The following is a 566,853-nucleotide window of genomic DNA, read 5'->3' on the forward strand; positions in this document are numbered from 1 at the left end:
CTGTGGACATTAAGGTAATAACTTCAAGAAATCTGCAGTATCATCAGTGTTTTTATGGAAAAGCAGAACTCAAGCCTTAATTATGTTGAAGGGAAATTAGAAATAACATAAAGTTGTGTTTTAAAAATAGAAATCTGTGTATCTATGTATAATAATAATATGACCACCACTATTTCTAAGTAAGTTCTCTCTTCCCTCTTTAGCTCTCTTTTCTCATTTCTTACATAAATATATTTCTGTCACTTTCCAGGAGAACAACTGAGTGCAACACTATGAAGGTTCTCCAAAAGAGACTGTTGAAAAGTCCATAATTAAACAATAATGTGTCTTTCCCTTCTCCCCTGCTGGCCAGTTTTTCACTCTGTACAAACCTTCTGGTTTCCAAACACGTTTTACAAACTAGTTCTGTTGGAGCACACCCGGACCTTTCTTGCAAGAGAATGATGGTGGTTTTGGTTAATATTAAAAGAGTAAACACTGATTTAAAACATAAATTAGGACACATTTACTGTTTCAGTACCCCTTTTTACAAAGAAATCCCACAATACTGCTGTAAGGAAGATACGCCATTAAGCCAGCACTGCTTTTTTAATACAACACATTCTCATTCCCAACTTGTGAAATACTGATGGAAAGTCAGTGGCCCTACATGAATCTCTGACACTTGTTTTATACCAGGCACCAAGGAAGTGCACTCGGCTTTGAAGCTTATTTTCATAATTGCCGCACGGTGTAAATACATCCGTCATGTGATGCCATGTTGCCCATAGACTTATATTGGAAAAGAGACGTCTGTGAATCAGTGGATTAATTTTTTGAGCATCACAACCCTCGCAAAGTGACTCATTCCACTATCAGAATTTAATCTGTTCTGTCTGATAACATTTGGAAAGTCTCAAAAGCTACATGATTAAATTACTTTATCCTCATTCAAGCTAGGAGAGCAGGAAGTAGCCAGCTCGGCCGGCATTAGTCTCTAGTGAAGCGGGAAACTTGGTGCCTCAGAGGTCGCTACTGCACTGACTCTGGCTCTGACATTACAAGAGCAAGATGGCAGCAGCCGTATCCAGGATATTTTAGCTTCAAGTCTGTACAGACGGTACAGACAGTGGAGACGCATCACTATCTTTATATGCAGCCTATGGTGTAGGCAGTGCCAATCATCTGGGTAATTTTATATGCTGCAGCGGAACATTTTTGGCTTTATGCACCAAGAAGCAACTTTCATGGGAATGAAAGGGGTCTCACCACCAATACTGTGTCCAGTTATTTTTATACTGAACTAAAGAACTAACTTTTTTGAGTTAGCCTCTTATTGCGACTAGCTGCTTTTTAAATTCCTCAGTGGTGGGTCACACACACAACACGTAACAATGCCTCACTATGTCATGCATTTTATGCAGAACAGTGTGGAGGAATAATGCCTGAAGATGCTGCATGTAAGGGGCTAATATTCAACCAAAACCGCCATTATTTTTGGACTCTCAACCAAGTGTTTTAACCAACCACATATGGCACGTAGCATGCGAACTCTTGCCTTTTGGACACCATTGCCAGTTAACTCAATCTAGTCAGCAATTATGTTTTCCTGCCATATGTGAATGTATTCTGCAGGCGACAGGGTTTCCCATAAAGCTGCTTAAAATATGTGGATGAAAAGTTGCGATGTCTACCCACATGAAGAAGAAGCAGACGTGCTGAGCGAAGACAGAATGTGAAGTAAATCATCAGCAGATGTTTTAAGAGCTAACTGTTTTAATGGGGAATTTGTCCTTTAAGTAAAGCCATTTTTCCCTCTGAGGGATTTGGCAGCAGGTCGTCAGGGTCGCATTATGTAGCTCTGCAGACACGGCGTCCACACCCTCTGAGGGCACCTTCATCAAGACACTTCAATTTAGCGGGGGGCCACGTTGGAGGTGACACCGCTTCATTACACTGCACACTAACCCCCAAGCCGATCCTAGGGGTCAATTATTGATCCGATTGGTTCATTGTGATCGTTTATCTTATAAACGATCACAGCATCCCTCCCTCCATGCCTCCCTGCTCCTCAGCATTGTGATTGATCGCTGCCTGATCGCTAACCAAACCAAACTACAGCGATTTTCCATCAGTCAGTCAATTACTGCAGTGGACAGGTCATGCTTGCTGAAACAAAATGATGGGCTACGGCTCGCAGAGTGGGCGTCAAAGGAAACAGACACCCAGAGTTGCAGCTTCTGAGTCTTTTTTTTCTGGCTTGAATTGATGATTTGATGGTTCATTTATGTGCTGAGCGAGTTTCGGAAGCCTTGAGCTTTTCAAACCTGTAATTTGGAAAATGCATGGGTGTCACTGAGAAAACTGCTCTACTCTTTTTTCTTCAAAAACACTGAGTAAAGTCATCTTATTCATCAAGTGGATCATCAAACGATTCACTTCTCCCACTTTAGACCTGTTGCCTTTTATGTGTGTGTGTGTGTGTGTGTGTGTGTGAGAACGTGTGTGAGAACTGTACAGAAACGTTTTTGAGAGATATTTAGCTCTCCTCAGTTATAAGTTATATTTTACTTGCATCTGGTGGGTTTGACAATGATGACTTTGGGTCTGTTTCTGGTTAAATAAAAATGATCTTACTCTTTTAAAAAGGGTCTATCTCTGTAGAGATCCTCTCCATAATGTTGTCAAACAATACTGAGCCAAGACAAACACTTTTACTGGACGTAAACTGACATTGCAAAATGTCCCAAGTGGTTACCTTGTAGCTACGTTTGTCTCGCAAAGTCTCGCAAAATACTAGAGGAATTCCAAAAGTTGTTGTTGTCATAACATGTCACTTAGACACAAAAACATGGGAAAATACATTGAAAATTAGCAAAGTTGTCCTTTAAATAAAAGCAAGAGTAGTAAGTAGTAAGAAATCACATCAGCAAAGTGTCCTTACTATACAAATTAAACATGTTATATATAATATTCATAATATTGGATGATTAATACACAGGATTAATTGACACATGAATGTGTGTGCAACATTTTAATATTATCTGGACAAAACATCATGTTTTTGGAAGAATGTTTTAAACCAGGTAATTCACAAGTAGAAGAGAGTAGAAGCAAAAGTATATATAATTATATAAATATTTTGTTGTGATTTATATTGACGTGGACAGAAAAAGTGCAAGTTCCTCAAAATTGCACTGAACTACAGTATTTGGGTAACTGTACTTAGTCACTTTCCACCACTGTGGACAAGAAACAAACACCCTCATCACAGCGCAGATTTATTTTTAACCGCCCAGACTTATTAAGTTTATTAATGATATATGATGCTGCAGTTTGAAGTTTGTTTTTTCTCAGACTGACAGCACAATGAGACAAAGTTCTGCAGACTTTCTCCTTACTTTGCAAATGTGTCTGAATTTACTTCTGCTCAGCTGCACAAACTGACTTCAAACTGCACATTTGCACAGTATGTACCTCAGCTGCAGAGACAGGCTTCTATTAGTCTTTATTTTTAATTCCACAGCCATAATCCCATCAGTACAACACAGTCATGTCGTCCTCACCACTTTCTCTTGTCATTCACTGATTAATTCCACTCACTTCTACTTTGCATTTCTTTTCCCTCACAGATGTTTCACATTATAAGCCTTCCAGTAGCTGAAATTGCATAATCACTGCCGCTTGGAAGTGTTGATTGTGATGCAGCATGACACCAAATAAAACTAAGGTAAGCTAGAATGTGTTTGAATTAGACCCAAGTCATAGTCATGTGTCATATATTAATCTGCAACATTTTACACTCAAATAAACTACTCTGATGTTTACTTTCTTTGTCATTTTAGTTTTTATTTATTTTAAATTTTTCTTTTGACTTTTCTCCTGACTCGTACCATGGTGTATTAATAATATGGAGCTAGGGTCAAGGGGGTGAGATTTGGAGAAAGTACTCAGAATTTTCAACATTAAAGTTTTAAATTCACAAAAAAACCTAATTCTTTTTTTTTTATCTATATATTGTATACTTCTTATTTTACGGGATGAAAAAAAACACAAATTTAAGTGGGAAAAAAATCCTAACTCTGCCAGTACAAAGTTGAAATTTTGCAAAAAAAAACCAAACAAAAACAAAACAGAAATCCTCGGAGATTCCTATCTATATATTCAAGATTGGAATATAATTCACGCTGTCTTTCCTTTTTTTTAAAATAGAAATATGGGACTCGATCTCAGAAAATATCCAGGTTTTTTCTTGGAATATAACCCCAACTCCATACTTTTACCTACAATAGACCAATTATGCTGTCATAGAAAGATGAAATTGGCATACTGAAACTAAAAGGAAAAAACATCAGGATCAATGAGTAAGAACAGTATTTTGGACTTTATTTGAGCCCCTGCTGTCAAATATCGATATTTATGTAAGAATTTGAAGCATTTAAGTGCAACACACACCGCCGGCGCGGCGCTGTGGTCGTCAAGGGCCGCCCCCCAACACACACTAGCAGCGGCGCGCAGCGGCACCGTCAACATGTATTTCCCACCCCAGCCCTCTAGGTGGCTGTACCTACACTAGTTGCCAACGGTTGCCAACTGCTAGTAACAGAAGAAGAAGAGGAAAAACTTTGAGGCAACAACAACTTGAATTTCACAGGTGAGTTTCTTATCAAAGTCGTCTTATTAAAAATTTGAAACAACCGGAGTTGATCCTACGAGACGAGACGTACATAAAAGGCTTTTCTCGCAGCGCCGCCATGAGCGCCGGCCGTGCTGGAAATAGAGCAGTGGGCTGAAGCAGAGCGGCGCGGCGCGTCGGCCGGCGCCAGTGTGGGTTGGTTCATAGAATATAATGGAGACGGGCGTTTTGACGCGCGGCGTACGGCGGCGGTGTGTGTTGCACTTAAACAATTTAAAGATGTAGGATTCTGTGATATGACGGTATTTACTGTGCAAAAGTAGAAATGTGTCCATCAGCAGAGATTTGCCAACATTATTTGTACTGTGGGAGCAATCCATGGCGGGCTATGAAGCAATTCTGGGCTGGATTCTCACATGATCTCACAATCTCTCGAATCCAGCTGCCTCACGAGGTAATGTGATTTGGACAGCCATGGAGGAGGAGAGTGAAGTTGTAAATACAGAAATCTATAACACTTGAAATATTGTTGTCAAGCTTCCATTTTTATAGAATTTTAGTTTTACTGTTTTGGGTATTTTTTTGTTGTCTAATGTGAGGCTGTTAATGTTGTTTTTTTTATTTGCATGGAAGTTCCAATAAAAGAAAATAATCAAATGTGATAAAATGTGGTTAAACTTTGTCTTGATTGAATTTACAGAAGAATTACTGTATTAGGATTTATGCAGTTACTGTGCTATAAAATTACAAATACTGTGATAGAAGATTTTAACCATAATGCTAACCCCTACAAGGATACAACACTATGAGTAAACATTTGTCTTTTCATGCCACTGCACTGCTACAGCAACATTAATTGAAAAAACATTTTGTTGTAAGGTAGATGAAATAAGGTGAGAACGGACTTAATTGAAGCATTACAGTGGAAAAATGTTGCTGCTTTGCTCCACATAAGGTTCTAGCAGATAATCTGTGCAGCTAACTTACCAGCAAATAGAAATAATAATTTGATTTTCTGTTCTGATTACCAGAAGAAATGACTTTTGCAGGCAATAATGTGAATGTGGTAGTTTTCATTGCAGTAATTTAAATAGTAACAAACCTGGTGACTAAATCTGGAGGCTGATATTTCACATTTATGGCATGTTCTCAGTCTGGGCTTCATATCATCTTGATTAGTTGATCATATTTACTCATAAAGATGTATTTTCATCTTTAATCACAGCAGGAAACATACTTAACACTGGTTTTCTATGACATTGTGACATTTGTGCATTACAGAGCACACCCTACAAACAGGCCTCATTAAAGTGAATGAGGCGCTCGCACCCTTTGATGCAGGTCTTTAGTTGGAGGTGTGTGCAGTTCTAAGCTGTGGGTGCAGTATGTTATTCAGAACGAGCAGTTTTATGAATGTTGTGTGTGTGTTTGACTCACGCCATGACGATGACACTGAAGTCGAGCCAGTTCCAGGGGTCCCTCAGGAAAGTGAAGGGCCCCACACAGAAACCCCTGGCCAAGATCTTTATGAGAGACTCGAACGTGTAGATACCTGTGAAGGTGTACCTGAGGGATGGAGGACAGCAGAAGGGAAATGAGAAAGGGAGGATATTAAGAGAGAGAAGAGTAAAGAGAAAATGGGTGATGATAGATAAGAAGGAGAGGAAGGAAGGAAGGAAGGAAGAGAAATGAGAAATAAGAGAATAGGAAGTGAAGGAGGAAGATGTGAGAAGGGAAGAGAGGAGAAAGAGAAGTAAAAGAGAAAAGAAGGGAGGAGAGATGGGCGAAATGAGAGAGGAGATGAAAGGAAAGAGCAGAGAGAGAGAAAGAAGGAAAAGAAGAGTGGAAGAAAGAGGAAGGTTGAATATTCATAAAATGAGCAGAGCCTCAACTCTCCGTCAAACATCCTTCACTTATTTATTTTGTCCCCAGAAACAAGTTTGACCCGACAGGGCGTCAGCTCAACCGTACAAAGACAGACAGACAGCAGAGAGAGAGGCAGTCACGTCAGCAGCAGCAGCTGGAAGCCACAGCTGAAATACCTCAAAGGGTCAGGTCATCCAGAGTAACCTGCCTGGTGTCAATGTATTCAAATACCTTACAATTTAACTCCTCAAGTTTTAAATATCAGTCTGCAAGATAAACCTAATTTTCTTTGGGAACTTATTACAACAAAAGAGTCCTTTTGTGCCAAAAACAAGACAGCTGGAAATTAACTACATTTACATTCAGGGTGCTTTCACATCTGACCTGTTTGGTTCAGTTAAAACTAATTTAGGTCTGTTTGCCCATTTGGACTGCTGTGAAAGCTGTCAAACAACCAAACAGAGACCACTTGAAAAGGTGAGTCTTGTTCTGCGTCCTAACAGACTCTGGAGCCGTTTGTAGGATTAAATAGTAGCACATAGGTGATTTTAGCATTTCAAAAGCTCAGCCACTAATAAATCCATCTGTGGATCATGAAATCTGTTCAGGAAGCGTTTCGTAATTGATCTGCAGGGGGCCATGTATATGATCTATTTATGCAAATCATATAGTGACCATGGTGACACGTATGCACATCAGTGCAGGTATTTTTCCTGATTAATAGGTCAAAAGCTTTTAAAAGTATTGTGTTTGTATCCAATTCAGTGAGACTGTTAACCCTCTGAGACTCGCTGGACCGTCGGTGATCCCGGCCAACAATCCCGTCTTCAAGAGGCTCTAGCTACCGGGCTGGGTTTCAAAGTAGACATCCCCTGACCACTCACCTCAAGATATCTGAATAAAAATGGATAGCATGGGTAACCATGAGACTTCCCTTTACATAGATCTCCAGTTTATGCTAGTCCAATGCTGGTTTGGGCAAAAAACATGCAGGTAAAAAAATAAGGAGAGACTGGCTGCACTGCACTGAAATGTACTGGACTGGACTATATTGTACTGTGCTGTACTGTGTTGCACTGTACTGTACTGCACTTAATTGTACTGCACTGCACTGTGACAGAAAGATGTATATCTTTCTGTACTGTAAGTGAGATTTTTAATTGATACTGTCTGAAACATGATTGTCTCATTAAGTAACTGACAGACCAGCAGACATACAATACAGTACAGCTGTAAACCCAACAAGTAGCAACTTTTAGTGGTTTCTGTTTAGTCAGAGTCAGACCGCCAATTTTCTTTCATCAAAATCTAATTTGAAGCATTGACAAAATGGTATTAAATCAAAAATAAACTTTGCATTTGACTTTGATTGCCACAGTTTGTACAGAATGATCAGCCAAATGTTTTCCTCCACCCTCTGGATGCCGTTACATCATCAGACACACAGTGTGCTGGCATTTGCTGGCAGCGCTACATTCAGCAGCAGTTAGACACTCTGTGGGAAACCCCTTAACTCCCACAGAGACAGACAGACATACCGACAGTCAGACGCACAGAATTTTCCAGGTGTACTTACTCCAGGTATTTGGCCCAGTATGCCGGCTCGGACATGGCCATGAAGCAACAGTTGGTCAGGATGGTGCACATGATGAACAAACTGAATAATGTGAGCAGGTTAAGGAAAAGGAGGTTTTACATCAAAACCCATGATAGAACAGAAAAACAGATCTTTGTGACCTGATCAATAAAAGCAAGAGTCACACAGGTGTCAGTTCAAGTTGCATTGCATGTATAAATGGTATTAACAAGAAAATCACAGAAAAATACTGTGAAACTTGATGCAACAGGTGCAGCAGCGTCTCACAACACTTTATTGACATAATTAATAAATCCATGACTTGATCCCATCCAACAATATTTTTGAAATGAAATAGAAACACTGACAATATTTCCATTACTTCTCATTATCATTTGAAAAAGTCCTCCAACCTTTACATCCCTTGTTATTACCCTCGAACACATCTAACTGGAGTGTTTCCTGAAATAGTGTCCCTACTGCTTTCATAGTTAACCGAAAGAGGAGCTTGTATGTGGCAGTTTAACTGCTGTAGTTTTATACATGTTGTGAAATGGTTGCAGTTGCACCAAAACTAAGTGGGTAGGTTTAGAAAAAAGATCATGGCTTAGAATATGTTCATTTGTTGCAATGCGATATGATATGATACAATATGACGCGATGCGATGCCATACGATACGATACAATACGATATACTTTATTGTGCCCATAGGGAAATTTGTCTTGGACTCAGGAGCTGTAGTATTGCTACGAATGCTAAGTATTGCTGCCTTACCATAATAGTCCACAAGAAATTAAGCATACACCATAAACACATAAAAACACATACCACACATAACAGTATTGCCCATCAGCCTTTCATTGTAACTGCACATAACACCAGTATAAAACAGAGCACCACAAGCAAAGCAACACAGTCCCTAAAGTATCAACCAACATTATTTGAAATCTTAATCGAGGTAGGCACAAATTAATTTTTAACATGATTCAGTCTAAATTTGGGAATCTAGTATCGTCTGCCCGAGGGTAAAAGTGCATACTAAGCTTGGAGAATATGGGAAGAGTCAGGTTACTAAGGTAACAAGACATACCAAACATGAGTGACATTCCACACATATATCATGTGAAATATGTGTGGAAAAAGGTAAAATACTATAACTCAAAGTTGACTCCTGGTTCACAGGGGACATGAACAGCGGTCTCCTGGGTGGAAGGCATGTGTTTGTTTGACCCATCTATCCACCCCAACCTCTTAATACTACTTTTCATACTACATAACCTGACATCCTTCTTTGCTCTCATCATAATTACTACAGCCACTCTAGCTAACAATGAGCTAAATATGAGTCTCAATCAGGCCCAAAGGAACACAGCTCAGCTTTGCTTCCAGTTGTTCCCAGTAGCCCCTTGTGGTGTTGCAGCAACAAAACCCCTGCTGCCAAAAAGCATTTTCCCCATAGGCCATTATTACAAAAGTGACGTCTGTAAATCTGTTGACAGGACACCTTGAACTGCAAACAAACATTTATGACTCTTTCATGTATGAATTTTTGTTCCATGGTAGTTTTATCTTTGTAAAACTTTCCTGGAGCCAAGAAAAAGCTATTTAAAAATCTGTGATGTCATCATAATGTAAAATCTATGAACCAAGCAGAGCTCATGGACGGAGCTAGCAGCAGAAACACTACTGCACATGTTCAGTGGGCCGCATACCGCAGAAGTAAACCTAAAAGCTAGAAAACTTTTGTGGTGTATGCCCCAGACAAGCAACTACAATCAAATGAATAGTTGCCATCTTGGTCCAGTATCTCGTTATTATACAACTGTGGTAAGCTGCTTGTACAAACAACCTATGTAGTCCTGTTTTGGAGGAGGACAGTTTTTATCTTGATAAAGACTAATATATGGGAAAAAACTGGCCCCTCTGGGAAAGTCAAGGAGTTTCCTGTTGCTGTGTTACTGGGTCTATAGTAGGAAAGATGGAGGACATTCTATGTCTGTCCTGTCTTGACTTGGAATCACAGGCAAAGAAAAAAAAGGGAGTGGCCCCTGAAATCTGATTGGCCACCCCAGGTGCCACCCCATTACCCTACACTATGATCAGCTATCTGCTTTGTCGGAGGCGGGGCCTTACGAGAAGTTTTGCAAAATTTCAGCATATCCCCATACAACGATTCGTACAAGTCAGCGCCCCTTTAGTCTGAGTGGGCGGAAGTTCTCTGCATAGATCAGCCTCTCATTGGGCGGAACAAGCCACCCGCTGAAGTCCCGCCCTACCACCTCCGGTTGTGTAGCAGTTTTCAACCATTTTCAACACATCCTTTACTAACTTTTGCGGTGTTTGATCTTGCGGGGATGTAGCCATTTTTCTACCATGGTTCGCGTCCTGTAGCCGATATTTTTGTGGGCGTGTTACACCAAAACCAGTTTCCCCCCCTGGCAATATTTTTGCAAGCGCACCATTGCTGTGGCACCAACCAGAACGACTGTGATTGGTTGAAAGAAATACAAGCAGCCGGGGCGTTTTTTTCTCCAATCTTAAAGTGAGAGTCGGCCCAGCCAGACCTTTCTTTTCTTGAGAAAGGTCTGGTGAGCGAGACTAGCGCCCTTTAGATGAAATTATGTCCTTAACATAAAATGATGTAATTAAAGTATGGAAGCATTATATTATATTTGTGTGATGCCACTCTGTCGTGCTGTGATTGATAGGTCTGTCCTTTTTTAAATACAAATACAGAAATGTCGGAAACTGTAATGTTAACAATTAAATTAGACGTGTGGTAAAAGCCAGGCAAAATTAAGGCATTTAGATGTGTCCAAGTCATGCCACCCCTGCATAAGTCAGTGCCCCCACTGTGACAAAGTGCTTTATATGATATAAATAAATAGTCTAGAGGAATCAGATGTTTGACCTCCTCTTCCCTGAAATGTGTGAAATGGTTTTTACAGCTTGTTGGGAAGCAGGTGGGTGGAGTTTAGCAGAGGGGACAATAAGTGCCAGAAAGAGAATTAGACAGTCAATTTAGTGTACTTTTCTGTGATTTATGGCTCTTAGTCACTGTGCATAAGAGCACCAAGTCAAATGTAAAATGGAAAAATGTCCTCGGTGTGATGTTGCCGATCGAGAAACTGAAGCTTTTATGACTTGTTCCCTCATTGTGAGTCTCTCTGGAGAGTGTCAGCTAAACGCCTGAAATGTAAATGTAGAAACGTCTCTTTTCTGCCGTGTGTGTGTGTGTGTGTGTGTGTGTGTGTGTGTGTGTGTGTGTGTGTGCCGACTACATGCCGAAGTGATTTTACATGTTCTTTTTTTTTTTAAATACCTTTCACTGATTTCCCATTAGGGCTAAATAAAGACGAAGTGAACTGAAAGGCTGTGCCAAGTTAGCATGTGTGTTTCTGCGCTCCCCTCCGATGCCTGCCACATTCAATACAGCAAATTAATATGCCATTAACAGCCCCAAAGGAAGGAGGGGGCCCACTCCTGTCTAATCATCATATAATGGGGAGCAGTAACTTTTCCAAACTGTCAGAAGGCAGCGATACATGTTAAATATCACCTTCACCTGCCATGTTTCAGCACGCTACACGCGCTGAGGTGGGAGCAACCTCGCTCAGCTGTCAATCACAGCTATAAATGAATCATAATTATTGTAATTTGGCAGAAGGAACATACTCCCCGAGTGAAAGCGGCCCAAACTCCAGCTGAAAGTTGTTTGAGCTGCAGGGTAATTGTTGATTGAGTGCCGGCTGTAATGATGTTGCTGGAGCGCGGTGGCAGGCGGTGAGATAACACGGTTACCGATTGACAAACAACGCAAATGTCCCCCTGCCGCTGCCACCGCAGAGCCATGAGCTAATTATGCCGTAATGATAGCCCTGCTGTTGTGGACCTCCCAGGCCACCGTACCGGTAATGTTGTTACACCTCCCACATCCACCACGGGATCTATTTTCTCTCTCAAAGCTTTTTTTGCTTCTTCCCTCTTTCCATATTTGTGTGTCTCCATCCTTCTTCTTCTTCTCTTCTTTCTCACCTCCATCACTCACTCTTTTTTCCTAAGCTCACTCAAGACTGCAGTTAAATACTTTTATCATCCAAAATCAAACCTCCTAATTTCTCTCAAGCCACCAGTCTAGTTGCGCCACAGCTTTTACTTTGAAAGAACAGCAGGAAGTAAATGTATCTGGATCAGCAGCACAAACACAGAGAACAAGGAACCAGGCAGGGGCGTAGCCCTCATTTCCGAAGTGAGGGGGACAAATTGTTCAGAGGTCTATTGAGTGATTTATCATCCTGCAAAATGTGATGTGCAAAATTAGTCAAATATTTTTAAGCCTTCTCCCTGTGCTACCTATTGCAATACACATTTTAGAGTATAAATAAGAGTATATAAGTACCCTACACAACCCTTCTTCAAAAAATTAGACTATCCCTTAAAGAATTATCTGCGACAAAGATGCCTGCAAGATACACAACAAGAAAGCTGAGGTTGCCACGGGTTACCATAGACTAATTATGCATCTCAAATCTGCATTGAGGCTCTCAGGAAGTGATCCGGTGATTACACTAACAAGATACAAACTACTGTTTATTCACACAAAAGTATGTTGAACAATAGCACACATATTGGGTAAGAAGTGCATAGTATGAGATGGATGCAGCCTTTGACTTGCACAAAAAGACTTACAAACTGCATTGGCTTAAAAAACAATACAACACTAATATGGTGCAAAGACTGTGGTAGCCAGGTGCCAACACAATTTCATACAATGCTATTTAAAGCGACCAGGTGTTCCCTCAAACACAGCAGCTCAGCTCCACCTCAGCAACACAAAGTCAGAGAATTACTGACAACATCAATTCAACAGCAGAGAAGCAACACGAGGAGACACAGCTAGTGGCTGTAGTGCAGTCTGATGGATGAACGTGGTCCCTGAGCAATGCCTCATGGGACACAAAGTCAAATGTGTGTCCTCCAGAACAAAGGCCCAATGGGAAATGTAGTCAAACAGTGTTTTCTGTCAAAAACGACACTTGGTGTTAATACTGATCAACTGACAGAGAAAACACACAACACAGTTTGTTTTCTGGAAGTGTTTGTATGTGTGTGAGTGAATGAGTGTGTGTGTCCATCTCACACCATGGCTAGTCATTGTGGCGTCAGTGTGGTCAGGCATGAATCCAGAACACACTTGTTCACACAAACGTTTATAAAAACACTCACACACATACTAAAACTCCACTTCACCATCACAAGTTGTACTCTAATGCAGCCCCCTACACACAGACACACACTTGTTCTAATTTTTGTTTTGTCTCTTATTATAACACACACACACTCAAACACACACACACACACACACACACACGTAGCACATCAGCAGCGCCACACCTCCACTCCGACCTCTTCACCCACTTATCCCCCTGACAACAATAGCGTGTCCGCCGGCTCGACATCTCTCAACACCAGCAGCCGCCTCCCGTTGTAAAAATAGATGAGTGTGAGGTGAGGGGAGGGACGGAGGAAGAGAGGGAGGGAGGGGTGGCGAGGGCGGAGTAGGGGGCTGTTGAGTTTTGGGGGTGAGGTTGTATCTGTCATGTTGGCTTGGTGTCTGGAGCCCAAGGAGGACACTGGCATGGGATAGGGCAGGACCAAAGCCCTACAGCTGGAGCCTATTCCTTAACATCTGGAATCTTACATCACTCTGAGGCCTTAAAACATGATGATCTTCTGATATAACATGTTTTCTTTATGGTGAAAAGTCATTTTAAGATCATATTGGGTGCAAGGTTCAATTATCTGTGCTAAAAAAATAGAAAAAAGTTTGGACTCAGCCCAGACCATCATCCAAAAGCACTTCATTCATTCATTTAAAGTGTGCTGAGGCCTTAATATTTTATATTTTAATAGTTTATTATCCCATTATACCTTGATTTATTATCAGAAACAACTATCTGCAGCTACAGCACAATTTTTCTCTTTCTGTTCTCTGATGTAAGTTTTATAAGATTGTGTTTGCCAATAATTTATTTTCAGATACCTTAACTATAAGCAGGGTAGGTTAAAGACATAGACTGTATAAAATAATGGACATAGCCTCCGTGACCTCTGTGGCTTTCATTTTGAGGCCTTGAGTTTGAGTTTGGCTGTTGCCATCTTGGTTTTTCAGAGCCAGAAGTGACCATTTTTGGACAAGACAGTAGAGCTGTGGAGGAGCAAGGGGGTGAAAAAACACTTTGCAAACAAGCTGTAACTAAAGTTGCCCAGCCCTTAAATATGCATAATTTGGTCCAGTGGTCCAGTGTGATGGATTTAGGAGGATATATTGGCAGAAATGGAATATAATTTATTAAGTCTGTTTTTTCTAGTGTATAATCACCCGAAAAAGAATCATCATGTTGTCGTTGCCTTAGAATGAGTTGTTTATATCTTAATAGGGGGCAGGTCTTTGTCATTGGAGATCACCATGCTGGACCGCTATGTTTTCTACAGTAGCCCAGAACGGACAAATCAAACACTGGCTTAAGATACGGGTTATTTACATTCATGCGTCGGCCATTGTAGTTAGAGGCCCCTCAGCGCTGAGCAGTATTAAGGAAAACACCAGCTTTCATTTTCCCAGGGCATCGTACCTGGTGGCAGACAGAACCGTATAACGAAAGTGAGGCTTATAGGGGACCAATCTAAATGCAGACAGTGTCATTATTCTATAGCAATTACATTTTGCAATCAACATTTGCTTCATAATAATAAGTTTAAGTAAAAACAACTTTCATCCAGAGTAAAGCCACTCTGAGTCCAAACCACAAGTTTCAGTTATCTAATCAAAATTTGTCAGGTGAAATATTTTTGGTAAAAAAGGTGTGTCCAATCTCAAAACAATACTTAAAAAATATTATATATTCCACCAATTTTGAGGGTTTTTTCAAATTAATATTATTACTATGAATCAATGACATCATATACCCCTGAAAGGTAATTTGCAGCAAATAGCAGACCCCAAGATCCAGACAATTACTGTAACAATCTGTGTGTGAATAATCACCTGTGTGTGTGTGTGTGTGTGTGTGTGTGTGAGAGAGAGAGAGAGAGAGAGAGAGAGAGAGAGCAGAGACCACCTTGATGGGAAATATTTACTGGTCATGTTTATAGCTTGCCAGACAGCTCAAGATGATATCTGGCTCAGAAATACAACCCACAGAATGAGCCATCTGATTCACACACACACGCACACACACAAATACACAGAGTCAGTTGACATGATTGGTAAATACACACTCATTCTCTCATATGTGTGCCTGGGCAGCATCCAGCTGTAGGTCCCGGTGTAAACTCATCTCAGAGATGATTCAGGATACAAAGACATTCCTGACAATTTAATGCAGCCACATGGTGATTATACAGTAGTGCAATGTCACTAAGTAGGTATTGTATTTTACTTGAGTATGACCATTTTATGAAACTTTATACTTCTACTCCCCTACATCTCAGTGGGAAATATACTTTTTACTGCACTACATTTGTCTGACAGCTTTAGTTACTTTTCAGACAGTGTCTCCTTCCTGTCCAGTGAAAACCATGTATCTCCAGATGTGTTGATGTTGAATGTTTGTGATAAACTTAAGGCTAAATTGTTCCTTTATGTGCTGTGAAAATTCTCCTACTTCCTATGCCAAATAAACTCTTTAGAAAACCCTCTCAGATTTCTGAAAACAAGCTTCAGCCTTGTCAAGCACATTGTTTAATGGGGATTATCAATAAAGGAAGAAAATATGTTAATTTTGCATTATTTTTTTCCACACAACCTTAGAAATCTTTTTCATCTTTTGCTGCTTACCTTGTGTAGTGATGAAAAATTAACTACCTTAATACTTACCTATTACCTACCTTACAACCCATTATTAGTCAGTATATTAATTAACTTTACCATTAAAGCAAAGATTCAGTGAGTACTATTAATGCAAATGGAGACAATCAGAGTTAATTTAATGCACTTATATGTAATTGGTTGATTTACATTAATAAACCATTAATAACTGTGTAAAACTGCACAAAATGCATTAAAAAATTCTGTAATTACCAGAGCAGATATATATATCAGTCAATATAAATCAAACTAATTAAATCCATTATATTTCTTTGCTGTTTTAAGATTTGGCTGTTTTGTGAATAAGAGTATAATAAAGCTTTGCTTTGCAGTGAAACCATGTTAGCATCACTCAACATTGTATAAGCTTAACAGCTAGCGTAAAGCAATTCGCTCAGCATTTTATAAGCTAAACAGTTAGTGCAAAGCCTTTAACTCAACATAGGATAAGTTAAACAGTTAGCATAAAGCATATCACTCAACATTATATAAGCAAAACAGTTAGTGTAAAGCCTTTAATATAATTGAATATAAGCTAAACAGGTAATGTAAAGCCTTTAACTCAACATACAGTAGTAGGGTATAAGCTAAAGGGGTAAAGCTTTTCACCTAAGATGGTATACATTAAACAGTTAGCACAAAGCCTGTCCCTCAACACCAAATAACCTACACAATTAGGATAACATTTATCACTCAACATAGTAAAAGCTAAGAAGTTAGCGTAAAGCCTATCAATCATGACTGTGTATGCTAACCTGTCAGCACAGAGCCCCTAAACCCCTAAACTGTTTACATAAGAACATGCCGAGTATCAATACAACTTTAAACCCTATCACTGTCAAGCCACATCCATATACACACAGACATGTAAAGGGTGATTGTGTATAATCTCACACACACACACACACACACACACACACACACACACACACACACACAGAGCTACTACCTTGCTGAACAACTAATACTTGTAAAATTAAAAATTATAATTAAAAGGTAGGTTATTATGTTTATTTCCCTAACTAAATTTTCAAAAGGGACACTCCAGTGATTTAATGTTGCACCGGGACGTTAAGACCCAAATAATAATAATAATAACAATAATAATAATAAAATATGGCCTCTACTAGCAATTATTTTCATTTACATCTTTATTTTCTTGATTAATGGATTAAGCCGGTAAATCATTAAAATTGTGAAGAATGCACTTAAAAAATATTAATCCAAATTGCTCCTTTCATTAAACCAGCAGTCCAAAATCCCAAAGATATTCAGCCTACCCTCAGATATGATTAAAAAAAGATTCAAATTCTCATCTACCCTGTGAGAAACCAAAACCAACAACTGTTGGGGTTTTTTGCAAGAAAAAAAAAAAAGAATGATTAACTGATTATCAATATAGTTCATTTTAATTTTTATGTAGATCAACTAATTGATGAATAAATGAACTGGTAAAGCTCTAAAAGAAAGATATCCTGACATTTACTCCTTAGTTTGGGTCAAATGACACAATTTACAATGAAAACAATGTTCAGAGAAACTTTAGTCAGAAAATCAACCTTAAACAATAAAAGTTAAAGGGCCATGTCCCCCCATCCTCATCTGTGCTAACTATTATTATGAAACTGATTTTTATGTGCACAGCAGTGGTGGAAGTAGTGCTCGGATCCTTTACTTATCCACCTTATTTTTCACGGAAACACGGAGGCAAAACAGAACGCTGCCAGCTTCCGTTTTTTTGTGCGACACTTCCGGTCCAGCACTCTTACCACTGTGTAAATGGGAATCCCCTTGTTGTTTACCTTGCTGAGTTTAGCTATATATATGTATATATCACATTTACACGTCACTATATCACCGTTTAGACTAATCTGATGTTTGTAAAGTCTATAAACACAATGACTGAACAAACATTAGTATTTTCTCTGTGTGTAATTAATAACATGGTTATCGTAGATTAGCTGGGCTAACCGTTAGCTGTTAGCCATTAGCCGTGTCTGTAATAACTCACTAAACTCACAAAGTGGCCCGTGAAAAAAATATTTTCTCCAGCGGATGTCTTAGTTACAACATGATTGAGCTAATTGGAGTAGTTTCATGTTGTATCCGACAACGGGAGGCTTTTAACGGATGACGATCCTGATGTTAGCTTTGCTGCTAGTGTTAACGTTAGCTGTCCCTGTCAGCTGCAGCCACGGATGCTTTCTAGACATCGTGATTTCCCAAAACTGAATAAATACCACACATAGCAACACAAAACTGCTTTGCTAGCTCAATCATGTTGTAACGGCTGGATGGTTGATGCGTACATGCTGATTCAAGTGCTATCAGAGCCGATCCGCGCATCACTATGGCTTAACGATCAACTCAGTCAATTAAAACAACCCGTCCTGTGTTAGGAGTGTATGTCGCTGACAGAAAGAAAGAAAGAAAAGGGAAAAAAAGATAGAAAAGCAGCGTACACCTCACATATTATTTCTCACAGTTGCGCACACGTGTGGCTGGCATGCAGAAGCACCGTCTGTGTGTCTGTGTGTCGAGGGTGCGAGCCGCAGCTTCAGCTGCTCACGTAAAGAGGCTGTGTAGCCCGGTGTGTTTTTTCGCTGATTCAGTTCTGCAGGTTCTCTGCTGGTACACTGGAGACGGGGATCAAGCAGTTTGTCTCACTCGGGATAGATTGTGCTTTTTTGGTTCATAGTTTATGATTGACGTGCGATTTATTCGCATTTAGAGGGAATAAATTTCCGTTATAACGGAAACGTGGGCACAGTTATCTAACGTTATACAAAATACACAGACTAACTAACTAACTAACTAACTAACTGATTGACTAACATAAACAACTGAAAATTGAAAAAAAATTAGCTTGCACCGTTATCTCCGGTAAGGGAAAGCGTGAGGGAAAGCGGCTGACCGGAAGTCACGCACAAAAAAACGTAAAAGTACAGAAGTATCATCAGCAAAATGTAACTAAATTTTCAAAAGTAAAAGAAGTCATTGTGCAAAATGTCTCCTTTTACAGTGTTGTATTATTATAGATAATTAAATTACTCTGTTTTTATCAACAATGAATACATGTAAGAGCATTTTAATGTTGGAGTTCATCAATGTGTAGCCAGTTTTAGATACTTTGTATATCACTGGTTAGATTAGCAGTATAGTGCTGCATCATGTTTTTTTATGTATAACTAACTATAGGTATCAAACAAAAGTAGTGCAATAGAAAGTATGATATTTCCCTCTGAGATGTAATAAAGTACAAGTATGAAGAGGCAGAAAATTGGCATACTCAAGTAAAGTGCAAGTAACATAACATTTAAATGTAGTAAAAAACAACATAAACTGCTGCAAAGACTGAGGCAGTGAAGCTGTGACGAGGCCTCAGCTGCCTGCAGTGATGAACCACCCAGGCTGCGTCTATTTGTTTATATGATCACCCACATTGCCGTCAGGGTGGCCCGGCTGCTCACACACTGCGTCCTTCAACACACACTGAAGCCCTGCAGGCTGCTCTGCATCTGACCTCTGACCTCCCTGCAGTCATTCCCCCACAGTCAGCAACAGATCATAACACTGTCAAGACGTGACGTGGAGTACATACAGTAGCGGCAGCAGTGTAAGGATATGAGTGGACCAGGATCTTGATGGCGATTCTGCGGATGGGGTGGAAAGGGCTGAAGATGTAGAGAGCTGATGTGGCACTGAAACGGAAGATGGCCTTCCCTTTGTTCAGGACTATGAAGGTCTGCAAGAGAGGCAGAAAAATACATTCAGTATGGAGATGAATCCAACGCCTGATTTTTTATTTTCTCAAGCAACGCTGCCATTTCACAGTAGCAGAATGAAATTGACCACATTTACGCTGACAGAGAAAGCAGAGATGTTTGGGCTAATTAGGACACAGGCTTTAGGGAAAATAACATTAATTACCACTTCTGTCCAATATCCACAGTGTTGATTTATTGTATTTTATTTAACCTTTAGAACAGGTCCCATTGAAATTAAAAAATTCTTTTTCAAGGGAGTCCTGGCCAAGATAGGTAGCAGCAGAAGATAATAAAAACAATTCATTGTTAACAGAAACCAAATAGAAGAATAGACAATACTACAATTTATAATACCCAAAGGAACAAAGTGCAGTCAAGCCACGCCTCCAAATTATCAGTTTAAGCATCAACACCCTAACAATTCTGTCTCCATGTCTCTCAAAATGAATTTCAAAGGATTCAAACTAAAAACCTGAAACATGTAATACTTAAATGTGGAATTTTCAGCCACAAAAATAGACTATAAAGTAACTGATGCACCATGACGTCTCCCACTGGCTTGTGAACTACCATTTTTAACAGACCCTCAGGAACGCTGCTTTACCTTGCAGCCAGTTTTAGCCAGTGATTGCTTGCAGTACTGCAGCAAAAAAGAGATATCTGTAAAACTGTTGACAGGACACCTTGAACTGCAAACAAGCTCAATTATGAATCGTTCTATTCTAAAATTTTGATCCATTATGGTTTTATATTTGTAAAACTTTGCTCAAGCTGTGAAAAGGAACCCGGAAGCTAGAAAACTTTTTGGCATATGCACCAAGTGAGCAACTTCATTGGAATGAATCTGCGCCACTTTGGGGTCCGATATCTAGGTATTATTAAAATCTATGGTTTTGAAGCCTCAAGTTTGGCATTTGATTTTTGGAGCCAGAAGTGGCCATATTTGGAGGATGGGGTGGAGCTAACCTTAATGCTAACTGCTACCTTGGTTATCACGGTGCATTTACAGCTATGTTTTAGGGGTGTCCCCGACTAAGAATTTTCATAGTCGAATCTGATTTGACAGATTTTTCCTTTAGCCGTCGAATCATGTTGTTTTCCCCCTCATTGATTAATGAGCTCATTTGCGTCAGTTTCCGCTCCAGAGAAAAGAGCTAAAACCCAAATAAACAAATTTAATTCTTCATTTGGCATAATAAGATAATAATAATAAAGGTTAAAGGCTTATCATTTTATCTTTATCTTTATTCCTTTCACTTCATCAAGGTATGATGCTCTAGATGAGCGCTGCAGCCTCATCCATGTCTTTAACAGGAGTTGTTTCTGACTCCTCAGAACTTGCCATTTCATTCACAAATAAACATCCAAAAACATCATCAAAAGGTTTAGAAACAGTTTTCCTTCTTTCTGACTTCAAGTTACTTCATTAATCAACTCTCAATTGTTTGGCCATGTCGGAAAAAAAGTATCCAAACAAATAATCAGAGTCTATCAAGAAAACAATCAGCGGTGAAATTCATTTCAAAACACTTCAGGTAAACGAATAATCCTTCAAAAAAGTTTGATTTGAGAGCACATACCTCCTCCTAAGTGTTTGTTTATGCGCTCAGTCCCGGCGTCACGCGGACTGTCCCGCCCGCTCAGTCAAAACATAGTATTTTCATTTTTTTTAAATTATTATTTATTTATTTTTTCATTTTTTTATTGTTTTTACACAGTTTACATTACGTCATCAGTGCATCATCCCGCTGCAAGGAGAAAAAAACAAACAAACGAGGAACAACAGATTTTCAAGCGTAAGCTAGCAGCTATATTTTCATTCAGGATGGACATTCGCAAATGGCTGAAAAAGCCAGAAACTACACCGTCGGCATCCCTGCAGCCTGGCGGCAGCAGCAGGAGCACCAGAGAAGCTGAGGAGCACCTGCCGAGGCCAAGTATGTCGGAGCAGCGGGAACTTCAGCCGAGCAGCGAGGAGAGTGAACCGCCCGCGCCGCCGCCCATAGCCTCTGAGCCGGGTTCACCGGGAGCGGAGAGCCCGTCATCGCACTTGCAGCAGTAGTGTGGTTTACCAGAGGACCTCAGAGTCGACAAGCCAGTTCAAGTTCGTCTCAAGCAGTTTCCAAAGAAACAACAGCATAATAATGACTGTAAACGGTCGTTTTCGGCTAATTGGTACAACGCAGCAATGGAAGGAGATGCTGTTAAGGAGGTTCCACTCGTCAGGAAAGAGGAGACTGCAACTCTACTGAAGGTAAGAGCTGGTTATTTTATTATTTGTATTGTTGCTGTTTGTGTTTGTTAGCAGTGTAGGCATTTTCCATTTTTTATTAACAGAAATTAAGCTGATGTTTGTATCAAACACAGCTATATATCATGAATTACTAGAAAACAAAAACATTATATGTTAAATCAAGATGTTCAGCAGCAGTGAGCACCCCCATATAGTCAGAATGGTACGGTCTTGTTTCATAACCACATTTTGCGACGATTCCACAGCGAGACTGGCAGTCGAATCAGACTTCTCTGAATCGAATCACCAAATCATAGACTGTTCAGGGTCACCCCTACTATGTTTAACTGAAATAATGCTCATGCTATTTTTCACTAGTGAAAAACAGACTTAAATCCATTAAAATAAAATGTACTTACTGGAACAACGGAACATCTGACTCCTAAGAGGGTCTTTTAGTACAACCAAACACTGAACAAGTCATTTTTAGGCGACCAAAACATAGCAATTAACTTTCACTGAACTGAAAACACATTGAAATAGTGACAGAGTCACACCTATACTCTGTGATTTTGGGGTTATGCCATGGTTACGTTACCTAACCAACATTGTCACTATGTGTAGCGATTTGTCAATGATGGCACCCACCTATAACTCAAACTCAACACTTTAAACCTAAATGGGTGAGTTATTTAAAAAAAATCACCCCCGCCATACAGTTATCATGAATAGGAAAATTAGCTAAAGAGGCAAAAACTGGTTTTTGTACCAGGCTGTAAATGTAAACATGTAAACATGTTTATTTCTGCTGTAAAGTTGGGCATTTTAGCATGGGGTACATGGGGACTGACTCCTTCTTGGAGCCAGCCTCAAGTGGCCTTTAGAGGAACTGCAGTTTTTGGCACATCTCCGTTGGCTTCATTTTTGAGCCAGGAGGTTGCCACTTGGCCAGGAAATGCAATATCAAGCCAGCAAGAGATCAGCACTTCACCATCAGCTCCTTTTAGGCAGACCAGCCCATTCATGGTCGAGTTTTTTGTTGGTGGGCCACTAAGAATGAATTGTTTGAAACATTCATAGCAGCTGTTGGACTAACAGATGCTAGCTAGAGCCATCCACAACCAACTGTCATGTGTCGGTGGATTCTTGCCGCCTCAGTCCATTATTAGGTCTCACACCTGCGGGCCTGGGTTGCCTCTGCAAGTTTGGGGCACTGGAGGATGAGCTAATAAAGGACCAGCTGGCTGAGCGCACTAATATCCTGACAATCAGGAAGAAACTACTGCCGTTCCTGATGACCTAACTCTGGCAAAGCTTGTGTGGAAATAACATCTTACATCGAATCTACAGCCATATCAGCATCTCAGCTCCACTTCCTCACCCTTTCAGTCCATGCTAATGATGGACTGTGGGACCCCAGGGTGTTCAGCCCTGAGGTGAACTTTGCCAGACGCCAGGGCACAGCAGCAGATGAGGAGTAGCCTGACCTGCCCTGCTTAAGGACACTGTACCACAATAATAATATAATTAATGTTGGTGTTATTGTTTAGTTTCAGAAAAAAAATCTAAAACCCTGCCATGACCCTTAACCCTTTCAAACTCAGAGAAAGTTAGTTAAATCGTTTAATTAGCATAACAGAACATGAACACAGGCTCAGAGGTGCAGAGTGTGTTTTGTTTGTTCCTGCATGCCAACCAACACACACATCATGGATATGTGTGTGTCCTAGATGCTTGGTTAAAACCCAGAGGAAACACACCTGAGCTTAAGAGAGAGCAAAGAGAAAAAGGAAACACGGGGGAGAGAGATGGAAAGAAAAAGGGTGAAGAAATTCCCTCAGGAGAAAAGTCACCATAGAGAAAGACAGAAACAGAATTGCAGTGAGAGGAGACGAAGGGTGTTTTCAAACCTTCCATTTATTCGCTCTGGTTCTGAATCAGTGGATGAGTTGGTAAACTTGTTACTTTTTCCTTTTGCTTTGGTTTCTTTTGTCTGGGGGGCAGGAACGAGGAAGTAAACACAAGTAGAAAAACCTGTATGTACTGCTGCCCCACAGTTATTTTATTTAACAGGGCACTCTTCAGCAGGCCGGTCTAATTCTCTCACCTGCAGCTGCTTTCAACATTTCACTGTTTTTATGTGTTGTATGTATAAGCTGAGACATGTAGTCATTTGCCTAAACATCAAGAAGGCAATGCACTTCTTTGCTAGTCCAGTTTTCAGGTCCAGATTTCTCTCAACCACATCCCAGCATGCAAAGCACAATTTGGGAGATTAAGTTCAAACTCTCAGAGTATGTTTTTTAGTTTGGTTGAATCAAGCTTGGATCAACACAAACAAACCACCACACAATAGTTTGTGACCAGACCAACACCACTTCCACTAAAGCAGGGGTTCTAAAAGATTTGATGACTAGGTGCCTATTTAAGTAATTTTAAGTCATGATTGAGGGCCGCAGAGGTTAAGGACACATGATGTCGGCCACTTTGACAAAGTTGACCCCCAGTATGTCTCTCTACTTCACTTAGCAATTTCATGAGATACCACAAAGCTACTCTGTTTTACAGCTTCACTACTTTTCACAAAATTTGTGATTGTTCTCATAATGGCATTTAACATCAGGTTACTGAAGCACCAAAATCACCTGACTGCAGAAGAGGCAAATTACTTTAACTGTCCCTCGAGGTCTGACAGAGTAAGAGTTGATCCATTTTTACTGAAACCTTCTTTGCTTCTCAGTAGTAATGTCAACAGTTAACTGTTAAATGGCTAATCAGTTAACCACCAGGAATAATTGTGTAGTTACGCATGTTAGTCCTATATGTTAATTTTGATACTCTCCAGTAACTCCACTGCGCACAACCAGGGTCTTGTAAAAGACAGACAGCTGGCTGAAATATGCTGAAATACAGTGCCTACTGTCAACCCTACGGTCTCCGCTGGTTGGACAGCCTTGGCCACTCTGGACTGCACCCCAAAAAGGTCAGGTGGGAGCTAGCTGGCAGTGCTGGTCATTCAGCTATTACTGCTAATAACCCTGTCCTGACCCAACAGCTGTGCTGTGGAAAAATTGTGCCTGACCCCTGGTCTCCCCCCAAGTTGCCTTAGTGAATAAGCATCTCAATATGTTTTTTTCTAGCTGGGGTAGGCCTACGGTGTTATGTAGCTTAGTACGCTGACACTATGCTAGCTTTCTGCGCACTGTGGTGCACACGGGGGATATAATGGGGTGGTGAAATGTGACGTTTAAATGGGCCTCAGACAATAGTGAAACATAGATATATTTTTAACTAAATAAAAACTTGAGATGACTTCCAGTCAAGGTGCATTGTTGCAAGTAGCAGACACACAAAAGGCCCCTAGTTAGGTTGACTTAGGCCTAGTCTGCCGGAGGACCCCCCCTATAATACACCGGGCACCTTCTCTCCTTCTCTCTCTCTCTCTCTCGCTCTCTCTCTCTCTCTCTCTCTCTCGTATTCTATTACTGCATCTTGCTAACTCGGCCATTCTGGATGTCACTAACTCGGCTTCTTCTCCGGAGCCTTTGTGCTCCACTGTCTCTCAGATTAACTCATACCGCAGCGGTGCCTGGACAGCGTGACGTGTGTGGTTGTGCTGCTGCCGTGGTCCTGCCAGATGCCTCCTGCTGCTGCTGCCATCATTAGTCATTAGTCATACTTCTACTGTTATTATACACATATGACTATTGTCACACATGTATACTGCTAGATATTAATACATACTTTCAACATATTGTACCACAGTAGCCAGAACTATAACTATAATATTATTACTTTCAATTATGTTGTTGTAACCTACTGTCATTACCTGCATCTCTCTCTCTCTGTCTCTCTCTCTCTCTCTCTCTCTCTCTCTCTCTCTCTCTCTCTCTCTCTGTCTCTCTCTCTGTCTCATTGTGTCATGTGGATTACTGTTAATTTGTTATGCTGATCTGTTCTGTACGACATCTATTGCACGTCTGTCCGTCCTGGAAGAGGGATCCCTCCTCAGTTGCTCTTCCTGAGGTTTCTACTGTTTTTTTCCCCCCGTTAAGGGTTTTTTTTGGGGGGAGTTTTTCCTTATCCGCTGCGAGGGTCATAAGGACAGAGGGATGTTGTATGCTGTAAAGCCCTGTGAGGCAAATTGTGATTTGTGATATTGGGCTTTATAAATAAAATTGATTGATTGATTGATGACAATGTAACTGTCTTAAACACTTGAGCAACACTTAAACAGCAATTAGGCGATGTTGCGTTGTCGCTTGCAGTGTGAACACGTCATTACTCACCAGGGCCACCATGTTTCTGCAGCAACATCATCCCAACAGCAGGACAGCATTACCATGGTAATTGCGTCACCACTAGTTAGCTCCCACCCAACACGGCACCCACTGTGCAGAGTAGCCAAGGCTAATGTTAGCTAACCACTGGACAGTGAAGGGTGGGCAGTGAGCACTATGTTTCCACATGTTAACGTGGCTAGCCGGCTGTCTGTCAGCAAAGCCAACAGAAAATAAAATAGGGGAATCCAAGGCACTCTTCTTTAAATGTATAGAAAGCCTTTATTTAAAAAATGGCTGATTCATTTAGAAAAGGTTAAAACATGATGAAAGTGGGTTACAGCCCACGCATTTCGGCACAAAAGAATTCTTCAGGGTGGTTCTTCTTGGTTTTTTTGACGTCAACTTTCCCACCAAAGAGCACCTTCGTCACATGATCAGATGAACCTTCTGAGCACTCTGGACTTTCTTTTTGACAGAAAATAAAATTGAATGCAATACTTTTAAATCACTGAACATTAGAATTTCACCACCTCTAAATGGATAGCGCCTCCTAATGCAATGCTATTGCTATGTGGACTGAGAGAAAAGGCCTCCTGTATTTACATCATTTTGTGTGGGTTTTTTTTTTTTTTTTCAAAAAAAAAAATTAGCCGTCTAGTTATCCCTTAAAAGATGTCGAGCTATCAAAGCAAAACTAACCAAAATTGACATCCCTACCCCTCAACCATGTTCGCCATCTCACTTCCATACTCAAGTTGTCCATCATAACCGCTAACTTTTGCTAATGGCATTGGCTCTGATAACAACCTCATTACCATACCACTGGCAAAGTGCCACTAGTTGCCATTCAACCAGCAGCTTTCTACAAGTTGTCATTCCTAACCTGACAGATGCTTGTTAAGGGGGTGCAGTTTGACAAGCTGAGTGGTTTACTAAACGTATAGATATTTTAAATAAAAGTACTGAAATGGATTATTCGGATATACGTGCACTTTATGTCACACTGGGGGCCACACAAAATGTTTGTGAGGGCAGCCATTGCCCAGTGGGCCTTTCTTTGAGAAACAGTGCTCTAAAGGGTCTCAGTGTGGCTGTTTTGGTCTGCACTTAAATACAGTCTCTGTGTTAAGATCTGCTATCATCATTCCATGGTCAAAAACTAAAATTCCGCAGGGCTATACTAGACAGGTTTGAAGCCACCCTGAAACAGGAAAGAGACTGAGTGTGACAGACATGATCACATGGACCAGGTGTAAACAAGGTCTGAGAGTTTAAAAAGGAGGACATACTGTGAGAGAGGGGACACACTTACTCGGCCACCTCCCCACTGGTAGCCAGTGAAGTAGGCTAACAGAGAGTCAATTTGTCTTCCAGGGATTCTCCAACAGGAGAGACGGGGTATTTCTAAACACCTTCACCCACAAACATACACAGTAACACACACAGAAACACACACACACACACACAGTCTCTGGGTCACCTACCCTCTTGTCTTTGAAGTAGTACTGGTCGATGTCCTCCAGGGGAACACCCACCAGATGAGACGGGATGTCGGCGAAGATGCGCGGCAGCTGTTTTCCTGCCTCCAGGTCGGGCCGGGGCCGGGGGAGCTCCACGTCGCCCAGGTCCTGACACACACACACACACACACACACACACACACACACACACACACACACACACATACATACACAACATCACCACCTCCGAAACACACCTCACATCTGCCTGCTGAAGCTGCCTCACATGTTCAGATTTAACCTCCAATATTTCATCCTCTGGTTTCTGTTTTATCTTGTTTTGATAATAATAACATTAATAATGCTTCCTGGTTGTGTTTGTCAGGTGTGTGTGTGTGTGTGTGTGTGTGTGTGTGTGTATACCTCCTGGTATTGTTTGTTGCGTCGGGCCCGCTCCTGGGCAATGCGCTGCTCGATGCCCGCCAGGGAGTCCGGCGTGAAGCGCTGAAAGCTCTCTGGTCCCATTGGAAACACACAGCCAGCCATCTTCTCATCCTGATCCTGCTGCTGACTGGCCCAGTATACCAGCTGCAGACACAGAGAGAGGAAAGTTCAATGCATAACTAATAATCTGTCATGATAAACAACAAGAATCCACTCATAATCCCTTAAAGATATAATAATATGTAATGTTTCAGTCAACCAACTTTCCCTCCAGCTTTACAGTTTCCTTCTACTTCAGTGAGTGGCTTTCTAAATTAGAAGAGGGACCAAGTGTGTGCACATCCAGGCAAAAATACTCCGGTGCAAGACAAAAAATGTTTCACTGCAGTGCACAAATGAACTCTCTGCACACTGCAGGATCCAAATAAATAGTTTATTTCTCTTTTTAAGGCAGTTTCAATCAACAAGGAAGTCACCTGAGAAGGATCTTGTAGATTGAAAGGTCATAAACAGAGAAAAAGAGAAATAGACTGTTCATTTGGAGTCTACAGTGTGCAAAGACTCTCTTTGTACACTGGTTTCCTACATTACTCAGTGTCTTTCAACAACACTGCCACCAAACTCCAATAGAGTGGTGCAGGATGAGACCTAAAGCCCAGAAAAATCAGTTTACTCATCTTGAAGTCAGTGGGTTTTTGTTGAGATGCATGAAGTAAGTTCTGTGGTTAACACAAGCTAAAGAAACCTGTTTCAACATGAAAAAAATGTTTTCTTCTTTGAGAAAAGGTTGCTGACAAGTGGTAAAATGAGACTACAGAGCATCATCAAGCCGAACATGACTTATAGGACCTTGTTGTGGTGGCAACGTTGAAGTCATGCAATGGTAGTGTAGTTGGTTAATAGGCTAACGTTAACTTTTTTACCTCTGGTGATTGCAGTCACACTTCAAAACTTATGCGTTCATTGTTGAAGATTATCTTGCTGAACAAAACGTTTGTTTGCTACAGAGCTTATTTTCTGCAAAAATCCAAAACTGAGGGAACCAGGGTGACGTTAACTTTCATGTCAGCCAACAGAAAATTTTAATTCCTGGTGCAATCTATGGCAGAGCGTACATATTTATTACATTACAAGTCATAATTAATCTGGAAAGTAAACAAGGTACACACTTACATTTTTTCAATGATTAAAATATGTACTTGGCATGTAAATAAGGTGCATTGAAAAGGAATCAGACTGAAGCTTGTTTATCTAAAAAAAACCAAAAACCCTACGGAGATAGGGGCTAAGCCTCCGATATTTATGTCATGTTTATTTGTATCGCTATGTCAGTCCAAAATCGTGTTCACATCTTGGCAGCGCCCCTTAAAACAACCCTCTGTTCCATTTCCTAGGCTGCAGCCCAGGTGTGTTTAATTTCCACTGACCTGCTAAATATAATACCTGTCAATGATTTCACATGTTGGTTACAAATCAGTGAAAATTAAGCCAACCTGTGTTGCAGCCCAGAAAATGGAATACAGCCTATGACTTTGTGTGATGCACATATTATGCTACATATAGATCAGGAGGACGTGATTGTAATCTTATAATCAGCCTGATCAGTACACTCACATGCCGGCATTGCCTATTGTGTTTACACTTGGCTGCTCTCGGCTCACAGATTTACAAATGCCACTGAGTCTCTATATCTCTACTTGTGTAGTTATGTTTCCATTTTTTGAAAAATCAAATGCATCTTTCCATTAACTACATTTATGTGGAAATATTCAAGAGGGCGTGATAGGATGACACAATAAAGGAAGCATTTCTGATACATTGGAACACGTTATCACCGCTTCTTATTTGTGTTTATCTTTCTTTATGAATGAATTAATCTCTTCTGATCAACATGGAGTCTTTAAAAATCGATATTGTAACAAAGGCCCCTATTCCACAGGGCAAAACCCCAATAACACTAACTAACATCTGGCTTTTGTATTTAGATTGAAGGGTTACAATTGGCATTCATTCCTAGGATTAATGACTCTGTAGCAGTCACACTGTTTTATCGGCTCCAGCTCCAATCTGCTTCAACGGGCAGTAATGTAAATACAACACGCAGGTGGATGCACCTCATTTTTGTCCCCTTTCAGGCAAGATGTAATGACACATCACCACCAAATACCATCCATCTCAGTCCAAGCAGCACTTGAACATGGTTCAAAATTAGTCTGCACCAAATTTTAAAGAGAGGCTGGATAAAACCCCTTTACCATCAAAATTATTGCATGTATGCAGGTATTTGAAATGTGGGAATGCCCCGATTAAAATAGGCAATAGATTGCTTTCTCATTGCCAGTAGACCAGAGCCATGTACACATCTCTGCAGCAGATGAGTATGCCTTTCTGTTTTTTTTTTCTTTTTCTCTTTTTATACCTGTGTCTCACATTCGAAGTCGGGAAAACAGGTTAGTAATCAGCAGAAAGCAGCATGGAAGCAAATGTAAAAATGTAATGTAAAAACTCAGTGCAGACTAAATTTCGGTCGATGTTTTAGTGCTGCTCAGGCAGAGACTAATGGTATTTTGTGGCAGCACAACATTGCATCTCACTGGTAAAGGGACTAAAATTAGCGTGTCCATCCAAGTGTTGTTTTTCCGTCACTGCTGATCAGAGCTGGAGCCAATGAAGACCTGTGACTACTGTAGAGTTATTTGTCCTGTGTGTGAATGCCAATTTTAGCCTTTCCCATTAAATACAAAAGCCAGGTTTTAGCAGGTGTTAGTGTTTCGCACAGTGGGAGAGGTTTAAGTAATAAATCTCAAATGAAATAACCACAGTAAAAATTTCACTGGACTCCATGCTGCTTATTACTGTTTACCAACCTGTTTTCTGGCATGCTCATGATGCCAAATGTGGCCCTCCAGTAAAGAAAAAACAACAACATAAGCATCTCGGCTTTAGTCTGGCAATGGCAAAGGAGTCTGTTGCCAATCTTTAGCGGGTTTTCCGGTGTTTAAAAAAACTAGAGGCACCAATTTTGGTGTTAAAAAAGTAAGAGAGAGGGGATGGGTTTCAGTGAGGGCCCCTCCCCCATATAGACTCAAACCAGGGACATAGTGTTAAAGACAGGGGTCCCTGTAGGGAGGCCAACATACTGTAGCTGATATTAATAGAGAAAGACACACACAGAAAGACGGTCACTGATATTGTGTTGCTATATCCATGTATACAGTCAGATGATTATGGGATGTCCAGGTAATGAAGTGCAGGCCGATAATAATGTCTCATTAACACTAAGAAACGGGGCGATTGAGTATAAAGTTACACTGAGAGAGCCAGAGAGACTGATTATAGGATTACACGAAGACTTCGTAGAGAGCAAGACTGACAAAGTGTGAGTGTAACAGGTCTGCGTCTGTGTGTGTGTGTGTGTGTGTGTGTGTGTGTGTGTGTGTGTGTGTGTCCAGACCATCTGCCTTGGATCCTAATTGAATGATTAGACAGGCCTCGTTTTTCAACCCTTCATGCATTTATTCTTCACAGCTCCCAAATCTGATTTCTGAAGTGTGCGTTAGTGTGTGAGTGTGTGTGTATGTTTGTCTGTCCACATCAAAGGAAAATCCAGCTCTGTTTTCCATCCTTATCAAAAGCTGTCATCCACTCAGTCCCTCTCTCTCTCTCTCTCTCACTCACACACACACACACACACACACACACACATGTATGTCAAGTACAGTAGCTCCTGATGAGCTGTTCAGTCCTGGTTTCCATTCTGCTCCAACACTCGGTCACGTACACACTTTGGGTGGACCTCTATACTTTGTCAGGACTTCCACTGACATCGGGCATTCCCAAAGTCATCAGAGAGATCTGGCGGCGGGCAAAAAAAAATTTCTTCTACGTAGAATTCACTTCAATTTATGTTCTTATTCTTTTAATTAACTGAGACTTTCCTCTCAAGACATATGTTTATGCTCAGGTAAATGTTAAGGCTTTTAAACAGCTGTGGGAATCATGTCCGTCAGGTTCAAAGGAGAAAGTCAGGTGATGTTATAGAAAGGTCCACAGAGAGAGGAGGTCAAGGTGGACATCAGACAGTGACGCAGGACATCCAGCTCCCCTCTCTACTTCCTTCTTTATTTCACTACCTTGTCCTTTCCTTCTTAACCTCCTCTTTGACTACCATATCTCCTGTATTACCTACCCCCCCTTCACTCCCCTACCTCTTCATCTCCTTCCTTCTTTAATACATTCACCTTTCCTTCTTCACCCTCTCTTTTCCTTCGCTACCCCCGCCTTTCTTTGTCATCCTCCTTTTGACTGCCATACCTCCTAACTGTCCCAGCCCTTTCCTCTCCTACCCCTTTCTCTCCTTCCCTTTTCTATCCTTTTCTTTCCTTTCCTACTTTGTCTTTCCTTGTCAGCCTCATTGTCTTCTTCCCTGCCCCCACTTCCCTTTACTCTGTCTCCTTTCCTTTTACTTCCTACTTCATTTCCCTATGTTCCCCATATCTTCTCTACCTCCGCCTCTCCTCACCTACCTCCTCCTTTCCTTAACCATCTTCTCCTTTCCTTACTTATCACTCATACTTATCTCCCCCTTTCCTCCTGTCTCGTCATCTCCATCCCTTTTCTCTTTTCTTTTTCCTTTCCTGCTTCTTCTTACCTGGTCAGCTTCCACATTTTCTTGTTTACCTCCTTGTTTCCATCCCTGTCCCCACTTTCCTTCTCTACTTCTTTATTTTCCTACCTTCATCATTCCGTCTTTACTTCCTTTTCACCCCAACCTCCCACTTTTCTCACCTACCTTCTCCTCTCCTTTCTACCGCCTCCTTTCCTCTGACTGCTTCACCTTTCTCCCCCTTTCTTCCCCTACCTCGTAATATCCTCCATTTTCAGCTCTCTCTTTCCTTGTTGACCTCCTTTTCTCATTTACCTCCATGTTTGCCCCTTCTCTACTTCCATCTTTATTTCCGTACCTCCCCCTTTCGTTCCTTACCTCCTTTTTACCTCACCTACCATATCCTTCCCTTCTACTGTATACTTCCTTCTTTATTTTACCTCCTCCTCATCTTCCAAACCACCTTCTTTTCTTCCCTACCTCCTTCTTTCTTTTCCAACTTTGCCTGCAATAACTCCTAACTGTCTTTCCTATCCCCCTCCCTCTTTTAACTCTTCCTTTCCTTCCCATTTTTATGTTCTCTTTCCTTTCCTTTCCTTCTTTGACTTTCTATGTTCCTTTTCTCATGTACCCTATTGTTTCCTTTCTTCATTCCCTTCTGTCTCTTGTAGCTCCTTTATTTCCCTACATTCTCCTTTCTTTCTTTATCTCCTTCTTTACTTCTGCACCTCCTTCTTCCTCACCTATGTCCTCCTTTCCTTCTTAACCTCCTCTTTGACCGCCATACCTTGTTACTGTCTTACCTTTTTCCCCATTTCTTTTTCAACCTCTTCCTCTCCTTTCTTTTTTATCTTTTTTTGTTTTTATTTGTTCCCTTCTCTAACTTCTAATGTCTCCTTCTTTCTTTATCTACCTCCTCTGTCATCTTAACCTCCTCTTCGAGTGCTATACCTCCTAACTGGCTTACTTATCCCCCCCATTTCCTCCCCTACCTCTCCCTCACCTTCCCCTTTCTAGTTTCTTTGTCCTCTCCTACTTTGTCTGTACCTCTCTGACTCCTCCGGTCTTCGTCAACTTAGTCATTTTCTTGTTTACCTTGCTTCCTTCCCCTGTCTCCACTTTCCTTTCCTATCTTTTCCTTACCTTCTCTACTTCCCTCTTAATTTCCTTACCCTCTCTTTTTCATCCATCTTTCCTCACCTACCTCCTCCTCCTCAACCTCCTCTTTGACTTTCCTTCTCTACCATTTACTCTCTTTCCCTTGTCTTCATTCTCTTTCCTTCGTCCTTCCTGGTCAACCTCCTCCTTTCCTTGTTTATCTTCTTGTTTCCTTCCCTGCCTTTTCCTTCCCTTTCACATCCTAAAGTGAGAAGCTTTTTGCTCTTTTATGAATATTTCTTGAAGTCTTGCAAAACATTTTTAGTGACTTTGTTGGCTGATCTCCCAGTCAAGTGCATGAATGCTGTGAATGACACTGTAAGAGTCTATCAGAGCTCATCAGTCAGTCAGATGTGTTTAATAGAAATGTACCAGCGTCCTTTCACACAGTAATCATCCTCTGAAGCTCACTGCTCCTCCTTCAGCTTCAGGCTAAACGATGACTAACTGCTACAAACATCAAAATACTGAACAGACACTTTCATATCTGTTCGCCTTCAGAAGCTTTTTACTGTTTTTAATGATGTTTCTCTTTCTTTTCTTACTCATTGTGTCTTCTTGTTGTTGTTTACTACTACATCTTCTTCTGTGTTATGGCCTCAAACTGGAACCAGACCTTTAGGTTTTAACAAAGACTGAACTCAACTGACTTATTTTGTGTTGCATTTTTGTATGTGTGGATTACAACATGATCAAAGGGAAGTTATTATATTAATTCCCAGGTCCATACTTATATTTTGGGTTTCTACTAGAACATGTTTACATGCTTTAATGTTGAAAAACACTTAATTTTCCTCATACTGTCTGTGCTTGGCCACCTGTATGGTGGAGCCCTCTGAAACCCTCCATTATCGCGCCTGTCTCTTTAAGGCCTCTGTCCTGCTGTGACTGGTCAATTTTTCCAGGTATTCAGTATCTCTGCGCTGTCATTGCAGCTGAGAAATAACTGTAAAGAAGAAAAGCAATACTTTCTACCATGAAAAAATCACAAATAAAAGTTTCTGAGCAAAAATCTTCACAATCAGACATTTCAGCAGAAATATGATGCAAAATCTGAGAAAACTTAACAACAAAGGCAACCAAGATTACTTGTTTCCCTGATGTTAGCATGTAGCTTCTAGGGATGGGCAAACGATCAAAATTCATTATTCAATCATCAAAAAAATTAACGATCAATTATCAATTAATTGATAAGCGAGTATTTCAAAAGAGAGAAAACAAAAGAGTGCAGTGCAGACTGTTGCTGCAGGAGAGTGCAGCTGCCCCAGTTTTGAGCTTCAACCCCCCAGGCCAAAGAGGAAGAATGGCGCGCATGCGCAGTTCACCCCTGGGTGTTTACAACCATTGCCAGCCAGAGTTACAGGCTTCAGTTTTCAGCGAAACCTCCGTCTTTCAATGGCGTAGTGTTTTCAGAGGCCTCAAGGGAAGCCGCCGAGGCTTTGGAGAGCGATGAGAGCCTCCGTCTGTTTCTGATTTTTTGCCTGGCATAGGTCCGGCGGGGGTCTCGTAGGCCCGTCGAGCCGCCAAACCTATGCCAGGCATTGTAGGGGAAACACTGCGACTATCGATCAAAATTATTTGTGATCGATCAAAAGCCTTAACAATCAATCATCGATAATCGAAAATTGATGCCCATCCCTAGTAGCTTCATGTAGCAGTGTACTTGCAGCCAGGGAATGACTGCGTACAGCAGTACTTTGTACCATGAAAAGTCACCTAGAAGCTTTCATATCGGATATATATACATATATACTATATATATATATATATATATATATATATATATATATATATACACACAAAAATCACCAATAAAAAGTTCTAAATCAGAATCTTCACAACCAGACATGTTCCAACAGAGATATCATCTAACTTTGGAAGAAATTAATAATGGCAACCATATGTAAAGGTTTTTCTGATGTAACGATGTAGTCACATATAGCAGTGTACTTGCAGTCAGGGTGGGACTGTATAGAGACCCTCTCTATGATGAAGAATCACCAATAAAAGCTTCTAGACATAACCAGACATGTCAGCAGGAATATAATCTGAAATCTGTACAAAATTAACAACATGGAGAACCAAGATTACATGTTTCCCTGATGTTAGCATGTAGCTACATGTAGCCATTAGGGGTGTAACAATCCATTGATAAGCATCAATTTATCGATTCAGTGATCAACAATCCAATATCATTAATGCAAAGTGAAAACATGAAAATATTTTCCATTATGGAGAAAATATGGATCAACAGACAAAACACATGCCACATGTAAGCAATGCTGTTACGAGATAAAACAAGACATACCTGCCTGGACAGGCATGTCACTCTGCAACAATGGCTGCTCTGTTTTAACAATGATCTGCTGAAAAAACTGCTGTTCTGTCAGGAGATGCAGTGACTTAAACCAACAGTGAATAAGAAAAATAATAACATTCCATGTAATTTGTTGGGCTGTGCAATGTAAACATGCTTAAGCTAATAATGGGTCACTACCAAAAAACAGTTGTTTTGTTTATGAACATTGACAGTTATTACTGGGCTGAATCTGATACTTTTGTGAAATTAAGTTGTTAATCCATGTTTTATCCATGCTTTATGGCTGATGGGAGAAGTTTGCCTTCAGGGCTTTAAGCTTCTTTTGTAACAGAATGTGTTAAATGAACAGATGATATTGTCTCACATTGATCGCAGGCCCTTGGATCATACTGTATCGAAATCGTATCTTGGCAGACTTTGTAATATCTGCAAATATTATATCATTGTCCTAAGGATCCATATAATATCGTATTGTGATGAAACTGTTGATTTGCACCCCTAGTCACAGTGTATCTGCAGCCATAAAATGACTGTAATGGAGAATAGAGTGAAAAATTTACCATAAAAACTCCCCATTGAAAGCTCCTAAACAGAACTGGACATGTTTCATCAAGAATAAGATCCGAAATCTGAAAGAAATGTGCATCGGCCTCCAAGATTACATGGTTCCCTGACATGTAAACACTTGCAAAAGCATGCCTTGAACAGATGACCATAAAGAAATCTGTCATGTCAGCTTGTCTGTAAAATAGTAAAAACCTTAGAAACATAGTATTCAGAATGGTCTGCAGCCTGAGGGTTTCCCTTAAAGTGATCACTTTTACATACGTTTACCTAACTGTTTGAAACTTGTTTAATATGAACATATCATGTTCTAACATAAGACAGAAAATAAAGAAAGGTATAATAGGTCCCCTTTAATGTAAGTGCCACTTTACAGTGCACTGCATACAAAAAAAAATTAATTAATTCATGGTGAACTTCACCTGTGCTCACGGAGAAAATGGTTCAGTAAAGGTAATCTAGTCACAACGTCTTTGCATCTTTACAAAGAAATCAGACAGAAAGAAATGTTTCTTTACAATGTCTCTTTTAATTTTCAACACCAGGCTGTCATCTTAGTTTAGGTTTAGGTTTCCTCCAATCAGCTGCCTTGCTCAAGGGCAAACTTTAATTCACTCACAACACAAAGCAAATAGAGTTTGATGTGGGTAGGATGAACAACAGGCAGATTGTGACTGCAGACACTGAAAATGAAGAGAGGATGTTATGAAAGAGAGAGACGGGATACATTTCTGGGTCAAAACACCGACACAGACGACCCGCCAACCAAACAAGCATCGCCCTCAGGAAGGACACACAGACACACACATGCAAATATGCATGCAGGAAGTCACTAACAGAATGAAGCACATGCTGGTTTTACAGTCATGAGTGTGTGTGTGTGTGTGTGTCTGTGTGTGTGTGTGTGTATAAACCTGCAGCCATATAACACCTCATATCAATTTTCTACATATTTCATGTCGTCGTGTTCAGGCTTTCACCATCCCGTAATATAAACATGAATGTGTCGTGTGCATCTTTATTAACAAGCATAAAACATGTACTGTAAACACACATTGCACACACACACACACACACACTATCTTATACTACATCTGATGCATAAAAATGTCAACAGAATCCATTCTTAAAAACGAGCCAACCACACTGCAGACCTGTAAATTAATTTTTACTACAAGTCTTATTTTATCTTTCATTCTGTGACATTTTTACTCACTCTGTCACCTGACTTGCGGAAACCCTCACAGTAGGGACAATACACACACTCACACACGTATGTCAAGCACAGTAAGTCCTGATGAGCTGTTCAGTCCTGATTTCCATTTTGCTCCAACACTCGGTCACGTACACACTTTGTTTGGACCTCTATACTTTGTCAGGACTTCCACTGACATGAGGCATTCCCAATGTCATTGGTAGGCCTGAGGGGACTGTGGGCTGATTAACAGGATATAAAAACATATTTCTGCAGCTCAGAATTTAATTTCATATTTGCTTTTTTTCTTGTTATTAAATAAAACTTTCCTTTTAAATGTATGCTTACATTTAAGTTTAAGTTCAGGCTCTCTAACGGCTGTGGGAAATACAGTACAGGCCAAAAGTTTGGACACACCTTCTCATTCAATGCGTTTTCTTTATTTTCATGACTATTTACATTGTAGATTCTCACTGAAGGCATCAAAACTATGAATGAACACATGTGGAGTTATGTACTTAACAAAAAAAGGTGAAATAACTGAAAACATGTTTTATATTCTAGTTTCTTCAAAATAGCCACCCTTTGCTCTGATTACTGCTTTGCACACTCTTGGCATTCTCTCCATGAGCTTCAAGAGGTAGTCACCTGAAATGGTTTCCACTTCACAGGTGTGCTTTATCAGGGTTAATTAGTGGAATTTCTTGCTTTATCAATGGGGTTGGGACCATCAGTTGTGTTGTGCAGAAGTCAGGTTAATACACAGCCGACAGCCCTATTGGACAGCTGTTAAAATTCATATTATGGCAAGAACCAATCAGCTAACTAAAGAAAAACGAGTGGCCATCATTACTTTAAGAAATGAAGGTCAGTCAGTCCGGAAAATTGCAAAAACTTTAAATGTGTCCCCAAGTGGAGTCGCAAAAACCATCAAGCGCTACAACGAAACTGGCACACATGAGGACCGACCCAGGAAAGGAAGACCAAGAGTCACCTCTGCTTCTGAGGATAAGTTCATCCGAGTCACCAGCCTCAGAAATCGCAAGTTAACAGCAGCTCAGATCAGAGACCAGATGAATGCCACACAGAGTTCTAGCAGCAGAGCCATCTCTAGAACAACTGTTAAGAGGAGACTGCGCCAATCAGGCCTTCATGGTCAAATAGCTGCTAGGAAACCACTGCTAAGGAGAGGCAACAAGCAGAAGAGATTTGTTTGGGCCAAGAAACACAAGGAATGGACATTAGACCAGTGGAAATCTGTGCTTTGGTCTGATGAGTCCAAATTTGAGATCTTTGGTTCCAACCGCTGTGTCTTTGTGAGACGCAGAAAAGGTGAACGGATGGATTCCACATGCCTGGTTCCCACTGTGAAGCATGGAGGAGGAGGTGTGATGGTGTGGGGGTGTTTTGCTGGTGACACTGTTGGGGATTTATTCAAAATTGAAGGCACACTGAACCAGCATGGCTACCACAGCATCCTGCAGCGACATGCCATCCCATCCGGTTTGCGTTTAGTTGGACGATCATTTATTTTTCAACAGGACAATGACCCCAAACACACCTCCAGGCTGTGTAAGGGCTATTTGAGAAGGAGAGTGATGGAGTGCTGCGGCAGATGACCTGGCCTCCACAGTCACCGGACCTGAACCCAATCCAGATGGTTTGGGGTGAGCTGGACCGCAGAGTGAAGGCAAAGGGGCCAACAAGTGCTAAACACCTCTGGGAACTCCTTCAAGACTGTTGGAAAACCATTTCAGGTGACTACCTCTTGAAGCTCATTGAGAGAATGCCAAGAGTGTGCAAAGCAGTAATCAGAGCAAAGGGTGGCTATTTTGAAGAAACTAGAATATAAAACATGTTTTCAGTTATTTCACCTTTTTTTGTTAAGTACATAACTCCACATGTGTTCATTCATAGTTTTGATGCCTTCAGTGAGAATCTACAATGTAAATAGTCATGAAAATAAAGAAAACGCATTGAATGAGAAGGTGTGTCCAAACTTTTGGCCTGTACTGTATGTCCATCAGGTGCAGAGGAGGAGGTGACGTTACAGAAAAGTCCGGAAAGAGAGGAGATGAAGGTGCATGGGTCAACAAAGCATCAGACTCTGACACAGAAGATCCACAGTTCCCTTCTCTACTTCCTTCTTTATTTTCCTGCCACCTCCTTTCCTCAACTTCCTTCTCTTTCCCTTCTCTTCTTTCATCTTTATTTCCTTCTCCTTCTTTGATCTATCTTTTCTTTCCTTCCTTCCTTCCTTCCTTCCCTTTCTTTGTTGCCCTCCTCATTTTCTCTTTTACCTCCTTCTTTCCTCCCTTTATCCTTACTTTCCTTTAGTTAATTCTCCTTTCCTTCTGTACCTACTCATTTCTGTCCCTATCCGCTTCTTTCCCTCTTTAACGCCTCCTTTCCTTCTCAGTCTTTTTCTTTCCTTCAATAACGCCTTGTCTTTCCCATGTTTCTCATTTCCTTGACCACCCTTTCCTCTCCTTTTCTACCTCTCCCTGACCTTCCCAACCCTCTCCTTTCCTGTTCTAGCTCTTTGACTGCCATACCTTCTGTCTTACCTTTCTCCAACTTTCCTTCCCTACCTCTTACCCACCTTCCTTTCTCTACGTGTCCTTTGTTGTTTCCCTACCTCTCCTTTCTTTACCTCCTATTTTCCTTCACTATCTTCTCAATTCCCTCTTAACCTCATTCTTTCTCAACCTCCTCCTTGACTGCCATACTTCCTAACTTTCTTACCTATCTTCCTTACCTACCTTTGCTTTCCCGTACCTCTTCCTCTCCTTTCTTGTTCTATCTACTCTTTCATTTCCTACTTTGTCTTTCCTTACCAACCTCATCCTTTTCTTGTTTACTTCCTTGCTTTCTTCCCTGCTCTTACTTTCCTTCACTTCCCTCACCTCTCCTTCTTTATTCCCCCACCTTCTTCTTTTCTTCCCTAACTCCATCTTTTGTTCTTAACCCCATTTTTGACTGCAACACCTCCTCACTGTCTTACCTTTCTCCCCCTTTCCTCCCATCTTCCTTCCTTCCTTTATCTGCTTTCTGTACTTCACCCTTTTTTACCCTCTCAACCTCCTCCTGTCCTTACCAACCTCCTCTTTGACTGCCATGCTTCCTAACTGTCTTACCTTGCTCCCTCTTTCCTTACATATCTCTTCCTCTCCTCCCCCTTTCTATCACCTCTTCTCTTTGCTTTCCTACTTTGTCATTCCTCTTCGATCTCTTAATTTTGTCATTTACCTCATCGCTTCCTACCTTGTCCCAAGCTTCTCTTATTTCCTTCTCCTTTCCTTCTTTATTCACTTACATTCTCCTTTTCTTCCCTACCTCTACCTTTCCTCACATCCTCCTTTCCTTCTCAACCTTGTCTTTAACTGACATACCTCTTGACTGTCTTAGCTATCTCCTCTTTCCTCCTTTACCTCTTGCTTTCCTTCCCATTTCTATCTACTTTTATCCTTTCCTTTCTTGTTTCCTTTGATTCCACAAAATTTGGTTTCAGTCCTACACTAAATAATACAGGGGCGTAATTGCCAATATCATACCAATACTTTATCTTATATACTTTACTGTAGGGAAGAGTAGTGTGTCATGATTTATGAGGTGAATAATCAGTCTAGAAACAGCTAATGATGACCAGTTACAGATTCAAAATGTAACAGTAAGCAATGCTAAAACCAACATCCAATTTGTCTAAAATATTGATTCCACCACAGTATACCTAGATATTCCTACCTGAGCCTCTCTGAAAAGACTCCTCAGTGAACTCTCTGAGGTCTGGATGGTGAGGCATTTCCCTTCCTCTCTCTTTCCTTTGTTGCAGCTCCAACTTCTCTTTCTTTAAACTGTTTTTTTTTCCCTTTTTCATTCAGCCATCACTGCAATTATGTGTCAGATTAAACTAGTCAGTGTACGTGCTGTGGTGTGCTGCACGGCATGTATGAGTGCACACGACACAACAACAGCAGTGGAAAAGCAGTGAATGCACTAGATGTGTTCACGACAACAGAATGTTATGTACCTATATAGACAGTTTTACTCTTGACACACTAATGGGTACAAGGTAGAAGAGAGAAACTGATCCCTTTTTAAGGGATTTATCAATCCATTCAATCAATTTTCAAAACATAGTATCTGTAGTATCAATATTTTGGTATCGATCCATCCACCCCCACATGACAGACTACATTTGTTGTCAGATGAAGTCCCTCAATTCAACTTAGATGGCTGAGGTTTAGCTGACATTAATGAGTCAAAGTCCTGAAACACATCACCAACACAAATTCTCAAATGTTTCTGCTAACAACTGTTCAGCAGAGAGTCATTCACTCACTGTGACTGTGTGATGGATTACTGTATCTGTCTATAGTCAGTTCCATGTCTCTGCAATTTTAATAGAAACTTAAAACAATAGCTGTCTTAAAGTTACCTGAAGTTCAAAATTCCTGTTGTCACATGCACAGTTTCAGAGAAGCAGTTTTTGCAAGTTACAATAAAAATCTTAGATCTCAGGCTCCCTCCAACAATGCTCATTAAATATTTAGAAAAAGAAAATTATGCAGGTTAAAAAAAGCATAAAAAGAGCAGAATTTAAAATACAGGAATAAAATGTAATGTATGTAGAATATGTGGTAGACAGGTGTACAGCATTTGCAAAATGAAAAAACTGAACTTGAAGCTCCTGTGTGTAGGATTTAAGGGGATATATTGACAGAAACAGAGTGTGTGTTAATGTTATAAGTATGTTTTTTAGTGTATAATCACCTGAAAATAGGAATCACCGTGGTTTTTTTACCTTAGAATGAGCGATTTAAATCTACATATGGAGCAGGTCCTCGTCTATTGCAATCCCCATGTTGTACTGCTATGTTTCTACAGTAGCCCAGATTGCATAAACCAAGCACTGGCCCTAAATAAGAACATTTGCGTTTTCGCGTTTTGTGTTGGCCACTGTGGTTAGTTTTTTTCTGTGGCCATATTTTTGTAATGATTTGCAATGGAAGTGCCGCATATTTTCACCACAGTACAAATGGCAGCAGCACGATGAGGTGCTGGGCATGAATTCAGCGCTGAGCACTAGAGGTTCTTTTTTTTTTTTCTTTTTTTGTGAGCACTGAGAGTTGAAGAATGTTCAATGTTCAATGTTGGGTAACAGTTGAACTATCAGTTCAACTGTTAAATCACAGCAGAAGAGAGACAAACTCTCACATCTTACATGTACAAGTGCTAAACAACAACAGCAACAACGGAGAAATCTGTTAATATACTGTATTATGTTTGATCTCATAACCCACACAGACTGGCAGGTCCATTCTCTCTCTCTGCATGCTTCACCCTTCCCCTCATCCAAAGCAAGAACTCTACCTTGTGCCCACATGTTTACTTCTGTAGATATTCCCTATCATAGCAAACAGATGCTAGGCTGTAAAAAACAAAGTGCCCCAAAAGCACTATCAAATGCTTGCAGCTGGACATTTTCAGGTGGAAAAAAAAAACGCTTTGGTGGACATGGGGCCTAAATCACCTGGTCTATTTGTTTTGGCGAGGAAGAGATCTTTGGGGATAATTCAGCTCATGATAAAAACCTCCTGAACATCTGGATCTTAAGTTATCAGAGAAAAAAGATGACCACACATAAGCAGGTGCTGGGTAAGCCACATGTCTCTGTCATGCCAAACAGTGTTGGAGGAACACAGATTTTTTTAACATTAAACTTTGTTATTCAGTGCTTTTAGTGGTAGTAATCACCTGGTCTATTTGCTTTGAAAAACCACCCAAACAATGAACACTGAAGGAATTTTAACCAGAAGAAGTTTCAGCTGGTTGCAATCTGCAGTCCTCACCACAAGATGCCACTAAATCTTCCTCAATCTTACACAATGTCCCTGTAAACAAGAGTAAATACATAATGCATAATGATAAGTAATAAATATGTATATACTGAGATATAAACAGGTAAGTAAAAGTAGAGTATATAAAAGTAAAGTGACACTAAACAAAATGTAGAAAATATAATCAACTAATAAATGAACACGTAAATGCATCAATAATTATAACCCATTATATAATATATATTATTCTGAAATGGGCCATTCTGCATGATGACTACTTTTACTTTAGTAAAATATTGAATGGAGGGGTTTTTATTTGTAACAGAGTGTTTGTACACTGTGAGCTTGTCCCTGTTTTTTTTTAAAAACAACAACAGCGTATTCCTTAAGTGAGAGAAAGCAGCATCTGTTCCCGTGTGCGTGTGCATGTGCGTGTGCATGTTCATAGCTGTGTGCTTGGCGTAGGTGCATGCATATTTTGTCCTCCTTTATTTCCATACCATTTCAGCTATTCATCAGATACTGTATGCTCCCCCCTCGCCTTTCTGCTGTGTGTATGTGTGTGTGTGTGTGTGTGTGTGGATGGAATGGCCGCACGCTTGGCTTGCTCTTTTCTCCTCCAAGCGTTTCTCCCAACCTCTGGCAAGCCACAAACTCTCTCTCTCTCTCTCTCTCTCTCTCTCTCTCTCTCTCTCTCTCTCTCTCTCTCTCTCTCTCTCTCTCTCTACGTCTCTGCTGCATCGACCATGTTACCTCATCATGTCTGAAGCATGTTTGTGAAATAAGGTCAGACCACTCAAATACTTGGATCTTTTTAACAAAGCACTGGCACATGCAAAATACTGCATCTCTAACTGTTATGTTGCAGAAAACTATAATATGTAAATATGCAGTGAGAGACTCTACTGTGTGCTCCCTCTGCTCAGGTGGAAAGTACGGAATATCATTTATGACAAGACTATTGATATGTAAACACAAAATGTTTTTTGTTCTAATCAAGCTATAATTTATGATTAGCGAGTGAACTGAGTGAAAGGTTAATAGATTTTGAGAGGGCAAAATCAAGACTGCAAAACATGATTAAGAAAACACAAAAGAATTGGGTGTGTGGATGTGTAAAAGAGCACAGGAGCTTTCTTTTGCTTATATTCTACAATGCTGCTGTCAGTATAATATTGAGCTACTTCTGATTTCATTTTTCCATTTTTTGCTACTTAATACTTCTACTCTACTACATTTTTATGCCAGCTTTAGTTACTTTGCAGATTCAGATTAGTGATACAAAATGTACAAAATAAAGATCAACAAATAAATTATGTATTTTTACAGATTAAAGCTGTAACATTAACGTGACAAATGCATTAATACATCAAAAATTTAAATCAAGTAATATAATCAGGCAGTTCTTATAAACTGTTCATACTGTACATTTTCCTAGGAAAAGTAATACACCACAATTCGTACATATCCCATAATCATGAGCCAATAATTTGTGCATAGCTCACATATTTTGAGAGACAGTTACCACGTGACCAATGCACTGATGAAAGTGAACAAGAAAGCAGTCCAGTAGGGAGGCAGGTTGAGGTGGTGGATAGGTCACAAAATCACAGACTTTCCCCTGGGACTTTTCCACCAAGACACACTTTCAGAACCGTGTGAACTATAAGTGATTTCAAGGTACGTCGTCACCTTGTTTCTTTTCCTAAATCTAACCACAGTAACTTAACTTGCCTAACTTCCATAACTCTATGTTAACTGCATAACTTGGGACACTAATTCATAGGATATCATTAGAGCCGTTTTATGAGGATACGTTATTCTGAAATGAACCATTGTGAATAATTGTGAATAATTGTGAGTTATTAATAATGAGTACTTTTACTTTTGGTACTTCATTTTTATGATAATACTTTTTGACTTGTACAACTTACTTTCAATGCAGCACTTCCACTTGTATTGAGTATTTTTCTTACATTGGATTTTTGCTACTTTTATTTCCCAGATCTGAGTACTTCCTCTGACTGTTTCGTCACTGAGTTGCAGTAGAGAGGTGTTTCTTCTGGGCTGGTATGGAGAGGGGGAACATCTGCAGCAACCAACAACTCTTTGAAAATACATTACAGCATGTGGGTGTTGTTTGAAGACAGACTTGAAAAAATGTAGCATTTGAGATTTAAAACTAAGGTTTTTAGGGGCTTTAAGGAATAATTTATCCACAAAATGATCAATGTTATATATCAGTTACTCACCTCGTGTTACACTGAATTTGCAAAGAAAACATAGTTTTTCTCATGTGCCTCCACAGTCATCCTCCAGACCATTTAACGTTACTCTATGCCTCCTAACGTTACTAATGTTACATAGCGAGCCGATGAATGTGCCCAAGAGTCTAGTGGACTATAACTATTTAGTGTGTAGTAGGGTCTATGACTGAAACGACTGTCGTCTTGATTTTGGCTGAGTGAGTAAATGCGCTTAAGCATAATTTTTTTATATTTCAACTCTGAATATGGATGCACCACTGTCAGGCTAATAATACTAGCTTACGTTAGCTAACTTTAGCTATTATTTCTACCTATCTGGTCAATCGCTGCCTGAGGTCTGATGAAACGCTGTTAAAAATCTGCGTCGTTTTAGAGCACTTTGTAATTACATCCAACTCGAGGTGTGTTTGACACAGTGCTTTAACATTTACATCTGAAATTAGTTTACTCTGACAAATCATCATTTTGTAGGTGAAATTATTTTTTCAAGGTTTGAGAAATGCACTGAAACAGTTGGTTTGGGAAAAATGATAGTGAAGGTTCATAAAATGCAACTGTCATTTGCATGTCTTAATGCAATTTCCACATTAAATGTAGACCACCCACACCTGTTACATAAACACTGCTCACTGGAGCACTGAACTTTCGCATTGATGTAAATAGTCCAATATGGGTGTAATTCTGTAGGTATACTGGTCTGATATATTAGCGATGTACAGTGTTCTCTAACCCTGACTTGCATGCTGATCACTATTCTCAGTCTTTCTGTGCCCACTGCAGTTTTGTCACCAAAGCTCCTCCATACAACCGATGAGGAAGAAGGGGAATCACTCTCAGCAGGTGTGGTATCACTCAGGACCAATCAGGTCTTTCACTTCGCTCTAAAAGCAGAGCGTCCTGTCACAGCGCGGTGATGGAGAGCGAAAAACTCTCCCAGAACTACCATCTCCTGAGAGGACGCTGCTGTCCAGAATCAGCAGCAGCAGTGGCAGTGAATATGCAGCACCTTCAATTCAATTAGCCTGAGAGGAGAAAACACATTTTGTCACCGTGCTGCTGTTAACGGAGCAGAGCCGCTGCCCAGCGCAGGAAATGATTCACTGATACCAGGCAGAGAGCCAAGCTGAGCTGGCAGAGGACCACAGGGACGGTTTGGCTTCAGGACTGGTGTTGGGGTGGGGAGGGGGGGGGGGGGGGTGACCCTGACATGCAGCCGCCTCCGTGCGTCATGTCGAAGCTCCATGTTGGATGACAAACCCTCACACCTCCAATGCCACGTAAATCCCACCTTTGTGAAGCTTGTTATGTTTTAGTTTTTACATCAGATAGGTTGATTCTACTCCACACTGATGTTTCAGACCTTGTTGTATATAACTGCAATGTATTGAATGGTGTTCTTTTTATTTTGTTCCCCATTATATATAGACTTACTTACTTACTCTTCATGCCAAGCTGACTAAGCCACTAAAACTGTACTGGCACTGTGCAAATAATTTACCATTAATAACAAGGTAACAGAAGTTATTTACCTTGATGATGTGTTAGCGGTGTGTCACCTGCAGCTCGTCATCTCACTGCGGTTGTCTCTGCTTGTACTATCACCATTTGCAACACTTAAAACTATCTGATAAATAGTCTCAGATAGATCCATATCTTGGCTTGTAAACCAGCTTTTATTGGCCATATCTGCAGAATGGCTTCAGGGATCTTTAGGTCACTCCGTCAGTTTGGTCCTAACCAAAACGTCTCCAACACTACTTGAAAGATTGTCATATAACTTTTTTAGACATTCATGTTCCCATACAGTGACTGACTTTTCCTTTAGCAGCAGGTCAAAGTTGTCACTTATCCAGAGAAATTCCTCAACACCTCTGACATGAAGTACCACAACATTTGGTGTGGACATTCATGGCACCCTGAGGATTTATCCTGCTTATTTTGGCGATCTTCTGACTTTCCACAGAGCACCACTATCTGTAATGATTTTAATTTATCCAACACTTCATTTCATGACTAAATACCTGCAAAACAAATTACATTCCCATCAGCCTCAGCTGTAGTCAGTGCTATATGCTAAATGCTAAACTAGCTTAGGGCCCCGCAGACAGAGCTCATTTTGCAACCTGCAAAAAGCGCTCCACACTGCCTTTTTAGTTAAAGCCTGCCCCAATCAAACAGAGTCCAGGGCAAGCTACTCCTCAGCTTAACCACTATTTTGCTGTGAAAACTCACAGATCTGTACCTTAAAGTCTGTGTAAAAAATAGACAGGTGGAGGACACCTGGGGACACAGGGAGACAGAAGTGGGAGAAACAAGGAGGAGTACCGCCAGCTAGTCCTGAGCTTTGCCTGGATGATGATCAGTTCAAGATGTATTTTAGGATGAGTCGAGGACAGTTTGACAATCTGTTGTGAATCATCAGGTCTTGTCTAATCATCAGCTTGTCAAAGGCAACAATGAAGGTGAGCTAATGTTAGCTTCACACAAACCATGTACGCTACCACTTGTTATCATTGCCTCTACAGAAGGCCAACCAGGGTTGGCAACCTTGGGCATGTGTACCACCATTGAGATTTGATCTGATCAGCTCTCATGGGATTGACTAATCAATCATCCTCCCCACGAATCAAACTCAACAAACTGCTGGCAAGGGGAAAAAAGGATCTCATATAGAGTTTCGCACTGTGTTCACAGATGTCAGATGTCATCATGTTAGCATTGTCATTATGCAAGTAAACACAGCCTCACAGAGCTGCTAGCATGGCTGTAGACTGCTAACGAAGTTCCACTGACTTCAAATACCTGCTATTTCCTGTAGCTGCTTTACAATGAAAGCCTCCTGCTGGTTAGATCATTTTCTATAGAGAAATCCACCACTCTGTTGGTCTTGCAGTCACAGAGTGGTGCTACGGAGTGGAATAACAGTTTACATAATCTGCTGCCTGTGTTGCTTAAACCGGTAAAAGCAACAGTCAGCACTGACTGAAAATGTCACGTCTGCTTTGTACATTGCTCTATGCAGAGAGAAATAAAAGGTCTGATAAGAGATTTGTTAGTGCTTGAGTTCAGAGATTCTTAGAATTTTCCGCCAAATAAGAACCAGATCCAAAATGGACCTGACTGTCACAATCCATCCCAAAAGTCCCACCCTACCTTCCCATGGCAAAAGAAGATAACCAGTAAAATCAAGAGCAACAACACAAGAGATAAACAACTGGTACTCTTACACTTTACTTGATCATCTTAATTGATACAGTATTCCATATTCTAAAACCAAATGTATCTGAGATTCAAGCAGACTTAAAGCTTCTGTCGTTTTGTTTTATTTTGGCATCATTTGGCAAAAATACCATAAAAAAACCTTCAAGCATACTGTATAGCAAATGGGATGAGAGACAACTAGACTTATGCACCTTCTCTTGGCTCTGTTTCCAGGCTTTAGAAAATCTATTCCTATTCCTACTGGCTGTTCTACAGATGCAGATGTGCGTGCATGTCCTTTTAGATGCTGAAAGCCTGATTCAATAGCAAAGAATCCTGCAGAGAAAGTTGATATTCCAGCATTGTCAACAACTGGCTATACTGCAAAAAACCCAAAAAAGGAGACAGACTCATCAAAAGAGAGTTTAAAAGAGAGTTTGACGATAAACAAAATGAAAGTATCACAGCTGCAGCTTTAAGTTAACAGTTAGGTAGCTAACATTAGCTAGTGCCTAAAATTACAGCATATCCTCGGCGTCACTCCTTGTCACTACAGACCACCTTGCCAGGAAGAGAGTGGGCAGCAGCTCCACAAACAGACTCCAAGTCAGCTGCAAGTCTTTGCAAACCCCAGCATCAGGGGACCAGACAGCCCCGACTCCCCGGCAGTTGAGCAAACTTTCTGTTGCTGTTACACAGGTTAGACCCAGCATTGCTGCTAGCCACCAGTCTGCTGTGACTCCCAGTGCTGTGGCTTTGTGCTGGAGAAAATTTGCACCTCTACAGCCACAGAACAAAGGTCCATCTCCTTAGGTGCTGCCCAGTCTCCTCCCGGGCAAGCAGTCCACAACGGTAAGGTGTAAGGAAGTGTGTAGGCTAGCTAGCCAATTCTTGTTTCATGTATGGTCTGATAAACAGAGAGAGCAGGGCAAGAAGGGGCTAAAAGAATGCGCTGCCAGCAGCTACCCATTGAAATAAGATTAGATAAATCAATGTATGGGAAAGACTGGGTTAGCCTATGAAGAGTGTGCACATGCCAGTGGTTGTCTGGCAGGAGGGTCTTAGGACAGAGAGGGAAGAAAGAACTGCAGGAGGAGGACACATTTTCAAATTCTGCTTTTTTTCCTTTTCAAGTTTGCTTCCCTACCCATGGATGGATTACTAAACAGGCCTATCGGGGCACAGGCCCAGGGGCCAAAAGTGTCAGGGGCCCCCTGGCCTTCACCTGCAAAATGTCACTCAAATCAATATACCGACTAGGAAGAGACTCAAGATGACCACAAAGAGATTCAAAGGAACTACAAAGAGGTACAAAATAACTACAAAAACAGGAGAGACAGACACAAAGGGACACAAAAGGGCTACAAAGAGACACGAAACCACCAAGAGATGCTTAACAAATACAGAGAGATGCAGCACCACCATATAGTCTGTGTGTCCAGTCCTATGTGAGAGAGGTGGTAGGGCTCTTTTCATATACGTGCCTAGGGGCCCACTGTCTTATAATCTTCCCATGTTCCTACCCCAACTTTAAAGCAGATGATTATGTCACTGTGTAAACTCACCATATTTCAGCACATCTTGTATGTTCATTAATGCTGTAACATTACTGGTCATTGGGATTATATTGTGTATCTGACTGCAGCAAAGACCAAACATGCTTTAAAGAACTGTGAATGCCTCTTAAATCTATCAGTCTTATATAAACTCCAGGTCCGACTGTTTTCAAAGTGACTGATACAGACTTTGTGCTCTTGTAGTTTTGTAACAAGGCTCTGGTCTCTCTTCTATTCTTCCTTTCAGACTGTTTGGCCCTAAATTGGCTTCCTGCGTGGCGGCCCGTCAGAGGGAGTTGGATCAGTCTGCTGCTGAAGGTGCTTTTCTGTTTCTCGGCGGGGTTGATTGATTGTCCCTGACTGCCAGTAGTTGGTTCATTGTGCTTTGTTGTTGCTCAGGCTGCAGACAGTCCAGGGCCTAACTCCTCACACTGAGCCAACCTGACTCATTAGCTTAGCGAGTCCTCTGGCATCGCCCGCTCTGACGCCACTGACTTCACCTTAGAGTCCTCTGCAGGCCGGCGTGGAGCTCTCAACATGTTAACATCAAGTCCATCCTGCCGTTTATTACCTGCCGCTGACTGTATGGTCCTCGACAGTACTCATGCACACTTAACCTGACCAAGTATTATAAACTATACACAAATGTTAACTGTGTTTTAAGTCTTTTTTAGTGATATTTCAAAGTAGATAAGACAAAGGGGGTATCATTTAAAAGTGCCAGACTGTGCACTAAAATCTTGATTTGTTTTTTTTAAGTGTGGTGGAGCAGAAGAATAGGACCTAAGATCTTTACTGTATATTTGAATATAAAACTATTTATATTGAGGGGAATTCTATTTAATGTGTAAGGAGTAAAAAAGTGTTGTTAATGTTCCAGCCAAATTAATTTGGATTATTAAAATATTCGCCATGTATATACAAAATAGTTTCAAAATCCTGAAAAATTTTTTTTGTAAAAAAAAACAACAAAGTATTCTTTGCACTGAGACAGTGGAGGCATGTTCACTGAAGAAACTAAAACGAAGATCACGCAACCATAAAACTGCAGACTCTCATTAGCAGCTAACTCAGTAGCACAAAGCACACACACCCTGAGCTGAAGAACGAGAGAGTGGCTGTGTGGAGATAGCCCCTTGTTCAACAGCTAACATTTGCACAAAGCACACAATCACAACAGTGACTGTAACTGCTGGCGGGTCAGGTAGCAGATTCAGCCATTAAGACTGAAAGGTACCTTAGTGATGGCTGCTTTGTTTGTAATTATATGATTGCGGCATTTTAATTATGTATGTATTAGACTAAGAGAGCTTGTGGAATGTGGCAAACTCACTGGGGGGGCGAACAAAATGGCACTGACGCTATGCGCTCTAATGTTAGTAGTAACATAGTTTTAATATAGAAGGGGAGGGGTTATGTTAAGGATGGCTCCAGTGCATCATCCAACATGCTTTTAGTACTACACAGTTCTCAGTCTTTTCACATTTTTACCAAGTATTTTCTAACATGTATAATGTGTTTGGAAACATTTTGCTTTATCCAGACTTTCACATCGAAGGAAAGAAGAAAAAAATCAGTATAACAGCTGATTGCAAACTTTTGAACAGTAGTGTAAATTATCAGGTGTGGAAAAGTCCAGAGTGAGCAAAATGTCTAGAGATACAGAGCAGACCATTCCCAGTGGAGATCTTAAGGATTACACCTATGAGATTTTCTTTGTGTAGTACTTTAAGCTACCATCTCCACTATTTTAACTGTTTTCAGTTTTAGGAGTTCACATAAAAAAAAATACAAATACAAAAAAATAATATTTTAAAATGCCTACATGTGCACTTAACACGCCTGATTTTCTAGTGGAATTAATGCAGCACATAGCAGATAATAAAATAGTGAAATCATGTAATTTGATTATTAGTGACATAAGGGATTACCTTTTTGATTTAAGGTGTGTGTGGACTGGGACACTCACAAAAGACACAAATCAGATCATATCATAATTTCCATATTAGCTATCTCCAGTGTCTCAGTAAGTGCCCCTCCTGAGTGTGTTGGCTGTGGTTATTAACACACACACACACACACACACACACACACACACACACACACACACACACAGGTATCAGTTCATATTCTGGTCAAGGTCATATTGAAAATAAAGTGTTTTATACACGTCGTCAAATCCCCATCAGACAGTAAAGGAAGAAACTCCTCCTCCAACCAAATATCAACCTTTGAGAAACATTTCACAAATTAAATTGAATTAAAACACAACCTTTTTTTTTTCTATCAGGACAAAATGAGTTCTGTTCTGACAAAATATCAACTCAACACCTCTGAGGCCAAAACTGTATTAAAAAAACACTTAAATGAATCACAGGTTTCCTTTCACACAAAAAGGTGCAAATATTATCCATATCCAAATGTTTTATTTCCAATGTTTCTGTTTTTATTCCTTTATTTTCTCCTTTCATTCATCCACATTTTCCTTTATTATCTCTTCCTTTCTTCCTCCCTTGCTTCCTTCATTATTTCTTGCTTCCTTTATTATTTCTCCCCTTCTTCTATTATATTCCTTACTAACTTCTGCCTTTGATTCCTTTTTCCCTTCTTTCTATTATATTCCTTCCTTCTTTTCATCATTGCTCCCTTTACTATTTCTTGCTTCCTTTATTATTTTTATTCATTCTGTCCTTGCTTCCTTTGGTTTTTCCTTCCTTCTCTCTATTATAATCCTTCCTTCCTTCCAGCCTTGTGTCCTTTTTCATTCTTTCCCTCCCTTTTTTTCCTTCCTTCTGTCCATTCCATTCCTTCTTGCTTTCTGTCCTTGCTTCATTTATTATTCCTTCCCTCCTCCATTTGTTCTTCCTTTCTTCTACCAGCCTCCATTATATTACTTCCATTCTTCTTTCCTTTTGTTCTAGATTCTTTTATTTACTTCCTTCCTTCTTTCTTCTTTTTTGTCCTAGCATAATTTACCAGTCATTCTTTCTATCCTTGCCTCCTTTACTTGTTGATCTTTTTTTTAACTTGCTTCATTCTTTATTTCCTTTGTTTTTTCTTCATTTCCCACTGCCCTTTCCCTCTGTCCTTTCTTCCTTCAGTCCTCTCAGTCTGTCTTCCTCTCTCACATTGTTCATCCTCTCTTCACCTCTGGTTATCTTAGTGTCATTTTACCATGTTAGTCATTAGCGTGTTTTGTTTATTTGGTCTTCATCATTACATTTTATCGCTGTATTTTTTATCACCTCAGCTGCAGGTTTGTTGTGTTAGTGATTACATTAAACTCAAATTAAAGGAAACATGCGTCAGTGTTCGAGGCTGCCAGCTGTCGAGACCATGACGTTAAAATAAATTAAGGAAAAAATTACAATAGACAGATGACAAGATTATAACTATATATTTTATGAGTAGCTTGAAAATGCACTTTAACAAACTGGATCCTCTAATTTCTGATGTCAGACCATTCACCCAATTTCACTTGTCAAGGAAATGTCAATCTCAGCTCAAACAAATAGCCAGTGCAACCAAATCAAAACAGTCTCACACAGAACTTTTCACTGACTTTTAAAAAATAAAAGCTGCAAGGCTTCAAATCAAATAGCTCATCAAACGTCTTAATAAACATGTTCAGACGGATGTGTTAAACTGAGAAAAAAGAGACGGGCTGAGAAAGAAGGGAGAAGTTGTTTCCAGGTGTTTGCAGTTTTTCACACATTTCCGATTTTCCTCAAAAGCACTTTCAAACTGTTTCACAATGAACACATCAGGTACATTATGTCAACCCTGTGTCATTATTTAGTAAAATTAAAAAAAATACAAACCTCTATTTTAGAATTTTTATCAACAAAAGTTTGTCTAAAGCAGAAAACTTCCCATGCATTTGAATCAATTCGTCAATTCATACAGAGCTTCTGGGATGGAAAAACAACTAGAGAACAACGTCATGACTTTATTTTGTAAACAACTTTATGGGTGTTGTTAATGACTGAAATGATTAATGATTGTATAGATCTGATTTCAGGAGACGTGGATTGATAAGCAGAGAACAACAGGGTGAAATAAGAGATACAGACAGAAATAGAAAGCTATGTGTCCTTGCATGTGTCTGCATGTGCACACTGCAAGCATGTATCAGCCTGTGTGTCTGTGTTTGAGGTTGTATTTGTAAATGTGCTCAAAAAGAGAGGAAGGCATATCTACAACTGTGTAGATAGTTTCCAGAGTCAATGCTTTTCTGTGGTGAATTATTCATTAATGTATTCATGGTAATCAATGGTTATGTACAAGGACTCGACTCTGAATCACTGTGCTGTCACGCTGACTGACAAAGAAAAAGTCATCCAAAGACTGAACATTTTCAGCTGCTGCTCCGACATTATGGATTATTACATTTTATATGAATATGAATGAAAGGTGCATACCATGTAGAGATGGGTCGATTTCCTGTTTTGCCGGTCCGGTCTAGTGTATGAGCTTAAACTGGTTTCATTTCATGTGAACCGGCTGAACCAGTATTGTCATTATGACACATTTTGGCAAATTAAAAAGTAGTCTACATCATCAACCTGTGCTGATGGCGTTGCAGTGCTAAATCCAATTTGTATTGCATCAGTAATGAGCAATACAAGAGCGGGATTAACATATTTATAAATGGACTAACGGAACCACTAGTGTCTGACCACCTGTGATCTGAGCACATCAACATGAAGGAGATCAATTTTCAATAGTGGTGGGAGGGGGGAAGAGCTGCCATGCTATTTGTTTACCAGAATGTTTGTGTTTTTTTTTATGGGAGTAACAAGAGGAGATATGACAGAATGAGTCTCTCAAGAAAACTAAAACTGCACCAATATGGCAACATTTTGTATTTGAAGCCAACAAAGGAGGGGTCCTAAGTAGCCACAAGTGACATTATACGCCATTTTGAGCTGGACTTTTATCAGACGCCATGTTTCTATTTATTCGTGTTGCTCTCTTTGAAAGCAACATAATGGATGAGGGACAGCTAATTCATGAAGTTAAAATGGGTAATTATTTAAACGATACCCCATCACTTCACTACAAAAACCTAAACAGGGTGGCAGGTGGCTGGAGGGAGATCTCTAGGGAGCTGAACGTTTCGGGTAAATGACCATCACTACTGACAAGCAGGACTACTTGCACTCGGGAACGGCTGCTTAAGTGTGCAAGTATGGCACCTGGTAAAATTCAGTATACTGGTCCAGTCCAGCCGTTAATATCAAACCAGCTTTGACGGTGCTAGAGAAAGGTCCAGAAACATCCTGCTAATCATCCTGCTATGGTGGAAAAAACACACTCTGTCTTGTTTGTATTTCTTTAAACCAATCACAATTGCCATGGGCAGGGCTAAGGTGCCTCATATGCCTTAATAGTCTGCCAGCCTATTTCCACCAGATGCGTGTTGGTTGCATCTCTACTCCGGCACGGCAGCAGAGCCTATAGGATTCAATTCTAGTCAATGTGTGTGTTTCCACCGGCTGCGGCTGTGCTGCATTCCGGCTCCGTCTCAGCTCCGGCACTCCGGAGCCCTCCAGGAACAGATACACAGGACTTCTATTTTTGCTGGATGCCGGAGCACAACGCAGCAATTCAGCACAGAGCAGATCATGCGGGGCAGGAAGTCGTGCACAGAAACAAAATAAAACATCCGGTTCATTTTCAAAATAAAATACACAGTGTACACGGCAGATCATATTTCCCTGCACTACACCTTGAAAACTACATAATGGGCAGAGGCAGGCCTCAAGTCAACAGGTCAGAGGTTTTCAGACGTCATTTCACCCCGAAAAAAATATATACATAACCTTGTCTGAAAATTACCATATGAGAAGTTAATTCAGAATTTATTATGGTTTACATGACATAAGGGCACAAATTCAGAGGAAAAAGCGGCTCTTTTTAGCTCCTCTTCTAAAAACGCTTTTTTTTTTCCAACATCGCCTGATACTACGTCACGAGAGGGACTCTGCGTCCTTGACCCTGCCTCTGTCCAATGCGCAGTAGTAGGTGGTAGTGAGTCTGAGCAGTAGTAAACTTGTGAGTTAGTATTTTTTCGATTGTTAACAGTGCATTTCACCATTTGTGATTATGCTGAATTACTGTGTTTGTACAGGTTGCACAAACTCGAGTCTGTCAGGACATCGAGTCCACTGTTTTCCGGACAGAAAAAGGAGTGGAGTTAGTTTTTGTGCCTGGGTGCGTTTTGTGCAGGTGAAGAGGCGTGATTTCACGGCTTCATCTGTGACCATAAACGCGGTCATGTGCAGCGCTCATTTTGGACAGGAGGATTATGTTCCTCTGTGTTTGAGACGGGAGCAGGCGGCGTTAGGGTTGATGGGCAGTGTGAGGCATGTTATGTCTGGTCTGGGGGTCAGATTCTCCACCAGAGCCCAGAAGGCATCCACCTCCCTGCAGCACATACTCTCCACAGCTGAGGACATGGGCTGGCAGTTCCCACACAAGCACCTATCATACAAAACATTATCAGGAAATCTTGTATCTCTCTCTCTTTCTCTCTCTCTCTGTCCCTCTCTCCACTGCGGACGTCAATACACCGTAATGCGGAGTTATAACACGCATAGCAAGATACGTCTGATACAAGCTGATATTTGCGCATTAGTTTCTGTTATGGGTAAGTAGCATTAGTTATCTAATAATGGCAGAACTATTGGTAGCTTTGTTATAACCTAATACGTGATGGCAAACTTAATGTTGTGATGTGAACACAGTGTTAGACATCGTTAGCTGTTGTTAGCTAACGCTGGGCGCTCACCAAGACACCTGCCCAGTTCTCCACTGGTTCTCTTCACACCACAGCTCTATTTCTCTCCTGTGGCCGTTATTTCTCCTAACCCTGATCTGTTCCTGGTCTCTTGGACGCCTAGCAGGCTCATAATTATAAGCCTGTGGGCCGTCATATGCATATGAACGTAGATTTTCAACCTTTTCAGTCTCAAAACTAGTACTGGGATCCATATTTATTAATGTTACACTCAGTCGAACTCGGCCGGACTCCCTTACGCTACGTCACTTCCAGTTAGTGGGTTTTTAGATGCGGAAGCAAAATTCTCTCACAAAAACGACCCCAAAAGTTACTGTAGTGTGTATATGTTTTTGGTTTTTGTTTTAATCGAGTTTCTACATCATTTTCCTACATATTTATTCACCATGGTCTCCAACCTGCAAGTTGGGCTTTAAAACCCCAGTGGATGATGGTGTGCCAGAAGATGTAAATGTACCAGCGGTGTAGTTTCACCGGGAACTTGTATTTTGCAAGTAAGTCCAACAAATCCACACCACCCATGTATTCACTGTAGGTACCCACAATGTAAGGCCTCTCAACTTCCGTGTAAGATTTGATGCAAATGAATCCTAATTATGTGATACATTCCACTGAAGTCCCACAATACTGTCTGGCTAGCCTAATGTACTCTCTAGTTAACAGACTAAAAGGAACCCCCAACCAGAGTTGGGTAAAGGTTACTTTAAAAGTAATCAAAGTACTTTACTGCGTTACTTTTTAAATAAGTAACCAGTTACTTTACTGCATTACTCCCTGTGTAAAGTAACTCAAGTACTTTTAAAGTATACTTCCAACGTTACTCCCTGAGAAAAGTAACTCAAGCACTTTTAAAGTACTTTTGAGTATTCTACATTTCCTATTGGGCAATGGACCACAGGGCGCTAAGCCTACATTTTTTTGTCTCCACAATTAAAGTTACGGACCACTTGCCCTTCACTGAGATCCAATTCTCCATCACAGCCGTCACTTTGACCAGTAGAAACACAGAACCATCTGCTGCTGCTGACAACTGTATGACAACAACACCCCAGTGTTTTTAATATTTCCTCTAGGGATGTTACCACACAGAGTAAAAGGGGGAAATGATGGTGTGAAACAGCAGAGGCACTTTGTCAACCCTCTGAGTTAACCTTACTGTCATTAGCATCAAGCTAGCAAACAATGGTACATCCTCATGGTCGGACATAAAGTAATAACATTAACAAATAGCAGTGGGGCTTTTACTCACCACAACTGCAGAGGCTCCCAGCTTCATTTGAAACAGACTACATTATAGACGGTCCGTTATTTATTAAGGGAACAGCCCATTGGTCCAACAGCCCATTGTTCCGACCATATTAAACCCATTGTTCCGAAGTCCGTTCCAAAATCATCATGATGCCCTGTGGTTAAGGTCTGGTTAGGTTTAGGCACAAAAACCACTTGGTTAGGGTTAGGAAAAGATCATGGTGTAGGTTAAAATGAAAAAGAAAGTGGCAAACACATAAGCTGTGAGCCTGCTTCGCCTCAAGTCTTTCCCAGCTGACCCAGAGCCGGTCGTGGCGCACCATCAAGGCAAAAATACACCCGCCGGGAGCCGTTCAGCACCGCGGACCGTCGGACTAATGGGATGTCTGACCAATGAGCTGTCGGACTAATGACATGGACCCATTTATTAATCCCTCCGTATCTTTATATTCTTACTTTTTATCCACTCCTGTTGTCTTCATGAAGTTAACACATTGCGTCGTTATTTAAAACTCAGCACTTCCTGATTTTCCTTCAAATTAAAAGCCCCTTATAACCTCGGCTAGAGAATCCCTCTATTTTCTGAATAGGTTTTTATTGTGAAACATTTGTAAGAACTTGGTTGTGGAGGATACAGTAGCTTGAATGTTTGCCTACAGTGCTTCAAATAGAGCTCCTGCCATCTGCTGGCGCTTTTAGGTGACTACAACAACATTTTGGCTGGCACATGAACAGACACAGTGACTCAAATAATACTAAAGGTAATAAAAATAGGACAAGAATAACCCGATGACATCACACACGCCGTGAAAGACGACCAGGGATAATTGGTGAGTACCATCTTGTAGTATGTCATGTCTGTCGGCCAAGTCCCAGCACGATTTTATGACTCCACAATCGTGTAATGTGACATAGTGACTTTAAGAACGGGCAGAAAAGTCGTTTAGTGTGTACCAAGCATAATGCAAGTCCTAAGTCTGACCTGTCTGTCAGCGAGTCCTCCTCCACCTTTTTTTAGACTCCACCATAGACAACGGCAGCATTTCTCCGACCACGTAGCGAGTCACAAGCTTCATGACTTCTTTCGGACTGATAGGTTTAACGTTATCTCTGTTATTAGAACCAAACGACAGCCACTGCTGTTTCGGAGCTGAAGGACCAGCGTTCTAAAAGTAACGGAAGTAACTGATGTCTTGTAGAAAATGTACTCAAGTATTTGATTACTCAAACAGCAAACTAATGTGTTAGGTTACTCGTTACTGCAAAAAGTAATCAAAGTACTCTAACACGTTACTTTGTAACAGGGTTACTTTGTAACGCGTTATACCCAACTCTGCCCACCACCCACTTACACCCCCCGAGGCAAGAACAGTGTGCCATAGCCTACATACAACCCCCCAGACCACTTAAATCCCCACAGTCAAGAACATTCACACCTGTCCCTACACCCATACAGAAACCATCCTACGCAACCAGTGTCTGGCTTTAGATATTTGAGCAAACAAACAAAGCTCAGAAAAACAGTTGTATATGAATTTTTGTATGTATATGTATATTACAATACAGCCACAGTTTCAAATACTGCTACAGACAGGGTTTGAAATACCACAAGAAATCATTTATTCATCCAGAATTACTCAAATCTGGTCTAAACAGATAAAACACATTTAGAAATTGTAAATCATAAAATAAATTATATATCTAGTAGTAATAAGTCAGTATTTTACCATTATATGAACATTTGAGAAGTGCAATGTTCCCATGTAATGTGCAAGGTGCATATGCTATTTTGACTACCATCCTCACCCAACGTTGTAAAATTACAACAAAGACATAACAAGCTGAAAATCTAATTTGATGCATATATTCAACAAGACATTTTAATAATCACAAACCCCCCCCCAAAAAAAACAGGGATTTTACTTACTTCAATGTTAATATATCCAGTTCAGTGAAACAGGGAGATGTGCATCCATGAAAATTCGCAAGTTGTATGAGCTCATGGCCTGATGGCCAGACCTATTTACACATTTACCATTTGATTTTTTTGATTTGAAGTCTTTATTTCGAACATGCAGTGTTAAAACCAATACAAAATAAAATAAAAAATAAAATTAAAAAAAATAATATATTTATGTATGTAACCAGAAGGTAAGGCAACACTGGGGCAGACCACACGGATCCACCAACATGTTCGAAAAGGAGTAGGATGAAGTATACACTTATCTAGTCCTAACCCTTAATTCCAGAATAATCTCATATTTTACAACTATCTATAGTATCAATAACACACTTAGATAAACATACATATCCACACACCCATATTTAGCTATCTGTATAATATAATGATATGAATATTCAATTCGTTCTTTATTTCAGACCCAGGGGGATCCATATCACAATAAAAAACACAGTAAAAAGACAGCAGAGTAAAAATAAGAAAGAAAAATAACACAGTTATATATTCAGTTATATAAAGTTATATAAAGTGCCCAGCATTTGGCTGTAATAATATGTATAGCCTATTATACAGTTCGTAATAATAATAATAATAATCCTAATATATAGTAATATAATTGTGAACTACTGACAGCAATGATATAACAACAATATATATACCTCCATATATACTTGATTAACTATATAAGAATAGATGTGTTATACACTGGTTCATATATATACACCCAATTATATACATATAAATAAATGTAAATCTATATATAAACATGAATCCGTATATACATGTAAATACATATAAATCCCTTTATCTACATATCTACATAAACATATAGATTATTCACATCTGTATTTTGTAAAAAAAAAAAAAAAAAAAAAAAAAATTTCTTTATATCTATTTTTAAATTGTGATATGTTTCGACTTTGTTTTAGTTCCATGCTAAGGTTGTTCCACAGTTTCACTCCATAGGTAGACATACAGAAGCTCTTCAGTGTTGTGCGTCTATTGAGAATTTTTAAGTTAAACTGACCCCTGAGGTTATAACCTCCCTCTCCCTCATAAAATATTCCCTGTATATGACCCGGTAGTGAATTATTTTTTGCTTTAGGCATTAGTTGTGCTGTTTTGAAATCTACAAGATCCAGAAATTTTAATGATTTGGATTGTAAAAATAATTGATTTGTGTGATCATGATAACCTGTGTTGTGTATTATTCTCATTACCCTTTTTTGTAGCACACACAAGGAATGAAGTGAACTTCTGTATGTGTTACCCCAGACCTCCGAACAGTAATTTAAATAGGGTAAAACCAGTGAGTTGTATACTGTTGCAATGCCATTGTACCATCCAATGGCATTGCAAGGCTAAACAATAGGACCTAATGACTATGTAAATATGGTCTTTAAAAAAACATTTGCAAGTTTGTTTTTGGGACAGCTAAAAGTGATATTGTAATTGTTCAACAGTGGGCCTTACAGGGTTACTGCACGATCCAAATCTTTGTTAAAACTTTTTTTCGGTGTGTAGGTTGGTGGCTTGGTGGTTGTCGTTGTTTCCCGTAGTGAAGGGGATTTTGAAAACAGTAACACGCAGATAGAAGGAAGAATGCTGGTCTAAATATCCGGCCAGTGGCAGGCAAACAGCCAGAGCTTTAATTCTCAGCCTGAGCCCAACTGGGCCCGACCCCAACCTGGTGTGTTTGGGCCAGGCTGTAATTTCTCATTATTCCCCTGGGCTTGACTCAGTTGAGTCCTATCCAATATAATATTGTTGTTTTTTTGTTTGTTTGTTTTTTAAATTATTATTATTATTTTTAATTTTTTATGAAACTGGCAGTACTCATGAGTAAAGAGACAGAGTTTTTAACGGACTGAATCAAGAGGGGAAGAATTGCATCTGAGAGGGAAAGTAACGGAACAAATGGAGCAAAACAGTGGAGAACAGAGGGAGATATTCATGTTTTTAATTGGGCTCAGGCCCACATCAGTTGCCGTCGGTCAGGCTCAGGTTGGGCTTTGACAGAGGCTGTGCGGCTTCTTGTAGAGTTAGGCCTGAGTTTTTTCACTGTGAGCACCAAACTCCATAAGTTAACATTCAGTAGCAACTATTAATATTGATGATTTGGACCACATACATATTTCATCAATGTATGCTCCATGAACTAAATCATAACATATGTGACAAAAGTTGACCAGACAGTAGAAGACTCCACACAGCTTGGTCTTCCACATTATATGTTTCTTTTATCTAATGTAAACATGCTGCAGTAGTTACTGTTAGTGTTTCAGGGCCTTTGGAAGCTGTGAACTGAAAATAGGACTCATCAAAAGCCTCAGTTTGACTCAGTGGGGAACTAAAAGCAGCTAAAAATGTTACAGGTCGTGTCCCTGTTTCCTCTCATAGTTTATGTCGTTTCCGTAGCAACAGATGGAGTCCAGGTGTTGCAGCATTAGAATTCAGAGCAGGGGTGACTCTGTTACTTTTCATATCTAAAGACTGAGGCTTTGGGACTTTTCTGTGTTCCACCACTTTTCATTTAACCAACTTATTTTCAACAGTGGCAACATTTACAATATCTTACTAAATTTTTTCTTCAATATGTTTTTAATAAAAGTCTTTGTCAGATTCAAATCATATTCTTAAATGTTATTATTATGATGAATGCCATTGTCCTCCCAAATTGACAGCACATGCCAGTTGATCCTTGTTAGCACAGGTAAACGCCCTGCAAATCCCCATAAAAGGGCATGAGAAGACTGAAGAAGAAAAGTTGAGAGAAACCTAAAGCCTAAAGAGGGCGAACGACTGACTCCAAACATTAAAAATGTCTGTTTTGAAGTAGAGGTACTTCTGCAGAGTGAACGCCAAAGAAGCTGTCATATTAAGTAGATCAAGTATCAAGAGTGGATGTATTAAAAGATGCATCCGATGCTTAAAATGTTAATTCACTACCCCGCCCGCAAACCGCAAACTGTACGCATTACAGGCAGAGACGAGTGCTGCGGCGCTGTCCAAGCTGTGTGTGTATGTGTCAGGAGACAGACAGACAGAGCAGGTGAGAGGGGGAGGGTACACTCACACAATGTTTCTGCAAGTTGGTCTATAATGTAATAACTAAAAACGCTGTTTCGTCATTTTTGGTCCCATCCGCCCAACCCCCTTCTTAAAAATGGTTGGTGAATGAGGCCCAATATCCCTACTAAGCTGTTTACATGGCTAATGAAAATGAATATTGCACTAATATTCCTGTTTATGTGCAGCCGTGCATACATTCATGTATCATACTGTAAATTTACAAATCTTTCGTGACAGTTTTATATTTACATTTTTACATTTCCACACTACTCATCAATCTGTTCCTACAAATAATATCGACACAAATGGATCTCCATATATGAGTATTTGCAGATCCATTTTGTATTCGCAAAATTTTTTTGAGTGTACAAATCAACAATTTTTCGTATTGTGGAAGTTGTTTTATATTTACAGATTACACATTTACATATGGATTGTCGATCTGTTCCTACAAATAATACTGACACTAATCTATCTCCATATCTATGAAACCAAAATATTAAAAGAAAAATGGAGGGCAAAACCCAGAGGACCCGAGAGAAACTACACTAAAACTGAAACGAAAGTTAATTTGTCATCATTTTTAGATACATATAATTAACTGGAAGACATGTTTGGTTTAAACTAATAACATCGACCTCTCTTGAGCTCATAAAATGAGATTTCATCCCACAGTGATGCTGCCGGTCATCCACTCCTGCTCTCACACATGTTTCAGTCGTGTAAATCAGTGGATCAGAGCTGTCCTGCTCTGGACTCTTTACAGCTTTAATTAAACATACACACACATAAACACACACAAACACACACACTCCTTCCCGGGGGAAATCAGAAATCAGGAGAACGTGGACAGGGGGGACTCAGACACCTGTGGCTCACCGCTCTCAGCCAATCAGGCGGCTGGAAAAGATTCAGGAAACATCACAGCTGATCAGGATGAGCGGGCATGTGTTTGGATAAATGGTTTGATAAATGTTTCAGACTGGAGGAGGTGAGGAGGAAAAGACAAGGGGAGAAGAAAAGGAGGGCGGAGAAGGGAAAAGAGATGAGGAGGAAAATCAAAGAGGGGAGGAAAGAAATGTGTAGAGAAGATTAGAGTGTAGAAGAATTGAAGTAGGAGAGAGGAGGGCATGAAAAAAGGGGTAAAGACACAAGATGCGGGCACAGAAAAGAAGAGAAAAACAGATGAAAAGAAAATATGCACCAAGATGAAGATGACCAGGAGCAAAAAAGAGAAGAAAAACAAGAAAACAGGAGGAGGAAAAAAGAGCAAAGATGCAAAAGAAAAGAGAAAAATATGGAAAAATTAAAAAAAAAAAAAGAAGCAGAGTATGGGAAAAGAGGAGCAAAAGGAATGCAGTATAGAAAAAAACAAGATGAAAAGAAACAGAAAAAAGGAGAAGAGAAGTAGAAAAAAGAAACGAAGAAAAACGACAAGTTTTTTTTTTTTTTTTAAAAAGACAAAAACAAGAGAGAGGGATGAGAGGAGATTGAAGAGGAGGTCTTGAATTAACCAGCAGCTTCTCTGTCATCAGCTGCTGATTTTGGAGAAAGACTCTCCAAAAGCGACACACACCCACACCCACTCACACACACAGCCAGACGGCATTGTGGGTAATTAGCACCATCATGTCCAAAAGCAGGGGAGAGAGAGTCGATGAAAATGTAAATCTGCATGAAGAGATTTCTTCTGTTTGACTGCAAGTCTGCTCCAATCCACTTCACTCTGTGTGTGTGTGTGTGTGTGTGTGTGTGTGTGTGTGACTGAACGGCTGCATTGATTATTCCAGTTGCGTGTTGCAGCTAACAAGTTGTGTTGACATTTTTGTTGATAATGTTGTCTCCTCTCTTCTTATTTCTTCTCCTGTGCTACATCATATTCTAAATGAAAGCCTGCGTGTGTGTGTGTGTGTGTGTGTGTGTGTGTGTGTGTGTGTGCGTGTGTGTGTGCGTAGAGAAGGCAGCTCATGCCAGAAGGAATGACCCTGACAAAGAAAAGGGGGGGTAAACAAAAGCTTGGCAACTAAGTCCGCCTGGCAACCCAGCATGCTGCAGCTGTTTGTTTGTGTGTGTGTGTGTGTGTGTTTGTGATGGTAGGGGGATGTAACCTCAAACCTGGTGCCCACGTAAACATGGCCACCCACCACCACTTTTCTGTTTTTGGACCTCAGTGACAGGGATGTCCCCATTTCCTTCACACTACATATCTGTCAGCAGATGGCTAATGATGGCCTTTGGTTTCAGTTATGAAAGTATGAGGTGTGTCCTCACTGTATGGTGCATGCAAAGCAAAGTGTGCACTGTAGTGTGGGTTTCCATCATCAACATGCACAAGGTAGCAGACAACAGTAGAAATTTTAAAAGCAAGACAAAGACGTAGCAGAGACCATTACCGGAAATTACTGTCAGTTTAGCACAAAGGAAGACACGAGTAATTATCCTCCATTGGAGAGGAAAACAGGGTTTGGGTGTATGAAACATGGGGTCTCTTCCAGCAGCATGCTCTTAAATTTCTCTGTTATGTTTCCCGATCGTGCTCGGGGGATGAGGGAAGTAACAATAAAATGTAACCAGCAGAAAAAGGAAAAAGACAATCAGGCGTAGGTGTATAAAGGTAGGATATGGTATATCTTACAAAAACAGAGAATAAAGGTTTACCAAAAGTCTTCCAAGTGTTAACATAAAACTGCTTTCTTTATAAAAACAAAGGAAGCGGTACTAAATTGGTGTATAGCAATTAAATGACTAAAAATGATAATCAAACAAAAGTTCACAACCTTCCCGGACAGGAGTAAAGCTCAATGACACCAGTGCACTACAACTCAAGTTTCTGCATTCTTCATTCTCTCATAATTAAGTTAGATCCTTTTTGTTTACCAGTGAAACAGCCCTGACATCACAACCATCAAACCCACCAGACTCCGTTTAAATTAACATTGTTTTATCGCTATAAAACAATCTTCATTCAAAGTTGACAAAAACAAAATAAAACTCAGAAAAGCCTTCTTGGTTTGTCTTTTTATTTTTCCAACAATCACCAACTCTAGTTTGGTTGAAATAAAACCCTTAATTGACCCAGTTAGATATGAAAATACAGTCAGGTCCATAATTATTTGGACAATGATACAGTTGTCATCATTTTGGCTCTGTACACCACCACAATGGGTTTTTAATGAAACAATGAATACCTGCTTAAAGTGCAGACTCTCAGCTTTCATTTAAGACTTTTTTCAAAAATGTAGTATGAACCGTGTAGGAATTACAACCATTTCTTCACACAGTCCCCCAACTTTAAGGGCTCATAAGTATTTGGACAAATTAACATAATCATCAATTAAACAGTCAGTTTTAATACTTGGTTGCAAATCCTTTACAGTCAATGACTGCCTGAAGTGTTGGACACATAGGCATCATCAGATGCTGGGTTTCTTCCCTGGTGATGCTCTGCCAGCCCTTTACTGCAGCCGTCTGCACTTCCTGCTTGTGTTTTGGGTGTTTTGCCCTCAGTTTTGGCTTCAGCAAGAGAAACGCATGCTCAATTGGATTCAGGTCAGATGATATGACTTGACCATCACAGAACATTCCTTTTCTTTGTCTTAAAAATGTCTTTGGTTGCTTTTGCAGTATGCTTCAGGTCAATGTCCATCTGCACTGTGAAGCATCGTCCAATGAGTTTTGAAGCATTTGGTTGAATCTGAGCAGATAATGGTGCCCCAAACACTTCAGCTTTCATCCTGCTGCTCTTGTAAGCAAGACAAGACTTCACTAGAATAAATACAGAGGGTTTATCACAAGATGTAAACTATTGGTTAGCCTTAAAAATGGAAGGCCAGATTAGAGTTTGTCAAAAACCATCTAAAAAGCCTGTACAGTTGTGGAACAGCATACTATGGACAGATAAAACAAAGATCAACTACCAGAATGATGGGAAGACAAGAGAAGGAAGAAGGGAAGGAACTGCTCATGATCCAAAGCACACCACCTCATCAGTGAAGCATGGTGGAGGTACTGTTATGTCATGGCCATGTATGGCTGCCAGTGGAACTGGTTCTCTTGTATTTATTGATGATGTGACTGCTGACAAGAGCAGCAGGATGAAAGCTGAAGTGTTTGGGGCTACATTATCTGCTCAGATTCAACCAAATGCTTCAAAACTCATTGGACGATGCTTCACAGTGCAGATGGACATTGACCTGAAGCATACTGCAAAAGCAACCAAAGACATTTTTAAGACAAAGAAAAGGAATGTTCTGTGATGGTCAAGTCATATCATCTGACCTGAATCCAACTGAGCATGCGTTTCTCTTGCTGAAGCCAAAACTGAGGGCAAAACACCCAAAACACAAGCAGGAAGTGCAGACGGCTGCAGTAAAGGGCTGGCAGAGCATCACCAGGGAAGAAACCCAGCATCTGATGATGCCTATGTGTCCAACACTTCAGGCAGTCATTGACTGTAAAGGATTTGCAACCATGTATTAAAACTGACTGTTTAATTGATGATTATGTTAGTTTGTCCAAATACTTATGAGCCCTTAAAGTTGGGGGACTGTGTGAAGAAATGGTTGTAATTCCTACACGGTTCATACTACATTTTTGAAAAAAGCCTTAAATGAAAGCTGAGAGTCTGCACTTTAAGCAGGTATTCATTGTTTCATTTAAAACCCATTGTGGTGGTGCACAGAGCCAAAATGATGACAACTGTATCATTGTCCAAATAATTATGGACCTGACTGTATGCTGCTTCAATGGACTCTAAAATGACTGTTTATTTAAATGGAGTCTGGTGTGTTTGGTGGTGGCGTTTTCAGGGCTGTTTCTGGTTAAACAAAAGGAATCTTACTCTTTAACAGAAAGGTTTATCTCTGTAGAGATCCTTTCTTGATTGCGAGTTGGGCAGCAGCAAAATAAGTCACAATATTGACCACTCATGTTTGCGCCATCTATTTACCTCTACTGAAAGTGCTTGATTTTGCCACTGACAGGCTCAGATTGTTATTCCAAGTGTCTGACCTTATCATGGAAAGGATCTCTACAGTAACAGACCTTTTTCTTTAAGAGTAAGGTGCTTTTTCTTTAACCAGAATTAAATGAAGGGGGAAAGAACTAATAAAACAAGGTCAAAGTTGTAAAAAATCTGAATCTGTTCAATAAGATAATGGTTGGAGTGCACAGATGCGTGCATGTCCCTTTCACCATATATGATCCAGCAGTGTAGTTATGGTTGGAGCCTCTTTTTAAATGTTTCGGTTCAGTTTGTACCTCAGAGAGGTTTCTTGGCTCTGCAGGTGTCAGGTGAGCAGGAACAGATAAGTGGAGGGTGAAACAGTCTTTCCTTCCCCCGACAGAGTCACCTTTCATCTGGGGTTACACCCTGACATCAGGGCCAAGCAAGGCGGCTTCTGGGCTCCGGTGAGTGGTGCTTACACACACTGACACACATTCACACATTCATTATTCATCCGCTCACTCTCTTATTCACCCACTCGCTTTTTCCCTTCGGTCGGTGTTTTGTGTCCTTGTCCTTCAAACGTTCACTGACCTGAACGCTTAGAGGAACAAAAAAACATAACAAAAATACATGTTTAGTTCCTCCATCAATACACATGAGGGCAGAGGTCACAGTGTCCTGGTGACACTCATGATTATTACAGTAGGTAAAAGAAGCACCACTACAATCCAAAAATGATCATTTAAGAAGCTCCGCATCCAAATCTTAATGTGATGAGGTGCATCCAGGCGTCCCAGACATGGCGTCGGTTGTCGTTAACTATGACATACTACACGAGATGAAATGATGGATTATCGTGTATGACACTCATTCATCCGAGCTGACACCGTACGTCGCTGCCATGGGCTATAATCAGGCTGATATTGTGTAGTGTGTACCAGGCATTAAGGACCACGCTCAATTTTTTTGTATGTTTTCCTTAAAAAAGCTATGCACCCAAATTTGTACATAACCCACATATTTTGAGAGGCCGTGATCACGTGCACTCACCGATGCGCTGAGGGCAGTAAATAAAGAAGCTATCTAGAGCATTTGAGAGGAGGCATATTGGGGTGGTGGATGGGTCACAAAAAAAAACAGACTTCTGCTGGAGTCATGAGTTCAGATCCCTGTGAACTTTAAGTGCACTTTGAGTCATTTTAAGGTAAGCCCTCTCACCATGTTTCTTTTCCTAAACCTAACAGTAACTTTTATTGCCTAAACCTAACCTCTGTAACTTTATGTTAATTAGGTAACTCTACATTAAGGACATAACGTCATTTATGGGGCGCAAATTCGTAGGATATTATTAAGCTGATTTTCTGACATTTTAGAGATATGTGGTTCTCACAGGACAGCCATGCTACAAACATAAGATGACCTTAAGGAATATGATGCATTGCTGTAGATTAGACCACCCAACAGGATATAAAAGAGTAAACATCCTTGTAGTGGAGTATTTCACAGTGTGGTTTAAGTACTTTTACTGCAGTAAAGGATCTGAATCCTTCCTCCATTGTCTCTTACACCCTATTGCCCACATGATGTTCTATCATAGTGTTTTTATGGTCGACCCATGACAGCGTTGCCAGGTGTACGATAATTATCGTATTTGTATGATAATTTGGCCCTCTGTACGATCAATAATCCCACAAAGGCCAAATGTACAATAATATCACCATTTTATGAATGTGTGGTTGTAATCAGTATGCCGGAGTTTTTGTGAGCCCTGAAGGCATCTGCTTCCATGTGACATGTTTCCAGCCAATCACACTTTGCTTAGCATGAGATATGGGTGACGTTTGTCTCTGAACAATGAGCACGATTGGCTGTACCCGCCCCACGAGGCGCTAGGACCCGTCAGGAAGTCGAGCGAGAATGAGATTCAAAACAGAAGAAGAAGAAGAAGAAGAAGAAAAACAGAAGCAAGGAAAATGGAAAAAAAGTAAATACTAGAGTGACTATATTTGTCTATAGAGCATCAGTAGGATTGTTATTTTGGTTATGACGGATGTGCGATAATTTCCCTCAAAATACGATAATTTTGAGTCTCTGGTATGATAAGCCTACATTTCCCGCCTGGCAATGCTGACCCATGACCAGCACAGAAGTCAAACAACAAAGCACCACTCGGGTTCATATCAGGCTGTTCCTCCCAGTCACCGCCTCAAGGCTCCTCCATCAATGCCCACATCCCCCAGCAGTAGTCCCCTTGTGGTTCCCTCTCCAGAACTTCCCCCAGAGACCCCCAACAAGCAACAAACAGTGAGAGACACATGTGGCCCTAAGTTGCCCCCCCCTTTCCCTCTCTTCTTCTCTCTCTCCTTCCTCCTTTACTTCCTCCATTCCTTCCCTCACTTCCTCCTCCTTTTCTGTTAGTCTTTTTTCTCCTCCTCTCTTCCCTCTCCTCCCCTCTTGCTCCCTTTCTGTTTCATCATCTCCTCACCTCCTTTCTTCTCTCCTTTGTTTCACCCATTCCTTCTCTCAATTCCTCCCACTAGTCTCCTTCTTTTTTATCTGTTGTTTCGCCATCTCCCCTCCTTCCTCTTTCTCTTTCCTGTCCTTGACTCCTTCCCTCACTTCCTCCTTTTCTTTCTGTTCTTTAATTCTCTCCTCCTCTCTCTTCTTCCTCATTTACTTCCTCTATTCATTTCCTCAATTCCTCCTCCCCTTCTGTTAGTTTACTTTTTCTTCTCTTCGGTTCCCTCCTCACCTCTTGCTCCTTTTCTGTTTCATCATCTCCTTCCCTCACTTTCTCCCTCCATTCTCCTCCTTTTCTATCTTTTTTCGCTCTTCCTCTCCTCTCTCCTCCCTCATTTTTCTTCTCCTTCTATTTTGTTTCATCTCCTCTCCTTCTCTCCTTCGTTTCCGTCACCCCTTCCCTCACTTCTTCGTCTCAACTCTTCCTCTTCTCCTATTTGTCTATCTTTTCTTTACCTCTCTTCTCTCTTTCCTTTCATCCTCCACTCCTATCCATTCTCCTATATGTTTTTTCCCTCTCGTCTTTGCCTCTGCATTTTTCTTCCATTCTTATGCTTTTTACTTTCTCCTCCATCATCTCCCCCCTTCTTTTTTGTCTGCATTTATGCCTTCTCTCTCTCCCTCTCCCCTAACTTCCTCTTCTCTCCTCTCTCTTTCCTTCTTTCAGCGTTGCCTCTCTTTCATGATCTCATCTCCTCTCTTCATTGTCTTCTTTATTTACTCCCCTTTACTTCTATTTTTCTTCCCTTCCCTTCTTTTTCTCCCTTTGTTTCTCATCCTCTAATTCTTCCTCTCCTTTGTTTTTTGTCTGTTCTCCTCTCGTCCCCTTTTCCTTTTTCTCTGCATCCTCCAATTTCTCCTCACTAATCTTGCTATCATTCTGTCACCTTGTTCTTTACCTCCTCTTACCACCCTCTCCTTCTTTGATTCCTTCTCTCACTTCTTCCTCCCGTCTTCTCCTTATCTGTCTGTTCTTTCCCTGTCTTCTACTCCTGTCTTCCCTCTCTCCTTTGTCCACCTCCCCTTTATTTCCTTGATTCCTTCCCTCACTTCCTCCTCCCATCTCTCCTCTTCTCCCTGTTTTTCTTATCATTTCTTTACCTCTCTCATCTCTTTCCTCTCTCCTTCTCTTCCTCCACTCTTTCCCTGTCTCCTCCCTCCTGGCATATCTGTCGTTCCACCTCTCCTGTGTCAGCGCTCTGTCGCTCAGCTGTCACTTTCAAACTGGGACGAACACACACACACACACATACACACACACACACACACAAACACACAAACACACACACTGTCAAAAAATTATCAGCCTGCGGCTTGCGAGGCCTCCCGTCTTTCAGCCCTGATGTTGTTTCAGCCACTCTCACACCATACCGACCAGGACACACACACACACACACACAAGGGCCAAGTGTATTATTAGAGCACTGTTTAGTACCAAAGAGAACACACACACCTAACTGACAGGTGTCCCATTGCAGTGACTGTTCAAAGCAACTGCAGGTTTTCATTGTGTGTGTGTGTGTGTGTGTGTGTGTGTTTATGAGGTCAGTACATTATCTCTGACCACAGACCTCAAAGATCATAGGTGGTTTGAAAAAAGAAAGAAAGAAAGAAAGAAAGAACGAAGCAAGGGGAAGGAAAGATGGAAAGAGGAAAGAAAGAGGGAGGAAGGAAAAAGGAAAAAAATAAGTAGCATGGATGGAAGAATGACAAAAAGAAAGTGGGAAGGAAGGAAAGAAAGACAGTAGGGAGGAAAGGAGGAAAGAGGGAGGAAGAAAGACAAAGTAGGTAGGAAAAAGAGAATGTGAAGAAGGAAAAAGAAGTAGAAAAGAATGTAGGGAGGGAAGGAAAGAAGGGGGCTTAAATGAAAAAAGAGGAAGGGATGAAGGAAAGAAGGTGGAATGGAAGACTGGCAGAAAGAAAGTGGGTAGACAGGGAGGAAGGAAGAAAAGAAACATAGGGAGGAAGGAGTGACAGTAAGAAAGAAATAGGAAAGAAGGAAGTAGAAAAGGCATTGAGGAAGAAGAATGACAGAAAGAAAGTGAAGAGGGAGGCAGGAAGGACAGAAGAGAAACAGTGAGAAAAGAAAGTAGGAAGGAAGGAAGAAAAAGAAAGAGGACAGGTGGAGGAAAGACACTCAGGAGGAATAATGACAGACAGAAAGTATATAGGCAAGGAGGAAGGAAAGAAGTAAGCAAGAAAAGAAAGTATGGAGAGAGGGAGAGAGGAAGCAAAAAGGAAAACAGGTAGGAAAGGAAGGAAGGAAAGACAAAAGATGGAAGAATAATACAAAGTTAGTATGGAAAAAGGACAGAAAGGAGGATAGGAGAGGAGACAAAGAAAATAAGGAGAAGGGAAGAAAAGTAAAAAAGAGGTAGAAAGGAGGAATAAAGCAGGTAGGAAGGAAGGAAGGATGAACAAAGAAAGGGGAAGGAAGAGAGACATGAAAAGAAGATAGGGACGAAGGAAGGAAAGAAAGAGGGGGAGAGAAGAGAAATAGTAGGAAGGAAGGAAAGTAGGAGGGACGACAGACAATAGGGAGGGAGGAACGAAAAAGACAGCAGAGGAAGGAAGTAAAGTAGGAAGTATGATAGAAAGTAGGAAGACATGAAAGGGTGAGGAAGGACGAAATAAAGTAGGAAAAGAAGGAAGGAAGGAAGGAAGGAAGGAGGATCAAAGGGACAAAGAAAAATGTTATTATAAATCACAACCAGTCTCTTAAAGGAGACACAGATCAACTGAATAAACTCTGAATAAACCAATTCAATTACATTTTAATTGACTTAATAATCAGTTAGAGCAGAACAGGAATTCATTTAATAAAATGTCATTAACTCAGAAAATCAGTCTAAACTGTGTTTCAGTATTTAAACTCATCTCTGGAAAGAATCAATGAGAACTGAATCATGACAGCTGACAACATCATCATCAGACAGTTTCATCACTTAAACACAGAGGCTGATTGACAGCTCTGAGCTGCTGTGTGTCAGACGTTTGTCGGATCAAGTAAAGTGACACCATCAGTGATACTGATGATTAACAATGTCTCTGGTTATTGTTTTGTTCTGTCTGTAATCGAGGAAAGTACATTTATTCCACATGCACGGTGCTTAAGTACAGTACCGAGGTACTTTTACTTCACTTGCACGCTCCCATTATTTGCTACATTATATGTCTACTCCAATACATTTCAGAAGGAAATACTGTACTTTTCACCGCACTATATTTATCATCCACATGCACTTTTTAGCTAAAAGTTTGCAGAGTCTAAGAGTCTTAAATTAATCCTTTAATTGCTGGGACACTGCCTTGTTGCTTAATGTTAAGCTCTTCAATCTTCATTTGTCATTATTATGCACAATAACTGCAGAGAAGCAGTCGTTGACAATGGAAGTCTTAGAGCTCAGACTTCCTCTAACAATGCTATTACAACATGTACAAAAAGAAAATCTCGGGTTAGTAAGTTACAGGTAGCAACATGAAGTAGAAGTAGCAATAAAGTGACCCTTTATGGTACGTGGTAGTGATGCGCGGGTTGGGGTTTTTTCCAACCCGTGGGTCCCGCATTTATGAAATAATTTGACCCGCTCCATCCCGCCCGCACAACCGCATCTATTTTCACAACCCACTCCACCCCGCCCCCGCCGCTATTAACGTACCCATCTTGTTGTGTGGCTCTCATGCTTGTATAGCTTATCACAGGAATTGCACTTCACGTAGCCAATGTCGTCTGCTGCACTAACTACCTCGCAGAAATTGTCCCAAACATGAGATTTAGCAGCTTGGCCTTCTTTTCTTTTAACTCTGTACTCTCCCGACTGTAATCTTTCCCTCGCTTCTTCTTCCATCTTCACCGCTTCATTGATTCTGGTTTGTTGTGGCCGCTGCTTGGCACTTTTGTGATGTCAGGTCGCAGGTTACGTTACGTAACATCCAATTACCTAACCTACAACAGTGTTGTTAACAAGTAGGCTATATCCGACATATTTAATCTTTAATGACCCGCCCCACCAGCCCCACCAATAAAGTGAACATTTCTTGACCCGACCCGACCCGACCCTAGTATGTGGGCCCCTGCCTCCTATCCCAATCACCACAAAAAACGATGGTATTATACATTTCTGCAAACCATGGATATGTTATAATGTAGCAGATACATTAAAACTTTATGTTTCAACAATGCTATGGTTAACGTGTGGTCATAAGCTCAAAAACCACTTAGTTATGGTTAGGAAAAGATCTTGTTTTGGCGTAAAATACTCAGTGATGGGGGTACAATCTCTACTACGAAAGCAGCTATGTTTCTGGAACAAAATAAATGTTTTTCATGACACTATGAGGAAACACAACAATGCCTTGGTAAAAAAAAAAAAAGAAAGAAAACAGGAACGCTTTTCGTGACACTATCCAGGTAGGACATGCAGCGACTGTTTTTGTTAGTCGTTGGTCTTAAACAGTGGTCTGCAGCTTGGCAGGCATCTGCTTAGGTGTCACGCCATCCACCATCACCTACACATCCTGATGACAAAGTCAGCCCATATACTACGTCACTTTAGAAACTTTCATATTAGGGCTAGGCAATAAAATGATACCGACATTTATCTTGATATAGTTTTCCTCAATAGAGAGTATATCTCTAAATGTTCAATAAATCCACCGTGGAGGGGGTGGTGATACATTTTAAATGCCACTTGCCACCTGCCATTAACCAGAGGAAGAAGAAGACGAGACCAGCCACCAATGCAGTAATGTTATAACATAACAACAACATTCAACATGCACTTACAGTTATTTTTCGTATGACTGTTTTGACTATGGATGACTCGCCACAGTAGCTACAGTAGCTGTATGTGTCAATTCATCTTATGCTAATGGTAAGTTAGCAAGTTAACATGACTGACTAAATGGCTATTTCATTAGAATAATGTAACATATTGTTGGCTACAGTAACTGAAGCCTATAGCCAACTCATTAGTTAGCAAGTTAACGTGACTAACTAAAGAGCTATTTTGTTGGAATAATAGGACATAATGTGAATAAATGAAACATGAATAAAACTGTAATTCATTTCATGGTCTGTATACATGATTTCTGTCTGGGGCTGCCACATTTGATTTGTGAAGAATTGGGACATTTGACATGCGATGGGTACTTAATGTACCCTTTAAGCCCATCCGTGTTCATGATTTGTTGATAAATAAATATACAGTACAGGCCAAAAGTTTGGACACACCTTCTCATTCAATGCGTTTTCTTTATTTTCATGACTATTTACATTGTAGATTCTCACTGAAGGCATCAAAACTATAAATGAACACATGTGGAGTTATGTACTTAACAAAAAAAGGTGAAATAACTGAAAACATGTTTTATATTCTAGTTTCTTCAAAATAGCCACCCTTTGCTCTGATTACTGCTTTGCACACTCTTGGCATTCTCTCCATGAGCTTCAAGAGGTAGTCACCTGAAATGGTTTTCCAACAGTCTTGAAGGAGTTCCCAGAGGTGTTTAGCACTTGTTGGCCCCTTTGCCTTCACTCTGCGGTCCAGCTCCCCCCAAACCATCTCGATTGGGTTCAGGTCCGGTGACTGTGGAGGCCAGGTCATCTGCCGCAGCACTCCATCACTCTCCTTCTTGGTCAAATAGCCCTTACACAGCCTGGAGGTGTGTTTGGGGTCATTGTCCTGTTGAAAAATAAATGATCGTCCAACTAAACGCAAACCGGATGGGATGGCATGTCGCTGCAGGATGCTGTGGTAGCCATGCTGGTTCAGTGTGCCTTCAATTTTGAATAAATCCCCAACAGTGTCACCAGCAAAACACCCCCACACCATCACACCTCCTCCTCCATGCTTCACAGTGGGAACCAGGCATGTGGAATCCATCCGTTCACCTTTTCTGCGTCTCACAAAGACACGGCGGTTGGAACCAAAGATCTCAACTTTGGACTCATCAGACCAAAGCACAGATTTCCACTGGTCTAATGTCCATTCCTTGTGTTTCTTGGCCCAAACAAATCTCTTCTGCTTGTTGCCTCTCCTTAGCAGTGGTTTCCTAGCAGCTATTTGACCATGAAGGCCTGATTCGCGCAGTCTCCTCTTAACAGTTGTTCTAGAGATGGGTCTGCTGCTAGAACTCTTTGTGGCATTCATCTGGTCTCTGATCTGAGCTGCTGTTAACTTGCCATTTCTGAGGCTAGTGACTCGGATGAACTTATCCTCAGAAGCAGAGGTGACTCTTGGTCTTCCTTTCCTGGGTCGGTCCTCATGTGTGCCAGTTTCGTTGTAGCGCTTGATGGTTTTTGCGACTCCACTTGGGGACACATTTAAAGTTTTTGCAATTTTCCGGACTGACTGACCTTCATTTCTTAAAGTAATGATGGCCACTTATTTTTCTTTAGTTAGCTGATTGGTTCTTGCCATAATATGAATTTTAACAGTTGTCCAATAGGGCTGTCGGCTGTGTATTAACCTGACTTCTGCACAACACAACTGATGGTCCCAACCCCATTGATAAAGCAAGAAATTCCACTAATTAACCCTGATAAGGCACACCTGTGAAGTGGAAACCATTTCAGGTGACTACCTCTTGAAGCTCATGGAGAGAATGCCAAGAGTGTGCAAAGCAGTAATCAGAGCAAAGGGTGGCTATTTTGAAGAAACTAGAATATAAAACATGTTTTCAGTTATTTCACCTTTTTTTGTTAAGTACATAACTCCACATGTGTTCATTTATAGTTTTGATGCCTTCAGTGAGAATCTACAATGTAAATAGTCATGAAAATAAAGAAAACGCATTGAATGAGAAGGTGTGTCCAAACTTTTGGCCTGTACTGTATATATATATAGTTAAAAATCTTAACAATCCAAACTTGTTCTATTAAAATCTGTAATCTCTTAGCTCTCAATAGCTGTCCACTCCCATCCTCTGACTTGTAAATGGCATTTGAAATAGGCATGAGCAGCCTTTTTGCTGTGTTGTCAACACAGAAAAAGCTAAACTTACATGTCTTCTTTGGAATGTAGCCAAAAAACTATTCATGAACAAAATTATAATGGAAATTACTCTTCAATACTTCATCTTTCAATATGCGTTATCATTTTGTCTGTATCTCTATCATACATTGTACTGTTGGCATTTAGAATTGGCCAAAACTTCTGGTCCAGCCAGCTGGTTGAAAGTGCAGATATTTTTATCAAGATTTCTGAAGACCTAATGACTAAAAGAAAAACAGTTTCCAGGTTCAATACTAATATTTTAAGGATAATAAATTATGATATAATGATATTTAATTATCTGAATTATGGAGCTGATTGATTAGGTGAGGTCAAAGTTTGGCAGGAAAATGGTTCAAAAGTCAAAACAAAGTCAAGTGGGCTTAATGGGAGCAGGTGGGCTTAAAGGGAACATACTGTAAGTGAATATCTGGTTAAAAGTCAAAATATTTTATTCTACACACATGACATTAAAAAAACAACTACATGAAATGAATCTATATGTTGCACTAACATAACATGAAAAGTATCCATTGATCATGCACTTAAAGGGATAGTGCACCCAGAAATGAAAATTCAGCCATTATCTACTCACCCATATGCCGATGGCGGCCCTGGTGAAGTTTTAGAGTCCTCACATCCCTTGCGGAGATCGGCGGGGGGAGCGGCCAGCACACCTAATGGCCCCAGACTAACGTCCAAGAACACAAAATTGAATCCACAAAGTATCTCCATACTGCTCATCCGTAGTGATCCAAGTGTCCTGAAGCCCCAACATAAAAAGTTGCTTCGAAAAACGTCATTTGAACTCTGTTTTTAGTCTCACTGTAGCCTGTAGCTCTGACTGCTCCTCTGTGCTCTGCGCTCACGTGTGCGTGCACTCAGGGTGATCGGTGATCTCTGAAGAGCAGCAGTCTCGTCAGTACTGATGTCCAGATTCTCAAGTGTAGGCATTGCCAATTCCCAGTCTGAGCAGCAAAGACTTTCCTCATCCATTGGCATTGCTTTGCATTTGAAACAACTACACCACCAGGTTTCCAGTGCTCGACTCCGGTATTCTGCGGCTGGCTGAGGGTCAGGCTCATGAGCTGCGGCGGCTGCTTCGTCCAGTAGCCTGAGTTCCGTCCTTATACTCGGGCTCAAACAAATACGGCTCAACAAAGAAATGCTGTTCCTCCTCAATTTCAAAGTCTTCAGACATGTTGGGCTGTCCTTTGCTAAAAGACCGTAGTGCAAATTATGTTTTAGCTTCGTGGTTACGTTGTCTCCCCCTGCGGTGCACGTGTCACGTGATGTAAACATGGGTGAGCAAAGCTCATGCTTTCGCTGGTCTCGCGCAGGTGTGCACATGTGAACGCGGAGCATAGAAAAGCAGTCAGAGCTACAGGCTACAGTGAGGCTAAGAACAGAGTTCATATGACGTTTTTCGAAACAACTTTTTATGTCGCGGCTGCAGCACACTTGGATCACCACAGATGAGCAGTATGGAGATACTTTGTGGATTCAATTTTGTGTTCTTGGACGTTAGTCTGGGGCGCCGTATGCCATTAGGTGTGCTGGCCGCTCCCCCCGCCGATCTCCGCAAGAGATGTGAGAACTCTAAAACATCACCAGGGCCTCCATCGGCATATGGGTGAGTAGATAATGGCTGAATTTTCATTTTTGGGTGCACTATCCCTTTAAGTAATTAGCTATACTCATTTACATCCACCCTAAACGGTGTGATTTTTTTTGCTAGTGTCCCCTTTAAGCCCACTTGGTAAAAATGTTAATGAAAAAATAAATAAAGATAAATATACACATTTATTATCTATTTAACAGTATAATAATATATTTTGCATACAAAAATGTAAACTATACATGCTTATCATGCTTTATGTCACTGCAATGAACAATGCTATGCAGCGACTGTATTGATGCAGCATGTGGGCTGTTTGCTAGCATGCTAAATCGCATACTTTGACATCAAAAGAAAAAATATTTCTAATTTGAGTAATATTCTAACATATATTTTATTCAAAGCACTAATCTCTTAAATTTTGATAACAAATGAGTACTTGCCAAAAGCAGGAGTAGAAATATGGAAAAAAAAATGCTGTTTTCTGAGGTCACCAAAATCACTGAAGTTTTTTGCAACTTCTTCTGGGAGCAGCAGGCACATATCACACATGCTTCGATAACTCAATATCGACAAATCTGATTGGCTTACAATAAAAAAATATAATTTATATAACAGGCAGCTTCATTGGAAGAACCATGACACAGCAAAAATTGTGATGTAGTCGTTTTTTTTTAAATTTGACTCAGAAGACAAGTGGGCTTATATGGTACCTGGGCTTAAGAGGGACCTTTACCCATGCTGTGGGTGTAAAAAAAGTTCTGACCACAGTTGAGATTTTTATTTTCTCTATTTATTTGTACACATTGTCAACTAAAACACTTACAAAATTTCACACCTGCCCTGTTTGATTAGCTTCAATCCACCTCAGTTTCGTTTTCCCCCTAAGTGCGATGTGTTTGGGCAGGTGTGAACACAGCTATCACACTGAGCTGCACACCAAAACAACAAGACCTAGACTTTCTTCAATATAGACTAATATGAACATTTTTTTGTAATAACATTTTTAGCCATATCACCTAGCCCAAGTTGATATGATAGGTATGGAACATGCAGACGTAAAGTATTAATGTTTTGCAGAAACGTTTTCCTCTGGTGACTGAGGTGCCCCCCATAAGTCTAAATCTTCTGCAATACTGTCAGAAGACTCAGACATGTTTATATCTGCAGAAATTAAGGGATACAGTCCACATCTACACCAGTGATGAGCAGTGACCGTCACCATGACTCCAACTACATCCACATTAAATCCAAAAAGTAGATGGAGGCAAAATTTTAACACTAAATTTTTATAAAAATGAGAAACTGGACAAGCGTCTAATCTGTGTGTGTGTGTGTGTGTGTGTGTGTGTGTGTGTGTGTGTGTGTGTGTGTGTCTTCATATTGAGGTAATCTCCCAGAGTGGCCGGCTTTAAGCCTCGTCATCTCTCAGTCTCTTACACACACACACACACACACACACCTTCCTTCATTAGGCATCAATATTCAGGTTCATTTTAATTTAGCACCAAAGGAGGTCAGACGAGCGAGCTCATCACCCTGTTATAGCTTCGTCACGCGTGCTAACACACACACACACACACACACACACACACACACACACACACACACACACACACACACACGCAGAGACACCATCCATTCTGCTCTACTTCTGCAGCAGATAGTGGAGGAGGCTGTAAATGGACTGCAGCCGTCACAGTCTGACTGACTGCTACTACTGAAGACAGAGAGGAAGAGTCAAAATAGAGAAAGTAAAGAAGGAAAGAGTTTAGTTAAACTATTCATAGCTTTAAGGACCAAAAACCTGCTACTGATGACATCATGTTCACTCCTGACTGACTGAGACACAAGCTAGAATGATCCTGAGGTGACTCTCTGTCTTCAGTCCACAAACTGTCAGATTACTTTATGTGACTGTTTTTTCACTGACACCACAGCAGCAGCTTTAACCAAGGACAACTACTTACTACATACTACTACTACCAGCAATACATTCATGCATACTACTGCTACTACCAAGACAGTACATAAATGCATACTTCTACTACGACTACCAAGAGTAATATGACTACTACTACCAATACTACTACCACAACAACAAACTACACACTACTGATACGGCTACAGCGACAAACATGCCACTTTTACATACTACTACAACTACAACAAACATATTAGTACTACAATATACTAGTAAAATTACTACTACATTCTACTGCTACAACAAGTACCCACAGGGCTGTACAGTGCGACATATACTGTATGTCACACGTGCAATGGAAAAAAATGCTTGTGCGATGAATTTATTTGCCTAGTAGCACGCGTGTGACAGACTGCTTGCAAGCCGCTTGTGTGTGTGTGTGTGTGTGTGGTCTATTTTTTTCTCCTTTTTTCACTACACGACAAGAACATTCACTGCCGTGCATCGTCTGGCAGCCAGGTGAGTTGGTTCATTAGCGTAATGAACGGAGAGAAAGCTCTTGTCATCGAGTGTCTTTGTCTCTGTGGGTGAAGCGGATATGGGCCGCACACACACACACAGTGCGATCTTCGTGAGGGGGAGACGAGACGGAGAAAGAAACAGAGAGTTGAGCATAACCTGAATAAAAAAAACGGGGCTAGCTGTGAGGCTAGTGGAGCGTTAGCTGCAGCATGACCGGAGGAAGCACAGCCAGTTAGCCTCCGCTAGCTTCCCAGACAGAGGGGAGCCCAGTAATTTGGATGAGCCGGTGGGTTGGGTTTGTTCTAAAACCATCTCAACAAAAAGAGCGAATACGACCAACTTAACTGCACATCTGAGACCGAGAGACTGACAGCCTATTTTTTTTTTGTATTTATAAGGTCTTTATTTATTTATTTTGGTATTTTTACGTGTTATTTCGGATATTTAAATTAAAAAAATATTCTTGTTAAATAAATGTTTATTGCTCTTTAAAAGGGTGTACTTGCATCATTATGCCTTATTATCATTATATAAGTTTAAAAATGGTCTACAAACAGCAAAATTACAACAATAATAAAAATGTCTTAAAAGCACAATATTACGCAATATTATCATTTATCGTAATAATTTCTGACGCAATTAATCGCCCGGCAAAATTTGTTATCGTGACAGGTGCTACAAACTTCCTGGCCTGTGCTACAAAATTATCACCCTCTGTAGCACTAGTGCTATGGGCTAAAAAAGTTAACGTACAGCCCTGACTACCCATACTATTATATACTACTACATACTACTACTTCTGGTATATCTACTTGCTACATTTGTATAGGCTACTACTACTAACACACACACTGCTACCACTACTAATTACTACTCCTACTATTACTACACACTACTACAACAACAAACATAATACCACTACTAACGATATATACTACTACCACTATGACATACAACCACAGTATACCATTTCTACCACTACTACTTCTACAATATACTACTACTACACCCTACTACATTGGGCAGCAATAGTTTAGTCCAAAGGGACTTGGGTTGGGAACCAGAGGGTTGCCGTGCCAAGTCCCTGTCTGGACCAAATACCAGTGTGGACTGGTAGCCGGAGAAGTGCCAATTTACCTCCTGGTGACTGCCAAGGTGCCCTTAAGCAGGGCACTGAACCCTCAACTGCTTAGAGCGCCTGTCAATTGTCCATGTCTTCTTCCACAACAACATACAACTACTACTACATACTGCTACAACTACCTTCTACATACTTTTAGGATACTACTACCAATAAAACGTACGACCACTACTATGACTATCACTACTAGTAATAGTAGTAGTAGTAGTAATACAATTACTTACTAAATACAACTACTAACATTACATACCACTATTACAACCACTATACACTTCTACTACCATATTAATCCAAAAACATCAAATATGGTTGTAAAACCCTGACAGTGAACATTTAACTACACAATGAATACTTTTAATTTTCTTACTTTGAGTACATGTTACTGATAATACTAACATAATGTTTATTTAAACAAGGCTTTAAATGCAGGACTTTTACTTGCAGTGTAGTATTTTCATAGTTTGATATCAGTACATGTACTTCAGTAAAGGATCTGAATACTTCTTCCAATGGTGGATGTTTGTTTGGCTAAAGGTAGCTGGGGGAAACAAAAAGTGTTTGTTGTCTTCCTGTTCTTATTTTATCACAAACAGATGAATTTTTAAGCTCTTTATCAACAAATCAAAAGCATCCTGTCTGTAAGTCATACTTAGTCTGATCTGCCTCCCTGTTTTTTTAAAGACACATTTTCATCAGAATGTTCCTCATATAATATTTATTGATAATAAAGCAGTAATCAGCTGGTCAATTTTTTTTTTCAGTCATATTGTGTCACGTGATGACAACTCAGCCATCCCCATGACAACTTAGCAAACTCCATCTGCTGATGAAGAGTATAACATGGGGACAACAACTGTGTGTTTTACATATGTTTCTCTTTTTGTTTGCCATTACAAAGTACTTTAAACAGTTTTTTTAAACTTGCAGGAAATCTACTTTTTTAGCTTTCTAAGATTAGAAGAAGAGAAGTTTTTGTGACGAGTTGTTCAGACACTAATGGTGGAACAATGACCTACAGTAAAAGCTTAAAGCCCAGAGTATAGTTGTTCTGCACATGAACAGACAGAAAAAAAGTAACCCGTCCTTAGTGCCCTGGGTGATTGAAGGTCTGAAAACATGAGGAAGTAGGAAAGGAAAGAAGAAAAGGAGCGTGTGTGTGTGTGTGTGTGTGTATGTGTGTGTGTGTGTGTTCTTCTACTCACCGTCGCAAACCTGGCATGATGCTGATCAGCTTAATAGGCTTTCTATTGATTCTGCCTGTCTGTTCACACACACACACACACACACTGCGACCCAGTTAGATTTATCCTATTTGAGTCTCTCTCCTCCCCATCTTGTCTCTTCAATTCTGTTATTCTGTGTGTGTGTGTGTGTGTGTGTGTGTGTGTGTCTGTGTGTGTGTGTGTGTGTCTGTGTGTGTGAGTTAGTGCATGCTTGTGTGCGTGCGTGCCTGTGTGTGCGTGTGTGTGTGTGTCATGCTGTTCTCTTGTTCTTCTCACTGTCGTCCCTCGTGGCTGATTAAATCAGTTTCTATTAGGACCTCTCTCTCTCCTTCTGTGTGTGTGTGTGTGTGTGTGTGTCTTTCTCTCTCTCATTCTGTCAACATGTCCCAGCTGCCAGTGTTTTTATTCAAATCTCTTGTTTGTACAGATTTTAACATAAAGTTTGTATTTGAAAAGTTGTGACGTTTAACATTAAATGTGTGATTTAAAGTCTGTGGCTGGATTGTCTGACAGCCCGCTCATGTGACAGTCTCTCTGGGTTTGTCATATTCCCTGATGACTTGTTTGTGTCTGAAGGTGGGGTGGGATTCCCATCACGCACTCCTTGCACCTGTTCGACACAGAGAAAAGCTCCAACAAGACTACAGGTCCTTTCACATCTTGGTTTGGTGCGGACTTTTAAGTTTGAGCAAAATTACAGGTACTAAGCCATCCCCAGATCACAGACCTTGGTCCAACAAAAAGTCTAGGGCCATGAAGCACCTTGAGTTAAGATTTTCCTTTAAATATTTAAGACCAATTACAGGAAGTTCTGGCAGAACCAGGAAAAACAATGCAAAAAAAAAAAAAAAAAGCCAAAACAAAAAACAACAAAAAACGCAGTAGTCCACTGGGAGAGGAGAAGATCAGCACAAATAAAGACAAACCAAAGGGAAACCAGTAGAGACTAAGAGATACCAGAGGAATAGACCAGAGTAAATAAGAAAGCCATTACAGATGAAGAGAAACCAAAAGGAAACCAGTAGAGACTTAGGCTGTGGTTTAATAATTTAAAAATGACATCCTATGTCTTGTTCTAAATACTTTTCCTTGACCTAAATGGAAACATCATGAGGTCTAGGAAAGATATGAAAGGGAATTCATAAGGACTTAGGAAAAGACAACCATGGTGCTGAGAAAATCCAACTGCCCTTACACTATGCTCTGTAATTATGCGACAGCGTTTGTTAATAATGTGGGTCGGTTGGGATAAAACTACAATGTTCTGATGATGGACCACTAAAACACATCTTCGATAATTAATCCTGTGAGCAGACTACATAAACATTGACAACCCAATGAAAAATAGTACTCTAGTACTATTACCAAGGTTGGAATTGAAATCAAAAAAGGAATACAGGCTACCAGTAATGAAAGGAAATGGTTGTGACATTGAGAATGGTTTCTGATACTCGCATTCCTGTCCACTCATCTTTATAACATGAATCCCACTGTGATTGCATTAAAATAACTGTCAAATTTATGCACGATAGGTATATTGGGGGTTTTTGTGAAAGGCCAAATGGTGCATCGCAAGGACTTGTGGGATGGCATTATCTCCTTTCCTTAGGTAAAGGATGGTCCAGTGTACTCTTTGAAGGAGATAAGAAAGGAAGCACTGAAGCTCCTTTCCTTAGCAGCAGCTCTTATCATGGCAGCCACTTAGAAACCCCCAAGTCTTTTCACTCAGTTCAGAACCTTCCAAGGCAAAAAAACATATTTCAGGAGAAACCAAACGGAGAGACCAGACAAAATTTAGACGAGACCAGAGGACAACAATACAGACAACTAGAGACCAGGAGAGGAACACCATTAACCTCTTCCAACAATATGGAATAAAAAGTATTCCTGCTGTCACGGTTTCTTGACCAAAACAAAGATGGCTCTGTACTATCTGTTTAACTTAAACCAAAATTAAAGTTTGATTGGATTTAATTATATGTGTTTGTTACTTTATATTATCTTATATTTCCATACAAAGGAAAAGGTTTTATATTTTTCTTGTGCCATACAAAATGAGCAACAACAATGCAGAAAATACAGCCTGAGAAACAGGTTATAAACATTTTTTATCTTTAGTTTTGGTTAGAACAGTGGATAACAACAGAATGTATTTATTCTTAATAAATTATCAGATGCTTGGCTCTGTGACTCCCATGTTAATGTAATATTCAATAGTCAGAGGGGCTAACACAGTAAACCAGTAAGGATCAGAAGCCTTGTCCAGTCTATCACCCCCCTCTTCCTCTCTCTTCTAAGTCAGTGTTTCCTTTTTCCTTGGATGCACACACACACACACACACACACACACACACACACACACACACTTTGTAGTGATACAAGGCCATGTCATCAGTTTGTAGAGGAGCTGATGGATGATCTGCAGGACTCTGGACCGTCTGACTGACTGTTTCCTGTCTGCTGTTAAACCAGTAAACAGATGAAGGTGCACACAAGCCCCAAGGACACTTTATAATACACACACACACACGCAACACACACACACACAGACACACACACACACACACACACACTGGCCTTGTCTATCACATGCTGTTGAACATGGCAGTCAGTCATCGATCTCTTTCTCTCTCAGTTCATCATCTCTGATCACCCACACTCGTTTTCACAAGTCTGTCTGTTTTTAACTGAACTGACTCAAACAAGCCTCCTCCACCTGCTCTGCACCTGCATAGGATGCAAAATGTGCACAAAAATAAACATGTTTTATGGATGCAAACACGTTGTGCAGGAGTTACGTTCACCTTTTTCTGCCTTTGGAGAAAGAAGTTTTTTGCATGTGTGAAACCCTGATATCATGAAGTTCAGTGTTCAGCAGGGAAAGCTGAACATGTTGGTTCTCCTTGTTAAGCTTTCCCTTTTGACTTTGACCCTTTCTAGTAGCACTATGGAGATACTTACTTATGAGTGTGTTCTAGTTGTATCTATAAGTGGCAGTGATACAGCAAGAAATGCAACAATGTTTCAACAAAAGTAAGGAAGAGGAATACTGCAGGCAAGTTAACACCATGGATTATTACATACGCGCAGATGGCACCATACGCGCAGATGGCACCATATTTATGGTGACCCCGATCCGTCCCCCCCACTGCCCCCCCTACACATAGGTAAAAACGAGGATCAATGTTCCATTAGTTAGTCTAACTTACATTACAGCACAAAGCTTAGCTTAGTAGCCTTGTCAGTGATCAATCCACATTACACCGATTCAAAAAGGGGAAAGGCTGGAACAGATCCTTGCTGAGTTGGGAAAGCAAGGTGTTCAATTTTCCACGTAATTCTCGGTTAATAACACTGCACAGCTGATCCATTGATAGCCCGGTGTTTGTGCTACGACTTATGGTGCGTTCAGTTGTACTCGTAAGTCGGAGTTTTGAAGTCAGAAAAGCATTGAATACCATATACAAGCATAAACGTTGGGTTTTTCCATTTCATTTCATTAACTGTCCATTTTTTTCGGATTCCATGTTCCATGTCCCAGTTTTTAAACCGGGAAGCACTCAGTTTGGCGGTTACGTTGTTCGGAGCTCCGAGTTCATATTCTGATAGTAAAACAAGTAATTTTTAGGGGGCTATGACACTTAAAAAAAATGTATTCACTGATTTACAGATGTCCCTTTCATCATGTGGCTTCACGTGACGGACCCAGATGGTGTAGTTACACTTTTGATGACTATGTAACATTGGCTTCAAAGCCCAGCGCTCTTCCAGAGGGCTGGTTTTACACAGATGTAAAAAATACAAGATCCAAAAGGCTCACAGCAGTCAGCTTTGCAAATGTTTTCTGAGGTGTGTGGTTTCCCTGTCCAACATGGCAGCTGTGGCTAACATGTTAGCTCGCTGCTGTAAATGTTGATATTTTTCTTGCTATAAACCACCAGCAGCTTATTCTGTCCTGAGTGACGACCAGCGAGCTTAACCCTGAGGACCCCTCCACCAACCCCCGCAACGACCCTGAGACGACCCCATGACTACACCCCCAACACACACACACACGCCAGCTGAAGGCTTTTCCTCAATGCCAACAAGTACGTGCAATGACCAGCCAACAATATTTATCATGTATAATCAAGAGCTTTCTCATACATTATTTTAACCTATTCTAACTATTATTGATGCTCTAATTGCGTTAGACTGATTTGAATTTAATTTTTGTTTTTAAAATACACTCCCATGAAAGTCAAATTTAAGAACATATTTACATTCAAACACTTTTTCTATCATTATAATTGTTGATTTACACATATTAAGTTTCTTTAATACATTTTTGTTGTAATTTAAAGTGTGTTTTAATGTACTATTGCTGCAGTCATGTTTTCTTAAATATTGTGCTCAGGTCAAAACATAAAAAAGAGGTAAACACACACACAAACACACACACACATACACTGAGCCGTCTCCTCATGTTATCTCCTCCTCGCTGAAGTGCCCTGACCAGCTTCAGAGAGGCTGCTGTTAATTCTTTATTTTGTTGCCATTTTCATTTTTAATTTGATTCCACCATCTGTCTGTCTGTCTGTCTGTCTGTCGGCAAGAAGTGATGTCGTCTTTACTTCAGACTCACTATGTTGACATGTAAAAGACATTTCTCCTGGTTATGGAGAATATGTTGCATCAGTAGTTCATGTTTGTTTGTTGGTCCGTCATCAAGGTTACATCACTACATGTCAACAAACTAATGAAGCAGTGACAAAACAAGATGAAAACATCATGCATTCAAAAAAGACTTAAAGCCGCTACAAGGAACTTTTAACTGGATATGCAAAAGTCTCTCGTTTCTGCTGATGTCTGTGCATGACCTACAACAGCAAATGAGACCATCGGTGTGAAGATAAGCTATTTCTATATAGTGTATATCCATACCTTTAGCAAACTGTCTCCGGGTCCACCCCAGGTCGCTTCCAGGACGAAGCGATTTACGGCACTCAGACGGCACACGTCATCTTACCTAGCTGCTTACATTTATAGTGACTCTTATAAATAGTCGCTATTCCTCCTCCTCGACCCGAGGTCCGCGGGGAGTTAAAATAGCAGCAATCATTGGGTAAAAGTTCTGTGAAAGCACTGGACTCACCAACAGTCAGCCACGTCTCAGTCACACAGAGAAAATCCAATCCTCGGGAAGTCAGGAAATCCTTCAGGATAAACGTTTTGTTCGCTAGCGATCTAGCATTTACCAGCTCAATCCTGGCAGGAGCCGGCGGGTCCATGGCGTTAGCTGTCCGGGGAGCCACACACAGAGGCCGCAGGTTGCGCAGATTCACCCCTCGCCAGCGGGGACGAGGAGAGCAGGGGCCGCGGGGCTGGAACACCTCATCCGGGCCGACCACAGGTACCAGCCAGGCGTCGACAGGGTCCAGCAAGTACTGAGAAATAAAGAGACGAGGCACCGCTCCATACCTAGTCCAAGAAGCCGTGGAAGTGCTCGCCAAAACAGGCCTTCAGCCTTACCAGCCGACCGCTGTGTTTACCCTGGCGGCAGTGGCACTTACGCCAGAGAGGTGGAGCTGGGGTGCGGCAGAGGTGAGCTGGGATCCCCGACAGGAGCGGGGGCAAAGTTTTCCCATCTTGTTGTTTCATTCATCCCCAAAACAAACACATGCGCGAGCCAGGTAAGCGTCTTTACGACAATACGCGCTAGAGCTCATGGCAAATGTAGGCTTCATTCCGGCAAAACACTACCGCTTTTGTCCACAGGGTCGTCAAAATCAACTCAAAATGAAAGTTCCTTGTAGGGGCTTTAAAGCAACACTTACCTTTCTGTAAATTTTACACTTTTCTTTGTTTAGAAAAGAATGTAAATGAATTCCACCAGAAATAAAATCTCATATTATACCATTCTCATATGGTTCTAAGAAAACTCCGACCAATCATCGCATTCGGACTGAATGCAATGATTGGTCGGAGTTTTCTCCTGTCCTGTCTGTCAGAGCTGTCTCTGCCCCACGTGAAGGCCTCCGACTGACGTAACCACTCGCGTAACATCCCCAAGAGCTAACCCCATCAAACCAGCTGTTCTGCTCGCTGGACATGAAAATGGATTACATCCAACTGTGGAGATCCACTCACCGAGGAGTGAGGGACTGCTGCGTCCTTGTGTTCACTGAGACATGGATGAATGGTAACTTATCAGTTGAGCTAACGGGGCTAACACCACATAGAGCAGACAGGGAGGCTGCATCATCTGGTAAGCTCCATGGTGGCGGTCTGACAATATACACAAACAGTTTTTGACTGTAAAATGTCGACCCTTTTCATCTTACTATTGCACCATATGTTTTTTCTTTTTATTTTTTTTTAATTAATTTTCAAAATAAAATATTTTGAAGACATACAGAACATACAGAATAAACAATCAAAAACATACCCCCCACCCCCCTTCCTCCAGACCGTGCCACGTGATATATGTTTACATGATTACACACTAATGTGTTCAGTTTAATGAGTTACATGTGTTACATTATTAAGATGATTCACAGTTAACAATCAATCTTACATGTGCCATTATAGACTATAGAATGAAGCATGCCTCAACAAAGGGAGGCATCAATCTGTGGGACTGCATTTAATAGAGGTCCCCATATACTGAGCAAATGTTCTGGTTTACCCTTCACATTATACATGATTTTATCTGGGGTACAATATGAGGTAAGTTCATTCCACCAATGTTTCATCGCCAGTGATGATGCAGACTTCCAGTTCACCATTATGCATTTTTTTGCTGCAGTTAATGCTAATATAATGAATTTTTTTTGTATGAACTGTAAATTTATTTAATCTGTTTAAACACTATACTCCACTATATGTTCTTTCTTATATGTTGCACAAATTGTTTTTAAAAGTTTTGTTTCTTTTTGCTTGGTGTATGCAACATGTCATTTTATTTTTGTGCTGCACATAAAAATGACAAAGAAGTTCAGTTCAGTTCATAACGTTATGACAACACAGCATCCAGTTGCTAATGGCTAACGTTAGCCTATTGTAGCGTAGCCTCTGAAACATTAACATTATCCTCCTTGTGCATTTCCACTTACTAGTAATGTTAACGCTACTATCTAACGTTAGCAGTGTAACCTTATTCTAAAGCTCATCAGTCATCACTGACTCCAGTTGAGTTTTAAAGGGAAATTTCGGTTTATTTCAACCCGTCTCCTATCGTCCTAAATTTGTTTCAAGTCACTAGTGACATAGAAATAATAGTAAGCATGTTAGCCGTTAGCCTAGATACAGCTGTAGCGTCAGCCCTGTTAAAACGTAAGTGAACGGGCATACTTCAAGTGCAAAGTTAGTCCACTAAACAAGCTTTTTCTCCACAAAGACCGCCTCATATCGTTAGGATAAATGTTAGAGAACATATAGAAAACAACATGTAAACATGTTGTCTTACCTTACCGGTGTGCTGCCATGTTTGTTGTTTGCCATTTAGCTAAGGCTGCAACTGGTCCCATTCCTTGCAACAGAGGTATTCCTCTTCTGTGGGCATTGGGGTACAGCATTCACAGGTACACCACCAATCTCCAGAGCTAAAGTCTTCCAGCAGCCATTCCTCCTCTGTTACCTGTTGTGCCTCTCTCTCTCTCCTCTTCTGTTCTTCAATTTCATGAAGCTCTTGGTCAGTGTATTCTGGCTCAAATAAATAAGGATGGCCATCGCCTCTCGATGTGGAAAGCCTATATACTAACATTCCACATTTAGGTGGTCTTCAGAGTTGTTGTCTTACCTTACGGTGTGTTTACCGTTTACCTCTGCTTCCCAAAGCGCGGTCGAAATATCGCAGGAACAAGCAGCCATCTCATACCGTGCCTGAAATCTCGCGAGAACAAGCCGCAGCAGCTGCAAGGCAGAACTGGACAGTAGCCTGAAAGGTTCATTCATTTATTTTATGAAAGATTTATAGAATAATGGCTGACTTTTTGCCAGACTTCGACTTTGTGGAGGAGGAATTTGATTTTGCAGAGTTTTATGGCCGCCCTTATTTATTTGAGCCAGAATACACTGACGAAGTGCTTTGTGAAATTGAAGAACGGAGGAGGAGAGAGAGAGGCACAACAGGTAACGTTAGAGGACTACAGAGGAGGAATGGCTGCTGGAAGGCTTTAGCTCTGGAGATTGGTGGTGTAACGTTACCTGTGAATGCTGTACCCCAATGCCCACAGAAGAGGAATACCTCCGTTGCAAGGAATGGGACCGGTTGCAGCCTTAGCTAAATGGCAAACAACAAACATGGCAGCACACCGGTAAGGTAAGACAACACATTTACATGTTGTTTTCTATATGTTCTCTGACATTTATCCTAACGATATGAGGCGGTCTTTGTGGAGAAAAAGCTTGTTTAGTGGACTAACTTTGCACTTGAAAGGATGCCCGTTCAATTACGTTTTAACAGGGCTGACGCTACGGCTGTATCTAGGCTAATGGCTAACATGCTAACTATTATTTCTATGTCACTAGTGACTTGAAACAAATTTAGGACGATAGGAGACGGGTTGAAATAAACCGAAATTTCCCTTTAAAACTCCGGGGTTGCGTTTGACTGTCTTGGTTGTAACGTTATACTCTTATACTCTTCCGTGTATCTAACGTATCTAACGAGGAGGAGCATGGGACTTTGGAGGGAGGCGGGAGTTGTGGATGTTCAAATTTTCGAAGTGCTCTGTGAAACACAAGAAAGTAAGAGTTTCTTTAAGTCAAAGTACAGAAGTATAAAGAATAAAATGTACTGAAATGTAACATTGGTTAGAGCAGCATGTTACTGTTGTAGCTGCTCCAGGTGGAGCCAGTCTGAACTACTTGATTTATAGTTAAGTTCAATGGCTTCCAATCGCAGGTCGAGCCTCTCCAAAGGGTCACCAAATAAATCTGAAAGGGCTGTCACATAATTAATGGACAAAAGAAGAGAAAACTAAGCCCTGATATAGTAATTTATATACATTTTTGGCATTTTTCTATCTTTGCTGGGGTTTTTTCAATTTTGAATAATTATATGTTAATTATGTGTGAGGTTTAACCACACCTGAAATGTGACACAACTAAACACTGTTTTATTGTAAGTGGTCACATGTCAAACAGTTGGGAACAGCATCCTTATTATGCATTGTATTTTATAAGCATATCATATTTTTTATGTAAAATAGTAACTTGTAAAGCAAGCAGTAACTACAGCTGTCAGATGAATGTAGTGCAGTAAAAAGTACAATAATTACCTTTGAACTATGGTGGAGTAGAAATATACAATAGCATAAAAATATATACTCAATCATACACCTGTAGTTAATGAAACGCTGCAGATATGGAAACAGTTGTAAAGCCAATTGGAATTCATGCAAATTCCAATACACTCTCCCTGTAACATCAATCCAGTTTTTCCTCCATCTCCGAATGACAGTGCATTCAGGGTGTGGCATTAGAGAGGTATCACCGCATTTGAAGATCTGAATATGAATAAAACATTTGCCTCCTTCTCACAATTGTCCCTGTAATTCAAACTTGGCAAAACTCACCTTTTCAGACATTTTCAGATTTGTGATTTTGCACAATTTTATTTTTTATTATATTTCCACTTCCTCCTAAAACTCTACTACAAAGGATGCTAGAGACCAGTGTCCACAACAAAGGGGTCGTTTCCTATTTATATGACAAACTCTACACCTTCTCATATCTGTTAGTATGACAGCAGTCGGTGACTGATTTAGACCATGAGTTCCAAGATGATGAGTGGGACATAGTTTTGGACAGAATCCACCCCTCCTCCAATTGCGCCCTTTACAGCTTCATCCAACTTAAGCTAATTCATCGAATGTACTGGACCAAGGTCAGGATGTCTAAAATCAAACCTGACATGAACCCAATATGCAATAGATGCAAGCAGGCTCCAGCTACATTGATACACAAGTTCTGACTTTGGTCCATCATTATTTACCTTCTGGAAGTCAATTTTTTGCTATTTTTAAAGCATTTAAAGCAATTTTTGACCCTTCCCTACTCATCACTCTCCTTGGCCTTTCACCCAAAAGTATTCCACTCCCTAAGTCCCAGAAAGATGCCTTGGCCTTTTCCACCCTAATGATTCATATTTCAGATTTACCTCCATGGTTAGTGCCCAGTTCAGGCACTAACAAGTTAGAGAACAATCATGTTCATGGTTAAAAGAAACAGATGTTGACTGTGGGTAGGAATTGGCATGCAAATGATACTCTCCATGTCTCCACATCCATCCATCCATCCATCCATCCATCCAGAGTTTTGCTTTGCTATAACGTCACATTATTTCAACCAGAAAAGAATCAGAATTAAAAGATAAGTCGAAGTTAACGTGAGTCGGTTTTTACAGAACTGCAGACTTGTGAACAATCTTAAAACACGGGTTGATGACTTTGGTGCGCAAAACTTTAGAACGTGTTCATATAAACATGCATAGAGCTTTAAAAATGCCAAAGAAACAGTTTATTGCTGACAGCCATGCTTTCTTTTACTTTGGCTCAAACACACAGAGAACAGAAACATCCAACTATAAAAGAATACAGCGTTGGCCCTGAGACAGACAGTAATCTGTCCGAGGTGTTTCCCTGCCTTTCATCCAATGCATACTGGGATATGCTCCAGCCACACCACCCTGAGCTGGAATCTTTTGTATATGATCCTTTTTTTTTTTTTTTAACTGAAACACAATCAGCTGCTTGCAGGGCCGAGGACCTCCATAACAGCTGCCAGCACAGTGACTTACATCACCTGGAAGTCCTCTTTAGGACTCCAAATGATTGCTGGGGAGCCAGCCAGAAAAGAATGGATCGACTGCGGCCAAAACCGGACCAGCGCTTGGCCGGCGCCTGCTGATCGTCTCCCAGTCTGTGTGGGAGCCAGCACAGACACCAGCAACTCCACATGGGACAGGCAGCCCGAAAAACAGGAGCTTCAAAATACCAAAGTACCGATCGACAGCAATACTGGCAAGCTGATCCGCCCGCTTCACTCCGATACCTTAAAATAAAATCCATCTGAGATACAAAGACTAATCATTTGATTGTTTCTTATTCATGACTGTTTTATTGTTATTGCTGTTCTATTGCTCTTCCTGTATCTCCTCCATATAATTAGGGAACATAAGTGTATTGATATGTTCAGTTATATGCTAAGAGAAAGGTCAGAAAGTGGTGAGCAGAGGCTGATGGAGAGATGACGGAGAGAGGGAAAAGGATGGAGTCAGACATTTGATATTTGTTTTTGTTGTCGGACTTAGATGGAACTTTTACTGTCATTAGTGGATGTGATTGTTATTGATGTTCTAGTTATATTTTCCTTTATGTTCCACTGTGCACTTTAATGCCAATGATACACTGTATATTTACAGATGGGGGAGCAGATTAAAAAGTGAAGCAGAGATGGAGGGAAAAAGTGAGAGACTTAAAAAAGAGGAAGACAATTCAAATAAATATTTCAGCCCAGACACCAAAAGAAAATGTTGGCACTTTGATGTTTTTAGCGGGATGTCTCTATAGTTCCAGTGGGTGAGATGACACCAGAAGTCAATGTTTTTTGGCGAGGCACTGCTGCATTTTCAGGTGTGATTATACCACCAAAAACTGGTGTTTTTTAGCAAGATATTGCTTTATTTCAAGCAGGGCTTGTGCAACCAAAATTGAATGGTTTTTAGCAAGGCATCGATGCATTTACAGTAGGGATTGTGCCACCAAAAGTGTATGTTTCTTAGCAAGATGTCACTGCATTTCCAGCAGGGACTTTGCCACCAAAATCAGATGTTTTTTGCAAAGAAACACTGCATTTCCAGTGGGGGTTGTAGCAAACAGATATTCTAAGCCAAGCATAATATCTTTCTAACCATAACCAATTGCTTTTTGTGCCTAATCGTAATGACACATTAACCACAATGTTGTTGAGATACAAAGTTTCAAAGTATCTGCTATGTAATAACATACAAATGTTACATTTACGTGGTTTGCAGAAATATACAATGTCAACATTATGGCAATTGGATTGAATCTTTGCATCATGTATTGTGTACTTGAATTTGACCATTTTACATTCTTTTTTTTTTTTTAAGATTTTTTTTGGGGCATTTTTGCCTTTAATTGATAGGGCAGCTGAGTGTGAAGGGGGGAGAGAGAGAGGGGGAATGACATGCAGCAAAGGGCCACAGGCTGGAGTCGAACCCGGGCCGCTACGGCAACAGCCTTGTACATGGAGCGCCTGCTCTATCCACTAAGCCACTGACGCCCCACCATTATACATTCTGTGCTAAGTGGCCACAAGCAGCCACTGGATGTACAGTCTATCCTAACTGGAAAGTATGACATAAACAAAAACAACATGAGCACTGATACTGCAGCAACATAAACATGTCTTTTTTCAGGTTTTTTTTTTTTCTTTTTAAGAGATGTGTCAAAGAGTTTCTCTAAAACCTGTCATGTTATCATCAAAATGCCTTTCAAATAAAGGTTGCAATCTAAATCTGTAGCACAGCTTTTTTTTTGACGGCTAGATGTGCTTTAATCAACAGCTCCAGCAATCGATTTACACTTTGGAAAACAAAAGCAAAATCCAGCAGCTTCTGTTCCATGATATTAATTTCACTAGCTCATCTCCATTAAATCCTCTATTCTGGAAAACCATCCTCTATACGTCACACTTTCATGAGTTTCAGATTTTTATTAAATGATTTATTTTATTTGTTTAGAGTGCAAAACAAAGTGTGAAGTGGCTGTGTTAAATTACTACAAAGCACTTTCACAAGCTGCAGACTTCTAGCTGCAGACTGATGCTTCAACTGGTGTTCTCTTACTTTTGGCCATGTAGTGTATTCTGAGTATTTATTCTGTTATTTCAGTTTCTCCATTAAATCAAGATGAATTTATTTATTAGCTTCAGATAGGTGGTCTCCATAAATAATGTACAAATAATACATTTTCTCCTCAATTAATAACTCTTTTAATTTATCTTAAGTGGATTTGGCCATAAATAAAACTTTAATGTGACGATACTTTCAGGAACATGTGATTCATTGAGATTCATGCAGAGCGATGGAGCAAGAGGAGGAGGAGGACTGAGAGTCAGTGAGAGAAAGAGTATGAAGGACAGGAAAATAAAGAAGATATGGAAAAGCACAAGACAGGAAACAGAGGGGCAGGTGAGGAAGAGGAGAGAGATGGAGGTCTTTGACATGGCCGCCCATCGTCAAAATTAATCACCAGCTGCAAAGTGTTTTAAAATGTCGGCCTGCTGCTGAGACAAGTGAGCGGCAGTGATTTACTGCAACAAGGTTCATTTTTAATCATCAGCACATCTGAGTCATGTTTAATGTTTGAGCTGGAATGACTGCAATCCCACCACAGCTACACAAGAGACCACTGGTTAGATCTCACACATAAAGACCACATTTCCCATCAGCCCACTGTAAAGCACTTTGTGACATCTGCACTAGCTAGTTTATATTGTATTAAATATTACTGTATTATATTATGTATATGATATAAATAATGTTGTGGTGTGTAAAACACTGGTTTGTCTCTGGGTAAATATGCCACGTATGGTTTGCTATGTGCTCTGTAAATGTTGAGATATAGGGTACATACATACACAGTGTGGGCACATTCTTCACCCAGGACTCTCTAACAAGTTCATCCAGCCATGCAGAAAACATTTTACTGTCTGTATTGTTTTATGTTTTGAGTTTCATGATGATGACTTTTTTGGATTCCTTCCAACATGTGGAAGACGGCAGCGACAGCTCCGCCTCGACTCATCAAAAAGAAAAGTGTATTTTTCTTGAGGCCAGTATATTTGATTAATTCTTTGTAATGGGTGTGCTGTGTATTTACACTACAAATGCCAGCAGCGTGATGAGGCCCTAAGTGTCCACTTTTTTTTTTTTTAAGATATTTTTGAGGGCTTTTGCTTTTTAAAGATATTTTTTGGGCATTTTTAAGCCTTTAATTGATAGGACAGATGAGCGTGAGGGGGGGGGAGAGAGGGGGAGTGACATGCAGCAAGAGTGGAGTCGAACCCGGGCCGCTGTTGCCTTATACATGGGGCGCCTGCTCTACCACTAAGCCACCGACGCCCCAAGGGGGGCTTTTGCTTTTATTTAATAGGACAGATACAGCTGAAAGGGGGAGAATGGGTGGAGCAAGCTAGGGGCTGTGGGCCAGAATTGAACCTGCAGCCACTGCAGCAAGGACAGAGCCTTTGTACCTGGGGCACATGCTCTACCAGGTGAGATAGTGAGCGCCTTGAGAATCTACTATGCACTGAGCACTGCACATTTGGAGCTGGTCACCGAGAGCTGACAAACGTTCAGCTTTGAGTAGAACGCTGTACTCATCACTGCTTGTCATTGTTACCTAGCTGTCCAATCATAGTGGAGAAGGGGCGGGACAAAACAACCAACCTCACATCTTACATGTGCAATTACTGAACAACAACAATGGAAGAGAAATATATGTTCATATACTGTAGGATGTATATTGACATATGTTTCCTCACGTACAAAATCTCATCAACACACATAGACTAGTACTTTGTTTTTGAGGTGGATCATCAGGAATTAATATAGAAATTTAATTTTATGTAAATCTTTTAATAAAATGTAAATGTATATGCGTGTGTGTGGCGCAGGGTCGTGTTGAACATGCAGAGTGATCCTCCAACCTCCTCAGACCTCAACTACGGTAAATCTTAACAATGTTTACTTTGTAGAGAACAATGAGAACAACTAACACACTGATGGATGTGTTAAAGCTCTGACAGGAAACAAGGTCCGACAGGAACACAAATCTGTCTTGTCTGTGTGATTCTCAGTGGTTTAAAGGCTGATGACAGTTAATGGGATGCTGGCTCCGTCAGTCATATCTGATCAAATCACACCCACACAGACCTGATGAAGCAGATCAGCTCAGTTTAGGAGGGTTAAACTCCTAACAAGAATTATCGCCTCACGATTCAATGCCTCCACGAACAAGTCAAGTTACAGTTTACATCCATGTCTGTGATGTTGAGTTATGGACAGAAAAGTGTTTTTGCAGAATATTATGATGTCACAGTGAAGCTGACCTTTGACCTTTTGGATATGAAATGTCATCATTTGTGTGAAATTTAGTCATAATTAGCATTTGAATACTTGACTAACATGTTTTGTAAGGTCACAGTGACCTTTGACCACCAAAATTTAATGACTTCATCGTTGAGTCCGACTTGAGATATTGTGTATGTACTAGGCGTGTAACTGTTTATAAGATTCATGGTTCACTTCAATATGATACAGCAGTATCACAATTCAATACATTTTAAAAAGTAAAAATACCAGAGAAATGTCCTTGATTTTTTAAAATTTTAAATGGGTGAAAATTAACATTATTTGGGCTTTTGTGTTTTATGTACAAAGCCAGAGTGTGTGCTGTGTGTAGCTAAAAAGGGCTCATCATATATTATAAATGTTAGAAAATACTTGTTAAAAACATTAAAAGACTTGGAACTGTGTAGTACTGAACTGTGCACTTAGATCGTTGAACAGTATTTCACCATTTGTGTTCCCAGGATGTTTTGAGTGAAATCATGGCTAGATTATGCACTGGAGCGTTCCTTCACATACCCCTTCCCAAATGCTACGTTACTACTGACACTAGAGCGCGTAGTATGTCATTTCTAGTCGAGTTTGCTACATCCCACAAGTTCTCTGAACTCTTTCAGTCTATAAAAAATCTCCAATCCACAGTCATATAAACACAAGCTAAACAGCATCATTAAAGTACCTTTCAGTCTTTCTGGCTGAATCTGCTACCTGGCCCGCTTACAGTTACTGCTCACTGCTGTGGATTTGCTTTGTGCTTCTGTTACCTGCTGAACAAGAGGCTACAGCCACACAGTGACTCTCGTTTGCTGGTTAGGGGTGGGTATGCTGTGCAACCAGGTGTGTGCTGTCAGCTTAGCTGCTAAAGGGAGGCTGCTGTCATACAGCGGCTCGTGCTTCGGCTCAGGGGTCGTGTATGTTACTATAACTCTGGGTTAGCTGCTGAGGAGAGTCTGTAGCTGTGCGATGGCTCATTCTTTGGCTTGATGTGTTTTATTCACCACTCTCTCTCTCACCATTGCCCTCATGATTCCCAGTGAAACCGAAGTGGCTCCAAATGCCAGATCTGTAGGTTATCGGATCTTCTATTTCTGGTCACGGCGTTACTGAACATCTTGCAACAAGCTAGCTTAGCGTAGCGGGGTCATCCCTATGTTTCCTGGGTTCTATGTTCCCCACTTAACCCTGCAAAAAAAGCTTCTATGTTCCACACTTACACAAAAAGGGTTCTGTGTTTCCCGCTTGGTTGAGTGGGCAACATAGAACCCGGGAAACATAGAACCTTTTTTGTGTAAGCAGGGAACATAGAAGATTTTTTGCAGGGTTAAGTGGGGAACATAGAACCCTGGAAACATAGATACGCTCCCAGCGTAGCTGCTTCCCAGTGTGTCTCACTGGAGTAGAATGTTCTGGTTTGGGGGTGGGACGGGCAGACAGCATGTTGCCTGTTCCATCGTATGGGCTGCCTTGTTGAGGGCAGTGGCACTGAGAACATTATATCAAACACAGTTTAAGCTGCGTGATTTATTTTACAAATTATTTATTCATTTATTCAACAAATCGTTCAGTTCATAATGCTTACCGAAACAAAAGCCTCGTACTGAACGGTTCAATACAAATATGTATATTGTTACATTCCTAATATGTCCGTAGGGACAAACACACAACCTGAAAACATAATACCGTCAGCCACTGCTGTTGTTGGTGCAGAGGCATTAAAAACAAAACAATGGTGGTGGCGGTGGGAAAGTAATGTAATCTGTATACGCCTGAAAAGCTTGTATCACCCAGAACACCTACTACTGTTGCAAGCATACTCACTGTCTCAAAATAATGAGAAACTTTCCAAAAGAATGACTTGGTATCTCAAAATAATAAGAAAAGGTAGCAGCTCATTATTTTTGAGATACTATGTCATTATTTTTGAGATACGACCTAATTATTTCAAGAAGGTTTTTCATTGTAATGATTTACAGGATCTTTTTTTTTAAATTACACTAATTACAGTGGCACAAATGGGCTTCCATACATGCTAAATCTCAACTGATTGGTTAAACTTATGTCACCACTCCTGACTACAAGATATGAAAGTACTTCTATATTACAGGAAGAGAAAAGAGGCATTTGTACACTGACATCTACTTTCTGACTATGGGTACGTACTCCATACAAACCCACCTCAAAAATCCAAACTGTCCCTTTAAGAAGAGTGAGGAGTCAGCAGTCAGTGGCAGTATAAATCAGTCAATAAAACAGGGTTTTCAACAATTAGCAATAACCCCAATTACAAGCATAAAGTCATAAATGTGCACACAAAATATTAGGTTGATTGGTCCAGTTATATGTAAGATTAGCTGCCAACAGACAGGTACACACACAACCACTCGCATGATCCCCTCCAGGCTCACTCCTGCCGGAGATAATAACAGAGAGAATGAGAGAAGAAATGAAGTTAGTGAAGTGACTGAACTTCATTTAAAGTCAAAGAGAAAACCCCCAAAGTCTCCACTGTAATCAAAACAAACATGGTCGACTTCCTCCACCACCACCGCCGCCGCTGCTGCAGCACTCATCCCAAATTATTTAGACAGAACGTAAAGAAACACTCCACTGGGGTCTGTTGTTGATGATGACACTGGTCGCTATGGTTCTGCTGTTGCTATGGTTACGGCTGTGAGTTCTGGTCCCAAAGCACACAGGGTGATGAACAGGTGAAATCACAGCGTGTGTGTGTGTGTGTGTGTGTGTGTGTGTGTTCTACATTTTGATGATTTTGTGATGATTGAGAAGCAGACACATCCACAGAGTGTGATTGATCACGCTGCCCTGCACCTCGGAGGCAATAAACCATCAGACATATACACACAGAGTCACACACTCGCTAATGAAAAGATGGAGGAATATTCTGTCACCAGCTTCTCCTTTACACATGTTCAGACGACGCTCACACACCGGCCGATCGTCTCGTTGCTCAACGCAGATGTGTCGGTATGCGAACAACTTGGGGTGCGTTTGATTTACAGACACTTGAGGAGAAGTGGACACGTCTCTGAGCTGGTAGAGATAAATCAGACGCTTGCTGCACAGCAACAAAAAAATCCCCAACACCTCTCCATCACACATCTGATGACATCACTCTATGATCTCTGACCTTTGACCTTGCTGCCTTTGGCTGCTTGCAGTAATGGAGGAGGGAGTTACAGTAAAGCTCATTCTGCTGTTGAGCTAAAGCGTTAGAAACATGTTTTTACTGTCACTTTATGTTTTGTAACAGAATGTTTCATCAGACCTCCAGCTGGACCTGCTGTATTTTTAGGGTTCAAGCCCTGAAGGGGCAGAACCCGACTGTTTTTGTGCTGATTTGTTATTATTATTATTATTCAGTGTCATGCCATGACACAATTTGCCGTGAGCTGGAAACATGAAACTTGGCCAAATAACTGGAAGTGATGACACAATGTTTCCCAACAAATATGACTTAAATTGACCACATGGTGGCGCTGTAATTAACGCCCAAAAGTCTGATTTTCGAAAGGCCACACCCCTCACACTGTAAATCCAATTGACTTGAATTTTGGCACACATACACAGCTCAATGTGCTCCCAAAAATGCCTTAGGGACCATAAAAGTCCACCATGATGGATATGAAACAGTAAAATGATCAGACTTTTCTTCATTTTGACTCAATCAACATCAAATTTGCTACACAGCCCCGTGGAAGTAAGAGACACATTTCTACTATTAATGAGCAAGATCGGTTAAAAAAACACATGACCACCATCATTTAAAAACTTTCTTTATAGTTTTGCTTCCTTCATAACGCAATGACAAAATTCTACACAGACAATGTAATGGCACGAAAGACAGAAGCTTTCTGTTGCATAATAGAAGCCTAGTTTAGACCAAAGTTTCGCGACGAGCCGAGCTGAAATATGCAACTACATGCAATGTGCCGTTCTGTAACATTCTAAAAACCTGCCAGTTCACACCAATGCAACTAGATGAGACGGTGTATCATCTCTATGCAACATATTTCTGTACTTTTGATCTGATTTCCAGCTTTTCAGGCTGATTTTGTGGCTGAATATAATTTGTAGCTTCTTAAAATATGAGTGAGGACAGTGATAGTGAGATACTGGCTACAGTTGCAAATGTAGTGATGAAAGGGTGAAAAACATAAACAAAACCAGCATCGCATAAACTGTTTTCATAATCAATATGCCACAATAATAGAAATAACCAGCACCATTTACTCAGTCAATGAGGATGAGCATCAGCAGCAACCCACCGTCTGACACCAGTACGCCATGAGGACCCTGCAGGTGAACGTAGTCTGCAGTCATTTTGACTTGACCAGTGGACTTTACTACAAGTCAACTGGCTGTAGAAACAAGCAACATGCTTTACGTTCTAAAACCTGCCCCCAATGAGTTGCAGGTAACACCATCAGCTGGTTTGAGTCAAGCTCAGACCGGCCAGTTCACACCGCTGCAACTTTTCTCTGTAACGATCTAAAATGATTTCATGTTTTCGTGAAACTTTGGTTCAAAGTGGGATTTACAGTTTTATATTTTAGATGGTTTTGAAACAGAATCATTAAACAACAACCCCCCACAACCATCTGCGGAACATCATCAGAGCATTAACCTTCTTTCTACATTTATTTTGAAAAAGACTGTATGCAGTAATGAGCAGAAATTGTACATTTTCTGTGAAAACAGAAGTTTGTTTTACAAAGAGACAATGCATGTCTGAAGTGTATACTAAAACGCTGTCCCTGAACGTCCAAAACTGACGCAGGAGGGTAATGACAGTGTCATAGTTTGATGTGTGGGTCCACTGTCCAAGTGTCAGTATTTGACATGTTAGGAGTGACAATATGTTGTATATACAGTATAGTGTGTTGTTTGTACTATTAATCTCAAAATTAAATAAAAAATCTTCCATTTAATTGTTTTCAATCAACAATAGGAGCTCAAAGACAAAAAGGAGATCATTTAAAGAAAAACAAATCAAAGGTTTATCAAATATCATGTCATGGCCTCTGGCTTCTCTTCTGCCAAAAATCATCCTGATTTTTCTGATTTTTCCTGCTGTTGCATAATTTTTTATTCTTTGTGACTGGAGCTGTAACAGCTCAGGCAGCAGCTATCTGGCCTCTTTGTTCCTCTGTAAGCTGCCTTATGTTGCCTTGAACACTCACTTAAGAAAAATGTTGACTGTCAGACCTCTATTAAAGCTGACACATGCTGCTCTTTGGTATTTCACTTTATGTGACTCACCGGAGCAGCTGCCTGTGGAGCTCCAACTAAAGAATATCAGTTTGTTTTAAGTGAGAGTCCTGTAACAAAAACATGTATACTTTTTAACAAAAACTACAGAATACACGTTTTCATTTAATAGAGTACCAATACACCAGTACTCTTGTTCATGTAAAATCGGTTTTGTAATGCTAAACAGGATCATATAACATCGTCACGGTAATGCAAAGATATACTTTAGGTATGATACAAAAATGTGAGTTTCATTTAAAACTTAAAATAAAACTATGAGTCCATAACAGAACATCAAGAATATGTTCCCACAGTATCTTGCAGAAATAATCTACAATTTAACAAAGTTTTATCACTGAACAGGGTGTGTACTTTGGCTACACACAAAAGTACTAAAAATTGCTTTACTGAGAATAACTGTACTATAACCAGAGTACTGACAGAGTATATAACCACCCGACTTTATGTTTTGTGATTTGAAGAGCTGCTCTGAACTTTGTCATCAAAAACAAACAACAGCCAGGCCTATAAATAGACCACACACACACACACACACACACACACACACACACACACAGAGGGAGGCAGGACTATCATATAACTGACCTGCTGATTAAACTTGCGAATTTGATTGTAGTTTCGTTTGAAAAACAAAATCTTAGCTCATTGTTAACTTTCTGGCGTCCATCCAGAGCTTTCTACCACATCTCATAGTCTTCTTCAGCTCAATGAGGCCCCCTCGGACGTCATGGAGGAGATAAAATCTACTACAAATTCTCAGGAATTGAACTTTTATGTTTAATTAGTTTGATTTTTATTAAGATGAAAGCAAGCCTCAGCAGCAGCACGATGTGGCAGGAAAAGACTACAAAAATGAAAAGAACAAGGAGAACAAGAGAATGGCGATGAAAGAGAAAAACAAAGAGAAGGAAAATAACAAGAACAAGATGGAGAATAAGAAGAAAAAGAACAAGATGATGGAAGAAACAAAACAAAGAGAAGAAGAGCAACAGAAGAAGGAGACACAAGAGGAACATGTGGGGGAATGAAGAACAAGAGAGACAAGAAGGAAAAGGAGATAAAGAACAAGACCAAAGTGAACAACAAGGGGAACACGTATACAAACAATGGGAACAAGTGGAGGGTCAAGAACAAGCACAAAAAGAAGAGGAACCAGAGGCTGAGAAATATGAAGAAGAACAAAAACAAGTGGAAGAACAAGAAGAAGACCAAGAAGAAGAAGAACAAGAAGATGAAGAACAAGTACAAGACAAAGCAAAAGAAGAACAAGACAGACAACAAGAGGAACAAGAAGATGAAGAACAAGAAGAAAAAGAAGAATAGAAAGAAGACCAAGGGAAACAAGAAGAACAAAAAGAGGAACAAGACAAGAAGATGAAGAATGGGAATAACAAGAACAAGAAGGAGAACAGGAAGATGAAGAACAATACCAGCACCAAGAGGAAGAGTGAGAGGAAAAAAAGGACAAGAAGACAAAGAACAAGAAAAAGATGATGAACAAAAACAAGAGCATGCACAAGTTGGAGAGGGTTAAGTGTCAGTGTCCAGTTTTATGTCTTTTCTGTAATAAGAAGTGTGTGTGTGTGTGTGTGTGTGTGTGTGTCTGTGTGTGCGTGTGTGTGTGTGTCTGTGTGTGCGTCTCAGAGCTCAATGGCAGATCAATGAGTTTGACATTTTATATTGAAGGTTAACTCAACAGATTGACATTGAACTCCATTTCTTTAAATTCAGTGGATCAATACAAGCATGATGGAGTGGAATCTAAGTTCTAATTCTTGACACTCTGCTGACTCTAATGTCTCCACAGATTTGGGCAGTAAAATAGTTGAAGGGAGGAAAGAAGGCGTCACTTTTAAGAGTCTTTCTGCGAGCTGCTTTAACAGAGGAGGAATAACAGATAATTAAACTGTCAGCGCTCTCAGCTCTGTGCTCTCTGGGAGAGAGGATCACTGAGATTAAAGCAGATCTGTCCATCCTGACTCAGCTTCAACACGGAGCTGCTGTGTGACCACGCTGAGTCACCGCCTTCAGCATGAACCTCCACATCTTCGGGCTCAGGTGGTCCTGCTGGTTCGACCAGGCCGGACCAGATCAGACCAACATGTCTGCCTCAACAATTGACTGTCAAAAACTATAGCTGAGGTCTTACCGGTGTCTTTCTAACAGCTGCTGTTCTTTCTCTCACAGTCATCAACTTTATTTCTCATGTTTTACACAGTGCTGCATGAAGATGACTGCATGCTACAACCAGTGGTGGAATATACTTAAACTAAGTATTTCCATTTTCTGTTACTTCATACATCTTCAGGAACTATTGTACTTTTTGCTTCACAACACTGACGGTGTCTACATGCACACTAATATTCCACTATTATTCCAAATATGGCAATATTCTGAATTTAATAGGGGTCATGTCAAGAGCATATTTCATTCGGATACTCCAAATTAGGCCTTTTTCCAAATGTACAGGCAGTTCTCATTCTCAGGTCATCAAAAACTGGCACACTGTCACAGCCCTCTGTGTGTGGTAGCGACGTCAAAGGCACCCCTAAGCATCTTTATGAGACATACCAAGCTTTCAACTAATTCCTATGTAAACCCATCTGAGGCAATTTTTGAAGCTCAGAATATTGGCTGTAGTATAAAGAGTGAGAAAGTTCTTGTAGGGTGGGAGGCGTGGTGGGTCAAACAGACACAGACTTTCAGCCTGGAGACTGCAGTTCTTGTCCTGTGTGAAATTAAAAATCAGTACTGTTTTACGTCACGTAACATACATCCATCTGTGATGCACTTACATCACTCACATGACATAGTTACGTCATGTTTTGTACTTATATTAATCCATGATGTTTTTCTGAACCTAACCAAGTACTTTTGTTGCCTAAACCTAACCGTGACCGCTTCATCCAGTAGACAGCTGTGCGTCTCATACAGATGTTAAAGGGTGTGTCTCATAGCGAGGCAAAAGACTGCCTTCAGCGCATATATCACACGATGGGCGCAAGAAAATAGGGACGCACGATGATATCAGCACGTCATCCGTATCGGCAGATATTGGCTTTAAAATGAACGATCAGAATCGCCCAACATGCTTTTTCTTATTTTGCCTTCATGTCTCCATCTGCTGGTGAGCCACCAAGATAAGAGTATGCATACATAATATGATGTTAATTCCACTACAGAAGAGACTTGATGATCACTAAAACTATGTGGGGAAAAGGTGCATAAATTGATATCAGTATCGGTTATCGGCCAAATAAGTCTTTATATATCGGCATATTGGATATCAGCAAAAAATCCAATAACGTGCATCCCTACAAGAAAGCATAAGTATTATAAAACCTGGGAGCGTTGGTATTTGACAAGCTGGAAAGACGTATTAGATATGCTGATATCATTCAGGTTTTAAGAGCATTCTTTGGACATGTCAACAGCACATTCAGAGCAAGCATCTCAGCTGGGGTTTTAACCCAGTTTGTGACACACAGTCTCTTGCCTGTTTGCCGTTGGCTCTGTGAGTTGTCATTAAAATATTGTACAAAAACCAACTCGCCAACAGTTTGCAAGGCTGACGTACAGTATGGTGAGATGCATGCCCAAAAGAAATGCCCACGTCTGGTTAGTCTGGTCAGAAGGAGAAACAGACCTACTTTTAAACATTGTGAAAGACTTTGATATGGACAGATTTTGGATATGCACAAATATCACAGCACCTACCTTTTCAAGAAGGTGGTCAAAGGAATGAAAGTGACGCTGTGTTTGCACGTTCCAACAATTCTGCCACCAGTGGAAAACTGTGAAAAAATTCTATTTTGACACAAAGAAGCAAAATGACAAGCGGCTCCAGCCATTCCCCTTTTCCAAATTTTAATGTGATAAACGACATGTTAGAGCAAGTTAATCACAGTATGCACAACTGCATGCAAATGGAAATATTAGTGGAACATTCATTTTCATTAGCCATGGAAACAGCTTGTCTTTTTCGGAATAAGGGCAGTAAACGAAATATTTTGTGCAAGTAATCGTAGTCATTTATCTAACAGCCTTAGTTACCTTCACCTTAAAATGTTCTGACCTTCTCCAGACTGGAGGAGCTGGGGATCCAAATGCTGATCTTCCGATAAGTGGACGACCCGCTCTACCTTCTGAGCCACAGATTTGGTGTTTTAAATTTTGAATGTGTCTCATAAACCGAAGGATGAAGTGTTCCTTTACAGACTGAGAAAATTCTCCTTTTTCATAAACTAAGTGCACTACTTGAGAGGTTGAAAGAAGACACTAAAACACCAGAAAAAAAAGACTCCCGTTACCAATGAAGCATTGATCAGTTGAGTGTTTTCTTGTTATTTTTCTGCTTCAGTATGTAACATATGGTTGTGCTTTGTCCCTCTTTTTTAACTGGTTCTAATTCAGAAGAGTTTGGGCTTAACTGTACATGTTAACAAACATTATAAAAGTGCGTGGGTTTCTCCAAACCCTGTTGATGTGGATCAGAATCTTCAACCTCTGGAGATGTACATCATACTGTCAGCCTTTGCACATTACCTGGTCAATATTTTGTACATTTCTGCTCAAAACTGTCCAGCTCCTCCACCTTAAAAAAAAACCAAACAAATATATATATACATATATATATATATATATATATATATATATATATATATATATATATATATAAAAAATAGAAATATTAGCAATAGAAAACATGGGAAACCATTAATATATATATATATATATATATATATATATATATATATATAATGGTTTCCCATGTTTTCTATTGCTAATATTTCTATTTCATATTATGTTTCTTGACTTGTGCGCTGCGTTTATTGTTATGCACCAAATCATAAGACAAATTCTCTGTATGCGCAAACCTACTCTGCAATAAAAACGTTTCAAAAGCTCTTGTGATCCAAAAGAGACAATAATGTTCCAGGCACAAGCTTTGGTCAATGCTCCTGAGCATTTGACTCTCTGATGTTCTCAGAAACAGGCCTTTCACATTTTACAGGACATGACATGAACATTTGTGTCTTTCATGAGAGTTAATAGCCATGAAAACACAGTGAAGAAACACAAAAAGGAGATGAATGCAAAGCAAACGCTGAGAGGTGGATTGTAAGGGCTCAGGAGGGTTTTCCAGCTCTGTGATAAAAGCTATAGAGCTGCTCTCAGGTTTCATATGGCGACAAAGGTTGTAGATAATAAGCAGGAGGCTGGTTTCAGCCTGCAGGACTGATGTCTGAACAGAGAGCCACAGCGCTGCCTCGTCCGTCAAACAGCAGCTCGTGTTGTCTCAGCGCCCGGCACAGGAAAGGTCAGGCCTGCTGCTCCAACACTGAACAAACAGCACAACACTGTGTGGGGCTTTTCAGCTGAACACACACACACACACACACACACAGACACACACATACATAACCGCCTACACACAAACACACCAAATACGGGTTTGGACACCGGTGGGCTCACGTAGGCACACATACACACATAAATGTAATGCATGCGAGGCAGGCGGTGCAGCACTGGGACACCTGTTGTAGGGCTGTAGCAGAGCGGTGTCGAGGTGTTGACACAGCAGCCACACACTGTTTGTGTGATTTTCAGCATCACGGTTGGAGCTCTGCAACAAACTGTCTGTGGCACCTGTAATCAATGATGTCAGAGTGCACTGACACACCCTGAGTACACCTTCACTTCACTGCAGTGAGGTGGAGATCAGAACCACTCAGATCAGGATGAATGAGATTTTCAGTTGCTGTTTAAAGTCACAGTGAAACGCAGAGTAGGTTTCAACGTGACATATTTAACACAATATTTGGGCAGTTATTAAAGGGATTACAATTAAATTCATCAAAGGTCCAGTGTGTAGGATTTAGGGTGATATACTAGCAGAAATTAAATATAATAGGTATGTTGTCTTAAACCCGCTACAAGGAACTTTTAACTGGATATGCAAAAGTCTCTCGTTTCTGCTGATGTCTGTGTGTGACCTACGACAGCAAATGAGACCATCGGTGTGAAGATAAGCTATTTCTATATAGTGTATATCCATACCTTTAGGAAACTGTCTCCGGGTCCACCCCAGGTCGCTTCCAGGACGAAGCGATTTACAGCACTCAGACGGCACACGTCATCTTACCTAGCTGCTTACATTTATAGTGACTCTTATAAATAGTCGCTATTCCTCCTCCTCGACCCGATGTCCGCGGGGAGTTAAAATAGCAGCAATCATCGGGTAAAAGTTCTGTGAAAGCACTGGACTCACCAACAGTCAGCCACGTCTCAGTCACACAGAGAAAATCCAATCCTCAGGAAGTCAGGAAATCCTTCAGGATAAATGTTTTGTTTGCTAGCGATCTAGCATTTACCAGCTCAATCCTGGCAGGAGCCGGCGGGTCCACGGCGTTAGCTGTCCGGGGAGCCACACACAGAGGCCGCAGGTTGGGCAGAGGCAGGGGCCGCGGGGCTGGAACACCTCATCCAGGCCGACGACAGGTACCAGCCAGGCGTCGACAGGGTCCAGCGAGTGCCGAGAAATAAAGAGACGAGGCACCGCTCCATACTCAGTCCAAGAAGCCGTGGAAGTGCTCGCCAAACAGGCCTTCAGCCTTACCAGCCGACCGCTGTGTTTACCCCGGCGGCGGTGGGGCTTACACCAGAGAGGTGGAGCTGGGGCGCGGCAGAGGTGAGCTGGGATCCCCGACAGGAGCGGGGGCAAAGTTTTCCCATCTTGTTGTTTCATTCATCCCCAAAACAAACACATGCGCGAGCCAGGTAATATGCGCTAGAGCTCATGGGAAATGTAGGCTTCATTCCGGCAAAACACTACTGCTTTTGTCCACAGGGTCGCCAAAATCAACTCAAAATGAAAGTTGCTTGTAGGGGCTTTAACTGTATAATCACCTGAAAATGAAAATTCTTGTGTTTTTGTTATCTCAGAATGAGCCATTTATATCTACATAGGGATATCAATTTTTTGCATCAGCCATTGTAGTTAGGAGCCCATTTGCGATGAATAGAATCAGAAGAAAATGATACTTTATGGTCAAACAGCTTTGTTTCGTTTTTTTTCTGTGGTTTAAATCACCCGGGTCTCATTTATAAACATTGCAGACGCACAAAATGAGACCTGAAAGAGGCGAATGCCACTTCCCACAGAAAAGTTGCCATCTATAAAAACAGAGACACGTTGACCCATGCTTGCCAACATTTTAGAGACAAAATTGATGATGCAGATGGTGAAGTGGAAGCCTGATTGTAGAATTGTCGAATATTTTTTGGCACATACCACTTTTGGCTTTTGTCCGTATTCAATTTTAATTATGGATCTTACACACTGTTTAATAAATAAGACCCCTTGTCTGTTTGTTTTGGAGAGGAGGAGACCTCTGTGTATAATTCAGCTCCCGGTAAAAATCTTCTGAACATCTGGATCTTACGTTATCAGAGAAAAAAGGTGAGTGCACATTTGCAGGTGTTGGTCTAGTGGCCCATCTCCAACATGCCAAACAGTGTTTAAGAAACATTGATATGTTAACATGAAACTGCTTAATTCTGTGTTTTTAGGGAGTCAAATCACCTGATCCATTTGTTTTGGAGAGGAAGATGCCTCTGTGGATACTTCAACTCCCGATAAAAACCTCCTGAACAATGAACACTGAAGGAATTCTAACCAGGAGAAGTTGCAATCTGCAATCCTCATTGCTATATGCCACTAATCTCCCTAAACCTTACACACTGAACCTTGAAAAGTGGCTCAAATGTGGACGTGTCTTATCAATACAGAGCTGCAGAGCACTGCTGGCCTCCACAAACATCCCTCTCTTCCTGTGTTAGAACAAGAGGAGAATTACAGGGTTAAATGATTAAAACAAACCTCAACCACAGTCTTTGTTCTCACAGGTTTACCAGCCAAAATCCAAGCACACATCTCCAATTGAGATACTGCTCTGTTAGCTAACAGTCAGGAGCAGCCACAGTCAGCTGGCAGATGAAGAGCTGCAGGCAAAAGGCTGCACACCTCTAACTACTTAGTGATGTAACCAACTCCTTTCCCCTCATTTATGTTGTCAGGTTCCCTGTTAGCATTGGGTTTAAAACCAAAATATTGCCAAATAATTGCTTTTGCTTTTAGCTTTGACACAAAATCATCCGCCATGTGAAATTTGACTCCAGCAACTCTGTGCTGCAACTCTGCTGCTGCTGTACGCTTTCAGTTTATAATAGCATCCACCCTCCAACTAATTACTGATAAAAAAAAATAAAATAGAATTACCACCTTGCAGTTGCATTGCATGCCTCTACCAGCAAGACAAGTTGCAGTTTATATCCATGTCAGTCCAGACTCATTTAAGTATTGTAGACTTTATATAAATTTAAAGGTGTTAAGCATATTTCCACTCAAAATGTGGATGTTTGGATACCTTTTTAACCCGTCAGCACAGAAGATCTATACAGTCACCAATTCAGTAACTGACCAAGTGTCTTCTCTTCTGTTCCTGAGATATGATGTTGAATAATGGCCAGAAAAGTGTTTTATGTAGAAGATTATGATGTCACAGTAAAACTGACCTTTGACCTTTTGTCATCATTTTATCCTATTAGACGTTTGTGTGCAATTTTGTCATAATTAACATATGAATTCTTAAGTTAAAGGTCAGAACGTGTTTTATGAATTCACAGCGACCATTGACCACCAAAATCTTATCAGTTCACTGTTGAGTCTAAGTGGATGTTTGTGCCAAATTTGATGAATTTCCTTCAAAGTGTTCTTGAGATATTAAGTTCATGAAAGTAAACTGCAGCTGTTGACGGCGCCGAGGCATAAAAAGCAAAATGAAGGTGGGGGCAGTGGGAAAATAATGTAATCTGTGTACGCCAGAACAACATGTATCACCAATAAGGGCTCATTTATGCTAGACATTATCTACAGAGACAGACAGAGCCTTCTGTCTGTACTGTGTGTTCATTTTGTTCGTATTTGTGCATGTTTTCTGAAAGCTTGTGGATACGGATGACACACAGCAGTACCACCAGAAATGGTGGAGGCAGTGTAGCGTAGTTCAAGCAAGATACTTCCAGAGGAGGTGACCAGAGGAGCAAATCATTATATGTAATAATATATAGTAATACATTGTGAAAATAGTAAAATTCTCTGTCCACATGTCAGGATGTATTTAATGGCCTCACAGACCACCGCTATCTGTAACGCTGCCCCCGTTAAAAGGTACGCCCTCTAGTGCCGTCTGTTGGCTGGAGCTATGCCAACATATAGAACACATGGGAGTATGAGGGGAGTGACATTTACAACATTTGAAACTGACATATCTATTTTCGTATGAAGTATAAATGAGCCTTAACACCAACTACCACAGCAAGCCTTTTTATTATCAAGAATTATTATACTTACTATAATAAGAAATGGTACCTACTCATTATTTTGAGATACTACGTCAATATTTTTGAGATACAGACTTGTGATTTTAATAAAGTGCCTCATTATAATGACTTACAGGACCTACTTTTTTTTCATTACACTTGCAGAAATGGGCTTCCATACATCCAAAGTTGTTAATGATTGGAAAAATTTCGTTATCTGCCAACCTCAAGATATTAAACTATTTCTGTTTTACAGGAAAAGTAAAGAGAGGCATTTTGATATCAAATTCTCAAAATCGTTATTCTTTTTTTAAGATATTTTTTGGGTGTTTTAGCCTTTAATTGATAGGACAGCTTAAGCGTGAAGGGGGAGAGAGAGAGGGAGGGACATGCAGCAAAGGGCCACAGGCTGGAGTCGAACCCGGGCCGCTGCGGCAACAGCCTTGTACATGGGGCGCCTGCTCTATCCACCAAGCCACCGACGCCCCAAAATCGCTATTCTTTTTTTTACACAAATTTAGTATGTAACAAGAGATAAATGAAAAATTGATGCACGGACGCAGGATTAGAACTTGTATTTTTCATTTCACCATGTCTGTTTAATCAGGCAGGCTGCACAACCTTCTACATTTGTTGTTTTGGTAGAAGACGATGTTTTGAAACATTTAATCTGCATCAGGATCCTGACTGGCCTCAATTTACACTGAAATAATCACAGGATAAATGTGCTGCAGCGTGTCGCTCACAGGAACATGTTTAAAAATCTCACAATATTAAGGAATCTTTAATCTATTAATTTGTTGAAATCTGACAGAAACTGCTGGTTTAGAGTGACGTGGAACATCAGAATCACCCGACGAAGTGCTTTAGGAATCCTAAACTTGGCTGTTTAAATGATAGATGAAGCAACTTAACAGCACCCTTGTTCCATATCTGCCACAACCAACCAACACAGACACTATCTTGCTTTCAAAGAACATGCAACGCTGCTCACTTCCTTTAACACCTCCAGTGTCATCTCAGGGTGAAGGTGCAACCAGATATTTTACAGTACGCTTTGTGTCTTTGTTTGGTGCATCCTTCGCCGCATTAAAGTCTCTTTCATTGGGCAGAAACTCTCTCAAGGTTGTAAACATGCCATTGTACATGTAGCAAACAGAATCATAAGGTCATGGATGCCGCAGAAGATGAGGAATCGTCTGCAATTTTCCAACTATCCTTCTGTCCTACCTCCCTCCAATCATTCCTCCTTCCAATACTGCTTCCTTATCTTTTTCTGATCTATATGTCCTGTCCTTTTTTGCTTTCCTTCAAACTGTCCTCATGTCCTTCCTTCCGTCCTGCTGTCCTATCTTGCCATCAACCTGCTCAGCCATCTCCCTTTTCTCAAACTGCACCTGCAGTCCTTTCTCTCTCGGGTCCTTATTTACCACCTCACAACTCTCCCTTCCCACCCACCATCCAAACACATAATCACTTTATTTCCAAACTGAGAAGTTCTTGTTGATAGTCGTCACCGGAGGAAGGGTCGCAGGTCGTGACACAAGCTACAGGGCTGTTGTCCGGAGTCAAGGACACTTCAGTGAGGTGGGGGTGGAGGGCCACATGATGCAGCCACTGGGGCTCATTTTCTATAATTTTCTTCAAGTCAGTCTTTAAATATATTTATCAAAACTTCACATTGAACACACGTCATCTGCCTTTTCATTTGTGCAAAAATGTTGATGCACAAGTTCAATTCTTTACCGTGATGGCACAAATATAAGATGACCTTGTTATAAGAGAAGCTCCACTTTTTCAAATAAACACAGCATTTATTTTGAGGAATTACATGAAAGGAAAGAGAAACAATTAGAAGGTAAAAAAATGTTTGTTCCTGTTTTCCATCATATCACTACTTGGTATTTTATTTCACAAGCTTTCATCGTGTGCAGGTTGTTTGTATATTATATAACTGACAGAAAACTGATCAGAGGTAATGTGAGCCTCAGTGTGTGAAGGATTCATCCAGAAGGTGGAGGGTCATCAGGAAACTCCAGCAAACGCAGCTGCAGCTCTGACTGATATTCTGTTGTTGTTTTTTGGGGGGGCATTTATGCTCTCTTTTCTTGTCTCGACACCGTCACAAACAACACAAATTAAATCAAACCATTTGCATCCTGAATAAATCAACAAGAATTTAAATATTTCTACACCGACAGTCCCTGGAACTGACTAAACATGACGACCAGAGGATGTATTGGATGCAGAAAATCCAAGTCGAGCAATTCAACCAACAAAATGCGTCATCAGAACAAAAGTATATGATATGGATTTCATCCTCAACTGTATTTTCAAAGACTTTTTCCCAAAAAATTACACTGTGAAACACACTTTAAGTTACATATAAATATTACAGGAAAGGAGTATTATAGAGTTATCAAAGGAGATTAAATGCATCAGAAACCCATACAAACACTAATATACAAATATTATAGTTATACAATAAGACATGAAGCAAAGAAGGTCATGATACTAAGAGGTTTCTTAAATATTTGTATTAAAATCATGAATATTATAGGAATGTTTTGGCTTAATAAAGATACAATACCTTTAAGTCCTATAAGTTATAATAAAATAATCATCACATATATTTTCTAAGAAGCCAGATTAATATTAATGCAATGTCATACTGTAATATGGAATAAAATATCATAAAAGTAGCCTACTAAAGGGTTTCTCTTGAGGATGCACTTTAAGGAGAAATATTATAAGAATATTACAGTTAAACGAAAGAAATAAACATATAGGCCAAGCGGCAGCAACCACAGCCCCAAATGTATCTCTTCTTACATAAACAGAGCCGGTTAATTAATGGAAACTGATAGCACGGCTCGGCTCGGCTCGACAGGGCTGATAACGAGCCGGGTTGCATGGGAACAGAGGAAACTCAGTCTCTGGAGGGCGAAAGTGGCTGAAAACAGGGACGGAGAGGAAAGAGGAACGCACTTTAAAGTGCGTGTTTTCAGGAGCAAACCGAGTCTGCGTCACCCCAAAAATCACACAGTGTGCACACCAGGCGGCAACATAACGAGTTAAGTGAGGTGATTGTTTAGTTTTATGAGCAAATCAGCTCCTGACATGATACTTTTGGTTAAAGGATGCACTTAAGTCTCTGTGCAGAAATAGCCTATGAGTTTGAAATGTAGTTTTGTCACAAATTACCTGACAATATGATTACATCTGGTGCCAAACTGATAAGAGTAATGTTATGTTTGTCTTGGTGAAGGAAATTAATTATGAAATAAATATTTCTTGTTGACAGAAGTGGTTTTAACTCAGTGTCGCAGGTGTTTTGCCTCGTCGGGACCAACTGGCTCTAAAAGGTCAGAGTTCACCACACAAGAACATCCCAACCTTTAAGCACTAAAACAAAGAAACGCATGTACTCACATGTGAAACTCCTGCGTTAAAAACTGCGGGTTTGTTTGGATGTGGCTTTCACACCATCACCGCTCCGCCGCGCCCCGCTCACAGCTGCCAAATCCCATCCGGAGCCGAGGCGCAAAGTGGCCGATCCATGAGCACAAAAACTCCGCGCAGCGCCACAGAGGAAAAGTGTTTGGAATAAAAAAAATCTCTTGGAGGAAAAAGAAGAAGATGTTTGTTTTTTTTTTACATCCAAGCAGTGAAATAATGATGACAGGATAAATGAGGAGCGACAGGAGCTCAGAAGTGTCCCTCCAGCAGCGGCGGGGGGGGGAGCGGACTGTAGCGCTTCAGTTCAGCCGGGGAGGGGAAAGTGCGCACCGGGCTGCTTCACTCCGTCTGCTCCGCTTCCTCCGGCATCTTCTCAACTTCAGCCGCTTTAATCCTCCGGGAGCGGCTCCAGTTTGCTTTTATTCCCCCTTGATCCCGAGAAACACACTCCACCTCGGGAAAACAGATTTTTAATTTCTTCCCATCCTTTTCAGGTGTGATCATTAACAAGAAGAACCTCCAAAATAAAAGTCCTCCTCGCGCCTCCAGCTGTTGCTTTAATTTGATTTTTCTTTTGGAGAAATTCACTGAAGGTGAAAAAGTGGCAAGTTTTGCCGTCAGAGCGGAGTGTTTGGCTGCGTTTCGGCGCGTCGGTAGGTCGGTAGGCTGGTAGGGCTGACCGGCCAGACTCCCATCATCCCCGCCGCTTGATCGCCCCCTGGACGCGGACAGAGAGAGAGAGGGAAAGGGAAAGAGAGAGAGAGAGAGAGAGAGAGAGAGAGAGAGAGAGAGAGAGAGAGAGAGAGAGAGAGAGAGAGAGAGAGAGCGGGGGAGTATCGCGAGGTTACGCCCTAAGTCCCGTTTGTCTCGCGCTGTCACTTCTCTCTTACAGCTCCTTTCAATGGAGATATGAGAGAGCATGCCAAACTTTATTTGCAAGGTACTTCAATACCAGAGTAACAAAACATTATAAGGCAATACATTAGTATTAAAAACAAAGTCTGGTGATAAAAATAATAAACAGGAGCAGGAAGCATCAATATCATGGCTTTAAGAATAAAAGGGAGACTGTTTCCTCATTAGGGAGGCAGGACAGGAAAGATCTGATCACTACCAAGTGCTCATTTAAGCGTCATCTTGTGGAGGCAGTGATCACAGTATCTCAACTATCCCATATAGAAACAAATCAGAGTGTGAGACACATGCACAGTTTTCGTTTGCAGGTTCAGCCCAGTCAGCCGCAGAAAGTGTTGGTGTTATTCATTTCTGCAAACCACAGACAGGTTACATCTGTATATTTCATACATATCATACCTAAAGTGAGGTAGCATATGAGCTGACTTTTTCATCAGGAGGTGGAGGGGAAGGAGAATGCTGTGACACCTTGGTGAGACGCCTGCCAAGCTGCAGACCACTGTTCAAGACCAACAAACAAAGAAACCATTTGTGATTTAGTGCTGTGTTCCCAGCTGTTTCTTTGGCAAAACAAAAAACAAAAAAAACCTGGGTGTTTTGTAGCAACCTGTCAGCAGGGATGGTGCCACAAAATCGACTGTTTTTTGCCAAGGCTTCGCTGCATGTCCTCCCAGGGTTGTGCCCCCAAAACTGGGTATTTTAAACCAAAACATGATGCATATACTACTGCCACATAACAATGGCAAATGTGGCCTACCTGTGGTTTGCGGAAAACTACAATATCAACATTTTTTCTGCCGACTCGGTTGTGGCGTGACACCCGCTAACCTGCAGACCACTCTTCAAGACCAGCAAAAAACAAAACGGGTTGTTATTCAGTAAGTCACTGCTGTGTTTCCAGCGGCTTTTTCAACTCCTAATGTGGGTATTTTGCAGCAACACAAAAGTGGCACAAAAAGTGGTTGTGTTTTTACTAAGGCATTGCTGCATGTCCTCCCAGGGTTGTGCCCCCAAAACTGGGTATTTTTAGCCAATACACGATCTTATCCTAACCTTAACCAAGTGGTTTTTGTGCCTAAACATGACCACGCGTTAACCACACACATAATATAGTGCAAATGTAACGTATCTGTGGTTTGTAAAAACATACGATGCCAAGATTTTTTTCTGGCTACTGGGTTGTGGTGTCACACCTGGGTGAGACAGGCTGCAGACCACTGCTCAAGACCAACAAATAACAAAACCAGTTGTGTTTACAGGATGTGTTGCCGTTTTGCCAGCTGCTTTTTAGTCACCAAATGTGGGTGTTTTGTAGGGACCCATTGGCAGGGACACCATGATAAGCTGCTGTTTATTACAGAGATATTGCTGATTTTACAGCCGGAATTTTCAGCCAAAACATGCTAATTTCCAAGACCATAACAAAGTGTTTTTGTGCCTTAACCTAACCATACATTAACCACAGTGTTGTTGAAACATAGAGTTCCAACATATCTGCTACATAATAAAGTGAGAATGTAACACATCCATAGTGTAAGAAACGTACAATGTCAAAAACATTTCTGGCAACTGGATTGCTGTGTGAAACCTTGGTGAAACACCTGCCAAGCTGCAGACCACTGTTTGAGACCAACACAAAATAAAACCAGTTGCTTTTTTAGCGACTCGTCATTCTTTTTCTAGCGGGAATAGTGCCACCAAAACAGAGATGCTCCGGTACCATTTATTTCCACCCTGATGCTGATTCCAATACCTGACCTTGCGTATATGCCAATACAAAGTACCAATCTGATACCACTGCCTTTGAAAATTATTTTTTAAAAATGCATCGCTGTACACTACTCTAATCCTATCTATCTCTCATTAATAAAACAGATGAACTACCACCCAGAATGACGGCTCAAAGTGACTTTGAACACTCCCTTCAGGAAGACGATACAGGATACCCACAGCAACGAGAAACACAAGTGCCACCCGTCAAAACTAAAGCCTTGCATTCTGCGCACATTGCCTTTTTACTGGTGGAACTTTCCAGTGTGACAAATTGCCAAATCGCTGATATTTTGCTACAGCTAACGTTACATTATTTACCAGAAATCAATTCTAAATTGCAATTGGCTGTAATTTGCTGTGCAGGCTGCTGTTTTAGAGCAACATAGAATGGATTTATAGGGAAACTACTATTTTATCCAGGTGTGAAACTACTTTGAGGTTTATTAATAAATTATGTGGTATCAGATCAGTGCGTAGACTCACCTTGTCATTAATACCCGATCCAGCATTTTACGCAGGCTCAGAGGCATTTCCAATACTGGTATTGGTATCCGGACGACTCCATATTTTAAGCCAAAACATGATCTTTTTTTACCATAACCAAGTGGTTTTTGTGCCTAAACTTCACCATGCATTAACCACAGCATATCTGTTACATAATAACTTACAGATGTACCCATGCTTTGCAGAAACGTACAATGACAACATTTTTTTCTGCTAATTGTGTTGAATCTTTAGGCTACATAATTTCTTAAGTGCTGGCTTGAATTTGATCACTTTGCATCCTGTGTTTACTGGTCACAAACAACCACTGGATGTACAGTATAACGTAATTGGGAACAAGAACATAAACAAAAACACATCAACACTGCATCCCTTCCAAACATGCTTGCAATAATACTGTAGAATCAGTGAGATAAACATCATTTTTCTACAGCTTTTTTCAAGAAATGTATCCGAGATTTGCTCTAAAATATGTCACACAATCATCAGAATGCCACTCAAAGCTAAGTATACTAGTCATCAAGTCAACTTACAAACTTTGGTGCAGATTTTTTAGACAAATAAAATGTGTCTTTATCTGCTGCTTTAACAATAAACTTAAACTTCGTAGAAACAAAAAGTTTCAACAAATCTGCTACATAATAACAGACAAATGTAACACGGTTTGCAGAGACTCACAATGCAAACTTTTTCCTGGTGACTGGTTTGCAAAGCAGAGTCATCAGTACAGACACAAAGAGGCTATTTGGGCACAAAACAGTGGACTTTTCTGATGGTATAAAATAGAAATATAAGAGAATATGCAGGTTCACAGAAAAAATGAATAATAAACAACAGATTCCTGCTGCTGCAATACGGGAATGACACTTTTACAAATAACTAAAATGTTATAGGAATAAAATCTATCATTTATTAGTTAGAGGCTGCAGAGACAGTGATTCTGTTCTCTTTCAGGCTTAGGCTGATATTATAGGATTTAGTATAATAATAATAATAACAACAACTGTGACTGTGCAGCTGTATGGGACAAATATTTGGACCTAATTTTTCCCGAGCTTCAAATTATGGAACAGAAAATGAGAAACAACAAAGAAAAGAAAAGCAAAATATTTTGGCCAATTAAGACAAAGCAAAGTTGCAAAAAAAATTGTATGATTCATTCATGAGTCAGAATAAAGACGTGTAATTATTTTATTTGCAAGAGACGAGGCTTTATGAATGGTCCACCAACACTTTGGTCCAGACTGAACTGAACAAGATAAGATGGAACTTTATTTATCCAGAGAGAAACTGTTGTGCAGCAGTTGCAATACCAAGCAGTTAAGAGATTAAATATGAAGAGTCCAAATAAAATAAAATCTGAACAATAAAAATGTTCAGTACAGTCAAAAAAGGGAGAAAGGAAAGAAAGGGGCTAGGACGAGTTAAAAGGAAAGGATACAAGGGGAGAAAAGAGTGAAGGAGATGACTCACCTGAGAGTGGCATCCCCATCAGGCTGACTGTCTGTCTGTGGAGTCATACTGCCTCCTGCTGGAGAAGAGAAGAACTGCAGGAGGAAATAAATTATGAGAGAAAGTCAAACTGACGGAGTGTAACGACTAACTACTGCTCCACACCTGCTCCACACACACTCACAGGGAGCAGTAAATGCCAGTCAGGCCGTCCCTTCATTCTTCCACCTGACGGCTGGTGGCCCTCCAAGTGCTCTTTGTTTTGTCCATCTGAACCTGTACCTTATCACTGTGTGGTCTACACATCAGTGTCGGTTTGCAACATATTACATTTCTTATGCAAGTATGAAGGTGACAATGTTTTTAAAGAACTGGTCTGAATCCAACTGACTCAAGTATGGGGAATTATGCTCATTTTCAAAATGTATACATGTTTTATTATCATTATTCCTATGGTCTAAGGCAGTCCAAAAAATATGAGTAAAAATGAACTCTCTCTCCAGTTCAAATCTACAGTGCTAAAACTCAAATCTGTGATGTCACAGATGATAAAGTCTGGAGCTGCTCTTGCAGCATAGATAATACTCAAAGAACCCAGGGGGATGTTCTGAGTATGTTAGAGTTGCTCTGATACCAGTATCAGAAATGCCTCTGATACTGCCTAAAACGCTGGAGGGGGTTTAGGTGAGTATGGGACTCTACACACTGTATCGATACCACTTTATTAGTCATTCATTCGTTCCTTCATTATTCGTAACCACTTATCCTGGTCGCAGGGGGGAAGGCTGGAGCCTATCCCAGCTGACATTGCGATGTGTTTCAGCTGTCCACTTGTGTTCAGATCACGGAAACTCATGTTAACACCAGGTCTAAACAGGCTCATAGAGTCACCAAGTAACCTGCATGTCTTTGGATTGTTGGAGGGAGCTGGGGAACCTGGAAAAAACCCACGCTGACATTAGGGAGAACATACAAACTTCACACAAAGGGGCCCCGGCCAGCCGGAGGGTTCGAACCCAGAGCCCTCTTGCTGCAAGGTTGTGCTAACCACTGAACCACTGTCCCATCCCACTTACTTTAAAAATGAATTTTAAAGTAGTTTCACAGCCGGATATCAGTTCTTCTTCACCGCTCTGAAACAGCAGCCTGCACAGCATGCTGCACTGTGCAGCCACAGGTAACTACTGTTAAAGAGCAGTGAAGAAGAACTCCTTCCAGTAAACAGTGTAACATTAGGCATCAACAAAAGGTCAGTAATTTTGCAGTAATTTACAGTGGAAAGTCCCTCCAGTAAATGCACAACATGCACAGTATGCAAGTCTTTAGTTTCCAGGTGTGGCACCAGTGTTGCTAATTACTTATAAATCTTTTTGAGGACACATCACAGATGTATTTGTTCATGTTTGACAAAGGGCTTATCCTGAGTCATGCACTAAAACAATGAGGGTTAGTAGTGTACAGCTGTTAAATTTATTTTAACACAATGGTATCAGCTCGGTAGTTGGTTTTTGGCCAATAAGCAAGGTCAAGTAGGCCTATTGGAATTATTATCGAGAAGGACAAAATAGTAAACATCTCTGTCATCAAGCATAAAGGCTGGAGCTGCTCCATAGACAATGACTGGTGAGAGATGTTCTAGATGACACTGAGAGCAGCCAGGAAAATGTTTCAGAACTGAGAACACTACAAGACCATAAAACTCATTTGGGTATAAAAAATCTGTGTGTGGAGCTTACAGTGTGGGAAACATAGCCTTAGAGAGAGTAATAGAAACTCCACAGACTCTTGAGTGTGAGTTTCATAAAACAAAAACTATCACATTAACAATCAATGATTGAAGAGAAAGGTAAATTGTGTTTTAGTCCCAAATCAGTCTGCTGAGGTAATATACTATTAACTTAAAACTTAGAACTAGAATAAATATAAACCAGAGACCCCTTCACTGTGTTTATTTATTTATCATTATTATTTTTATTTCAATGTCAAACTTACCTGCTGTCACTGTCTGGTTACTCCTACAAATTGTCATGAAGGCTCATGTTGATAAAAGATACCACTAACAAGTTGAACATGAACTTTTACCACAGGACAGCATGTTAATACTCTACACATTGAATACAGCAGGCCTGTCTGCAGCCGAGGGATAGAAACATTCAGCTGCCAACAACAAAAAATTAACATCACTTGAACTTAAGATAACTTTTGCACACGTCACTTACAGGTTTGAAGAAGCTGGATCACTTTTGGCAGGAAGTATGGCTTGTTGATTGGAGGCTGTGCTCCAGTTGGTGTCTGCTCAGGTGTGATTGGAGCTTACAGGGGCATTGCCGCCACCTGCTGGACTGGAGAGTGGAGCAATCGAGAGGCAGAGACAAGGAATAAAATGTCTCTGCTTCTTGAAGAAGTGGTGGAACCTTAACTTCAATAAAATGATCAATAACTCAGTGAAGAAATACTTTGTTATAAGCAAAAGTCCTGCATTCAAATTCTGCATTTTAGTTACCTATTAAAAATGTAATAGGTAATGTAACTATTTCAATTACTTCATCAAAGTAATGTAACTTACTACATTTGATTACTCTTAGATTTGTTTTCTAACAGATGTTTTAAATCGGACAATAAAGCTGAAAAACATCTGGAGGTTAGGCCAACAGAAGATGTTCCCGTACAGCCAAAAGATGTGAAGCAGCAGAATGAATGTTTTATTCTCCATATAATCTTTTAGCTGAAAAGAATATATTCACATGTAACACCTTCGTAATCACCAACATTCTGAGTCATCACAGTAACTGAATTACATAACTTTTCTCATCAATTGAAACTGATTACAATTACATTTATTTTGTGATTTAATCACATGTAACTAGTTTAAAAAAAGTACATATACTAATAACATAAAAATATACTTGAAGTAACAAACCAAAAAGTACTTGCTGTGCAAGAGGGCCCATTTCAGAATAATGCATAAAGTATTATATTATTGAATTATAGTTACTGATGCATTAATATGTTCATCTCTTTAAAGTTGCAGCTGGTAAATGTCTTATCATATCTTAATATATGATAATATTTCATTAGTTGATTTATTTTGTAAATATAAAAAATGTCACAAATACAAATGTTGTAAAAAGTAAAAAAAAAATATTAAAAAAAAAGAAGGTATAAGTCAGAAACATGAAGTTGCAATTTTAATCCATGAGAAGATAAACTTCGTATTTTTGAACCAACATAATGATGAGGACGGGAGATTCAAGGTAGGATCTGTGCAATATATACACCCCAAACAGAAGATCCCAATTTATTTTACAAAGTAAATAAACTTGTAGGTGATATTGGTGATGGACAAATAGTACTAGGGGGAAATTTTAATCAGGTCTAAGACGGTATACTAGATAGAGCAACTTAGAACAGAAGAATTCCAAAGGATCAACAAGCAATACACCAGCTCGTGGAGGATCTCGGCCTGGTGGACATATGGAGGCTGATTAATCCAGAACAGAAACAAAAAACAGGATAAAGTAAAAGTGATAATGTTTGAATCCCAACTCAGAAGACAAGACAAGAGCTGACACCTTGAGTGACACAGAAGGAGAATTTGTAAATCAAAACTGGATATAAATGATATTTCTGCTAAAAAGGCTCAATATGTGCAAAGACAAATTTCTTTGAGAATGGGGATAAAACTGGTAGATTATTGGCCAGGCAGGGAGAAGGATGTATTAAGGCACATGAGATTAATGAGACTTAAAAAACGTTTTATTTATTTTATTTTATTTTTTTTTTTCAAATCTCTACACTTCAAATATGGTGATTAACACAAACAAAACAAAAGCATTTGTGAGACTGAATTCCCAGAGCTTTCTTTGGACCAGGCAGAGGAGACTGATGAACCGATCAGTGAATCAGAGGTGAGGGCTGCCTCATACTGCAGATATTGATGTTGGGTATTTCTTTAGTCTGTGTTGTTTGTGTTTATGTATTTGTTCGTTTTGTATTTGTTTATTTGTGTTGATGTTCTTACAATTAAAAACCTTTGATAAAAAACTTAAATAACAAAAAACCCTATAAAGTAGCAGAAAATGGAAATATTCTAGTACAGATAACTGAGTACTTGACTAACTGTACAGAGTTATTTAGTAATATATAAAGCATGTTATTTTATTTGGATCATAAAAATATAATTAATCAATAACCTGAATTTAAACTTATAATGTGGTAACTGATTATTCTAACACTTTGAGGCATAAAATGTTGATTTCACTGATGTGATTATATATTTTACACTTTATGTGATTCATCTTTTCATATGATGGCAATAAAAAACAAAACCTCCACAACTAGTTAATTATCTAATACCAACAGGCACATTTTGGTGCTAACAGCCAGTAAAAACCCTCTCAGCTCTGCTTTGCGATGAAACACTCAGTTTTACCTGTAAACAAAGGGCCCATGATTCAGTTCAGATTTTTAAAAACTTTATTGCTTCACAGCAGAGAGCAGAAACTTTATGAAACAGATAAACACACTTAAAACAATTTTGTGATGCATAGCTACAGTTTCAATCCCACTGGGACCACCACCAGTGAAACATCTATTTGAAAAACAACAACAACAAAAAAAACTTGTTATATTTATTCGACATTATAAAGCCTATACTGTATGGATTTTTGTTTTCAGGAACATTTAGGTAAATATTGTTTTGTCAGGTTTGTTTTTTTTTTTTTTTAGCTTCTTTTTGAATAGAAAAAACAACGGCACTGCTGATTTCCATGTGTTACACAAGCACGCATCATGACCTCAGTAGTTCTAATCTCCCAATAAGGCCCAAATTAAGCCTGCAATTTTAAAATTTACCATCGTTCCTAAAAGAATACAGAGGCCGGCTCATAAAGACAAACAATATGTACATCCAGATGTATGACAGCTTGTAGACACACCTATTATAAACAAAAAGAAAGTATTAGAAAACAAACAATATGAGAAAAAAACACTGTAATGTTCACTGTTATTTCTTCTGTAGGCTAGTTCAAAAATATATATATATAAAAAAATGTATTTGACAATATGCAGCCTTTAAACAGAATCTGTTCAGTGATCACACAAGATTAAAACGGAAAATTTAGGTTTTCATTGCAGATAAATGAAATTTTGATGACTGGGGCTGGACAATGCAGCCAACTTTTTATTGTAATAATAATATAAACAAATAAATGATAATTCTTTAGTTGGAAGTCTGTATAAAAGTATAATTTAATCTGTAGATATAAAAGAATACTCTGAGGGTGTTGTGATTTTATAGCTTATTTTTAACAAATAAAATCACTCATGTGTATGAAGAAACAAAATGACAAAATCTGAGTCCTCTATTGGTCATATCTTAGAGAACTGGTTAACAGAAAAACAGATGAACGATTAATAACATCACACAATAGAGCGTGAAGCCAGCTACAATAGTTTATCTGTCACAGGTGACAAGCTTTGATAACAATATATTACAAAATAAAAGAATTCTTTAAAGGAGTCTGAAAAAATTTACCCTCTTTCCTTGAAATTAAGTTTTTATATTCTTTATATTGCTACATTTAGATTTTGAGTCTTAGATTTAGGCAACAAGAGCACTTTGGTTAATGTTAGGAAAGATTATGACTTTGGTTAAATATACAAGTTGTGTGTCGAAGAACTGCAGACTTGTTCTGTATTAAACCAAAACCATAATATTCTCTATAGTTAAAGATCCAGTGTGTCAGATTTAGGGAGATTGAGTGGCATCGAGCAGTGAGGACTGCAGGTTGTAACCAGCTGAAATTTTTCCTGGTTAGAATTCCTTTAGTGTTTATTGTTTATATCAGTATTTTGTCATGAACTTTCTATATCGAGATATGACATGCAAGGTACCCAGTGTGCGTGTTAACTTCAGCCTGTTACATGCATTATCTGTTTTCAAATTACACTTCCATTTTAACAGGACATGTTCAACAATAAACACGTTACATTTCCCCCTGATGCCGCTGGGTGCCATTAAACAATAACGGTGACCACCTGCATATCACGCTGGTATGAAAAGATAGCTTTTTTTGTTGGTGTCCGACTCCAGAAGTCAACCCCCAAATGACCAAGCACTGGTATTTGACGTATTCTCATAGAACGGTTCGTATGTCCTTAACTGCAGTTACGTAATGAATGTTAAGTTACTGTGGTTAGGTTAAGGAAAAGAAACATGGTGAGGACGTACCTCAAAATGTCTCAAAGTTCACCACAACTTTGGAGTGAGATCGGGTTGATCCTACACAATGGACCTTTAACTGACCAATAGGAAATCATCTTCCTGGCTTTGTCCTTGTTTTTGATGTCATGACTGGCACTAAAGCAATACACTCAAAAAATTATATAAAGGAAAACTGAAATAAAATGTGCAGGAATTCAGACATGATTACAACTTAACTGCAAAAGCTCAGTTTGGATTTTTGTTTCCAGCTGTAGGTCTGGTGACCCGCTCCACCACATCATGAAATGAGCAGCTCAATCCTGCTGAGTCAGAACGACCTTTATCACATGAAGACAGATGATTCACATCCAGCACTTGACAGAAAGGGCTGATGTCCAGCTTGTTGGAGAGATTTCTCACATCTCGATTGGATTCATGAATCTGAGGTTTCCCATCAAGTGGCCACTCTTCAAGCATTCATTTTTCTTGACAGCATCATAACCTTTAGAATATATTTCCATCATTTATGAATGTTTGTATGAACAACAGAGCCTGGTGTAACATGAACACTGAGAGTTGAACTTACTGTGATGTTCAGGCAGTCTAGAAAGATGGAGGAAATCCCTTACTGCTCGTCCTCACACACACAATTCTGAAATGACATTCAAAGCGCAGGACATATGCTCTGCATAAAGACACTAACTTATACACAAACACATTTGGGGACTCCGGCTTTTCTATGGAGGATCTTTTTAACCAAAATCAAAATTAAAGAAGAAAATGCCAGTGGGATATTTGGCTCATACTTAAACTTTAAAAAAGAAAGAGGAAGTTTAGACAGGAAACGGAAAATTTCATTTTAATTTGTGAGATGGTAATTTGTAAAACTGAAATTTAGAATCCTGAAATGGAAAATTAGAAGAAAAAAAAAAGCTTTAAGAAATGGTTCAACATTTTGGGGAGACAATTATCTTTCAAGAGTTAGAGAGAAGAGAGAAGCTGGGTGAAGTGGAGGCTGCAGAGGAAACACCGGGATGGGTTAATGTCCGGAGCCTGAGCAGCGGGCAGCCTGGCGGGCTTGCGGGCTGCTCAAGCTCCGGACATTAACTAACCCATCCCGGTGCTTCCTCCGCAGCCTCCACTTCACCCAGCTTCTCTCAGCTGCCCAATAAACCCGCTGCTTCTTCCCACTTTAACCTGAAGCGATGTTTTAGCCTAGCGGGCAGCCCGCGAGCCAGCTGCCCGCTAGGCTAAAACATCGCTCTCACTCACGTAGAAGAGGAGGAACGTTAGCGTTAGCTGAGTCGGCTGCCACCGGCTACTGGAGTAACTTACAGCTATGGGGCACTTCTACCAGCTCTTCTAGTCACTGAGCCTAGCCTTCATCTCAGCAAATATATTACAAAAATGTAGCCCGCCAGGCTGCCCGCGAGGCTACATTTTACAATGCTAATTGAAAATGTTAGCTGGGCTGCCAAGCTAACTTACTCACCTAACACAACCATAACGCCTGACCCATTGCTGGGACCGAGCCGCTAATAACTCAAGCTCCGGACATTAACCCGTCCCGGTGTTTCCTCCACAGCCTCCACTTTACCCAGCTTCACTCAGCTGCCCGATAAACCCACTGCTTCTTCCCACTTTAACCTGAATAACAAACCAGGGCTCGGTGCTCCGGTTGGATCCAAACAGAGAGCCGGGGCTAGTTGGGAAGCTAGCGGAGGCTAACCGGCTGTGCTTCCCTCCAGTCATGCTGCGGCTAACGCCTCGCCAGCCGCTCCCAGCTAGCTCTGGATTGTTATTGAGGTTAAAGTGGGAGAGGCAGCAGATCTGTGGGACAGCTGAGTGAAGTGGAACCTGAGGAGGAAGCACCGGTTAGCCCCGGTTTCGTTCTGCTCTCTGCCATTTCATTTCGAAAATACGCGCTGCCATTGCTCACTGGCTGTAGCCTTTTATAGGGAGGGAGGGCCAAGGGCTCCGAGGGGGGGTGGGGATTCACATGAACGTACATGAACGCGCAGCCGGACCGGCTTGTAAACAAGGGGCTGGAGATCAACACAGAGAGAGGGTGTGTGAGGTCATGCTATACTCCAGATGAAATTACACCTCTAGTTCTTCACATAGCAATTTTTTAATTCCTTCTATCTAGAAATGATGAATTTTGCTTATTGCTCCTTTAAAGTTACTTTAAAGCCACAGTGTGTAGGAATTTCTCCCATCTAACGTTGAAATCATATATTGCATTCAAACAGATGGCGCACTCTAGCGCCTCACTGTTTCAAACACGTATTGCAACAACTGTAGCCGCTGTGTACCAAAAAGCTATGTTAACACTGATGAAACCATGTCATCTGATACTACATGGAGTATTCATTCAGGCTCCTACACAGACACGTGACGCGAGTTGACAAACCCCCTCCTCACCATGCTGGCTGTGTTTACAACGTAGGACTGTTGGGACGGGTGTAAATCGAAACAAACCAATCACGTCTTGTCTTTTGACAACTGACAAGTGTCTCAACCTCACACACCTCATCCCTCTCCTCGCATCACTGCGCTGCTAACAGCTGTTAGCTGCTGTTAGCCGTGATTGCATTACCTTTCTCCTTCAGCAGCTCTTTCCAGCTGGGAAAGGCTACCCCGATGTTGACCCTCGTTTTTTTTAATTCGCCGGTCATGTTGCCTTTTCTATTCCCTTTTGCGCTTTCTTGGCAACGAGGTTTCCGTCTCCATTGATGCTGCATATGCATGATGAATGAAAGCATAAAACAAAAGAAAAAACTCTAATGAAAAGCCATTTATACAAATGAGCTTTTAAAAGAGGAAGGCAGGTGTATGTTTGAACTTTGGACAGAGCCAGGCTCGTTGTTTCCACCTGCTTCTGGTGTTTATGCTAAGCTACATTTATCGCCTCCTTACGCTAGCTTTATATTTACCGTACCGACATGAGATTAATATTGATACTCTCAGAAATTCTGCGCAACAAGTCCCAAATGTCAAACAATGTCTTTGATGAAAAGCCTGCTGTGCTCTTCACACAGATATAGAAGTGATCTTACTTTGCCACTGAAGCTTCCAGGTTATAGTTGAAATCAATCAGCTGTTGGGACTGATTCTGTTTCATCAGCAGATAGACGGCTGTAGGAAACTCTGCTCTGCTGATCTGTTCGTCATCACTGAAACAGTAAAAATGGAGTCATAAAGTCAGGAAATTGACTCAGTAAAGGCTCCTATAAAGCAATATCCATTTTAAGTTTGTAAAATTAGCGACCATAAGCTTCTAGGTCATTTTAGACCAAGCAAGGCTGCAATTGCAAAACTTCTGAGTGTGTTGAACTGAGTCTGAGTGTGTTTTATTGCTTAAGAATTAAACTTTTTTTCCTTTAAAAATTAAGAATACACCACATACAGAAAGCTGCAGGTGTGTTCCCTCTATTTGCAGTATTTTTTCTAAATGCTGCATGTGTTAAATTGGTGAGGATGTTTTCTTAATTTGTGTTGTGTCTATTTGCATATGTGAATGTTTTTAATTTGCAGTGTGTTGAGCTCTCAGGGCTACCGTATGATACACAGTGGCACAATACTGATAGAATAAGGCTCCTGCCTTTGAATAAATAACCTCTTTTCTTTAAATTACCAGCAGGTGGCTTTGATGCCCATTAAGACTACATGCACATTAGGCCACCTAATACTCACAGGAAAAATAAATACAAAGGGAAAGATGTTTATTTAGATTATTGGTAAGTGATGATTTTACTGTAAATTTTTGATTTGCAACTTATTGATATTTGATACATGCAGTCTCTCCCACTCTGCACTGGAACTGTTGCACGACAATTGCTGCTGGGATAACAAAGTTTGATCTGTATCTATATCTGTAGCTGATAACATTCTTAAAACGTAGCCTTTGTGCCTGTGTGAAGTGTAAACAATGACTCTGGTCTCACTCTGCAGGCAGGTGTTGGCGGCTGAAACGTGTCACGTTGAGCCGCTCGGTGTTCCTGGAGCAACTGGAGGCTGCAGACTCTGCTGTCTGCTCCTCCTCATGTTCATCACACAGCCTCATGTTGAATCTCATGCCAAATTACCTGAACGAGAGTCACAACACAAACAACAAATGTGTGTCAGTGACTACGTTTACATGCACAAAATGTTCCTGTTTTTGGCCTTATCCCAAAAAAGACAATATTCCTGCTTGGCTGTTTACATGGCTAATGAAAATGAATATTCCACTAATATTCCTGTTCACATGCGGAGCATACTCTGATTAATGTGCCCTAACATGTTGTTTATCACGTCAAAATATGGAAAAGTGGAACAACTGTGGCTGTGCCAGGATTTTTTCAAAGTTTCCTGCATGTAGTGGACTTAGACCTTCTGCCTCTGTCATTCCATCAATAACCTTGTTGAAAAGGTTGGCTTATTTGCAAATATCAAAAAATCTGTATCCATGTTTATCATAATGTTTAAAAGGGTTAGGGGGTTCATGGGCAATTCTATGCGTTGTCATGGATACGTTGTACACAAACCCAACTCACCAACAGTTTATAAGGCTGGTGTTGAGCAGACCCCAGGAAATGCACCAGTCAGTTTTCGTAGTAGCTAAACAGTGGAATTACACCATCACATGTTGCCTTGCAGCCCAAAAAGACTTTCTCCCAGTGACTTATGGCAAAAGAGATGTCTGTAAAATCATTGGATACATTTTTTAAGCATCACAACCCTGTGAAATGATTTGTTTAACTATCGGGATTTAATCCAGTCAGTCTGATAACAACTGGAAAGTCTAGAAGACATTATCCCCATTCAAGTTAACAGAGTGCTAAACCAGAAATAGCCAGCTTGGCCAGCGGAAGTCTCTAATGCTGCTGCTCTATGGGCCGCACACTGCCGAACAGTAGCGGATCCTGATATGGGCCAAATGGGCGTTTGCCCAGGACGGCACTTTGTCATGACGTATGGGGGGCGGCAGGAGCGGGTTCGGCCCACTTGATATGCTGCTGTGTTGTGCTATGGCCTATTTAAGTGCTGGAATTTAGGAGGGTGTCATCCAGGGCGCCATTTAGGCTAGAACCGCCACTGCTGCTGAAGCAGTGCTGATAATCCCCGGATCATCTGGGTAATTTTATACATGTCAGCTGAACCATTTTGGCTTCATGCGCCACTGATACCCCTTCTCCACAAAATCAGCTTCAACTCTTGAATCTGTTCCATTCTTGGAATCTCGGTGCTATCTAGTGAACCAGCCCGTGTTACCACTAGTTTTGGGTGGAACCATTGTTATCAAGGATGTGTAATCGATGGAGGGCTTTGCACAGTGCACAATGGAAATAAACAGTAGAAGCAAAATCATGGATTACATTGTTGACCTACAAACTTTTGTTCTATTATTACAGTTATTTGTTTTCAACCTGCAGAATATGACACATCTGCTAATGTTGTCATGGTTCCCACTTCAGGTCAACAAAAAACCTGATTTTTTCTTTGGTTCAAGCTGAGAACCAACTTTTCAGGTTCTGAATCAGTTCATATTTGGACAAAATGCTCTGAACTGTTCAGAATTTGGTGCAAGAACCAGAATGGAAATAAGTCCATGTTGGAGAAAAAGGGGTATGATTCGCTCTCACAGGGCTGAACTGGACCCCACCTCCAGAATTCCATCCAGGTCTCTTTATACATCCGGGGGGGTAGAGATGCATGTCCAAAACAAAAGCCAAAATTTCTGGTCAGGCGAAGAAACACATCTACTTTCAAACATTATGAAAGACTTGGATATCAGCAGGTTTTTGGATATGTGCACATATCACAATGCCGACCTTTTTAAGAAGGTAGCTGAAGGAATGAAAGAGACGGGCTGTGTTCACACGTTCATCCCAAAATTACGCTACTTGTAGGAAATTGTGAAAAATCATATTTTGATGCAAAAAAGCAAAATGACCAGCAGCTCCAGCTGTTTTTACATATTGACATATTGTCGTGATAAATGACACCTTAATCAGAGTTTGCACGGCTGCATGTAAATGGGGATATTAGTGGAACATTCATTTTCATTAGACGTGTAAACAACTTAATAGGAATATTGCCTTTTTTGGAATATGGGTTGAAAGGGATTTTTTTTAAATATATTTCAGCCTTAATTTCAGTAAAGACATCATTACCTGTTTCCCTTTGTCTCCAAATATGCAGATGAGTAATAAGTGCAGAGTGAAAAAAGCCTTTTTCTTTGCACGAAAAAGTCGATGATTCAAAGAGCCAAATTGAGAGTAGTTGCATGTCAGCTGATCCTTTTTTAAAAGCAGTTCTTACAACACACACTGTGAATAAATACATTTGTCTGTACTTTGAACTTTGGCCACTAGATTCTAAAAATAAAGTCAGAGGACATTTATTTCCTTCTGGCAGGATGTCGTCATACAAACAGTGAGAGAAAGACGTAAAAGGTTCAGGGAAGTTCCATATTAACTGGACGAACAGATTTCATGCATTTATACCTTTAAATGATGCATTCAGGTAGAAACTGGAAGAGGCAGTTTCCTGTTAAGTGAGCACATTTTGACATAAGGCCAAATCTGAGTCTGCAGGCTGTTATTACTTTTAATGCCTTCAGCTGGTTCAGAATTCAACTGCCAGATTTTTGGTGGGATAATGGGCTTTGGCTACGTTTGTGCAATTGTAGAATTGATTTCAAGTTTTTATAATTTACTTTTAAGGCTTAACTTGGACTGGCCACAGAATATATATTATAGATCTCTCCACAGAGCCTGATCATAGCCATAGATCCTCTGATGAGGGGGAGCGATCAGACACCCAAACTCTGCACAGCACTTTCTTTAGACACAAAACATATTTTCTGTGTGACATTGCTTTAAATTTGCATTATATACTGTATGTTTCTGTATGCATATGTGCATATGGGTTATGTTTATACAGGGGTATGTGCTTTAATTCTAATTCTGTTTTATTTGTTTCATTATCATATTACATAGTTTTTGATCTGGATGGTCAGAGTTACACTTTGTTTTACTTTGGTCTTTATCTCAAAGAATGCACTTTCTTCTTTTCAAATTGAATTCTAACTTGTTTTATGTTCTATTTGCATTTAGATGCCTTATGTGCCTTATGTTTCTTTTCAATGTTGTCTTAATGCAACCCAACTGCCAGAATAAATTTTGGCATTGTGGATTTCTGCAAAACACAGATGTGTAATGTTTGTACATTGTTATGTAGAAAATACATTGAAACTTTACATTTTAACAGTGCTGTGGCTAACATGATTATGTTTAGGCACAAAACCATGTAGTGAGGTTTAGGAAAAGATCATGTACCCGCTTTTGGTGCCACAATAGTTCCTGCTGGAACACAGCAATAATTTGCAGAAAAAAAACATCTGCTTTTGGTGGCACAGTCCCCATTGGAATACAATTATGTCTTGCTAAATAACACCCACTTTGAAGATCCTTGCCAAAAACAAAGTAATGTCTCACTAAAAACCAAACAAAAAAAGGCTTTGGGTGCCACAATCCCTGGAAAAGCTGTAATGGTTTGCCAAAAAACATTTTGTGGTTAGTTTGTTAGTCTTGAACAGTGGTCTGTAGCTTGGCAGCTGTCTTGCCTAGATGTCATGCCATCCATCATCCACCTCCTCCTCCTGATGACAATCTCAGCTCATGACGCTGGAAATGCAAGGTTGGCTCACTAAAAACACCTGCTTTTGATGGCACAATTCCCCCTGCTCAAAACACAGCAATGCCTCATAAAACAATAAATTAATTTAAAAAAACACTTGTTTTGGTGCCACAATCGCAGCTGGAAATGCAGAGTTGGCTCGCTAAAAAACCCCATGTGCTTTTGTTGGTACAATCCCTGCTGAAAATGCAGCAATGCACGCTTTTGGTGTGACAATTGTTGTTGTAAATGCGTTGTTGGCTCGCTAAAAAACACCTGCAAAAGTGGCAGAATCCCTGCTGGAAACACAGCAATGATTAACCAAAAAACAATGTGTGTTTGTCTGCAGCTTGGCAGCCACCTTGCCTAGGTGTCACATTATCCACCATCTCATCCACCTAGGTCACTTTAGAAAAGTTGTTATGATACATATGAAACGTGCAAATGTAACCTATCAGTGGTTTGCATACAATGCCAACATTTCATTATGGCCACTGGGCTGCTTAATGCCTTTCTGTGTCTTGTGTAAAGTACTTTGAATGTCCTTGTTGAAAGCTCTGGCCTCTGCTGCCATTTATCCATCTGTCTTTACATCTGATAAGGAGAACAAACTTCCTCATTTTCCACATAGTTTCCACTCCAAAACAGGAGGAGGAAACATTACTTCAGGTGTTGCAATTATGTTCCATCATGAAAGTTTTTCTCACATAACTGGAATTAAGTGCAATTTTTATGCTGTGTTTTTTTTTAATAAAATGCAAATGCATTGCACTCATTAATTGGTTTTGCGAAAAATAAATAAAGAAATAAAATCTTGTTGAACAATCACAATACAAAGGTGCAGCAGCAGTTAAAAAAATGAAATTAACTAATGAATCTATGCCTGAATTCTGTCACACAGTATGGTTGACATTAAATGGAAATATCGATGATTACTGAACCATTTTCACACAATACTTCTTCACATCTGTCTGTGTTGCACTGATGCACATCTTTTTTAGACCACCATCTCTGTATATTGCATATTTTCCAGAATATACTTTTGTACATTGCCCTAGCGTTTACATTTTAAACTGTTGCACTGTACATCTTTTAAATAGTAAGTTCAAATAGTTCCTTTTTTTTCTTTTTTCCATTTATACTTTAATGTCTAGGCACCAGGACAAGCCTAAATTGATGCTTTTTAGTGATTCAGATTTTGTGAGAAATGTGCAGTGAATCACATTTGAAAAAACAACCGAGATGCAGTAAATCTGAGGCTTTTTGGGCCCTTGAGGGTCTGGGCCCTCTGGTTGGTGATACAGCTTTGGTTCCATCAAAACAACAAGCACTTCCTTCAAAAGCCTCTCAGAGTGAGCTGATCAAATTAAGCACTCACCATATTTAAACATACAGGATTAACACTCACCCTCTGCTGTAGTTTGGATTTCAGTTTTTCCTCCGTCATCACAGTCTGAAATCAAAGAAGTGTCCTCAGTAGTTTGCTCTCTTCAGCTTGACTGGATTAAACTGGTTCTTTGCTACTTGACATTTTTCTGACTGTAAGCCAGATTAGATTTGTCTTGATGCCACTCCTACAAGCTATCTGATGGGAGAGCAGCCAAGTCTCCTCCTCCGGTTAAACAAAACTCTTATCACTGGGTCAAAACAGACTTTGAAAGTGAAGCTGTTATTTTCCAGTCACCACTTAATCCTCACACCGTCACGACAAAGGGAGGGTACGAAAATGTGTCACATGCTTTGTTTAAACCATTTTTGAGTCATGAACATTGAAGTGTTTGTACACCAGAAAGTCTTATAGAGAGAAAAAGTCAGATCAAACACTCCATATATCACTTGTAGCACTGTATTTGAGGAAGGCCTTAAACTTCATTGACACAAAATATTCATTTTGTGATGTCTTTTTATCCATTCAACATGTTTTTGTGCACCAGTCATATTTTGCTGTTTTGGTATGTAGACTTGTTTTGTACAAATTTGCTATTAAATATTAAGCCTTTATCCAAGGAAGTTAAAGTTTACCAGCTGTGGCATTTGATTACAGCAGAAGACATTAAACCGTTTTGTCTACATATAAACATATTCACTGAGATTTTCTATTTTCCCAGATACTAACACTGCAGTGTTTGCTTTCTGTGATCCAGCAGCTGGTAAAGGCCTAAGATGACCAGCAGCTCGAGGACAGGAAGATGCACATGAAGATCCTGGAAGAGATGGAGGGAAAGGGGAGCAGATATTTGAGAGGAAGAGAAGAACAGATGCAGGAATAAAACAAGAATTAATGCCTCTTGCTTGTATGCCTCCATGAACCAGTCAAGTTTCTCTTACAGTTTACATACATGTCTGTGAAAACATGGATGCTTCGCACACAGAAGATCTATACAATCAGCAGAGTTTCAAGGTGGACACCCAAGATTAGTGTCACCAATTCAGTATCAGACTAAATGTCTCTCCTTCTGCTTCTGAGAAGGAGAGAGAAAAGTGTTTCTAAAGAGCATTATTATGTCACAGTCAAGCTGACCTTTGACCTTTTGGATATAAAATGTCATCACATTAATATTATATCCTATTAGATATTAGTGTGAAATTTTGTCATAATTGGCAAATGAATTGTGGCAAAAAACATGTATTGTGACCTTCAGCCACCAAATTTTAATCAGTTCATACTTGAGATCAAGTGGACCTAAATATCAAATTTGCGGAAAGTCTCTCAAGGCCTTCTTGAGATACTGGGCCCTATTTAGATGGTCTAAAGTGGACGGCGGAGGGCGCATAATCCATGTCGCAAGTGTCATTGCTATTTAGATGCAGACGCAGTTGTCATTTTCACGCCCTGCGCCCCCGTCATCTAACTAGCAAATGAACTTGCGCTTCTCTGGGTGTGTTGGTCTAAAAATGAGTAGTGGTCAGGCGCAGTCATGGCGCGTTGCTAGTTAGATGACGTAAAAAGCAAATGTGCCAGTGACCAACAAAAACCTGGTCTAAAGTCAACGCCGCAGTATTTCGCTGTTAAACAAGTTAGTAATATGCGTCTCTAGGCGGGTGCACAATGCGCGTGCACTCTGCTCAGACACACACGGAGCAGCCACACATATGCAAAAGATAACAAATAAAAATATGATTACAATGTGAAAGGTTCTTATTGTGCACATTAAAATATTTATCAGAAACACGTCTTAATGGTCAGTCATTAATCAGAATGATCTAATCGCAGTAATAATGATCATCATAATTTGTAATAATGACAAATGAAATTGTGAAATTATCTGACCAATCAATCATTTTTTTGATTGAAAACCAAAGCCCACACATTGCATTTATTTTAACATGTTATACTAGGCTACATTATATAGGCTACTAGGCAATAATTATCTGAGTGTAGAGAGGACACACATGCAAATAAGAGGCAGAACACAGCTCTAGGAAACATGTGAAAACAATTAACAAACGTGGGTGGGGGAGAAAACACTGAACAGATCCTAGCTGCAGGATCAGCACCTTGGGGAGCTCTGCGGCAGTCCTGACCACTGTGCTCTGCTATATGATGAAAACAGGTTTGAATAATATTCCACGGATATTTAGTAAGATCTTTCTTGTATTAGTGATCCCACACCTGCTTTACCTTGGGGAGCTTGGGTGCCTGTCTGCTGTCCCCGTAGATCTGGTTCTGACGGGCCTTCACCTCCTGCACGAGGAGATCAGTCTCCTCAGCTGTAAAACGCTCACTCTTTGCAGTTGGTAGGTCCGCCATCTAACTAGCTGTCCACCATGCGCTCCAATCGCGCCTCTTTTAAAGGGAATGAGAGGTGACTCTCTGATTGGCTTATTGAATGATACGCCCAAAACACACCCATGACTAATTTACAGAGTAAGTCCAACCCTTTTAGACTCTCCGCCATGCCGCACAGTCTAAAAACGCGCTGTCTAACTAGCAAGTGACTGGGACATGCCCATGCGCCGCACCCTGGCGCTTTGCATTTTAGACCATCTAAATAGGGCCCATTGTGTTGACGAGAATGCAATGGTGAGGGTCACAGTGACCTTGACCACAAAAATCTAATCAGTTCATACTTGACTCAGAGTGAGCATTTGTACCAAATTTGAAGAAGTTTCCTCAACCTGTTACAAAAAAATAGCGTTCACAAGAATGAGACAGACCAGGTCATGGTGACCTTGACCTATGACCACCAAAGTCTTATCAGTTCATTGTTAAGTCTAAGTGGGCTTTGTGCCAAATTTAAAGAAATTTCCTCAAGTCATTCTCAAGATATCTTGTTCACGAGAATGTGATGGATGGACGACCCTGAAACATAGTACCTCCAGCTATGGCTATCGCTGGTGCAGAGGCATAAAAAAAAAAAATGGAAAGGAAATATATTTTCCACACAAACACGAGTTAAAGTTAAGAATGAGATTAAAAGTGATGAAACACTTACATCTCTGCATTTATTTTCTGAATTTGGTGATAAAAGTTTCATATTCTGAAGCCAAGACTTTATTCAATAATCAAACAAAAAAACCCAAAATTAACATAAATCCACCCTTATCTTTAAATGAGCTGTTGCAACATTCAACTAATTTTGATTATTAGTCTCCTCATTGCTCCACACTGATCTACCGTTTTTATCTACCTTTATTTTTCATCTCATCAGCGCATACAAATGACAAATTGAGAAAACAATCAGCATTGTGACAGGGATAACATCTGATCAGTCACTGAGTTAAATGTTGGAAATGATGGAAACACAGCTACTGGCTGACACATGCTTGAAGTATTAAGTATAAGTGCTACAGACGTGAGTACTAGGCATACTAAAATTCACTTCAGGTCTGCCAGTTTTTTCCAGTCCATATTATCTTTCTACATATCAAAGCTTTGTGAAAAACAAACAAAAATAATTCAATTCAGTTATGTTGGAAACTTATAAAAAGTATTAAAATGGCTATGATAAGTTGCTAATTATTATTATAAATAATAATTATATTATGTAATTTACATTAAATTACCTCTCGGGGGACCACCTCGCAAAAAAGGAAAATGATAGCCAATTTAATAATAACACTATTTATATGGCACTTATCCAAACAAGGTTACACAGTGCTTCACAAAGTGCATGAAAAAAAAAATACAGCAAGAAGAAATAATAGTAATAATAATATAGTTACAATAATTAAAAACAATGTTAAGACACCACTAAGAAAAATAGTGTGCAGAGGTAAAAACAGAACAATAGAAAATAAAACACAAAAGTTACAAATCACAGAAGTACAAATCAGGCATTAAAGGAAAAGCTTTCCTTAAAAAATAAGCAATGATTTAAAAGCAGGTAAAGTGCTGGCAAGCTTGATCTCTTCTGGCAGAGAATTCCTGAGCCTCAGGGCCTTGATGGAAAAACCATGTCACCTTAAATATATTAACTCAGTCTCATAAAATACACTGAACTATCATTTTGGAACTCTGACTGGTATTAAGGATAACTATAACCAAAATGACCATGTCAATAGTAAGACTGAGGTATTTTTCTTGACGTACAGTAGCAGAGATTGGCAGCATTCACTCCTGTGCAACATTTAACACACAGCATATGATTCAAAAGAAATGATTCACAATATCATAAAGCAAAAATAAAAACACAAAGAGTGGATGTTTGTGTGGCTTTGGCAAAGTCAACTTCCCCAATAACCTGACTCCAAAACAACCACAACAATAAAACTCAGTGGACAAATTTAAATCAAATCAATGTGACATACATTGATAGAAATTACAGTCTTGCTTAACCTGAACTGTTACTGTGCTCCTGTTCACTTGTCATGAAATAAACTCTTTGTTTTTATTTTTCATTTATCCACACTGATCCACTCCACCAGTGCACCACCAGGAAAAAACATCCCCCGAAGGTTGTTATGTGCTGTCATGTCACTACAAACTACTTCATGGAAGGATGCCAGTGATCAACACATCTGGGTCATACTGTGTACCATCATGTTTGGTGTGTTTCCAAGCTCTGGAAGCAAGGAGGTGAATAAAAGCAGAGGAGTGACTGCAGCAGTGACCCTACTAGTACACCAATTCCCATGCAAAAGTTGTGATATATATAAAAACAGACTTGATGGAAGAAACTTTGACCCATGCTTACGAACATTTGTAGATGGGAAATTGGCAGCACAGATGGTGAGGTGGAACCTGATTGTAGAAACTGTCAAATATTTTCCGGTGCACGCATTTTTGACTTTTGTCCGTATGTACATATTTAATACGGATCCTACGCATTGTGTTATAATGAGGCCCTCAGGTGATTTTATGGGTCACATGCAACAGTGACCAATGGTGACTGGCCTGGGTGTGAAAACCTTGTGAGAAGTGTGGGGAATGGTGGATGTTGTTTCTATCTATGGAGGTCAAGTTTGGAAAGGTGTGGATCCAAGATACTCAAGTCTTCAATCAGGGAAGAACTGACTTGTGGGCCTTTATTTCGCACCATTAATTAATCACAACTCATGCCAAGTCAGCTCTGGTTCCAGTGTACTCCATTTTTCTTGATTTCTCATGCACCCAGAAAATGTTGATCCAGCAGCTGGTTTAGAACAGTTTCAGACACTGTATCAACAAACTGTCGAAACTTATGACAACCTGCTCTGTGGTGAGTCACTCTGACGTACATTTTCTTCACGTAGAGCACAATCTCGAGTACAAGCAGGAAGACCTCATTTTAAGAGCACAGACTTCAGTTTCTCGTCCCTATTTCTTCTCCCTTTCTCCCCTCTTCACGTGACTGAATCACTTTCAGAGTAAATGTTCACTTACAGCAGGCTTTAACTGGAAACTTTCTCATTTAAAGATGCCAATGAGTGATGTATAACCATAGGAGAAATTCATCATCACACTTCACGGTTCTTGCTTTTGCTTCAACTTAATTTCAGCACTCTGGAAAGGTATGGATCCACCTCACGCACAGCAGCAATCAGAAGTGAGCTGGCTTCATTTCCCTTTTTTCGCACCATGTCAATCAAGTCTCGTGCTTTCTCTGCTCCGGTTTTTGTTCTGACTGACTGCATTTCATCATCAGTTATAACGTGACACTCAAGAAGTTTATCCAGAAGCTGGTTCAGAGTAGGATCAGATACTCTGTATACAAACTCTGTCCGAACTGAAGGCTGATTCTCTGCTGGGATGCTGTCCTCTGCTGGGACGTTGCGTTCTGCTGGGACGTTGTCCTCTGCTAGGACACTGTCCTCTGCTAGGACATTCCTCTGTGTAACTGCCTCTCTTGGACCTGGAAGATAACCAGGGAAAAAGCCTTTGTTTAATGTGTGTGTTCATATAGTAGAAATACTTTCGTGTTTGATATGTTTAGAGGTCTGCAGCCAAGTATATTGAGGTAACATACCATTTACATCTCCTGGCTCTAATGCTGAGCAGATAATGTACAGTACACTTTGGCAGGTAATGTATAGTGTGGGGCTGGCATTATTTATGTATTGATTAATCTGATAATTATTTAATGACTAATTTATAGATTATTCTAAACATTATTTTTTATTACTCAATTAATATCACAATTAATTTACCCTAAAATAAATATCAACTTGTCTCATAAATATTAACATATTTTATTAAATCATCTTCACTTAAAAGCAACGACAACAGCAGCATATCTTAAAATTTGTCTTATTTTCACTCACTGCTGTGTTATGATAATATTTTACTATATAATGAGGATGTGTCTGTCATGAAACTTTGCACAGAGATGAGCTTCTATAAGGCAATGAATATTGCGGAGGGCGTGGCTCATCACATAAAGGTGTATAACATCTCAAGGGTTTCACCGATCACCACGCAACTTTGTAGGCATATGACCACACATAATCTGAGGGGACCCCTCCATTATTGACCCCATCAAACAAAATGGGGGCACTAGAGAGCTACGTGATTGCTTATCTAGGCTAACGGCCATATTGATTTTTACTAAACTTGGTAGATATGTAGAACAGGACGCCTCAAGGTGACTGGAGAAATTTAACTCTAATTGGCAACTGGGTGGCGCTATAACAACAGAAAAATGCTTAAAAATGGCTAAAATGCTGTGGCTCCCCCTGTAGCCCAATGTTTTGTTTTTTTCTAATTTTTGGTATGACTAAGTCATGGTATGGTATGCTGTACATAATCACGGACACAGTGTGTCATTAAGTCAGTCAGTCATTCTGTCTGTCCCACGTTTTTCAAAAACTCTGTCTGAATACATTGCTCTTCTTAATGGGTTCAGTTGACTATTTAATCTGCAATTTCCTATGACCTGTATCCCAAACACACACCATGTGAAACTGTACGTGGGCAACTGTGCACTCATTGGGTATGGACTAGTTAATAATAATGACAGGCCCTATGTGTAAGATACCTGATCAGGAAGTAATGCACCTCAAATTCAAAAGCATTGCTGTGACACATACATACATAATTTAATCACTGTATATCACAGCAATCCCCTGATTTTTTCCCCCTGAACTGGAGAATCAGTAGCTTTAATGAAGAACTTGACTTTAAACATAAAATGGTTGTAATATGGATTTAATAAATCACTAGAGACATGCAGTTAAAAAAATTATTGGCAGGTGGGGTCATGTGATGGCAGTGAGGTGAATGCACCATTTTGGTTAGAAATCTGTGCCACTCGACTCTAATTATCCTGTTATTCTGACAACAACTGCATATTGGGAGCCACTTTTGGTATGAACAGTAAATGCTATGTTCCTAGAAAACTTTTGGCCAGTCTTTTGGTAAAATGGGAAGAAATTTGAGGAAGACAGACAATAAAGACGCCATGTTGGAGCTAGGCGAATGCACACAAGATGGCGACAATGCCGAATTTGATATCGCAGACAAACTAGATCCAGCTCTCGCCAAAACCCTCAGTGGGATGACTGCTAATATCATAAAGGCAACTGACGAAATCCCCTGGCAAAGACTATCCACAAGCATTCCACAGAGCTCCAGACCACTAGCAAGCAGCTAGATGAAGCTGAGGCTAGAATCCTAACGGCTGAAGACTCTGCCACAGCACAGGAGCCAAGGATTACTGAACTGGAGAAGCAGGTTAGTGCTTTATCAGAGCGCCTGGATGTGGCAGAAAACTACAGCCGGTGCTTGAACGTTCGGGTTGTTGGCTTGGCAGAAGGCACTGAGACAGGGCAGCCGGTGGATTTTTATAAGCGTGGCTGCGTCGCGTCTTAAAGATAACTACCAAAGCCGATCGCATAAAACTTCAAAGAGCACACCACTTGCTAGCATCAAAACCAGACCTGAACAAAAGTCCCAGGCCGCTGTGATTACATGCATTCAAAGATAAGCAGAGGGTGATGGAAGCAGGGCGCTGTGCCAGTTAAGATTGTGCCTTGATGTACAACGGATCCAGGTTCTCATTCTACAGTGATCTCTCAGTGAAGAAATAGGGTTGGGCGATATGTTAAAAATTTCCAACCGGCCACTGTCAGCCCATCAACCGGCAGTTGCCGATATATTCGGCAGTTGTGTGTGTGGCGGAGGAAAAAAAAAAAAAAAAAAAAAGAGGAGGGATGTTGCATTCATGTGATGTCGGAAAAAATCGAAAAATGACTTTCAGAATGGGATAATTCGCATGAACGCCACCTCATGTCAGAAAAACACCTCGGCAACTCGGATCTTCCGACACCACATGAATGCAGCAAAAAAAATGCAGCGTGCTTTGCGAGCCCACTCATGTCCAACATGGCACAGAAATATCTGTGCATACCGGCAACAAGCACGCCGTCAGAGAGGGTGCTGGTAACATTGTTGACCATATGTGCACTTTGCTTAAGCCAGATAAGGTTAACATGCTCGTTTTTCTCTCCAAAAACATGTAAAACATTGTGTTTTTGAGTTAAAGACAGCGCAAAGGGACTTTATTATTTTATGTGATTTTTGCACTTTATTTTTCCATTGTTCTTCGTTTAGCCTATATTTATTATTATTTTTATTTATTTATTTATTTATTCAAGCAATAAGCCTACGAGAGGCTTTTAGAACAGCTATAACAGCTTAAGTTTTTTTTGCCACGCCTGCGTTGGCATTATTATAAAGACAGTGCAAAGGGAGTGGACATTATTGTTTTATGTGATTGTGTGATTTTTGCACTTTATTTTTCCAATGTCCTTCGTTTATATTTACTTATTTGTTATTATAGGCTACTGTTACTGTGTAACGTTTGTGGACCGACCAACTGTTTATTCTGTTTGAATAGATTTACCTGCGCCTTATCCTCTGACTGTGGTCTTTAATGTCAAAATTAATGAATTGAAATTTTACTGAAACATACAGCCTATAGGCTATACTCTTATTCATTTAACAAAAAATAAATCACCTTGAGATCTTTGCTGAGTAATAAGCTGTAAAGACGGGCCGAAGACGACTGTCCGACACCATTTTAAAAAGAGTCTGATGGCTGCAGAAGGACGCATTCGCTCACAGCCTCTAAATGAGCAAACAGGTGGAAGATAGGGATAACATACCTGTCCTACTATAACGATTGGGGTGCACAACTGCACATCTTTTTTGATGTAGTTCTCAAATATGGTTTATGAATTAACGTTACTTTCAGCTCCGCCATCACTGACGTATTTTGTGAAAGACTCGTCAGAAATCAGTGTGAAGCTGCCAGTTCCAATACGCGCACACTTTGAATTGTGCTCTACATAGTAATAGGGTTGGGAATCTCTCTGTGATAGACGATTCGATACGTATCTAGATACACGGGTTACGATACGATTCAAGAATGATATATTTTTAATACAGAACAATTCGATACAATTCAATACAGTATAGGAACGATACAATTCGATACGATTCAATACAGTGTAGGAATGTTACGATTCGATACGATTCAATACAGTGTAGGAACGATACGATTTGATACGATTCAATACGATTCGATACAGTGTACGATTTGATACCATTCTATGGTTAACATTTGTTGATGTAGACATTAATCATATATTATAAAATAAAGAAGCCAATTCTATAAAAGTGACATTCTTACAGTATTTTCAAATTTGTAAAAGACCACATCCCCAAGCATTGTTGCTGTTTTTTTGTGATTGTTGTGGGCAAAAATCCTTGATTATGCGGCACGTTTTCTTTAAAAATGCGATGGAATATGTGGGATATTTATGCAATTTCATGCGATGAAATTGCGGGAACTTGCAAAAATTGCGAGAACTTGCAAAAATTGTGGGAACTTGCAAAAACTGCGATTTGATGAAAAAGAGGAAAAAAGTGATTCCCCCAACACCCTGTTCTCACTAGGCTACTACCTTAATGTAGTCATTTCTAATTACTTCCTATGATAAGCAAGCATACTACATCACAGAAAGTGCAGGGAATATTTAAGTTCTCATCTTGTTTTATTTCAGACCTTAATAAACACATGGCTCAAACTTACAAAACATTGCTAAGTCAAACAAGTTCTGTAGCTAGAATATGCTACAACTTATGTAAAAATAAATAAATAAAATATATATTATGTCATGAAGGCTATGGAGAGAGATCCGTTTTTGCACACCCGCTGGTTAAGCGCTTTTTGAAAGGAGTCAGGCGACAGAGACCTGTCACACGCTCTTTGGCACCGCAGTGGGATTTACCCTTGGTGTTACGCGCTCTGGGAGAACCTCCCTTCGAGCCTCTGTCACAAATCTCTCTCAAACTACTGTCATTAAAGACAACACTTCTCTTAGCCCTGACTTCGTAAGAGAGTGAGTGATTTATGTGCGCTTTCAGTCTCCCCGTCTTGTCTCGTTATCAGAGATGACGGGAGCGCAGCTACTCTGAGGCCGAATCCCACATTCATGCCTAAAATCATAACCAGCTCTTTTAGATCGAGAGTTATTTCACTGGAAGGTTTCTTCCCTCCTCCCCACAGGCAGAGAAGAAACATCACACCGACTCTGCCTAGTGCGCGCTCTGTCTCATTACGTGATGCACACAGCAAGCCTCAGAGAGAGACAACAGTTGTTTGTACATTACAGAGAGCGTTCACAAGGAAAACCCCTCTTACAACGAAAATGCGAGGATTATGAAATCATGCAAGCCCCACATATTTTGCGCATTTTACGCGGAAATCTGCGATTTATGCAGCGAAAGTGCGGCGTCTTTGAAAAAATGCGGCCCCCGCATGAATATGCGGACTTTGGCTGATTATGCGTTGAATTATGCGATCGCATAATCGCGTTTTTCTGGAGGGACTGTGCAATGTAGGGGCAGAATCTGACATCTCCTGTTATTAGCTGATATCATGGACTGTGATGACTAGCAGCTTATCACTGACAGCATGTCAAACTATTTCTCTGTGTTTGCTACACTCTGTGTTTGTCATTTATAAAAAGATAAATCACTTTTCTATAATACATCAATGATATTTCAATGGAATAAATTACTTATTGACTTATTCATACTTCAAAAACAGCATCAATCAGTGATGAACATGCGGTGAGGTTTGTGGAAATGTGAACGGCTTGTTTCTCCTCTGACACGTCACATACCTGTGTGCTGGTGCTGCCACAGCTCGGCTGTTCAGGTATTTTTGGGCAGTCATGACACCGACGAAGACTTCTTGGACCCGGAGCCGGGCTTCTCAGTCACCGCCGCGGAGCACTATGGCCGCCGTATTTGACAGGAATACGTATTTCTGTCTGTGTCTGTGACCCCTGTTCAACCCACAACCGGCAGGATTCGCCTTTAGTTTCTGCTGCGGCTTGGCTGCTCCCTGGTTTATCCAACCAGCATTAGCTTCTGTTCCTCAGCTCCACCGGTCAAGCTGGCGCTGATGTTTACATCTATTATCGTTGTCAGTAATGCCTGCTACGGAGCGTTGTTTTCGAGATGCAAACTGTTAAAGCCAGTCAACCGATTGCTCGTCTCACGATACCCGATCCATGACTCTACAATCGATTCATCTATAGATTCATGGCTGATTCGTATCGATTGAGGAGGCTGCTACTGACGCAGCCGTATCTCTCGCTTGTCAAACCGGATATCCGGTCGTATCGGTTAATCATTCCCAACCCTACATAGTAATTATGAACTATATGTACCGAGTTGAATTCTGTGGAGACAGACCATTAATTTAGCAAAATAAAATGACAAAAATCGCCCAAAAAATCGCCAAAAATTAAACCAACCATGATGGACTCAGCCGATGAGCGAATGGCAACATATTCGTCCAATCGCCCAAGCCTATGAAGAAACGAAAGGCATATGATGTCATGAAACAGCGGCTGCGGGAGTGTGGGATTTCATATGCTTTTCACAGCCACCCTACAGGTGTCCCATGGAGGCTCCAAGAGGAGGTTTGCCACCCAGGAGCAGGCACACGACTACCTAGACTCCGTGCCTGGTTGATAACCCCCACCATAGGCAGCATGATTTTATCTGACCTATATATGGTCTATTCTCTCTCTGAGGAGAGGGCAATATCAAAACGCTGGAGACTTCAGTCATCTCCTCTCAAAGACAATAAATTAATTTCCTATTTTTCCTAAGAATTCAAGATATTTTATTCAATTACCTCCCTATCAAGTAACAATCCCTCTCTCCTTTGGGAGACATGTAAAGCTTCCTCCAGGGGTTTGATCATGTCCTTTGTAGCATCTAAAAGGAAGAATGTTGAAAGAATGAACAACAAAAGCTTTTCGAATCTAGATTAGCCAACTTATAAACATGATAAACACTACATATCAAGCCCAAGCCCAAATTCACTTAAGGAACTGATGGCCACATGTGCTGCACTGGATACTCTACTAATTGAGGATTCTGAGCACTCCCTTAAATTTCCAGACAGAAGCTGTATGAGCACGGGGATAAACCTGGTAGATATCTTGACAATTGTGTTAAAAAGAGGGCAGACTCTCAAACCATTGTCTCAATTACAGACTCTAATGGTGTTAGATCATTTGATACCAATACTATTAATAAAGAATTTCCATTGTTTTATTCTACAGCCTGACAATTTGCCCATATGCATTTATTTTTCTCAGACCTAAGACTCCCAAAGCCTACACAAGCTCAAAAACTACAGTGCAATGTCCCAATCACAAAAGATAAAACATTACTGGTTTTGAAATCTATGCCATTTGGAAAGGCCCCAGGGCCAGATTTTGATGTGAGTTTTCTGAAGAGTTCAGCAATATTCTCTTAGACCCCATGCTGGCTATGTTCAACCATTCATTTGAAAGTGGGACCCTACCTTAGGGAAGCTAATATTTCTCTTATCCTCAAGAAGGGAAAATGGCCCGACAAGTGCACCTCCTACAGGCCATAAGCCCTTCTCAATGCTGACCAAAAACTGCTCTCCACAATACTAGCCATGCGTCTTGAAAAAGTACTACCTCACATCATTAAGGAGGACCAGACTGGCTTTATTAAGGGACGGAACTCCTGTGATAATATGAGAAGGCTTCTTAATATTATTCAGCTTTGCCAGGACTTTAAAGACCCTGCCCTTGTGCTTTCTCTGGATGCTGAGAAGGCATTTGACCGAAATTACATTGTATGAGGATGACGTGTTAATATTTTTATCAAGACCACAAACCTCTATTCCCTGCTCGATCCAAGACATCTAAACATTTGGCACTTTTTCAGGGTATAAAATTAATTTTGCAAAGTTCACTCCTCATTAGGGGCCTTACATAAAGTTTGGGACCCTTACTTAAAGTACATTGGACCTACACGGTCATCTTCTGTATTACACCTTTGTACCTTTGTACATGTACTGTTTACATTCCGCCCAGTGGGAACGCAGCAAATGCAGCAAATACCATCACAGACTGTGTTCATAGACAATTGAAATGCACTCCTGGGGCACCCTGTTTTATTTTAGGTGATTTTAATCATTGCAAACTTGAGACAGCACTGCCTGGGTTTAATCAATATGTGAATTGCAACACCGATGGGAATGTCAGGAATGCCTATACATCTAAGGTTAAACCTCCTTTAGGGTCTTCGGACCATTATTCTGTATATTTAATTCCCACCTACAAGTCCTTGCTTAAGAGCAGCAAACCCCAGGTAAAAAAAAACGTATTTATTTGGGATAATGATGGTATCGAAACTCTGAGTGGTCGTTTCTCCTGCACTAACTGGGGTCTCTTTCATGGCCTGGAGTTAGAGGAGGCCACAGACACCATCACTGAATATATAGAGTTTTGTAAAGAGAGCGTGTTAACCCAAAAAGTAATCACTATGTACCCAAATAATAAACCTTACATTTCTAAGGAAATAAAAGAGTGCATAGAACATAAAAAGATAGTATTTAAGAGCGGGGATCTTGTTAGAATGAAACTGCCGAGAGATCCTAATCACAGACTGAGAACAGCTAGGAATACGACAAGGGAGAAATTTGAATCCAATTGTCTAGCAAAAACTGTGGGACACCATTAAGGTAATGATAAACATGATACCAACAACATGGTTCGACCATGTCAACGTGGACCTGGTGGGTCCGCTGCCCCCTTCCTGTGGGTTTACTCGCGTCTTTGCTACGGTGGACAGGACCACCAGGTGGACGGAGGCTGTTCCCCTGTCATCTTCCACGTTTGCGGAGGTGGCACGACGTTTATCTCTGCCTGGGTGGCCCGGTTTGGCACGCCAGCTGACCTGACTTCTGACAGGGGCCCCCAGTTCACCTCTGAGCTGTGGAAAACCATGGCAGGGAGCCTGGGGGTGAAACTCCATAGTACCACAGCATACAACCCCCAGGCTAATGGACTGTGTGAGCATTTTCACAGCACCATGAAGGCTGCTCTCCGGGCTACACTCACAGACAGTAATTGGGTCAATCGTCTGCCATGGGATGGGATTCCATGAGGATTTGCAGTGTTCTTCTGCGGAGCTTGTCTCTGGCCAGCCACTGAGGGTCCCTGGGGAGTTTCTTCCGGTGGCCTCGGCCCCCTGGTCTGCTGCAGCTCACCGGTCTGCCTTCCGCGATGCCACCAGCATTTTCGCCCCTGTTCCTGTACATCACTGCCTCCCCCAGTCCTACATCCCGAAAGATCTGATGTCGGCCGAATACGTGTTCATCCGCCACAATGCACATCGTTCCTCACTCCAGGCTCCGTATGACGGGCCTTTCTGCGTCCTGGAGGCAGGTCCCAAGAGTTTCATTGTGGACATGGGGGGGAATTAAGAGCAGGTTTCAGTGGATCGCCTTAAACCTGCTCACGTGGCCCTGGATGGGCCGGTGATGCTGGCTCAGCCCCCACGCTGCAACCACCCTCCCACCACTGCCCCTTTGTCATGCCCTCCCGCCTCTGCAGGGAGGGACACAGCACAGGTGCCACAGCACAGGTGGAGGTGATTAGGTGATGTCAGCGTGGGAGGGGTGTGGTTAAGTTTGCCCTGGCTGTTGTGGTGTAATCAGATTTTGTGTTGGAAGTCTGCGAGTAAAAAAAGACTCAACTGCACTCCCGTCTGCTTGTCTCCTTTTTATCAACTTCCACAGGTATATCAATGTGTTAAATGAGGTGAAAAGGCAAAGGAGCTAAATGACTTCTGCAGATTTGAGACCAGAAACTTTTCAAAAGAGCAACAGGCAGCTCTGGACTGTATACCTGCTTTGGACTCTGCAGAAATCATCCTTGATCAGCATGTCGCAGAGAGACTTTTCTCACATATCTGTGCCAGGAAGACCTCTGGACCAGATGGCATCTCTGGGTGTCTATTAAAAGTCATGCAGCAAGGAGCCAGCACAAGCCTGGTGCCCCATCTTTAAGAAGTCAATAGACACTTACTCTGTCCCTGCTATCTGGAAAAGTTCTATCATCATACCTATGCCTGCAAAAGCAAGCATGTGACACATCCGAATATTTTTTGGAAATACAGAGGTTTGTCAAATGGTGTGTGACAATCATCTTGTTTTGAATGCCAACAAAACAAAAGAGATTGTGTTTGATTGGTGACCACAGGCCTGTGGTCATCCACAACCTAACTATTGCCCAGGTTAACTCCTACAAATATATTGGTGTCTTCATTGATAACACACTAACCTGGAGCACACATGTTGACTGCCTCTGCAGCAAACTGCAACAACGCTTGCATTTCTTGCACCGCTTATGAGCTCATGGAGTGGACAAAAAGATCATGCTGATCTTCCATCAGGCAGTTCTGGGGAGCCTAATCAGATATGGCATTACGGCTTGGTTTGGCAACCTCTCTGCACAGCTGAGAAATAAGCTGTTGCGATTAATCCACACTGCGTGGGAAATTATGGCCGCCAGAGAGCACTCATCCATGCAGAGCATTTACGAACAGGCCACATCGTGCAAGGCAAACAAAATAATTGCTGATATGTCTCATGCCCTGCACTCAGAGTATGAGTTGTTACCTTCAGGAAGAAGGTTCAGAGTTCCCCAGTACAGATTTAACCTCTCTAACTCCGCTCGAACACCCACGTCCGCGCTCCCTCCCTCCTCTGTTAAATGGTATCTCCCAGGCGCACTACGTCATCAAACCATGTGATGTTTGGTATTGCCGGTTTCAGGAAGCTCTCGACTAGGGATGGGTACCGAACCCCGGTATTGAACGAGCCCCGGGGCTACATTCTTCAAGACCGCAGTATTGATAAGCTCTGACCTTAACGGTTCTGCTATCGGTACTGGAGCAGTCGCGTCTTTTTTTTTTTTTTTTTTTTTACAAGTTAAACCTTATCTTGCACATTTATCTCACCAACTCCGTCAATTATCTGCCATTGTATCATAATTTTCGCTATTCTCCCTGAAGACGGGAGATCTGTCTCGCTCACCCTGGCTGCCTACTGTGTGTGTGACTGGAGAGCAGGGGGGCGGGGCTGTTGTTCCAGTGACATTAATAAATAACTAGAATTACTGCCTTGCAAAACAGTCATGTTGCAGTTACAGATTACATCCATGTAATCCTGTCCATACTCATATGTTACCATGACAGTTGATAATGCTTTAAATATGGACGTCGCTGCAAAGAAGGTACATGTTCTAAAATATGGATGCTTCACACACACACACACACACACACACACACACACAAGACAGCGCATACACCAATTCAAGCTCGTAGCCTACCTTTAGATAGATAAATAATGGCGCAGAGAGCCAAACGGTCAAAAGTGTGGCTTTACATTACAAGAGTTGATGCAGACACAGCGCGTTGTCACAAGTGTGACAAAAGTTTTGCGTGTAAGGGCGGCAACACTAGTAATTTGTCAAAACACCTTGCGAAAGTGCATCATATTCACACAGAAAGATGTACAGTGTTTGACTGCCCTAGCACAGCTAGTTCATCTATGTCCAGTCCAGGTTTGTAACATTATGCTAGCAGCCAACACGTGGAGTTAATAACCATTAGCTATTTTGCGACCTTACTAAATAGGGATTCAGATTTGGGATTTTATTTGTGTATTTTTCAGATACTTCTAAATACATGAATATAACCATAATTATAGCCTGGGCTGGGTGCGTGGGATTTCCCCCCCCCAGTCAATATATCCATAGTGATTAATGTTACATCACCATATAAAATACCTAGAATAACTAACATACCTAGAATACCTAATATTTTTACTTGTAGGCTAGATTTGTTTATATATGCTACAGTGATTTGTTTTCGAGAGAGCTGTACGGTGCAAGCATTTTACTGCATTTGCGACTAAAAATAGTTTTGTGCAAGTAAAAGAAATCATTCAGGAGCACGCTGTGCGAATACAGATTTCAACCAGCAGCAGGCGAATCCTGTCGGTTGTGGGTTGAACGGGGGTCACAGACACAGACAGGAATACGTATTCCTGTCAAATACGGCGGCCATAGTGCTCCGCGGCGCAAGTACGGCATACCAGCGACGGAGAAGCCTGGCTCCAGGTCCAATATTTTCCTCTTTGTTGATGTCATGACTGTCCAGAAGTACCTGGACAGCTGAGCCGTGGCGGCACACAGGTATGTGGCGTGTCAGAGGAGAAACGAGCCGTTCACATTTCTCTCTTTGTGGCAGGTAACGGTCCACAAACCTCACCGCACTTTAGGGACTGATCTTTACTTATGAAGGGACTGTTCTTTACTTGTCAGGGGAGGAGGGTGGCTGGTTGATTTTTATTTTATTTATTTATTTTATTTTGATCCCCCCTATGTTAATCACTTATTGATGCCGTATGAATAAGTCAATTAGTAATTTATTTCATTGAAATATCATTCATGTATTATAGAAAAGTGATTAATGTTTTTATAAATGACAAAAGTCACATCTGCCTCATTTTTGCTGTGGTATTGTGATACTACTCAGAACCATGATACTTTCACTGGTATCGTACCATTGGTCCCAATGTTGGTACTGTGACAACACTATTGTTTTATGTGTTTTATATTTCAAGTTGTAAAAAGTAAAATGTTTTGTTAAAAAACTATTTTATTGCATAATGAGAATTGAGAAAATGAAGCAATTTATGTTCTTGATTTGTTTTTTTCTTCCTCAGAAAGTATCGATAAGAGTACCGTTAAAATACCGGATCGATAAGCAGTACCAATAAGAGTAGTAGTACCGTTAAAATCTTACTGATACCCATCCCTACTCTCGACTTTTCGAGAGTAGGGATGGATTTCTTATGGATTTCGCACCAGAGCAGCCTAAACACACAAAGTCCAAAATCGCGATGAGTGGTGACAAGTCATGTCATGCTGTTTTTCGAGGGGAAAAGTTAAAGGATTACTCGCGATCTTAAGTGGAGCTGCGAGTGGAGACTTAGATCTTTTATAAAAGGTAAGAGTCTCACTCCTACCACTATTTTTGGGTGATATATACCGTCTAGAAAGTGGGATCATAACTTTCACGTTTCATATGGCTTTATTTGGTGATATTTTATGGTGTTTCTGTGTCATAAACAACATCAGCTATCATAATCACACCTGATTTCAATAAGGTACAATGTTTGAAGCTGGCTGAGTGTTGTTTGATCACTGATAGTACTGTTTTGAAGCGGAGTGAGCGCTCTTGTCATTTGGAGCTCCGCCTGGATCTTTTCATGGAAAAAACACTAGAATGGTCATATTTTGAGCAATTTTCTTTAAATTTGAAACAAAAGTTCATTGATAGTGTGCCTACAGCCCCATACTGTCATTTACCTGCTCAGGTGAAGCCACAGACAGTTATTCATCCTGAAAATCATTTTTTATTTTATTTTAGGCAAAATCTTCAACTTTTTACTTACTTCAGAGGCCCATTACTCTGTCTCTGTATCACCTAGAGTGTTTCTGACACTTTCACAAGAAACTTCAGGAAGTTTTCTTTCTGGCAAGACATGCATGCATGTAGTCAGAGCGGTTCAGACGCTACAGTCATTTTAATTTGGGTATGTCATTTTAGGCGTTTTTGCTACAAAATGGGGGTGGAGTGCAAAAACTCCTTTGTCCCTGATTCTATAAAATTTGTTAACAGTGGCAGATAAAGCCAACTGCACTTTACTTTATGGCTGCTGTTTTAAATTGCTGTATGCTGTTTATTTTATTTTATTTACTGTTATGATTTACTATTCATCACTATGTTGTACTATTTATTGCCTGCTGCACTATTTATCTACTGACTATGTTACTATTTATTTATTATCTGTTTTTATGTTGTGTTACCAGTGTGGCTGCAGCAGGGGTGAAAAAGCCCAAGACAAATTTCCCACTTGTGGGACAATAAAGTTAATCTTGAATCTTCTCTGCATCTAGACCCCTCATCACTCCACACTGATCCCCTTAAGATGTTCTTGAGATATTGCGTTCACAAGAATGAGAATGATGCAAGGTCACAGTGACCTTGACCTATGACCATAAAAATCTGTAAGTTCTTCGTTATGTCCAAGTGGACGCATATGCAAAATCTGGAGAAGTTCCCTGTGGGATTTGTGAGATATCATGGTGATGACAATGGTACAGATGCAAGGACAGACGGACAACCCAAAAAACATAAAACCTCTGGTTATGGCTATCATCTCGGTGGAGGCATAAAAACAGCTACACAGTATCTTTTTACAACTTGTTCCCTGAAAACAACGCTACAAGACCAGTGAAAGTGTTAAGTTTTGGGTCTGAAAGATAAACAATGAACTGAAACTCCATAAAACCCAGAGGAGCTGCAGATTCCACTGATCATTTTGTACCAGAGAAACACAGCAGGTTATTTGTACATCGTTATAAAAAATGTTATATAAACTGACCCTGGAGCTCTGTTTACAATAAAATCCCTCAAAAACTGGTTAAATAAAGTCGACTATACAATGAATACAGACTGAAGAAAAATTGGAGGCAGAGAAACAATAAGGTGCCATGAATCAATCAATGGCTGTAGAGCTGTTATTTTTTACTTCTATCGGGTGACGTGATGCTGCAGGTGGATGAATACTTAACCATTCAGATAGACATCATGCTTCCAGACTTCTCTCTGGCTTTGGTCTCGGACTGTTAAAGTCACTTCCTCCTCGTTTGTAGGCAGGCGGATCTCAAATGTTGGGTGGTAATTTGGTCCAAACTCCACGTCAAACTCTGCTTTCTGAAAACCAGTGTAAATACAGCTATAATATCCAGTTAACTAAAGGAAACCAACAGTAGTTTGTTAGTGCTGTAACATGCTGACACGATTCATCAGAGACTTTGATTCAAAATACTCACCTTAGGTTGTATTTTAATGGCCTGAGGACAGTGAACAGTGTAACTATGATCTTGGATGAGTTTACATGTGGAAGGAGCCTCAATGTAAACAGAATTTCGTCGTTTTGAGCTCACCTTAGGAGACATCAGAACATTTACATTTACAACTTGGTTTATCCTCCATAGAGACAGACTGATAAATATATCTAATTACAGATATATCGGTTTTATGTAGATTGCTACGTAACAACAAATATCAGCACTATGGGGCAACAACTAACCATTATTTTCATTATCAATGAATCTACTGGTTTGATCTACAATGTTGGAAAATAGTGAAAAATCAAAAATGACATGTCTTCAGGTTGAGCAGTGACACAGTTTTAGTAAAAACAACTGTTTCAGTGTTAATATGAAACCTAAATGTTATTTTATGGCGGACTTGAAAAATTACTAAACTTTAAGAAAAATAAGATGACAGCTGTAACATGAAGCTTTACCTCGTCCAGAGGGATGTTTCTTGGCAGCAGAAGTACATTGAGTTTTTGCCACTGTGTTTTAGGGTTTGGTTGTCCAAGGAACAGCAGAATTTGACCACTGACTGGTATTTTCAAAATCCCCCTTATGACGTTCCAGAGAAGGCCAAAGGCAGAGAGGTGAGGGACACTGACCACCACATGAGTGTCTGTAACCTTCAGTGGGTTGAGGATGCTCATTCCATTGTCAGTGATGTGGACGACAGACAACTGTTGCTCAGGGATCAGAACTGTAAAAACACGAAGCTGTTAAAGTACAAGTAAATCATAAATAAAATGTGTAGTGAGTTTTTAGTACATAGAAAATTTGTTATTAAGCATCCAGCCAAATTTTAATACTTAAAAAAAGTCGGCAAGTATAAAATTATGTTTCAAAATCATGAAATAATAGGCAGTATTTCCTGTTCTGACACGCTGGGGGCATTTTTACTTTTTTGTTGGATCAAAAACGTACCACACCGTGACACCACTGTATCATGCTGAACTGAAACGTTACACCCCTACTACAAGGTTTTTAACACAGGACTTATGCTTCTGCTCTAAAAAGACATTGTACTTACAGTGAGGCTCTGTGTAGACGCATACCCTACGCCCTAGTATGAGGGGCCGTACAAGCCATAATTCATTCTCACCCTCTCACACATATACATTCTCCTTTCACATACATATATTTTCACTCTTCTTTCACATACCTATATTTTCACTCTTCTTTCACATACATATATTTTCACTCTTTTTTCACATACATATATTTTCACTCTTCTTTCACATACATATATTTTCACTCTCACACACATACATTCTCCTTTCACATACATATATTTTCACTCTCACACACATACATTCTCCTTTCACATACATATATTTTCACTCTTCTTTCACATACATATATTTTCACTCTCACACACATACATTCTCCTTTCACATACATATATTTTCACTCTTCTTTTACATACATATATTTTCACTCTCACATATATATACACTTTACTTTTCAACACATACACATAGGCTGCAGTCGAAAAGTCTTTTTTGCTTAGGAAGGTTCCTAGCTGAGTGAAATGACCCGGAAGTAGTTTAGTGGCCGCCATGATAAGAGCTGTTCGAATTCTCTAAACACTAAGGAAAGGAGGTAGCCCGGGCGTTTATTTCACAAAATCGACTTTGGCCCCAGGCATTTAAAAGAACCAGGGGCTATTTGCTCAAGGCTTTTTTTTTTTTTTTTTTTTTTTTTTGCACCGACCTGCACCAGGTCGTTATTTGGTTACAGTTCCTGTCCAGTATGTTTTTAGTGCAAAAATACTGTATAATGTAGGGGTGAGTTCATGTACAAAAATCTCTAAACATTTAGAGTGGGTCATTTTTTTCGTGTACACGTGTACACGGGTTTCACTGCTGGGTGGTGCTATTGCATTATACCAGTAAAGCCCCAGTTATCCGAATACCAACCGAACGGGCCATTTAACCAACAGTTACAGGCTGCCATCCCGACGGTCCGCCATCCCGAATTCTGGTCCCTGAGTCCTCACAGTAAGCTATGGCGAGCCTGTAGAAGCTGTATTCCCCATGCATGTCAGCGATTTTCACCGGTGATGCACGTGAGTAATTCAGGCTGACATTACCTGTTTTTCAGCAAACTCTTCTGGTAATTTTGTCAAAAGGCATGGCATATAGGTCCACAGTAACTTATTATTATTATTATTATTATTATTGGGTCTTATAAGAATGGGCTACAATGAGTACCGGGCCACCAAATCACAGCATCTGTGGTGAGAGGACACGGAATTGTGTGCGCTTATACGCACGCGGGTCAAGGCGATCACAGATATTTGATGTGGGAAAGATGTAGCCAGATGTAATTACCTGTTTTAGATACGTGGCTGTCTGTCCGTCCGTCCGTAGCACGAGTCATGTGCACCACTTCACCACCGACCCATGCGTAAAAGCGCAAACAGTCCCTCAAGGAGGGACAGCCATGAGGCATTTTACATTTTACTACTTGGGATTCAGATAGTGTGAGCAAACATGCTCAATGTGACAATTTCGTTTCAGTTTGTGGCTGGTAGCCTATATTCCTTTTTTTAATTCAATTCCGACCTTAGTAATTAAACAATATCTTTCACCGTGTTGTCCACGTTTATATATCCTGCATGAAACAACACGATGAGAACGTACGCCCCATACGTTCTCATCGTGTGCATTTTGTAGTCCATCTTCAGAACACTGTAGTTTCACCACAGCAGACCCACGTCAATAACATCCTTCTCAGCCAATCACAGCGCGATAAATTCTTCTTCTTCGTTTGGTTTTATGGCGCGTTGCAACCATTGCTCATTAGGTGTATACCGCCACCTACTGTACCGGAGTATGTAGACAATAAATGGATTGCCTTCCGTTTCCACTATACTCCTTCCGTTTCCACTATACTCTCACTCACACATGCATACATTCTTCTCTTACATACATATATTCTCTTTCAACATACATACATTTTCCTTTTATATACATATATTACGTATAGTATTAAATGTATACATGATTGCATGTGCATGAGAGCAAAGTATATGAATGTGTGCATAAAATATATGAATATGAGAGAAAAATGTATCAGTGTGTGTGTTCAAATATATAAATGAGAGTGAAAATATATGAATGTGTGAGTGAAAATGTATAAATGTGTGAGAAAAAAATATATGAATGTGTGAGTGAAAATGTATAAATATGAGAGTGAAAATATATGTATGTGTAAGGAGAATGTATATATGTGAGAGGGTGAGAATGAATTATGTCTTGTATGGCCCCTCATACCCTAGCCTGACGTGTGCACCGAGCCAGAAATGTAACTACACATCACAGAGATGCAAACCTCCTGCTTATTTTTGTAAGCTATAAACCATTTCCCTCAGTGGAAGCAAAGCTTTTATTTTCTCTTATTTCACAAGCCCCTTTTACACTGCCAGATTTTCCGCGAATGTTGGGGCATTTTGCAGGCAAGCTGCGAGCGTTTAGACACACAGAGGCGGATTGGTGAGTTGCTCCGAGGTGCCCAATTTTCCGCCTCGTAGGGTAGTCATATTGGCGGAACTCTTTTAGTTTAAACAGATCGAGGCGGCCTTCCGCAACGGAAAGGGCTGTTGATGACGCTGCACGTGCAAGCCACTGGCGGTGGATAAACAGGAAATAACTGATAGCAGAAATTAGCGAGGAGCTAGTAGCAAGAGGGAAACACAAACCTGACAGACACTGTAAAGATGAGAAACTGGGGAGACAAAGAATTGTGCGCCCTCCTTGCCGGCACGGGGACGGTGACGAACGGGCCGACTTACGAGAGAATCACCAAAGGACTGACCAGCCACGGCTTCCCTCCCACGTCACTGTTTACGTCACACGCTGAGCCACACGTTTTGTTACTTGCTCACGCCCCCCATTGCCCCAAAAAAGGCACATTCTGTATAAACAAAAGTAGGTAGGCGGCATTTTGCCACACTCCCCGATTTAGTTTTTATACTGCCAATGCTGAAAAAAGACTTTACTGCAAATTTGCACAATTCCTGTCTAAAAAGAGCTACAGATAAGAAACATTAATTGTGAAGTCAATAAAGCCCCCACAAAAAAAGCATTTTAAAGCAACACTTACCTTTCTGGACAATTTAAAATTTTCTTTGTATAGGTTAAAATGCTATTAATAAGCTGATGGCACACTGAAATGTAAGTGAATTCCACCAGAGATGAAAACTCATAATTATACCATTCTCATATGGTTCTAAGAAAACTCCGACCAATCACTGCATTCGGACCGAATGTCTAAGTGCTGTGTGAAATGCAAGAAAGGTAAGAGTTGCTTTAAGTCATGTGTATGATTTATCCTGACTTTATAGGAGTAGAGGAGAGTCTTTTAGCCAATTCTAGGCATGTAAAATGTCAAAGGCTTATGCTACTAACATTAGCATGTTGTATATTTAAGGAAAACATGCCTAGTACAAGACAATTCTTTTGTCTGTAAACCTTTTGAGTTATAATGGAGCCTAGCTTTGTAATGTTACCTTTGTAAAATTGATGCTGTTGTTCCTGGCTTCACAGTAGAGGTAAACTCTGCTTGCTGCTAGGACAATTTATGCAGTGTAAAATGTCAAAGGTCTGTGCTAATAAGGTAAGAATAAGAATAACTTTATTCATCCCCAAGGGGAAATTCAATTATCTGTCAGCTCATCTATTATATGTCAAAGAATTATAAAGCCTGATGGCTGTTGGTATATAGGATCTTCTGTATACCAACAGCCATCAGGCTTTATAATTCTTTGACATCACATGTTGCTAAGAGTGTGGAGAAAATGTAACTAACAAAAGACAAGTGTTTCGGCTGTAAACCTTATCAATAATAATGAAGCCAATTTGTGTACTTGAACAGATAAATCATCAGGAGGTTGTTTATACAGACTGTAGGTATAATGAACTGTGTAGTCAGTAGGAGGTGCTAACAGGAGATTTTTTCATTGTTCTAACAAAACTCTTAAACTAATCTCTTACCATCCATAGTTTCACAGTGTGGGAGGTGGAGCTGACAGACAGCAGCGTCCTCAGAGCACTTGATTTTGAACAGTGGCCCTGCCGCCATCTTGCTTGCTGATTGGAGGAAGTTCTCATCCCACTGGACAATGCTGTACTTTAGCTCCGCCTTCTGAGCCATAACAAACACCAGTTCCGTCAAATCACACTGGAAAACACCTGCATGAGGACATCTGAACCTGCAGGACACAGAAGGGCTGATTACAACGACCCTCAAATAATTTGCAGACAATCTGCATGTTTATTCATCTTGTACGGCATGGTTTACATGTTTCAATCTTTCTTTCTGCGTCGTGACAACCTGCGATACATCTGACTGTCCAACAGATATCTAATTGATAATTTGCAGGATTGATCAAGTGTCATGACCTCAAACTGTACATTAAACAAAAATAGTCTTTAAAATAAGTTAATAAATAACTAGAATTACTGCCTTGCAAAACAGTCATGTTGCAGTTACAGATTACATCCATGTAATCCTGTCCATACTCATATGTTACCATGACAGCTGATAATGCTTTAAATATGGACGTCGCTGCAAAGATGTTCTAAAACATGTTCTAAAATAAGGATGCTTCACACACACACACACACACACACACGCACACACACACACACACACACACACAATCTACCCCCAACAGCCCAGCAGATCTATACAATTAACACAGTTTCAAGGTAGACACTAGGGCTGGGCGGTATGAAAAAATTTCATATCACGTTTTTTTTAAAAAATCATATCCGTTTCACAGTATTTGTTTGGGCTATTCACCAGTATTGTGGTATATGAAAAATTCATATTATAATGAAAATAAATACCAGTATACCGCACAGCCCTAGTGGACACCCAAGATTAGTGTCACCAATTCAGTGTCTGACCAAATGTCTCCCCTTGTGTTCCTGAGATATGACATTGAGTAATGGTCAGAAATGTGTTTCTGCAGAATATTATCATGTCACAGTGAAGCTGACCTTTGATCTTTTGGATATAAAATGTCATCACTTCATAATTTTATTAGACATTTGTGTAAAATGTTGTCATAATTAGCAAATGGATTCTTGAGTTACGGCCAAAAACATATTTTGTGAGGTCACGGTGACCTTGACCTTTGACCAAATTCGAATTCAAATCACTTAACTGTTGAGTACAAGTAAATGTTTGTGCCAAATTTGAAAAAATAATTCCCTCAAGGTATTCCTGAGGTATCATGTTTGCGAGAATGCGACAGACGAGGTTGCAGTGCCCTTGGCCTTTGACCACCAAAATCTAATCGGTCTTGTATCAGTATTGTTGGATCCAGGTGGACATTTGTGCCAAATCTGAAGAAATTCCCTCAAAGTGTTCTTTAGATAGCGCGCTCACAAGAATGAGACAGATGAGGTCACAGCACCCTTTGACCACCAAAATCTATTTAGTTCATTGTAGAGTCCAAGTGGATGTTTGTGCCAAATCTGAAGAAATTCCCTTGTGGTGTTCTTGAGATATTGCATTCATAAGAATGAGATGGATAGACAACCCAAAAACATAATGCCTCTAGCCATGGCTACTGCCAGAGAGGAGGCATACAAACAGCATCTGCCTATTAACACAGACATTAACACAATAACTATCCAGCTTTTGGCCTGATAATAAGTCATATAAAGGCTGCATTGTTTAAAAAGTTGTGGACCAACTGAGTGAACCAGCAGTATGGAGTATGAAGCAATGAAAGGAGTTGAAATGATAGTTGATGTGTGTCAACAGGTCTCTGAAGCTGTTCTAAACATCCAACATGCAGTTCTGATAGAAAATACCAATGCTTTCATCACCAATTTGAGCCAAACTGTACTGAAAAAGGTGGATTTTCAATATAAGTGTAGGCACTGAAAGGGGGTGAAGTGTTGGTTTAAGTGTAAATGCTGCAGGGACTTGACCTGGTTGAAATATCCTGCAGTTTTTGAGTTGATTACCTGTATGTAGTCTTTCCAGACTCAGTCAGCAGTTCAGGTGTGAATTTTAACTTGACCTAAAATTGAAAAAGCCACAAAAAAAATTCATTAGAACACAGTAGTTGGCCAAAGAATTAAAAGTTCATTGCTGTTTGAAAGGGTGTACTTTTAATACTTTTATCATCTTCACCATATATATATATGTACACATACACACATAAAATGACAGTAATATGGTTTATCCCAATTATTCGATCGTAACAGGCCTAGAAAGGGGGGAAATACTAAGAAACTCCAGTCTGATCACTGATAAATTAACAAAAATGTTAAAATGAAAAACTGACTTTTGAATTCAGAGCCTCTGTACACAGAAGCTGCTGCTGCCTCAACCTCTCTGGATCTCCAGGGCATAGCTGATCCATTTCATCCACAGTCTCCTCATTTCTGTCAGACACATCGAGGTTTGGGTTTGATGTGGACAGACCTGGTGGGTGATAAGAGTCATCAGATGGAGAGAAGGAGACAAGCAGCAGATGTCAAACACACTTCATAAACCTGTAAACAGCAACGTCCCCAGTTCAAGGCGACCAGTGCCCTTTTTAGCACATCTTTCTTCTTGCGTTTCATGTCATCTACCAGCAAACCGTCCAATGAAGTCAAAATGTTGGCAAAATTCTGTTTAAGTCAAGACCAAGTCCAAAGGGGGTTGATACCAAGTTAAGACAGAGTCCATACAATAAAATGTATCCAACAATGACAGAGATGGAGATTCATGACATTGGCCCAATCCCAATACAACCCTTACCCCTACTACAGAGCCTTTACCCCTCCATTTTACGCGTTCAGGTCAAGGTGTAGGTTGTCCTGATAGAGGCATAGAGCAAACTGTTTGGGCTGCATGGCACTCCAAACTGAGGTTTTTCAGAAGCACACCTCAAACCGAGTGTTATGACAAATCACTATTAAGACGGCTGCACAAGCAACACAAAAAAAAAAACCCACATTTGTATTTTCTTCATTAATAAAGACTTACAATTACAATAACCATTGTATTGTCTTAGTTTAACTTTTTGATATGACAAGTATAACAAAAGAGCAAAGAAGCTCATATGCTGACGTCTCAGTGGCTAACTAGCTAGCTAGCTGATGTTACATTGATATATCTGATTTGTGCAGCATGACAATGAAGCATTTTGACAACCACAAAAGGATGCCTATAGCCTACACGAGAAAATCAACACAGCAGAAGACGGTATATTTGCAATGTCAGGCAACACTCATCACATCTATTTATGTGAACACCAGCATTCAAGACAACTGATGATGTATCACGGTCTTGAAGAGTTGTCCCATTTTATAGGGGAAGATTTCAACCACAAGATAGGAGTAAAAATAAGAAATGGGATTGGGCCATTCTTGCAACAAGACATCATCTTGCCCAACATGCAAAATAAAACAGAACTGCTGTGGTTACTGGTTAACCAGTGCCATAAAGCACACGGCAGCCAATTCTTTAATATGCTTTAATATGTTTCTTTAAGATATTCCAGTGGGCTTTTACTCACGTCCTTCATGTCTGTCAGGTGCAGCCCTGTTTTCTCTGTCATCACGCCTGAGAGGACAAACACAAATACAGCAGTTATTTTATATGAAAAGTGGAAATAATTGCTCAAAATCACTCATCTTCCAGACTTAAGTCATTGTGACAGGTGAAACTTTAAAACTGAAGAACATAGACATATTTACTGTTACACTAACATCAAGGAATTGACCATTTATAGCAAATATACATATAATTAGATTTGTCACAAAAGACTCAGTAGTTTGAGGAAGCTCTTCATGAATCCAAGCAGTGACATGAAGAATAAAATCCCTCTTAATGATCATACATGAACATTCAATCTTAATTAAATCAAATATACTAAAAACTTGGCGTGAGTGTATCAGTGTCAGACGAATCAGTGAGGAGTGCCAGGTTATAGTGGAGACACTGTGCACCTGTATGAATATGATTAGATGTCACTGGTCAGCTGGTAGCCAAGAAGCTGATGGAGGACTGCTGGATTGCTCAGATGGACTATCAGACACTGAAAGCCGAGAATGGCCGTGCTTGTGATTATCTTTAAATGCCACATGAGCGAAAGGCAGTCAAACTCCAGTAAACAGTTGGTGCCAGGATGTTTCCCTAGTCACTGAATGGCAGTGGAGTAAGTAAGTAAGACTCCCCTCAGAGCTGGACTGTCTCGAGAAGGTTTACGGGTTGATGCTGTTCATCAGGCTCTGTTATCTGTGAGTGTAGCTGTGCTGTGACAGTCTGAACTCTGCAGAGTTTTCTTAGACGAGAGATGGAAGTTTAGTTTTAACTCTGTGAGAAATGATTTTAAACCTTCAGTCCACCGTGTTGCAGATTTAGAAAGAATTCAGGCTTTAAGTTATTTTTCTGCTTCTTAACAATGAGATTGATAAATCAGAGTTTACAATGAACCTGGGTAGAAATCCTAGTTGTCTCAGATTAGTTATTTGTGGTGCCAAAGGTTTTGAGACCATAACTAGAAAGGTGTTGATCTTTTCAAATGATGATCAGGAAGCGTGTACTCGTATATCACCCCTTAAACCTGTCAAAAACTGACCTTGATTATGATTTCTAATACATGAATTAGCCTCATTGGATTAGTTTAAGGAAAAAAATTTGTGACTAAAATGTCATGAATTTTCATCGACTAAAATGTTTTGAATTTTTGTAGACCAGACTTAATATATGAAGGATAGAAATGACTAAAATGTGTCTAAAACTAATAAACATTTTTGTCTCAAGACAGACTAAGACTAAATGTTAAACAGCTGCAAAAAATACCACTGCTGCAAATGTACCAATCATAATTGTGATTTCCTTTGCTCTGTTTGAATCATTTAGGAATGGCAGCCTGAAATCTGTTGGGTTAATGTTAGTTTGTACTGTGTGTGTTCCTCCTTGTTTACGTCTTGTTTCACTGATTGACACACTGGGTTATAATTGTGTAAATGAGTTGACATGTTTGGAGTAATCCCACTGATATAACCTACTGTTGCGTAGCAGATGTGACATACTGTGTTTTTTTATCTGCCACTCTCTCATCACCATCCTCTTAATTCACAGTGAAACCAAAGTGGCTCCAAGTGCCAAACCTGTACGTTACTGGAGGATCTTCTACTTCTGGTTTGGTAATGGCCTTACTAACTATACTGCAATGAGCTAGCTTAGCGTAACTGCCTCCCAGTTCTGTCTTACTGGAGTAGAATGTTTTGGTTTGGTGGTGGGAGGGGCAAGACAGCATGTTGCCTGTTCCGTCGTGTGGCCTGCCTTGCTGAGCGCAGTGGCACTGACAGCATTATATTAAACACAGTTTAAGCTGCATATTTTATTTTCCAAATGCTAGGCTTTTTAAAGCAGTTCAAGACCTACAGTATTCCTTATACCTTTGGCTCATATTTTTAATCTTTGCCTGCAGAAACATGTTGTCCCTGCTGAATTGATAATGGCAAAGATTATTCCACTTTACAAAGTCCACTTTTTTATCACCATATATATGTATGTATGTATATATATGTATATATATATATATATATATATACACTGCCTGGCCAAAAAAAAAGTCACCACCAAAAAAAAAGGTCATACACTCTAATATTTCGTTGGACCGCCTTTAGCTTTGATTACGGCACGCATTCGCTGTGGCATTGTTTCGATAAGCTTCTGCAATGTCACAAGATTTATTTCCATCCAGTGTTGCATTAATTTTTCACCAAGATCTTGCATTGATGATGGTAGAGTCTGACCGCTGCGCAAAGCCTTCTCCAGCACATCCCAAAGATTCTCAATGGGGTTAAGGTCTGGACTCTGTGGTGGCCAATCCATGTGTGAAAATGATGTCTCATGCTCCCTGAGCCAGTCTTTCACAATTTGAGCCCGATGAATCCTGGCATTGTCATCTTGGAATATGCCCGTGCCATCAGGGAAGAAAAAATCCATTGATGGAATAACCTGGTCATTCAGTATATTCAGGTAGTCAGCTGACCTCATTCTTTGAGCACATACTGTTGCTGAACCTAGACCTGACCAACTGCAGCAACCCCAGATCATAACACTGCCCCCACAGGCTTGTACAGTAGGCACTAGGCATGATGGGTGCATCACTTCATCTGCCTCTCTTCTTACCCTGATGCACCCATCACTCTGGAACAGGGTAAATCTGGACTCATCAGACCACATGACCTTCTTCCATTGCTCCAGAGTCCAATCTTTTTGCTCCCTAGCAAATTGAAGCCTTTTTTTCCGGTTAGCCTCACTGATTAGTGGTTTTCTTAAGGCTACACAGCTGTTCAGTCCCAATCCCTTGAGTTCCCTTCGCATTGTGCGTGTGGAAATGCTCTTACTTTCACTATTAAACATAGCCCTGAGTTCTACTGTTGTTTTTCTTCGATTTGATCTCACCAAATGTTTAAGTGATCGCCGATCACGATCATTGAGGATTTTTTTCCGGCCACATTTCTTCCTCGAAGACGATGGGTCCCCACTATCCTTCCAGTTTTTAATAATGCGTTGGACAGTTCCTTAACCCAATTTTAGTAGTTTCTGCAATCTCCTTAGATGTTTTCTCTGCTTGATGCATGCCAATGATTTGACCCTTCTCAAACAGACTAACATCTTTTCCACGACCACGGGATGTGTCTTTCGACATGGTTGTTTAGGAAATGAGAAGCAACTCATTGCACCAGTTGGGGTTAAATAACTTGTTGCCAGCTGAAAGATAATCGCCCATGCAGTAATTATCCAATAGGAGGCTCGTACCTATTTGCTTAGTTAAATCCAGGTGGCGACTTTTTTTTTGGCCAGGCAGTGTATATATATATATATACAGTACAGGCCAAAAGTTTGGACACACCTTCTCATTCAATGTGTTTTCTTTATTTTCATGACTATTTACATTGTAGATTCTCACTGAAGGCATCAAAACTATGAATGAACACATGTGGAGTTATGTACTTAACAAAAAAAGGTGAAATAACTGAAAACATGTTTTATATTCTAGTTTCTTCAAAATAGCCACCCTTTGCTCTGATTACTGCTTTGCACACTCTTGGCATTCTCTCCATGAGCTTCAAGAGGTAGTCACCTGAAATGGTTTCCACTTCACAGGTGTGCCTTATCAGGGTTAATTAGTGGAATTTCTTGCTTTATCAATGGGGTTGGGACCATCAGTTGTGTTGTGCAGAAGTCAGGTTAATACACAGCCGACAGCCCTATTGGACAACTGTTAAAATTCATATTATGGCAAGAACCAATCAGCTAACTAAAGAAAAACGAGTGGCCATCATTACTTTAAGAAATGAAGGTCAGTCAGTCCGGAAAATTGCAAAAACTTTAAATGTGTCCCCACGTGGAGTCGCAAAAACCATCAAGCGCTACAACGAAACTGGCACACATGAGGACCGACCCAGGAAAGGAAGACCAAGAGTCACCTCTGCTTCTGAGGATAAGTTCATCCGAGTCACCAGCCTCAGAAATCGCAAGTTAACAGCAGCTCAGATCAGAGACCAGATGAATGCCACACAGAGTTCTAGCAGCAGACCCATCTCTAGAACAACTGTTAAGAGGAGACTGCGCCAATCAGGCCTTCATGGTCAAATAGCTGCTAGGAAACCACTGCTAAGGAGAGGCAACAAGCAGAAGAGATTTGTTTGGGCCAAGAAACACAAGGAATGGACATTAGACCAGTGGAAATCTGTGCTTTGGTCTGATGAGTCCAAATTTGAGATCTTTGGTTCCAACCGCCGTGTCTTTGTGAGATGCAGAAAAGGTGAACGGATGGATTCCACATGCCTGGTTCCCACTGTGAAGCATGGAGGAGGAGGTGTGATGGTGTGGGGGTGTTTTGCTGGTGACACTGTTGGGGATTTATTCAAAATTGAAGGCACACTGAACCAGCATGGCTACCACAGCATCCTGCAGCGACATGCCATCCCATCCGGTTTGCGTTTAGTTGGACGATCATTTATTTTTCAACAGGACAATGACCCCAAACACACCTCCAGGCTGTGTAAGGGCTATTTGACCAAGAAGGAGAGTGATGGAGTGCTGCGGCAGATGACCTGGCCTCCACAGTCACCGGACCTGAACCCAGTCGAGATGGTTTGGGGTGAGCTGGACCGCAGAGTGAAGGCAAAGGGGCCAACAAGTGCTAAACACCTCTGGGAACTCCTTCAAGACTGTTGGAAAACCATTTCAGGTGACTACCTCTTGAAGCTCATGGAGAGAATGCCAAGAGTGTGCAAAGCAGTAATCAGAGCAAAGGGTGGCTATTTTGAAGAAACTAGAATATAAAACATGTTTTCAGTTATTTCACCTTTTTTTGTTAAGTACATAACTCCACATGTGTTCATTCATAGTTTTGATGCCTTCAGTGAGAATCTACAATGGAAATAGTCATGAAAATAAAGAAAACGCATTGAATGAGAAGGTGTGTCCAAACTTTTGGCCTGTACTGTATATATATATATATCATTGTTTCTCCAGTCAGGCATCATCAGTGTTTGTCAATCACTCTCACAATTATTCTACTCGAAATAATGATAAACTCTGGCCTTCTATCTATCAAACATGTAGAGGTTCAGTGATATGGAATGCTTTGCCATCTTATATCTTAAAATTAGCACCTGCACAATTTCATAAAACTGTTAAAGGTTTGTTTTTAGCTCCCTAATGTTATCCTTACTGATTAACTGTGTAAACTGCCCATTTAGCTATCAATGTTTGATCTTAGCTCCCTTTTGTTATGCTGATGGATTTGACTTTATTTCCCCAATGTTACTAAATGGACTACCCATGCGACTGCCCATCAAGATGTTGAAGGTTGTATTTTATCTTCCTAATATTATTCTTATGGATTCCTTGTGTAAATTGTCTACTAATATTCCGTGATACTAATTTTGTGTACCTGTATAGTTTAGTTTAGTTTATTGTTTATTTGACAGGGACATCGCACAATCAGCAAAATTGCACCAGATTTAGCTATCAGCTAATTCACATCTGTAGTCCCTGGGCAGACAGATAAAAAAACAAAATAAAAACATGACAATACAGGACTAAATATAAAACATGACAGTACACTTGACAGAATAAAACATGAGAATGCAAGATAGAATAAAAAAGAAATACTTCTAAAACAGCACAACAACAACAACAACAACAACAACAGATAAACAGGAGGACAAAATGTCCACAGCAGATGGATTATCCATCTACTATGGACAATCTATCCATACTTTCTCTCCAAAATGAACTCCATCCACATCAATCATGGATATGGATAAAATTCACTTCAAAGAAAAAATATGGACAGATTCATTGTTGTAGAGAAAGGAAGAGAAATAAAAAAGTGCAATCCTGAGTTTGTGCCAGTTTTGTAAAGTGCAATTTCAGCCTAATAAACCTATATAGTATATTTTCAGCTTACTAAGATTTTATAATAATTACAAAGTATGAAACAACAACAAAATCTATACCCTGAGTGGGATCATAAATACTCCATGTGCAAAATATTAACTAGTGCATACATGTTTGTGCAGATTTTAGCCAGAGCTTGAGGCATTTTTTTTAAATACAATACAGCTACCTGTATCTTTTATATCAGGGGGAAGGGAGTTCCACTTCCCCACAACTTTGATAGAAAATGCTGACTGACTAAAGGTTGTTTTTCTAATGGTCTATGTGCCTTTTATCATTTATTTATCTTTTTCTCATCTTCTTAATATTTTTCTTGGTTAACTAACAAATCAGGATACACACTATGTACACAAGAAAGTGCACAACAAAGATATTAAGCCTCTGTTCTTTAAAAACAGAGCATCTAAAGGAGAGAGATGACAATGAGCTGACCTCAGAGTCTCCAGTTTACAGTGTGGACTCTCCAGAAAATCACACAGCGTCTTCACTCCTGAATCCTGCAGCTTGTTGTTACTGAGTTCCAGCTCTCTCAGGTGGGAGGGGTTGGACTTCAGAGCTGAGGCCAAAGAAACACAGCCACCCGCTGTTATTTCACAGCTATTAAGTCTGTAATTACAAGATAAATATCTTATCAGACATATTTCAGAGAAAACTTGCTGCTCACATTAAAAAAAAAAGAAATCTGGTCCAATCCCGGGTGCAGGAGCCCTTCTGTGCGGAGTTTGCATGTTCTCCCTGTGTCAGTGTGGGTTTTCTCTGGGTACTCCAGCTTCCTCCCACAATCCAAAGACATGCAGGTTAATTGGTAACTCTAAATTGTCCATAGGTGTGAATGAGAGAGTGAATGGTTGTCTGTCTCTACATGTCAGCCCTGTGATAGTCTGGCGACCTGTCCAGGGTGTACCCTGCCTCTCGCCCAACGTCAGCTGGGATAGGCTCCAGCCCCCCCGCGACCCTCAAGAGGATAAGTGGTTAGAAAATGGATGGATGGATGGATGGATGCTTTTAAACCTTGTGTATTTCTCAAAAATGGTCATTGTGATTCTATGGGTCCCTTTGCACACAGCCGTAATGGCTTTTTCAGGGAGCTTTTTTTGTTTACTTTGGATTGAACTGAAAGACAAGCCTTTTAAGTGCTAAATGTAAAAACCACCTTAATTTGGAAAGCTGTGCGAGGCTTGAGCAGAGGCACACACTGTTTTACCCGAGTCATGTTTCCCAAAATCTTTACATTGGATGCGGCGACAGCAAAGTGACACGTAAAGTTGAAAATGTCACATTTATTTGAAACACACAGGTTGAAATGTACTGGAATTTTCCTATAAAGCTGATTGTTGCAGAATAAGTTTCACTGAGCCATAAGTGGATTAGTTGGAATTAGTGGTGTTGAGTCTGTCATCCCTTTTGGGATGTCACAATCAAACAATTGAAGCTAATTCAGCCATTAACTATGTATTCTATGCAACCTTGCAATTTTATACAATTACTGCAACTTTACCACAAATCTCACTAATAAAACGGGTAAAATCTTGTTTTATTGTAGAGCTGTGTGCAGGGTCTTGATTCACTCAGCCCCTCTCTGCTTATCATGAGACTAATGCTGTGGAACCAGAGCTCTGTGGTTTTGACAGTCACACATACAGTGACAGGGCTAACTGTTAGCATCATACCCCTAACTTTACCAAATGGTACAGGTTGAAGAACGTTAGTTGGGCAATTTCAGATTAACAACTCAGTTTCGTATGTTATCCACTACAGCGCAGCTTCTGCCCAAGCAGCATGGTGAGTATTGATGAGATCACATTGTGCTGTGTTAGCTCGTGCTAACCAGGCAGAGAGAGCAGGGGGAAGAGCAGCTCACAGGGACGGTCCTTCAGTGCTGGAGCTGATTGTCGCCGATCAGCTGTTGCTGCTCCCAACCCCCCCACCCCAACTCATCACAAATAAATTCTAACTCTGTGGGAAAAACTGAATAAATAATATTTTAATAGAATATTCGAATAGATATATAGATTTGTTTAACCTCAGAGTCTTCAGTCTACAATGAGGATTCTCCAGAAAATCACACAGCAGCTTCACTCCTGAATCCTGCAGGTTGTTGTCACTCAGCTGCAGCTCTCTCAGATGGGAGGGGTTGGACTTCAGAGCTGAGGCCAGAGAAGCACAGCCAGTCTCTGATAGCTCACACCTTTGAAGCCTGCAATTACAATAAACAAATAAATAAAAGGTGAAATGTATTAAATAATCTGTGAACAAGAAGGAATTTTAAGCCTCTGTTCTTCAAAAATAGAGCATCCTGTGAAATCACAATGAACTGACCTCAACGACTCCAGTCTGCAGTGTGGACTCTCCAGAAAATCACACAGCAGCTTCACTCCTGAATCTTGCAGCTTGTTCCTACTCAGTTCTAGCTCTCTCAGATGGGAGGGGTTGGACTTCAGAGCTGAAGCCAGAGGAGCACAGCCGATCTCTGACAAACTGCAGCCCCTCAATCTGAATATGAGACAAATATTTCCGAAAAATGTGGTCATTGTGATTCTATGGGTCCCTCTGCAGTTTGCCATAATGGCTGTTTCAGGCAGTTTCTTTTTTGTGTTTACTAAGGGGTGAACTTGGTACAAATTGTACATGAGTCCTAGTTTCCCAACATTTCTACAACTGAGGCATGGAGTGCAAAGTTAGCATGATCCATAAAGTTAAAATGGCCATATTTATTGGAAACACAAAGGTTGAAATGTACTGGAGTAACAATGGACAGGTTTGAAGCAGTAATGTTTACTCTGTACAGAAAGATGGATTCTGAGAACTGCTAGCATTCAGATGAAATATGAATTTTCTACCTTAGAGTCTCCAGTTTACAGTGTGGACTCGCCAGAAAATCACACAGCGTCTTCACTCCTGAATCCTGCAGCTTGTTGTTACTGAGGTCCAGCTCTCTCAGGTGGGAGGGGTTGGACTTCAGAGCTGAGGCCAAAGAAACACAGCCACCTGCTGTTATTTCACAGCTATTAAGTCTGTAATTACAAGACAAATATTTTATCGGACATGTTTTAGAGAAAACTTGCTGCTCACATAAAAACAAAAAAGAAATCTTTTCCATATTAATATAAACTAAAGTACAACAAAAAGTCAACTGACCTCAGAGTCTCCAGTCTACAGTGTGGACTGTCCAGTCCATCAGACAGAAGCTCCACTCCTGAATTCTCCAGATAATTGTTTTTCAGGTCAAGCTCTCTTAGGTGGGAGGGGTTGGACTTTAAAGCTGAGGCCACAATGTCACAATGTATGGCTGACAGCTCACAGCCAGAAAGTCTACAAATACAGATACAAAGTCAAAACCAGAGATTTTCAAAACAGAACTGAGACATCTTTGATACTTAATTGTATAACATTACTGTACTGGAACTGAATTGGAACTGCTATTTATTCACTGGGCTCCTGGCTTAGGCCTCTGCTCGAACATTACATGCCCAAAATTAAGAGTGTCTCTCTGCAACCACAGGATCTATGACTAATTTTGGTCTCACAATAAGGTAACATTTGGGAGATTTACTGCAGAGGTGTAAACATATAGATGCTACTGGGTCAGATTAAGAAATACCAGAATAAATGATATCCGCACCTAATAAAACTTCATACTTTTACAGTGAATGTCCTTTTGAAATTATGCAGATGGAGCCCAAACTCTCTGGTAAACCATATAACAACATCTGAACATTACCTGTGCATGGACAAATAGGAGAAAGGTGAAGCACAACAATTTGAGAGGTTTAGGTGAAATCTTAAATTTGGACTTTTCTGACATTTGTGTACCCTCTTTAGCTCCAAGATAAATTTCAACCTCATCTGATGTCACTTACATTATAAGTATCAAATCTAAAAACTTCAGTTTTGGCTTCATTAAAAAAAAAATCAATCAATCAGGCCTCTATACATGTTATTATTCATAGAAACCCATAATAAATGGACAGAGTGAATATTTAAAGACGTCAACAGCACAGTATATCAATGTCAGACATGTTACCACAGATCAACCAGCAGATGAAGACACAGACCACAAAATAAAAGGCTGATCTCTGCATCTTTTCAAGCAATGTCAGTGGACTTCATTCCTGTCCTCTGCCCATGTAAGCTCTGTAGGGACGGTGTTTACCGACTGGATTAGACTGAAAGAGGTATTGGGGCTGTGGGCTAGCGGTTTTATGCATTCAGACACAAGTTTTGACAACAAAAACAGCAAAGGTAACCAGGGCTGCCCCCAACTAAGAATTTTTCTTGTCGATCAATAGTTGTCATGTAGGGCCATTAGTCGACGAGTCGCCCGCGTGTTTACTATATTCATTTTATTATTAAATTATACATTTTGGGCAGGGCAACACAATGGTTTGAATTCAAGGTCTGAGAAAGAACAGTGTAACTAACATTGTTAACACTGTGCTACATTATGGAGAAATACAAAACCGTACTAATGAACCTATATTAATATAGGCCTATATCTTATCTACAATTGCACGTCACACACTGAGCGAGCCGCCTGTTAATTATGGTGTTGGCAAACAGTGTTGGGTGTAACGCCTTACAAAGTTACAAAGTAACGCGTTACCGCAAAAAATGGCTTTTTCAGTAACAAGTAAGGCACTACTGTCCCAAAATGCAGTAATCACATTACAGTTACTAATCAAACACTTAAGTCATTACTTGCGTTACATAAATTCCTCATTAGATCTTCCCCTTACTTAAGAGTTAGTGATGACGGGCTTCAGGCTGTTGCCAATGGGTCGTCCTGACGAGGGGACGAGCCAGAGGATGGGAGAGTTTCTGCCGCAAACAAGCACCGAGACCCGGGGAGACATAGGAGCAGCTTCATGTGTTTATAGCAGATAGCAGGAGCGAGGACAGACGTCTCACTCTGCTACTCTGTGGTATAACGGAGCACACACTTTCAGTTTATAACTGTAACGTTCGTTGTTCTGCTAAGTATTGATAACACACTTAGTATTTTACAAATTCAATTTTTTTTAAGTTTGATAAACGTGCTGCTGATATGCAAAAATGAACTAAGTGACTGTAGGGCAGTGGGCAAGTATTATTATCACAACCCCTTTACACACGGTAACCACCCCCCACCTGGCATAAGAACTTCTCTGGCGGAAACCCTGCAAATACTTAAGGAGAGAAAAAGGGAAGTCTGCTTAGGGGCCTACCTTGTGGAACAGCTGTGCAATGAACAAGAAGCTCTGGCCTGACACCTCATGCAACAGCCTAATAGCATAATGGATTTCAGTCATCGCTACAGTTACACTGATGGGAGAAAACATATGCTTTTATACAAGTGAGGGGGCATGGTGAATGAAGTGGGGGGGCACTGCCCCCTGGTGCCCCCTCGTGAAGCCGACTCGGGGTATATCCATCTATTTAATGGTATCTACCTTAGGATTGTTATACATATGTAAGGTTTAATGCTATATCGTTAACTGGCAAATTACAATGTGTTTCAGGCAATTTTACAGAGTAACTAGTAATGTAACATGTATTGTAACTAATTACTTTCTCCAGGGAGTAATCAAGTAAAGTAAGGGATTACTTTTTTCCCCAAGTAATGTGTAATGTGTAATACCTTACTTTTTTGAGTAACGACCCCCAACACTGTTGGCAAAGCAGTAATGGTTGTGCTAAGTGGCTAATGGACATGTAGCCACTTACATGTTTCAGATGATCAGTCATGTTTGTAGTCAACAAATGTTTGCCTGCAGAGTTTACATATCACCTTGGGTTTGTCCTTCACCTTCTCAAAATGATCCCACACCTTGGATTTCCTGCCCGACATGTTATTAACTTGGAATAACTGCAGGTACCAGCCTTGTAAATTAGAGGCTGTACACATGCTGCTTCTTTAACTACCTGGAAAACGCAAAGTCAGGTGTTGGGCACTACTCTTGTGCCTTTTTTTTGCCAGCTTTCAAGAGTGCAGCAGTGGGTTGCGTCTGAGGTTGCATCTGAGGTTGCTAAGCAACCTTAACAAGTACCATATGGCCTATTTACCTGAAATCCTGAGTGCAGAGCTGATCTTCTTTCAGGTGCTCTTTCTGAGTGTGTAGGCCTATTGTCAGTGGGACAGGTGTAAAGCTCTGGGTAGCCCTGCACTAAAATGATCAACCTTTCCATATTTATCAGACTGAGTATTTACGGAAGAAGGGAAAGATATTTGTCAGCTGTGACTGGTTTGTAATGTGACTCCTGTCTGACTGCTGAGCGTGGCCTCTTCCTTTGCCTGTCCTTTCAAATTAAATTCCCACATGGTCCAGTCATAAAAGTTTTGATTTTATTTTATCAAGGTGCAGCTCCTAATAGAGTTTCACGTTTGTTTTTTTTGTTTTTTCTGCAACTAAGTGACCAATTAAATCTTGCCAACTAATGATCATTCTGTTCGACTAAAGTTTGGTCGACTATAAGGGAGCAGCCCTAAAGGTAACACAATCTGTAGTTGTAAATATACGAAGGGGACTTTGTTGTTTTGATGATCTGTGCCATGAATCTGTGTTGTACAGGATAATAGGAGTTACACCACCAAAATTGGTGGCCTCTAAAGATTCAATTGAGGTGTCTTATGTTTGGACAGTGTGAAAAAAAGAAAATGGGAGTGCTGTACTGTGATCATTCACAGTGTTTACTGAGAAAATGCTTTTTGCTTGTACGCCTATTATGTCCTCGTGTTTAAATGCCCTGTGATATGTACTCTAATCAGGGAGTGGCACTGACCCCGCAGGCTCTCGGGAAGGACATATACAGAAACAAAGCCAAATTAACTGTAAGTAAAAGTATTTACATTTTCAGGAAATTATGCATGATAATTCTGGCGATAGCCATCCCACAATGGTTGGCAAATCCACCAGTCCTGCTAATAAGTATGCAAGTGGTGTCAGACTGCTCTGCCAGTCTCACTGACTGTATATCTGTATTTCCAGATCCAGCACCACTATCAGCCCATGGAGGGCTCTACCATTTAGCAGTAAAGCTATTATACTCACCTCTAGATTGCGTACACAAACAGATATTGTGAGAAACTGTGTAAAAGAGCCATTGCTACATGCCTGGCACAGCTCATCGGCAATTACCACTGGTATGGGGCCACTATGGGTTTAGGACGATGTTGCTCCAAAAGCAAGTTGTAATAAACTGTGGTTTTTCTTTATGGTTGTGCCAACATGTACATCTCGATATACCCTGCTGGACTATATCAACACTAACCGAGCTTTTCTGCAGTTCCTCACAGCTGGAATCAGTCTCTGTCGTCCCTGATTTGATGTTTTGTACTTCATCAGGTCCAACTCATCCAGAACCTCCTCTGACATCTGCAGCATGTAGGCCAGAGCTGAGCAGTGGATCTCAGAGAGTCTCTTCTTTGATCTGTTCTCTGACTTCAGGAACTCTTGGACCTCCTGATGTACTGAGTAGTCATTCATCTCCATCAGACAGTGGAAGATGTTTATGATTTTGTCAGGAGAGATATCGTACATGTGTGTTTTCTTTAGGTTGTTGATGGCTTTCCGAATGATTTCTGGACTGTTGTCTGTCTGACCCAGCAGACCTCCTAACAGTCTCTGGTTGGACTCCAGAGAGAGGCCATGAAGAAAGCGAACAAACAGGTCCAGGTGACCATTTTTACTTTCAAGGGATTTCTCCATTGCGCTCTTCAGGAAGACATCCAGGCGTAGGTTACGGTCATTGTTGTCACCATGGGATGAATCATCATCCTCATCCTCATCCTCATCCTCCTGATCCTCCTCCTCATCATCATCCTCCTCCTCCTCCTCCTCATCCTCCTCCTCCTCCTCCTCATCCTCCTCCTCCTCCTCCTCCTCCTCCTCATCCTCATCCTCCTCCTCCTCATCCTCCTCCATCACCTCCACGGATAGATAATGGTCATTTTCCCTGACATTGTTGCTGTCATTATTGGTTACATCAACATCAACATCAGCACCCTCCTCCTCCTCTTCCTCCTCCTCCTCCATCACCTCCACGGATAGGTAATGGTCATTTTCCCTGACATTGTTGCTGTCATTATTGGTTACATCAACATCAACATCAGCACCCTCCTCCTCCTCTTCCTCCTCTTCCTCCTCCTCCTCCTCATCCTCCTCCATCACCTCCACGGATAGGTAATGGTCATTTTCCCTGACATTGTTGCTGTCATTATTGGTTACATCAACATCAGCACCCTCCTCCTCTTCCTCTTCCTCCTCCTCCTCCTCCCCATCCCCCCCCCCATCCTCCTCCTCCTCCTCCTCCTCCATCATCTCCACGGATAGGTAGTGGTCATTTTCCCTGACATTGTTGCTGTCATTATTGGTTAAATCAACATTAGCACCCTCCTCCTCCTCATCTGCAAGCTGGGATGAATCACTGTTACCACAGTCCAGGTCTGTCCCCAGGAAGTCCTCCAGTACCTTTATCTTCCTGTTGGTGTAACAGTGGAACATGTAGACTGCAGCCAGAAACTCCTGAACACTCAGATGAACAAAGCAGTAGACTGTTTTCTGAAAGATCACACTCTCTCTTTTGAAGATCTCTGTACAAATTCCTGAGTACACCAAGGCCTCTGTGACATCAAGACCACACTGCTCCAGGTCCTCTTGGTAGAACATGATGTTTCCTTCCTCTAGCTGTTCAAATGCCAGCCTCCCTAGCTTCAGAAGAACGTCCATGTCAGCCTCTGTCAGCTCCTGTGGACTCGTCTCATATCCCTCATCATACTTCTGCTTCTTCCTCTTTGTCTGAACCAGCAGGAAGTGTGAGTACAGGTCAGTCAGGGTCTTTGGCAGCTCTCCTCTTTGCTCTGTGGTCAACATGTGATCCAGAACTGTAGCAGTGATCCAGCAGAAGACTGGGATTAGACACATGGTATGGAGGCTCCTGGATGTCTTGATGTGTGAGATGATTATGCTGGACCGCTCTTCATCACTGACTCTCCTCCTGATGTACTCCTCCTTCTGGGTGTCAGTGAAGCCTCGTACTTCTGTTACCCTGTCAACACATGCTTGAGGGATCTGATTGGCTGCTGCAGGTCTGGAAGTTATCCAGACGAGAGCCGAAGGAAGCAGATTCCCCTTGATGAGGTTTGTCAACAGCACATTGATTGATGACTTCTGTGTGACATCAGACACAAACTCACTGTTGTGGAAATCCAATGAAAGTCTGCTTTCATCCAGACCGTCAAAGATGAACAGAACTTTACAGACAGCAAGCTCCTCTGCTGTGACCTTCTGTAGTGTTGGATGGAAAACATGGAGCAGCTTGAGAAGACTGTACTGCTCATCTTTGATCAAGTTCAGTTCCCTGAACGAAAGCAGAATCACCAGACTGATATCTTGGTTTTCCAAACCCTCGGCCCAGTCCAGAGTGAACTTCTGCACTGTGAAGGTTTTTCCAACACCAGCAAAGCCATTTGTCAGAACAACTCTGATGTGTCCTTGTTGGTCAGGTAAGGCTTTAAAGATGTTGTGACACTTGATCGGAGTGTCATGGGGGGTCTTCATCTTGGAAGCTGTCTCAAGCTGCCAAACCTCATGTTGGGTATTAACCTCTTCACTCTGTCCCTCTGTGATGTAGAGCTCAGTGTAGATCCTGTTGAGGAGGGTTCCACTTCCTGTTTCATCAGTTCCTTCAGTCACACATTCACATCTCTTTTTCAGACTGATCTTATGCTCATCTAAAACCTCCTGCAGACCACCATCCACTGTAAGATAGTAAAATGAAGGTCAAATTATTATCAGTGTTAATTTTCAGTACCCAAACAATAACAAAAAAAGAATGAAAATTGGGGGCTTAATTTTTTTTTAAATGTACCAAAATTTAATTTGTCATGGTGCACAACACGTGACTGAAGTTCTGTTTTCAGACACGATGACATCAGTAGACAGATGTACAGTCTTACTTTGTACAGTGCTAGTCTGACTGGCTGTCTGCAGTCCAGCTCTTGTTCTGGGTTTTTTTCCACAATGGGGACAGGAGCAATCTCCTGATGAAGCAGACTGGTCCCAGTATGAGGTGATGCACTGTCTGCAGAACCAGTGTCCACAGTTGGTAGAGACTGGATCCTTCAGGACGTCCTGACAGAAAGAACAGCAGGACAGCTGCCCCTCCACAGAAGCATGACTCATCTTCTTCCTCACTCTGTGGACAAACATACATTTATTTTTTGAACAAAAAACATTTCATGGGTTATTGAAATCTTTTACCAACATTGCCAGGATGATTAGATAGCAGGGAACTGTATGCATTAGGAGCAGCTGTGGCTAAGGAGGTAGAGCTCCTTCCATCTGCATGTCAAAGAATCTTTGGGCAAGATACACTAAATTTGTGTGCTAGTGCGTGTGAATAGTTAATTGAGGAGCAGATGGCACCTTGTATGGAAGCCTCAGCCACCAATGTAAATGTGTGCTGAAATGAGTGAATGTGACAAATAGTGTAAAAGAGCTTTGAGTGGTCAAAAGACTACAGAGGCGCTTTACAAATTTAAGTCAATTTACCATTTACGTGCAACGACCAGCACAAACTGGTAATGCTGTTTTGATTCATGTATGTGCAGCACCACAAAGTGCAAAAGGGCTGGGTGATCAACAAATAATCAATAAATAGTCTCTCACATCACTAGTTGAAGCATCTAACTATAAAGCAAGGAATCTCTGTACGTGTGTGAGTGTGTAAGTGTGTCCTTCACATATCTCGGTGTGTTCTAGAAAGTAAACCGTAATTCGCCGGCGACAAAATAATTAAGGATAGACCGATACATCGGCCGGCCGATCTATTGGGCCAATATTTTAGTTTTTTACTTGTATCGGCATCGGCCGATACGCGTGTGGGTTCACGGATTTATTTTTCCCTGGCATGATTTACAGACAGGCATTCACGGGCAGCTCTGTGTTGCCGGAAGATCCTGCAGCGCACATGCAGCGAATCCTACTGTGTACAGTAGTTGTTGTTTTATTTATGCTTCAGCTTTAATATTTGTTTATTTTATAAAGACATTACTGGAAGATTTAAGAGCACTGAACTCTTTTTTTTATTTGAATGTATAATAATAATAATAATATTCTACCTGTTCTACCTCAACTTTCCATCTTGTTTTAGTATTTTTTACTGTTCAATAAATGTTTCTTATTTTAAACTTGAGACCTGTAATATTTGTTATCATTGTGTCATTTTTTTTATGTAAATTGAGGGAGCAAAAGCAGTATCGGCCCCAAATATCGGCTCAAGAAAATCGGCAGTCCATAATTGGTCATCGGCTAAGGGTGATGGAAAAAAATCGGTATCGGCATCGGCCTTAAAAAAATCCATATCGGTCTATCCCTAAAAATAATACCAGTGTTTGAAATCTGTTTATAATTAATTTACAACACTGAGAGTAGTCCTTCAGTGCCTCATCTTCTGAACAACACAGAAGGGAGACTGGAACACACCCTGCACGTACTACACTGCCCCTCTGAACTAATGTAATCATTGCATATCCAAGTCGCTATTTCAGGCTGCAGCCGACAAATGTAACAAAGGTGTCCTATACTAACTTTAAGCCCTCCCAAATTGAATATCTTGTTGATAGTGCTGCAGGCTAGCTGCGAACAACACTCGACTCTGTAGCACCTCTTAAAAAGAAGTTAATGAAACGCAGAAAGATAGCTCTGTGGTATAACTGTAAACTGTAAATTAAAACAATATCGCAAAAAATTTGAAAGGAATTGGTGTGTAACCAATCTGGAAGAATCTTGTTTAGTCTGACAAGACAGTCTTAAAATGTATAGGAGGGCCTTCCACAATGCCAGAGCGAAACTATTACTCAGCATTAATAGAAGAAAATAATAATCCTAGTTTTTTCTCCCTGGTACTGTAGCCAGCTCTATTGAGCCTTGTATTCCTGTAGCCCTCAGCAGTAATGACTTTACGTGTTTCTTTAATGACAAAATTCTAACTATTAGAGGCAAAATTCATGACATCTTGTCCTCAGACAGTACCTATCTGTCCTCAAACACAGCTGTAACACCTGATATATATTTAGATTAGACCAATATCTAATCTTCCCTTTCTTTCAAAGATCGTTGTTACAAATCCCTGCTCTTCAAGAACGCAGGGTTACTTGTGGTTCCTAAATTCTCCAAAAGTAAAATGGGAGCCAGAGCCTTGGGCTATCAGGCTCCTCTTATGTGGAACCATCTTCTTGTTTCAGCGTGGGAGGCAGACACCATCTTCACATTTAAGACTAGACATAAAACTTTACTTTTTGGCAGCCCCTAGTTATGCTGATGTAGACTTAGTCAGAGCACCTGAGCACCTTCTCTCCTTTTGTCTCTCTTATTGTCATATTCTGAAAAGTTGGTTCTTCTTCATTTGTTAACATTCATGTCCTACTGCATGTCAATATCTCAGCTTCTTCTCCGGAGCCTTTGTGCTCCACTGTCTTGCAGGTTCCCTTGAATCACGGCTGTGCCTGGATCGTGGTTTATGGTTGTGCTGCTGGTGTGGTCCTGCCTGATGCCTCATTATTAGTGATACTTCTACTGTTATTATACACATATGATTATTATTGTAACATACTTATATTATCATATATTAGTATATACATATAACATATATACTACCAAAATACTATTATTTTTATTATTATTATTATTGTAAATTAATTTTATTGTAGCTTTTGTCATTACTGTCTGCCCTGCGTCTCTCTGTCTCTCCCTCTCTCTCTCGGTCGGACTTTTTCTCAATATATATTTTGTCATATGGATGACTGTACATTTATTACATTAATCTGTTCAATACACACGACATCTGTTGCACGTCTGTCTGTCCTGGAAGAGGGATCCCTCCTCAGTTGCTCTTCCTGAGGTTTCTACCATTTTTTCCCCATTAAAGGGTTTTGTTGGGGAGTTTTTCCTTATCTGCTGTGAGGGACCAAAGGATAGAGGGATGTCGTATGCTGTAAAGCCCTGTGAGGCAACTTGTGATTTGTGATATTGGGCTTTATAAATAAAACTGAATTGAATTGAACATATCGTTTGTTCATTAAAAGGGAACTACACCCCCCTCTCTGGGCATTACTCCGCCCACAGCTTGATTTCAAAAAGTTCAGAAAAGATAGGCGGAGCTGAGGGGGGGTGGGGGGGGGTTTGCAGGCGAGCAGTTGAGGAAGGGGGCGGAGTTAAGATTGTCCCTCGCTGCGGGGAGAGAGGTCCCTCTCCTCCGCTCCACACTTCGACTTATTTTCATTGTGCCGATGGTGGCTTGGAAAACCGCCCCTAACTGTGTCACATGGGCAGAAGGGAAGGCGGCTGCAGCTTGGCCTCTTTCCCCCTGTTCACCCTTCTCCCCATCTCTACACTTACACTTTTTTTCACCCTGCCGACAGTGGAACTTATATTCATGTGCCGATGGTGGCTTGGAAAACTGCCCCTAACTGTGTCACACAGGCAGAAGGCAAAGCGGCCGGTTCTACTTCTCCCTCTCTGTGAGCCTGGGCTCAGAGCAGCAGGCCACCGCATCCATCCACCCCTCCCTCCCTCGCGGCTCCGCACATACAACCCCCCCCCAGGAGTAAAGGGAGGAGGGCAGGCTTTAGCATGGACGGTTAGTGACGTCATTCGCCTCGAAAAAGAATCATTCCCCTCCAATGTAAAGTAATGTAAATTCAAATGTAGTAACCAGGTTTCAAGCTGTAGAGGGCATTCCATAGCACATTTTTAAAATAAAATGTAGATTTTCAACAGTTTGCACTAAACTGTCAAGATTTTGAGCAGGATCAGTCAGTAACACTACTATACAACCAGAAACAATGATTATCAGCTGAAAAAATGGTTTTAGGGTTTAGTTACTCTTTAAAATCTTGATATTGGTTTGGGGACAATGACATGGCTGGTTGGCTAGCCAGTCTTCTTGTTCACCATACTCTCAAATTATATTTACTGTCACCTGTATGCAATGTTATTGACTTTGAATCTTGCTAGCATAACGTTAGCTTTCTGGTTAATATCTGGGTCAAAGGGTTCTATGAGCTGGGAAGACTAGAATATCTCCCGTTGCTGGGTCATATCTAAGGTTCGTCCCTTTTACTGGAGTAGTGAATAACGTTTCCATTGCATAATAACCTCACAGGCGGGGTGGCAATGATTGTCCCATGATTTTGGTAAACCCTCAGGTGTTACCAAAGAAACAGAGTTATGGCTTGTGAAAAACTTTAGATTTTGAATGCAAAAAGTAAAAAAATATGAATGAATATTCTTACTTTTTATTTCTTTGGTAAGTGACCAAAGTATACGTGGGATAATGCGCCTCAAGGTGTTCATTATTGGTTTTAAAGAAAAGTGAGGAGTTGCATAAGGGTATTGACGGTGTAAAAGAGGAAAAAAAAAAAAAAAGACAATCTGTTTATGTATTTTCAAGGTTCCAACAGCTTAAGGCAAGTTATATGTTAAGGCTTTTAAGACTTTTTAAAGGGCCTGTAAACATGCTGCATTTTTTGCTCCCTCAAGTCTATGGTTTTTAAATACAGATGGGCGGCAGGTGTGCTCAAAAGCCAGAGTGACACCATTGCAACAAGCGCCTTGAGGTAAGCAAGTCCAACTTTTTGGAACGCTGCAGTATGCGCTGCATGTCATGTGAAAGGAACTTCCAATCACAGCCAGTATCTTCCCTTTCTTCAGTAAATATCTAGTCTGGGGCTGTTTAGTGGCCGTTTTGGTAAGCAACCGGAACCAGGATGAGAGAGACAGGATCCGGAATTCGATGGATGTGCCTTTCCATCAAAATAAAAGCACCAAGCTAATGAAAATGTGATGAAACTTTTTAATTTAAAGAATATAATTTACAAGAAAAGCCCCAAACCATTAAGTTAATCGATTTTCTCACACCCCTCATCACCCCAAATCGATGGTGTGCCAGAATTTAAAGTTTTACTTTGATGAACACTTTTACTTTGGTGAATTTGGTGGATTCCGGATCCGCTCTCTAGACCGGAACCAGAATCCAGACAAAATTCAGAGTGAATGGAAACCAGGCTCTTCGCCGTACATGAAGAGCCTGGTGACACGACATCTGTTCCACTCACAATATTTTAATGCACACTTAAATACAACACCAGGATATAACATAGTATCACGATTCAAGAATACGTTATTTGTCCCTTGGGAAACTTGTCTATATAAAATACATACATAGTGCAGAAACAGTTGTAAGTGCATAGCACAGACAAGTGCAGACATAAAGTGCAGTACAATACATGCAGTGCCCCTCATTTTACATCCCTCTTATGTCTTGCATTCAGGAGATTCATAGTCTCGCCACCAGACAATCAGAGATCTCCGCCTTCTGATAGTCTGGGGACACTCCTTTCTAAAGTGTGTTTAACACACTGGCGAAAACGGCCGGCAACAAAGCAACGCCTCTTGCATTTTTGAAAAGGACACGCCTTCTCGGAAATGTGCGCTCCCCGTTTTCTCGTCCGCAAGGAAACAAAAACACAGAGAGCTTGAAAATGGATGCAGAGAGATTTAACTCCGTTTTATCAAACGTGTGCTCATCCGTGAAGAAAATATTTTTTCCAGCGGATGTCTTAGTTACAACATTATTGAGCTAACTGGAGTAGTTTCATGTCGTATCCGACAACGGGAGGTTTTTAACAGATGACGCCCTGATGTTAGCTTTGCTGCTAGTGTTAGCTGTCCCTGTCAGCTGCAGCCACTGATGCTTTCTAGACATTGTGATTTCCCAAAATTGAATAAATACCACACATAGCAACACAAAACTGCTTTGCTAGCTCAACCATGTTGTAACTAAGATATCCGCTGGAAAAAATATTTTTTTCACGGACCGTTTAATGAGTTACAGACATCGCTAACGGCTAAGAAATAAAGAAATAGTAATGTTTGTTTGTTAGTAATGTTTCATTGTGTTTATAGATTTTACAAACATCGGATTAGTCTAAATGGTGATACAGTGATGTGAAAAATGTGATATATATATATATATGTATGTATGTATGTATGTGTGTATATATATATATATATATATATACATAGCTAAAAGCTCTGCTGGTTTTCTACCCGTAAGTATTTGTAAACAACAAGGCGATTCCCTCTATAGTCCGGACGGACGGATGAGTCATGGCCTTGTAAAAGATTATGTTTGTTTCTTTTAGTTGGCGAGAATGTGTCGCCGCAAACGCGACAAACATCCACTAACTTTGGCGGAGTTTTCTGCGAGCGCGGCTGAGCCATTTTGTACCGCTACACTTGTTTCTAGTGGGACTATGTTTACAAGCACAAGAGTTCAGCGAGCCACCGAAGGACCGCCCTGCAGATTTACTATTGGTTCTGCAACGTAGGGAGTTTTTTTTGAACTCTGAAATTGTATCCGCCCATCTAAACACAAAATCAGGGAGAAAGTCATCAGTCTTTAGTTAAGCAAAGCATCTAAAGACTGACTTGTGAGTCTAGGAGATTCACTGATAGAGGGATGAAAAAGTCTTAATACTGACTCAGCAGGGTTGGAAATTGGCACCAGCCACCTGCCAAATGCTGGTAAAATATGTAAGTGGCTGCTAGATTTGGGGGGGTTCATTTGACTTTCATTGCTGTGTGAACCAGTTTGTATATGTACACATACTGTATATGTGTGTGTGTGTGTGTGTGTGTGTATATATATATATATATATATATATATATATATATATATATATGTGTGTGTGTGTATATATACATTAGGGCATTAACGACTGATTTTTTTCAGGTCGACTTATCTGTCAATAAAGTCGAAGTCGAGTCGACAAGTCATTTGATGACGTCATCACATTGACACGGCGCATGTGATGTGTGTCTGAAGGCCCGTACATACTTGGGCGGAACGCATGCGGAACGGACTCTGCGGAGGTCCGCGCAGACTCAAAGCAGACGTCCGCAAGCCCTGTGCGCGCAAAGCTCAGATTTTACGACCACGCGGACTCCGCTCTGCGCACCAGTGACTGCTCAGCATGTATTTTTCACATCGCGGGGATTTTTCACGGACATTTTTACAGGAAACTACAACGTGGAAGTGCGCTCGACTATGAAAGCCCAAATGACTGCGGACATTCTTCGCGGAGTCTGCTCCGCTTATAGTACGCCCGAGTATGTTCACTTTAGTCAAGGATAAAGTATCAGTGTAAGCCAGTCAGAGGCAGCAATTGCATTCCGTACACAAGCACAGGGAGAGAGAGAGAGAGAGGGGGAAAAAACACATGACTTGTCGACTCCTCCCGGGGGGTGTCGACTTATGCCACTGACGTCGACACGTCGACAAATCGACTAGTGTGTCGTCGACGATACATTTATGCAAGCACACTTTGCATTACCGTAATTCCGCGATGGTTTGTCCTATCGGAAAAATTAAAATGGTTTCTGAAAGCTGAGAAGTTGCGCTTCACAGCCAACATGGGGTTATTACGGTAACTTCATTCGCGCTGTTGCAGGAAGACCGCAAATCCGCCCCTTTGTTCTCAGCTCCACCCACATAGACGCAGTGTATACGCGGAACAACAACAGAGCGGAGAAACGGAGCAGAGCAGCGATTTTGTCAAGAGAGAAAGAAAGAAATGTCTGGAAGACGGTCCTCCCGGGTGATAAAACCACCACTGAGGTTCAGGGATGGATTGGAGAAAGATGGAGCAGCTGAAGGAGCAATTTCTGGCGAAGAAAGGTAACGTTAGACCTGTTGAATTTCCGTGTTGAATTTCCGTGTTGAATGAAGCTCTCTGTAGCTGGAGAGAGCTTCATTCATCCAGAATGAGGCTTGGTAGTATCTAGTTTTTACTTTGTATAAGTTATTGTGTGTGTAAATCAACGTTTGTATTGTGTGGTCACCTTTAGAGCAGTGTTATAAGTCAGTAAGTTTGTACAATGTATGTGTATTTTTTACTTCATGCGTAAATGTGCGCATGACAAAAGATGGCGCATTCATTTTATGTTTGGTGACTTTTTTAGTGTAGTGTTGGCTACCAAGTGGTGATTGTATGTATATGTATATCTTTGAACAATGTACCATGCCTTGTTTTTACTATATAGTGTGTGAACAAGCTGAATATTTTTCTCCACTACTTTCAGTTTGTCTTGTGGTGAGGAGCAGCCATCCTCAAGTGAGAGACCTGGGAGAGGGAGAGGCAGAAGACACACTCAGGGCCGTAGAGCACCCTGTTTGGATGCTGCCATTCTCAAACTCCTGTGTCAAAACACCAACAAGAATGCAGCAGCAAACCTGGAAAAAGGGAGGAAGTTCCTCTGGACTGAAACAAAGAACACCTATATATAGTTTTCATTTTGGTCTGTTTTTGCACATTGATAGACAAAGACTCAAAAAATTTCATTGTGAATATGTTTTATACTGTTCTAAAAAGAACACCTATATATAGTTTTCATTTTGGTCTGTTTTTGCACATTGAGAGACAGACTCAAAAATTGTGAATATGTTTTATACTGTTATAATATCAAATTTATTATGCAAAATCTGTTCATGTACAATTGCAGTGTTTTTTTCTCACTAAATCTCTAAAACCAAATTCCGTTTTTTGGTTTTTCTTCATTTAAAACTGTTATTACACTGTTATTACATGCAGTAAATTGTAAATAACTGTCAGATATTGAAAGTTCAAAGTGTTCTGGAAAAACAGGCAAAATCACTTCCTCACAGGACATTTTCAGGCCCTTTTATAGTTAAAATAAACAAAAAAGTCCAGGTGGACATTTTGAGGCTTAGGTGTTAAAGGGTTAATGCCCAAGTGTACATAAATTATTAATGTTGCAAATTCAAATTAAACTTTTGGTTGCCTACTAGAAGAATAAAAACAGGTGTTGACGAAGTCTGACATAATTTGCAGTTATAAAAAGGCACCAATCCTACTCATGTCCAATTATGTTACGCATTACAGTAGAAACAGTCTCTTACTGTGTGTCTGATGGTCCAGGATAATCTCCAGACTTCAGTATTAAGAAGCAGTCACTCTTCATAGACAAAGAGCTTGATCCTCCAGACTCTGCTTTGTCCTTCTCTTCCTCTAAATCACTCATCTTCTCAAGTCTGAGAAGAGAAACACACAATAACCGCTATGTTCAAAGGAAGACATCATGCAGTACAATACATGCAACAGTGCCCCTCATTTTACATCCCTCTTGTGTCCTGAATTCAGGAGATTCACTGATAGAGGGATGAAAAAGTCTTAATACTGACTCAACAGGGTTGGAAATTAGCACCAGCCACCTGCCAAATGCTGTATATATATACACACATATATACATATATACATACATATATATACAGTACAGGCCAAAAGTTTGGACACACCTTCTCATTCAATGCGTTTTCTTTATTTTCATGACTATTTACATTGTAGATTCTCACTGAAGGCATCAAAACTATGAATGAACACATGTGGAGTTATGTACTTAACAAAAAAAGGTGAAATACCTGAAAACATGTTTTATATTCTAGTTTCTTCAAAATAGCCACCCTTTGCTCTGATTACTGATTTGCACACTCTTGGCATTCTCTCCATGAGCTTCAAGAGGTAGTCACCTGAAATGGTTTCCACTTCACAGGTGTGCCTTATCAGGGTTAATTAGTGGAATTTCTTGCTTTATCAATGGGGTTGGGACCATCAGTTGTGTTGTGCAGAAGTCAGGTTAATACACAGCCGACAGCCCTATTGGACAACTGTTAAAATTCATATTATGGCAAGAACCAATCAGCTAACTAAAGAAAAATGAGTGGCCATCATTACTTTAAGAAATGAAGGTCAGTCAGTCCGGAAAATTGCAAAAACTTTAAATGTGTCCCCAAGTGGAGTCGCAAAAACCATCAAGCGCTACAACGAAACTGGCACACATGAGGACCGACCCAGGAAAGGAAGACCAAGAGTCACCTCTGCTTCTGAGGATAAGTTCATCCGAGTCACCAGCCTCAGAAATGGCAAGTTAACAGCAGCTCAGATAAGAGACCAGATGAATGCCACACAGAGTTCTAGCAGCAGACCCATCTCTAGAACAACTGTTAAGAGGAGACTGCGCCAATCAGGCCTTCATGGTCAAATAGCTGCTAGGAAACCACTGCTAAGGAGAGGCAACAAGCAGAAGAGATTTGTTTGGGCCAAGAAACACAAGGAATGGACATTAGACCAGTGGAAATCTGTGCTTTGGTCTGAGGAGTCCAAATTTGAGATCTTTGGTTCCAACCGCCGTGTCTTTGTGAGACGCAGAAAAGGTGAACGGATGGATTCCACATGCCTGGTTCCCACTGTGAAGCATGGAGGAGGAGGTGTGATGGTGTGGGGGTGTTTTGCTGGTGACACTGTTGGGGATTTATTCAAAATTGAAGGCACACTGAACCAGCATGGCTACCACAGCATCCTGCAGCGACATGCCATCCCATCCGGTTTGCGTTTAGTTGGACGATCATTTATTTTTCAACAGGACAATGACCCCAAACACACCTCCAGGCTGTGTAAGGGCTATTTGACCAAGAAGGAGAGTGATGGAGTGCTGCGGCAGATGACCTGGCCTCCACAGTCACCGGACCTGAACCCAATCGAGATGGTTTGGGGTGAGCTGGACCGCAGAGTGAAGGCAAAGGGGTTAACAAGTGCTAAACACCTCTGGGAACTCCTTCAAGACTGTTGGAAAACCATTTCAGGTGACTACCTCTTGAAGCTCATGGAGAGAATGCCAAGAGTGTGCAAAGCAGTAATCAGAGCAAAGGGTGGCTATTTTGAAGAAACTAGAATATAAAACATGTTTTCAGTTATTTCACCTTTTTTTGTTAAGTACATAACTCCACATGTGTTCATTCATAGTTTTGATGCCTTCAGTGAGAATCTACAATGTAAATAGTCATGAAAATAAAGAAAACGGTCCACAGCCACAGGCAGCGCCGCCGTAGAGACCACCCCGACCCGGGCAGACGCGAGGCTCCACACCAAGGTGCAGTGCCCTACAGCCACCCAGGTCAGAGCGGTCTCCCGACGGCACCCCCATCGGGAGACCAGGAACAACTCTCAGTGTGGTAGGCCCCCATGAGGAAACACTGGAGCTAAAAGTTGAGGGACTAAAACAGTAAGATAGGATAAAAGGTAGAAAAAGAACCAAATAAACAAAAAGCTATTTAGCTCATAAAATTGAGTTAATAGCTAGGTAAGAATGATCAAAAACAGAGACATAAAATGCATCAAAACTAAAACCTATAGGCTAACTAAAATAACAAAAGATAAAGGTTAAATGAGATAAGAACGTAAAAAGAGGAAGGGTAAGAACATAATAAATAAATAAAAAATAGATAATAGATAGATAAATCGATTATAAGAGGAATTTAAAATAGATAAATAAAGAGATCAGTTAAAAGCCTGATTAAAAAGATTCTTGAGCCTCTTTTTAAAAACATCAACAGTCTCTGCAGCTCTGATGTTCTCCGGCAGGCTGTTCCACAATCGGGGGCCATAATAACTAAATGCCGCCTCCCCGTGTGTTTTAGTCCTAACTTGTGGTATGGTTAAAAGGCCGGTGCCGGAGGACCTCAGGGTCCGCGAGGGTTGATATGGTAAAAGCAGGTCAGATAAATAAGAAGGCCCAAGACCGTTAAGACGTTTAAAAACTAATAAAAGAACCTTAAAATCGATCCTGAAGCGCACGGGGAGCCAATGCAGCAATTTTAAAACTGGTGTAATGTGCTCCCGCCCTCTGGTCCTCGTCAGTACTCGTGCAGCTGAATTCTGTAATAATTGCAGATTTGAGATACTCTTTTTGGGAAGACCAGAGAGCAGGGCATTACAATAATCTAACCTACAGGAGATAAGAGCATGCATCAGCACCTCCGTGCTGGCCTGAGAGAGAAACGGGCGGACTCTGGCTATATTCTTAAGGTGGTAGAAACCTACCTTTGTTATGTTTTTAAAATGTGGAATAAAACAGAGCTCAGAGTCAAAAATCACACCCAGATTTTTTACAAATTGTGTTGGTTTAAAATCCTGTAGTTTTGGTAAAAGTTTCTCTCTCTGGCCTTCAGGACCAATGACTAAAACCTCTGTTTTGTCCTGGTTGAGCTGCAGGAAATTCGCTGCCATTCATGACTTTATATCTAAAATGCAGTTAAAAAGGGCATCAATTGGCCCTGTGTCATCAGGAGACACGGCGATGTACAGTTGCGTATCATCAGCATAACTATGAAAGCTGATGCCGTGTCTCCTGATGACATCCCCCAGAGGAAGCATGTAGAGATTAAAAAGAGTTGGACCTAAAATTGACGCCTGGGGGACCCCACACTTTATCTCATGGGTTCCTGAGGAACATGTATCCATACTTACAAAGAAGTGTCGATCAGTAAGGTAAGAGACGAACCAGTTAAAAACAGTACCAGAGAGGCCGACCAGGTGCCTCAGTCTATTTAATAAAATGTGATGGTCTACTGTATCGAAGGCGGCGGTTAGATCCAGTAGTACCAAGACTGTGAGTTTATGGTTATCTAAATTGCACCTGATGTCGTTTAAAATCTTTAAAAGGGCTGTCTCGGTACTGTGGTTCATCCTAAAACCAGACTGATACTTCTCTAAAGTGTTATTTGTATTTAAAAAATCATTTACTTGGTTAAAAACCAGTTTTTCTAAAATTTTGCTTAAAAATGGTAAGTTGGATACAGGTCGATAATTATTAAAAATGTTGGGGTCTAAATTGCTCTTCTTCAGAAGGGGCTTCACCACTGCCGTTTTCAAGGAGGCTGGGAAGACACCTGTCTGAAGAGAGCAATTCACCATGTACAGTAGCTGTTCCTCAAAGAATCCATAAAATTTAAAAAAAAAAAAAAAAAAAACGGTGTGGGAATCGGATCTAAAAGGCAGGTTGTGGGCTTTACTTGGGAGAAAACTCGACCAAGTGTCCTTGCATCAACCAGGGCAAAACTCTCCAGTGTTTCCTCAGGTAAAAGCAATGATCCAGGTGTGTCGACAGTTAAAATCTGTTGCGATAAAAGACTGGATCTGATGTCATTGATTTTACTTCAAGAAGTGGTCTGCAAAGTCCTCACAAAGGGCATTGGTTGTTGTCTTAGGTGATCTGTTAAAATTACTGTTTGTTAAAATATCAATTGTGGAGAAGAGGAATTTGGGATTGTTTTTATTGTCAGAGATTAGTTTTTTGAAGTGGGAAATTCTTGCCTGTTTGACTGCGTTATTGTAGGTTTTGAGATGTTGACATAATATTTCGTAGTGGACTGTTAGGTTTGATTTTCTCCACCTTCTCTCAGCACTCCTGCAGTATCTTTTCAGTTGTTTGATTTCCTGTTTTCTCCATGGGGGTGTAGGTTTTGTTCTAATTGTTTTGATTAAAAGTGGAGCCACTGAGTCCAGCGTTGACTTGAGTTTGTTGTTAAAATTGTTCACAATAAAATCACAGGGTGCTGGTAAAATCTCTGCAGGAGTGCTCTGTAAAATCTGGATAAAATTTGCAGCCACTTCAGAAGATAGGTAGCGTTTCCTCACTGTTCTAGCTCGGATTATGCTACTTCGACTAGCATCCCACACTGAGAGCATTCTGCCCAAATCCCAGTGTGGTTTTAGGCGTGATCGAAGCACCTCAGATATGATTTTTGTCGCTAGACAGGTACAGGAAAAGTGCAGGGAACACTGCAAGGACCTGTACCTTGCGTTTATTGATCTCTCCAAGGCCTTCGACACTGTCAATTGGGAACTGCTATGGGAAATACTCGGGAAGTTGGGGGTTCCTCCAAAGTTCAAGAACATCTTGCGGCAGCTGCACGACGGGATGCAAGCCTGCGTCAGTGTTGGCGACCAACAATCCCCCTTCTTCAGTGTGGAGGTGGGAGTCAAGCAAGCGTGTGTGCTAGCTCCAACCATATTCAATATGTTTCTCTCCAGTGTCACCCTCCTTTCATACAAGCTTCTGGATCCCTCTGATGGAGTGCAGATTCAGTACAGATTGGATGGTAATCTGTTTAACATCCGGCGCCTTCAAGCCAGCACAAAAACTACCACCCAACGCATTCTGGGGCTACAGTATGCAGACGACTGTGCTCTACTGGCCCACTCCCCAGAATTCCTACAGAGTGCACTGAATGCAGTCTCATCTGTATACGGCGCCATCGGTCTTCAGATCAACATTGCGAAAATACAAATACTCGTGCAGGAATCCATCCCCCAACCTCGCACACCTACCTTCACCATGGATGGCCATCCACTCGCCATCGTCCCATATTTCACCTACCTTGGTAGCACCCTGTCTCCTTCATGCAACATCGACGAGGAAGTCCAGGTGCGCATCAGCTCAGCCTCAGCAGCTTTTGGAAGGCTCAAGTCCAGGGTATTCCAGAACAAGAATCTTACCATCTCCACCAAATCTGTGTACAGGGCAGTTTGCCTCTCCACACTGCTGTACAGCTCGGAAACCTGGACCCCCTACCAGAGGCACATAAGAACTCTAGAGGCCTTCCATATCCACTGCCTGCAGAGGATCCTGGGTGTCTCCTGGGAAGACAGGGTGCCATATGTGGACATTTATGAACGGACCCACACACCCAGCACTGCAGTATTCCTTGCGCACAAACATCTCCGCTGGGTTGGGCATGTGATCCGTATGCCTGCCCATCGCCTTTCCAGACAAATCTTGTATGGCCAGCTTTTAGAAGGCCACAGGTCTGCTGGGGGCCAGAAGAGGCGCTTCAAGGATCACCTCAAAACTCTCCTGAAGAAGTGCAACATCAGTCCACCCGCACTTGAGCCCCTTGCGGCTACCCGCAACACCTGGCGTGCCACCTGCCAACAGGGAATAGCTCATCTTCAGGAGCAAGCCACAGAGAGGAGGAATCAGCGCCGTGCACAGAGGCACCAACGTGCTGCAGGGCCTCCCCCTGTTGGTGCTGGATATCCCTGCCTGTCTTGTGGCAAAATCTGTGGATCTCACATCAGCCTGCACAGCCACATGGCTATGCGTAGGCGGAAAGCACCCCAATAACAAGAACTTAATTTTTGGAGCAATGTCATCATCAAAGTCGATGGACTGCCATAAGCAAGTAAGTAAGTGTGTGTGTGTGTGTGTGTGTGTGTGTGTATACATAATGTTGCAAATTCAAATTAAACTTTTGGTTGCCTACTAGAAGAATAAAAACAGGTCTTGACGAAGTTTGACATAATTTGCAGTTATAAAAAGGCACCAATCCTACTCATGTCCAATATGTTACGCATTACAGTAGAAACAGTCTCTTACTGTGTGTCTGATGGTCCAGGTTGATTACTGAAGTCTGAAGGATAAACTTTAAAGCGGTCACTCTTCATAGACAAAGAGCTTGATCCTCCAGACTCTGCTTTGTCCTTCTCTTCCTCTAAATCACTCATCTTCTCAAGTCTGGGAAGAGACACACACAATAACCACTATGTTCAAAGGGAGACATCATTTTCACAACATCAAAGAGACAGTAAACTACATGATTGTTACTAAATCATACTTTGTTTTAAAGTCTGTTTTTCTTTTTTTTTTTTTCTTCAAATAATTTACAATCCTTCCAAGAGCTCATCTTGTCAGAATGGACAAGAGAGGTTTTTGGAGATATCTACAAAAGAGGAGCTTCATCAATAGTTTGGAGGTGTTTTAAGAGAAAGGAGAAAAACTGTCAAACTATTTTAATGTTCCAGGGAGTGCAAGATCAGCCTCAGGTTTCATAAAATGATGGCAAACACTCCGTATGGGAACTGGGTTTAGGTAAAATCTGTAAAGAGATCTGAATTTAAACATAAAATAAGATATGTACAAAAACACAGCGACTAATGCCATGTAAGCAGTCAGTGATGCAAACTTACACACTACAAAATTAAATATGGGTATTATTACTTTAAACTTCAACTTTAACAAATGGGGTTTATGTGACTGTGGGTTTTTTATTGTAATTATCAGGTCATTCCTAAATCATTTTCTCATTCCTTAGTAACTAATCACATTTTGTGTACCATATTGTAAAGGGGTCACCAAAGCTTTATAGGGGGTTGCGTTTGGCCTCCTTGATTTTAAAGGGTGTATGAAAACTTTTTTAAAAAATCCATACAGTCATTCATTTCCGTGAAGACAAATAAATGAAATTGTTATTTTAAAAGTTTAACGTATTATTCAATATCTTAACTTAAAGGGCCCTATTTAGATGGTCTAAAACGTGAAGCGCCAGGTGTGCGGCCCATGGGCGTGTCCCAGTCACTTGCTAGTTAGACAGCATGTTTTTAGACTGTGCGCCATGGCGGAGAGTCTAAAAGGGTTGGACTTACTCTGTGAATTAGTCATGGGTGTGTTTTGGGCGTATCATTCAATAAGCCAATCAGAGTGTCACCTCACATTCCCTTTAAAAGAGGCGCGATTGGAGCGCATGGTGGACAGCTAGTTAGATGGCGGACCTACCAACTGGAAAGAGTGAGCGTTTTACAGCTGAGGAGACAGATCTCCTCGTGCGGGAGGTGAAGGCCCGTCAGAACCAGATCTACGGGGACAGCAGACAGGCACCCAAGCTCCCCGAGGTAAAGCAGGCGTGGGATCACTTATACAAGATAGATCTTACTACATATCTGTGGAATATTATTCAAACCTGTTTTCATCATATAACAGAGCACAGCTGTCAGGACTGCCGCGGAGCTCCCCATGGTGCTGATCCTGCAGCTAGGATCTGTTCAGCGTTTTCTCCCCCACCCACGTTTGTTAATTGTTTTCACATGTTTCCTAGAGCTGTGTTCTGCCTCTTATTTGCATGTGTGTCCTCTCTACACTCAGATAACAATATAATAATATAATATAATGTAGCCTAGTATATAATGTAGCCTAGTATAACATGTTAAAATAAATGCAATGTGTGGGCTTTGGTTTTCAATCAAAAAAATTTCATTTGTCATTATTACAAATTATGATGATCATTATTACTTTGATTAGATCATTATGATTAATGACTGACCATTAAGACATGTTTCTGATAAATATTTTAATGTGCACAATAATAACCTTTCACATTGTAATCATATTTTTATTTGTTATCTTTTGCATATGTGTGGCTGCTCCGTGTGTGTCTGAGCAGAGTGCACGCGCGTTGTGCACCCGCCTAGAGACGCATATTACTAACTTGTTTAACAGCGAAATACTGCAGCGTTGACTTTAGACCAGGTTTTTGTTGGTTACTGGCGCATTTGCTTTTTACGTCATCTAACTAGCAACGCGCCATGACTGCGCCTGACCACTCCTCATTTTTAGACCAACACACCCAGAGAAGCGCAAGTTCATTTGCTAGTTAGACGACGAGGGCGCAGGGCATGAAAATGACAACTGCGCCTGCATCTAAATAGCAATAACACTTGCGACATGGATTATGCGCCCTCCGCCATCTGCTTTAGACCATCTAAATAGGGCCCATAGTCTCAGAAGATGAGGGCACAGTGAAGACGTGCTATATTCACAAAGCCATGTGATTGTTAAAATAAAAGAAATAAATAAAAAACATTATACCAACAGAGAATTATATAAAGAGTTTCTAAAAATGACAGGATCTGCACATTTACCATTTTCAAATCATTGCTTAAAACATATTTTTATAGGAAAGCTTGTCTTGATTGCCTGATTTGTAGTTTTGTGATGTGCACCTTCTGTGTTTTATTTCCTTTTGCTCTGTTTTTGCTTCTATACACACAATTTTTCTTAGCTCATAACATTATTTTAATTATTGTAATCTTATTTCTGTCTTATTTCCATGCACTTTGTGAAGCACTTTGTAACCTTGTTCAGATAAGTGCTATACAAATAAAGTTATTAAAATTCATCCAAATCGCTAATTTCACACAAATTTCCAGCAGTTATTGCACTTGCTGTTTGTGCTAATCCTACATCTTATCTTTTGTTTTGTACTGTTATTGATATGCACTGAATATAATATAATATAAATCCATAAAATGTTACTTAAGGTTAGTCAGGGTTTGTCGGTCCTTAAAGGAAAAAGCTTGGGAAATGCTGTTGTTAAGTGGCAACAAACTTCACTAATCCACTAATCTCGCTTGGTGCAGTGGAGGGTGTATGCGGGTATAGCTAACTTTTACAGTATACCCACCATCAGCCAAAAAGCCATAAGAATATAGGGGAAAGCATACCCACTTCCTTCTTGGTAAGCTAATTATCTAACTGCGGTCAAGTGACATGTAATTTATAGTTCTGCGTTGAATCGACGCATAGGTTACGGCGTAGGTTCCACGTCATTTTGGAGCCTATGCTGTAGCCTGACATGCACCTCCCCAGAATTCTACACGTCGCAGTGACGCAAACCTCCTGTCTGTCGCTGTATACTGACACCATTTCCCTCAGGGGGAAACAGAGCTTGTATTTACTTTTAGTTCATATATAAGAAACAATAAATTGTGAAGACTGTAAGGCCTCCACTAAAATAGCATTTTAAGTCTTGTGTGTGATGTGACTTATCCTTCAGGGATTTATACTTCAGGATTTATCCAGGTTTCATATGAGAAGAGGGAAAGATCGCCGGCCGCTAGGCTAATCCATACAATGTAAAATGCCATATACTTGTGCTAATAACGTTAGCATGTTGTATTTGTTTAAAAAACGTTAGTACAGGACAGTAGGGATGTCACGATACCAAAAATTCAGTAGTCAGTGCCGATACCAGTAAAATTACACAATTCTCGATACCAAAGTCGATACCATGGTAAAAAGAAAAAAAATCCTAAGATCCCATGTACTTAAACAAGAAATAGCCTACTTTATTAAAATATTTGCATATAAAATAACATTTCTATTTTTTTATTTTTTTATTTAACCTTTATTTAACCAGGAAGATCCCACTGAGATTAACAACCTCTTTTTCAAGGGAGGCCTGGCCAAGATTAAGCGGTGGGCCGAAGGTCGCTCTCTGCTTTTGTTTTTGAAATGATTGATCCTCAGCGATAGAGTAGCTGCTTTTTTAACATTAACTTAATATATTTTTTCTGAACACGTTTCCGTTTGTTGGCAGTCTCAATTTGATCATATTTTTATGAAAACTAAACTTATGTTTGATAAACTAATCAGGCAAACGCTATGGCGTACTATACTGCAAACCAATCAACAACAAGTTCCAGCGTCACCTGACTTGAAGTGTGCCAATGATATTCGCCCAAATAGGAAGTAAACACGGCTCAGAGGAGTTGACCAGAGTTAACCGTAAAAAGTATGTAGTCCTCTTTATTCATGGTCTTTATGCTATCTAACCGACAGTATTCACCTGGACATTTTCTGCATATCTTCCGTGAGAAGCTGAAGACGTTTCTAACTTTAGTTGAAGTGTTTTGAACAGTTATTCACGTTGTGTATTAGCTCATTAGCCACCGATGTGTTGTTAGCATTCATCACTAGCAAAGTGAATGGACTTTTAGCCGCAGTACAGCCTCTATGAGTACAGCTAACTCAGCTTACTAATGAGGCTGCAGTTCATAGTTTCCGATGAGGAGAACCTGAGGAATAAACGGACTGTGCTGTGAGTAACCCAGCTAACGCTCAGAGTATCCTGACTGCACTGCTCGGGCCCCGCTGTCATGGACGACATCGACGGGCTGTCTTCATCTTCGCCACTGACTGACTGAATGATTGACTGAAAGGCTGTTACACATCGTCTGGACACATGTGTGACATCTTGATCCTTGCCTGCTGGTTCGAGAGACCATGGAGTTGACAGGAAATCAGATGCAAACTATCTACTATCTACTACTACTAAACTATCTAACTATCAAACTATGTGATGACTATGGTATTAGCACTTTTACTTAACAAAAGGATCTGAATACTTCACCATTGTATGATATATGAATAACAAAAGGAACTGAATACTTCACCATTGTATGATATATGAATAACAAAAGGAACTGAATACTTCACCATTGTATGATATATGAATAACAAAAGGAACTGAATACTTCACCGCTGTATGATATATGAATAACAAAAGGATCTGAATACTTCACCACTGTATGATATATGAATAACAAAAGGATCTGAATACTTCACCACTGTATGATATATGAATATATATGATATGAGAATTGAAATTGAATGTACTGTCCAAAGTCAAAACCACAATGTTGTACAAACCAATCTGCTGTATTGCCCTCTCTTTACTCTTGCGAGCTCTCTCAATGTTTCTTCTGTTGGCATATTGCATATAACATTCTCGGTGGTAGCCAACATTAGCTGGCACACAAAGACATTTTCCTTTAACTCATATTTTTCTACAGCTATTGCTGCAACTTGGCTTTCTTTAGTATCAAAACTGACCCACTCCAGAGAACTTCTTACAAATGCTGCCCAACTTTCGGCTAAAAACTGTATGACAGTTGTGCTGCCTGCTACATGCATACAGCACTCCATATTTTCCAGGATGCATCCTTAGCTGCAGATGTACTAGCTAAGGTAAACATGTGTTTGGGTTTATGCAAATGAGATGACATTTAAAAAAAAAATCAAATCAAGTGGAGAAAACGACTCAGACTCATCACTTGTTGTATATTGTAGTTTATTAGGTCATTCATTAGACTCTAGAAGCTTATAAACTAGTCAGTTTAGGGTCTATTATTAAGAAATATATACATATATATTAAAATTACTCTTTTGTTTAGTATTAGAACAATATGAGAAGCAGATGTAACATATGCCTCTTGCATGTTACATTATATACATCAGTTGAGCTTTAAATGGTCACTATGTCTAATAGCAAAATCTTGTAATATAGAATATAATTTTGCCAGTAATTTTATCTTCATTTAATAGTTGTAAGGTGTACATATTTGTGTTATTTTCATATTTTTATGCTGTTATCTTATATTTCAAATTTAATACTTGGCTACACAGTATCCAAGGTAACGATGCAGCTATAAAGCCCATCACCAGGGGAACAAGTCAGACCGGGCTTGTATCCCCCACGTGAGTGTGTGACTGTTAAATGGAAACCTGTAAATATTAATGTATAGATGATCTGAGAGAGACTTTATTACTAATTATAACTATATTGACATTCAGAGTGATTATCAATGTGTACTGGTTCATCTGTATCAATAGTGTCTTTTATGTAATTTGTAATATAGTAAGTCTTTGATCCTGGTCAAGGTTAGACCATTGACCATGTAATTTGTTATTTAACGGTTATTAAGCTTCATCACGTTGACATCATTTATTAGTATTGTAAGTTTCCTTTGATTATGATTTTATTTATATTAAATAGTTTTACCGAGACCGGGCTTGTATCCCCCAGATCCCGAAGTGCTTGTAAGCAATAAACAGTCATCATTGAATCGACATCAGAGCGTCTATGTGTCTTCGTTGGAGTCAACTGACGTTACTAACTGTTAGCCGTTAGTCCACTGTCATTATCACAACACAACGCAGAGACTGTAGGCTGTAGCTATTATCAGCAATATAAAAGAAACTTAACGGGGGCATACAGTACATAGAAAAATAAATCAGAACACTGGCCATTTTTAGCACCTGCAAAGGGATTTGTGTAGACCCTAAGATTATACAATCATGTTACATATGTATATTAATGATGATGGTGATTATATACCATATATTACATGAAATTGTTCATTTTGACACAATAATAAGTCAAAAAAAGACAGAGCTGTCAGTTTTCCCAGTTTACGTTTTCGGGTCGTAAGGCCGTCTGCCATTGGTTGATATTCTCTAAACTACAATCTGATTGGTTCATCAGCTAGAGTTATCCCACAAGTTGCCTGAGCAGAGTGACAATTAAAATACAAGTTTGTGAAAATATATGATCAAACCAGAGCTGCCAACAAATTTTCCCGGACTCTATAGAATTGTTTAATATCACACACAAAAAACTGTGTACTCTATCGATGGAGATCGATCAACAACACGAAAAACGCGTTCGGCCCACCGTCTAGATAGGCAGCAGCAAGTACAAAACACAGTTACAAATTACACAGATCTATCAACAGATTGATATTACTTGCAGTATATTTTTTCCTTTTCTCTTTTCCTCTTTACCTATTTTTCGTTGTAAAAAACATTGATCAACATCTGCAATAAAGTCAATTAACTATTTAAATATTTACTATTTAAATCACGCTGACAGTGTTTGAGCTAACCACAAGAATGTGTGGAATTTCGTTGGTTTCATTTATTGTTTGTCCTGTCCCGGTGCAAACGGCGTCTTTTGACATCCGTGGTCCAGTTGTGGAAAAATCAAACATCCCTGTACAATAAATCAAACGCACCCCAACCGCTGTGTTTCGGAAGTAGACACGAATGCGCAGTCAATCAGAGTGAAATCCCTGATCGTTAGCTCACACGCAGCTTGTTCAAGCTGTTCTCTGTGTTGTTGAAATTAAACATAATAACATGGAACATATCTGCTTATTACGCTACTGATTTTAATTGGGATATTTTTGATGAACTGAATGACATTTAACGGAGTGTTGCACGTCTCGAAGGCTGGGCTCATAGGAGACCACTGGACTCTCTCCAGGGGAGGGGCTTGGGGAGAGTGGGAGATGTCCAGAGTGCAGACAAAGCTCCGCATGGAGCACGGACGGTTCAGAAGCAATTCGGAACGAGTTAAAAGCAATTAATAAACAGACAAAGTGGTGTTGACTTTGCTGTTGTAAACTTAACTGTTCCTGCTGTAGAAACAATATTTAGTTTAAATATATAAATCAATTCTAATCCTGTTCTGAATTTATTATTTTTTTTAATGTTAATTAGAAAAACCTTAATTCTTGGCTTAACTTAGTATTGATAAAGAACCAGATCGTTAAGACTAAAAAGTTTTTATCTAAAATTTTTTGTCTTAATGCACCACCCAGTGGTGGATGGGTCAAATTGACCCGGGAATACTACTGGAGAGGAAAAATTGAATAAAATAATGAATAATAATTTTAAAAAATGTTATCCGCAATTAATCGGCTATTGGTTTTTTCCTACTCCAAACTATCGTTATTATATCCGCCTTTAAAAATCCACTATTGGTCGACCTCTAGTCTGAATACTTTCTAAATGCACTGTAAACAGTCCACAGCAAACTCAAGGGAAATTTCGATCTTATTTATGTGTTTCAGCAGAAATTTCTCTTTAAATTTTTCATAAACTCTACAGTAAAATTGAATGAAAATTGGTCTGGTCAAAGTGGGGCTCACCTACAACAAGAATGCATTAAAAGATTTATGTAACCTATGAAGGATTTTTTTTTAATTAATATTGAATATGAGGATGTGGAGGGGGGTGTGGTTCGAGAGAGAGAGAGGTGTGTGGGGGGTGGCTCAGGAGAGTAGTGTCAGGTGAGTTGATTGGGACAGCTGCTGTTGATTAATCTGACTGCTCTTTCTCCCTTTTTTATGCAGTAGGCTAGCGTGCTGGTCCTTGAGAGAGACGTCTGCTCTCTACAGAGAGGGAACTTCTGCCTTTGTGTGTTTTAGTTAGTGTATGGAAGAACACGAGCTGCAGGAGCTGGGCAGGTGCGAGCACATGTGTTTATTATTTTTTGTAATGATTATTGTTCGGATCAGACAATGCATGGGAATAAAAGTCTGTAAATGTGACAGAGGATCTCTGTGTTTGTGCTGGGGAAAACTCACAAATGGAAATTATGATTATATCAAGTTGCAATTTAAGCAGATTTTACCTTTAAATTTCTCATAAATTCTACAGTAAAATTGCATGAAAATTGTTTTGGATGTAGTGGGGGTCATCTTCAACAAGAATCCATTGAAAGATTTATGTAACCTATTAAAGATTTTTTTAAATTATATTTAATATGAGGACATTATGATTATACTTCAGGGTGTTTTTTTTTGTTTTGTTTTTTAGCAGATTTTACCTTTAAATTTCTCATAATTTCTAAAGCAAAATTGCATGAAAATTAATGTGGATGTAGTGGGGGTCACCTACAACAAGAATCCATTGAAAGATTTATGTAATCTATGAAGGATTTTGTTTAATTGTATTTAATATGAGGACATTATGATTATACTTTAGGGTGTTTTTTTTTGTTTTGTTTTTTAGCAGATTTTACCTTTAAATTTCTCATAAATTCTGCAGTGACATTGCATGAAAATTGTTTTGGATGCAGTGGGGGTTCCCTACAACAAGAACCCATTGAAAGATTTATGTAACCTATGACGGACTTTTTTTAAATTAATATTTAATATTAGGAAACTTTGATTAGATTATGTTGTATTTTGAGCAGACTTTGCCTTTAAATTTCTCATAAACTCCTTGGTAAAATTGCATGAAAATTCTTTTGGATGTAGTGGGCGTCATCTACAATAAGAATCCATTGAAAAATTTATGTAACCTATGAAGGTTTTTTTTTATATATTATATTTAATATGAGGACATTATGATTATACTATAGGGTAGGTTTTTTAAGCAGATTTTACCTTTAAATTTCTCATAAAATCTACAGTAGAATTGCATTAAAATTATTTTGGATCTAGTGGGGGTCACCTACAACAAGAATCCATTGTAAGATTTCCGTAACCTATAAGGGATTCTTTTTTAATTAGATTTAATATGAGGACATTATGATTATACTTTGGGGTATTTTTTTTGAGCAGACTTTACCTTTAAATTTCTCATAAAATCTACAGTAGAATTGCATTAAAATTATTTTGGATCTAGTGGGGGTCACCTACAACAAGAATCCATTGAAAGATTTATGTAATCTATGAAGGATTTTGTTTAATTGTATTTAATATGAGGACATTATGATTATACTTTAGGGTATATTTAGCAGATTTTACCTTTAAATTTCTCATAAATTCTACAGTAAAACTGCATGAAAATTGTTTTGGATGTAGTGGGGTATGGAGCTTTATCCCTATCTTTATTCAAGAGAGTGGTCTATCAGTTTGAGAGCATTATTTATTGATTTCACGCTCAAAAACCCTGCCCTCGCACCCAAATAGCCTCTGCGCGCTTGGATCTACTTTGTTTCTGCTGAAACTGTGTGCTTGCACACAGATTTCCTGCTCGAGCTTCGGCTTTTCTCTTCGGGCTCAAACTGTTTCTGTGCGCGCTCGCAGAATTTCTGCTCTCAGATTTCTGCCCTGCGCTAGTTCCCACCAAAAGATTCAAAATCGCCAGCGGTCGCTCAGGTCGCTGGCATCGCGCTGCCTGGCAGCTCTGGCAGGGCTTGCAGAAGGCTGCCAAGGCGCGGGGCTTTCAAGTTGCACTGCAGAAGATCTCTTTCTTTCTTTCTTTCTTTTACTGTCCCGCCTTGAGAATATTCACGGTCTGCAATTGGCTGCTGCTCGCTGCTGCTTCGGCGGCAGCGCTGCTCATTTGCATAAAGTTCAGCTTCTCTCAATTTCAGCTTGACGCTCTGCTCGCGGTCGGTCGCTGCAGCCGACGCGAGTGTTCATTGAAAATGAATGGCTGCTGGCTGCTTATGACGCTCATCAATCTTTTGGTGGGAACGCACAGTAGTAGTAGAGTCACTTCACAAACTACCACCACACTACTGTTAAATAGTGCACCTTTCAGGATAACAGAGACAGTTGGTAACACACACACACACACACACACACACACACACACACATCTATCTATCTATCTATCTATCTATCTCTCTCTCTATCTATCTATAAATATATAGGCCTATATAACGGAGAATTTACACAACCTGCTTTTCTGTACACCAAACGTGTTGTAGTTATACAAAAAGTTACCTGAAACGTCTCGATCTTCATTACTTCTTGTTCTTGTCCCGTTATGCAATCCTTGGCGCCAACAATTTCTATTGTTCTTCTCCTGTCAATTAGGGGCAGACTCGACGCAGCAAAGTGGTATTGTTGCCCTCTGCAGATCATTTGCAGAAGTGTATTTGATAGCTTAGATCCTCAAGAGTCCAGCGCGTTGAAGAAAATTAATCACAGTTTTTGTTGTAAAGCAACAAAACCTGTGATTATCAATTAATTGATCAATTCAATTAATTGATCTCAATGACTGATCCGATTTCAAGGACTGATCTGTGACTCCAGCTTTTGCCAGCTCTGCTTGCATGAGGACTTTCTCTGTGAAAGTTGGTGCATTCAATCAAAAGAGGGGCGTAGTGGACGCGGGGAACAGGGGGTATGTGTCCTCCGCAGCTGTTGTGTTTGTCCCCTATGCACCCCGATCTTTTCTATACTGTAAATCGAATTGGACAGCAATTCAATTCATTTCAACAAGTTAGAGCTCGTTTTTCCAAGTTGTCTCGAATGCACCATGAGTGGGTAGGCAAGGTGCAAGCATAGATAATCCTGTGGCTACTGTGCGTCAACGTCGCCGCCATCTTGGAGAGGTCACTGCCGGCTGCCTAGTTGTGTATGGGAATTCAGCGTGCAGAGTTAGTAAGCCTAGTATTATGGCCTACTTATAGGTGAGTGCTGTCGGGTTTTTCTGCTTTGCTGTAATTTTTTGGACCGGCACCGATTACACTTTGAGACTTTTGAGTGAGCACGCCAAGTTTGCTGAAGACTTATCTCCATACACAACAGCACTAGGTAGCCGGCAGTGACCTTCCTAAGATGGCGTTCACTCTGCATTCATAGTAGCCTACCGCAAACTCGGCGTTCATGGTTTGTTTGTTTTTATATGCTACATAAATGTTTATTTGAACACATGTAAATGCTTTCATGTAGCCTATAAAAATAAATACAAATGTAGAATCATATCTGTAGCAACTCTTGGTGATGACAGGTGATTATTGATGTGAGGGCACATTATTTCACCATGGCAACAATTGTATACTTTTTGACTGAAGGCTATCTTAAAGATAGGCTAATAAACATTCACTGAACATAACTGATTTCAATTAACATTTATATTTGTTGTATTAGCAATTATGTCAACTATTTTAATTACTCTTACTCACTAATTGTTACTAACAGAACTTAGTAGGCTACATTGCCTGACTAGTATACCTCCTGACAAGCCCTCTCTCTACAATTACATTTCTATAGAGGACATCCAGTATTTCACCATCTTTTTTTTTTTTTTTTTTACATTTTTTTAAAATATATATTTCTGACCTATTTATTCACCTATGCTGTGTTTCATGACTTATGTCTTGATGTATCATACTGTAGCATTCAACTGTTTATCTGTACTCTATGTGTCTGTTTGTGTGGAGTGTATTTTGAGACTCTAATGCAAATAAGTACCAAAGGAAAAGTAGCTCTATTGATTTGTTAAAAATGAACAGACTTAGTCTGGAAGCAATAGTCAGCAGTAGGTCAGGAAAAAAATGACTGGGAAAAAAAGACTGGAACCTCGTTGACATCCTCCACATCCACTGTCACGTGGTAGGAGAATCCCATTGTCTGTCCTCTCATGCTCTCACCAGCACCATTGGCAGCACCACCACCACTCAAGAATAATTTGTTTAATTTCAACAATTTATTTGACAAATAAAAAAGGTCAAAAATGTAGAGAACGCGAACCCAACTTCTCCAACTAATCTGTGATTCCTAGAAGAAAAACATAACATTTCACTCAACTTGGACACAAAAGTAGAATGTTTGTCAATGATAAATAAAGTTATTTATTTAGTCATGAGGGCATGTACTCAATCTGGATGAATAAAATGGAAGACCGATAAATATTTGTTAGAAATATAACTGATGGCTTGTTGGCAACCCCCAATTAATAAATGGTTAGATAAAAGCGTTCAAATGGTGTCAACTTTATGTAGTTTTTAGTCATTATGTCTTCAAAGTCATTAAAAAGAAAAGTACTAAAAAATAAAAACAAAGAATAAGAGAGCTTTAAACATTGTATCGAGATAAAAAAAATACTGACAGACCAATCTATGGCTAATTTACTCACTGCACACATCTGGCAGAACTTTGAGCAGAAGCCTGGGTGAGAGTTCTCCGAATAGATTCCCTGCAGCTTCCCTCGTTTTCCTTTTCCTGCATAGCCTGTGGGTAAATTAAAAAATAATAATAATAATTAAATAAAAACAGTACTTATTTGAGGCCCCACTTTATTTTCAACATTCAAGATAACATTTTCTCAAAATGTTTGTGTCCAATAGTCCACTGGCTAGTGTCCTATCCATAGGGATAGATTGCTTAAGGTACTATTTGGTAGGTCTCTTGTATCTCACTACTCATAATTGCAATGTTTTCTTATGTCAGTTTTGAAGGGTTATAAGTGTTTAATAATATCCATATTTATATTTTACTACTGCATGAGATTATTATTACTGCCTTATGGATTCCCATACAATGGGACTGATGGGGTATTTGCAGTATTTTGTCACTAATCTGCAACAACTAAATTTTTTTGGAACATTTCTCTACTGCAATCTGTGGACGGTAAAAACAAAAATAGTCATCGCATGTCCATGAGCAATTTGCTTACCCGGAATGCAGCTTTTAAAGATCATGCTGCACTCTCTGCATGTTTCAAGGGAATACATCTTGTAAAACTCTGCCCGGTACACTGCAGAGAAGTTGCTCCAATTTGAAACACCTGTAAAACAAATTTGACAAATTTATCCAACTTGGAAAAAATATTATATTATATTATAAGCATAACATGCATTTTGTCTTTTTTAAATCTTACTGTCAAGCCACATGAAGTGAACTTTTCTCCGAAAGTATCCTGTTCCCACCACTTCTCTGAAGTGGTGACACACCATGGAGAGAGTCAATAAAGCCCCATCTCCATCGTTAAGGACGACTTCTGCAAAAATCTTCTCCAACAGGCAAGTTGGCAACTGCAATAATTAACATTTAACATTTTAATGCTCATAGAGGTCACATTACACATCACACATGGTGCACATAAAAAAAAAACATTCTTAATGGGTAGGGGAAAAGGGAGACAATAGAGTTTTATCTTAATAAAACGATACCTACTGTAAATTCAGACCATATCTCCATGGTGCATTGTTCCATTTAAATGGTTTCTGAGGTGGTAGTGGGCTGAATAATTTAGACTGGCACTGAAGGAACAACATGGACAGTTGAATGTACCTGCTGCAGGAATAGCAGGCTCCTCGTTAGCCAGGAAATGGGTGAGATGCTGTGGACAAATCCACAAAAACAGAAGAACAACTGACCATTAGATTCAAGATACACAAGTCCTATTAGCATTAGTATTCTTTCACATTCTGGTTAATTCATTTATTCAAATTAGCTAAAGGCAACATTTCTAGGAAGTTAGTTAACTTAACTATCACATAAAGCTGCTAAGTTCACCACTTTGTTTCAAATAGAATTTCGGTTACAACAACAATTTAATTTAGCAGACACTTCTATCCAAAGCGACGTACATCTGAGAGTTAATACAACACAAGCAAGATCTAGTCAGGAGAGAACAACATGAGTAAGTGCCCCAAAAAAAAGTTTGAGTCCGATAGCACATAGGTGCCAACAGGCAGTGCACAGGGGCAGTGATAGAGTGCAATAGAGTTTTTGTTGTTGTTGTCTTTTTTGTAAATACTATATATATATATGTATCTACAATCTGTTGTACAATCAGTGTACTAATATGCAATGAATATGTGTGTGTGTGTGTGTGTGCGCACATAGGTTATGGCCTACATATATATAATATATACAGCTCCGGAAAAAATTAAGAGACCACTGCAAGATTATCAGTTTCTCTGTTTTTATTTGCAGAAAATATTAACTGTCAAAATAAAAAAGATGAATATGAACTTGTTTTATTTGCAGTATTTAAGGTCTGAAAACACTGCATCTTTTTTATTATGACCAATTGTTATTTTCTGCAGTCCTTATTTATTATCTTCTTTATCATTCATCACACACCTCCTCCCTTTGTCTTGCCAGAGTATTCTGCTCTGTCAGATCAATAGAAAGAGTCACCTGGCTGAATGACACTGTTCGTCTGTGCCCATATCTTAGCTGTCAATCAAATTCTCAACTGACAACTGCCAAATAACTTATTGTGTTTAACATTAGCTAGGTATGTCAACCAGTGGTTAACACTAGCCACTCAGGTTACCTTTGCTATTGTTTTTCTGAAGCCAGCTTCGTGGCTTGTTACCAAGTATAGTAATAAGAGATACATTAACGATAGATACAGCAGTTATTTACCTGATAAAAAACACATTATAGGCAAGTGCAGCATCAGATTCTATTTTTAATGTACTGGGAATGGTCCCATGTGTTTCTTTGGCTTTAAAAATTGCTATTAACTACTAAACTCAGGACCCATTTGATCAATCATGAGGGGTCCAGCTAAAACAGGTTGTGGGTGGTTGAAATTTGGAAAGTCCAAGATGGCAGCTTTTGAACGAAGGTTGAAATCAGGACATCGTGAACCTGACTAGATGGCTTAACTCATTTTAAGAATTTGGTCAGTTTTTTTTTTCCTTTTTTTTTTGTTGTTTGTTAGTTTTGGAGAGGAAGACACCTCTGTGGATAATTGGGCTCCCAGTAAAAACATTCTGAACAATAAAAACTGAGGGAATTCTAACCAGAAAAAGTTTCAGCTGGCTGAAATCTGCAATCCTCACTGCTAGACACCACTAAATCTCCCTGAATCTTACACATTGGACCATTAAACCAGGAAGTTTCTTAGTTTCTTCTAGTTTCCTGATCTGTGTTACAAGAGAGAACTGGCCAAACTAGCAGCATAAAAAAAGTTTGCCTGATAACTTTTTTTTTTCTTAAAGAAACCTATGAAAATGATTTAACGATCCATCAGTTAGTCAGTCAGTTATGACCTCAATTAGACCTTATAGACCTTGTCTATAAAATTAAATGTAGAAAATGTAGTTTTCCTGAGTACAAATGATGTCTTCAAATTCTTGGTTTTGCCTAACTGCCAAAAATATTAAATATATTTTTAACATGACAAAGAAAAGCATTAGCAGAAGTTTGAATGTTTAAAACATGAAAAGTGACAATTTAAAATAATTAAGCTATTTTCTTTCAATCAACTAATTGTTTTTCGCTATTTTGGCAGATTAAGTTGATCTTTTTCAACATCGACTCCCAGAGAAATTTTCATTTTAAATTATCATTAGAGAGGGAAAAATCAAAAGCAATAAAGGAGGTACAGGGCCTACAGCAAATCATCAAAGTTTATTTCCTGCACATTTAAAAGCAAATGAAAGTAAAAGCTCGAATCTATGAATGACAGTCCCGTTATTTTAGAAAACAAACAAACAAACAAAAAAACTAAACATCAGCTCAGTTCTCTGTGGGTGAACAAGTGGTATCAACAAACCTCAGCTGTGTACTCACGCTTGGATCATGTGTTTTCTGTTTATACTGCCTGCTTGGATTATCTGCAGTACATTTAAGAGTCCAACATGCAGCTACAGTTCAGATCCAAACTCTGAGGTCAGTTACTCACAAAGCCACAAAGCTTTAAATGACCAAACGCTGCAGCAAAGGAACTTTAAACCAAGTCCAAGACCTGTACAGTAAGTGTCGTATGTAAGCCCATTTCTGCCGATGTAATGAAAAAAATCCTTTTAGTTTGAATGAGAAACTTTCTCAAAATAATGACTCATATCTTGAAAGAATGACAAAGTATCTCAAAATAAGAAACTTTCTTAATTTCTAATTCTGACTTGGGCCTATTTTGACATATGAAGTCAATATTCTGAGTTTGTCATTAATTTGAAATACTAAGTTATTATTTTGACTGTCTCATTTCTGATATTATTTTTTTTTTAGATACGAAGTCAATATTTTGAGAGTTTCTTTCAAAGTGCTATGTAATTATTTTGAAAAAGTTTCTCATTAATTTTAAGTTACTATGTCATTGCTTTGAGATACCAAGTAATTACTTTGAAATAAGGAAGTCATTATTTCACTAAAGTTTGTCATAATGACTTTCAAGCTAAAATGGGCTTCCATAGAGTCATCCCCTAGTGGTAAAGAAAACCCCCCACAACAAACAAAAAACACAGTGCACAAACCCCCCATTTCACCCCAATCTGTCATTCAAATAAATTAGCTCAGTAATTTTTGCTCTCACGTCATCATCATCATCATCCATCAGCCAGTATTTACACCAGTGCTTTAGCCAGTTCAGTATTTTTTTTTTTTTTTACAATTCAAAAGAAAAACAAAAAGACCCACTATCTGTTAAGTTACTGTTCTGATTTTGAACAAGCTGCTTGTGGAGAAAAGCCAGAAGTAAACACATTTACAGACAGAAAAGTAGAAAACAGGCACACGTTGAGGATTTAAAGATTTCAATTCTTGTTGCTGTTTAACAAGAGAAACTAAAACATCTTGTTCATTCATGATAACCTGGCCTGTTAGGTGACATTCAATGATGTTTTTTCACATGATGAGACCTCTCTACCCCCTCATCCTGTCGGGGTTTAAACTTAGGGTGTTGGGGTTAAAGAGCAGGTATAGCTCAACTCTGCTGACTTGTCCTCTTCACTTATTTCCTGTCCACAGATCTGATGAGGAACCAAATGATCAACTTGCTTATGTTATGTTAGCTCCTAGTTCAAATCATCTATTAATCTGCCCATTTTTTCTTTTTAATTGTTGTCAGAAAAAAGAAAAAGCCCATCAGTTACCCAGAGCCTAAATTAATGTCTTTAACTTGCTTGTGTTTTCCATTTAACAGTCAAAAACCCAAAGACCATCACAGGAGTCTAATAAAACCAGCAAAGATTTACATTTAAGATGTCAGAACCAGCAAATTTTTGCATCAAAGAGTTTTTCCTAATCAGTTAATCATTTCTTCTGTGCCTCTCCTTCCTAAATGTGACGTTCAAATGCAAAACAATCACAAAATCTCAAACGTGGAACAAGGAAATGTCTATTTTCTGTTGACAGTAGATCAGCAACAGTTTTTACACAACTTCAACCACTTCAATGAGACCTATTGTGCGTATTAATCGCCATGTTTGTAGGCAGCTTTAGACCACAGAGCTCAAACGCTCTTTGAAACATCGCAGCGAAACAAGAACAATGTTGTCATGCCATCCAAACATAAGAAACTACACACAGTGATTGCTGCTGGGTGTATGTTCTTCCAAGCTCCTTCCATGTCTAATTCATGTCTCCCATTTAAGTGAACATTAGGAAATATGGGATGTTGCCTCATGCTGTTCTCGTTCTTGCACAAGGGGCTCAAAAGGTCTGGTGGGGTCTCTAAATTTCAACAGGCGGACGGCACAGAGTCCTTGCAGACTTTTTGAGACGGAGCATTGGTGGTGTGGTGAAAGAGCGACACCAGGATCAGACTTTCCTTTAGGATCTGTGCAGTAACATGAGCAAAGCAAAGCAGGAAAGGGGCAACAGAGCTGCTAGAAGAGAGCTCTACAAAATCTAAAATATGCAGACAGAATCTACAAAATAGATTAAAAAAAATCCAAAACATTAACTGCATTTGTCACCAGAGTAGGGCTGCAACTAACAACTATTTCCATCATCCTGTCATCTGTAAAATACTCGTTGGGTCACATTTGAACTAAAATGTAGAAAATAAGTGACAAAGAAGGAAATTTTAGTGACTGGAACCAGAACTTTGGGGTACTTTTCTTGACTTTAACAATTTGTCAACTAATAACTTTAGCTAGTCAACTAATTGATGAATCCACATTTAGTTCCAGCCCTACACTAGAGTGGTAGGTAATGAACAAAACAATCAAAACGGTCTCACAATGATCACATCAGCAGTTATCTCACTAAGGCTTCAACAAATGTAAATCTGAAAGAACAGCAACAACCTCTAGAGAAAAATGTCCTCACGTGCCTTTAAACCCAACACACCTGTGTGATCCTTCTCACTTTTCTTCCTCATGTGACGGCTGCAGAGAACTCGTTACTTGTTAAACAAAACGGACTGTGTGTGTGTGTGTGTGTGTGTGTGTGTGTGTGTGTGTGTGTGTGTTCAACAGTTTTTAAGCTGAAAGTAGAGAGCCAGCCATCGCTGTGCTTGGCACTGGTTAAAGTTTCTCAGTAGAGAGGGCAGAGTACGCTCAGCGTGGCGCTCACAGCCCTCCTCCTCCTCCTACGTAGACGGGTGGGTGAAGATTTGTCGCCGTGGTGTAAGGCACCCGTCACTCGTCCGAGCCAGCCGAGCGTTTCTGGCTTCTTTTGCGAGGAGATCTTTTGGGAGACGCTTTGTCTGGGGAAGACGGAGAAATAAACACAAAAAGTCATATTCAGGCACATTCAGTCTTTTGTTGGAATTAGGTTAAAGGGGACCTATCCTGCTCATTTTCGGGTTCACATTTGTATTTTGGGTTTCTACTAAAACATGTTCACAAGCATTAAAAACACGTCATTTTCCTCATACTGTCCTGTGCTGGAACACCTGAATTCAGCCTCTGCCTAAAACACTTTTAGTGTCTTCCTCTCTAAGCCCCCCTCTCAAAAAAGCCCAGTCTGCTCTGATTGGTCAGTGTTTCCAGGTCTGACACATCTCGGCATCTCTTCACTGTCATTGCAGCTGGGCAACAAGTATAACGAAGAATAGTGGCATTTCTACAGTGAAAAAGGTGACCCCAAATTGGGGAGCAAATTTAGAAGACATGGGCAACCAAGATCACGACATTAGTATGTTGCTACATGTAGCAGTGTACTTGCAGCTAGGGAATGACTGTAACGGAGTATAGCTGCACTTTCCATGGTAAACATAACCAGACGTGTTCCAGCAGGAATATGATCTGCAATCTGGGAGAAATTTACAACATCATCATGTAGCAGTGTACTTGCAGCTGGGGAATGACTATAACAGGGAACAGCGACAGTAAAAAAAAAAAACAAAAAAAAAAAAACATCAATAACAGCTTCTAGACACAACTGGACATGGTCCAGCAGGAAAATCAATCAACAACCAAGATCACGTTGCCTTGACGTTAGCATGTCACAAGCTTACGTCAGCTTGTCTCAAAGACGAAAAATGAAAACCAAGTAGTGCTGTCAAAAATACTGATTTATCAATACATATCAATTCTGAGTATTTAACCAGTTTCAATACTCATTTTCCTCATTAGTAATACACCTGTACCAGCTGCACATTCTTGCCTATTCTTGATGCTTACAACAGTCATTCTGCTGTATTCTGCTAACCACTAAAAGAAATGTTGACACTGACATGTTATAGCCTTGTTTTATTTTTATTTTAATAAGAATTTTAAATATTGTGCCCTCAATGAAAATTTTTCCTCATGATATTGAAAATGGTATTGAATATCAATATTTTTGAAGGTACTGTATCAAAGTTAGAAATTCAACATCAGTATTAAATTTAAAGAGTGTTCTGTCTCTCTCTCTCGCACACACACACACACACACACACACACACACACACACACACACACACACACACACACACACACACACACACACACAAAGCAGACCTCACCTCTGCGACTCTGCACTGAAGACGCAGGGAAACATGACAGCAAGGAAGGCATAGAGAGAAAAAGAAAAGAGTGAGTGATCCCCATGCACAGTGGAGGTTAAAGTTCATACAGGAACAGGTGAAGCAGGAAGAGAACAGAGACACCTGCACATACACATCAGCTCATTCTGTGAGGACACAAACATCAACAGACACAAAGTTTAAGAGTTTGGACCGAGCATCAATCAATCGCTTCAAGGAGTGACAAGTTTTTAATCCTCATGTGGTTTTCTTGTCATCTGGTGAAATGTTTTGTCACCTTTTTGGTAAAAGCTTTCCACTATTTTGTTCGGTTGAGCTCCAGACTGCAAACGCTTTGACAGTTACTACAACTTTTTCGGGCATGTTTATATCTACTTTATGTTGTACGGTAAAACATCCTTACCTCAATTTTAAGCAGGGCTGAAACGATTCCTTGAGTAACTCGAATAATTCGATTACTAAAAAGCTTGGAGGCAAATTATTTCCCTCGAGATTTCATTAAATCCAGTACAACTATACAGCGCACTGTGTTTCACATGGATGTTTATTTCTGTTACACAACCCGCTTACGTTACCTCTGTGTAGAGCTATAAATGAATCAATAATCAACGTTTTATACTAAAGACTGAAATACCACCACAATGATGGTTTGCAGATAGGCCTACATGTAATGAATTAGTGGCACAGGTGCTATCAATAGCTACTGGCATACGTAAAGGTCGCATGTAATGACAGCTGTTCTGTCAGAGAATCACGTTGGTGCGAGACAGTCTGTAAAACTGCACTTCCTCGCTGCCCTATTTTTAGTCGACAGGTCTAATGAGTGGTGGAGTGGGCACAGATATTGATTTGCAAACTGATTGAAGGGTGTTTTTCCATCAATTTATGTCTCAATGTGGGAGTGTCAACAAAGCTGGTGCATGTGCGCCCAGTCCCACAATGACTGAGATATAAATGCACGTGACGCTTCATAAATCCATAAGCTCTATAAGTTTAACATCCGAGCGTAATTGGACCTTCAGATAACTTTATCAGTCAGTCAGCTTGTCAGTGCGCGCGCTAACAGTGGTCCTGAGCAGAGTCTTGAAAACCATGGCAACAATGACACTGAGTGACAAACCTGCCATCATGTGACATTCTCCCTCCACAAATTCTGATTTACTATTTCTCCACGATGTCTTGTGAAACTCTTTTTGTTTAATATTTCTCATGTCATTCCCAGCAGGTGAAAACATAGTTTATGCAGCAGAATATTGTGTGCACAGAAATATGGGACAAGCTGCGTCCCTTACTGAATCAATAAGGGACAGGTCATTTTATTTTTCAATATGGGACAATCCTGTTTTATAGGGGACAGGTGGTAATTCTATCGTCTACATGCCTCCATGTGGCGCTGGCGTCAGTCACATTACCTATCCTCAGTTTTACTATCCATACTTTTAGCCACACCTCTGCAGAAAAAGAGTCTGCTGCACTTCAGAGCTTTTCCTGGGAAAAAGAGCTTCTAACTTTTGTGGATGCTACCGCACATCTGGTCAATTAATCAACTTCACTACTGAAAAGCTATTTGACACAGAAAGTAGTGACATTGCCACCACACTACTGGGAACGTTATTAAATTCATAATGTCGCTACTTGTAGTATAAAGCAATGCATTAGAATATGCACATTCATTTTTCATTTTTGTTTGTTATCTGCTTTAATTTTCTGAGAGTTTTGCTTGTTATAATGATTATTTTGGGCTGCTGACACTCAAATTTGGTTGCACTATTTAAGAGTTGGGCCCAATACTATCTTTTTCCTCAATACTTATAAACATAGGGTTGCAACCAGTGATTATTCTTTATTTCTTTTTATTTATTTAGTTTTTATTCCGATTGATTATTTTCACATTATTCATTTGATGAAATGTTCTGTAAATAATATGTCAGAAAATAGTGGAACATGCCCTGTGTAATTTTGCAGAGCCCAGGGTGACATCTCCAAATGTTTTATATTATCTGACCAACAGTCCAAAAATCCAAAGCTGTTTGGTTTCTTGTCTGACAGCTGCATCAAATTCTCACATTTAAGAAAAATGAAATGTTTGTCAGTTTTGCTTAAAAAATTAGTGAAACCATTATTCAATTATAAAAATAGTTTATTTTCTGTTGATTGACTGAGGAATTGTTGCGGCTTTAATCTAAAGGGCTTTTTGCATTTATGAAACATTCCAAGCACCTTAACGCATCAGGTTTAAATTAAGTACTTTCTTAATTAAAATATCGTTTAAAGTTAGAAAAAGTTTCTGATTGATCAGGACATATTCATGGAGCCCCCAAGGTCACAATAGGTGATTGTTCTGTGCACACAAGATGAAATTAATTTTATCATTCAGGACTTTATAACTGATCAAAAAGGGTAAGAATCTGAACAGACATTCACCTTGAGCTTTCCATACTGTACATTTGATACTTGATAATAACAGTGTTTCCCCTATATGCAATTATGAAAATTAGGAAAAGATCTTTGTTTTTTTTCGTCTCATTTTCTATAAAGCGCCAGATCACAACAGAAGTCATTTAAGGCTACCTTTCCTATAGAACAGGTCTATACCTTGTCCTTTTATTGAACAAACTAAATAGCCTTATGTTATTTATCTTATTTACACAATGGCATGTCATTTCTGTCTCTGCATGGTCGCGCATTTACAATTCTCCTCTGCTCTCTGCATCGCGCACGGCGGAGTTCTGCCCCCATGCGCACACAGACACATGCGCACACAGGCATTTTCCTGACCGAACCCGACCCGAGCCCGACACAGTTTGATATCTGACATAGTTATTGTTATGGACAGTGTGTAAATGACTATCAAAAGACTGCTGTTACGCAGTCAAACACGCTGCTCACACAGCAGCACAGCACAGCACGCACACACAGTTGGAGCGGAGCCTGTGTTGCGTTCAGGCATTGTCAAATAAATAACAACCTCCAGCACTTAAACAGGCCATATTATATACCCAAACACTACACACCTTTTTGATTGTTTTAATATATGTTATGTGATTTTACTGTATATGGATTGGTTGTTAATATATTTTTGTTCAATAAATGCCAATTGTTTTAAAGATTATACTTTTATTATGTTCAATAAAATTGTATTTTCCTAAATCTTGAGACACCTCATATGTAAGCTAGACAGGCATTTCACCTGCTCATTACTGTGCACAAATATACTGTATGTACTTAGTCCCAAAGAGCCCTTCTGGTGCCAGCAGATACATAGAAACATCCCAGCAGGCTGTGCTTTGCAAGCATACAAAAAAGTTTTGTGCGTGTGAAATGTTTTTTTTCGTGCGCGTGCTTCACCTCCGCTGCTCCAATTCCATCCTAGGGTAAACACTGAATAATAACAGAATTCTCTAGTTATTGAAGAAGATTTGAGGTTCAATATCCTGACCTACCAGCTAAAAACATTTCAAAAACTATGCAATACAATCAGACATTTTAAAGACGTTTTTTGTTTTGTTTCTGTTTTTGTTTTTTTAAGTCTCTGAACGTTGGCTTTCAGAAAACACAGCACAGAAGCGTAGCATATAAACTGGTTGAGGTTTGTAGAGAATAAAACGGTGCAGAGGACAGAAGCTGGTGTGCGAGCTGACAAGTGTGTGTGTGTGTGTGTGTGTGTATGAGTGCTGGATGTGACTTACTGATCTGGTTGAGCGTTTCCTGAGGGATCCAGCTCAAGTCGACGTCATTGTGGCTCGAAGTTCCCATTTCCACTTTGGGAGCTGGACGCCTCCTCTGTACACAGAAACACACACACATAGACACAGAGTAAGAAACCTTGAAGTCATGTAAATTTATTCAGTGCCACTGCCATTTATTGTTAATGTAAATTCAGCACTTCCTCCATGTTTACTGCTGTGGTGGTAAACTCTGACTAGTTAATCTGCCATGTCAATCCAAGAACCTTATTTTTATAGGCTGCTACATGACTGTTTTAATTACTGATGCATCTATCGATGATTTCTGATGAACTGATCAATCATTTTAGTCTACAAAAGGTCAAAAATAGAGTACAAAACAGTTTTCAAGATTGTAAGGGAAATTCTTCAAATGTTTTGTTTATAATGATAGAAATTTAGCAAAATCCTACATTTAAAAAGGTGGAGCCAGGTGTTTTACTGGATGTTTTTTTTTAAATAAATTAAACGACAGATTTAAAAACAACTGGCTCACTGTTGTAAACACTGTTGTAATCTTTACCTTTCTGGACTCCAGCAGCTGGTGAAGGCCTACGATGACCAGCAGCCCGAGGCCTGACAGGAAGACATACATGAAGATTCTGGGAGAGACGGAGAGAAAGAGGAGTGTATGAATATATGAGAGGGAGAGAAGATCAGATGCAGGATTAAAAGATGGGATGTAAGGGAAATAAATTAATCACACAAACACCAGTAAAAGTGATGGAAACACTCACGTCTCTCCATCTAGGCCATCCTCTCTCTCTGTGATGGTGACCGTCTGGTTGAACACTGCATCCTGGAAAATGTTTCCCTACGGAGAGGAGGAGAAAGAAGGTAAAAAAGAGGAAAAAGGAAAGCAGAAAAAGATGTTAAGAGAAGGCAACAGCAAAAGTCAAAGGAAGATGAGAGAGAAGAGAAAGAGAACAAGCAGATATTGGAGATATTGGAGCAGGTCACAGGTCAGAGAGTGTTGAAGAAAGTGGCGAGATAAGAAAATAAAAAGAGACATACAGGTTACTCTTACTGCCCGCCTTATCACGGTCTTTGTTTACATGTCAGGTTAGCTAGAAAAACAATCTGCATTTTCATCCAAATTTAAAACTTTTCAGGGTCACCAGTAACGATCAAATACATGTTACAAAGTCACCAGTTTCTGTGCTGTTTAACTGCACTCATTCGCAGACAATTGGCAATGTAATTCTATGTTAGTAGAAAACTTTAAGAAGCCAGCATTCTGATGAGTCCTCCAACTCTCATCTCTTATTGTGTGCAACAATACAGGCGAACACACAAAATTAGGACTAGGTGTCATTATTTTTAAATATTTCTGAGACCTAACTTTGAGGACTACAAACATTAAAAAAGAGTGAATTTAAATCTTAAAAAAAAAACTAATTAAATTAATAGGGAAAATTAATAGATAAGTAAACAATTGGGGAAAATTATACAAAAGTAATAAATAATAAATCAAACTACATAGAAATATCAAATAATTAATGCATACATTTGTGTTTTTAATGTTTTTTGTACATTTAACGTGACTATCTAAATGTATACATGGGGTCATTTATTTGGCAGCTTCCATCCATACAAGACATGTCACTGACAACACCTGCATTTATCCAATAAAAACTTACATTGCTGTCCTTGTAATTGAGGTTGATGACGAGTCCGAACGGCCGCCCTCCCATTGGCTCTGCGGGGATGAACGAGTACTCAAAGGTAGCCTGTCTGCTGGGGGGAACCACGATGCCGAGCTGGAGAGCTGTGAAGTTCTGGATGTAGAATTGATAATCCTGACAAGAACAGAACAGAAAGTTAGAAAGACATGCAAAGAAAAGATCATTCATCTGAGAAGTGAGAATGGTTGTTATTGTGAGGCAGAAAGGGAAGTGTTTTTTTGTACCTGTGGGTAACGGAAAGAAGCGTCCAGGGACTCTACAATGAAGTTCTCTGATCCCTTGTTGCTGAAGCCGAGCAGGAATTTGACAATGTTGTTGGCAGGGAAGTCTGGAGTGAAACGAGAAGAAGAGTTCATTGTCTTTTCTTTATGGCCATCTCCAGTTGATCAACAGAGGGCACAACACTTTAGAGAAACTTACCTTCTCCTTTAACAAACAAGATGGTGGTGTCAGCATTTGGGGAAGCTTTCACCTCTCCAACCAACGCTTCTTCCTCTTCATCTTCTTTTTCTTCCGTCTAGACACACACGGTTTATTTCAATATTAATATAAAGAGGTATATCATGACACATTCATACCATTTTCAGACCATTTTTCTTCCCTTATTGAAAGGAAGCAGTTGTTTTTAACTCCTCTCAATAAAGTTAACATACTTATATCACAATACGAGAGAAGACGGTCGCGGAGGTCAACAGCCTCCTGATTCTCTATGATATACAGTACAGGCCAAAAGTTTGGACACACCTTCTCATTCAATGCGTTTTCTTTATTTTCATGACTATTTACATTGTAGATTCTCACTGAAGGCATCAAAACTATGAATGAACACATGTGGAGTTATGTACTTAACAAAAAAAGGTGAAATAACTGAAAACATGTTTTATATTCTAGTTTCTTCAAAATAGCCACCCTTTGCTCTGATTACTGCTTTGCACACTCTTGGCATTCTCTCCATGAGCTTCAAGAGGTAGTCACCTGAAATGGTTTCCACTTCACAGGTGTGCCTTATCAGGGTTAATTAGTGGAATTTCTTGCTTTATCAATGGGGTTGGGACCATCAGTTGTGTTGTGCAGAAGTCAGGTTAATACACAGCCGACAGCCCTATTGGACAACTGTTAAAATTCATATTATGGCAAGAACCAATCAGCTAACTAAAGAAAAACCAGTGGCCATCATTACTTTAAGAAATGAAGGTCAGTCAGTCCGGAAAATTGCAAAAACTTTAAATGTGTCCCCAAGTGGAGTCGCAAAAACCATCAAGCGCTACAACGAAACTGGCACACATGAGGACCGACCCAGGAAAGGAAGACCAAGAGTCACCTCTGCTTCTGAGGATAAGTTCATCCGAGTCACCAGCCTCAGAAATCACAAGTTAACAGCAGCTCAGATCAGAGACCAGATGAATGCCACACAGAGTTCTAGCAGCAGACCCATCTCTAGAACAACTGTTAAGAGGAGACTGCGCCAATCAGGCCTTCATGGTCAAATAGCTGCTAGGAAACCACTGCTAAGGAGAGGCAACAAGCAGGAGAGATTTGTTTGGGCCAAGAAACACAAGGAATGGACATTAGACCAGTGGAAATCTGTGCTTTGGTCTGATGAGTCCAAATTTGAGATCTTTGGTTCCAACCGCCGTGTCTTTGTGAGACGCAGAAAAGGTGAACGGATGGATTCCACATGCCTGGTTCCCACTGTGAAGCATGGAGGAGGAGGTGTGATGGTGTGGGGGTGTTTTGCTGGTGACACTGTTGGGGATTTATTCAAAATTGAAGGCACACTGAACCAGCATGGCTACCACAGCATCCTGCAGCGACATGCCATCCCATCCGCTTTGCGTTTAGTTGGACGATCATTTATTTTTCAACAGGACAATGACCCCAAACACACCTCCAGGCTGTGTAAGGGCTATTTGACCAAGAAGGAGAGTGATGGAGTGCTGCGGCAGATGACCTGGCCTCCACAGTCACCGGACCTGAACCCAGTCGAGATGGTTTGGGGTGAGCTGGACCGCAGAGTGAAGGCAAAGGGGCCAACAAGTGCTAAACACCTCTGGGAACTCCTTCAAGACTGTTGGAAAACCATTTCAGGTGACTACCTCTTGAAGCTCATGGAGAGAATGCCAAGAGTGTGCAAAGCAGTAATCAGAGCAAAGGGTGGCTATTTTGAAGAAACTAGAATATAAAACATGTTTTCAGTTATTTCACCTTTTTTTGTTAAGTACATAACTCCACATGTGTTCATTCATAGTTTTGATGCCTTCAGTGAGAATCTGCAATGTAAATAGTCATGAAAATAAAGAAAACGCATTGAATGAGAAGGTGTGTCCAAACTTTTGGCCTGTACTGTACATCTAATGAGTTCCAGGACCTCAATCAGAGAAGAACACGGCCATTTTCCACATCATTTTCAGGAAATGTTGATTTTTAGGCAAAGCGTCCTGATGAACATATATTTGCTATTTTAATATCCACTTGTAAAAAGTGCTTCCTGAACCCCCCATTGCCCAGGAGTGGATAGATATACTGCAGGGCTCGACAGTACAAGCGTTTCACTCGCATTTGTGACTAAAAATAGGTGTGTGCGAACTGTAAAAAATATTTAGGGGCACATGTGCGCATAAAAAAAAAAAATCAGCCGAAGCAGCCTATATTTTTGTCAATAAAAAAATATGATAATCTAACCGCAAATGTTGGAGCAACTTCAGCAGCCGCGGCGCAAGAGCGCACTGCTCTGCCGCCGAGCTGAGCGGCGTGCGAGAGGGCCGCGGCGTCTGCGCTCCGCCAGCCTGCACTCGAATTTAAATTTTTTTTAATTTCACGCAGTTAGGGACCGTTCGCCACAGTACCGCTGCTGGGCAGGGTGGAAATAAGTCCTGCAGAGTTTCAGAGGACCTGGAGAATGTTTTAGGATAGTAATAACATTATATAAGATAATCATATTGCAAAGATAATATATATAAGACAATAACTTTAAAGACAAAATTAAATTGCAATACTTTTTCAAAACTTGATAATTTTACCTTTCTGTACATTTTGTATACAAATTCATTAAATAATTTTGCTTGTAAATGTCTATTTGCATCACGTTTATTACGGAAAACACATTATTTGATCAATTTACATTGTGCCCCTAAAGTTCTTTGTGCGCTCCTTACTTTTTCAACTTAGGAGCACATGTGCTCCTTGGGGAAAAAGTTAGCGTCAAGCCCCGTACTTAATGCTTTATTTCATAGAAAATATTTATTTTTCTCTGCATCTTCAGAAAAATGTCTTCATTAAATTCTGGACCAAGTGGCTCAAACATGTAAAAGCCTTTGGCCAGATTTTGTGGATGTATCAAATGAGTGAGTCTGTTATGTTGTTCTATTCAAGCAAACCTCATTGATCTGTATTATATTTTCTCTCAAGACTCCTCCTGACATATTTTTCATTGCTCTTTTGTGGATGCTTTATCTCTCCTTACATGTTCAGTTGTTAAATACTGAAGAAAAAAACTCTGTCTCACTTTGTTTTTATGTTGCCAATGCAGCTAAAGTAAATTAAAATGTTTATTTTATGTGTGAAAGGCAGAGTTTGGTCTCATATGCATATGGAATATGATGCAGATTTGGTGTGTATTTCTGAGTGACTGACATAGAGGGACAAAACAAGATTTTGCATAGGGCCCCCAAAAATCTAGACACAGCCCTTTTAGCTGGTTTATCTACTGGACAAGATGCAGCTGTCATTTGCTGATATGTAATTACTTAGTCACTCACCAGTTCTGCATTCTCATCATCTTCCACTTCCGCCTCGTCATCCTCGTCCTCAGCCGTCACATCATCCACAACATCTTCATCAACAGCCTCAGCCTCCTCATCCTCAGTCAGATCCTGCGCACTCACCACCGGCCCTGATGAAAAATTGTTAAAACACAACCTTTTTTTAAAGAAGAGTTTTTATATAGACAGTACACACTGAGAGAGATTTTTTAGGTTAAGACTCCTTAGAAATAGCTTTCTGTCGAGAGCTCTTTGATGTTTTTGCCACAAGCAGCAACTAAAGAAAACTGGTAATCCAAACACACCCCCACTTTTCTCCCTCACCCACAAAAAATACAAGAACAAGGCAAAGAAACAGTCACAAAAAAGGTCTTCAGAATGTAATTTTCTTCCGTGGTTCAACACATTTCCACATGAAGAAGATGTTGGGGCGAGACATGAAAGCATCATTTGCCTCTTTCATCCTCACTTACTGTAAAGGAGGTTGACAAAGATTACAGATATTCATCTTGGGCTCTAAGTCAGACTGTGCAGACACAAATAGCTGCAAATGATGTTGCCTGCTGACACCTACAACACCTTCAACTCATCTTAATGCTGTAAATTCTGCTGACACTTAGAATGAAAGTAGACTTGCACATACCCTGCCGTAAACCCTAGTATGTTCATTATTGTGTTTCATACTTTCTCAAGTTCTATTGATAAGGTTAGACTAAATATTAGAAACAACTTTCAGTAAAAAGCAAAGCAATTCAACAGCATCCTTTAAACTCCCCATACAGTTGAATCAAACACCTCTTTGAAGTGGTTAAAAACCTATAAACAATATAAACGTCATGAAGGTTGGATTTACTATTAGAGGACTATTAGACTGCATTAGCTGTAGCTGTAAGTGTACCTTATAAAACTGGAAACTGGGCATAAATGAAATTTCTGGGAACTTGAATGGTCTGAAAAATATTTCTCAGTAAAGCATTTGTTAAAAAAAAAAAAATCTCTCAGTTTTTAAGCTCACCCTTTAAGACCTCTGGATGTCATAGATCATTGTGGGCAATGATCTATGACATCCAGAGGTTAATCCTTAATCTTAATCCTTATTGTAATACTGGACTTTAAGGGCCTTAGCATCAATGTGATGAAGTGTTTTGATCTCACGAGTATTAAATTCTCTGCATTAGCAAAAAACTGACATCCCGTCAGGTCGTTTTATCCATTAACAGATCCTCGGCTGAGTTCCGCCATAATTTATTATAACAATAAGATTAAGATAAGATAAGATAAGATAAGATAAACTTTATTGTCCCACAAGGGAAATTTGTCTTGGGCAGTATACATATTGATCTTGCATAAAATGTAAATGTGAACAATTCCATATTGTATACCATGATACAGCACTTTATCTATATTGCCCATTCCTAATGCACCAATTAAGTAAATTACAAAAACCCTGTGCATCATTTTACACACATTTGGCTGAAACAACTGGCTCAATATGTTGTTCCTTTGGAAACTTTTATGTCATTTACGATCACAAGATATCTGCAGCAGTGTTCCTCAGTATCCAAATATACAAGACAAACTATAGCTTCATATAAGCTCAGTGTAACCCAAAAATCTCCTCCTACAGCTGCATCCTGAGGCTATTGCTCTTAAGCTACTTACCGATAAATCTCAACCTTATAATGTGAGAGCTCAGCATTACCCACAGATCTACTAGCCCAGAGACCCTATCACAGTCATCATTACAGTGAATCAGAACATATTTAACGGCAGGCCTTAGTCATATTAAAAATACATGTGTGCTGAAATGACTACTGAAGTTAGTGGCCATTAACAACAACGACCAGTGATCCTACTACACCTGCACCATTAATGTTAGGTGTAATAGCTATAGTCAGTTCAATGCAACTTTTAAATGTGTGTATCGATTACAGTCGATATTAAATGTAGTTACTAGAGAGATTAGACTATACTAAAACAGAAGTTTAACGGGTCATGTGTCCAGGAAACTGACTGACAGTTAGCAGCGCTACTTAGCTTCCCAGCTAACAGCTAACAGCTAGCAGACAGTAAGGACACGTCAGTCTAAGCAGGCGGATAAACTCAAAACAGGTAGCAAACTTTAAATTATACTTGTTGACAGTTTAACACTCAAAGAAAGAAATGCCATAGGTAAATACTTTTTAATTTCCCTGAAAGAGTGATCTCATTTTTATATTCACAGTTACTTTCAGCTAGCACATGTCAAATGGAGAACGGCCTTCCCCTTTTACCCCCACAGAGGCTAGTTAGCCGAGGAGCTAACACTAGCGTGTTAAAGCTTACTAGCTAATTAAACAGTGTCTCGACCTCCGTGAGCAAAACTTACCTTTGATAAGGATGGTCGCCGGGAAAGCTAACAGCGCTAGCAGCATCAGTTTAGGTAGAAATTTCAGCATTTTTGGAGTCGAAATCAGTGCGTTCTCATTCAGTGTCAGTCAGACAGCCAGGCTGTGAGCGCTGCCGTGCTGCTTCCGTTACAACCCTACTGCGACGCGTGCGCAGAAGCCACTCACCACTAGGTGTTTTGACGAAGTTGGTTCCCCCTTCGCAGTGTATCTCCCGTAACGATGTCCTCCTCGGTTAGTGCAAAGGTTAGGTTAGGGCACCGTGGAGGAAGTATTCAGATCCTTTAATTCAGTAAAGAACCTGTACCACACTGTTAAAATCATAGACATATATACATATATGTATATACGTATGTCTATGGTTAAAATAAATACACTGTCAGAAGGAAATGCCCTGCACTGAAAATGTCCCCTCCGTAAGAGTATGTAAAAATAATCAGTAAAGCATGAAAAGTCTGAAATTGCCCCCTCTGACCGTTATGATTGTTCCTATATACTGTATGATCTCATTAGATGATTCTGACTCATGCTATTTTGGATGAAATAGCTATTCTTTTTATAAAAAAGTTGACCCCGCCACACCGGAACTGAAGGCTGGCTGTAAAAACAAAACAAAACACTTTATTTCACGACTGCTGATAAAATTGACAAAACTGTCCTTGGAATGCTTCGTTTAAATTTAACCTTAACTCTAAAATGGATAAATAGTAATGTAAGCAAGAAAAAATAACTGTTTCAAATGGAAACCAAATTTTAAAATAGAACACTGGAGTCAATTGAGAAATCTTTAATTAGAGAATAAATTACCACACAAATAATATCAGATATTAAAATGATTTCTGGTGCTTTTTAGGGTGATTCTACAGCTGTATATGAATAATAAATATAATATGGAATTTATTATCTATTTTTGTTCTGGGGCCAGTTGCACAAAACATCTTAAAAAAAAATTCACTTAAGGCTTATTTTCCCCTTAGCTAAGGGACTTAATAAAAGTGTTGCAGGGAATCCCTTAAAACATTTTCTTAGTTAAGGAAAAACAATTAGGCATTCACTACTCAGCTACTCTTACCTTTCTTGCGTTTCACACAGCACTTAGAAAAAATTTGAACATCCACAACTCCCGCCTCCCTCCAAAGTCCCACCCCCCTCCCCCTGCAACTCCACCTCCCTCCAAAGGCCTACTCCCCCTCCTCCATTACGTCCACATTTCGTCTATGATAGATGTAGGCATTGGCAAGGTAACGTTAGATACACGGAAGAGGAGAGCGAGTGTAACGTTACAACCAAGACAGTCAAACGCAACCCCGGCATTTTAAAACTCAACCGGAGTCAGTGATCACTGATGAGTTTTGAATAAGGTTACAGTGCTAACGTTAGATAGTAGCGTTAACGTTACTAAGAGGAAAAGTAAGTGGTACGTCTGTCCAGTCAGAGGCCTCCACGTGGGGAAGACAGACAGGATGCTCAACCAATCATTGCATTCAAAAGCAATGATTGGTCAGAGTTTTCTTAGAACCATATAAGAATGCTATAATTCTGAGTTTTTATTTCTGATGGAATTCAATTACATTTTAGTGTGCCATCAGCTTATTAATAGCATTTTAACCTAAACAAAGAAAAGCGTAACATTTCCAGAAAAGTAAGCGTTGCTTTGAACCAGCATTAAGGGATTTCTTAAGTGTAAATGCAAGATAAGCAGAAAACCTTGAATACTTTTAAGGAAACCCAAGGGAGAAGACTAATGGGTGTTTTGTTTTTCATTTTAATGAATACATAACTCACTTTAGGAAAATCTGAATGTGTTTTGTGTAACCAGCCTCAGGCTGTTAAATGTCTGTAATTAATTAATTGATTTATTTAATTTCTCAAATAAAATTGCACGACTTATATATTAACTATTGCATTTAAAGTTAAAGGTAGGATCTGGAGGATTTTCAAACAAAATATAGACATATACAAATGAAATCCTGCTTAATCATCACCTATGGGCTTCTACTCATGTGTCAGGGGCAGAAATCCCGGGGGGGACAGGGGGGACATGACTCCCCCTTCAGTAAAGCTGTACCCCCCTAGAATCATTTGAGACACAATTAATAATTTTTGAACAGTGCAGTAGTATTTATTAAAAGCACAATGTAAGCGGTGCTCATTATAATCGCGCAATAATGTGCTATTTAAATCTTAAAAGATTTAGTCCCCCCCCTCCCATTCCTAGTAATGGTATATCCCACACTCTTTCCAACGGGCAGGGCTGCTTGGCAGCAGTGTGTGGCTGGAACCGCTGTCCACATCGCGCATTACAGGGTAAGATGTTCACTCACACAGACACAGTTTAACTTATACAAGTTACAACACATCCCATTTACTGTTACATCAAGCCCCAGGCCCAGGCTGATAATATAAACTGTCTGCAACATTTCTCTTGCATTGTTCAAAAGCCTACTCAATTACGAGTGCTGCTAAGCTAAAAGCTAATGATTAAGCTCAGAGTTTAATGATAGAGAGGACAGGAGAGAAAGAAGAGGGAGAGGACAGGACAAGAGCAGTCAGTGGCGGAGCAATGGGTACCTGTCTGTAGGCTCTCCACCTGTCAGTGAGACAAACATGAAAGACGTGCAGTCTAACTGACAAGGAGTGGTCATTACGCGTGACTATTACGCACGGTTGTGGCGGAGCGGCTCGTATGGGTACCTGTCTGTAGGTTCTCCCCACCTGTCAGTGAGACAAACATGAAAGACGTGCAGACGAGGAGCGGTCATTATGCGCGACTATTACGCACGGTTGTGACGAAGCGTAGCTAATGGGTACCTGTCTGTAAGCTCTCCTCCTGTTAGTGAGACAAACATCAAAGACGTGCAGACGAGGAGCAGTCATTACACGCGACTATTACGCACGGTTGTGAGGTGTGCAGCGGCAGATCTCACAGCACACTGTTCATAAACCAGTTTACCAGTTTAATTGCAGGAAATGTTTAGTTTTAGTTTTAGTTCTAGTTTAGTTAGTATAGACATTCACTCTGCCTGTTGGAGAGATAGAGAGAAGATTAAAGCGTCAAATTGCTGTAAAAGATGCTGTATAAAAGACAGACTACAACTTTTTCGCCCCTGGTGGTGGTGACTCTGTTTGCAGAGCTCCCGCCCTTTAACTGTATTTTGATGTTTTTCTGAGCACGGGCAGCTTCTGGGCGGAGATTTCCCCAGCCAATGAGAGAGCGCAGGTGCCATGCCCGAGCGTGTCCGAGTGTGTCCGAGCGTGCACCAGCACGAGCCTTGCCTGAACCTCTTCTGTGAAGCCGTCTTCCGTACCTCCGGGCTCCGTACACCTGGGAGAGTTGAGCCTGATAGGAGGGGCCGAATTTGAATGTGTGTTTACAAACAGCAACTGGAAAATCCTCCAGACCCTACCTTTAAATATGCAGTATTATTATATAATATACAGTACAGGCCAAAAGTTTGGACACACCTTCTCATTCAATGCGTTTTCTTTATTTTCATGACTATTTACATTGTAGATTCTCACTGAAGGCATCAAAACTATGAATGAACACATGTGGAGTTATGTACTTAACAAAAAAAGGTGAAATAACTGAAAACATGTTTTATATTCTAGTTTCTTCAAAATAGCCACCCTTTGCTCTGATTACTGCTTTGCACACTCTTGGCATTCTCTCCATGAGCTTCAAGAGGTAGTCACCTGAAATGGTTTCCACTTCACAGGTGTGCCTTATCAGGGTTAATTAGTGGAACTTCTTGCTTTATCAATGGGGTTGGGACCATCAGTTGTGTTGTGCAGAAGTCAGGTTAATACACAGCCAACAGCCCTATTGGACAACTGTTAAAATTCATATTATGGCAAGAACCAATCAGCTAACTAAAGAAAAACGAGTGGCCATCATTACTTTAAGAAATGAAGGTCAGTCAGTCCGGAAAATTGCAAAAACTTTAAATGTGTCCCCAAGTGGAGTCGCAAAAACCATCAAGCGCCACAACGAAACTGGCACACATGAGGACCGACCCAGGAAAGGAAGCCCAAGAGTCACCTCTGCTTCTGAGGATAAGTTCATCCGAGTCACCAGCCTCAGAAATCACAAGTTAACAGCAGCTCAGATCAGAGACCAGATGAATGCCACACAGAGTTCTAGCACCAGACCCATCTCTAGAACAACTGTTAAGAGGAGACTGCGTGAATCAGGCCTTCATGGTCAAATAGCTGCTAGGAAACCACTGCTAAGGAGAGGCAACAAGCAGAAGAGATTTGTTTGGGCCAAGAAACACAAGGAATGGACATTAGACCAGTGGAAATCTGTGCTTTGGTCTGATGAGTCCAAATTTGAGATCTTTGGTTCCAACCGCCGTGTCTTTGTGAGACGCAGAAAAGGTGAACGGATGGATTCCACATGCCTGGTTCCCACTGTGAAGCATGGAGGAGGAGGTGTGATGGTGTGGGGGTGTTTTGCTGGTGACACTGTTGGGGATTTATTCAAAATTGAAGGCACACTGAACCAGCATGGCTACCACAGCATCCTGCAGCGACATGCCATCCCATCCGCTTTGCGTTTAGTTGGACGATCATTTATTTTTCAACAGGACAATGACCCCAAACACACCTCCAGGCTGTGTAAGGGCTATTTGACCAAGAAGGAGAGTGATGGAGTGCTGCGGCAGATGACCTGGCCTCCACAGTCACCGGACCTGAACCCAATCCAGATGGTTTGGGGTGAGCTGGACCGCAGAGTGAAGGCAAAGGGGCCAACAAGTGCTAAACACCTCTGGGAACTCCTTCAAGACTGTTGGAAAACCATTTCAGGTGACTACCTCTTGAAGCTCATGGAGAGAATGCCAAGAGTGTGCAAAGCAGTAATCAGAGCAAAGGGTGGCTATTTTGAAGAAACTAGAATATAAAACATGTTTTCAATTATTTCACCTTTTTTTGTTAAGTACATAACTCCACGTGTTCATTCATAGTTCTGATGCCTTCAGTGAGAATCTACAATGTAAATAGTCATGAAAATAAAGAAAACGCATTGAATGAGAAGGTGTGTCCAAACTTTTGGCCTGTACTGTATATTTTTAAACTAATTCTTTTCAGTATCAAGATGATACATTGATCACATACAAGCATGAAAATTCAAAAACAAGGCTCATTCAACATTTTAGTTATCAATCTTAAGAGGGAAAATGATTGATTCAAGAAAATGGCACAAGCAAAAGGGAAAGAAAAGTAAAAAGAAGAGGAAAAGGGGAAAAAAGACAAAAGTTATCTTCTATTCAGTCAAATAAAGAATTATAGGTGTCCATCTCTGGACAATATGTCCTTTTTCATTTGTATTTTGTTCCATTATGTACATCACATTCTTAGTCTATTGTTCCACAGTGGGGGGTTAATTTTACAACCATGAAACAGTTATCATCTTCTTCGAAATTAACAAAAGTACCCTTAGGATATGCAAATACCTCCTAACAAGTAATACAGTGGATTCAAAGGTAAATCAACATCGAAAATACCTGTTACCTCACTTTTAATATTCTCCCAATATTTCTGCAGGTTTGGACAAAAAAATCTATGTATGATCTCCGATCATTCCACAACCTCTCCCGCATAATTGCTTGCAACTGCTTGCGGGGTCCTAAAACCTTTCCTAACCTTAACTTTCCAGTCAAACTCTCTCCACATTGGACTGTTTGTGATCCAGTGGTTCAGTGACTTTCCTCCCATTCTTCATCCTCCACTATCTCATTAGCTTCCAACTCCCATTTTCCTTTAATAAAAGAGGTGTCTCCTGAAACATCTAACTGTAACACCTTATTTATATGGAATATATGTTTTCTTTGAGTCAAATTAATTTCTGTGATGTTAATAAAGTACCGTTCCTAATTTCCTAATGCCATTTTTGAAAATATCTTAAAAGGATTGATGTAGCTGTGCAAAAGATTTTATTTGATGTCCTTCCATTAATTGAATAATCCTAACTGGTAACCATCACACAAAGATGGACTAAAATCTATACTATCTGCTACGGACAAGGCTGTCGTTACAGAAATTGGCCCTCTCCCCTTTTTCCTCACATTTTCCCAAACATGTAGTGGATTTTGTATCCAGCTGTAACTGGTGTTCATCTTTTTCCAGTGTGCTTTACCCAAGATTATTACTGATCAGAGAGGAGTCTCTGGAATTGAATTTTGTTCAATCTGTACCCATTCTGTATCCAAGTTATTTTTATCCAATGCACCAGTATTCATAATCGTACCGCCCAGTAGTAGTTTTTAAGGTTTGGCCAGCCAAGTCAGTCCTTGTGTTTTTGGTAAAGGGAGTGTTCTGAGCCTCATTCTGGGTTTTTTCTTCTGCCGGATATATTTTAATAAAGTTTATTTAACATCTTGAAGGCAGTAGTTGGTACTGGTATGGGAAGGGAATAAAAAAGAAAAAGAAAAATAGCAGCACATTCAGTCGAATTGACTCTATTTGTCCCAATACAGACAGAGGTACATTTGCCATCTTATTATATAATATTCTAATTAAAGTTATCTAAGATTGATCTAAGAATGAGCACAACCACACTTCTGTTGACAAATTATTTTTTATTTCTATCACATGAAACACACTGCAATTATCATATGGCCAAAACAAAAAAACAAAAAAAAACACAGCTGAGATTGAGTGATATATAATTTCAAATAATATGTAAATAAACTGTGAGTATAATATGTGATAACATACAGACTAAATCAAAACTTTACAATGGTGACATTAGAAGCCAAAAATCCTCAGTGCAAGAAAATAAAAAGGATTTTTATAAAATGACACAAATGCAAAATCAATACAGTTAACAAGTGAATACTCAGTAAATTATATTCTATTGCATCTAGTATTTATGAAATCAAACATACAAAATGCTCTCCAGCTAAAATGACAAATCATGGCTGAGTGAAGTTTTTATTCAGTACATGACCGGGATGCAATCCACACAGCAAGACAACAAACCCTAAAAACACGACTTACCGGATACATACAGGTAAAAGAGTAAAATATTTCTTTCCAAAACATAGACGGGAGCCTGTGTATCAAAATAGTCTGCGACATACAGAAATCTCAAGGCCTGACGTACTCACACAGTCTGTTCAGATTTCAGTCCACGTAAACTGTTACTGTGTGTTAAATCATCTGGACACTTTAATTCATCGAGTTAAAAAGAAACAGAAAGACACAGTGTGTTAGTTAAGTCCTGTACAAACACAGAGGTTAGTGTTGCTGTTTAAAACTGAAGCTTTCTGTCTTTCAAAAATCAAAAAAAGAAAAAAAAAACTACACTCACCTGAACATGAATTAAAACTCAGGATAAATAAATGATTAATCTTGAGAGATCTCTAAACCTTGTTCTCATTAACTTGTTATTGTCGACTTCTTCAATTCCTCCACTCGTCCCTCCTTCCTTTGGTTGCATCACTCTCAAGTACATTTTTCCTACTCTCAAACTCAACTCTAAAAGATAAACATCAGATCTTCATGTGTTTCTTTCCTCCGCTCCTCTTCATCTCTCCACCGTCCTTCAAGGGTAAGTCTGGTGTTATTCAACATTTTTTGTTATTGTCAAAAAATCTTATCAAAAACTAACAAAACAAACAGTGTGTATTGGTGCATTCACAATGAACACAAAGGGAGTGTTGCATGCTGAGATTAAATTTAAAGTCAATGCAAAGTCGATGCAAAGACATGAATAGACATAAATTTGCACCTGGCTATTTATGTATGCTTAGCAAAATACTCTGGGTAATTTAAGTTGGTCTTGTATTGTGGAAGGTAAACAACGTAAGGTGTGGAGTGGTAATATTTGATTTATTATACGAGAGGGTCGTGAGTGTACACAAAGTGACGTCACATCATCAGATGTGGCCCTTAGCAAGGGTTGTGTGTGGCAAGTTTTTGCCTGTCCCTGCCATAGATTGTATGAAATAATGGACGCAGCCACCGTGACATCACCCATTGGTTTGTGGACTCAGGGTTTGGATCTGACTCACGAACTATACTAACAACTTTGGGCCTTAAAGGTAGGATCTGGAGGATTTTCAAACAAAACAAAATATAGACATATACAAATGAAATCCTGCTTAATAATCACCTATGAGCTTCTACTCATGTGTGGTGGTGACTCTGTTTGCAGAGCTCCTGCCCTTTAACTGTATTTTGATGTTTTTGTGAGCTCGGACCGCTTCTGGGCGGAGATTTCCCCAGCCAATGAGAGAGCGCAGGTGCCATGCCCGAGCGTGTCCGAGCGTGCACCAGCGCGAGCCTTGCCTGAACCTCTTCTGTGAAGCCTTCTTCCGTACCTCCGGGCTCCGTACACCCGGGAGAGTTGAGCCTGATAGGAGGGGCCGAATTTGAATGTGTGTTTACAAACAGCAACTGGAAAATCCTCCAGACCCTACCTGTAATAAAATATAAATGAGTTACATAAAAATTCACCCCCTGTACAAATGTTGATATATCTACAGAGACCAAAACAATTTTTTGTACCAAACTTTAAACACATTTATTTCTGCAGTCTCTGAAGTTGCCACTTGGTACATGGACGTGATTTTACGCAGATGTGGATGGGTGAAGTACCATACTGCAGATGTGAGTACTTGCTACACTTTCCCTGCAGTTTGGGAGAATATTGGTTTGCCATAGGGAGAAACTGTACAGAGTGTACAAGATCCACCTGTTTTCTCATCACAATCCTGTGTAGGCTCACGGCTGTGCAACCATTTGTGAGGAAAGCATAACTGAGCCTTAAAGGTCCAGTGTGTTGGATTTAGGGGGATATATTGGCAGATATTGAATTTAATACGTATGTTTTCTTTAATGTATAATCAAGTGTATAATTAGTGTATTGTTACCTTAGAATGAGCCATTTATATCTACATATGGAGCGGGTCCTTGCTAACGGAGATCGCCATGTTGCATCTCCATGTTTCTACAGTCCCCAGAACAGACAAAGCAAACACTGGCTCCAGATAGGGACAATTTTGTTTTTGAGTTGGCCACCACAGTTTGTAGCCTCTCCATGAGAAGAGTGTCTGAAAATGTTTATTTTTTGTTTTGTTTTTTTGTCAAACTGCTTCATTTAGTGTTTTTACTGGTTTCAATCACCAGCTCTGTTTGTTTTGGAGAGAAAGAGACCTCTGCAAATTATTCAGCTCCCGGTAAAAACCTCCTGAACATTCAACACTGAAGGAATTCTAACCAGTTTCAGCTGGTTGCAATCTGCAGTCCTCACTACTAGATGCCACAACACCCCCTTAAATCTTACATATTGGACCTTTACAGTAATGTGCTGCCATGGACAGTATGAAAAATAATGAATTTTGCTGTCTTGGTTCGCGCTAGCTCTGTGCACAGAGCCTCAGTGTTTATATCACTTGATTCCAGCTATCAGTTGTACTGTACTACAAACCAGGTTAGCTGTTAGCAGCCTTCCCCAGTTAGTAAGCACAACTGTTAGCACCGTGGTTAAGGGCAAATATTCGCCTGTTGACAAACAAAAAAAAAACTACTCCAGTGGCTGTGTTTGGGTAGGTAAAGTGAGGTGAAAATTCACTTTGTGTTTGCTGTGAACACAGCTTTAGGGCACGGTCACACATGGGTGAATGTAGGTATGTGACCAACACCCACTGAGGCAATATTTGTGCTGAATGTGGGGAGTACCTGATGTGATGGACATGGAAAGCTAGCTTGCTAATCAATACCACAAAATGTAACGTTAATGGTACATTTCCATTGTCTTACATTCCATGCCTGTCTCCAGACTCACTGCCACACAGGCAACATCTCTCATGTCGTGCAGTTTGTATTTTTCACGGCCAATATCATGCAATATCAGCTGGTTAGACACAATAACAACCAATGTCTCCTCCACACATACTTCTTTGCCTTTTGGTTGAAGCTGTGACTTTGAAGGTAAACAAAGGTGAACTTTATGCTATGCCAAGATGTGAGGTTGCTTTACCGCCAGAAACAAATGTTTTATTCACCCCTCTGCTGGCACTGAATGGAAGTGAACAGAAGGCGAATATTCCCCGGTGTTAGTTTGGCACAAGCGAACATACCCTTCCCCTACCTTCAAGTTTTCCCCATGGGATCTTATTTTGAAAAAATAATATACACTCTTTGTTGAATCAAAAGCTAATTTTGCAAGTCAAGAAAGTCACTCAGTGAACTACATTGCTCGTCTTGCACTATACACATCACTAACACCAACATGGCTGTTACCTTGGCGTGTTTCACTTCCTTCTTCCACAATGGAAGAAAGGAATTAAAAGTAGGGATGCATGATATTGGATTTTTGCCGATATGTAACAACTCATTTGACTGATAACCAATACTGGTATTTCTAAATTGTGGGATCAATAAAGGTGTATCTTATCTTATCGATATATCCACTTTTTTCCCTACCTAATTTTAGTGATAATCAAGTCTCTTCTGTAGTGGAATTAACATCATAAAATGAATGCATACTCTTATCCTGATGGCCCCTATATGGAGACATGAAATACAATACAATACTTGTCACTGTATGTAATATTCATTCATTGGGCAAAATAAGAAGAAGCACGTCAGATGATTCTGATCATTAATTTTAAAGCCAGTATCAGCCAATACTGATGATGTGCCAATATTATTGTGCATCCTTAATTTAGAGGTTAAAATCAAGATGGGCCATGTTGAGAGCTGCAGTTATGTGAAAAGGAGAATTGGTAGGTTCTTTGAGAGTGAGCTTGTAGAGCCAGATCCATCACTTACTCAACTTTTTAGTGTGTAGTCTTTGTAATATATTACGGTATTTTACTTCAAGTGTTTAAGGACAAACTGTGACTTTCTTGACTTGTAAAATTATCTTTTGCCACGTGTAATTCATGGCAAAATTTATCTGGGCTTAAAACACTTATTTGTGTTGTACATATATATATATTTTTTTTCAAAATAAAGTCCCATGGTGGTCCACCAGAAGAGGAGGGACTTTGACCTCCCTCTTTGACTTCCTGTCTGTCTCTAAGATCCAAGCCCATAGGATCCTACTGAAGATGTAAATCTTTAAAAACACAAATATTTCATCTGTAATTCCTTGAAACAGCTGCTAACTGTAGTTTTTATCAGACAAACAGAAGAAAAATTTTTGTTGGGGACTACTTCCAGCGGCAGATTAATCCACATTTGGTGCTCTAGTGAGTATTTGTGAGTATTGATGTGTTTTTAACAACAATGGAGCTCTGTGGATCAGAGGAAGAACATATATCAGGCTGAAGATACACACATAATACTTGTTAGTTTAGGTATTTTCATGGGATTTATCGACAACAAGTTAAATCTAGAATATCACCAGACCTTAATTTTAAACTTCCAAGCCCAAATAACCAGACTTAATTGCTTCTGTTTTCACTTTATAGATAAATTTATTCTGCTTGAAGTGCACTCCTTAAAATCAGAGTCTATAATCTGATCTAGTTTTGTTTGCAGGCCATTAAAAAACTACAGATGCTTCTAAACTCTCAGACCTTCTTTCTTCATGCATCCTTCCGCTCTCATCTCTAGCTGTAATATTTGACATAACTTATTGACGGCATGCTAGATTTATACCTTTGCTTCTTGTCTCTCCTGTTTTTCTTTCCACCTCAACAGAAGGAAATCACTGTCCTCAGATTTCTGTCAGCTGGTGTCAGCAGTCCGTAATGTTCAGGGTATTCCAGCAGATGTTTTGTAATCAAGTGTCAGCTGTCAATATACCTTTTTTGATGAATCTAATTCCATTCAGATCCTTGACTACTTCTTCTTTAGCTAGTGACTGCCTACGTCTCCCAAAATGACAACACAGAAATACAAATATCTAGAAATGCTTGATGGAAATGCAGCCACCTCCCTCAGTCATACCACACCCTGCCCCTGTAGCTGCATTGCATTCTGGTCTATTTCCTGCTCCAGTGGAGGTAAAACTTGTCTCTGAGTTGTTCTCTGTGATGGATCTTCCTGTGAAAGATGCTTAATATTAACTGTTTAAGATATAACTGATTTTCTGCTTTTTAAACTCCACTTGAACATCTGAAAACATCTGGATGTGATGTCACTTTGTATTTTCTATCCCTGAAATGCAAAGAACATCACAGACTGCTGATATTATAACAGTGAGGGTGGATTTCATTCTTTACGTTTCACCGCTGCCTGACCCTCACCCTCCTTCCTCCTCTAGTTGCAACACTCCACGTAGTTTGCCGGCAGCATGCCAGACTTGCCGGTCCGCTGCACGGTGCCGTACATCCAGCCCTCATCGATGGGCTGAGCGTTAATGATGACATCACCATCTCTGAACGAGACCTCATCATGGTCCTGAGCCGCGTAGTCGTACAGTGCCCTGTAAACACGCTACAAACAATATGAAGAGACAGTGAGAAGTTAGACTTTGATGTGTAATATTTAGTTGACCATGATCATGGTGCTGTTAGTTAGCTTCCAGTTAAGGGAAAGGTAACTTTGCTGAGCAACTGATCCTTGGATTTTAGCACATCTTACTGTTGTGAAAGCACCTTGACACTGTCTGAAACTCACTTTCAAACTTGTTAAATCTTTATTTTTTTTGTGAAATCTTTATACAAGTCTAAGAATATTTGATCTGGACTTAGTCTACTGTGGTCTACATGTGAAAAAACACATTGACACATCCCTTTTTGCATTTTTACAAATAGAATAAAGATTTCACAGATTGGAAAATGGGTTTCAGACAGCGCTGAGACTTTACCTTAAAAGTGTAATGTAACATTAAGATGAGCAAAAAGCCAAGGATTGGTTGCCCAGCAAAGTTACTTTTCCCTTAACTCTTCCCTTGACTGCTGAATTGGAAGCAGCGAATGGGAACTGGGATACAACTTTCATTTCTAATTAACCTGCCCATTAAACTTTATGTACTTTTGGTCTCTTAATGAAGGGGAATCTTAAATCTGCAGCATCCTGTAGTTGGGTTTTTAAGGTTTCCCACACATTCATTTATTTGTGGCACACTGCCATAACACCATCATTCGCTGTCACATATGGATTTTCTTTCCTTTTTTTTTTTGTAGTTGCAGTTTTCTCTCTTTAAGAAAAAAAAATATTAAGAATTGGTTCATTGACATAACCAGTAGGTGGCGCTAATTCTTTAGTCAGGAGGCCACTGCAGAGGAGGAGGGTGCAATGACATGTCCATATTAAAACAAGTCAACCTCAAATGTAGGATGTATAATAGTGGAGACCAGACGAGAAATAGAGAGATCCCAACAAGTTATATTACAGCTCTGTGCTGTTGGAAGAGTTAGGTAACAGCCCCTAGTGCACACATAAGCGTGCCAAAAGCCTCCAGAGAATATGAAGAGAATGCAATGACATACATCACCATTTACTGAATCTGTTTCTACAGTCCAACTTTTCTACTTCCATTATAGGTAAAACCTTTTAGGGGATTTTTTTTTCAATTTTTTTTTTCATTTCAACTTAGGTTTTTGTATGTGCAAAATACAAATGCACATTAAAAGAGGTGGATGGAAACACATCAAGTGTAACTTTGTGTTGGCCTCTTTCCTGTTTTTATGGAAGCCCATTTCTGCCAATGTGATTAAAAAAAAAAAAGATCCTGTAAGTCATAAAAATGAGACACTTTCTTGAAATAATGAATAAGTACTTCAAAATAATGAGAAACTACAGTGAAATTGTAGAAGGGACCCAAAAAGAAAATACTGTGGGTGTTTTCCTAATTAGAGCAAAGATGACTGCAAGTTGGTACGTACCATGGTGGCTGAGTGAGGCGGGGAGGTGACGGATCTGACAGATGACATGCTGGTCTGGTGCATGTAGCCGTGATACTGCTGCTGCTGCTGCATGTGGACGCCCTGATGATACGCTCCAGGGAGGACTGGAGCTGGACCAGAAACAGAGACAGAGAGAATATAAGTCTGTTTGTCTTCCCTGCATCTGTTTGAGACAAAGACGAGCCTCCTCTGCTGTGAACACACTGTAAGTTTAAGGAAAACTTTATGTAATTCAAACTGTTAAACAACACAACCTGTAAGAAGACTGTGAGTTAATTTTATTTGTGGATTAGAGAATTCAAACAACGAGCAATACACAAACACATGCATGTCTCTGTCAGCGCCTTCATCCTGTTACTGTGTGTCTGTAAGTGAGGAAGACAACATGAGTGAAGATACCAGGAGTTTCTGCGCTGCTACGGTCCCAGAGGTCAGAGGTCAGAGAGCTGACGGACTGAGCCTGGCTGTGGGTGAGCGACTGCTGGGAGTGCTGCCTGCTCAGTCTGCGGTCAGCCCGCTCTAACAGGCAGCCACCACCAGGAGGCAGCACAGGGCAGAAATAATCATTGAAATAAGAGAGAGAGGGGAGGAAAAAAGAGGAATAAAAGTGAGCCAGGAAAGAGAGAGCAATTTTTTTTATTTCATAAGAAAAAACACAGATAAATATTGATGTCTTTAATAGATGAGGCTAATGACATTTTTCTTATTGTCAACAGGTCCCATGAAAAGAATGAACACTGTGTTAGTCTGTCTCTTAATACTGTCTGACTTCCTGTCTGTGTCTCTCAGCTCCAAGCCCATTGATTTCTACTAACAACTTAAATCTTTAAAAGCACAAGTATATAGTTTCATCAGTAATTTCCTACTACAGCAGTTCACTGCAGGCTGAGCAAGGAATTCCAGGCGTCCTTCTCCCCAGCAACACTTTCCAGCTCCTCCTAGGGAACCCAAGGTGTTTCCAGGCCAGATAAGATATATAATCCCTTCAGCAGGTTATAGGTCTGCCCTGGGGCCTCCTAAAAGTTGGGCATGCCCAGAACACCTCTAATTGGAGGCGCCCAGGAGATATCCTGATCAGATGCCCGAACCACCTCAACTGACCCCTTTCGACATGAAGGAGCAGCAGCTCTACTCCAAGCTCCTGATGCCTGAGCTCCTCACCCTATCTTTAAGGCTGAGCCCAGTCACCCTACAGAAGAAACTCATTTCTTGTTCTCACTTGTATCTGCGATCACATTATTTCTGTCACTACCCAGAGCTCATGACCATAGGTGAGGGGTGGGATGTAGATGGACTGGTAAATCGAAAGCTTTGCCTTCCAGCTCAGCTCCATCTTCACCACAACAGTCTGGTGAGGCGCTTGCCTCACTGCAGATGCTGCACCATCTCACACTCCATTTTACTCTAACTTGTGAACAAGATTCCAACATACCTGAACTACAAAGCTAGCTATATCTTAAAGACCACATAAATAAAAGAATAAAATGCATAATTTCAGTGACCAGTTACGTTTGAGGTAGAGACAAATGTGTTTTGCCACTGATAGCAGCTACCTGACATCCCCTTGGATGCAGTGATGCAAAATGGATCAATTTTTGAAATGAAAAAGGGATGTTCAGTCTGGATTCACAATGGCAGCTTGTGATGCTGAACTGAATACACAGTGTGTTAAATGCAGCAAAATCCTGTCAAATGAGGCGGTAAAACCATCAAAACTTCAGAGACACTGGGAAGCCAAAAAAAAAAAAAAAAAAAAAGAGGAAAAGTTACAGGCCATCACAGCATTAACAGCTGACAGTGGCACAGAACATATTAACTGCCCACTTTATTTTGTCTCTGTTTTTTGTCATGTTTTTGTGTCATTTATTGGAAAGGTGAACCTCAGATTTTTTTTAACAATCATATGTGTACCTTTAGTTACAAAAGGCTGAGAACCCTGCTTTAATGAGCATTTGCGGCAGCAGGATAGTAGATGTGGTAGTGAGTCAAAATAAACTTTTAAACTACGATGGAGCTCTATGGCACAGAGAAAGAGGATATATCAGGCTGTAGATACACATTATACGTGTTAGTAGATACATTCACTATTGGTTTGAGTCTGAACATGGGCTATGTTGACAGTAAGAAAAATATCTATCTATAAAGTAAAAACAGGAAGAGTGTGAATAAATAGAAATCAGAGATTGCTATGGATCCTGCACACTGGTGTTAATTAAAACAAAAGATCTGTTTAATAATTGTTGTGGTCAATTACAACCCCAAAAGCTTTTTTTTTCTCTCCAGCAGCCACTGGCTGGCCTGTTATTATGTTAGAAAGAGGGGAGTCAGGTGAACTACCGGACATCCTGCGGAGGCTCTTGGACTGGATGTTGTCCTCCAGAGGGTCAAAATCAAAGATGGAGCCAGGGTCTGTCCTCCAAACCTTCAGGTCTTCAGAGAGGAGGGAAAGGTCATTTGAAGGACTATGTTTATACAGACTGTGATCATCCAACATGTTTTCATCATAGACTGTATAGAAGTGGATGTAGCCTCCAGGTCTAAAAAGTGAAGCCAATGCTGAAGTGCCTTTAAACTGCTTTCTTTCTAATGGCCAGCAGGGGGCGACTCCAATGGTTGCAAACATAGAGTGTATAAAATAATAGACGTAGCCATCATCCATTGGTTTGTGGGCTTTTGTTTTGAAGCTTCCAGTTTTGCATTTTGGCCATTGACATTTCAGATTTTTGGAGCCAGAAGTGTCCATATTTGGACAAGAGGGTTTAGCCAACCCTAATGCTAGCTGCTGGCTAAGTTAGGGTGTATTTACAGCTATGACTAACTAGTGCTAATGCTAATTTTCGCTAATAAACATGGCTTAAACCATTAAAATAAAATTTATTTTCTAAAAAAGTGAACATTGGACTCTTTAGAGTGGTGATACTCTTGTGGCCTGTTGACCAAATCTGGCCCGCAATAGGGTGCAGAGTGGCCCACCAACCATTTTCTAAATCACAGTGAAAATAAATTGATTCACACTGGGATTTTTATTTTGTACTTTGAATGTGAATATGGTGCCAGAGTACTTAAAACCCATTTGAAAATAGAGCTTGTTTATTAAAAAAAGTGCCAAGGGAGGATCCAGGATCCAGGCTGAGCCCCAAATATCCTGAAATCCTAGACACGCCCCTGCGTACACCTGACCAGTTTGTGGCTGCTACTTCTAAATTTGCCTTGTTTATTCATTTTATCTGAGAAATATTATTAATGTTTGTTTACTGACTGGCCCCTGGCCTCCTGCTATTTTGCAATAGTAGCTCACAGGCTGAGCATGTTGAGTGTCCCTGCCTTAGGGAGTCTTTTAGTACAACCAAACACTGAGCAAGACTTTTAGAGGCAAACAAAACTTAACGATTAACTTTCATGAACCTAAAACACAGTAGAATAGCAATAGCTATGCCTATACTCTATGACTCTGGGGTTACACCATGGTGACATTATCACTGTGGTAGCAACTTGTCAACGGACAGCATCCACCTATTACTCAAAGTGGCCACACCCTTTTAATTATACATAACTTTAAGCCTTAATAAAAGGTAAATGGATGAGTTATTTAAAAATTCAGCCCCGTACAGTTCTCATGAAAGTTGAAAATAGCTATAGAAATCAAAACTGTTTTTTGTACCGGACTGTAAACATGTTTATTTCTGCTGTACAGTTGGGGATTTTAATGTAGAGTCTATGGGGACTGACTCGCTTTTGGAGCACCTCAGTGTTGGCTTCACTTTTAAGCCCTGGAAGTTGCCATTGATGGCAAAAAGAAGTCTGATTGTATAGAAGTCTGAGAAGATGACCCTGCTTTTTACTTGATTTATTACCTCAGTAAACACTTTCCTTATGAGTTTATGGTCTATATCCATAGCGTTAAGTCTTCCTCAATACAGTATGTTCATTTTGTAAATTATGGTACCACTAAGAGAAAAATAGACCATGTGTGATTTACAAGTAACTACAGTGACGACCAGTCAGTCAGGATAGAGGCGTGGCAATGTGTGTCCTCCACAGTACCACCCTCTCGTCCAAATATGGTCACTTCTGGCTCCAAAAATGATCAGTGGCCAAAATGCCAAACTCAAGGCTTCAGAACAGGAGTACACAAACCAGTGGGTACATTCACTTCTTTTATACAGTCTATGGTGTACACTTCTTTATATCAGGGTAATCAGAAAACTCTGCTCCTGTTCGGAGTTTTGTTGCATCTGAGTAAACAAATCACATTTAAGCTCTAATAAAACTACATAATTGTGAAAGACAAATAACTGAAACCACAAAAGTCAGAGCCTGGATCAATCCACTTTGCCTGAAAAAAAATGCATTATATCAAAATATCAAAACAACTTGAAGAGTGAGAAAAAAATTGATCAACTGTGACATCTGGTTTCATTCAGATTTATGACTTCCTTTCTCTTCACTTTTTAAGTTCCAATATTATTGTCCCAAATAATGAAATAAAAGCTTAAACCTGTTGAATCTCATTTTCAGAAACCTGGCTGCTGCTCACCATTGGTTTTCCTCAACAAAATGACAAAACTACGACTACTACTACCCAAAAGATTTCTGTTTCGTACATTTAGATTTGTACACTAATAATTGACTGAGAAAGTCAGGGCTGATTTTGTGATGACTATGCTAATTATCAGCTTTCTGCCAACATTAAAACACTTAACCTCTGAAAAAAATATATTGTACTTGCTCACATTATGCTTCAGTGCTCCCATCCAAGCTTAGTTTCTCATCAAGCTACTTATGGCTCTCTACAGTATCCACTTTTTGTCCTTTAATAACGGTGTAGGGAAGTGGAAGAATGACTTTCTGGCATATATTAAAAGTCTGAGGAAGAGCCATGGGCTCAAAACCTCACTTTGCATTAAAATCCTTCTAAACATTGGATTATTTGTTTTCTATTTGCCAGATGTTTCTTTGGTCCAGCACCCAGACTGGGATGTTTGTGTCTTTTGTAGTGTTTTTTCTCTGCAGCAGATAACCATTTTATTTAACTGGAGAATTAAATCCAAGAAGGCTTTTATTGTCAAACAACACTGTATGCAGGACTTGTTGAGTTTGAAATGAGTCAGTGAACCCTATGCAATCACAAACAAGTCAGTTAATCTTAAAAAAATCCCTACAATTTCAACAATAAAATGTCATCAGTGGTAACCATGGTAAGAGTGGATGTGGGGACCATCCAGTCAGAGGGGGGAGCTAACATCTACTGGATACAGTTCGAGGTAACTGACCTACAATGATGCCTCCTGGTCGTCTGTCCATCTCCATGGCCTGGGGGTGGATCCCTTTGCTGTATCCTGCCTCTCCCATCATCTGATTGGCTCTCTGGTACCGCTCCATGCTGGGGTCGTCCAGTCCTGGCGTGCAGCCTCGTCCGCGTGCTCGCTCAAAGTCCTCGTGGTACTTGGCCTGTTGGAGGGAGGAAATGAACCATAACACACATTTACGTCACGGAAATGAGACACACAACAGTTAATACACACATTGGTGTAAGAAATTACACACACACATACACACACACAGGTCAGGGCGCACTTGGTCAGTGAGCAAATAAAACACACATAGGAAATGTTTTCAAAATCTTTTATTATTAAAACACTCGCCACACACGCACGCACGCACACACACACACACACACACACACACACACACACACACACACACACACGTAAATACAGTCTTACATCCTCATACTCTTGTGTGACTGATGTGCAGCTTTATATTAGCTTAAGGCATCTACAGAAACTTTGAGAATTCTATTCAGCTCTTAATCTCAGACTGTAAAAATAATGTATGTAGCTACCATGATGTCCGCCCCACCCCCCTCGCTGTACAGTTGTCAACAATGTTAAATTTAGCTATGGACACCCAAACTGCTTTTTGCACCAGAATGTAAACATGTTTATTTCTGGTGTAAAGTTGGGCATTTTAACATGGGGGTCTATGGGGACTGACTCGTTCTTGGAGCCAGTCTCAAGTGGACATTAGAGGAACTGCAGTTTTTGGCACTTCTATGTTGGCTTCATTTTTCAGCCCTGGAGGTTGCTGCTTGCCTCTAAACCAACTGGATCCTCAGGGATGAGTTCCAAACTTAGACCATAATAAAAAAATATAGTTCCTCATTTAAATGACCACACTAAAAAAAGTCAATTACACCTGACAGAGAGCAGCTTTCAAGTTTTGTAATTATGTTACACATAATTATAAATGATGAGAAACATGATTTGGGTTAAAAAACAGTGAACTTATTCTTTATTATTTAATATTCTTTTTGGCCAAAACACAGTGCTCTCAATGAAACAGGTACGATCTGTAAACCCAAACCAATCTGAAAGTAGGATGGACTATAGAGTCTAAATCTGAGACCTGGTTCTGTTTCTGAAATTGGATCTGCCTGAAGACCACACACACACACACACACACACACACAAACACTGCTCTGTCCTCCATGCTGTCTGGTGCTCGGTGTTAGTGGTGGTGCATCAGTCCCACCCATGGTGCCACGTCACTCGTGTTAGCTTCTCCCACAGCCCAGGCAGGAGCCACTGCAACCATGCCGCTACCATGGAGACGGAGTCCTGTGACTTCCTGACACGCCTGTACTCAGGTGTGTCCAGCTCAGTGCAGCTGCGTCCTCTCATCTCCTGCAGCCCACGCTGGTACTTCACCTGTTTACACACAAAATTATGTAATATTATCCCGAGAGGTCTGTGTATTTGCTTGTGTGTGTGTGTGTGTGTGTGTGTGTGTGTGTGTGGCTTGCCGAGCTGATGTTCTCCTGGTTCTGTCTGACTCTCTCCAGTTCTGGAGTCACTCCGACACTGGAGGCCTTCACTGCACTCTGCTTGTACTTGACCTGGCAGGAAGACGGACAGGAAACATTGTGTTATAGAGGCCAAAAATCAGACTGTGTCAGATCAGGTGATCATACGGACATAAAAAAGTGGCGTAGTCTGTTTTTTCTAGTGGGTACACAGTGATGACACACCACCCATAGATACTGTTGGCACTGTTTGGCTTTCTGCATGTCAAATAAGCCAGAGTTAAAGGGTTTTTTGAACCTGGACCCTATGTTTTTGTGTCTAATTGACTAATGGGAACAACATTTTTTTTTTAACTGGTCCAGTATCGAGTGAGAGCAGCAGCCAACCACACACACACACACACACACACAGAATCATTGCTCATTTATCTGTTCATTCATTCACTGAGCTGCGAACACTTTGGCCTCCCATTCCATCACTTCCTAATAACACCACCCATCTTCTGTTACCAACACACACCTTCATTCACACTGTCCATGTGTGTGTGTGTGTGTGTGTGTGTGTGTGTGTTCATGTATGCTCTCACTGAGCTGATGTTCTCCTGGTTCCGTCGGACTCGCTCCATCTCAGGCGTATCCATGACGGCGGTGCCACGCCCCACTTCCTCTTTGTACTGGACCTGAGTAGAGCAGAGATCAATACTGAGGAACCAGCTGCAGCTTTAAATGAGCAGTACAACAGCTTTTTACAGCTCCACAATGTAGCTAATTAATGACATTAACTTCATGATTTCTCAGTCAACTTGGGATTTCTGAACACACAACAAAACACATTTTACAGTCTGAAATCACTCTCCTAATCTTTTGCCACTTTGATACATTAAAGAAATTTTAAATAATGCAAAAAACAACCAAAAAAAACCAAACAAAAACCCCTGTCAGGGGTATTGAAATCTCACCCTACAAAGCATGTTTTAATATTACTTATCATTTATTATTATATTTTAATATTTCTATACATGATTATTAAGTATATATGAGCTAATTTATGTGTTTACATACATCACTGATCTTCTTGGCATTCTCCCTTGCAAGGACGATCTCTGGCGTCTCAGTGACTGAAGACATCAGGCCTCTCATCAGCTTGGAGTCCCAGCAGTAGCGCAGCTAAGGGGCGACAGAGAGCTACTTTTAAAACACTGAGTCAGTGTGCATTAAAGGGAAACACAGGCCAGTTTACACATAAAGACAATTAAGCTGTATTTGGACGGGACTAGAATTGTCTCTGAAGTGTGTGTTTGCTCACAGAGCTGATGTGTCTCTGGTTGGCTTTGACTCTCTCCATCTCAGGTGTCTCTGACACCAGACTGTAGTGTCCCTTCAGACGCTCCGCTTCGTCCTTATACTTCTTCTGCAAGGAGAAAAGGAACACATTAGAACCTGACCTTAAGGCCCTCACTGTCCAATATACTTTTACGCCTCTTTGTTGTTTTTAAACAGTAATTTTTGTTTTATACACACACCTGGCTGTAGACGTCTTTGAGGTAGGAGGCGTGCAGCAGCTCAGGAGTGTCTGTAACCGTCCCATATGAGTTTTCTCTGAGCTGCTCCGTCTGCTTGTAGGACCTCTGTGACACACACACACACACACACACACACACACACTTCATTTGTACATTATGATGTAGTGGATACTCTACATTTCTTTATGTTTAACAACACTGTGGTTAATGTGTGGTCATGTTTAGGCCCAAAAACCACTTGGTTATGGTTAGGGAAAAATATGTGTTTGCCTAAAATACTCGGTTTTGGGGATACAATACCCACTGGAAAAAAAACAATCACACGTTTGGTGGCTAAAAAGTCACTAGAAATGCAGCAATGCCTCGCTACAACACAAACAGTTTTGTTGTTTGTTGGTCTTGAACAGTAGTCTGCTGCTTGGCAGGTGTTCTGCCTATAGGTGACACTCCCTCCACCTCCTGATGACAAAGTCAGCTCATCTCACTTTATTGATCCTTTGGGTGAAAATCCCACACTACCTGACAACAAATATGGTAAGAAACAAGCCGTAGCTTCAGGTCAAATTTTCAGTTCAGGACTTTAACTTGTAACAGAGAAATACACTGTGGTATTACTACTTTCATGTGAACAATTAAGGATTTCTTCCACCACTGCCGGCCCCCTCTTTGTTGTTTTTTAAAAAGTATGTTACTTACACACACACACACACACACACACATACACACACAGACCTGACTGTAGACGTCTTTGAGGTAGGAGGCGTGCAGCAATTCAGGAGTGTCTGTAACCGACCCATATGAGTTTTCTCTGAGCTGCTCCGTCTGCTTGTAGGACCTCTGTGACACACACACACACACACACACACACACACACACAATCAGTTTATTTATTTGTGGCCATCACTTTTGTTGTTTCACTATGTCATTCTAAATCAACCCAGTCGCCAGAAAAAGATTTGGCATTGTACGTTTCTGCAACTACAGCTACATTACATCTGTATGTTATTATGTAGTGGATATGTTGAAATTTTCATTTTACGCTGTGATTTATGTCAGGTTAGGTTTAAGCCAAGCATGTCCAAAGTCTAGCCCAGGGTACAATTGTGGCCTGCAGACCAATTTTACCTGCTTTTTACTGAGAGGTGAAACAGTTGTGGTTGTGTCATTTGTATGTGTTTTTTCTTTTTTTGCAAATAACCCATATGATGCAGAGAGAGGCAGCTGACTCCCAGGTATATTCAAATGATCTTGTCTGGCCCCCATTCAAAAAATGTTTGAACACCTCCGGTTTAAGATCAAAAACTCTTGGTTATGGTTAGGAAAATATCATGTTTTGGCTTAAAATACCCAGGTCAGTCAGGACCATTTTAGTCAAAGAAAACTTTATTTCCATTTGCAGTATTATATTTGGTGGTATGGCTCTGTTCTGGTGCCTCTCTGCCTTTCCTAGGCCTACGCAGAAAGCCTAAGGTGAAGAGAGCACACCTCTCCACCCTTCCATGTGCCTACATGGAAAGCCTAAGGCAAAGAGAACACACGTCTCTCCCCCTAAACATGCTTACATGGAAAGCCTTAAGGCAGAAAAAGCACACATCTCTGCCCTTCCACATGCAAAAGGAAAGCCAGAGGCAGAGAGAGCAAACCTCCCTGCTCTTCCATGCGCCTAAATGGAAAGCTGCAGGGACAGCAGTGGCAAAGACCCCCCGGGAGCAGAACAGAGCAGCATCAATGCTAAACAGAAATGACACTGATAAGTCAGACACAATATGTAAAGGAGGAGCTGGGGTGGAGGCTGGTTGCAAAGCGGCTTGCACCAACAGTAGGCAGGCCAGAGCAGTTTAAAAAGGTCGCCCTGAATGAGATTTGCCAATTGGTTGCACAGACAGGAATCATGTGATCTTATCAGCTCACTCCCTGCCATCAATCAGCTGCTCCATCAGTTGATTGGGCTGTTTAAAATCAGCTGATGTAGCTAGGATGTGAGCTGGTCAGCTCATATACTATGTTATTTTAGAAACCTTGATATGATACGTATGAAATGCACAAATGTAACGTATTTGCAAATAGCAGGATTTTCTTCTGGTGACTGGGCTGCCTAAATGCACTGATGTGTTTTTCACACCTTTGTGCTAATCCCAATCTTTAAACAAACCTTATAATGTTAAATTACATCTCCAGAAATATGTGGTGAAACTTTTTTTTTTGGGGGGGCATTTTTAGCCTTTATTTGACAGGACAGACAAGCGTGAAGGGGGGAGAGAGAGAGGGAGTGACACGCAGCAAAGGGCCACAGGCAACAGCCCTGTACATGGGGCGCCTGCTCCACCACTAAGCCACCGACGCCCCATATGTGGTGAAACTTAATACTATAACTGATAATGGTCACATAAACAAGTTATTAAGAAAACAGTTGGCAAGACAAGCTAATGACTTGAGCTTTGACTCATTTAAAATATGAATAATAAAAGCCTCTAGCTGAAATGAAAATAAACTTTGACACAGTGGGTTACCTGGCTCTGGATCTCTGAGGCTCTCTTGGCTCTCTGTATCTCGAGGACGTCAGCACTTAGCTCCATGCCTTTACCCACGATCTCCCTCTCTAAGTCCCTGCGGTACTCCTTCTGTAGATGGCAGACACACCAACAACACACATCAACACTCTAGGTAAAGTTGCAGCACTTGTACTTAGTCAGTGTCTGCTCTGTGTGTGTGTGTGTGTGTGTGTGTGTTTTACCTGGTTCAGTATCTGATTGGCTTTTTTAACCCTCAGCAGCTCAGGTGTTTCCTCCAGCCCGATGCCAGATAAGCCCCGTCCCTTCACTTCCTGCTCCAGGTCCTTCCTGTACTCCTTCTACACACACACACACACACACACACACACACACACACAGAATGAAAAATATAAAAAGATCATGCATCTTAAGTTTTTCATCCTGATAAATGATCAGTTTAACTTTTTTAATGCATTATGCTATGCATGAGATATCAAAGGCATTAAGACATCACAGAGCAGTGATACCAAATGATTAAATGGATAAAGAAAAACATGTTACACAACATCTTTAAGTTTATTTCTTTCTTTGCATCAAATTTTAGCCTTTTTTCCTGTGAGATACATAACACTTTGACTTTTTATGTCCTCTGAAAATAATGAAAATAAGTAAAATATGGGATACTTTCACTTTATAAGTCCTCAAAAACATCATCAAAATAAGTAAAATACTGGATACTACAGATTCCTGTTTCAAACTATTTAGAAAAAAAATGTTTTTCAGTGCCATATTTCATTTCATCTATTTATTTGTTCTTGTGTGTGTTACCTCACTCAGCAGGCTGCTGGCATGGCGGGCTGTCAGGTATCCAGGTGTCTGGTCTACATCCACCAAAGCCTTCCCCTTTATCTGCTCCTCATAGTCCTTCCGATACGCTCTCTGAGGGAGAACGACATACAGACACACACACATTGTGGAGCAGGTTAATATCGGATAGACCGTAACTGCTGAAAGCACAATAATATGCGTATCACTTGCAACCACAATCTACCCAGTCTAAAGGTCCAGTTCACCAAAGATGTTGCTCTAATTATACTACAGCGCAAATGCACTCAAAAAGTTTTGCAGCTGAATACAATTTACCAATTGCATTTTTGTGGCAAAGTATGAATGTTGTCTTAGCTCCAAGAACACAGCAGAGCAACAACAGAGAGATTTAGAGATTTGTGTTTTGTTTTGTAACATAGAGAGGTTTTTGTGTTTTTGTTTCATGAAGTCTGTTTGTTTATAGTTTAATTTTTTTCACAGTGGTTGTCTTTATTAGTTACTTAGTAATTAGTCAACATAATGGCCAGATAAAATGTTGCAATAATACATTTCTATAAACCATGGACACCTGACATTTGTAAGTTATTATATAACGGATATGTTGAAACTTCACAAATCTTTATGTTTCAGCAACACTGTGATTAATGAGTGTTTATGTTTAGGCACACCTTGGTTATGGTTAGAACAAATCCTGCGTTTAGTGGCACTATCCTGGCAGGAAACGCAGTGATGTCTCAGTGAAAAACAACTGCTTTTTGTGCCACTATCCCAGCTGGAAAACAGCCATAGGTTTCTGAAAAACACCCATGTTTGGGGTCTAAAAAGTCACTGGAGAAAATAATCTTAGGTCTCTAAAGGACACCCCAGTTTGGCATTTGTTGTTCTTAAACAGTGGTCTGCAGCTTGACAGCCTTCTCACCTAGGTGTCATCAATCAATCAATCAATTTTATTTATAAAGCCCAATATCACAAATCACAATTTGCCTCAGAGGGCTTTACAGCATATGACATCCCTCTGTCCTTTGGACCCTCACAGCGGATAAGGAAAAACTCCCCCAAAAAAACCTTTAATGCCATCCACTATCCCTTCCACCTCCTAATGACAAAACCAGCTCATATACTACATCACTCATTTTCTGTATTGTATTGGCTGTTTGCAGTAACATACAATGCCAGAATTTTCTTCTGGCAACTGGGTTGAGTTACTACAACTCAACCAGCATCTACTGAACTCCATACATATGTTTGATTTCTCTCCTGGTGCTATCCTGCTACAGGGCAGTCCTTCCAATTAAAAATAAGGACACATGATCACTTTAGACACCTTTAACCCAACAAAATCCCTGTTAAACATTGCTGGACCACATAGAGAGCAACTGCACATGTTCAGTGAGTATTGTGAAGATAAAGAAACGCACACTCTTTGAATGTTAGCATCTTCTAGACACTCAAGTGTCAACAGTTTGTATCAGAGGGCAGAGCTGAAGAAAGAGTTTTACCTCGCTTTGCATCTTCTGTGCTTCTTTAGACACTTTGTAGGACTGAGTATCTCCAAACTCCATCTGAGAGCGACCTTTGTTCCTCTCATACTCCTCTCTGTACTTCACCTGAAGCAACAAACATTCGTTCATTTACTGATGAACAGTGAGAACATCAGCAGCAAGAGAGGGGCTACATTAGTGTGTGTACACTGACCTGACTGTGCAGCACTGCATTCTCCTTATGGTGGAGCTGTTCAGCTGTGTCCAGAGCTGTATGGTACAGAGCCTTTGTCTGCTCGTACTTCTTCTTGTACTCCACCTGAACACACACACACACACACACACACATATATTTGTACTTTAAAACCTGTGAGGACCATCCGTACTGTGTAGTGAAGCAGGTAAAGGATGGGGTCGTACGTTGCTCTGCAGCTTGCTGGCGTGTAGAACGTGCTCCAGCTGCAGGAGGTTGGGCATGTCTGAAGAACCCTCAGGTTTGTGGCTCTGGTTGGTCTTATACTTCACCTGGAGAACAGAACAAGTGTCCATGTTAGTGCTAAAGATTCTCAGATGATTTTAAAATGATTAATTAAGGGGTAACATATCACTCTATTCCTGGAATTTCTGGCCATTAAAGGTTTGATTTTAAAATCAAAATGATGTGTAACACATCCTCTTAAAAGCACTCTCTTTGAGGGGAATAAGACCCAATACAAAACATACAAAGCATCAACTGCATAAAGCCAGGGGGCTTTGAGTGTTATTTTGGTGGTTGGAGGAGGAGGAGGAGGGGCACAGTAAGGGTGATCTACTGCACTTGATGTCCCTCCTGCTAAATGCTGCTCTGCAATCGTCCCTGTTGTTGTGATTCAACCAGTAAACTGCCATATTAGCTTAAAAAGTAAGTTGGAACATACAACTGCAGGTGAAAAGTTGATCAAGGTTACTGCAAAAAGGAGCAGTGAGTAAGATATAGAGGCATCAAGCAGTGAGGTCGCAGACTGCAACAAACTGAGTACCCCTTCCTTTATCTCAGAACCCATTGGCTATCATTCTGACACTATTTTATATTCAGTTATATTCTGCATTTATATACAGATACATAGAGACGGACAACCTACAGGAAAATATGCACATATCTGATTTAGAAAATTAAGAACAAGCTAAATCATCGTCAGATGATAGCCTATGGGTTCAAGGACTGCATTTTGGCCAGTGCGTTCCACCTCTTTTGCTCTTAATATGTACTGTTTCTCTAGATACAACCAAAGCCTGCTCAAACATGATTGGCTGGTGGTCTTTAGGTAACATAAAAATGAAAAAGGCCCTCTCCAGAGCCAGTGTTTGGTTCGTCTGTTCTGTAAAAACGTGGCAGTGCAACATGGTGATCGCTGTGGACGAGGACCCACTCCCTGTGTAGATAGGATACTATCGGTTGGACAAAACAAGCAACCTGCAGCCTCATTTTGGCCTTTAGGGAAGTGTAGCCACATTTCCATGAAACACTTTTGGTACAGTACTCTTAAAAACCCATAAATGACCCGTGCAGTGTCTGAAATTACCTTTTTGACTCACTGGCGAAGGGAGACGGTAAATGGAAAAAGTCCATCGGCCAAGCATATTTTTTAGCAACCAAAATAATAAATTGCATTTCTGTGTCATATATATACATTTGTTTCAGAACATTTTATTGAGATAATAAGGTATCATATTGAAGAAAAACTTAAAGAAGAGGGCAAAGCAAAATTTGAATAAAAAATATTGTAATATATCAGCTATATAACAACTCATCACCACAACATCAGCATGTGAATAAGTTCCCTCTGGTAAGCAGTGATGCAGTGTATATGCCTGGGGCTTTTATTGTGAAAGGGAAGACCAGAAGAAGTAAAGCTGTAATGTGCTGCTGCTGCTAATGTGTCTTATCTTTTTCGCTCCTGCTCCATCCCGCTTTCGCTGTATTTCCTCTTCACCAATGATGGAGAGGAACGCCTCCACCTTGTTGATCAATGGACTGCAGTGTTTCTAGCTCAACCCTTTGGTATTGGATTAGTGTGCTAGCTACCTCAACAGAGGGGTGATGAAAAATACAGATCGAATGGGCTGGTTCTATTGCTATCATTCAAATGTTTTGAAAATGGAAACGCAAAAATACCCATTCTAACTTGTAACAAACTGAACTGAACTGACTGCCTCATGGAAACAAAGCTTGTGATGAACATTTTCACTATTTTCTGACACTGTATTGACCAACACATTAATTGGGAAGATAATTGTCAGCTTGAACAATAATAGTTGCAGCCCTCATTTACATACAATTCAGACACATAGCTACACATGTGCTCAAAAGTCTCAGGATCCTGAAATGGTATTTGTGGACAGGAAATGATGGCAGACGTTGGTGACAATTCCCTGATATTCAACTGCTGATATTCAGACATAATCACAGTTATTCACTGTGTCATGTTAGTGATGGTCTTTCCTGTCTAGAAGAAGCTGTACTATGTGTTTTGGAGCATGTCTACCTGACTGACAGCCAATCACACTGAGGCATAGTGACTGCCTTCTGCTCACTCCTCCATCTTTGCTAAAATTAGGACTTCCTGGCTCCAGAGGTGGCAAACAGTAAAGCCATCCTTCAGCCTTTAAGACACCACAAAACACTTTTCAGCCTTCCTCGTTGATGTGGTGCTAAAATCTGTCCCAGCTCGAGCCACTTTAGCCAAAAACCTGCATTCAGAAAGCAGCCTGTGCATCACGATGCTGAAAGTCTGAAAGCAGCTCAGAGTGAACGTGCAGCGTTCCTGAACACCAGGCAGCGTTCAGCACAACAAGCTGTTACATAACGCTGTGAAGTGGAAAGGTCTCTTTTCTGTGGTTGTGTGGGCAAAACTAAAATCGAACCACGGCTGCATCTGTGTGTGTGTTTGTGTGTGTGTGTGTGTGTGTGTGTGTGTGTGTGCGCAGTACATCAGTTGCTTGTTCATCTTTGTACATTTACATTTATCTGTGTATATGTAACTACATGTTTGTGTATAAATTTATGTGACATGTATGTGGGTGTCCATTGTGTGTGTGTGTGTGTGTGTGTGTGTGTGTGTGTGTGTGTGTGTGTGTGCATGCATGTGTGTGTATGTGTGTAACCTCTTCAACTTCTCCAGCTCTCATCCTACAATCCCTCTCCATTTGCCTTACAAAGGTTGCCATGGTTACACCCACACAACAGACTCGAGTTTTAGAGTGCGAGTCAAAATGAATCAGACACGCACACGCACACACACACACACACACACACACACACAGAGTGTTCCTCTTATTTATTCTGATGTTTGAAAGTAAAATACGTCTTTAGGTGAACTGGAGGAAACAAATCTGATTATTGTGATGAGTTCTGTTGAATCATACTAACAGATCTGTCATGTGGAAGACACACTTGGGATAATTACATAGAAACTCAGTGATATCATTTGGTGTAAACAACAAAGTGTTGCTGCTTCACCACAGAAAATCATCTCAGTGTTTCTAACTGAATCTCTGTGGATTCGTCCTGTTTGTCAGTTTCTGACCCGCCTGCTTCAACTGAACGTGGCAAATCAAAACCTATAGGTGAAAACAAATGGCCTCTTAAAGGGACAGTTCAAGTTTTCCAAAGTGAGGCTGTATGCAATTCTTGTCCATAGTGTTTTACAGACATTAGATGGTGGTCAGTGTGCTCCCTGTTTGGAGAAAATTTTCACCACTTTACCTTGCCATTAGACAGCTCTTTTCCGGCACTACATTTCTCAACCATAGAACTTCAACATATTCCTACACAAAAGGTTAGGCTGTAAAAATAGTCCTTACATAGGCTCCACTTAGACTGATATTGATTCTTTTAGGTAGGACTTTTTTTAAGTGGCTAAAATACGTTTTGCTTTTAGCCCTTAGCCACAGTAATGCACTGCTGAGCTTCTGGGGTGCCTATCTATTTCTTCAAACAGGGAGCATGTCGACTGCCATTTATTGTAGGTAACATTCTGACTATAGATAATTAGCTCATACACCACACTTAAAAAATCTGAACCATACCTTTAAGCATCTAAGCAACAAGATGAATCTCACCTGCAGCTCCAGAGACAAATCTAACTCACTAACATCATTTGTCTGAGCCATGATGTCCTCATAATCCAGACAGTAAACTCTGACTCTTTACACACCAGGGACAAAAATGAAAGAAAAATACCAAATATTCATTGACAATTTTTCACATTCAAACCTTTCACACCAACAGCTACATGAGTGTTTGCATTCTGTGAATTACACCAAAAATTAAATCAATTGACTGTAGGTATAGGCTATACCACATAAATTATTAATGTAAGGCTATCACTTATTCTACGTGGTCAGGCTTTATAGTTTACTTTTTCAATGACTACATGTAATGTCCACAGCATAACATAAGCTAATCCGCTGAAAATGACTGGTTCTACATTACGTTACCTTCACAACAAAGTATGGTTACCCCTCTCTTCTCCATCACACGCACATTCAACTGTTAAAACTCTTTTTTCTTATATTTATTGTCTTTATAATCTTTATATTTTGTTTGTCAGAGGACACTAATGTGTGAGACCAAAGGGATCAGTTGATCAATTTCCATATTGTACTATGATAATAATAATAATAAACAGACTTATGACAGGGAAGTTCAAGTAAATTAATGATTGCATGAGCAAAAGTTAATATTTCATTGGTTGCCTTTTTTTAATCAGTGTTTTGAGTTCACAGAAATTGAAAAATCTGCAGACCAAAGCCTGCATTATGAAATACCAAAGATTCGCTGAAATGAACTTCAAACCATATGAGACAGATCACATGACTGTGTGATTCACTCACCTGACTTGCCAGAGCAGCAGCAGCTTGTGTGTGTTTGAAGGAGAGACACTCCAGCGGGTTGTAACAAGGCCTCTGGCCCTTTAAGTTTCTGTCAAAGCTTTCCTTATACTTCACCTGCAGCAGGGACAGAAACAGAATGCTTTCTTATCATCTGCCCAATGCATGCGTGTGTGTGTGTGTGTGTGTGTGTGTGTGTTACCTGGCTGGCCAGTTTTGAAACCTCCTTGGCGTGCTGGATGTCGGTTCTTGCCAAAAGAGAACCATCACTGTAAACTGGCTGCTTGGTGTTACTCTTATAGGCAACCTGAGGAAATCACACACACACACACACACACACACACACTTAACAACAATATATATGGTAACTGCAGGCATGCTCTTACTGAATAATTTCCCTGTTTAAAGGAATACTTCATCCAAAAAATGACCATTTGTAAATCAGTTAGTCATACTGTGTTCATTAAATAAAAAAAACCTTAGTATTGGAGTCGGACTTTGAAGAGAACTTTCAGTTCAGCTTTAAATACTGAGCATATGACTAGATAAATGAGACATGGATTATACTGCACAAGTTGTGTCCGATTTTGTGAATGGATGTTTTAATCCCCAATCCCCATTTAATCAATTAATCGGTGTGTTCATCGAATTCCGTGGAGGCATGCAAGAAATACAATTTTTTCTTTACAAATTAAAAGGTAACACAACATGACTGACTGATTTACAAATAGTCATTTTGTGGGTAAAGTATTCCTTTAAAAGGGCGTTTAAACTCGGAGTCGTCAACTGGTCTATAAGAAGGAAAACACTCAGAAATCAGTCAAAATTAAGCACAATGTAAAGGTCCAGTGTGTAAAATGGGGGGAGATTTAGTGGCATCTCGTGGTGAGGACTGCAAATTACAACCAGCTGAAATTTCTCCTGGTTAGAATTCCTTTAGTGTTCATTGTTCAGGACGCTGCTTGTCATTAGAGTGGCTGAAGCAGAAATGTGAATGACCGGTGTTCAGTCTGTTCTGGGCTACTGTAGAAACATGGTGGTGCAACACAGCAATCTCCGTGGATGAGGACCTGCTCTCTATGTAGATATAAACGGCTTATTCTAAGGTAACAAAAACACAATGATTCTTATTTTCAGGTCATTATACACTAAAGAAAACATACTTATTAAATGATAGTCCATTTCTGCTAATATATCCCCCTGAACTCTACACAGTAGACCTTTAATTTATAAGGTTGAACAGTGTCTGGAAAAATATTACATATCTTAAAAAAGCCATTTGGAAAATGTTAATCACAATTTTCATTAATGAAATTAAGTATTGGCAAGGGTTGCTGTATTTCAAATGTTGCTAAAATGTGTGGCACTTTACACCATGCATTACAGTACAAACTTCACAAAGTATAATACAAAACATGGCAACAATCACTAAATACAAATTAACAAATAATATTTCTTGAAAACAATATATTCTAGGAAGATAAATCTTACGCATTTTGGCGCTGTTAGCATTAACGGATACTTTTTTTTTTTTTTAGAAGGCAACATTTGACAAGAAAGATGACATTTCAGTACAGGTTTTGTCAGTACGAAATTTAAAGGTGTACATTAATAAAATTCTAATAATTTTATTAATAACTTTGAGTGACTTTTATTTCTGATGCTGACTTGTGAGTGTAGCAACATTTCATTGACCAGTCAACTAATCGTGCACATCCCTAAACAGCGCATTTGCTAACATATAACACACACACACACACACACACAAACGCGCACTCACACTGATGATTAAAGGATGCACAAACACTAAAATGCATTTAAGAACACACACACTCTCACAAATAATTAAAAACAGACAAAACTGGACACACATTCTACTATCTTAAAGGACAACTTCGGTATTTTTCAACCTGGGCTCTATTTCCCCATGTGTATATGTGCGTATGATTCATAGGTACAACTTGTTCTAAAATTGGTTCAGTATTGAGCTGCGAAACGAGCTAAAATGGTAATGGGGGCAAATGCGTCCGCATAAAAGTGCTTTTTTTCGCCACTGACTGGTTCAGATCGCCAGTGCTATCTCTGTAAATAGCATATGGTAGTGGCCCTGGGGCAGTGGTGAGTGTGAATGAGTGGAGTCAGCTGTCAGTCAGTGTTGGAGCAGAAAGGCGGAAGGTGTCCCCGCTCGGTATTGTAAATGAGTGTGTGTGTATGAAGTGTGTGTTTTTTCGCTACAGACCGGTTCAGATCGCCAGTGCTATCTCTGTAAATAGCATACTAACATAGCCTTTCCCTTACCTCTGGGCTGTGTGATGTCACGAGCTTTGCTCCACTGTGTCTGTAGCTCTCTCTACTCGTGGGACAGCCGTTTTCTTGAGGAAGAGGTGTTTCAGGATTGGATGTCTTCTCTTCTTCGGCTGGCAGTAGTCATCTTGGGAGAAGTGAGCACTGCAGACCTGATGGTCTGCAAGGCGCAGTGTCTGGACAGGAGTGTTAGCATCCATTTGTAGCACAACTAGCCACAACTTCAGCATCTCGCCATCCGACAAAGGCAGCCTATGAAAGCTGTACGGGGTGTTGCGCGACATCCTGTTCTTGCGTTCGGGAAAAAGGTTTATTTGAGCACTCCAAAAACTCCGGTAACACTCCAGGGGGAAGCACGTAAAAGACTCTGTCCTCTGACTCTTCTAGCGTAACACACACTTCACACACACATACTCATTTACATTACCAAGCGGGGACGCCTTCCGCCTTTCTGCTCCAATACTGACTGACAGCTGACTCCACTCATTCAAACTCACCATTGCCCCAGGGCCGCTACCATATGCTATTTACAGAGATAGCACTGGCGATCTGAACCGGTCAGTGGCGAAAAAAAGCACTTTTATACGGACGCATTTGCCCCCATTACCGTTTTAGCTTGTTTCGCAGCTCAATACTGAACCAATTTTAGAACGAGTGGTACCCATGAATCATACGCACACATACACATGGGGAAATAGAGCCCAGGTTGAAAAATACCGAAGTTGTCCTTTAAAAGCTTTAAGCAAGATTATAGGCACACACACACACAAACGCACACAAACACCTTGCAGGACACTCTTACATAACAACACTTGAGTGTTAACAGCAGAATGTTTTCTATAATTAATCAGCGGCTCCACTCAGAATCCAGCTGGTAAATGGGACGGTTGTTGTCATGGAAATTAATGTTGGATAGGACGTAGTTACATGTTCACACACACACACACACACACACACACACACACACACACACACACACACACATGCACACGCACACACACACACAGACTCACGTCGCTGGCAAGTTTAGCAGCATTCGTGGCACTGACGATGTCAGGTCTGTCTGCCGCCGAGCTATAGTGATGGAGCTCCTCTTTGCCTTTTCTGTAGCTGACCTGAGACCAGCAGAGACAGTCATGAAACAGAAAACACATTAAACAGGACAGGCTTAACACACAGTGGCTAGGAACTACATGAAAAAACAGATAAAAAGAGAGGCAACTAAATGTGGGTTATATGACAAATATTCACAAAAGGACATCATCTGATTTCCTTGGACATATCAGTGCCAGGAACTAAAAGTATGTCTATATCATAGAGTGTATAAAAAAGGGGTCTCTTGGTATGAAAAATAAAGCCAATGCACAGGTGTGTTAAACCTGCATTCTTTCTAATGGCCAGCAGGGGGCCACTCCACTGATTGCAAAAAGAAATATGATTGTATGGCCTCTAGTTTCGCAGACCAGGGGAGGCGGAGGCGCAGCGCACCTGCGCTTCACCAACTGGGTGTGGCCAGGCAGATTTTTCAAGTTTGGCACACGGTGCGCGCTGGCGCAGCTACTCCTCTTTCCCACCTCCGTCCCCCCTACCTGCGCAAGTCGGAAAGAGGGAGGAGAGAAGGCGTGGAGTGGGTTTTACACAGCCGATTCACATCACACCAAACAAATGAGCCCCTCTCCTCACCCTTAAATGCGCCCCGCGAAGGCGTAATGAGAGTTTACTCAATTCGCCATGGCAGAAGAGAGCAGCAGTGTCAGATGGCCAAACTCCTCCCAGGAGGAAACTGATGTTTTGGTCCAGGAGGTCCAAGCTCGCAGTGTCCGAATATACGGAACTGCGAGCAGACCTCCACGGGCTGATGATGCAAAGGTAGCCTGGGAGGAGGTCATCACAATTGTAAATCAATGTTGTGTTTCTCTCGTGCGCGCGCGCTCTCTCTTTCTCTCTCGCAGTCTCACTCTGTTTCTTTTCTTTTGACTTTTCTAATAGTGATGTGTCGGTCGCGAACGAAACGGCTCATAGAGCCGGCTCTTTGAAGTGAACGACGGGAGCGCTACAGAGAGAGACAACATGCTGGAAAGGTAAAAAAAAAAAAAAAAGTTGAGAAAATGAATACAGCAAGAAAAGCAGTCAAATTTGGAATCATTTCAATTACACTGACAGAAAGTCTGCAAGATTAAAATCTCATATCCAAACAACCTGCACAGGCACATGAGAACTGTTCATCCATCAGTGCAATTGGAAGCAAGCAAACCTGCTATTAATGAAGGTGCCAGTGTGTCTACTGCAACTGCTGCTGCAGCTTTAGTTATATTCTGTTGTGTGATTCTGTGAACTTCTCTATGTTGTTTCACTGTAAATAGTTACAAGTTTAAGATAGTTAAGTGTAGTAAAAAGCTAAAAATTTAAAATAGTTAAAAGTTTTTTTTGTACTTTATAATTTATTTTTTGTAGCACTATGTAGAGTATATAATGCCATATAAATAGTAAACATTTGATGCAATGTAATTTTTTTTTACATTAGTAATTTATTTTACACATAATTTTATATTATTGTTGGTAATGAATTAATTTAAGCAACAAAAATCTGAGGAGCCACTTGGGAACCAAAAGAGCCGGCTCTTTTTAGTGAGCCGAGCCAAAAGAACCGGCTCTCTAAAAAGAGCCGGAATTCCCATCACTATTTTCTAAGATGACAGATGCTGAATATATACTCCCTATCTGATGCTGTGGCTGTTTGTGGTTGGCTGAGAGGGATGTGAACTCATTAGTTTGCAGCTGTGTTAATCAAATCATCTTGGGTTTCCATTACGCGTGTCAAACATGCCAAACGGTGCCAATCCCCTTTGATCTGACATCAGATGTGACGGGACAGTCGATATAGAGATACATTTATGTGCTGATTGCAGATAGTTGCATCGAATAGTGTTTTTTTGGGTATTTATTGTATTGTTAATGTGCCTGATATTCTGGAAACCTGCCTGAGAGGTTTTGGTGACATGTGCGCACTGTCCGCTGGTCAGCCAAACTGCCACTACACTGGCTGCGCTCCCCCTACACTGACAGTAGACCTGGTTTCAGATGGCGAGCTTTTAGCGCACCTTCGGCGAAGCCTTTTGGCACGAAACTGTCACTGCGCCAAGCTGGATCTGTCGACACCTCCCCCTGCTGCGCCGCCACACCCATCTCAGCGCACCTCGGTCTGCCAAACTACCAAACTGAGCGCACCTCGGGTTGCGCTGCTCGAAACTAGCTCTGCGCGGGGTTCGCCACCCTGCAGCGTGCTGGGAAACTAGAGCCCTGTAAGTTTCTAAGAAAAAGGCTGCACTTCTCACTTGACTTATTCAGTAAATATCAGCTAATATTTTCTTACTGTATTTATGGTCTCAATGACTAGTTTAAAGTCGTCATCAATACAGTATGATGTCCATTTAGTAAATTATGGTCCTATTTAGAGTAAAATAGATGATAAAGCAGGGTATGCTTTAGGGAGTGGCTAATTTGTGATTGACAAGTCCCTAACATGACTACCTGTCAATCAGGATGAAGGTGTAGCAAAGCAAATCCTAGCACCCTCACATCCAAATATTGTCACTCCTGCTCCAAAAACAAAGATGGCATCGGCCAAAATGCCAAACTGGAGGCTTGAAGAGGCTGATTTAAAAGAAAAAAAAAAACAACAACTTGAAACTGCTTTATTCAGTGTTTTTACTGGTTTAAATCAGCTACTCTGTTTGTTTTGGAGATGAAATGACCTCGGTGATCATTCGGCTCCCCCTAAAAGCCTCGCAAACATCTGAATCTTCAGGAATTAGATAAAGAAGATGAGCACATATTAGCAGGTGCTGGGCTAGCAGCCCGTCTCCAACATGCCAAACAGCAATGTGAAACTGCTTTATTCAGTCTTTTTACAGGTTTAAATCACCTGGTCTGTTTGTTTTGGAGAGGAAGAGAGCTCTGCAGATGATTTGGCTCCCAGTAAAAACCTCCTGAACAATGAACACTGATTCTAATCAGGAGAAGTTTCAGCTGGTTGCAATCTGCAATCCTCATCACTAGATGCCACTGAATCTCCTTAAATCTTACTGTGCATTCACAGTAGAATGGCTGGAATCAAACCCACAGCTGCTGCAGCGAGGACATTGCCTTTGTAAATGGGACACACCCACCCTGCCCACTGAGCTACTGGGTGCCCCATATTGGTTCTTCTTAAATGTCAAAACAGCTGAATACACAGTTTCAGTCAGTGACCCCTGGTCCTGAGCGTAGACTCCTGGGATGGCTGAAAGGCCACTGCCTGATAATCTCAGGTTATGTAAAGGCTTGTGTGGTCTTTAAAAGTTACTGATAACATTTTAAATCACCTGTAAGAAAGAAGCAGCCAGACAAAGCTACAACAGGTGCATCCTGTCTCTTAGTTCGAGTTAGAAGCCTGAGTCTGTGTCTTTTTGATTGAAGCGAGTGAAGGAGCATTGTAATAATTAAGACGTGATGAAATGAAAGCATGTGTGGCAGTCAAATCTTTGCAATCACAAGGCCCAGCCAGCTTAGTTACATGTCATACATGTCATGCGCTTTGGATAAACGCACCCGTTATTTACACGTCTGCTGACAATAAAAGACAAAGTCAAAAAACGATAAATGTCTTGTGTGTGAACACTGAACTCCTCACGGATGAGCTGGTGCTGGTTGCTGCCCACACAATCACAGAACACACTGTTACATAACTGCTTGTTTTTCTGTGAGATTACACTGACAAGTATAGTACAAATATGTGTGCATATTTACATCGCTCTGGTTCTTGTTGACCTCCATGGCATGCTCCACTTCTGGCAGTGTTTTCATGTTGCTGTAGCTGGACTTCCCTTTCTCACGGTTATACTTCTCCTTATAGAACTTCTACAGATGGACGGAGAGAAGGGAGAGAAGGGAGGCAAGAAGGACAGAGGAGGAATGAAGGAGAAAGAAAAGGAGGCAGTTAAATAAAGACAGAAAGAAAGTAGCTTGATGGACTGTAGGAGATCTGATGAGTAATTCAGCCTGGTGCTGAATAACAAGTGAAAACACACTTGTTTTTTGTCTAAAAATAATCCAAACAGCTTCCAACTGTGAAAAAGAGAGATGCACAGCGCGACGCAATAATGAATAATAAACTGAGTGAAGACTAACAGGCCTGTACAACAAACCTGATGTCTTTAGTTTAGATTTCATGATCAGGTTTCAAAATCAACTGACTGGTTATCATTTGTTCTTTTTTTTTTTTTTTTTTGGTTGCTTGTAAAGTTTCGTCTGGTGGACCTTCAGCGGGTAACATTTAGGCATTTAAAAACATCTTTGATATTTATAAAACCCACCCGGGACGAGGAGCTAAAAATTGTCAGTGACTGTGCTTTCAATTCAAAACAATACACAGTAAACCAAGGAGGCACACATTCTAAAATAAATCATTTCCAGATGTCTGAAATAATGGTTTTAAAACTGTGTCACGGTTTTGATATTTAAAAGACTGACTGTAAGGTCCTGCAGTTAGATACACAGATAATAAGCAAAATAAAGATGATACATAAAAAATAATATTCCTCCTGCTGGGTCTGAGATCAGTTTTATTGTATGCAGATTTTGCAGACAGTCTGGGCCGCTGTTGTCTAGGTAGTGTACGTTACACGCTCCAGTTAGCGTCACATTGCTCGGTCAACAGACATGAAACCAGAAAGCATCGGGCCTGTGCCCCAGTTTTTTACCCTGAGCTTTGATTTCCTGCTGTCTGGGATGACTGACAGCAAACACTAAACATCATCTGTGAAGCGTACAGTCCAAGCTGTTAAACACAAACACTGTTTATCAGAATACAGATATACTGTCATGTGACTTTAACACCTCTGCAGCCGCTCTATGGTAAACATCAAACAGCATTCTTCAGATTCCGGTTGGTATTTTTATATATTTTTGTACTGGAGGTTCAATAAAACAAAACTATGAAGAAAACAGTGAATTGATCAGAACAGATTTGATTTTCATCCATATTTAACCAGTCAGTGTGATCAGATCAGTTTGGATTTTATGATCTTTGGCCATGTTTAAAACAATAAAGTTGTGTTTTGGTCCCATTTGTGTCACACAATTTTAAATTTCCAACACTCTGCTGGTCATAAAATGTTGACTAATACAAACAAACTGGAGCCTTAATCTGCTTCATATCATCAGGTCTAAATCTCAGTTTGAATATATTTCATGCACTTTTTAAGGGAACCAGGACAGACACTTAAATGTAAGACTTTTCAGGACCTTTTCAAGACAATTTTTTAAACAAAATTTAAGACTGATTATAGAGGCAAGCAGCACATATGTGGTTCCGTATAGAGGTAGATTTTACTTAGGAATATGGTTATCAGATTGAGTTAGGTTAATCTACATTTTGCCAACAGGTAAATGCAAGTATAAAGTGAAACGACAGTATTAGGGACAGTAGGTTTAAAGATCTTGTCTGCTGTACTGAATGTAAAAAATGCTCATAAATAAATAGTGTAAAAAAAGATTTGCAACATTAGAAACTTTCACACACAAGACCTCCTCTTGACAAAAAGAAATTAAAAGATGAATAAATGAAATTAGTTAAAATGTTTGTGGCTATTAAGCCCTCATAAATTCAAATTTAAGACTATTTAATTACTGCTAAGGTCTAATAGATAAAATTGAATTTGAGACATTTTAAGGACTTTACTTTTTTAAGGACCTGCATACACTCTGTTATAAATCCTTTTTGGTGAGAGTTTGGGAAATTAAAGGTGCTCAAAGAGCTACCTACGCAGCAAAGAGCCTGGGCTGGAATTGAACTCAGCCTGCTGCTGTAAAGAGTATGCCTTAAGGTATGCGCTCTACCAGGTGAGCTACTGAGGTTCTCTGTATAGGTTTTTTTTAATTCAGTCTAGTTTCATAGTAAAAAGTATGGACAGTCAAGTCTTCTACGTTTTATTACAAAGGACACATTTTTTAATGGTGTCTCGGTAAATCCATCATTCTAAAAACATGATGTCCTTCATTCTTTTGATTTCTGGAGAAGCAAATAGAAGACGGCATGCGCAATGTTTTGCCGATGTGTACAGTATAGTACGCTGCATTAATTCCACTTTGGCATGTCTGTGTCAAATGATACTGTCACTGTTCTGGTTCCATCTCATTTTATGTGTAGTTTTTGACATCTTTTCTGAATGGCCAGAGAACAGCAGCATCATAAAGCTCATGTCATGAGAGTTTAAGGCAAAAGCTGATTTGCTTATATCTGTGGTATTTTGTCAGTTTTTAACAGCAATCCTGTGAAACATGTGTCTGCCCCAGTTTATGAGCTTCAACCTGCCACTGCTGTTTGCCTTGACTCTGTGTGTGTGTGTGTGTGTGTGTGTGTGTCGGCAGTAGGTCAGTGTCTGTGTCCTCAGGCGGTGGAGCACAACATAGCTGCTCTCTGTGTTCACGCCTCAGCAGACAAAATGATACTAATACACAACTCCCTCCGTGTGTCTGTGTGTGTGTTTAACAGTGAGCATCTTGGGACGTTGTTGTTTAAATACCTTCATTTGCTCTCTAGTCAGAAACCATCATCTCTCCTCACCTGCTGCTCTCTGAGCGCTCATCTTTTAGTTTGAGGGTGGATTATAATCCAACCTGTCTAAAGATATTCACGCTTAATTACCCACATTTACAAAATGCCACATTAATACCCCAAAAGGCTGCTCTTTACTTACTGCGACTTTCATGCAAACAACAGTAATAATGGCAAACTGCTCAGAGATATTTTTTTTTCTAATGGTGGCATACGAGAAAGATTTGTAGCTTGCTGTAAATAACTGTAAATATCTACTTTTATTTGCTATAGTTTGAAGCAATTAAATTGTTTGTAAATACTAGATTTTCGGCTCTGATGACATCACACTGTGAAGGCCACTGACTCACATCACTCTGTGTTTTGGTCAGCTCTTTGGCGAAGACAGTCTCGATGGTTTGGGGCATCTGGGCGTACAGACTGCAGCCGGCTTCCTTCTTGCCCTCCTCCCTGTACGCTTTCTGCAACACAACACAAAATATTTTACAGTGCAAAATATCAAAACCAATCAAATTATGACTCAAATCCAACTCTATTAAGAAAGCAGTACAACATATTGGTTATATAAATGCACAATAATCAGATTTGAATATTATTATATCAATATCATTTTTCAATTTCATTTTATCAGTTTGATTCCTGGGTTGGTGGATCAGGTATCAGCTGACAGATCCCCATTAAACAATGTGTCCAGTCTAAAAGGATGCTGGTGTATGAATGAAGAACAAGGTTTTTAAATGACATACTGGTTTTGGGCTGGTACTTAATATTGACACATTGGTGGTATACTGGAATCATTATTTGGGAGAGCAGAGTTGTTTGGATGCATCCATAACAAGATACTTTGGTGTATTGAACATGACCAAATGGCATACTTTTTCTGATGCCAGGGGTTTAGTGTCGCTGTAATATGGACCACATTTCCTATAAGGCTTTACTTCCTTACTATCCGCTTCTCTGTTCAAATTATTTTCTCATTAGCTGTACAGCACACACTATGCACTGGTTCCCTACTGTGTGCATGTAATGTATTCCAATCCAGTCAACACAAGAAAATGTTGCCATTGTATGGTCCTGCAAACCACGGATAGCTTACATTTGCATGTTATTATGTAGCCGATAATGTGTGGTAATTAATGTGTGGTTAGCTTTATGCACAAAAACTACTTGGTTATGGTTAGAAAAGATCTTGGCGTGGATTAAAATACCTGGTTTTGGGGGCACAATTGTGGCTGGAAACACAGCGTTGTCTTAGTAAAACACAAATGCTTTTGTTGTTTGTTGGTCTCTAACAGTGGTCTACATATGTACCATATTAATGTAAGAAAGGCTGATAAGATTTGAATGAAACATGCAAATGTAAAATATTTGTGGTTTGCAGAAACATTTTCTTCTGATATGTGGGCTGCATATTCACATTGTTGTTCTACCACTTAAAACTCAGCTGAAATGAAGGAAATTCTACTAAAACAAGAGTGGACGATTAGGAAACCTTTAGAGATATCTCCGAAAACAATTCGACTATGGATTCATCACCCTCCTTAAATCATACTGTCTGTACGGAGTCTAATTGCCAAAGACTTTTGCATTTTTCATTCTTACGTGCACATGTTAAATAAACATTCTTTTTACTATAAAAACAAGTCTCTCCTGATTTAACTCCGATCCTCACTCAGCTTTGCCAGGAGGCAGAATCAGTGGCAGCAGCTAGGGGTGTTTCTTGGATTTGAGAATATTCAGGACTTAGTCCAAACATCTGTAGTGAGGTTTGGGGGATCCCCCCCTGAAACTTCTCTTTTTGCAAAACAAGCTCTACTTTGACACGTTTTATGCACTCTCGCACCACAGTTACATATTAATTCCCAGTGTGTCAATCAATTTAATTTTCATTGTGAATTAGACAATGGTCAGCAGGCCAAATCTGGCCTCCAGGCTCTAAGTTGCGTATCACTGGTGCAGGACTAAGTGGCATCTAGCAGTTAGGTTACAGACTGCAACCAACTGAAACTTCTCCTGTGTGATAAGCGTGTAGGAGAACTATAGTGGCTGATGTGAAAACACAAATAGCCCTATCTACAACCAGTGTTTTATTTGTCCATTCTAGGCTACTATAGAAACAACATGGCAGACTCTGCTGAGAAGGATCCACTCCATATGTAGATATAATCGGCTCATTTTAAGGTAACAACAATGCAACAATCTTATTTTCAGGTGGTTTTACATTATAGAGAAAAGGTATTAATATTTCATTAAACTTCTGCCGACAGATCCCACTAAACCCTTCACACTGGACCTTTAATACATGGAGTATGGTTTATTTTTGGTTAACAGCCCAAATACAACCCAAATACAGCATCTGATATTGTGTTTCCCATATGATCCAGATTAAACAGAATCTCATGCATAAATATCAAAAGTTTCAAAGTGTTCACAGAGAAGGACTGCAGCTTGTTTTGTACCTCACTGTGCAGCTGAGTTTGCTCCTTGGCATGCTGAGTATCTTTGGTCTCAGGCAGCAGAGAGTATAGAGAGTTAACCAGCTCTTTCTTACCAGCCTCCTTGTATTTACTCTGCAAACAGAAAACAACAAAATCAGATTAACAACTGCACAGTAACACAGTATACAGTCCTGCACACCACACTGTACAGGCATGAGCAACACAACAGATTCTTTATCAACATCAACATGTTAAAGGGACATATTCTTTTTCCTGCTTCAAGTGCACTGTTGCAGGTAGTAGTACAAGTACAACAGACAGAAATGTATTCAGTCTCTTCTGCGATCAGGATCATTAGAAGATAATATAAAGTGTAGCTGGGGATCAAGATTGATGGGTTAAATAGAATATAAACTTCTTTACTGATGACATAAAACTGTTTGATATGAATATATAATAATATACTGCTAACTATACTAATTTTGTCCAATACAAATCTGAGTAAATTTTAATGTTGAAATTCAAATTTAAGACCTAAAGGTCCATCAAATTATCACACATTTTAAGACTTAAATGACCTGCAGGTACCTTGTAAAATTAATATTAACAATTTAAATGTTATATATAGAAAAGGTGAATGGATAAAGTCAAATCTTACTGATGCATGACTAACAAAGCAAGAGCCTAAAGAGAACTGCAGTGTCTGGATTCCCACCACATGCTGTGAGTTGGATGAAATCTCACTAAAACTGGTCCACCAGTGCAGATAAATTATTAATCTGTAATGCTGTAATCAAGCTGAAAGCATAAACTGGCTGTTTCAGAGAAACCAAAATATTCACACTAACACGCAGAGTAAGTGTTTCCCACCTCGCTGTGTGTTTCAGCCATCTCTTTAACAAACTGAGTCTCCAGAGTTTCAGGCAGCAGAGAGAACAAAGCGTTAGGCAGATCCTCTTTGTCCTTCTTGTACTTTGTCTTATAGAGCAACACAACACACACAAACAAAATATAAATGTATTTTTTATTGTCAGAGAACATACTGTCAGCAACAATATCTTTACTTTGACATACAAACACACTGTCTCACCTCACTCTGAAGTTCGGAGATCTGCTTAACAAATTCCATCTCTTTAGTCTCCGGCATCTGGTGGAAGACACTGCTGCTGATTTCCTGTCTGCCTTTCTGCTTGTATTTATTCTGCACACAAACACACACACCAAGACAGGAGGGTGAATGAACAATCCAGAAAAAAGTCGACAAGTATGTTTCATACTGTTAATAATTCCTAGTGCAGTAGTCCAGAGGACACTTTTTTTAGGACTAAATTCAACCTGTCCTCTACAGTATGTACCAGAAAGCATGAACCACGGCTGTGGTCTAGTAAATGCCCACCCACCTCACTCTGAAGCTCCATGATGGCTTTAGCAAACTTCATCTCTTCTGTCTCAGGCAGTACAGAGTACAGGTTAGTGCTCAGCTCCTTTTTACCATCCTCCTTATACTTCATCTGGAGAGGACACAAAGGACAGATACTAGACTGACACCAGGCTAACAACACTGTGGCTTAGGAGGCAGAGCAGGCAGCTCAATCCCTGGCTTCTCCAGTCAACAATGTGGCCAAGAAACTGAACCCTAAATGTGCGAGTTGTAAGCTGTAATTCAGCAGTAAAAAGTTGTGTGTGTCTGACTGTGGATGGTGGAGGTGTTGAATGGATTTGTGGAGTTCACATCTGATGACTCCACTCAGGTCTGGGTTGTCTCTGGAAGGTTTATGGGTTGATGCTGTTTGACAGGGAGTAGGAGGCTCAGTTATCTGTGAGTATAGCTGTGCTGTTAGGAAACAGTCTGAACTCAGTGAGAGAATTTTCTCTGACAAAGATGAAAGTTTACAATGAGATCGATAAATCAGAGTTAACAATGAACCTGGGCACAAGTCCTAGTTGTTTCAGATGAGTTATTTGTGGTGTCAAAGTTTTTGAGACCATAAATAGAGAAGATGTTGAGCTTTTCAAATGATGATCAGTATGTGTGTGCTCGTAAATCACCCCTTAAACCTGTCAAAAACTGCTGGAGAAATGACAGTTTGTAAGTGTGCAGAAATTATTTGTAGTTGTAGATAATAAAATATCACAATGAAATCTTTATACAACTTGTCACCTTGAGTCTAATGTCTGATACATGAATTAGCCTAACTCGATTAGTTTCAAGAAAAAAAAAAAAAGACTAAAGGTTGACTAAAATGTTCAAAATTTTCATCGACTAAAACCAGACGAAAACTATGAAGGATAGAAATGACTAAAATGGGACTAAAACTAAAAAGCCACACAAAGAGTGAAAGGCACCCCTACATGGTCTTGGTGCTTCTGTGCAAATTCATACTGTAGCCAAGCGTAACTGATGCTGTGGCCGGATCTGTATCTGGTGGACTGACAGTGATTAGGTGATAAAGGGCAACTACTGGCGGGCCATGGTTGTTTATCAGTCTCCTTTTTCCCCTCCATGTTGGGCTGGTGTATCATGTGGGGCGAGTAAAGCATGTTATCGCTGCGGGTAAATCCCGGTGTAGTTTTATGCTGGTCAGTGAAATCGTGTGGTGTGGAAACAGGAGCCGTATGCTGACCAGTGTTACGTGGAGTTTAACCAAGGATCCTCTGGCTGTGGTGAGAGTTCCATGTCTGGGAGGCATAGGCGTTTCTAGACCATTTTGGGGGGTGCTGAAGCACCCCTAAATTGAATCCCAGCACCCCTAAAATTTGAGAGATTTTTTTTTAGTTTTGTTTTTTACTGTATGTCCTTTTTTAACAAGCTAGAAAAGTGTCAAAACCATACAGTACTTGGTTGAAACGTAATATTTTAACAACAAAAATACTTAGTATTATTATTTTTTTGTAGATTTCAAGCACTTTTATTTTTTTAAAGTGTATTTTTATTTATGTATTTGTATTATATAATACAGACAAGAAGGAAAAAGGCAGAGACAAACATTGAAAAAGTCAATTACTGTTAATGTGTTAATGTTACATGTTGTGCATTGCATTTCTAATAAAAGTCCAAAAAATAAGTCCAAGGTCCATTTTTGGTATTTTTGGTACTCACTATAGGGGGCTGGTTTACTCCAGAAACATACATACTGTTTATGTGTATGTTGAGGAGCTGCTGTATCAAAATGAGTTGTCTTCCCCCAGAAATTAGAGTTACGATATGTTTCTTTTATGATTCCAATCCATTCCTCTTTTGCTGTGGCTCAGCATTTAAATAACCTTTATCAGATTTGATGGTTTAGTCACAGACTTTCCCAAAAAGTGTTGTGCTTTTCTTTCACAAATGTGGGAATGAAATTGAGTTAAAATGTACAAAACAGTGAAATTTATCTGGCCGGGCAGCTCTCTGGGTGCTCAGCACCCCTAAACCTCTGATCCTAGAATCGCCCCTGCTGGGAGGTGTCCTACCCTGAGGTAATGGCATGTGCCAATGGACCGCATTTATGGGGATGCGTGATATACTGTGCTGTTGAGTACCAACCAACCTGGTTCTGCCTGCGTGAAGCTAATTTAAGCATGCAAATTTCGGTGCAAAGTTGACCCCTTGCTACACAAATGAGCCTCGCCAAAAAAACAGTCCAATTCACAAAGAGCAGTGCTGAGAGCCAAACACAGTTACAGTGAAAGAATTAACCTCTTCAGAGTGCTGGTGGTAATAGGGGAGCATTGTAAGAAGTGTCACGGCCAAAGTTCCCAGTGTGAGGGACTGAATGATATAAATTCTTTTGTCCACTGCTTCAAGCCTTGCCATCCTCTCTTACAGTCTGAGGGTTTGCGTTTGAAAACACCAACAGCACTGACAGTCTGGGACATTAAATCCCAAATACAGTTCCCCTCTGCAGTTTTGAGAGATGGCTCTGCACCTTGTCAGGCAGGACCTGTAGCTCATGGCTTTCTTTATGTATCTGTCTTTGTTCCACCTGCTGTGTTCACAGTGCAATGGCAACATTTATACATTGCCACATGTATAACTGCAATCAGATGCAAAAAGGGCAAACTGCACTCACCTGAAAAACTCCATGGGTGTGTCTGTGCTGTGATATCATAATCACAATATCTTTAGTGAATTGGACCCTGAGACGGGTGATGAACAATTCATGGTGCTGTCAGCGGCAGCATTACATTCTTTGTGAATTTGCCTGTCACAGTGAAGCTGGACAGCTTTGCATTCATGCACTACTACTGTCTAAAAGCATGATTTGGGCAATACAGGACTTTTTCTTACATTAAAATGATAAGGAGTCATCTCGTAAAAGACACTGAAACAATAATGACTGTTTCTTTTTTTCAAAAGGACAAATCACATTAAATTCATAGATTATTCCCCCTTTGTGCTGTAACTTTTTCATGTTCATATACACGATTGCAAAATGTAATCTCACAGGAAAGAAGAATTTCAGGCTCCTTTATAGAGTACAGTAGAAAATAAGTCTTCGACTGACTCAAACCACCACTGAGCCTCTTCATGCTCTGTTTACTAAACTGTGTATTTACTTACACGTCTCTACAGTGCGTGTGAGTGTTTGTGTACCTGACTCTGCAGCTCAGTCGCCTCTTTAGCGTGTAGCGTCTCCAGAGTTTCAGGTAGCTGGTGGTACAGACAGCTGCTCGCCTCCTTCCTGCTCGCCTTCTTGTATTTGGCCTGAAGCAGAAAACATCAGCTGTTAGCTGCTGTTCCCACCATGCTACTCAATTTTAGTTGAGAAATATAAGTGAGCAGGTGTTAGCCACTGCTGCTGCTGTGAAATCATTTTACTGAGTTTGTTGGTCTTTAGGTGAAGAAAAAAAGGTGATTTGCTTGATGTGTTGTTTTTGCTCCACACTCAAGCATCAATAAAACACTACGGGAAGACATTTCCAGTCTTGAATTTTCTATCCTGACTTTTTTCTGCAGTTTACAGGGTTGATAATGAGTTATTAATGTAAAAAGACCCTGACTGATTACCTTAATTTTTCTTAATTTGACAGTTAAAATATTTCAAGTGGTGGCTCACAGCAGGAAGGTCCTGAGCTTGAATCCAGTGAAAAGACAGAGAAACAAACCTCGCTCTGCAGCTCAGAGACAGTTTTAGCCAACTGAGTCTCAGCTGTTTCTGGAAGCTGAGAGTAGAAGCTTTGAGAAAGACTTCTGATCCCGTCCTCTTTGTATTTACTCTGGACAGAGAGACAACGTCATACTCAGTCAGATATAAAACATATTACAAGTAATATATCCTCTTGTGTAGCTACCTGTTGTTGCAGATGTGTGTAAATGTTTGTGTTCCTCACCACGCTCTGCAGGTCGGACATCTTGGCGGCGAGCTGCGTCTCAGCTGTTTGCGGCAGCTGAGCATACAAACTGGACGACATGGACTTTTTCCCGCTCTGCTTGTACTTGTTCTGAAGAGAACAGCATCAGGTGGAACAAAAAAAACAAAACAAAACAGTAACACCTCCTGTGATGTCAGAATGAATCACTTGTTATCTCTCAAAACATTGTCTCTTGTACATAAGCATAATGCATTCACCTTAGAACAAAACTACTCTCTTTCTTTTTTAAATTTTTGCAATGATAATCTTGTTAATTCAGAAAAGTGAATGCATTACACTTATCACTTTTGTTCTACCTATTTGTTCATTTTAAGGAGCAAAAACTAAATCAAACATAATTAGCATCATCCTACAGGGTTTCTTTTCAACCCACAGAAAACTACTCAATAAAAAGGTTCATATTTGATCAATTATTAATTAATAAAATCATATTGATTTGATAATTTATCTAAATTAAAAAGGTTTTCTGTTTTTATCTTCATCTATTGTGAATTACATATATTAGGGTTATTTTGATTGTTGGCCACACGAGGTAAATAATCAGAAGAAATACAGTTTAAGGGATGTGAAGCTGGCAAATGCACAATCACAAAGCTGATAACAGGGCTGTTTTTCTGACTTTAGAGATGCATGGTTCTCACAGGACAGCCACACGACAAAGATACCACGATCTTGTAGAATATGATGCATTAATGTAGACTGAACTACCCAACAGTATATAAAGGAGTTCAAGGGAACACATTTTACTGCACATACTTTTACTATAAGTACTTCAGGTGCATTTTAATCATAGATATTTTTATGTCAGTAAGGTTTTGAATGCAGGACTGTAACTTGTAGTGGAGTTTTTTCACAGTGTGGTATTAGTACTTTTACTGCAGCAAAGGATCTGAGTACTTCCTAAGACTGATTGCTGTTTTTCCACTGAATATTTGAATACTTAGTGAGATAATGCTGCCACCGTACCGACTACAAACAGCATTGCAGACATGCACGGCTTTAAGTGAAGTGTCTTCAAAGAACAACATATTATTCATTCATTAATTCTTTCAAGAATAACATTTGAGCTTCTCTCTGTCCGTGCATCAGTAACAGTGAGTGTGCAGAGTGCAGAGTACAGGCAGGGCGAAAGGTTTCCTCCACGTCTCACATCTCTGTTTAACATGAAACAACATCAGGACAGACAATCGCCGACTGTTTCATTTTATCCAAACTGGGCATGTGCATGAGTGAATGTGAATAATAGATGTGTGTACCTCACTCTGCAGCTCAGTAACCTCTTTAACATGCTGCGTCTCCAGAGTCTCAGGCAGCCGGTGGTACAGTGAGCTGGTGGCTTCTTTCTTCCCTGCTTCCTTGTATTTGACCTGCCGAGAAAAAACAGGTCAGATAACTGTTTGTTTTACATGACCGATACCACATTATAAATTTTTAATACATGCCCCTTTTTCGTTGTGGCTGACATTGCTGGTTTTTATTGAGGATTGTTTAATTGTCATGAAAAGCTTTCAGTTCCGCTTGCTTTGAAAAGATTCATATTGTCGCTGTTTTTGTCTGCAGTTGTCAAAAAACACGAGCTGAAGGAGAAGAGACTCCAGAGTACAGATCAAGCAAAGCTGATGCATTTCTCATTTTTGTTGAGAGAACGGAGCTGATCAAAAGAGAATCAAATCACTTTGAATCTGTTTAAAGGGCGGGTTCATTACTTTTTGTGTTTCAGAGTCAAAATGCTATTTTTTCAAAGCCCTTCTAAAAAAAATTTCCCACATGACCTGACAAAGGTTTTGGCATGATGACGTTGCAACATACAACCCCCAGCCTGCTTAATATGCCTCTTTATGACTGAGTCAGGTGTTCTTTGGAAATTCTGTGTTATCAATGTTCCATATTAGCTTCATTTCTATAACCCACTAACCAGCATGGAAGCTAAACAATGTGCTGCTGTGGATGCCACGTTACTTTGAATTCTAAAGTCGCACAATAACACTAACAAGCTAACTGATCAAGGCAACAGTAGCCCTGCAGCTCCTTGTGTTCCGCAAGAAAAAAATACTGTTTTTGTCAGCGGAGTCTGGTGGCTTTGAAAAGAGTGGCTTCTGTTCCCCATTGGAAAGGGCTGTCAGACGGTAAGGTAAAGCAGTCATAATACAAATATAGTGTTTACTTAAACCGATATGGATTTTTTAGGTGGCTAATATACGCTTGGCTGCAGCCCTCATACACAGCAGTACATTGCTCAGCTTCTGTGTCGGTACTCCTGTCTGCTTCTCCAAACTTGGGGCATGCCAACTGACTGGCTCTACTATAGGTAATATACTGACTATAGAGAAGTACCTCAAACAACCCCACATCAAAAGGTCCAAACTATCCCTTTCATGCTAGCCTACCTCACTGCTTTTTGCTCACAGCTGAGTGGGTGTTTCCATATGAAAAACTTGCAGATGGAGCAGGCCCCAGGAAGTGCTCTGGACTTTGAAGTCAATTTATCATAGTGGCCAAACAGTTTAACTACAACTTCTGGGTCCATCACGTAATGCCTTTGGGCCCAAAAAGACTTTTTTTGAGTCCATCAGGATTTGATCCATTCAGTCTGATAACATTTTGAAAGTTGAGAAGAGCTACATGATTAAATCATTTCATCCCCATTCAAGCTAGCAGACAGCTAAACTGGCAGTTAACAGCTAAAAAGTGCGCTTGGTCTACGGGCCCAATGATGCAGAACATCTGGATATTTTTCAACCCGTTCTCATTCTAAAGTCGTCAAACACCGCTGCTTGATTACTGATTTCAGTGTCAGACACCAATAAAAAATGCACCCTTTCGTGGCGGTATGATATGCCCCCTGGGTGGCATCAGTGTTTAATGCTGCCAGATGGCATCAGTTTAAAATGCTGCTGGATAACAAAATAATTTAAGGAGCTGAAAAGTCACTATAGGGCAGGCAGGAGGGGTGGTGGAGGAGTCCAAAACCGGACCTTCACCCAGGAGGCTGATGTTCACTTCCTGTACGAATGTTGAGCCATGATTTTTTTTCTAAACCTAACCACGTGCTTATGATGCAAGAGGTAATAAAGATAAATACAGGGTGTTTACTATCATTCTAGTTTGTGTTTTTAAAACGACTGAATGCTTGAAACGAGCAGTAACTGTAGTTTTTCCTGTGAAAACAGATGTGTGTTTTGAAAAGACACAATGCAGGTAGCAAGTGTAAATTGACACGGTGTCCCAGAACATCAACAACACTTAGGATACCTAGAGTGTGATACCTAGACCTGAAAGTCAACTGACCAAGCAGCGATATGTGATGAGTTAGGGATGACAAAGTGTTGTAATTTTACACCCGAGATGTCGAACTTTTTTAGCTCCATGAGCCACTGAGCAACTTTTACAGAAATGATTGGGCCCCACGTTCAACTCTGTATCCAGTTCTCTTAATCATCCATGAGCTTGAGTTGACCTTTAGCAGCATAAGAGGAGGAAGAAGAGTGTGATAGAAAGAGGTATCCAGCAGCTCTGAATGTGTTTCTGATAAGAAGACCAGAATAGAAGACAGTGGTCAGTTTATCTGGAATGTGCTGACATGTTGGAGTGTCTGAGATGGAGCACACACACATGATTTTGTTTCTTAGCACACTACGCTGACGTACAAACTTTCTCTGAAGACTTCAAAGGTGTTATTCTAAATTTTCCTACAGTTAACAAATCACAAGACAACAAGGAGACTGACAGTGTGTTAGTCTGCCTCTTAAAGACTTCAGACCTTTCCCAAATCGAAGCCCCCTCACACAGAGTGTAACTCTGTTTGTAGTCAGCTAAACAGCTGAATAAAGCACCCTTCGTTTAGGTGTAGGGGATAAACACAACAGCAGGCTTTGGGACAAACTTTCCTCTTTGTGGGGGAAAGAGAACTGTCGTAACCTTTTTTTAAACATCCCATTTTATGTTCTTTATATGTATTTGTATCACTTATGTTTGATCTGTATGTGCTGCTGTTTACCAAAATTTTGGATATTATTCTTTTGTCATTGAAACAAATAAATAACTTGATAAATCAATAAATTAATAATAGAAAAAAAACATTTTGTTTGGAAAACATCTTCTCATTTTTCACTCTAATGTTTATAAGCTACTTACTTTACAGTTCCTGTAAATATACAACACTTTGCAATCACATCAATAACTGTTTTCTATAGACTAGCGAAGGCTTTATTTGATCCTTAAAGGGAAATTTCGGTTTGCTTCAACCTGTCTCCTATCGTCCTAAATTTGTTTCAAGTGACTAGTGACATAAAAATAATAGTTAACATGTTAGCCATTAGCCTAGATACAGCCGGGGCGCATAGTAGCGTCAGACCTGTTAAAGCGTAATTGAACGGGCATACTTCAAGTGCAAAGTTAGTCCATTAAACAAGCTTTTTCTCCACAAAGACCGCCTCATATCGTTAGGATAAATGTCAGAGAACATATAGAAAATGACATGTAAACGTGTTGTCTTACCTTACCGGTGTGCTGCCCTGTTTGTTTACCCCTTTAGCTCTGCTTTCCAAAGCTCGGCCGAAATATATCTCGCGAGCTCTAGATAAAGCCCAGCTGGATACTAACGTTACTCCAGGTGGAGGTGTCTCGTCCTCTGTCACATCCAGACCTTGAAAATAAGGCTGCAACCGGTCCCATTCCTTGCAACAGAGGCATTCCTCTTCTGTGGGCACTGGGGTACAGCATTCACAGGTACACCACCAATCTCCAGAGCTACGCAGCCATGCAGCAGCCATTCCTCCTCTCTCGTCCTCTACCTGTTGCACCTCTCTCTCTCCTCCTCCGTTCTTCAATTTCAAGCTCTTCTGTTTACCATTTAGCTCTGCTTTCCAAAGCGCGGCCGAAATCTCGCAAGAACAAGCAGCAACAGCTGGAAGGCAGAACCAGACAGTAGCCTGAAAAGTTCATTCATTTATTTTATGAAAGATTTATAGAATAATAGCTGACTTTTTGCCAGACTTCGACTTTGTGGAGGAGGAATTTGATTTTGCAGAGTTTGATGGCCGCCCTTATTTATTTGAGCCAGAATACACTGACGAAGAGCTTTGTGAAATTGAAGAACGGAGGAGGAGAGAGAGAAAGGCGCAACAGGTAGAGGACGACAGAGGAGGAATGGCTGCTGCAAGGCTGCGTAGCTCTGGAGCTCGGTGGTGTACCTGTGAATGCTGTACCCCAATGCCCACAGAAGAGGAATGCCTCTGTTGCAAGGAATGGGACTGGTTGCAGCCTTATTTTCAAGGTCTGGATGTGACAGAGGACGAGACACCTCCACCTGGAGTAGTATCCAGCTGGGCTTTATCTAGAGCTCGCGAGATATATTTCGGCCGCGCTTTGGAAAGCAGAGCTAAATGGTAAACAAACATGGCACCACACCGGTAACGTAAGACAACACGTTTACATGTCGTTTTCTATATGTTCTCTGATCCTAATGATATGAGGCGGTCTTTGTGGAGAAAAAGCTTGTTTAGTGGACTAACTTTGCACTTGAAGTATGCCCGTTCACTTACGTTTTAACAGGTCTGACGCTACTATGCGCCCCGGCTGTATCTAGGCTAACATGCTAACTATTATTTTTATGTCACTAGTCACTTGAAACAAATTTAGGACAATAGGAGACAGGTTGAAATAAACCGAAATTTCCCTTTAATACAATATAACTTTTAAAATGTTAACATCTGTTCGACAATATTTAATGTCTGTCTTAGGTTAAGCAATTTAAGTTTGTAACTTAAAGTAGGTTTTTTAACCTACTTAGACTTCTCACTAGTTGGTTTGGGACAGCACTCAACGTGGCAGACCCTCCACGTGAAAGCAGAAATGGAGTAAACTGGGGAGGGCGAGGGTGTAGGGCAGTGATACTCAACTTCTAATCTAATCTAATCTAATTCACAATGAAATTTAAATTATTCACAATGGGACAACAAGGGAGGAAGACGATAAATCAGACTACTGATACACACAAAACCTGTTAGTAGATACATTCACTGCTGGTTTGAGTCTGTACATGAGATTAATTGACAAGGGGAAAACTACAGAATATTGCCAGCCTCATAATTTATTGGTATTATTTATAGGAACCAGCTATTTGTCCCATAGTGAGAGGCGAGTCCCCATCGAACAGATTCATGTCCTCACAACATGATCAATGAAAGTGTCTAACCTCGCTGTGTGTCTCAGCCATGTCTTTAACAAACTGAGTCTCCAGCGTTTCAGGCAGCAGAGAGAACAAAGTGTTGGGCAGATCCTCTTTGTCCTTCTTGTATTTTGTCTAGAAAACAACAAAAGAAAAAAAGGCTGATAAAAACACATACTACAGCATGCATTGTTCCCTTTTTGAACTGCTGAGTTATGGTGTGAAATTCACTCTGGATAAGTACAAACCGACTCAGCTGTAGGTGCATTTAGATGATGCTTCATAAAACGCCATAAAAAAAAATCTTATTGTTTAACAAGGAACTTACTGAATCCGTTCATTTATATAAAAAATTAGACCAGCGTACAGTTAGTACAACAGAAAAAGAATAACTGAGTTATAATTGCAGTTTTCATGACTAATTGTGCAAAATGAATCCTGCAAATTGCATGTTTTGTTTGAGTAAAATGTATTCTTAAATTTCATTTTTGGCTGCTGGAATTACTACCTGCAGAGCATCTACTATATGAGGCGTTCAGGGTCCTCACCTCACTCTGTATCTCTGACATCTGCTTGGCGAAGAAGGTCTCAGCTGTCTCAGGGAGGAGAGAGTACAAGTTTTTACTGATCTCCTTCTTCCCCTCTTCTTTATACTTCACCTGAGAAAAAGAGCACACAGAGCTTACTTCACCAAACTTATCACAGACGCTGTTCACACTTATCTGTCAGTGTATTCCTCACCTCGCTGTAAATGTCTCTCAGCTCTTTAGCCAGTTGCGTCTCTGTGGTTTCAGGCAGCTGGTGGTACAGAGACCCACTCACCTCCTTTCTACTGTCCTGTTTATATTTCACCTGCACAAAGATGGCAGAACACAGCCAAGACAGAAAGAATAACAACTCCAATTCCAAAAAAACGTGGAGACTTTGTGTAAAACGTAATCATATTAAAGAGAAAAAAAAAACTTTCTCTCTCTCACTTGCTCTCTTAATACAGTTCTTTCTGCCCGGATTTTTTTTCCCCGTTTTTAATTTTTTGCAAATGTTTTTATCTTGGCTTTTTATTTATCAACTTTAGAATATTGGGGGTTTCCTCTTTCTATAATTGTATGTTGTTGTTTTATCTATTTTTTTTTTTTATCATCACCATGTTCTGTTCTGTTCTGTCTGTTTTATGTGTTTGTTACCGAATATATCATACTGTACAGCACTATACCATTGAAGAACACACAAGACAGAGAGAGAAAAGAGACAGAAAAAAATATCCAAAGTATTTTGGTAATTTCTTGTTGAATCAGACAACAAATCATGTTTGAAGGTGTGAAGTAGGGTTTCAACGTTATACTGGTTTCAAGGTATACCGTAATGTTAAAATGGATAGTTATCGTACCGTGTACATTTGCTTATCTACGATACTGAAAAAAAAATAAAAAATTGCAAATGGACAGAAAATCTCAAATCTCAGGTGTTATCTGCCTTTCTAGAGAAGACTGAAGATAAACAATCCCTTTTCACCCAGCAAAGGAACAAAATAGGTGGTTTGTGCAGCTCACTGGACACAGCAATTGGTCTACTCCCATTGGACCCTGGTTGAAGTTTCCAGTGGAAAGAAAGTAAATTATAGTGACAGAAAATGCTCCCTGTGTCACCTCCAGCAGAGGTATGACTGCAGGCCTGGATACCGTACACACCTGACTCTGCAGCTGTGAAACCTCTTTAGCATGCAGAGTGTCCAGAGTCTCAGGCAGCTTCGAGTACAGAGAGCTGGACGCGTCTTTCCTCCCAGCTTCTTTATATTTGGTCTAGAAAATAAGACAAAACAACAGTTCGTACATACAATAAGAAACATTTTCACCTAATGCAAAAACTGTGGCTGCAGCTGAAAAGTCACATTCCATGTGTTTTACAGTCTCTTTCAAACTTTCACTGCATCAGTTTGTTTTAGTCCAAAATAAAATGAGGACAGAATGTTTATCCATGACTTTCCTGCTTACAGGAAACCACTGAAAAGTACTTCAGATTCAACATGTGGTAATAGCTTTGATCATAACAAGAAACTGTGGTTATTAAATGAACTATCAGGCCGTACCTCACTTTGTATTTCAGAAACAGCTTTGGCAAACTGGATCTCGTTGGTCTCTGGCAGCTGGGAGTACACACTGACAGTCTGGCTCTTCTTCCCACTCTCCTTATACTTGTTCTAGACACAGCAACACGACAAGACATCTTCAGAAGGACTGTTTTTGTAGCTAATGTATCAACAAAAGCATAGTACAAGTCAAGATGACTAGAATCAGAATCTCTCCAAACACGACAAACACTTCCCTTTTAGTTTTATTTCCAACGTTTTTCTCTTTTTTCTTTGAGCTTAACTTACAAATTGGAGGAAGGTTTTAGTTTTATAGAGGTATAAATGATGTAAAGCTCACTGAGCTCTTTTTCCTCTGCTGGACTTTGGGACTGTGAAGAGATTTTATTTTATTCTTCAAGAGTTTGTAATGCATGTGCTTCAAAAACTGTTCTGACAACAGAAACAATCTGAGCTCAAACTGCACACAGAAGCTAAAGTACCAGAAAAACACTTCCATCCAGTTCCTGTAAATGTTCTGATTTGATCCACACATCTCACTGTTTGTGTATTTTACAGGCTGAAAACTGAATTAAAATGAAATGCAGCATTTGTGAAAGGCTTTTCTGTTCTTTCCATCAAATCCTCAAATCAAACTACAAGTAATTTCTCAGAAACAGTCGGGTATCATGTATTTAGTTAGATCTAACTATCAAGAATCTCTTTCTGTATACTATACCTCAGGAACTGTTCATCCAATCTACTTCACACTTGGCAGATGTATTGCTGGAACCCAAGGGCATGCAGTAGGGATGAATGATAATATTCAGATGTCATCTGAATCAGCCAACATGCTTTTTCTTATTTTGCACAATGAATGAATATTACATACTTTGAAAAGCATTCTATTACTGTACATGCTTCCATCTGCTACTGGCCATCAGGATAAGAGTATGCATTCAACATATGATTTAATATTATATGTACAGTACAGGCCAAAAGTTTGGACACACCTTCTCATTCAATGCGTTTTCTTTATTTTCATGACTATTTACATTGTAGATTCTCACTGAAGGCATCAAAACTATGAATGAACACATGTGGAGTTATGTACTTAACAAAAAAAGGTGAAATAACTGAAAACATGTTTTATATTCTAGTTTCTTCAAAATAGCCACCCTTTGCTCTGATTACTGCTTTGCACACTCTTGGCATTCTCTCCATGAGCTTCAAGAGGTAGTCACCTGAAATGGTTTCCACTTCACAGGTGTGCCTTATCAGGGTTAATTAGTGGAATTTCTTGCTTTATCAATGGGGTTGGGACCATCAGTTGTGTTGTGCAGAAGTCAGGTTAATACACAGCCAACAGCCCTATTGGACAACTGTTAAAATTCATATTATGGCAAGAACCAATCAGCTAACTAAAGAAAAATGAGTGGCCATCATTACTTTAAGAAATGAAGGTCAGTCAGTCCGGAAAAATTGCAAAAACTTTAAATGTGTCCCCAAGTGGAGTCGCAAAAACCATCAAGCGCTACAACGAAACTGGCACACATGAGGACCGACCCAGGAAAGGAAGACCAAGAGTCACCTCTGCTTCTGAGGATAAGTTCATCCGAGTCACCAGCCTCAGAAATCGCAAGTTAACAGCAGCTCAGATCAGAGACCAGATGAATGCCACACAGAGTTCTAGCAGCAGACCCATCTCTAGAACAACTGTTAAGAGGAGACTGCGCCAATCAGGCCTTCATGGTCAAATAGCTGCTAGGAAACCACTGCTAAGGAGAGGCAACAAGCAGAAGAGATTTGTTTGGGCCAAGAAACACAAGGAATGGACATTAGACCAATGGAAATCTGTGCTTTGGTCTGATGAGTCCAAATTTGAGATCTTTGGTTCCAACCGCCGTGTCTTTGTGAGACGCAGAAAAGGTGAACGGATGGATTCCACATGCCTGGTTCCCACTGTGAAGCATGGAGGAGGAGGTGTGATGGTGTGGGGGTGTTTTGCTGGTGACACTGTTGGGGATTTATTCAAAATTGAAGGCACACTGAACCAGCATGGCTACCACAGCATCCTGCAGCGACATGCCATCCCATCCGGTTTGCGTTTAGTTGGACGATCATTTATTTTTCAACAGGACAATGACCCCAAACACACCTCCAGGCTGTGTAAGGGCTATTTGACCAAGAAGGAGAGTGATGGAGTGCTGCGGCAGATGACCTGGCCTCCACAGTCACCGGACCTGAACCCAATCCAGATGGTTTGGGGTGAGCTGGACCGCAGAGTGAAGGCAAAGGGGCCAACAAGTGCTAAACACCTCTGGGAACTCCTTCAAGACTGTTGGAAAACCATTTCAGGTGACTACCTCTTGAAGCTCATTGAGAGAATGCCAAGAGTGTGCAAAGCAGTAATCAGAGCAAAGGGTGGCTATTTTGAAGAAACTAGAATATAAAACATGTTTTCAGTTATTTCACCTTTTTTTGTTAAGTACATAACGCCACATGTGTTCATTCATAGTTTTGATGCCTTCAGTGAGAATCTACAATGTAAATAGTCATGAAAATAAAGAAAACGCATTGAATGAGAAGGTGTGTCCAAACTTTTGGCCTGTACTGTATATACATATATATATATATATATATATATATATATATATATATATATATATATACATACATACTGTATGTATCTGGATCTATTTTTGTAGCTCTTTGTTATCAATGTGTTGTTTAAACACTCTGAGCAATAAAGTACAACACGTCTTGTTTCCACATCACAACTTAAAGCTCACAAACACACCAAAGTTGGAAGAGCAACAAACAGAGGAGCACATGAATGCACCATCGGCGGTGTGAGCAGTGCCCTACAATATCAGCGACTGGAGAAGGTTGGGGATTCATGACCACTCGGATGTTGGACAGGTTGACCCAGTGCATACACTTAAACGAATTGATCATAAAGAATTTAATTGCTTTTCACCCATGACTATTGCGTGTGTGCTGTACCTCACTCTGTATCTCAGTCATCTCTCGGGCGAACTGAGTCTCTGAGGTTTCAGGGAGCTGAGAGTACAGAGACGACGTCATCTCCTTCCTCCCCTCATCTTTGTACTTTTTCTGTTGGAAAAACAGAGACTCAAAGTTAATGTAGACAAACCACTGAAGGAAATTCATCTCAAGTAAAACCGGTATTAGTTGTACTCAACCAGTTCAGGATTAAAGGAGCGGGTCTTCACGAGCTATTAGTGCCATGCCATGCAGATAGTTTTGGTTTTATTTGTTCAGTTTTGTGATCTGTGATGATTTAATTTGTGAAAAATCACACATGTACATGTACTCCCTATAAAACAGACACATGAGGAGCACCTATACAGCAGATGCAGAGATGCATGTATTGCTTGAGTACAGATTTTCAGTACTCTACACACTGCTGACAAAAACTATCTGCATGTCATGTTAAAGCTGGAGGTATGAGAAAAAATGGGAAATTTGGGTGACATGACCCTTTAAGCAACCAAAAAGTGAGAACAAGTTCTGTTAAAATGCTTTGTTAATGTCAATAAAGCATATCTGAATTGAAAGAGACAAGAAAGCTGAAGGAAGAGAGACACTCACTTCACTCTGTAGTTCAGTCACTTCTTTGGCGTGTTTAGTCTCCAGAGTTTCGGGCAGTTTGGAGTACAGAGACGACTGCGCCTGCTCCTTCCCAGCCTGCTTGTACTTCACCTGACAAACACACACACACACACACACACACACACACACACACAATTCTTTACCAACAGCTAAAAGTGCACAGCTATCTTCTTTTGACCACCGTTATCAGACATGCATCCTATTGGTGGTTGATACAGCAACCATTCTGTGACATCATCGGCTGGATTATCAACTGTCAACCAATAAGATTTTATCTTTAAGCCCTGTTTGATCTTAAACAGGGGACATGTTTAAATATATGGCAAATGGAAGACATTCTTATTGCTGAGAGGTGACTGTTAGCTAGCTGTTACAACTCTATTCAAATGTTATAATTGTGTGTTCATTAGGTGAGTTATATGTTTCTTATTTTTAACTGTGTTGTTTGATGTAATCTGATTTATTTGTTCTTGGATTACTTTGAATGTTTCCTTTTCTTTTGATTGAAGTGTGTGTGGTGAACTCTGGGATAGAAAGTTGAGATATTCCTGTTTAACATCAAGTTTATTGATAAAATAGAAAAAGGGGGTAGGACTTGATTAGTATTCACTCCCACCTTTTCCTTTTAGGACATGAAATACTCAATTATGGTGGCCATTGAGACTTTGCTGTATATATTTGCTGGGTATTCTTGTTTTGTTTGCTTTCTCATATTTTTTATTTCTTTTAACATGTTCAAAACAAAATCTAAGAAAAACAGTTTGAGAGGCTGCAGCAGAGTTAAATCCAGACCTCCTTATCTCCAAGCTGTCCATCTCTGCACTTTAAACATCCGACACACTGCGAGATTATTTCAACAGCAACACATTTAACACACAGTCACACATGGAGACTGCAGAGATATGTGACAGCTACTATTAAAGGACAGTAACAATATTTTTGTATGTTTTTACCACTGATAATGTCCCAAATGTCTTCCAATAGTCTTTTGGTTTTAATAGCAGCCTGTTCTCATTCTGAAGTCATCTGCCACTTTGTCAGTGATTTTGGCATCAGACACCAATGCAGCGTCAGTTTCACAGAACTTTTCATGGTGTTATTATAAGCTGCCAGTTGGCCAGACAGCATGGCAGTATGACACATAGCTGGATGGCACCAGTTTGAAACCCTGCTGGTAAGGACGTGATATAATGAGCTGGAGAGTCTTATACAGCGGGTAGGAGGGGCGGTGGATGGGTCCAACAAACCCTGCACTTTCACCCAAGAGGCGGGTATTTACCTCCCATATGAATGTAGAGGTTTTTTTTTTTAAACCTAACCATGTGCTTTTATTGATGTCCTACCGTTGGTTGCAGTGTACTGGAAGGTCAACAGCAGACGCAAGATACCTAGCACATAATATGTAGACGTGAAAGTCCACAGACAAAGCAGCGATATGTGACGATTTGGGATGAGAACATGTTGTTAACATGTGGTTCGCTGTTTCACCTTTTGATGTGACTCACTAGAAATATAATAACAGAGCTATAACTTGTTTTTATGGACATTAAAAATTGGTACAGCAAAAGAAACTACAGCTGCAGTTGGATGAGGATTTTAATGCAGCAGCCCCCTCAACTGCAGAGCTTAACAATGAGGATTACTTGATTGCCCGGGGGCAAGTAAAATGCTGCGTAGGGCTGGTATATCTAGGAACTTACTTGCCTGATCAGGCAAGTGTTTAAAAAGAAACAATAGTCTGGAGCTGATGATGAAAGTAGCTAAGGAGTGAGCAATCTCGCTTCCTTGTCATCTCCGTTGAGAGGTGCACATGTGCAGTACCAATCAGGCACCCGCAAGAAAATGTTGGCAAAGTTTATGAATTGAGGCACAAGCGAACATTTTAATTATCCTGGAAACGGGAGTTTAGCTGGGTGGTGTTAGAGCATGTGGATGAAACTCCAACTATGTATTATACAGTTTGCCAGAAGTTTGAGAGCACAACAAATACAATGGGGTCAGTTTCATGACAATTAACTTAATTCTTTGTTATTTGATAACCACTAATAAATAAAATCTGTATAGGGGCAAGTAGTATTGACTTCAGGCATGTAGGTTTCTGACCCACTTGCCCAACCTGGCAAAGTGAAAAGAAATATTAACATTGAACCCTCGCATGGTTTAATACATTTACCAACTAAAGCCTGAATTTGATCTTAACAATGCTGTGTCTCTTTGAAAAAAAACCAAACTGAAATAATGTCTGGACAATATGGACATCAACACAGAGGGTAAGACAGATGAGACAGAGGAAGAGAATGTATCCCCCTACTTGGTTCTTGTCTGCTCCTTTTTTTCATAGAATATGTTTAAATTGTTGCAACGACAAAAAAGAGAAATTATTAAAATGCACTTCTGTCAGACAGTAAAGTCTGTCCTTGGGAATTAAAGACGACAGAGAGGTCTGACAAAAGTTTTCTTGTGTTCAATAAAAGCTCTGCAGAGCAGTCCAATAAATCAACACCTGTTCATCATCCAATCACACAAAAGGAGAGGAAACATTATAACCTGCCATATCAAAGCTTTAAAGTGGTCATTTAAGAGTTGTTACCTCGCTGTGTGTTTCAGCCATCTCTTTGACAAACTGAGTCTCCAGAGTCTCAGGCAGCAGAGAGAACAAAGTGTTGGGCAGATCCTCTTTGTCCTTCTTGTATTTTGTCTAAAGAAGAGAAAAATAACCAAACAATGTAAACAGAGAGAAAAGTGCACTTAAAGACAAAGATTTGCGTATGTGATCACATCATTGCACCTCGCTCTGGATCTCTGACATCTGTTTGGCAAAATACATCTCTGCTGTCTCTGGAAGGAGGTGGTAGAGTGAAGAGGATGCTTCCTTCTTATGTCCCTCCTTGTATTTCACCTGAATCACAGAACAAACATATTTTGAGTGACTGCAAACAATGCATGTAAATAGGTTCTGCTCTAGGCTGCAATTTTGGAAGTTATTCTGAAGTTGTGACTTCACTCAATGACGCTGCTTTTTCTTATTTTTATGACTAAAATATAAATTTAAGGTCACATGTGCTGATTCAGACCAGAGTCTTAACGAACACACAGCTGCTGAAGTCAGGTGTCACCTGGCTCTGGAGCTCCGTCACCTCCTTGGCTAGCTCAGTTTGGAGAGTTTGAGGAAGGCTGGAGTACAGAGTGGATGACTGCTCCTTCTGCCCGTCCTCTTTGTACTTCACCTGCAGGGATGACAGTGGCTTTTTGAAGGTCAAATATTTAGAACTGAATGATGGTAGGAAAAGCCTGAGGTGTAAAATAATTGGGATCTACTTAACTCAAAATCTGCAAAAAAAATACAGAGATGCAAAGAAATCTACTTTAGTCTTTTAACCCATAACTTCTCAGTATGTATTCCCTCATTTTTCTGACAATATTACATTTGTAAGGTCCTAAAATGTATATTCATTCATTTCTGTAACCGCTTATCCTCTTGAGGGTCGTGGGGGGGCTGGAGCCTATCCCAGCTGACATTGGGCGAGAGGCAGGGTACACCCTGGACAGGTTGCAAGGCTATCGCAGGGCTAACACATAGAGACAAACAACCATTCACACTCATATTCACACCTATGGCCAATTTAGAGTCACCAATTAACTTGCATGTCTTTGGACTGTGGGAGGAAGCCGGAGTACCTGGGGAAAACCCACGCAGACACGGGGAAAACATGCAAACTCCCTTTGGGGTTCGAACTAGGAACCCCCTTTGCTGTGATGCGACAGTGCTAACCACTACACCACCGTGCCGCCCTGAAAGGTATATTAAGATATAAATTTGTGTATAGTGAGGACATTATTGGTCTTTACCAATAATGCTTGGTTGGCTGGGGTCAGGTATTGCGTTTAAGTTTAATGATCAGTTGGAAATCAGGTTTAGATTCAGAAAGAGTGGAGTTCAGGCATGTAGTGGAGAGACTGGTTTATTACTAAATGGTTCATAAGGGGCTGAATAATTCATTGGGCTCCTAGCCCACATAGAAATGCAAAGCAACTAAAAAAGAAGCCCAAAACAACCACAAGGAATTGCACCAAAAGAAGATGCAAAATTACTAAAAAGAGGTAATAAATAAGTGAAGAGAAGAACACCAACCACAAAAAGAGGCAACATAACCACGAGATGCAAAACCACCACATAGACGGCTGCAAACTGACAATAAGGAGATCCAAAATGACTAAAAAAGACATATAAAATTAAAAAACCATGCAAAATGACCACAAAGAGATGGAAAACCATCACATAGAGAGAGAGAGAAAAAAGACCCCAAGGAGATGCAAAATGACTAAAAAAAAAAGCCCAAATGATGTGGCACAAAATGACTAAAAAGAGGTGCAAAATGACCAGAAAAAGGCCTAAACTGAAGAGGTGCAAATTGATCACAAAGCAAAACCACCAAAGAGTGATGCAAAATTACTACAAAGAGGCTCAAAATAACCACAAAAAGAAGAAAAACAACCACAAATGCAAGTGACTAAAATGAGGCCTAAAATGACTGAAAAGAGGCATAAAATGGCCACAAAAAAGGAGGTGCAAAATGTAAACTATGCACAAAAAGTAAGGAAATTTGTGTTTGGTAGATTATTTCTTTGTTGATCTTTGTGTTGATGCTTTTTGGCAATAAATCTCATACCGTTGGAAAGCCTGTTTATTTTCCTTTTAGATGGTGCCATATTTGTAAGGAACATGCATTTGTGGGATGAGCAGCAGAGCTGAGTATGTGGGTTGCGCCCATGAAAAATTTGTCAAATCTTCTCTGCCAATGCCAAACAGCTTTTTTTTTTTGGCTGTTGCTATTGGCTCTTGTTTTGAGCTTCTGGTACCCCCAGGTGCGGATAATCAGGTGCCAATCAGGCACCTGATTGGCAGCACCTGTGAGCATGGGCCCTGCTACAGCGGTCAGTTGGTGTCTGCTCCAAGAATCGGCATGCCACATTTGACTGATCTGGATAGGGCCTGTGCATAGGGCAACTTCAAGCTGGTGTTCCGCAAAACCAACCATTATTTAGAGTGAGCCCTAGTACCATCTGCAAATTGAGGGCCAAGCTCCATATAACGGGGGATGTCAGAGACAGGCCACAAAGTGGGTGTCCTAAGAAGACGGCACCCCAAGAAGACCGTGTCCTCATCCTGTCAGCACTTAGGAACCGTAGGCAGTCTTCTACAGATTTGCAGTCAAGGTTTGCAGGACAATATGGCCGCCAGCTCTCTGCCCAGACAATCCAGAACAGACTGCATGCAGCCAATCTCCGGTCTCTTAGGGCTGCCAGGAGGCCTGCCATGACTGCCCTTCACCGTCAGGCCCGTTTGCGCTGGTGTCAGCAACACCTGCACTGGAACCTCAACATGTGGAGGAACGTTATGTTCAGCAATGAGTCCAGATTCTGCCTATGGCAGTTGGATCGTAGGGTCAAAGTGTGGAGAAGGCGCAGAGAATGCTTTGCTGATTGCTGCACTGATAGAGTAACATCTTTTGGTGGAGGTAGTGTGATGGTGTGAGGCGGCATCTCCCTCACTGGGAAAAAGAGGCTTGTTATCAGTGAAGGCAATCTCAATGCAGACGGATATCGAGATGAAAATCTGCAACCAGTGGCAATCCCATATCTCCACAGTCTGGGACCAAACTCTATCCTCCAAGATGACAACGCGCGCCACCACAGAGCGGGGAGAGGATGGAATGGCCTGCCAGCAGTCCTGACCTTAACCCCAATGAACACTTGTGGGATCAGCTTGGGCTTGCTGTTTGTGCCAGAGTGACTTGACAGAGTGGCTGACTTGTGACAAATACTGGTTGAAGAATGGGATGTCATCCCACAGCAGTGTGTGACCAGGCTGGTGACCATCATGAGGAGGAGATGCCAGGTTGTTGTGGCTGTGTATGGTTCTTCCACACGCTACTCAGGCTCCTGTTTGTTAAATGAATAAATTGTTAAATTGCCAATATGTCGTTTCTTCAGACTTCAATCATCCAATCCACCAAACAACACGGAACAAGAGTCAACAAGATTTGGCAAATTTTTCATGGGCGCAACCTACATACTTAGTTCTGCTGCTCATCCCACAAATGCATGTTCCTTACAAATGTGGCACCATTTTAAAGGGAAATAAACAGGCTTTCCAAATTTCCTTACTTTTTGTACTTAGTTTAGTTGTCATATATACAGATGCAGAATTGGTATAAGAATGTAAACGAAAAGGAGGTACACCAAACCAAACATCCAGCACAGAGACTCACACTAAGTTGATCACACCCGAGCCCCTCCCACCCAAGTACGAGAGACCCCGCAGGCAGGTCAAACTGCCACAGAGACTGAAAGACTTTATTGTTGAGTAAACTCACTTTAAATGGCAACAGCCTGTCAGGGCTAAAGATGGCCAATTAAGATGGGGACTGTCTGTCTTAAAAAAGAAAAAAAGACTGGGTGGATTTAATTCAGGTTTTTTTTTTGACCAGTTGGTATTAAACAGTAGTGGCGCAAATCAACTTAAGAGAGGCACAAAATGCCCACAAAAGGAAGAAAGTATGCAAAAAGGACAAAGCCACCTCAGAGATATAAAATTACTAAAAAGAGGTGCAAAACAAGTAGAAAGAGGTGCAAAATGAAAACAAAGATGAAAAAAGAACCACAAAAAGAAGCAAAATGAAGAAAAACCACAAATAGAAGAAGCTGAACCCATTAAGAAGAGCAATGTATTCAGACAGAGTTTTTGTGAATTTGATAGTACGATTGCTTTATTGAAATTACAATAGTACCATTGCCAGTAGTGGGATGGTTAGTGGGTTAAAACTGTACATTAGTAGTTGAGGTAGCACAATGAAAGGCAGATAGTTAAAGTGTTTTAAAAAACATTGGGCCACAGGGGGAGCCACAGTGATCTGTCGCATTTTTGCCATTTTTAAGCATTTTTCTGTTGTTATAGCGCCACCCAGTTGCCAATTAGAGTTAAATTTCTCCAGTCACCTTGAGGCGTCCTATACTACATATCTACCTAGTTCAGTAAAAATTAATATGGCGGTAAGACCTAGATAAGAAATTAGCTCTCTAGCTCCCCCATTTTGTTTGATCGGGTCAATAATGGAGGGGTCCCCTCAGATTATGTGTGGTCATATGCCTACAAAGTTGCGTGGTGATCAGTGAAACCCTTGAGATGTTATACACCTTTATGTGATGAGCCACGCCCTCCGCAATATTCATTGCCTTATAGAAGCTCAGTTTTAGTAAGTTTTCCAACTTTTGCCAAGAGGGAACTTTAGATATTGGTCCCTAGATTATGTTCACCCAGTTTCATGCAGATCGCTCAAACTTCCTAGGAAGAGATCGATTTTCAGTGTTTTTCAAAAAATTCAAAATGGCGGAAAATCTATATAACCGGAAGTTATAGGTTCTTGAGGCAAATTTGTTCCTCATGAGGAGAGGCATCTCTGTGCAAAGTTTTATGTCTGTACGACATACGGGGCATGAGATATGCCCATTCAAAGTTTGCAATTTGAATCGGTTGCTATAGCGCCCCCCTTTGGCCAATTGATGTAATATTGCTTCATTCGCATCCTCTCATGACCCTCTACCACTGTGCCAAATTTCACATGGATTGACCAAGTCGGTGAAGAGAAAAACGTGGAATAGACACACAGACAGAGTTATTACCTAACATGCTTAGACCTCCATACACAATATGTGGAACGTTTGATAACCAGTCTCTGTACCCCTACATTCACCTTTATTCCTGTCATCAGGAATAAACGGAGATCACCTCCAAAGTTATCCCTGGTCTGGTGTTTGTGTAGGTGTAGAAGTGTGATCAGTACCTGGCTCTGGATGTGGGAGGCCTGCTTGGCGTATTGAGTATCCAGAGTTTCTGCCATCACAGAGTACAGGCAGCTGCTGGCCTCCTGTCTCCCTGACTTCTTATACTTTGTCTGCATAAAAACATTTATAGACATTTTTACATCTCTTTTTTTGTTTAAAATCCCACACATTTAAAGTTACAGCACAAAACATCCACTTGTGTTTCTGCTGAATCTAGTCGTGCATGAATGTGTCGGCTTGTAAGACTTTATCCACAATCCTCTTTTGTCTCCTCTCACCTCGCTCTGCAGATCAGAAACCCTTTTAGCAAACTGAGTCTCTGTGGTTTCTGGCAGCTGAGAGTAGAAGCTCTGAGAGAGGCTCTTCATCCCGTCCTCCTTGTACTTGTTCTACAATCAGAGACAGAAAACAGACAGATTAAAACATGAGATTATCAATAAACAGCTTGAGTGAGTTTATCGACATTTATGCCAAAATCTGAGACAAGTTTCATAACGGCTACCACTGCTTTTTACCAGTCAGAAGAACTGAGAGCTCCACAAAAACAGATTAGAAAAGTCAGTCATTCATAATAGATCCATTCATCCATAACTAAACACAGTGGCCTATTCTCAGAGGCATCACCACAGAAATCCACCACATCATAGCATCCAGCGTTGACTCACATTTTATGCTTTCCATACAGATGCAATGCTTCACTTTATGAACATTACAGTGACCAACATGCTACGAGCTGCTACAGAACATCCTTGCCATTAATATAGATGACTGTCAAAGATGATGCTTGTTATATAACTTGTGTTTTTAATGCTGGAAGTTTTAAAATTTGAATTTGAAGATTTACAGAGACACTTTGCTAATGTCTAATGATTGATTTGGAGGTACAGTAATCAGTGGTGCGAAATTTAGATGCATCTAAACATGCAAACCTTACACCAAACTCCTCTTCAAGTAATTTCACTGTCGCAAACAAATTTTAAATGCCAGGGGAAATCATGAGAGTTTTGCTGAGTTTTGGCGTGCTCCCTTGATCGCAATCATTTTGTTTAAAGGGGTAATTCAGTTTTTTTGGAATGGGGTTGTTGTGTGAGGTATTTATCCATAGACAGTTTATTACAAACAGTAGTCAGTCGGCATGTCCCCAGTTTGGAGAAGCAAGCTGGAGTCCGACATGGAAGCTAAGCAATGTACTGCTGTGGAGGGGGTCAGCAACAAAATGTATTTTAGACACCTACAAAAGTCTCACCCCAAAAAAATCAATATTGATTTAAGTATACACTACATTGAGAGTATTTTCACCGCTTTATCTTTTTGTCAGACAACTCTTTCTGATGGGGAAGCTGTTAACGATTTCAGCTCCCCTTCTATGCTCTCATCGAAACCACCAGACTCTATTGACCAAACAGTACTTCTGGCACACTGAACGCAGCATGGTCTACTTCATGCTGGTCTACTGCTGCTTCGATCAGTTAGTTAGTTAATATTGTTGTGTGACTTTGGTGAATCCAAACTAGCTTCTTCAAACCCCAAAGTCACACAATTACACAAACAAAATAACAGTTTGAGGCAGCAGTAGAGCAGCAGCTCCTGTGTTCAGTAAGGTAAAATCACTGTTTTTTATCAATGGAGTCTGGTTTTTAAAAAAAGTGATATTACAGCTTTAGTTTCCTGTTGGAAATCACTTTCTGACAATGAGGTGAAGCTGTGAAAATAATCTCAATTTATTACGCACTTCAACTGATATAATTTTTTTTAGGTGGCTAAAGTACATTTTGCTGCTGCCCCTCTATACAGCAGTACAGTGCCTAGCTTCCATGTTGAATTCCAACCTCCTTCGTCAAACCGAAGGCGTGCCAACTGACATCTACATGTACTGTATGTAATACACTGACTATGGGTAAGTACCTCATATAACCCCATTTCAAACAAAAACTGAACTAGTCCTTTAAGGTGGCCATAAACCTTAATCAGAGCTGTCTTAAGTTAGTCTTTTTCTTGTCTTGAAGTTCCAAAACAATCAATCATGTTTAATTTTATGGTAAATTTTGACTCTTGCAAAGATTAATGACGTGAACATTGTTGACAAACAACAGACACCAAACAGGAAGCAGCAAACTGGGTAGACAGTTAGCATAGAGCGGACTCCACGGAGGTGTAAGAACAACATGAACATTAAAGTGTCAGTTCTCTTGCTGTGGAAAAGGCGGAGAAACTGGTGGAAAGTTCACCTCTCATTCCCACAGTCTCCTCCCACTAAAAAGTGCAACCAACCAACAGAGGCTGGTAGGGAGTGACACGACAAAATCCAAACAAAAGTTTGTACATAAATACAGTTATATGTTATATAGTTTTATGTATTATATTGATAACGAATTGACAAGAATACTGTCGACATATGACACCTTTTATCTTGTGTTTAGTTTCTAGAGTTTTGAGAAGATGTAAGGAATTGTTACTGACTGTCATATTTCTTAAAGGGAGTTTGGCATAGTATTTTCTACCAGGAGCAGGATGGGAAATGAACTCAAAAGGAATCTTGCTGTAGTGACAGTGACCCTACAAGATTCACAGTTTTTGTAACATCTTATAGTGTGTGACTCATATTGTCTTTAAATGTGACAGGGTGTCAGCTTAAGTCTTAAAAATCTTTTCAAAGTCTTTCAGTGTATAGTAGGCATAAATCATCTAAGTGGCAACTGAGCAAACTCCATCTGCTGACAAAGGCCCTGAGATGTGACTGAAAGCACTGGAAAATCTTCAACAAGTCGACCTTGTGCAATGAATTACATTAAAAAAATAATTTGCGGAGTCCAAAATACTTGTTTCTGAACATCTGTGCTGTCTGTGAGGAGAGTGTAAATATATCTATGCAGGAATAATGTGCTGGATCTTGTGCATATTATTTAAGTATTAATGGTGCATTCTAAAAGATTGTCATATTTTTAAAAAATATCTGAACTAAGTTGCATCTTTCACACAGCAGCTGCCTGTCTCAGTGTTTTCTGATCAGGACAAACTGCAAAAATCTCTTTCAGGATCTATTTTTTCCATATCTACTGAACACTTTACTGGAAGACATGGTTACTTCATTGCTGTATGATTTTAAAACCAGTCCAAATACTTCAATGTGTCCCTTCACTGTCTGCTCTTACTTGGCTCTGCATGTCGGTGAGCTCTCGGGCAAACTGGGTCTCCAGGGTTTCAGGCAGCTGGTGGTAAACTGGACACGACAGCTCCTTCTTAACAGCCTCTTTATACAAGATCTAAAAGACACAGAGGGGACAACACATGGACAGTCACTGACAAGGACGAATGAGACATTTAAAATGATATAAGTGTTGCTAAAACATGCAGCTGGGGTATACCTGCACCATTTGAGGAAAATACTGTATATGATAATGTTGAATATCATGATAAAAGTGTTACTTGTGATATATATACACAGATATTAAGGTGTAATCAGATGTCTGCTGCTTTCAGTGTACGGCAAAAATACAACAAATTGCTTGTTGAACTAAAAGAATTAGAGGAAATTATTTCCAACCTTTTATTAAACAAATTAAACATTGAACACAAAAGACACCAATGAAAAAGAATGTTAGTTCACAAGTGCAGTTTTCTACTGATACCCTCGTTCAACTTACTCAAACAATCCATTACAATGAATGAAATGAAAAGAAAAAAACATTACATTTTGCAGCCTTAAACTGGGGGTATAGGTAAGTTTGCATTTTACAGCTCCCAGACTATGAACTGAGTAAATTTACAATACTGCAGACCATTTTCCTAAGCTGTCAGCTGTTAGAGCATTCTTGATTGCACCAACATGTTAGAGGATTTTCAATCTTTTTGTTTTTCCACAACACGTGTGTACGCATGTACCTGACTCTGCAGCTGTGACGCTTCTTTGGCATGTTGTGTCTCCAGAGTTTCAGGTAGTCTGTGATACAGAGACATTGATGTCTGCTTCTTACCGGCCTCTTTGTATTTAGCCTGTTGATACAGGAATCACATTTAGGTTTAATGTTACAAAATAATGAGAAAAGAACTTTTCACTGTTTAATTTTTCTTTAAACACTGGTGTTTACTATTTACATCTTGCAGCGCTCCTTCAACTCCTTTAGATTAAATCATACTTCTCCAAACTCTGAGGTCATCCCGTGTGAATCTTTATCTCAATAAATTGTTTTTTTGTCCTTTATTGGATATACCAGCAACAAAGGTCCTCAGCCAGAGTCAAACCTGGGATGTCGCAGTGGTAATGTACGTGTCTTAATCACTGAACCACTAAATTTAGGGTCTATTTTTTTCCTGCAAATGTTCTATTTCATTTTTTTTTTTCCTCCTTGCCTGAATGCAGAATGACTGATACTGCACACAAAATATGAAAAAGTAGCTTTGGTTGGATTTTGGTAGGTGCTTCACCAAACTACACTACATGGAGTGTAGGGGGAAAAATTCAGTTCATGTTACAATCTCAATTCTTATCTTTTATGATTCCAAATTGATTCACAACTTCCAAAACTTCTTTGTCTGGCAATGCTGACTTGCCAAGCAGCCTTTTCTATATTTTGTAGCAGATTACTGTACATAGCTGTAGACTATGTAGATTCTAAGGAATCCAGAGCTGCAGCAAGCAGTATGACAACTGGTTAGTCAGTTGCTGTTAACGTTAGGTCTAGGAGTTGGTAGCCTATCTTAAACGGAGAATCAAATGGCAAGAGATTCAGCCAGGCAAGCATTTGGGCACTTTGGATTCTACAGTCTCCAGAGGAAGATGAGCCTGATATGATCCATTCAATATGCAAGGTTGTCAAAATGAAAGTTAAGTACTTTCATGCCACAATTTGCCATATGCCTTTCTTAGTGTACAGTTGACTGGAGTAGAACCTTAAATTAGTACTTCTATGGACTGAATTGAGATTTGATTTTGAATCAAATCATGACCCAAATAATTGAAATCAAAGTGATGAGATACTGAAAGATTCATACATCCGTTTGGAGAAAGCACATAAAGAAAGATGAGACTGGTGGCATTTGGAAAACAATATATTTAAACAAACGTCATAGTTTTACTATGACCATATGTTCTAATACATCTCTGTTATCTCTTATCTAAAGATAATCTTGAGATTTGTTTTAGTTTATCAGAAAAAAATACAGACTTTTTGCTGTGTGAATGTGCTAGCAGTAAATTCCTAATTCATATGAAGTTTGCAGATGATTCTGTCAAAGTGTGACTTGACTGTACATTCAGTCTACAGTCTGAACTCACCTCACTCTGCATGTCTGACAGCTCTTTAGCATGCTGCATGTCGATGGTGTCGGGCAGAGAGTATAAGTTGATGCTCATCTCTTTCTTACCTTCTTCTTTGTACTTGACCTTGTGAAGAGGAGAAGAAATATAGCCAGAAGGACAAGAATAAACCACTCATTTATTCACTCAGATGAGTTCTCAAATGTTACAGCAGGGAGAGAAAACAGTCTGAAATACACCAAAAGTCTAAATCTTTGTGTATTTTTTTTTTAAATCAAATATACGTAGATAAATGAAGACTATACTCATTCATTACTAAATAAATCTCTAAATGAAAGACAAGGTTTTGAGCTGTGAGGATGAAACAAACTACAACAGATGAAAAGTTTTTGTTCTGAAGGATGAAGCAGTCATACGTCACTAAGCATCTCCGTCTGCTGCCTGACAAAGTGAGTGTCGATGGTTTCTGGCATCAGGTGGAACAGACTGGAGGCGTCTTTCTGCTTGTACTTCAGCTGAAACACACGTGGTCAAAACACACAACAATCACTTTATTCAGTTCTGTTCAATCAATAGATACACTGAATAAATACAAACTGTTTTTACAGCTGGATGAAGGACATATAAGAACAATGAAACACATCAACAGCTAAAGAGAGGTGCTTTTAATCCAGTATATCCAGTTTCTTTTGTTAAGCGTAAAGCTAAGACCTGAGTTTTGGTCTTTCACAGTTTAAGATATGACTTTTTGGCCAGTTAAAAAAAACAAACAACAAAAAAAAAAAAACAGTTTTCAGAAGAAAGGGTGAAAAGATTTAAAACCTGTCTTAGAGGTATAGTTTGGATTTTTGGAGGTACTTCTCCATGGACAGTGTATTACATAGAGCAGATAGCAGTCAGCACGCTCCCAGTTTGGAGAAGCGGGTTGGAGTACTGCCACAAAAGCTAAGCAATGTACTGCTGTGAACGGGGGCATATTTTAGCCACCTAAAAAACAATCAACATCACTTTAGGTGTATGCTATATTTAGAATGCTTTCACTCCCTTTCATCCCACAGACAGCCCTTTCTGAAGGGGAACTGAAGCTGTTATATATGCTCACTTACTTGGACATCAACAGTACTTTTACCTTGCAGAACATGGGAGTTACTGGTCTACCGCTCCCTTGATTGGTAAGTTACTTTGTGTTATTTTGTGACTTTGGCGTTTTAGCGTTGATTCAGGCACATCAAAGTCAGAAAAAATAACACAAACAAATTAACCAATCGAGACAGCGGCAGACCTGCAGCTTCTGTGATCTGCAAGGTATAATTATTGTTTTTGTCAATGGAGTCTGGCCTAGAGAGTGATGTAATGCATCATTGGATATCACTGTCTGATGGCAAGGTAAAGCAGTGAAAATATTCTAAATATGGCATACACTTAAACTTTTATTGATTATTTTAGGGGACTTAAATTTGTATTTCTGCTTCCTCTGTCCACAGCAGTACATTGCGTCAATCAAACTCTGGGGGGGACCAAACAACTGAACTCGGGTCTCTGCTCACTTCCAAGTGCACTAGACAGTCCCTCCAGGATCTCGTGGCAAAAAAACCTTGAATTTGCGGCCAATTTTGTCAAAAATTGTGATATAAATTGTGGCATTTTTATGTGATTTTTTTGCCGGAAACTGTGGCAAATGACAAAAATTGCAGCTAATGACAAAAGTAGAAAAAAAAAATAGATTTTTTAAAATTACTACCTCCAAAAAAATAAGTCATGTAATCACTTGCTATAATAATCATACTGAATATTACAAAAATAGCTGCAAATGTTTTAAAGGGATTGATAAAAACACCAAAGCAAAAACAGAAAATCTGAGACCGAATACATTTGGTGTTGCTCCATTCAGAAATTCTGTCCAATGGAAGAGCGATCGTTTTGAAAGTTTGACAGTGCACTTGACGAGTGCAGTGTGAATGCTAACCCAACCAAATTAAAGATGCAACAATGTTGCAACTTGACCCACGAATCTCACTGAGCCTGCTGAATTGTAGGTGGGAAAACGCCATCAAGTCTTACTTTTGGGTCAGGTATACTTTTATAAACTTAATAAAAACATGATGAAGAAAGCTGAGAGATTTGAAGTCGCCTTAAAATTTACACTCAACACATTTATGAGATTGGAAAGTTATCAGATAATAAAAAAAGCCACGTGCAGAGCAAGAAGCATTTGAGACAGATAGAAATTTGATCTTCCTGTGTTTTTGGCGGTCACCAAACAGCTTCAACTGTATTACTGCCACTCTCTGAACTGGAGAGAAGATTTGCCCTGATTTACACAAAACAGGGAATTAACAAAAGTGTGTGCTTAAGTGTGTGGACAGATGTTGACTGTGTACCTGACTCTGCAGCTGTGAAGCCTCTTTAGCATGCTGTGTCTCCAGAGTCTCAGGTAGAGTTGAGTACAGAGAGCTCATTGTTCCTTTCTTTCCTGCTTCTTTGTACTTCACCTGAAAACAGAAGCACAAACTGATAATGAACTTATTGCCCTTAAAAAACGATTTCAATTAATCAATCTTGATAAAATCAGTAACAACACAGGTTTTAAACTTAGTCATCAGGACTCTAATTGTGCACAGACCTGTTGTCACTGAGCTTTTGCTAGAATTTCAACTGAAATTAGTTTTGAAACCTTGAGAGATTGCAACATTTATACTGTTGAACATGAAGTGATCACACATGAAAGACACTGAAATATAGAGATGTGTGTCATCTGCGTATCTGCAATACCCAATTCAGGGTTTGTGTTTTAAATGAGTTACAATGACACAAAAAGTGAATCCCTTTAAGAACAGTATTAAGGGTATCCGGTGACATCATCAAGCACAAGAAGGTTTGTCTTTCTGTTATATTTTTTATATTTTCAGGACAACTTCATTCATGAAGTTCTTCTCTCCCTCACCTCACTTTGCAGCTCAGTGACAGTTTTAGCGAACTGAGTCTCAGTCGTTTCTGGAAGCTGAGAGTAGAAACTCTGAGGAAGGCTTCGCTTCCCGTCCTCCTTGTACTTGTTCTGGAGAAGATGGAAAGAAAAGAGATGAGTTTGATTTATAAACAGGCCAGATACTGACACAGAAATACAAAACAGCAACAGCTACCATGTTTAGAACCATGTGAATCTACTCCTGAATACTGAGAAGCTCCACTAAAGCTCCTTTTGGTCCCAAAAAGTTTGTTTTAAGAAACCGGCACAAATCTGGTATCACCGATCAGATATTGTTGATGACTCTTCTCTAATGCACATTACGAACAGACTGTGATTCCCCTTTGATCCTGTTTCTGATGCTAATGTGGCCTCTGATGAGTGTCTGAGGTATAAAAACATCAGAGAGCATTGGATAATGGGGTAGTGATTATTTATAACTAATCAAACAGCATTTTTACTGCAGCTCTCTCAGTTATTTTGAGGAGCTCTCAGTTGAAGCTCATCCAGGATCCCTCCTGCATACTGGAGACCTCATGTTTATTTAATATCACTCCAAAATGTCTGAGTTGGAAGAGACGATTTATGATTCCCCACATTAGTATTACTTTGTTTTTTTATTTACTTATACATTTCTTTCAAATCAGCGCTGTTGGCTCAGTTTATGCAGCTGAATAGGCATGGAAATACTTGTTTCTGACTGTCTGGCAAGTTTAAAGATGTATGAGGTGAACTTTAAATATAGCTGGTCCAAAATCAGTGCACAAGGCAATTAAGCTGCAGGTAACCATAGAAACAGTACTGATGAGTCACGCTACTATGTGTGTATTTACATTCAACCATTCTATTGTTCGTATTAGGTTGCTATGATTATAGATTTTTCTCATTGTCAACAGGTCCATGAAATTACCAAAACCAACATGTTAGTTCCTCTCTCGATACTGATTTTTTTGGCTTTTTCTTCTTTAATTGATGGGACAGTTGAAGTGTGAAAGGGGGAAAGGATGGACGGGAAGGCATGCAGCAGGGAGCTGTGGGCTGGAATTGAACCCATGGCTGCTATGGCAAGGACATAGCTTTGGGACGCCTACTCTACCTGCTGAGTTTTTGGGCGCCCTGAAGACAAAGTAAAAAAACAAAACAAACAAAAAACCTCACAAATATTTAGTTTGTGTTTGAATTATCTAGTTTGTGCAAAAAGGTTCAAATCCAGGTGTTGTTTGACTGAAGATGTTTCTTATTAGCCCTGGGTTATTTCAGTCGATTAACAGCCTAGTACCTGACATCTTTTATGGTACCACCTCAGATGAGGTTCCAAGCAAGCAGAGCCAATACTACAAGGTGAAATTAAAACACTGCAGACTGTGGATTTGTCAGAGAGAATAGCCACTAAAGTGCACAGGACATCTTGCACAAACCTGTCTTTTTTAAATAGCCAAGCTACCGGCCAACAGCAACTGCAATTTTTTTATTGGCTTAGTGCTGATTCTAAAAAATTAGGCCCTTTAACAAAATGTATGAAGGGTATCAGTGTTCAGTAAAATCTTGGTTGTATTTAACAGTCCCTGAATATATCCTAAGTATGTGCACCTAATATTAATCTGTGTTAATCTCTACACATCCTTCACTGAGAGACACCATCAGGTAATGAAGGTAATGTAACCAGAAATATCTTGGCTGTGTTTTTATTTACCTCGCTCAGCATGTCAGTCATCTCTCTGGCAAAGATGGTCTCTGACGTGTCAGGCATAGTGGAGTAGAGGGAGTTGGACATCTCCTTCTTCATGACTTTTTTGTATCTGGTCTGGGGAATAACAGCATTAACAAGCAGAGAGGAGAATGAATGACATGAGTGGATTAAAACTGTTTTTGTGTTGCACATTGGTTGTACGGTCAGACCTGCACAACTCTCAGAAATCAAGCAAGTAGGAAGTTATTTATTTACTCTTACCTCACTGAGCAGCTCTGCGGCTTCCTTAGCGTGCTGAGTCTCCATAGTGTGAGGCAGGACGGAGTACAGACATGTCTTCACCTCCTTCTTACCCGCCTCCTTGTACTTTGTCTGCAGATTGACATGAACATAGTCACTTTGCACGATGTGGTGGTTTGTGCAGGAAAGTTTGCATTTAATTAAGTTTATTGACACCTTGACTGTAGATATAATTCATCATCCTGGGCATCCTGACTTTCAGAACACATGTCAATGGAGATAAAATTTTGTTCTGTGAGCACCTTGTACGGAAACCAAGAACAGCCGTGCTTGCACTTTTAGGGGCGTTATCATGAGATCATGAGTTAATTATTTTGTTATCTTGATATGATAAAGCTCCTTCTCTCAGGTTAAACTATGCTGGTTCTTGAGAAGACAAATTGCAGATTTCTCATGTAAGAGATCAAGGTGTCATATCTTATCTCAAGATCATGTGTTAATAATAAAGCGCTTGAAAATGAGTGTCTGGTTAAGTTGATCACACCTGATTTCAGTTTCAAGATCATTGTCACAACTGTCAGGAAAAATTCATGTCTGAATAAATGAATGAATTACTGGGTACTAATTAATCTGACATTTTCAGATTAAATCAGTTGCTACAGTTGTCAAGGTGCCATTTATGCATGCTGGCATGGAAGTCCTGATCTCTGATAAGAATGATAAGCTTTTGTTTTCTCGAGATAACTGGTTGATTATCTCATTATCTAGAGATAATAAAGGGTATTTTTTCAAATTAATAAAATAACTTGTGATCTCGACATAATGGCATTGAAAATAATTACTGAAAGCACGGCTGTCGGCTTCCATACTTTGTCCATAAACTAACCAGCGTACAATTGCACTCTCGGAACAACAAAAGAAAAACACTTTTTTTTTCTCCAAAATTTCATCTCTTGGATTAATACTCAATCCTTCAAGGATTTTGTGGGTTTTGGGATTATTGTGGCCTGAAATGTCTAATTTTACAGCAGCTTTTCTGAAAAATTGTGCTGCATGTTGCAATCTTCATAGGCATTTTTTATAATAAAATTTTGGGGGCAAGTGAAAATTGCAAGTACTGTCTCGGATCAGTGCCAATTATAATGAGCATTCAGTCTTTCCCACAGAATTAGAATCTATATGTAATGGTACAGGGGTTGGGGTAAGTGATAGCTGATTGCTGATGATCAGCTGTTGCCGCCATTTAAAGCAGCGCTGAAGGACCATCTCCATGAGCCACTCTCCTTCCACTCTCTCTGCCCAGTTAGCGTGAGCTAACACAGCAGCAGCGCCTAACATCCAACACAAGACTGTTTATGGTCCCAACAATCTCAAACCGACACCGAAACAGCTCAACCCAACTGCAAAACCAGTTATTAGCCACTGGGTAAAGTTAGCCATGTGATGCTAACAGTTAGCCCTGCCCTGTATTTGACTCTGTCCAGGGCACAGAGCTCTGGTCACGCAGTGGCAGTCTCATGATAAACAGAGAGAGAGAGAGAGGGGCTGAGCAAATCAATACCCTGCACGCAGCTCTATAATGAAACAAGAGTTTACCCATTTGAAAAAGTCAAATTTGCTGTAAAGTTTTGGTTACTGGGGAAAATTATTTATGAGGATTGGCTAAATTTGAGTTAATTGCAGCAGTCGAGGCATCAAACCATCCTGGAGGGACTGGATACTTTGTTCAGTCTTGTTCTCAGTGTCCCCGGCTTAAATGCAATAACATTTAAAATCCCTGTACCTCGCTCTGTAGTTCAGTCAGCTGTTTGGCCAGCTGTGTCTCCGTGGTCTCTGGGAGCTGATGGTACAAACTGCTCTGAATCTTCTGCTTCAGACCTTCTTTATACTTCAGCTGCAGGAGACAGGAAGGAATATCATAAAAATGTAACAATTCCAAACTTTTTTTTGTAAACGCTGTTATATAAGTTACTATATACATTACCACCTCTTACATTTTACACAAATCTATTATTCTTACAAAAGAACAGAAAGTGTCAGCCTTTCTTTGGCCTTGCTCCACATATGAACTCATGGACACTGCAGACAACGAGGGCAATGCATATTTAAATTGCCATAATGGCTAAAAACTGGAAAAAGAGGGCCCAAGATAAGATTTTTTTTTTGAGGGGAGACAGCAGGTCAACAGTAGAGGAGAGAGTTATCATTCAGATATCTTGAGGTGAGAGGTCAAGGGACTACTGAGAAAATGGCCATGCCAGTTTTTTCCTTGCCAAAACTGAGCTTAACTTTGGAGTGTTGTCTAGCCCCCTTACTAAGAAGCTAGCATGACCTGGTTGGAACCACTGAAATCCTCAGGTCTTCTAGGTTCATATGATGATCATCATCACTCCAGCTTTAAACTCAGCCCACTACAGCCTCTTAGAAATGTTGGCCAGGATCTCCGGCAGCTTGGCAGTTCTCAGAGGGTTAAAGCTATTTAGACAGTTTTCTGACATGTGTTTTAATGCAGAGAAAAAGACTCTGCACTGCTCTCTGTTGCTCCTGAATTTAACTTAAACTAAATTACACCATGCAGGGCTTGACGCTAACTTTTTTCCCAAGGAGCACATGTGCTCCTAAGTTGAAAAAGTAAGGAGCGCACAAAGAACTTTAGGGGCACAATGTAAATTGTTCAAATAATGTGTTTTCCGTAATAAACGTGATGCAAATAGACATTTACAAGCAAAATTATTTAATGAATTTGTATACAAAATGTAGAGAAAGGTAAAATCATCAAGTTTTGAAAAAGTATTGCAATTTAATTTTGTCTTTAATGTTATTATCTCATATATATTATCTTTGCAATATGATTATCTTATATAATGTTATTAGTATCCTAAAACATTCTCCAGGTCCTCTGAAACTCTGCAGGACTTAAGCCTCTTCCACACAGAGCACGATTTTCGCGGCGCCCACCGCAGGGTATGGCGCAGAGCAAGCGGAGAGCAAGACACGCAAGACAAGATTTGGGGTACAGGCTCGTTCAGGAGCTACAGCTCCATGGTGACCGCTTCCGGGTCTACTTCAGCCTCTTCTCTGCTATTGGACGCACCTAGGTGTCGTCACAGCGCGTTGCTATGAAATTTTAAAAAATTCAATTCGAGCGCAGGCTGGCGGCACGCAGACGCCGCGGCATCAGCTCGGCGGCAGAGTGGTGCGCTCTTGCGCCGTGGTAGCACATACACAATGAATGGGTTCGTGGGCAGAGGTCTGCGCTTTGCGCGCTCTGTGTGAAAAGGGCTTTATTTCCACCCTGCCCAGCAGCGGTACCGTGGCGAACAGTCCCTAACTGCGGGGAGAACGGAGCAGGCTTCACCGGAGGTCCGCAGCTTTTCCCGGTCCCTCATCTCTGCTACACTTTGACTTATTTCCACCCAGCCGATAGCCTGGCCGTGGAGAACGGTCTCTAACTGCAGGGAGAACGGAGCAGGCTTCCCCGTAGTTCCGCCACTTCCTCCACACTTTGACTTATTGGGCTCTAGTTTTGCAGACCCGGCGCGATTCGCCAACTGCGTGTGGCCAGGCGGATTTTGTAAGTTTGGCACACCATGCGCCCTGGCGCAGCTACTCCTCTTTCCCACCTCCGTCCCCCCTACCTGCGCAAGTCGGAAAGAGGGAGGAGAGAAGGCGTGGAGTGGGTTTTACACACATCACACCAATCAAATAAGCCCCTCTACTCGCCCTTAAATGTGCTGCGCGAAGGCGTAGGGCTCTAGTTTCGCAGACCTGCGCTTCGCCAACTGGGTGTGGCCAGGCGGATTTTGTAAGTTTGGCACACCGTGCGCCCTGGCGCAGCTACTCCTCTATCCCACCTCCGTCCTTCCTACCGGCGCAAGTCGGAAAGAGGGAGGAGAGAAGGCGTGGAGTGGGTTTTACACACATCACACCAATCAAATGAGCCCCTCTCCTCGCCCTTAAATGCGCCGCACGAAGGCGTGATGAGAGTTTACTCAATTCGCCATGGCAGAACAGAGCAGCAGTGTCAGACGGCCAAACTTCTCCCAGGAGGAAACTGATGTTTTGGTCCGGGAGGTCCAAGCTCGCAGTGTCCGAATATACGGAACTGCGAGCAGACCTCCACGGGCTGATGATGCAAAGGTAGCCTGGGAGGAGGTCACCACAATTGTAAATCAATGTTGCGTTTCTCTCGTGCACGCGCGCTCTCTCTTTCTCTCTCGCAGTCTCACTCTGTTTCTTTTCTTCTGACTTTTCTAAGATGACAGATGCTGAATATATATTCCCTATCTGATGCTGTGGCTGTTTGTGGTTGGCTGAGAGGGATGTGAACTCATTAGTTTGCAGCTGTGTTAATCAAATCAGGTTGGGTTTCCATTACGCGTGCCAAACGTGCCAAACGGTGCCAATCCCCTTTGATCTGACATCAGATGTGACAGGACAGTCGATATAGAGATACATTTATGTGCTGATTGCAGATAGTTGCATTGAATAGTGGTTTTGTGGCTATTTATTGCATTGTTAATGTGCCTGACATTCTGGAAACCTGCCTGTGAGGTTTTGGTGACGTGTGCGCACTGTCCGCTGGTCAGCCAAACTTCGGCTTACACCGGCTGCGCTCCCCCTGCGCTGACAGTAGACGTGGTTTCAGTTGGCGAGCTTTTAGCGCACCTTCGGCGAAGCCTTTTGGCACGAAACTGTCACTGCGCCAAGCTGGATCTGTCAACACCTCCCCCTGCTGCGCCGCCACACCCATTTCAGCGCACCTCGGTCCGCCAAACTACCAAACTGAGCGCGCCTCGGGTTGTGCTGCTTGAAACTAGCTCTGCACGGGGTTTGCCACCCTGCGCTGCGCCGGGAAACTAGAGCCCATTGACTTATTTCCACGCTGCCGACAGTGGGACTTATATTCATTGTGCCGACAGTGGCTTGGAAAACCGCCCATAACCGTTTCACATGGGGAAGAGGGAAGAGGGAAGGCGGCTCCTCCAACATTTGCGGTTAGATTATCATATTTTTTTATTGACAAAAATATAGGCTGCTTCGGCTGTTTTTTTATGCGCACATGTGCCCCTAAATATTTTTTACAGTTCGCACACACCTATTTTTAGTTGCAAATGCGAGTGAAACGCTCGCACTGTCGAACCCTGCCATGTACCAATGTGTGCATACATTTTAAGTAATCAGCTGATTCAGGTATCTTGATTTTCAGTGCAGTGGGCTTTAGAATGGGATTATAACACCCAGAAATATCCTTTTGAGACTACAAGACTCACAAACGAACACGTCACATCATGACAAAACTATGGAGGAGAGGACACGAGTTAACAAAACAGTCTGAATACCTCACTCTGCAGGTTTGACACCTCTTTAGCGTGTTGGGTGTCGATGGTCTCAGGCAGCAGAGAGTACAGGTTGATGTTCATCTCCTCCTTACCCTCCTCTTTATACTTTACCTGGAAAAAGACATATGTGCTGATTTTTGGTCTGGAAAATGTCTCATGAAGAAGGAGGAGGTTCTTTAAAAAACTGGGAGTCTACAGTAAAGTTTTCATTCTTGTTGTTACCTCGCTGAGGAGCTCGGAGACTTCTTTAGCGTGGGCTGTCTCTAAGGTCTCAGGCAGGAGGTGGAACAGACTGGAAGAGCGACCTTTCTTCAGAGCTGCCTTGTACTTCAGCTGCACACAAACAGGAGCAGAGACAATTATCTATCTATAAAAAGACACATGGATGGATGGGTGGATGGGTGGATGCATGTTTGTTACAGTGTGTAGGTGTGGGAGGACCATGTGAGCTACAGGTTTTTACCTCACTCTGCAGCTCAGAAGCCTCTTTGGCGTGCAGTGTCTCCAGAGTCTCAGGCAGAGTGGAATACAGAGAGCTGGACACGTCTTTCTTTCCCTGCTTGTACTTTGTCTAAAATTCATTCAGTGAGATGATACTTGTTGATAATTCGTTCAATACAATGTCAACAACAGAAACATTCAGCTCAAATTAAAACAAGAGCTCCACTGTATAGGTGTACATAGCAATAATCTGTTGGATTGTGTACAGTAGAACTGCAGTGATTAGTCTATTAATCGATTAGTTGATTGACAGCTATTTTTATAATCAAATAATCACTCTAATTATATTTCAAGCATAAAAACCCAAAGAAACAAACAGTTGCTATACACCTGTATAGTGGATTAATTTGTACAGTTAAAAGTCTCACTGATGTTATATTCTATATCAGCACTCATGGAATACTTCTCATATCTCTGTTGTCTCTGAGTTTATTCTCAGCCCTATTTTCTGTCTGTTTAGATCTGCAGAATGGATGCATGTTGATTCGTCACCTCGCTCTGCAGCTCAGAAACAGTTTTAGCAAACTGAGTCTCAGCGGTCTGTGGTAGCTGACTGTAGACACTCTGTGAAAGAGTCTTCATCCCATTCTCCTTGTACTTAGTCTGTAAAAAGACAGAATATATTTGGAGTTACTTATCTGGACAGATCAGCTTCATAAAACTTTATTTGCAGGGGAACATTCAAGGTGAACAGGAATGCACTCAGTAATGGTGCTGCAGGAGAACAAAAACACTTTGCATCCACATATCAACATTTACCTTTTTTTAAAGCTAACATTGCTGCTTTTATATTCTCTATTTTCTTTGTGTGTTCTAAATAGTCTTCTCTTCATTGTCTGTGTTTGATGAACATGTCTTTGTGTCCTCACAGATCAACACTGACGGTGAGCCAGGCCTCATTAGTGAGGACTGTTTCTGTGCAACATCACTCAAATGCAAATGCAACACAGATAACCTCTTTGATCCTTTTCTGATGATAATCACACTTTGTGATGACCAACTCATGATAAAAACATCAGATATGATGAGGCAGCTTTCCGCACAACACCTTCAGAGTGTTCAATTTGACATCAACCACATCTCATTTTATCTCATCTGCTCTCACCTGCTTTGGTCAATTCACAGACATGATCGGGTTTTTTCTACATTTTATTGATTTTTGAGTTGTTACTTATTATTTGTTTTTTATGTTGTACAACTTTTTCATCATTTCACAGCTTTTATTGTTGTTTATCGTTCTTGACAGACAGCGCTGCTAGTTATTTATGTCTTTGGACTTCTTCATCATTTTATTGGGGTTGTTATTATGTATCCTTCTAGCCTGTGTGAACGTGAATTCAGGGCATTGCTGTAAAAGAACTCATTCAGTTTTCCCTGAATAAACAATGGTTGATGATGATGATGATGATGATGGTGATGATGATGACGATCACATGACAGGGTATCTATTTTACCACATTTTTGATAACACACACTTTAGTCACTTCATTATTAACAATTGGTTAAAGGGATAGTGCACCCAAAAATGAAAATTCACCCATTATCTACTCACCCATATGCCGATGGAGGCTCAGGTGAAGTTTTAGAGTCTTTGCGGAGATCCAAGGGGAGAGGGGGTAGCAACACAACTCCACCTGATGGAGGCTTACAGCGCCCCAGATTCCAACGTCCAAAAACACATAATTGAAACCATAAAATAGCGAGAGCATGTCAACATACATGAACACGGTGCCCATGTCTCACGGTCTTGCGCAAGCGCACACGTGAACACGGTGCCAGAGAGGCAGTTAGAGCTGCAGGCTACAATGAGGCTACAAACAGAGTTCAAATGACGTTTTTCCAAACAACATTTATGTCGTGGCTTCAGGACAATTGGATCACTACAGACAAGCAGTATGGAGATATTTTATGGTTTCAATTATGTGTTTGAATCTGGGGCGCCGTAAGCCTCCATTAGGTGGAGTTGTGTTGCTACCCCCTCTCCCCTGGGATCTCTGCAAGTGATGTGAGGACTCTAAAACTTCATCTGAACCTCCATCGGCATATGGGTGAGTAGATAATGGGTGAATTTTCATTTTTGGGTGCACTATCCCTTTTAATTGTAGTCAACAGAAACTGAAGACATGCTGTGAGCTGTTTTTCACTACAGTTCTAGCTGAGTTCATCTATGTTTGTTTTATGCTTATTTGTCTCTCAGTTGTATTAATAGTGTTTTATCACATGTTTTATCCCTTACAGGCCAAACTTGGGACAAGGACCGCAAATAAAAAATAAATAATCATATCTAAATGTCCCTGTCAAAAATGTGAATAAAAAAAAAAAAATATATATATATATATATTAATAACTTTTAAACATTTGTAGTTTTGTTTTCTTTGTGTAAATTTTTTTTTGTCAATGGAGGACAGAAACGGCCAAAATAAAATAAATGAATACATGACTTGATAAATAAATGAATATTCCATTAAAGGTACTACAAAATAATAATATTTAAAAATAACAAAAAACGTATTAAGCAACAGAAATAAGTAAGATTGGGGAAATAAGTTGGAGGTGGGATGGGATGCAAATAGGAAATAATTAATAAAAAATAAAATATTTTTAAATCAATAAATACATACAAATGAATTAGAAAAATAAATGCAAAAATAAATAAAATAAAAAATGTATTAACATAAATAAATCAAAGGGAAATTAAATAGATAAGTAAATAAATTGGGGAATTAGTACAAAGATTACAAAAAAGCTAATTAAAATAGAAATTTCAATTTGTTTCACATTTGATAAGTTAGATATTGCCTTCATTTGTTTTTAATATTATTTGCTGTATATTTCATGGGATATTAATTTATTTATGAAATCATTTATTTCTTTATTCATATTTTATTTTCGCAGCTTCTGTCCTCCATACTTGTCACATTTAGTTTGACACAATTCACACTGCATTTGGAGGTATTGCAAGTTCTAAACTAATACCAAGACAAATTTGGGAGGATCATATTTTAGAGTTGTCTGTGATAATGCCTCATGCACAGTTTAGTGTGACATCTCATTTAACTGAATTCCATCTGTCACTGTCATTAATGTTTTGGAAAACTGGACATTGGATCAGAGGACACAGTCAGATCTCCACAGTGACTTGAAGTCACATGATTTATTCTGCATGTTGGTACCTCGCTCAGCATGTCAGTCATCTCTCTGGCGAAGCTGGTTTCTGAAGTGTCAGGCAGAGTGGAGTAAAGAGAGCTGGATCTGTCCTTTTTCCCGCTCTCCTTGTACTTAATCTGAAAAAAGTATTTATTGTGAAACATTCATTGTCTCCATCAAGGCCTTTTGATTTACCCTGTATGTTCACAGTTATTAAACACACTTTGTGCTCCGTACCTCACTGAGCAGCTCTGTGGTCTCTTTGGCATGTTGTGTCTCCAGGGTTTCAGGCAGAAGAGAGTACAGGCAGGTATTTATCTCCTTCTTTCCAGCTTCTTTATACTTTGTCTGCAGACAGCACAGAACACAGACTTTTTTCTATTAAATATCAGACAATGACTGATGCATGTCTGAATGATCTCTATACTTTTTGCTTCCCAGTGATGCCTGCTTGTTTTCAGGGTTTATGCAGCATTTACTATGTTACATTTAAGACTTTTTAAGGCCCTTTAAATACCTGTTTCAGTATGTGTGACATACAAGCAGTAGATAGCACACTTTTTTAGGTAATTTCCAAGAGTGTATAACAATAATTCCTGATGATATAATTGATCATGTAATTGATCAACGTAACCTGGACCTGGAAGAGTGGGAGAAAATTGATGGTGGATTAGCCATTGATCAATGATGAAGTGATTTAAAGTAGACACATGGCCATTATGACTCGATGAGCATCCTAGCTGCTTTGACTGCAGCTTTGACACACACACACAACTCACTGTCACACCAATCCTACTTTGAGTTTATAAGTGAATAACGTCTCCCGATGGCCTCCAAGCACACACACACACACACACACACACACACACACACAGAAACAGTTTATAACTGATAAGCAAGAGAACGTATTTAGGAAGACTTAAATACTTTCTACTGTCTTTCTTAAGACTTTCTGTCCTGCAGATACTCCTGGTTACCTGCAGATACTTCTGGTTACCTGCAGATACTACTGGTTTCTGAGAAACCAAATTTAATTTTACTCTGTAATAAAGAAACTTGAAACTCACTGTACCTATTAAATTGATAATGAACTCACTGTCCCCCCTAAAAGCTTTTTAAATCAATAATTAAAAGGACCTTACAAATGAAGTGAAAAATGAATTTAAGTGACTTTAGAATATCTAAATTTAGACTAAGAGTAAAGTCAGATTTAATTTTTGTGTTTTAACAGTTTTTGGTGGTGGTGCTGAGTTAAATTCATAACATATCATAAAAAGATAGGCAGCAACATATAACATGGATAAAAGGTGTGATATTCTCAAGTCACATGGCAGCAACAAAGTCAATAAAATTATTGCTGTTATATAAAATAACTGCAGCAATCTGTCTTTAGAAAAGAGACATTTTGGGTTTTAGTGGCTGTAATCCTCCATGAGAGCTTTGGATGAGTAAGAAGAGACTCTTCAGAGAGTTTAAAGTAGCTCAAACTGATGCATGAGAGCAGCTCTACACAATGAAGAGTTTTACGCTCTCACAAATGAAGTGAATATTTAGCACAAAGCCTCTTCATCTGGGAACTTCACAGCTTTTGCAAATGTCTACTAATTTTATCTCATGGTGCTGCACTGTTGTTGTGACTCTTTCTCTTTCTTTTAAAATGTCATGAACTGGTCTCTTAAACATATGAAGGATGAAAGCTGCAAAAATCCAAAATAATATCTAAATAAATGACTTGACAAATCAACTGATATGTCATTAAATGTATTAAATTAAATGTAGACATTAGTTAACTGATAAAATGCCACATACGTTGATATTTAAATTTTAACTGCCTTCGTTTTTTATTAACCTTTGTCCTATATACAGTACAGGCCAAAAGTTTGGACACACCTTCTCATTCAATGCATTTTCTTTATTTTCATGACTATTTACATTGTAGATTCTCATTGAAGGCATCAGAACTATGAATGAACACATGTGGAGTTATGTACTTAACAAAAAAAGGTGAAATAACTGAAAACATGTTTTATATTCTAGTTTCTTCAAAATAGCCACCCTTTGCTCTGATTACTGCTTTGCACACTCTTGGCATTCTCTCCATGAGCTTCAAGAGGTAGTCACCTGAAATGGTTTCCACTTCACAGGTGTGCCTTATCAGGGTTAATTAGTGGAATTTCTTGCTTTATCAATGGGGTTGGGACCATCAGTTGTGTTGTGCAGAAGTCAGGTTAATACACAGCCGACAGCCCTATTGGACAACTGTTAAAATTCATATTATGGCAAGAACCAATCAGCTAACTAAAGAAAAACGAGTGGCCATCATTACTTTAAGAAATGAAGGTCAGTCAGTCCGGAAAATTGCAAAAACTTTAAATGTGTCCCCAAGTGGAGTCGCAAAAACCATCAAGCGCTACAATGAAACTGGCACACATGAGGACCGACCCAGGAAAGGAAGACCAAGAGTCACCTCTGCTTCTGAGGATAAGTTCATCCGAGTCACCAGCCTCAGAAATTGCAAGTTAACAGCAGCTCAGATCAGAGACCAGATGAATGCCACACAGAGTTCTAGCAGCAGACCCATCTCTAGAACAACTGTTAAGAGGAGACTGCGCCAATCAGGCCTTCATGGTCAAATAGCTGCTAGGAAACCACTGCTAAGGAGAGGCAACAAGCAGAAGAGATTTGTTTGGGCCAAGAAACACAAGGAATGGACATTAGACCAGTGGAAATCTGTGCTTTGGTCTGATGAGTCCAAATTTGAGATCTTTGGTTCCAACCGCCGTGTCTTTGTGAGATGCAGAAAAGGTGAACGGATGGATTCCACATGCCTGGTTCCCACTGTGAAGCATGGAGGAGGAGGTGTGATGGTGTGGGGGTGTTTTGCTGGTGACACTGTTGGGGATTTATTCAAAATTGAAGGCACACTGAACCAGCATGGCTACCACAGCATCCTGCAGCGACATGCCATCCCATCCGGTTTGCGTTTAGTTGGACGATCATTTATTTTTCAACAGGACAATGACCCCAAACACACCTCCAGGCTGTGTAAGGGCTATTTGACCAAGAAGGAGAGTGATGGAGTGCTGCGGCAGATGACCTGGCCTCCACAGTCACCGGACCTGAACCCAGTCGAGATGGTTTGGGGGGAGCTGGACCACAGAGTGAAGGCAAAGGGGCCAACAAGTGCTAAACACCTCTGGGAACTCCTTCAAGACTGTTGGAAAACCATTTCAGGTGACTACCTCTTGAAGCTCATGGAGAGAATGCCAAGAGTGTGCAAAGCAGTAATCAGAGCAAAGGGTGGCTATTTTGAAGAAACTAGAATATAAAACATGTTTTCAGTTATTTCACCTTTTTTTGTTAAGTACATAACTCCACATGTGTTCATTCATAGTTTTGATGCCTTCAGTGAGAATCTACAATGTAAATAGTCATGAAAATAAAGAAAACGCATTGAATGAGAAGGTGTGTCCAAACTTTTGGCCTGTATTGTATAAACATATATATAATTTCCTTTGCACTTTGTCCCCAATTTATTTCCCACAACTTAGTAATTTCTGTAATATTTTTCAATACACTTCTTTATTAGTTTTAGAACATTTAATGGCATATACGTTTATTTATCGTGTCATTTATTTGTTCCTTATTAGTTTGGCAGTTTACATTCTCCAAATAACACTTAACACTCAGACTGTACACACTACTGTTTCAATGCTCTTTTTTTACACACTAGTATTGTTGCTGAAAACAAGGAGCTTGCAGAGTTTTTTCTCTAAAAATAATCTGCCAGAGAAAAATATTAAACATTTAAAATCAGTTCTGACCAAGTCTTGGTCAGAACTGAGAACACTCTTCTTCTTTGGTGTCATTATTATTTTTTCTCTACATGAGACCTAAATTTTACCTAAATTTGAATCTCAAACTCAACACACTGACAAAAAACACTATGTTAAAAAGCCTAAAGTGTTTGAGAAACACAATTTCTTGTTGTCTCTGACCATGTGTTGTTCAGCCATGTTTTAAAGAGGAGAAATGTGCTTTTGGTCGTGTACCTCGCTCTGCAGTTCAGACAGCTGTTTGGCCAGCTGTGTCTCTGTGGTCTCTGGGAGCTGATGGTACAAACTGCTCTGAATCTTCTGCTTCAGACCTTCTTTATACTTCAGCTGCAGGAGACACCAGTGGATCCATGTTATCTTGTTGTTTATTAACAACAAAACTATCCAGGAAAAGATCTCCAGGAGAGTGAGTGTTCATGACAATCAGAGATATCAAAAATTCTATTTAATAAAGCAGCTACAAGGAGTTTAAATTGGTTATGAAACAGTCTCAAATTAAAACTGATGCCTCTACATGACCTAAGCAATAAGCAAACAAGACCATCAGCGAGAAGACTGGCTGTTTCTATATTTCTATATTTTCAAATTTATATTTGATTTTCTAAATTTCTTTTCAAAAATTTCAACTGCTATCAATTTTTAATGTGTTCATATACCAGACTTGTGTATTCATATATAAATATGTGCACCTAACTCGTGACTTGCCCAACTTTGTAAGTCTTCTTCAGACATTCACTCATATTCCACAAAACACTCTATCTTCCGTATTGTCTGACCTCCCCTGATCAACATTCACTGAAATAGAGGACCATCTCTTTGGAACAACCGACTTCCATCACTGCAATCAACATCTACCATAGAATTATTCAAAAAACATCTGAAAAGGACTCTGATTTGCAAAGACTCTTAACACTTTAATTAATCTGTAATACATTTAGCTTGTAAAACCAAACTTTTTGTAACTGATGCATTTCTATAAATTTTGTGTTATTGCTTAGTATTGAAATTTGGATTAATTATACAATCTTTGTTTTTATTTTCTTATTTTTATGTATGATTACTGTTATTTAATAAGGTAAGTATCTCAATATGCCATTTTTGGTTTCTCAAAACAAAACAAAACAAAAAAAACCAAACCAAAACAAAACTAAACTAAACTAAACTAAACTAAAACTAAACATAACTGAATTAAACTAAACTAAACTAAACATAACTAACTTAACTAAACTCAAACTAAACTAAACTAAACTAAAATAAAATAAACTCAAACTAAACTAAACATAACTAACCAAACTAAACTAAACTAAAGTACACAAGGAAATTATTTTACATGCCTGTCCACGTACGTTACTCAGCTAAAAGGAAGAGACATTTCTAAAAGTTAAAGAACTGACAGTAGAGCAAAAAAAAAAAAACATGGTAAAGCACATGCACTCATTTAACAGATAGAGACAACTGCAGGATTTAAAAAGGATTCAAAACGATTCTGGACTGGCCCTCTTCCTCCACAGGAGCCACTAAGATAAACACCACATGAAAGTTCCTTGTAGTTGCTTTAATATTTAAAATGTCACAAATGGTTGCTTTTAGACAAAAAGTAACTTAAGTGAGTACCTCACTCTGCAGGTTTGACACCTCTTTAGCGTGTTGGGTGTCGATGGTCTCAGGCAGCAGAGAGTATAGATTGATGCTCATCTCCTTCTTACCCTCCTCTTTATACTTCACCTGTAATAATCCAAAAATAATATGAGGGCATATTTATAACAAATTAGGAGACACAAAATATATCTTGTCATTACATTTTACATTGGAATAAAATGTCAAATTTATAATCTCAGTGTATTTTATAATTTATGTTGCTCACAGTAAGAAAAAGGAAAGATGCAGAGGAGATTCCAGCAAAAATAATTGTAATTTTTTCCCACTACGTATCAAAAAGCTAATTTTAGCATTACGTACTAATGTTGAGCATATGGAGCTTAATAGAATAAATGATATATTTTCATTTATACAACAGTTAGCTCCGGCCCTGCAATCTGATTGGTCGAGAGGCAGTAAAACCATGACGATATTGGAGTACAACATCACGGTTATTTCACTGTGTATGTATCACTCCGCCTCACAGCTGATTGCAATCAACAATCAAATCAAAACTGACGGTTAGTGTCAGTTGGGTCAGCAGTTGTGTTGTAGGCTAATTAATTCATCCACTGTCAAACAGCCAAAAATATGGATTTATTTCCTAAAATAAGTTTTGAATTGAACGATGAATGGTCATCAGAGGAAGATGAGGGAGAGGAGACGCTGAATCCATCTGAGCACACATCCAGGTTTGTCAGTGTTTTATCAGTGGAGCTCAATGACTTGGAGAAAAGCAACATAATGTCAGATCAGAAGGCAGAGTCGGCTGTGCCTGTGAAGCGACAGTCCACCATGCAGTCACCAGAAACTTATTTCACCAGTTGCACAATTAATGGACATGTGCAGATAAATGTGTATAAAGAGTAAGTGCCTGGCGCACCATGTCTGTGTTACATAGCAACAGTGACAGCGGAGTCCTGAGGGAACTATTTTTGTTGGCGGAAGACAAATAAAATGCTTAAATGATCTATTTTGTCCTCATTTTTCAACATTTCTTAATCAGCCTTGCTTATTTAACTGTTGAACTGTTGTATAAAAGCACTCGAGCTCGTGATGTTGTACTGTGATATCGTTACGGCCGTGACGATATCACAGTTCAACATCACTCCCTCTCGTGTGATATTGCTTAATTGAAGAAAACAAAAAGCTGAGAGGTTGATCAAGTCTAGTGATCAAACATTAGTTCACTTTCTGTCGAAGCCAAAAGAGCTTCAACACACCTCAATTCAGTTGGTACAAATCTGAATCTGTTTATCTAGTGTTATTAGAAAAGGCCAGATTTAAATAATCATGGGAGTCTTTCTTCATGGTAGTAGATAAATTACAGCTCCCCACTATTTAAGTATACTGGCCTCTTGTTATGGTACCCTGACATGGGCCTGTTTGATATGTCCATTATAAGGTTTTTCTATATAATGGGGTGTGTACAATAATATGTATTCACACATTGTCTCTGTTGGGTGACCAGACTATGTGAGTCGTTCTGTTTCAGGAAACTCAGGGTATACATTAATAACTATACCTTTCCTTTAAAAAAAACTATGGCACTGTTAATTTTCTCTCTTATCCTTCATTGTTTTGTTTTGTTTGAATTTTACAGTAAATTGTATTTTTCTTTTATTTTCAATCAATTTTTACTTACTTTACTTCATATTTACTTTACTTATTTTTTGTATCACTATCATCATCTCTCTATTTTACTTTATTTTATCTTTATCTTTCTTTACAATTATTGTTATTTATCTATTTTAAACTAAGTCTTTTTATTATCACTTTTACTGTCTCGCTCTCTTTTCATGTATAGAGGTAATTATCTGTGTATATTTACTTGTCTGGAAATGAACTTACACACTAAACTATGGAATGATGTATGTCCTGAATATTTCAATGAGTGAAACTGTTAAAAAATATCATATTCATGTCTCTGTGGTGTTATTCTGGTTATTGTACCTCACTGAGCAGCTCAGAGACTTCCTTGGCATGAGCCGTCTCTAAAGTCTCCGGGAGTAGAGAATACAAACACGAGTTCACGCCCTTCTTACCCGCCTCCTTGTACCGCATCTGAGAATAAAAATACATTTCAACGTACAGTAGCTCTTAAAAGTATGTACAGAAAAAAAAAAAAAATACAGTACAAACATTTTTACAGTCACTTCTTTACAAGATTTCTTTGAGCATTAATGGTGTTGTCAATGAAACACTGCCTCACCTCGCTCTGCAGCTCAGCAACACTTTTAGCAAACTGAGTCTCAGAAGTCTCTGGGAGTTGAGAGTAGAAACTCTGGGAGAGGCTCATCCTGCAACCCTCCTTGTACTTACTCTGAGAGAGGACAGAACTATCTGTCAGCAGGTTACAATGAAGATACTGAGTGTCATTTATTGAAACACTTTACTAAAATTTATTTCCAACATAAGAAAATAATTCAGGGAAGAGTTCAACTCAATTTAGTTAAATGTCATGATACACTAAATAACTTAAGTTTTTTTTTTTGTTCAAGCAAAATCAACTAAAATATGTCACTTGGGGCTCTGAATATTGCCATTATTTTGGGCATTGTTTAGTCAAAACACCCATTTCCATCTGTTTTTGACCAAATTAAATGAACTCTGCAAGTACATATGATGGAATGACTTTTAAACACAGGCCAAAATGATGACTTTACCATTGTTTACAGAGACAGTGTGGACAGTGAGCTCAGCTGTACCTCACTCTGCATCTCAGTCATCTCTCTGGCAAACTGGATCTCTGTGGTGTCGGGGAGCTGAGAGTAAAGAGAGGAGGGGGCTCCTTTAACCAGCATTTTAGGGCGATAATTCACCTGAGAGAGAGAGTTGAAAGCAACATTGTCACTACTATCAGTATCAGGCTGTGCTTGCAAGATTAAAGTGGACCTATCATGCTAATTTTCAGGTTCATACTTGTAATTTGGTTTTCTACTAGAACGTGCTGAAATGGTTTTATGTTAAAAAAAAAAAACTATTTTCTTCATACTGTCTGTGCTGGAACACCTGTATTCACCCTCTGTCTGAAATATTCTTTTTCAGCGCGTGTTTCTTTTAGCCCCTCTTCTGAAAAAGACCAGTCTGCTTTGACACGTCAATGTTTACAGGTCTTACGCATCTCAGCATCTCAGCATGGTCACTACAGCCACAGAATGACTGTAACAGAGTATAGCAGCACTTTCTCCTTTTAAAAATCACATATAAAAGCTTCTAAATAAAAACCTTCACAAACTGACTTGTTAAAGTAGGAATATGAGCCAAAATCAGGGAGAAATTGATTGTGTGTAGTGACACTTTTTCCTGTTAAAAAAATCATCCAGAAAATGCTTCACAACACAACTGGACATGTTCCAGCAGGAGCATGATCTGAAATCTAGGATGTTTTCCTGACATTAACATGTAACAGTGTACTTCTAGACTGGGAATGACTGTTAAGAATAGCGGCACTTTCTTGCGTTAAACATCAACAGGAATATCATCTGAAATCTGGGAGAAATGAACATCAGCAACCAAGATGATATGTTTCTCTGACATTAGCATGTAGCTACATGTAGCAGTGTACTTGCAGCCAGGGAACCACTGTGTATATTGGCACTCTTTCATGTTAAAAATCACCATTAAAAGCTAGTAAAGACAGGCAGGAATCTCAGCAGGACGTCCCAACAGGAATCTGATCCAAAATTGAGGATAAATTCACAACATCGGCAAAGAAGATTTACATGTTTCCCTGATGTTAGCATGTAGCTACATGTAGCAGTGTCCTTGCACCTGGGGAATGACTGTGTATATTAGTACTCTTTCTGGTTTAAAATCACCAATTAAAGCTTCAAAATACAACCGCACATGTTCCAGCAGGAAAATGATCCAAATCTGGGAGAAATTAACAGCATCAACAACCAAGATGATATGTTTGCTTGACATGAGCATGTAGCTATATGTGGCAGTATATGTAATGTAAACACTTACAGTAGTGTGGCTGGAGCAGACAACCACATAAAGAAATCAAGAAACATTGGCAACCGAGCATTCAGAATGTTCTGAAGCCTGAGGGTTTTGCTCACTGGGATAACTTTTACATACCTATTCCTCCTTATTTGAAACTTAATATGAACTTAATATGAACATCTGGCATTATTACACTACATATATGACAGAAAATAAAGAAAAGCATAACCCCAATTTTATTTCACACTTCTCATAAATCCTGTGGCTACTATTATCACGTTTGTGTACCTCACTCTGCAGCTGTGACACCTCCAGAGCGTGTTGTATTTCTGGGGTTTCAGGGAGTTGAGAATAGAGGGAAATGGAGGCCTTTCTCCTCCCATCTTCTTTGTACTTTTTCTGAAAAAAAAAAACAAGAAAACAAGACTGTATTCAGCTTCCTGTGTTCCACTGGTGGAAAGTAACTAAGTACATTTACTCAAGTACATTATCAAGTTAAGTGAATGCATGCCTTTTACTTGTAGTGGAGTTTTTTCACAGTATGGTATCAGTAGTTTTACCTCAGTAAAGGATCTGAATACTTCCTCCACCACTGCTGTGTTCATGACCCAAGTGAAATGACAATGAATCAAAAACCTTAAGTGACAAAGTACAAGTAATGACTGAAAGATGGCTTTGCAACACTGCTGGTAATTAGTGGTGCAGTCTTGATTTCTCCTGATATCTAAACTTGAAATAACATTTCTGTGTTTGTCTTCTGTGTTTTATTCATTTGCGGTGGGATGCCTCTCAGCCAGACTTCCAGCTTAATCAAACCTTTAGCTGCCACATAAAATAAACCGTGTGTGTGTTGATGCCCAGACTGTTCACTGATGAAATATGTTGAAACACAGCTGCTGTGTAGCTCAGAGTGTACATCCCTTTTGAATACCTCGCTCTGAAACTCGTGAACGGTCTTGGCCAGCTGCATCTCGGCAGTTTCAGGAAGCTGAGAGTACAAACTGCTGCTCATCTCCTTCCTTCCTTCCTCCTTGTACTTATTCTGAAGAGCAGAGAGAGTTTCAGGTCAAGAAGAAGATCTGAAAAGAGTGGAGCTGTTTGCTTCGAGCTAAATTAACAATAACAAAAGAGAGACATCCATACCTCTACCCTGTCACTGCCATGCTTTTTTATTATCCCATCATACATTTGGTTTTGTGTGTGTGTGTGCATGCATGTGTGTATCCGTCTGTCCACAGCTTATCTCACCTACTACTGAAGCAATCAGCCTAATATTTTGTGTGCACATGTATGACAGTATGCTCAAGGATCTTTCGTGGTTGCAGTGATTCAAAGTTGTTGAAAAACCATTTTTATTGATTGCATTATACCATCATTAACTGCTGACTCCTCATTCCTCCTAACCAGCCAGTAGGGGCTGAATGTCATCAACAAAATCATGTAGCAAGGGCACAGAGCGAAAGGCATTCCTAGCAATAGACTCAGCTAAAAACAACGAGCCTTGAAATCTGTTGCAGGACACATTTTGGCCTTTATCATGGCTCAAAAACTGTAATCCATAGAAAGGTTTGGTCTCAACTATTCCAGGAAGAATTCCACAGGGTGCAGCTGTGCCATGTGTATTGTCCAGAGTGGACTTGATCAGCTCCTGGGAGGTGAGTTGCGGCTGAAACACGGCTGCCATGCGGAGATCTGCACTCTACTGAGTACACTTTTCTAGTTTCACTTTGAACTCTGAACTCTAGGTTCTGTTATTTAAATACTGTGTCTGCTCATCTTGAAAATATTCTTTGATTGCTTATCAACTTTGTCACTTCTGTACATAGAAGACCGATACAAAAGAAAATTTGTTTGTATTTGTTGGTAGTTGGTAGGAGTGCCGTTGTTCAGTTTGTCTTGGTAACTTTAAGCCTTGTCAGGTTTCTTTCTTCTTTTTTTGCTTCCCTTTTTGCGGTCAGTCTGGGAGCTGAGTATTGCCCTTCTGTTTGATTCTGTAGTGCAACTGAGTTTTCATTTGCGAATTAGTGTGTATTTTTTGTTTATTATTTTGGCATTTGGAGACCCTTTCACTTTATTTACTTCCAGTTCTGCAAGGTTGTCAGCATAGTAGCTGACAACACTACTAATGATCCATTCCTCCATCCATCTAGTCAGCATAGTCCATCCATCCATCCATCCATCCATCCATCCATCATGTCTGACCTCACTCAATATCTCTGTCAGTTCTTTGACAAACTGGGTCTCTGTGGTTTCTGGCAGCAGAGAATAAAGAGACGAGGAAATCTCTGTCTTCACATTTCCTTTGTATTTAATCTAAAACAAAAACAAACACAACATCATCAGTGTATATCGTATCGTATCGTATCGTATCAAATCATATAAGAATACTTTCAAATATAGACCTATCAGCCAAAATATACAACCACTGGCAGATAACATGAAAAACATTGATCATTACAATGCAATGTTCTGATGGTAAACCTTGGGTCCTGACATTTCTGTGGATGCTGCCTGACACCCTCAACCCACCCAAACACCGTTGTAGACCCCATCTCATGGCAATGGCAGTCCCTGATGGCAGTGGCTCCTCCAGTAGGACAATTCACCACGTCACCTATGTCACACTGCAACAACTGTTCAGGAATGGCCCGACGAACTTGACAAAGACCTCAAGGTATCAACCTGGCCTCCAGATTCCCCAGATCCCAATCTGACTGAGCATTTGCGGGATGTACTGGTACTCCACCTCACAACCTATAGGATTCAAAGGATCCATCACCAACGTCCCAGTTCCCGATACCACAACACCCCCAGAGGTACCACTGATCGATGCCCACCATGGATCGGGGGTATCTCTGAGGTATCAGAGTATCTGCCATCAGGGAGTGCAATTACCATGAGTTGGGGTCCGCAATGCTGTTTGGGTGGGTAGAGCGTATCAAATGCCATGCAAGGGACCAAAGGTTTCCCAGCAAAACATTGCATTGTGATGAGATGATGGATGTTATTCACTTCACTTTTCAGTGGTTTTAATATTTTGGCTGATCAGTGTATTTCATAGTGCGCTGCAGGTTTTATGGAGTGATAATGTAAATTATCCAGTCTCTCAACGTTGTCTGTACTTCACGTTAACCACATGTTGGTGTACTGAAGAGTAACTGTACCTCACTCTGCAGCTCTGAAGCCTCTCTGGCACGTTGAGTCTCAGGAGTCTCTGGTAGGATGGAGTACAGTGACATCGACGCTTCCTTCTTTCCCTCCTCTTTGTATTTTGACTGAAACAGTTACACAAAAAAGAACAGAATGGTGGATCAATATGAGTGTGTGTGTGCTCTTGTGCCTTCACCTTTGTGAGGACATTTGTTGAGATGTTTTTTTCGATAGTGAGAGTATTTGGTTTTCTCCTCTTTGAAGGTTCAGATTTGGTTTAAAAATGTATGTATTATATCAGTGAGGGACCTCACAAGTATTAAAGAACAACCATGTATGTTTTGTGTGTGTGTGTGTGTGTGTGTGTGTGTGTGTGTGTGTGTGAGAGAGAAGACCTCAGATATCACAGCGCTGATGTTCTTGGCATGGATGAGTTCGGCTCCAGGAACAAACAGACTCTGACCCCTCATCTTCTCAAAGTCCTCCTTATACTTTACCTGCAGGGAGGTAGGGCAGACATGAGAGAGTGGGTGTGCGTGTGTGTGTGTTTGTGTGTGTTATGTGACTTTATATTGCATGCGAGCTGAACTCCTGCTGCACTGTGCTCCACTCCCAGGAGAAATGTTGCGCTAGTTGTTTTGCAGTGTTTTATTCTCTCAGAGGAGTTCGGCTGTGTGCAGCATGAATGAATTATTTTTAAAAATCTCCTGCTATATCACTTCTGAAACATTTAAGGAATGAACAAATTCACACAAAGAAACAATAAAAAATGTGCCAAAAAAGAACCAGCCAGAATGTACTTAAAACCGTATTAACAATAAATTTAAGTGTCTCTTTTTAGATGAAAATATGATTAAATGATGACTATGTTTAAACAGAAAAAAAACTGCATTAAGTACATTTTCATATTTACACTGGTGCCAATATTTAGGTGTGGGTGCAGCATACAGTACTGTGTGAATACCATTGAAACTGATTGTTCACCATCTTTATATATTCATTAGGCTCAGAAATTATCTTTGCAGCAACAGTAAGAAATTGAGCAAAACAACAAACAAAGTGGAAAAAAAGGCATTTTAATAATCAATAATGGAAAAAGTATGTATACATATCTTGTCTCCTCTCTCACAAAACCTGATAATAATAATAATAAACAATAATCCTTACAGATAACATCTGGAAGATGGAATTAGTCATGGTTTGCATTTTATTTTGAGTTTGTCACATGTTGACAAATCCCTCATAATTATAATGAGTTTGCTGTCAGCTTTGTCAAAAAGATGATGAAGCAATGTTCATGTCAGGAGCTCCGTGGTTATGCATAAATAAACTGGATATATGGGAATTCTGAGGGAATTCTGAAGGATTTAAGGGAGTGCAGTATAGAATTCCTCAAAGTGACAAGTAATCAATTGGATTTCTATCCAAGCGCAGCGCAAATTTTAACCAAATTCTCAGAAAAATGGCAAAGGAAACTGCACATTTTTGTACTTTTCCAAATTGATAAATAATTACAGAAGACATTCAGTGTTTGATTTATCATTATGATCATTCTTAAAGTACTGGTACTAATAAAATGGGGTATAATACCAGTTTTAATGACAGGGTATTGAGATCCCTTCTAGCATGGGAATACTGTGCAAGACTAATATGCCCGTGTCCATCTGACATTGCTACACAGAATGCTATGGTTACTCCAAAGATTTAGGCTTTATATAGCCCGGGCTACTATATCTCATTATCTTGAGAATACAGAGTTTGGTTATATCTCAAGAGAATTGTCTCATTATCTCGGGAATACATTTGCTGTTTTGAGATGATGGCATAAATAACTTGTGATCTTGAGAAAACAACAGACAACAGCATTGATGGACTTTATTTCAAACATGTGCCACAGTTTGGTGCTTGGCCGTGTGTGATTGGACGTTTGGTCAAACAACAGACCGGCAGATTTTCTGAAGAGACCCAGGAGAGAAAAATGGAATTAATCCACCGATGACAGGCTGTCTGCCCCAATCTGTGAGAGGAAACCAGAGTGGGCACAAAAACTGAAGTAATGGTACCAAACACTGGATCTCTGGCTTCGAACCAGCAAGCTTGTGATAGTCCAGGAAGTGGTCAAGGTCAGTGTTGACACAACTATGTATTTCTAAATGTCCTCTTGTGGACATTGTTTATTATTGTGTAAATTTTTCTGCATGTGCTGTCAAAGCTCTCTTTCAATTCAGGCTGCCAGGAGCACGACTTTGAAGCAGTGTACGTCTCTATGGTAACAACAAAATCACTAAACTGGCTTTAGGATTGTGGTGAGCGCAGAGCTGCACCAGGAAGATGAAGAGCATTTTATATCCCACCACAAAACTGTGCCTGTGCAGCAGATTGTGACTAAAGTCTTGTGCTCTCTGAGGGTTAAACTTGTGGAAAAGGTGCATGTGATGATAATAAAGATGTTTGACAGACAGGTGGCACAGCAGCAGCAGCTGAGGAAGAAGTGAAGATGATTTTATAAAGTGGGTTGACTTGCTTCCACTGTAGCTGATGAGTCATTCTGCTGGTGCAAACAGCCAAGCTGCCAAGTTTGACTCACACCAGGGAATCAATATCTCACCCTCCCACATCCTACAACAGCATTCACCCTCATTCACCGATTCACTGCCAGATATACGCTTTAAACTGCTGCTGCACAAGTCAAAAAGAAGGCTTTCTCCTTTGAGTGTAAATTCCCCCTCTAGGTCGAATAAAGGGCAGTCACTGCATCTTTGGAGGGATTGTTACCAATGGCAACCCTACGTTCAGTTCATATGTGAAGCAGCAGAGTAAGAGGATGGCGCGTTGAAGAGTTCATACCCAGAAATGTTTCTATTCATGAGTTGAAAATCAAGCAGAAACTGCAGCAGATATTACACACTGAGATAATTGGGTCATATAGCTCTGATGAATACTGCGTCAACTTTTGACCACGTGTACCTATATATGCGTCACTGCGCTAGTGTGGAAGATTTATTCTTAAACATCAGAAAGTAAAATGAGTTCAGACAGAGGCGTGTTGTGTTTGTGTACTAGTACTCTGTGTATCTTTCAGTACCCTAATAAAAAGTGAGTGAAACAACATAGTGACCATACAATAACTAAAATAAAGTATATTGTATTGTATCGTATCGTATAGTATCGTATCTTATCTTATTTTAACTTATTTTGATTATCTTAACTTATCTTATCTTATCTTATCTTAACTAATCTTGACTATCCTTCTGCAATATAAGGCCACAAAATGCCTTTTTTGCCACTATTTACAGTGCTGGAATGTAAGTAAATTTACTCAAGTATGGTATTTAAAAAAAAACTTACTTCTTTCACAATCTGACCATTTGTACTGTACATCATTTATTCACCATGTGTTGCTTTGAATTTGGGATTGTTGCATCCTCTACAGTGAAAGACAAATCCAAAAAAAAGGCCAACATTTTTCATGAATTGCAGTCGAAGGCAAGTGTGTTTAATGACAAAATCATATAAAAATTATATAAATTATATAAAAACAACAGTTTAACAAACCCACACACAACCTGCACAGTATAACCCAAGCCTCATTTATCCAGTTGTACGCTTAGTAATTCCCAAAAACATGAATCTTTACTAAAAAAGTACAATATAAAACACTTCTGCCATAGCGCGCCCTGAATGTGCTTGAGCACGCACGTAGATATGAGCTCCGCTTAAGCAGAGTCAAAACACATGGACGTATAGGATGGTTTGCGCTGACATGTTTTAAAACTGCAATGTTTTAGCAAAAATACATGTGTGTGGGAAGCACTGAGCATGTGACTGGATAAATGAGATGTAGAGTATACTTGTGTGCGAGTTCGTAAACAGATGTTTTGAAATAGTTTTGCTGTAGGAGTGGGGGAAAAAATCGATACAGCATAGTATCGTGATATTTTGTGTGGCAATATTGTATCATCACACAGTGCCAAGTATCAACTTATTTTACAAATTATTAATATTACAAATACAAATTAGAAATTAGACTAATTAGACTTTAGGTAGCCTACTAGAATCACATAATCATTTGCTTTCTCAGTCCACTACATACATTTTGCCTCAAAAAAAGAAAGAATAATAAAAAATAAAAAATAAAAAAATTGCTGAAATGAGATGAACAGACTGAAAACTTATTTTACTTATCTTATCAGATAAAACTGAAGTTTTCCTTTGTGAACATAATTTACAGTTGAAAAAGGTAATAAACTGCAATATAATTTATCACAATACTCTGCGTATCCCAACATATTTAAAATTGCAATAATATTGTATTATGACGTAAGGATCGTGATAATATTGTATCGTGGATCCTCTGGTGATTGTAACTCCTATTTTGCTGTCAATAAAAGTGGTCCCCAATTACTTCAGTACATAAAGAATGCTTACATTTTGGGATTCTTCATTCACTGTGGAGGCATGGAGGCACAAAGTTTTCTCCATAATAATGGTCATGCTGCGGGTGAAGTTCAGTTGTAAGGTGCATTTTATGTCACTTTGTACTTCTACTCCACTACATTTTGAGGCAAATATTGTACTTTAACTATACTATTTTTTTAATGACTATTGTTTATTTGATGGCTTTAGTTACTTTGCAGTTTCTGATTAATAATACAAAATATAAATCAACTAATCAGTCCCTTCAGGATTTTGCAGGCTTTTTTGTGGATTGTTGCAGCCTAAAATGCCTGATTTTACAGCACCTTTTCTAAAAAACGTGCTTTGCATGTTGCAGTGTTTTAAAGTGTTTTTTTTCTGGCAAGGACATTGTAGGAACAATGGAAAATTGCAAACACGATCACATTTTATTTAATGTATAAAAATTAAGGGTTGCTTGTTTAAGTAAGAATAAAACCGCACTGTTCTGAGTTTGCAATTAGTACTACACTAACATTACCGCTAACCTGCATATTTTCTCTTCAGATCTCTTTACCTCAATTCTGTCAGTATGCAGTGCAATAGATGTGGATGTATGGCCATGGTAATTTATTTATTATTTATTGAATGTAGAACTTCAACTTGTAATAGAGTATTTTTAGACTGTGGTATTTCTACTTTTAAATAGGTTAAGATTTGATCTATTACTCATAATCAGTTATTTCTTCATGAGCTCTTTGTGACACCTGAGGAGATAAATACACACATATCATGCTGTAAGGCTGTTGGTCTATATAACATCATGTATACAGCTCTCACTACAGGTGTAACAGAGTCCTTGCATAACAAACTGACATTGAATGAACTTACATCACTGATGAGCAGGCTGCACCTCCTGTTGAATGCTGGGTCTGGTAGAGGAGGTTTCTCATCAGAGGAGGCCTGCAAACACAAAAGTGCACATAAGACCTCTGAGGTCAATAACCACAATGGCATTATTTAGACAAAAGTCAGCTATAGCCACTATTTTGTGCTGTTAATCTATGTATTAACATGCATGTATCGTTTTCATGCTAAATAGATGAGTATCAAGTGTTTCCTAGAAGACCTTCAGCCAGACCTTGTCATGGCCTTTAACCCCTTTTAATCTGCAGGGAAAACGGCATCCTCAGCTGATATCATGGTCTTTCAGAGGCTGTAGCAGACTGAGTTTTAAAGCTGAAGATACTGGTATCATATAAAAAATGAGAAGATCGATGGAATCCATTCGTGCCATCCATGTCATGCAAGCTTTTTGGGTAGGTGGTTAAATAATGCCACGAAGTAAGGCTAAAAAAACTGGCATGACCATTTTAACAGGGGTCACCTGACCTCTCACCTTGAGATATCTGAATGAAAGTCAGTTCTATAGGAGGCCATTTTTTCAGAAATGCCCACTTCATGCTAGTCCCATGCAGCTTTTGGCAAAAAACAAGCAGTTCCCCCCAAAGCAGTACACGTGTTTTTTTGCCTATTCTAAAAAATTGTGTTTTTGAATATTTCTGCATACTGGGGTCCCTAAACAGTCTCGTAACTGCATAAATTTGGTCTGACTGGAAAGCTGAGACTCCTGTGGATTCAGTGAGCACAATTTTATTCGTGTATGATGATGTTAGCCCCCAAAGTAGGTATTACATTGTAATGAGACCATTTTCTTTAAAACAGGCATCATTGTATAAAATGACCTTTTGTGACCTCTGGAATAATCAAGGCTCCATGAAACTTTTCAACCACAAACTAAAGACATATAGATTTTAGATGGTGGCTTTCATGGGTATATTGATAATGAGGGGGTTTCTGCAACAGAAGTGCTCATCATTCCAATCTCCAATGAAGTTCTTACAGAAATCTCCAAATGTCAAAGGTTTTTGATACCAAATCAGATCAGTGTGGTATTTTATTACTGGTATAGTGGTTTTCTTCTTTGTTCTGGTGAGGAGAATGACCAACTTCCTCATGGCAAATGAATACATTGGCACAAGCTGCCAGAAGGCTTGAATCCCAGGACTCCCAGGATGCATCGAGCACTCTTCCATGATTTGGGAACAAATCAAGCGTGCAAAGAGAGAGAAGAGAGACCTGCATGTGGTGTGGTTAGCCTTGCAAAGGCATATGGCTCAGTGTTGCCCAAGTTGATAGACTTCGCCTTGCAATTTTTTCATGTCCCAGATTGTGCTCACAACATCATCACAAGATACTTCAACAACCTGCACATATGCTTCACTCTGGAAGGCTTCACGACAGGATGGCAACAGCTGGAATGTGGATTTGCCATAGGATGCACCATCTCCCCCATCCTATTCGTGTTAGCCTTTGAAATAATCCTCGGAGGACAAAGGCAGGTAGTGGGCAGCATCAAGCTAACAACAGGTGAGAGGGTCCCACCACTGAGGAGGTACATGGATGACGTGACAAGCATCCTTCAGAGGGGACCATGCATGACCAGGCTCCTCAAGCGCATGGACAAGCTGCTCACATAGGCAAGAATGAAAATCAAGGCTGCAAAATCAAGAAGTCTATCAATAAGGAAAGGCGTGCCACATGTCAGGATCACCTTTCTGGCAGGAGGGAAGCCCATTCCACAGCTGGCCAGAAAACCACTGAGAAGCCTGGGGAGGCAGTACACCACCTGACTTGTCCAACAGGTGGTGCGACCAGCACACACTATCCCAGTGTGATGTGGCCACTAAAGGTCTGTGAAATTCCCATGGCAGAGGTCAGCAGGGTCGACAGCTTAGCAAACAGCTACATCCGAAAGTGGTTCGGCTTTGCCCACTGCTTTTCGGACACAGGCCTCTGCAGCCCATTAGCCTACGGTACAAGCAAGAGAAGGCACCCCTTGCACTGGAGCTGAAGGACTCAGCTGACCCACTCATAAAAAGTACAAAAGTCCCCATACACAGAGGCTGCAAGTGGAGGATGCAGGCTAAGGTAGACCGTGCCATCTCCAGTCAACAACATTGGGAGGTGATGGGGTCAGTCCAGGTTGGTTGTGCTGGCCTGGGCTGGGGAGCACCACAGCAATTCTTGTCAAAGCCACTAAGAAATAACAGATGACCATGGTGGTGGACGAAGTTCACCACTGAGAACAGGTGCATTACCTGGGCAGACATCTGGAGGACGCCACAATCAAGGCGTAGCTTCCAGTTAAGAGCAGCCTATGACACCCTCCCATGCCCCCCAGATCTCACCCAGTGGTTTGGAAATGAGGTAGGCCACCCCCTGTGTGGCAACATCAAGGCAAGCCTTTAGCACATCTTATCAGGATGCAAAGTGGGGCTGACCCAGGGATGCTTCAGGTGGTGCCATGATCAAGTCTTGATGAAGCTGGCTGAGGTCCTGGAACTGTAGTTTAGCAGCAAACAGCACACCGGCAACAGCACAGCCTGCCCTAACAGGCTTCATCAAGCCTGGCAGCACACTCCAAGCTCCTGCTCAGAAGATGAACACCATGTTCATGCCGGGCAAAGAGTGGCAGATGGTGGTGGACCTCAAAAAGCAGCTTGTCTTCCCAAGAGAGAACAGCTCTCTGGCCAGATATTGTCATGTGGTCTGCAGGGGAAAAGAGGGTCCTTCTCATTGAGCTTACCATCCCCTGGGAGGAGGGCATGACAGCAGCCCACGAAGGGAAGCACCTCAAGTACTCCGAGCTGGCAGCGGAGTGCCAAGAGGCTGGCTGGAAAGCCAGGGTTTCACAATCACAATCAGCACAGTTTTAAGATCAGTGTCACCAATTCAGTATCTGACCAAATGTCTCCCCTTCTGTACATGTGATATGACGCTGAGTAATGGCCCGAGAAGTGTTCTGTGCAGAACATCATGATGTCACAGTAAAGTTTACCTTTGACCTTTTGGACAAAAAATGTAATCACTTTATCATTTATCCTATTAGATATTTTGTGTGAAATTTTGTCATAATTAGCAAATTATTCCTGAGTCATGGCCAAAACCATGTTTTGTGAGGTCAAAGTTACCTTGACCTTTGACCACCAAATTCTATTCAGTTCATCGTTGAGTCCAAGTGGACGTTTGTGCCAAATTTGAGAAAATTCCATTAAGGCTTTCTTGAGATATCACATTCATGAGAATAAGACAGACAAGGTCACAGTGACCTTGACCTAAAATAGAAAAAATCCTTAAATTTAGCACCAAATCTGTGAAAAAAATGTTATAAATCCTGAAATTGCTGCAACCTATGAAACATAATAGAGCATGCAAATGGCCATCATATACTTCTATCATTATGTTCTAAACGCTTATGCACTGTGCTGGGCTGCATCTCAAATTAATTTTCAGGTTCCAGCTTTAAGATGATGTTTATTGCTTTTGATGCGGTGTATACTGTTGACCTGTTATCTCCCACCCTTTAAAAGACACAAATGAGTGGAGAGAAGGGTGAAATAGAAGAGGTTAAACTGATATAAGATGCCACATGTCTCTGTTGTACCTCTTTCTAATGATGGTAATTAAAGGACAGGTTGGTCTCACCCCACTAATAATACTAAGACAGAGCAACCTGTGAGTCAACCTCAGGAAACTCTTCTAATTCATGCACCATCAATCCCTCACTTCTTTCAACAGGCCCTGATTCAGTCCGAAAATCCCACTATCAAAGGCTAATAATAATGGCAAATTTTCATTTGTAGTTCCACTAATCCTCTCTGAGCCCATATGAAACCTGCAGTGCCAGGCAATGCCCCATGCCAAGGTCAATACAAAGACTCACAGTCAGAGCTGAAAGGGGGGTTCTCTGCAGAGGAACTAAATCTGCCTCTCAGCAGACCTCATCAAAGAAAAGCTAAAACCTCAAAGACGTTTAGCAGTGCTCAGGATTTAGCTACAGTTTGGGAGCATTTTGTGTATTGACGTAGTGAACAGGGAAATTACTACATAGAAAGAATTACATAATTAAAAGACCAAGGGGTCCGACTGCTGGAAACTTTGACTTCTTATGAGATCCCCTACAGGGTCTTCTCTGGTTTTAACAAAGCTGTGTCTTACATCAGATGAAGATCAGCTACTGATAGGATATAAAATCATATTTCTTTTGAATAAAATGATGACTATAAATGTGTTAAAGTTGTAAAAGAACATTTTAATAAGGCTGGGCTATATAATGATATTATATCAATATCAGAATATGAGACTAAATATCTGAGCAAGACACACAGTACAGGCTGTGTGGTGGTTTTAATTCTTTTAGAATATAATAGAATGGAATAGAATATATTATTGTCCACCATAGGTGGAAATTTGTTTTCGGCTCACCAAAAACACAAAAGACAACATTGTAAATGCAGACAAAGCTATGTTTTTTTTGTGGACATTTTGTGTCTCGTGGTTGTTTTCACCATTTGTGTCTCTTTGTAGTTCCTTTGCATCTTTTTGCATTATTTTTGTGTCTTGTTTTTGTCTCTTCCTGATCAGTACATGTTAGTTTGACTGACACTTTCAGACACTGGACCTATGCCTAGCATTGTAGTAGGCCTGTGCAGTAATCCATCTATGTTCATGTGTTCATTTTTCTGATAAATTTGATTTTAAATGATTATTTGATGCTATAGAAAGGGGGTTGATGTCATGATTGACTGGCTTGGTTTGCTTGCAATTGGTCGGATGGCAGTAATTCAGTACTGCAGAGATTGCTACGGCACAGAGACTGGCTCTAAGATGGCAGCCCCTGTATTCAGGATATTTTGGCTTCATTTTTTGTATTGCAGGAAGAAGTTGTCAACATGTCTTCCATCTTTATGTACAATCAATGGAGGAGACCCAATCTTGTTTTTCCACCAGGGAGTGCCACAAAAAGCAAATGCTTTTTACGGAGACATCAGCAGCTGTTTTTGTTTGTTTGTTTGTTTGTTTGTTTGTTTGCTAAAACATGACGTTATCCTAACCATAAGTAAGTAGTTTTTGTGCCTAAACCTAACCACACATTAACCACAGGGTTGTTTAAATATTAAGTTTCAATGTATCCACTATATAATTAAAATGTAACAGATCTGCTGATTAGGTTGAATTTTCTGAACTTACCAGACTGCCCTAGCTGTTCTTTTATTATCCTTGTATTGTACTCACTTAGTCATTATATCCTTTTTACTGTCAATTATTTATCAAAAATCTCATTGTGTAAACATTTTGTCAATATCGACATATCTGGTCAAAAATATTGTGATATTTGATTTTCTGCATATCGTCCAGCCCTAGTTATTAAACCAATTTGGCTGAAAAGATCTGATTTATCACTCAAGGGCTTTAACAGTAGGAAATGGTGAGGGGAAAAAAAACATTTCAATTCTACAGGCAAATAAGAAAAGCTCAGGTTCTGAAGAGCTGAGACAGACATCTTTGCATTGTTAAAACTTCTGAAAAATATCAGCAGGAACATGCAGTGTTGTGTTATCTAAAAGATAACAAATTAATTACTTGGTTCCTCACATGAAAACAAGTGGGACAACCCTCCCCCAAACTGAACATTTTTAATCAAGATTTGCAGGTACATGCTGATTTAGGAATCTCACTTCATGATTTTCTTTTCTTTAGTTTATTATCTGATTTTTTTCTCTTTTTGATTTAACTGAGCTGACATTTTGATTTGGGGTTGTTTATGTTGAGTTTTAAAAGTCGCAGGAAGTTCTCACCTCTGATTCCCAAGTTTCCAACAGCTTCTTTGCTTGACTCTCATCTTTCTCTCCATTCTCTTCTTCTCCCCCCTCCACCTCTGCTTCCTTTTCATCCTCCTCTATCTCTGATTCTTTTCCCTCCTTCTCCATCTCTTCCTTCTCCTCTTCCGCCTCTGTTATTATGTCAGTTTCAACCTCCTCTACGTCCATCCTTCTTGTAGTTGTGTCAACAACCGTAGTCAGTGTCGTCACTGTTGTCAATACCGTCTCCTGGATGGACTCTTCTCTCTCCCCCTCCGCTGTCATAACCTCTTTCATCTCTCCAACCAACACCGGAGCAGCTGGGGCTTCCCCTTCCTCCATGTCAGTCACCTCTGAGGACAAAGTTTAGTTTCAGTTCACTCATAAAGCTATTTTTTAAATGCATGTAACACTTTAAAAGAACAAACTCAACAGCAGAGGTAATAAAAACAAGGTAAGACACAACATAAGGCCAGGATCATTAAAAAGGGAAACAACAACCGAGGTTGTGGCAGAAGTCTATAAAAATATAAATGAGTTTGAGGAAGTAATTTAAAAGATCATATACAGTAGATCAAGCCAGCAGAGCTCTGCAGACAGGTTTATTTGCTCATAAAAGCCTAAGAGGAACAACATTTGTATTTCTTACACTAAAATATACAGCCTGGTGGAAGACAGGGGAACAAAACTACAGAGATCATGGACTCCTTACAGAGTAAATGCAACCTCCTTTCTGCTCTGATGATCCGCCCTGATGCAACAGAGAAGTGGAAGGTAGGTGAGGAGGCACACATCTGTATGAGGCGTAGCTTTGTGGCCATGAAGTTTGTGATGACGATGGGAGTTGTGGGTGCGGGTTCAGGACAGACTGACCATAAAACATTTATTGTAGTGTGCACTGATTGCCTGTCCGGAAACTTGTCACAGTGGCAGCTATTTTGTTTCCATTGCAACGTCAATAAACCAGAGAGATACAACATTTATGTGCTCTTGCCAGTCCTCCAACCCATAAGACCACATAGGTTGTTTGTTAAATGGACTGCACTTGTATAGTGCCTTACTAGTCTTCTTGACCACTCAAAGCACTTTTAACATTACTGAGTACCATTCACCCATTCACACACACATTCACACACTGGTGGCTGAGGCTATACTATACAAGGTGCCATCTGCTACTCAGTAACCATTCACACGCTCTCATACACTGATGTTCCTACAGTATACCCTCTAATACAATCCACAGGAGCGTTTCCTTAATTAGTGCCCCTACCACCATTTGCCAAAAAGACATGTATGACCATTAACTGTTGTAATTGTAAACATGTGATTAACGTGAAATAGCCCCAGTTTGGTTAGGTTTAGGCAACAAAACTATTTAGTCAGGTTTAGAAGAGATCATGGCTACAGTTAAAATAAGCACATCTATTACGTAACTTGAGTTGAGTACATTAAGTATATTATGCAAGTTAAGCTATAGTTGGAAACTTTAAAAATTACTTTTTTTTCATAATTGCTGCAGCTGTCAATATATTCACAAAGCACTAATGAGACAGATAATCTGTGAAATTTAAACATACTCCTCTGCCTACCTTTGCCTTGTAGCATAGAGACAGAGCACATTGAAGTCTTGCCCCCGCCGGAGGGGAAAACAATTCATTGCTCTCCGCTGAATTTGAGTCTAGACACCAAACTCTAACTATGTTCTGCTGTTGAAATAAACATTTAAACTGACTGAACAATTTTTTTACAAGCTACCTAACCAAAAAACTGAGCTTTGAAGCAACAAGTGGAATCAACAGGATGATATGGGGAAACGAGATCCTGACACTCAGTATGCCTATGTGCCGCTAAACAAACATCAGAAGTTGACGCTAACTAATCCATGTAAGGCCTGTTTTTTTTTTTTTTCTTTGTTAGCTTAAATGATAAGCTTACTTGGTGATTCAATAAAATAGCTGCAAATCTCAAAGTATATCACTACTGGTCATTCAGTGGGATCATTTCTCCAAGATGAGCAAGGTCAGGAGAAGAGAATACTCAGAACGTTTACATGACATTAGAGAACATCAATTTATTGTGTTAGTCCAACTAAAACCGGACTTTTAAAATAACATGTAGACATGTAAGTCTGACTAAAATTGTACTAAAGCAAATTACATTTCCTGAGGTCAGACTAACACCCAGATAATAATTTGACGTGGAAGTTGAATAGCATTAAATACATAACAGAAGAGGAAGCAGGTAACAACATGGTGAAATCTACATCCAGAGCTCTGCTGAAAGTGTTATACATTACATTATTATATTTCAAACGTACAGAGCTGTAAAGTTGTCCACCATGGTACCAGTTTGCTGTTAGCTAACTGTAACTAAGTTGTTTGTTGATTGTTTGGTCTGTGACATAATAGGTCAACCAGAAAAAGGTCCAACACAAACAAGCTGAAAGGGGGCATAGTGCCACCAATCGTAGCAGAGTCGGACATACTTCCGTCAATAAATCAATTTCTCTCCCATGCTTGTACTCTGGGACAAAGACTGTCTGTGTATGTAAACATACTGACTGAGATAGACCTACAATACTGAGTTTATCAATGGAACTTTTCCTCTCTGGTAAACATAAAATGCTAAAATATTCCTTTGACATGCTGAAATCTAATGTATTTAGAGAGCTACAGGCAGTATGTTAGCTTGCCGTTAGCCCTTGGTTGCGTATTGTGGCATCAACAGTTTTCCCTTCTGGTGGGTGTGGATTTCAGAGTATGGGGTGTTGTGCTCTGTCTCTATTTCTAATGACTTTACTGCACGCAAACAAAAAACAACCAATCAGAGCCGAGGGGTCTCTAACACAGCTGTCAATCATGTCATCCGCTGCTTGAATCTCCGGTCAAACTGTCAAACTTGGCAGGACTGATCAAATATGAATCAAGATTATGTTACTACATTGTCTATTTCTCACCTAAAATCTTTAAGAAACATGTTTTATGAAAACAAATTAGACAAAAGAAACAAAATAAAAGCCCCTGACAACCTGGAAAATTGCACTCATTACTAAAACTGCAGGCTATCACTCACTGGTCAACTCCCTGTCAGAATCCTTCATGTCATGCTTGTCAAGGTCACCTTTTCAGCTTCATCTAAGTCACCACATTCAGTTCCTAAATGTCTCAACCTTCTTTGCAGCTTCTTTAAGGTCATCCTATCAGTAATCACCTCTGGATGTCATGGCAACTTCACACCTTTGAGCACTTACCAACTTCCCCTGAACCTTCCTCTATGGCCCAGGAACTCTGTTAGCCTCTTCAGCATCCTGTTCTCACAAGCTTCCTCCTCAACGTTGCACTCACCTTGTCAGATTTACGGTCTCTCAATAAAACTTCTTTTGGCCTCCTCAGTATTTGGGTCAGCCTTTTAGCCTTCCAAATGTTGCAGTCACCCCAACACACTGGTTCTGAATATCTTCACTACTCTTTGTTTTCTCAATATCTTCTCATGCTCTCCTGCCAAGTTTCGTCTAGACTTAAACATCAAGGTCACTCCTTCTTCTTCTATCTTTCACAGTTTCTTTGATGTCGTGCTCTCCCTCCAAACTTCTTTGTCAACCTTTTGGCTTCTTGTATTTATTTCAAGCTCAGCTGAACTGCTTCGTCTGGTCCTGACCATCTCATGTGATGGCTGACCGTCTTCTGGGTGTCGGTTCGTTGGGTACTTCTTATCACTTTTAACTTCCACATATAGCTCTCTACTCAAGACCTTATCATCGCTGTGCCCTTCATCTCAACCACAGTGCCAGTGTTGGGTACAGTGTGTGTGTGTGTGTGTGTGTGTGTGTGTTAGTGTGTAGGGTTTGAAGGTGAGTTCAGAAAATATCGTAAGCTGGAAGGAATGCTCTTGAATAGTTTCTATTTTTACTTCTATTCTGAATTTAGTTGTATTTACCTCTTAATATTATTACTGTCATTATTTTTTACATTTTATATATCTGCGCTTACTTCTGTCTTGGTTCTGCTGCAACACTTGAATGTTCCCTCTGGGCATCAATAAAGGCTTACTTTATCTCATGTAGCTTTCACTATATTTATGAATAAGAAACTCTTCTCTTCTCCAGAGTGGATTAATGTCATTGTTAACTTAACCACTAAAGCAAGTACACTTTTCCCCAGTTGTGCAGAAAATGTCTTCTTTAACAAGGAAACATGTTCACTTTCAGCTGAAGAGTTAAAGAAAAGGCTCAAAAGTCAACATCAGGACAGTCTGTTTCACATTTTCACCTTAAAACACAGTGTTGGCTAAAGGTTATGAACATGCATTCAAAACTTATTGTTAATTATCCTTGATTTAAAATAGAGATTAAAAGAGACAGAAAAGAGACGACTCACGCAAAACTGTCTTCTGACACTAACTTTTCACTGAGTCACTGAGTCACTGAGTGTGTGTGTGTGTGTGTGTGTGTGTGTGTGTGTGTGTGTTGTAGAGATTGATGTTCTTGCAGGCTTACGTCATTCTGGACAACCTTCACATCTTTAAGAGGTTAGTTAACAGTCAAGAATAGAACTGGGATGAGGTTTCTGTTAGAGTCAAAGAGTGAATGTAGTCATGTGTGTACATTTCTACTTACAGTATGCGCCTGTATGCTTGTGTATTCAGGTAGAAGTAATGAGCTGAAGTAATGAGTGTGTATGGGTTGTTTTAAGATTAAACTTTTTATTCCTTTTTCAGCATTTGAGCAAACAGTCCATTACAAATGTACAAACAACATTCAAAATTAAAAGGAGGAAGTGTGTATGTTTTAACACAGTCTGTCATTTACATGCACAGTTAAATGGAGCTAAACTTATTGCTCGACTAGGCCATTTAGTCGGACTACTGTCCTTGTCCCAGTAAATAAGCACAGGACGGAAATCGATTTATTGACCTAAGTATATCAAACTCTGCTATGATGGGTTGCGATATGCCCCCTTACATCTTGTTGGTATCGGACCTTTTTCCGGTTGACCTATTACATCCCAGTTAAACAATCGAGCGTCATCCAGCTGTTCAGCCACTTTTTGGACAGGTTGCCATTCCATGTTTTCTACCATCCATGTATTTTAAAACTTTTTACTTCTTTCAGCTGACATAGCATGAATTGTGTCTCCTTGTCCGTCCAAAAATGCAGAGCTCTGGATGTAGCTTTTGCCATGTTGTTTCCAGCTTCTTCTTCTGTTACGCATTTAATGCTATCCGACCTCTGGGTCAAAGCCAGAGGTGGAGACTGTGGAGCATGCACAGAGCACCTAGGCCAGTTTGGGTCTGATTGACTGCATACATGCAGGAATAATATGACTTCCAATGGCATTATCTGGGTGTGCAAATCCGACTTTGAGAAATTAGATTTGGAACGATTTCAGTCAAACTAACATGTTTACATGTACTTTAAAAGTCCGTTTTTAGTCCAACTAACACAATAAATCATTTTTATCTAATGTCATGTAAACATACTGACTGACTCACTGACTGATTTGCGTGCATAAACACTTGTATTTGTTTTCTATATCTTGCTGTTACAGTTCTTAAATGTGTGGGCAGCACAGAGATTGTGTTGTTTTATGAATAATAACAGGTAGCATTTTGTTTTTTTTTAATTTCACATTTTAACCTGTTTAATCCATTTATAAAAGTGTAGCTTCAGCCTACAGTGTAGATGTTTGGGTTAATTACTAATAATAATTTAGATATTATTTAAGCATAAGTAAGGCCTGTCTGTGTCTTCTGATGTGCTCACAGTGAGAGAACAGTGTTTGTAGTTACAATGTGAACGTCCTGTCAAGTCATCTTGCTATCTTCCTGAGATATAAAGCAACTGACACTGACAGAGAGAGACAGAAGGGGAATTTAAACATACAAAGTAAGATGTAAAGAAGAGGAACATTAAAGGATGAAAAAGAAAGTAAGTACTTCTTCATGTTCTCTGTGTGATTGATCACTGTAATCATTGTAAAGATGAATCATTGTGCAGATATGAGCCTCACAGGCAGCAGGTAGCTTGGCAGTGTGATCAGAGTGTCAGATGGCAGCTGAGGTAAACAGGACATCGACCTGATAAAGACGGAGCAGAACAGATCTGACTGTCTCTCAGCCAAACCACCATCTGCTGCCACACAAATAAATCACAGCTCCACACAACAACAAAAGGCTCATTCATCACCAGCAACACTGCATTATCTGCATAATGTAGTGATGCATTTAATCCATAAACATATGACCTCATATAAGAGAAATTAATACAGAGATACATTTTTTTTTTCAATGACAACAATACATTTTCTTCCCACAATATGTTGTGCATTTCAAACAGAAACAGAAAGACATGGTAAATACTGATGCATCAGTTACAACCAACAAGTATCATGTGACTGGATATGGCCAGCAAGCACACTACAGCCTGACAGATCCAGGATTACTAATAATATTAATATTGATCTGATAAAGATAAATGCCTGCGGTATTATTTTCCTCCCACAACTTGTTAAATAATTTAACATTTTGATTTTGTTCCTTAAAATAAGATTTTTTTTAAACATCTGAGACAAAGAAATGTAATGGAAAGGGCGCTTAAAACTTGGGTTAGCACTGAGCCCAAAGGCTTTTTCATTTTTGCAGAGCAGTGTGCCCCATAGGGATGTGCCATATTATACGGTTCATGATAACACTTGTATAATTTTTAATACGATAAGAAAAATTTGTTTCATGATACAGACAATATTCTGACTTGTTGACATAAGGATGTCAGCGTTACGCATGGCAACAACAAGCATGGCTGAAAGCAAAATTGCTACCAGCTCCATGGTGGAAGAGTTCAGTTCCTAAAGGGGGAGCGACGGGGATCTGATGGTCAGCACTGAGTGATACAAGCTATAGCTGAAAGATTAGAGAGGAAATGACCATACAGGTCCAGGGAAAACAACAACTCCATCATTTAGGATTTTTCCAAAAGACTTATTTTATAAATATAAATACTATTTATAGATTTGAGGGTAGGGCTACATTTTTTGTATTTAACAACTGTTAAGTACAAAAAACTTGTAGTTCTTGTAGTTATTTTGTTGTACTACTTATATTTCAGACAGAGTATGACTCTCACTCTGAGTTACTGTTGCTTACAAACTAATGAATTGAGAGAAAAACTTTGCTCAGTTTTTACTGAATATGTGAAGGCAAACCATATAAAACTATATCACTTCATCATTTTATCCTATTAGACTTTTTTGTGAAGTTTTGTCATAATTAATGAAATGATAAAGAGATTTTCTTTGGTTGACTACAGCTCTAGATAGAACAAGCTTTTCTTCAATGGTTATAACAATGTGATTACATGGATGTGAATAACCCATTTATGAGGCTTATCTCAGTTATTATCATATTCCAAATATGGTGTTTACATGGGCACAGAGAAATCAGATTGTTCATATCTCCTGTATACTTTCTTTTGGGGTACTTCAGCTAGCATATTGTGGTTTCTCATTAACTGAATATGGTGTTCACATGCTCAAACACATAAACAGGATACTCCACAAACCCAATCATAAACAGGTTATGTCCATTGAAATGCACTGTCATAAGTACATTTTCCTTTTAGTGGTACCTAAGCCAAGTTTTCTGATTTTCCAGGGTACAAAAATCTGCAAAGAAATACCACCAATAAAGCATAAAAAAACACAGACTAATCGTGACTTGTTCAGAGGACAGCTAATTAATGAGGTCTTTAAACACATCATGGGTCTAGTGGCCTAAATAACAGCTGAGTCCTGCCAGTGGAGTCCTGGCTGCACCTCGTGCCTGCAGTCATCACTGTCTCACCCAGTATCACAGTAAACAAGTCTCTCTGGGGAATAAATCTGTCTCCTCTCCAAGCTAAATTGGGAGACACAGTTTTTATAGGTGGTAAAAAAAACTGACCAGGAGCTCTCTCTTTTTCTCACTCCCTCAGATCTTGTTAATGAATTCAGAACCACACAAAGCTTTTTCTGGGAGAAATCCTTGTGATCTCGTCCTGATGTGAACCAGGTTTACTGGCGGAGAGAAAACACACTTCTTCTCAGACTTCAGCTTCTCACTGAAACATTACACTTCACTACAGTTTTGTTGATTTGATTTCTCTTTTCCTACTGACACATAAACATTTAATTCAGCTTCAAGCAAACATAAATCTCTCTCTGTTCTCTCTCTTTCAGTCTTCCTCTTCAAACGCCCTCACACCTTCCTCCCACTACCCTCCCCTTCCTCCCACCTCTCCCCCTCCTCTTCTCTCAGCACCAGGTCAGCCTTGAAAAGAGCTGAGTAATAAAATAAAATGTGTGGGCTGTTGAATGCAACACCATTTGGGAGAGAGAGGGAGAGGCAATGTGTGTGTGCATATTAATTAAAGTGGAGCAAATGAGAAGAGAGAGAATCTGTGGTGTATTAACACGGCGGAATAATGCGATCACTCGGTCAGGTAAACAGAGGAGAGAAGAGAAGGGGGACAGATGGGCAGAAAAAAATATAAAACAATAGGAAAGAAAAAGAGAAAACAGAGAAGAGGGGACATGAAAACTAAAGGAAGGATACAAGAGGGGAAAGACACAACACAGCAGAATAACTGAAAAACATTTGGCAAAAATGGATAATTGGGATATCAAGAGAAGAGCCAATGAGCGAGGTTTGATGTGGGAAGGACAGGTAAGTTATATACATGTATGTACTGAACGTTTTTAACGGGTTTGTTGTAGGGTTGTCACCTTTTAATTGAAATTCAGCTATTCGTTTAAAAGTATTTCATTTTTAAAGTGTAATGACCTGTTCAGATTCAAACTGTACAGTAAAGTGCAACAGACTGCTTTTTTACAGTTTAGAGGCCAGAAGATCATTTGAAGTAGTTTCACTTGTGATCCAAATGAGGGCGCTCAAAAATCAGCTTGACCTGCTGTTTGCTGTCAGTAAACTTAGCTTGAGCTGGTAATGGGGTTATTTTGCTACAAAAATGTAGGAAACTTATGAGAAAGAGGCCCTGAGCGGACAATTGTGACACCAAAGCATCAGAGAAGCAGTGTGTGGAAGTATTTCGGGTTCTACGCCATACATGGAAAAATGATGAAGACAATGCTTTCTTTTGACTTCATACAAGGCAGCTGAATTTATACTTTCTCGTTGCATTGATGCCAGACCTACAGAATAAGCTCTGCATCAACTCTGTAATAAAGCTATGTGTCACGGTGATGTACACCTCTTGTTTCTTTTCGTAAGGTTTATATTTTTATATCTGTTATCCAGTTTATATTTAGTTTATATTGGCTATACTGTATTTTATATTTGCTAAACATATTTGCTAAGCTTTTTTTCTGCTGGTATTTTAGTCCTTGTATATTGCACGCTTTGTATCTGCACTCCTCTAACTAACTCCAACTGGTGCACAGCAATTTTCCCTTGCATAAAGTTCTATCATATCCTATTATATCATATTGTATCGCATCGTATCGGACCTTATTTTGTCTTATCTTATCTTAACAACAATTTCCCACAATGGAAACAAAGTTTTATTGACTTTTATTTCACAAATAAGAAATGATAAATTATGAAGACAGTAAAGTCCCCACACAATAGAAGTCTTGCTTTGCTTTATGTGAGTAGAGGAACTCATCTGTTTTACACAATGGCATCCAGCTGGTGACAAACTATCTTATATTACAGATAAATAGTAAGCCATCTGTGTGTCTCTTGATCCACTTCTATTCCCTTTGTCCGTGGTGGCAGCATGGGTGGTGGGTGATACAAAATTGCTAAAGTACAGCCTGTAGTTCGAGTAATAGCCCGAGAGCCAGCCAGGCTCTGTTGGATGACCTGTTTTACAACATCTGGTGGAGTTTTGCCGAGGGGAGAGGAGATATCTAGGCACTGGTTAAATGAAGGGAAGTTTATAACAGTTACATTTACATATACTACCCACATCGTTTTGGTATAAAGCTGGTTTAAAATGGTTGAAGTATCCCTTTAACGTTGTTGTTATTAATTACCAGGTTTTCTGTGTGTTTAATGTGTGTTTGAATTCAATCAAACTTACTGCACTTCACTGAAAGTCATCACAGTGGCACAGAAACCCCACTGCTAACTGTTTTGGAGGTGTAACTACAGAACAACACAGACACACCACTGCAAAAGCATAAATGTTTACAACGGTGTAGGCCACTTGTGTAGGCTCTCGGTCTTTACCTACACCTACAACAAATCTGCATACTCACCTGCTAGCGTTAGCTTGCCACACAAGTGAGGCAGCAGAGACTCCACAGACAAAGCAACAACTAATGTACAACTTCGTTTGACTCCCTTCGTTTCAGCACAATCAGCTTCAATCAGCTTTGCCAGAAGCTCATAAAAATCAATCATCGCCAAGATAGCAAGATTTATATGCAAGCATATGCGGCTCATTGGTATTGTTTCGGGTTTCAGAGTCTCGGGATGGGAGTGGAGGCATAATATAAAATTCCAAGTCACACCACAATCTCAAAACACTCATATTCATCAATCTGGATTTTTGGGAAAGGTGCTCTATTTGCTCTATTAAGATAAATACAAAGCCATTAATATCAACATTACAAGGCAAGCAGCACACATACACACAGTACCCACGACCAGAGTTATACTAAAACTGTCTCGAGTGACATAGTGGTGTGAGTAGTAGCAGCAGCAAATTAGGAGTACTTTAACAGGGTACACCAGAATAATGTATGATGTTTTATGAATGCAGATAATATTAATGTTTTATGTATCTCTCAGTGTTTTACCACCATATCTTTCATGTTTGTAGATGCACAAAATACAACAAAAACAATTGCAATTTGTTTTAAATGAACAAAGAGAAATACAACTTCAGGAGGAAGAATAACAGAGAAAAACAAACGCGCACACTACCTTGGCATCACCTGCTGAGGGTCACTGGGTCATCAGTCAACACATGGGGAGTAGAGCACCTGTATGCACACACCCATTCACACACATCACATAGAGAAACATTCAAAGATAGAAATGATATCCAGACTATTATTATTGTATAAAGTGTTTTGCTTCGACTGTCTAAAGCATTTTACCACAGCCAAGGGAAATACCGTAATGCACTCTGAGATGTTCTGATGGGCTCTTCACCTGCCACCTCATTCATTATTTACTTGTCTAAGGACACTTTGCCATGTATTACTACTTACTTAATTATTTAAATGTTGGCTCATCTTCATCTTGCTTGTCTTTGAAGCTCTGAATGGCCCTGCTCCATCATACACTGTACTGTTTGTTCAACATGCTTAAAAGCCACAAGCCACCACAACCTCTCAGGTCAGCTGCTGTAGCACTGGGACTTAAAATGTGGTGAAGCTGCCTTCAGTTTTTATTCTCCTGGTTGTTGGAACAGCTTCACATGTGCTCGGGCTGTCGCTTCTTTCAAAGGCAGCCTTAAAACATGTCTTTCTTCTCTCACTGCATCCATTTGTAATTTAACAACTGACAGCTTGACTTGTCCTTAAAATAAATAAGTAAATAAAAAAATAAATCACAGTCACTTACACTCACTGGTTCCAAAGGAAGCTCATCTTCAAACAGCTGATGTCGTCAACACTGGAGGGCTCGATGATGTAGACATTTTGTGTGTGTTTGTGTGTGTGCGATTGTGCTCACTGACCAAAGTGCACCCCTCACTTCACTCAAACATTTCACATTATACACACACCAGGAAAAACAATGAATGATGTATATCTGTGTGAGTGTGTGTGTGTGTGTGTGTGTGTGAACATACGATACTGATCTGCTCCTGAGTCTTTCTGAGTCGTTGCATCTCTGGAGTGTCCGACACGATGCTGAATCCTCGACCTTTACTCTCCTCAAAGTCCTTCTTATACTTCACCTGCAGGAGGACAACAAGAGGGAAAGAAGAAACGACATATTAAAGAACAACTAAGTTGTAAGTTTATACTTGCATTTTAAGTTTCTACTTGAATATGTTTACATGCTTTAATGTTCAAATAACACTTATTCACTGTGCTGTCTGTGCTATAACACCTGTATTCACCCTCTGACTGAAACGCTCTGCTTTGAGAATCAGACACACCAAACAGTCATCAAAGAACTAGCTCCAATGGAGGCTAACTGCTGAGTCACCGCATGCTGCCTGTGTCTCAGCCAAAAAGTTGTGCTTGAACATAATGCAAAGGCGACAGCTAATGGCCAACCAACATGTATGTTCTGTACCTGCATGAGAGGAATAATCCTCCAAAGCAGCAGGCAGCGGTAGTCTGTATTAATCATTCAAAAAGGGGCTCTGGAAGGCCGACAGTGACAGGATGGTTTTAAGATGGCATTTAGCACATTAACAACACAATCCAATGTTGAATTAACTTGAATTAACTACAATTAATTTTGGTCTCGCTCCCTGTTGACTTTAGTCTTTGTTTACTTTCCTCACTTCTGTTTCTGCCAACTGCCAGTAATTTCACTCACCAACCAGCTCTGACACCTTTTCAACATACTGAATCAGCCCAAAAACAGCCGACAAGGGACAAGGGCTGACTAGTGCCAAGATATCACACAAATGAGTGCCCCACTAGTGGCATAGTCACGTTATGTACATAACGTAAAGCTCTGTAGGTTAAGTTTAGGCAAGTGAAGTTATGTAGGTTAGGTTCAGGAAAAGAAACATGGTTGGTTGTTGTCATGTTGTGTGCTTAATGTAAAGATACGTGCTTAACATAAAGTTATATCCTTAATGCAAAGTAATTGATCAATAAAATTTAATCAAATCAAGTTATAGAAGATAAGTTTAGGAAAACAGACATAGTTAGGCGTTGTCATGTTCCTTACTTCATGTAAAGTTACGTACCTAATGTAAAACTGTGAATGTTAGGTTTAGGAAAGTAAAGTTACATAGGTTAGGTTTAGGAAAAGACACATGGTTAGGCATTGTCACATTCCTTACTTAATGTAAAGTTACGTACTTAATGTAAAGTTACATAGGTTAGGTTTAGGAAAACAGATGTGGATATGCATTGTCACGTTATATTCTTAATGTAGACTCACAAACTTTAAATAAAGCTTTGTAGGTTAGGTTTAGGCAAGTAAAGGTACATAGGTTAGGTATAGATAAAAAGATTGGCACAATTCGTACTTAATGTAAAGTCATAAACTTAACATATAGTTTCATAGGTTAAGTTTTGGCAAGTAAAGTTACGTAGGTTAGGTTTAGGAAAAGAAACGTACCTTAAAGTAATTCCAAGTTCATTTGGTTTCACATAGGGGACACGAACATGGGACTCTGGAGGAAAGTCCTACGTTTGTTTGACCTATCAGCCACCCAAGTGTGCATCCTTATATGGACTTCACTCTTTATACTACTTCCTTCTTTACTACCGCTAGTGCATTGGTCATGTGATCGCAGCCCTCCCAATTACATGGGTTATATGCCCATTCTGGGGCATCACTTTTTGTAGGCATACATATGAGCAGTGCATGAGAACAGCCTGAACTCTTACAGTAGGATTGTATAAAGAAATCTGTCACAAGCTGACGTCAGCTTGTCTTAAAGTAGAAAAAACATTGGAAACAGAGTATTCACAATGGCCTAAAGCCTGAGTTTTTTGCTAACAGGTATTACCTTTATGCATGTTTACCTTATTTGAAACTTTGGCTACATTTAATATGAATATCCAACACTAAAACATTGTATATACATCAGAAAATTAGGGAAAGCATATTAGGTCCCCTTTAAAGAAATAGTGGCCCTCAAAATCATCCATTAGTGATGTGATCTGCATCAGTTTGAGTGACATAAATATTTCAGTATTGATGTGCTGTATTATTAATTAAAATATCGAAAATCTCAGGGCTGAAAGTCTAACTCATCAATGTTAATCAAATGATTGAAAAACATAAACAAGTTTTGGTTTCAGGGCCTCAATCCATATAAAAGAAAGCTTCTGTCTAGAGCTGCCATTTTGGATTAAACATAAGAGAAGACAAAGTTTTCAGGAGGAAAAAACACAAAAAGAGGTGAGTTAGAGGCTGTTATTATAACCTGGTTCATAAATAATGAAATGGATAATTCAACTGCAAGTTCACTGAACAAAACCTGGTATTATTCACATCACAGTGATGATATAGAGGAGTATCTGAAGGTGGATTTTATCTTTGAATGCGCCCACACAGCAGAAATAATTATAACACTCATTCAGACAGACCACAGCTTCACTCAGTGTGAAAGAACTTATTATATATATATATATATATATATATATGTATATATATATTATAATATCCCATAACTGCACCTTAGACCTGTTTACCAGGGATACATGCAGGAAACCAAGGGGAGAGAGGTTTTTATTTCTGAATTTAGAAAATGACCTCTGGGCATACTGAGTGAGTTACCTGAGTGAATACAAGTTATTTGTTTATTATATGTAGGGCTGGAAAAAAAAACTCAATACTTTGACTGACCAGAATTTGTCAGCAGAATTGAGAATTAAACTGTCAATTTTTGAAAGTTTGACCCAGAAAAATGACCCGATGTAGGCAGACAGACAGACAAAATGCGTTGGTACACATGTAAAGGAATACTTTACCCCAAAATAACTATTTGTAAATCAATGACTCAGCCCGTATTACAGTACATTAAATTCAAACTGAAACTGTTTTTCTCACATGCCCTCACGTTCTTTGAAGAATTTGAAGAGTTTTCTGTTTTTGGATTCTTCATTCCCTAGAGGCATATAAGAAAATCTAAGTTTTCTTCACAAATTCAACCTAACAGGGTGAGTAATCAATGAAGAAATAGTCTTTTCAGGGGTGAAGTATTCCTTTAAGTTTTTCTTATATCTACAAGTGTTGCTGCAGTTTTAGCCTCTCAAAGGTTCATTTATGTTCAGGGTTAGATATGTATATGGACACAGACGGAGCCTTCTGTAGTTATTCTGTGTTCATTTTGTCCATATTTGTGCACATTTTCCGATACAGATACAGATGAAACAGAGCAGCACCACATGAAATCGTAGGGGCAGTGTAGCGTAGTTCAAGTGAGACGCGACTGTAGGACACAACAAAGACATTTTCAAAATGTCGTAACAGACCGTATCAGTATCATAGGCAAAAGAATTCACACTACACATGTTGGGATGTTTGTAATGGCCTCACAGACCTCTGTTAAAAGGTACATTATTACACCCTCTTTCACTGTCACTCCTTTTGTTGTTGTCAGAAACTTTTGACTCTGTCCTTTAGTGCCATCATGTGGATGTGTTTATGCAAGGAAGTATGTTTGCAGCGATGGTTACAACATTTAAAGGTAGGGTCTGGAGGATTTTCCAGTTGCTGTTTGTAAACACACATTCAAATTCGGCCCCTCCTATCAGGCTCAACTCTCCCGGGTGTACGGAGCCCAGAGGTACGGAAGAAGGCTACAGAAGAGGTTCAGGCAAGGCTCGCGCTGGTGCACGCTCGGACACGCTCGGGCACGCTCGAGCACGGCACCTGCGCTCTCTCATTGGCTGGGGGAATCTCCGCCCAGAAGCGGTCCGAGCTCACAAAAACATCAAAATACAGTTAAAGGGCAGGAGCTCTGCAAACAGAGTCACCACCACACATGAGTAGAAGCCCATAGGTGACGATTGAGCAGGATTTAATTTGTATATGTCTATATTTTGTTTTGTTTGAAAATCCTCCAGATCCTACCTTTAAAATGAACAGATCTATTTACATAAAGGAAGCAAACATGAGCCTTGAAACTACTTCTCCTTGCAGAAGTACTGAACCCTGGGTCAAACCCATCTTTTTTCTTTGATTGGATATTTTTATATTTAAATAATAGTTTTTGCTAATTTAAAGATCCAGTGTGCAGGACTTAAGGGGTTATATTGGTAGAAATGGAATATAATGTAATAAGTATGTTTTCTTCAGTATAATCACCTGAAAATAAGAAAGGTTGTGTTTTTATCACCTTAGAATGAGCTTTTTATATCTACATAGGGAGCAGGTCCTTGTCTACGTAGATCGTCATGTTGCACTGACATGTTTCTACTGTAGCCCAGAATGAACAATCCAAACACTTCTCGAGATAGGGACATTCGCGATTTCATGTACTCTGTGTATAATTCAGCTCCTGCTTAAAACCTCCTGAAAGTCTGAATCTTAAGTTATCAGTGAAAAAGGGTGAGCACACATGAGCAGGTGCTGGGTTAGTGGGCCGTATGCAAAATGCCAAACAGCAATGGCAAAAGACAGATGTGTAACGTGAAACTGCTTGAGTGTTCTTACTGATTTACATCACCTGGTTGATTTGTTTTGGAGAGGAAGAGACCTCTGTGGATGATTCAGCTCCCGGTTAAAACCTTCTGAACAATGAACACTGAAGGAATTGACCAGGAGCTTCAGCTGGTTATAATCTGCAATCCTCACTGCTAGACAGCACTAAACCCCCCTTATCTTGCACACTGTTTCTTTAAATGACAGATTTGATGATATTTCACATTTTTCTTCATGTCCAAAACCAACAGTGAATATTTCTACTAACAAGTATTATGTGTGTAACTACAGCCAGATGTATCTTCTTCATCTGTGCCATGATGCACCACTGTTGTTAAAAACACATCAGTGGGCCACACTGTTGCACTGGGTGACATGTTTCTTTATTACCATGAGCACACACACTGTAGTTGATTTTGACCAGTCCCACATACACCATCCTGCTGCTACAAATACTCACTACAGCAGCAAAAGTGGATTAATCCATCAATGAAAACAGTCCCCACCAAAAGCACTATTTCCTCCTGTTTGTTTGATAAAAACTACAGTGAGCAGCTGTTTAAGTAGATTACTCATGAAACTAAATTTGATAGATTTGTGTTTTTACAGATTAACGTCTTCAGTAGGTACCAAGGGGCTTGGAGCTGAGAGACACAGATAGGAACATGGGCCAACACATTGTTGCTTTTTGAACTTCTCACGGTATTTGCTGACAATAACAAAAGTACTGAATATTACCCGCTGTGTTTATCCAAATCCAAATTAATACCCCATCACTGCCAAACAGCAGACAGAGTGGCTGATTTACAGCCCACAGACGACAACAACAACAGAGCAGCAGCAGGCGGTCATTTCTCACTCTGGTCCTGCCTGCACTTCACTTTGACCTTCAGAGGAAACACTGGAGCTCATTTGGCCATAAAGTCATCCTGCTGGTGTCCATCAGTCGTCAGTAACAGCCCCATTAGCCCTCAGAACAGAGTTACATAAGGCTGTAAACTGCAGATATATGACTCAGGCAGTTACAGAATGTGTGTGTGTGTGTGTGTGTGTGTGTGTGTGTGTGTGTGTGCGTGTGTGTGTGTGTTCTAGTATTGCGCTCTCACAGTGATTGTCCCCGTTCTCAATACAAAGCAGACTAAATCCACATTCATCAGTCGTAGGCTCCCTGCTGAGCAAATATGACAAGCTAACGAGCTAAATCTCTCTCTCTCTCTCTCACACACACACACACACACACACACACACACACACACACAAAGTAGCTGATGCCCCATTAACACACACCTATGGAGGGTTGAAATCAAAACAACTCAAGCATGAAAAGTGACTTCTCATTTAGGTTTTCTTTGGATCTGATTGAGGACAGATTTTATGGAGAAGGAGGAGGTTTTAGTCAGTTGACATTTTAGTCTTTTCAGTCAGTACATTATTTTGGACATCCAGTCGAGCCAAAACCAATCATTTTGTCCTTTTAGTCAAACTTATTTCACATAAGATTTTTTGTCATTATCTGGTGAAAAACACAGGTTGGATGATTCAGAATGCAGCTTAGCAGAAAGTGTGTGGTGGTCTGATGGTGTCGATCATGGGTGCAGATCCCGGGGGGGACGTGGGGGACATGTCCCCCCCAAATTCTGAAAAACACAAATTGTCCCCCCCAATCCTAAATAGCTTAAATAATTGAAATTGAACAAATGTATACAGTAGTCCTATATGCTGGGAGAAAGGGAAGATGATGAGGAGAAATGGGAATCCGTGAGAGGCGAGAGATGAGAACGTGAGTGGACATAACATGCCTGAGACCCTGAAACTAGAAGTAGCATTAACTAACAGCAAAGCAGTGAAAAGGAGGGTGATGCCTGGCTCCATGTACTACTGGCTGTTTAAGAGAAATAAACAGTAAAGGTAAGCATATGATTCTCTTTGTAGTGCTTTTTGAATGACTGGGTGATGATGATGAGCCTCTATGAAATCGTGAAATATGCTGGCAATCTCAAGCGCTCTGTGGGCATGATTTGCACACGTGCAATTAAAAAAAAAATCTCAACTGATTGTGTCCCCCCCAAACTTGTCATCAGATCTGCACCCATGGTGTCGATTAAAGGAAAAATCCAGACATGGAACTTGTTCTGATTTGCATATTTATTTTGAACCCAAATGATTCAGCAAATAATGCTCTAGCAAAAGTTCAGTCAAGAAGACAACACTTTTCATGCTCAGGCTCTAAGTTTTTTGTCTCACCCTGCCATTCACTTCTTGCACACATGCTCACTCACTATCTCTGGGTGTCATTGTCTGGGTCTGTCAATTGAGTCCTCAGTTGTTTTTTAGCTGAATCACAATCAACCAATAGCACAGCGACACATCTTCTCTGTTAGCCTATCATCTTACTGCCCCTCGTTTTAAATATGGTTCTTTCTCTGCTGTAGTTCCTTCTTGCTGCCATCAGGGGCGCCCTTCACCTCCCCATCACCACCTGGTCTTTGCAGATTCATCAGCCTCATCCACCTCAGCGGTCAGCATCCTCAGAATCAGCAGCCACCATCACCACCAGTGTCTGGACTCCATGTGGGGATTTATCTTGCTGCCGCTCAGATGCCCCATCATTTACAAAATATCTCCCACTGGTGTCCAAGCACCAAAGAGTTCATCTCAAATCATCTGTTAATTTGTACACTCATGTCTTAAATATTATCTTTACTTCATTCATCTTGCCTGATTGAACTGGCCTAGGGTCCAATACTCTCTTGTAAACTATTATAAAACAATGAATCCCAACATCACCTTGTTTCTTTCTCCAAAGCCCTGTTGTTTTCATGGTTAACTTGAACTTCAAGAAGTATTTCACTGCTGGACAGATGGTCCTTTCATAAAGCTGTCTATGCAGTGGAGAGCAGCAGATACTTGCAAAATTGGTGCTACAGAACCAGAGAAAACAGAGAAAAAGGGCTGTGGCTTTCACCTTTGCTCAAGAGGAAGAAAACCTTTAACTATCAGAATGCACTGTACCGCACCAGACCAATTAACACCCCCTCGGAGGTGATGTAATGCAAGCTAGTCCGTTTGACATTAAGCCTGCTGGTAACAAATCTCGTATTACATTAAAACAGAAAACTGAAACATGTTTCTGAAAACATTTGAGGTGAGAAATAACAGAGTAAAAGAATCTTGGTTCATATGTGATCAGCGCTGCCTAGTTTTACCGTTTGATCTCAGCTTTTTCAGCCCGTTTTCATACAGACAACAATATGGTGCCCACTTCTTCACAAACTCTCCCTGGTACAACCATAAAGGGCACCAAAATATGTTTGTGAAAACATTTTAGGCAAGAAATAGGCAGTGCAGTAACAGAATCTTGGTTTATATTTGACCAAGAGTGCCTAGCTTTAAACGTCTGATCAGAGTTAAGTCTGAGTTTGAGTTTGAGATAGTGAGAGATTGTATTAAAACTTTTAATACAAAGAAGATTATAACGGTACATTTATACCCAGATGTCAGTACCTACTGTTAGTTTTGGATTTTGAAAAAAAAAATAGTTATTGTTTATTTTTTGGCAATATATATAAATCTAGGAAAATTGATCAATATCATGATTTTGATAAACTCAGTCTTTAGTTTCATGTCAGCAGCTGCTCTGGCTGTGAGACAGACACCACCACACACTACCAGGTCACATGGTCACATCACATCCCCTCCTCTGTACCATAACACAACTAGGTCAGTGCTGAGCATATGGGGGTTTTCCCACTGTGTGTACGTGTACTCTCACACTGCACAGTGTCTTTGTCTATTATAATCAGCTTCCCGGAGCACGACTTGAAAGCTTCAGCACTAATATGAAGTGATTTCAACATCGCCTCCGGGGACATGAGACACACGGATTGGAAAAGTTAAAGAAGAAGAGGAGGAGGCAGGAAAGGTTGAAACATAAATCCCTCTCCTAGAGGTAACAGGGGAGATGAGGAGAAATAAACTGCACAAAAATGAAAAAAAGTGCAGGTGAAACAGTCACATCAAAAGTATCTACAGTGATGCAAATTGACAACACTCTCCTCCGTCCTCATTTCAATTAAGTTTCTCACCACAAAAGGAGATAAAATTATGCCAGATTGAAGTTTTTGGGCGATGTGACATTTGAGAGTAACTACTTTGATATCAGCCTCATCCATTATGTCAGGTAGCTGAACAAAGGACAGTCCCACTGTCAGAGGGCTGTGTAATCTGTTTCTGCTGAGATTTATCTAGTCTATAATCATTAAACCCACAGAGGCTGAAGCACCTTGTGTGCACCTCTGTGGCCTCTGTATGTTCTCATGTGACTGCTAACTTAAGTCTCAGAACCACAGAGTGATTTTATGGTGTTTATCAAAAGAGGCAGCTGCTGCGGAGTATAAACAATAAGGTAATCCACCGTTGTTGTTCCTGTATGTTACGATGTAGCTGTATGCATTCTAAACCTTCTTTTGCAGGAAAATAAGGAGTTAAAATAAATGCTGCATTTCAGCTGATTGAACATTTTGCCTTTTATGTGTTTTGTTTGATTTATTGACATTTTAAAAGGACTCACTTTAATTGCCCTAAAAGTCACTAAAACAGCATCAAGAGAGAAAACCATCTTGTGAAATATTATGTTTTTGCATACTTCATTTCAACATGATGTTTTTAGCAAAGTATTGTAGTGATACTGATGTGTGTTTGTACACTCAACAACTCACTACGGGACATCTTATGGTCGTTAAATATTTAGAAGTTTGTAAATATGGTGGTAAGGTCGTAAGGCACCCCCATAGTATCAGTCTGTTGTTCTGACAAGAGGGTAAAAAACTGGTACTAGGAGCGAAATGTGGGACCTTGTAAAATGGAAAAGCAGGAGGAGACAGATGAAGATCGACCACTCTCCATTGATTTTCTTTGGTTGTCTGCACTGAATTTTAAGATATTCAACTTATTATCGGTACCAAAATCAAAATTCACTGTGAAATGACCTAAAGTGTCAGACTGCAGGATCTGATCTGCTGTTAAAGGCTGCTAGAAGAAATGACAACTAAACATCCTGGAGAGACAAGAAAAATGTTTGCTCATCCAGTACTTAAAAGGGAAAAAAGAAAGAAAGAAAGAAAGAAAGAAAGAAAGAAAGAAAGAAAGAGGGACAGAGTGGATACAGAGGGACAGAGTGGATACAGAGAGACACAGTGAATACAAAGGGACACGGTGGATACAGAGGGACACATTGGACACAGAGGGACACAGTGAATACAGAGGGACACATTGGACACAGTGGTGGATACAGAGGGGCACATTGGACACAGAGGGACACATTGGATACAGAGGGACACAGTGGATACAGAGGGACACGGTGGATACAGAGGGACACGGTGGATGCAGAGGGACACGGTGGATGCAGAGGGACACGGTGGATGCAGAGGGACACATTGGACACAGGGACACCGTAGATACAGAGGGACACAGTGGATACAGAGGGACACCATAGATACAGAGGGACACCATGGATACAGAGGGACATGGTGGATACAGAGGGACATGGTGGATGCAGAGGGGCACATTAGACACAGAGGGACACCGTAGATACAGAGGGACACAGTGGATACAGAGGGACACATTGGACACAGAGGGACACCGTAGATAAGGAGGGACACAGTGGATATAGAGGGGCACATTGGACACAGAGGGACACATTGGACACAGAGGGACACCGTAGATAAGGAGGGACACAGTGGATATAGAGGGGCACATTGGACACAGAGGGACACCGTAGATACAGAGGGACACATTGGACACAGAGGGACACATTGGACACAGAGGGACACAGTGGATACAGAGGGACACCATGGTTACAGAGGGACACAGTGGATGCAGAGGGGCACATTGGATACAGAGGGACACAGTGGATACAGAGGAATACAGTGGATACAGAGGGACACCGTAGATACAGAGGGACACAGTTGTTACAGAGGAATACAGTGGATACAGAGGGACACAGTTGTTACAGAGGGACACAGTGGATACAGAGGGGCACATTGGACACAGCGGGGCACAGTGGACACAGAGGGACACATTGGACACAGAAGGACATGGTGGATACAGAGGGACACAGTGAATACACAGGGACATGGTGGATACAGAGGGACACATTGGACACAGAGGGACACAGTGGTGGATACAGAGGGGCACATTGGACACAGAGGGACACAGTCGATACAGAGGGACACCATAGATACAGAGGGACACGGTGGATGCAGAGGGGCACATTAGACACAGAGGGAAACATTGGACACAGAGGGACACCGTAGATACAGAGGGACACAGTGGATACAGAGGGGCACATTGGACACAGAGGGACACCGTAGATACAGAGGGACACAGTGGATACAGAGGGATACATTGGAGAGGGACACCGTAGATACAGAGGGACACAGTGGATACAGAGGGGCACATTGGACACAGAGGGATACATTGGAGAGGGACACCATAGATACAGAGGGACACAGTGGATACAGAGGGGCACATTGGACACAGAGGGACACCGTAGATACAGAGGGACACAGTGGATACAGAGGGGCACATTGGACACAGAGGGATACATTGGAGAGGGACACCATAGATACAGAGGGACACAGTGGATACAGAGGGGCACATTGGACACAGAGGGACACCATAGATACAGAGGGACACGGTGGATACAGAGGAATACAGTGGATACAGAGGGACACAGTTGTTAGAGGGGGACACAGTGGATACAGAGGGACACATTGGACACAGAGGGACACATTGGATACAGAGGGACACAGTGAATACACAGGGACATGGTGGATATAGAGGGACACATTGGGACACCGTAGATACAGAGGGACACATTGGGACACCGTAGATACAGAGGGACACAGTGGATACAGAGGGGCACATTGGACACAGATGGACACTGTAGATACAGAGGGACACAGTGGATACAGAGGGGCACATTGGACACAGCGGGGCACAGTGGACACAGAGGGACACCGTGGTTACAGAGGGACACAGTGGATACAGAGGGGCATATTGGACACAGCGGGGCACAGTGGACACAGAGGGACACCGTGGTTACAGAGGGACACAGTGGATACAGAGGGACACTGTGGTTACAGAGGGACACCGTAGATACAGAGGGACACCATGGTTACAGAGGTACACAGTGGATACAGAGGGACACTGTGGTTACAGAGGGACAGGGGGACAAAATAAATGAAAGTGTAAATCTGGTCTGTAAATGACAAACAGGTAATTAACTGATTTTTATGAGGGCAGAGTGGGGCGCACACACACACACACACACACACACACACATAAAGACACATCCCATGACAAACAGTATGTTCCCTTCTGCTGACTGCTGAGTGGACATCTGTCCTTTTGTACTGCTGTCTGCTGGGCTTACACACACACGCACGCACGCACCCAAGCACGCATGCGCGCGCACACACACACACACACACACACACACACACACACACACACACACAGAGGACGAGGACATATGGTACAGAAGTGTAGCTGGTTTCTACATGTCCTTTGCATCAGGTTATGAGTCAGTAAATCAGCACCGTGACTCATCTCCCCTTCAGGAAGCAGAACTGTCAGAGCAGCTTCCACTGACACACCTGAGCGTTTGTTTTCATCTACATGTGGTGCCAGAGGGGCGGAGATATGAGCCAGGAAAGCTGCTTTAAACCAGTTTAAAATCAGTGCGACAGATAATGTGAAGTGTACATCGACAAAACTAAGAGGATCTGAAAGGTAAGTGGTACGTGTATCTGTCAACTTCAATATTTGGATATTTGTCTCCAAGATGTAGCTCTCAGTCAGCGGTGGAGTTCATTTCCTTGCCTTTGCTGATGGGATGAATTATCAGCTATGGGTGAAGTAGATCAGTGTAAACAGGGAGATCTGTTGGATCTCAGTAGACAGGTTTTCATCCAAATGTAGCACAAATCTTAACCAAAGTCTAGAAAATTTGCATTAGAAAATGCTAATTCATGCATCTTTTTACCCACTGCTATTATGCAAATAAAAGAGTTGAACTCAAGGAGATAAACAGCTGGTGGAGCTAATTATCCAGTCAGGTGCCATTAAACCACTGTAGAAGAGGGGGATGCAATGATGTCATTAAAGTCTGTAATGATAACAAATCATGTGAAAAAACTGGTTGGAGATATGACATTTCTATTATTATACAGAATGCATACATAAATGCAAATAACTTGACTGTGTTTTTCTCTTTTTTTTTGGTAATTTAATGTAGCATGAATGTTTATAGTCACCTCTCTATCAGCTCTGCTAAGTTTGTGCTAAATTTAGGCTCTTATGTCTATTTTACAAGTGTTGGTGGTGCTTTATGTGGTTGGTGTTGGTGGTGGCGGCATGTGGCTGCAATTTCTGCCAGCTGCTAGCTAACCTGGTCGAGGTTTTCAAATGTAAACATCAGTAAACATAGAGGAAAAGATGGAGAAGAATGGACACCAGCTGAAATTTTCCAACAGGATATCAGAAACAGTAATATCCTTTGATTCACCAAAAACGTGGCTAAATCCTGGACAGTTCCATTTAACCAGGTGACTTTTTTTTTCTGTATGCTGATCTGACAGAGCAGAGGACTCTGGTGAGAGAAGGAGAGTAGGTGTGTGCTTTATGGTAAACAAGGACTAGTGTGACTGTGGGAATGTGTGGTGCTGTCCTGTTCCTGCTGTGGATCACTGCTATAAACCGTTCAGAGGCGGCTGCAGAGCCATGCTGCCTGTTGTCAAGAGAAAGAAATGATTGATTGATTTTTTTTTTTCTAATGTGCACACTGAAATAGCACATAAAACTAGAATTACTGTATTGCAATTGAATGCCGCGCCATCCATGTCTTTTGAGACTTAAATGTAGCCACCATGAAAGTAGACAATGCTTCAAAAATGGTTGTTGCTTCAAAGAAGCTATAAATTCTAAAACATGGATGCTCCACTCACATCTTCCCCACGGCAGCACAGACGATCTATACAACAGCAGTTTCAACATCAGCATCACCAATATAGTATCCGACCAAATGTCTCCCCTTCTGTTCCTGAGATATGACGATGAGCAATGGCCAAAAAGGTGTTTTTGCAGAACTTTATGATGTCACAATTAGAGCTCTGATTCTCTGCCCAAGCCCGACTGGGCCAAACCCGAGCCTCTGGATTTTTTCATTATGACTGATTATGGCTTGAATCAGGTCAAGCTCTCGCCAATTAAGCAGTGTTTTTTTGGTTGTTTGTTTGATAAAACTGGCAGTTCTTATGCCCAAAGTGGCAGGAGTTTTAAGGGACTGAATCAAGAGGGAAAGAGGGAGAAAGATGGGGGACTGCGACAAGTGGCAAAGTCACGGAACAACGGAGTAATATAGTGGAGAACCGGCGGAGTGAGAGAGTGCACGCAAGAGAGGGACAGAAAAGGAGAGAAAGAAAGAGAGAGAGAGGGGCTGCAAGGCCACTTAGTTGGCAGTGTTTTTTCTGCCTCCCAAGCAGTGGGAGAGATGTGCATAATAAGCACCGAAGAGCAGCGTTCATCATCTGCACGTGGCATTATCATAGATCGCTGTGCACACTAGACGCACTGAGGGGCGTAGCCCACTCTTCCAAACCTGTCATGCACGACATGACAAACTACTGAAATAAGGAAGAGGAAAAGGAGAAGTGGTACGAGGAAACACATCAGCTCATTTAGCGTAATACTAAACATATATAGGATATAGTAGTTCTTTTACAGTAGAAATTCAGATTTTTAATTGGGCTTGGGCCCAAAACTGCTGCTGTGGGTCGGGCTCAAAAAGAAACTATGCAGCTTCATGCAGGGTCAGGCCTGATTTTTTTTATGCCTGATCAAAGATCTAGTCACAGGGAAGTTGACCTTTGACCTTTTGGATATAGAATGTCATCACTTTCATCATTTTTAGACTTTGTGTGAAATTTTGTCATAATTCGTGTATGAATTTCTGAATAATGTTTTGTGAGGTCACAGTGACCTTGACCTTCGACAACCAAATTCTAATCAGTTTATTCTTGAGTCCAAGTGAGCATTTGTTTCAAATTTGAGGGAATTCTCCTAAGACGTTCTTGAGATATCACATTCACAAAATTAAATGGACGCACATTCACAATGAGCTTTGACCACTAAAGTTCATCTTTGACACAAAGACAATGTTTGTGCCAGATTTAAAAAAATTCTCTCAAGGTTTTCTTGAGATACCAGGTTCACAAGAATGGGATGGATGCAAGGTCACAGTGACCTTGACCTTTGAACGGTAACCACCAAAAGCCTAACCAGTTCATCCTTGACCCAAGGGGAACGTTTTTGCCAAATGTGAAGAGGTATTCATGAGAGCAAGTGTTCATGGGAATGAGGCAGATGAGGTTACAACAACCTTGACCTTTGACCTATGTCCCCCAAAATCTAATCAGGTAATTGTGGATATTTCTGCCAAATTTAAATAAATTCCCTCCAGGCGTTTTTAACATATCATGTTCACAAGAATCAGACAGATGGACAGACAACTCGAAAACATAATGACTCCAGCCATGGCTATCACCGGTACAGAGGCATGATAAAAAGCCTTGTTTTAACAAATTAAGGGATTCTGTCAACAGAAATGTTGTTGAGTGTTTTTACTTTAAATCAGAAAAAGGAAAGGTTATATTAAAATGAAATGAAGCTCAGCGTAAGTTCAATTAGGAAGACCTTTCTCATGCTCACCCTTTCACATTTTCTCCATCCCACTCTCACTACTCCCTCTAATCAGCTGACTATGGGTGTTCACTCCTCTAGTTATCCAATCACACTTTGCCACGATCTCTCAGCCAATCAGGATGCCACTGCAAAATTTTAAATCTAAATTGTCACACGTAAAAAACAGGCAAGACTCTGAATCTCTAGTTGTTGTGCAGCTGAGCAGCAGCCTGAACATCGCTGCTCATGCTGGCAGTGTGGCTGCTCTAATCTGTTAACACAGACAGCAAAAGTATGTGTGTGTGTTTACCTGGCTCTGTAGCTCACTCTGCTGTCTCAGTCTCAGGTTTTCTGGTGTGTCGGCCACGATGGTGAACGACGTCTTGGGGTAATGTCTGAAAGGAGAAAGAGCAGAGTTATGTGTGTAATCTACATCGAGTCAGTTTTAACTATACAACTTCCATCAACACAAAAACATGATCGAGAGAAAGAGGGAGAGAAACAAAGAAGAACCAGACTGTGTCTTCACTGAGTCGCCTAAATGTGAAAATGCAGTTTTCACTCTCTTTACAGTTGGCAAACAACAAAGCTGCATGTAGTCTGTAGCTAAAAATATCTACTTGTAGCTCACTAGATCATGCAAAGACCAAGCGGCAATCTCCAGGCAGTGTCCAAAATTAACTTTTTGACTCACCGGCCAGTGGGAAGATAGATATAAAAAAAAGCAGCATATTTATTACCAACCAAAATAGAATAACTTTTTTTGCCACATATACATTTGTTTCAATACATATCATTGAGCTAATAAGGTATTATGTTGAATACAAACTCAAAGTAAAGGCTGAAGCACAATTTGAACAAAAATTATTACTGAACAGCGTACCATCACGGCCTCAGCATGTGAATATGCTCCCTGCTGAGCAGTGAAGCAGTGTATATGTCTAGTGCTTTTATTGTCAACGGTATGAAGGGAAGGAGTGAAATTGTAATGCGCTGCCATTGACAATGTGGGAGGGAATAATCTCAGTCCAGACTACGGAGCCACCATGCTATTATTTATTTCCTTCATAAGTATGGACGCAGGCAGGTGCCGCAAAAGTTTCGCAGCAGTTTGAATATGTGTAAAACAAATCTGTAGTGTGTATTTGCATTTGTGTGTGTGTGTGTGTGTGTGTGTGTGTGTGTGTGTGTGTTAAACTCCAACAATGACAGCAAAGGAGCAGTGTGCCTCTGAATAACACAATAAAGTGGTAGAAATTCAGCATGTTTCAAGATTATTTTAGGATCAACTTTTATCTGCCAGTGTAGCCTTCCAAGATTTATTTGGCAATTGGAAAATAATTTGGCGCTTGGTGTTAATTTCAGACCCTGTGTCCAGGGCTGAAAAATGCATGGATGTTTAAAGAAAACAGGATACAGCGCTGGAGACGGGACCCTGTTCATTTCTCTGAAAGTTGCTCTGTGGTGCAAAAAAGTTTGACTTCCTAGGTTTAAAATTAGCCCAATCTTCCACATCACTGGGTCCATACAGCAAGCACACCAGTGGCGGCTGCTGGTCTTTCAAACAGGGGAAGCTCACTTTAAGTTTACATCATAAAATTTGTCATATTGTAGCGAGGCAGTAACTTATAAAAGGAACATCTAATTGAAGCTGTTTTTCAACCACACTCATGCCATAGAACCACAGCAAAACACACCTCAAAGATTTTCAGATGGGTTTAAACACCTGAACTGTACTGTACAAACGGTGAAAATGAGTTATATCGCTTATGGAAATAAGGAACTCCGGACGGCACTCTGTCAGAAGACTCCACTCGCAAATATCCGCATGGGACTGAGCTCGAAATGCAAAGCACTGTCTATCACAAAGGGGTTCAGCCTTTTAGACAATTCCTCCAATCATCATGCATACACGAGTGTCCTCTCCCACCTACCGCTCCATTAGGTCCCAGGGAAGCTGAGCCTCCCTGGAAGCGACGATTTTGTCGCATTTATCCAATGACCGTCTCGCTTTGCTGCATGAAAAAAACCTGCTCAGCGCTGTCTCATAGGAATGCGTGGAGGCTCCGCGTCCAGGGTGCTGGCACGAGAATGTATGATAGGGAGGTCGCGTTTGAAAACTGGTGATAAACAGCTGACGTTTGAACATCAAAGTCATGATGTTAAACGCATCCTAGCGCACGTTTAATGCAATGTAAATTCTTATTTCAATAAAAATTCAATAGTGCATATTTGACAATTTTTTCTATGAAATTTTAGGGGAAGTTCAGCCTCCCTTGTCGTCTCAGAGCAATCGCCCCTGAAGCACACCAGAGACTTCTGCTGGCAGAGCAGCTAACTAGCTAGTCCTCTAGACTTTCAAAATGTTATCAGACTGATGGATTAAATCCTAATTGTGAAACAAGGGTTTTACCAATCAAAAAAATGTATCCACTCATTTACAGATGCCTCGTTACAAATGTAAGTCTATGGGAGAATGTCTTTTCTGGCCCAGTGGCATCACATGACAGACCCAGGAGATGTACTGTATATACATGGTTTGACCACTATGTCAAATTGGATTCAAAGTCTGACGAACTTCCCAAGAGCCTGGAAAAATGAAGCCAATGCAAAAGTGCCAAAACTGCAGTTCCTCTAATGACCACTTGAGGCTAGCTCCAAGAGCACGTAAATCCCCATAGACCTCCATGTTAAAATGCTCAACTTTACATCAGATACAAACATGTTCACAGCCTCGTACAAAAAACTATTTTGTTCTCTATATCTAATTTCAAATGGTACAGGCAGTGAATTTTTATAACTCACTTGATTAAATTTTATTTAGGCTTAAAGTTACACATAATTAAGGGCAGGGCTGCTTCAATGACAGGCCGTCTGTGAGGCGTCGCTATAGTCTGTGAGTCAAATCCAGCCCTCACTCCTCTACAGCTCACCATCTCCTCTAAATACGGTCACTTCGTGCTCAACAAAACCAAGATGGCTGAAACTCGATGCGCTCCAAAACAGGAGTCCACAACCAATGCAGGGTTTCCCACACATTTATTAATCTGGGCCGGCCTGCCATGATCAAAACATCTGCCGCCAAAAATAGATTTTCTATTTTTGGAGCTGGACCGTTCATTCGTAGTGTTGTTGGGTATAACTACCATTCAGTTATTTATTGCACCACACTGCTGCTCCTCTCATCCATCGATCTGATCTGATCAGCTCTGAAGAGATCAACAGATCAGATCACCTCACGAGTCACAAACTGCTGCCAAGGTAAAAAGGAACTCGTGGAGACCTCACCGACCCACAAACCTCCAAATTTAGAGACAGGACACAGAGTGATACAAAGGGACACAAAGGCATGCAAAAGAAAAAAAAAGAAAGCCTGCTGTCAGCCAGAGTTGGGTATAACGCGTTACAAAGTAACGCATTAGAGTACTTTGATTACTTTTTGCAGTAACGAGTAACCTAACGCGTTAGTTTGCTGTTTGAGTAATCAAATACTTACGTACAGTACAGGCCAAAAGTTTGGACACACCTTCTCATTCAATGCGTTTTCTTTATTTTCATGACTATTTACATTGTAGATTCTCACTGAAGGCATCAAAACTATGAATGAACACATGTGGAGTTATGTACTTAACAAAAAAAGGTGAAATAACTGAAAACATGTTTTATATTCTAGTTTCTTCAAAATAGCCACCCTTTGCTCTGATTACTGCTTTGCACACTCTTGGCATTCTCTCCATGAGCTTCAAGAGGTAGTCACCTGAAATGGTTTTCCAACAGTCTTGAAGGAGTTCCCAGAGGTGTTTAGCACTTGTTGGCCCCTTTGCCCTCACTCTGCGGTCCAGCTCACAACAAACCATCTCGATTGGGTTCAGGTCCGGTGACTGTGGAGGCCAGGTCATCTGCCGCAGCACTCCATCACTCTCCTTCTTGGTCAAATAGCCCTTACACAGCCTGGAGGTGTGTTTGGGGTCACTGTCCTGTTGAAAAATAAATGATCGTCCAACTAAACGCAAACCGGATGGGATGGCATGTCGCTGCAGGATGCTGTGGTAGCCATGCTGGTTCAGTGTGCCTTCAATTTTGAATAAATCCCCAACAGTGTCACCAGCAAAACACCCCCACACCATCACACCTCCTCCTCCATGCTTCACAGTGGGAACCAGGCATGTGGAATCCATCCGTTCACCTTTTCTGCGTCTCACAAAGACACGGCGGTTAGAACCAAAGATCTCAAATTTGGACTCATCAGACCAAAGCACAGATTTCCACTGGTCTAATGTCCATTCCTTGTGTTTCTTGGCCCAAACAAATCTCTTCTGCTTGTTGCCTCTCCTTAGCAGTGGTTTCCTAGCAGCTATTTGACCATGAAGGCCTGATTGGCGCAGTCTCCTCTTAACAGTTGTTCTAGAGATGGGTCTGCTGCTAGAACTCTGTGTGGCATTCATCTGGTCTCTGATCTGAGCTGCTGTTAACTTGCGATTTCTGAGGCTGGTGACTCGGATGAACTTATCCTCAGAAGCAGAGGTGACTCTTGGTCTTCCTTTCCTGGGTCGGTCCTCATGTGTGCCAGTTTCGTTGTAGCGCTTGATGGTTTTTGCGACTCCACTTGGGGACACATTTAAAGTTTTTGCAATTTTCCAGACTGACTGACCTTCATTTCTTAAAGTAATGATGGCCACTCGTTTTTCTTTAGTTAGCTGATTGGTTCTTGCCATAATATGAATTTTAACAGTTGTCCAATAGGGCTGTCGGCTGTGTATTAACCTGACTTCTGCACAACACAACTGATGGTCCCAACCCCATTGATAAAGCAAGAAATTCCACTAATTAACCCTGATAAGGCACACCTGTGAAGTGGAAACCATTTCAGGTGACTACCTCTTGAAGCTCATGGAGAGAATGCCAAGAGTGTGCAAAGCAGTAATCAGAGCAAAGGGTGGCTATTTTGAAGAAACTAGAATATAAAACATGTTTTCAGTTATTTCACCTTTTTTTGTTAAGTACATAACTCCACATGTGTTCATTCATAGTTTTGATGCCTTCAGTGAGAATCTACAATGTAAATAGTCATGAAAATAAAGAAAACGCATTGAATGAGAAGGTGTGTCCAAACTTTTGGCCTGTACTGTACATTTTCAAACAAGACATCAGTTACTTCCGTTACTTTTAGAACGCTGGTCCTTCAGCTCCGAAACAGCAACGGCTGTCGTTTGGTTCTAATAACAGCGATAACGTTAAACCTATCAGTCTGAAAGAAGCCACGGAGCTTGTGGCTTGCTACATGGTCGGAGAAATGCTGCCGTTGTCTATGGTGGAGTCTAAATAGGTGGAGTAGGACTCGCTGACAGACATATTTCAGACTCAGGACTTGCATTATGCCTGGTACACGCTACACACTGGTACTCACCAATTATCCCCGGTCGTCTTCACGGCGTGTGTGATGTCATCGAGTTATTCTTGTCCTATTTTTATTACTTTCACTATTATTTGAGTCAGAACTGTATCTGTTCATGTGCCAGCCGACATGTTGTTGTAGTTACCTAAAAGCGTCAGCAGATGGCAGGAGCTGCATTTGAAGCGCCATATGTAAACTATCAAGCTACTGTATTTTGTGACATTTGTGACAAATGTTTCAGAATAAAAGCCTATTTAGAAAATGGAGAGATTCTCTTAGCCAAGGTTATAAGGGGCTTTTAATTTGAAACAAGTGTTGAGTTTGAAATGACTTTATAAAGACAACGGAGCGGATATAAAGTAAATATATAAACACACAGAGGGATTAATAAATAACGGACCGTCTATAATGTAGTCTGTTTCAAATGAAGCTGGGAGCCTCTGCAGTTGTGGTGAGTAAAAGCCCCGCTGCTATTTGTTAATGTTATTACTTTATGTCCGACCGTGAGGATGTACCATTGTTTGCTAGCTTGATGCTAATGACAATAAGGTTAACTCAGCGGGTTGACAAAGTGCCTCTGCTGTTTCACACCATCATTTCCCCCTTTTACTCTGTGTGGTAACATCCCTAGAGGAAATATTAAAAACGCTGGGGTGTTGTTGTCATACAGTTGTCTATGGCAGCAGATCGTTCTGTGTTTCAAAGTGACGGCTGTGATGGGAGAACTGGATCTCAGTGAAGGGCAAGTGGTCCATAACTTTAATTGTGGAGACAAAAAAATGTAGGCTTAGCGCCCTGTGGTCCATTGCCCAATAGGAAATGTAGAATACTCAAAAGTACTTTAAAGAGCTTGAGTTACTTTTCTCAGGGAGTAACGTTGGAAGTGCTTTTAAAGTAACTGAGTTACTTTACTCAGGGAGTAACGCAGTAAAGTAACTGGTTACTTTTTTAAAAAAGTAACGCAGTAATGTACTTTGATTACTTTTAAAGTAACCCTTACCCAACACTGCTGTCAGCTCATCCATTCTCACCATCGTTCATTTTTTCTGTCACATACATTTTATGTTAATGGTTTTCTAGCCTGTTTTTCACTAGTGAAAATTAGCATTAGCATTAGTTATTACAGTAAACCATAGTTACGATTGCACAAAATGCACTGTGCTAACTAAGCTAGCAGCTAACGTTAGAGTCATCTCCACCATCTTATTCAAATATGGTCACTTCTAGTTAAAAAAATCCAAGACTCTGACGGCCAAAATACCAACGTTCCAATCAGGATTCCACAAACCAATGGGTGACATCAAGGTGGCTACGTCCATCATTTTATAGAGTCTATGGAAAAGACCTAAAGACATTCCTGGAACATTTTGAGCCAATGGTTGATTAAAGGAACATAGAAATGGACACTTTCTACCTTCAACCTCTGGAGGTCAAGTTTCTGAGACAACTTCAGTCCTTGGAGACACCAACAGCCCACATTTTACAACAATTTCTGCTAAATCTCTGCAACATTTTCATGATGCTTTTTTATCTTAAATGCCCCAAAAGGGGTGTCCACATTAATAGCACTTGTAGCTGCTTATTCAGCTCAAGTTCACCTACGTGTAACTGAGCCCTTTATGATAAATAAACCAATTACAAGAAAAACACAAAAGCAAGTGTGTCTTCTCCTTGAGTTTAGAATAAACAACTATTTATGATCTCATCTTAACAGAGGTAACAGCACTTAATAACCATTCTTTTTTAGTTTGTTATAAGTTATTTTTATTGTGTTCAGTCCTTTAAAACAAGAAGGGCTGCAGCCTGAAAAATGTCATAGCCTTTCCACGCTGAGAGTAACCTCAGTAAGTTAATGACGCACCAAGACGATGACGTTAGCAGGAACAATGACCCATTGAGAGGTCGAAAAATGAAATGGCAACATCCTGATACACCTCTCTTTATCTCACTGGACCTTTTGGTCACTTATTGGTGACCTTAAGGTGTATATTATCTCCTCTGTATCTAAAAAAAGCAGCAGTTTGGATTTAAAGCTTTTCTCTGCAAGAAGCATGAAGGACAATGGAGCCACTCACAGATGTGAGTGAGTACAGTGTGAGGTGGGTGGATGGGAGACACACAGTAGATGGAAAATACTCCCACACTCCACCTCTAAGAGGAGGAAGTATCTTTATTGAAGTCAGTGTGTAGCGCAGGAAGAGAAACCCTCTGTTGCTCTTGAAGGATATTTTGGGCCAGATAAGAACCTTAACCTCTTTGGGCTTTTTTTCCCCTCAAAAAAGTCTCTCAAAACAGAAATTTGTAAGACCTTCCCAACAGCCTGTTGATTAGGACACTTTACAACCAAAGGGTTAGTGGAGCTACAGAAAACTATGACCCTTTCCCCACTAAAATGACTGCATGTAAGTCTTTTAAGTGCGCTAAAAACAGGCCATACATTCCTTTACCCACTGCAAGCAGACAAATAGTTTTTTTTTTGTTTGTTTGGTTTTTTTTGTCACGTTCAACGTCACAAATGTGTTGGTCAACAGGTTAGTAAACAGAGGAAAGCAGCATGGACGCCAGTGAAAATGTTTTGGTGGTTGCTTTTTTTTCATATCTGTTACTTATTCAGTCTCTCTATCAAACTCAGCGTAGACTAATTTCAAACAATGTTTGAGCACTGTTTGGATGGAGACAGTTCCCAAAGATGGCATCCTTAAAGGTGTGCACCAAGGGTGCTGTAAGATTTCTGTCCATTTTGTTACATTTAGTGTACATTTTTAATACTATTTCACTACATAAAAAACAGTGCAACATTTACATTAAGTATACCTATATTGTGCTTTCAAATGTCTCAAACTGAAGAAATGAGCAATAAACATTAAAATCACCATAACTACAAAGTCTATTAAATATGTAGAGTAGTTTGTTTTCATGGTGACACAACACAAGTTTTTGAGGCACAAAGAATCACAAATAGTGTCTGTCAGATGAAGTGATAAATGAATCAAATTAGTTGGAAAATGTTTTCATACTGTTGTGTTTTCGTTACCTTAAAATGAGCCATTTACATCTACATAGGGAGCAGGTCCTCAATTATGGAGACAGCCATGTTCACCACCATGTTCCTACAGCAGCCCAGAACAGACAAACCAAATACTGGCTCCAGATAGGGACATTCACGTTTTTGTGTCAACCACTATAGTAAGAAGCCCATCTGCAACAAATAGCATCGGAAAAACACTGACTGACACATGAAACTGCTGGAGCTGCAGTCACCTAATTTATTTCCGAATTTGTGCGCTGTGCACTATTCGTTCTATTGTGTGATGGAAAATTTAAGTTTATTGATATGATACATAATTTCAAATTCTTGCACGTTGCTCTTTTGTATTTGTATTGTTATGACGAGTATAATTTTGTGAGGTAAAAGGGGTAGGTGTTTATAAGCTTTAGCTTCTACCTACACCCTTTCAGTTACATTGATTATTGAAATGTACTGACATAAACACATTCATTCATTCATTCACCTGTTGTCACTTTAAAAACTGACAAATTAAAAAAAAAATTGTGACTGTGACTCATTCCTGCTAAATGTTGCCTCACTTGTGGAGCTGATTCTTGTGACGGCGATCTTCAGTGGGTGGAAACAGAAACACCAAACAGAATCACAAAGGCAGGAACATGAGTCATTAAAAGATCTCAAAAGAAATCAAACAGAAACACAGACACCAATGCTGACTCAAGTACAAGAAACAACAAATCAAAATACAGCTTTAAAAATGCCAACTGAGTTTATTTAACATCTCTGAGAGTCTCAATCAATGACAAGTTAGTGGCAAAGTATGGGTGAGTTTTATTTTTTAAAACTTGGAAAATGGGGCAAACTAGACCGAATAATACATGCTACAAGTACATATAGAATATACTGTTCATGTTTTCCTGTAATTTGTATATTTGGTTTTACACCTGTATACGTGGAAACTGACAGTCTGCCTTGTAAGCCGGTTTGGGCTGGAAATGATGTCAGACACTACAGTGATATCAGAATACAGAGACCCCTCCATCTGAGTAGATTTCTGTTGTGGGACATAATTTATTCCATCTAAATGTCCATGTATTTTACCACCATTTAGCTGTAGACCTACATATATCCCAGTGTAACATTATAGTGGTCAACTGGAAATTTAGCATCAGTCAGGTTAAAGTCATTTGAAAATTGTCAGGGAAGTCTAATGTCAGTTGTGATTGCAGCCATGCCAACAGTACAAGAAGCAAAAATCGGTGTATCTTCCTAATCTATGATCACAAAAAATTAAAAATCATCTCTGTTTTGAAGACAGTTAGAATAGAATGGGCATAAAAATTAATTGAATTTCCCCTCAGGGGGATTAATAAAGTATATAAAATAAGAATAAAATAAAATAGAGGTATCCTGTAGGTTTAATTTTGGGGTTAAGGCAAAGATTAGGTTAATAAACAACTCTTTAGGTTACTGTTTTGCTAGCTTATCCAAAAGTGGTGAGACAACCCAATGCTAGCTGACAGGACATAAGGCACTGCCCCTGGGCGAAAACCTGTGATTTTATGAAGTCCCGGACATTGAAGCCAATCTGATAAAGTTGCCAAATCGTGGAATTACAACTGTGGGTCTCATGTGATGCCAGTAGGCCCAAAAAGACTTTTCCCTATAGACTTACATGAGGAAAGACACATTTCTAAATCAGTGGATACATTTTTTTGAGCAGCACAACCTTCACAAAATGACTCCTTTCATCGGGAAACGAGAAACATTGGGATTTTATCCATTTGGTCTGATAGCATTTCCAAAGTCTAGAAGAGCCGCACAATTATACCTATTCAACCCCATTTAAGTTAGCAAAGTGTTTAACCGGAATTAGCCGGCTTGGCCAGTAGAAATCTCTAGCATGCTTGCTCTATGGGCCCAACACTGTGGAAGATCAGGTAATTTTACACCCAGAATGTCAAAGTTTTCTGGCTTTATGCACCACTAAACAAGTTTCAAAGGAATTAATGGGGCCCCGCCACCATTGCTGTATCCAGATCTTTTAGTACATCCATGCTCACAAACCTAGGATGAAGTTTGTTGCTGGTTAAACATCCCCCATCACTCCTGTGATTATTTCTTGCCATATTTCATGGGCATGAAAATTAATTCCTCTGCAATTAAATGGCAAAACATGACAAAAATAGAAACGTATGAAGAAGCGGAGAAATGGAAAGGAGGGGAAACACATGAAAGAAGAATTACAATTTGCAATGAGTGCCATGACAGCAACAAAGTCTGGTTTCAGCAGTTTTCCTCTGAGCTGGCAGATTCATTGAGCCTTGTAACTCTGTTTCTGTGTGTGAATCATCAATGCCAGCAGCAGAGTTTGACCACTCCACTGAACTGTCCTTCGCTCCTCTCCTCCTCCCACATCACCTTTCTTCCTCCCACTATCATTTTCACATATACTCTCTCTGTCTCCCACACACTGTATCTCTCTCTCCTGTAGACTCTCAGTATCTAAAGATGATTTGTTCATGCTTCTATTAAAACGTGGAAGGTAAATTTGCCACTAATACAATCCCAGTGGAGATGAACATAGTGGCATAAAGACATCACAACATTTAAATGATCTCTTTACAAAAGCATTTATAGCCAAAAACCTGAACCTGTCGAACCAGACTATGCATTTTGATTAGCATCAATCTTTCAGCTCAACCCTATGATTTTAAATCAAATCTTAATGGTTTAAAAACAAACCTTTCACAGAGTATTTTGTGTCTCAGTTTTCTTTAAATTAAACCATTTTCTACAACATGACATATATTCTTTCATCACTTAATTGGAGGTGGTTACATCTTTGACTAATTGAATTTGTTTCATTATACAGCATCAACGAATAAAAATTTAAGTAAACAATCCAAATTCAGAAAAACAGTGAGTAAGTAAGACAACTGGATCACTTTCCATTTTCCTCACAGCCTAGCAACTACTAACAACACAGGACACACTGCATTGTGTTTCCCAGAAATACTTCAGTTCCACTGTCCAACATTTCCTCTACTGGGGATAGTAACTGCAAAGAACTTAAACTGATACTCTTTGGAAACTGGGGATAGCTAGTGATAGTTACTGGGGAAAACAAAAACGCTGTCCTCTTCCTGTTTTGGTTGCGCAATGGTTGACGCACTTCCTTCATGCTGTAAATGGTACCTTCATTTTCCCAGGAGATTGTATCCAGTGGCAGACAAAACTGCATAGAGAAAGTGAGGCTTATAGGAACCAATCTAAACACTGATGGTGTCATTACTCTACAGCCATTACATTGTGCAATCAACATTTAGTTTATAATAAGTTAAAGCAAAAAACCTGTCTATTACCACTTCATGCCACTGTGTGTGCTGTGCTTTTCAGTTCAGCGAGGAAGACTGGCTGAGCAGGGTCGCCAGTGCGTACATCTCTAATAACCTCTAGTAATGACTCTACATGAGACCACAGGGACAGTCAAATGGCCCTGAAATCCTGCAAAGAAATAGCCACCACACTGGGAGAAAAAGAGACTCTATTGCTGCAGGGTGTGGAAGAACATGAGAGGTCACTTTAAAAACTAAAAATGGCCTCATGGAGGAGCGGCGACCCGCAGGGAAACACAGTGACTTGGAGGTGGGCAACAGTTATAAATTCAGTACACAAATGCAATGTTTGGCAGTATGATTGTGTTTATTACTATTGCAAAGGAGTCTACTTTTCTAGTGTTGGTCCAGTAACACTTGACCTCTTGTTTATCTAAAATATTGCATGCCGCCTTAGGTTTCACAGCATGTTGCAAAAAACAATGTATAGAGCATAAACATCTTTGTGTATGCTCGCACCACGCGCAGCATCTATGGAGATCCGCACCACGGTGTCTCACACTAGTTTGAACAAAGTCTTAGAAACTAGCTGGTGAACATTCTGGAGTATTCAGCAGCTGAAGAGACAAATATTTCCCTCACACCTCTTCCTAACTGGACGCAATATGAATGACCAACATCAGATCTCTGAACTGCTGATACAGTGCAATACTTACCCTTTCATAAGCTAATACATCAAGTGCAATATCTCACTTCCTTTATTATTTATTCCAGACAATCTAAATTATTTTTTATACTCTGACTGAATGATGTGTGTGTGTGCTCTCCTTGTTTTTTTATGTCTTATGTTATTTTGTTTTTATTCTAATGCACCTTACAGATGCACAATTTTGTTGTATAGGTGTCTGTACAATGAAAATAAAGACTATCTTTTCTTAGATTGTTTCAGTTTTTCCCAGTGAAGATGTCCTAGCCTGCTCCATGTGTCAGTCGTTTTTGTCACTTTTGTTAAAAGACTCTGTTTCAGGCACCTCAAACCTATTTTCAAAGCAATGGCTGTTCCTTAGGCCTGATCAGAGCTTGATAAGCTCACTGAATGTTGTTGTCACTAAAAATATATCTAGACCATTTTTTGCACTATTTTGGGACCAAAAACAGACACTCATCAGGTGGAAATAAACACAACTTAGAGTGAATGGTAATGTTGTTGCATATCTGCTGAATGTGTAAACAATTTCGCTACAACAACTTTATAAGGGGAGCAGCATGGTGGTGCAGTGGTTAGCACTGTTGCCTCACAGCAAGAGGGTCCGGGTTGAAACCTGCCGATCAGCTGAAGCCCCTTCACGTGGAGCTTGCATGTTCTCCTTGTGTCAGCATGGCTCTTCTCCACACACCCTGGCTTCCTCCCACAGTCCAAAGACATGCAGGTTAGGTTAATTGGTGATTCTAAATTGCCTGTAGATGTGAATGTGAAGGTGAATAGACCCTTTTACTGTTAGTAAACAGTATGACATTTTTCTCCACAGACTTTAGCTAGCGCTAGCAAATTTCGTTGGCTTGTTTTAGATAATGGAGGAAGATGATGCAAGTGGCACATTAGGAAATACATATTCCCAGTGCTGGTGCACACTCTGGCACAAACTGTTCCATTCACAAATTCAGAGCGCTGTCGGAATGTACTGTTTGGTTATCCAGAGCACTACACTCTCAGAGTGGCAGAGTGAACTCTGAGCACTCTGTCTGGGGAGACAGAGCAGCAGAGTGCCGAGCGGAGTGAATGTGAGATTTACATAACCATTCATTAATTCATGTAGAAATAGAATGCTCCCTTTCTTTGACCAATAGGGCTCTCATTTTAGTGTAGAGTGTTATAATTTACAAACTCACCATGTCAGGTCACTCACTCTACGGGACCGTGAATGTTACTTGAATAAGTAGACACTGACCAACGGGACCAGAGTGGCCAACCTGTATGCTCTCACTCAGTGGATGGATGATTTGACAGGATTGCTGAAGGTGGGATGGCCGGCTTTGTGGTTGATTACTATGTCAATCTTACAAAGGAGGAGGTCACTTGAACGGTTTCCTCCAGTTTGTTTATCTATCAAAGCTAATGTTGGCTAATGCGCTAAAAAGTAAGTGTTATGGAGAAATCAAAATTCCTCTTAATGCCTCTCCAATTTCTGATTAGGTGGACATAACTTAATGTAAATAACCTTATTCATCCCTACAACAGTAAATATTTTTTCCCTAAGCTGATATGAAGTGTGCGCTGCACATGTGAACATTTTTGAGGATCATCCTCCATTCTTTCGTCTTATCACATTTAACCATAGTTAGCTTTCTTTTTGTTGACGAGTAGTGATGGCTGGTATGCAATAAAATTTAAGTTTTGAGCCATGACTCCTTCTATTCTGGCTCCCAATAACACATCAAGACATTTTAAGTCTCCTATGTAGCTTACGGCCCTGCTGTGGTGAGGCGTGTTTTGCCTCCAGCTAACAAACTGACATCATTGTGGCATCGGCCCTTAAAGGGTCTATGGTTTCCTGTCTCTATGTGTCAGTACTGTGATAGTCTGGCGACCTGTCCAGGGTGAACCCCGCCTTTCATCCAATGTCAGCTGGGATAGACTCCAGCCCACCCTGCGTCCCTGCATAGGATAAGCAGTTGTGAATGCAGTAATAAATAAACTTTATAAAGTGACCTCAAGGCAACTGAATCGAACGGAACTGGACATACTGTGAACTGAGGCTTCATCACTTCATGCTTGTCTGACTAGGCTGGAACTAGTCAGACAAGCATGAACTGATGAAGACTCTTGGATAAGAGGTGAAACGTCTTCTAAGACAAAACCAAGTCCAGTTGCGTTCAATTCAATTGCCTTGAGATAACTATGACCTGGATGAATGAGAATATCCACAGGCATTTATAAAGTGACACATATGTCAATTTTGCATTTAAAGTTGTCCTGCTGCACAAGAAGTGCAGCCTTAAAGAAAGGGAGCTTAAAGTATCTCCAGGGATATTTTTAAAAAAAAGTTAAGCGCTTTGTTAGTCTGTCCTGTTTTCACCATGTTACACTGTACACCTCTGATGTGACACACTAAACCCTGTTTCATCCTAGAGGTCACCCACAATACACACACTGTGAGAGAATCCAAACACACACAGACGCCCAAATCTTAACAGGTGAATCACCGGTTACCTGACACCAGACTGGGTTTTAAAACACTAAAAATAACACTCCTAAAGTTACAAACAGCATCATTATATTGTTGTTTATGTTTTTGTTTCTGTCTATGAAACCTATAATCATGATAATAATCATGGGTCACAGTGTGTCTGCTGTGGTCTGCACATATCTGTGTCCTTTAACTGATAATCAGTGAGAGCTGGTAAACAGTCATCAAGATCTTTACTCATCTGTCTGTCTGTCTCACAGTATGTTTGTCCCCACAGTCAATGTAAGTCTACACTCATAATAAGTCTGTTATATTTAGAAAACCCACCCTAACCAATGAACTGGAGTTCCCTTAAATCTTTAACTGTCACTGCCTCTGGCTCTCTGTGTGGAAGATAATATTACCAAGACTGTTTTGTTCTCAAAGGAAATACAACTGACAAACCATTTAAAGTCTGAAATCACCTCTTATATTGATGTTTTTCCTCTTTTCTTCAATAACAACTATTTTAACAGAGATAAAAACAGTATCATACAGACGTCATTTACATTTGAAATCATTTTGGGCCCAAAAGAAGAAGAAAATGATTCTAACTTCTGTTACATCAATGTCCTTCCAGTGTTGCATAGCAGGGAAAATACTGTTGGAACATGGATTTTGAATTTGTCAGCTCGTCTCCCTTTTTCTGCCTCTTCATCTTCCTCCTGTTTCAGACTTTCTCCTCTATATCTCACTTCCTCTCCTTTTGTTTTTGTCATGTACATCTCACTCTAGGGGTGCACGATATTAGGGTTTTTTTGCTGATATTGGAGGCTGATATTTTCCAAGTCATTCTGGCTGATTGCAAATACCAGAGGTAAGACCAAGTCATTGTCTTGCAAGTCACAAGTAAGTCTTTAATCTTTCCTCCCAAGTCCCAAGTTAATACAGGCAAGTCCCAAGTCAAGACTGACAAGTCACAAGTCAGGTCCCAAGTCCTAAACTTTGAATTTCAAGTCCTAAACAAGTCATAATGTTATCCTTACCGAATGTAATGCCACTTCAACAACACAATAATGATATCTGAAATGTAAAAAATCATAAATGCTTTTCAAAATTTGTATTTATTTGTTCAAACAAGTTTTGAAAAAGTTATTTTGCTGTTAAGCAAAGTTAGCATTAGCTAAGTAACTGTTAATATTAGCGTCAACTTACCATTACTTGTAAATCTTCAAATTTTGAACAGAGATGGTAGTTATTGCTTCTCTGTGGGTTTTTTTGTTTGTTTGTTTTTGTTTTTTTCTTGTTTTTTTTCACTACTGTGTAGTATTTGTACGCAAACAAAATTATCTTTGGTATCACTTTTTCCAACGGGTGCTCAGTAACATAACGTTAGTTCTTTGTGATATTCTCCTGCAGCTTGAGAGGATGCTGTTGGATTAGTTCAAACAAAGTGGATCTGGGGAATTAAGTTTCGACCTGCTGGGAACAAAAATGTTTACATTAGTTGATTTAGGAAATGAAGAATAATAATTGATGACCGATGTGTGGCACACTTTCTTAAATAATAGACTTTTTAATCATTGGGCTTGGTGTAAGGTTATAAGAAGTCAAAAGGTTTAAATCCAAGTGAAGTTACGAGTCACTTGTGTTACAGTGCAAGTCCAGTTTCAAGTCCTTTGATTTTGTCAAGTCTAAAGTAAAATTTGTGACTTGAGTCTGACTTGAGTCCAACTCATGTGCCTTGAGTCCACACCTCTGGCAGAAAGCTATATATGCACGTGTTTTCCACCTAACTGCAGAAACCATGAAGTCACTCCTGTACTGAAATGAACATGTTATATCTACTCTTATTGTTGTGGCCCATTAACAGTTGTTGTGATGTACATTTTCACTGTGCAAGAAAGAAGTCCCAAGCGGTCTTGTAAGGTGGCAGATTAGGGTGGTGGATGGGTCACAAAAAGCTGGACTTTCCCTCGGGACTTTCCCCTGGAGTCTCGTGTTTGGGCCCCTGTGAACCTTGAGTCATTTTAAGTTACGTCCTCACAATGTTTCTTTTCCTTAGCCTAATCTCCATAACTTTACGTTTATTATTATCCATTGTTTGGACGATACTATATTTTCCGATATTACAAAGTCTGCCACGACACAATTTCAATTCAATACGATTCAGGGGTCTGTGATCGATATTAGGCAATATTAAATGCCCATTTAACACAGTCTGTTACAGAAGACACTGCCACCCCTTTTTTACTTTGAAAACACATCAACAACACATAAATAATAAGTACAGTAAACTGACTGTCAGAGAGCCCCAGGGCCGGCTTAAGGCATAGGCGATGTAGGCGGTCGCCTAGGGCGCCACATTGTCTGGTGGGCACTGGGAAAAAAATTAAAATAAAATAAAAAATAATAATAATAAAAATTCGTCAGTGGGCACCCATCCTATTTTTTTCCAGAGGTATCAAATGAACAAATACAGAAAAAAAAGATAGAAAGAGAGAGAGCAAGCAAGAAAGAAAGAAAGAAATACACTTTGCACCCCTGTTCCTCAAAACTGTTCATCTGCCCTGCCCCTGCACCTGTACTGTGCGCACTGAGAGTGGGGTCTGTGTCAAAATCTGGTCAAGATAGGCAGATATCACACCTGTTCTTCTCTATCGATTTTCTCCGCGACCGTGAGCGGAACCGTAGCTTTCCGACAAGACCAAGCACTTGTCGGTAGTCCAATGTTTTCACAGCGAAAAAAAATGATAAAGTTACACTAAAATGATGTATAACAGAGCTTTCATACAGCTTTGCACACACATTATGAAATGCCACGCACATGACTTGAAAGTGCAGGACCAGAGCTTTCCAGTGATACCACACACATCATTGTGCTGTCATCCCATCATGCTATAAATCCAGATCAATTGTCTACAAAATAAAAACCTGACGAATTTCTTTACAATCCATTGTACAGATCTTGTTATCAGTCACTTCATATAGTGAGGAATATCGTATCTTACCACGTCTTAGGCTTGCGTGTGTTTCTCCCTGTCTATCCACATTTGTAGTCGGCTTTCAAGATGTAAATATCTCCATATTGTCCAGTTGACACTCCATCAAACTTTGTATGACAAGACCAGCCACTTCACCTTTCACTGTAGCCTAATTATGCATGCTGACAGGGCAGTAGTCACCATATACATTGAGGGGGACACGCCCCCCCCCCCCCCCCCCCCCACTCCACCCCCACCCCCAATGCCCCAATCCTTTTTTTTTACGCAAACAAAGTGCCAGATATTATCTTGGAGGACACCACTGCACTTGGTTGACTATTTTTCTATTATCTTAGATGTAAATATTGCATGTTTCTTTCAGATAAAACACATTTTTGACTTGTGAATGAGTCAATGGAATTTCTTGCAATAATGAAAAAATGCTGGCAATCATGTCCGCCTGGCACAAACCACATGTTTTGGACAACTGTTAAGTGACAGAATATCCCAGCATCATGGTTCTAATATTGCCAGATTCCAGAGACTCTCCCCTCTTCATATATGGCAGAATATGTCAATTTCCAACTTGCTATGGTGAGATACATGTAAAAATGTAAGAATTTAGGCACACAGATTTGTTTTTTCATTGATATAAAAATTAATATAAAATACAGGCACATAGAAGGTCATGGAATGAACGGAATTCAATCTGGATTGCCCAGATTGTCCTGAAAAAAAACAAGATATAGCATGTGTATGTAGCCTTTATAATGACTGTGATATGAGCTTAAAAGTAAAGGCAGTAAAAATACCCCAAAAAAGGCCTAGGGCCCATAGGGTTAAAATGCCGTTCTGTGTGTAACATCAGATGTTTCATTTGTTGCAGCTAGCTAGCTAAGTAGCAATAAAGCTAATGCTACATAATAATGCTACAATAGCTGTTGGACTCAGATAATGCCAATAGCTAGCTATCTGGATAACTGCTCCTTCTTGTGCTGAAATTTCGCTGACAATTATCAGTGATAATGGCTAACACGAACTTATCCACAAAAACAGATTTCTGCACTGGCTTGCACCAGAGATGTGAGTGCCACTTGGCATTGTAGCACATTGTAGTAAGCTCGATTGATATTGAAATATATCAATGAATTAGGTCTACACTGGATTACTGGGTTGCAAATTGGCTAATAGCCTATTAGCAATTAGGCTAAATAAAAAATGCTGTTTTACTACTATTAGTGAGTTCTGTGACATTTTATGATTTACACCTACCCCAGCAGCACTTTTTGTCTTGAAACCATTGTGGTCCCTGATGTTTGTGTCCCCAGTACCGGTGGCGTAATGTGGTTCGTGGGGGGCACCAAATCTCAATCTCACCTAGGGCACCAAAATGGCTAGGGCCACTACCTCTCCAGACAGAACAGCTCAGTTGAATTTCAGTCTGCATGCACGTTTTTTCAGCCTAACATTGTTAAAACAGAGCAGCTAATGTCACTGTAGCAAGGAGTTAGCAGAGTGAGACTCTCGTCCAGGCAGGTAGCATTACGTCGTGTTTTATCTCCTAACAGCATTGTTGACATACGGCATGTGCTCTGTCTGTTGTCCTGTATTTTCTCAGAAATCCAAAATATTTACACTCTGCTGCTTTATTCCCGAGTAAATAACTTTATACTTACCGTTTTTCTCTTGGCTAACTGCCATCTGCCTGCTGCTGTTTCACAGTGACACAGACTTTCAAAATTAAAGCGGATCGATGATATTGGATTGCTGATCATTAAATCGATATATCGATCCAGATCAATGGATTTTACTAGGGATGCACCGAATATTCGGTAACCGAATATATTCCGCCGAATATTGCAAAAAAACACACATTCAGTATTCGGTGGAATAAGTGAAAAGCAAGGCCGAATAATAGCGGCGTGTTTTGATGACGCAATCAAACAGCGTGCGGTGACGGATGGAGTAAAATGTCGGCAGTTGCGACTGCGACAGTTGAACGGGGGTCACAGACACAGACAGGAATGTATTCCTGTCATATACGGCGGCCATAGTGCTCTGCAGCACAAGATAACGGCTTACAGGGTTCTTGCACCATTTTAAAAGTAAAATTTAATGCTTTTTAAGACCTTTTTAAGACCTCAAAGAACATAATTTAAGACCCCAAAATATTATATAAATATCAATTTATTGACTTTATGCAGATAGTAACAGTACTGGTTATGTGCTCTATTCAAGTCAGTCTATGGTCACTGTGGTCTTTCTGTGTGTGTGGCCTATAAATTTAATGGCAAATTTTGCAAATTAAATTAATGATTTTCTATAGGTTTACTAACTGGTAAAATCATATATTTTGTGCTAAAATACAACATATCTAATGTGTATTTACAACATAGCTTGATTCTGCATCTCTATTTACAGCTCATTAACCCTTACGTGAATGTTTACTGTTGCTGTGGCAACAAGTGACAGACTACATTAGCAGCTAGATTTGCCCAACCGTCAACAACAACCCATAAAACCACAATTCGGCATATTTACACATAATAAACCACATCTACCACCAGTTACACCCCTTAAACTCTGAGCTAATGTGTTGTTACCTGTTAGATTGTCAAAGTGACCATAGACCTGTGACCTAAATATAGCACATAACCAGTCCTCTGCCGACTCTGCCCGGATTGGGAGCACTGAGCACCAGGGGAGTGTTGGTGTTTACACCACTAGTATAGGAGCTTTGGACCGCATTAACGGTGGTCAATTTTACACCATACTTAAGGGTCATTCTCACTGCCGCGATACGGAAATGCGGGACGGATTTGCGGAATATTTGCGCAGCGCTTTTCCGTGCTCAAACCATACACACAGGCGCGGTACGGACGCGGTGCGAAATTTCGCGTTGTTGTGTTCCAAGTCCGCGCTGCGTGAACGGGTGCGGATGAACATGGACGAGAGTAGCAGCAGCGAGCTAGCAAGCTAACGTTTAACAAGCGTCAACATCAACTTTCTTTAGCGCTTACCACTCTCACTGCAGCCACCAAGCTGGACAATGGACTGCCAGACGTCCTTTAATTCATTGTTCATAAAATCATCCCGTCTTTTATCAAAAAGGACGGGGTGCTGTGAAACGAGGTTTATCAACCTTTCCCCCATACTGTCCTGCCTGACTGGATTTCGGACTCTCCCGGCTCTGCGTGACTGTAAACAAACAATTTCATTGGCCCAGCTGGGTAGTTCTGCCGGCGAATTCCGCGGGGGTCAAAGTCTGGGCGGAAACTTTTTTCACCGCACGAAAGTTCCGCCCCGGTGTGCATACTTCCATAAGAACCCATGAAATCAACTTTTATATTTTTCCGCGAGAATAATCCGCACGGATATTCGCCCTCAGTGAGAATGGACTTTTAGTATGAATAACATATGTGATTTCAAACACAATCGTAACATTACTTACACTGAAATGACCCAAGATGCCCTCGGCTCTGCAGTGACCCATGAACTCCGACCCATAGTAAAGGAGATGACATGATGTGTGCCAGTCTTATCAGTAGTCCAGAACCGCAAATGAAGGTCCATTTGTTTGCTCTTTGTCGTTTCATTCATGCTTTCGTCAACCATGACAACATACGGCTTCTAACTCACGCTGCACGATAGCTCCTTTTTGATGAATGAAGCGATACCATATTTGGCGACATATGCAGTTTTATTTTCACCACAGGTGAATGACTTGGCAATCTGGGAATCGGGGAACACGGCGGCAAAGATGTCTCGTATGTCCTCGTTAGATCTTAACAAATTGTGCCTCCCCACAGTATGCAGAACTCACAGTACCTCTGCCTTTTGGGTGTCTGGCGGTGAAATGAATCTCGTCATAGCCGACTGAGAGGTGGAATCTGAACTTGTAACGTCTTTCGGTCGCGCTGCAAACAATGCAGGGATTAGCCTGGCCCCGCTATTGCTGACTGCTGCCATGTCCCGCTGGTGCTTTACTCCTTTCATGTGAGACTCGACGGCTTTGAGCCCCATGGTCCCTAAAGAAAAAGTCTTCTTACAAAATGTGCACATTGCCTCGTTGTTGTTTGCCGGTGCCAACCACCTCCTAAATACGTCCTCCTCCATCCACTTCTCATTAAATTTACATTTCCCCATCTCTGCATCTTCAACCGCTCACCTTGATATCCGCGAAATGCAGATGCCCGACGCCAGCGTCTGTAGCAGACCTACCGTAAAACAGCTATTAATCGCGGAGACTCATTTACGACACCGTACCATATAGGTACCATACTAAATTAATCACACAAATACACACTATTATATGTTTTACAGTGGGCCACTGTGCTTTCCCATCGGCATTAAACGCACCGGCTGAAAATTTAATACCTACAGCAAATTAACGGTAAATTTAAGACAATTTAAGACCTTAATTACCCGAATTTTAATTTAAGACATTTTAAGACTTTTTAATGACCCGCGGGAACCCTGGCTTACCGGCAACGGAGAAGCCTGGCTCCAGGTCTAATAATTTCCTCTTCTTGGTGTCATGACTGCCCAAAAGCACCTGGACAGCCGAGCCGTGGCGGCACACAGGTATGTGACGTGTCAGAGGAGAAACGAGCCGTTCACATTTCTCTCTTTGTGGCAGGTAATGGTTCACAAGCCTCACCGCACTTTAGGGACTGTTCGTTACTTGTCAGGGGAGGAGGGTGGCTGGTTGATTTTTATTTTATTTATTTATTTTATTTTGATCCCCCCTATGTTAATCACTTATTGATGCCGTTTTTGAAGTATGAATAAGTCAATAAGTAATTTATTCCACTGAAATATCATTGATGTATTATAGAAAAGTGATTTATCTTTTTATAAATGACAAAAGGCACATCTGCCTCATTTCCGCTGTGGTATAGTGATACTACTCAGAACCATGATACTTTCACTGGTATCGTACTGTGGGTCCCAATTTTGGTACCGTGACAAAACTAATCTGGAGGGGGTTCATCTGCAAAAACTAATGAAAAAATAAACAACGGCATTCAGTATTCGGTACTCGGTATTCGGCCAAGCGTTTAATTTTATTCGGCTTCGGCCACAAATTTTCATTTCAGTGCATCCCTAATCGTTACACCCCTAGTAACTAGCATAAACTGACATGCCATACCTAAATTCCCAATACAGACGCAGGAGGGTACCCAGCACGTCCTGTTTAGACATGTAGGTCCACTGACAAAGCAGCAATATTTGACACTTTGGGATGAGAACGTGATGAAGTACCTTAAAGTGACTCAAAGTTCACTTGCTTTCGCACGGTTCCAAACACCAGTCTCCTGGGGTCAAGTCCCATATTTTGTGACCCATCAACCACTCCAACCTGCCTCATTAGATGGACTATTCTTCTTTACTCCCATCAGATACGTGGGTTGTATATAAATTACTGGCTCATGATTGTACGGGTGATATATAATAATTTTGGTGCATTACTTCTCATAGGTAGCTGTACGAACAGTGCATGAGAACAGCCTGCTCTGAGACACAAACACAGAAAGACTTCCTGCAGAGGTTCAGTTAACTTGTCAGAGACCACGACAGAAAAACACAAACACAGGCGACTCTGAGTGTGTGTGTTCATGTGTGAAAAAAACAGGCATTTTTTTCAACCAACAGTCTTTTTGTTTCACTTCTGTTACTTTAGTGTTACATAAACACACACACTCACACACACACAAACTAATTTTGCCCTTAAGTTTCACTTCACCTGTTCCCGTCGCTACTGGCAACCATGGATGCTTTGTTCGTTTGGTGCAACCCAATACTCTGAGACAAAGAGCTGCTCTGTGGGATATTTTACACACACACACACACACACACACACACACACACACACACACACAGCTAGCCAAGGTAACTCTGTGCTGGCTGCACAAGCAGCTCAGCACAATAACTCAGTTTGTGTGGAGTCTTTACAGCCAGCTGACGTCCAGACGACTGCAGGAGACAAACAGGCTGTCAGCTTGGTCCTTCACAGAATTTAGACAAAATCAGAGATTCTATTGAACACATTTCTGCTCAAACCACTGAAAAAAGCGGTGTGTAATACAGCCAAAACCTTCTATAATGGTAAATGTAATCTCTGGTTATATCAAGATACACTTCTCAAAATTCAGTTAAGAAATGGTTTAAAATAACTTAGATGAAAACACTCTAGTAAAGAATAAGTAACTCAGAATCTTAGGTGTAACTACAGAACCTCAGTAAAAGTTACTTTCCACCACTGGTAGTGCAGAAGTACCATAGTGAAGACCAGCAAAGACAGGATGCAAAACAAAAACACAAATCCTCCAGAATTATCTCTAAGTAGTATCCATATCCTCTGAAATTAAATCCTGAGCTGAAAACACTTTAATTTCTCCTTTGAATGGATCTGTACTAAACATAAATGAGCTGTAACCTCGATAATGAACACGGGAAAATAAAACCTGACAGGGAGTGGAAGTACTGAATGGATTTATGGAACATAACAGTTTCACTCTGTGTGTGTGTGTGTGTGTGTGTGTGTGTGTTTCACTCACACACACACACACACACACACACACACACATTGTCCTTAAAAGTGTTTCCAATAATACCCTCAGACACATCCTGCCTTTCTCTTGCTGCTTGGTTAAGACACCAGATTTACAATACACCAGATTGTGTGTGTGTGTGTGTGTGTGTGTGTGTGTGTGTGTAGGTGGGTGTGTTGTGGATACGGATTTAGATTTACCATTGTCTATAATGTTGCTGTGACATTTGCCAAACAACGACAGTCTCCTCTCTCCAAGCAGCAGTGACGCATACGAGTCTAACTGAGCATACAGACACACACCGTTTCAGTGTGTATGTGTGTGTGTGTGTGTGTGTGTGTGTCTGTGTGTGTATGAGGTCTAAAGAAAAGCAACGTCATCTTTGCAGATTTAAACCAAAAGATGCATGTTTACTTGTTGACCCCATGTAAACGTACTTTATTACAGAATTTAAATACCTAAAAAAAAAAAAAAACAGACAAACTGACATTTGGCTACACTAAAGGTCTAAAGAGGGTCCAGACTTTCCTACCAGAAGGAAACTTGCTGTATTTGAAATCTTCAAGAGGAAACTCCACTCCTGCAGCCTGATCCACTTTTCCACTGTCTATCTGTACACTTGGTATGTTCAGTCACAAATAATGGCTAAATCTAATTGTCATATCTCATCTAATCAAACTCATAACACAACAGTAAGTGAAGCAAAGAAGGTGAAGAGAGTGGACATCCAAAGTTTGGTCCACGAGCAGAACAAAATTAAGGGCCCTATTAAATGATCTGTAGTGCATGGTCTAAAGTTCATGACACAAGTGCATTTAGAGCGTGTTCAACTTCACTTTGCTGGTTTAACACCATATAATCTGGGCGCAAAGTAAGTAGGCACAAAGGGCAAAGGGACTGTATTAAGTCCCTTATTTAACATAGGTGTGTTTTTGGTTTATGACTTCAACCAACCAGAGTGTCATCTCCCATTCCCTTTAAAAGCCAGGTGTGCCTGCAGCTGCTGTATTGCTGTTTACATGGTGGATTTGGCAAATTGGAGAGGCGAGTGGTTTTCTGCTGAGGCTCTACAGTAAGAGCAGTGATGTCACTGCAGCAAATATCGAAGGACATTTAGGCAGCAAAACTAAAAACTGTGGTTATAAACTTGAGAGCGGAAAGAGAATTTAATTTTTAGCTTCTGAAATAATCAATAAAGTTATGCTGCTCCTCATGTGTAAATGTGCACAGTGTCACTCTTACCTTACTATCTGAATAATGGGCCCTTTAAATAGCAGGAAATACTGCTCCATTCTAACTTTAGACCAGGTTAGTCAATGGTGCAGTCACTTTCTGCTCCCTCAAAATATCAATACATCAACAATGCGCCTCACCACACCTCATTTTAAGACCTATGTGCCCACGGGTGCACAGATAGGTGCCTGTGCATTTGCTACTTACACAACAGACGTGCTGGCCATGCAGTGAAGTGACAACTGTGCCTGTCTGAAAGTAGCAATGACAAGTTGTGCAGTGCTTTGCGCCACTTGTGTAAGATAGAGCCTTAATAGTCTACATTCATGCTAGCAGCTCTGTGAGACACATTGGTGCTTTGAGCAAAATGCTAACAGCGGCATGGTAATATACTCATAATGACAATGCTACCAGGTTGATGTTTAGGAGGTGTAATGTTTACCATTTTGAATTAACAAAAAGTACAGCTGAGGCTGATGGCATATCATTATTTTTGCAGGTTTTTGGTAACAAATGCTGACCTGATGATGGCGCTAGATAAAAACTCAAGTACAATTTATTCTTAGGGGTCAATTAATGTGAGAACCAAATTTCATGGCAGTCCAATATTTCAGTCTGGACCTCAATGATGCAGACCGAGATCACCATTCCATTTTGATGCAGCATCCCGGATGGTCACTGGACAAACTGCCAGGAAGCTTAGCTCTCCCCAATGTCTTTTATTACATCCATGTATGACACATGATTTGTGTTTTCTCTCCAGCCTATGTTGGAAACAGCTTCCCCATGCCAGGTATAGCAGGAGGCATGGCTGATATCATGGCTGTCACTGTAGCTCAACCAGGCTAGCTGCATGATGGGAGATGAGCCAGTGACACCACAGTCCTTCCTCACTGTCAACAACAACACACACAGCACATGGACAGCAGGACAGAGCCACGTGTTCAGCCACCAACACAGGAGAAGTTTCTCTACTGGCTGACATAAAGGAACATGGATGCTCTTTTGGTGAATCACTGCGAGTGAAGAGGAGGAGGAGAGGGCAGGCTGGACAGCTGAATGTGTGTGTGTGTGTGTGTGTGTGTGTGTGTGTGTGTTCGTGCTGGTCAGTCTGGCCGCTCTCCATCTTCCTGCTTAGGTGCTGATGAAAGTCTCAGTGTGAGCTCAGGACAGACTTGGCTCCTGTAAACCTTGCTGACAGTTCAGCAGCACAACAGACAAATATTAAATCAAGGAGACTGTATCATACTGTACACTGTTATTGTTTCAACAAAGCATGTGTTCGCTGCATGTATCACAGTTTACATGCAGGGAAAAACAAAAAACAGTTGTACTTTATATGTGTACTAAAACTACATGGAAATATGAATAAACAGGTGCATTTTGGTTGCATTATTTCATTCTTTAAAGATGTACTCATAGTAGGTGATTTCATAATACTGTCCCATAATTGACAATTTTCTGTCAGCTTACTATTGATGTTTATTCTTAAGAAAAGCCTTAGGACATTCATATTTCAGGGAACCAATGAAAAATACTCTTAGACACATAAGACACACATCGTTGCTGCCCCCACCCTCTGGAACTCCCTCCCAAAACACATCCGTGACTGCACTGACCTCCCATCATTCAAATCACTACTCAAAACTCACCTGTTCCGTTCTGCTTTTAATGTTTAGCTACTTTTATTCATTTACTTATTTACTTGTTTTTTCGCTCCCATTACTATTCCTCTTTGTCTTCGATGTCTTTGCTGAAAATTGTTGTTTTATTTGATGTGTTTGAACTGTCTCTGTAAAGTCACTTTGAGAACTTTGAAAAGCGCTTTTTAAATAAAATGTATTATTATTATTATTACTATTATTATTATTATTATTATAAAGTATGTAGAGAAGAGAGGGTATTTTGCAGACTCAGTATTGCTTGCTTCCTGCATCCTTGACACATTAAAATCTTTTAGGATGCAGTAAACTCACTATCAATGCATCTCGGGGATGCATCCTGTGATGCAAATCTGTGTTGAAATCATTGAAATAGTGGCGTTGTGTGACTTAACTTATTTTGAAAGTAATTTTCATATCACAGAAACCACTGAGAGTGAAACTTGTTTTTGAGATGTCATTATTCTGTTGGTGCCTACCGCTGTTGGTTATTGTCAGGGACTAGACAATAACCTTATAATTTTAGGTTCAAACAATGTTCCCAAATTCACAATTATGTAGGATATTACTACAGACATTCCTGTTACATATCAATCCTAATCACGATCAAATAAACATGATCAACTGCAATACTGATGATTAAAATGCTCCACTAAGAGAAAACTCTGTTGTATATCAAATCAAGCACTTCCTGAACTAACAGCCAGCTTCCAATTTTAGGGATCCATTGTTTGGAATAACATCACTAATAAAGCTCGAGCAAAAGCTCTGACAGGAAGACAATACTTTTCATACTCAGGCTGTAAGTTTCTGTCTCACCCTGCCATTCACTCCTTGCACACATAATCACCCTCTGGCCTCTAGTTTTGCAGACCAGGCGAGGCGGAGGTGCAGCGCACCTGCGCCTCACCAACTGGGTGTGGCCAGGCAGATTTTACAAGTTTGGCACACCGTGCGTGCTGGTGCAGCTACTTCTCTTTCCCACCTCCGTCCCTCCTACCTGCGCAAGTCGGAAAAAGGGAGGAGAGAAGGTGTGGAGTGGGTTTTACACAGCCCATTCACATCACACCAATCAAATGACCCCCTCTCCTCGCCCTTAAATGCGCCGCACGAAGGCGTATTGAGAGTTTACTCAATTCGCCATGGCAGAACAGAGCAGCAGTGTCAGACGGCCAAACTCCTCCCAGGAGGAAACTGATGTTTTGGTCCGGGAGGTCCAAGCTCGCAGTGTCCGAATATACGGAACTGCGAGCAGACCTCCACGGGCTGATGATGCAAAGGTAGCCTGGGAGGAGGTCACCACAATTGTAAATCAATGTTGCGTTTCTCTCATGCACGCGCGCTCTCTCTTTCTCTCTCGCAGTCTCACTCTGTTTCTGTTCTTTTGACTTTTCTAAGATGACAGATGCTGAATATATACTCCCTATCTGATGCTGTGGCTGTTTGTGGTTGGCTGAGAGGGATGTGAACTCATTAGTTTGCAGCTGTGTTAATCAAATCAGGTTGGGTTTCCATTACGCGTGCCAAACGTGCCAAATGGTGCCAATCCCCTTTGATCTGACATCAGATGTGACGGGACAGTCGATATAGAGATACATTTATGTGCTGATTGCAGATAGTTGCATTGAATAGTGGTTTTGTGGCTATTTATTGCATCGTTAATGTGCCTGATATTCTGGAAACCTGCCTGTGAGGTTTTGGTGACGTATGCGCACTGTTCGCCGGTCAGCCAAACTTCCACTTACACCGGCCTGTGCTGACAGTAGACCTGGTTTCAGCTGGCGAGCTTTTAGCGCACCTTCGGCGAACCCTTTTGGCACAAAACTGTCACTGCGCCAAGCTGGATCTGTTGACACCTCCCCCTGCTGCACCGCCACATCTCAGCGCACCTCGGTCTGCCAAACTACCAAACTGAGCGCGCCTCGGATTGCGCTGCTCGAAACTAGCTCTCTGCGGGGTTCGCCACCCTGCGCCGCGCCGGGAAATTATAGCCCCCTATCTCTAGGTGTTACTGTCTGGGTCTGTCAATTGAGTCATCAGTTGTTTTTCGGCTGTACACAATCAACCAATAGCACAGCAACACAGCTTCTCTGTCAGCCTATCATCTCACTGCTCCTTATTTTAAATATTTTCTCTGACATAGTTCTGTCTGGCTGCAGTCGTGTGCACCCTCCACCTCCCCATCATCACCTATTCTTTAGGAATTCATCAGCCTCATCCACCTCAGGAGTCAGCAGCCACTACCATTACCATTGACTCCATGGGGGGGTGTATCTGACTGCTGCTCAGATGTCCCTCGATCACAAAATATCTCCCCCTGGTGTCCAAGTGCCAAAGACTTCTGTTAAATCTTAATCAGTACAAATCATCTGTTAATCTGTACACTCATATTCCGTAGCAAATACTACCTTTGCTCATTCTCCTGTCTCCCCTGATTGAAATGTTACCTTGTGTTACCTCAATGAATCCCAGTCCCAGTCCAGTGTCAACTTAAACATCCATAACAGTGACACTGTACAGCAAATCACTGTCCAGCTCCCAAAAACAGACTGAAATGACCAGTGTCCAATAAAAACTGTTGTTTTTTGGTTGCATTGTGTGATGGCATGTTTATTATCAATTAGCCAATATTTCATATTGGGGTGAAGAAAAAAGTGAAAGCAGTGCTGTGATGATTTAATTTTGGGCAAAAAAAGTTTCGATACAATTTTATTTACACTTTGCTTCCAGGAGATGCACTGTGAATAAGAACCAGCCTTTTTTTTAAGGCAAAAATTTGTACATAAGCAGGAATGTACAACATAGAAGTGAAAACAGTGCTCTGTTTATTTAAACGTGAAAATGCAATAAAAAAATAAATTATGCCAATATTATCAATAAATAATCTTGACAAATCACTGTGATCTCAATACTGATCCAAATGATCACATTATAAAGTTATAAAGTGATGCACGAGACAAGTACTGTAAGTACGTTGCAGATATAAAAAATTGCACGTTCAGTCTTCTTTCTTTTGCCTCATAGACGTGAAATGTTGAAACATTTTCATTTACAAAATCATAAAGAACTCAAAGCAGACCATAAAATACAGCCGAGAAAAGCATTAAGAGCTGAGAGAAATCTCTTGCTGGCAGTGAGGCTACATTACTATTAGTTACTATTAATTCGTATCAGCTACATAAATAATGATGCTTTATAAACTTGGCAACAAAAAAGATAGAGGGGACATGTTAAAGAGAAACAGAGGTCTGACACTGTTTCACTTACACACACACACACCTTCATTATATCCCAGCTGACAGGCAATTGAACAGCAGTCTGAGGTGCCGTTCTTCAGCTATACATTATCACAGTATTAAAGAACTGATCTTATTTTAAGTAAAAATGACCCTAAAAGGAATGGAAATGGAATTGTTTTTGTTGCTTGAACAAATGTTTATTAAAACTGAAACTCGAAAACCATATTGTTAATGGAAGTATGTGTAATCTCCCCTTTGAAAATGACTAAAATAAAGGGGAAATTCAATGTCCACTTGCTTTTTTTCAGTACCACAGATAAGCAAATGTACACTGTATGATAACTGTCAACTTTTATTTCACAGTATACCTTGAATACCGAGTCTGAAAGAAAGTCTGAATAACTAAGAGATATATAAAGTGAAGTAAGCACCGTAAAGTTTTCATAGGGCCTCTAGGCTGCTCCCCACACACACACACACACACACACACACACAGGCATATTCGTCTGCTGCAAACCACTGTCCTTTACTATCATAGCCTATTTTTAGCAGGTTTACCTGTGTTTTAAAGAATGGCGTACATGCTAATTTTGGTGGAAAAAGGGTATGAGATCATCTGAATCATCACAAGGAGTGCTACTCAGTCTAACAGTTGTCAAGATGAAATTTAACAAATGCCTTTTTAACCCTTTTAGATCACATGTCCAGCCATATTTTGCAGCTATTTTACAATATATGCCCCCAAAAATCAATTTCTTTGTATTCTTATATGTAAATTCAATAATGTTTTATTACTGTTATGACAGGAATATGATGTGTGCTTATGTGATATAGTATCAACTAATGAAACCAACTAATCTCAACTAATAATATCACAATATCCACCCATGAATCAATCTGTACTTTTTAGCCACAGAGGTCGGGTTAGCCAGCTAGCAACAGCATGCTACTCAGTGTGTTGTTTACCCACTGCTTCAGCAACTACACTGAACATACGCTGGACTTTATCTCTTTCTACATGAGGGATACTACTGTCTTACATAACTGCTAATATACATCACTAATACATATATACAGAATGAATATCAGTGACCACGGGGGCCATTGTTGCACAGAGGTATAGAGAACTTCAGAAGGGGTTTGCAGTGATCAAACCCCTTCTGAAGTGTTAGAAACAGCCAATGTGACAGCTAAAGAACACACTGATCAGTGCAGTCCACCACGCTGTGAGTCTGTGCTCTGCAACCAGTGGCCTAGTTTGACATTAGACACACTGCTGCATCTATACACCCCCCAGGGCATGGACTAATGTAGTGTGTGTGTGTATGTGTGTGTGTGTGTGTGTGTGTGTGTGTGTGTGTGTGTGTGTGTCGCAGTAGGGAGACAGTGTATCTGCTTGCATGCTACATCCGTACATCCACCAGGATCAATCAAAATCACCGTCGTCATTTCCTTTAAGAATGGAGAAAATCCGAACTCTTCAGTCCTGCTGCCATCAGTGGTGGAGGAAGTATTCGGATATTTTGCTGCAGTAAAAATACTATTACCACACAGTGAAAATACTCCACTACATATAAAAGTATTTAAAAGTAACTGAAGAACTCATTGTGCAGAAAATTGTTCCATGCTGTCAGTGTTTTCCTTTTCTTAATATCTGTGCTGTATTAATATGTAGCCTATGTGTCATTTTCCTGCTGTAGATGTTTACAGTTGTGCTCATTTTAGCTCCTTTATATCCTGTTGGGTAGTTTAATCTACATTAATGCATCATATTCAACAAAGTCATCATTTGTAGCACAGCAGTCCTATGAGAACCATGAATCTCATTTCTGTAAACCATGGATAGAGATATTTTTGCATGTTATTATATATTGGATATGTTGAAACTTTATGTTGAAGCTTTATATTGAAACTTTATATTTCAACAATGCTATACTTACAGTGTGGTTAGGACAAGGCACATATACAACTTGGTTATGGTGGGGAAAATATCATGTTTTGGCCTAAAAGTAAAGTATTTGGGGCTCAATCACGGCAGAAAATGCAGCAATATCTCAATAAAAAAACAACTGCTTTTCGTGGCACAATGGTTGGTGGAAAAACAGCATCAGGTCACTAAAAAACATCCATGTTTGATGGCTAAAACTCTTCTGGAACAGTGACAACTCACTAAAACAAAACCAGTTTTGCTGTTAATTGGTCTCAAACAGTGGCCTGCAGTGATTTGCAGCTTGGCAGGTGTCACGCCATCCACCATCCCTCTCACCTCCTGATGTCAAAGTTAGCTCAAACTGTATATCACGCAACTTTGGAAACGGAGAGATGAAACATATGAAACAGGGGTGTCAGGTTCAGTTAATTTTTCCCTTTTTACCTATTAACCATTAATTAACCAGTTAATTTTTAAGAAAAAAAAAAATTCTGTTGACTTTGCTGACAAACAGCCGCACACCTGCTGGTCCACACTGGTTCCCTAGTCCTCTGTAGTGCACAGCACCCAATTTGGGTGGGAGCTAACATTTGCTAGCATTTGCTGCTCCTTTGGTGATGATAGCTAATGCCATCCTGGTGGCAGACCGTGTTGCTGCGGAAACACTGTGTGCATCCTCTGGTCTCCCCCAGGAGAGTGGTTTCATTTTAAGCTGCAAACCCTTTTAGCATTGTTAACTAGGTTAGCACAACTAGCTGTGCTCACACTAATGGTAACAGAGCTAACAGTGATAACGTAGTCAAGACAGCTAAAGGGGGTTTAAAGCTCAGAATTGAGCCACATGCTCACTGGGTCATGGTCTCACTCCAAAGTTGTCAAAATCCAACGCATGGGCAGTGACTTGCAGCATCAGAAACCAACGAAAAAAGGGTTTGTTCATTTCAACGTGATATGATACGCAGCTGGTCGCCGTTATAATGTAACGGTGCCTGGTGGCGTCAGGGGGAAACGCAATAGGAGAGTTAAGGTAGCAAAAGTCCAAATGGGGTAGGCGGGAGGGGTGGTGGATGGGTCCAACAATCACCGACTTTCAGCCTGGAGAGCAGTGTTTGCATCCCATAAGATTCAAAAGCCAAACCCTGTTCTTTTTTCCCTAAACTAACCACTTCCTTTTGTTGACTAAACCTAACCATGTTTTAGTTGCCTAAACCCAACCATGTGTGTTTGTTGTTGAAGAAAAAAAAAAAGAAGATCAATTTGCGGTGTTGTACCGACATAGCACATTTATTTTGAAAGAGACTGTATGTAAACGTTAAATTTCCTCTGAAAACGAGAACTCGACATGGTGTCTCAGAATGTCAACAACGAACACACCCAGGATACCCTGCACGTCATATGTGGACATGGTAAGTCCACGACCAAAACGTCAATATGTGACGAGGTTGGTGACGAGAGAGTCACCTGCTTATTATTTGCAATGCCTCACCGACTGTGTCACTCTGAAAATTAAAACTTCAGCACTGCATGCTACCTGAGTGTTTAATCATTTGCAACCTTTTATTTAAATAAATAAATGCAATATAATATTCTCTACAAAAGTGTTCCTAAAAAGCACCACAAACAGAAATATTCTCATGTTTCCTAAAAAGCCGCTGTGTGTGTGATGAACTTTAAAGCCTGAAGTACAACGCCACCGACTCATGTTTAATTACTTCACCTTCATCACCAACATTTAATGCTTATAACCATGTCTCATGCTTTAGAGTTGGTAGCAGTTCCCAGATAAAAGGCCATGACAAATGAGGGGGAGTTAATTCAGGCTGTGCTTACTTAAGTAAGAGATATTATCACTTAGAGGATTTAATAGCTGGCTGCCGGGCTGATCAGTGGCTGCGATAAGAAGAGTTCAGAACAGAACTGTGTCTTAGAGAGGAGCCAGAGAGAGAGACAATGGAGGAAAAATCCAAAACAAAGGAGAGACTGGTTTCTTTCACAAGGAAAAATTCTTTCCTCTTCTTAACTAGAATTACCGCCTCGCAGTTGTATGCCTCTGCAAATCCGTCAAGTTTCTCTTACAGTTTACATCCATGTCTGTGAAAACATAGATGCTTCACATACATCTTTCCCTCGACAGCACAGAAGATCTATACAATCAACACAGTTTTAAGATGGGCACCCAAGATTAGTGTCACCAATTCAGTATCTGACCAAATGTCTCCCCATCTGTTATTGAAGTACGATGTTTAGTAATGGCCAGAAAAGTGTTTTATGCAGAACATTATGATGTCACAGTGAAGCTGACCTTTGACCTTTTGGATATAAAAAGTCATTCATTGATTCAAAAGTCATTTGTTATTTTATCCTATTCGACATTGCTGTGAAATTTTGTCATAATTAGCAAATGAATTCCTGAGTTATGGCCACAAACATGTTATGTGAGGTCACAGTGACCTTTGACCACCTAATTCTAATCAGGTCATGGTTGAGTTTAAACCAAATTTGATAAAGTTCATTCAAGGTGTTCTTAAGATACTGCGGTACTGGTACCCATGAGTGTCCCCTTTACAGACATGCCCATGTGCTAATTCTACACAGTTTTTGGCTAAACAAAATAAAAAACATGTAGTTTCTTGCAGGCAGAATAAATGTGTTATTTTCCTCAATTTTAAAAATGGTGTATTTGACTATTTCTGCATACTAGAGTCCCTAATAAGTCTTGGGATTGCATAAATTTAGTCTGACTGAAAAGCTGAGACTCTTGTTGATTAAATTAGTCCAAATTTATGATGTGTGATGATGTTATACCCCATAGCAGCCATGTCATTGAAACCCCTTTTTTTAAACAAACATCATAAACAAACCCATACCCATAGTGACCCCTAAGATAGTCACAGCCTGGTGAATTTTTACAGCCACAGTCTAAAGACCTGGAGCATTCAGAGGATGTTTGGCTTTTATAGGTATATTGACAGTTATTGGGGTGGAAGAGGTTAAAGGAATTTAACACTATTATCCTGCCTCCTACAGTCCCTACTCTAATCTATAATTATCCTAAATAATTTCAAAATAAGATACATAAACATCAAACGTAATCAGCTCCCTAATCACTGGGACTGTTCCTGCACAAATAACCACATCATCTCTTTCACAGGAATCAGGCTTGTTGTCACATTAATTCACCACACTTCTCAGTTTTCTTTATCACCCTCCTCATCTGTCGCTTTATCAACAAAACTGGAATTTCTTTTTTTATATCTTGCACTGCAACTCACGAATGTCTGGTGATCCTCCGACAGGACACGTGGGTATAGTGGATGAATTGTTTTGGAACAAACATGAAAACTTCTCTGGAAATGTTCCCCTTATGTATTTCTTTGTTAAAAAATAGACAGTCTCAGCTTTAACTCACCAAAAAGTCAACAAATGCCCTCTTTGCATTCAGACCTGGATTTCAAAGAGGACTCAGCTATCTTTACGGTACACTGATGAGATCTTTTTATCTACAACAAAGCTCAGTTGCACCAAATGTCTAACGCTGGATTATGACAGGCTTAATCATAAATGGATTATTGATAATACAGCTACTACATGTGCCAGACTTCCTGCTACTTCTTCTTAAATGCATGCAAGTACTGCTGCTGCACAGACCTGATGAAACTGTTATAATGATACAACTGTATGAATTTGATCACTTCCAGATTTGGATTTTAATTGAGTAAAACTGTTAAAGAAGAAATGTATATTTATATTTTTCATTCAAAAAATGTGTTAAACAAACAGCAGGATTTTATTTTTCACTTTTATATTTCTATTTTCATTCAAACAATGTGAAAAAGCAGGATTTTATATATATTTGTTTCATTCAAAAATTGTGTAAAAAGAGTTAACTGCTGTGGTGGTATGTTTTAATAAGGTTACCAATAAGTAAAAGATATTTAATAGTTGTCTATTTTTTTCATTACTGTACCAAAAAAAAAAACGAACCGTGACTTGTGTACCGAGGTACGTACCGAACCAAGATTTTTGTGTACCGTTACACCCCTAGTCTTCACCCAAACAAGTGTAAGGGTCACCATCACAGGACGAACAGCCATGTCTCTGCAGATATTGCTACTGACCGTACACCTGCAGGTGATGTTAGAGCTGAGTGGACACGACCTTTGTCTCCGCTTCATGGAGACGAGAGTCTCACTCAGTCAGCAAACTGGTTTATAAAAGAGTTTTACATCTTTATTAAGGAGATGACAAGAGACACTGGTGTCCTCTCTGGCCTTAACAGTTCATCTTTATCATACTGAGAGGAGAGGAGAGGAGAGGAGAGGAGAGGGGAAAGGGAAAGGGGTAAGGAGAGGACAAGAGAAAGGGGCAAGGAGAGAAGAAGTAAGGAGAAAAAGAAAAGCAAAGGAGAGGAGAGAAAAGTAGAGCAAAGGACAGCAGAGGAAACAAGGGGGGGGCAAGGGGAGAGGAAGAGAGGAAAGGGGAAAAGAGGAGAAAGAAAAGAGGTGAGGAGAGGAAGGAAACACGGAGAAAACGAGAGTAGGGGAAACAAGAAGAGTAGAGATTTAGAGAGGTAAAGACAGGAAAAGGAGAGGGAGAGGAAACAAGGAGAGGAGAGAAGAGGACAGGAGAGTACAAGACAGGACAGGACAGGAAGAGGAAGAGGAAGGAAAAAGAAAAGAACAGATTGCAGTGAAACAGAAAGAAAACTCGAGTTTATCCTCCAGAGCGTCTCTTCAGGCCTCGCACTTCCACAACACGATGGAGCATGGGATGAGAAAACAACAACAACAACAGCCTGAACTGGAGTGAATACAGAGAAGCGTCTCATCAGAGGGCTGTTTATAGAGACACAGTACTTCTAACACCATCACACTGTCTCCAGTGATCTGTCCTCACTGTCCTCTGTCTTTCTGTTCACTCATTCATGCGTAACTCTCTCAGCCGGCCTTCAATAGAGCCATTTCTCATCCCTCTGTCCTCTCTTTTCTCTCTCATGGTGATGACTGAGCCTCCCTCGTCCCTCTCTGCCTCTCAAATCCTTCACGTTTCTATTTATTTACTTTTTTAAAAACTGTGTTTAACTGTGTCTTTGTCTCAGTGTCTGCCTGCTGTTCCCCCTCCTCGTCCCCTTTCAGTAGATTCTCGGCTCGAAACCATGAAAGATTAGAAGGAGGGTTACATAAGTTTCCCCTCGTATCTTTCAGCAGCTTTCTCTCTCAATATGCTGCTCTCACCATCTTTGTTTCTCACACTCGGATTTATTCTCAGTCTCCCCTCTCTGCTTTCAGTTGCTCTCTTCGTTCTCTCTCTCTCTGGGAGATAGAGACATTTGTTTTGTGGTGTTACAGTAGGTTAAGCAGGGAGTTCTTTGCTAAGACTTATTAAATAATTGCACTGAAACATCTGAGTTGCCCTTTTAAACTGCTTGTAATATGTGAGACTTGAAACCAGAGATGAGCTCATATAGATTGCCCCATTTGACTTAATTATGTTTTCCAATAAGATCATTCAAGGTCCATTGTGTAGGATTTAGGCGCATCTATTAGCAGAAATCAACTGACAGTAAGAATCGTGTTTTCATTACCTTAAATTCAGCATTTTATATCTACATAAGGAGCACATCCTCCCCCACGGAGTCTGATGCCACTAAATCCTACACACTGGACCTTAAGGAGGGGAATTTCAATTGCTGACAGTAGGTGAGCAATCACAACTTGAGTCAACACGACTAGTGAACAGATATTTTTGACACAGTTGTTCCATTTCAGTCCGATGATTGAGCAAGGAGAATCATGTGCATGTCAGAAGTTTTTGACAAGGTCTTCATGTGGTATTCTGGAGTTAAACTTGACCATTCTTATTATTCTCAAGAGGCAAATAGTGCTTCAAGTTACAATGTGTAATTTACGTGGTTGTTTATTAGCAAATATCAACTATCGCTTTTATAAATATATATTTACTAAAGTGTAATGCAATTCACATACAAATGGAAGCTTTCTCATAGGCTTAGAATGATTTCTCTATATATACACAGGCAGGGCGCGGTATGCTGGAAGCTGCCTTCTTGCGTCGCCATATTTGAATACAGTGGCCGAAAGAGATATACGCGCTTCGCCTTTCGCGTTTACCTAGAACTTGCCGTCACTTGAGACAGAGAAGGTGAAGCTCAGTCCGGGGGGCTTCTGCGTGAACCTGCTTTGTACTTTTATGATTCTGTCGCACTTTAAATGGAGGACCACACATATGTTTTGCCCTGTAAGAGGGAAACCACGCTACCAAATAAAAGAAAAAGATTAGATAAGCGAGGACGGGACAAAACATAAAACGTGTTATTTTAGCATTACTGTGCTAATGTTTGCTCGTGTTACCAAAAGAGATAAAACACTCCTAACATAACGTTATATCTCACAGATAACCTATATCTCACTGGTAAGCTATAACATATTGTAGCGTCCGCCAGGATGTGTGGAAAGGATGACGCAGTTATTCGGCAAACCACCATTTATTACTGAACAGTACAGGTTACTGTTGGCCATAACCACGCCAAAACAACCAACAAACAAGAACTTAGCTGTAACTCCAACTGTGCACTCCTGCTCTCTCCTCCAGCTTGCGTATACAAACACCAGCACGTGCACTCACACAGCTCTCATCCCCGTCACACTCGCACCCCGCCCCCCTACCTATACTCATTCAATCCCAAACATGCCATTAACTCACAGAACATTGACATTATAACAGAACATTTACTGCAGGGTCGCTACAATATCGTAACATGGTCTGTGGTGGCCAGTGCTATCCTCTATGCTGTTGTGTGCTGGGGCAGCAGGCTGAGGGTGGCGGACGCCAACAGACTCAACAAACTGATCCGCAAGTCCAGTGACGTTGTGGGAACGGAGTGTGACTCTCTGATGGTGGTGTCAGAGAGGAGGATGCTGTCTAAGCTACGAACTATCTTGGACAATGTCTCACACCCACTCCACCATGTGCTGGTCAGGCACAAGAGTACTTTCAGTGGGAGACTCATACCACCAAGATGTACCACTGAGCGCCACAGGAAATCATTCCTGCCTGTGGCCATCAAACTGTACAACTCCTCCCTCTCAGTGGCCCTGAGACTTTCACACACTGCAATAATTTAATTTAACTTATGCAATAACCCCATTCACCCTGACTGTATATATTGTTTGTGTAAATTTTGTTTACAATATATATATATGTATGTATGTGTATATATATATATATATATATATATATATATATATATATATATATTTATTTACGTTTATGTTTGTTAATAATTCCTGTTTGTTTAACTATATATTTGTTAATACTATTGTTTAAATTTCTTATATTTTCATGTATCTTTCCTGTCTTGCAAGGAGCACCTGTAACATAAATAATTTCCCCTCAGGGATCAATAAAGTATTTCTGATTCTGATTCTGATTCTGATTAGATTCCTAAATAAATATTCACCTCATTGCTAGATAGGCCTACTCCTGAAAACTGGAAAAACTCGTGGATGATGCCATCTCTGTCTGTGCAAGCCTTTCTGTCCTATGAGGCCACCGTCACTTACCCAACGGGAGGGGTGAGCGAGTGAGCGCGAGTGAGCCCTGCAATCTAGAATTTGACCGCTGATGTCACTGTTACTCACCATTTTTACACACTGAGGCTTTAAATATAATACCAAATCAGTATAACAAATGGCATCAACCCAAAAATTGCTGAAACGACCTATAAGACATAACTGAACACGTGAATGGCCGTCATATACTTCCATAATGTTCTAAGCTCTTTTACACTGTAAAATTTCAAAGTTTTAATAGGTGCCAAAACATAATTTTTGTTACAACTACAAAAACTTGACACATAGTTCTTGAGCTGCATCTCAAATGAATCTTCAGGTTCCCAGCTTTCAGATAATGTATAGCAAATCTTTGTGGCATGTACTGTTGTTTCTATTGTAGGGAAGGATGGAGTAAAGGAGGTTAAATCACTTAGACATTATTGTCATGCCTCCTCAGTGAGAAACAAACCTTAGTCTAATATCTGACTGCCATAAACAGTTTTAAAATAGGGTATGTAACCACATTAACTCTTTCACAGCAAACAGTTCTTACTTTCCTTTATCATCCTCCTGTCACTGGAAAACTGGATATGAAACATGGACTAGGTGTTTATTTGGACTTGTGACAAAGGTTTGGCTACGTGGAACAAAACCAGTGGTGGATGAAGTACTTAAGTAAAGGATCTGAATACTTCATCCACCACTGGTTTTTTCTTACTTAAAGGGACAGTTCCCCTAAATCACAACAGCATATTTAGCTCTTTAGAAACTACTGTTACATTATTTGGCGCTACGGACGCTTCATAACCAGGTCAATTCACATACTTATGAGTAAAGCATATAAGAGGAGAGGAGAGGAGAGGGGAGGAGAGGGCTCCCAGCTCCGTCTTATCTCTTCATAAACTAAAATTATATAATTTTGCGCGACGTTTCACCTTATAATGTGATGACTTATACTGTTTACATGACGGCATGTCATTTCTGTCTCTACAGAGTCGCGCCTTTACTATTCTCCTCTGCTCTCTGTATCGCGCACGATGGAGTTAAGCCTAGTTTATGCTCAACGCAGTCGCAAGTGCGCGAGGTTGCGCACCTGGTGACAGCCGCACGCACTGCATTGGCTTCACAAGCTGGCTGTGTTCCCCAGTCAGATATCTCGCTACATGTAACGGGCGGACAGACCATCTTCTTTTGTCTAGTCAAAAGCCATAAACATAACAATTCCTCCTCCTCTGCAATCCATTCTTTTCGTGCCGCCATCATTGCTGTTTACGTTGTTTTCCACTTGCTTCTACTTCTACTGTTTTTTGCCTGCTTCTACTACTTCCTATAGTATTTTTTCTCTACCACCCCCTGTATTTGCAGCGAATACTGCAACGGAGAATACGGCACGTATAAATGCCTTCGCGCTCTGTTGAGGTGCACGTGCAATCTGCGAACGGAGCCAGGCAAAGAAATAACTGAGGCTTTAGGCCCTGATGCGCACACACACACACACACACACACACACACACACACAAACACACACTTTTTTTCTTTCTACCAAATTACACCTGCCAATCGCATCACCACACAGAGGGAAGCGTTCATCTACTGCTTGCTCACTGAGCTCTGTCACAAGCCAGAGCCTCTCATTCATGAGCAGATACAGATACAGTAGATACATTCGAGAGTAGGCAAACATCTCTTCGGCCGATATCTCCAACACTCTGCAACTCACACCAAAACAACCTATACTAATAAAGAGCCCGCAACAATAACATTACTAATTTAAAATGGGTAAAATCATATTGATGCGCTCAGGCTCTGCCTCTCTCTCCAGCCATGTTTCCATCAGCCTATTTAGATGCGCATCTAGAAGTATCGCATCAGAAAATTATGATGGAAACACCAAAATTCAAATTAAAATCCCCTGATTCGCACAAACTAAAATATGCTCGCTTTTGGTTTTGGTTGATTCGAAAAAATGTTGATTCACAAAACGGGGGATGGAAACAGTTTTGTTCTAATTAAGTCTGATGTAGCGCACCTCTCTCCATGGTGATATCCACACTCCGGGTCGGGAAGGTGGTAATGCATTTACAAGCTGGTTGCCAACTGCCAGAAAACATAGAAGAAGAAGAATGCGAGACTTGTTTTGTTTCCGGTTCTGCGGAAAACTGGCGCAAGTTTGTAGTTTTCACCAAAGTCCGTACATTTAATGGAAACACACAGGATTTGTATTTCTTTTAATGCTTATTTCCCAATGATTCAAATCACTTTTGGATGGAAACATAGCTTCTGTCCCTCTGTTTATCATTAGAGGTCTGCTACATGCCAAGGACAGTTTGTGAGTGTTCACACAGACACACAGTGACAAGGCTAACTTTTAGCATCACAAAGCTAACGTTACCTAACTTCAAGACAGGAGAGTTTGTTCGGACCGCTTGTTGTTGGATGTTAGCCACTGCTGCTGTATGTTGGCAACTGCTTACCAGGGACTTGTTGAACTGACCATCAGGAAGAAAGTGGCTGCAGAGATGGTCCTTTAGTACTACGTCTAACATCTCTCCCCCTGGGAAAACCACATATCTCTAAAAAGTCAACTTTTCATGGTGTCAGAAAAACAGCCCTGTTTTTAGCTTTGTGATGATGCAGTTTTCAGATCATCCAAGAGGGTTGCTGCACAAGATAGAAATACTAAAATAAAGTGCATGTACCTCAAATTTGTTACATTCAACCAATAAATAAACTATCATGTCACTGCATTGGTGGGCAAGAGTTTGTAACAGCCATGCACCCAGTGACACCAAATATCGACTGGACTTTGTCAGCTTTAGAGCGTCCTAGCTGCCACACAATACTGACTCAACGCTAATAAGAAACATCTCAAAGCAGAGCAGTAGAGCTTGTTAAAGAAGGTATTCCCTTTATGACTGGTGTATGCATTTACACTTGAAGAGGAGACACTCATCTTCCACCTGCTTTCTCTGTACACTCAAGCTAAGATACCTTAATGTATATGATATCATATCGTAAAGCTGCTGCAGGATCTGCTTCCCTTCCTGCTTTTCTACAGTCTCAGTGAAACAATAAAGACAAAAATGTTTCTCTCTGTTGCTGCTCTCTCTGAAGCACACCAGTAATCTGGGTTATGTGGGCAGCAGCGTTACATAACCACACAGTCTTTATCACAACAATCTGAGCTGCTATTCACACTACATGTGAAATCATGTTAATACAGAGAGAGTGAGAGAAAGAGACAGAATAAGTGACCTCTTTAAGATTTCAGTCAGATCAATCGTTGCTATGTTCATGTGAGCAGCTGGTGAGCATCATTACATAATGAGCTTTGATTATTACTAATTAGCATAAAGGGTAATTTAACTTAATTAAAGAAAAAATTCTCACACAGGAAGACGCCTGCTATGAATGTCGTTGTCACACTCTTTCTGTTCTGCTGGATCTTTGCTGCAAAAACAAATTCTTTTTTTTTTCTTTTTCCATATGTTTCTCTTTTCAAATCAAGCTGTACACCAGTCAACTTGCAGTTACAGTTTACATCCATGTCTGTGAAAACATGGATGCTTCACACACATCTTTCCCCGGCAGCACAGAAGATCTACACAATCAGCACAGTTTAACGATTAGTGTCACCAATTCAGTATCTGACCAAATGTCTCCCCTTCTGTTCCTGAGATATGACGTTAAATAATGGTCAGAAAACTGTTTTTGCAGAATATTATGGTGTCACAGTGAAGTTGACCTTTTGACCTTTTGGATATAAAATGCCATCACTTTATCATTATACTCTATTAGACATTTATTTGAAATTTTGTCATAATTTGCATATGAATTCCTGAGTTATGGCCAAAAACATGTTTTGTGAGGTCATAGTTATGTTGACCTTTGACTACCAAATTCTAATCAGATCATAATTTGAATCCAAGGGGACATTCATGCCAAATTTAAGGAAATTCCATTAGGACTTTCTTGAGATATCCCATTCACAAGAATGAGACAGAGGTCACAGTAACCTTGAACTTTGACCTTCAACCACCAAATTCTTATCAGTTCATCGTTGAGTCTAAGTGCATGTTGGTGCCAAAAGAAATTCCCTCAAGGGGTTCTTGAGACATTCCCGTAACAAAAATTAGACATATCCAAGGTGACAGTGACCTTTACTTTTGACCGCCAAAATATAATCAGTTCATCGTTGACTCCAAGGGGACATTTACGCCAAATTTGAAGAAATTCCCCTATGCTTTCTTGAGATATCGCATTCACGAGAATGGAACAGACAGACGCACTTAAAAACAGAAAACGTTTTCCCTTTGGCCCAGGCTATCGCCAGCGCGGAGGCATAAAAAACACTATAGGAAGTATGCAGTCATTTTGTTGAAAGTTGCTCATGAAATGGATGCTAAAATGAGAAATTGACCCCTAACAGGATGCTCTTCTGGGCCAGGAGGCTAATCCCACATATAGAGTGCTGCAGGGATGACTTTTTTTTGCAGCCCGATCCAGAAATTAGCATCGCTCTGGTTACCTCAACAAAAAGCTAAAGGGATTTTTGCATTGTATTTTGGATTACTGCAAAATAATGGCAATGTCCAGTGGAATGTGGCAAACTGATCACTTAATACTTTTCATCTGAATTTGTCACACGTTTAAAAAAAAGGGGGGCCTCACCTTGTGTCAATAACATCTGCACACTGACTCAGAAACTTTCGTCCGTCATTAAAGTTTTCAGAACAGGTTTGGTTTTCTGTGTTGTTTTGCATGCATCAAAAACCTTTAGAGTTGTTTGACCAAGAAGCAGTGAAGACAATGTGGCACATTTCATAACTCAGATAACCTAATTTCAAAAGGTCAGTAATATTCAGGTGGATGATGAGACACTACTTGCTATCGATGAGCTTTTATACCCCTGTGACACAGTCAAACACCTGTTTTACAATTTTGATTTACATACTGTACAAATAAAGCCTTGCAAAAGATATGGAAAAATTAAGTCATGTTGTGTGAGTTGTACATGTGGCAAAGGAAACTTTTGACAGCTCAAATAAATAAGAAACCAATAGATGTCCAAAGAGAATTGGAGGGATGTGGCTCAGCAGTGCCATGCTAATTAAACAGCTCAGAGGTCATAAGGTATCCTGGTTCACAGAGGGCAGTCACACACTACAGATTAAATCCCATCCCATGACCTGCTTTAGAAATCCATATTTATATTTATATTTATATGTATATGTATATATATGTGTGTGTTTCTGTGGATGTGTCTTATGTTGAACTTAGGAAACTGACGCCTGATCTCCATTGTCACTCCAATGAAGCCTATTGTTAGTCAATACTCATTTCCTGGTTGTATTACATTATAGTCAGTCCAAGTGCATTGAGTCTCATGTGCTGCTGTAATCCTTCTCCCCACTCGTCCCCCTCCTTTAAGTCAGCCTCCCTCTTTTTGAGCTGCAGAGAGGATCTTAAGAAGCACGGGACCTAACTCATAAAGTCTATAGTTCCCTCTGGACTGAAATACTTACAATCCCCCATTATAAGACAGTAAAGAAAAGTGCTATTTGTTGTCTTACAGTCTAAACTGAATTATCCACAGTAGTAGTAGACAGTCTCCCACATGTCTCAATGAGACCTCAAAGACAAACTACAGTTTACATGACATAAAAATAATAAAATCTAGGCTGATATAATTTAACATTTTATGAAGCTGAAGGTAAACTCCACCTCCGCTCTATATCACCATCTACACCTTTGCACATTTAGAGCTCACAATGACATTGTAAACATAAATATGGAGAAATTAGCGTTAACTACTGAACATGTAAAACTCTTAAGTATCTTTGGTCTTGCATGCACAACAGTTATACAACTTTATCAGTAGCCCATCCCTGTCTTTGTCTTAAGTCCCCTGCTATTTTGCTGTAAGTGTTTTTCCATCACACAGCAGGGCAGGTAAAAGAAGTTTACCTGTTGGAGGTGAGCTGTTTGCAGAGGTGCACTAAGAGCCTGATGTCTGCAGCTCTTCATCTAACATCTCAATGTGGCTGTTTCTACTTGTACTCTTCCTCCCTGCAGTATTCAGTGTTTCCCCAACCTTTATATTGGGGGGTGGGGGGGGTGCCAGGTCACAACAGAAGTCATTTAAGGTTACCTTTCCTATAAAACAGGTCTATACCTTGTCCTTTTATTATACAAATTAAATAACCTTATGTTATTTATGTTATTTACACGACGGCATGTCATTTCTGTCTCTGCATGGTTGCGCATTTACAATTCTCCACCGCTCTGTATCACCCCGATGCGCACACGCGCGCACACACACACACACACACACACACAGACACGTGCGCACACTCAGACACATCTGCACACACAGAGGTGAGCACACTAGAGCGCGGCTCAGGCCGCATTTTCCTGACCGAACAAGACAAGTCTAAGACAAGTCTAACTGAGCCCGGCCCAAACCCGACAGACTTTCAGATTTTTAAGTCCAAACCTGACCCGAGCCCAACACATTTTGTTACCTGACATAGTTATTGTTATCGACAGTGTGTAAATGACCATCAAAAGGCTGCTGTTATGCGCAGTCAAAAATGCCGCACACACAGCAACACTGTACACACACTCAATGGAGCGGAGCCTCTGTTGTGCTCAAGCGTTGTCAAGTAAACAACAAAATTGAGCACTTGAATAGGCCATAGCACAACACAGCAGCATGTTAAGTGGGCCGAACCCGAGCAAATTTTTTTATTTGTTTTTATCAGCAGTAACTTAACATGTCTCTCATACAGCTGGAAGCAAAATTAAACAGTATATTAAAGCACATATCTAAAGTAAAAACAGGAATGCTGAGAGAAATTAAACTCCAACAAGACAGATTTAGTTAGAAACTACAAAAGTACTGAGAGCTGAACACACAAAGACTTTCAAAAGCGTCTCCTGCACAGACAGAGGTGAGTTGAGTCTCACAAGTTTTTTTTCAAGGGGAGAAACGTCAGGGGTTGGCTGTTGTCGGTAACATCACCGTTACCCATAGAGGCAGTCAGGAGCGCTTTTGGCCCGACTCCAAAGATGGTCAAATGATCTGGCATGTTTAAACTGACAAAGAAAGCACAAATCGTCGCAGCATAGTGAAAGTCAGTGTGGCCAAATGTGCAAATGGAAAAGTCCTATTAAAGGCCTTGGCACACCAAGTTGATGGTCTACCGTCAGTATGTCCTGCACTGCTGGCACTAGTTGGCCCTTGTCTGCTTTTTTGCCAGCTGATTCAGCAAGTTGAATCGGCATTGAAGCAGACAGAGCCCGTCGGTGAGTCAAATCCCTCTGAGTGGCAGTTCAGCTCAGCATGAGAAAAAAAGCAGAAATGAGGACAGCAAACAAACAACTTAAGTCAAGAGGGCATGAGATCATAAAAACTTGTTCTGTGAGGTAAGATTTTTTTTTTTTCGGCCATTGAGCTCTTAAGCATTAACGGTTCGTAATCATTTGTGTTACTGTTCACTAGCACATGGTAATAATGCTTTGTTCTTTCAACATCTGGTTGTGTATTTAATGTGCTAACTGGCTAACTAGCATCTGGAGTCTGTCCCTCCAGTCTTCTGGTTTTTCTTTTTGAATGACATATACAGACCACCACTGCCTGCTGGTTTGGAGTTATTTCCTCTCACACAGGTGCAGAATGTACGTGCAAGTTGGCTGTTGGCTGTAGTCTTTGCAGTGTGTTCAAGTGCAACATTTTGGCTGAGACACAGGCAACGTGAGGCTACAGTCGGCTTTCATCGCCACTTGTTCTTTGATGTCAGTTTGCTGTGTCTGGGGCTTGAGGGATAGGACTCCACCCTCCTTAAAAAGACTGTAACTCCTGGCTTAACGTCAGAAGTTAATGCAATGAAAAACACAGCAATATTATAATTACTTTTTGTAGTGAAGAAACTGGACCCAAAACAGGAATCTTGCCACTGATCCACCAGGCTAAGATGCATATTTCTCTGTGTTAAGTGCCTGGACTGGAAGAAAAACGGAATCCTAAGGTAAAAATTCACCCTGTACTCTGTTTACGCCCATTTAAAATAACAGCAGCAACTACAGTAAGACCATGAAGTGCAGATTCTACTAATTGTGTAGATCCAGTCTGATGTTTTACAATCCAAGAACCTCAGGAACCCACTGAAGCAGCTACAGATGAAATGAACAGAAAGCAAATTGGCCGAACTGAGGCCGTCCGTTCAGATGTTATTGTTTCCCTCACAGCGTTGTCCGCAGCCGCAGCTCAACAATGGACACAGATCAGACACTTGACACAAATGGCCAAGAAAAACAAAGCTGCCGGGCTTTTTCACAACACACACCAGTTATCTCATTCTAAAAACAATGAGCGTCAGAGGGAGCTGGAGCTGTGCACAGACTCTCTTTAATTACTGTACACTGAACACTACGTGTAACACTGAAGTACAAAAGCAAAACTCTAACTGGTGAGTAAAGAAATCCCTGCAGGAAGTCTGCAGCTGTTTTCTGCACCGTAAACAAACTTGTCATACTAACTTTACATACAGACAGAGAGAGTAGATAAGAGCTTGCAGGCAGCAGTGAACAGTGAAGAACTAACTACAGTGATTCAGAAAACTGACAGGTTGTTCATGTAACAATTGAGGAAACAAAAACAGTATTCTTCTCTTTGCACTTTGTTGTTTTTTACTATTTTCCCAATAAAATACATTTGTTGGAATCCTGTTCTTTCTTTCTTTTTAGAACTTGATGGGGAAACAACTATATTCTCTTGAATTATTCTGTGAATTTTCTATAATTAATCACTCTTTTTTATTTACTCCATAAAATGACACATTAAATGACAAAAGCCTATCACTAGTTATCAGAGCCCAATTCATTTAGGCTGTAGGGCGATATATTGGCAGAGATGGAACATAATAATGTTTTTTCTTTAGTGTATAATCACCTGAAAATAAGAATCGTTGTGTTCTTGTCCCCTTAGAATGTGCCAACTATATGGGTTATATGAGTTATATGAGTGAGTCCTCATCTACGAAGATCTCCATTTTGCACCGCCATGTTTTTACAGTTGCCCAGAATGGACAAACCAAACACTGCCTCAGAACAGACAATGAACACTGCCTCTAGATTTTGGAAAGATGGCAGTGGCTGGTCTGAGCTTGTGTCCCAGCAAGCATTTTTTGGTTTAAAAAAACGTGGAATCGTGGAATGGCGTCCTCGATAGCAACAAACAAAACTGGGAGACTGGGACTACGTCCCAAAACAACTCAGCTCAAGGATGACAGCACCGCGAGCACAAAAGAATCCTGGGAAAGGGGCATACTGACAGAGAACAGTGTCCCAGTGGAGAGCCACAAGGCTGAGGATAAATAAAGTGTTGACCGGTTTACAGGAAGCAAGATGTTGCAAAGACAATCTCAATAAGTCAAAACCTGCATACCACAACTGTACAACAAGCTTGGCAAGTTTTTTTCCTAACTATTATGGCTAATGTTAGTGCAACCTGCATACTAAGTGGCTAAATGTCATGTTAGTTTAGGTGCATCGACTGAAAATTGACGTTTTTTTAATCGCAGGCAGTGGTGGATATTTTTCATTGAAGCTTCAATGCCCAAAACGCAATACTCAGGACGGCCCTATGAGTTGGGCTGTTTTAATAGTGAGAAAGAATTATGAATAAAACAATTTTGTCCCTTAAATACAAGGTCTTCAACTGCTGTCCTCTTGCAGCCTCTTGAATATAAACATTTAAGCCTAAAAGATTCTGGATTTGTCAAATGCAGATTATCAATTTGTGACTCATAAAACAGATTCAACTTGCCACAAAAAATATCAGCAAATAAACTTTTTCAAGTTTGCAACTGAATTCATAATGAATTCATTTTGAGGTCACAGAGTTCTGAAACATTTCCTGGGCTGTCATGAGTGTGAATTCCAACATGCATGTTTTGCCACAGAAGAGAACTTTTCAGTGAAAATGCTGCCAGCTGCAGCGGTCACCACTCAGAGTGGCCCGTTCAGGATTTAAGTGGTGTTTGTTTACATGGGGGTGAGAGAGGAAACAAAGACGGTGTGTTCACCAGCCAAGAGGAAACGCCTTTTGAACCTCACAGGGTCAAAGGTTGCTTTAAACCCTCTGCAATTAAGTCCACTGTTCTGAGTGTTTGTACCTGCATATAAGACAGTGCTGGTGTGTGTGACAGGAGGGTGATGTAGACAAAGTGTGTTTTTGTTTTCTGGTTGTGATTTGAAAGATCTTTCTGTGTGACACAACTACAAGAAATAACAAATGAACAATTCAATTACCCTCAAATATTTATTTTCTTTCTAAATTTCTGCTGCATTAAACTTACAAAATATATTTTTTTGCAGCTGCAATCAAAACAAGAGAAATGTTAAAAAATAGTGTTTCTCCAACTCTGCTTGGCTCGTTACGCAGAGGCTGCTAGCTGAGCTCCTGCTAATGTGTGCTCACCTTTGTTTTTGTTTTTTGGTTTTTTTTTTTAAATAACTTAAGATCCAGACATTCAGGAGGTTTTCATCAGGAGCCAAATTATCTGCAGGGGTCTCCTCCCATATGACTCCACTCACACTCGATGGTGATCAAATCACATGGACCATGTCCTTGATTAAAATTAGAGATTTTTGTGAGTTTGAATGCTGTTGGAAACATTCGGGATAATGTAAGTACACAACTCAACTAAATATATATCATTGGTCCAGTCATTTGTAGACATTTTAATGTGAAAAAGTTACATATCATATCTTTAAACACACGTGTATGTTGTGGAGAGTTATAGAGCGTCGACTCCCAAATCATCAACATTACAAGCAACCAAAAGTGACAAGGTCAAAGGTCAAAGCCACAGCCTCCCCCTTCTGTGAAGATACTAGCACAAAGTTTTCAGCACAAGCTATAATTTACTACCAACATCCATCAAACACAGATCCAAGTTTTGCCTCCATTGAGGTTTCTAATCTTGCTGGTGTCTATGAAGGTCAGGCAATAAATGGCGGTGTAGTGCATCGTGGCGTACAGATAATAACAAGCAGAGCATGTTAGCAGTGTGGAGAAACGCACAGATTCAGGGCTGTAAACAGAACCAGCAGCAGGGAGGGTAAAGCAGGGCTGGGCTCGCAACCAAAACCACCGAAGACAACCACTGACCATAACCATGGCTGCTATAAAAACCTTAAAGGGTCACCACGCAGATATGAACAGCCTGCAGCCAGGCACAGATGCAGAAAATAACACAGTGCAGCCAAAGGATGAGTAAGCTCATAAATATGAAATGATAACACTTTAATTAAAATTCAGTATAGACAGCATCAGAGAACAGTGAGCTAATTGTACATTATAGTGGTTATAATGAGTCTTTCATACAGTATATGTGCTAACAATTTGTGGCTATGTGATGCTATTTACACTGTGTACATATATACTGTATATATATGTGTGTGTATACATATATATATGTATGCATATATATATATATAGAGAGAGAGAGAGAGAGAGAGAAGACTCACGCATTGCAGTAGGGTTTCTTGTCGTAACCTTTGTAGTTCTTCATGTTCAGGGTCATCTTGCAAACCTCGCAGTGGAAACATCCTTTATGCCAGTTCTGGAGAAAACACACAAACACACACAGTCACACATTAATATTGGATTTGTCAAGTGAGTTTAGGCCTGAGACTCGCTCTCATGTTTCAGACTTTTGACAGACAAAATCTCATGGTAGACAATACATCAAGTGGGCCACTTCAAAAAATGACTGAACCCAAATGAAAGGAGGCTGGAGCACTCTATAAAACTGCAGAGCTTTTGATAAGATGCAAACAGACTGACGTTTCGACGCTACTGCGTCTTCTTCAGAGTTTGACTCTGAAGAAGATGCAGTAGTGTCGAAATTACTATTTTGTACTGTGCTGTGAGCACCGATCCAGTTTTATTTTTGGCTGAAGCGCAAGAGTGCCTTTCTTACACAAAATCTCATCTCAAGGTCCACTCATTTGGTGTTTTTAAAAGCTTTTCAACCATATCTTGTGGCTATCCTTAGCGGATGGATTTTGCGCAGTTGCCATGGAGATAGTTTAATTTTTAGGACATGACCTAAGTATGAAATTTTGGCCATGTAATAACAAAAGGTTGTGTACGGACACAATCCATCTCTGTCCACAGATGTAACAGTCTGTGATCTTGTTTTCAGCTCTCCACTGACTGCTTTGTTCTAATCATTTCACTGATGTAGTTTTCCCCACACTACCTGTCACATGTCACATGTCACATGGATAGTGTCAATCTTCTAAAGTAGGGGTTGAATGAGGTAGTTATTAGGGGCTCAACAATCTTGATCGATATTATCATTTTAATAATCAACTATCCAATGTCATGGATGCAAAGTAAAAACACTGATCCATGTCATCATCTTTAGGATGTACCTTGATTTTGAAATTCTGTGTCACAATCAAACAGCATCAGGCAGATAATGGTGAGCGGCCAAGAGACAGACAATGAGCCATAATAGTTAATAAAAAGCTAAATTTTATACTGTTGTTAAATGATTCATTCATTCATTCATTCATTTTTCATAACCGCTTATCCTGTTAGGGGTCGTGGGGCTGCTGGATCCTCTCGCAGCTGACACGGGAGCGTGAGCCTGTTCACATCAGACGCGCATTTCTCCACGCCGGTCGACAAGCGCTTCTGCTCCCAGCTGTTGTCTGCATCACATTTGGGGCTGTTTTTCCATCATGGGTATCTCTCTCTGTTTGCCTGTGTGTGCCCCAACCCCCAGCCCCTATAGCCGGGCCACACTCTCTCTCTCTCTCTCTCTCTCTCTCTCTCTCTCTCTCTCTCTCTCTCTGTGTGTGTGTGTGTGTGTGTGTGTGTGTGTGTTAGTGTGTGTGAGTGAGTGTGTGTGTGTGTATGTGTGTGTGTGTGTGTGTGTTCATCTCTCTCGTGCTCTGTTTAGATACCACTGACTAATATGTATATAAACACACACACACACACACACACACACACACACACACATATACATTGCATTTGTCAAACGGTGTGTTTTATTTTGAAATTTGTTTTATTCTGAAAATTGACAGGATGCTGTTGTTCCTTTGTTTGACTTCCTGCCCGGCTTGACACATTCGCTCGTGGCTCGCGCAGAAAACAGACCAGACGCCGAAACGATCGCTGCAGCACCAGTTGCGGAGCTGCACGGCGCGGCCGGTGTGGATGACACAATCGGTTAACATGGGTGCCGAAAGGAAACTGGCTTCGCTTCGAGGCTATTCGCAGCGCTTCCACGTCCGGTGTGGCCCTGGCGTTAGCCAGAGTAGATGGAGAAAACCCACGCTGACACGGGAAGAACATGCAAACTCTGCACAGACGGGCTCCCCCACCCTGGGTTCAAACTCCCCATCCCTGGATTTGAACCAGGAACATTGTTTGATGGCTGTTGGGAGAAGTTTGCCTTTATGGTTTGGGTTTAAAAGGCTGTATGTATTTTATCTTTTTTTTTTGGCCAAAAGCCAAAAAAAAAAAAAAGTGGTGGCTGTTTTGTCTGTAATAGACTGTGTTAAATGTAATCAATATCATCATCAATATAATATCGTCTCATATCGATCCCAAGCTCTGAATTGAATTGAATCAAAATCGTATTGTGGCAGACTCTGTGATATTGGCAAATATCATATTGTTGTCCAAAGAATGGGTATAATATCATGATGATTTACACCCCTAGTACTTCCCCATACTTAGCGTGTTACCTACAGTAGATGTCAGTTGGCACACTCCCAGTTAGGAGAAGCAGGCCAGGGTATCACCACAGAGGCTGAGCCCTGACCCTAACCAATCCCACTCATCTTGCCTGAACCTAACCAATCCAACCAACAAAGGCAGCGAGTTCAAGCAAATTAAGGGGAGAGTACGGCGGGTTATGCCTTCGCTATCCTTGGACCGCTGGCCAATACCTTTCGGCGTCCATGTTTACCAACTAGGCTGTTCACGCTGGATGCAGCACAGCACTGAGCTTGTGATAGTGATAGTTTCAGCATCCGGTGTATATTTTCTGTGAGCCACAAGCAAATCTGGCAAGAAAACACACTGATAATCTATTTTGAACAATATAAAGGATATGTGGGATGTGATAAAAAATGATCTGATTCTTATAAATGATTAATTATGCATCCCATGCTTCCACATATTTGTCAGATGTGTCTAAACAAAGAGAGCAAGAGAAACGAGTACACACACACACACACACACACACACACACGTATCACCTGGTGTAAATGGCCAGGTGACTTTTAATGTGACACTGACAAATCAGGGTATCTCCACGTCCAGTGTGAGCCCAGCATTGCTGTTCTGCCAGACAGAGCTTTCCTAGTGGGAATTGAAGCCGTTATACCTCTTCAAAGCCACCAGACTCCTTTGATAAAAACAGTAATTTTACCTCACAGAGCTGATAGTTTTGTTACTTTCTGACACCATGGTAAGGTAAAACTGAAAATCTTAATATAGTGTACAATTAAACTGGTATTATTTGTTTAGGTGGCCAAAATAAGTTTTGCTGCTCGGCTCGTCCACAGCAGCTTCCGTGGTAGTGCTCCTGCTTGCTTTTCCTAACTGGAGGCGTGCCAACCATTTACTGAAGGTAATACACTGACTGCACCTCATACAACCCCACTTCAAAAGATCTGAACTATCCCTCTAAGGTGTTGTGTGGCTTCCTGTCAGGGCTGACTCCGTGTGTAGGTGTTCTGGTGTAAGGGAGCCCCACTGGGATGCTTCGACTCCTTCTAGGACCAGTCTTAGGTCACATAATAACAACTTAATCATCTCCATGACAACTGAACAACTTTTTCTGTGATGCAGCTGAAAGCTTCTGAAACAACAAGGGATTTTTTTTTTGTCAAACCGTTGTTTCAAAGGTCAAGAAAAAACTATAAAAGCTCTACTTCATGTTTTGTGTACGCCTCTGCTGTTCAGTGCTGTTTCTGCACTGCACTTCTCACACACGGCCTGTCAATCAAACAACATGTTTGACAGTGAGTGTTTAGAGGGAAGTGAGCGGAAATCTTTCATGAACTAAATATAAATACAGTAGGAGACTGGATGAAAATGTGACAGACCGCAGAGCAAAAAACTGAAGTAAGTCAGTTCACTGCCAAACATTTGTTCGTTCAATGTCCAGTTCATATCGCCCTCCATCTGTCTTGCATTAGGATTATTCAAATCCTTCCAGTAAATCAGCGCTAAATTAAGTGTTTGAGTTGTTAATATGGTCATATGCCTTCTATATTAATCCTGTGCTTTAATTTCAGTGAAAGAGCATGCTGTATCTAAATAGAAATCCATAGAGAGCGATGATAAGTTGTATCGGGAGGGACTTTTTACTACATCTTAGTGAAGGTTTTACTTAAATATACATATTTGTAACTGCATACATGTCAGCCAATAATACATGGGCCATTTTAGAAAGTGTCACCATTATGTAACTGAGAAGTTTCATTTGCGATTATAAATTGTACATTCAATGTCTTTTTTAGAGATAAATACAACAGTGTTTCGTGTATCACATTACATTACATTACAAAAACAGTGGGCTTGAGAAAGAGAGAAAGTTTCTTTCAGCTCAATATAAGATGCAAAGCAATGCACTCAGTATTTTTACATAAGTCTTTCATAAGCACAGGTTTTGTTTGTTACACAAAAGGATCCATGACGTCATATGAGTCATTCCTGTTATGCATCAACATTTACCTCCTTATATGTTCTTTAAAATGTATCAATATTTAACACAGAATAATACATATTAAAAACACCTTTTTTTTAACTTTACTGAAACTTTCTTTTGGTATGTGCTCAACCATGTCCCCAGAAAGTGTTCTACTTGGACAAGAACTATTGATATTCTTCAATTATTTTCTAGGTCATGTTGAACTTTCTCTAATTATTTCTGTAAGATTAGGGTTAGGGTTATATATGCAATTTATATTATATATTTTCTTTTATTGTCATCATTTACTGTGTCCCTGAAGTCATTTTCCATCCTGTTAGTTTGTAGTCCATTAACAATTCAATTGAGACCATTTATAGGAAATTACCCTTTTTTTTTTGGAGGGAATAAAAAGTGTGAAGTATAGGACAACCATGTTTCCCTCAAGTTTCACTCATGTCTTTTTAAACCTCCGCACCAGTGATAGCTGGAGGCATTATGTTTTTGGGTTGTCCCTCTGTCTGTTCGTCAGTTTGTCCCATTCCTGTAAACATGATATCTCACCAACATCTGGAAGTAAGTTCTTCAAATTTGGCACAAACGTCTCCTTGAACTCAGTGATTAACTGATTAGTTTTTTTAGTGATCAAAGGTCAAGGTCAGTGTGCCCTTGCATCTATTTCATTCTTGTGAAGGCAATATCTCAAGAAAGCTTTAAGGAAATTTCTTCATATTTAGCACAAACATTCACTTGGACTGAAGAATAAATTGGTTAGAATTTGGTGGTCGAAGGTCAAAGGTCAAGGTCAGTGCCATAACTCAAGAATTCTTGCTCAAATTATGACAAAACTTCACACAAATATCTAATAGGATAAAATGATGAAGTGATGACATTTTATATCCAAAAGGTCAAAGGTCAGCTTCACTGTGACATCAAAATGTTCTACATAAAACACTTTTCTGGCTATTAGTCAAAGTCAAATCTCACGAACAGACAGGGAGACATTTGGCGAGATACTGAATTGGTGACTCTAATGTCCACCTGAAAGCTGTGTTGATTGTATAGATCGTCTGTGCTGCTGGGGGAAGATGTGTGTGAAGCATCCATGTTTTCACAGACATGGATGTAAACTGAAACTGAAACTGCAACTCGACTGGGGAGCGGCCGCGTGGCAGTACTTCTAGTTTTTTTTCATGATGTTAATCTGTTTGTCACACTCTAAAAGTTCCACTCTGTTCAGCTAAATAATGATGAAAGTTGGTCCAATCAAAAAAAAAGTGAAAACAGGTGATCAAACTTAAAGAGGAACATAAAGTTTTGTTTATGTGCAGGAGGATTATTCACAGAGCTAAGGCTAACTTTGCTCAATTTTTTTTCACCCTGTGAGGTCTGTAGACCAATATAATCCAGTCCACCCATAGGGATTATTATTAGAATGCCTGAAATTGGCCATGTTTTCCTGACATCCTAACATGTGCCACTATTCTTAAATAATGCAAAAAACATGAAAAACACATATTTTCTTTTTAAAAGCTATGAGTTTCAAATGTGGCTGCATAACAGGAATGAGCCATATATTGTTATCTTACTTTTTTAACATTAGAAATATCAATACTGGTATTGCAACCTAATCGCCAGAAAAATATTGGCATTGTATGTTTCTGCAAACCACAGATACCTTACATTTGCACATTATCAAACAAACGTTATGCTTTAACAAGGCTGTGATTAAAGTAGAGTTATGTTTCAGCAGAAAAAAACCTTGGATATGGTAAGGAAAAGATCATGTTTTGGCTTAAAATATCAATTTTGGTGGCAGAATCCCTACAGGAAAACTCTTGTGCAAAAGTCTCTGAAAAAAAAAGTATTCAAGCCATATTTGGAGCCTAAAAAGCCACAGGAAAAACACTGACAGCTTGCTACAAAACACCCATGTTTGGAGCCTTAAAAGCCAATTCAACACACTGACAGGTCACTACAAAACACCAAAGTTTGGAGCCATAAAAGCCGCTGGAAAAACACAGACGGACTGCTACAAAACATTCATATTTGGAGCCTAAAAAATGAATGAAATTACACTGATGGGCTGCAAAAAAAAACACCCATGTTTGGGGTCTAAAAAGCCACTTGAAACACACAGATAGGTCACTACAAAACACCCACGTTTAGAGCCTAAAAATCAATGGAAATATACCAGTGAGCTGCTACAAAAAAACATGTTTGGAGCCTATATACTGCTTGAAACACACAGACAGGTCGTGACAAAACACCCACATTTGGAGCCTAAAAAGTTGATTGAAATACACCAATGGGCTGCCACAAAACAGACACATTTGGAGCCTAAAACCAGCTGGAAACACACAGAGGGGTTGCTACAAAACACCCACGTTCGGAACCTAAAAAGCAGATGGAAACACACAGGTGGTTCCCTACAAAACACCTGTTTGGAGCCTCAAAAGCAAATGGAAACACACAGACAGGTTGCTACAGAACACCCACATTTGGAGCCTAAAAAATACGCTGGAAACACACAAATGGGTTGCTACAAAACACAGATTTGGAGCCTTAAAAGCCACTGGAAACACACCAAAGAGTTGCTACAAAACACCCACATTTAAAGCCTAAAAAGACACTGGAAACATACAGAGGGGGTTCTACAAAACACCTGTTTGGAACCTAAAAAGCAAATGGAAACACACAGACAAGTTGCTACAGAACACCCACATCTGGAGCCTAAAAAAGACGCTGGAAACACACTGATAGGTAGCTATAGAACACCAACATTTGGAGCCTAAAAAGCAGATGGAAATACACCAACCGGTTGCTACAAATCACCCGCATTTGAAACCTAAAAGGCTGATGAACACACACAGACAAGTCGCTACAAAACCAAGCTGCTGTAAACACAGCAATGACTCTCTTAAAAACAACCAGTTTGTTGTATGTTGGTCTTAAACAGTGGTCTGCAGCTTGGCAGGCATCTCCCCTGGCATAGGTTCAGTGCCATCCATCTTCCCCTCTACTTCCTAATGACAAAGTCAGCTCACACACTATGTCACATTGGAAACATTGATATTGTAGGAAATGTGCAAATGTAACGTATCCATGATTTGCAGAAATGCACAATGCCAACATTTTTTTCTGGAGACTTGGCTGGGTATCTGCCCTAAAAAATCTAGTGCTGGTAAAAAAAAAACTGAAGTTAAGTACCGTACCAGTGTGTTTGCAATTTTTGTCCTTACCTACAAATCATGTTCAGCATACTGTGCTTGTAACTGACACACACAAGGTCTCATTTTAACAGCAGAACCTGCAGGATTTACATTGGGAATAATGGCCATGCTAAAACCTGGAGAAGTTAAACTTATAGCTTTTATTCTCACTTGAAATGTGTTTTTTATGTCTTTGGCTAAAATGAAAAAGAAGTGACACCTAGTCTTGCAAAAGGCCTGATTAAATGGGCTTTTTGGAGGGACAGCAGGGAATTCTGAAGTTCTCTTTCTCTCACCCTCACACTCCTTCTCACTTTCTCCGTATACTTCATTGTTTCTTTGCCAGCCTCCTCCTCTCTAAATCACTGCCTCTCACACTGTTTGAGCTCTTTTATTCCCTTATTCTCTCTTCAAACAACTCATGTCAACTTTCACAAGATGGGACAGAACATAACTTTAGTCTTTATTGGTCTAGAGACATTGAATGATGATATTTTGTCTTCACATTCAACAAACAGTATTTGCTACAGCTCTGTGAAATCTTTCATTATGAAAGGTGGGAGCTAATATCATGTGCAGTGCCTACATGCTGTTGTGTCATCTGATGCCTCATAGAACAGACAGTGAATGCATGAGACCGCTGAAGATAAATTAATAATTTATCACCATTATGCAACAGACTATTGCAGAGGTGTTACCATGCAGACACAAAAATCAACACTTACTTTTGAATAATGGCTTAAAAAGAGGGGGGTTTGGCCAGACAATCTTAAAATATTCATTTTATATCCCTTATTTATCACATCATATAATGATTATGACGATGTGTGCTATTTCAGTGGTGTTTAAATAATTAATTTCCCACAATATTTCTGTATCTTTAATGATGGCACTGTGACGGTTTCACTTAGGAATTTCTACCTGCTGTGATAGCCCTACATAAAAACAGATTTATGGTATATTTACAGTGCCAATAATACAACATGCAACTTACCACAGAGGTTTAAAGTCTAAGTCCCAAAAGCTATATGAATGTTGAAATGTGATAAGGTCATCAAAATAAATGTGTATTCAGGCAATGTAGGCCTTAATTAGGCTTGTAAATGTATATTAAATCAATATTTTATGAACTAAACTAAAGAGATAATATGTATAAATCCTGCTAAATCAACCATAAACTCCCCAAATATTACTTTTTTGGAGTTAATACTAAATTAATCATGATTATAGATTTTGTCTGAATGACTACTCATTACCTGAAAGTTAGTGAAAGTAGATTTTGATAATCAATGATACTTGCTTTATGTGTTTAATGGGAATGAGGGTTTGACTGGAGGGTTTTCCTTGCACTACACCCATACCTACATCTCTCACAACTCCACAGATCCACATTCTTGTGTACATTCAGTTCACTCATTCTGTAATTACTGCCTAGCACAAATACATATTATTTCATTTTATATTTTGACAATGTTATATTGTTTTCCTTATATTTTAAATTCCGTACTATTTTATGTCTTAAATTCTCTTTTGATTTTTTTTTACTTGCATGATTTTCTTTTTATACATTGAATGAGCATTGGAGGGAGCCTGACACATGTCCAACAACTACTTACTTCTCTGTATGCTGAATGTTGTGCGATTGACAAAAAATATAACTTGACGCCCTGTGATCCATCCAGTTCAGACGCCGATAAGTGCCAGTTTAAAGGCTTTATATGTGGAGAATAAATACATCTATGTGATGCTGGATGTTTTCTATTTTGTCTCCAAAGTGCTCACCTTATCCAGGCAGCTGACTTTCTCCGTCGGGTAGACGATCTTCCCACAGCGGGCACACTGGGGGTTCATCCTCCAAACCTCCTCTGTGCTCCCCAAAGGCTAAATCCACTTGTTATAGGTGTAGTTAATGTTGTCCAGGCCGAGAGTTCCAAATGTCCCCACTGAGCCACTCTTCAACCTGAGACACTGTCAACTAAGTAGAAAAGCTGAAAATTGTACCAGAGAGACGGCGGCTCTGCCCCTTTACTCAGCGGCTCACCGTCCGGTGTGAAGGCTGGATGCTGAGCTGGGACCGATCACTCCATCGGAGACAAGCTAGCGGGAGTTAGCACGAGGTAAACAGGAAGTTATCTGGAGAAAACAGGAAGTGGATGTATTTTCTAACGTGGATTTAGGAACTAAAAAGTAAAATATGTATTGAAGAGCTGCGTTGATTTGTTAATCACATAGTTGATAAACAAAAAACTATTCTGCAATTTATTTAAAAAAAAATCTATCAATTTTGAAGCAAAAATTAACAGGTTCAATTTCTATTGAACCTGTATGCTGACAGGTTCAATAGAATTAAATAAAAATATTGACATAAAAAAAACTACCTTGATTAGTTAATTAATCACATAGTCGACAGTCGATGCGTCCATGTTCAATAAAATTAAACAAAACTAATGAAATGAAATAAAATAGAATTAAATAATAAAAGTAGCACTGATCATTTGTTTAATTATTAATTTTAAAAAAATTGTCTGCAAATTTTTAAATAATCTGTTAATTTTAAAGGAAAAATGCAAAACACTTGATGCCTGCAGGTTTAAGACAATGATAATAATTAATCTGCCAATCTTTGAAGTGATTTTTTAGGCAAAAAAGTGCCAAACATTTGGGACTTTCAGGTTCAATACTATAAAAAAATAATACTGAAATAAAGTTGTATGGATTCGTTGAGAATATCCTCTCTCCACCACACAGGAACAAGCACAAAACCTTGGGGGACAAAGCCTTCTCCACTGTGGCACCCCGCCTCTGGAACTCTCTTCCCCAACACATCCGTAACTGTACAGACTTAAAGTCCTTCAAATCTTTGCTCAAAACCCACCTGTTTAGATTAGGTGGCTAACTTAACATTTTCTAAAAGCTAACATTAGCCTAATATAAGGTAACCGTTAGCTGAGACAGACCATTAGCCTGGCTCCAATTCAAAATATATATTTGTTAGGCAGCAGTGGGCTGCACCTAATAGTTTGTGACTTTAATGCACAACTATTAGTTAATAAATCCATGATACCTCCCGCGCATCCCATGATAACTCACCAATTAGATAATGTTTACAGTACCATTACAAAGTCATTTTAAGAGTCTTAAATTGTCTTATTTTACAAGTATTAGACTTGAAGTCATAAATGTAAATTCTTATGTAATACCAACATTAACATCTCAGCCTTTAATATGACTAAATAAAGCATTTTTATTAAAAACATGTAACGTTAATTACACAGCAATATACAAGTGGTGATACAACATCTTCAATGAACTAAAACGTGGCATGCTCTACACACATCTGTGTTCTTCTGTGAAAGAATTTAATAATTTAACAATTTAATTGTTATTTGAGTTTAGCTTAGGGGTGGGTGATATGGCCCTAAAATATTATAATGATATTTCAGGGTATTTTTGCGATAACAATATATTATAATACATATATATATATATATATATATATATATATATATATATATATATATATATATATATATATATATGTATGATCTTAAAATAAGAATGTTTTATGTATATATATATATATACACATATTAACAGTTTGCCTTCAAATATTCAGTAACAACTAAACAACAATGATCTCTCATTTCTTAAGTCTGTAAACAACAACATTAACTCAGAGTGAGATTCAGATTCTGTATACAATATTAATAGTTCCACAAAAAAAAAAAAAAAAAAAAAAAAAAAATCCACAAATTACACATGTAAATAGTTCCCAAATTAAAAAATGTGTACCCTGGGATCTATTTATATAAGTCAACAGGTGATTTCCTTCACTTTTAGCAAAATCCTAAATAACCGTGTTTTTTTTCCACCTGGACCTTTATGCTATTTCACCTCTAATCATCATGCTGTAACCTGTGACAGGCTATGCTACCATAACTATCGCACATTCACATATATGTAGTTTTTTTGGCTAGCCACAAGTGTCACATAGGTTTACATAAGGTTTGTGACAAAATCACTTGATGACACCGATCCTGTGTGTGCTCGGTGAGAGAGGAGAGGGAGAGACACTGTGCTGCTGCCAGAGGAGCCGCTGAATGAGTTCCCTCTGAGCGGTAAGTCGCTGAAATAGTCTGAGAAGTCCAGGGCTGTTCATAAAACATTCAGGACACTGTAGTTTATTCCACACTACTGAAGCTGCTCCTCTTTTTGGAACCACCGCAGAGTCAGTAATCATTTCGCTTTAAGCCATACTTGTTGTTGCTGTGTGTAAGAATGTGATGTCAATATGTCAACAAGTCTAAATATTATGAGTATCACAATATGGATTTTTCATATCATATTAAAAATAATATTGGTAATAATATTGGTATTACAAACAAAAAAACCACAAGCTACACTCACAGAGCCTTCACTCTCTGCTAAACAGCCTCGTTCTACATTAGAAAAGTATGAAGTTAAAACAATCAAAAGGCTAATATACAACAATGAAGCATCACGGAGAGAGGGAGAATACAGACAGGGAACCATTTACAAAGGTTATATCAAGAAAACTCATCTCTGATGGAAATTATCTGCTTAAAATGAATCTAAATCACTCTTTAAACACAAATTTCTTGCAGTTTTTCCATTTACTATTTAGGTTAAATGTACAGTTTATGTTGTGTTGTTCTGTTCTTTTTTTGTTTTTTTTTCATATAATGTGTCACTTAGTCAGGGGTCCTCAGTTTACTCAATTTAATTAGGGGACAAAGGGTCTATAACAGAAAAGGTCAGGAACCATTGTTACAGCAGCCCCACATCATGTGTCAGACTGGACTTGACCTCAACCAATAACTTAACATCATTAAGCAAATGCCTCCCCCTGCTGGCTGATGAAGGATAACATCAATTAAAAGACGTTATTTTAGGATACACATGTAGAAGATCCTTCACGTTACAATAAAATAAGAATTGATTGATCCCCTGGCGGGAAATTAAGTGCCTTTGAAGATTATCTGAATACTAAGCTGAAAAGCATTGTTTCACGTCTGCCAGTCAGAGTGATACTGACAGTATTGCCAGTAAAAGTACAGGCTACTTGAAAAATTTACCTACAGTCCCCTTTACTTTATGTGGTTTATTTAGATCCATGTTAGCTAACAACTTAATGACAGCTATTACTTGTTTGGGATACAGGCTATACAATGGTATAAAAATACAAAAAGGTAAAATGAAATACTATCAGAAGTTCTAAAAATCAGCACAAAGTGTCAGCAATAGGCAGGACAAATTTCATAAAAAGTGCAACAGACACTCATTTTGGCAAAGGTGTTTTAAAAAGATTCAGAAGTTTTAAAAAGGAATACATTAAATTCAACATTTGAAAACTTTTAGAGTTGATGGATTTGAACAGGACAAAAAAAACTATTGATTTAATGCTTCAGAAATACTGCAAAGTTTTGATAAAAACTTTCACATTTTTAGGACAAAAAAATGACCATGACAAAAAAAGAACAATATTTACATCTAAATTTTGAAACCTTTTAAAATTTGCTAATAAATGCTATCATTTGTGGCATTTATAGGACGATCAGTTTCTTCCTTAGATCAACCCAAGATGTTCACAGAGAAAGGGGTCAGCCTCACAGAGGAGCTCAATCATCTCTGACCTGGCAGCTTCACCTATCTTCCTCACTGTCTCAATAACAAAACGAGATTAAGAGGTTTCCATATATTTGTCAAACAGTAAAACTGATGAAACCTAAAGAAAATTCTTTCAACAATTGACCCTTTGGTAAGTCCCGCCCTCTGGACGCAGACTGGCCAATCATAATGTAACATCGGGCCAACTCAGACCGGGGTCCAACACCAACACCGCTGTGCTCCACTGACTCTAATGCAATGGTTTCAGATCTCCTTCATTTTCAGGCTGGTTTTGTGGATTTGAAGCTAAATGTTGTGCCTAGGCCACCTCGTGTATTAATGGTACTCGTTACCTGGAGAGGTTGGAAAAAGATACACGTTTCTTCCCTGTTCCAAAACCAAAATCAAACCCTGAAAAGTGTAGGGTTAGCTAGCTAGCTACTTAAGATATAGCCTACTGAATGTATACACATGCTGCTTTTGCTTGAAAAAGGCAGACCCTGTTTGACTTCCCCCGGAGATCCCTGCCTGTCCGGCAGCTGAGGTTCGGATGCTGACAGCGAGCACAGGGGAAAGCCAAACACTGTTCATCTGCACACACTGCAATGCCTCACAGCTGGTTCAATGTTTGCAAAGTTTCCCTTTATATTCATTGTTTTCTACTGTGATCACCAGTGATGTGGTGGTTAACTTTTATACTGTCAATAGTAGCTTATACTTAGGCTTTAGCTTCTGACTATCTTCATCTTTTTAACCTGATTTTGTTGCTGAGTGAGTCTAACATCCTGGATATATCCTTCAAACACATATTGTATACCCCTCTGTTTGCTTGTCTCTGGAATGACTATTTCATTTTTCCAAAAAATATGATAATATTTCTTCAGGGAGTGCAGTTAGTTACAGTGTAGGCTCCATGCTTACTCTGACATTTTATCAGACCATCACAAAAGAGCGGGGCTTAGCGAAAGATCAATTATCAGAATCATGATTATCACCCAGAAGGTTTTCACATGTAAGGAATTTGTTTTGGTGTTTTAGTGCATAACAGTTAACATAGTAAGGGAAAGTACTGCAGAAGTTAAGAAAGAGAAATATACAATAAAAATATGAAAAAAATAAGTATATGTTTTCACAATGAAAGAGCTGTAAAGCACACAACTCACATATAAACATAAACACACAAGTACAGATACACTGAACATCTGGAACACAATGTTTAGGAGCAAGAACATAAACTCTTGCAAGGAAAACTCCTCTGTGGCACTGACCACCAGGTCATCATGTTCTGCATGCATCAGATGTTCATTTTAGCTTCAGATCAGCCCAAGGTGTTCACAGAGGAAGGGGTCAGCCTCACAGAGGAACTCAATCATCTTCGAACTGGCAGCTTCACCTTTCTTCCTCACTGTGTCGATAACAAAACGAGCTTTGTCACTTTTGTTTTGCATCGCATCCGCTGACTCTCTCTCTCAGAGTCAGCTATCACCTTTTTCTCCAGCAGTTTGTCCAGCAGACTTTTGAGAACAGGTCCTGATATCCCATCAATGAAGCTGCTCCGTATGTCCAACAGCCTCTTATTAGGAGGGAGATTCAGAGCGCTCGGCCCACAGGACCTTCTTACTCCAGGGGATGAAAGACAAACCTCTCTTTCCCAGACACTGTGGGACAAAATCCTGCATACCAGGGCAGTCTACACATCACAGACAGGGCCTGTAATAGCTGAGGAGATATTCTTGATGAATTCAATATAAAGGAAAAAGTTGTTGCCATCACTGTAGACAATGCAGCTAATATGGATGTAGCAGTGAAAAAGATGAGCATTAGAAAAATTGGCTGCTTTGCTTATACTCCAAACATTACTTCTCAAAAGCTGTACACTATACCTGCAGTCTCAAGGTGGGCAGGATGAATCAGAGCTAATGGTGGTGTGGTTTAAGATGTGTAGCTTGGCTAAACCTGTCCTAAAAGAGAAGCAGCATCTTCTCGGTAAGTAGAAATCAAAATAGACTAAACTTAGAGCAAAATTCCATGGCTAAATAGGTTATTGAACTATTACTACAGTACAAATAGACAACCAGTTTGACACCCACACACACACACTGTCTCTCTCTAGGTCTTCCAGAACATGCTGTCATTCTGGATGTTTCTGATGGTGGAGCGATTTCTGGAGCAGTTCACTGCCATCCAGGCAGCCTCAATGGACCCTTGGTTAAAAAAATCAATGGAGAAGGACAGGTATTGTAGATAAGGATGGACACTGATATTACCTTATTCCATTATCAATGTTAACTAATGTGCAAAAGGCTGTAGTCTAGCTAATAAACAATTTGCATATTTTTCAGACTGGAGAGGCTTTCTGATGAGGATTACAGTAAAGCAGAACAGTTTGTCACAGTTATGAAGATCCTCTACAACCATCTGCATCTCTGCTGAAAGGAGTCCAATTCTGGGCCAGATTCTACCCATCTTGGGGAAACTCCAGCACCACTTCACAGTTACTGATGAGGACTCCTCCTTTACACAGACCATAAAGGACAAGATCTGGGATGACCTCTCAAAATGATATCAAGTGTGTTGCATAATCCTGATTTCTCAGTTGTTTCCATTAGGTATACTCAGAGACATGACTACTATACTATGTTTTTGTCTTGCAGGATGAGAGCATCAGGCAGTTCTTGGAGGAGGGCACAGCCTGAGACCCAAGATTCAAGACGAAAGTGGCCAATGGAGTGTGGACCAGACTAGAAGAGGAGCTGATGCGTAGGACCTTACAACAGGTGTTTATTGTTATTGGTAATATTTTATTCCTCTTACATTGTAGATCAGTGTATATAATCTATTGAATACAGAATAAAAGTGTAATGACCCAGGCCCAGTAGATGGAGTAGGACCTTGAAGAGACAGCTAGTGACCATGACGACTACTTGTCTGATGAAGACTGTACAGCTGCAGTAGCAACGCTGGTAAAAATATATTTAGACATCCTGTTTTTTCATTTTCAGAAGAAAATTAACTTGTTGGCACCTACCCTAATTGTCTTTTTTTCCTTCTCTTTTTTCCTTGTCTTTTTTGTTTCCAGAAGAAGCCACAGCCCTCTGCCCTTGAGGAGCTATTTGTTGATGAGGACATGGAAGTTGAAATAAGACAAGAGAACACTCTCAGCACCGCAGAGAAGGTTCAGGGAGAGATACAGTGGTACAGAGGTCTGCCATCTACCCTAACCTCAGTGAATCCAGTTACCTGGTGGTGGAATGTAAAGGACACTCTGCCAATGCTATCAAACTTGGCAAACAGGTATCTCTGTGTACAAGCATCATCCACACCCTCAGAGCGTACATTTTCTACTGCTGGGGACACCATCAGCCAGGAGTGGGCTTGTCTGAGAAAGCAGACATGTTGATTTTTCTGAAGAAGAACTGCTAAGTGAAGCCTCTGTAAGATTTAAAGGTCCTTAATATGCAACAGTGAGTGAGCACTAGACACTGACTTGTCCCTTGTTTGCAACTTTTGCACTGAAAATTATTTGTTGTTTATTTTTTATGTGAGAAAACTGCTTTGAGTGGAAAAATGCCAAAGCTGAAAAATAAAACTCAACATTTGTACCATAATGTGTAATGTAATTTTCTTTTTGTTACAACTGATTTTATAAAATTGGTATCGAAAAAAGTATCGTTCTGGAACCGGTATCGAAGTGAAGGTATTGGTATTGGTATCGGTACCGGTACCGGTATCAAAATTTTTTGAACAAGCAGATTTTGAGAGCATCAAATAGCTACTATGTGTGATGTAGAGAAAATGTTCCACCGCTTTGATGTCAGCCAAAATCATTGGGATGTCCTAAGGTTCCTGTGGTGGGAAAAATAGGAACACAGACACTGAGTCCAAGGAATATTGCTTACTAGTGCATATTTTTTGGAACAGCATCATCTCCAGGATGTGCTAACTATGGCATGAAACACCTTGCCACTGAACATGAATAGGACTAATCTTTAGCAGCCAGCTTCATTGGCAAAAATTTCTCCCTGAATCACGGGCTCATCAGCAGTGATTCAGACTATGAGGCAAAAGAGCTGGTTAAGGAAGTTGGCCCCAAACACCTCAGAAACTCTTTATCTGATGATAAAGTTTCTCTAGATGGCATTGCTCTGGCCTCTAGCACTACCGTAAGAAACCTCGGAGTAATATTTGACCAAGATTTGTCTTTTAACTCCCATTTAAAACAAACCTCACAGACTGCATTTTTTCATCTGCGTAATATTGCGAAAATTAGGCCTATCCTGTCCCAAAAAGATGCTAAAAATTTGGTCCACGCTTTTGTTACCTCTAGGCTGGATTACTGTAACTCTCTATTATCAGGTAGCTCTAATAAGTCTTTCAAAACTCTCAAGCTAATTCAGAATGCAGCGACCACACTAGAGGAGGAGACAGGAACTAAGAAACGAGATCACATTTCTCCTGTTTTAGCTTCTCTTCACTGGCTCCCTGTAAAATCCAGAATTGAATTTAAAATCCTACTGTTAACTTATAAAGCTCTAAATGGTCAAGCTCCGTCATATCTTAGAGAGCTCATAGTGCCATATTATCCCACTAGAACACTGCGCTCTGAGAATACAGGGTTACTCGTGGTCCCTAAAGTCTCCAAAAGTAAATCAGGAGCTAGAGCCTTCAGCTATCAGTCTCCTCTTCTGTGGAATCATCCTCCTGTTTCGGTCCGGGAGGCAGACACTAGGGGTTGACAGATAATTGACCTGGCCGATTATCGAGGCCGATATTATGAATTTTTAGGGTTATCGGTATCGCTGATTTTTTCCATCGATATGCCAATATACAGTTTTGTTTTCCTTAGCTGCGCTGTTTTGCCCCTGGCATGCCTCTCACTGCCTGCACGCACCACTCTAGGCTCTTAAAAGTAAACTCAAGACCTACCTTTTTAGCCTTGCTTGTAATTGAGCTCTCCTTTATTTTATTTTATTTTATTCTATTTTTTTTTTTATTTTTTTTTTATTGTTTTTCATTTTATTTTTTAAATTTTGTATTTATGGTTATTGTGTATCTATTTATTTATTTTCATTAATCTGTTTTTATTTAGCTGGCATATTCTTCAACTTTGTTATTTATTTATTTCTAACTTATTTATTTTCCTATTTATTGAAAGATCTAAAATTTTGTTCTTTATTCTGAGTTTTTATTCTGTCTCTGGTGTTTCCTTATTCATGATAGCATTTCCTCAGTTACCATTTGTGTTAACAGGCTGCTACTGTTTAGTCCTTATCATCACAGTCTCTGAATTTCTGTGGTGTCTAAGCGTGTGTGTGTGTGTGTGTGTGTTGCTTTTATTGTGTAGAGCACATATATCGGCATATATGGTAAATATCGGCATCGGTATCTCTGTTTCATAATAATCGGTATCGACATCTGCTCTGAAAAAAAATAAATAAATAAAAAGATCATCGATCCCTAGAAGACAACGTCTCCACATTTAAGACTAGACTTAAGACTTTCTTTTTTGATAAAGCTTATAGTTAGGGCTGGCTCAGACTTGCCTTGGACCAGCCCCTAGTTAGGCTGACATAGGCCTAGTCTGCCGGGGGACCTCCTATAATACACCGAGCGCCTTCTCTCCTCTCTGTCTCTCACTCTCCTTTGCTAACATTCATGTCTTGTTACTACATCTCGCTAACTCGGCTCTACTGCATGTCACTAACTCGGCTTCTTCTCCAGAGCCTTTGTGCTCCACTTACTCGCAGGTTAACTCATATCACAGCGGTGCCTGGATGGTGTGACGTGTGTGGTTGTGCTGCTGCTGTGGTCCTGCCTGATGCCTCCTGCTGCTGCTGTTATCATTAGTCATACTTAAACTGTTATTATACACATATGATTATTGTCACATACATATACTATCATATATTAGTATATACTTACAACACATTGTACCACAATAGCCGTAATTATTATTGTAATATTATTACTTAAATTATCGTTGTTGTAAGCTATTACCATTACTGTCCATCCTGCATCTTTCTCTCTCTCTCTGTCCCTCCTCAGTTGCTCTTCCTGAGGTTTCACCCCGTTAAAGGTTTTTTTGGGGGAAGTTTTTCCTTATCCACTGTGAGGGTCCTAAGGACAGAGGGATGTCGTATGCTGTAAAGCCCTCTGAGGCAAATTGTAATTTGTGATATTGGGCTTTATAAATAAAATTGATTATTGACTGAAATCTGTGCTAAAGGGAAACTGTGCTCGCACAAATTTGTGTGCAGCTACAAAGAGGTCCTGGATGTGATTCCACAGACAAAACACACCAGCTAAAGGAAAGATGTAAATCTGAACTACAATGAGGTTTTCAATGCAGAGTGTCCTGGGATTAAGGTGGAACGTAGAGGCTGATGTGTTCTCATTTAGTGTTATCCTCAAAGAAAAAACAGCCACATGGTGAGCAATCCTGGCAACAGTCGCAATTAGGATTTCTCTCTTTACATCCTGACTGGAAAACAAGTCCTGCAAGCCATGTGCAAGCATGGCAGTTGATGGGACAAACTTGTTACCCCTGAACTGGAGCCCAAGTGGGAAGCATGGTTCCATGACTTGGGAAATCTTCAAAAATTAAAATACCAAAATGTCTTACACCAGAGAACATCAGCACGATCCAAAAAAATGAGCTGCATCATTTTTAGATGCTAGCAGCAGCAGTTATGGACAATGTCCATATATCAGGATTGTTGCTGATGAACAAGTGGATTGTGCACTGATGATGGGTAAAGCCCAGGTGGCACCCACAAGCATTGTCACCATCCTGCATCTTGAGCTGACTGCCGCCGCAGTTTCTGCTGTCGTAAGTAGCTTCTTCAGAGCAGAGCTTGAACCGAGGATAGATGAGGAGTTCTGGACAGATTCAGAGGTGGTGCTCGAGTACATCAATAATGAAGCTGGGCGTTTTCATGTTTTTGCCCCTAACCGCATCCAGAAATAGAGATCCAACTACAGATCTAAGACAATAGTATAGTAGTATAGTAATATTCAGCAGACCATGTGTCTAGGGGTCTCAAGGTGGCAGACCTGATCGACTCAAACTGGCTTACTGGACCCAAGTGTTTATGGGACCGGGAAATCGACATGAACCAACATTCCCCAGAGTATCTCTTAAGGTGACCTAGAGGTAAAGGTCCTGAAGACAAATGCCCTTGAAAGAGACAGCTTTCTTGACAGGCTTTCAAGATTCTCTGACTGGAATATAGCCCTCATGGTTGTTGCATGGATTAAAGGACTGGCAAAGAGAGACGAGTCACAGCCCATAAGTGTCAAGAAGAGAAAATGCTGCTCCTGCACTTATCCAGGCGGCACAAAGAGAAGCCTTTGAAGAGGAGCTGAAATACTTCAGTCAAAAATCAGCTAAACTATTAAAAACTCATAAGATGAATCAACTTGATCCCATCCTTGTAAATGGCCTGCTTAGGGTCAGAGGGTGTTTGAGAAAGTCTTCTGCATCATTTGTGCTAAAAACATGCAGTAATCCTTCTATAAGAAGGCATTGTCACAAAATTGATACTTGACCACTGTCACATGAAAACTCAACACCAAGGCCGAGGCCAAACACTGAACGAACTCAGAGCCCACGGATATAGGTTAAAAGGTGCCCGTAAGGTAGTGGCCAGGCATATAAAATGTTGTGTCACTTGCGGAAAGGTGCATAGACCAACCGTAGAACAGCATATGGCAGACCTGTCCGCTGACAAAGTAGAACCTTCACTCTCTTTCTCATCATTGGACTTCACTGTTTTGGCCCCTTTTGCACAAAGCAAGGTCGGAAAGAATGTAAGCCTGTTGTTTATGTGTTTAAGCTCCAGAGCCATTCACATTGAAATGTTGGAGGATCTCACAACTGATGCATTTATAAATGCTTTGATATGCTTTATAGCCTTGGTCACTAACAGATGGACCGTGTTCCGAGTCCGGACCCAGACGCCATCCTATACAGACCCGGACTTGTAACAAGTAAATTATTAAGAGATTTTAAATTTTGACAGGACGCTTCTTTTTTAACCAATGCAACTTTTCTAGTCTTTACGGCACTGGTTTAGCTGATCAGGAAATGCACAGACCAATTGCATGCAAGTTAAGCCATCCCACGTGATGCCACCCAGTCAATCAAATCTCTGTATTCTGGGCGATTAACATTGCGTCTCTGTATACAGTCAGATGAGAGAGGTGAGAGGCAAGTGACAAGCAGAGACGATAGAAATATAAAAATATAGAAAGATAGAAATATAGAAAAAGAAAGAAAACGATCTAGGGACAGAAGACGGAGAGGAAGAGGCGAGTGAGCGAGAGACAGGGAGAAACACAGAGGAAGAGACGAGTGAGCGAGGGACAGAGAGAGAAACAGAGGAAGCTTTCCCAGGTCTGAGGAAAGTAGCCCTGTACATTGTGACCATGTTTGGTTCCACATACAGCTGCGAGGCAGCTTTCTCCACAGTGAACATAATAAAATCTAAATATCATTCCAGCCTCACCAATGAGCACCTGCACATGTGTATGAGAGTGGCCCTGACACCATTCCAGTCCAGATTAAAAATCCTGGCAGGACAAACTCGAGCTCAGTTCTCTCACTGAACAACAAAAAGTGGGGAGAGTGGGAAAAGAGGTTCAATTGCTATTTATTTATTTATTTATTTATTTATCGTAGAAATTGGTTGAGACTGTTGAGTCAAGATGTGAAACAGTTAACAAAGAAAAAGGAAAATTCAACCTGTTGCTACACTATTTTATTTATTCTAAAATTAAGCACTTTATTTTAAGATGGACAATTTTTCTAAAACTATTTCATTTATTTTCCCCATTTTATTTTTAAATGCACATCTGTATAGTTCAAGGGTAAGTGACAATAAATATTGTCCAAAAGTAGTTTCTTTATTTGATTTGACAGTCAGATGTTGATTACATGCAGACGTTGATACAGCTACTAGGCTACTTCAGTATATATCACACTAAATCATACCACAAGTTACACATTATGATGTTCCAGACCTTTGCGTTAGGAAATTTTCTTGAGCTGGACCTCTTTGAATTTCAGTTGAATATCCCTGCTTTATAGCTAGAAACCAATGTGACTTCCTGATGAGCGTTCCCGTAGCAAGTCACAGGGGTTACGTTAAAGAGTGAAAGATCTGGATGGTCAGGAGCATAATGAGCTCTGTCTTGGCACAAGCCACAAGAAGGCTAGATGAGACTTCAGTGAGAACATTCTTCTATAAGGCCATGTCGATTGTAAACAATCGGCAGCTCACCACAGATACAACCAGTGACCCCAAAAGTGTTGAGCCTTTGACACCTAATCATTTACTCACTATGAAGACGTCTCTGCCCCTCCTGCCTCCTCACAATTTTATTAAAGAAGATTTTTACACCAGAAAGAGGTGGCGGAGTGTGCAATACCTGGCAGAACAATTCTGGAGCAGGTGGCACCAAGAATACTTGGTCAACATAAGCCTAAGACAACAGTGGCATGCGCCTAAAAGAAATGTGCAAGTTGGGGATGTAGTGATTGTCAAGGAGGACAAGACTCTCAGAAATGAGTGGAAGTTTGCCAGATTAGTTGAGACGAGTGAAGACAGTGATGGTTTAGGAAAGGTTAGGATCCAAATCAGACAGAGAAGTTGAGGAAAGAAAAGAGAAAGTTTGAAGCAACAATCTTTTCTTGAGCAACCAGTTCAAAAATTAGTGGTACCAGATTAAGTCCTAGACTACTAGTAGGCTTTAAGGTGAACCAGGAAAAGTTGTACAGAAACTGATTTTCGCTCCACAGTCATGGGACCACACAATCTTTACTCCATAAAAAGATCGATTCCTGTTTAGCTAAGCAGCAGGGAGTTTGTAGCTCATAACCCCACACAAGTCCTGTGATCACGGCCGTAATTCGGCACTAGCTCCTTCTGAGCGTAATGAGATTTTAGTTTGCGAGTGGTGGCGCGGCCGTCACGTGATCGCGCTACATCAATACGGTACCTGCTTCTCGTAAACAGGAAAGGAAGACGGCAGCCTCCGCGGTTTCATTCAGCTGTAGCGATGAAGAGGAAAACACTCCCAAGTCCTCAAAATGAGCAGAAAGGAGCTTAACAGTAGTATATACATCGCCGTGTCTATGAAGAACGATGAGGCAAATAGACAAAAAGGTGACTTTAGCAGAAGTGTCTTAAAATACATATGATTCGATACGTGGGCATAGCCTATGTGTTTTTCCATACACAATGCTGCTGTCCTGAGAGATTATTTCATAAGTGGTTCATGTGTTAATGAACTTGCAAGCAGAAAATCAGCATACGGTTGTTTATTATTATTATTTGCATTCATTACATTACGATCATTTTTCAGAATACAGCAACTCAATAGCCACTTAACAAAGGCAGGACAGCAGCGTTGTCTATGGAAAAACACATTGGACTTGTGCGGGTTTATGAGCTACGAACTCCCCGCTGCTTAGCTAAACAGTAACCGATCTTTTTATGAAGTAAAGATTGTGCGGTCCTGTGACTGTGAAACAGGATGAAACGATAACAGGGTTCACCTTATGGCCTATAGTGAAACGGTTACAAAATCAGATGTCTTAAACACAGAACAGAGTGTCATTTTGTAGGTTTAACGAGGGAATAATGTTAACATAAGTGAAGCAACATATGACTTGAAAGTGATTGTCGGGTAATGGAAAATTCTAAGATTTAATTTTGTTTGTTAAACATACGGGTGAAAATAAATCTTTGTAATTTTGGTGGCAGTGTAGCTGTCTCAGCAGCAGTTACATATAATTACAGAGCTCACCTGCTTCAAGCTGTGTCTCACTGGAAGTCGTGAGGTAGTGAGGTGGGGTGCTGAATCCAGCCGTGCTGCTGCTTGTTGCCTGACTTGTAGCTGTATTCAAACATACAGTACATCCATACTGTTACACCACTGCTTTAAGTCTGTTGTGTCATTTTACTTCATATAAAGTAGGCACTGTACAAATAAACTTTATTTTATTTGACCTACATTTACTAGTAACAAGGTTAAACTGGAACATTCAATAGTACTAATAATTACATTATAATAATAATATTAATAACAACAACAAAAATAATGATAAAAATAACAACATAGCAGTGTATCAGAGACCACAAATAACTGGTTAAACTTACCTTCAGAGTGGAGGAGATGTCAGAGAAGGCCCCTCTGCAGCAGCTTCTAGGGGCTTCTTGTTCAAATATTTTCTCAGTGCATCTGGACAGATGTAGAGTAGATTTACCTATTACTGTACAGTACAAGCAAAACATGTAGCTGCAGCAGACAGACTAGCCTAAAATTGCACCTGTGATGTGTTCAACATAACATAAATTATTATCTAGTTGTGATTATGCATTACTACAATAAAAGAGGTTGCACTACAATTATATAGTCACACATTAGTTTCACAGTTGTCTCTATTTGTTATCAAATTTCAGCACAATATCTAATGTGCTAAGTGGAGGAGCACTAAGCAGCCAGTAGTTAACCACATAAAAACAGCAATAAACCAGCTCAGCAGCTTAACTCAGTCCTTGGCAGTGATCACAGCATCATTATCTACAGTAGCATTATTCGACAACTTTGCTTTATTTCAACTTCGCAAGCTGCTAGCTCGTACAAATGAAAAGTCAAATGGCATTTTTTTAATGTTAAAGAAGACGAAATATTTCAATACTTGGACCTCCGCCTCCTCTTTTCTCTGCTTCCTGTATGTCGCACCTGAGGGCTTGGAGGTCTTTTCATGATAACCCAATAACTTGACAAATTATGACCTCTTGTTGTCTGTCAGTCACAACCACTACCTAGGCTACCTGAGATGCGCACTGATAATTCGTCCCACCCCCCCCTCTTCCACAGTGACGTGACTGAGCACAGTGCAGGACAGGTTCAGGGCCGGGGGGTATTCCAGAAAGCGGGTTTAGTGAAAACTAAAAAACTAAGTACGTTAAGCCTGAAATCAAAAGCTAGACCAACATGTATGTATATACATAAATTATATATATATATATATATATATATATATATATATATATATATATATATATAAGAAACTTTGTAAACATATTTTGGCCTATCTTTTGATATTGTATTGTATTTTGTGCTTCAAGATTTTCTATCATTCTGTTTTTTTTTTTATTCTATTTAGACTATCTGATGTATCACTTAAGCTTGTGCCGATTTCCGGTTTAACCGGTTCGGTCTGGTTTAAGAGCTCCACCCGGTTTAATTCACGTCAACCGGATAAACCGGGTGTGGGGGGGGGGGGGGGGGGGGGGAGCTTTTCACATCAGTGGCGTGTCAAGGGACTATATTCAACTTATCTTGCATTGTAACATGCATTATGACAACTTATGTATGTTTTTAAATGAAGTGGAGGAGCCTACAAGTGTTTTGTTTAGTTTGTCTCAGAGGCTCCACCGACTGCGGACTCCGCGGCTCCATTCTTCTGCTGCGAGAGAAATGTCCTTCTGCTGCTGCTTCTTCTTCTTCTTGTGTAACATTGTGTGTATTGGCGGTTAATACAGCATTATCGCCACCTAGTGGATTGGAAGCGCATTACACCTATAATGGGCTTTTATTGGGAAAAATAGCTCAAATGCGACCCCCAGTGGTAAAATTAGGTATATAATTCGATATATCGGTTCGGTTAGATATCTGGCTTTAAATCAAACCGGTTGGAAAATTTTCAAACCGGCACAAGCCTAGTATCACTGAGGTTACATTTATGAATGATCCATATATGTATTGTTTTTAATGTTAATCTGAACCAGCTGGTTTCTGTTAAAAGGGACATACGCTAGGGATGTAATGATTACCGATATTACGGTAAATTTCGGTTAATTGTTATACGGTAAGAATTACTGTTTATGTTTAAATTAATTGCATTATCGCGGTGGATTATCAGGACATGTAATGCCAGTTATGCTTTCTTGACATAAGCTCAAGGAAACAACATAAAACGCTGCCGTGTTAACCTTTAACAGAGAGCATGCACTCCTTTTCTCATACAGGTAATCCTCTGACTCACATGCACACTTCTAATGTGTGAATTATTCTGTGTAATGATGACCATTGCCCTTAGGGTTTTTTTGGTTTCTCCTGCACATTTGTGATATATATTCTATATATTGTATGTCTTTTGTTCTACTCTTGCATTGTTTTGTTTTATATATATTTTTCCTCTCGTGCTAATAAATAAATAATATATAAATTGTTTACATATTTTGCTGACTGTTAAAATGCACAAGACAAATAAGCTTTGCTCCTGTAATGTGTTTACATATTTTGTTAATTTAAAATAAAATTTTCTGTTGTGCCAATCCCTTGCCCCTTTAATGTGAAAGTTGTATTTTAATATCAGATTCTGGCTGTTAACATTTTAGTATGATAAGGAAGTTACAAGATTTAGTGAAGTTATTTCAATGTATCTATTTTTTGGACATTTTACAGCGCTTAAAAAAATATGGCAATATTATCGTTTACCATGATAATTTGGTCACTATTATCGAGATATCAAATTTTCCATATCGTTACATCCCTAACATACGCCCACAAACCATTTAACGCTGAGGATGGCTTTGACCTGAAATGCGTCCCTTCGACTGCTGCTGTGCAATCCACTATATTAAAAAGTATTATACTTTTTAGTGAGTGCTGTCAGGTTTTTCTGCTTTGCTGTAATTTTTTGGACCGGCACCCAATTACACTTTGAGACTTTTGAGTGAGCACGCCGAGTTTGCTGAAGACTTATCTCCATACACAACAGTACTAGCCAGCCGGCAGTGACTAGACTTAAGACTTTCCTCTTTGATAAAGCTTATAGTTAGGGCTGGCTCAGGCTTGCCCTGTACCAGCCCCTAGTTAGGCTGACTTAGGCCTAGTCTGCCGGAGGACCCCCCCTCTATAATACACCGGGCACCTTCTCCTCTCTCTCTCTCTCTCTCTCTCTCGTATTCTATTACTGCATCTTGCTAACTCGGCCATTCTGGATGTCACTAACTCGGCTTCTTCTCCGGAGCCTTTGTGCTCCACTGTCTCTCAGATTAACTCATATCGCAGCGGTGCCTGGACAGCGTGACGTGTGTGGTTGTGCTGCTGCCGTGGTCCTGCCAGATGTCTCCTGCTGCTGCTGCTGCCATCATTAGTCATTAGTCATACTTCTACTGTTATTATACACATATGACTATTGTCACACATGTATACTGCCAGATATTAATACATACTTTCAACATATTGTACCACAGTAGCCAGAACTATAACTATAATATTATTACTTTCAATAATGTTGTTGTAAGCTACTGTTATTACCTGCATCTCTCTCTCTCTCTCTCTCTGTCTCTCTCTCTGTCTCATTGTGTCAGGCGGATTACTGTTGATTTATTATGCTGATCTGTTCGGTACGACATCTGTTGCACGTCTGTCCGTCCTGGAAGAGGGATCCCTCCTCAGTTGCTCTTCCTGAGGTTTCTACCGTTTTTTTTCCCCGTTAAAGGGTTTTTTTTGGGGAGTTTTTCCTTATCCGCTGCGAGGGTCATAAGGACAGAGGGATGTTGTATGCTGTAAAGCCCTGTGAGGCAAATTGTGATTTGTGATATTGGGCTTTATAAATAAAATTGATTGATTGATTGATTGATCCCCAAGATGGCAGCGACGTTGACGCGCAGTAGCCACAGGAATGAGTCATCTATGATTATATATATGTATGTATATATATATATATATATGGGGGAAGGTCCCCAGCCTTTTTGTTAAGCTGTCTGTCATGATTCCACACCCCTCTCAGTTGATGCCATGCCCCCCCCCCCCCCCCCCCCCCCCCCCCCCCATGCTAGATCAGGGCCAAAAGACTGAAACTGAAAAGAAAAGATCTGAAACTGAAAAAGATGATTTGAAAGTGGAAAAAAGATTTTAAACTGTAAAAAAAAAAAGGGATTTGAATCTGTTAAAGTGAAAAATGAAAATACATAATTTATTCAAAATAATAAACAGAGTGAATCATAATTATATTCAACCTGAAAAAACTTTTTGTACACTTATTTTTATTTTGAATACATTGATGTATTTTTCAAAGTTCAAGATCAAAACTTGAATTTTCAGTTTCAAATTTTATTTTTTCAAGTACAAAACATTTGGCCCAATATAGCTCCATACCTGTGTAAACAGGCCTCCATACAGGCTACTAAATTCATTAGCTCACTGTAAAGATAACACTTCAGGAAGTCACTGCTCACTTACTGTTCGTCTAAAAATAGCTCCAGCACGTAATTCCCTCTAAAACCACAACTTGTTTTTTGGTACAGGATACAATTTCTAACTTTGAGAGCGCACACACAACGAGACTGAAAGCAAGCTTGAGCTGGTCCATCAAAATGAAAGCATGTCATACAGCTCTACACAACACTCACTGCACTAAACGTGTTTGGTATCCTGTCCTCATCAGGGTGGGGCCTGGGGCAGTTTCCGGTTTCTTTATACACATTGATCGAGAATATGATTACATTTCACCATAGACATAAATACCATGCATATAGAACTTTACAATCAAAGTTTGTGAAATCACATCATATTTTTTTATCCTTGATTTCCACTGTCAAACAGTGAGACACATTTGTGTGTGTGTGTGTGTGTGTGTGTGTGTGTGTGTGTGTGTGTGTGACCTATGGACCTGCACTGATGGCTACGACGATCTACGTTACATCGACAGCTGGCCTACAGAAAATAAATTTGCTGTTATGTTACACCCACTGGAGAGTACTGTAACAATTTTCATACTAACAAGGAAGTACCATGACTTTTCCAAGCTTTCCATGGTTTTTACAAATTCCATGACATTGCCAGGCCTGGAAAATGTGATTGTGGAATTCCATGATTTTACCAGGTTTTCAATGACCGTGGAAACCATGTCTGATGTGTTTTTCAGTGGCAATCTTCTTATTGTTTTTCCTTCATGTTACTCTTTTTTTTCCAGTGTCAGGTTTTTCTATATTTTTATAACAATATAGGATACATTTATTGCACTTTAAACGTTTTAAATAGGTAAACTGTAATTTATTTATCTCAAAGTAATTTGTGGGGAAACAAGTCCACTCTATCACAACATTTAGGACAACATTTCCTTCATGTCCTCTAAATCTGTACATATTCATTACATGCAGGTGAAGCCCTGAGAAGTGTGGGAAAAGAATTTTAATCATTGTGTTCCAAAGCTTTGGGGGAAATTCCTTTAATATGGTTCTGAGTTATTCACAACCACCATGGGTAACTGGTCAAGGATGAAGGAGACACTTGAAATCCTTGCAAATCTTTATTTCTCCCTAAATATCCTTAGGGACAGAGTGTGGTCGGTAATTAAAAGAAATAATAGAGGTTATTAAAATAAATACTAAAGTTGTTTTAACAGAGGAATTTAGCACAACATCACAGTGCAGTTTATCCTAAAGCCCAACAGAGGGCACTTTATAACCACAAATGGCAGCCAAAACACTTCATAAGATACAGTTTGGAACACTAATCCATTGTAATTCACTGCTTCAGTATTATAGAATGCCTTGCTAAATTAGACTGGTGAAGAGCTGCTGCTATAATAACATTTCTGTACTAATGAACAAAGCAAATAGGACATATTCATAATTATATGCACTGCATGATAATGATGGCCATGCGGTCTTAAGAAGCATTGTGCACCATTAGCATGCCCCAATCAAAGAATATACTTACAGTTTGTACATGAATAAATACAAGGAAAACTTTGTTTGATTGAATCACGTACACCCTGCAGAAAACCACCTAACTGAAAAGGACCAAGGAGCCACACTACATACAAATCATTAACTACTGAACATTCCTCTAAAGGCCCAGACACATCAAACAGATTTTGGAGAACCAGCAGCAACAAAGGCCCCCTGGTGTCGCTGTGTCTCCAGCATGTACGTTCTGTGCCTGCGTGAGAGGAAATAACTAAACGCAGCATGTTAATGTTAAATGTAGACAAACACTAAATCACATTACAAGATCAAATTACATTCTGACTGAATCTGGCCTTTTTTTTAGTATGAAACAAAACGTGTGTCTCACCCTCTCACCATATCATAAGCCTTTGTTATTATATGGGCCAGTTTGTGTCAGTAATTGTTCAAAATCCTGAATGTTTCTTTCTCCTCTTACTGTACCTATATATTCTGTAGCCTACTCTGTATTTTGACTCTGGAGGATCAACACTGTCAGCCTCAACCAAACAGCAAACTATAACTGATGAAATATCACCATCTACTGGACATTTGATGTGTAAGTTCCTCATGTGCTCATTTATCAAGGAAAAGAAGCAAATACTGTACATATTGACAAATACAGCAGTAAACTAAAAGAAGAGAAGGAAAAAGTACATCAGGCTAAATATAAAGTAGCACTGTACTTGTTACATACATACATACATACATACACATATATACATACATATATATGTGTATATATATGTATATATGTCTATTTCCCTTTTTAATTGACTGTTTTTATTGTTTTAAATTGTGTCTTGTTGCTTTTAATGTCTCTGCTGTAAAGTACTTTGAATTACCTTATGTTGAATTGTGCTATACAAATAAACTTGCCTTGCCTTGCCTATACATGTATGTGTGTATATATATATATATATATATATATATATATATATATATATATATACAGTACAGGCCAAAAGTTTGGACACACCTTCTCATTCAATGCGTTTTCTTTATTTTCATGACTATTTACATTGTAGATTCTCACTGAAGGTATCAAAACTATGAATGAACACATGTGGAGTTATGTACTTAACAAAAAAAGGTGAAATAACTGAAAACATGTTTTATATTCTAGTTTCTTCAAAATAGCCACCCTTTGCTCTAATTACTGCTTTGCACACTCTTGGCATTCTCTCCATGAGCTTCAAGAGGTAGTCACCTGAAATGCTTTTCCAACAGTCTTGAAGGAGTTCCCAAAGGTGTTTAGCACTTGTTGGCCCCTTTGCCTTCACTCTGCGGTCCAGCTCACCCCAAACCATCTCGATTGGGTTCAGGTCCGGTGACTGTGGAGGCCAGGTCATCTGCCGCAGCACTCCATCACTCTCCTTCTTGGTCAAATAGCCCTTACACAGCCTGGAGGTGTGTTTGGGGTCATTGTCCTGTTGAAAGATAAATGATCGTCCAACTAAACGCAAACCGGATGGGATGGCATGTCGCTGCAGGATGCTGTGGTAGCCATGCTGGTTCAGTGTGCCTTCAATTTTGAATAAATCCCCAACAGTGTCACCAGCAAAACACCCCCACACCATCACACCTCCTCCTCCATGCTTCACAGTGGGAACCAGGCATGTGGAATCCATCCGTTCACCTTTTCTGCGTCTCACAAAGACACGGCGGTTGGAACCAAAGATCTCAAATTTGGACTCATCAGACCAAAGCACAGATTTCCACTGGTCTAATGTCCATTCCTTGTGTTTCTTGGCCCAAACAAATCTCTTCTGCTTGTTGCCTCTCCTTAGCAGTGGTTTCCTAGCAGCTATTTGACCATGAAGGCCTGATTCGCGCAGTCTCCTCTTAACAGTTGTTCTAGAGATGGCTCTGCTGCTAGAACTCTGTGTGGCATTCATCTGGTCTCTGATCTGAGCTGCTGTTAACTTGCCATTTCTGAGGCTGGTGACTCGGATGAACTTATCCTCAGAAGCAGAGGTGACTCTTGGTCTTCCTTTCCTGGGTCGGTCCTCATGTGTGCCAGTTTCGTTGTAGCGCTTGATGGTTTTTGCGACTCCACTTGGGGACACATTTAAAGTTTTTGCAATTTTCCGGACTGACTGACCTTCATTTCTTAAAGTAATGATGGCCACTCGTTTTTCTTTAGTTAGCTGATTGGTTCTTGCCATAATATGAATTTTAACAGTTGTCCAATAGGGCTGTCGGCTGTGTATTAACCTGACTTCTGCACAACACAACTGATGGTCCCAACCCCATTGATAAAGCAAGAAATTCCACTAATTAACCCTGATAAGGCACACCTGTGAAGTGGAAACCATTTCAGGTGACTACCTCTTGAAGCTCATGGAGAGAATGCCAAGAGTGTGCAAAGCAGTAATCAGAGCAAAGGGTGGCTATTTTGAAGAAACTAGAATATAAAACATGTTTTCAGTTATTTCACCTTTTTTTGTTAAGTACATAACTCCACATGTGTTCATTCATAGTTTTGATGCCTTCAGTGAGAATCTACAATGTAAATAGTCATGAAAATAAAGAAAACGCATTGAATGAGAAGGTGTGTCCAAACTTTTGGCCTGTACTGTATGTAAATGTGTGTATATATATATATATATATATATATATATATGTATATATAACAAGTACAATGCTACTTTATATTTCTCCTGATATACTTTTTTCTTCTCTTTTTTTAGTTTACTGCTGTATTTGTCAATATGCATTTGCTTCTTTTCCTTGATAAATGGGCCTATATTGTACACACACACACACACACACACACACACACACACACACACACACACATATACACGGTGGTCATTGTTACTATTATTATTATTATTATTATTATTATTATTATTGGAGCCCTTTTGCCCAGCAAGAAAGCTAACATTATGCTAGCAAGCTTTAGAGTCAGTAAAAGTGCATACAGTTGACAAACAGTAAATATAATCTGACTGTATGTTTAACAACAAGACTGGCTAGCTTTCCAGTCATGTCACTGTCCCCAAATCAATATCAAGATTTTCACAACCAAACAATATGTCATGTGAAATGTTACTGTTGGCTGCAGCCTAAAGTAGCGAGTTGAATAGCAGATGGGATGTGAAATGATTGCTGAAGTTCAGAGGAACAGTGTAGTACCTGATACAGTCTCCCTCCTGTGTTGTTCAGGGGATGAGGCACTGAATGACTACTCTCAGTGTTGTAAATTAATTATAAACAGATAACAGGTAAGGATAGTATTATGTAGCTGGCACATTAATTTAGAACAGTGAACAGACAGTTTGCTATGAAGGAAGGAACATTTAACATTTTAAACAATTACTGACTTGGTCAAGTAAATCAGCTCTATCACAACATTTAGGGTAACATTTCCCGCAAGTTGTCTAAACCTATACATGTACCTGTTCATAATGTCTGTATCTGTGCAGGTGAAGCCCTGAGAAGTGTAGAATAAGTTTAACTTTAACTGCATGCATCACTTGTTCATTTAGCTTCAGATCAGCCCAAGATGTTCACAGAGGAAGGGGTCAGCCTCACAGAGGAACTCAATCATCTCTGAGCTGGCAGCTTCACCTTTCTTCCTCACTGTGTCGATAACAAAACGAGCTTTATCTCTGTTGTTCTGCATCACGTCCGCTGACTCCCTCTCAGAGTCGCTTATCACCTTTTTCTCCAGCAGTTTGTCCAGCAGACTTTTGAGAACAGGTCCTGATATCCCATCAATGAAGCTGCTCCGTATGGCAAACAGCCTCTCATTAGGAGGGAGATTCAGAGCGCTCTGCCCACAGGACCTTCTTACTCCAGGGGATGAAAGACAAACTCGTCTTTCCCAGACACTGTGGGAGCTGTTGGCGTTTCTCAAAAACAGCTTAATGTGTTTCATGATCTTTTCTAGGCTCACCTGGAATGATGGGAAGTAGTTGTCATAGTTGTCGCAGTCAAACTCTGCTTCTGTTGGTTGAACTAGAACTGAGTCGTCTTCAGGACAAGTGGACAGAGTGTATTCCTGCTTTGGGCGCAGTTTACAGTGTGGGGATGTCTCTATGTAGCTCTCATCTCCAACTAACTTCTTCCTGGTGCGCAGCACATCCCGGAGTGAAACGTTCTTTGGTAGCAACAACACATTGAGGAGGGACTCAGGATCAGAATCAACTGGGGGCCTGTAGAACAGCAGAACCAGCGCTCGGACCGGGTCAGGTGGTGAGTCTTCATCCGTGACGTTACCGAAAGCAGAAAACCCTGTGATGTTTATAATAACATGAGTTTCTGTTATCTTGTGAGGGCTGATAAACTCAATGCCCTCATCGTTCACATGAGCAACTGACAAGAAATCACATCCACCTGTGGAGCGGATCTCACAGTGTGGGAGATGAAGCTGACACACAGACTGCTGCAGACAGTTGATGTCAAACAGGGGTCCTGCAGGCTTCTTGTGATGCTGGGCCAGTAGCCTCCTGTTCCAAGGGACAATCCTGTAAACCACGTCCCCTTCTCCCTCCATGTGAAACACCAGGCCTGTCACACTGCACTGGTACAGGCCTGGGCAGGAGCACTGGAACCTGTAGGTTTCATCGTTTTCATCAGCAGTCATTTCAGGTGTAAACTCCTCAAAGCTGTTTGTTAACAGCATGTCAGGTAAGCTTTCAGCTCGTGTTAAGCTCTTGCTCTTTGCAGACGTTATCTGACTCAGTGAAGCCAGGCTGTGAGAACGAGGCAGGCAGCTGGAGTCTCTCCTGCTCCTAAAGCATTCTGGGGATTGTAGGAGGTGAGAATGGGCTGGCAGGGTGTTTGTGACAGAGTAGTTCACAGCTGTAACAGGTGTGTCTATTTCCACCAGAGCATCACTGTCACCTACTGGTTCATTTTCATACTGCATACACAAAAACTCAAATGCATCTTGTACTCTGTGTCCTTCAGTGCAGACAGTTGGGTCCTGCAGGACTGTGGGTGTGTTTTGTGGACATGGAGGGGCAACAGTCGGGGTTATTTCCAGGTTTTGTTTTTGTTGGTTAAGAAATGGTTTATGATAGGCAGAAAGTTTCTTTTGACAGTCAGAAAGTTTCTTTTGAAAGTCAGAAAGTTTCTTTTGAAAGCCAGCAGGTTTTTTTCTATAGTCAGCACATATTTTTCGATAGTCAGCACGTGTTTTTTGATAGTCAACACATGTTTTTCGATAGTCAGCACATGTTTTTAGATAGTCAGCACATGTTTTTAGATAGTCAGCACATGTTTTTCGATAGTCAGCACATGTTTTTAGATAGTCAGCACGTTTTTAGATAGTCAGCACGTGTTTTTTGATAGTCAGCACATGTTTTTCGATAGTCAGCACATGTTTTTCGATAGTCAGCACATGTTTTTAGATAGTCAGTACATGTTTTTCGATAGTCAGCACATGTTTTTTGATAGTCAGCACATGTTTTTAGATAGTCAGCACATGTTTTTTGATAGTCAGCGGGTGTTTGTTCTAAACTGGGGTCTGAGGAGGAAGTTCTACTTTGTTGATATTTGTGTAATGATTCATTTTTGTCTTCCTTGTCTGCCTGTAGAGTGTCACCTTTCTTGTTATGGCTGCTTGTGTCATACCCAGCAGAGACGGGATAGTAGTTGGAAGTGTCGAAAAGTGAAGGACAGTTAAATTGTTTCCTGGGGCTGCCATGACCTGACACTCTTTCTGTGGAAGGTCTTTGAAGGGTAGAACTTTGTTGTAGTGAACTGGGGCCTCTCGACGTTTCGAGACATGACGAAAGACTGCAATAATGTTTGCTGTTTGGTGCAGGATAGGCTGTACGTAAAACCTGGCCTCTTGTCTCCCCCACCTCACCTTCTGTTTTGCTGGTGCCCGATGATTCAGGTGATTGTTGACGTTGTTGTCGATGATCCTTAGCTACACGCCTTCTTCTAAGCTTGTTTGTTAACAGCACGTCAGGTAAGCTTTCAGCTCGTGTTAAGCTCTTGCTCTTTGCAGACGTTATCTGACTCAGTGAAGGCAGGCTGTGAGAGCGAGGCAGGCAGCTGGAGTCTCTCCTGCTCCTAAAGCATTCTGGGGATTGTAGGAGGTGAGAATGGGCTGGCAGGGTGTTTGTGACAGAGTAGTTCACAGCTGTAACAGGTGTGTCTATTTCCACCAGAGCATCACTGTCACCTACTGGTTCATTTTCATACTGCATACACAAAAACTCAAATGCATCTTGTACTCTGTGTCCTTCAGTGCAGACAGTTGGGTCCTGCAGGACTGTGGGTGTGTTTTGTGGACATGGAGGGGCAACAGTCGGGGTTATTTCCAGGTTTTGTTTTTGTTGGTTAAGAAATGGTTTATGATAGGCAGAAAGTTTCTTTTGACAGTCAGAAAGTTTCTTTTGAAAGTCAGAAAGTTTCTTTTGAAAGCCAGCAGGTTTTTTTCTATAGTCAGCACATATTTTTCGATAGTCAGCACGTGTTTTTTGATAGTCAACACATGTTTTTCGATAGTCAGCACATGTTTTTAGATAGTCAGCACGTTTTTAGATAGTCAGCACGTGTTTTTTGATAGTCAGCACATGTTTTTCGATAGTCAGCACATGTTTTTCGATAGTCAGCACATGTTTTTAGATAGTCAGTACATGTTTTTCGATAGTCAGCACATGTTTTTTGATAGTCAGCACATGTTTTTAGATAGTCAGCACATGTTTTTTGATAGTCAGCGGGTGTTTGTTCTAAACTGGGGTCTGAGGAGGAAGTTCTACTTTGTTGATATTTGTGTAATGATTCATTTTTGTCTTCCTTGTCTGCCTGTAGAGTGTCACCTTTCTTGTTATGGCTGCTTGTGTCATACCCAGCAGAGACGGGATAGTAGTTGGAAGTGTCGAAAAGTGAAGGACAGGTAAATTGTTTCCTGGGGCTGCCATGACCTGACACTCTTTCTGTGGAAGGTCTTTGAAGGGTAGAACTTTGTTGTAGTGAACTGGGGCCTCTCGACGTTTCGAGACATGACGAAAGACTGCAATAATGTTTGCTGTTTGGTGCAGGATAGGCTGTACGTAAAACCTGGCCTCTTGTCTCCCCCACCTCACCTTCTGTTTTGCTGGTGCCCGATGATTCAGGTGATTGTTGACGTTGTTGTCGATGATCCTTAGCTACACGCCTTCTTCTAAAAAGAAAAGAAGGCAGAGGATAGGAGGAAGAATTGCTGGGGACACTTTTGCTTGGTAGCTCATCCTGAACACCCTCCTGTGAAAACATCTTAGTTTGATGCCCTTGATTTTTTTGTAATGACTTATTCCTTTTTTCATTTAACTTTTTCTTCTTCCCTTGTCGTGGTCTCTTCTTATAACTGTCTGTATCATATCCAGCAGAGGAGGAATGGGTAGTTTTTCTCTTTTTTCCTTCCATCTTTTCTTTTTTCAACTTGATCTCAAACAGAAACTGTCAAAACATCTTCTTCATGTTCATCTACTGTGTGTTTTTCATCTGGTTCCAGAACCTAAAATAAAGCAGAGAATGGAAAATTAAAATTCTTTTTCAACTATAAAGTTCTTTTAGATTTTAAAACACAGTTCTACATTGGTGCTTACCCCATACAGTATAGTGTTGCGTAGCCAGTCTAATCACCAGAGCACAGTGTCATCGCTAGAGAAAGGTGTGGAATCACAGGTGATCTTTCTGTTATGAGGAAAAAATGTTCTGGATAGTTTTTGTTTCTTTAAAACAATCACAGACATCTTGGATAAGCCCAGAATGCAGTGACGGTGCTCTTACAAAATAGTGTCAAGGGGGAACTTGTTTTGGTGGAACATTTGCACATCAGAAGTTGAGCACTGTCACCAAAATGGCCTCGCAAAAGAAAACCCCACAGAAAACTGTATCAATTAAATGTCATTGTGTGATTAAACTTTCAGTGATAAAAATTTTATCGAAGTGATGAGAAACATACACACAAGCTCTTAAACAAACATTGTGGACACCCCTTCATAGTTTTAAGAGCATTCTGGGGTAAACTGAGCAGTTGACCAAAGACTGAACCAAAGGAATCTATCAAATTAAGGGAGTTTAGAGATTTCGTCATCTCCTGTAAAAATGCTATGTCCCATGTCTAAGGTCTCAGGTTTTTAGATGAATGTGAGGAAAATCAAAAATTATTCCTGAAACTACCTGACTATGTAACAATCCGCTGGAACGGGCTTGTCACTGAGACACTGTATGAAGGGAAGGCATATCCGGGTTTCAAGGAATTTGCAGACTTTGTGGCTGAAGAGGCACGCTTTGCATGCAATCCAGTTTCTTCCCTGCATTAAAGCACACGTGAGAAACCTGAGAAGGAACAGAAACGTTTCAAAGCCAGCGTCCTGCTTGCATTACCAGGTGTCTAGAAATCCAAAAGCCACTTCAAAGGCCACAGGTAGGTTCCAAACCTAGCTCTTGTGCAACTCAGAATAAAAGGCCAACTGAATGTATCTGCTGCCAACAACACCAAATCATCTATCTCAAATGAGAAAAATTTGCAGCGATGCCTCTGGAGGCAAGGAAAAACACTTTTAAAAATATGTGCTTTGGTTGTCTCAGAGTTGGCGATATCTCTAAAAATTGTCAAAAGAGAGTCACTTGCAACATTTGCCCCTCTCTGCTTCACAAAGAATGTCCTCAAGGTGAAAAACCTGAAACACCACAAGAGGAAAGTGCTTCCACTGTCTAATGCAGTGTGAGAATGGGCAACAGTGATTGCGCTACAATGATTGTTCCAGTGTGACTATCTCGTGTAACAAAAACAGCCTAGAAACCTTGGTGTACACATTCAGAGCAGTAATTAACACACTGCTCTCCAAAGTCAAATCTAGAATTGATTTTCTGTTCCGTAGCAAAGCATCTTTCACCCACTCTGCAAAGCACACTCTGGTTAAAATGACAATCCTCCCAATCCTCGATTACAGTGACATAATATATAGGTCTGCCTCCAAAGCTCTTCTCAATAAACTGGACGTTATCTACCACACCGCCATCCACTTTGTTACAGGTGCTCCTTTTAACACCCATCACCAACTGGCCATCACTTCACTCCCGTAGACTGATCCACTGGTATCACTTCATCTACAACACCATCACTGGAAACACCCCTTCATATCTCGGCTCACTACTCCGTATCAGCAACATCAACTGTAACCTACGCTCCAGCAGTTACATTAACCTGGTCATTCCAAAAGCCCGCACCTCCTTTGGCCATCAATCATTTCAATTTGCTGCCGCTAGTGACTGGAATCATCTGCAGCAATGCTTAAACTTAACACATTCATCCCATTCTCCTCTTTCCAAAACACACTCCCAACAATAATCTGAGATCGTTGCACATGCTTTTAACTTCTCTGGACCAGCGCTACCACTTTTAGCTCATACTTTTGTTATGTGTTGTGTGTTTTTATATACTGTGTGCGATTGATGGTTTCACTGTGATTGAATGTGTCTGACTCTCTGTGCTGCCTCTTGCCCAGGTCGTCATTGTAAATGAGAAACTGTTCTCAACTGACTCACCTGGTTAAATTAAGGTTAAATAAAAAAATGAATAAAAAAGTAATTAATTCATTTATTGAACAAGACATTTGTGAAAAAATTGAACCGGTTAAGTTAAAGTTGACAACACTGACTGACAGAGGTTTAATCAAGCATTGCTAAAAGGTGGATGGACTAAGAGTAAGAAGGTACCATTCACAAGAGTACAATGAACTGCCACATACACAGGAAAACGCATCCCAAAACGTAAAATAGTATTCCAACTTGTGAGACAGCTAAAGGGTGGACCTATCTTCTCAGCATTACAGAGGAGATGCCAGATCTGTTGGACTGTCCTGCAGGACTCCCAATTGGCTATGACTACACAAGGGTTCTGAAACCAAGGAAAGTTATGTCAATAGAAGATTATGAACCATATTCAGGCAAAACTGACTTAGGCTAGAGGTTTGTGGGATCCATTAAACTTTGGACTAGTTCAATGAACATAGCAGGTGTCTGCCATCACATCTCTGTAAAAGAGCTCCCATTACTCACACCTGCCTCTGTAATCAATTGGAAACAGATTTTCGAGATACAAACCCTAGAGAAGGGAACATATCTCAAGACATCCAGTTTCTCCAGCTCTTGAATGGAAAGACCCACCATAATAAGGAAGGGCATCTGAAAATGCCCCTACCCTTCAGAGAACGTCCTCAGCTTCTGAAGAACAAGCAGCTCGCTACAGTTAGACTAAAGCATTTGAAAAGGAAACTTGAGAAAAATCCAAAGTACCACCTTCAAAGGTGTCTTTGAAGATGGTGATGCGGAGGAAGCAGATGGCACACCAAAGGATGGCAATACATGGTACATTCTGCACCACAGGGTGTACCATCCTAGGAAGCCAGAGAAAGTTAGTCTTCGACTGCTCTACCAGATTTGAAAGCACCTATCTAAACAACCACCTACTCACAGGACCAGATTTAATCAATGCTCTGGCTGGTACGGCTGGGTACCGAATTTCGGTTCTTTTATGGCACCGAACAAAATGCTTTGATACTACCCAGTATCAAAAGATGCCTTGTCTTTTGGTGCCAAGTTGCGGTACCTAGGAGTTAATCACATGATCAAGATCTGATAAAATCCGGTGATTGGCTGTAAAGTTACATGTGGTTGAGGCATGGAGGAAAAATACTTATGTGGTTACCCCCACAGACAGGGTTCACGTGTATCTGTGTTGTGAACTACAGCGTGTGTGTGTCATCGAAGCGGTTAAAGAAATGCCACCGAGGTCAAAAGTGTGGCTCCATTTTAGCAAGATTGATGGCAATAGTGCACGATGCAATATTTTCCAAAACGACATCGTTGCTAAGGCCGGCAACATAACCAATTTTGATGAAGCATCTTAACGTGCACTTAATCAATTTAAGAGCAGCTCTGTGTTTGACTGCACATCTTTCTTCCACTCAGTATTCAAGTCTGCCTGGACCAGAGCGGCCTCCTTCAAAATCTCCACCACCGGACTCCGTTTCACCCGAGAGTACTGAGGACGGCACTGTGTCTGGGATTTCAACAGGTAAGTTTACATTTAGCAAAATTTGGCCAATTTTATACTGTATGTCTGTTTACTTAAGTTAATGTTACTGCAACTTAATTGGTGCACCGTGGTGACTTAAAAATGTGAACCATGTAATGTTACATTAAGACATTGTTGTGTAGCTTTAGTTTATGCTATATAGCTAGCGAAATCAAAAGCTATGAATGATTGTAACTAATATAAGCTTGTTAAAATGTGGTCATCTATTGGGTTGGCTGGTTAAACAGCTCACCTAACGCTTACTGTCATGTTTATCTCCTCACAGTAGCCTGATCCTGTCCACCCTGATGTGAGGACGACAAGGCCAGTCAGTGTGAATCCGTTCACCCTGCTAGAAAAAGGAAAAATGTCAAAAGAAAAACAAGATGAGTGCCACATGGCAGTCACAAACTTTGCTGTTAAAGGTTTGCTGCCTTTTTCCACAGTGGAGGCTCCATGGTGGAGGTAAGTAAGCTGTAAAGGGTACAATGGCGGTTTTGGGGGGCCAGCAGGGGCTAGTGCCCCCGTAACTCCGAGTCCGGCTCCCCCTGTGGCCCCCCCCGCCGAGGAGTCGGAGGGGGAACGCAGAACTAAATCGTCTCAACAGGTTGCCGGTCGGACCACTTAAAGAGGCGCACCCAGTGAATCGTGCAGAATACACCACACAAGAAGGAAAAGGGCCTGAGTTTTCTAGTGTTTAAATACAGTGTTTCCCATACATTGACTAATTTGCCCAGCCACAGTCTCCAAAAATTGGCCAGATATAAAATGCCTCCGGTAAATGAACGTCACTCTGTAGCGCACCGGCTGGAGTGCCTCCTGAGAAAGCGCCGTCAGAAATAGACCCGGCACGTAATTTTAGCGGAGCGGAGCGCCGAGCCGCTTCTAGGCCTATGGAACGCCAACGAGGTCACTAACACGTGAATACCAACACGTAAACAACACGTAGACAACACGTAAACAACGCGTCAATTTTTCACGTGTTGTTAACGTGTTGTCTACGTGTTGTTTACGCGTTAACGACGCGTTAATTTCACGTGATTGTGAGCCCTTTGGCCACTTGTCCAGTTTGAAACGGGTGAGAGTCTTGAGTCCCCATCGGCTCCTGAGCTGTTGGGTTAAACCATTTATGTAAGCCTGGGGGGGTTTCCACCCTCTATTTAACATGATAAGAAACCTCTTAGTTCTTTGCCATTGTCTTCCTTTATTGTGTAGCTTATAAAAATAAAACATTTGGGTTGTAGTTTTAGAACTTTATTAGTTATTACCAACATTAGTTATTAAATGATAAATTATCTTTATCAGGATAAAATTGCCTCATTTTGCTCCACTATAGTGGGCATTCTAGCTTTAACACCATTCATCAAACGTTAATTTAATATCAATAAAAACATTAACTTTTTTTTTATGGAAATAGTAACTGCAATGGTACTCAATGAATATCTGTATTTGGAAAACATGGAACTTTACTCTTTGAGCATTTTAATTTAATATATGACCAGCAGGGGGCATACCTTACTGTTAGTCCTGATAAAATGTTAAAATACAGGTTGATAAGAATGTCCAGATTTAATTATTAATTAATATTTTAATTAACAGAAAATATTTCAATCCACATCTGGCTCTACATCAAAACACCCACAGAAATAGACCATCATGAGAAAGGTATTTTTATTTCATACCATTAGTATATAGTAAAAATGTTCAAAATCACAATCACTCATCAACTTTACAATATAATCCAAAAAACACCATTAGAATGAATAACCAGAGTTCCATCAGCAAAAATACATCATTATACCCTTCATAAACATAACTTTTATTGCAGGGCTATAGGTGTTCAGAGGAAATGTGACGAGTGTCACTCGTCTACTGGCAATGGGAAAGGAGTCTATCAGCTATATGTAGCAGGTTTACGGTCGTGGCCGTGACATGGACGGGAAATTACTGTTCCAAAATGTCAATTACACTTTGGAGTGTATCTATAGCCAGACTACCAATAGGTCCTGCCAGAGTGTCTACACCCTGGAGTTGTTGCATCTGTGCATGGCTTGGACTGAATTGGTTAGCAGGGACTGTTACTACGTCTTGCCAATTCAGAGCAGGAAGAGCAGCAGCTGCACCTTCTTGAGCAGTGTCAGATCCAAAAATCTCAGCCATGGCTGTGAGTGGTTGTGTTTGCCTCTGAAGACATCCTTGGACAAATATCTGGCATGGTGTGCGGTGGCCAACAGTGCGCAAGCCATGGTTGTTCCATTGTTCCCTGAAAACCTCCAGGTTCGATCGGTTTGTTGGTCTTCAGTGGCAGTTTTACTCAGGCTACTCAATATCAAAAGCCAACAATATAACTATACATATATATATATATATATATATATATATAAATATAACCTTTTTTGAGCATCTAAATTTAATTTAGGGCTATATAACCAGCATTATCACTGATAATGGGGCTTGTTAAAACCTAAACAGACCTCTTCTTGTTCAGAGATTAGTCACTCATCAGACATAATTAGGTACACAGGTGTTATTTACCCATTTTAATGAAATGTATACCCTTCTAAAGACCTTCAGGATTAGAATGGGTGAGGGGTCAAGTGTAAATAGCTGGATCGCGGGGCAAAGGCTAATTTTCACCTCCGTGTAAATAGACACTACGTTGTTTAAAACACATTATAACATTTAAGTAAACACAAGATACGCATTTTTTTGTAACATAGATCGGCCAAGACCGTAATTTTGACCGTTTTCAAATGTATATGTGCAATAACTTTGTTGAATGAAAAAATGCAATACTGCCCTTACATGACTTTTCCTAAAAGTGTCTGAATTTTAACTTTTAATAGTTTTTATATAAATTACACAAAAGACAAAGAAAATATGATATGTTATACCTATTCCGGCCATAAGCGGTCATATTGACCGCACATCATTTCGCAGAAATGATGTGACTCTGACTGTGTACCAGGGAAAGCTGAGGAAGAATGTCTGCATCCTGAGCACCTGCACACAGGTGTGGGCACCTTTAGTGGGGCAAAGGCAAAACGAGTGTCTGTGATGTACTACAACAACACCAAGTACGGCGTGGACGTCCAAAGGCGGAGGAAGATGGCCAGTTGCGGTCTTCTATAACACCCTCGACCTGGCTGGGATCAGTGCCCGCATCTTATTTAAGGAGCACCAGCAGCAGGAGAGCCCGGAGGAAAGTCCTGCAGCAGCTGTCAGAGGAGCTGTGGGCAGAATACATGGAGGGGAAAGCGGCCGCGGCAGTCGGCACAAGCTGGGCAGCAGCAGAAGCAACCACCGCAGCAACAGCAGACATGGACAAGGAGGCAGTGCCGGTCCAAAAGAGCTGCAAACAGAACCAAACGTCGGACACTTGAAATGCTACAAGCCCGTGTGTGGTAACTGTGAGGAGAGCGGAGGTAATCTGCGACCATTGATCAAAACGGCTCTTTTTTTTTTTTGTATTAGATCAGCTCGTTTCCAGCTTTTTCGATTATTATTATTTTTCAAGATATGTTATTAAGTATTAAAATAAATTGTTTCATAATTAAAGAAGTTACTTTTAATTTTGATTTACTTGTTCTGAGATTTCTCTATTAAAATCATGTGTAAAATGCAATAATTAGGGTTTACTATGTGCGATGATGATAGTGTTGAGATTCCGGCCATTCTAGTGTTTCTTTCTAGAACCACACACATAATTTATGTCTGCCTGGAAATAGTCATGCAGAAAATAAGGGACATGAATGTTTTCAACTGTGCATTACAGATGCTCCACAATGATCGCACCAACAAGTAACCTGGATTGTTCCTGAGTAGCCTATTATACACTTAATATAGAATAGAATAGAATAGAATACAATAGAATACAGTAGAATACAATAGAATAGAATTACTTTATTGATTGCAGACTGGGAAATTATTTTGTCCCAGCAGCAATGGGTCCGCAAAAAAAACAACAAAAAAAAAAAACAAAACACTCTGTATAACATAAATAGAAAGCAAGATATACAAAATGTATATATACAGTGCAAATAAAATAAAAAAAAATGTAAATGATATAATATAATATCAACCAGAATTAATTTTATGGCTTCTTTTCTGACTGTTTTTATTCTGATTTAGCAATGTGACAGACTTAAAATGGCTTACTGACCATATGAAAAGGCTGGGACTGATGTGATTCCACTGCAAATGGCTCAAGACTCCACGGCAGGAAACAAATCACAGACAGTTGAATATTTTAAATGAATGAATATTATGAATATTATAAACGTGTATTATTTTCTTTTGACCATAGCACCAACATTAAATCTGGACATTCTTATCAACCTATATTTTACCATTTAATCAGAACTAAGAGTGAGTAAGGTAAGGTATGCCCCCTGCTGGTCATATATTAAATTAAAATGCTCAAAGAATAAAGTTCCATGTTTTCCAAATACAGATATTCATTGAGTACCATTGCAGTTACTATTTCCATAAAAAAAAGTTAATGTTTTTATTGATATTAAATTAACGTTTGATGAATGGTGTTAAAGCTAGAATGCCCACTATAGTGGAGCAAAATGAGGCAATTTTATCCTGATAAAGATAATTCATAATGTAATAACTAATGTTGGTAATAACTAATAAAGTTCTAAAACTGCAACCCAAATGTTTTATTTTTATAAGCTACACAATAAAGGAAGACAATGGCAAAGAACTAAGAGGTTTCTTATCATGTTAAATAGAGGGTGGAAACCCCCCCAGGCTTACATAAATGGTTTAACCCAACAGCTCAGGAGCCGATGGGGACTCAAGACTCTCACCCGTTTCAAACTGGACAAGTGGCCAAAGGGCTCACAATCACGTGAAATTAACGCGTCGTTAATTTAACGACGCGTAAACAACACGTAGACAACACGTTAACAACGCGTGAAAAATTGACGAGTTGTTTACGTGTTGTCTACGTGTTGTTTACGTGTTGTTTACGTGTTGGAATTCACGTGTTAGTGACCTCGTTGGCGTTCCATATTGGCCGTGGCTGGTGGAGCAGTTACTTGAATGGCCGCGATTAGCTCCGGCACCCGTACCTCGGCCGGATCGCGCACGCCACGGATCCAGTGGGTTGCCATAAATGGGCCTGTCCCAGAGGCATTCAACTACCAGAGGGCTTTTGAAATGCTCTGATTCAGGGTGCTGTACTTGCAAATCGAGAGGGAGGGAGGAAAGCAGTAATTTGTGCCTGTTTGTGTGTAATTTATTTGAATCTCACGTTTTGTTTTCCTTTCGTTTTGCATATTTTGTATTGTTTTGCGTATCTGTAACTGTACTTGTGAGTGTGAGAGTTTTAAAAGAATATTTTGTCTGCACATGATTTAAAATCATAAAATAGCCCTCCAGAGGCAGATCAGTACATCAGTCATTTTTCTTTTGATTACTGAAATTTAATTTAATATACTTTATTAATCCCCGAGGGGAAATTCAATTTTTCACTCTGCTGTCAATTACACACAGGTCCGAAAGACACACACATGCACAAACAGGACCTATACATGTACTAAGTGGAGAGATGTCAGAGTGGGCTGCCCATGACAGGCGCTCCAAGCGGTTGGGGTTTCTGTGCCTTGCTCAGGGGCACCTTGGCAGTGCCCAGGAGGTGAACTGGCACCTCTCCAGCTACCAGTCCACGCTCCATATTTTGGTCCGGACGGGGACTTGAACAGACGACCCTCCGGTTCCCAACCCAAGTCCCTATGGACTAAGCTACTGCCGCTGTTTAACCACTAATACTTTAGCCATATTTTAAGTGTAACCCTTCACCATAACATACCACTAGTGTTTTTATCAGTAAAAATAGAACATTTTTCACACATAAAAAGCACAAAGATGTTGAAATCTGGGCATATTCTGCCATCATAACTTGGCTCTCAGAATTCACCAGATTGATGCCTTTAAATCAAATACAAAATTTTCTCCCGGGGAAGCATGCCCCCGGACCCCCTTACGCATATATATATATATCTTATTGTTCAGACTTAGATATTTGACCATAATTGTATGTGCCCCTGTATCAAAAGGACTGGCCCTAGCTTGACCCCCCCATTGAAACTGGTCTAGAACCGCCACTGAAAGGGTATTGTTGACCAGTTTAACCATGCTATTGTTGATCTTTTGTGTTCCAATGTCAATTAGGGAAATAATACGAGCCCTAAACCCCAGATATCAGTCCCCCAGCAGAGACATGCTGTCAAATACATTCATACCTGCATGGTATGCAGTAGAGAAGGGAAATGTCTTTTTTTTTTTTTTTTTTTTTTGGCATTTTTGTTTGAAAAAGTAACAAACTTTAACGATTAATTTATTACCAAATTAGTTGAAAATTAGATTTACAATTTTTTTAAGCTAGGAAATATGAGGTTTGCTGTACGAGGACCTATGGATAATTTAGGAGTGTATGGCAACCTTTCATTACATATCTTTTTTTTTTTTAATTTAAAGTTTTTTCAGTTTATAGAATCAAAACATAACAGATACAAAAACAGACAAGCAACAAGCAAGCAGACAAGACAGAATCACACACAGAATAAACAGGGGGGAGGGGGGACGGTACATGATACTCCGAGGCAATGTCAGGGTAGAGAGTCACACAAACTCAGCAAGTGATGAATGTAGAATAAATAAGATGAACAACAAGGTGTAAGTCCATATATCTAGAAGGACAAAAAATAAATAAGTAGCCTACATTTGCATGCTCTCATTTCCTCAAGAGGGGACATAATTCATATATGAAATAAATTATATAAATATACCGCCTATCAATATCTAATTCAAATATCTCCTAATAATATCCCATTGTCCACTAAGACCCCTATCGAAATCTTTCAGAAAACTGGCCGCTCTCTCCATGTTAAGGAGGTCTAAGTATTCCTCGAGCCATACCTCCTTTGAGAAACAGGCCGGCTTTCGTTCTTTCCAATTGAAAAAGAATTAACCTCTTAACTGAAAGGCAGCCTAACGCCCATAGGCGACTGCTAATGGGGCTGGTTATTTTGTCAGGCTTACATCCCAAAATACAATAATGACATCAAGGATCTCTGTCATAATTGCATGCATCTCTGACCATAAAGTTTGGACAGCTTGACATTCCCACAAGAGATGAAATAATGAGCCATGGAGGCCACAATTATGCCAGCACAACATTTTCAGACATCTTTGCAAGTCTGACGGGAGTAATATAGGCTCTGCATAAAATCTTATACTGAATCATCTTGTATCTTACACATTTAGACAAATGTATGCCAGAATTCCAAATAAGGGTCCACTGTGCAACTGAAAGAGATAATTTAAGGTCACCCTCCCATGCCTCTTGAGTGGAGATATACAACTTATAACAATCAGATGATCAATCAATTGACAAAAATTTATAAATACAAGAGACAGAACGTCTTGACCTGGTAGCTCTCACAAAAACTTCATCCTGTTCTTGGCGAGAGGCAGGCTCTGTCCCCTCAATGTACTTTTTTTTCAAAATGGAAGATAACTGAGCATATGTCAAAAAGAACGTATCTGATAGGCCAAATCTTTCCTTAATCAATTCATAGGGTAAAATCTTACCATCATAAATCTGTCCGATTGTATTAATGCCATGTGTCATCAATTGTTTGCTACTGAGCGTGCCTCTTCCAGACATAAGAGCAGGATTGTTCCAAATAAGGCATGAGGGAAGACATAGTCCACTATTAATATTAAACCTTTAATGTAAAATTCTAGCAATGGAACATGAAAAACTAATAATACAATTTTCCAAGGTGACAGGGGTTTGGGGTAGTACCATAACAAAGCTAAGGATCTACCTTTATATTGAGCTAGTACCAATTCCTCAAGCTGTTCCCAACTGCCCACCTGATAGTGATCCTTGTATGCCCATGAGAGTGGATACCGTGCGTTATATGAAATATAATAATTAAATAAATATGGAACACCTAGTCCACCTTTGGATCTGGGGATGCATAACTTTTTGTATGAAATTCTAGGTTTATTTTCACACCATAAAAACTTAATGAAAAGGGAACATATTTCTTTAAACCAAGAGTCAGGAAACTTAAGAGGAATGTAAGAAATTATATACGTAAGTCTAGGCAATACATTTATTTTCAAAAGTTCGGCTCTGCCCCATAAAGAAAGTGGTAAGCTGGACCATCTCTCAAGGTCATCTTTTACTGCATGCAGGATAGATGGGCCATTCAAAGTAAATATTTCTGTGACTGGGGCTTTAATAATAATTCCTAAATATTTCATTGCCTTTAATTGCCACAAAAACAGTGTATCCCCAAGATCAGACCTGAATGTGTTAGAATTAAGAGGTATCACCTCACTTTTTTTCCAATTAATTTTTTACCCTGAAAAACCTCCAAAGGTATTAACTAAATTTAAAACTGCTGGTAAGGAAGAGAATGGTCTACTCAGTGTCACTAATATATCATCAGCGTACAAGCTCAGTTTATAATCATATTCATATAAGTTAACACCATATATGTCTGAACAAGCACGGATTACACAGGCCAGAGGTTCCAGGGAGATGACAAAAAGAAGGGGGCTGACGGGACATCCCTGCCTCACTCCACGTTGCAGGGGGACAAAATCTGGAATAAGGCCATTAATTTTGACAGCTGAGATTGGATTACAATAAAGGGCCTTAACCCAACCAATAAACCTAGGACCGAAACCAAACTTTTCAAAAGAATAAAAAAGGTAAGGCCATTCACTTCTGTCAAAGGCCTTCTCTGCATCAAGTGATGCAGCTATAGCAGGTTCATTAAGGGAGTCAGCACCCAGCAGTACATGAAAAAGCCTGTGCATATTATTAGCAGCTAGATGGCCCGGAATAAAACCAGCTTGGTCTACATGTATTATGGATGGGACCACACCTTCCAATCGAAGGGCAAGCATCTTTGCCAATATTTTGTAGTCACTATTAAGAAGACTTAATGGCCTGTAGTTTCCTGCTAGAGTAGAGTCTTTTCCAGCTTTGGGCAAAAGGGATATGATGGCTTTACACATGGAGGGAAGCATGATCTCACGTTCAATAATTTCTTCATAAAGTAAAAGTAATATGGGGGATAACTGATTTTTAAAACATTTATAAAATTCTGCACCAAAACCATCCTCCCCTGGAGTTTTCCCACAAGCCATTTTCCCAATCGCAGTCTCAATCTCTGACCTTGTTAAGGAGGCATCTAACACAAGTTCATCCTCCCTCTCCACAGAAGGGAGCTCCAAATGCTTAAAAAAGACATCCATCTTTTGTTTACTGGCCCCACCCTCTGTTCCATATAATTTAGTATAATACTGTTTAAAAGTTTGAGAAATAAACTTAACATCACACTGTAGTCTGCCTTGTTCATCTCTAACTGCTGGAATAAACTGCCTATTCTCTATCTGTTTAATTCTATTTGCCAACATCCTCCCAGCCTTGTCACCTGACTCAAAATACAGTCTTCGTGTTCTAAATAAAGCATAGGCTGTCTCCTCATGCAAAATCCTCTGTAGGTCTGCCCTAGTGGCAGTGAGAGATTTTCTAAGATCTAAGTTTGAAGGGTCAGCCATATGCTGTTCCTCCAGTTTCCTCAGTTTAACATTTAAATGTAACTTTTTCTCTGCTTTTTTATGTTTCTCAGCTGTTGCGTAGCTGATGATCCATCCTCTGCATGTGGCCTTAAAGGCTTCCCATACAGTGGACACAGTTGATACTGAGTTCAAATTTATTTCAAAAAATTCAGAGATTTTGTTTCCAATATATGTAACAAAATCTGTACTTTTAAGAAGAGAAGTATTTAGTCGCCACTGCTTAGATCTATAAGGATTGGAAGGTGGAGCAAAAGAGACAGATACAGCTGCATGATCACTCACAAGAATACTATGAATTTGAGAATTAATTATATTTTGAGTAAGGTTTGAGGACATGAGGATGCAGTCTATTCTGGAATAAGAGCTATGTGGGTTAGAGAAAAAAGTATATTCCTGATTATCTGAATTTACCATGCGCCAAACATCACTGATTGATAATGGTATCTGAAACTCATTGCATTGCAGCCGAATTTCGCCTATCTGATGGAAGAGGACCATTCGATCTATCTAATAATGCATTTAACACACAATTGAAATCTCCTGCAATGATAAGCGGTCCTTCCATATGGCAGGAAATCACTGGATAGAAGGCTGATAAAAAAATAGGTTGTGATATGTTAGGTGCATAAATATTCACCAGTGTAAGTTTTTGATTCTGCAAGAGACCAGTAGCTATTATATACCTACCCTCAAGGTCAGTGTGGATCTTACTCAGTTTAAATGCTATATTTTTGGAGATTAAAATGCTCACCCCCTGACTAGCCTGACTTCCTGAGGAGGAGAAGACCTGCCCCACCCACTACTGTTTTAAGTTTTTCGACTGTTCTGCATTTAGGTGAGTCTCTTGTAACATAGCGATATCACAATTAGGGGACCTTAGATAAGTAAGGATCTTATGTCTTTTAATTTTATTCTGGATACCATTTACATTCAAAGTCACCACCTTAATAGTATTTAAATTTTTATCCATCTCTGAGAAAAACCATTCAGGCCCTGAACTTTAAAACTCAGCTTGCACCCTAACCATGTACCAAAAAAGAGAGGGGAGGGGCTAACAGACATATATACACATAAGAGGCAAACAAACATACAACAATAACAACCGGAATGCCAAAAGGCCTGTCTGGCAATAAAGCCAGATACACAACATAGATGTCCCATATCCGTGAAGGTGTGGCGTAGGCACAGCTGAAGTCCCTCTACCCTACCCAAGCCCATTAGAAAGAAAAAAGAAAAGAAAAAAAAGGTTAACTCGTTCAGAGAGTGGAGGAATTTACCCATGATTCCCACATAAGGTCTCAAAACAAATTATGAGTATATAATCAAAACCAAATAATATACATCAATGAAACCGGGCACCACGTTCGCATTACCTGATATCCTGCGCGCTGCTCTGAGACGCATTTAGACTACATTTCTGTCCACAGTCATATCAGGCGTCAAAGAATCGTGGGAGACGCTGCCTCAGGTCTTTTTCGACATCTTCCTGAGAGGAGTATGTGAACTTCTGCTCATCAATGGTGACAATAAGAGTGGCAGGGTAAACCACTCCAAACCAAATGTCAAGAGAGAATTGCAAGATGTCAGGGATGTGGCTGTGACTGCAGATGGCTGGACCAGTGTGGTACAGGACCACTACTTGACTGTTTCAGTCCACTTTGTGAGAGAGGGTACCATGAAGGAGAAAATCCTGCATACCAGGGCAGTCTACACATCACAGACAGGGCCTGTAATAGCTGAGAAGATAGGGCATATTCTTCATGAATTCAATATAAAGTAAAAAGTTGTTGCCATCACTGTAGGCAACTCTCTCATACTCTAAACATTGCTGCTCAAAAGTTGTACACTATACCTGCAGTCTCAAGGTGGGCAGGAAGAATCAGAGCTAATGGTGGTGTGGTTAAAGATGTGTAGATTGGCCAGTGGCACCGTATTCACCTTATTTTCAAATACGGAAGTAAATAGTGATCAACTTCCGTGTTTTTGTGCGTGACTTAAGATGCAGTTCTTACAGAAATTTTCAAATGTCTAAAGTTTTTGATACCAAATAGCAGCATGAATTTTTCTGTGGTGTCCCTCAAAGTCTTGGTGTCTTAATGTGGTATTCTGGTGAGATCAAAATGTTCTTAGCCTCTATACATTCTAAACTTCAAAATTTGATGCTCAACCAAAACACTGTTTATTACAGATTTGTGACTAAAAAAACTCTTATTAATCTTTTGGTTCCCTGCATTCAGATAATGTATAACACTTTATTGTGGTATATATTGTTGACCTGCTCCCTCCCTCTAAAAAAAACCCACACATTAAAACAGGATTGTTGTGAAATGCAAAATGATAACTGGACCGGTGTTATACATCTATACATCAGATAACTAGTAAATTAATTGTAAAATGAGTAACCCTGGGTCCCACCACCTCTACTACACATGAGCAAGACACACACACACACACACACACACACAAAAACATGTATCTACATGTATCTAATGTAATCTAGTGGTGGTGATACAGAACCGTAGGTAATTTGGGTCAATGTAAATCTGCAGGATTTAGTGTCGTTCATTTATTGGTATCAAAAATCTGCTGTTTTTATTATTTTAAGATGATGATCTTAATTTATTTTGATTGAAAAGTGAATGTATATTTAAGTTATTTTTTTAAGTCTTTCAGAGAATTTTCCATTTTGGGATTTTACAATAAAAATTACATTTAGACTGTAAAAGATGGCCTTTAGCACATTTTCTATGGCAGTTTTTAATCTTGCATCAAATAGTGAATTGCATACTGTATGCAGACTGTTGCATGTACAACTCACTAGCAGTAAATATTGTACTAGTGCTATTGAACTACAAGAAGCAAGACAGTTGCAAGCCTTCAAAGTCAGAGTTATGTAAAGCTTTTAATGGGTCAGTTAGAGATGTGGTGACAACAGCTGCAGAGGGGGGGCCCCAATGTGATTGTTTTTCATGGGGCCCAAAATTCCTGGCGGCGCCCCTGTCAACATAAGCCTAAAACAACAGCGGCATGCACCTAAAAGAAATGTGCAAGTTGGGGATGTAGTGATTGTCAAGGAGGACAAGACTCTCAGAAATGAGTGGAAGTTTGCCAGATTAGTTGAGACGAGTGAAGACAATGATGGTTTAGGAAAGCTTAGGGTCCAAATCAGACGGAGACATTTAGGAAAGAAAGCAGAAAGTTTGAAGCAACAATCTTTTCTTGAGCAACCAGTTCAAAAATTAGTGGTACCAGATTAAGTCCTAGACTACTAGTAGCCGTAAGGTGAACAAGGAAAAGTTGTACAGAAACTGATTTTTGCTCTACAGTCATAAAAAGATCGATTCCTGTTTAGCTAAGCAGTAGGGTGTTTGTAGCTCATAACCCCACACAAGTCCTGTGATCACAGCCATAATTCGGCACTAGCTCCTTCTGAGCGTAATGAGATTTTAGTTCGCGAGTGGTGGCACGGCCGTCACGTGATCACGTTACACCAATGCAGTACCTGCTTCTCGTAAACAGGAAAGGAAGACAACGGCCTCCGCGGTTTCAGCGATGAAGAGGAAAAGAGGAAAGAAGAAAACACTCCAAAGTCCTCCCAAGTGACTAAGTACTATATACATAGCCGTGTCCATGAAGAACGATGAGGCAAATAGACAAAAAGGTGAATTTAGCAGAAGTGTCTTAAAATACATTTGGTTCGATACCTGGGCATAGCCTATGTGTTTTTCCATACACAATGCTGCTGTCCTGCCTTTGTTAAATGGCTATTGAGTTGCTGTATTCTGAAAAATGATCGTAATGTAATGAATGTAAATAATGATAATAAACAACCATACGCTGATGTTTCTGCTTGCAAGTTCATTAACACACGAACCACTTATGAAATAATCTTTAATCTTTAATGTATTTGAAATAGGGATGTCCCGATCACATTTTTTTTTACACCCGATCCGATACGAGACCTTTATTTTGAAACCGAGTCCGATACCGAGTCCAATCCAATAGTTTGCAAAGCATTAAGAAAGAAAAAAAAAAGAATGCATCCAAGTTGTCCCATACGGTTTGTTTTTTATTTAAATAGTATCCAAAAAGCTTATGGGTGGTTCAGCAGCACAAAATGTAAACAAATTCAATATCTTCTTGTCTTCAACAAACAAAATAGGCCTATATCTTTTGTAGCGGTTTGACACATGAAACAAATATTTTTCTTTTACTCAGTCAAACCCCCACAAAGAAACCATAAAACCCATAAAACAGGTCCCTTAACACCAAAATTAAATTGTTTTTACCTGGTTTCTGTAGAACAAAAGAATTATACTAAATACAAATACAACAGTAATCAGTTTCAAGAAAGTATATATTTTTTCCACCAAAGAAAAGAAATGCTCCGTTCCGTTCAGTCAGTTCAATCCAGTTCAAACAAAAAACTCCACTCCGGGATTTCCAAATAACATATCACAGTTCAATTCAGTTCAATCCACACAGTTCTCTGAACAATAGAAAACTCCACCCCAGGTTTTCCTGCAAACAAGGAGGTAAAGAAAATCTACTGTTGTTTGCTCTGACTCAATTCAGATTCAAAACAATAACTCAACCCGGCCAGAAGGTTCCAAATAAGGAATAATTAAACGGAAAGTAACCCCCGGCTTTTGCAAACTCACGGGACCATGTGTGAATGCCGTAACGCTCCGGCGTTGTTTCAGGCGTGGAGGCTCCGTAGGATCCCTTGATATCCGTGGCGGAATCTCTGAGGTGGGGCCGGTGGCCGGATGGATGATATTCCACAGGGAAGCGCACCTATTTCACAGACTTTGAGCAGTGTAGAATGCCGTGGTAGGCCGAGTACACAGAGGACTTCTGGCTCATTTCTCACTCGCCGGCAACTCTCGCCATACTGCCAGGAGCAACATAGGCTAATGTAGGGGCCGGTCTACCTGGGCTCAGCTGATCGAGCCATCCCCTTGGCCGGTAGCACCGGAGGGTGTGTCTGGAGGTACCTCAGTGTCTGGAGGTGAGCAAGCCATCAGCTGACTGTCTTATATAAAAAAAAAAATTTTATAGAAAATATAGGCTACAGGATTGCCACACTTTATACATTGGAAAGTGGAGGCAATGGTGAACAACATGAGGCCCGTTTCCACCGCAGGAACTTCGGGGTAATTTTACGGGGCCGGGGCCGTTAGCGCGTGTCTCCACCGCAGGAACCACCCCTGAAGGACAGAGTTCCGGAACTTTTACAAGGGCTAAACAAGTCCCTGCCTCGGAGTAGGTACTCAGAATGGCCCCGAAAGACTCCTGGCTGGGGCTTGGGATTTACTTGGTGCTGATTGGATGTACTCGAGGAGGGATGTGACGTCAACAGAAAGCAACAAAATAGCCGGCATTTTTAAAACTCAGCAGACGAGGGTTAGCTCGTTCATATAGCTTCCGCCGCCATGTAAAAAAAAATCACTAAATGGCCCGTAAAAAAAACATTTTTTCCAGCGGATATCTTAGTTACAACATGATTGAGCTAGCAAAGCAGTTTTGTGTTGATATGTGTGGTATTTATTCAGTTTTGGGAAATCACGATGTCTAGAAAGCATCAGTGGCTGCAGCTGACAGGGACAGCTCACAACAGCAGCAAAGCTAACATCAGGACGTCATCTGTTAAAAGCCTCCCGTTGTCGGATACGACATGAAACTACTCCAGTTAGCTCAATCATGTTGTAACTAAGACATCCGCTGGAAAAATATTTTTTTCACGGGCCATTTAGTGAGTTATTACAGACACCGCTATCGGCTAACAGCTAACGGCGTCCCTACGTCGCCTCGGTCAAAATGGTCGCGCAACGATTACGTCACATCCAGAGCCCGGTAACTTTACAGGAACCTTCCTCGTACTCCGCTCTCTCAGTGGAGACACGGCGGTTGAGAGGGCAGAGCGAGAGGACGTTTCTGTAGTAGTTCCTGCTCCCCAAATAGTACCAGGAACTTCTTCAGTGGAAACGGGCCTATTGACGAAAAACCTGGCCATTGTTGTTGTTTTGATTCCTCCGATCTTTTATTACCGATTCCGATTTTGTAAAAATAACGTGATCGGCACCGATAACCAATCCGAGGATTGGATCTTGGGGAGCATTTATATTAGATTTTTGCTATATTAGATTTGTGCTGCTGACTCGTCAGTCAGCAGCACGTTCAACAACAAAGAAGACGTCAGAAGTGGTCGAAAGCATGGCTTCACTTCACCAAAAAAGACTAACAGCGCGACGTGCAATTTATGCAGCACCATAATTACATGCAAGGGCAGAAACACCAACTAGGCCTGAATGATATGCTATATCTTTTAAGCAAATGCGGCCCGAGCCGCGCTCTAGTGTGCTCAGCTGTGTCTGTGTCTGTGTGTGTGCGCATCAGGGCCGAACTCCGCTGTGCGCGATACATGTAGAGACAGAAATGACATGCCGTCCCCAAATTAACTTTTTTTTTTTCCATGATTCCATTCACACCCACATCAAAATGGTTCCTGTCATTAGATTCTGCAATTATAAAATTCTACTCAAAGAACAAAACAGCAAAAATTAGCCTAAGCACCCTTCAGAAAAACAAATTGGAAGGGGGATTGGACGCTCCTAACTTTAAACATTACTATTTAGCTAACCAGCTACAATACCTATCCAAATGGTTACATCCTAACGAAGACTACAACTCCTGGCTCGAACTAGAACAGGCGGACTGCAACAATATAAAACTCTCTGACCTCCCGTTTATCACCACTACACTCAGACGTCATAACTGTTTTAAGAACCCAATGATTGCTTCCACCTTGTCAGCCTGGTGGAAAACACTAGAAATCACAAACTCTCAGATAGAACCTTGCTTGCTCTCTCCAATTTGGCACAACCCGGATTTTGAAATTAACAAAAGACCTCTCCATTTTAGCACATGGGAGATGAAGGGAGTAACTCATCTCCACCACCTTTTCCAAGACAATATACTTATGACATACACAAACTTATTTCAAACTTTTGAAATAAGAAATGGAAATTTTCTACAGTATTTACAATTGATAAAAACAATCGAGAGGAGAATTCCAGTGCCTCAGGACACTTTGCAGCCACCAGAATTTGCCAAACATGTTACAAAGCTTTCTCCGGGAAATAAGAAGAACCTCTCTAAGATTTATAAATTACTGTCAGAGACCAGTTCTATACATTTACCAATTTTAAAATGGGAAAAGGAGCTGGGTGTATCACCGGACCCTGACTTCTGGACTCAGATATGCAAAAATACATTCAAGATGACAAGACACACTAATATACAACTTATCCAATTTAAAGTACTCCACAGAACACACATCACCCAACAAAAGATGAATAGAATGGGCTTTAGTCAATCTGACATATGCACTCAGTGTACTCAGAACACTGCAGACACCTACTTTCATGCACTCTGGTTATGTTCACCCGTCCAGCACTTTTGGTCAACAGTCACTCAAAAACTCTCCTCCATTTTGGACTGCAGGATCCCATTATCTCCCAACCTGTGCTTAATTGGTGACCTGATGACAATTGACCTCCCAAACAGCCACTGCAATTCTCTTCTTGTAGCTCTCGCCATCGCCAAGAAAAACAATCCTAGTCAATTGGAAAGATAAACAGACCCTCAACATCAACCACTGGCTGAATCTCCTTGCAGAACATATTTCGCTGGAGAAAATATCTGCTGGCCACAGAAACCAATTAACATACTTTACAGAAAAATGGTCACCATTTATCCACTCACTAAACCTGTCTGTATAGTGCCACTCAGCCTGTGAGCATATGCCACCTGTACATATAAATATTACAACTCAAGAAAGACTGTTGTGTAATATGTAATGTGTTTCTGTTAATGATGTAACCCCTAATCCCTCCATCTCTCTCACCACAATATACCACAGCGGTTCATCAGAATTCAAGGTCTTAAGCATGTGTTAGGTGCACCTTCTCCCCGGCTCTGTGGGGGATCGCGGGGCCGGGCGGTTTCCCCTGGGGGGCGGGTGCGTCTGGACTGCTTGCCCTGTGTGCCTGGGGGTGGCGGGGTCTCCTTGTGCTCCCTGGGCCTGGGGCGGCGTGGCCGGTCCCCCTTGGGGGGCTGTTTCCGCCCCTGGTGGTGCGGGGTGGGTGGTGCGGGGTGGGTGGGCTCCTCCCCCCCCCCGCTCCTCTCCCGCCCTTCCCCCTCCCTCCTCCCTCCCCCCTCTCCCTGTCCCTCCCTGCTCCTCTCTCCCCGCCTCGGGCGGCCCCGGGGTCCTCCCCTGGGCTGGGGGACCTGGTGTGGGGGCTGGGTGCTGCCCGCGGGGGGTGTTCTGGTGCTGTGCAGTGTGGGCCTGCCCGTTGGTGTGCGGCCGGCGTTGGAGGGCGGGTCGGATGGGCTGGGGGTCCGGCTTTGGGTCTGGGGCGGTCTGGGGGGGTACTGGCGGGGTCCGGGTTGGCCTGTGCTCCTGCGCGTCGGGGTTCGGGGGGGGGGCTGGGTGGGGCTCATCGTCCGTGCACCCTAGTGGCGCGCCTCGTCCTTCTGCTGGGGGTCAGTTTGCTGCGGGCGGTGTGGCCCAGGTCGGGACCATTGCGGGGGCCTGACGCTGCAGTTGCTTGGGTCGGGTGGGGCTCGTTGGGTTTCCCTGGGGCCCGCCTGGCCCGTTGTCCATGGGCGCTGGGGGGGGGGGGGGGGGTGGCGGGGGCGGTCCACGTCAGGTGGTGGGTGGGCGGGCCCTCCTGCCCCGCCCGTCTGGGGTGTGTCTCTGGCTCCCTGGGGGTGCTGGCCATTGCCGCCCCGGGTCCTGGGGCCTGCGTGGTGTTCTGCGGCCTCTGCGGCTCCCTGGGCTTGGGGTCTGGGCGCTCCTGTGGTCTTGGGGTGCCATACCACCCGCCTTCCCCCGCAGGGCTGGCCCTGGACCCTGGTGATGGTTTTCATAAACACATTGGGAGGGTTCAAATACACGCATGCATGTTCGATACTTCAGCTCCGTGACGCATCGCAAAGAACCGATGGGATCATTCCAAAGGGGCCCACTTGCTTCTCGAACCTACCACACTGCGCTGGCAACTCTTCTCCACAATCGGGCTTTCCTCCTCCACCAGGACTCTCACATTTTTGGTGTTCAGTATAGACTTCTCTTTTGTTTTTGTTTTTCAGTACAGTATAGTAGACGTGTATATGTTTATTTTTGATAATCTGTATGGAGCACAACCACCTCAAGGCCACAATACATCAGCTACACTCCTCTGTTTTTTTGTTTGTTTGTTTGTTTGTTTGTTTGTTTTTTCCTCCTTCTTCTCCGCATGCACTGTCGCTATATAATTCAGGACTTAAGCACCTGCCCCTCAATCCCCCCTGCTTGTTCCTTACTTTCTTTGACACACTTTGGTGTATCACGGCCCTCTCTGGCTCATATTAGGAAGTTTTTCCAATAAAGGCTGATAGGATCAATAGCATCAATCTTCATAAGAAGCTTACACCCTTTCGTGGCGCTAAGCTACGAAGACCAATGCAGACAGGTAGAAAGAAAAAAAAAAAAAAAAAAAAAGAAATGACATGCCATCGTGTAAATATAAGTCATCACGTTATAAGGTGAAACGTTTCACCGTATAACATGATAAATAGTATATTGTTATGTTATTATATGAAGCGTCCATCGCGCAAAATAATATAACTTTACTTTATGAAGAGATAAGACAGAGCCCTCTTCTCTCCTCTTGCTTTACTCACAAGTGTGTGAATTGACCTGGTTATGAAGTGTCCGGAACCCCTAAATAATATAACGGTAGTTTCTAAAAAGCTAAGATGAAAAAAAAAAATCATGCATATTGGGGAAACACTGAAAGAGATGGTGGTTTCACTGAACAATTGCCTACTTTCAGCACACTTTGCTGTTGCATTCAAAGCAGTATCAGCCTAATAATTCCAGAATAATTAATTCTCACCAAGTAGAGCTACTGAAGTCATCTGGTGGAAAATAAGGCATCCTTAAAAAAAATATATAAATCGCAATATATATCGCTGGGGGCAAAAAAAATCACAATGTCAATTTTTCCCAATATCGTGCAGCCCTACCACCAACATGCTGAAGCATTTGTTGTTGCATGGCATTAAGTGAAGCTGCATCAAAGTCTCAGCAGAGCAGTGCCAGTGACGGTACGTATGTCCTGTCCCATGGTAACAGTAGCACAACGCTTCAGTGACAGATTCTGTAATGTCATTTGACGTAGATGAAAACAAATGCTGTACAAATATTCTTTCATTTGTTCCATTTTAGATGATAGCGGTGGAGCAAGTATTTCTGCTGCCTGCAGTGTCGCTCCCCCAGACCAATTTCATATTTGTTTATTTACACAAGCACTTCTCTCTTGTTTAGAATAGAAACTCAATAAGATTTGTGTTGTTGATACCGAAAACCTGTAAGGTCTATTTTTTCTACACAGAAATTCACAGGAGGAATCGATAAGGGAATCGATAAAGAATCGGATCGATAAGCAGAATCGATAATGGCATTGATATCAATAAAATCCTATCAATTCTAGGGATGCACCGAATATTCGGTAACCGAATATATTCGGCTGAAACGCAATCAAACAGCGTGCGGTGACGGACAGAGTAAAATGTCGGTAGTGTGGCGATATTTCAAAGTGTTGGAGAGTGATAGAAGAAAAGCGGTTTGCAAATTATGTAATACTGAACTATCTAGAGTAGTGTTGCAGGGTATACTGGTACCAACGGTAGACGGTGGTACTAACTAACCGTAGTACTACGGTACCTCAGGTACCACTACTGTAGCATAAGTTCAAAGTCCAATCGCAAGAGGGTGAGTGTCCATGCGGCGTCCAATAACGGCGCGCGCTGTCCACCTGGCACTCAATATGCTGCTGCAGTGGTTTGTTTTCCAGTGACATTTCAGGTATTAGCTGAGCTATTGAGTATCTTTAAGCAGTGAAAGTTATTATTCATTTCTTTTTACTTGTAGGTTAGATTTGTTTATATATGCTACAGTGATTTGTTTTCCACAGAGCTCTACGGTGCAAGCATTTTACTCGCATTTGCAACTAAAAATAGTTTTGTGCGAGCAAAAGAAATCATTCAGCACGCTGTGCGAGTACAGATTTCAAGCAGCAGCAGCAACGAAAGGCGAATCCTGCCGGTTGTGGGTTGAACGGGGGTCACAGACAGGAATACGGCGGAGCAAATACGGCAGTCATAGTGCTTCGCGGCGCAAGATAACGGCTTATCAGCGACCGAGAAGTCTGGGTCCAGGTCCAATAATGTCCTCTTCTTGGTGTCATGACTGCCCAAAAGTACCTGAACAGCCGAGCTGTGGTGGCACACAGGTATGTGACGTGTCAGAGGAGAAACGAGCCGTTCACATTTCTCTCTTTGTGGCAGGTAACGGTCCACAAACCTCACCGCACTTCAGGGACTGTTCTTTACTTGTCAGGGGAGGAGGGTGGCTGGTTGATTTTTATTTTATTTGTTTATTTTATTTTGATCCCCCCTATGTTAATCACTTGTTGATGCTGTTATTGAAGTATGAATAAGTCAGTAAGTAATTTATTCCATTGAAATATCATTGATGTATAATAGAAAAGTGATTTATCTTTTTATAAAAGGCACATCTGCCTCATTTTCGCTGTGGTATCGTGATACTACTCAGAACCGTGATACTTTAACTGGTATCGTACCATGGGTCCCAATTTTGGTACCGTGACAACACTAATCTGGAGGGGGTTCATCTGCAAAAACTAATGAAAAAATAAACAACGGCATTCGGTATTCGGTATTCGGCCAAGCGTTTAATTTTATTCGGCTTCGGCCACAAATTTTCATTTCGGTGCATCCCTAATCCATTCCCATCCCTAAATATCATAGATGTTTATTTGCCACAGAGCTTATTTTCTCCAATAATCCAGAATTCCAAAAATCCCATAGGCTTCCTGACAAGGGAGCCAGGGCGAAGCTAACTTTTCAGTTGGACTACACAAAAATGTCATCCCCCGGGCACTAAACCTGTAAATAAATGTTGAGTAACGTTTACTGATTAAGTAAAGAGAGAGCAGGGCAAGGAGAAGCTGAGCAAAATAATATGCTGCATGCAGCTCTCTGATTAAATGAGATTTTATTTGTTTTAAATAGTCAAATTTGCAGTAAAGCTGCTATGATTTGGCAAAATTGTAAGGTGGCACAGAATTCACAGGAACTGGCTGAATTTGCTTTAATTGTTGCAGTTGCAACATTGCAAAATCTTAGAGGGACTAAATAATTAGAAGAAGAAAAGGTTTTAAATGTCTCATAGTGTATCAATTCGGTTATTGTTTCAGTATTGTATGAATCACCAGTAATTCTGACTAGTGTTTTGGCTGAATTAGCACGCAAGCTGCAGACAATCACTCAAACAATTTACCTTTTTATATTCTAGATATGGTAATACCTCAGCCTGTGTGTGGAGCTATGTTGGGGCCAAATGTTTTTACTTGAAAAAATAAAATTTGAAACTGAAAATTCAAGTTTTGATCTTGAACTTTGAAAAATACATCAGTGTATTCAAAATAAAAATAAGTGTACAAAAAGTTTTTTCAGGTTAAATATAATTATGATTTACTCTGGTAATTCTTTTGAATAAATTATTTATTTTCATTTTTCACTTTCATATATTTAGATATTTGAGATCCTATTTATTTCAGTTGCACGTTTTATCTTTTCAGATTCAAATCTTATTTTTTACAATTTCAAATCTTTTTTTCACTTTCAGATCTTTCTTTTTCATTTTCAGATCTTTTCTTTTCAGTTTCAGACTTTTGGCCCTGATCTAGGGTGGAGATGTGGCATCAACTGAGAGGGGTGTGGAATCATGACAGACAGCTTAACAAAAAGGCTAGGGACCTTCCCCTATCACGTTGCTTCAGGGAACGTAGGAACTAAAACAATTCAACTCAACACTTTATGTGGGCTACACCAGATTGGCAGTGAAAAAACTGATGTCAGTGACAAACTTCCATTTGCAGGGCATGCACGAATATCCTGCACGGCTAAATCTGTTTTAATTTCCACTGTAAGGCTAAGGCTGTTAATATGTCACTTTATTAAGTTTTAAAGGGATAGTGCACCCAAAAGTGAAAATTCACCCATTATCTACTCACCCTCATGCCGAGGGAGGCTCTGGTGAAGTTTTAGAGTCTTCACATCCCTTGCGGAGATCGGCGGGGTGAGCGGCTAGCACACCTAATGGCTGACGGCACCTTTAATTATAATACCAACATTAGGAGGTTGTACCATGGTTTTAGAGAAAAACACACATTTTGTCTTATCTACATTTAAACTCAGACATGATTGATCAAGCCAAAGAGTGATCCTTTCCAGCACAGTTGTTAACTGGACAGCTGCTAAGTCAGCTGTTTTAGCATGTACATATACAACAGTGTCATCTGCGTACATCTGTAGGTCTACATCAGCACACTCTTCAGCGAGATCGTTAATATAAAGACTAAATAATAAAGGCCCTAAAACTGATCCTTGTGGAACACCCATAGTGCACTTCATGTAGTTGGACTGTGCATCACACACTCTAACACATTGCCTCCTGTTTGATAGATATGAGGACATCCAGGCCAGCACTCTAAACATAACATAACTTATTATCTAGTTGTTTTTATGCATAAAAGAGGTTGCACTACAATTATATAGTTACACATTAGTTTTACAGTTGTCTCTATTTGTTATCGAATTTCAGCACAATATCTAATGTGCTAACTGGAGGAGCACTAAGCAGCCAGTAGTTCACCAGATAAAAACAGCAATAAACCAGCTCAGCAGCTTAACTCAGTCCTTGGCAGCAATCACAGCATCATTATCTACAGTAACATTATTCGCGCCTTTGCTTTATTTCAACTTCGCAAGCTGTTAGCTCGTACAAATGCAAAGTCAAATGGCATTTTTTAATGTTATAAAAGACGAAATATTTCGATACCGGCACCTCCGCCTCCTCTTTTCTCCGCTTTCTGTATGTCGCACCTGAGGGCTTGGAGGTCTTTTCATGATGATAACCCAATTATTTGACAAATTATGACCTGATGTTGTCTGTCAGTCACAACCACTACCTACCTGAGATGCGCACTTTTAACATATACATAAGAAACTTTGTAAATATATTTTGGTCTATCTTTTGATATTGTATTGTATTTTGTGCTTCAAGATTTTCTATTATACTATTTTTTTTTAAATTATATTTAGACTATTCAGTGTATCACTAGGTTGCATTTATGAATGATCCATATTTGTATTGTTTTTAACCCTTGTGTTAAAAAGTGTGTATGAGTGTGTGTGTGTGTGTGTGTGTGTGTGTGTATGTGTGTTTTATGTCTAAAAACAAGCAGATTTTTTTTTTTTGTCTTTTCTTTTAATAGTCAGGTTTAGCGTGACATATGATGATGGATTATCAAAGACTGGTACCTGTCAAAGTTTTTTCAGAAATTTTTTTTGAAACCATGTTTTTATTTTTTTAATGGCAGCCAATAATGACACCTGCTGGGCTCCCACGTCAAAATGACCCAGTTATATATGGTTGTATATAAAGCATTAATAATAAATTATCATCCAATGATGCGTTTCATTTTTTGCATTTGTGCGTGTGTGTGTGTGTCAGAGTGAGAATGTGTATGTGTGTGTGTATGAGTGTATTTTTGTGTGTATATGTGTAAAAAAAAAAAAAGAAAAAAAATTATTTCACCTATAGTTAAGTTTAGAGTGACATATGTGAATGGATTATCAGAGACAGGTACATGTCAAAGATTTGTCAGAAAATTCTTTTGAAACCTTTTTTTTTTTTTTTTGAATGGCAGCCAATAATGACATCTGCTGGTCAAACTGACCAGGCTTGATTTGGCTGTTTATAAGGCATAATGAGTTATGTAATGAGTCATTGTCCAGTTACTTGTTCCGTTTTTTTGCATGTGTGTAGCCTATATGTGGTGTGTGTGAGTGTTCAGGGAGAGATGTGTAGTGGTGGTGGTGGTGTGTGTGTGGGTGTGTGTGTGTGTTGTCAGGAAGCTATGTTTATCATGGGGGCAAAACTTGTTTTGAAATTTAGTTTACAGACCTGTAGTTTGAAGTTGTCAGACTAGTCAGACTAGTTCTAGCCTAGTCAGACAAGCATGAACTGCCTCTTGGATAAGAGGTGAAACTCTTGTCTTCTGAGACAAAACTAAGTCCAGTTGCGTTTGATTCAATTGCTTTGAGATGAAAATAAATAATTTATTCAAAAGAATTACCAGAGTGAATCATAATTATATTTAACCTGAAAAAACTTTTTGTACACTTATTTTTATTTTGAATACATTGATGTATTTTTCAAAGTTCAAGATCAAAACTTGAATTTTCCATTTCAAATTTTATTTTTTACAAGTACAAAACATTTGGCCCCAACATAGCTCCATACCTGTGTACACAGGCCTCTGTACAGGCTACTAAGTTCATCAGCTCACTGTAAGGATAACACTTCAGGAAGTCACTGCTCACTTACGGTTCATCTAAAAATAGATCCAGCACGTAATTCCCTCTAAAACCACAACTTGTTTTTTGGTACAGGATACAATTTCTAACTTTGAGAGTGCACACACACAACGACACATCAGCACTGTCTGCTTACCAGATAAGTAGAGATGGTTTCAGTTGGTCCTCTGGATCTCTGTGTCGTCTTTTCCCATCAGTGTTGTTCGTGTACCATTAACTGGCACTCCTACAAAGAACAGTTCGGTCTTCCGTGTCGGCAGGTATGGGGCGTGAGTTGTGCCACATATTCCACTTTTCTACTTTTGGTTTCACAGTAGGTGTTTGTACAGGGAAAATCGCCAGCCCAGTGGATTAGACCAGTATGGACCCGCACTGATGGCTTCGACGATCTACATCACGTCGACAGCTGGCCTACAGAAAATAAATTTGCTGTTATGTTACACCCACTGGAGAGTACTGTAACAATTTTCATACTAACAAGGAAGTATCATGACTTTTCCAAGCTTTCCATGGTTTTTACAAATTCCATGACATTGCCAGGCCTGGAAAATGTGATTGTGGAATTCCATGATTTTACCAGGTTTTCAATGACCGTGGAAACCATGTCTGATGTGTTTTTCAGTGGCAATCTTCTGACTGTTTTTCCTTCATGTTACCCTTTTTTTCCAGTGTCAGGTTTTTCTATATTTTTATAACAATATATGATACATTTATTGCATTTTAAACGTTTTAAATAGGTAAATTGTAATTTATTTATCTCAAAGTAATTTGTAGGGAAACAAGTCCTCTATCACAACATTTAGGACAACATTTCCCTCATGTCCTCTAAATCTGTACATATTCATTACATGCAGGTGAAGCCCTGAGAAGTGTGGGAAAAGAATTTTAATCATTGTGTTCCAAAGCTTTGGGGGAAATTCCTTTAATATGGTTCTGAGTTATTCACAACCACCATGGGTAACTGGTCAAGGATGAAGGAGACACTTGAAATCCTTGCAAATCTTTATTTCTCCCTAAATATCCTTAGGGACAGAGTGTGGTCGGTAATTAAAAGAAATAATAGAGGTTATTAAAATAAATACTAAAGTTGTTTTAACAGAGGAACTTAGCACAACATCACAGTGCAGTTTATCCTAAAGCCCAACAGAGGGCACTTTATAACCACAAATGGCAGCCAAAACACTTCATAAGATACAGTTTGGAACACTAATCCATTGTAATTCACTGCTTCAGTATTATAGAATGCCTTGCTAAGTTAGACTGGTGAAGAGCTGCTGCTATAATAACATTTCTGTACTAATGAACAAAGCAAATAGGACATATTCATAATTATATGCACTGCATGATAATGATGGCCATGCGGTCTTAAGAAGCATTGTGCACCATTAGCATGCCCCAATCAAAGAATATACTTACGGTTTGTACATGAATAAATACAAGGAAAACTTTGTTTGATTGAATCACGCACACCCTGCAGAAAACCACCTAACTGAAAAGGACCAAGGAGCCACACTACATACAAATCATTAACTACTGAACATTCCTCTAAAGGCCCAGACACATCAAACAGATTTTGGAGAACCAGCAGCAACAAAGGCCCCCTGGTGTCGCTGTGTCTCCAGCATGTACGTTCTGTGCCTGCGTGAGAGGAAATAACTAAACGCAGCACGTTAATGTTAAATGTAGACAAACACTAAATCACATTACAAGATCAAATTACATTCTGACTGAATCTGGCCTTTTTTTTAGTATGAAACAAAACGTGTGTCTCACCCTCCCACCATATCATAAGCCTTTGTTATTATATGGGCCAGTTTGTGTCAGTAATTGTTCAAAATCCTGAATGTTTCTTTCTCCTCTTACTGTACCTATATATTCTGTAGCCTACTCTGTATTTTGACTCTGGAGGATCAACACTGTCAGCCTCAACCAAACAGCAAACTATAACTGATGAAATATCACCATCTACTGGACATTTGATGTGTAAGTTCCTCATGTGCTCATTTATCAAGGAAAAGAAGCAAATACTGTACATATTGACAAATACAGCAGTAAACTAAAAGAAGAGAAGGAAAAAGTACATCAGGCTAAATATAAAGTAGCACTGTACTTGTTACATACATACATACATACATACACATATATACATACATATATATGTGTATATATATGTATATATGTCTATTTCCCTTTTTAATTGACTGTTTTTATTGTTTTAAATTGTGTCTTGTTGCTTTTAATGTCTCTGCTGTAAAGTACTTTGAATTACCTTGTGTTGAATTGTGCTATACAAATAAACTTGCCTTGCCTTGCCTATACATGTATGTGTATATATATATATATATATATATATATATATACAGTACAGGCCAAAAGTTTGGACACACCTTCTCATTCAATGCGTTTTCTTTATTTTCATGACTATTTACATTGTAGATTCTCACTGAAGGTATCAAAACTATGAATGAACACATGTGGAGTTATGTACTTAACAAAAAAAGGTGAAATAACTGAAAACATGTTTTATATTCTAGTTTCTTCAAAATAGCCACCCTTTGCTCTAATTACTGCTTTGCACACTCTTGGCATTCTCTCCATGAGCTTCAAGAGGTAGTCACCTGAAATGGTTTTCCAACAGTCTTGAAGGAGTTCCCAAAGGTGTTTAGCACTTGTTGGCCCCTTTGCCTTCACTCTGCGGTCCAGCTCACCCCAAACCATCTCGATTGGGTTCAGGTCCGGTGACTGTGGAGGCCAGGTCATCTGCCGCAGCACTCCATCACTCTCCTTCTTGGTCAAATAGCCCTTACACAGCCTGGAGGTGTGTTTGGGGTCATTGTCCTGTTGAAAAATAAATGATCGTCCAACTAAACGCAAACCGGATGGGATGGCATGTCGCTGCAGGATGCTGTGGTAGCCATGCTGGTTCAGTGTGCCTTCAATTTTGAATAAATCCCCAACAGTGTCACCAGCAAAACACCCCCACACCATCACACCTCCTCCTCCATGCTTCACAGTGGGAACCAGGCATGTGGAATCCATCCGTTCACCTTTTCTGCGTCTCACAAAGACACGGCGGTTGGAACCAAAGATCTCAAATTTTGACTCATCAGACCAAAGCACAGATTTCCACTGGTCTAATGTCCATTCCTTGTGTTTCTTGGCCCAAACAAATCTCTTCTGCTTGTTGCCTCTCCTTAGCAGTGGTTTCCTAGCAGCTATTTGACCATGAAGGCCTGATTCGCGCAGTCTCCTCTTAACAGTTGTTCTAGAGATGGCTCTGCTGCTAGAACTCTGTGTGGCATTCATCTGGTCTCTGATCTGAGCTGCTGTTAACTTGCGATTTCTGAGGCTGGTGACTCGGATGAACTTATCCTCACAAGCAGAGGTGACTCTTGGTCTTCCTTTCCTGGGTCGGTCCTCATGTGTGCCAGTTTCGTTGTAGCGCTTGATGGTTTTTGCGACTCCACTTGGGGACACATTTAAAGTTTTTGCAATTTTCCGGACTGACTGACCTTCATTTCTTAAAGTAATGATGGCCACTCGTTTTTCTTTAGTTAGCTGATTGGTTCTTGCCATAATATGAATTTTAACAGTTGTCCAATAGGGCTGTCGGCTGTGTATTAACCTGACTTCTGCACAACACAACTGATGGTCCCAACCCCATTGATAAAGCAAGAAATTCCACTAATTAACCCTGATAAGGCACACCTGTGAAGTGGAAACCATTTCAGGTGACTACCTCTTGAAGCTCATGGAGAGAATGCCAAGAGTGTGCAAAGCAGTAATCAGAGCAAAGGGTGGCTATTTTGAAGAAACTAGAATATAAAACATGTTTTCAGTTATTTCACCTTTTTTTGTTAAGTACATAACTCCACATGTGTTCATTCATAGTTTTGATGCCTTCAGTGAGAATCTACAATGTAAATAGTCATGAAAATAAAGAAAACGCATTGAATGAGAAGGTGTGTCCAAACTTTTGGCCTGTACTGTATGTAAATGTGTGTGTATATATATATATATATATATATATATATATATATATATATATATATATATATATATGTATATATAACAAGTACAATGCTACTTTATATTTCTCCTGATATACTTTTTTCTTCTCTTTTTTTAGTTTACTGCTGTATTTGTCAATATGCATTTGCTTCTTTTCCTTGATAAATGGGCCTATATTGTACACACACACACACACACACACACACACACACACACACACACACACACACACATATACACGGTGGTCATTGTTACTATTATTATTATTATTATTATTATTATTATTATTATTATTATTATTATTGGAGCCCTTTTGCCCAGCAAGAAAGCTAACATTATGCTAGCAAGCTTTAGAGTCAGTAAAAGTGCATACAGTTGACAAACAGTAAATATAATCTGACTGTATGTTTAACAACAAGACTGGCTAGCTTTCCAGTCATGTCACTGTCCCCAAATCAATATCAAGATTTTCACAACCAAACAATATGCCATGTGAAATGTTACTGTTGGCTGCAGCCTAAAGTAGCGAGTTGAATAGCAGATGGGATGTGAAATGATTGCTGAAGTTCAGAGGAACAGTGTAGTACCTGATACAGTCTCCCTCCTGTGTTGTTCAGGGGATGAGGCACTGAATGACTACTCTCAGTGTTGTAAATTAATTATAAACAGATAACAGGTAAGGATAGTATTATGTAGCTGGCACATTAATTTAGAACAGTGAACAGACAGTTTGCTATGAAGGAAGGAACATTTAACATTTTAAACAATTACTGACTTGGTCAAGTAAATCAGCTCTATCACAACATTTAGGGTAACATTTCCCTCAAGTTGTCTAAACCTATACATGTACCTGTTCATAATGTCTGTATCTGTGCAGGTGAAGCCCTGAGAAGTGTAGAATAAGTTTAACTTTAACTGCATGCATCACTTGTTCATTTAGCTTCAGATCAGCCCAAGATGTTCACAGAGGAAGGGGTCAGCCTCACAGAGGAACTCAATCATCTCTGAGCTGGCAGCTTCACCTTTCTTCCTCACTGTGTCGATAACAAAACGAGCTTTATCTCTGTTGTTTTGCATCACGTCCGCTGACTCCCTCTCAGAGTCGCTTATCACCTTTTTCTCCAGCAGTTTGTCCAGCAGACTTTTGAGAACAGGTCCTGATATCCCATCAATGAAGCTGCTCCGTATGGCAAACAGCCTCTCATTAGGAGGGAGATTCAGAGCGCTCTGCCCACAGGACCTTCTTACTCCAGGGGATGAAAGACAAACTCGTCTTTCCCAGACACTGTGGGAGCTGTTGGCGTTTCTCAAAAACAGCTTAATGTGTTTCATGATCTTTTCTAGGCTCACCTGGAATGATGGGAAGTAGTTGTCATAGTTGTCGCAGTCAAACTCTGCTTCTGTTGGTTGAACTAGAACTGAGTCGTCTTCAGGACAAGTGGACAGAGTGTATTCCTGCTTTGGGCGCAGTTTACAGTGTGGGGATGTCTCTATGTAGCTCTCATCTCCAACTAACTTCTTCCTGGTGCGCAGCACATCCCGGAGTGAAACGTTCTTTGGTAGCAACAACACATTGAGGAGGGACTCAGGATCAGAATCAACTGGGGGCCTGTAGAACAGCAGAACCAGCGCTCGGACCGGGTCAGGTGGTGAGTCTTCATCCGTGACGTTACCGAAAGCAGAAAACCCTGTGATGTTTATAATAACATGAGTTTCTGTTATCTTGTGAGGGCTGATAAACTCAATGCCCTCATCGTTCACATGAGCAACTGACAAGAAATCACATCCACCTGTGGAGCGGATCTCACAGTGTGGGAGATGAAGCTGACACACAGACTGCTGCAGACAGTTGATGTCAAACAGGGGTCCTGCAGGCTTCTTGTGATGCTGGGCCAGTAGCCTCCTGTTCCAAGGGACAATCCTGTAAACCACGTCCCCTTCTCCCTCCATGTGAAACACCAGGCCTGTCACACTGCACTGGTACAGGCCTGGGCAGGAGCACTGGAACCTGTAGGTTTCATCGTTTTCATCAGCAGTCATTTCAGGTGTAAACTCCTCAAAGCTGTTTGTTAACAGCATGTCAGGTAAGCTTTCAGCTCGTGTTAAACTCTTGTTCTTTGCAGACGTTATCTGACTCAGTGAAGGCAGGCTGTGAGAACGAGGCAGGCAGCTAGAGTCTCTTCTTCTCTGAAAGCATTCTGGGGATTGTAGGAGGTGAGAATGGGCTGGCAGGGTGTTTGTGACTGAGCTTTGCTCAGACCTAACATAAAGCCTAAAGTTTTTTTTGTTCAGGGCATAAAAGTAAATCCAACCATTTGTACAAAAGGTATTGAGTAAAAAGCCAGCAGCAGAAGGAATGATGGCCTTAAAGTGCATTACCAAGTTTGAAGTGTAAGATGGCTGGCGAACATACTTTATCTTTCCATGCCATAATTCATCAGCTGCCAAACGTAAATGACGACCAAACGCCTGGGAGGCCTCTAACGGAAACCCGTCTGTGGCAGACTCATCTTTACAATATTCGATTGTCTCTTCATTATATCTTCTGGTGGCAGCATTGAAAAAGACGGGAAATAAAGGATATCTGTACACAGAAGGCCAGACGGATACACATAGGTAGTGAAAAGTTTCTTCTATGCTTCCTCCTTTTGTGAATAGCAGCTTTCTTAGTGTAGAAGTTGTAAATTCGTTGGTGCCAAGGTGCCACATTGATTTTGAATTGATTTTTATCATGCTGTTAAAAAGATTTTTTTCTAATCCTCTCTTGTTGTTGGCTTCAGTTTTTTCACCTCTTTCTTAGCCCTGGAAAAACAAGCAGACAAAAGAGTAATAGAGTTTTACAGTCCTTTAAGAGAGTTCAGTATCAAACAGGAAAAACTAATGCAGCATGCAATTCACAATGCATTATTTTATAAAGATAATTGGATAAAGGTTCTCTCAAGCTTTTGAAGTTACCCACACACTGTTCCTCAATCAACAGGTTCTTCAGTTCAGGAAACTATTGTTCATAGAAACATAACTTTTCTCCTCAAAGTATACCCATTTACTTCACATATGTAATCGAAGTAAAACATGAAGGACGGAAATTTCCAGTACTATTTATTCCTGCATTATCTTCACAAGGTGAATTAATTAATAAAGTTCTTTCTATTCTATTCTATTCTATTCAAAGACTTAAAAAACAAATTGCTTGTATATATACTACTATCAGAAATAGATGACTGAAAATATGTTGTCCAAATTCTTTCTTGTTTCTTTGGTGGTTTTGTTACTTTTAAAATCAGGAAGAAAAAAATCATACCCTGTCCTTCATAAACGTCCTAACAAGTTGAATTGTAAAACAATGTCAAGACTTAAAGTTAATATACACTTTTAATGAAATACTTGTTCAGTCTTTCAGTCTTTCTAGAGACTTGTTTGTTCTAAGTATTACAAAGCTGTGGTGTCTTTGAGGTAAAATTGACATTAGACCATTCTTATATTGGAAAATGTCTATTAGGAAGAATAATGACCGATGTGAAATTCCTCATTAAAAGTGTTTTGGGTTTTTTTGGTCAAGTTCTTCATTCACAGATGCAAACAGTGTACACGTACAACCTTTCATCTTGTTTTCAGGTTTATTTTGTTACTTATTGGCAGTGGTGGAATATTCAGGATATATATTAAAGAAGTATTCAGAGCCTTTACCTAAATAAAAGTACTAATACCACACAGTAAAAATACTATATCACAAGTAAAAGTCCTGCATTCTGAAAATGTTCTTTCAGTAAAAGTCTGTAAGTGTAATAAGTAACATATACAATTATATCTGATCTCATTAGATGATTCTGATTCACGCATTATTGTAATAGCAGGATTTTACTGTTGTAGTAGGTTGAGGTGGAGCTCAGTTTGAACTATTAACTAATGATTATGTTCATTGTGGATTCATCTGCTGATTATTTTCTCCATTAATCGATTGATTGGTTTGTAAAAACAGTGACAATAGTGAGAAATGTTCATCACAATGACACAGAGCGCAAAGTCACACCATTTAATTAAAGTGTTGGTTTTTTTTATCTAAACCTCAGAATAATTACTAATACAGTTATTAAAATTATTCAAAGGAAAAGCTGCAAACCTATTTGTAGAGCTGGAACCATGAAACATTTGGGAATTTTTTTGCATGAAAATTACTTTGATATTCAACATTTTACTAATACATTTTCTGTTAATCCATTAATTGACTAATCGTTTCAGCTGTACTCGTACACTTTCGTGTTTTGTATACAAACATTCAATTTGTAAAGTATTAGTAAGTGAAAATGTCTGATTGGTGTCGTGAAATAAAGAGTACAGTATTTTCTTCCGAAATGTAGAATTTGGCATGAGTGTGCCTACATTACTTGAGTAGATGTAATTATTTTAATTTGTTACAGTCCACCACCGCTTATTGTTGACTTATATTACATTGTGCTATGTACTATCTTCAGGCTTTTTGCTGTTGAGGCGACTTACCGTGATTGTGTTTACAGTGGTGTTAAGCAGAAACCGGCGTAAGGCGTCTCCATGTTTAATAAACTTTAAAGCGGGACTTCCTTGTTCCTGTAAGTTTGTTTATCTCCGTCAGCTTGCGGCCGACACAGCCCCACCACTACAGAGCTGTTTGGTAGTGGTGGCAAAGATAAGGCCACACTGCATTTTGTATACACATACGTACAAATATCCACTCAGTCTCCCATTCACTTCTATAAAAGTCCAAACAAGAATCTGTCCTGCATGTGACCTCCAGTCAGCCCCAGCGGATTCACATGACAGAGTTCACCTCCGCTCAGCTTGATGCAGGGTCTCATTACTTTCTGTTCAATGACATTTTTACCTGCACCTGGTCCCAGTACGTGTTAATCCAGCATATCCTCAACTGTGGGTGCATTGTATCATGCTTACTGGTCTCCCCCATGGTCTCCCCTCACTTGCTTCCTATCTTTACGTCAGAGTGGATTTAGTCCCTCCCACAAGGGATGGCAGCAGAAGAGGAGTGTGACCTGTCATCCTGCCGTGACCGTCTCCTTCACCGGCTTTAATCTCTCAAGACAGATTCTGCAATTTACGTAGGCTAAAGGAAGAAAAAAAGTTGTTTGTTTTTTGTTTGTTTTTTTTGTTTTTTTTTTATTACCCATGGATTTCCAGATTGCACCGGCTTCACACTACAGTAGCCTACAGTGCAGGAGAAACACAAAGGAGCAAAGCAGCGCATTTTATTTCTTCTTTTGTGGTTGTTTTAAATCTGTTTATATTCATTTTTGTGTCTCTTTGTTTGAAGTCATTTTTATGTGGCGATTTTGTGTGTCTTTGTAGTCGTTTTGCGTCTCTTCGTAGTATTTTGCAAGTCTAATTTTTTTGGCTCTTTGTGGTTGTGTTAAATCTCTTTATAGTCAGTTAGCATGTCTGTAGTCATTTTGTGTCTCTTTGTATCATCTTGTGTCTCTTTGTGGCTGTTTTAAATGTCTTCAAAGTCATTTTTTTGTCTCTTTCTGGTTTTAAATCTATTTGTATTCATTTGCTTCTCTTTGTGGTCATTTTGTGTCTCTTTGTAGTCAGTTTGGGCATCTTTGCATCTCTTTGTAGTCACTTAGTGTCTCTTTTTAGTCATTTTGTGTCTCTTTGTGGTTGTTTTAAAAGTCTTTGAAATCATTTGTGTCTCTTCCTGGTTGTTTTAAATTGCTTTGTATTCATTTTACTTCTCTTTGTAGTAATTTTGCATGTCTTTGTAGCCATTTAGTGTCTCTTTGTGGTTATTTTGCTTCTCTGTGTAGTAATTTTGTGCCTCTCTGTAGTCATTTTGCATCTCTTTGTGGTTGTTTTAAATCTCTATGTAGTCATTTTGTGTCTATTTGTAGTCGTTTTGCATCTCTTTGTAGTTGTTTTAAATCTCTATGTAGTCATTTTGTGTCTATTTGTAGTCGTTTTGCATCTCTTTGTAGTTGTTTTAAATCTCTATGTAGTCATTTTGTGTCTATTTGTAGTCGTTTTGCATCTCTTTGTAGTTGTTTTAAATCTCTGTGTAGTCATTTTGTGTCTCTGTAATAATATTTTGTCAGCTTGTTGCCATTTTGTGTCTCTTTGTGGTTGTTTTAAAGCTCTTTGTAATCATTTTGTGGTGGTATTTTACTGAAAATTGTGGTTAATGCTTAGGCTACTTAGATTATTGTAAAGTTCAATCATCAGCTATCATAAACATAGAGGTATAGTTGCAATAATCATGATACAGATCAGAAAATTTATAAATAAGAAAACTGCTGCAGCTAATTACCAAGTGCCCTCAGATTATCCTTTTAAAGATGCCTTTGCCTCATTCAAATTAATCTGCAGGTATGTCTGATGATTTTAACAAAGAGCCATGCACTGCAACTGCTCTCCACCAACTGCAAGACCCAGGGCATGATGGGAAACTCCAGGCTCTCATCAGCTGATTGGTTTAGACGTTGACTCAATGATATGACATTCTATATAAAATTTTCGATGTTGTTGAACGGAAGTTAGCACCGCACCGATTCCCTTGTCAAAATGTTGGATATGTTGGATTTTCCTTTGGATTTTGGATTATTGCAGATAATCAGCTCTGTGGCAAACAAACGTTTATGATACTCACACTTCTTATTCAGCAAGATAATCCTCACAAATGAACACCACTTTTATGATTAATCGCAGTTTCAGTGCAATTGCAAGTAAAAAGTTAACACTAAACTACACTACAGTCACACACCTTAATGTCAGCCCCATAACAAGAGTGTAAAGCCGTGTTTGGCCTGGCTTGGCATGATGACATTCTGTAGTCTTGTTTAGCCACTTGTTCGCAACTGCTTTTTTCAAGACACATAGAAGCTTTAAAGGTCATAAGTGGGTTATATACTGATGTATTTGTGTTGTCGAACAAAACGTGAAAGTCTCCTCAGCTTGTGTTACCCACAGATCTTATTTCAGAAATCTAACAAAAAAGCTATTAAAAAAATTGTCTTTGACTTTGAGACGAGGCAACTGGGAGTGCAAAAATACTAATTAATTTCTGGGAGCACTCTATTGTATATTAAATGTGATTGCTTTTAGGCATAACAATAAAATAAAGATGACATGGAAGTATTTAATATGTACCTCCACATGATATTCCAAGCAGTGTAGATAATTACTGAAGGCAGCATTTAGACAATTAGGTTTATGGAAATTAAAAATCAGTTTTCTTGTTGTGTATCATTTCTTTAGCAGACAAGGTTGCACAGGAGGAATTTGGATTCTCTGCCTCAGTATTTCTAAAACTTGCTACAGGCCTTGAACCCAATCAAAGTGTAAGTGTTTGGCTTCAGGGTTTTCTGGCAAAAGCCCTTTGTTGTTTAGGTTTAAGGGGAAAAAATCATTATTTGTGTTTAGATGACAAAATCTCTGTGGGGTTTTGTCCCATGTGGTAAGTGCAGAGGAAACAAACATTTCAGCTACAGTATGTGGGAGGAAGTAAGCATCAATAAACATCTGCCCTTCAAAATAAAGGAGGGTATAAACTGTATAAAGCTAGACATACTGTCATGTAATTTGATACATTTACTCATCACTCGCCCTAACTGAAATCACACATTCAAAATTGTGTCTGTGTTTGTGGCTTTAGGGGTTTGCTGTATGACATAAATACAAAGTACAGACCACCAATTTGTCATTAAACCCAAATGTATATATCTAACTGCAGTCTATATGTACAGTTCACTTTAGATATTAGTGACGTGCAATTGTTAATTTTTTTTTAGATGGCGCCCTCTGGCATTGGCGATATTACCAATTTCGAGATTCTGCTTCTCACCCTTAAAAAACCCTAAGGCTATTTTAAAGGCCTCTGCTCGAAAATTGCATACCCATAATGAAATGAGTATATCTCTGCAACCACAAGGTCTATTTGAATACTTTTGGTGTCATGGTAAAGGGAATACGTGAGATTTGTTAAGATGTGTAAATATCAGTATACGGCACAAATGAAACATTTTGAGGATCGCCTAAAAAAAAAAAAAGCATTTTCAGGATGAGTATCCCTTTGGAATGATGCAGCTGCAGCTCTAAACCTCTATCAAATCATAGTACAATATGTGAACATTAACTCTGCAAAGGTTGATTCTGATAAAGTGAAGCAGAAGAATATTAGAGAGGTTTTAGTACAGAAAATTCAGGTGAGCTCAATTGCATCATGTTTGCATGTGATTTTTGTCATGTACATAACTATATCTTTAATTTTTTGTTTCTGTAAATCCCTACTGATGTTTAGGATATACACATACAACTGTCCGTTTCATTTTTTTCCTTTCCCACTCCGAACTGCCCAATACACACCTACTACATGTGAAACAGATTTTCTCCTCTGTGCTTTGGAGGCTCTATCTCCAGGGTCCAGGGTGTACCCTGCCTCTCGCCCGATGTCAGCTGGGATAGGCTCCAGCCCCCCCCGCGACCCTCAAGAGGATGAAGCGGTTAGAAGATGAATGAATGAATGTTCTTTGGCCTCTATCTCTCTGATGCTTTGGTGTAACGTGCTTTGGCGGATATGTGTGGAAACAGCGGAGACTCAGCTTTCATTTGAGATAAATGGCTTATGTTTTGCATAACGTGGCGTCGAGTTAGAGCCCGAAATATACCAAGTGGGTCAAGATATCGGTGCTGTATGGAGTTTGATTTGTTGTTATTTATTTAATTGTTGTTTGAGCTGTGTTTGGGGCATGTAAACAGGGTTTATATAACCTTGTAGTCCAGGTTCTACTGTTTAATTTGATGTGCAACATCACTATATTCTTCATGATCAGTGATTGTTTCACACTGTGTTTGCAAAGTCGCTCTCAATTTTAACAGGGCCCTTCATAATCAAGCCCCTTCCTACCTGTCTGAACTCCTTCATATACCCTTCCGTACTCTTAAATCCTCTTCCAACTCTCATCACCATTTGCCCACTTGACTACCATGGGTTCTAGAGCCTTCAGCAGTTCTGCTCCCTGCCTCTGGAACTCTCTCCCCCATTACATTCGCAATATTTACTCCCTCTCCACTTTCAAATCCCGTCTGAAAACACACCTTTTCAAGCTGGCATACTCAGTCTGCTTTAATGGTGACACACATATCGAAACTTGGACCGAATTATTATTGTATTTTCCAGAATTGTTTGACTTTATGATCTATGGATACATTGCTGCTTGTTTTTTAACTGTCTTGTAAGGTGTCCTTGAGTGCTTTGAAAGGCGCCTATCCACCTTATTCCTGAGGGCAGCAGTACTGTAAAAATGATTATGGGCGCAACTTCCAGTGAGATAGCGGAAGTAGCAGTAAGATAGTTAGTCCCACTGACTGACTGTGGTTAGTCCCAGTGGCTACTCTCTTCTTCTTTTCAAAAGTAATTTGTCTTCAGTTTAGCAAATACTGATTTATTTTTTTAACAAAAATTTAACAAATTTTAATTTAGCATTTTCTAAAAAGCTAGAAAACATCACTTTTATTCACTTGACATGGAGCTAAAGTTAATACTGAATTATTTTAAATGTTTGCCGAATGTGTTAGTATCTCTTAATAAGTGATCAGAAATCAGAAATCATCTAAGGAGCAGATGTTTACCATGGGGGCTAGGAATAAGTTGGATAAAATACACCAGTAAATACCCCACTTGTTTATTTTGAAGCTTCAATGTGACAATTGCTAACAAGTGGCTAAATGAGACTCCAGCTTTACAGCCATGCTATGGGGGTGACGTTAACACATGCGATTGTGGTGTAGTTTGTTTATAGCCTAACGTTAGCTTTTTACTTCTGGCGATTGCATTTAGGCTTCAGTAATCATAAAGGTAGTGTTCATTTGTGAAGATTATCTTGCTGAACAGAAAATGTAAGTAGGCTATTATAAACATTTGTTAGCCACAGAGCTTATTTTCTGCAAAGCGCCAAAATCTGTTACTGTTTACAACATGGAGAGGTGTAATACAGCCAAGAAGAGAAACTTCTGTTGTGGAAAATCAACCAGCAAACGAGATCTGATGAAATAAAGGATCGAGACTGAACAGAATGTCTTTATGTTTCTTTATTCAAATGCAGCATCAGAAGGAACAGGTTTACAGAGTAACAAGCAGTATGCAAAGTGTTCAACGAACAAAAGAAGTAGGGCGTATTTAAGGGGTACCAAGCAATGTGTGTGTATGTGGAGGGCCTGACACGTGGGTTGTGTCAGGATGGTGGGTTGCGTCCTCATCCTGTGGAATGTTGCAGGTGCTAGTGTGCTAGCTAGATAATGAGATCTTATGGTTTGTTGTACATCCAAAGTAAGATATGAAAAAGTGTTCTCATCTCCTAAGAGGAGCACAGTGTGCTGCCCTCAAGGTCGCTGAGGCAGGCGAGTAAGAGGTGAAAAGTTTCAAAGAAGAAGAAAACTCCTCTCAACAGACTATGGCCTTGAATACAGCGCTATACTGGTATAAACTAATAAACTTACAATTTTCCATTACACTTCTCTGAGCTAGAAATGAAGGCATTGTCCAGGTCCAGTGTAACCAACTGGTTCTGTCTGGCAGCCTGTAAAGTCACATCAGAGGAAGCTGGAAAAACACAGGAATGAAATCAATGCTGTGGTCCACAGCTTTGCAGTGGATAATCAAAGTCCAGCTAAAGTTGGAATATTTAATTTAAACGTCCATGATATGTACTGACCTATAGCCTTCATAGATCAATGATAAGCCCACATATGATAGAATATTTATATTGTTACAACATTCATATTAAGTTTATAACTGACCCACACCAAGGAGCATTGCATGTACGAAAATTACCATACGCCCAATGTTTTATCGTAAGTTCATTTCATAAATAAGGGCCACTTAGTGGAGCAATGAATGGTTATCTAAAAACCCAGAACAAGTCCTGGCTCAGTTTTATCACAGAGTTTAAACTACTTGCTGGAAATCTACCACTACCTATATTATACAACCACAACAGTCAAAAATACCATGATTAAATTCTGAAAGTATGCAACTACTGAAGCAGAAGACTCTCTCTCTCAATTTATATCAATCCTTAACACATTAGAGTGTAATAGACACATTTTATAGAGATCAGAAACAAATGCACAACTGAACTCTGCAAAGCCAAGACTGCCTATTACCAAAAACCGCCTCTAAACCTAAAGCACTATGACAGACCCTCAAAGTTATCACTGGAGAATATGAGCCACAAGGCACCAGTATTACTGTAACCAAAAACATTGCAAATGCTTTCATATATTATTTTGGTAGATCTGTTATAGAACTAGCATCAAACCTAGATTCCCCCAACAGTTTCTTTTGCATCCCTCTTTTTCTCTTTCTCTGAGATCACGCAGCATGAAATGTCTTACATTTTGAACTCTTTGAAAAACTCCTGTGCTCGTGATATGTATGGTTTAAATATGCATTTTTTTTTAAAGACCCAAGCTAACAGCCTTATGCCTCTTCTCCACCATCTGGTCGATCTCTGTATCAGGCTTTCTGTCTTTTCCTCCAGCTGGAGAACAGCCCAAATCACCCCTGTTCTTAAAACTGAAGGATCCAATTCTGGCTTAAAACTATAGGCCAATATCCATTCTCCCTGTAATATTAAAATGATTAATTATAACTATTACAAACACAAACATTACCACTCCCCCATAATACTAATGGAGTCAGTGAATGAGAAACAGTGATTGTGGTTGTAATATGTTCTTTTGGACACTAGGTGGTGGTGGTGAGCTTCTGGAGCTTCACTCTTAGGTCTCTATTAGTACTAAACATCGATCTATATGTATGTATGCTGGTGTAACTGGATTCATTTCATCCCTGGGGTTTATCGAAATGAGAGTCTTTATTATAATTCTGTTTCCTTTTGTTAATTCTATAGTTTATAATCTGCTAATACTCTGTATCAGATCGTAGAAAGTTGACACATTGACAGCTCATCTAACATGTTTTTGTCATGTAAATTTCCACAGTCTTAGCAATACACATTGATATATCCCATACATATTGCTGTAATAAAGCTTATTTGTTGAATTTTGATGAAGATTAAAGTTTTCCAGTGCATGTGAGTTTTTAGTGAGCTGAGGATGCAGTAAAATGAGTATGTCAAACAGCAACAACAAGGCAAGGCAAGGCAAGAAAATTTTATTTATATAGCACCATTCATACACAAGGCACTTCAATGTGCTTTACAAGAGAAATGCATTAAAAACAATAGATCATTAAAAACAAGAGCTAAAAGCAAGAAAATAAATAATTAAAAACAGTGCAGAAAATGCATTTAAAAAGCAAACATAAAGCAAAAGCAACAGCAGACAAATATAAAAACAATAGCTACAGATTATCCTAACAATAAGTTACATATCTACAGTACAGGCCAAAAGTTTGGACACACCTTCTCATTCAATGCATTTTCTTTATTTTCATGACTATTTACATTGTAGATTCTCACTGAAGGCATCAAAACTATGAATGAACACATGTGGAGTTATGTACTTAACAAAAAAAGGTGAAATAACTGAAAACATGTTTTATATTCTAGTTTCTTCAAAATAGCCACCCTTTGCTCTGATTACTGCTTTGCACACTCTTGCCATTCTCTCCATGAGCTTCAAGAGGTAGTCACCTGAAATGCTTTTCCAACAGTCTTGAAGGAGTTCCCAGAGGTGTTTAGCACTTGTTGGCCCCTTTGCCTTCACTCTGCGGTCCAGCTCACCCCAAACCATCTCGATTGGGTTCAGGTCCGGTGACTGTGGAGGCCAGGTCATCTGCCGCAGCACTCCATCACTCTCCTTCTTGGTCAAATAGCCCTTACACAGCCTGGAGGTGTGTTTGGGGTCATTGTCCTGTTGAAAGATAAATGATCGTCCAACTAAACGCAAACCGGATGGGATGGCATGTCGCTGCAGGATGCTGTGGTAGCCATGCTGGTTCAGTGTGCCTTCAATTTTGAATAAATCCCCAACAGTGTCACCAGCAAAACACCCCCACACCATCACACCTCCTCCTGGAACCAAAGATCTCAAATTTGGACTCATCAGACCAAAGCACAGATTTCCACTGGTCTAATGTCCATTCCTTGTGTTTCTTGGCCCAAACAAATCTCTTCTGCTTGTTGCCTCTCCTTAGCAGTGGTTTCCTAGCAGCTATTTGACCATGAAGGCCTGATTCGCGCAGTCTCCTCTTAACAGTTGTTCTAGAGATGGCTCTGCTGCTAGAACTCTGTGTGGCATTCATCTGGTCTCTGATCTGAGCTGCTGTTAACTTGCCATTTCTGAGGCTGGTGACTCGGATGAACTTATCCTCAGAAGCAGAGGTGACTCTTGGTCTTTCTTTCCTGGGTCAGTCCTCATGTGTGCCAGTTTGGTTGTAGCGCTTGATGGTTTTTGCGACTCCACTTGGGGACACATTTAAAGTTTTTGCAATTTTCCGGACTGCATTTCTTAAAGTAATGATGGCCACTCGTTTTTCTTTAGTTAGCTGATTGGTTCTTGCCATAATATGAATTTTAACAGTTGTCCAATAGGGCTGTTGGCTGTGTATTAACCTGACTTCTGCACAACACAACTGACGGTCCCAACCCCATTGATAAAGCAAGAAATTCCACTAATTAACCCTGATAAGGCACACCTGTGAAGTAGAAACCATTTCAGGTGACTACCTCTTGAAGCTCATGGAGAGAATGGCAAGAGTGTGCAAAGCAGTAATCAGAGCAAAGGGTGGCTATTTTGAAGAAACTAGAATATAAAACATGTTTTCAGTTATTTCACCTTTTTTTGTTAAGTACATAACTCCACATGTGTTCATTCATAGTTTTGATGCCTTCAGTGAGAATCTACAATGTAAATAGTCATGAAAATAAAGAAAACGCATTGAATGAGAAGGTGTGTCCAAACTTTTGGCCTGTACTGTAGTTCACTGGTAAGCTGCAGTAAATAGTAATGTTTTAAGCCCTGATTTAAATGAGCTGACAGTTTCAGCCGACCTCAGATATTCTGTAAGTTTGTTCCACAGGCGGGGAGCATAGACACTAAAGGCTGCTTCACCTTGTTTGGTTTTGATCCTGGGAACACTGAGTAAACCTGTTCCAGATGATCTGAGGGGTCTGGATGCTTCATAACGTACAAGTATATCAGAGATGTATTTAGGCCCGAGACCATTTAGTGCTTTATAGACAAATAACAAGATTTTGAAGTCTATCCTTTGACACACAGGAAGCCAGCGCAGTGACTTAAGCACTGGTGTAATGTGCTCCACTCTCTTGGTGTTGGTGAGGACTCTGGCAGCAGCGTTCTGGACGAGCTGCAGTTGTCTGATTGATTTTTTACTCAGGCCTGTGAAGACACTTACAATAGTCCAGCCTGCTGAAAATGAAAGCATAAAGTTTTTCTGTATTTTGTTTAGACAGAAATTCTTTTATTCTTGCTATGTTTTTAAGGTGGTAGTAGTAGGCTGATTTAGTAATTGTCTTTATGTGACTATTGAAATTTAGGTCTGAGTCCAGAACTACACCAAGATTTCTGGCTTGATTTGTAGGTTTTAGTGTCATGGCGTCAAGGTGAGCACTGACTATTGATCTTTGTTCTTTGGGGCCAAAAATAACTATCTCAGTTTTGTCTGTGTTTAGTTGTAGAAAATTCTGGCACATCCATGTATTGATTTTGTCAATGCACTTATTTAGCAGATGTAGGGGACTGTAGTCATCTGGTGACACTGTTATGTAAAGTTGTGTGTCATCTGCATAAGTATGGTAGGAGATGTTATGATATTCCATAATCTGAGCAAGAGGGAGCATATAGATGTTGAACAGAAGAGGCCCAAGAATGGACCCTTGAGGAACTCCACATGTAATTTTTGTTCGCACAGATTCATAATTGCCAAGTGATACAAAGAAATCCCTGTCTTGTAAATAAGACAACCCACACAAAGCAGGTAACATGTATATCTGAGACTTAACAACAGATGGAGAGCAGCTTTGTCTTCAGCTGGTAGTTTGTTGGTTTGGACAGCAGGTTGCACTGCTGCTGCATCAACACAATCTTTATTGTGCAAACCCAAAGAAAACTGGCTCAATTCTTCAGTCACTTCACCCTTATTGACAGGGCCAGTAAATACTGTATCATAAATATGGACTTGTAAGAGTGGAGTGATAAGGTAATATTGATGGTGTGGATCATATCTATATGTATGTAAATCAGCCGATATTAGGGAGGCGGAACCATCCTGTCAGAAGCGGGGCCCAGGGACAATGAATCGGCTGATTGACAGATGAGCTGATAAAGACGCATCACAACCACCACCAAGTGACACTTAGGAAGGCGGAAGTTTCCGCCAAAACATGTCAAGGTATGTAACATCCTAACATGTCTGAGATAAAAGAACAACTAAAGTCATTACTTAAGAAAATTAAAGAGACTAAAGAGACAAGTTTTTTTTTCTCCCAGGAGTTGGTAGAGGCAAATCCACAATTAGAGGGAGCTAACGTGTTATGCAAATACACAAGTAAAATCACCCATAAGTATGCTAAGTATTCAATTGTGGGGCAAATGATGTGTGGGTAAATGTCAGGTTCAATTGATTCAGAGACACAGGAGGACATTCCAGATTCCAGGGTGTTGGCTACATGATGGCATTCTTTTAGATCAAACAATGTTGTTTTGATGAGAATCATTCCAAGAAACTGTCTGCACCTGCTTTCTTGCCCTTTCTCGTTCCAGTGACAGAAAAGCTTTGTCACAACAAACCATGATTGGTATTGGTATGGAGTTGAGATAATGATAAGAAACTCAAAGAGCATGTGTTGTCTCTTTGAATCTCAAGATTATTTCCAGAGTGTGAAATACTTTACTTTACTTTACTTTACTTTATTTTATTTGGATAGGGACAGTGCACATTAATGAACATTGATCATGCATCTCTGTAAACATGCCGGATTGTAGCAAAGCTGCTAATTTGCATCCGTAGTCGCTAATAAATAAATAAATAAATAGAAAGAATACAAATGAAGGACAGCAGATAAATAGATAAAATACAAATAGAGAAGACAACAAACACAAGACAGCAGTTTGTGGTGGTGTAATGGTGTGGGGGATATTTTCTTGACACACTTTGGGCCTCTTAGAACCAACTGAACATTGTTTAAACACCATAGCCTACCTGAGTATTGTTGCTGACTGTGCCCATCCCTTTATGACCACAGTGTACCCATCTTCTGATGGCTACTTCCAGCAGGATAACGCACCATGTCACAAAGCTCAAATCATCTCAAACTGGTTTCTTGAACATGACAGTAAGTTCACTGTTCTCCAATGGCCTCCACAGTCACCAGATCTCAATCCAATAGAGCACTTTTGGGATGTGATGCAATGGGAGATTCGCATTGTGGATGTGCAGCAGACACATCTGCAGAAACTGCGTGATACTATCAAGTCAATATGGACCAAAATCCAACACTTTGTTAAATCTGTGCCACAAAGAATTAAGGCAGTTCTGAGGGAAAAAGGGGGTCCAACCAGATACTACCATGATGTACCTAATAATGTGGCTAATGAGTGTATGTTTACCATACCAAAAAAAAAAACCCCTTCAAATTAAATTGAATTAAACCCTGCCATATTAGAAGGCAGTGTGCCTGTGTACCACAAAAGTGTGTTGAATGCACCACATTTCTGTGTAAATAGATAAGTTGCTATGTTTTGTCCGGGCTGAACTCAGCCCTGGTCTGCAGTTGCCAAAAGGCTCTATCATACAACATGGGGATGATTGATTTGTTTCATTGAGGAATCCACAGTTGGCCTCGGGTCAGAATATATTTTACACAAAAAAAATAAAGAGGGAGAATTACAGCTCTGCAATTATGGAAAGGTCCTTGATAAATGATCTTAATACATTGTTTTCTATATGAAAAAGTTTGTTTGTATATCAGTTGACATCCATCCCAACTAACCCAAATAGTTCTATGAGGTGGAGCACACCCAAGTATTTTATTTTTTCTGCATCCCAGTTTAGTTTATAATGTTCACATTTTATCTCATTTGGTTTATATCCTGAGACCATACTAAAATCATTGATTGTTTTCATTAATTTGTATACAGATTCTCCTGGTGATGTAAGATAGACAATTATGTTATCTGCATAAAATGCTAGTTTATGTGTTTCTTGATCTACTTGAATTCCTTTTATATCTGTATTTTGTCTATCTGCCTGTGCAAATACTTCAATATATATGGCAAATAAAAGTGGAGACAGAGGGTCTCCGTGCCTTATTCCTCTTTGTATTGTGAACCTTCTTGACAGCGTTCCATTTGGTTTTACTCTTGAGGTTGGGTTTCTGTAAATTGCTTGTAGCCATAATCTACATATTTTATCAAAACCAAAACTAGACAAGTTCTCCATCATAAAAGGCCAGCTTATTGAATCAAAAGCCTTCTGTCTCTAACATTATTAACAGAAGGTCTTGACTTTATTTTTGAGCATAGTCAATTATATTAATTGTTCACCAAATATTGTCTGCCAATATCTTTCCAGGAATAAAATCAAACTGATCTGGGACAGTTATATCTGTAATGATGTTTTTTAATCTTATGGCTAATATTGCTGATATTATTTTATAGTCAGTATTTAGTAGAGATATTGGCCTATATGAGGAACATGTCTTAGCATCCTTTCCTCCTTTATAATTAGCATAATGATAGAAGATTGCCATGTTTGAGCCCACCTTCCTGTATCTAATGCATAATTGTATGCTTTAAACAGTAAAGGAATCAGCTGACTCCTAAAGGTTTTATAAAATTCAGGTTTTATGAAATTGTGTGGCAGACACAAGCATGAATTGAAAATGTATATGCAAAACTTTTAAAATTGATAATGAATGTGTGCCAACCCACAGGACAGAAGAGTCAACATGTTCTCTGCCCCTCCCACCCCAAAACTAAAACATTCTACTTCAGTGAGACACACTGGGAGGCAGCTATGCTAAGCTAGTATGTTGCAAGATGGTTAGTAACGCAATTCAAGGTTTCCAGACACATTCATTTATTTGTGGTGCATCACCACAACATCATCATCTGCCGCCAAATATAGCATAGATATTCTAGTATTAGAGTTGCGTCTCTCTTTCTCTCTCTCTCTCTCTCTCTCTCACTCACTCACTCACTCTCGTGGCAGAACATACTCTTGTAACAGATGAAGCAGGAAAGTGCCAAGCACAGTGAATGTCAAACTTACCCATTTGTTAATGCATGTAGTTTATGTGTTGTCTATCATTTTTCCAACCTACTTGAGATGAAACATGCTGCATTCCTGTGCAATCTGCACACTAGCACTGCTTTTCCCTATGTAACAGCAGCCGAGGGAAGGTGCTTTCACTCACACTTGCTTCCAGCAGCTCCAATGTAATCAGATCAGCTCTGATCACTCCAACCACAAACTGATTGAAAGAAAGTCTTCAAAGTGATAATCAAAGAGTTTGTTCCTCAATTATCCTCTCCATGACTAAAACCCAATAAACTGCTGCTGTTGTAAAAATAAAAAGTCATGAAAAGTTCTCTTGAGCTGTGTTCACAGACCTGCAAAAGCCTCCAAATTCAGAGAAGGGACACAGAATTATCACGAAGGGACATACAAAATAAGAAACTCTTTTTTTTCCCCCCCTTAATGTGCTTTTCCAGTCCTATGCTGTTATTCTTATTTGCAATTCATTTTCCCATTTATGTTTTACTCTATCATCCATAATTGAAAGTTTTTGTAATATTTTATAAACATTTGATCAATTTCTTTTCAGTTGGCTTCCATTTGTATCAGATATTGAATTAACTCATTGGTAAAATTATCCCCGAATAAACCTACTGTGTGATGTTAGTTTTAATAACTAAATCAATGTAAATTAACAAATAAAAACTGTAGGGAAAAAAAGAAAAAGAAAATTGAAAATTAAGGTAATTTCTTACTGTGACGCCACTGGGTTGTATTGAACTGAACTGTGAATTATCTGAGGCAAGTCTTTATAATAATAATAATAATAATAATAATAAAAAAATAGACATTTAGAAAATACTGTTCTTAAGAATTTTTTTAAAAAAAATTTAAAGATAATGTTGGGTTTAGGATGTGCATACAAGGTGGAAATAGCAAGTTCTAAAGAAGAATGAGTCATAGTCATTGGAGATCATAAAAGCTCTTAATCTGGATTCAAAGGGACTCAAAATTAGAGCAAAACTTATTTCTTCTGGAAGTTTGGTTCACCGCTGTGGAGCAGAATGCCGGTGTAATGCTGCTTGACATAGTGGAGAAAAGCAGTAATATAGGAAATGAAATGGATTGTCAGTGTCAGTAACCATTTCAGAAAGAATGGAGGCAGAAAGTCTCGTGGGAAGAACAACATAGGTATGAGCAGCGTGTGTAAGGTAACAAATTTTCAGGTTCAGTTGATTCAGAGGCACAGGAGGACATTCCAGATTCCAGGGTGTTGGCTACATGATGGCATTCTTTTAGATCAAACAATGTTGTTTTGATGAGAATCATTCCAAGAAACTGTCTGCACCTGCTTTCTTGCCCTTTCTCGTGCCAGTGACAGAAAAGCTTTGTCACAACGAACCATGATTGGTATTGGTATGGAGTTGAGATAATGATAAGAAACTCAAAGAGCATGTGTTGTCTCTTTGAATCTCAAGATTATTTCCAGAGTGTGAAATACTTTACTTTACTTTACTTTATTTGGATAGGGACAGTGCACATTAATGAACATTGATCATGCATCTCTGTAAACATGCTGGATTGTAGCAAAGCTCCTAATTTGCATCCATAGTCGCTAATAAATAAATAAATAAATAAATAGAAAGAATACAAATGAAGGAGACAGCAGATAAATAGATAAAATACAAATAGAGAAGACAACAAACACAAGACAGCAGTTTGTGGTGGTGTAATGGTGTGGGGGAGATTTTCTTGGCACACTTTGGGCCTCTTAGAACCAACTGAACATTGTTTAAACACCACAGCCTACCTGAGTATTGTTGCTGACTGTGCCCATCCCTTTATGACTACAGTATACCCATCTTGTGACGGCTACTTCCAGCAGGATAACGCACCATGTCACAAAGGTTAAATCATCTCAGACTGGATTCTTGAACATGACAGTAAGTTCACTGTACTCCAATGGCCTCCACAGTCACCAGATCTCAGTCCTATAGAGCACTTTTGGGATGTGATGCAATGGGAGATTCGCACTGTGGATGTGCAGCAGACACATCTGCAGAAACTGCGTGATACTATCAAGTCAATATGGACCAAAATCTCTGAGGAATGTTTCCAACACTTTGTTAAATCTGTGCCACAAAGAATTAAGGCAGTTCTGAGGGAAAAAGGGGGTCCAACCAGGTACTAGCATGATGTACCTAATAACGTGGCTAATGAGTGTATGTTTACCATACCAAAAAAAACCCCTTCAAATTAAATTGAATTAAACCCTGCCATATTAGAAGGCAGTGTGCCTGTGTACCACAAAAGTGTGTTGAACGCACCACATTTCTGTGTAAATAGATAAGTTGCTATGTTTTGTCCGGGCTGAACTCAGCCCTGGTCTGCAGTTGCCAAAAGGCTCTATCATACAACATGGGGATGATTGATTTGTTTCATTGAGGAATCCACAGTTGGCCTCGGGTCAGAATATATTTTACACAAAAAAATAAAGAGTGAGAATAACAACTCTGCAATTATGGAAAAGGTCCTTGATAAATGATCTTAATACATTGCTTTCTATATGAAAAAGTTTGTTTGTATATCAGTTGACATCCATCCCAACTAACCCAAATAGTTCTATGAGGTGGAGCACACCCAAGTATTTTATTTTTTCTGCATCCCAGTTTAGTTTATAATGTTCACATTTTATCTCATTTGGTTTATATCCTGAGACCATACTAAAATCATTGATTGTTTTCATTAATTTGTATACAGATTCTCCTGGTGATGTAAGATAGACAATTATGTTATCTGCATAAAATGCTAGTTTATGTGTTTCTTGATCTACTTGAATTCCTTTTATATCTGTAATTTTTCTATCTGCCTGTGAAAATACTTCAATATATATGGCAAATAAAATTGGAGACAGAGGGTCTCCGTGCCTTGTTCCTCTTTGTATTGTGAACCTTCTTGACAGCGTTCCATTTGGTTTTACTCTTGAGGTTGGGTTTCTGTAAATTGCTTGTAGCCATAATCTACATATTTTATCAAAACCAAAACTAGACAAGTTCTCCATCATAAAAGGCCAGCTTATTGAATCAAAAGCCTTCTGTCTCTAACATTATTAACAGAAGGTCCTGACTTTGTTTTAATAAAATCAAACTGATCTGGGACAGTTATATCTGTAATGATATTTTTTAATCTTATGGCTAATATTGCTGATATTATTTTATAGTCAGTATTTAGTAGAGATATTGGCCTATATGAGGAACATGTTGTAGCATCCTTTCCTCCTTTATAATTAGCATCATGATAGAAGATTGCCATGTTTGAGCCCACCTTCCTGTGTCTAATGCATAATTGTATGCTTTAAACAGTAAAGGAATCAGTTGGCTCCTAAAGGTTTTATAAAATTCAGGTTTTATAACATTGTGTGGCAGACACAAGCATGAATTGAAAATGTATATGCAAAACTTTTAAAATTGATAATGAATGTGTCCTCCTTTGAGAAATGACACAAGACCCCGACTTTAAGGCACATAAACATGACAACCTCCTGGTCACCTGGGCAAGTAAAGGTCTGAAAACATTCTGCCATTTACTCACAAACAATTCAATAAACTAATTTGAAATTATTGCAACTAAATATAAATTGGACCACAAACACTTTTAAGTACCTACAGGTCAGAAATTACCAAATAAAACGTTTAGAAGAGGACAATTTTTAAAATGAGTTAATTCAATATCTTATACAAAATGGAAGCCATCTGAAAAGAAATGTATCAAATATTTATAGAATACTACGTAAACTTTAAATTATAGATGATAGACTAAAAGAGAAATGGGAAAATGAATTGCAAATTAGTATAACAGCTGAGGACTGGAAAAGCACATAAGAGAAAAATTTAATATCAATCCAAATATTGGAGAGAGTTTGCTTGGAAAGTGAACATGAGATATTTTTTATCTCCAAATAAATATGAGAAATGTGTCTCTTCAGCGAGAACTAACTGCTGGAGAGGATGTGGAGAACTAACAACAAACTATACTCACACCTTTTTCCTCTGCCTAGTGTTCAAGCCACTTTGGGACGAGGTTCAGAAAAACTATACAATTCATATTTGATTTTCAAACAAGTTGCAAAATTTGGCCATAAATCAATGAGGGTTTGTTCAACATCAACAATGTCGGTGGGCTTTTTTAACTAAGCCATTAAAGCATATCACCAAAATGTTTTTGCAGTTGACCAAAAGGAAGCAACAGTGCTTCCAAAGAAGAGCGTGGCCCAGTGGAGATTTGGACATTGGAATTACCGCTTGTGGCTATATTTTATTTTTGTTATTCATGAAAAAATGCCAATCAATTCTTATTGTAAGAAATATGGCCAATGAGCCACCATTGAATGTTTTCAAAATAAATGAAAAAAATGTAGACAATCAGCTAAAATGGATCTACATTACTTGATGAAGTTAAAAAGAAGGCATGTTACAGTAGTGTGCTGCTTGAGAAGGGGGCAGGTGGTATTCTCATTGAAGCTAAACTGTAATGATCCTGTTGCTGTTTTTCTTTTTGATGTAGTGGTTATGAAATCAACTTAGAAACATCACATCTAAACTCTTTCTATTAATTGACCAAATACCACCCCCCCACCCCCCAATAATACTAATGGAGTCAGTGAATGAGAAACAGTGATTGTGGTTGTAATATGTTCTTTTGGACACTAGGTGGTGGTGGTGAGCTTCTGGAGCTTCACTCTTAGGTCTGTATTAGTACTAAACATCTATCTATATGTATGTATGCTGGTGTAACTGGATTCATTTCATCCCTAGGGTTTATCGAAATGAGAGTCTTTGTTATAATTCTGTTTCCTTTTGTTTAGTTCTATAATTTATAATCTGCTAATACTCTGTATCAGATCGTAGAAAGTTGACACATTGACAGCTCATCTAACATGTTTTTGTCATGTAAATTTCCACAGTCTTAGCAATACACATTGATATATCCCATACATATTGCTGTAATAAAGCCTATTTGTTAAATTTTGATGAAGATTAAAGTTTTCCAGTGCGTGTGAGTTTTTAGTGAGCCCAGGATACAGTAAAATGAGTATGTCAAACAGCAACAACAACCCACACAAAGCAGATAACATGGGCATATATCTGAGACTTAACAACAGATTGAGAGCAGCTTTGTCTTCAGCTGGTAGCTTGTTGGTTTGGACAGCAGGTTGCACTGCTGCTGCATCAACACCATCTTTATTGTGTAAACCCAAAGAAAACTGTCCCAATTCTTCAGTCACTTCATCCTTATTGACAGGGCCAGTAAATATTGTATCATAAATATGGACTTGTAAGAGTGGAGTGATAATAAGGTAATATTGATGGTGTGGATCTGGATGTTTCTGGGATTATGAGCCAATGCAGTATACTTCAATTCTTGCTCTTTAGGGCTGTGCTGAAGTTGAGTACTGGAGCCTGCAGTGTTGTACTCAGCTGAGTTGGCGGAGAAAATTTTTGTGAGCACCAGTAGATATCATCCAGTCTACTGATAACTCTGATGTTCAGTTCGAAACTAGTATTGTTTTAGCGCTACCTACCGAGCATCAAATAGCCTAAAGCCCAATTATAATAACTACTCAAGAAAATAGTTCAATGGTGTTCATTATGTCTTTAGTTTGTGATCATGATTTTAGTTGTTCTTTTATCTCAGACATGTTAGGATGTTACATACCTTGACATGTTTCGGCGGAAACTTCCGGCTTCCTCAGAAGTGTCACTTGGTGGTGGTTGTGACGCGTCTTTATGAGCTGATCTGTCAATCGGACGATATTAGGGAGGCGTGACCGTCCTGTCAGAAGCGGGGCCCAGGGACAATGAATCGGCTGATTGACAGATGAGCTGATAAAGACGCGTCACAACCACCACCAAGTGACACTTCTAAGGAAGGCGGAAGTTTCCTCCGCAACATGTCAAGGTGTGTAACATCCTAACATGTCTGAGATAAAAGAACAACTAAAGTCATTACTTAAGAAAATAAAGAAACTAAAGAGACAAGTTTTTTTTTTTCTCACAGGAGTTGGTAGAGGCAAAAACACAATTAGAGGGAGCTAACGTGTTATGCAAATACACAAGTAAAATCACCCTTAAGTAGGCCTATTCAATTTTGGTGCAAATGATGTGTGGGTAAATGTCAGGTTCAATTGATTCAGACACTCAGGAGGAGATTCTGGATTCCAGGGTGTTGGCTACATGATGGCATTCTTTTAGATCAAACAATGTTGTTTTGATGAGAATCATTCCAAGAAACTGTCTGCACCTGCTTTCTTGCCCTTTCTCGTTCCAGTGACAGAAAAGCTTTGTCACAACGAACCATGATTGGTATTTTTCTGAGTCGAGAAAATGATAAGAAACTCAAAGAGCATGTGTTGTCTCTTTGAATCTCAAGATTTTTTCCAAAGTGTGAAATGCTTTACTTTACTTTATTTGGATAGGGACAGTGCACATTAATGAACATTGATCATGCATCTCTGTAAACATGCGGATTGTAGCAAAGCTGTTAATTTGCATCTGTAGTCCCTTATAAATAAATAAATAAATAAATAAATAAATAGAAAGAATACAAATGGAGGAGACAGCAGATAAATAGATAAAATACAAATAGAGAAGACAATAAACACAAGACAGCAGTTTGTGGTGGTGTAATGGTGTGGGGGAGATTTTCTTGGCACACTTTGGGCCCCTTAGAACCAACTGAGCATTGTTTAAACACCACAGCCTACCTGAGTATTGTTGCTGACTGTACCCATCCCTTTATGACCACAGTGTACCCATCTTCTGATGACTACTTCCAGCAGGATAACGCACCATGTCACAAAGCTCAAATCATCTCAGACTGGATTCTTGAACATGACAGTAAGTTCACTGTACTCCAATGGCCTCCACAGTCACCAGATCTCAGTCCAATAGAGCACTTTTGGGATGTGATGCAATGGGAGAATCGCACTGTGGATGTGCAGCAGACACATCTGCAGAAACTGCGTGATACTATCAAGTCAGTATGGACCAAAATCTCTGAGGAATGTTTCCAGCACTTTGTTAAATCTGTGCCACAAAGAATTAAGGCAGTTTTGAAGGAAAAAGGGGGTCCAACCAGGTACTAGCATGATGTACCTAATAAAGTGGCTGATGAGTGTATGTTTCCCATACCAAAAAAACCCCCTTCAAATTAAATTGAATTAAACCCCACCATATTAAAAGGCAGTGTGCCTGTGTACCACAAAAGTGTGTTGAATGCACCACATTTCTGTGTAAATAGATAAGTTGCTATGTTTTGTCCGGGCTGAACTCAGCCCTGGTCTGCAGTTGCCAAAAGGCTCTATCATACAACATGGGGATGATTGATTTGTTTCATTGAGGAATCCACAGTTGGCCTCGGGTCAGAATATATTTTACACAAAAAAATAAAGAGTGAGAATAACAACTCTGCAATTATGGGAAAGGTCCTTGATAAATGATCTTAATACATTGCTTTCTATATGAAAAAGTTTGTTTGTATATCAGTTGACATCCATCCCAACTAACCCAAATAGTTCTATGAGGTGGAGCACACCCAAGTATTTTATTTTTTCTGCATCCCAGTTTAGTTTATAATGTTCACATTTTATCTCATTTGGTTTATATCCTGAGACCATACTAAAATCATTGATTGTTTTCATTAATTTGTATACAGATTCTCCTGGTGATGTAAGATAGACAATTATGTTATCTGCATAAAATGCTAGTTTATGTGTTTCTTGATCTACTTGAATTCCTTTTATATCTGTAATTTTTCTATCTGCCTGTGAAAATACTTCAATATATATGGCAAATAAAATTGGAGACAGAGGGTCTCCGTGCCTTGTTCCTCTTTGTATTGTGAACCTTCTTGACAGCGTTCCATTTGGTTTTACTCTTGAGGTTGGGTTTCTGTAAATTGCTTGTAGCCATAATCTACATTTTTTTTTTATCAAAACCAAAACTAGACAAGTTCTCCATCATAAAAGGCCAGCTTATTGAATCAAAAGCCTTCTGTCTCTAACATTATTAACAGAAGGTCCTGACTTTGTTTTAATAAAATCAAACTGATCTGGGACAGTTATATCTGTAATGATATTTTTTAATCTTATGGCTAATATTGCTGATATTATTTTATAGTCAGTATTTAGTAGAGATATTGGCCTATATGAGGAACATGTTGTAGCATCCTTTCCTCCTTTATAATTAGCATCATGATAGAAGATTGCCATGTTTGAGCCCACCTTCCTGTGTCTAATGCATAATTGTATGCTTTAAACAGTAAAGGAATCAGTTGGCTCCTAAAGGTTTTATAAAATTCAGGTTTATAACATTGTGTGGCAGACACAAGCATGAATTGAAAATGTATATGCAAAACTTTTAAAATTGATAATGAATGTGTCCTCCTTTGAGAAATGACACAAGACCCCGACTTTAAGGCACATAAACATGACAACCTCCTGGTCACCTGGGCAAGTAAAGGTCTGATAACATTCTGCCATTTGCTCACAAACATTTCAATAAACTAATTTGAAATTATTGCAACTAAATATAAATTGGACCACAACCACTTTTAAGTAATTACAGGTAAGAAATCACCAAATAAAATATTTAGAAGAGGACAATTTTTAAAATGAGTTAATTCAATATCTCATACAAAATGGAAGCCATCTGAAAAGAAATGTATCAAATATTTATAGAATACTACACAGACTTTCAATTATAGATGATAGACTAAAAGAGAAATGGGAAAATGAATTGCAAATTAGTATAACAGCTGAGGACTGGAAAAGCACATAAGAGAAAAATGTCATATCAATCCAAATATTGGAGAGAGTTTGCTTGGAAAGTGAACATGAGTTATTTTTTATCCCCAAATAAATATGGGAAATGTGTCTCCTCAGCGAGAACTAACTGCTGGAGAGGATGTGGAGAACTAACAACAAACTATACTCACACCTTTTTCCTCTGCCCAGTGTTCAAGCCACTTTGGGACGAGGTTCAGAAAACTATACAATTCATATTTGATTTCCAAACAAGTTGCAAAATTTGGCCATAAATCAATGAGGGTTTGTTCAACATCAACAATGTCGGTGGGCTTTTTTTAACTAAGCTATAAATATAAATATATGGCCAATGAGCCACCATTGAATGTTTTCAAAATAATTGAAAAAATGTAGACAATCAGCTAAAATGGATCTACATTACTTGTTGAAGTTAAAAAGAAAGGCATGTTACAGTAGTGTGCTGCTTGAAAAGGGGGCAGGTAGTATTCTCATTGAAGCTAAACTGAAATTATCTTGTTGCTGTTTTTGTTTTAGATGTAGTGGTTATGAAATCAACTTAGAAACTTCACATCTAAACTCTTTCTATTAATTGACCAAATAGCAGTTTAATCGCTGTGAAGAGCAGAACCACATTAATCTAGCTACAACATAGTAGTTCATCCCTGATGAGTTTGCACCCCTGTAGATGCTAAATGGGTGTTATTAACATAACTTATACAATATCAGCAGTAATAATGATTATAATATAAGAAGATGTATCATCTCAATTAATTTAACAATAACATGAAACACAAAACACAATTTTTCAGTCATAGATTTTTTTAATTTCCCTCTCATTTTTCAAGAATAACACTAAACATTACTTTTTCAGGGCATACATGTTACACCAATAAGTGAAAATCAAAGTGTACAATTAAATTATTACAAACCAAATCATCATGATTATACATATTATAAAATCAGGAACAGGTTTATGTGTACCAGAGACAAAAAAAATATTTTTTACTTTATTTGTAGCAAATCACAGCCTGTACTACAACTGTTGTTTATCTTTAAAAGTCTGAGTCTGAGAAACATTCTTAAAATCTACAACATATATATGTTTTTACTGATAAATCTGAGTCAATACCTAATAACTACCTGTATATTTAGTGTAAGTGTGTGTTATATTCCATATTGTCACATCTGATCTGATTGGATATTGATGATGTGTTTAGACTGTTGATAATGGCCATCTACTCTCTTCTTAGAATAGAGATAAACAATCTGATACGCTGGATCAGAGCACCAATAAAGGTATATTGGACAGCACATGCATTTCCCTTTGACTTTTGTTGTTTTGCCTGTACTTCTTGATACATGGCATCTGTGTAGTATGCTCCCCCGTTTGCTTTGAACATGTTGTCGATCATCTTTATCAGCTCCACCACTTGACTTCTGTCTTTACTGGTGTTTTCAAAGACATGCAACCTGTTTCCACAGCGCTGAACGAGTTGTCTAACCTCTGGCTTGCCCTCACGTAGATATTGATGTATGGTCTTGTTTTTGAGTTCACCACCACGGGTAAACAGCACGATCATGTACTGGTCAGCTTTTGGACCAAACAGCTTTTGCAGGGCTTCTACAGAGTTTTTCTCTGCATTGGTGAATCGACCAAGTTCGATGACCAGCAGGAACACATGAGGTCCAGGACATGAGACTTCAACACATCTCACAATTTCATTTTTGATGAAGTCCTCGGATTTCTCAGTGTCCAGGAGCCCTGGTGTGTCTATCACACTAACCACTCTGTTGCCCCAACGTGTCACAGCTTTTTCACAGACCTGAGTTACTGATGATAAACTGGGACTGGATGCGAACCTTTCCTGTCCAAGAATAGTGTTTCCAACAGCACTCTTGCCCACACCAGTTTTTCCAATCATCACGATTCTTAAATCAGGACCTGGAATGCAATTCATAACTTCTGGTAAAGCTGTCTGAAGTGTGAGTCATGAGTCATCAATTTGATGTACACATTAAATTAAATTAAATGAGTTACATACATAGAGTGGATGCAAACAAAAACTTTTGTTTTGAGTCTCACCTGCAGGAAGTAAAGCCATCTTCTCTCAGCAGCGTTGTCTCAACAAAGATGACAAAGATGAATGTTAAGGCTTTAAGGCTGTTGTTCATTTATATGGTGGCTACATAGCTGACACGCCTCACAGTATTTGCATAACAGGTCCATATAAAACAGGAAGACAGCAGCACAGTCTACAGACACCACACAGCCTGTCTGTACTTTGCTGCGCTGGATCCATGAACCATGTCCCACAGTAAGTTTTGCAGTAATAATTTTCTATCATGCATGTTTGTTCTCTCTGCTTTGCTTTAGTAAGACACCATTGTTGAAGTAAACCTCTTTTGGATAATCATGTGAAAATGTAATCATCAAATGTATTTTCTATTGCATTTATCAGGTAAAAAAAAAGACATTTTGTTTGTTGTTTTCACAGATAAGATTTCAGTCGTCATTCTGGGACATGGAGATCGTTTGAAGAAAGCTCTTATAACCATCATTTTAGGGAAAGATTTATCTCAAGTATCCAAAAGAAATGTTCTGAAAAGTACTGAGATATATGAAAATAACTCATATGAGGTCACATGTGCACCAGACATTCACACATCATGTGTGGAAATAAGAGAGCTATTTGCTATTAATCATCACCCTCACATGTCTTTGATGGTGGTAGAGGATGGGTTTTCAACAGAGGAGGTATGGCAACAGATAGAAATGCTGCACCGTATAACTGGAAGACCCACAGAGGAGTTCAGAGTGGTGCTGCCCCTCAAAAGTAAACACCCAGCTTCTTACCCATTCAAATGTCACACCATCAAGCAGGTTTTCAGCAAACTGAGCCAACTGGCTGAAGATAGACATTTCACGTCAACAGATAAGAGGTAAAAGTGAAAGGAAAGGCATGCAGATGCAAGATTGAATATAACTTTAAGTGAAAAAGATAAAATCTTGGACAAATTATCTGATACGCCATACACTGGCACATGTAGAATATGTGGTAAATTTTATTCACAAGGGGGCTGCAATTGTTTGTATACTATTACATCATAAATTGACTAACTCTGTCCCTACATTATAGGTATACTGACCATCCTGAGCCAGAAAGGTCAACACAAGGCACTGAGATGGAGGTGACAGGTAAGCCACAATCTGTGTAGTGATTAGTGAGGGCAAATTAATTAAAACAGAACCAAAGGGTTTTATAGCAACTTACAGAAGCTCTTGTTTGGCCTTTTTATTCAGGTGGCACAAATAGCAAAGGACATTTCACTGATTCCGAGATGAGTTTCAAACGTAAGAAAAATGTGTAGTTTTTGTTTTAATACAAGCAGTCACACTTGCAAGCTATGAAAACAGATAATTGTAAAGTTTTTGTCCTACATTAATGCAGGAAACCACTCTGGCACCAAAGTGAACCTTGTTCTGCTGGGAATGGCCGGGACTGGAAAGAGTGCAAGTGGGAACACAATCCTGGGAAAGCCACTGTTCAAGTCAACAACCAGTTCAAGTCTGACTACCACAGAGTGCCAAGAGGCAGAAACAGAGATAGGTGGTAGACATGTTCGTGTCATTGATACTCCAGACATCTTTGATGATGAGATCAAATCATCAGTTAAGGACAAACATGTGAGAAAGTGCAAAGAGCTCTGTAAGGAGGAGCCTTGTGTTTACTTACTTGTGATGCGGACAAGCAGATTTATACAAGATGAGAGGGACATATTAAAAAAGTTAGAAAAAGCTTTTGGCAGCAGAGCTCAAGAACAAACAGTCATCCTGTTTACTCGTGGAGAAGACCTTTGGCGTGCAAAAATTAGCTTTGAGAATTTTTTGCATGACTGCCAGCCTGATCTCAAGAAAATAGTTGAGAAGTGTGGCAGAAGGTGTGTTCTTTTTGAGAACAGTGACTCACGTTCGCCTCAAGTGGAAGAGCTGATGAAGACAGTGAGCAGGATGTTCAAATAAAATAATAACTGGTGTGTATCAGACCAGATCAATTAAGTGCTGGCTGATTTCTTTCCTTAAAAGTATAAATAGGCTTCATTGTGAAATGATTTAATACTTTGAACTAGTTGATTATACAGTTATGATGCATTTAATCAGAGATTGATATAATATTCAGAGTATTTTCATTTGGAATTGGTGCTTGGATTCTGTGAAGTCAACCGAACACATCTTTATACTACTTAAAAAAAAAAGCTCCCTGTTTCTCACTTCATCGTTTGTAAACTGTGATGGCATAAACTTTACATTTATCAATAAAATCCAGTTGTGTTGTAAACTTAGTGTCTCTTGTCTTGGGTAATTGCACCACACAGATCCTGTCAGACACAGTGATTTAAATACATACACTTCTCAGGGCTTCACTTGCACAGGCACCATAAACAGGTACATGTATAGATTAAGAGGACATGAAGAAATGTTACCCTAAATGTTGTGACAGAGCTGATTATTTTCTGCCAAATAAATTTAAGATAAATAAATTAACATTAACGTATTTGGAAAGTTTAAAAGTGTTGGAATGATATATTTTGAGTGTCTGTTTTTTTCTCTTGGAATATGTTAATGGGAATCTATAACTAACCAAAAATGTGACATTTAGACTGAATCTGGTGTAAAAAGTTTTAGCATGAAACAAAATGTGTTAGCCTCTCCATCGCACCATGTTTCAAGTCTTTATCATACGGGGTCAGTTTGTGTCAGTAATTGTTCACAATGCTAAATATTTTTCCCCTTTTAACTTTTCATTTTCCTTCTGTATGCTGTATTTTGACTTTGTAGAATCATCAGTCAGCCTCAACCGAACAGTAAACTATAACTGATGAAATATTACCATCTACTGGACATTTGATGTATAAGTTCCTCATGCCACAAGGAAAGAATCAGAAAGTAGCTACAAATACAGGTGCTGGTCATATAATTAGAATATCATGAAAAAGTTGATTTATTTCAGTAATTCCATTCAAAAAGTGAAACTTGTTTAATGTATACATTCATTCCACACAGACTGATATATTTCAAGTGTTTATTTCTTTTAATTTTGATGATTATAACTGACAACTAATGAAAACCCCAAATTCAGTATCTCAGAAAATTAGAATATTGTGAAAAGGTGCAATATTGAAGACACCTGGTGCCACACTCTAATCAGCTAATTAACTCAAAACACCTGCAAAGGCCTTTAAATGGTCTCTCAGTCTAGTTCTGTAGGCTACACAATCATGGGGAAGACTGCTGACTTGACAGTTGTCCAAAAGACGACCATTGACACCTTGCACAAGGAGGGCAAGACACAAAAGGTCATTGCTAAAGAGGCTGGCTGTTCACAGAGCTCTGTGTCCAAGCACATTAATAGAGAGGCGAAGGGAAGGAAAAGATGTGGTAGAAAAAAGTGTACAAGCAATAGGGATAACCGCACCCTGGAGAGGATTGTGAAACAAAACCCATTCAAAAATGTGGGGGACATTCACAAAGAATGGACTGCAGCTGGAGTCAGTGCTTCAAGAACCACCACGCACCGACGTATGCAAGACATGGGTTTCAGCTGTCGCATTCCTTGTGTCAAGCCACTCTTGAACAAGAGACAGCGTCAGAAGCGTCTTGCCTGGGCTAAAGACAAAAAGGACTGGACTGCTGCTGAGTGGTCCAAAGTTATGTTCTCTGATGAAAGTAAATTTTGCATTTCCTTTGGAAATCAAGGTCCCAGAGTCTGGAGGAAGAGAGGAGAGGCACAGAATCCACGTTGCTTGAGGTCCAGTGTAAAATTTCCACAGTCAGTGATGGTTTGGGGTGCCATGTCATCTGCTGGTGTTGGTCCACTGTGTTTTCTGAGGTCCAAGGTCAATGCAGCCGTCTACCAGGAAGTTTTAGAGCACTTCATGCTTCCTGCTGCTGACCAACTTTATGGAGATGCAGATTTCATTTTCCAACAGGACTTGGCACCTGCACACAGTGCCAAAGCTACCAGTACCTGGTTTAAGGACCATGGTATCCCTGTTCTTGATTGGCCAGCAAACTCGCCTGACCTTAACCCCATAGAAAATCTATGGGGTATTGTGAAAAGGAAGATGCGACACGCCAGACCCAACAATGCAGAAGAGCTGAAGGCCACTATCAGAGCAACCTGGGCTCTCATACCACCTGAGCAGTGCCACAGACTGATCGACTCCATGCCACGCCGCATTGCTGCAGTAATTCAGGCAAAAGGAGCCCCAACTAAGTATTGAGTGCTGTACATGCTCATACTTTTCATGTTCATACTTTTCAGTTGGCCAACATTTCTAAAAATCCTTTTTTGTATTGGTCTTCAGTAATATTCTAATTTTCTGAGATACTGAATTTGGGATTTTCATTAGTTGTCAGTTATAATCATCAAAATTAAAAGAAAAAAACATTTGAAATATATCAATCTGTGTGTAATGAATGAATATAATATACACGTTTCACTTTTTGAATGGAATTACTGAAATAAATCAACTTTTAGATGATATTCTAATTATATGACCAGCACCTGTACATCTGACAAATAAATGTAGAGAGATACAAAGGTACAATAGGAGTAGAAGTATAAAGTAGCATAAAATATAAAATACCTTGAACTTCTACAGTTCTTAAGTAAATGCCCTCAGTGACTCTTCACTACTGATATGTGCAACATACTTTTATGTTCGGGTATGTTAACAAAAAATAATGGAAATGCGTGGAGATATTCTGGTGTAATATTTTGAGTTGTGTGTGTATTTCTAACATTTTCGCAAAACTGTGTATTTGATGAACGATTCTCCTATTTGTTAAATCAACCTTTCGGTCTAAACATTTAAAGCATGTTTAATATCAAGCTGATTATATAGATTTATATTCTTGTTTCTCATCGTGTTAAATTACATCTAACTTTTTTTTAGGAAAGATTGAGGGATCAGAAAAATAAAGAATGATACTAATGTCACTGGCATGGTTTGATTTATTTACTGGATTGTATTAGATTTATTTTTTCTATTCTGAACTTGAAATCTTGTTGTTTGACTTTGTTTGTTACTAACTGTTACCATTTAGTTTTCAGTATTGCTATTTTATTACCTATATGGCTCTTGTGTCACCATCAGCCATCCACGCAGGGATCTGTCTGAATTTACAGATTATTTCCTCCTCTTTTAACCTTCTGAGATTGACTAATTTAGATATAGTCTTTGTCTTGAGATGAAAATGCTTTTTAGTTTTAGTCAACTTTTATTCTCAATGTTTTTTTTATTTGTATCTTTAAACCAATCCAGTCAGGCTAATTCATGAATCACAAATTAGAATCAAGGTGCCAAGTTGTACAAAAACTTCATTCAGACATTTTTTTTCTACAACTACAAATAATTTCTGCACATTTGCAAACTATCATTTCTCCAGCAGCTTTTGACAGGTTTAAGGGCTGATTGATAAGCACACACTTACTGATCATCATTTGAAAAGCTCAAAACTTCTCTATTTATGGTCTGAAAAACTACAAATAGCTTATATGAGACAACAAGGATTTGTACCCGGGTTCATTGTAAACTTAAACTTATCAATCTTACTGTTGGGAAACAAAGCTAACAGCAAAGTGTTAAAGACAAACTAAAATGAAAGCTGTCTGTATGTAGGCAAACACTTTATCTGAACATGTACCTGAGGCAGCCGACCTGTAGACAGTGAGTGGCCTCAGTAGAGGAGGGACAGAGAGCAGGATGAATGATACTGATGTTTGTCTTCATGCTGAGATAACGTGACTTTCTTCATTCAGTATTGTGATGTCAGGAGGAATATTTATATTCCAGTGAGATATTACTGGGTTTTAAATGAGGTGAGGTGTGTGCATGTGTGTATGTGGAGGAGAGGAGAGAGGGAGATGCTGGTAGAGTGATAATGTGTGTTATTAGATACTGTTAATGTCACTTATTATGCTTCTGTGCATTGATAGCTCTCTCTTTCTGTTTCTGCATCATGTTGAGGAGGGCCATGCCTGTATATATATATATATATATGTATGCAAAAAAAACAAAGTGGACGCTCGCTGCTAAAACTGTGGCCCATCGACGTGATCTGGTTTTGAAATGCGGCCCAGTTGAAATAATAGCCTAATTGAATAGGCCTGCTGTAGTTTGTTTGTTTGTTAGCTATCTAACAACACATCAAAATAATTGTAAGCCAGTCTTGTTCAGTGAATCAGTGTACCATGTACACTCAAAAAATATTTAGGCCTAATATTTAAGATTGTTTGCTTATAAATACATAAACCTGGTTGTTCTATATTTAAAACACATTGGGTTTATTAGTACTATTACATAAATCACATTATTGCTTATTATACTCATTATTATTACTTGAGCTTGTTTTATTTATTCATTTCACAGATAGTTATACATCATTAGTCCTTAAATTAAATTCATTATGCACGTGGACTTCAAATCATTATTTTATTTTATGGCCTTGCTGCCCTAGCTTTTGGCCTTTGTGCCCTCAAAAAATTGACAACACGAAAGGCCAAGTGGCCTTGCCCCTAAAATTATGAAATTCCAGGCCTGATGATCTATTTTTAGCTTGTCATGGTCTCTTTTTTGGAAAAAAAAAAAAAAAAGGTCTTTGACAAATAATTTTCCTCATAGTTTTCTTGCAAACACTGCAAACAGGGGTCCTGCAGGCTTCTTGTGATGCTGGGCCAGTAGCCTCCTGTTCCAAGGGACAATCCTGTAAACCACGTCCCCTTCTCCCTCCATGTGAAACACCAGGCCTGTCACACTGCACTGGTACAGGCCTGGGCAGGAGCACTGGAACCTGTAGGTTTCATCGTTTTCATCAGCAGTCATTTCAGGTGTAAACTTCTCAAAGCTGTTTGTTAACAGCATGTCAGGTAAGCTTTCAGCTCGTGTTAAGCTCTTGTTCTTTGCAGACGTTATCTGACTCAGTGAAGGCAGGCTGTGAGAACGAGGCAGGCAGCTGGAGTCTCTCCTGCTGGAACCCTCCTAGAAAAATAGAGTGGAAATCAGTCACACCACCCTTATTGAAAGGGCCAGTAAATATTGCATTGTTCAGTTGTAAGAGTAGAGTGATAATATTAAATGTATGGACCTGGATGTTCAAGGGAATATCAGTTACTATAGCAAAGTTTGATGACAGTTGTTTGTCTTTAGGGCTACACTGAAGTGGAGTACTGAAGCCTGCAGTGTTGTACTCAGCTGAGTTGTTTTAGTGGGAACACTGGAAGCCTCCTGGTTTGATCATCATGTTATCTTGTCAATAATTGTTTGGATCTTGTCAGAGGATATTTTTGGGGCACCAGAGATTATTGACAATACTGATAACGTAGGCATTTAGTTTGAAACTGATGATTAACTTGGTTTAAGTTATAATACACACCAAATAGCCTAAACCCCAATGAGAGTAAGGAAATACAGTCATTAAAGAGACAAATGTTTCTCTCAGGAGGTGGTGGAGGCCAAACCACAGCTAGAGGGAGCTACCATCTTATGCAAATACAGTAAACAGTACAAGTAAAATCAATCTTGGAGTAATTTTCCACCCTCTTAACTTTTTCACACGACTAACTAACCAAACAAATTATATGCAGTATATACTGGTAATTCATGGCATTTTCATTCATGACATTCATTAAATAAGGATTTTTATATAACATTTAAGAATGAAAGTTAGAGTACCTAAACATTTCCAGAAATGCAACATTGTTTGCAAATATAGGTGTAGGCCTTATCAGTATGCTCATAAGCCATTTTATGAAAGACAGGAAGTGTTTATCCATTTTTACTAGTGTGTTAAACAAAAAGGTCCAGTTAATTTAATCAAATGCTTTTTCCACATGGAGTTGTATAATTCTTGTCTGAAGATCATCTCCAAAGTGAGGGATGTTGTGTTGGTTTGTTTTGTACTTAACACAGATAACGCAGACTACATATTGGCATTCATTCAGATCCAACATCCAATAGCCTGTATCGTCTCTATTGATTTTTTTTACTAATCGATAAATCTGAGGCAATACAGACTAACTCTATATGTCTTTCTATACCATCAGTGTGTGTGTGTTTGTGTGTGTGTGTGTCTGTGTCTGTGTCTGTGTGTGTGTGTGTGTGTGTGTGTCTGTGTCTGTGTGTCTGTGTGTGTTTTTAATATATTCTTTATTTTCACACTTGGGTACAGAAGCTGTCCTACTTATCATGGTCATTTACAGTGTTCCTAGAATATGTACAAAAATTCTGATCAGCGCACTACAAAGTTATATTGGTCAGCACCTGTGCTTCCTCTTTCTGCTCCTCTTGATACATGGTATAGTTTGCATATTTGCAGCAAAAATGTTGTTGATCTTCTCGATCAACTCCACCACATAATGTCTGTCTTTACTGGTGTTTTCCAAGACGTGGAACGTCCGTCTACAGCTTTGGACAACATGTTGAAGCTCTGGCTTGCCCTCACATTCATATATTCTTACAGCATTGTTCTCTGAATTTCTTCCTAATACCAGATTGTTGTTTGTCATACTAAAAAAAAAATAAAAAAATATCTACAGTATGATTTTTTCATATCGTTCCCAAATTGACAGTCCTTATTATTACTCTATTCCCAAATTTCACATCCTATTCCCTTGTACTTATCTGTAGTACAATTCAAATTTGGAAAAATGACGCTGTACACTGCAGACCTTATTCTAAAGTCTTACTACAATCTCAGTACATTTAATAGTTTAAAGGTTTAAAGTTGGCATTTATTGTTTTATAGAGGAACAGTGCATGTTTGTACAATGTGATCATGCACGCCTGTGAAGCAGTAAAATTCTGATCAACAATAAATAATGAAAGATAAACAATAATCAGAACCACTTTCAGAAAAGTGCTGATTTGTATTTTGAGAAAGATGATTCGCTGTAGTGTGCTGTACTTTGATATCTAATCCAATTTGTTTTAGAACAAGAATCATGCTGGTGTGAAAGTTGGGAAGAGTATTCTGCCCGTAGAAGAGATGGTAAACATTAAAAAGGACAATGATCCTCAAATTAATTGTTTGATATTTGAATTCTAAATCTTAAATATCTGTTTTTAGTGTGTTTTGATGTTGCTGGTGACAGTGACAAAATTGAGTATTTAGCAGTTAAATAATAGATATCAAGATTGGTGAGCTTTCTACATCTTTGAGCAAAAATCTTCCCAGAAGCCTGTAAACTGACCTGTGTATATAGTCATGAGTCATTAACCCAAGTTCCTCTTTTGTTTTAATGTTTAATTTATTCTGTAATTTTCTCTTGTAAAGGGTTATGGGGTATGTGTGTGTCACAATTAAGTTACTAATCTCTTAATGTGTAGTCCCTGGTGATATGATCTGGTAACAAATTCAGTGTGTGTCAAATAAACAGGCTAATTCTGACTAAACAAAGACTGTGTGATGAGAAGATATGAAACATTAAGACATTTAAGTCTGTTTAAGGACTGATGGCTTGAGTTCACTTTAACGTAAAAATCCTTTTGCAGTGTACTGTGTTTCACTCTGCACAGGTTGAAAATAACAAGTAGACTGCATGAAATGACTTGAAAAATTGAGAAGTACCACTCTTTATCATGACTACTTTTACTTTTATTACTTCCATTTGGCTGATATACTTCCATACTTAAAGTAAGTGTAGTTATGAATACAGGAATTTTACTCTTAATTAAGTACATTTTCAACTGCCATATGCTACATTTACTTGAGTAAAGGTCCTAAGTACATCTTCCACCACAGGGACATTGCTACATGTGCACAACCTTGACCCTCAAACAAAGAAGCAAATTCTAAAAAAACAAAAAACAGTATGGAAGTGTGGACTTTTAACCTCCTCACCCCTGCTGCATAAGCAGTAATGGCCCCACAGCAGAGGGTGTCTCAGGGCCTTTACTCAAGTGAGTGTATGTTAAAGTTACAATGAAGCCAGTCCCTCAGTCATAGAGGAGACTAAAATGTCTTGAAAGTTCTAAATCTTTCCACCACATCTTTATTATTTTGTAAGAATTACAAAGGGGTTCAAGGTTGTGTTGTTTATCCAGTGAGTGAAACACATTTAATTTGTCACAGTTGCAATTCAAACCAGATCATATCACCAGGTACCTTTTATAGTACAGTAATGTAAGGACTCTGTTCCATATTCAAAGGTCACTGACTTCATGATAACACACATCATATAACCTATCAGAAAAAAACAGGCACAGAAAAAAATCTATGGCTTTTCTGGGACATCTGGGGTTGTTACAATATATGGACTGAGAGGTTCCAGACCAGTATGCATTTGTGATTTGCTGTGGTGATGTCAGGATAGTGCACTATGAGGAAATGCACCAATAAATATGAGTGACTTTTGAACTCACAGCTACTGTATTATTATATGGTTTTATTATCCAAAGTGCCCTGGCCTTTGATCTGATCATTTGTTTTCGGTTTCTCTTATAAATCAGTAAAGGTCAGGTCTTTAAAACTTTAACAAATGGCTGCTCTCCAAGTTTCACTTTACCAGCCAGACCCCAGTGTTTCTGACACCACAGGTGAATCCTCCTCACTCAGCTACTTGCCAACATTCAAGCCCAAAGCATGTGCATGGTGATTGAGGAGCTCGCATGGTGAGAGCTTTAGTGGCTATAGGGTTGGTTTACTAAGCATACATGCTCTTATACATCTTATACATCAAGATCGCAGAACAGTTAAATGATATTACAGAAACAAAGTAACAAGAACTCAGACACATTAAATCAAGTCCTTCAAAAGAAACAACTACAAAATAATAACACATATCTGCTGACACACACAGAAACATTCTCTGGAGTGACGCCTCTATCAGCAGGACATCATTTGTATGTGCCATCCAAAACTGTTACAAATTACTGTTGGGACACTAAACCATTTTCATGATGTGGCAACACAATGGTCACGGTTTGGGCACAAAGACAACTTGGAAAGGTTATGATTTGGGTTGGAATAATTACTTTGTTGAGGGAAGTACATACTGTAGTTTGGATTAAAATGACTTCTTGGTAAAGGGTAAGGGACCTTTGTAGTCATGGTTACAATAGTAACCACTTGGTCAAGGTGTGTGAACAGTGGTTGTCGTGGTTAAAAGAGCAACCGTTGACTGTCACCAGGAAATAGGAAACTGGTGTCCTGAAGAGAAGTTCAATATTGTGTTGACCCATCCATTCACCCATCTCGACCTCTACACATTTTCTGTTACTCTATAATACCATCTTCTGACGTCTCTCTTCCAGACATTTAGAATGGATGTTAGAAGGCTTTGCTACTTGAACTTGAACACTTGCTGAAACAAATGGTGCTGTGTTTTTTGTGTGTGTAAGGTCTTCCTTTTTTAACGTGAACAAATTGTCCTTTATGGAAGGCTGCAGCATTTGAACAATGTATTCAATCAGTATGAACTTTTCACCTCCTCTCCCCTGCTGCATATGCAGTAATGGCCCTGTGGTGGAAGATATACTCAGGCACTTTACTCAGGCACTTTACTCATGCACGTAAGTGTAGCATTTTAAAGTTACAGTGAAGTCAGGCCCTCATTCCTAGAAAAGACTACGAGTGGGTAGTATCGCGATAATTCTCATGGTGATGTTGTATCGATACACAGGTGCCAAGTATCGAAAGAGATGGAGGCACCAGAGAAAAAAAATCAGAAATGCACTGTTGGCATTAAATTAAATGTCTGAGCTGATTTTAGATTTTGTAACACGGAAGAAGACAAGGAATGGATATAACACATGCCATTTGCAAGCAGTGTCATAGGAGAATAAAATACTCTGGTAATACTACAAACATGAGGGCTCACTTCACACTCCACCATCCAGAGATAGCATTAGCTGCTGATGGCCAAGCCAATGCTAAATCCACCCCGCCAAAAGGAGCACTGGACGCACTTAGCTCGACAAAACTACCATCCAACTCTAGAAATCTGAGAAAATGAGACAGTCTATCACCTACTTCATGTGCAAAGATCTACATCTATATAGCATTGTTGAAAAGGAAGGCTTTTGTTACATGCTAAAAACACTGGAACCCTGGTATGTGACTTTGTCATGACGTTTTATCACCGACACAGCCGTACCCAAGCTCTACAGAGAAGTGAAGCATAAAGCCGAGGAATCTTTGAGAACAGCAGGAAGGGTGGCATTGACATGTGACGCCTGGACTTTAAGGTCAGTGGAATTATGTGTGACTATAACGGGACATTATCTCACAGAGGACTGGCGACTGCTGTCTCACGTCCTCCAAACTAGAGCAGTACACGAAAGTCACACCGGAGCAAACATTGCAGACCTCCTGCAAAATGCAGCACAAGAATGGGGGATTGTGGTTGTAACAGACAACGCTGCAAACGTGGGTATTGCCATTTAGTTAGTGGGCTACCTGCATGCTTAATTTGGCCTCACATAGGGCATTAAATCTGCTAACAGTTCAGTTTGTCATGTGTCTGCAGAATTTATGACAGGTTTTATGACTGTTTTGGTCTGCTTTGCATCACATTTTGCTGCAGTAAAAATCACTAAGTCAGATGAACAGACTGATAACTGTATTTTATGGAGTACAACCGATGCTGACAAAGATTTCCTTCTTTTCTGATTATACCATGTGTGTTACGATAAAGTCTGTGACCTCATAATGCGTGGCAACCTTTGAAAACAGAACAGAGCCCAGTTGTATTATCAAAAGTACGGGGCCATTACTGCTTATGCAGCAGAAGTTAGGAGGTGAAAAGTCCACACTGACTGATCATATTGTTCAGTTGCTTGAGCCATACATTTCCTTTTCTTTTCCTTTTTATTTTTTTAAATGTAATTTTTATTTTTGAAATGCAGTGTTAACAGTGTTAACACATCCTTTGTCAATGCCAATCAATATATAGTCAGTGAGAGAAAAACTTACAGAGGTAAATAAGTAAATGAGACCAATACATAAATAGAAATAATAAAAAACAATTAAATAAAAAGAGCAACATCCATGTATAAAGATGAAAGGTTGTAAAAAATAATATTGTATCACAAATAATGCCTCTCACCCTCATCATTTCTACTGACTATTTCCAAAGGATGGCTATAAAAGGGGATATAACAACTGTAGCAACTACTAACTATTTACAGCCAGAGAGGTAGCGATAAAGACTAGAATGAGATAAAACAGAGTAAGTAACATGCTTGCGGCAGTTTAGCTTTTCAGATTGCACATTACTATGCAATATCTAGACAAATCACACAATTGAGAAAACAATTTAGGATGTTCCTTCAAGTGATTATCTTAACAAAGTCAGGCCTTAAAAGTTTAACATAATGCACTTTTCTACTTCAGGGGGATATAGCCAAAAAATAGAACTTTAAAATCGGTATATGGATATTAAAGATGAATTGTATTGCCCTATGTATTTCTTTCCAATAATTCTGTATTTTTTGGCATTCTCAAAACACATGGTAGGGGTTTGCAGTTGACAGCCACAGTTCCTCCAGCACTGAGCACTACTGTTGTCATAGTGTGCTGTCATGAGAGGAGTGATAAAAAAATTGAACTACATTTTTCCAGCAGAATTCTTTCCATGCATGAGATTTGGTGCTTTTCCATTGAAATACACATATATCTTGCCATTCTTCATCTGTTATTGACAGGTCTCCTTCCTTTTCCCGTCTAACCGTAGTATATTTTGCCGAATAGACTTTTAGGCAGTGGAGAGATTTAGAGAGCTGGGAGATGACCCCTCTTTTACTATCTGATTAATATGCATTTATAAATAGTTGAATGAAGGGTGTACTGGCTTCTCTAAAATCCTTCTTTTTGATTTTTTTGGGTGTAAATATTTCTTAATTGGAGATATCTGTAAAAAATCCTGCTTTTCTAATGAAAAGGTCTGGAAGGACATAATTTCATCTGTCTGAATAATACTAGATAGGGATGTAATGCCTTTTTTTAATCCAAATCTTAAATCTACCATCCAGCAAAATTGGTGTAAAATTAGAGTCATATGCACACCAACTCAGGATCTTAATATCTTCCTCCAGTTTCAATCTTTTTTATTACATCTTTACTACATCTGTGCTGAGATATAGTAATTTTTCAGAGATAGTAAGCCCTAGCCTCCATTTTTGTTGGGTAGTTGTAATGTTTTGTACTGTACCCGGGGTCTCCTACCTTGCCATATAAATCTTGATATAATTTTGTCCCACTCTATGAATTGGTTTTGGGTGATTGTAATTGGGAGCATTTGAAAAAGATACAGAACTCTTAACAGAACATTGATTTTAATTGTTTCAATTCTTGAACTTAAGCTCAATATAAGATTCCACCTTGCAAGTTCTTCTTTGATTTTTTTTTTGTGACAGAGGGTCATAATTTTTCTCAAATATTCTTGAGAGGTCTTTAGGCAAGATTACACCCAGGTATTTGAAAGATTTTGTTTACTTCATTTCAATGGATATGCATTCTTGAGTTTTTCAGATGGACTTATGCTGTATATAAGAGTTTCTGTTATATCTAAGTTCAGTTTGTAGCCTGATAGTGGACCTATAATTTTAAGAGAATTCATAACTTCGGGTAGAGATATTTCAGGGTTTATTAAGTATAAAAGAACATCATCTGCATAACAGGCTATTTTATGTTCCACTCCATTCATTTCAGTGCTAGTGGCTCAAGAAACAGTGCAAAAATAAGTGGAGACCAAGCGCAACCTTGTCTTACTCCTCTTTCTGGTATTAAGGGTTTTGATAAGTGCCCATTAATTTTAGTTTTGGCTGTGGGGTTGTCATAAATAGCCTTAATACTATTTATTACTGGTTCACTAAAACCAGATTTATGTAAAACCTTGTATATTGCCAGCTTACAGAATCAAAAGCTGTTTCCGCGTCTAAGCTTAGTATTATGGCTTTTTCCTTTTGTGGTTGTATGTGATCTATGATATGCAGAGTTCGCCTTATATTATCCTGTGTTTGACGCATGTGTATGAATCCTGTCTGGTCATTTTTAATTAAGTTGTGGAGGAATTTCTCCATCCTTTTAGCCATTATAGATGTATATACACGGTATTCCACATTAAGGATAAAAAAAGGTCTATATTACCCACATTCAGTCTTCTCTTTTCCTTATTTCAGTATAAGAGCAATAATAGCCTTTTTCCAGGTTTGAGGGATCTCGGCTTTTTTAAACTCCCAGTTGCAAGTGGTCAGTAGCATAGATGTAAGTTCCTTTCCAAAAGCTTTATACCAAAGCCATACATTTCTAGAGGTGACTATTAGTTCATGCTGAAAAAAACAAGACCTTATAGAAAAAACAACAACAGAGCACCATTTGTTTTAGTAATGTCCAGAAATGTTCATGTTCAAGTAACAAAGCCTCTAGCATTCATTCTAAATGTCTGGACTGAAGAAAGAAGTCAGAAGATGGTATTATAGAGTATCAGAGTCTGTGTAGAGGTTGAGATGGGTGAATGGATGGATCAACACAATACTGAACTTCTCCACAGGAGACCAGTGTTAGTTTCCTATTTCCTACTGACAGTCAACACTGGTTTCTTTTATCCATGACTACCACTATTCACAAACCTTAACCAAGTGGTCACTATTATAACCATGTCTACAACGTTCCCTACCTTTTAGCAAGTAAGCATTTTAATCCAGGTTTATTGTTCAAACAGTAATTTGTAACAGTTTTGGATCACACATACAAATGATGTCCTGCTGATAGAGGCGTCAGTTCAAAAAATGTTATGTGTGTGTCAGCAGATGTTATTTTTTAGTTGTGTCTTTTGAAGGACTTGATTTAATGTATCTGTGAGTTCTTGTTACTTTGTTTCTGTAAACTCAGAACTGTTCTGGGATCTTGATATATAAGATGTATAAGAGCATGTATGCTTAGTAAACCAACCCTATAGCCACTAAAGCTCTCACCATGCACATGCTTTGGGCTTGAATGTTGGCAAGTAGCTGAGTGAGGAGGATTCACCTGTGGTGTCAGAAACACTGGGGTCTGGCTGGTAAAGTGAAACTTGGAGAGCAGCCATTTGTTAAAGTTTTAAAGACCTGACCTTTACTGATTTATAAGAGAAACCGAAAACAAATGATCAAAGGCCAGGGTACTTTGGATAATAAAACCATATAATAATACAGTAGCTGTGAGTTCAAAAGTCACTCATATTTATTGGTGCATTTCCCCATAGTGCACTATCCTGACATCACCAGAGCAAATCACAAATGCACATTTGTCTGGAACCTCTCAGTCCATATATTGTAACAATCCCAAATGTCCCAGAAAAATCTTTAGAAAATCAATAGATTTTTTTCTGATAGGTTATATGATGTGTGTTATGATGAAGTCAGTGACCTTTGAATATGAAACAGTCCTTATATTACTGTATTATAAAAGGTACCTGGTGATATGATCTGGTTTGAATTGCAACTGTGACAAATTAAATGTGTTTCACTCACTGGATAAACAACACAACCTTGAACCCCTTTGTAATTCTTACAAAATAATAAAGATGTGATGGAAAGATTTAGAACTTTCAAGACATTTTAGTCTCCTCTATGACTGAGGGACTGGCTTCATGCTAATTGGTCTCCACAGGGCACCAATGTTAGTTTCCTATTTCCTACTGACGGCTAGAATTGGTTTCTTTTAACCATGACCACCATTGTTCACACGCCCAAACCAAGTGGTTACTATTGCGAGCATGATTACAAAGGTCCCTTACCCTTTACCAAGAAGTCATTTTAATCCAAACTACAGTATGTACTTACCTCAACAAAGTAATTATTCCAACCCAAACCATAACCATTGTGTTGCCACATCATGAAAATGGTTTAGTGTCCCAACAGTAATGATGAAAGATCCCCTACCCTTTATGCAAAGTATTTATTTTAATTCAAGCTATTGTACTTTCTTACCTCATGAAAGTAGTTATTACAACCCAAATCTGGATCTTTCCCTAAACCTAACCAAGTTGACTTTGTGCCCAAGCCTTAACTATAGTGTTAAGTTAATAATTAAACATTTCATTATACAATTATGGTGTACTATAAATTACTCATTTATTTATTGGTGTATGTCCTTACAATCTAATCATGCAGTCCTATAAAGTAAAATTCTACTTTACACAGATGGAAGATCAACAACAATATCACTTTCAGAAAAGTGTGAGGACAGCCAACTACTCCAGAAGGCCAACAGAAGTATCACTAACAATGAGGATATCTGCAGGCTGTTGGATGAGCTGAAGAAGAAGGATACTCTTTTATCCAGCTTTGACACCACTTCTGCCCAGGCTAAGAAGATAGCAGTGATGAACTACACTACAGCTTACACCATACTGTGGGACACAGCGGCCCAGTTGCATCCCTAAGTTATCCATGTAAGATCTAATGACATCAGCCAACAACAGTCAGAAATCCCGCGTGCAGACTACAGAGTGCTCTTTTCGGCACCAAAGAACACTGGGAAAAGATTCCTGATATCTGTCCCAGTCCTGTTCTTGGGTTGGACTGTTATCGTTTCTCCTGCCTGCTGTTATTACACACTTGGTTGACAGGAGAATGCAACTCGCCCAATCTGAAATTTGAGTTCATTGACAACTTTGATCTGTTCTGGAACCATAGTAATCTTTTCTGCTCTGAGGGACATCATCCAAACATACAGGCAGACAAGCAGCTCTCTGCAAAAATTTACTATTCACTAGTAAAGTTCCTGTCAGTCAGCCTGAGACGGTCCACGCCACCATGAGGTAAACCACAATCACACTCACAACAGTGTTCACTGCGACCCCAAACAAACTAACAGACCCCACTTTTACAAGTGGCAACACTGCAAAATTTATCCATGTTCATTCCTTACCTTTGATGGGGCTTGGACTGTCAAACTCTCTCATAGCTGATAAATTATCAGCTCACATCCCAGTCCACTTAACCCCATGACACTGCAATCTCAGGCCTAAAATACAGCGATCAGTAAAGTTTGATAACCTTATTAAAATACCAGCTGTAAATTTGTAATTTTCTCTTCCAACCAATGCTACCTCTAAGGAGCATGTTACTCACCCCTCAGATTTCATGGGCTTTGCTTTTTTACAAGTAAATATATGAAGTTTGCTTCCAAAACTAGATTCTGTTAATGTTAAAGCAAATGAAACAGCTCCTGATATTTGCATACTAACAGAAACCTGACTTAACAACAAAACCCCGTAAAATCTTCATTAATTGAAATCATTCTGACAAGCAAACCCTACAATTACTCTAGATATCAGATATCAGTGACCACTGCCTGGCAGTCTGTGTCAGAAGCATTCCACACATGAAAACACAGCCAAAATTGATCAGAAGAAGAAATTTCAAATATTTTAAAGAGCAAATTTCCTTTGTGACCTAAAAAGCTCCTACAAAGAAACAACTTGCTCTATTCAAGACCCAGATTTAGCCCTAAATTATTTTTCCAGTATCTTCACTCGTATTGCTGATAATCATGCTCCTTACAAAACACTTTGAATGAAATATAGATCCAATCCCTGGTTCATTTCTGAACTTACTTTAGCTATACACAATAGAAAGAAATTCTGGTCCATTGCAAGAGCTTCTGACAACAGTGCTGACTGGCAAAACTTCAGAACTGGTGAAACTTCAGACAACAGAGAAACCTTTTTAAGAAAAGCAAAATGCAGCTGTTATCTATCTGCCTTTTCAAATTGTAAGAGTAATGGAACAGCATTCTGGAAACCAGTAAGATTCCTGAGGGGCAAGTTGTCCACACTGCTCCACCAGAAGTTAAAAGCCTGGGTGGACCAATTGTAAATAAAATTGTTGAAGCATTTTACAACCATTTTATTGCAGCACGTGACATGTTTGTAAATAATAATGGCACTGATAATAATACTGGTAATAAAAGTAATAATTTTAATTATAATCAACAACACTTACTACTACTATCAACAACAATGATAATAATAATAATAATAATGATAATAATAATAATAATAATGGAGCGACCGCTTTGCTTTGGTCCAAAATAAATGTCTCTTTTCTCTTTTTTTGGCACTTTTGGCAGCACCTTTCCAAGTGCTCTGTACTGGTTATGATAGCGCCACCACATCAGCCTGATGCTCCAATTGCAGTGACAGATGACAGAGTGCAATGCTTTTTAGAAAGTTGTGTTTTCCATTGTGACACCCGTCAGAGTTTTGTTGGGAGCTGGCAAAATGTGACGGAGGCGGCCTCTTTGCAGGACAACTCTGTTACAAGATGCATTTGTTAATTCATTAAACCTTTATTTTCATATGGTTGGTTGACCGAGAACGCATGCTTTTTTATACATCAAGATCCCCTCACAGTTATGTGATATTACAGAAAAAAAGGTAATAAGGGCTCACAGACACCCTGCTAAAACAGAGACCAGACGGCATATGCAGGCTCTGTGAAAGCTGTCACGTGTAGGCACATGAGAACATCTCAAACATCAGTCAGTCTTTGCCAAACTCATCATGAAACCATGGTCCACTACAGGAAATATCAAGAAATTAGGGCCATAACTTATCCATCTGATCTATCTATCTGATATCAGTGTTTTCAGCAGTTTAGACCATGGGCGTCACCTGCCCTGGGCATTCAGGGCTGTACCCTTGAAGATTTTTTTCTATAGCCCTGAACAGTTCTCCATTTTCAGCAGTTCACTGTGACTGAATTGAAGAGGATGCTAGTTTTGTAAGTCTGTATCTTCAATCACCGCAGTACGGTGGCCACAAAGATGTTACATAGTAGAACCCATTGGCCTTCCAAACTGGGAGAGCATACTGTACTTCAGGGGCTGTCACTGGGTGAAAAATACACAGAGAGCTTGTGGACACTTTTATTCTGTAGCTAGCAAGGTAATAAAAACAAACATCCCAATATGTCTGTAAACCAAGCTGAGAAACGTCCGTTTATATCTTTAGAACTGTGGTCCGTTTGACAAACATAGTTAGCATACAGTTAGCACTGGACTTAATGCGACAATATTCACAACTTGAATTTTTGTTTTCATCAGTGGACTCTTATAGACTAAATAACTATAAATAGTCAAGGAATGGACACATATTGGAATTTTATGATAGTATCAAAGGAGTCAGTACTTTTTTTTTCATTTCTCTTGTTTACTGCACCAGTAAATTTGAATGAATTATACTTTAAACCCTGGTAGAACTGTTTCAGGTAAAGGCTCTGATAAGGGAAACATTCCGCCTCTGTCGCAGCTTTGACCAGCATGTGAAGCTGACTGAGAAATGCTTGAAGTGGTTAAGGTTGAGAGTCAAGAGCCATCACTTTTAAAGCTGTGTTCCACTGAAGCTCTCACCATACAAAATCCTCAATCATCATGCAAATGCTTTAAACTTAAATGTTAGCAAGAAGCTATGTGAGTGCTCACTGAAGGTTCATCTCTGGTGTCAAAAACTCTTGAGTCTGGGTGGTAGCCTGTTTATTGATGGTATAAAGACCTGACCTTTATCTTTAACAGTTTGTTGGATGTTGAATGTCAATTCTTAAATAGCTCAGTTTTCTGCATATTTTGTTGGTGTTAGCTTTGTGTACACGTTACCTGTTAAAAATCAGTAAGTACCATTACAAAAATAGATACTGAGAGCAAAAATGGTTCAGACACATTTATAGAACTGATCTGAATATGTAATGGTAAATGGACCTGCATTTGTATAGCGCTTTTCTAGTCATCCAACCACTCAAAGCGCTTTTTACACTACGAGTCACTACAAGGTGCCACCTGTTACTCAGTTTGTTTGTTTTTTTTTTAATTTTAAGTCACTCACACACCAATGGAACAGCCATCGGGAGCAATTTGGGGTTCAACATCTTGCTCAAGGATACTTCGGCATGCCGGAGTATGCCAGGGATCGAACCGCTGATCTTCCGAGTGGTGGACAACCCACTCTACCTCTGAGCCACAGCCGAACATAATAATTCTGTGACTTTCTCCTCTAATAGGTGTGTCAATTTTTTATACTTAATATTTTATTGCTTTTTCATAAACATTGCATGCATACAAAAGAGAAAAAAAAGAAAAGCTCTGGATGGGCCTGTTTCACACAACCCAATGTCAGAAAGGGGACTGCTAGATGGAAAAATCCACTTACCAGGCATATTTTCTACCAGACAAAATAATGGTAGCGAGCAGCAGACAGGTGGCAAGTGATAGTTTAGTTCATTTGGAACATGCATATTTTACTTGCCAAATAATGGATATTGGATATGAGTTTAGTATTTTATCATTTAAAAATGCTGTAGTAAAACAACATGAAAATGATAATAGACGTACTTGGTGACATGTTGAACAAGAATATTACAGGGTTTGCTGATAACAACTTGATTTGATCTTAACAGAATTTAGTTTTTGACTAATTTTAAAGTCTGCCTATGTATAAATAAATGTGATAAAATTAGGATTTTAGAATCTAAGTATTAAAAATGATGTAGTGAAAGAACAAGAAAGTAATGACAGATGTATTTCAACAAAGGAAAACAAGGAAAAAAAATAGAAACTCCTTTATAGAAACCTTTTAAACAACCGTCAAGGCCATTCAAATATAGGTTACTGAGTTCACAAGATGCACTTAAAAGTGCCACGGTTGGCACCAACATGCTTTGCCAGACAAAGCAATGTAGATATCAGAGTTTGTGTCCCTGTTGCTGTAAGTGTCAATCTCGTTTCTGACAAACAGCCAAAAACAGTTAATGACACCAAAATGCGGTAGAGACCCTCATCATAGTTTTTACATGACTATTTTGGTACTAACATTTACCCACCAGTGTGGCAGGGAGCCTTTGGAGATTTATTCACCAAACAGAAAATCTACCCAAATTTGGTGCTTGTCGGGTGCTAATTTTCAGACACTGACACAATCTGTTCCTTCCTGTGACATATTCAGTGGTTCAGTTTCTTATCTTGTCGCTGACATACAAACATTGTCTGTTTCTCCGATTTCTCTCGACATCTCTCCTCTTGAGTTCTTATCCTCTCAGTTACCAGTTCCATATCATATATTTTAATCACCATTTTTAGCCCTTCATTTTGTGTTGGTGGTTCTGCTTTGTACCATCTCTTCGTGATGGCCTTTTCACACGTTGGCAACAAGATTTTAAGTAGATAATCTGTCTTCTCTTAACACATTTCCTCCTGTCGTATTACCAAAGTACAATACTATATGTGAGCTGGGTATATCACAGCCCACCTTTGTGATATCCATATAAACATTTTCCCAAAACCATATAATTTCAGAAAAAAGCCAAAATACATGGGGATGTACATTTACTGCCCCACATCTTCTCCAACATATTTGTGCTATAGAAAAGTATTTGTGCTTAATTTGGGGTCTAGTAATAAATATAATTATATTCTGATATAGGGCTCTTTTCAAGTACATGAGGATTTAGACTGTTGTGTTCACCAAATATGCAACCATTTATCATTTGTAATCTTAACACCTAGTACTTTTTCCCATTTCAGCTTTTCATAGTGTATTTCCATTTCTCTCATATAGATGTTGATTGTTGTTGTTGTAATTTTATATTTCATTGAATTCTACATTCCCATTATGATTTGATTAACTCCATTTTGATCAAAATACACATTGTGATTTATTTCTCTTTCATAAAAGTTTATTATTAGCAAATATCTGAAGAAGTCCTGGTTGTTTAACTTATAGTTTTGTTTCAGCTCCTGGGAACTCATAACATTTCCAACTTTAATTATGTGTGCATAATGTTGTTATAATACCTCTTGGAATCCATTGTTTGAACCTCTGAGGCCAGATGCATAAACCTCTGTGTAGACTCATGACTAAAACTGTGTAAATGTACAATGACAGAAACGTGCATACACATTCTTTTCAGATTTAAAAAGCCGTGACTGATTCTGTTTTATAAATGTCTGTCATTGTGGCGCTGGGCGCACAAGCATGAGCCTCATACCCACACCAACAGTACACCATAAATGGGTGTAGAAACGCCCTTAAATATCCATTTGCATATAGATACTTGTGCCTTTAAATTTATCGCTCGTAATTAATTTAAGATTAACTTTATTAATGTGTCTTTGATTGACATTTTACAGAAAAAACTGTTAGATGTAAAAATAACACATCTCTCAATTGGTGTTTAATCTCCCACAACTATCTCAGAGGATCACCGAAACCCTTATAGGCCTATAATGCAGGGTATAATGACATGACAACATACAACAGCCTTTGGGGGATATTTTTACTTGTGGTACACTGGCAGAATGGGAGCAGTGTGGATCAGTGTAAGTGAATGATAAATGAAAAACATGAATAGTTTATTTCAGGTGGGAACGTGTTACATGACATTGTAAATATAATAGTACTACCCGAAATTATGTTGGTATTACTATGTTACTGCTAAAATGTAATATTTTAGACCCAACACTGGTACTGTATAAGGGCTGATCATTGCTCTATTATTGTAAGTTTTTGGTATATCTTGGTATGTACGTGCTGTGCCAAAAGCTTCTCAGATCTCATGTGTTCTGTAATAAACTTATATTCAAGTAAAATTGTGGCTCATTGTGTTTTTATATTACTCATTAACATGAAGATTGACAAAGAGTTTGAGTTTTTATTACATCACCTTTTAACACAATGATCGCTCGACAGATAAGATAAGATAAGATAAGATAAGATAAGATAAGATAAGATAAGATAAGATAAGATATACTTTTCTGTCCCAAAGGAAATTTGTTTTGGGCTAAAAGTGCCAGATACAGCTGCAACAATACATACAAGACACTAACATATACAGAACACAGTGACCAGTTATAGGCAGCGAAGGTAAGTGTACACAAGGTAGTTATGTATTGCACAGTGTCCCATATTGCACAGTATCAGGAATTGCACATGGTATAAGTAATACAAATAAATGAATAAAAGACTGGATAAAAAAGAATAAAACACAATTAGGGGATAGATTGAATAGAGAACACAATAATAACCAGCAATAAAATAATCTATAAAACCTAAAATCAGGGAATCAATGATACAAAGAGATACCTCAGGGTTAGAAGAAAGATGAAATGTAGATTAAGAATGCGAATTAGGGCAATGTCTAGAGTTGTTTAGAAGCGTTATGGATGACGGGACGGGACAGGGCCACTGTGAAGTCCCTTCTTTATGCTGCCATTATTTTTTCTTTACCAGTGCTCAGGTACCAAAAGAGGCAGGACAGGCATGATGTGTAACACAACAGCTAGTTGGCCTCTAGTGTAACGTATTACAAGGGCGTCTGCAGCGCTCTATAAACAATAGCAATGCCATAACATGGCAATAACAATAATTTACTGTGCCTGGTTTCATCCTCGTCGGCTAGTCTCATCCTCTGCTTGGAAGGTAAGGAGCTCCTGGACCTCATTATTTGACCAATTTGTGGACATTTTCGGTCACAGATCTTTTCTTAGTTAGCTGCTAACTACTACAAACTGCTTTTACAGCCCAGTTCAAACCAAAGATTCATTGCAGAGAAAAGTTGCAGCAGTGTGAATTGGCCAGTCTGAGCTCGACTCAAGGCGGCTGATGGTGTCACCTGCAACTCAGTTAGTCAAATTGACAGCAGCCGGTTTTAGAATGTAACTCATCATCTTTTCCACAGCCAATCGGTTTGAAGTAAAGTCTGCTGGTTAAGTCAAAATGACCACGGACGGCCTGTTCGCTGGCTGCGGCAAGTGGTCCATCACCGCTGAGCCCTCTTTTCTGTCCTCACATGTTTCGGTGTCGGATGTTGGGTCCCTGCTGCTACTCACTGTATGTGCCAATCCCCCCGCCCCCCATATTTTAAGAAGTTACAAATTATATTTAGCAACAAAATAAGTCTGAAAAGCTGGAAATCAGAATGTAAGTAGAGAGAGTCACACTGTCTCATCTAGTTGCATTAGTGTGAACTGGCAGGTTTGTAGAACGCTGCAGAATGGTCCATTGCAAGTAGCTGCCTGTTTGTTCAACAATGTCTGAACAATTTAATCTTGCTGCTGCCCAGAACATCATACTTGTTCCGTCCATGGTCCCGTCCTACCAACTGTCCCTTTTACACAGACACAGACATTCAACACTGTTACTACCTCTGACATTAGCAGCTACATCCCATTTAGGTGAGCTATTTCCAGGGTCCTGGTATTGTGCTTGCTGGCTCACTATCACTGCTCACTGGGACACTGGGTCAACCAAATCTCCACTGGGAAAATTCTTTTCACCTGTGCTTTTCCTGCTATGATAAGTCAAAATGTCTGCCACCATTTACTGTAAAAGCTGACGGTATATTTAAGACAATGCTAAATGGATGATATCTGTAACTTATATAATATCAACAGCAGTAAAAGTAATAATGTATATCTTAATTCATGACAGTATCTTGAAAAAATGACAATCTGATTTTTAGTTTGATCTTTTAGCATTTATTTCCACCTTTATTTATAGAATAAAACATCAATCAAGTCATTTTTCAACAAGTTATAAACAAACAGTATTCAATGAAGTTTTGACATACCAATCCACCATCATTATACATATTATAAAAATCAAGAACAGACAAGACAAGAAATTGTACTACTACTTCACAGTCTGTATTTTGTTTAAATTGTTTATGTTTAAAACTCCTTTTTATTTATTGCTGAGAGCAATTAAAAATAACACCTTGATCTATACTGTAACTGTGTGTGTGTTAAAGGGTTTTAATATATGACATATTTTCACACTTGGCACAGAAGCTGTGTTGTTTTGTCTGGATGGTGATGATGTGTTTTGGCTACTGATCTTGGTCATTTACTCTCTTGCAAGAATTATGAGGAAATGCATGATACGATCTATCAGTGAAGTAATAAAGTTATATTCGTTAGCACTTGTGCTTCCCTTGGACTTTTGTTTTGTCTGCACTTCTTTGTACATGGCATCTGTGTAGAATGTTGCCCCATTTGCAGCATACATGTCATCAATTTTTTTGATCAGCTCTTCCACTTGTCTTCTGTCTTTCCTGGTGTTGTTAAAGACATGGAACCTTTGTCCACAGCTTTGGATGACTCGTCGAAGCTCTGGCTTGCCTTCAGTTACATACTGTTGTATGCTCATGTCTCCAAGATCATCACCTCTGGTGAACAGCACGATCATGTACTGATTAGCTTTTGGACCAAACAGCTTTTGCAGGGCTTCTACAGAGTTCTTCTCTTCCGTGGTGAATCGACCAACTTGGATGACCAGCAGGAACACATGAGGTCCAGGACATGAGACTTCAACACATTTCACAATTTCATTTTTGATGAAGTCCTTGGTTTTCTTGGTATCCAGGATTCCCGGTGTGTCTACTACAGTAACTTCTCTCTTACCATAGAGTGTCACACCTTTCTTACAGGTCTCGGTCACTGACTCTGAACTGGGACGGGAATCAAAATGTTTTTCTCCAAGAATGGTGTTTCCAACAGCACTCTTGCCCACACCAGTTTTTCCAATCATCACGATTCTCAAATCAGGACCTGCAAAACAATTCATGACTTCTGTTTAAGCTGTCCAAAAACCTCATTGACTTAATGTACAAATAGTTCAGTAAATATGAGCTCATTGTCATAGATTTTAAACATGATTAGTCATACATGGAGTAGATACAAACAAAAACTGTTTTTTTGAGTCTCACCAGAAGCAGCTGAACCCATTTTCTCTCAGCAGCGTTGTCTCAACAAAGATGACAAAGATGAATGTTAAGGCTTTAAGGCCGTTGTTCATTTATATGGTGGCTACACAGCTGACACGCCTCACAGTATTTGCATAACAGGTCCATATAAAACAGGAAGACAGCAGCACAGTCTACAGACACCACACAGCCTGTCTGTACTTTGCTGCGCTGGATCCATGAACCATGTCCCACAGTAAGTTTTGCAGTAATAATTTTCTATTATGCATGTTTGTTTTGCTCTCTCTGCTATGCTTTAGTAAGACACAATTAAGTAAACTGAACCTCTTTTGTATTATTGTGAAAATTTATCAAAATAGAAAAAAAAATTGTTGCATGTATCAAGTTAAAAAGACGTTTCACTTGTTTTCACAGGTAAGATTTCAGTTGTTGTTCTGGGACGTGAAGACTCTTTGAAAAAAGCCCTCGTAACCATCATCCTAGGGAAAGATTTATCTCAACTATCCCAAAGACATGTTTTGAAAAATACTAAGATATATGAAAATGATAAATATGTGGTTACATGTACACCAGGCATGGACACATCATGTGTGGACATAAGAGAGCTATTTGCTATTAATCACCACCCTCACATGTCTTTGATGGTGGTAGAGGATGGGTTTTCAACAGAGGAGGTACAGCAACAGATAGAAATGCTGCACCATATAACTGGAAGACCCACAGAGGAGCTCAGAGTGGTGCTGCCCCTCAAAAATAAACACCCAGATAAGTATCCATTCAAATGCTGCACACTGGGGGAGGTTTTCAACAAACTGAGTAAACTGACAGAAGGAAGATACCTGTTGCCAACTGACAAGAGGTAAAGAAGGTGTGCACTGGTGTATGTAATATTTATATAATGTAGTCTTCAGGGGGACTGTTGTATACTATTACATCAGAGATGTACTCTTTCTCTACATTATAGGCATGCTGACCATCTTGATTCAGATATGTCTGAGTCACATATGTCCACACCACACCCCCTGATGGAAATGACGGGTAAGCCACGATCTCTTGCAGCATTTTACTATCAGTCAATTGTAGTTTTTAGTGAAGGGTACTTTAAATAGAACCAAAAGGTTTTATAGCAACTTGCAGAAACTCTTATTGACCTGTGCGAGCAATCATGCCTCTTTAAAAAAAAAATAACAGCAGCTGCTTGAAATTATGAAAGCAGGAAATTGTAAAGTTCTCTGAGGTTCTTTTTGTACTACATCAATACAGGAAACCACTCTGGCACCAAAGTGAACCTTGTTCTGCTGGGAATGGCTGGTACCGGAAAGAGTGCAAGTGGGAACACAATCCTGGGCAAGAAAGCGTTCACATCAAGAACCAGTTCAAATCAAGTCACCACAAAGTGCCAAGAGGCAGAAACTAGGATAGGCAGTAGACATTTTCGTGTCATTGATACTCCAGACATCTTTGATGATGACATTGAATCATCAGTTAAGGACAAACATGTGAGAGAGTGCAAAGAGCTCTGTAAGGAGGAGCCTTGTGTTTACTTACTTGTGATGCATGTCAGCAGATTTACAGATGGTGAGAGAGACATACTGAAAAAGTTAGAAAAAGCTTTTGGCAACAAAGTTCAAGAACAAACAGTCATCCTGTTTACTCGTGGAGAAGATCTGAAGCGTGCAAAAATGACCTTTGAGGAATTTTTGGAAAGCTGCCAGCCTGATCTCAAGAAAATAATTGAGAAGTGTGGCAGAAGGTGTGTTCTTTTTGAGAACAGTAACTCACGTTCGCCTCAAGTGGAAGAGCTGATGAAGACAGTGAGCAGGATGTTCAAAGAGTTCAAAGAAACATCAGATCACACCAATAAAGGGTGGTCATGGAATCCCTTTGCTAAATCTAAATAAGTGACCCTGTGAAATGATTCAATACCCCGTTGATTATAGAGTTGTGAAGCATTTAATCAAGAATTGATGTAATTTTCATATCATGTTTGTCTGACATTTGTGCTTGGAATTTGTAAAAAACAAACAAAAAAACCCCAACATAAGTCTCTACTCTCTATAAGAGCTCTGTTTCTCATTTTGTTATCATTTGTAAACTGTGATGTCATGAACTCTACATTTATCAATAAAACAGAGCTTTGTTGTAATTTCAGTGTCTTTGTGGTGTCACAAATTCTGTCAGACATGCTGACTTAAATACTTACACTTCTCAGGGCTTCACCTATGATAATATGATAAACAGGTACATGTATAGATTAAGAACACATGAGTGAAATGTCATCCTAAAGGCTGTGATGGAGCGGCCTTGTTTCACCAGAATAACTTAAAGTTCAAAAGTTTAAAATGCAGGAAATCTATAACATCATGGTTCAATATTCAGTATCACTACTAACGAAAATTTTACATTTAGACAAAATCTGGTTTAAAAAAAATTGAAACAAAAAAATGTGTGTGTCTCTCCCCTTGTACTTTTTTATTCTTCTGTATGCTGTATTATGACACAGTCAGCCTCAACCAAACAGTAAAGTAAAACTGGTGAAATATTACCATCTACTGGACATTTGACATACTAAGCTCCTCCAATGTACATTTGGGAATTAGAGTGTTCTACACTTGAATTGGACAAGTACTGACCAAATTTTGTGTGCTTTCTTTGTCAGTGTCTTTGATTAATTAATATATATTAAAGTATATCTTATCTAAATGCTTTTAAAAGTCAGGGATGTTAAGAGGGCTGGTGTGGATAGTTAAACTGAAGTGCTGTTCTATACACAGACAAGGTAGTGAAATGAAAATTGGTAGATTTGTCATAGCACCATTGATTTTTATTTTTTATTTTTTCAACCTAACTAACAAAACTAAAACCACATTTTTTGTTTTTTTTTTTAATCTGAGGGAGATGCAAATATTCTTACTCTTGTCTTTGTTTCACCCAGATTCTTGAAGGAGGATTAGAGCCATGTTAAAGAAAGTGCAAAAAAATCTTAGATTTTTAAGACTAAAGTTGTAAATCTACAAGAATAAATTAATAAATCTACAAGAATAAAGTCAAAATATTACAAGATTAATTAGTAATTTTAGGAGAAAAGAGTCACAGTGTAAGACCAGAAAGTCAGGTAACATGGTATTTAAAGTGACAAATGTGTACAAACAGTGTGGGTGGTTACAGTAATATATGTTTTAGCATTAGCCTACTGAAATAATATAACTCGTTACCGACAAGCTTTCAGGTGACATTACTATTACAGATTACAATTCGCGTTACCAACCGAAAACTGTTTATTGTTTTCATTTTTCATTCATCCACACTGCTCCACTTCCACCAGTGCGCCAGCAGAAATATTATGTTTTCTTGCAGGTTGTCAGTGTGTTTCCATCAGTGGCATAAGGTAGTTACAATGGGCCCCAGTGCACGCTATTATGAGGGGCCCCTATTCCGCCAGTAAGTTATATGAAGCACACACACAAACACAGTTTTAGGTGAATATATATTTTAGCAACAGTGTGTCTTACTGCCGCTTTTACGTTACATCCACTTGCAGATACTTGATATTGGACACATTAACACACATATTACACAGAAATTATCATTACATATCTGTATAAGACAATCTACAAAAGAAAGTAGGAAATTGTTAGTTTAACTTGATAGTTTTTTATTGGTAAATTATAGTTTTTTAGAATGGCTTATGTAGAATAAGTGTATAATTTGTTATAGATTGACACTGTTTTACAAAACCAGAAAACCATGATGGAGATGGGTTTGCCTTATTTAGGGCATGTATGGAAAATAGCACCATTTTTGTGAGTTCTTCTTTGAACATGGGCGTATTTTCCAGGTGGCAGTCAGGTCCCTCCACCCCGTTTCCATTCATATACCTACAATACATCCCATTCTGCTTTAGGTCCTAAGCTGCCTGGAGACAAAACATTATAATAATCCAGTACAACCTGGATATTGTAATGTTTTGTTTTTAGGCCAGGCAGATGTGTGCATGTGTGCCTGGCAGGCACACATACACACAAACACACAGACACGTGCACGCACTTAAAGGTGAGCACACTTGAGCGTGGCTCGGGCGCATTTTCCTGACCAAACCGCCCCAGGTCCGACGCAGTTTGTTACCTGACGTAGTTATTGTGATGGACAGTGTGTAACAGCCCATATCAGGATCCGCTACTGGATCCTGATATGGGCCGAATGGGGGGCGCCATAGGGGGGTGTTGCCCAGGCAACATTTAGGCTAGAACCGCCGCTGCTCGCACTGTCTGTCCCCAGAGTAAAAAAGAAGTCAGCAGGCCTAAATAACCTCTGTATAGAGATCAGTCAGATTCTGTTGAAGTTTTATATCCAAACACAAAACTCATCTTTTTTTGCTATAGATTTCTATAATTAATGGCATATTGTTTCATTTTGGGTCTGGCAAACAGGTCTTAGTTTCAATGTACCATTTAAGTATTTGACTTAAAAAACAACTTATGATGTAATCGATTATAAAATAAAATTAATTGCAAAATATTAAAGCAGTGCATTAAACATGAAGGCCTCTTTGCTTGATAAATGAGCATTTGAGGAACATACCATAAAACGTCCAGTAGATGGTGATATTTTACCAGTTATAGTTTACTGTGTGGTTGAGTGTTTGATTGATTGATTGATTGATTGAAGTATTTATTTCGAATATGTACAGAAAATCGACATTAAGCACAGAATATTAGTCAATACCAAAATATACAACAAAATTTAAATAAGACGCATACACATGCTCTCATATTTGAAGCAAACATTAGGCATAAAGCAATCAATTTTACATATTCGAAAAGGAGAGGGAAGAAGCAAAAAGCTTAAAGTGTTGATCCTCCAGAGTCAAAATGCAGTGTACAGAAGGAAAATAATTTATTAGCTCTTCCGCTTGATTTGATAACTGTACAACCAGTTTAAGGTATTGAATCATTTCATAGTACAGCCTATGGAACAAGGAAAAAAATACCAGATCTTTATAACACTTTATACGTACCAGAGAGCCACTCGGGCCACATATGTCCGAAGCTGATCAATGAAATCAATTTTATCTATTTTTACACCCAACTGGACCCACTGGGTCCCAACTGGTCCTGTTGGGTTCAGGGTTGGGTATCCACACTCATGGTTATATGCACATTTATCATTCTTTCTGGTGACTTTTTTAATACAGTGTCCACTCTATACATTAGGTCTTCACTTGATCTGTACCTGAGTTCTTGTTGTCAAAAAGAACACACCCTCTGCCACACTTCTCAACTATTTTCTTGAGATCAGACTCACAGGAATTTTAAAAAAATGCTCAAGGCTCATCTCACTACGCTTCAGATTCTCTCCATGAGTAAACAGGATAACTGTTTCGTCTCGAACTTTGCTGCCAAAAGCTTTTTTTTTGTTTTTGTTTTTTTCACTTTTTCAGTATATTTCTTTCACCGTTTGTCTATCGGCTGACCTGTATGACAAGTAAAGAAACCCAAGGCTCCTCCTTACAGAGCTCTATGCACTTTGTCACATGCTTTACTTTAATTGATGATTCAGTCTCATCATCAAAGATGTCTGGAATATCAATGACACGGACATGTCTACTGCCTATCTCAGCTTCTGCCTTTGTTCTGCATTAATGTAGAACACAAACTTTACAGTTATCTGTTTTTATAATTACAAGCAGTTGTTTTTCATTGCTGCTTGCATTAAAACACGTACAAAAAAACTACTAAACATACTGTAGCTACATTTTGTTTACTGTCTGCATTTTGTGGACAGTGGACCGAAAGCAGACACACTAACTGTGTACGTATCAGACAAGATCGGTAGAATGCTGGGGTGTGATTTTTTTCTCTCAGGCCTGAATAGAAATAGGCTACATTATGAAATGCCAATACTTTGAACTGGTTGGTTACATAGCTCTGGAGATTGATTCTTCAGGTGAGAAATCCAGTTTAATTAGTGGCTGTCACACTTGATTTTAAGCTAATGCAGAGGTAGAGGAAGTACAGATCTTTCAGTAAAAGTAGTAATAACTTTACCTGTGGGCGGCACGGTGGTGTGGTGGTTCTCTCTGGGCACTCCAGCTTCCTCCCACAGTCCAAAGACATGCAGATTGGGGACTAGGTTAATTGATAACTCTAAATTGTCCGTAGGTGTGAATGTGAGTGTGAATGGTTGTTTGTCTCTATGTGTCAGCCCTGCGATAGTATGCCGACCTGTCCAGGGTGTACCCTGCCTCTCGCCCGATGTCAGCTGGGATAGGCTCCAGCCCCCCTGCGACCCTCAAGAGGATGAAGCGGTTAGAAGATGAATGAATGAATGAATGAATGAACTTTACCTGTTAAACCTTAAAGTCCCCCAATTGGGCGACTTTGAGAGCAACTTTGCAAACACAGTGTGAAACAATCCACTGATCACGAAGAATAGAGTGATGTTGCACATCAAATTAAACAGTAGAACCTGGGCTACAAGGCTGTTTAAACTTTTACATGCCCCAAACACAGCTAAAACAACAACTAAATAAATAACAACAAATCAAACTCCATACAGCACTGATATACCGATCCACTTGGTATATTTCGGGCTCTAACTTGACGCCACATTATGCCAAACACACGAAATTCATCTCAAATGAAAGCTGAGACTCCACTGTTTCCACACAATTCCTTCAAAGCACGCTACACCAAAGCATCAGCAATCGTTTGGCCGAACTATTGTTGTAAAATTTCTCTTACCTTTGTTGTTTTTGCCGTGAAAAGTGAATTCTGCGTAAAACACAGTATGTTAGACCGACATGTTGTGCTGCATTCAAATGAATCCGGGTGAACATGACTGCCTTCAGGTTCCGGGGATAAACATAACATTGACCAGACATTGAAGCCGACATCTCCCCCACAATGGCGTTCTGCTGACTCTGATTGGCTTACAGTGCTGTCAATCTCATTTTGGTGGGTATAGCGTCATTCTATTGTCTCTAACGAATCAAACGAGGTGTCAGTCACTCAAATCGGCCTAACCGTCACGGAGATATGTGGCTCGGTTTCAAATGTAGTAGGTGTATATTGGTCAATTTGGAGTGCGAAATGAAAAAAAAACGAAACGGACAGTTGTATGTGTATACTAAACACCATTGGTGATGTACAAATACAAAAAATGAAAGATACAGGATTGTACATGACAAAAATCACATGCAAACATGGTGCAATTTTGGAGAGCTCGCCTTAAGTTTCTGTACTAAAACCTCTCTTATATTGTTCCGCTTCACTTTATCAGAATCAGCCTTTGCAGAGTTAATGTTCACATATTGAACTATGATTTGATAGAGGTTTAGAGCTGCAGCTGCATCATTCCAAAGGGATACTCATCCTGAAAATGCTACTTTTTTTTTAGGCGAACCTCAAAATGTTTCATTTGTGCTGTGTGCCATCTTCATTTACTCTTCACATATAACACATATACTGATATTTACACATCTTAACAAATCTCACATGTGTTCCCTTTACCATTACAAAATTATTACAAAAATTAATTACAAAAGTATTCAAACAGACCTTGTGGTTGCAGAGATATACTCATTTCATTATGGGTATGCAATTTTTGAGCAGAGGCCTATCAAATAGGCTTAGCGTTTATAGTTAACTTTTTGTGTGCTAGGGGCACCACTTGAAGCACATCACATGACACGCTAGCAGCGCCGGTGTGTTTTCAGCTTTGGGCTTTCTGCGTAGGCTGTGGAAAGGCACAGAAGCCCTAACCACATCCAGATACTGAGCATAGACACACCATACCTGAAATACCCACAGCAAGCCTCACAGACTTAGAAAGCAGAGCAACACCAGATGAAAAACATCAGTGGAAAAATGTAGGAGCAGAAAAACAGGATGATAATTGAAAGGGCCCAAGTGCCCATGCCTACTCCAGTGTCTTTTTCCCATCAAAGCAAAACTGACACCTGTGAGGCATTTTTCAGAATGCATATACATGTAGTTTTCCTTTCACATACATATGAAACCAAACTCATTCACATACTGTACAGAAAACCACACACTAATACAAGTGAACTATCTATATACACAACTGAAACACTCTCACACAAACTGGTTTTTATGAGAGCTGTTGTGTATGTAAAGGCCTGTCTTGTATGTGTGTGTCTGGTTTTCAATACAGCACGTGAAGGAGTTTCATTTCATGACTGTACATGAGAAGAGAAGTACATATATTAGAATAATATTTCTGAAAACGGCCCCTCATAAACAGCTAACCTGTTTACTCGGGGGAAAGATCTGAATGAGCTTTGTGGGGGTTTTTTTATTGCTGCAAGTCTGATCCCAAGAAAATAGTTGAGAAGTGTGGCAATAGGTGTGAGAACAGTACCTCAGGTTCACATGAAGTAGAGGAACAAATGCAGACAGTGGACCGGATATTACAGTAACAGTAGAAACAATAACAGAATGCTGTGATGTGATTTTTTCCCCCCCAGACCTATAGATAGAAATAGGCTACACCGTGAAATGGTCAATACTACTCAATACACAATTTTGAAGCATTATAATAGGAATTTCTATATTTAGGGACTGAGTACTAACTGCTGCAAGGACCCAACTGAAATTGCTCTGTTTATTACAGTTTTTCTCGATTGCTAATTTGATCATTATCACCTTCTTAGCACAGCTGAGGTCTTCTCTTACGAATGTCTTAACAATTTTTCATACATTTTCACACCCTTATTAACCCTCTGTGGCATACTGTTGCCCCTGACTCAGTACGTAACGGAGATCTCCAAGATGGCGCCAGTATATGTTTGGCAGGCCGTCGGTCGCGTCTACTCAGTTTATTGTTTGTTATTGCACTGTTCCTATGTGTCTGCTGCTGGGATGTCTCGGCTCTATTTGCTTATGATCGGCAAGCTCTTCTCAACATTCGAGTCTCTGACGCGTCGCTAATGCTGTTAAAGCATGAATTGAGAGACCCGACTGCAAGCCTCCCTCCTTTGCTGGCAGATATTCCATCTTACCTGCGCCGCTCACCTTGCGCCCCTCCCCGCAAAAAACGGCGGAGAAGACGGGGTAAGCGCGGTGGTGTATTGGTGAAAGTCAAGGCCTATCTGTCGCTGTCCTGTGTGGCTGATCCTCGCCTCCTTCGTGGTGGCTTTTGCTACTCTTCTGCCGTCAGACGCTCAATACAGCTCAGAGGACCGTGGTTACGGATTGTCATTCCCAGCCCTCCCGGTGCTGCTGTTCCTGGCCTGACGATGCCGCTTGGCACGCCGATGGATGCTGCTCCTGCTACTTCGCCATTGAGCTCTGCTTCTACAGGCCGGACGACAACGCCGCTTCCGCTCGCTGTCTCCCATGGATGTTGGCGGCCCCTGCCCAGTGTGGCCTGATGTCGGTGTATCTTCTTGGGCAGCTGCGTGTGCCCAGAGGCGGCGTTGTCCACACAAACCTTCGCCCGCTAAGACGTGGCTCGACCAGCATGACTCCTAACGTTACCTTGAGGATGGCCTTGATCAATACTAGATCCCTAGCAAACAAGACCTTCTTGCTGAATGACTTTTTCACCTCCCGTAAATTGGATTTTATGTTCGTGACGGAAACCTGGCTGCATACTGGTGAGTCCACACCGTTTTCAGAACTTCTCCCTCCTGACTGTACATTTCTCAGCTCCCCTCGGACCACCGGCAAGGGTGGAGGGCTAGCCTGTATTTTCAGATCCAGCTTTCACTGTCAGCAGATACCATCTGTCACTTACTCCAGCTTTGAGCTGCAGCTTTTTAAACTGAATTCCTCTCCTCCCTTGCTGTGTGCGGTGGTATATCGTCCACCCAAATACAATAAGAATTTTATTCAGGATTTTGAAAACTTTCTGTCTGGAATTATGGTGGATTTTGATCACTTCTTAATTTCCGGTGACCTGAAAGTTCATGTGTGCTGCGAAACCAGTTCTCTGGTCAAAGACTTCTTGTCACTGATCGACTCCTTTAATCTCACACAGTGGGTCTCTGGCCCGACGCATGATAAGGGGCATACACTTGACCTAGTGCTGTCTCATGGTTTGTCTATCTGTGTCAGTGAAATTTGTAATAGTGCTTGTATTTCTGATCACTTTCCTGTTATATTTTCTGCTACTGTCCCCTGCTCTGTTGTCGCTGCTCGTCCACCTGCACGCTGTTTTCATGCTACAAATTCCAGCACTACGTTGCAATTTTCTACAGCTTTTAATAGTTATATGCATTCTACTGTGGAGGGGTATGGTGCCCTTAGTGCTCAAGAGCTTGTTGCTCTTTGTAACTCCACATGCACTAGCATCTTGGACGCCATCGCTCCCTTAAGCATCAAACGCCCTAAGGCAATTTCTGAACCATGGATAAATGACTCTATACGTGCTCTCAGACGCTCTTGTAGGCGTGCTGAGAGAAGGTGGAAGAAGGACAAGTTGCATGTCTCCGTTGGGATTCTACGGGAGTGCTTATTGGAGTATCAGAAAGCAGTGAAAGCTGCTAAAACCGCTTACATCTCGCACCTTGTCTCAAACAACATTGCTAAACCAAAGGTTCTGTTTAATGTTTTAGATTCTCTTGTTAACCCACGCGATACTGCTCCCATTGTTCCAACTCCTGCTCTCTGTAATGATTTCCTCAACTTTTTTGTCGAGAAAATCTCTGCTCTTCATTCTGTACCTTGTCTTGCTGAGCCTGATCCCTCTGACCCTCCCATGTCCCCAGCTGTTTTTGACCAGTTTGAGCCTATATCACTGTCCTCTCTGTCAGATATAGTTCGTGGGATGCGGCCCACAAACTGCCTCTCAGACAGTATTCCCTCGCACCTTTTTAAAGAGGTTTTTGATTCAGCTGGATCTTTCATTCTTGTTCTGATTCATAACTGTTTTAGTTCAGGGTGTTTTCCTGCCCCTTTTAAACATGCTATAGTGCAGCCACTCATTAAAAAGCCCAGCCTGGACCCCTCTGTTCTCTCCAACTTCAGGCCCATCTCCAAATTACCCTTCCTGTCCAAAGTGTTAGAGAAAGTAATTGCTGTACAGTTGCAATTATTTTTAGTATAAAATGATATCTATGAGAAGTTTCAATCTGGTTTTAGGTCTGGTCACAGTACTGAAACTGCTCTTTTAAGAGTGTTTTAATGATCTTGTCTTAACTGTGGACTCAGGATGTGCCGCTATCCTGGTGACCTTAGATTTGACGGCTGCCTTTGATACTGTTGATCATAGGACCCTCTTATCATGCCTAGATCACTGTGTAGGCATTAAAGGTGCTGCCCTCAAGTTGCTACAGTCGTACCTAACCGACTGGAGTTTCTCTGTCCATCTGGGTGAATTCTCCTCAAATGTGGCCCCTCTTACCTGTGGGGTCCCCCAAGACTCCATTTTGGGCCCTTTATTGTTTTCTTTATATATGCTGCCCCTAAGTTCCATTCTCCGTAAGCATAATGTTTCTTTTCATTGCTTTGCAGATGATGTCCAAGTGTACCTTCCTTTAAAATTAAAATGTAAGGACTCTCTGCAGCCTCTGTTAGCTTGTCTTAATGAGACAAAAACTTGGATGGGCCTAAATTTCCTGAATCTAAATGATAATAAGACTGAGGTTATTGTATTTGGATATCCGGAATGTGTAAATGACTCTGTTGGTGCTCTGGGCCCCCTGGCTTCCAAAAACTGTTCTTTTATTAAAAGCCTTGGTGTCACTTTTGATAGTGCTTTTAAGTTTGACAGGCAAATTGGTTCTGTGGTCAAAGGTGCTTTCTTTCAGCTTCGCCTGCTCACCAAAGTAAAGCCCTATCTTTCACCCAAAGACTTGGAGAGAGTTATCCATGCCTTCATTACGTCTAGGCTTGATTACTGCAACTCTCTGTATGTGGGCTTAGATAAACGTTCTTTGCGGCGTCTGCAGCTAGTGCAAAATGCTGCTGCTCGCCTTTTGACCAGCACGAAAAAACGTGACCACGTCACACCGCTTCTGGCCTCTTTGCATTGGTTTCCTGTCCGCTGCAGGATTGATTTTAAGATTTTGATGTTTGTTTTTAAGATATTGAATGGTCTGGCCCCCCAGTACTTAGTTGAACTCATCCATGTTCACACACCAGCTAGAGCACTGAGGTCATCAAATGAGTTGCTTCTAGATGTCCCGATATCTAGGCTCAAAACTAAAGGCGACCGAGCCTTCGCGGTGGCTGCTCCAAAATTGTGGAACAGCTTACCATTGTATATTAGATCTGCCCAGACTCTTGAGATATTTAAGTTGTTGCTGAAGACCCATCTCTTCTCGTTAGCATTTGATGCATGTTGAGCCGAACATTGCCGATGTATGGACTGTTTTTATTGAATTTTGTGCCTATTGTGCACTTTATTTTGTTTTCTATTGTTACTCTTAAAATTTCTATGTACTGTGTGCTCTAATACTGTATTTTTCTATTTCTATAGTTGTATTTTAATACTTTAGTGCTTTCTAGATTGTACAGCACTTTGGCAAACCTCGGTTGTTTTAAATGTGCTATATAAATAAATTTGACCTTGACATTGACCTTGACCTGACACTACCCCTTTAAATATATTTTAATATTTTTCTTTTCATAATGTCACCAGCTATGTCTCTGTCCAATAAAATCAGGGGCTGAGGTGGGTTTGGTATTTGTCTGGGGGTTGAGCAGTCTTTTCAGGAAGCAAAGCCACACGAGGCAGAGTGTCAGCAAAAGGTAAGATAAATATATTTTTTCTGCATATTTAATAATACAAAATATAATTAATAAATTAATTATGATGTAAAATCATAGTCACACTATATTGATCTCTGGGGCAAATTCACAAGCTACCCAGCAGATAAAGTATATAAATTAGCTCAACCTTTATCAGCTGTCATGTACATTAATGCATTAATAATTATGATTCAATAATATTATCTAAATGATTCTGAAATGGGCAATTCTGCATGAACACTTTAACTTACTTTAAGTATACTTTAATGCCAATAGTTATATACAGTACATTTAATGAAATAAAATTTTGACTTTGACTTGTAACAGAATGTTTTTACAATGTGCTACTGTTAAATAAGTGTGCAGCCTACTTCTTCCACCGTTACTGTTAAATCGGTAGATCAGTGAAAATGAATAAGTAAATTATTCAGCTTTTTTCTTTTTTTTAACATTTGTTTCTGTTGACTTCCTGGTGAATGATTTTTAACCCTCTGTGACCCAAATTCATTTCCTTTTTCTATATAGTAGTAGTAGTAACTTGTTCCACATCCGCTATGAAGGCTCCTCTTGTCTTTTTACATTTACCAGTGTGTACTGAACTTACTGTCAGGCTGGCTGCATCATGCAGGATGGTCCATTTCAGAATTATATTAACTATCTTACTGGATCATAAGTGAAGCATTAATGTGTGTATTACTTTAATGTTGCAGCACGTAAAAGTGCAGCAAATTCAAAATGTTTAAATACAATTCATCATGGATTTACATTTTGTATTAATAATCTAAATCGGCAAGATGAAAGAAGAAGTCATTTAAGTTATTATGTAGATCTGGCAAAGTAAAAAGTACAAATATAGTGAAGTAGAAAGTTGCATAAATATTAAAGTACAAGTACTTCAAAATTGTACTTAAGTAGGCTACAGAACTTGGGTAAAAGCTCCACTGTGTGTTTCAGAGAAAAAGAATGTCATATTTCCTGCTTGACGCAAGTTCATGTCTGATTTTCTTATTATAAAGATACAATTTGAGAGCTAGTTCATTTTATGAACCTTGAAGATGGATTAGTAGCTCTCTCTTCATTTACTGGCTACTAGTAGCCTAAGCAAAGTTATTTTGGATTTTAATATTCTGAAATATTTGTGGGGGATTTAATTTTTATCATTTCATTTCAGACAATGGGAGCAGGAGAAACACAAAGGAGCCAACTGCAGGAGGGTTAAAGCAAATTTAAAAACTCTCAGAGAAAAATAAGTAAATAAAATAAAATAAAAAGTGAAGTTCATCTGGGGCTGAAGAAAGGAGTCAAAACGAGATAGAAAACACGGGGAGGAAAGAGCTCGGTGATCCCCTGGCTTCTGTTGCTTGTTCAGCTCCACTGACTCTGATTGTGACACTTGTGAATGCAGCAAAATGGCGTCGTCTGTGAAACATGAAAGACCAGAAAGAGAAGAATCGTGTTTCAGCAGGGCAGCAAGAAGTATCAGGAGAGCTCTGTCCAGGATTTGTGGAGATAGTTCTCACTCTTCCTCTGTTGACACTCGCCCTCGCCCTATTCCTCAGCCAGACTATGAGGAACTTGACATGTCTTGTGGGTCTGACACAGACTATGATCAGTCTGATACAGACTATGTGCCACCTCGCCCTCATCGCGGAGTTGTAAAAGGTCTTTCGGGTTTTTCATTTTCAGGATCCCTCACAAACTTTGTACAACTTCACTTTCCCCCATCCCAACGGTCTTCTTTGATTCAGAAATCACAGAAGAGAACCTCCAGCGCCCCCAGCTTCAGAAGTAAGAAAAAACACAAGACAGATTCCCTGCATATGACTTCTACCACAGATCCCTTCGACCGTATGTTAGATCAACCTCCCTCTGGTACACTCAGAGAAACAGGAGTGAAAAAACATGGCTCCTCTGCAGGACTCAATCAGGACAATACCAGGGAAATGGAGCTGAATGCAACAGCTGGTCCTTCCATTCTTCAACTTTCCATCAGTGATGATGATGATTCAGACTCTGCTGTAGTCTATGACAGAGAAAAGGAATGGGATGAGTCATCTGGTTCCCTCTGGTTTGGCGGTGCTGACCGGGAAACTCGTAAATATAGACATGCTCGTATACGTTCTCCCCCTTTATCAGACCCTTACTTACATCTCCCAAACAAAAAAGACACACATGATGATGACCCCAGATATGATAACCCAGGTTATCCTGTCCTGCTTACCTGCTCTCAGACCCCAGCTGTTGCTGCCCCTCCATGTCCACAGGACACACCCACAGTCCTCCATGATTCACCTGTCTGTACTGCAGGAAGCAGAACTCAAGTTGCATGTGAGCTTTCATCCATGCAGTCTGAGAGTGAACCAGTAGGTGACAGTGATGCCCTAATGGACATGGATGCACCTGTTACAGCTGTGAACTACTCTGTCACAAACACCCTGCCAGCCCATTCTCACCTCCTACAATCCCCAGAATGCTTTAGGAGAAGGAGAGACTCCAGCTGCCTGCCTCGTTCTCACAGCCTGCCTTCACTGAGTCAGATAACGTCTGCAAAGAGCAAGAGCTTAACACGAGCTGAAAGCTTACCTGACATGCTGTTAACAAACAGCTTTGAGGAGTTTACACCTGAAATGACTGCTGATGAATACGATGAAACCTACAGGTTCCAGTGCTCCTGCCCAGGCCTGTACCAGTGCAGTGTGACAGGCCTGGTGTTTCACATGGAGGGAGAAGGGGACGTGGTTTACAGGATTGTCCCTTGGAACAGGAGGCTACTGGCCCAGCATCACAAGAAGCCTGCAGGACCCCTGTTTGACATCAACTGTCTGCAGCAGTCTGTGTGTCAGCTTCATCTCCCACACTGTGAGATCCGCTCCACAGGTGGATGTGATTTCTTGTCAGTTGCTCATGTGAACGATGAGGGCATTGAGTTTATCAGCCCTCACAAGATAACAGAAACTCATGTTATTATAAACATCACAGGGTTTTCTGCTTTCGGTAACGTCAAGGATGAAGACTCACCACCTTACCCGGTCCGAGTGCTGGTTCTGCTGTTCTACAGGCCCCCAGTTGATCCTGATCCTGAATCCCTCCTCAGTGTGTTGCTGCTACCAAAGAACGTCGTGCTCCGGGATGTGCTGTGCACCAGGAAGAAGTTAGTTGGAGATGAGAGCTACATAGAGACATCCCCACACTGTAAATTGCGTCCAAAGCAGGAATACACTCTGTCCACTTGTCCTGAAGACGACTCAGTTCTAGTTCAACCAACAGAAGCAGAGTTTGACTGCGACAACTATGACAACTACTTCCCATCATTCCAGGTGAGCCTAGAAAAGATCATGAAACACATTAAGCTGTTTTTGAGAAACGCCAACAGCTCCCACAGTGTCTGGGAAAGACGAGTTTGTCTTTCATCCCCTGGAGTAAGAAGGTCCTGTGGGCAGAGCGCTCTGAATCTCCCTCCTAATGAGAAGCTGTTTGCCATACGGAGCAGCTTCATTGATGGGATATCAGGACCTGTTCTCAAAAGTCTGCTGGACAAACTGCTGGAGAAAAAGGTGATAAGCGACTCTGAGAGGGAGTCAGCGGACGTGATGCAGAACAACAGAGATAAAGCTCGTTTTGTTATCGACACAGTGAGGAAGAAAGGTGAAGCTGCCAGCTCAGAGATGATTGAGTTCCTCTGTGAGGCTGACCTCTTCCTCTGTGAACATCTTGGGCTGATCTGAAGCTAAATGAACAAGTGATGCATGCAGTTTAACTTCTCCTTCTGTATGCTGTATTTTGACTCAGGAGAATCAACACAGTCAGCCTCAACCAAACCATAAACTATAACTGGTGAAAAATCACCATTTACTGGAAATGTAATGACAAGTTCCTTATGTGCTCATTCATCAAGGAAAATAGGCCTTCCTGTATGCTACGATGCTTTAATCTTTTGCAATTCATTTTATGTTTTAATCATTTAAATGTTGTTTTTGAGGAAAAATCCTAATCTGAAAGTAAGAAGCAACAAACACATCTGTCAAATAAATGCAGAGAGGTAAAAAGTACAGTAGGAGTAGAAGTGCATGTAAAGTAACATAAAATATAAAATACCTCAAAATTTCAAAGTACTTAAACAGGCTAAATGTACTCATTGACTCTCCATCACTGTTATGTACAACTTACTTTTATACATGTCAACAGAAAATAACAGAAACATTTGTGAAAATATTCAGGTGTAATATTTTGGGTTACTTGTGTGTGTATTTTTATTATTTTAGCACAACTGTGTATTTGATGGATAATAATCCTGTTTCTAAATCATCCTGGGTGCCCTTCCAGTCTAAACACTTAAAGTCTATTTAAAATCAAACCTCACAATATAGATTCATATTCATGTTTTCCGTTGTGTTAAATAATCATCCATCATGTTGGAGCAAAGAAGAGAAGATTGATGGATCAGAATGTTGGAGAATGATACTGTTGTCATGGACATTATTACTTTTTTTTTACTGGATTATATTGGATTGATTTTTTCTATTTTGAACTTGAAATCTTGTTGTCTGACTTTGTTATTAAATGTTACCATTTTGTTTTCAGTTTTACCCCTTCTTTTTTTTAACCTATGTGCCTCTTCTGTCACCTCCAACCACCCATGCAGGCATATGCCTGAATTTACAGAATATGTCTTCCTCTGTTAACCTTCTGAGATCTTTCAGCCATGCCAGCTGTCATTGACCTCTGATCCTTTGACTTTTACTCTGGCGCCACCATGAGGTGAGGTCCACTGTGAGGGTCCAGAGGGACAGAGGGATGTTGTATACTGTGAATCCCTCTGAGGCAAACTGTGATTTGTGATTTTGGGATTTATAAATAAAATTTAATTGAACTGAATTTGTGGTTCAGAATGAAATTCAAGTGCTCAACAGTTACAGTAAAGCAGTCGTTGGAAATGAAATTCTTGTATTCTTGTTCTCAGGCTCCCTCCAACAATACTGCTATCATATGCAAAAAACAAAAACAAAAATAAAAAACAGTAAGAAGTAAAGGAGGCCCAGGAAGTAAAATGTAAAATAGTGCAGAAGTTGAAAGTAGGAGTAAAATATAAAAGATATCAAATAGATTCTAAATAAAAATAAGTAAAACCATGTCAACTTTAAATGGATTACCTCAGTTTTGCTGCAGATATTCAAGTTTCCCTGATGATGCATCCTGTTGACTTGAGTTTTCTTCTAGCACCATCAACAGGTTGACATTTTTGGTTTGTAATTGAAATATCTTAACGAATATTAGATGGTTTGCCACTAAATTTTGCGCACACATTCGTGGTCTGAGTCTTGTTTCCTCTGCAGGGTACATGAGTTGTCTATCTACATTTCAATAACCACAGGCAATAGTGTTGAAACCCACAATACTGTGTAGAGCAGGTGTCTTCAGCATTTTTCAGGCCAATGAAGGACCAGTTAGGTGAAAGAGAGACAGAGCATGGACCCCCTACTACATATGTGGTATAGAATGTCATTGCATTTTAAACTGGGCTGACAATGACATATAGGGCGGCTTAAAAATGCCATGTATTAACCTTTTTTATGGTGCACCCAACACTAAGCTGTAAATATTATAATTATTGACAGATTCATACATTTACACATCATGTTTTAATGTTAAACATACATGTGGAAGGCACAGTGATTTAGAGTAGGTTAGCTAGCTCCCACAATTGCAGGAGGATTAATGGCTACTGTTAATCGAATGGCTTGTTTTTGTTTTGTTTTTGTTTTTGTTTTGTTTTTTAAGAAAAGGCCGATTTATCTTTGCTAATGATAATTTGTACTCATGTTAATGTGTATTTAATTTAATTTAGAAAAATTATTTAACAATAATTTGCAGTAACTCTGAGGACCTCCTAGGGGTCATGGACCCCCTGTTAAAGACCCATGGTGTAGAGGTCAAACTGGAAAACTGTCCCACTCAGTACCTATCTGGGCCACAGTAAAAAATATATATATATATTGTATTTAGCCACTGATGCAGACCAGCAGAGACAAAACACATGTCCCCTACCACACAAAGGACAGTCAGAAAAATAAATGATCCCTGTGACAGACTCATTTATCAAATAATAACTCACAGGAGTATAAAGCTTTCTGATTATGATTTATGGGGCAGATCTACCTATTATTTTTTGGATCTGATGACCTCGTAGGGGTCCCGACCCTCAGGTTGGGAACCATGGCTAAGTAGTGAATGAAATGCAGTGCCCAAACAAACAGATCAATGACACACCAGTATGTAACATAAAGTATAAAATGAAATTCACCTCTGAAAAAAACACAGACTCGGTCCATGTTATATAGAAACATTACAGCAACTTGAGTCTGCAGGTTTCTGTTGTTTAAATGATTGGTTTTAAAAGGCGGGATGAAAGAATGAAAACAACTTCCTGTTAAAATTCAGCCTGTTAACTTTCACTGTTGAGAGCATTGAGAACAAAACTGGAGGAGGAAGAAGGGACCCACAGACTATGTGTAACATTTGATTTTTATCTCGTAATGTTTGAAGATCGAACTCACTGTGCAGCTCACCGGTAAGTCTGAGACAAAACTGACATGTTAACATCTTAATTACCAACTCAAACTCAAACACTGCTGTTATATAAGTAAAATAAGTGTGCAGCCTACTTCTTCCACCGTTGCTGTTAAATGGGTAGATCAGTGAAAATGAACAAGTAAATTATTCAGCTTTTTTTCTTTGTTGAGTAAAATATATTTTAACATTTGTTTCTATTGACTTCCTGGTCTATGTTTTTTAACCGTCTCTGACCCAAATTCATTTCCTTTTTCTTAATATTCAGTAACATGTTGTGTTCCACATCCGCTATGAAGGCTCCTCTTGTCTTTTTACATTTACCAGTGCGTACTGAACTGACTGTCAGGCTGTTTCATTTGGAGCTTTTATTGTTTAAATTGACTTTACATTGACTTTATTATTAAAAGGTGAAAAGAAAAGCATGAAGGAACAACTCTTGCTTTAGTGAACGTTGTAATACTACAGTGTCACCAACTCAGTATCTGACCAAAAGTCTCCCCTTGTGTTCCTGAGTTATAATGTTTAGTAATGAGCAGAAAAGAGTTTTTGCAGAATGTTATGATGTCACAGCTATGAAGATTCCTCTCGTCTTTTTACACTTACCAGAGGTTACTGAACTGACTGTCAGGCTGTCACCTGTTTTATTTGGAGATTTTACAGTTTAAATGGGCACTATATAATTGATCTTCTTATTAGTCTTTATTATTAGAAGGTGAAAAGAAAAGCATGAAGGAAAAACTCTTACTTAAGTGAAAGTAGTAATACTACAGTGTACAAGTAGAAGTCCTGCATTCAAAATCTTATTTTTAAGTAAAAGTTAACCAGAATTACCACTTCACTGTCTTATGCCTCCATGAACCGGTGAAGTTGCATCTTAAGTGCCATATTCTAGGCAACTGGACTTGCTTGAGTTTCCTGAAGACGTTTCACCTGTCATCCAAAAAGCCTCTTTAATGACAGGTGAAACATCTTCAAGAAACTCAAGCAAGTCCAGTTGCCTACGATATAGCACTTAGGATTACCATGACCTGGATGACCGAGAATCTTCACCAACATTGAAGACGCACTTCACAAACATCTTCAACCCGGCAGCACAGAAGATCTGTACGATCAGCACAGTTTTCAGAGTTATGACATTGAGTAGGCCTAATGGCCAGAAAAGTGCTTTTGCAGAACATAATGATGTCACAGTGACTTTGACCTTTTGGATATGAAATGTCATCACTTCATCATTTTATCCGATAAGAAATTTGTGTTAAATTTTGTCATAATTAGTTTATGAATTTTTAAATTATGGCCAAAAACATGTTTTGTGAGGTCACACTGACCTTTGATACTCAACCACAAAATTCTCATCAGTTCATTCTTAAGTCCAAGTGGACATTTGTGTCAAATTTGAGGAAATCCCCTCGAGATGTTCTT

The 566,853-nt window shown here is 39.9% G+C and overlaps 13 protein-coding genes and 1 long non-coding RNA gene across 20 annotated transcripts in view; 3 read left to right on the forward strand and 11 right to left on the reverse strand.

Moving 5' to 3' along the window:
* Positions 1–118,707, reverse strand: part of LOC117265098 (sodium channel protein type 5 subunit alpha-like) — a 370,250-nt gene extending 251,543 nt beyond the window's left edge. The window contains exons 1-6 of the mRNA XM_033639488.2: positions 118,046–118,707; positions 28,095–28,259; positions 27,696–27,839; positions 19,555–19,673; positions 8,058–8,147; positions 6,053–6,181 (exon numbers count right to left, since the gene is read on the reverse strand). Coding sequence (XP_033495379.1) covers positions 6,053–6,181; positions 8,058–8,147; positions 19,555–19,673; positions 27,696–27,839; positions 28,095–28,217 — 605 coding nt within the window. The 5' untranslated portion in view covers positions 28,218–28,259; positions 118,046–118,707. The remainder of the gene's footprint in view (positions 1–6,052; positions 6,182–8,057; positions 8,148–19,554; positions 19,674–27,695; positions 27,840–28,094; positions 28,260–118,045) is intronic.
* Positions 118,708–127,174: 8,467 nt separating this feature from the next.
* Positions 127,175–138,132, reverse strand: LOC117264360 (uncharacterized). Of its 2 annotated transcripts, none has more exons than XR_004502296.2 (5): positions 137,995–138,132; positions 132,869–133,009; positions 131,981–132,097; positions 129,508–129,573; positions 127,175–129,423 (listed from the first exon to the last, which is right to left on the reverse strand). It is a non-coding gene; the product is annotated as an uncharacterized LOC117264360 (long non-coding RNA). The 2 variants fall into 2 exon arrangements; XR_004502297.2 differs by lacking the exon at positions 137,995–138,132 and adding an exon at positions 135,080–135,218.
* Positions 138,133–141,030: 2,898 nt separating this feature from the next.
* On the reverse strand, positions 141,031–208,572 carry LOC117264998 (uncharacterized). The gene is made up of 19 exons (XM_078162522.1): positions 208,510–208,572; positions 198,029–198,166; positions 191,715–191,846; positions 182,689–182,927; positions 181,167–182,490; positions 180,003–180,563; positions 175,893–176,066; positions 175,595–175,768; positions 175,074–175,247; positions 174,778–174,951; positions 173,187–173,360; positions 166,837–166,883; positions 165,616–165,755; positions 165,293–165,348; positions 163,304–163,521; positions 158,741–159,006; positions 158,262–158,375; positions 158,001–158,142; positions 141,031–143,860 (listed from the first exon to the last, which is right to left on the reverse strand). The coding sequence occupies exons 2-19, from the start codon at positions 198,154–198,156 to the stop codon at positions 143,493–143,495; spliced, it is 4,605 nt and encodes a 1,534-aa protein (XP_078018648.1). The 5' UTR covers positions 198,157–198,166; positions 208,510–208,572; the 3' UTR covers positions 141,031–143,492.
* Positions 208,573–213,866: 5,294 nt separating this feature from the next.
* On the reverse strand, positions 213,867–229,880 carry ssr1 (signal sequence receptor, alpha). 2 transcript variants are annotated; one of them, XM_033638867.2, is made up of 10 exons: positions 229,710–229,880; positions 227,339–227,472; positions 224,001–224,097; positions 223,805–223,908; positions 223,536–223,694; positions 222,633–222,709; positions 222,419–222,497; positions 221,860–221,953; positions 218,150–218,164; positions 213,867–216,907 (listed from the first exon to the last, which is right to left on the reverse strand). In XM_033638867.2, exons 1-10 carry the CDS (start codon positions 229,777–229,779, stop codon positions 216,840–216,842), a joined length of 897 nt encoding a protein of 298 aa, XP_033494758.1. In that variant the 5' UTR covers positions 229,780–229,880; the 3' UTR covers positions 213,867–216,839. The 2 variants fall into 2 exon arrangements, with proteins under 2 accessions (XP_033494758.1, XP_033494760.1); XM_033638869.2 differs by lacking the exon at positions 218,150–218,164 and having other exon boundaries at positions 229,710–229,878.
* Positions 229,881–236,289: 6,409 nt separating this feature from the next.
* LOC144458853 (LIM zinc-binding domain-containing Nebulette-like) lies at positions 236,290–249,523 on the reverse strand. The gene is made up of 3 exons (XM_078162520.1): positions 248,813–249,523; positions 243,519–243,649; positions 236,290–242,124 (listed from the first exon to the last, which is right to left on the reverse strand). Exons 1-3 carry the CDS (start codon positions 248,919–248,921, stop codon positions 241,948–241,950), a joined length of 417 nt encoding a protein of 138 aa, XP_078018646.1. The 5' UTR covers positions 248,922–249,523; the 3' UTR covers positions 236,290–241,947.
* A 326-nt stretch (positions 249,524–249,849) lies between these two features.
* On the reverse strand, positions 249,850–352,808 carry LOC117264888 (uncharacterized). Of its 2 annotated transcripts, none has more exons than XM_033639193.2 (66): positions 352,689–352,808; positions 341,763–342,118; positions 335,953–336,024; positions 331,062–331,163; positions 330,681–330,791; positions 329,719–329,829; positions 328,448–328,558; positions 327,805–327,915; positions 326,274–326,387; positions 325,778–325,888; positions 325,519–325,629; positions 323,542–323,652; positions 322,144–322,254; positions 318,329–318,439; positions 318,118–318,228; positions 315,437–315,547; positions 314,907–315,014; positions 314,666–314,776; positions 314,444–314,554; positions 310,885–310,995; positions 309,123–309,233; positions 308,865–308,975; positions 307,151–307,261; positions 306,588–306,698; positions 304,623–304,721; positions 304,225–304,332; positions 302,832–302,942; positions 302,102–302,212; positions 299,228–299,338; positions 298,949–299,059; positions 294,221–294,331; positions 293,893–294,003; positions 293,695–293,802; positions 291,084–291,194; positions 290,475–290,585; positions 287,490–287,600; positions 287,092–287,202; positions 286,145–286,255; positions 285,952–286,062; positions 285,431–285,538; positions 280,491–280,601; positions 279,193–279,303; positions 278,968–279,078; positions 278,456–278,566; positions 275,280–275,390; positions 274,970–275,080; positions 274,750–274,857; positions 273,901–274,011; positions 271,792–271,902; positions 268,633–268,743; positions 264,858–264,959; positions 261,743–261,847; positions 261,544–261,657; positions 257,089–257,193; positions 256,883–256,987; positions 256,687–256,794; positions 255,188–255,298; positions 254,602–254,718; positions 254,378–254,488; positions 252,600–252,704; positions 251,868–251,972; positions 251,651–251,755; positions 251,407–251,511; positions 250,932–251,024; positions 250,345–250,437; positions 249,850–250,249 (listed from the first exon to the last, which is right to left on the reverse strand). In XM_033639193.2, the coding sequence occupies exons 2-66, from the start codon at positions 342,105–342,107 to the stop codon at positions 250,064–250,066; spliced, it is 7,371 nt and encodes a 2,456-aa protein (XP_033495084.2). In that variant the 5' UTR covers positions 342,108–342,118; positions 352,689–352,808; the 3' UTR covers positions 249,850–250,063. The 2 variants fall into 2 exon arrangements, with proteins under 2 accessions (XP_033495084.2, XP_078018643.1); XM_078162517.1 differs by lacking the exon at positions 352,689–352,808 and adding an exon at positions 345,110–346,044.
* On the reverse strand, positions 351,311–429,890 carry LOC117264889 (LIM zinc-binding domain-containing Nebulette). Its single transcript, XM_033639196.2, has 4 exons — positions 429,600–429,890; positions 420,413–420,507; positions 369,109–369,193; positions 351,311–353,670 (listed from the first exon to the last, which is right to left on the reverse strand). Exons 1-4 carry the CDS (start codon positions 429,666–429,668, stop codon positions 353,485–353,487), a joined length of 435 nt encoding a protein of 144 aa, XP_033495087.2. The 5' UTR covers positions 429,669–429,890; the 3' UTR covers positions 351,311–353,484.
* Positions 429,891–452,930: 23,040 nt separating this feature from the next.
* LOC144458852 (caspase recruitment domain-containing protein 8-like) lies at positions 452,931–486,749 on the reverse strand. Of its 2 annotated transcripts, none has more exons than XM_078162518.1 (3): positions 486,502–486,749; positions 457,753–457,840; positions 452,931–457,661 (listed from the first exon to the last, which is right to left on the reverse strand). In XM_078162518.1, the coding sequence occupies exon 3, from the start codon at positions 455,076–455,078 to the stop codon at positions 453,696–453,698; it is 1,383 nt and encodes a 460-aa protein (XP_078018644.1). In that variant the 5' UTR covers positions 455,079–457,661; positions 457,753–457,840; positions 486,502–486,749; the 3' UTR covers positions 452,931–453,695. The 2 variants fall into 2 exon arrangements, with proteins under 2 accessions (XP_078018644.1, XP_078018645.1); XM_078162519.1 differs by lacking the exon at positions 486,502–486,749 and adding an exon at positions 483,998–484,069.
* A 3,833-nt stretch (positions 486,750–490,582) lies between these two features.
* On the reverse strand, positions 490,583–495,369 carry LOC117265099 (caspase recruitment domain-containing protein 8-like). 2 transcript variants are annotated; one of them, XM_033639489.2, is made up of 2 exons: positions 494,874–495,369; positions 490,583–493,178 (listed from the first exon to the last, which is right to left on the reverse strand). In XM_033639489.2, exon 2 carries the CDS (start codon positions 493,107–493,109, stop codon positions 491,319–491,321), a length of 1,791 nt encoding a protein of 596 aa, XP_033495380.2. In that variant the 5' UTR covers positions 493,110–493,178; positions 494,874–495,369; the 3' UTR covers positions 490,583–491,318. The 2 variants fall into 2 exon arrangements, with proteins under 2 accessions (XP_033495380.2, XP_078018745.1); XM_078162619.1 differs by having other exon boundaries at positions 495,235–495,349.
* Positions 495,370–518,226: 22,857 nt separating this feature from the next.
* LOC117264963 (GTPase IMAP family member 7-like) lies at positions 518,227–519,538 on the reverse strand. Its single transcript, XM_033639303.2, has 2 exons — positions 519,489–519,538; positions 518,227–519,347 (listed from the first exon to the last, which is right to left on the reverse strand). Exons 1-2 carry the CDS (start codon positions 519,505–519,507, stop codon positions 518,641–518,643), a joined length of 726 nt encoding a protein of 241 aa, XP_033495194.1. The 5' UTR covers positions 519,508–519,538; the 3' UTR covers positions 518,227–518,640.
* Positions 519,539–519,670: 132 nt separating this feature from the next.
* On the forward strand, positions 519,671–521,742 carry LOC117264956 (GTPase IMAP family member 9-like). Of its 2 annotated transcripts, XM_033639296.2 has the most exons (5): positions 519,671–519,720; positions 519,901–520,345; positions 520,543–520,601; positions 520,707–520,757; positions 520,855–521,742. In XM_033639296.2, the coding sequence occupies exons 1-5, from the start codon at positions 519,711–519,713 to the stop codon at positions 521,424–521,426; spliced, it is 1,137 nt and encodes a 378-aa protein (XP_033495187.1). In that variant the 5' UTR covers positions 519,671–519,710; the 3' UTR covers positions 521,427–521,742. The 2 variants fall into 2 exon arrangements, with proteins under 2 accessions (XP_033495187.1, XP_078018746.1); XM_078162620.1 differs by lacking the exon at positions 520,707–520,757.
* A 23,166-nt stretch (positions 521,743–544,908) lies between these two features.
* On the reverse strand, positions 544,909–546,223 carry LOC117264905 (GTPase IMAP family member 9-like). Its single transcript, XM_033639218.2, has 2 exons — positions 546,149–546,223; positions 544,909–545,990 (listed from the first exon to the last, which is right to left on the reverse strand). The coding sequence occupies exons 1-2, from the start codon at positions 546,165–546,167 to the stop codon at positions 545,287–545,289; spliced, it is 723 nt and encodes a 240-aa protein (XP_033495109.1). The 5' UTR covers positions 546,168–546,223; the 3' UTR covers positions 544,909–545,286.
* A 55-nt stretch (positions 546,224–546,278) lies between these two features.
* On the forward strand, positions 546,279–548,291 carry LOC117264541 (GTPase IMAP family member 2-like). Its single transcript, XM_033638573.2, has 4 exons — positions 546,279–546,380; positions 546,560–547,004; positions 547,110–547,183; positions 547,409–548,291. Exons 1-4 carry the CDS (start codon positions 546,371–546,373, stop codon positions 548,044–548,046), a joined length of 1,167 nt encoding a protein of 388 aa, XP_033494464.2. The 5' UTR covers positions 546,279–546,370; the 3' UTR covers positions 548,047–548,291.
* Positions 548,292–560,037: 11,746 nt separating this feature from the next.
* LOC144458875 (uncharacterized) lies at positions 560,038–563,814 on the forward strand. Its single transcript, XM_078162614.1, has one exon. It carries the CDS (start codon positions 560,271–560,273, stop codon positions 562,584–562,586), a length of 2,316 nt encoding a protein of 771 aa, XP_078018740.1. The 5' UTR covers positions 560,038–560,270; the 3' UTR covers positions 562,587–563,814.
* The last annotated feature ends 3,039 nt before the right edge of the window (positions 563,815–566,853 follow it).

The sequence above is a fragment of the Epinephelus lanceolatus genome, chromosome 20 (genome assembly GCF_041903045.1).
Source record: "Epinephelus lanceolatus isolate andai-2023 chromosome 20, ASM4190304v1, whole genome shotgun sequence".
In the NCBI taxonomy this organism is placed as follows: domain Eukaryota; kingdom Metazoa; phylum Chordata; class Actinopteri; order Perciformes; family Serranidae; genus Epinephelus; species Epinephelus lanceolatus.

Coding starts and splice junctions, on each gene's coding strand:
- LOC117264889 (XM_033639196.2), bottom strand. CDS start 429,668: ATGAACCCCCAGTGTGCCCGCTGTGGGAAGATCGTCTACCCGACGGAG. Junction 369,194..420,412: donor AAGAAACCCTACTGCAATGC/GTGAGTCTTCTC, acceptor TTCTCCTTTCAG/ACATTACCCCAAGACGTCGT. Junction 353,671..369,108: donor AGAGTGAGCTACAGAGCCAG/GTAAACACACAC, acceptor GTCCTCCTGCAG/GTGAAGTATAAGAAGGACTT.
- LOC117265099 (XM_033639489.2), bottom strand. CDS start 493,109: ATGATAAAAATCAATTCAAAATCAATGTGGCACCTTGGCACCAACGAA.
- LOC117264888 (XM_033639193.2), bottom strand. CDS start 342,107: ATGGAGGAAGGGGAAGCCCCAGCTGCTCCGGTGTTGGTTGGAGAGATG. Junction 329,830..330,680: donor CTTCAGAGCTGCAGAGTGAG/GTACAGTTACTC, acceptor TTTTTGTTTTAG/ATTAAATACAAAGGAAATGT. Junction 264,960..268,632: donor TCAACAAGAACCAGAGCGAT/GTAAATATGCAC, acceptor TGCTGGTCTCAG/GTCAGCTACAGAAAAGGCAA.
- ssr1 (XM_033638867.2), bottom strand. CDS start 229,779: ATGCTGAAATTTCTACCTAAACTGATGCTGCTAGCGCTGTTAGCTTTC. Junction 227,473..229,709: donor GGCGACCATCCTTATCAAAG/GTAAGTTTTGCT, acceptor ATTTTTCATCAG/GGCCGGTGGTGAGTGCGCAG. Junction 223,909..224,000: donor CTTGTTTGTTAAAGGAGAAG/GTAAGTTTCTCT, acceptor GTTTCACTCCAG/ACTTCCCTGCCAACAACATT.
- LOC117264541 (XM_033638573.2), top strand. Junction 547,005..547,109: donor CTGTTGCCAACTGACAAGAG/GTAAAGAAGGTG, acceptor TCTACATTATAG/GCATGCTGACCATCTTGATT. Junction 547,184..547,408: donor CCCCCTGATGGAAATGACGG/GTAAGCCACGAT, acceptor ACATCAATACAG/GAAACCACTCTGGCACCAAA.
- LOC117264956 (XM_033639296.2), top strand. Junction 520,602..520,706: donor CACTGAGATGGAGGTGACAG/GTAAGCCACAAT, acceptor CTTTTTATTCAG/GTGGCACAAATAGCAAAGGA. Junction 520,758..520,854: donor TTCCGAGATGAGTTTCAAAC/GTAAGAAAAATG, acceptor ACATTAATGCAG/GAAACCACTCTGGCACCAAA.
- LOC117264998 (XM_078162522.1), bottom strand. CDS start 198,156: ATGAGTGATTTAGAGGAAGAGAAGGACAAAGCAGAGTCTGGAGGATCA. Junction 182,491..182,688: donor TCAGACTAGCACTGTACAAA/GTAAGACTGTAC, acceptor ACTATCTTACAG/TGGATGGTGGTCTGCAGGAG. Junction 173,361..174,777: donor TGTAGACTGAAGACTCTGAG/GTTAAACAAATC, acceptor TTGTAATTACAG/ACTTAATAGCTGTGAAATAA.
- LOC144458875 (XM_078162614.1), top strand. CDS start 560,271: ATGGCGTCGTCTGTGAAACATGAAAGACCAGAAAGAGAAGAATCGTGT.
- LOC144458853 (XM_078162520.1), bottom strand. CDS start 248,921: ATGGAGCGGTACCAGAGAGCCAATCAGATGATGGGAGAGGCAGGATAC. Junction 243,650..248,812: donor ACCAGGAGGCATCATTGTAG/GTCAGTTACCTC, acceptor TTTCTGGTCCAG/CTCCAGTCCTCCCTGGAGCG. Junction 242,125..243,518: donor CGCCTCACTCAGCCACCATG/GTACGTACCAAC, acceptor TATTGTTTGTAG/CGTGTTTACAGGGCACTGTA.
- LOC144458852 (XM_078162518.1), bottom strand. CDS start 455,078: ATGCAGTATGAAAATGAACCAGTAGGTGACAGTGATGCTCTGGTGGAA.